General features: G+C 43.3%; 8 protein-coding genes, 4 long non-coding RNA genes and 4 pseudogenes across 67 annotated transcripts, besides 32 other annotated features; 8 read left to right on the top strand and 8 right to left on the bottom strand.

Moving 5' to 3' along the window:
• On the top strand, nt 8,739–10,327 carry UQCRC2P1 (ubiquinol-cytochrome c reductase core protein 2 pseudogene 1; annotated as a pseudogene).
• Nucleotides 54,009–110,019, bottom strand: CCR3 (C-C motif chemokine receptor 3). 6 transcript variants are annotated; one of them, XM_006712960.4, is made up of 3 exons: nt 109,808–110,019; nt 78,258–78,313; nt 54,009–55,567 (listed from the first exon to the last, which is right to left on the bottom strand). In XM_006712960.4, exon 3 carries the CDS (start codon nt 55,554–55,556, stop codon nt 54,489–54,491), a length of 1,068 nt encoding a protein of 355 aa, XP_006713023.1. In that variant the 5' UTR covers nt 55,557–55,567; nt 78,258–78,313; nt 109,808–110,019; the 3' UTR covers nt 54,009–54,488. The 6 variants fall into 6 exon arrangements, with proteins under 6 accessions (XP_006713023.1, NP_847898.1, NP_001828.1 ...); NM_178328.1 differs by lacking the exon at nt 109,808–110,019 and adding an exon at nt 56,260–56,328 and having other exon boundaries at nt 78,177–78,334; NM_001837.4 differs by lacking the exons at nt 78,258–78,313; nt 109,808–110,019 and adding exons at nt 58,372–58,450; nt 78,177–78,255.
• Nucleotides 75,777–76,321: an enhancer, noted in NCBI's record as "NANOG hESC enhancer chr3:46285885-46286429 (GRCh37/hg19 assembly coordinates)". NCBI's record gives its function as "activates a minimal SCP1, AML or CMV promoter by ChIP-STARR-seq in primed H9 embryonic stem cells {active_cell/tissue: H9 hESC(primed)}" and the evidence as "EXISTENCE:reporter gene assay evidence [ECO:0000049][PMID:30033119]".
• Nucleotides 80,718–81,274: an enhancer, noted in NCBI's record as "OCT4-NANOG hESC enhancer chr3:46280932-46281488 (GRCh37/hg19 assembly coordinates)". NCBI's record gives its function as "activates a minimal SCP1, AML or CMV promoter by ChIP-STARR-seq in naive H9 embryonic stem cells {active_cell/tissue: H9 hESC(naive)}" and the evidence as "EXISTENCE:reporter gene assay evidence [ECO:0000049][PMID:30033119]".
• Nucleotides 98,878–99,047: an enhancer, noted in NCBI's record as "experimental_70326 CRE fragment used in MPRA reporter constructs". NCBI's record gives its function as "activates a minimal promoter by MPRAs in K562 erythroleukemia cells, with activity observed for the non-introgressed 3:46263244 variant allele {active_cell/tissue: K562}" and the evidence as "EXISTENCE:reporter gene assay evidence [ECO:0000049][PMID:34662402]".
• A 2,382-nt stretch (nt 110,020–112,401) lies between the features above and the next one.
• On the top strand, nt 112,402–119,004 carry CCR1 (C-C motif chemokine receptor 1). The gene is made up of 2 exons (NM_001295.3): nt 112,402–112,433; nt 116,391–119,004. Exon 2 carries the CDS (start codon nt 116,402–116,404, stop codon nt 117,467–117,469), a length of 1,068 nt encoding a protein of 355 aa, NP_001286.1. The 5' UTR covers nt 112,402–112,433; nt 116,391–116,401; the 3' UTR covers nt 117,470–119,004.
• Nucleotides 128,626–128,845: an enhancer, noted in NCBI's record as "active region_19795". NCBI's record gives its function as "activates an Ori minimal core promoter by ATAC-STARR-seq in GM12878 lymphoblastoid cells {active_cell/tissue: GM12878}" and the evidence as "EXISTENCE:reporter gene assay evidence [ECO:0000049][PMID:35858748]".
• On the bottom strand, nt 130,626–157,241 carry LOC105377067 (uncharacterized). Its single transcript, XR_940805.3, has 2 exons — nt 156,853–157,241; nt 130,626–131,783 (listed from the first exon to the last, which is right to left on the bottom strand). It is a non-coding gene; the product is annotated as an uncharacterized LOC105377067 (long non-coding RNA).
• Nucleotides 133,037–133,176: an enhancer, noted in NCBI's record as "active region_19794". NCBI's record gives its function as "activates an Ori minimal core promoter by ATAC-STARR-seq in GM12878 lymphoblastoid cells {active_cell/tissue: GM12878}" and the evidence as "EXISTENCE:reporter gene assay evidence [ECO:0000049][PMID:35858748]".
• Nucleotides 149,579–150,078: an enhancer, noted in NCBI's record as "H3K4me1 hESC enhancer chr3:46212129-46212628 (GRCh37/hg19 assembly coordinates)". NCBI's record gives its function as "activates a minimal SCP1, AML or CMV promoter by ChIP-STARR-seq in naive H9 embryonic stem cells {active_cell/tissue: H9 hESC(naive)}" and the evidence as "EXISTENCE:reporter gene assay evidence [ECO:0000049][PMID:30033119]".
• Nucleotides 150,079–150,580: an enhancer, noted in NCBI's record as "H3K4me1 hESC enhancer chr3:46211627-46212128 (GRCh37/hg19 assembly coordinates)". NCBI's record gives its function as "activates a minimal SCP1, AML or CMV promoter by ChIP-STARR-seq in naive H9 embryonic stem cells {active_cell/tissue: H9 hESC(naive)}" and the evidence as "EXISTENCE:reporter gene assay evidence [ECO:0000049][PMID:30033119]".
• FLT1P1 (FLT1 pseudogene 1) lies at nt 177,027–178,554 on the top strand (annotated as a pseudogene).
• Nucleotides 209,257–209,566: an enhancer, noted in NCBI's record as "active region_19793". NCBI's record gives its function as "activates an Ori minimal core promoter by ATAC-STARR-seq in GM12878 lymphoblastoid cells {active_cell/tissue: GM12878}" and the evidence as "EXISTENCE:reporter gene assay evidence [ECO:0000049][PMID:35858748]".
• Nucleotides 209,257–209,618: a biological region, named in NCBI's record as "Sharpr-MPRA regulatory region 1914".
• Nucleotides 209,324–209,618: an enhancer, noted in NCBI's record as "tiled region #1914; HepG2 Activating non-DNase unmatched - State 23:Low, and K562 Activating non-DNase unmatched - State 20:ReprD". NCBI's record gives its function as "activates a minimal TATA promoter and a strong SV40 promoter by Sharpr-MPRA in HepG2 and K562 cells {active_cell/tissue: HepG2 | K562}" and the evidence as "EXISTENCE:reporter gene assay evidence [ECO:0000049][PMID:27701403]".
• Nucleotides 210,955–211,264: an enhancer, noted in NCBI's record as "active region_19792". NCBI's record gives its function as "activates an Ori minimal core promoter by ATAC-STARR-seq in GM12878 lymphoblastoid cells {active_cell/tissue: GM12878}" and the evidence as "EXISTENCE:reporter gene assay evidence [ECO:0000049][PMID:35858748]".
• Nucleotides 222,966–223,075: an enhancer, noted in NCBI's record as "active region_19791". NCBI's record gives its function as "activates an Ori minimal core promoter by ATAC-STARR-seq in GM12878 lymphoblastoid cells {active_cell/tissue: GM12878}" and the evidence as "EXISTENCE:reporter gene assay evidence [ECO:0000049][PMID:35858748]".
• Nucleotides 231,167–231,216: an enhancer, noted in NCBI's record as "active region_19790". NCBI's record gives its function as "activates an Ori minimal core promoter by ATAC-STARR-seq in GM12878 lymphoblastoid cells {active_cell/tissue: GM12878}" and the evidence as "EXISTENCE:reporter gene assay evidence [ECO:0000049][PMID:35858748]".
• Nucleotides 234,871–303,708, top strand: XCR1 (X-C motif chemokine receptor 1). 4 transcript variants are annotated; one of them, NR_170111.1, is made up of 4 exons: nt 234,871–234,921; nt 246,000–246,064; nt 253,737–253,816; nt 259,035–259,668. NR_170111.1 is itself a non-coding variant. In NM_001381860.1 (4 exons), the coding sequence occupies exon 4, from the start codon at nt 298,768–298,770 to the stop codon at nt 299,767–299,769; it is 1,002 nt and encodes a 333-aa protein (NP_001368789.1). In that variant the 5' UTR covers nt 234,871–234,921; nt 253,737–253,816; nt 266,645–266,795; nt 298,737–298,767; the 3' UTR covers nt 299,770–303,708. The 4 variants fall into 4 exon arrangements, 3 of the variants coding, with proteins under 3 accessions (NP_001368789.1, NP_005274.1, NP_001019815.1); NM_001381860.1 differs by lacking the exons at nt 246,000–246,064; nt 259,035–259,668 and adding exons at nt 266,645–266,795; nt 298,737–303,708; NM_005283.3 differs by lacking the exons at nt 234,871–234,921; nt 246,000–246,064; nt 253,737–253,816; nt 259,035–259,668 and adding exons at nt 293,232–293,298; nt 298,438–298,559; nt 298,737–303,708.
• Nucleotides 250,910–251,079: an enhancer, noted in NCBI's record as "experimental_70191 CRE fragment used in MPRA reporter constructs". NCBI's record gives its function as "activates a minimal promoter by MPRAs in K562 erythroleukemia cells, with activity observed for both the introgressed and non-introgressed 3:46111213 variant alleles {active_cell/tissue: K562}" and the evidence as "EXISTENCE:reporter gene assay evidence [ECO:0000049][PMID:34662402]".
• Nucleotides 289,394–289,894: an enhancer, noted in NCBI's record as "H3K4me1 hESC enhancer chr3:46072313-46072813 (GRCh37/hg19 assembly coordinates)". NCBI's record gives its function as "activates a minimal SCP1, AML or CMV promoter by ChIP-STARR-seq in primed H9 embryonic stem cells {active_cell/tissue: H9 hESC(primed)}" and the evidence as "EXISTENCE:reporter gene assay evidence [ECO:0000049][PMID:30033119]".
• Nucleotides 290,494–290,663: a silencer, noted in NCBI's record as "silent region_14287". NCBI's record gives its function as "represses an Ori minimal core promoter by ATAC-STARR-seq in GM12878 lymphoblastoid cells {active_cell/tissue: GM12878}" and the evidence as "EXISTENCE:reporter gene assay evidence [ECO:0000049][PMID:35858748]".
• NRBF2P2 (nuclear receptor binding factor 2 pseudogene 2) lies at nt 295,804–297,603 on the bottom strand (annotated as a pseudogene).
• Nucleotides 303,709–319,467: 15,759 nt separating the features above from the next.
• Nucleotides 319,468–324,812, bottom strand: LOC105377063 (uncharacterized). Its single transcript, XR_940799.3, has 3 exons — nt 324,626–324,812; nt 319,760–319,802; nt 319,468–319,631 (listed from the first exon to the last, which is right to left on the bottom strand). It is a non-coding gene; the product is annotated as an uncharacterized LOC105377063 (long non-coding RNA).
• Nucleotides 324,593–325,092: an enhancer, noted in NCBI's record as "H3K27ac hESC enhancer chr3:46037115-46037614 (GRCh37/hg19 assembly coordinates)". NCBI's record gives its function as "activates a minimal SCP1, AML or CMV promoter by ChIP-STARR-seq in naive H9 embryonic stem cells {active_cell/tissue: H9 hESC(naive)}" and the evidence as "EXISTENCE:reporter gene assay evidence [ECO:0000049][PMID:30033119]".
• Nucleotides 324,863–325,022: an enhancer, noted in NCBI's record as "active region_19789". NCBI's record gives its function as "activates an Ori minimal core promoter by ATAC-STARR-seq in GM12878 lymphoblastoid cells {active_cell/tissue: GM12878}" and the evidence as "EXISTENCE:reporter gene assay evidence [ECO:0000049][PMID:35858748]".
• On the top strand, nt 324,891–402,812 carry FYCO1 (FYVE and coiled-coil domain autophagy adaptor 1). Of its 14 annotated transcripts, XM_047448902.1 has the most exons (20): nt 324,891–324,993; nt 335,480–335,563; nt 335,693–335,859; nt 339,039–339,145; nt 340,885–341,010; nt 345,370–345,476; nt 347,484–347,627; nt 350,950–351,040; nt 352,012–354,438; nt 355,590–355,682; nt 356,261–356,379; nt 358,323–358,490; nt 361,173–361,322; nt 362,096–362,307; nt 365,322–365,466; nt 384,172–384,267; nt 389,434–389,644; nt 396,950–397,059; nt 398,875–401,302; nt 401,650–402,812. In XM_047448902.1, the coding sequence occupies exons 3-19, from the start codon at nt 335,805–335,807 to the stop codon at nt 398,948–398,950; spliced, it is 4,437 nt and encodes a 1,478-aa protein (XP_047304858.1). In that variant the 5' UTR covers nt 324,891–324,993; nt 335,480–335,563; nt 335,693–335,804; the 3' UTR covers nt 398,951–401,302; nt 401,650–402,812. The 14 variants fall into 14 exon arrangements, 13 of the variants coding, with proteins under 13 accessions (XP_047304858.1, NP_001373350.1, NP_001373352.1 ...); NR_170107.1 differs by lacking the exon at nt 335,480–335,563; NM_001386421.1 differs by having other exon boundaries at nt 398,875–402,812.
• Nucleotides 325,043–325,092: an enhancer, noted in NCBI's record as "active region_19788". NCBI's record gives its function as "activates an Ori minimal core promoter by ATAC-STARR-seq in GM12878 lymphoblastoid cells {active_cell/tissue: GM12878}" and the evidence as "EXISTENCE:reporter gene assay evidence [ECO:0000049][PMID:35858748]".
• Nucleotides 327,138–327,638: an enhancer, noted in NCBI's record as "H3K4me1 hESC enhancer chr3:46034569-46035069 (GRCh37/hg19 assembly coordinates)". NCBI's record gives its function as "activates a minimal SCP1, AML or CMV promoter by ChIP-STARR-seq in primed H9 embryonic stem cells {active_cell/tissue: H9 hESC(primed)}" and the evidence as "EXISTENCE:reporter gene assay evidence [ECO:0000049][PMID:30033119]".
• Nucleotides 332,166–332,666: an enhancer, noted in NCBI's record as "H3K27ac hESC enhancer chr3:46029541-46030041 (GRCh37/hg19 assembly coordinates)". NCBI's record gives its function as "activates a minimal SCP1, AML or CMV promoter by ChIP-STARR-seq in primed H9 embryonic stem cells {active_cell/tissue: H9 hESC(primed)}" and the evidence as "EXISTENCE:reporter gene assay evidence [ECO:0000049][PMID:30033119]".
• Nucleotides 334,104–334,398: an enhancer, noted in NCBI's record as "tiled region #2695; HepG2 Activating DNase matched - State 5:Enh". NCBI's record gives its function as "activates a minimal TATA promoter and a strong SV40 promoter by Sharpr-MPRA in HepG2 cells {active_cell/tissue: HepG2}" and the evidence as "EXISTENCE:reporter gene assay evidence [ECO:0000049][PMID:27701403]".
• Nucleotides 351,761–352,400: an enhancer, noted in NCBI's record as "H3K27ac-H3K4me1 hESC enhancer chr3:46009807-46010446 (GRCh37/hg19 assembly coordinates)". NCBI's record gives its function as "activates a minimal SCP1, AML or CMV promoter by ChIP-STARR-seq in naive H9 embryonic stem cells {active_cell/tissue: H9 hESC(naive)}" and the evidence as "EXISTENCE:reporter gene assay evidence [ECO:0000049][PMID:30033119]".
• Nucleotides 352,401–353,040: an enhancer, noted in NCBI's record as "H3K27ac-H3K4me1 hESC enhancer chr3:46009167-46009806 (GRCh37/hg19 assembly coordinates)". NCBI's record gives its function as "activates a minimal SCP1, AML or CMV promoter by ChIP-STARR-seq in naive H9 embryonic stem cells {active_cell/tissue: H9 hESC(naive)}" and the evidence as "EXISTENCE:reporter gene assay evidence [ECO:0000049][PMID:30033119]".
• Nucleotides 358,568–358,757: an enhancer, noted in NCBI's record as "active region_19787". NCBI's record gives its function as "activates an Ori minimal core promoter by ATAC-STARR-seq in GM12878 lymphoblastoid cells {active_cell/tissue: GM12878}" and the evidence as "EXISTENCE:reporter gene assay evidence [ECO:0000049][PMID:35858748]".
• CXCR6 (C-X-C motif chemokine receptor 6) lies at nt 372,364–379,800 on the bottom strand. 4 transcript variants are annotated; one of them, NM_001386436.1, is made up of 2 exons: nt 379,369–379,800; nt 372,364–374,254 (listed from the first exon to the last, which is right to left on the bottom strand). In NM_001386436.1, exon 2 carries the CDS (start codon nt 374,231–374,233, stop codon nt 373,205–373,207), a length of 1,029 nt encoding a protein of 342 aa, NP_001373365.1. In that variant the 5' UTR covers nt 374,234–374,254; nt 379,369–379,800; the 3' UTR covers nt 372,364–373,204. The 4 variants fall into 4 exon arrangements, with proteins under 4 accessions (NP_001373365.1, NP_001373366.1, NP_006555.1 ...); NM_001386437.1 differs by having other exon boundaries at nt 379,418–379,800; NM_006564.2 differs by lacking the exon at nt 379,369–379,800 and adding an exon at nt 377,175–377,251.
• Nucleotides 372,999–373,168: a silencer, noted in NCBI's record as "fragment chr3:45989039-45989208 (GRCh37/hg19 assembly coordinates)". NCBI's record gives its function as "represses an EF-1alpha promoter that drives an FKBP-Casp9 reporter gene in an ReSE screen in HepG2 liver carcinoma cells {active_cell/tissue: HepG2}" and the evidence as "EXISTENCE:reporter gene assay evidence [ECO:0000049][PMID:32094911]".
• Nucleotides 381,971–383,170: an enhancer, noted in NCBI's record as "BRD4-independent group 4 enhancer chr3:45979037-45980236 (GRCh37/hg19 assembly coordinates)". NCBI's record gives its function as "activates an origin of replication core promoter dependent on BRD2, P300/CBP, MED14 and CDK7 cofactors, and independent of BRD4, by STARR-seq in HCT116 cells {active_cell/tissue: HCT116}" and the evidence as "EXISTENCE:reporter gene assay evidence [ECO:0000049][PMID:35650434]".
• Nucleotides 404,247–405,446: an enhancer, noted in NCBI's record as "MED14-independent group 3 enhancer chr3:45956761-45957960 (GRCh37/hg19 assembly coordinates)". NCBI's record gives its function as "activates an origin of replication core promoter dependent on BRD2, BRD4, P300/CBP and CDK7 cofactors, and independent of MED14, by STARR-seq in HCT116 cells {active_cell/tissue: HCT116}" and the evidence as "EXISTENCE:reporter gene assay evidence [ECO:0000049][PMID:35650434]".
• Nucleotides 404,538–404,807: an enhancer, noted in NCBI's record as "active region_19786". NCBI's record gives its function as "activates an Ori minimal core promoter by ATAC-STARR-seq in GM12878 lymphoblastoid cells {active_cell/tissue: GM12878}" and the evidence as "EXISTENCE:reporter gene assay evidence [ECO:0000049][PMID:35858748]".
• On the top strand, nt 404,991–497,399 carry LZTFL1 (leucine zipper transcription factor like 1). Of its 20 annotated transcripts, none has more exons than XM_047448365.1 (13): nt 404,991–405,294; nt 407,538–407,595; nt 465,641–465,729; nt 466,178–478,726; nt 482,664–482,788; nt 484,931–485,125; nt 486,417–486,477; nt 487,594–487,665; nt 489,577–489,642; nt 489,725–489,802; nt 492,100–492,276; nt 493,256–493,359; nt 494,383–497,399. In XM_047448365.1, the coding sequence occupies exons 4-13, from the start codon at nt 478,547–478,549 to the stop codon at nt 494,399–494,401; spliced, it is 1,077 nt and encodes a 358-aa protein (XP_047304321.1). In that variant the 5' UTR covers nt 404,991–405,294; nt 407,538–407,595; nt 465,641–465,729; nt 466,178–478,546; the 3' UTR covers nt 494,402–497,399. The 20 variants fall into 20 exon arrangements, 17 of the variants coding, with proteins under 17 accessions (XP_047304321.1, NP_001392852.1, NP_001263307.1 ...); NM_001405923.1 differs by lacking the exon at nt 466,178–478,726 and adding an exon at nt 461,737–461,775; NM_001276378.2 differs by lacking the exon at nt 466,178–478,726.
• On the bottom strand, nt 417,541–434,651 carry CCR9 (C-C motif chemokine receptor 9). 5 transcript variants are annotated; one of them, NM_001256369.2, is made up of 4 exons: nt 434,060–434,172; nt 425,761–425,809; nt 423,069–423,154; nt 417,541–419,905 (listed from the first exon to the last, which is right to left on the bottom strand). In NM_001256369.2, the coding sequence occupies exon 4, from the start codon at nt 419,888–419,890 to the stop codon at nt 418,817–418,819; it is 1,074 nt and encodes a 357-aa protein (NP_001243298.1). In that variant the 5' UTR covers nt 419,891–419,905; nt 423,069–423,154; nt 425,761–425,809; nt 434,060–434,172; the 3' UTR covers nt 417,541–418,816. The 5 variants fall into 5 exon arrangements, with proteins under 5 accessions (NP_001243298.1, NP_001373377.1, NP_112477.1 ...); NM_001386448.1 differs by lacking the exons at nt 423,069–423,154; nt 434,060–434,172 and adding an exon at nt 434,586–434,651; NM_031200.3 differs by lacking the exon at nt 423,069–423,154.
• Nucleotides 434,157–435,156: a promoter, noted in NCBI's record as "1 kb fragment used in the pGL3-CCR9p reporter construct". NCBI's record gives its function as "drives Tax-transactivated expression of CCR9 in transfected Jurkat T cells or cadmium-treated JPX-9 T cells {active_cell/tissue: Jurkat(+Tax) | JPX-9(+Cd2+)}" and the evidence as "EXISTENCE:reporter gene assay evidence [ECO:0000049][PMID:17205512]".
• SDHDP4 (succinate dehydrogenase complex subunit D pseudogene 4) lies at nt 436,590–437,888 on the top strand (annotated as a pseudogene).
• Nucleotides 440,270–440,426: a silencer, noted in NCBI's record as "fragment chr3:45921781-45921937 (GRCh37/hg19 assembly coordinates)". NCBI's record gives its function as "represses an EF-1alpha promoter that drives an FKBP-Casp9 reporter gene in an ReSE screen in HepG2 liver carcinoma cells {active_cell/tissue: HepG2}" and the evidence as "EXISTENCE:reporter gene assay evidence [ECO:0000049][PMID:32094911]".
• Nucleotides 454,144–455,761, bottom strand: LOC124909374 (uncharacterized). Its single transcript, XR_007095900.1, has 2 exons — nt 455,460–455,761; nt 454,144–454,279 (listed from the first exon to the last, which is right to left on the bottom strand). It is a non-coding gene; the product is annotated as an uncharacterized LOC124909374 (long non-coding RNA).
• Nucleotides 501,724–502,923: an enhancer, noted in NCBI's record as "P300/CBP strongly-dependent group 1 enhancer chr3:45859284-45860483 (GRCh37/hg19 assembly coordinates)". NCBI's record gives its function as "activates an origin of replication core promoter dependent on BRD2, BRD4, P300/CBP, MED14 and CDK7 cofactors, with strong dependence on P300/CBP, by STARR-seq in HCT116 cells {active_cell/tissue: HCT116}" and the evidence as "EXISTENCE:reporter gene assay evidence [ECO:0000049][PMID:35650434]".
• Nucleotides 515,703–524,816, bottom strand: LOC107986082 (uncharacterized). Its single transcript, XR_001740680.2, has 3 exons — nt 524,672–524,816; nt 523,701–523,782; nt 515,703–515,941 (listed from the first exon to the last, which is right to left on the bottom strand). It is a non-coding gene; the product is annotated as an uncharacterized LOC107986082 (long non-coding RNA).
• Nucleotides 524,179–565,266, top strand: SLC6A20 (solute carrier family 6 member 20). Of its 9 annotated transcripts, NR_176012.1 has the most exons (12): nt 524,179–524,416; nt 538,492–538,632; nt 540,615–540,706; nt 544,727–544,954; nt 548,100–548,210; nt 549,257–549,498; nt 550,344–550,506; nt 554,974–555,178; nt 557,643–557,802; nt 560,693–560,858; nt 561,588–562,477; nt 563,957–565,266. NR_176012.1 is itself a non-coding variant. In NM_001406066.1 (11 exons), the coding sequence occupies exons 1-11, from the start codon at nt 524,296–524,298 to the stop codon at nt 562,276–562,278; spliced, it is 1,644 nt and encodes a 547-aa protein (NP_001392995.1). In that variant the 5' UTR covers nt 524,179–524,295; the 3' UTR covers nt 562,279–565,266. The 9 variants fall into 9 exon arrangements, 7 of the variants coding, with proteins under 7 accessions (NP_001392995.1, NP_064593.1, NP_001372612.1 ...); NR_176011.1 differs by having other exon boundaries at nt 550,264–550,506; nt 561,588–565,266; NM_001406066.1 differs by having other exon boundaries at nt 562,264–565,266.

Genomic DNA, 574,740 nt, shown 5'->3' with positions numbered 1-574,740 from the left:
ATGTCTACTTTCACCACTTCTATTCAACATGGTAGTGGAAGTCTTAGCCAGAACAATTAGGCAAGAAAAAGACATAAAAGGCATTGCAACGGGAAGGGGTGGAGTAAAATTATCTCTGTTTGTAGGTGACATGATCTTTTATGTAGAAAACCCTAATGATTCATAGAATAAGTCTGTTAGAACTAACATGAATTTGTTAAAGCTGCAGGATACAAAATCAACACACAAAAAATGAGTTGCATTTTTATGTACTAACAATGCACAATCCCCGCTACCACCAAATTAAGAAAACGATTCAATGTGCAATAGCATCAAAAAGTAGAAAATACTTAGAAGTATACCTAACCAGGTAGCAAAAACTTATACACTGAAAACTACAAAAGTAGCTCAAAGAAACAGAAAAAATAAATAAAAATAGCCTAGTTCATTGATTGGAAGATTTAATGTTGTTAAATGTCAATACTACCCAAAACAATCTACAGATTTAATGCAATCTGTTTAAAAATTTCAATGATTTTTTTTTTTTTTTTTTTTTTTTTTGCAGAAATAGAAAAATCCATCCTGAAATTCATATGGACTATCAAGGGACCTTGAATAATCAAAACAACCTTGAAAATGAACAAAGCTGGAGGTCTTACGATTCCTGACTTCAAAACTTACTACAAAGTTATGATGAGCAAAATGGTGGTACTAGAATAAAGAAAGACATAGGGACCAATAGAATAGAATAGAATAGAATAGAATAGAATAGAATAGAATAGAATAGAATAGAATAGAATAGAATAGAATAGAGAGCCCAGAAATAAACCCTCACATATATGGTCAAATTATGTTTTACAAGGGTGCCAAGACCATTCGATAGGAAAAGGACAGTCTTTTCAATGAATGGTGGTGGGGAAATTGGATATCCACATACAAAAAGTAAAATAAAATAAAAATTGGATTCTTATTTTATACGATGTACAAAAATTAACTCAAAATAGTCAAATACCTAAATACAAGAGCTGTAACTACAAAACTCTTAGAAGGAAGCATGGGAAAAAGCTTTATGACATTGGATTTGGCAACAGTTTCTTGGATAGGACACCAAAAGCACAGGCAACAAAAGAAACAAAAATAGATTAATTGGGCTTCATTCAAATTAAAAATTATTTTGTATCAAAGAACACTATCAACAGAGTAAAAAGGGCAATCCATGGAAAAGAAGAAAATATTTATAAATCATATCTGATAAGGGATTAGTATACAAGAGGTATAAAGAACACTTTCAAATCAAAAAGAATAACAAAAAGCAACTGGATTAAAAAATGAGCAAAGGACTTGCATAGACATTTCTCCAAAGAAGAAAATGGCCAATAAGCACTTGAAAGATGCTCAATATCACTGATCATTAGGGAAATATAAATCAAAACCACAATGAAATACCACTTCATACCCACTAGGATGACTATTATCTAAAAAGCAAAAAATGGCCTGGGTGCAGTGGTTCATACCTGTAATCCCAGCACTTTGGGAGGCTGAGGCGGGTGGATCACTTGAGGTCAGGAGTTCAAGACCAGCCTGACCAACATGGTGAAACCTCATCACTACTAAAAAAAATGCAAAAATTACCTGGGCGTGGTGGTGGGCACCTGTAATTCCATTTACTTGGGAGGCTGAGGGAGGAGAATCACTTGAACATGGGAGGCAGAGGTTGCAGTGAGCTGAGATCACCCTGCTGCACTCCAGCCTAGGTGACAGAGTGAGACTCTGTCTCAGAATAAATAAACAAATAAATAAGAAACAGAAAATAAAAAATGTTGGTAAGAATGTGGAGAAATTGGAACCTTTGTGCATTGCTGATGGAAATGTAAAATGATGTACACTGTGGAAAACAATGTAGCAGTTCCAAAAAAATTAAACATAAAATTACCATATGATCCATATAAACAATGAATTGAAAGCAGTACTCAACCAGATGTCTGTACACTCAGGTTCATAGCAGCATTTTTCACAATAGTCAAAAGATGGGAGGAACTCAACAGTCTGTTGATGGACAAATGAATAAAGATGTTATTTACAGATACAACAGAATATTATTCAGCCTTAAAAACAAAGAAAATTCTGACACATGCTAAAATGTGGTTGAGCCTTAGGAGGTTGTGCTAAGTCAACTAAACCAGTCATAATAGGGCAAATGCTGTGATTCCACTTATATAAGTTACCTAGAGTAGTCAAATTCATAGCGACAGAAAGTAGAATGGTGATTGCCAGGGCCTAGAAGGAGGGGGGGAGAGGAATAGTTAGTGACTAATGACAACAGAGGTTCAGTTTTGCAAGATGAAGAGTTCTGGAAGTAGACGGTAGTGATGGTTGCACAACAATGTGAATGTAGTTAATGCTACAGAATTGTACATTTAAAGTGGCTAAAATGGTGAATTTTATGTCATATATATTGTACTACGATTTAAAAAATCAGACCAAATTTGACCATGTTGTAAGTGGGTAGAGCTGGAAGGGATCTTTCTGGTTATGTGGTGCAACCCACCCATATTACAGCTGAAGAGACTGAATGAGGTCCTGAGACTGGCATGACTTGAGCAAGATGATGTAGCCACTAGCGACAGAGCCAAACCAGTCTTCTAATACACTACACTAAACTCTCATGTGGTTTCTTCAACTAGCCTTCTTGCATCTGACTCCATCACACCTCCTTGGTAAAAATACAAATGCCTAGACCCTATCTTATTTCAGAGAACCTGGGCATCCAGATGATTCTGATCAACACCAGCGTTCAAGAACCATTGCACTAATGGGTAACTTCAGATGCTTTAGGGGATGAGCTCTAGGCTGTAGGAACACGGCCAAGCAACTCATCCACTGGTCAGAAGCAAGGAGGTTCATTTTCATCCATTCCTTCAGTCATTCAACAAACATTGAGTGTTTACTATGTGCTAGGTGTGATTTTGAATACTGGTGGCATGAGTTTACAGAGATAAATCAGTCATAGGTTCTTCCCTCAAGAATTTCACAGTTTAATGGTGAAGAAAGATACTAAATTGATAATTGGAATAACGTGATCAGTACCTGAAGCTCACACTTTCAAAGAAATAAGACATCCACATTTATAATCCACCAAATCTTCAGGGAACAGCTATTCTGGGTCAGGTGGTAAGGTTACAGAAATGAATAGGACAGAGTCCCTGTCCCCTGGAAACTTCGAGGCTAGTGAATGAAAAGGAAATGTGAACAGGTTGGCTAATTATGGTTCCTTGGAGTCCTGGATGATAACTAAGAGAAGATAGGACTTTTCTGATTCATGGATGCTTGGAATTGATGCCTGGTGAATCACCATGGAAACAGGATTGATTCTCATTCATGAAGATAGTTCTAACAAATATTTTTAAGCACCTAATTAATATTTTTTCCAGCTCTGTCCCAGTTATGCTCTGTCCATGGTCATAATCCACATCCCACAGAAAATCAGATAGTCTGTTTTCACGTTGCTGATAAAGACATATTTGAGACTGAGCAATTTACAAAAGGAAGAGGTTTAATGAACTTAAAAGTTCCACATGGTTGGGGAGGCCTCACAATCATGGCGGAAGGTGAAAGGCATGTCTCACATGGTGGCAGACAAGAGAAGAGAGCTTGTGCAGGGAAGCTCCCCTTTATAAAACCATCAGATCTTGTGAGACTTATTCAGTATCGTGAAAACAGCATGGGAAAGACCTGCCCCCATGATTCAATTACCTCCCACTGGGTGCCTCCCACAACACATGGGAGTTCAAGATGAGATTTGGATGGGGACACAGCCAAACCATATCACCAGAGGAGGGGAGAGTTTTGATGTTTAATGATTTTAACAGGGTTCCATGTTCTTTTGACATTCCATGGCCTATAACACTACTGGTGTTGTCCCCAACCACTCCAGCTCCAATGTCATAATATTTCAAATCCATATGGGTCCTAAGTCCTGAATTACAAAGGCTTTATGCTCCACAGGAGGGAAATGTGCATCTTGCCTTTCCTAGAAGCCTGCAGCTCACTTCAAGTGGAAAGGAGTCATTCCTCTGACTTCTGTCTGCTTTAATGGTAAGGCCCAGAACTACATGGCCAAAATCTGGGTTGTGACAAAAGTTAGGTAGGACTCTGGGGTCTTCAGCTGTAAGTGCTGTTGTGATGAGCTTAGTAGTAAGGTCATCCACCTGAAGTAGCATGTGTTTCAATCTCAGCCTTTGATTTGTTTCAGCAAACATAACCAAATGAAAAGAGGAAGGTATTATTTCTAACTTCAGGAATGAGGAACCAGTGTATAACACACATTCAATAAAGCATTACCACCAAGCATTAGACATTTGTCATTTTTTATTTTTAAAAACAATGAAATCATTGTATTTGTGAGCACTAAGGATACTATTTCACACACTTTTCTTTTTACATCTGTAATTTTCCCTTGGCCCTATTCTGTACCAAATCCACAAGAATTTCCTCCTTCTTCTCCTATATAAAAATCCATTTTTTCTCTTGCATTTGCTCTAAAGTAATTCATGAAATTATCCAATGTGGTATCGGTTGTGGTGATGAGCTGGTAAGTGCTGAAGACTGAGGGAGGTGCTGTGAGGACTGACATATTGAGGCTCCCTGTCCTTAAGAAGGATGCTCTCTGGGGAAGGAGGTGAATTTAACAGACCTGGAGGGGCAACCAACAATCCTACATTACCTTATCTGTAGAACAATGAAGCTCTGATTTATGCATAAGACTGCATTGTACTTCATTTATGTTCATGAAGGATACTGATCTGTTGTTTTCCTACACTGTCTCTGTATGATTTTGGTATCAGGGTAATGCTAGTTTCATAGAATGAGTTGGAGAGTATCTCCTCCGCATCAATTTTATGAAAGACATTGTGGAGAATTATTACTGTTTCCTGTTTGATTGTCCAGTAGAATTTACCATTGAAGCCATCTGGGTCTAGAGTTTGCTTTGTGGGAAGACTTTTAACTATAATTTCAATTTTTTTTTTTTTTTTTTTTTTTGAGACGGAGTCTTGTTCTGTTGCCCAGGCTGAAGTGCAGTGGCGCGATCTCGGCTCACCACAACTTTGCCTCCCAGGTTCAAGCAATTCTCCTGCCTCAGTCTCCTGAGTAGATGGGATTACAGGCACGCACCACCAAGCCTGGCTAATTTTTGTACTTTTAGTAGAGACAGGGTTTCACCATGTTAGTCAGGCTGGTCTCAAACTCCTGACCTCGTGATCCGCCTTCCTAGCCCTCCCAAAGTGCTGGGATTAAAGGCTTGAGCCACTGCGCCTGGCCTCAATTTTGTAATAGCTATAAGACTATTCAATTTGTGAGTATTTTAGGTGAGCTTTGGTTGTTTGTGTCTTTCAAGAAATTTGTTTTATCTAAGTTGCCTAATTTATAGTCATAAAATTATTCAAAGTATGCCCTTATACTTTTTATATCTGTAGGATCTGTAGTGATATTGCCTCTCTCATTCTTAATACTGGTAATTTGTGTCTTCTCTCTTTTTTACTTGATCAATCTGGCTAGAGTTTTATCAATTTTATAGATCTGCTTAAAGAATCAGCTGTTTGGTTTGATTTTTTTCTTTTGTTTTCTATTCATTGATTTCTGCTCTTATCTTTATAATTTCCTTTCTTCTGTTTACTTTGGCTTTAGCTTATCCTGCTTTTTCTATTTTCTTAAAGTAAAAGCTGAGGTCATTGATTTGAAACCTTTTTCATTTTTTAAGATAGGAATTTGGTGCTATCAATTTTCCTATAAGCATTTCTTTAGTCTTATCCCACAAATAGATTTCAATTTGGAGTGAAGTAAAAGCAAAACAAATGCAGAAATATATTATCTTGGAAAATCCTTAGGACAAAAATGGGAGATAGATCATCTGCCATTAAGTACAACACAGTCATTCAGGACCTTTGAAGTTGGTTATGTGGTTGGGTTGCTAGTAGGGACTAGGGTACAGTCAAACCTCTGGTCACAAAGCTGAATGGTAACTGTGGTTTCTGAGAAAGGGCACCTTTTCATAATTTGCCTGAAAGGATCCTACAGCTGCTCTGTCAATGTTTGTTTTCATTATTGGAAAAGATCACTTCTGTTTTGTTTTTTGTTCAGCTTAAGAAGTGATTGGCTCACTTTGAGGAACCTTATAAGAAAAAAAACAGATATCTTTATGTTGAAGTTTTCTTATCAGATGAGGCTGGATAATAATCTGTGGCCTGTCAAATGTTGTAAATATTTTCTTGTAATCTACCTTGCTTAACAAGTTGCCTATATATTTTTTTCTAGGAAAGGTGAAAAAAAAACAAAGAAAGATTGCTTATATTTTTAACTTATTTTTATCATATTTGTCTTCATTTATTCATTTATTACTTCTGTGTTTTGCTTAGTAAGACCTTTTCTATTTCAAAGGAATAAAAATATTCTTCTTTTTTTTCTAGTAGTTTTAGAATTTTATTTTTTACATTTAAATATTTCATCTGTCTGGAATCTATTTTTTGCATATGATACAAAGTAGGAGTTTCACTTTATTTCTCACCAATGTATAACCAATTTTACCCAACACCATTTATTGAATAACCCATCTTTTCCCAACTGATTTGAAGGACCATCTTCATTATACGCAAAGCACCTATAAATATATGAGTTTCCTGTGACTATCTGTCTTATTTTGTTCACTTGCTTGCTCATTTCTGCCCTCATGTTAATTACTATTGCTTTATAATACATTGTGGTATCTGGAAGGATGAGATTTTATTCTCTTTCTTTTTCAAATATTGTTTGGTCCCTCACATTTTATTTTCCACGTAAACTTGGAATCACTTTGTCTAGTTTTTTAAAATCCTGTTGAATTGCATTGAGTTTATAATTTAACCTGAGGAGAATGAATATCTTTACGATAGCAGTCTTTCTATCCAGGAACATGGTAGGATGCTACATTTATTCAAGTCCTTTTTTATGTGATTCTGTTATTTAACTAATTAGATTTCATTCCCAACTTTGTGCTAATTGCCATTTCAATAAGGCACATCTTTAGCATCCTTATTCAAGTAACTTATAAATCATTGACTGGAAAATAGTTTGATATAATGCATTACAGCTTACTACTAAAGACTGTCTTTGAGAGTAAAATTAACTCATTAGTCAACTATCCTTGGATACTGCTGTTAAACTAGTCTTCATTTCTAATTTAGCCTAGCCATCCCACAGGATTCAATCCAATCCTATCCAGCCCAATTCAATCCAATTAAATGGACCTCTCATTACTTGAGTTCCACATGCTAAGGTATGTATAGGCAGCAGAGAGTCTGCCAAATATCTTGTTGTCAATCAGCTTCATCAGGCATTCCTGGAATTATCTATCAAGTAATTTTGTTGACAAAGGGAAATGTGGTTGGTGTGGCATGAACTGTTTTTAGTGGATATGTGCTGTCCTATAATGTAAGAATTGGTTGCTCTGCTGGAGGAGTATGGTGGCACTAGGCCAAGGGATTAAGCAACAACAAAACTAGGGATGGGCAAGTGTAGTAAAACTGGGAAGTTGTTGCCTAAGCATGCATGAGAAGAAGTTAACCAGAAGCTCATTGGCATTGTAGACAGACAGCAGGGAGATTCAGTCAGTGACTGGGGGTGGAAATGAACAAGCAATATTCAAGAAGTTCACAAACTTTGGACATTGAGTTTAGTAGAATGTGTAAGTGTTTGTTTCGTAAGTCTCTTACGGTCTAGCCAGAGGAAAAGGACATAAAAAATAAACAGGAACTTCCAGGAAGATAGAGTAGAAGTATTTTTCCATATTTCTCCTATTAAATATGACTAAATCCCTGATCTAAAACAAATAAGAAAACTCCAAAAGGTGGAGCAGATTAGCTAGAGACGTTGGGACCCAAGAAACCATACGGTAGTAACATCACTGGATTTTCTCTGTGTCTCACACATCCCAGACTGTGCTGGAGAAGCTAGGAACCTGGAAATACAACAGGTAAACACAAAAAAATACTTCCAACAAAAGTCTGCTCTTTCTAACCAAAGGGCTAGAAAGACAGAAAACTTTTGGACCTCAAATACTCCACTCTAGCCAAGCAGTACAGAGACAGCTATGGCCCCACACCCACCCATGCTGCTAAAGGCCCATTGGGAGCAAGACTTCCACCCTCGACAGGCTATATTGAGGCCTTCAAATCTCTCTTCACTCCTGTAGCAGGCTGGTATCAGCGAAGGCCAGGTAGGGAGCTGGGGCTTTCATCCCTATCAGGCAGTAATGTGGCCCGCTTCCTCCTCCCTGTAGCATCAGTGGGACAATGTGGCAAGTCTGGACTTCAGCTCCCACCTACCAGTAACAAAGCTTCCTTCCCACTCCCTACTCGGGTTGTTTTAGAGCAGGAGGGCTAGTGGAGAGGCAGGACATTTGCCACCACCCAAAAGTAATGTAGTATCAGTGGAGGCTTCATGGGAATAGTAGCAAGCCACCAGGACAGTATTAGCAGAAACTTAGTGGGGGGACTCCCACCCTCACCAGCAGTAACAGGAGCCTCTCCCCACTTTGGGTATCAATGGAGACCAAGTGGATAATGGACTTCTACCCCTACCTGGCAGTAATGAGGCAGTGCCACCCCTTTCCCTGCCAGAGCAGTGTCAAAGGAAACGAGCTAAAATAGAGGTTTTAAATAAGAAATAGAAAATATAAAGAACTACATGGAAATTATAGAAAATACATTTAAAAACTTGCCGAATGGTCCTTTAAGCCAGAAGTTACTATGGGTCACGAACAATCTTGAGACTTTATTCCCTCTTTTTGAGACTTTATTCCCTCAAAGTTGCCCCCAAAGTTAAAGCCACAGCTACCCCCATAGGAGTGGCTCCACATCATCAGGACCTTGAGATCATCAAATTTCCAAATGGTTTTATGATTTCTCCTTTGGAAAACTATGCCCTGCATCAAGAATTGGTTTGTTCATTAAAGCAGGCAGTAGCTATGAGGACTCCAACAATTTAGTAACTTCTCATTTGCTGTGTCTTGCATCCAGTTTGACTACGAAAGGAGCTTCATTTTTCAAGATAGCCCATGACATTGAAGCAGCTGGTGGTAAATTAAGTGTAATTGCAACAAGAGAAAACATAGCTTACATCATGGAATGTCTGCAGAGTGATATTGATATTCTAATGGAGTTCCTGCTCAGTGTCGCCACAGCACCAGGATTTGGTCATTGGGAAGTAGATGCCTTCAGTCTCAGCTAAGGATAGACAGATCTGTGAATTTTCAGAATCCACAGGCACATGTCATTGAAAATTTGCATACTGAAGCTTATTGGGATGCCTTGGCTAATTCCTTGTATTGTCCTGGCTATAGGATTGGAAAAGTGACATGGGAAGAGTTACATTACTATGTTTAGAACCACTTCACAAGTGCAAGAATGGCTTGGTTGGACTTGGTGTGAGTCACCCTGTTCTAAAGCAAGTTGCTGAATAGTTTCTCAACAGGAGGGGTGGGTTTCTTTTGTCTGGTACAAAAGCCAAATACTCTGGAGGTGAAATTCAGGAACAAAATGGAGACAGTCTTGTCCATGCTTGCTCTTGTAGCAGAAAGTGCTGCCACAAGAAGGGCACAGCAAATGCATTTAGTGTTTTTCAGCATATCAAGAGGGACACCATATGTCAAGGGGCACAGTGATGCCACCAGCTATCTATAGCAGGCTATTGCCAAGGCAATTCACCAGCCACTTGCTATTTCTGTTTTTAATGCTAGTTACTCCAATTTTGGACTCTTCAGGATGTACATTGTCTTCCAGGCTGCAGCTGCTGGAGATGTTATCAAGGCTACCTATAACCAAGTGGAAATAATTGCTCAAGAAAAGCTTTTCAATGTCCAGGCTGCCAAGAACAAACTGAAAGCTGGATACCAAATATAAGTGAAGTCTTCCGAGGGTTTCATAGAAGAAGTCAGGCCCCAGGCTGTAGTTACTGGTTCTTACAAGCCAATATCACCAGTCCTTCAGTAGATTAGTTGGTTGGCTAGTGCTGTCATCATCAATTCTGCAAAGAAGTTTGCTTCTGGCTAGAAACAAACTTCTACTTGTTAATGGCAACAATTGGAACATACACCTTTGGTTGATGAGTTGTAATACAGAAGCACATATTATAGGAAAGGGCTGAACATTCTCTCAGCCCAGAGCCTCAAACACATGAAAGCCAGAAGTATCTAACATTTATCTTTGTGTGTTTTGTTTTTTTTTTTTTTTACAATGAGGTAAAATGCCTTAAAGCATAAATGTAGGCAATTATTCCCAGCTTACCTAAAGTCAATAAAACATTTTGCTTAAATGTTAGAAGAAAACTGACTGGATGGGTTCAAGAGCAGAATGGAGGAGACAGAGAAAAGAATCAGTGAACTGGAAGAATGAACAATAGAAATGACCTAATCTGAACAACAGACAGAAAATTTAAAAAAAAAATTATGGCCAGGCGTGGTGGCCCGCGCCTGTAATCCCAGCACTTTGGGAGGCCAAGGCGGGCAGATCACTCAGGGCCAGGAATTTGAGACCAGCCTGACCAACGTGGTGAAACCCATCTCTACTAAAAACACAAAAATTAGCCAGGCATGGTGGTGTGTGCCTGTATTCCCAGCTACTCAGGAGGCTGAAGCAGGAGAATCACTTGAACCCAGGAAGTGGAGGTTGCAGTGAGCCTAGATCGTGCCACTGCATTCCAGCCTGGGCGACAGAACAAGACTCTGTTTCAAAAATAACTAACTAACTAACTAAATAAATAATAAAAAAAATGAACAGAGCCTCAGGAGCCTGTGGAATTACAACAAAAGATCTAAAATTTATGTTATGAGTCCCACAAGGAGAAAAAAAAGAAAATGAGGCTAAAAAGATATTTAGAGTAATAATGGGTAAAAACTTTATAAATTTGGCAAAAGACATAAGCTTACAAATTAAAGAAGCTGAGTGTATCCCAAACAAGATAAACCCAAAGAAATCCACACCAAGACATATTATAATCAAACCTCTGAAAACTAAAGATAGAGAACAAAAAAATATTGAAAGCCAGAGAGAAACACAGTAGAGGACAAGCAGCTTAAATGACAGTGAATTTTTCATTGGAAATCATAAGGCCCAAAGTTAGTGGCACAACATTTTTTAATTGCTGCAAGAAAAGAACCATCAATCTAGAATCCTATATCCAGTGAAAATATCCTTCAAGAATGCAAGGAAAATCAAGACATTATCAGATGAAGAGAAAGAAAGGATTTGTCACTAGCAAATAAGACTATCATAAGAGAATGTCTAAAGGGAGTTCTCTGAACCAAAGGGAAGTGACAAAACATGAAGAAGGAGGCAAGAACAGCAAAAAGACTAAAATTATAGGTAAGTGCAGTACATTTTCTTCCAGCTCATGAGCTTTCTAAATTGTATTTGCTGGTTGAAACAAAAATTGTAACACTGATAGTCTGAAATGTGTGTAGAGGAAATATTGAAGACAGTATATAGGCTAGAAGGATAGGGAGATAAGGCTTCTGTACATCCTTTGAATGGGTGAAAGTTGGTACCAGTAGACTGTGATAATTAATGTATTTGTCACATAATACCCAGAGCAACAACTTAAAAGGTAAAAAAACATGGATAAATCAAAATGGAATTCTAAAAAAATGCTCTAATATCCGACAGAAAGGCAGAAGAAAAACAGAAATGAAAAACAGAGAGAACAAACAGGAATTAAAAATAAATGGCAGACATAAGCCCTAATATGTCAATAATTACTTTAAATGTAAATGATCTAAGTGCACCTATTTAAAAACAAAGATTGGTAGTATGGATTTTAAAATGTGACTCAGCTATATGCTGTCTACAAGAATCTCACTTCAAAATAATGATATATGTAGATCAAAAATAAAAGGATGGAAAAAGATATATCATGCAAATATTACTCAAAAAATAGGTGTGGGGGCATTAAAGAAAAAAAAAACAAAAGAAATAGTGGTGCCTGTCTCAATATCACATAAAGAAGACTTCAGAGCAAAGAAAAATAACAGGGGCAGAGAGGGACATTACAAATGGATAAAAATGTCACTCTCCCAAGAAGACATAGAAATCTTAAATGTGTGTGCACCAAACATTAAAGTTGTGAAATATGTGAAGAAAACATGGAAAAAAAATAAAAGGAGTAAGAGATAAATCAACAACTATAGCTGGAGACTTCAAAATCCTTCTCTCAACTACTGATAAAACAATTAGATAAAAAAATTATAAGATTATAGAACTTAATAACATCATCAACCAACAGGATCTCATTGACGTTTAAAGAACATTTCAGCAAAATGACAGTAGAATACATATTCTTTATAAGCATCCACAGGTTATTTACCCAGGTTGATTATGTTCTAGGCAATAAAACAAGCCTCAACTCTTTGAAAGAGTTAAAATAACACAGGGTGTGTTCTCAGATAACAATGGAATCAAAATAAAAATCAATAATAAAAAGATAACAGTTTGGACACAGTGGCTCACACCTGTAATCCCAGCACTCTGGGAGGCCGAGACAGGTAGATCACTTGAGGTCAGGAGTTCAAGACCAGCCTGACTAACATGGTGAAAACCCCATCTCTGCCAAAACCCACAAAAATCAGCCGGGCATGGTGGTGCGTGCCTGTAGTCCCAGCTACTTAGGAAGCTGAAGCAGGAGAATCACTTGAATCCAGGAGGTGGAGGTTGCAGTAAGCCAAGATTGTGCCACTGCACTCCAGCCTGGGTGACAGAATGAGACTCTGTCCCCCTCCCTCCACCCAAAAAAGAAAACAGAAATATCAACAAACATTTGGAAACTACACGGTACACTTATAAATAATCTATGCACCAAAAAGAAAGTCTTAAGGGAAATTTAAAAATACAATGAACTGAATTAAAAAGAAAATATGGCTGGGTGCAGTGGCTCACGCCTGTAATCCCAGCACTTTGGGAGGCCAAGGAGGGTGGATCACGAGGTCAGGAGATCAAACCATCCTGGCTAACATGGTGAAACCCCATCTCTACTAAAAAATACAAAAAATTAGCCGGGCGTGGTGGCGGGCACCTGTAGTCCCAGCTACTCGGGAGGCTGAGGCAGGAGAATGGCGTGAACCTGGGAGGAGGAGCTTGCAGTGAACTGAGATCATGCCACTGCAGCCTGGGTGACAGAGTGAGATTCCGTCTCAAAAAAAAAAAAAAAAAAAAAAAAAGAAAATACAACATACCCAAATCTGTGAGACACTGCTAAAGCAATGCTGAGAGAGAAATTTATAGCACTAAATGTGTATATTGGGAAAGAGGAAAAAATCTCCTATCAGTTATTTTGCTCCCTCAAGAAGCTGGGAAAAGAAGAGCTAAATAAACTCAAAGCAAGAAAAACAAGAAAATAATAAAAATAAGAGCAGAAATCAATGAAGCTGAAAAGAGAAAAATGACGAAGAAAATCAGGAAAATACGAGCTTGTTCTTCTAAAAGATTACTAACATTGACAGCCTCTAGTAAGACTGACAAAGAGAAAAAGCAAGAAGACACAAATTACCAATATCAGGAATTAAACAAGGGGTATCATTACAGACCCCAAAGAAATCAAAAGGAAAATAAGGGAACACTATGGACAACTCTACACATATAAATTTCACAACTTCAATGAAATGGACCAATTCTTTGAAAAACACAAACTACCTTAACTCACCCCGTGTGACACAGAAAATTTTAATATTCTCTCTAACTATTAAGGAAATGGAATCCATAATTCTTGAAATTCCCAAAAAAGGAATCTCCAGGTCTATATGGTTTCACTGGGGGAAACCAGTGCTATGTAATCTCTCCAAGAAAATAGAAAAGGAAGGAATACTTGTAATTTTTTATATCTAGAATTACCTTGACACCAAAACCAGAGAAAGTCAGTACAATAATAGAGAACTATAGACAAGCAAATAAAGATCAGTTATGGCTGGGCACCATGGCTCATACTTATAAACCCAGGACTTTGGGAGTCTGAGGCAGGTGGATCACTTGAGGCCAGGAGTTCGAGACCAGCCTGGCCAACATGGCAAAACCCCATCTCTACTAAAACTGTAAAAATTAGCTGGGCTTGGTGGCATGTGCCTGTAATCTCAGCTACTGGGGAGGCTGACACACAAGAATCACTTGAACTGGGGAGAGGGAGGCTGCAGTGAGCCAAGATCGTGCCACTGTACTCCAGCTTGGGCGAGACTTTGTCTCAAAAAAATTGTTTTTTAAAAGATCAGGTGTGCTTCTATATACTAGCAGCGAACATATAGACACCCCAATTTAAAATATACCACCTCTCTGCAGCTGTAGAGGGCAGACAAAATTCTAAACCATAAAGGTAATTAAAAAGTCAATTCCAATAATGTATTAAGCAGAGAACATTCACAAGAATATTGGTCCTACATTTTTGTCTGGTAAAGACTGGATGAGAAAATTTTGCTAATTGTGACCACCTTTTTCTTTTATCATAAAAAATCATTCTTGCAGTGTGTTTTTAACAGAGATTTTCAAGATACCTAGACTTTAGATATAACTATAATTACTATGAAATATCACTTTAAGTATCAAAAGTCTGATTTGCTAAATTGGTTCTGTTACTTTATAATTTATTGTACTTGGTACTAAAATTTAAATTTTTTTTTTTATTTCTGAAGGTATAGACACTTGTAATTAAAAGGGCATTATGATTTATTAGCTATAGGATATAAATAAGCAACGCATGTAGATTTCTTATCTTAAAATATTGCTTATGATTGATTATTGTCTTATTATCTTAACTCAGGATGTTTTGTTATGTGAAACAATAACTCCCCTTTTTGTTTAATCTATTAATTTTGGTTAGCTTTTGTGATAGTTGTGTCCAGAATCATCCTGATTCAGATTTACTCCAGATGAAATTAATGATGAATTAATTGAAAAAAGACTTTAAAATTACTGTATTTTGTTATTCTGGAGAAACAAATGAAGGAATTACTTGATACTAAAATAGAGCAATGACTACAAAATAATATGGGAAGAAATGACACAAAAAGAAGGAGTATATGAAAAAGAACAAATCAAAAATAGTAAAATCTTAGAAATTAAGATTATTGTCATCAAAATGGAAAATAATGCTCTCCAAACTACACACAAAGAAAATCCATGAATTGGAAATTAATATGGAGAAACCCACCCAGGACATAGCTCAAAGGAGCAAAGATATTTTATGTGGGAGAACTAATAAGAGACTAGAGAATAGATTGAGAGACTGACATTTGCGTGGTGTTTCAAAAAATAAGAGAGAAGGGGATCAGTGAAAACTAACATCGGAAAAATTAATAACTAATAATTATTCTAGAATTGGAGGACATGAATGTTCTATTCAACATATGCCTAGATATATTATTGTGAAATTGTAGCACATTAATGATGTAGAGAATCCCTTGAAAGACATCATCGAGAAAAGATTGGTTTTATGCCAGATGACAAGGTGTTCAAGGAAAATGACTATCAACATAGAATTTTACACCCTGCTAAATTGTTATTCAAGAGTGAAGACAAATGAAAGACATCTTAAGACATACAAGGATTAAGGGATTTTACTCTTTACAGGCACTCATTAAAAGAACTATTTTTAAAATGTGCTTCCACAAGAAGAAAAGTGAACCTAGAAGAAAATCATGACATACAAGAAATGGCTGTAAGGACAGAAACTGATAAAAATAGATTGGTAAATTTAACTGCTGATGGAAGAAAACTTACGTTGTTTAGAAATGTAAAAGAAAACCACCTAAACAAAATCCCCTAAACCTCAGGGCAGCAATGACTAGATAGTAGGGAGGTAATGCTCATTGAGCAAAGTGTGCAAAAATTTATGTCGCGTTGAGAAGAAAAATAGAAATATTGAAAAACTTTAGAATCTGTTAGAAAAACCTGTAATTCAAGATGGATGTTTTTTAAAACAAAGAAAAATAAGAGTAACTTCAAAGAGAATTGACTACACTGTATAAATTCCAGGGGGAAAAGCAGACTAAAGACAAGGGAAGAGATTTAAGAAAGGAAAAAGTTGGTCAACAGAAAACAAAACAGATTAGCTAAAGCGAGTCTGATTATATCCGTAATCAAAAAAAAGTTAAAAAGTAATGGAATAACATAATTTCTTAAGGATGTAGACTTTCAGACACTGCTTATACAAGAGCTCCTATAACAAAAGCACATAGGAAGACTGAAAATAAAGGGATGGAGAGGTATTCTAGAAAAAAAATTCACCAAAATCATGCTGAAGAGTAACATCAAATAGAATTTAAGGCAAAAGGTTTAATTTGAGAAAGAGAAAAACTACATAACATTAAAGAAACAATCTGCCAAGAAGGTAATTTTCATTTTGTTAATATAACAAGAAGAAATACAAAATTCTCAGCATTATAAAATGTTAAATACTGACTTTTCAAAAATTTTACAAATAAAATATTTTCCAATTTTTACATCAGAAATGAGGTTGCTCCCACAGACATAAGGCTTTATCATATTTTACACTTAAAATTGCTAAGCACATTTCAAATCAAGATTTTTCCTGTTAATAATTTCAAATTCGTGATAATCGTGATCAATGAGAAGCTTTATTCAAATAAGTAAGTGACAAAAATGAAAGCAAAATGTTTAGAATCATTCAAAAGTTTGCAACAGTTGAAATGATATTTGAAGGATCTAATAGTTGTCTTTCATTAGAAAATATAATGTTGAAATATCTTGAAATTTGAAATACAGACAAATATCAAAGGTATCAAATGTTTCACATGTAGGGTTTTTAACATGATGCAGTGCTACTTCACAAATCATGCATATATTGTTAGAATGGTCACCCTGCAAATGGTCGGGATGCCACTAAAAGGGCACAACAGCCACAATGGAGGGAAGTGACCAAAATATGTAAAACAGAGAATGGGTGCTGCCGCCAGGAGCTATATCTTCCAGGAGCCCTGACTGAGCCTCCCTAGCCCCCAACTCTACTGGAGACCTGGGCTGTGCTCCGGGTTCCTGGACACCTGTAACATGGACAAACTCCTCCTGCGATTTGACAGACCCCTTGTTCTGGATTGGCAGTCAAGGGCTCTGTAACTGGCTGGTGATGTGGATGTCATCCCTGGGCTTAGCACATACCATAGAGCAGCAAAGGCTGAATAAGCCTCTTGTGCCTGCCACCCGGGGTGAGCTTCCTGAGCCAGGGCTGCCCTCTGAGGAACCCCAGACTATGGCGCTCATGATAAGGCATTGCCCAGCTGTCCTAGGGCTGAATAAATCAATACGCTACAACATACTCATAGCCCATTCATGGCCTGCCAGCTCAGATGTTATGAAACAGAGAAGACACAGAACTTACAGAAAAGCTGACCATGTGTACATTTATACTAGACTTATTAGCAAGTTTGCAAGTAACTGTATCATACAGACCACACTTTCTGACCAGTTTATTAGATTAAAAATCACCTTCATATAGATTGCAAAAAGCAGAAGAACATGTGTTTGGAAGCTAAAAATAAGTTTCTGGCCAGGTGTGGTGGCTCACACCTGTAATTCCAGCATTTTGGGAGGGCGAGGCAGGTGGATCACTTGAGGTCAGGAGCTGGAGACCAGCCTGGGCAACATGGTGAAACCCTGTCTCTACTAAAAATACAAAAATTAGCTGGGTGTGGTGGTGGGTGCCTGTAATCCCAGCTACTCGGGAGGCTGAGGCAGGAGAATCACTTCAACCTGGGAGGTGCAGGTTGCAGTGAGCCAAGATCACACTACCACACTCCAGCCTGGGCGACAGAGCGAGACTCCATCTCAAAAATAATAATAATAATAAAATAAAATAATAAGTAAATTTCTAAAGGACTTATGAGTTAAAATGAAAGCAGAACAAAAGTTACAAAATATTTAAAACTAAATGAAAATGAAAACATGGATCCATAGTTTGCCATTTACTCTTCTGAAATCTAAGATTCTGAAAACTGCAACTTCTTTTCATAACTCTGTGAGTAGCCTAATCTGAGGCTATTCAGTCTTAATTAACTCACCTTTAACAAGAGTGATGAAAAGAAATGAGAAAAGGTACAAATAAGTAATATTAAAGCAACAACAAAAGATAGCTAAATGGGATAGAGGGTAGGCCTCAGGAGAGAACAGAGGGAGTAACTTTACGCCAATTCATTTGGAAATTTGGATGAAATGAATAACTTTCTAGAAGATTATGCATTTCCAAAATCAACTCATGAGAAATAGAAAAACTGAATAAACTTTTAAAGAAATCGCATTATCTCAGTTTCCTCTCTTTCCCAGCAGATTTCCAGAATAGGAAATATAAATAACCAATAAACATGAAAATAAGCTCAACTTTCATTATAATCAATAAAATGTAGATTGAACCTGTGTTGGGTTCACATTTCCCACACATCTGATTAGTAAAAATTAAAATATGTGATAAAGCCAAGTATTGGAGAGAACGTGACAAAAGCTACCATCTCCCACGATGTGGGTAGAAATTTAAATTACAAACCCATTTGTAAGAAATTTGGCATATCTATAAAATGTAGAGATGCCCTGATCAGCGCTTCTATTTTTAGGTATACATCCGGCCTAGAGAAATTTCTATACATGGGCACAAAGAAACAACAAGGGTGCCGGGCTCGGTGGCTCACGCTTGTAATCCCAGCACTTTGGGAGGCTGAGGTGGGTGGATCACCTGAGGTCAGGAGTTCAAGACCAGCCTGGCCAACATGGTGAAACCTTGTCTCTACTAAAAATACAAAAATTGTCCGGGCGTGGTGGCACACGCCTGTAATTCCAGCTACTTGGGAGGCTGAGGCAGGGAGAATTGCTTGAACCCGGGAGGCAGAGGTTGCAGTGAGCCAAGATCTTGCCATTGCACTCTAGCCTGGGCAACAAGAGTGAAACTCCCTCTAAAAAAAAAAAAAAAAAAAGAAAGAGAGAAAGAAAGAAACAGCAAGAGAGCCAGGGTGTGGCTGGAGCAGAGGAAGTGAGGGGGAGTGTGGTGGTGGGACCCAAGGCAGAGCAGGGGGTTGGGAGCCAGGTCTTGTGGGGCCTAGCAGGCCATGGGAAGGGCTTTTCCCTTTACTGGGAACCAGCTGGGGAGCTAGTAGAGGGCTCTGGGTAGTGGAGGGATGGATGTTTTAACAGGATCTCTGGCTGCTGCACTGAGCATAGCCTATTACAGGAAGGGCAGAGGAGGGAAGCAAGCCCCACCTGTGATGGTGGCTTGGACGAGGACAGTAGCAGTCGCGATGGTGTTAAGTGGTCAGGTCGTAGACGTAGCCCCAGGCCACACTATTGATGCTAAGCACATGGGTGGCACCAGCCTCACTGCCACAAACAGTCTAGTTGCGAAGGTTCCAAATTTCCAAACAGCAAACAAGTCATCTCTTCTAGTTTGTACTTATTGGAAACCAGCTTCTCCTTTTCAGGCAAGTTTCTTTCCTGTTCCTTGTTGGAGAGAGGAGGACACTGCTATTTCTGCTTCTGTAATTTTGAGTGTTTGGGAAGAATTTCTAAAAGTAAAGGGTGCTTGACGGATCCTAGTCACAGCAAGCATGGAGGTATCATGAAAGGCAGTAGGAAAGCAAACCCCGAACCAGAACAGCAAAATCCCTAAGGATCCCCACCCCCACAAAAAAAGCATTTTCAGAAACAAGCAATGAAATTAAACAAAATAATAATAATTTGAGTTTGAATCTGGCTCCAGAAAAAAGGGATTATCCTGTAATTGGTGCTTCTTTGTAAGAGGGAATCTGTTCCTTCGTGTCATTCTGTGAAAGGGAGATTCTCATTTTGCTCTGTCTAGGCACCAAGCCATTGACTCTAAAGGGTTGATTGGATATCCTGAGTTTGGAAGTTTATGAAGAAAATAAGAAAATTAGTTGAAAAGACTCGAAGTCATTCTTTGAAATGTACAGGTTGCCAACAGTTAATTTGAACATACATCTATCAAAGAACAAGTATCAAAAGCAAGCCAGCTAGGTGATTCTGTCACTTATAACCTCAGCCTGTTGCTGGCCTTGGAAGATTAGGAACATTCACCACCCCGTCCCCTCGGGCTGGTCTGAGCATGGATTGATGAGCAGAGCACCAGATGGACTTAGTTCTGCACCTATCCCACTGGCAAGAGTGCCAGTGCAACTGTTTAGGGCAACCTGCACAACCAGCCATACCCACCCCTCCTCATCCACATCTTGGTAAAACCCATAGCTAAGACCAAAGAAAGATCTCTTCGTTTTGGTTCAGTCTGGTTCCTCTTTTTTAATCCTTGTAATATTCATGTTTTTTTTTTTTTTTTTTTTTGTCGTCTGCTGTCCTTTTTGCATCCCACACAGGCCATGCTAATCCACCCTGACACAGGCTAGACTTGCCACTTCCTTTTATTAAGGCTGACACACTAACTGCCAAGAGTATCTCTCTTTTTGCAGTTTTACAAAGCTCAGACTTTAAAGTAGGTGATTTTCACAACTCTGTGCAATGTTCTAGCTGTTTTTCCCTTGTTGGATACTTGGCAGATCTACTTCAATATAAGAACTTATGAGCTGTCTTTTTCTTTTGTTATGTCTCTACAAGATGTCTCCTTCCTCTCCTCTCTTTTCCTTTCTTGTTAAAGCCTTGGATGTTCTAATTTTGAGGTGGCAGTGGTTTAGGTTTACCTGGTTTGTGGTGAGTGAAAAAAGCTCTTAGTCATCATAACGATGGAATTTAAGGCTTGACCATGGATGTCGGGGATTGATAATTCGGTTTGGGATTCCACAAAATGACACTGTAGATGCTAACTCCACTGGCCAGGGCTGCATTGCTTTTAATTTTCTATGCAGGTCTTGTATGACTGCCTTTGAATCTACTTTCTCAGTTACTTTTCTCTTTGACTTAGACAAGTTCCATTTTTAAATCATGACTGCTTGAAGTTAGGGGGCCTGAGATTCAGTCCCTTCTCTGCCAGTAAATGAGACACTGGTTCTGAAATGCTATCCCTCAGGACCTTGGTTTCCCCAAAAGTAAAGAGGGAAGATCAGGCTCTATTCCAGCTCTAACAGCCTGCATAATTTGGGAAGTTGTCTTTTACTATGTGCACTGTGCACTAAGGAAAGAAAAGAAGGGGGAGCCATCACCCTGGATGTGTTTTCCTCTGATGTCTCGTTTGCCTGTTTCATTATGATTCTAAGAAAATGGAGTGAAAGACGGACGAGGCTACAGAAATGATGTGTCTCTCTCATTTAAAAGTTTTTTTTTTTTTTTTACCTCTTTCTGTGCCCTCCCTGACAGTGGTTCTCTAACTTGTCCTTGTTAAAGCAAGGATTGACAAGGCCACCAAGAGAGTTTCTGGTTTAGTAGCTCTGGGGTAGGTTGGGGCCAAGACTGCACTTCTGACATCATGTGGCTGAGACTGCTGGTCTGGGGATCACACTTTGAGAACCACTGTTCTATGGAACTAGTCTCAAAGCCACAGTCTCCTAAATTCCACAGTCTCAACTTGATCTCTTTCTCCAGCACCTGACTGGCTGGTGTTCCTAGCATAGGAGACCCCATTGAATCGGCACCTCACTTTCATCCATTTGGTTTGGGCAAGAGCACCTATACTCAGACTAAGTGTCTCAGCCTCTAAACCACATTAAGCGGCCCAGGTAGAGGCACCGAACTCCATCTGGGCCAATGAGCGGCTTCCAGGGTGACCTGGAGTGGAGACAAACAGATTTCAGCCTCTCAGATTTCACCCTTTACGATAGAAACCCTCAGCTGGTGGAAGTAAGACATAAAGAAAGCTTATTCGCAGCCACAGGAAGAGAGAGGCAGAGGTTAAAAGATAAGTTGAGATGAGAGAAGCAGAAGGAGATCCTTGTTGCCCCAGTCTCCCATCTCTGTCAGCCGCCCTTTTTTGAGGCCCTGCTGCACCTGTCTTTGAATTCCATGAAGAGCTCCTGTACCCTTAAAATAAATTCCTCTGTTGGCTTAACCCAGAGGTTTTCAGGTTTTCATGTGCCTCAGCTCCCTTCATTAATATACACTGCTGGATGCCGCACCCAGAATTTCTGATTCAGCAGGTCTGGGTTGGGGTTGGGGCCTGAGATTCTGCATTCCTAGCAGGCTCGCAGGTAATGGGATGCTGCTGATCAGGGATCTGACTTTGAGAACCAGTGGCTGCAGAAGTAGCCTTAATATTTCTGCTTGTATAATAAAAACTAGGGTGTCAACGGAGCCTCCTGCTCCTCGAAGAGTTCATGTAGTAGTTTAATATTTCCACTATTCAGTCCCCACAATGACCCCTGGGGCAGAGGGGGGTGTTGCAATTCCTGATTTACAGATAAGAAAACCATGGCTGTTGGAGGTTAAGTTACCTGCTGACATCCCTCTCTTAGAGAGGGCAGAGCTGCGAGTTGAGCACAGCACTGTCTGACTTGGAAGCTCATGTTCTTAACTTGTGCTCTGTTTCACTTCCCATTGTGGCCAAACTGGATCTGTGTTGCCATCTGGACATGGCCCATGCTGAGCCCTCTGCGCTTTTGCTTAGGCCGGTCCTGCCTGGAGTGCTGTCTGCCATGGGCTCTACCCAGCCATCCTTCAGAGGCCTGTCAAAGTCTCCCTCCCATGTGCAGCATCTCCAGATTTCCTAATCTCTCTCCACTTCCTATCAAAACATTTATAACGTCTTCCTCCTTTGAGTAGCCATCACACTTTGTATTTATCTTACTATCTGTTGTCTTGTCTCGGAGTCACGTGTTTTCCCAGTTCCATGCACTGGGCTGTGAGATTCTAGAAGGTGGGAACTGATCTTACTCATGTTTGGATCACCCATTCCCTCCACTCCCAGCACCTGGCTCAGTGCCTCAAACACACCCAGCACTCAGCAGATGCCAGTGAGGTTTAACTAGAAAAAAAGAGTGGTTTGTTCTTTGGTGCAGGCTGTGGCTTAGGGAGATCACCCTGCTGGATGCTTATCAGGAGCGCTCTAGGGCCGTGGGAGGAAGGGAAGGGGAGGAGAGGATGTGGGAAAAGAGAGGGGGAGGCCACGCAGTCTCAAAACCTCAGCCTACCCCACATGGCACTCTGGGGCTAGGATGGGCCTGCAAAATTATGCAGGGATGAGGCAATGGATGAGGGCCGCCCTTGCCCCTGGACAGGGGCATGACTTTGGGCAAGGTGACTCTTTTCAGCCAACATGATTCCCAAAGAAGGCTGAGAGCTTGGGGTATGTTAGCAGAACTCCAAGCACTGGGAAGATGAGCCCTTCAGTGCCAGAGGGGAGTCTAGGGATGCCACATAATGACCACTGCATCCCTTTAAATGACCATCTTCATCTATTTGACCCTGGTGCTCCCCTTCTGCTGCCTGTTTTCTGCACCTTATACTCAACCCAGGGATTTAGGGTGGCCTCTCTGGTGTGGCAGATTACCCAAAACCCATCTCTCCTCCTTTCTCTGGCCATGATTGTACTCAAGACAGCCTCCTTTGCAGCTAGGGGTGGCCAGGTGCACAGTCCTGGCCAATGAGACCTAAGTAGAAGTCTGCTGAGGATTCCTGGGAAATTTTCCCTTCCTGATATTGTTGTTGTCCCTTCCTCCTCCTAGTTTTTTTCTTCCTGCTTGGAATGCCATCTGGAGCCCATGTGGCAGCCACAGCATGAAAGCCTCATTTCAAAGAGATGGATGCAGCTGCTGGGGTTTGTGTGTGAGTTAGCAAGGCCATATTCAGTTGAGTTCCTGTGGCTGGGGTTCTACTGTATGTGGGGATGGCGGGTGGAAATGGGGGCTGTGACAGATGCAATATACTGGAATGCCACCCACCCCTGTTGCTATGGCTATTGGGGCATTGTTCCTATATACCTGGTTATTTAGAAGCTGGAGCTGTCAGTCATAGATTATAGGTCTTGGATTTGGGGAGTTGATGAAGAGTTTTGGAGAGTAAGGAAGGGGCACTATAGGGTGGGTGTGGAGAAGGCAAGCCAGCAAGAAACAAGCATAAGAAGAGGAAATGATTAGGTCAAATCACTGCTGTCCAATAATGGTCACTTCCTACCAATTCCCAGTGTTGTGCGCACAGCCAAGTCTTTCATGGGCCTTACTCAAGACTAGGGAGGGGGCATGGGAGAGCTTAGGCTCTGAATCTTGTATTCCTCACTGATAAGCTGTGTGAGCTTGGGCAAGGCAGTTAGCCTCTCAGTTTTCATTTGAAAAAAGATGCAATGTGACATACAAATAAGAGATATGCCATGAAAAACACTGAAAATAAATAGATGAGAAATGGAAGAAAACAAGTGGACACCAGATCCAGGCCACCAGGGGTGTGCTCCAAGGTTCAGAATTGCTGTATGCCCTACAACAACGTGGCTGTCAGCTGTCCAGCAACCAGAGCAAAGAGCAGAACACATCTATGTTCTGATTCTTTTTTATGTTGTTTGTTTGTTTGTTTTGAGGTGGAGTCTCGCTTTGTTACCAGGCTAGAGTGCAGTGGTGTGATCTCAGATCACTGCAACCTTTGCCTGCCAGGTTCAAGTGATTCTCCTGCCTCAGCCTCCCAAGTAGCTGGGACTATAGGCATGCGCCACAACTCCCAGCTAATTTTTGTATTTTTAGTAGAGGCCGGGTTTCCCCATGTTGGCTAGGATGGTCTTCATCTCTTGACCTCGTGATCTGTCTGCCTTGTCCTCCCAAAGTGCAGGCGTGAGCTCCGTGCCCGGCCATATGTTCTGATTTTTTAGACTCAGAAGATCAGGCAAGGTAGTTCCCCAGTAGATTCACAGTCATTCTTGGTACAGGATTCAAGGAGAAAAATGTCTCAGAGAAAATGGGTTTTCTTTGAGAAGACACAGAAGCGATGAAGCCTGTCCTGAAGTCTTTTACATCTTGAAAAAAGTGCTTAAATAAGCTTAGAGTCCCACACTGGTGTATCAAAGGCTCTGCAAGTCTCACATCTTCCAGAGCTTCTGGAGCACAGAAGACCATCTTTGACTTCTTCTTCCTCTTGTCCTGTTTTTCTGTAGCAGTCATTAATTAGTGTGTCCTGGAGAACAGGATGGCAACTACCAGTGCAATGTAATGAACGTCCTTTTGAAGATCCATGGAGTAAAGACAGCTTCGAAGGGCAATTTTATTTTATTTTTTATTTATTTTTTGAGACGGAGTCTCTGTTGCCCAGGCTGGAGTGCAGGGGTGCCATTTTGGCTCACTGCAACCTCCGCCTCCTGGGTTCAAGTGATTCTCCTGCCTCAGCCTCCCGAGTAGCTGGGATTACAGGCACCTGCCACCACACCTGGCTAGTTTTTGTATTTCTAGTGGAGATGGGGTTTCACCATGTTAACCAGGCTGATCTCGAACTCCTGACCTCAGGTGATCCACCCACCTCGGCCTCCCAGAGTGCTGGGATTATAGGAGTGAGCCACTGACCCTGCCTCAAAGGGCAATTTTAAAATAGAGCACTCCTCACTGGGAGTCGGTGGTGACAAGCTGAGGCACAGTCCAGTAAGCAGTGTTTCGAGTGGGGAGAGAAAGCCGGGGAGTGTCTGGCTCGGGTAGGCATTCAATCTCTCTTTCTGCACTCAGAGAGCAGTTCCTTGCTAAGGGACGAAGGCCATTCTTAGCACATGAGCTATTCCTTTCTTTCCTGATTACAGGAGTTGAAATTTCCTTTTCATGGGTTTCCTGAAAGCAAAAGTAACATCCCTGGACACCTTGCTGGAGAGGCAGTGTATTACTTGTAACCAAACACATATTCCCCCAGTAGGAAGGTCACATGAGTAAAGGAAAGAAAGGCCCTGTGTGTTGGCCCAGTCTCCACTTGTCCATGAAGCTTTCTGTAGCAGCCCCAATTTCAGCCCCTTCTCTGTTGTTTGCACATTGCCTCAGCCTCCACTTCAGGCAGTCTCTTCTGTCTGCCTTATTGCCTATATAAGCATTTCTAAAACTTTAACCTGCCTACAAATCATCTGGGAGTCTTGCTAAAAATGCAGATTCTGATCAGTAGCTCTGGGGTGGGGCTTGAGATTCAGCCTTTCTGAAAAGCTCCCAGAGGGTATGGATGCTGTTAGTCCATGAACTTCACTGTGAATAAGGAAGCCCTACATCAAACCATGGCACTGCTGTTCATTGCCTTCCAATTGTTTCACATCCTCTGTGCATGCCATAATGCTTAATTCAATACTGTGTCCATGGACGCTGGTTCTAAGTGTTTGGTGGGCACCATGGAAGCTATCAGAAAATCACAAAAACTAACCTGATTCTTCAGTTTCAGGAATTGGAGCTAGGATCATGGACAATTAAAGAGAAGAAAACCTCTGCCCCTCTCGCAGCCCCAGGATGTCTCAGTTTCAATTCCTGTGTTGAAATCCCCTTCTCCTCACCTGTTCTTTCACCTTTTTGTCTTGGCTTCTGTAGAAGGATTGAAACTAACAACCTTTGAGTTTAAGTACTTAAAGTAATTTCCTTCTTGCAGGTTTTGAGTTATCTACATGATTCATCTCCCCCTCTGCTTTTTGAGAGTCTACAACTCCCTGCCCCAGCAAGCCCCCAAGCCCACTCACTCCTGGGATGTGTCACAGTTGCTTTGCCAGTTCCCTGGGACTCCCCCTTGCTCTGTGATATCAGCCTTCTTTCTGGAATAGAGAAGACGTGGATGCCTGCCCCATCCACATCTCACTAATCCTTTCTCTGTTGTTTGCACACTGCCTCAACTGGGGATCCTGTGTGCCGTGCTTTCTGCAGAAGAGCCACACAGCCTCAAGGTCATGGAGGCTGTGAACATGGGTGGGACCAAGACGCAGCTCAGAAACAGGTGGGTGCTTATTATTCCATTGCTGCTCGCCTCACCCAAGGTCACTGAGCAACGTCTAAGGTGTCATAACTGACACATATGAATCAATAGGTGACCGGAGGAAGTAGGGACTACCCTGGGCCAGGGGCAGGGCAAATGGCTGGATGGCCAAATTGCATCTGAAGGAGTAGCTGTCACATGAAGAATCCTACACAGGGGCCGATGGTGTGTCCTGACCCAGGTTTCTGGTTCCATCTCGTAACAGCTTAATCCACTGGGTGGGGCCTGGCAGAAAAAGTACAGACACCATCTAAATCTGTGTACAAAATCCAGGTGATCTGTCCTTTTGGGCCACAATGCAGAGTGTGAGTCTAAAGAAAGCTGAGGACATCCAAGATGAGGGGAGAGGGCCTTCCACAGCTAGGCAGGATTTCAGGGCCCCCTACTGGGCCAGAGATTTAAGGATGCCAGAGTTTCTTTTCCCTCCACAACAAAGATAGCCTGACAATGTATAAAACTAAAATTTTATGGCATGTTGTTGTAGGGGGTAGAGGGGTTTGAAAGAAAGTGCATATGCTTTCCTCCTTCATATTATTATTTTTTAAAGTGTGCTGAAAGCAGTGTTGCAATCTGATTGTTTAATCTAGCACAATTTGCTTTGCTAGAAGTAACCTTTTTGAGGGAAACCTGCTATCTGTGGTATGAAATCTAGTTCCTGATCTCATCAAGGTGTGACTTTCAACATGTCTCTACTGGGTTATCTGTCTTTTTCTTCCAACTTTGTAAGAACTCTGGATATTGTAGATATCAATACTTTATTCATCATCTTAGTTGCAAATTTTTCTTTTGCAAAAATATTTTTGAACTGGCTTTGCTGTGACCTATTTTGTTCTACAAAAAGTTGAACAATTTATATACTCAAATATGTTTACCTTTTTACACAGCTTCTGGATTTCTGAGTCAATTATTGCTGAAATAGGGAAACACTATTAATTCTCGTATGGTCCAGAAGGTTTTTTTTTTCCAGATAGACTTGGTTTTTCTAGGTATATGGGCATGCAAAGTTTTACCAATATTTTTCCTTCTTGTTCTTATTGCATTTGTTAGACTCTCTAAGACAACATTAAATTTCAATGGTGATAGCAGGAATCTATGTATGATTTCTGAACTTAATTGGCTTAGTTTTAATATTTTACCATTTGGGGTGTTTTTTTGATGATTTTAAATAACAGAATTTATCACAAAAAATTCTATTTAGAATTTTTATTGGGAATAATTGCTGGATTTTATAAAATAATTTTTCAGTATCTATTAATATGATCATTTGGGGTTTTATTCTACAGTTTGTTGATTGAATGCATCGAGAGAGTAGACTTCCTAAGCTGAACCACGTTTCTATATTTGGGTAACATCACTTGACCATAGTATATATATTTTGATATATTGCTGAATTTCATTCACCAATGTTTTGACTATTACTTGTGGACTTACATGAGATTGATAAACAGTTGCCTTTTTTCATTCTATCTTTAAAATAGTCTGGCTTCATAAAGTTGAATGGGAAGTTTTCCATCTTTTTCCGTGAGGTGGAATAATTTAAATATGATAATATTATCTCTTCTTTAAAGGGTAAGTAGAACTTAGCTGTGAAAATATTTGGTTCTGGTACCCTTTTAAAAAGTAGATATTAGTTTACCTTTCTAATTTTTCTGTGTTAATTGGCCTATTTATATATTCTACTTATTTTTGGGTTTTGATAATTTACATTTTTCTGGGAGATCGCTCATTTCCTTGAGGTTCCCAGTGTGTCACCACAGAGTTGTATGTAGAATTCATCTACGCTTTCCTTATCCTTTCCATTTTTCTACGTCTCCTCTCTCATCCTGAATAAATTGACAGTTTGCAGAAAGAAAATGCTAATGGCTAACAAACATACAAACATTCTCAAGCACAGTAATTACATTAAAAATGAAATATCACTTTAGGCCCATCATATTAAATGTATTTGGAAGATGGGAATGTCTGCATAATAAATTGGCCAGTGAAGTAGGGAGAATTGAGAGGTTTTCTTATACAGTGCTTGTGAAAAAGTGAAGTAAATTATCATAATTGTTTCAGAAAATAATCTAGCAGCCTCTCTTTAATTTAAGATACATCCAACCAATCCAACTCCTGGGAATCTATACCATGGAAATAAAAGTAACATGAGTGGTATATGAGAATATTTAAGTGGGGGAAAAAAAAGCCCCAGAAAGTGATTAATTTAAAATACTTGAAGGGGTCAATAAATTTTGGCTCATCCACACCCTGGAATATTATCATGCCACTAAAAGGAAAAAAATTAGAACTACACCACCTGATTTGGAAGAATTTCTGCATGGTCTTATAGGATAAAAAGGTAATATGCAAAGAACTGTGCATTACGTATCATAAACAATGGGCAAAAAAGCTGCATGGGTGTACTAGCTCAGAGAACATGGCCATTGTGAGACTTGGGGGCACTCGAGTTGGGAGGGGGGGTTTGGAGAGGCTGGTAGGGAGAAAAAAAGAGAAACAAAAAACTGTGCTAAAAAGAAAAAGATACTCTCACATATGCAAGCGTAATATGATCCCATAAATGTAAAATTATGCATAAGAATTTGCATTTTTGCATAAAGAAATTGGGGAAAATGGAGAGTTAAGTATTATGTATTGAATAGAGGGATGTCCATGATTTGTAATAAAGTGAAAAATTAGCAAGTTAAAGAGAAATAAATACCATATGACAATATATCAGTGGAAGAAAACAAAAAAAAAAATCTCCATATGTGTGAATATGTTTGTATTTCTTTTTGTTTAAGCCAGGAAAAAGGGGGAAGGGATGCTAATGCTTCTATGCATCTTTACATATTAAGTTAGCCCTTGATACAACATACATATTTTTTTTTCTAATCTGAAAACCATCAAAAAAAGGAACGGGAGTCAGAGGACGAGGAAGCAACACAAAATTAAAAATAAAAGTAGAAGCCGGGTGCAGTGGCTCACACTTGTAATCCCAGCACTATGGGAGGCTGAGGCAGATGAATCATGAGGTCAGGAGTTCAAGAACAGCCTGGCCAACATGGTAAAAGCCCGTCTCTATTAAAAATACAAAAAATTAGCTGGGCGTAGTGGCGGGTGCCTGTAATCTCAGCTACTCGGGAGGCTGAGGCGGAGAATTGCTTGAACCCGGGAGGCGGAGGTTGCAGTGAGCCGGGATCGCGCCACTGCACTCCGACCCTGGGCGACAGAGTGAGACTCCGTCTCAAAATAAATAAATAAATAATAAAATAAAAGTAGAAAGTAAAACTAATCAGAACTTTAAAAAACATTTTTAATAATAAATGCTTCTGGTCTTTTTTTCTGTAAAAGCTTTTCAAGTCAAATTACACAGCATGGGTCAGCCCCATGGCTAGGGAGCAGTGTGGGTGCTAGGCACAAGGTCATCATCAACTGCTGCACCTAGAAATGAGTTACTGAGTCCAAAGTCATGCAAGTCCATGCTCTCCCAGCGACATCAATTTCTATTGGATTTTCATTGCGAGCTGACATTTATAATCTTCAGCCTATGAACCAAATGTCAAATTTAACCATAATCAACACAACTCATACATAATAATTAAAGAAATAAAAAGAAAAGAAGTACAGGGTGAAACAGTAGTGTTTATTTCTGCAACCGATATTTAAGATCCCTCCTCCACTACTCATTTTATGTTCCCCTTTCTTTTGGCCACCACTTCTCTGGGTGGAGTCTGTTGAGATGGCCCAATCCGTCATTTCTTAGCCATCTGAGGCATTTACAGACCTGTCTGTATAGGACTGTGGTAGTTTCTGTTAATTTCTACTTTTGGATATACTTGTACAAGGACACAAATAAAATATTCCCCTAGATTTCACCACCCATATTATATATACTCTTTCAGGATCTCTTTCTCTCTCTCCTTCTGCCTCCCTCCATCTCTGTCTCTCTCTCTTTTTCTGTTTGCAATTTCTTTGGTTGTGTAAGAAAATGATAGCACCAGGTGGCATTCTCAGTTTCCAATTAGGGAGAACTTTTTGGGTCCACTTATAGAAGTATTCTCACTTGGTCACAAAAACTTTGGACCAGCAGAGCCTAGAGATGTGAAGGCAGGGTGGAACATGTGTGGTGGATCAGCAGGTGAAGGCATGGGATGCGCCAGCCCCTCTGCTCTCCACACCCATCTCTGCCTCATGGCTCCCCAACTCATGCACTCTGGCTCTGGTTGAGAGCCTAGGTCAGCTCAACCTTCACCATCTTGTCTCAACTGGTAACTTTGCTAAATGTTTATATAATTTTTTGAAAGTCCATTGACTTTTCAGGCACAGTAAGAAAATTAAAAGCATCTCACCAATGCATCTTTAGTTTTCTTATAAGACTTCCTGTAATACCCATAGTTCTTGAATTAGCCACACAGATGTTGCTCTCTTTTTTTCTGTTTTAACTTCTTATGAGTCACAAGAGGTAAAATAGCATATACATTTTTGAAAAGTACCCAATATGAAAATATATAGGGATTCAGTGCCATTCAAAAATAAGGCTGAGGTAATATGAGGTAGGAAAAATATATAGTTAAAACAATCTAATTTTGGTTTAAGCATTGACCTTAGCCATTGGAAGGCCAAAAAGCCAGATGCCTATATCAATTTCATTTTTTAGATTCTTGAACTTCTATATGATCAATGGGCATGTGATTGTGTAGGACACTATCTTATCAATGTATGTAACACGAGCACAGGTTTTTGTTTGTTTGTTTGTTTATTTGTTTTTGAGACAAGATCTCACTCCTGTTGCCCAGGCTGGAGAGCAGTGGCATGATCATGGCTCACTGCAGCCTCAACTTCCCAGGCTCAGCTGATCCTCTCACCTCAGCCTCCCAAGTAGCTGGGACTACAGGCACATGCTGCCATGCCTGGCTAATTGGTTGTAATTTTAGAAGAGACGGGGTTTGCCATGTTGTCCAGGCTGGTCTCGAACTCCTGGACTCAAGCAATCCCCTGGCCTCGGCCTCCCAAAATGCTGGGATTATAGATGTGAGCCACCATGCCCTGCCTACAAGCACAGTTTTACTGCAAATAACGTAATGGTTAGTTCCAAATACAAGTAAGCATTTAGATGTGACTTACAGTGAAAAGTCTCCTTACATGCTTTATATGTTGATATTCTGTCAACCAATTGAAATGTAAATGTACATTGAAAATTACAAGAGTAAAATGCTGCGAAAACTAATGGCAATATAAGCTGTCAATTTTTGTGTACAAAAAATGAGATTTTCAAGTGATAAAATAAGTAGAAAAATAGATTGGCAGTTAAAACAAATATTAAGAGAAAGTGTGTGTTATTAGGTGCTACAGAGAGCACATTGTGCCAGGCAGGGACCAAGAGATGTTTATAAATATATAAATAACAATAACAAATAGAATAGAGAAAAATAATTGATTATAGAGATTAAATTACACCATAATTTTAATCTTTGTTGTTTGACAGCAATCTCAGCTCACTGCAAGCTCCGCCTCCCGGGTTGACGTCATTCTCCTGCCTCAGCCTCCCAAGTAGCTGGGACTACAGGCACCTGCCACCATGCCCGGCTAGTTGGTTTTTGTTGTTGTTGTTGTTGTTTTGTATTTTTAGTAGAGATGGGGTTTCACCATGTTAGCCAGGATGGTCTTGACCTCCTGACCTCGTAATCTGCCCGCCTCGGCCTCCCAAAGTTCTGGGATTACAGGCGTGGCGTGAGCCACTGTGTCCTGCCAAATTAAAATAACCTTTAACAATTGTGACTAATTTTTAGTTTATTTAATTCAACTTCAGCTAGGAATCTTTTCAGAAAATTTTCTATTTGAGAATTCTTCCTATCATATGCTGATGAGCCAAAAGCAGAATGTCAAGATTTCACCTCAAATTTTTCCAAAAAGACTCCAGAAGAACATATAGAAATATCCACAATAAACAATCTTTGATCCAGACGTGCAAAGAAACATAAGTTATGAAGAAAAAAAGGAAGTGTTCAGAAAAAGGAGAGCTTCAGAACATATTTTATCTCATGAATCAAACTTTGAAACATGCTACTTCATATGAATATTTTACAAAGACATAAGCCTTGCTTTCGAAACTATTGAAAATACAAAGGCTAAAATGTAAACAAAAACCTTGTCACAGTGATTGCTAGAGGTTGCCACCCATCCTCAGAAGTTGAAGGATTTTGTTATCCTAGCACTTTGGGAGGCTGAGGCAGGCCCATCTCTTGAGCCCAGGAGTTTGAGACCAGCCTGGAAAATATGGCAAAACCCCTTCTCTACAAAAAATACAAAGATTAGCTGGGTGTGGTGGCATGCACCTATAGTCCCAGCCAGTTGGGAGGCTGGGGTGGAAGGATCGCTTGAGTCCAGAAGGTCGAGGCTGCAGTGAGACATGATTACAGCACTGCACTCCAGCCTGGGTGACAAAGTGAGAAGACCCTGTCTCAACAAAATAAAAAAAGAAAAGAAGTTGAAGGATTTTGAGATTCATCCAGACTATGATTTCTAGCTAGAGATCCTAGAAAACATTTGCCTGCTGTGCATTCTGCTGTGCACAGAAGGATTACAGACAATAATACTAAGTGTGCTGATATGGTGTCTGATGCCCCTTATATTTAGACGTTCAAAGACAACCAGATAGATATAAAACCAAATGATGCAAGTGCCCTTTTACCTTTTTGCTTACAACCAGCAATTCTGCTGCATTATGCAGTGTTGTAGTTACTTTCTGAAAACACAACTGAAAGGTGTGAACAAAACATTGCACGCTCATGATTCCTAAATCACTCATAGCCTCACCGTGTGCTTCCTGTTGTCTCTGACAACTACAGAATATATATTTTTATATTTTTTAGTATATATATATACACACACATATATATTTTTTCTTGAGACAGAGTCTTGCTTTTTCACCCAGGCTGGAGTGCAGTGGCACAATCTCAGCTCACTGCAACCTCCGCCTCCCGGGTTCAAGCGATTCTCCTGCCTCAGCCTCCCAAGTAGCTGCGACTGCAGGTGCGCACCACCATGCCTGGCTAATTTTTGTATTTTTAGTACAGATGGGGTTTCACCATGTTGGCCAGGCTCATCTCGAACGCCTGACCTCAGATGATCCATCTGCCCCGGCCTCCCAAAGTGCTGGGATTACAGGCGTGAGCCACCACGCCCGACCTATATATATATTTTTTAAGTTCAACAGCATAGTGGAATAACGCTGAATTCTACCATGCTTTGGCTTTACTTGGTTGTGAAGAGGTGTCCGGGTCTTATACAAAAACAACACAGTGAATGAAGGAAGAAATATTTATTGAATGGAAAATCAGCAAAGGAAAAAATTGTATAATTGTCAATGACAATGGGAAGCACATAGTGAAGCTATGAGTGATTTAGAAATCATGAGCATGCAGTGTTTTGTTCACACATTTCAGTTGTGTTTTCAGAAAGTAACTACAACATAGCATCATGTAGCAGAATTGCTGGTTGTAAGCAAAAAGGTAAAAGGGCACTTGCAGCATTTGGTTTTTAGCCAAAGGTAAACTATATGAGATACACAAAATAGTGGACCTGGCTTGATGCACATTCATCCAAAATGTTCCAGTGGCATAGGAAGCATGATGCTTTGGAACAGCCATTTGATCAAAAGAAAGTGTAATCATAAACTTTACAGAAAACAGTACTGGCATCATAGAACTTGCTAACAACCAAGAGTTGCTTGTGGAAAAATAGCTCATTTACGGGAACCAGCTGAAGAAGTCATCTTGAGAGTGCAAATATTTCCGACCCGATACTGCCGTCAAGATCCTCCTCCTCCAGAGGTGTGTGTGCAGTGGAAGCCAAGATGCAGATGGAATCTGAGATTTTTTTTTAAAAAGTATCTAATGCCAATCACATTGCTCCATGGCACATTATTAGATTCAAGGCTTCAGAACAAACTCTTCTCAAGTACTTCTATGGAATCCCATGTGCATGGAAAAATACTAGAAATTTAAAAATAAAAGTCAAGACAATAATCATAAGCCTTTGTCTTAGTTTGGGTTCCCCAGAAGGTGGAGGCTGAGATTGAGACAGTAGAGGTGAGGGACAGGGGAGTAAAGCAGGAAAGGAGAGAGGGCCAGAATGAGGATGCACATGCACCCAACCAGGGGAGCTGCTTGCTAGGCCTCTCAGGACTGCCTGACGAGCTGTGAGATGCTTCTTAGGATTATGAACCTAGGGGAAAAAAGAGATCCCTTTCCCCATCAGATCCGGTCACCCGTTGGTCAAAGCTTTGCCCCACTAGGCATGAGGTCCCCTGCATTTGCAGCTTGCACATGTGTGGGTGCTGAGTGTCAGTGGAGGAGCCCTGAGATAGGGATGAGAGGCATGGCCCAGGCCCAGGCCAGGCACATCCGGCTACAGCTGTGCAAGGCTGGCTGGAGCCCACAGCACAAGAGCCCAAGAGGATTGGAAGTGTTGCCTAAGAGGTGTCCAAATAGAGAGCTTCTGAACATACTCAGAAGACTTCTTTAAGTAGTGCACAAACAATGAAATTGTATTATCATTCATGATGGTATCTTTAATTCCAGGAGTTGAAGAGGAGAGATGCTTTTACCTTAGCTGATTGCCCAGAGAGATAAAGAAAGGAAAGCTGAAAATCTTGGTGACATCATCATGAGCACTCCCTCATACTGGCACAGTAAACACCAAACCCTGCCCTCCTACCGACCTCACTTGGAGGCCTCTGACTTGTATCTTACACTTGCCGCATAGTGACCACAGGAACGTGGAATGCTGACAGTGCTGAGAAGTGGTGGTTTCCTCACCTAGATATCAAACTTTAAAAATCAGAGCAGTCAATTTTAACAATACAGTTGCAATTATAATTACATTTTAAAATACAATTTCAGATTGTTCTTAAATCCCAACAATTTTTTCTATGATGGTGACAGTTTTGGCCTTAGCGTGGCCAGGTACTGATTTTTAGCTAACATTGGACCATTCAACATTTCCCAAAATGTGTAGTTGGTTGGCCTCTAGTTTAGTATTGCTCTAATAATCTGATAATATTCTAGCATCTATAATGGGAAGTGTTTTCTCTGTGTTTGGTTACTAAGGAGTGAATGGCCAAGTTTGTGTTTATGTCTTTCAATTGTCAGTGTCTGGTACACAGTAAGGAATTGTGTTTATAGTTTAATCATACTCTTCTATTCTTATTTTATTATATTTTTGCTCTTACTTCTTCACCTAATAACATCAAGTTTTTAAAAGTTATCAAGTTACAGGCCAGTTGAGGTGGCTCATGCCTTGTAGTCCTGCACTTTGGGAGGCCAAAGCAGGTGGATTACATGAGTCCTAGAGTTTGAGACCAGCCTGGGCAACATGGCAAAACCCTGTCTCTATAAAAAAATACAAAAATTAGCCAGACATGGTGGTGTGCGCCTGTAGTCCCAGCTACTTGGGAGTCTGAAGCAGGAGAATTGCTTGAGCCTGGGAGGTTGAGGCTGCAGTGAGCCATGATCATGACACTGCACTCCAGCCTGAGTGACAGAGCGAGACCCCGTCCAAAAAGAAAAAGTTATCAAGATGTAATAGTGCATAGTTAAGAAATTAGAAATAGCATTTCCTGCCCCATCCCCTCCCCACCCCTGCCCACTCCTATGAGGCAACCACTTTCAACTCTGTTGGCTGTTTCTCTGGTGCTGCCCTAAGTGTTAAGTAACATGCTTATATTGATTGCTACTTCATAATGTATCAATTTTAGACAGAATTTATTGATTTCCTGTTCTTGTAGGTGAGGATTTAGCTTACACTTCCTTCCCCTCCCAACATCCTCTCAATATGGTTTTTTGACAGTTTCTGGTTAAATGACTAGTCAGTGTTCATGTTATTATGACCACATAAGTATTATTCACTGTTGAGCTAATGTTTTATATTCTTGGAGTTAATAGTAGTTTCTTTTGATTTTTTCCATCTGCTTACTTTGTAAAAATACTTATCACCAATTTCCAAAATGCTCAAATTTGATCTGTCATGGGCCCAACAATAATTTTTTAAAATATTCGAAACCTACAAATTTCATGTCCTTTCTCAATACCAGTCTGGACAGGCTTCTGTGGAGGTCCTGGAGATTCCTTTGCCACTGTCCTGTGTTGAACTCATTTCTAAGATCCTAGGATCTCCTCTTTCTTGGTTACCTCTTCATTTTGCTAAAGCATATATTTTGTCTCTTCTTGAGAATGGGTAAATGGAAGGTAAATTGCAAAATCCTTCTGTGTCTAAAAATATCTATATTCAAGCCTCAGTGGATCTCATACGTTGGCTCTGTAGAGATTTCTGGGCTGAACATAATATTTTCTCAAAACTGTGATGCTGTTGCCCCACAGTCTTGTATCAGCCAATGTTGTCATTGAGAATCTGATGTCAAGTCCATTTCTATTCCTTTCTGTTACCTGTTTTTCCCCCTCTTAAAAGCTCTCAATATATTTATCCCTGTTGTTCTGAAAGTTCATAATGATGTGCTCGGAAGAGGGTCTGTGTCCATTTATCCTGGTGGGTACTTGGTACCCCCTTCATCTCACAGACCTGTGTACTTCCATTCTGGGAGTTTTTCCTGAATCACAACAGCAACAACAACAACTACTATTACTGCTACTACTGCTATTACTGCTGCTGCTACTACTACTACTGGGTATTCTACTTTGCGATGACACCCGTTTTTGCTATTCTTGAACTCCTTGAGTCAAATTTTGGATACAAGCCTGGACAGGAGCATGGCAGCAGCCCCTTGGAGGGCGAAGAAATGCTACATCCCTTTCAGCAAAAAAATAAGTCCTGGGTTGTTACTGGACTCCAGGGGACTCTGAGAGTTTGACTATGAGACACCAGCTTACCATGACACTCAGGTTGTTTATTATGAACTGACTGCCACCTGACCTACTTTGCCACAGAGAGACCCAATAACACTGCATCATAAAGGGGAAGTGGGATTATATAGGATGTAATCCACACAGGTTCGAAAGGCAGCATGGGCAGGTTATTCATGCCTATCCCATCCCTAGTCCCAACAACTGCCATCCTCTCCCTTCACCTGGACCTGTGGCCTCCCAGGAAGTTGGCTGCGATGATCTGTCTGAGGATGAAAACACTCATGCCTGTCTTATGGATAGAGGACTCTGCACTTTGCTTGCACCAACCTGAGGTAGATTGTGTTAGATTCAGCCCCTCTCAGGGGTAGCCCTAAAGGACAAGTGGAGAAGACACCTCCCAGGTGGCAGAAATCAAGGTGTTTATCATAGTGTCCTCTTTGCTTCGAAGGAGAGATCACCAAGGGTCAGAATCTACACATATTTCTAGAAAGTGTTTATTATATATGGTTAGATGTAAGGGAAGACAGAAGGAATTAAATGGAAAATTGTTATCAAGATTTGGAGGAGTATGTCAATGGATTTATTTGAATGAGACCCAAACCTAAAAATGTTCATATCTCATGTGAATTCTCACCAAAATGCCCCCCAGGATGGAAGAAACTTGGAAAATAGCACATGCTGGGTCACCCTTCCTATGGCAGCCAGATGATTTCTCAGAGGCTCATGAACAGCGTAAACAGTGGCACAGGGAAGGAGACCAGGCATGGACTCCACACACTGAGGCTATCTGCTTTCACTGGACCTCACCTCTTGCCTGAAGTTGGAGACTCTGATATTTTCTCCGGCTTTATCTTTCACTCTCTGTCAGCCGTGTGTTTTATCAAGACATTGAAGGTTTTTGTTATTCCCGTTTCCCAGGTCCTCTCAGCACAATATTAACCATGTGGACCAAAGTGATGTCCTGTCAGGTGATGCAGTCACAAGGTCCCTGCAGATTACAGTGAGGCAAATCACCTGAAAGTAGCATCACTCCCAGGCAGGATGGCAGCGTGTACTCTGCTCCTGACAGCTGGAGACAAACTGCTTCTTTGGGTGCCTCTCTGTACCAAAAGGGAGAAAACTGTATTTTCCTGATCTGAAGTTAGCAAACTCCAGTGTGTAGGTGCCTGTGTTTGAAAACTAGTTTTACTGGAACACAGCTGTGCCCATGCACTGACATGTTGTCTGTGGCTGCTTTCTTGCTACAACTTCAGAGTTGAGTAGTTGTGACAGAGACCAGCTGGCTTGAAAGCCTAAAATACTTACTATCTGGCCCTTTAGGAAAAAGCTTGCCAGCCCCTACTCTAGACTGGCATCTACATGCCAAATACCATGACTGTAATGATTTGCCTCAGCAAGGGGACCAAACTTAGAAGACAACACACACAGTGAAAGTCACCATCTGATTTAGTCGTAACATTCCATGGCTATTCCCCAAGACCCATCAATTTATTTTATTTTATTATTTTTTAAATTTTTTTACTGGCAAAACTGGAGCATTAAAAGGAGGTATGACAGGAATCAACATATCTGTGTCTTTCTTATCTGTGATGAGACTAATCTGCTATTTTCTTCATAGGATAGAGCGTTGTTTTTGATTTTCTGCTTTGTATGGGCAGGGGGCCTTCAGTGGCTTCCACTTGGGCCTTCCTCTGTTGTAGCCATTATTTACTGTCTGAAAGCCTAATGGGAATCCCATTCTTTTTTTTTTTTTTTTTTTTTTTGAGATGGAGTCTTGCTCTGTTGCCCAGGCTGGAGTGCAGTGGCGCGACCTTGGCTCACTGCAACCTCTGCCTCCCAGGTTCAAGCGATTCTTCTGCCTCAGCCTCCCGGGTAGCTGGGACTACAGGCCGGCACCATCATGCCTGGATAATTTTTGTATTTTTTTTTTTTTTTTAGTAGTTATGGGGTTTCACCATATTGGCCAGGCTGGTCTCGAACTTCTGACCTCATGATCTGCCCGCCTCGGCCTCCCAAAATGCTGAGATTACAGGCGTGAGCCATTGCGCCCGGCCTACTAAGTATGTTCATTCTAACACTGCACTGGAGACTGGTGAAAATCACAAGGTGGGTTCTGGGCCAAATTCTGCCTACGATGATACAAAGTCACATCAAAACTCTATCACCTAGCACTTTGGGAGGCCAAGTGGGTTGTTTGCTTGAGTCCAGGAGTTTGAGACCAGCCTGGACAACATGGCAAAACCCCATCTCTACAAAAAATGCAGAAATTAGCCAGGCATGGTAGCATGTGCCTGTAGTCCCAGCTACGCAAGAAGCTGAGGTGGGAGGATCACCTGAGCCTGGGGAGGTCTAGGCTCAGTGAGCCAAGATCGCACCACCAAACTCACTCTTGGGTGACAAGGTGAGACCCTGTCTCAAAGGGGCGGGGGAAGCACCTCTATCTCCTGGCCCTCATGGGTGCCTACTCTGAGGCTGACTAGAGTGATTTCCTGGGTCTTTTGGAATTACTGTAACTTAAAATTGGCAATCAATAATACCAAAGGCTGTGGGTGCTTCTTTTTCCCAGTGCATATTATTCCAGGAAAATTGGTTACAGGTTCATTTGGGAAAGCCTAGGTGTTAGAGTATCATGTATGACATATTGTAGAGCTCTTTTTTTGAGGTGTGGTTTTCTTCTCACTTAAAAGGCCCTCATTTTATGAAGTGACTCACTTCTGAGAATTTGGCGAGAGGCCACATTTTCTCACTACAACTCAAGACAGATCTGTTTTTTTGCCAGACCTGACATTTTCTTGACTTAATTCTTGGGATCTCCATAATGAATAAACATAGTCAGAGGCTTCCGGATGTCAGATCACTCCCAGAGGTGTTATCACCATCCTTTTCCTGTTGGCTTTTATAATGGCCACATCTATGTTGTTTCTTGCAGGTAAAAAGTCCACACTTAACATACTCCCTATCTGACTGAGGTCAAAGATTGCATTTCAATTACAGCCCCTCCCACTATCATTCCTAATGAGCTTCCCTCTCCGATCTTGTCTTTATGACAAGAAAAAGAGTGTCAGTGGTAGACTGACATTATGCTTGATAGAAGTATAACGTTCCTGTCTTCCTCTAGATGATTCCTAGGGATCTCTGGCCTTTTACACTCATTGAGGATGGACCAGCATTTGGTCCAGGTTTGTATTAGACCAATCAACAACTCTTAGGACCTTAACCATTGAGTGCAATATTTTCAATGAGTGTACATGTCAATTAATTCAGCCCAATCCAAATTTCTATTCTGCAATTTTTTATTAAGCACTCTTAAAAGCCAAACTCAGTTTTTCAATAATGTTCATTGACCACTTTCTATAATTCTTTACGGAATTTTTTCCCATACCTTGATTCTGCATTTTACCCTCTGGGCCAGGTTGAATTCAAATCCTGTTTATTAGGTGAGCAACAATGAAGAGCGAACTGTTACCTTTCTCATGCTAAGGGAAAACAGCTTCCTTAGAAGGAAAAGTAGAAATGACAGTGTGCCAGAGGGGATGGAGGAACAGGGTTTCCCAGGTCCTGTGCATCCTCCCAGATATCCCCATTCCCACTGATCCTCAGTCTATCTTACCAATGCCTTAACATTCATACAGGCTTTTTAGCAAATTTGCAAATACAACTCCTACTATAATTAAGACACTTCATGCTCTGAATTAATTTCCACCAGTCTTAACCTGGCAGCTGCAAGTAATAAGAGACTTTTTTTTTTCAACGTGGTCACAGAAAGGCTTTAAGTTTCACTCTAACTTGAGAATGAAAGTTTCAGCATTTGAATGGTCTTGCTTTAAGTTTCTCAGTGCCTTCAGAAGCAGCCATCCTACCCTCTAGTTCTGGCCTTCTTCATCCTCTTTAGATTGGTGGATAGCAGCACCTTCCTGCCAACCCCCACCCTCATCCCACCAGGCTTCATTCTCAATAGGCACATGGTCTGAGGTGATAACTTGACTAGTTGTTTAGCCATTCTATCACATGGGTGCCATTTTCCCATCTTGGAGTTGGAAGGGAGTCTTACTTCCTGCTAACTAATTCAAACACTCATCATCTCCCTGGAAGGCTGATGTCTGCAACCTGCTTTCTAGCACACATTTCCATATCAGTTAACCTTTTTGATTTATAAACAACCCCAGCTTCAGCCAAGAATGACTGTATGGACAGGGTTTGGATGGCTCACAGAATGGAAGAAAGAAGGACCTTTAGCCCTCAGAGAGGACAAGGGCCACTCAGAGAGGACAGAAGCCTCAGCCCTAAAAGTCCATGTAGCCTTTCCTTTTTTTTTTTTGAGACGGAGACTTGCTCAGTCCCCAGGCTGGAGTGCAATGGCACCATCTTGGCTCACTGCAACCTCCGCCTCCTGGGTTCAAGCAATTTTCCTGCCTCAGCCTTCCGAGTAGCTAGGATTACAGGTACCCACCACCATGCCAGGCTAATTTTTGTATTTTTTAGTACAGACAGAGTTTCACCATGTTGGTCAGGCTGGTCTCAACTGCTGACCTCAGGTGATCCACCCGCCTCAGCCTCCCAAAGTGCTGCAATTACAGATGTGAGCCACCACATCCAGCCCAGGTAGCCTTTCTTTTTTCTTTTTTTTTTGAGACAGAGTTTCGCTCTTGTTGCCCAGGCTGGAGTGCAATGGTGAGATCTTGGCTTACCGCAACCTCCGCCTCCCAGGTTCAAGCGATTCTCCTGCCTCAGCCTCCTGAGTAGCTGTGATTACAGGCATGCACCACCACACCAGTAGTAGAGATGGGGTTTATCCATGTTGGTCAGGCTGGTCTCAAACTCCTGACCTCAGGTGATCTGCCTGCCTTGGCATCCCAAAGTGCTGGGATTACAGTCATGTGCCACTGTGCCCAGCCCCATGTAGCCTTTCTTTAGACATAGAATCAATCAGTCTCAACCATCTCTGTATGTCTTCATTTGAGTTTTCAAATCCAATTGGCCTAGCTTAGGTCAGGCTACCATCAATTCCCCCTTGGATCAAATAAATGAAGAGGCTGTGGGAGGAACCTGGGGGTGGCCACTGTGGGGATCATTGCGAGCCAGGCAAACTCCCCAGCCTGTGTCTATAGCAGCATCACTCCCTGCTGCTGATAGGTTTCAAAGTCTTGGCATTTAAGTTTCTTAGTTCTGGCATCAAAGTGCCCTTGCTTCCAGAACTCTCTCCCACCTGCCCAATTTCTCTCTTCTAAACATTCTTTGTTCGTTCCCAACTCTGCCTTTGCTTATCCCCCTCCCACGACTCTCCTCAGGGGTGTCACTTCCTGTCTTTTAAGACCCAGTCTGGCCTCTCCTCCTATAAGAAGTCTTCCCTGAACACTCACTTGACATTTACCACAAATTTTTTAATGACCAGTTTCTTTTCCTGTGCTGTATGTGGTCACCTTGTGTCACTCAGAGTCCCAGCAGCAAACAACTGACACTCAAACAGGGCAATTTGAGGACACTTTAATAAAGGGGCTATTTACAAAGGGACTAGCAGCATAAAGTGAGAATACCATCCCATGAGATGAGTAACAGCAGGGATTTATTACCAGCCCAAGGTCTGAAGGGGAAAAGGGTGGGAGAAGGTGTGCCATACATGAGATCAATTGGGGTTTGAACAGCATCTGGATTGAACAACATAGGATGAGGAAGATGTCGGCCTCTCCATCCATCCTCACTTGTCCCAGGTCAGAGGAGTTGCTGTTCTGATCGTCAGATTTCAGAACATGGACTGGGCCACATTTACGAGCGGTTGGGGTCTCTGAGTGTTAAAAGGTCCCACACAAGCACTAGCAAGTCTACTGCTTTCCCTTCCAGGCAGTGGTGGGTTGAACCAGGCTGTGGCTCACAGGGGCAGGTGCTGCTCTCTTGCTTTTCTTTGTCCTCTTATATTCACACGTGTTTTTAGCATGCCCATTGCTGTGGGATTGGCCATGGTCTTCTGGAATATAATTTGAATTTTGGTTTAATGGGATGTAGGGGAATATGTAGATCTTGAGCCACACACAGCTTTACCAAAGCCCTCCATCCAAAGGAGCTAGGAATTCGCCCAGATAACAAGGTGTACCCTGTTTCCTATCTTCTGTTGCTTTCTTCCTGCAGTCACGGCCTTGCACAATTCCTGGGGATACAGATGGCATCCCCCACGTTTTGCAACACAGTTGGACAATATCAGATTTAGGCATTCCTGAGTTTCTTGTTGTATTATCAAACCTCACCTCCCTCCTAGCCCTCGGGCACACCCTCTACTGACTGAAGAACTGTGCAGAGCTAGCTCCTCTCTGCCACCGGCCAACACCCCCTGGTGTTCAGGTTCCCCCACTGCAACTGTCTGGGACGCTGATGCCAGCAAGTGAAGGACTCATCTGAGGTGGGGCTCATCTGACCAGGACCTGGAACTGAGCCAGGGAGAAGGTTGTCCTGTCTGAAAAAAATTGAGAGGCCTTCCTCAGTGAAAGAAAGTCTTGACTTCAAGGGGCGGCTCTTCTCGTGGGCATTGGGCAGCGCCCAGTGGACTAGTTCTTGCTTAGCTAGGAGAGGTTAACCTTGAAGTAGGCAAAATTCAAGTATACAGGATTTTAAAGACATCATTAGGTATTTTCTTATTCAAGCCCATATCCATATCCTTATTTATGTCCATATCTAAATCTATATCTATATGTATCTTTTTTTTTTGAGACAGGGTTTTGCTCTATCACCCAGGATGGAGTGCAGTGGTGGGATCTCAGCTCACTGCACTCCTAGTCTCAAGTGATCCCCTTGTCTCAGTCTCCTTAGTAGCTGGGACTACAGCCATGCACCCCCACACCCAGCTAATTTTTGTTTATTTTTCGTAGAGACCTAGGTCTTGCCATGTTGCCCAGGCTGGTCTCAGCCTCCCAAAGTGTTGGGATTACAGGCATGAGCCACCATGCCTGGCCTATGTATCTTTAATATCAAAGCCTTTTTTTAAAATTATACTTTAAGTTCTGCGATACATGTGCAGAACGTGCAGGTTTGTTACATAGGTATACACGTGCCATGGTGGTTTGCTGCACCCATCAACCCGTAATCTACATTAAATATTTCTCCTGACGCTATCCCTCCCCTAGCCCCTCCACCCCGGACAGGCCCCAGTGTGTGATGTTCCCCTCCCTGTGTCCATGTGTTCTCATTGTTCAACTCCCATTTATCAGTGAGAACATGCAGTGTTTGGTTTTCTGTTCTTGTGTTAGTTTGCTGAGAATGATGGTTTCCAGCTTCATCCATGTCCCTGCAAAGGACATGAACTCATCCGTTTTTATGACTGCGTAGCATTCCATGGTGTATATGTGCCACATTTTCTTTATCCAGTCTATCATTGATGGGCATTTGGGTTGATTCCAAGTCTTTGCTATTGTGAACAGTGTTGCAATAAACATACGTGTGCATATATCTTTATAGTAGAATGATTCATAATCTTTTGGGTATATACCCAGTAATGGGATTGCTGGGTTAAATGGTATTTCTGGTTCTAGATCCTTGAGGAATCGCCACACTGTCTTCCACAATGGTTGAACTAATTTACACTCCTACCAACAGCATAAAAGCATTCCTATTTCTCCACATCCTCTCCAGCCTGTGTTGTTTCCTGACTTTTTAATGATCACCATTCTAACTGGCATGAGATGGTGTCTTATTGTGGTTTTGATTTGCATTTCTCTAATGACCAGTGATGATGAGCTTTTCTTCATATGTTTGTTGGCAGCATAAATTTCTTCTTTTGAGAAGTGTCTGTTCATATCCTTCTCCTACTTTTTGATGGGGTTGTTTTTTTCTTGTAAATTATTAAAGTTCCTTGTAGATTCTGGATATTAGCCCTTTCTCAGGTGGATAGATTGTGAAATTTTTCTCCCATTCTGTAGGTTGTCTGTTCACTCTAATGATAGTTTCTTTTGCTGTGCAGAAGCTCTTTAGTTTAATTAGATCCGATTTGTCTATTTTGGCTTTTGTTGCCATTGCTTTTGGTGTTTTAGTCATGAAGTCTTTGCCCATGCCTATGTCCTGAATGGTATTGCCTAGGTTTTCTTCCAGGGATTTTATGGTTTTAGCTCTTATATTTATGTCTTTAATCTATCTTGAGTTAATTTTTGTATAAGGTGTAAGGAAGGGGTCCAGTTTTAGTTTTCTGCATACGGCTAGCCAGTTTTCCCAACACCATTTATTAAATAGGGAATCCTTTCCCCATTGTTTGTTTTTGTCAGGTTTGTCAAAGATCAGATGGTTATAGATGTGTGGCGTTACTTCTGAGGCCTCTATTCTGTTCCATTGGTCTATATATCTGTTTTGGTACCAGTACCATGCTGTTTTGGTTACTGTAGACTTGTAGTGTAGTTTGAATGCAGGTGGCGTGTTGCTTCCAGCTTTGTTCTTTTTGCTTAGGATTGTCTTGGCTTTAGAGGCTCTTTTGTGGTTCCATATGAAATTTAAAGTAGGTTTTTCTAACTCTGTGAAGAAAGTCAGTGGTAGCTTGGTGGAGATAGCATTGAATCTATAAATTACTTTGGGCAATATGGCCGTTTTCACAATATTGATTCTTCCTATCCATGAGCATGGAATGTTTTTCCATTTGTTTTTGTCCTCTCTCATTTCCTTGAACAGTGGTTTGTAGTTCTCTTTGAAGAGATCCTTCACATCCCTTGTAAATTGTATTCCTAGTTATTTTATTCTCTTTGCAGCAATTGTGAATGGGAGTTCACTTATGATTTGGCTCTCTGTTTGTCTATTATTGGTGTATAAGAACGCTTGTGATTTTTGCACATTGATTTTGTATCCTAAGACTTTGCTGAGATTGCTTATCAGCTTAAGGAGATTTTGGGCTGAGATGATGGGGTTTTCTAAATAGACAATTATGTCATCTGCAAACAGAGACAATTTGACTTCCTCATTTCCGAATTGAATACCCTTTATTTCTTTCTCTTGCCTGATTGTCCTGGCCAGAACTTCCAATACTATGTTGAATAGGAGTGGTGAGAGAGGGCATCCTTGTCTTGTGCCAGTTTTCAAAGGGAATGCTTCCAGCTTTTGCCTGTTCAGTATGATATTGGCTGTGGGTTTGCCATAAATAGCTCTTATTATTTTGAGACATTCCATCAATACCCAGTTTATTGAGAGTTTTTAGCATGAAGGGGTGTTGAATTTTATTGAAGGCCTTTTCTGCATCTATTGAGATAATCATGTGATTTTTGTCATTGGTTCTGTTTATGTCATGGATTACGTTTATTGATTTGTGTATGTTGAACCAGCCTTGCATCCCAGGGATGAAGCCGACTTGATCATGATGGATAAGCTTTTTGATGTGCTGCTGGATTTGGTTTGCCAGTATTTTATTGAGGATTTTTGCATTGATATTCGTCGGAGATATTGCCTGAAATTTTCTTTTTTTGTTGTGTCTCTGCCAGGTTTTGGTATCAGAATGATGCGGGCCTCATAAAATGAGTTAGGGAGAATTCCCTCTTTTTCTATTGATGGGAATAGTTCCAGAAGGAATGGTACAAGCTCCTCTTTGTACCTCTGATAGAATTCGACTGTGAATCCGTCTGGTCCTGGGCTTTTTTTGGTTGGTAGGCTATTAATTACTTCCTCAATTTCAGAACTTGTTATTGGTCTATTCAGGGATTCGACTTCTTCCTGGTTCAGTGTTGGGAGGGTGTATGAGCCTAGGAATTTATCAATTTCTTCTAGATTTTCTAGTTTATTTATGTAGAGGTGTTTGTAGTATTCTCTGATGGTAGTTTGTATTTCTGTGGGATCAGTGGTGGTCTCCCCTTTATCATTTTTTATTGTGTCTATTTGATTCTTCTCTCTTTTTTTCTTTATTAGCATGGCTAGCGGTCTATTCTGTTGATCTTTTCAAAAAACCGGCGCCTGGATTCATTGATTTTTTTGAAGGGTTTTTCATGTCTCTTTGTTCATTGAAGACCTACAGTTCAGTCCTGTCAATTCATGTGAGCCTATGTGGATCTCAGAGAGCTGAAACTTGGGGGCCTGGATTTGCCAGCAGTATGCTGAACTGGCAGAATTCATGGGATGTAAACTTTACTTTTGTTCCTCACTATCTCTTTAAACTGAATTAGAGGCTGAAGTTCTTCTATACTTGAATCCCTGAATGAAAATTCCGGCAGTCCCACGGCTTTCGTCATTATGCTTAGGTACAAAAAATCCCAGCATCATTTGAGGTCAAAAAAGGACAATTTCAATTCAAAAATTAAAAAGCTGATCCCCATATAATAATCAAAACTCCATTTGATTTGACACTGAAATCTTCCCCACTTTCCCAGCTCACCCAGCTGGCTGAGGGATAACCACTTGTGGGAGAGAGGAGCGGGGCACAACCCTGTCTATTTTTCTCTCTGTCCTGCATTTTGACACCTCCCCAGTTTGCTAAGCATGGATTCTCACCCTCTCACTGTGTGGGAGCTGGGAAGGGAAAAAGGGTTGGTGTTAGGAAAGTTTTTGTTTGACTGGTCCTGTCATAAGATGGTGTCGTCCTTTCTGGGGCTGGTGGATGTTTACAACTTAATCATTTCTCTCATGGGCTGCTTTGGTAGAGTCATTGGCGTCATTCCTCGAAATATTCAATGTAACTCCTGTTAGTTTTTAAAAAATGCATTTTCCCTGGCTTTCAACCTCCCATCATCCTGTCGTTTTGGCAGGCCACTGCATACACATATGCTGTTGGGGTCCACAGGGCAGGATTGGAAATCCTCCAGTCAGCTCTCTGGGATCTGGCCCATATAAAGAATTCTACATTCTTGGCCAAAATCATCTCTAGAAGTATAGATCCCTCCAAAAGTAATGGCAGTTCTCCTCCACCCTACCCCCAGTGCAGCTGGCTGGCCTGTTCCTTGTCTCCAGATTTCCTGGATGTGAGTCAGATGCTGATGCGTGGTGCTTCTTTAACTCTGGTGACTCCTACTGAGCTCTCAGGTGGTGCCATTGGCATCACTCTCACCAGGCTTAAGGTGAGAAGCAGGCATCCCTGAATACCAGTAGCCCTCTACAAAAAACTTTTCAAATACCTCCTTAATTTCATCAATCAATCCAATCCCTTTGTCCCCCTTATAAGTGAGGGGTCTCAAGAGTTGTGAAATCTGTTTTTACAATTCCTTTGGAAATTATCTTATAGTCTACTTTGGGATACAGTATTTAAAGGACCCTACTGCCTCAATAAAAACTTCCAATATATCTTGGTGCATACTGTTAGTGTTTTGCATTAGTGAGAAACATTTGACTAATATACAATTGAACCCTATTTTGCTTGCTTTGTACTGCATCCAGGCTCAAGGAAAAACTAACCTGGGGACTTAAGTGGCTTGATCACCTCACACTCCAAGTTTTCCCCCCGACAACCCGTTCTCTCTCCTCCTCTCCTCCTCATGGCTGAGGAGAGCCAAGTCCTGTGGATTATCAGGAGTCAGGAAACTTATTCTGTAAAGGATAGAAAAGTAAATATTTTAGGATTTATGGGCTATACAGTCTCTGTTGCAACTATTCAACTCTCATAGTAGTGCAAAAGCAGCCACAGACGATGCATAAAAAAATGAGCCTGGCTGTGTTCCAGTGACACTCTATTTACAAAACAGGCAGTGGGCCAGGTTTGTCCTGCAGGTCCTTGTCCGAGCCCTGGATTAGGTCAGAGACTAGCAAAAGAAGAATGGTGACCCTAACTACACTGGGGATTTACCTGGGAAGAAGTGGATGAAAACCTCAGTGAAGTTTTTTACAGTCCATAGGCTAGAAAGGACCAGAAACTGCTTTGTTCAGGAGATATGAAGCCTTTAGAATTTTAGCTCTAGAATCTGGAGAACATCTCAGGAACTCAAGCTGGAAAGGGACCATCTTCTGAAATAGCAGATTATGATGCTGAACAAAAGGAGGAGGAGTAAAGCAGCCAGGGAAGAAAACAGAGAGGCACATTCAAGGGCATCTGTCATTGCCCAATGTCACACTAGGCATCACCAGAGCAGGCATCTGTGGGTCACTTTTGTGCCACTGTGCCTTCCAACAAACTGACCCACCTGCCTGGATGCTACTCTCACTCCCACCATCTGCTTCATGAAAAACTGTTCTAACACTAGTTCAAATGCGTAGCAAATGCTTTATTTCTCAAGCCTTAACCAAGCATGCCCAACTGTCTTCCAACATCCAGCATCTACATCTTGTTGCCCCAGGAATGTTCTCCAAAGCTGGGAAGGCCTCCTGCCCTAGCAAGGCCAGCAGGAAGTGCTGGGGATTAACATCCCCCAGGAGCAATCCTCGGCCAATGACTGACAGGAGTGGATTATAAATACCCCAACTCCCTCACCCCTCAAATCAGGAGAAGTGTGTTGTACTGTCTCCCAGAGTTCCCTAGTGGCTTTAACTCCAGTCACCCCCTGTGAAAAATGGCTGGATAATGTACCCTTGTTCGCATCTTCTCCTCCCTCCCTATTTTACTTCCTCACTTCCCTACTGGAGTTTCCTGCACTTTGCAAATAAACTTTTTGCTCTCAAATCCTTGCTCAGGGTCTCTGCCTGGAGGAACCCCATCTAAGCAGAAAGACACCTTCTCTGTGCACCTTTCTTCAATGTCTCCATCCTACTCTCTGCAGCAGTGTCCTTCAGGCACCCCTCATGTTTCATTACAGCCACAGGAATCAGGTGGGTCTCTTCCACTGAACGGTGAGTGAGTGTTCTAGAAATGGATCTCGTTCATTTTGCATCACCAGGATTTTCCCTATTGTGCAGTGTTCAGGGCATGTGTTTGAGGGCTACAGGGTGCTGGATGCATAGGTAGAGGAGGGGTCAAGAGGCAGGTTTGAAGGGGCTGCTGCTGCACCACTACCAATGTGGCCATTTAAATTTAAATCCAAAGTAATTTAAATTGAATAAAATTTAAAAATTCAGTGCCTTAGCCACCTAAGCCACATTTCAAGTGCTCAAGTGCTCAATAGCTGCATGTGGCGATCATATTGGACAGTGCAGATATAGAACATTTCTCTCAGTGTATTTCTATAGTTCTTGAACAGAGCTGGGATGGGGAACAAAGCAGCACACACCAATTCATGATTTGGTTATGTGAAGTTTGAGAGAGTCAAAAAGCTCCTAAAAGCTTTCAAGGGTAAGAGGAGTATGGTATGAACAAGCATCTCTATCCTGCACTTGTGGTTACCTAAGGCAGATGCAACTTCATAATGCAAGAGAGAACCAGTGATGTGTAGTTCAGTTTTTAAATGATTGTTTTATTTACATTTTGGCTGAACCACAAAAAAGAGACGTACTTCAAATTGTCCTAGCCAAATTGAGATTCATGTTGCGTGGTTTAGAGTGTTACAGAGTTCACATCCTGTGTTGGCCATGCAGAGCTCTTAGATAGGCAAGACAGTGACAAAAGGCCAGGCCACTCACCAGAGGGTGAGGATGGATGGAATCATGACCAAGAGAATGCACTCCCTTTCTCCAAGCATTGGATTGGGAAATAAAAAATGTCTTCTGGTCTTCACGTGGAACTTTCATCTGGGTTGAATTCAAGCATTGGTAATTCCTTTATAAGGCATGATCATGAACTCTGGCAGTGGAGAACAAGAGCAGTGTCCAATTCAGTCTGATGGTGAGCCCCCTGCAGGCAGCATCCAAGTTGAGATTGAATTGGACATCCCCAAGGAGCTCACTGTCAGACTGAATTGGACACCTGTGGGTGTGCCCTTGTTTGTTTCCTCAGAACTTAGCTAAGAACATGGTGGATGCTCAGCAAATGTTTGCTGAATGGTAAATGACCAAATGAATGAACAAAACCTGAGTACCCCTTAGTGAACAGTGGGAACCATGCCTGGCCTCACGACCAATGGAGGTAATGCTGTGGGCTTGTCCACCACTCTTCTCCTCCTTTTTTTTTTTTATCATATATTTTGTAAACTTAGAGCCTCCAGCTCCTAACATTTTAGCAAGATTAGAGTCTACTTGGGCCACAGAGGGGCCTTAGAGATGATTTAATCCAACTTTTTTATTATATGGATGAGGAAATTGGGGCCAAAAGAGGCCAAATAATTTGTGCCAGGTCACAGGATTAATTCATGGCAGGAGGCTTCTAATCTCCTTATGGCTGGTAGGACGTATGCCTACTTCTGAACATCTACATAGCAGCCTAGCCTTTTATTTTTTATATCATTCTAAGGTTGTATTTATTTTTTGAATGAGAAGTATGTCCCCATGATTGAAAATCCAGAAGGCACAAAAACTCATGCTTCTTTTCCTCTTCTCCAGCCACCCCATATTGGTACTGGTTTCTTTTGTATCCTTAGAGAGATGGTCTATACACCTAAGTACAGAGTAAAACGTGTGTGTGTGTGTGTGTGTGTGTGTGTGTGTGTGTGTGTGTGTCTGTGTTTAAGCATATGATACACTCTGCTTTGCCCTTTGATTTTATATTTTCATTTTTTAAAATTTTTTACAACGTCTTGCTCTTGTCACTCAGGCTGAAGTGCAGTGGCGCCATCTCGGCTCACTGCAAACTTGCCTCCCGGGTTCAAGTGATTCTCCTGCCTCAGCCTCCTGAGTAGCTGGGATTACAGGTACCTGCCACCACACCCAGCTAATTTTTGTACTTTAGTAAAGATAGGGTTTTGCCATGTTGGCCAGCATGGTCTCTATCTCCTGACCTCGTGATCCGCCTGCCTCGGCCTCCCAAAGTGCTGGGATTACAGGCATGAGCCACCATGCCCAGCCTTGCCCTTTGATTTTTGCACTCAGCCATATATCACTCCTAGTGCTTTAATTCATCCTTCATGCTATCTCTTGGTCAAATTCTCCTGAGTGCTCCTGGAACCTCTCTTACCAGCTGCTGATCTTTCCTTGCCTCCAAACTTGCACTCACCTCCTAACTTCCCTCCTGCATGGTTCTGAGGCCTCCCCTCCATGCTCTATGTGTTACCAGATGTATCTTCCTACATTGTTTTTCTCCCCTGCTCTAAACCCTTCCATAGCTCCCCTTGTGTGAAGTTCATGGCCCACCCTACCCTGCCCATGCCACCCTCCTGTCCACAAATATGCATACCCTCCTCTCTCCCCTTGGGATGGGGCATTCCCTTGGGTTAAAGGTGCCTTCTCCCAAATTCTCTCCCTTTCTAAATCCTGCCTTTCTTTCAGAAAACTGCTCAAAAGCTACTTCCTCCATGAAATCTTCCTCCCCTCACGTTCCCACAAGAAGTCGTTTTTCCCTTCCTGGCCCAGGCATAGCATTGAGTGTCTACCCCTTTGCACCAGAGTTGTTTGTTTCCATCTTATACACCTTCTAGACTGAAGGTTTCATAGGGGCAGGGATTGTGCTTGTCTTACACATTTTTGCATCTTTCACTTAACCTGAAGCAGTGTTTGTGCACCCTGTCCGGATCACCTAACAGACAGCTGTTGGATGGAGAGCTGGCAAGGCTCACATTGCACAGTCATATGATCTCTACTGAGAGGCATAAGTTAATCAGAAGCTTAGAACTTACTTCCCCTAGAAGCCATAACTAGGCAGAACCAAAGGGAATGGAGACCTGAGCCATTCCTACTTTTTTGTGGGGGATACTTTTACATCATAAGTTGCATGTTTTCCTCCTTAGGATGTAGCTCACACAAAGTCATACTCATCTTTGTATCTACTATAGCTTCTAGGGCAGGGTATTAAATATAGGCACTCAAGAAAAGCTCAACTAAATAAAAATGATGGAGTAGAAAGACCCACTAAACTGATTGGTTTACGATGAACTGACATACATACGCTGTCCTGGGTGGTGATTGTTTTTGGCAGAGCCTAGATCACAAGGGTATTTTACATTTCCTTCTGACACTAAAATCTGCAATTTCAAGGATGGGTCTGGAATGTCCAGACATTTTAGCTAGGGCAGTTGTTCTAAAAGCGTGGTTCCAGGACCAGCATCATCAGCATCACCAGAAAACTTGCTAGTGATGCTAAGCACATTCTTGTGTCTCATTCTAGATCCGCTGAATCAGGAACTCTTGGGTGGGGTCCAGCCATCCACATTTTCACACAACTTCCAGGTGCTTCTGATGACAAGTTTGAGAGCCACTGAGCTACAGGTGCCGAGAGTCCCTGCAAGCCCAACACCTCCCCGCTCCATACCCGGGCTACTTCATATGTACAGGAGGCCCTGGCCTCCTCTGCAATGTCAGATTGGCATTAAGAGGACAGTGCACACTTCTCAGGGCTCTGTGAGTCACCCATGGGAAATTTTGTCATTCAGTGTGAACAGGAAATCAACAAACTATGAAGAATATTTAGAACAGGAATGGCATGCCATTATGTTGCTTACGATTATTTATTCACACTGAAAAAACAAGCTTTTCATTAAGCAGGGAAAGAACTAGGCACATTAGAAAATAAAATAGTTAACTTATTGTATTGTGTGAAAATGTTTTATTTATATCAATAGCTGGCTGAAGTTAATGTATAAAATATAAAAAGTTTTACCTTTTTGTAGCGGCATATAGTAACTATCTAACATTCAGGTGCATTAAAATGTAGGTAACTCATTTTAGAGAGAGAAGCAAAGCTCTGCTTTTTAGGGTTGATGATGAGTACGCTGCCCAGCCCCTGGCCTGTGGTAATGACCTTAGGGTACATGCATCTACTGCTACTGCTGTGTGTATATTTCAGTGTCTTCAAGAGCTTCAGTGTTGCACTGGAAGTTTGAAGGACTGTTTTAGAGGTGAGTGTGGAAGGCTTAATGTGTTTGCTTCATCTCCTTGGTCCTTCCTCTTTAGGCAATTTTCTGCATCTGACCTAAAACACAATAGAGAGTTCCGGCTCTGCTGTGGATGGAGAGACAGAGCTGGTTCTTTCCAGCTTCTCACTAGGAAGGAATGGGATGTATCTGCCCAGGTGCATGAGCAAGTGCCTGTGGAAGAAGTGGCGCAGGTACTTCCGGAACCTCTCTCCAACAAAGGCGTAGATCACCGGGTTCATGCAGCAGTGGGAGTAGGCGATCACCTCTGTCACCAGCATGACCAGGTCCAGATGCTTGCTCCGCTCACAGTCATTTCCAAATAAGATGGATTGATAGGAAGAGAGAAGGATAGCCACATTGTAGGGTGTCCAGAAAATGAAAAACACCGCCATGATGACAAAAATGAGCCGGATGGCCTTGTACTTTTTTTTACTGGGGCACCTCAGCAGCGTTTTGATGATTCCTGTGTAGCAGATGGCCATAACGAGCAGAGGGAGAACGAGACAGAAGATGGTCATTCTCAGAGTGTGGAAATGCCTCCAGCTATATACTGTATCCTCTGGGTAAAGAGCACTGCAAAGAGTCTCTTCAAACAACTCTTCAGTCTCATAGAAGATAAATTCAGGAAGAGCTGCTAGCACTGCCAGGCCCCAGGTGACGATGCTGGTGATGACACCAAAAGTGACAGTCCGGGCTCGAAGGGCAAACACAGCATGGACAATGGCCAGGTACCTGTCGATTGTCAGCAGGATTATGAAAAAGATCTCGCTGTACAAGCCTGTGTGATAAAACCCTGAGAGGAGCTTACACATGCCATGGCCAAAAACCCAGTTATGCCCCCTGACATAGTGGATCCAGAATGGAAGGGTGACGAGGAAGAGCAGGTCCGAAATGGCCAGGTTGAGCAGGTAGATGTTGGTCATAATTCGGAGCCTCCTGTATTTTATGAGGATCATCACCACCACCACATTGCCCAAGAGGCCCACAGTGAACACCAGGGAGTACAGCGGGGGCACAAACTGGGCCATCAGTGCTCTGGTATCAGCTTTTTCACAGAGCAGGCCCACGTCATCATAGTAGGATGTGGTACCAAAGGTCTCAACTGTATCTAGTGAGGTTGTCATTTCACTTCTCCCTGTGATAGAAGAAGAAAAATACAATCCCACAATGAAGCATAATCATCCTTCGTAAAACACACCAGTTGATTTATTCATGTACTCAACAAAGATGCCACATGTGATAGCAGCCTAGGGATTCTTTAACATGAATTTCAAAAGGCATATCAGAGGTGCCAGGAAAAGGATTGAGGAAGGAAAGAGCTGAAGCTTTCAAAGTTAGCATGACCCGGCATGGGAAAAGAAGCAGAAATGTTGTGGGGTGGTGGTGAAGAATGGGGATACAGATTTCTGAAAGCATTTAAAGGAAGAAATACAAAACAGGAAAAAACAGGCTAGATAATGATAACAATATAATAATCATTATTATTACTACTGTCTCTTACGGCATTTTGCATTTTATGTTTTACAGTTTACATATACCTTAAAAATCCTTATCCATTTAAAAGCAAAATATGTATAATAATAATAACAATGATTATTACAATTACAAGTAATTATGCTTCTCCAGGGCCCCATAATGATGAGCCATTCATTATAGTTAATGGGGAAATTGAACCTTGAAGAAATTTAGTAATTTGTTCAAAATCCTCTAACAAGTAAATATAAAATTTGGGCTAGATCTTTAGTCTCTATCCATGTCCATTTCTCCTGTCACTAGATTCAAATGTAGTGATTTTTAAATTTAACTTTTGAAAAATTTGCTACGGACTTGAGGAACCTGGCTTGTGTGCTCTTAACAGCATTCTTATTCCAAATGGCATAATCCAATCCACAGCAGCTGTGAAAAAAATACACATTTTGTCTGTTACACATGTACAATCACAGTAATTAACTATTACAATAATTACAATTATAAGCAGCATTAGTTTAGGTTACTTTCCTTTTCTTGCCCCTGGTGATGCTGAGTTAGGCCTGGTAACATGCAAAAAGCAAACCCCTGGGAGCTTCTCCATCACAAAGGGGTAAGCAGGAGGGGTCAGTCAATGGGATTTCTCACTGGACTTGATATTTCTTAGGCCAGGAGCCCTAAGGCCAGTGCCTGCTTTTCTTGAGATTATAGACTTCGGTGGAAAAGGAGGAAAATAGAAAACAGATAAGGCAGGAGTCATGGAAGGACAGTTAAGCCATGCACTAGTTCCTCAGAGGGCATCCAACTGACTTTCTCCTTTCTAGGAGGAAGGGACAAGGGTGAAGATGTGAATATACAGGCCGATGGGCATTTCTCAAGGTAAATCTGAGAAATGCTTAATAACTGGGGCCAATGCGGGGAATTGTTTTTGCTTCTTAATAGAATAATTGATCGAATACTGAGGCCCCACATGTTGGGGTTCTGGGTAGTCAAAGTCAGTGAGAATAGAGATGGAAATGGAGCCAGTCCTAGCGCCTCTCAGCTGCGTGCCTTGGACAAGCCCTTAATGCAGAGCCTCCTTTACTTATATCGAAAGTGAGGACCATTGGGTCACTTGGGGTTGTGATGAGGAAAAATGAGAGTGTATGTGAGTTCACATTTGAAACCAGAAAAAGCTGTAAAACTGGTAGGAAGCAGGAATGAAAGAAGGACAATTAGAAGCCATTTCAAATGAAATTAGGAAAAATAGGGTCCCTTGGGTGGAACTTGTTGATCTCTTTTCATGGGTCTGTCCAGGTACATCTCCCACTGATCAATGGCACATTCCAGGCTTTTGAGGAGGAAAATGGACTGAGGAACAAATGGTTTGTGTGTGCTCCCATCAGCATTCTTATTCATAATAGCATAATCCAATCCATAGCAGCTGAGAAAAAAAATACACATTTTGTCAGTTACACACGTACAATCACAGAGTGTCCTTCTGCACTTCAGCATCTAAAGCAAGAAAAGAACAGAACTGCTAATTCTGGAGAACAAAGGTATAGTAGCCTGTATTCACCGTTAATTATTTGTATTTATTTTCCTTTTTCTCCAAGAGTGATTTAAAAACAGGTCAAACTTTAAAAAAATTACTTAAGTTTTGCTCAGTTTGAGGGTAGTGTCTTTAATTCATGTGTTATTTCTATAAAATCAACATGATCGGGATGATAAACCATAGAACCTTTTGGTTTGGGTTTCAGGGCTGCCTATGAGCTTTTAGCACTGAAGTTCACAGCTCAAGAAAGCATGCAGGTCCTCCAGAGTCAGCAGCCAAGTCCTTGATTACTAGCTGCATGGGATCAGAGACAGAAAATCTCATATGGGCAGGGGACCTTGGCTCATGCCTGTAATCCCAGTACTTTGGGAGGCCCAGGTGGGAGGCTCACCTGAGCCCAGGAATTCAAGACCAGCCTGGACAATATAGTGAGATCCTATCTCTACAAAAAAATAAGAAATTAGCCAGGCATGGTGGCGCATACGTGTGGTCCCAACTACTTGGGGGGCTGAGGTGGGAGAATCCCTTGAGCCTAGAAGGTTGAGGCTGCAGTGAACTGTGATCACGCCGCTGCACTCCAGCCTGGGCGACAGCCAGACTCCATCTCAAAAAATAAATAAATAAATAAATAATTAAAAATTAAAAAATTAAAAACCTGATATGGTTTTCACCTGTCTACCCAGTCTCAATCAAGGTGAATACTTAGATACAAAATAGTGAAGAGGTTTGAATTAGGCTTTCAAAATGGCCTTTTACATTTTGGAAAACGATAGGGTAATCGTAAATAAGTAAGAACAATAAGAAAGAAGAGCACAAAAACGAAAGTAAAAATCACCCAATCTCCTCATGCAGCATTTACCACTGTTAACATATCTCTGTGCAGATATGGATGCCCGTGTGCAAGATTTACAAAAGTGAGGTCAACTAAAATTACTCACAATACAACTCAGCAGTGAAATGTGCAATGATTCTTTAGTCTCCAAACTATTTTGGTCTCTGTTACCAGCTTCTCATCTGCTGGATAGCAGGAAAAAGGATTCACACATTTTAGTCCAAAGTGGTTTAAACTTCTCTTGATTCATTCATTTGAACAATGATTTTAGGTTTTACTCATCCTCTTTATGCTGTCAGCTTATAATTTCAGTTTCTTCTTTCAGTGTTCCTTTCTAAGATGGTGGCAGAGATCTGGAGGAAGGGCCACTACAACTTGAGACATGGGGCAGAGTGGGAAGGGGGTGTTCCTGTCTCCTGTTGGTCCTTGATTTATATGACTGGTGTCTGCTGAGTGGGGGTGACCTGGTTCCAACGCTGAGCCTTTTTCTGGAACCTGCTGTGGTGGTTTGTAGCTAATATACTCATGAGGTATTCATTCTTAGTCTTCCTTGGGCTGGAATGGAGAGCCCTCTCTGTTACCACTACGCCTCCACCAGGGCCCTGGCCCTGGCCCAGGCTATGCACCTTTTCCTGCACTGGTAGGCACTGAGGCAAGGCTGCTGCTCCTTGACTCCCTGCCCATGCCATGAACAAACCGAGGAACTCTCAAGAGTACAAACTAGATCTTTTTTTTCTGCCTGACCACCAACTTAACTGCACTGGCCATCCCATCTGGTAAGGAAGTGCCCCACAGGGAGACATTCCTTGGGGGTCCCCATCTTAGCAGAGAGCGCTCCATGCCCCCTAGCTCTGATGGGGAAGGTAGGGATCCACAGGTGTGACTGCTTCCTTTCATAACCACTGTGTCTCTTCTCACATTCCCTGGGGTCAGAGGAGAGGAGCCTCCTCCTCTCCATTCTTATCTGACAAATTTTAAAACACTATGTGTTGAATAACCATCCTCTCCCCTTTGGGCTTGAAATATCACCTTTGTCGTATATTCTTTAATGTTCCTGAATCTGATTTTGTACCTTATATTCTATTGATATCTTATTTCTGTGCTAGAGACACTTTTTATTGTAGATTTATTAGATGATTTATATAGATGATCTTATTATGCAACTCCCTTTCATTATACATTTCCAAATGTCTTACCTATTAGAGCCATTTGTTTTATTAAACTTTAGGATCATCTACTCAATTACTTATAAAAACATAAGTTTGGGTGGAATTGTGTTACATTTGTAAATAAATTTAGGAAGAATTGATAACTTTACAATATCAAGGTTTTATACCTGGGAATGTGATTTTGATCTGTTTTGAAGGTTATTTAAAGGTTATTTCAACATGAAGAAAGAGGATAATAAAGAACAAAAGTTAAATGAACATAGAAAGTAGGAGGGAGAGAAAGAATGAGAGAGAGAATCTTATGTGGTTAAACTGGATAAAATTGAATGAATTTATTACAAGGATTTTAAAATGGGCTTTCAATATCAAAGTACACTGATGCAAAACTAGAATTTGGTCTTCTTTCTGTTAAAAACCACAAAGTTTTCTTGGATTATTAGTCTACTCTTGATAAGAGTAATGAAAGTGTTTTCTCTGCCTTTTAAGTGATCTGCCTAAAAGAGCAGATTTTATTTCTCATCAAAATAATTTCCTCTGCCTCATGTTGTGTTTATCAAGATCTTTGATTACTTAAGAAAATAGAGTTATTTGTGTTACAGGAACTAAGATTTTTCATTTTTGTTTTCTTAACTATTGCCCAAGACCATTGGAACTCACCTCTTACATCTGCATAACCTGGATGCAAGACATGGAGTCAAAGGAGATCATTCTGGAGCTTTAAGGTTTGACTGCCCTGCTGGATTTTGAATTTGCATGGGGCCTGTAGCCCCTTTGTTTTGGCCAATTTCTCCCATTTAGAATGGCTGTATTTACCCAATGCCTGTACCCTCATTGTATCTAGGAAGTAAGTAACTTGCTTTTGATTTTACAAGTTCATAGGCAGAAGGGACTTGCCTTGTCTCAGATGAGATGTTGGACTGTGGACTTTTGAGTTAATGATGAAATGAGTTAAGACTTTGGGTGACTGTTGGGAAGGTATGATTGGTTTTGAAATGTGAGGACATGAGATTTGGGAGGGGCCGGGGTAGAATGACATGGTTTGGCTGTGTCCCCACCCAAATCTCATCTCGAATTGTAACACCCACAATCCCCATGTGTCGTGGGAGACACACGGTGGGAGGTGATTGAATTATGGGGGTGGGTTTTTCCTGCACTGTTCTCCTGATAGTGAATGAGTCTCACGGGATCTGATGGTTTTTAAAAGGGGAGTTTCCCTGCACAAGCTCTTCTTCTCTTGTCTGCCACCATATGAGATGTGCCTTTCACCTTCCCTCATGATTGTGAGGCCTCCCCAGCCATATGAAACTGGAAGTCCAATAAAACTCTTTCTTTTGTAAATTGCCCAGTCACAGGTATGTCTTCATCAGCAGCATGAAAATGGACTAATACAACTATGTAACTTTCTGTATTTGCCTTTGAAATCTTTTACTTGTCACTTTGGCTAAATGGATACCTAAGTATTGTTTCACAGTGAACTATGATCCTATTTAATCAAGTGCTTTAAATCTTTAGACATTTTTGACAACCTTCCTAAATCAATTCTACATACAGTCTTTTTTTACCTTAAGCTAACTTTGGAATTTTGCAGAGAGCCTCTGGAAAAACCTCAAAGGAATTTATTCTCTCCTTATATTATAAAAAGAGAGATGTTAGACTAATTAAGTTTATTTAACATATTACATTGCATGGGAAGAACTGCCAAATAAGAAATAATGTTAAATCTTCTTTATGTTATATTTGTATAGATATATCTTATTAATATGTGTTTCAGAAATTATATGAATTTCCTAAATATCAGATATGTCCTGGTATAATTTTACCAGCCATGTGTTGTATATCAGCCATATGTTGTATATATTTTATCAGCCAAAATGTTGTATATCACAGAAATAACCAAATTTCTTCTTCAACTGCATTATAGTAAATTCTCAGGGGCATTTTAAACCATTGTTCATCCACAGCAGTTATTGTTTTACTCTGGTGCTTTCCTGAAAGCTTTTGCAAATACCTTATGGTACAAAATGACATGAAATTCATAGAAAGACTCTGACACATACAGGTTTCTGACAGTTTTGAACTAGGGTTGTTTCTAGCCTTACAGTCCTGCAAGCTGAAGTTGAATTACCTAAAATAAACTTCAGAGAAATCACCACAACAGCTTGTATATGAACATCTTTTGTGCATGTTGCTGCACAGCCACTCAGAAAGTTCCCTGGACCTCCACTGACATTACCAGAGACATTCAAACTGCAAGCCAAGAAAATCTATTAGAGTGAAACAGCCATATTTTTTAAAATGCTGTTTCTATGTCATTGAATCAGGAATTGTAGCCCTAAATCTTAGAGATCTAAGAGATCAGATCCTACTATTCTACCAGATCAGGGAAGCACAATTGATTGGCTAAATCTTGGCTCTTAAGTAGGTTGGTTTGGTTGGTTTTGGGGTATTTTTCAGACTCTTGGTATTATCCTCCTATTAGTCATATTGATAATATCCCTTATGCAATGTAGTCTCACAAGGATCTTAAATGCTTGTCAGCAGCCACTAACTCAACAGTTGATCTCCGTGAGGATTGAAAACCAAAACTATATGAATAAGAGTCATCAAAATAACTTACTGAGATTCTAGTTTGTGACCTATAAATGTCTACAGAAAGGAAAGCAACATGTAGTAACCAAGGGTAATAGCCAGTCACATTCTCAGTTCAAGCGAGAGGATGACCAAAAGTGGGGAATTGTTAAAGAAAAATAAAAATGAAGGCCACAGTTTAGATATGTCCCAAGGCCCAGTGCTGATCATATTCTTGAAAAACACAATCCCAAATGCTATAATGTTGAAATCCCAAAAGATCAAAATCACAATCCTAAAAGACTAAAATTCCTAATGTTGAAATCCTGAAAGCTGAATTCTGGGGAAGGATTAGTGCATTTCTGGTTGTACACACCGTAGTTGCATAATGTTAGTTGCATCGTGTTAAGAAGAACTATTACTTGCTATTATCTTTATTTGGAAATTAAGTATGGTTTAAGGAGATGTGTATGCATGTCAACTTGACAAAGGGTGGATCTGTGGACTTAATTTTAGATGTCAACATGACTGAGTAAAGGAATAACTAGAAACTTGTTGAAGCATTGTATTGAGTGTGTCTGTGAAAGTGTTTCCAGAGATTACTGTGTGAGTCTGAGTGGATTAGGTGGGAAAGATCTGCTTTCAGGGTTGACAGGCACCATCCAATCAGCTGGGGGCCTGAAGAGAACAATTACAGAACGCAAATTGGTCTGTCTTTGAGAGCTGGAACAGACTTTTCTTCTGTTGCTTTAGACATCAGAAATCCAGGCTCACCAGCCTTTGAACTATACAACTACCCACCTCCCCCAACTCAGTGGCTTTCAGCCTAGGACTGAGAGTTACAACATTGGCTTCTCTGTTTCTGAGGCCTTCAGAGTTACACTGAGCCACACTACCTGTATTCCAGGGTCTCCAGCTTGTAGATGGTCTGTTGTGGGACTTCTTAGCCGCCTTAATTGTGAGCCAATTATCCTAATAAATCCCATCTCATATATCTACATACATATCCTATTGGTTCTGTCTCTGGAGAACCCAGACTAATATAGATTTGGTATTGAGGAAGCTGAGTATCATCCTTCTTACTGGAATGATATGCCATTATGGTTTTAAATACTAATACATGTTAAGGACTCTCAAATTGATGTCTTAAGCCCTGACCCAAATTCCTACTCAAAATTTCATCTTAAGTGTCTAATGAGCATCACAATATTCCATTACTCTTCCTTTACTCTCAATGGAAGAGACTGGTGAACTTTTTTCCCAGAAAAAAAAAAAAAAAAAAAAAGCCTGGGACAAGCTAAGTGTATGAGGTTACTTTAATGGTGAAAGATAACAATGTTAAAGTTGATTATTATTGGTGCTACAAAAGCACCAATCCTTTAATTGCAACAGCCAAGCAATAAACGGACTTTTAAATGGACAGCATATACTTAGGCAATGTGTAGACAACAACGACTCTCCAAATACAAGTGCAGCAAGTGTTTTGAAGAGCTTAGAAGTGAAAACACACGGAAAAAATACAAGAAATTTCCCTTGCCAAGTTACTCAATTGTGTATCACTTCTGTTCCTTCACCCCTAGTGCCAATTCACTATGCTATGTATTTAATCTTTGCATCATTTTCAGTAGTGGAGTTATAAACTGTGTAAAGACATTTAGAGAGTTTTATTATGTTTTATGCAATTTTTTTTTGCAAATTTGACTCCTGAAGGTACATTACTACTACAACTTTGTGTGTAAGCATTGTGTGTGTGTGTGTGTGCACAAATGTGAAGACCTCCTTGATAAATAAACAGATGTCCTTTTTGTGCCTCTGTGTTTGTGAAAGATACAATTTCTCGAGGTCTTGGCTCTTTGGGCAACTGGCAAATATGGTGGTGACCCATCATGATTCTCGATTGATCTCATCCAAAGAATTAGGATGTCCATCACAGTATTTCAGATGACTACAGTTTATAAAGCTGGGTGCACACAATTATTAACTATAGTGATATGCATTTATACATTGTGATTTTTTACGCAATTTATTTATGAATAAAATTTTGACACTATTTATTTATGAATAAAATTCATCTGCTCATAACTGTTATACCCTTGTGACTGTTGTTAGTATACCTGAGTGTTTATGCTTGCAAAAATATATATATTATTCCCTATTGTGAAGTGTTCTGTTGTGTTTTTATAAGTTTTTCAAAATAAATCCACCTATAGGAATATAAATAAATGTCTTTTAAATTATTGTTTTCAGAGTTATATTTTCAGGATTTTAATATTTTGGGATTGTGGTTTTGGATTTAAAATTTTAGTCTTTCTGGATTTCAACATTTGGGATTATGGCATTCAGGATTGTGTTTTTCAGGATTACAGCCCAAACTCCTCAAGGCCAACCACCCATAGCCACATAGCCAAGACTGAAGTCATCCTGATTTCCCTGAAAAGCCAGATGTAATAATAAATGAAACACAAAATATAAAGTTTATGTCATTGTCAGCATGATTCAGTGAAATTAAACCAATCTGCTATAGACAAATCAGCTTTAAATGTTCTTGTTGCAACACCATGTTAATGTATAACAGCAAATCACAAAAAAAGTTCAAAATACTGAAAGATCTCTGCAAGGAAAACTACAAAACACTGCTGAAAGAAATCATAGATGACACAAAAAATGGAAACACATCCCATGCTCATGGATGGGTAGAATCAATATTGTGAAAATGACCATACTGCAAAAAACAACCTACAAATTCATGTAATTTCCATCTCAATACCACCATTATTCTTCACAGAACTTGAAAAAAAATCCCAAAATTCACATGGAACCAAAAAAGAGCCCACATTGCCAAAGCAACACAGCAAAAAGAACAAACCTGGAGGCATCACGTTACCCAGCTTCAAACTACACTATTAATATAAGGCCATAGTCACCCAAACAGAATGGTACTGGAATAAGAACAGGCATATAGACCAATGGAACAGAATAGAGAACCCAGAAATAAACCCAAATACTTAAGGCAAACTGATTTTCAACAAAGCAAACAAAAACATAAAGTGGGGAAAGGACACCCTATTCAACAAATGGTGCTGGGATAATTGGCTAGCCATGTGTAGAAGAATGAAACTGGATCCTCATCTCTCACCATAGACAAAAATCAACCCAAGATGGATCAAAGACTTAAATCTAAGACCCAAAACCATAAAAATTTTAGAAGATAACCTCAAAAGAACTCTTCTAGACATTGGCTTAGGCAAAGAGGTCATGACCAAGAACCCAAAAGCAAATACAACAAAAACAAAGATAAATAGATGGGACTTAATTAAACTAAAAAGCTTCTGCACAGCAAAAGAAATAATCAGCAGAGTAAACAGACCACCAACAGATTGGGAGAAAATCGTTGCAATCTACACATCTGATAAAGGTCTAATATCCAGAATCTACAAGGAACTCAAACAAATCATCAAGAAAAAAACAAATAATCCCATCAAAAAGTAGGCTAAGGACATGAATAGACAATTCTCAAAAGAAGATATACAAATAGCCAACGAACATATGAAAAAATGCTCAACACCACTAATTATCAGGGAAATGCAAATCAAAACCACAATGTGATACTGCCTACTCTTGCAAGAATGGCTATAATAATAAAAAAAAAAATAGATGTTGGCGTGGATGTGGTGAAGAGAACACTTTATGCTGTTGATGGGTATGTAAACTAGTACAACCCCTATGGAAAACAATGTGGTGATTCCTTGAAGAATTAAAAGTCGATCTATCATTTGATCCATCAATCCTACTCCTGGGTATCTACCCAGAGGAAAATAAGTCACTATATGAGAAAGATACTTGCACACACATTTATAGCAACACCATGGTATACTACTCAGCCATGAAAATGAATGAAATAATGGCATTTGCAGCAACCTAGATGGAATTAGAGATCATTATTCTAAGTTAAGTAACTCAGGAATGGAAAACCAAACATTGTACATTGTCACTCATAAGTGAGAGCTAAGATGTGAGGATGCAAAGGCATAAGAAAGATAAAATGGACTTTGGGGACTCAGGGGAAAGGATGGGAGGGGAGTGAGGGATAAAAGACTACACATTGAGTACAGTGTACACACTGCTCAGGTGATGGGTGCACCAAAATCTCAGAAATCACCACTAAAGAAATTATTCATATAACAAACACCACCTGTTCCCCTAAAACCTATTGATTTTTTTTTAAAAAAGAACTTTGAACCCAGGGGGGAAAAATACTTCCCCTTTATGCTTTATAAACTATGCTGTAAGTGCTCTAAGTGGGAATCCCTACACTTTCAGATCTATGTCTCCTCACTCCCAAACTGTTCTTTTGTGTGCACAATAAACTTCTGCAACTTTAAATTTTGATCTGATTTTATTTTTGACAAATGTAAAGTTTCTTTTATTCTCCCCTTTCTCAATTTCCTCTCCTCCTCAGAGGGGAGTTTGTTGTCGAGCCCTCTTGATATTTGTTTATGTACTTATACACATAATTGTAAGTGGCTTTTTGGTACATAAATCAGGACCTCACATGGCACCCATTTCATTGCTGGATAATTCTATTCAGGGTGTTCTTGAGTGGTGGCTGAATTTATATACATAATTATAAGTGGCTTTTTGGTACATAAATCAGAGTAGGAAATATCAAGTTTTCTGTGACTTTTTAAACTTTATGTCTTGGAAATCTTTCTATGTCAATACTTGTAGAACTGTCTCATTCTTTGGTACATAAATCAGAGTAAGAAACATCAAGTTTTCTGAGCCTTTTTAAACCTTACATCTTGGAAATCTTTCTATATCAATACTTGTAGAACGGCCTCATTCTTTCTAATAGCGAGATGGTATTCCACTGTGTGGAATTTAAACAGTTTTCTATTAACAGAATTTAGATTACCCACACTGGGCATCAACACAAAATTTACCAGTATAACAAACCTGCACATTTACCCCTGAACCTAAAATAAAAGTAGAACAAAAATACTCCAAAAGAATCCGGTAATTCTAGTTTCCCTTAAAGGTTAACATGTGATGGGGTTAATAAAGAAACTTCCTGCATGTAAACTTAGTTAAATTTAATCTTAATTTAATCTAAATTAATAAAAGTGTTATATGCAGATAGTGGGAAGGATCATTTCACAGCATCCGAAAGTGGTCCAAATATGTCCAGGGCTCATTTAATGCAAACATTGACCAATTGAAATGCAGTCAAGAGGAAGCTTTACCCAGTAAAGATGAGTTGAAGAAGCCAAGCGTATCCATCCTGGAGAAAATCCACTTTGGGGAGGGGAGAGAGTATGATACTGGCTGGGCAGATGAGAATCAGAATTATGTGTGACTCCCTGCAAAGCCTCCCAGAACCAGCAAGAGGTAGTTCAAAGATGCAAATTCAACCACCACTCAAGAACACCTTGAGTAGAATTATCCAGCAATGAAATGGGTGCCATGTGAGGTCTTGAGTGAGCTGTGACTGGAGGAATTCACTCAGAGGCTGAGTGACTTCCTATCAGGGACGGGGTAGAAGGGATTCCCCCAGAGGGAGGAAGATTGGCTAGAGCAGCATTTCTCAGTCCTGGCTGCATGTGGGAGTCACTGGGGAGCTCTTGAAAATCCCCAGCTTATAACCCTGAACAATTAAATCAGAGTCTCTGGAGATGGGGTCTGGCTCTCAGTGGTTCTTAATGCTCTTCTGGTGATTCCCTTGTGCAGCCAAGGTTGACAACTCCTGGACTATGTGACATGAAGTCCCTCCTAAATTTGAACTTTTTTTTTTTAAATCCCTGAGTCATGTAACCCTCCAACCTATTTTAAATGTAGTGGAAAGAAAAGGGGAAACTTAGGGGTAGAATAAAGAATATCCTTAGTTGCAAGTTCTTTAGAAGCTATCACCATGAATGGCAAACACAAGAGCCAATTTAATGGTAGGCTATATTGCTGTATCATCCAGAACAAATGAAATCTACCACCTGACTCTCCATCCACCTCTCCACCAGCTATCCCTTCTTGTTTCCATCCAATTACCCATCTAGATATTCAACTTGCTTCCCATCTATGCAATTAAGCTGATCCCCTCCCACTTCCTTCCCTTCCTTCATTTCTTTTCTCAAAAAACCTGGAGTATCCAGAAAAGTTAGTTATCTGTGCAGTGGTCCAATAGAATTTTTCTGTATTAGTGGAAATGTTCTGTATCTGTGCTGTCTGATAAGAGAGACACTTGGCTGGGTGCTGTGGCTCATGCCTACAATCCCAGCATCTTGAGAGGCCAAGGTGGGTGGATCATTTGAGGTCAGGAGTTCAAGACCAGCTTGGTCAACATGGTGAAACCTTGTCTCTACTTTAAAAAAAAAAAAATTAGCTGGGCAGTAGTGGTGCACCCCTGTAATTCCAGCTACTCGGGAGGCTGAGGCAGGAGAATCTCTTGAGCCTGGGATGCGGAGTTTGCTGTGAGCTGAGATCGTGCCACTCCACTCCAGTCTGGGAGACAGAGTAAGACCCTGTCTCAAAAAAAAAAAAAAAAAAAAAAAAGACAGAAACTAGCCTCATGGCTATTGAGCACTTGAAATGTGGCTACTGCAATTGAGAAACTGAACTTTTCATTTTATTTAATTTAAATAACCACATGTAGAAAGTGTCAGGCCTCTGAGCCCAAGCCAAGCCATTGCATCCCCTGTGACTTGCACATATATGCCCAGATGTCCTGAAGTAACTGAAGAATCACAAAAGAAGTGAATATGCCCTGCCCCACCTTAACTGATGACACTCCACCACAAAAGAAGTGTAAATGGCTGGTCCTTGCCTTAAGTGATGACATTACCTTGTGAAAGTCCTTTTCCTAGCTCATCCTGGCTAGGTGATTTTAAATCACCCCCACTGAGCACCTTGTGACCCCCACTCCTGCCTGCCAGAGAACAAACCCCCTTTGACTGCAATTTTCCTTTACCTACCCAAATCCTATAAAACAGCCCCACCCTTATCTCCCTTTGCTGACTCTCTTTTCGGACTCAGCCCGCCTGCACTCAGGTGAAATAAACAGCCATGTTGCTCACACAAAGCCTGTTTGGTGGTCTCTTCACAAGGATGCACATGAAATTTGGTGCCGTGACTCGGATTGTGGGACCTCCCTTGGGAGATCAATCCCCTGTCCTCCTGTTCTTTGCTCCGTGAGAAAGATCCACCTACGACCTCAGGTCCTCAGACCGACCAGCCCAAGAAACATCTCACCAACTTCAAATCCAGTAAGCGGCCTCTTTTTACTCTCTTCTCCAACCTCCCTCACTATCCCTCAACCTCTTTCTCCTTTCAATCTTGGCGCCACACTTCAATCTCTCCCTTCTCTTAATTTCAATTCCTTTCATTTTCTGGTAGAGACAAAGGAGACACCTTTTATCCATGGACCCAAAACTCCGGCGCCGGTCACAGACTGGGAAGGCAGCCTTCCCTTGGTGTTTAATCATTGCAGGGACGCCTCTCTGATTATTCACCCACGTTTCAAGGGTGTCAGACCACGCAGGGACGCCTGCCTTGGTCCTTCACCCTTAGCAGCAAGTCCCACTTTTCTGGGAAAGGGGCAAGTACCTCAACCCCTTCTCTCCATGTCTCTACCCCTTCTCTGCTTTTCTGGGGGAGGGGCAAGTACCCCTCAACCCCTTCTCCTTCACTCTTAGTGGCAAGTCCCACTTTTCTAGGGGGCAAGAACCCCCAATCCCTTATTTCTGCACCCCAACCTCTTATCTCTGCACCCCAATCCCTTATTTCCTCACCCTGACCTCTTATCTCTGTGCCCCAATCCCTTATTTCCGCACCCAGACCTCTTATCTCTGTGCCCCAATCCCTTATTTCCATGCCCCAACCCCCCTTCCCGCTTTTCTGGAGGGTAAGAACCCCTGAACCCCTTCCCTCCATGTCTCTACTCTCTCTTTTCTCTGGGTTTGCCTCCTTCACTATAGGCAAAATTCCACCCTCCATTCCTCCTTCTTCTCCTTTAGCCTGTGTCCTCAAGAACTTAAAACCTCAACTTACACCTGTCCTAAAACCTAAACGCCTTATTTTCTTCTGCAACACTGCTTGGCTCCAATACAAACTTGACAATGGCTCTAAATGGCCAGAAAATGGCACTTTCGATTTCTCCATCCTACAAGATCTAAATAATTCTTGTCTTAAAATAGGCAAATGGTCTGAGGTGCCTGATGTCCAGGCATTCTTTTACACATCAGTCCCTTCCTAGTCTCTGTGCCCAGTGCAACTTGTCCCAAATCTTCCTTGTTTCCCTCCCGCCTGTCCCCTCAGTCCCAACCCCAAGCATCGCTGAGTCTTTCTAATCTTCCTTTTCTACAGACCCATCTGACCTCTCCCCTCCTTGCCAGGCCAAGCTAGGTCCCAATTCTTCCTCAGCCTCCACTCCTCCACCCTGTAATCTTTTTATCGCCTCACCTCCTCACACCTGGTCCGGCTTACAGTTTCGTTCCATCACTAGCCCTTCCCCACCTGCCCAGCAATTTACTCTTAAAAAGGTGCCTGGAGCCAAAGGCATAGTCAAGGTTAATGCTCCTTTTTCTTTATCCCAAATCAGAAGCGTTTAGGCTCTTTTTCATCAAATATAAAAACCCAGCCCAGTTCATGGCTCATTCGGCAGCAACCCTGAGACGCTTTACAGCCCTAGACCCTAAAAGGTCAAAAGGCCATCTTATTCTCAATATACATTTTATTACCCAATCTGCTCCCGACATTAAATAAAACTCCAAAAATTAGAATCTGGCCCTCACACCCCACAACAGGACTTAATTAACCTCACCTTCAAGGTGTACAATGATAAAAAAAAAAAGTTGCAATTCCCTGCCTCCACTGTGAGACAAACCCCAGCCACATCCCCAGCACACAAGAACTTCCAAACACCTGAACCGCAGTGGCCAGGCGTTCCTCCAGAACCTCCTCCCCGAGGAGCTTGCTACAAGTGCCAGAAATCTGACCACCAGGCCAAGGAATGCCTGCAGCCCAGGATTCCCCCATCTGTGTGGGACCCCACTGGAAATCAGACTGTTCAACTCACCTGGCAGCCACTCCCAGAGCCCCTGGAACTCTGGCCCAAGGCTCTCTGACTGACTCCTTCTTGGCTTAGCGGCTGAAGACTGACACAGCCTGATCGCCTCGGAAGCCCCATAGACCATCACAGATGCCGAGCTTTAGGTAACTCTCACAGTGGAGGGTAAGTCCATCCCCTTCTTAATCAATACAGAGGCTACCCACTCCACATTACCTTCTTTTCAAGAGCCTGTTTCCCTTGCCTCCATAACTGTTGTGGGTATTGATGCCCAGGCTTCTAAACCTCTTAAAACTCCCCAACTCTGGTGCCAACTTAGACAATACTCTTTTATGCACTCTTTTTTAGTTATCCCCACCTGCCCAGTTCCCTTATTAGGCCGAGATATTTTAACCAAATTATCTGCTTCCCTGACTATTCCTGGACTATAGCCGCATCTCATTGCTGCCCTTCTTCCCAATCCAAAGCCTCCTTTGCGTCCTCTTCTTGTATTCCCCCACCTTAACCCACAAGTATAAGATACCTCTACTCCCTCCTTGGCGACCAATCATGCTCCCCTTACCATCTCGTTAAAACCTAATCACCCTTACCCTGCTCAATGCCAAGATCCCATCCCACAGCACGCTTTAAAAGGATTAAAGCCTGTTATCACTCGCCTGCTAAGGCATGGCCTTTTAAAGCCTATAAACTCTCCTTACCATTCCCCCATTTTACCTGTCCTAAAACCAGACAAGCCTTACAAGTTAGTTCAGAATCTGCACCTTATCAACCAAATTGTTTTGCCTATCCACCCCGTGGGGCCAAACCCATATAACCTCCTATCCTCAATACCTCCCTCTACTACCCATTATTCTGTTCTGGATCTCAAACATGCTTTCTTTACTATTCCTTTGCACCCTTCATCCCAGCCTCTCTTTGCTTTCACTTAGACTGACCCTGACACCCATTAGGCTCAGCAAATTACCTGGGCTGTACTGCCACAAGGTTTCACAGACAGCCCCCATTACTTCAGTCAAGCCCAAATTTCATCGTCATCTGTTACCTATCTCGGCATAATTCTCATAAAAACACACGTGCTCTCCCTGCTGATCCTGTCCGATTAATCTCCCAAACCTCAATCCCTTACAAAACAACAACTCCTTTCCTTCCTAGGCATGGTTAGTGCAGTCAGAATTCTTACACAAGAGCCAGGACTGCACCCTGTAGCCTTTCTGTCCAAACAACTTGATCTTACTGTTTTAGCCTAGCCCTCATGTCTGCATGCAGCAGCTGCCACTGCTTTAATACTTTTAGAGGCCCTAAAAATCACAAACTATGCTCAACTCACTCTCTACATTTCTCATAACTTCCAAAATCTATTTTCTTCCTCATACCTGATGCATATACTTTCTGCTCCTTGGCTCCTTCAGCTGTACTCACTCTTTGTTAAGTCTCCCACAATTACCATCATTCCTGGCCCGGACTTCAGTCCAGCCTCCCACATTATTCCAGAAACCACACCTGACCCTCATGACTGTATCTCTCTGATCCACCTGACATTCACCCCATTTCCCCATATCTCCTTCTTTCCTGTTCCTCACCCTGATCATGCTTGATTTATTGATGGCAGTTCCACCAGGCCTAATCACCACACACCAGCAAAGGCAGGCTATGCTATAGTACAAGCCACTAGCCTGCCTCTTAGAACCTCTCATTTCCTTTCCATTGTAGAAATCTATCCTCAAGGAAATCACTTCTCAGTGTTCCATCTGCTATTCTATGTGCTATTCTACTACTCCTCAAGGATTATTCAGGCCCCCTCCCTTCCCTACACATCAAGCTCGAGGATTTGCCCCTGCCCAGGACTGGCAAATTAGCTTTACTCAACATGCCCTGAGTCACAAAAACTAAAATACCTCTTAGTCTAAGTAGACACTTTCACTAGATAGGTAGAGGCCTTTCCTACAGGGTCTGAGAAGGGCACCGCAGTCATTTCTTCCCTTCTGTCAGACATAATTCCTCAGTTTAGCCTTCCCACCTCTATACAGTCTGATAACAGACCAGCCTTTATTAGTCAAATCAGCCAAGCAGTTTTTCAGGCTCTTAGTATTCAGTGAAACCTTTATATCCCTTATAGTCCTCTGTCTTCAAGAAAAGTAGAACGGACTAAAGGTCTTTTAAAAACACACCTCACCAAGCTCAGCCACCAACTTAAAAAGAACTGGACAATACTTTCACCACTTTCCCTTCTCAGAAGTCAGACCTGTCCTCGGAATGCTATAAGGTACAGCCCATTTAAGTTCCTGTATAGATGCTCCTTTTCATTAGGCCCCCAGTCTCATTCCAGACACCGGACCACCTTAGACTGTGCCCCAAAAAAACTTGTCATCCCTACTATTTTCTATCTAGTCATACTCCTGTTCTCTGTTCTCAACTACTCATACATGCCCTGCTCTTGTTTACACTGCCAGTTTACACTGTTTTTTCAAGCCATCACAGCTGATATCTCCTCGTGCTATCCCCAAACCGCCGCTCTTAACTCTTGAAGTAAATAAATAATCTTTGCTGGCAGGACTATGCTGAATCTCCTTAGGCACTCTCTAATCAGATGTCCTAGGTCCTCCCGATTCTTAGACCTTTTATACCTGTTTTTCTCCTTCTCTTATTCCATTTAGTTTTTCAATTCATACAAAACCATATCCAGGCCATCACCAATCATTCTATACGACAAATGTTTCTTCTAACATCCCCACAATATCACCCCTTACCACAAGACCTCCCTTCAGCTTAATCTCTCCCACTCTAGGTTCCCACGCCGCCCCTAATCCCGCTTGAAGCAGCCCTGGGAAACATCGCCCATTCTCTCTCCATACCACCCTCCAAAAATTTTCGCCACCCCAACACTTCAACACTATTTTGTTTTATTTTTCTTATTAATATAAGAAGGCAGGAATGTCAGGCCTCTGAGCCCAAGCCAAGCTATCCCATCCCCTGTGACTTGCACATATACGCCCAGATGGCCTGAAGTAACTGAAGAATCACAAAAGAAGTGAATATGCCCTGCCCCACCTTAACTGATGACATTCCACCACAAAAGCAGTGAAAATGGCCGGTCCTTGCCTTAAGTGATGACATTACCTTGTGAAAGTCCTTTTCCTAGCTCATCCTGGCTCAAAAATCACCCCCACTGAGCACCTTGCGACCCCCACTCCTGCCCGCCAGAGAACAAACCCCCTTTGACTGTAATTTTCCTCTACCTACCCAAATCCTATAAAACGGCCCCACCCTTATCTCCCTTCGCTGACTCTCTTTTCGGACTCAGCCCGCCTGCACCCAGGTGAAATAAACAGCCATGTTGCTCACACAAAGCCTGTTTGGTGGTCTCTTCACACGGACACGCATAAAAGCAAGTAGCCACCATAGTGGACAGTACAGGCCTAGTGTCCAGCATGATGCCTGACAAATGAAAGATGCTTAATAAACTCTTCTTAAGTGTATGAAAGGATGGAGTAGAATAATTTTTACTCTGCTTTGCACTGTCCAGACTACACATCTGAAATATTATGTTCTGTTCCAGGCACCAAATTTTAAGAGGGTTAGTATCAACCTAGACTATAGAAGGAAGTAGGATGATAACAGTCCCAAAACATCAGCCATAGTTGGCAGAACTTGGAATGTTTTGTATGAAAAATAATAGCCTTTGCATGAAATCAAACTAAATGCCCATCAATGACAGATTGGATAAAGAAAATGTGGTACATATACACATGGAATACTATGCAGCCATAAAAAAACAGATAGTGTCTTTTGCAGGAACATGGATGGAGCTAGAAGCTATTATCCTTAGCAAACTAATGCAGGGAAAAAACCAAATACGACATGTTCTGACTTATAAGTGGGAGCTAAATGATGAGAACTCATGAACACAAAGAAGAGAACAACAGACACAGGGGTCTACTTGAGAGTGGGAGGAGGGAGAGGAGCAGAAAAACAAGTATTGGCTACTAGGCTTAATACCTGGGTGATGAAATAATCTGTACAACAAACCCCCATGGCACGAGTTTACCTACGTAACAAAGCTTCACATGTACCCCCAAACCTAAAATAAAAGTTAAAAAAAAGGAAAATAATCATATTTGGATTCATTTTAGGTTTTGTTTTGTTTTGTTTTGTTTTTGTATGCCTTTGGTCTGGATCAAAGTTTTTTTTTTTAATTAAAGGGTTGGATTAGGCAATGTTTTAGGCCCACGTAAGATAGAAAAGTCTATGATACGATAGTTCTTCCTGTAGAAGAGGAAGTAGACTCTCATAGAGCAGAAATTTGATGACCTTGGAGGATACTAGATACATCCACACATGGGGAAGAACTTTCTGAGAACAGTGCAGGAACGGAATGAGGGAGCCAGTGAGCTTCTTCCCTGGAAATACACAAGAAGAGCCTCTCAAAGTTCAAATCATGAATGAATGCAGTCTTCTTTCCAGCCACAAACATTTCCCAGAATTGGTATTTTAGGGCAGCACATGGATTTCCAGAGCTTCCAATCATTAATAATAGTTACTAATGCAAAAGTTACACCTCATGCTTGTGTCTTTCAGAATTGTGTCTGAGTGCGGTCAGTTCATCTTAAGTGACAGGGTTTCGCCCACCAGCCAAATGATTTTGGATTATTGAAGGAGTTGGTCATGAAGAATATGTTTTCACAAGGAAAGTATGCATATACATTCCAAATAACATGGTTGTGGGATAGTCACCATGACCAGAATTTCAGCTTTCTGGGACCCAGTGCTTCCACCTCCAACTGTGCTATGGAGAGAGAGCCACTGCCTTTCCAGGTACCATGTATGTTATAATTGACAGTGTCAGGCCTCTGAGCCCAAGCCAAGCCATCACATCCCCTGTGACTTGCACATATATGCCCAGATGGCCTGAAGTAACTGAAGAATCACAAAAGAAGTGAAAATGCCCTGCCCCGCCTTAACTGATGACATTCCACCACAAAAGAAGTGAAAATGGCTGGTCCTTGCCTTAAGTGATGACATTACCTTGTGAAAGTCCCTTTTCCTGGCTCATCCTGGCTCAAAAAGCTCCCCCACTGAGCACCTTGTGACCCCCACTCCTGCCCGCCAGAGAACAAGTCCCCTTTGACTGTAATTTTCCTTTATCTACCCAAATCCTATAAAACGGCCCCACCCTTATCTCCCTTCGCTGACTCTTTTCGGACTCAGCCTGCCTGCACCCAGGTGATTAAAAAGCTTTATTGCTCACACAAAGCCTGTTTGGTGGTCTCTTCACACGGACGCGCATGAAAGATAGTACACTTGTATATCATTTTGTATTCTGATACCTTAACTTCTTTACCTTTCACCTAGTTCCTTGTGGCTAAAAATTACTTAAAAATGTAATTTGTAATGACTCCAACATATTGTATAGATAATCATGCTTATTTAACCATTGCCTTTTTGTTGTGTGATTAAGTTATTCACAATTTGCTCTGCTATAAATAATACTGCAATAAACATATTTGTGTGCATTTTAAAATTATTTCCTTAAGGTATATTACACAAATCACAATTTCTACATTGAATTATATTTCGAAGTCTCTTGATGCATTTTGTCAAATTGCTTCCAGAAAGTGTGTAACAATATATATACTCTTGGCACTAGTAGGTGATGGTGCCCATTTCAGCAAGCATCCATCAATATGGAGAAGATCTAAAAGAAAGAAAAAATTACTTGGCCAATTAGATGGGCAAAAGGGTTGCCATTATTGTTGTAATTAACATTTATTTCATTACTGATTTTTTTTAACTACAAGTATTAGTCATTCATATTTCCCTTCCTGTGATTTATCTCTTTGTGCCCTTTACCCAATTTATTCTGCTGTACAGATCTGCTTTTTTCTTATTAAGTCATACAAAGGGCTCATATTTCTTCTCCCAGAAGAGCTAACTCATCCTGCGTGGTTCAGTGTAATCATCACCATTTTCTGGAAAGAGCTGCACTTCAAAAATATACTTCAACTTATACCACATCCATGTGGAAGACCCCTTATTCCCACCACTCTCACTTGAAGTACTTGTCAAAGTTAACACTCATCCTCTGTCAATCCAGGCGTTTCCAGAAGAATCGGTAAGGCTTTCTAGCTCTACCCTCTAACACAGACAATCTCATTCACCCAGAAAAAAAGACACCAAATCAATCAACTGACTCATCTAGTAGCTTGATTTAGTGTGGATTTTCAATGAAAACTTCAAATAAATATATATATTTCCACACATACATACTTAATGCACACACACATATGTATATAATCAGCCCTCTGTATCCATGGGTTCCACATTTGTGTATTCAACCAATCACGGATCAAAAATATCTGGGAAAAAGCTCCACAAAGTTGCAAAAACCAAGCCTTGAATTTGCCACGCAGCAAGTGCTATGTTGACTCCACATGAATGAAGCGCTCTGTATGCGTTGTATTAGGTATTACAAGTAATCTAGGTACTTGTATTTAAAGGGTACTGGAGGATATTTGTAGGTTATCAGCAAATACTACATCATTTTATATAAGGAACTTGAGCATCTATGAATTTTGGTATCTGCAAGGGTCCTGGAACAAATCCCTCACAGATACTGAGGGAGGACTTTGTATATATAAAAATGTATGTGTGTGTGCGTATATATATATATATATATATGTGTATATATATATATATACACATATATATGTAAAATTATATTTTTGCTATTTCTTACAAGTCAATATAAATAAACACAAGCTATTAAGTGTAAGCTCTTTGGAGTAGTCATATGCACATAGTTGAGAATTTGTGAAAGTATAGGAGGGTAACATGGGCACAGATGTTGACTAAAGAGGTATAAAGGGCCAAGTTTGGGTGAGTGCTACACGCAAACTTATCATTGTGTGGATGGGAGACAGAAAGGGAAAATTAGAAAAAGCAAGAAGAAAATGGAGATATGTGGCCATATTTTCTCCCACTCTGGCCCCATACTACCTCTAAATTGCTGTGTACCTTCCTCTCCTCCCTCCTAGATCCAAGAGCACTGCTGGAAGTTACTACTTCCACCTGCCTGGACCCCTCCTTGTTCCACCTCCCTTTTCCTGGAAAAGCGACACCTACCTGAAAATCTCTTCTAAGTAAAAACTTCTATTGTATTTCGATAAGTTCTTGCCCGGATAAGCACAAGAAGACCAGTGGTACCTGCTAATTTAGTGAAGTCCTTGATATGTCCAGTGATAGCTTAGGCGTCACCACTCCTGAAACAGAGATACCATCAGATCACAGACATTAGTAAAGTAGTAAACAATGTAAGTATATAACTTCCTGTTTTAAACAGACTAGCTTCTCAGTTTTGCAAGTTTTCAGAAAGATACTTTCGTGCAGTTCTTCTTTTTCATGATTGACACCACATACTAACCAGTCACCTGAGAAATCCTTGCAATTAGTGCTGCTTTAGGGGCTCTCCACCCATTGGCATTGCTCATTTTTAGTGGTGGGGGGTTGTTATAATTTTTTTTTTTTTTTTAAGACAGGATTTCATTCTGTCACCCAGGCTGGAGTACAGTGGCATGATCTCAGTTCACTGCAACCTCCACCTCCTGGGTTCAAGGGATTTTCCTGCCTCAGCCTCTGGAATAGTTGGTATTAGAGGCACATGCCACCATGCCTGGCTAATTTTTGTATTTTTAGTAGAGACAGGGTTTCACCATGTTGGCCAGGCTGGTCTCAAACTTCTGACCTCAAGTGATCTGCGAGTCTCGGCCTCCTAAAGACCTGGGATTTATAATTCTTGAATAAGCATTGATTTGACTCATCGGGAGACAGGATGAAGAATGAAATAAGAATTTCCCGGCAAAGGAATAAACTAATTATTCTGCAGGGTCCAGTAGACACTTGGATGGGGCAAAATGTGGCTGCAAAGGTTTAGACAAGTCTAAAAGACTTGAGTTTGAGTTTCAGTTGTGGCATACACAGCTACATAAGCTGGGGGTAGTAATTTAAACTTGCTGGACCTCAGCTTTTTCATCTCTAAACTGGAAATAATGATATTTAAGTCATAGCATTGCCGTGGAACCAACTAAGATAAATATGTGAAAAGTCTCTGCAGAATATACAGGGCTAAGGAAATGTAAAGTGTGGGTAGAATGCCACTGTGACATAAGCGTCATAGGGCAGAGCCATGTCTCAGGGCAAAGCGTCACAGGGCAGAGCCATGTGCCTGCTGTATGTGCTGATGTGTCCCTTGGGACCTAGCATGGCACTGGGCACAGAGCAGGTATTCACCCAATATTTGTGGGAAGAACTCTGACTAAGCATGAAGTGATCTTTGATACACTGACTAACTCGACAAATGAGTGTAATGCACCAAAGTGTTTATCAAACGTTTGATATGTGTGTAGGACTGTGCTGTATGCTTCATGATAAAGAAAACATAGGAACAAAAGACAAAGAAAGAGGAAGGAGGATAAGAGAGACAGAGAGAGAGAGAGAGCGCACACACATGTGCATTAGAGAGAGAGAGAAAGAATAGGGAGAGAATTTGAGAGAAAGAGAAGAAAGGGAGGAAGGGGCTCAGTTTCCACCTTAAAGAGTCTATAACCTTGTTGGTGATCAGAGACAACAGAGACCTGATAAAATATCAAGAATGCTCAAATATAGTTAAAGCATAACCAAAGAAACATTTCACTATTTAATCTACAGCATATTCAATATAGCATATTCAAATTGGCTAAAACAAAATTTTCGACTGATAGTAAGATCTCAGACTTTGCTGCTGGACACCTGAATGCAAAACCTACCTTTACCGCTTAATAGGGATATCACCGTGGGCAAGCTACATAACCTCTGTGTGCCTCAGCGTGCTCTACTGCAAAATGATGTAGCAATGCCTAGCTTGTAGGATCTGTGTGAGGAGCAAATAAATTAGGACTACGTGGAGGCCAGTGTGTGGCATGTGGACAGCGTCATGAAAATACTTATCATAGTTGTCATGACAGACCCTCTCAGTGAGAAAGAGGCAGCCACTCAGGGTGGTCTGAAATATAGTATAATATATTGTGCTCTGATTCAGCATGTGGGATGTCAAATGCAAGTTCTACAGGGTTTAGAAAACAGGACCATGTGGGCTGAAGGGACTGGGAACGGCTTCATGGAAGAGAAAGGGCCCGAGGGATGAACAGAATTTGGCCATGTGGAAGGGGTAGGGAGAGTTTCCAGGAAAAAGGAAGTAGAGCTACCAAGACCAAGAGGTGAGGTGAGCTTGGTCCCTGTGCAGGGGTAGGCAGGAATGAAATTAGGGAACAGATATGCTTGCATCCTAATGCCAGGAACCAAGAGCCAGGGAGATTAATATATATACACACATACACATTTTAAAATGTGTAACACATTATATACATCTGTTAGGGTGACACACATTCAGAAGCTCCAGCCCTGCAGAGCATTCAGAGCCACCTGCAGGTCTCTGGCAGAGGGTGGAATTTTGCAGGCCCATTGTGGTGCATCTGGCTTCCACTCCTTTCACTTTATCTGGGGAGTTTTATCCCTAGATCACATGACATGCCAACAGGCGGTCAATGACATCTGAAGACAGGAAAGGCATGGGCCTGGCAGAGGTAGTGGGCATGGAGCAAAGAGTGGAGGGAGATAAGATTGACTGCTGGTTTTGGCTAGATTATAAAGAGTTGACGAGTTCACAGTAGATTCCATGGAAATGTGGGAGCTATTGAAGGATTTTGAGTTATAGTACTGGTACTACCTTATTTGAGATCAGTGTTTGAGGGTTTTCAGAGTATTCCACATAAATTTTCTGGGTGGAAATCCCACAATGACCTTTTAACTTAATAGGGAGATTGTCATCCCAGAGCTGCCTCCATGGGGTGCCATTCACAGGGTAATCAATGCAAACTGCTCCACCTGGGACTACGCAGTAGACCAGAATGAGGAGCAATGCTGGTAATCACCTAACCTGTGGATAAGGGAATTGAGATCAAGTGACCTGTCCAAGCTCACACATGACTAAATGGTGGAGTGGAAATTCCAGCTCCAGTCTCCTTAATTAGCACTCTGTGTTCTCACCAGTGGTGAAATAGAAGGCACCTGGGATTTAGCACCACACAGACCGGGTTCACCTCGCCCATTTATGGCTCATATAGATGAGTCATGTAGCCTTCCTGAGCCCTAATTTCACCATCTACAGTGGAAATTTTGGCTAAGATGAAGCACATGGTAGGAGCTTGATAAATAATCACAATTACCAAATGACATCTCTGCAGAGTTAAAACTATAACAAAGCATTCTTCATCTGAAATCAACAAATTATAGTATTTCCTAGAAGGTTACAAAGATTTAAAAAGCATTTGGAGATTTCTGTAAAGAAGCTACATGCATAAGATTTTTAATAGCTAATTCGCAAGAGATTGTAAAAATTCAGTCACTTCCATTTCTACACCTTGGAGAAAAACAAAGAGGACGGGACAGCATTTTTTTCTGGCATTTTGCAATAAGGCAGATTCTTGTAATAATCTCTACGATTTCCCTCATTAGTTTTTCAGTTAACAACATATTGAAGTGTCATTTGCTTGCACCCATTTTAAGGGTACAGGTCAACAAATTCAACAATTGCATACCTCTCTGAATCACCATCATAATCAAATACAGGACATTTTCACACCTCAAAAAGTACCTTATGCCCCATTTCAATCAATGACTCCCTTATCCCCTGTCCCAGGCAACCGCTGATCTGCGTTATGTTGCTCTAGCTTAGTTTTGCTTGTTCTAGAATATCATATATAAATGGCATCATGCCATATCTACTCCTGTGTCTAGCTTTTTTCTCAGCATAATGAGTTTGAGATTCATTTGTGTTATTCCATGTATCAGTGATTGTAGGGTCCCTCAGGTCCCCCCACTTTTTTCTCTGTCTCACCTGAGAAATAGAGAGTGCCTTGACTACGCTGTGACTTGGCAAGTTTTGTGTTGTCTCCTGTGGCTTGAACTCAAGCTAGGGACTTGAACACTTCCACGCACTAATAAAGGTATTCAGGTTATTGCTAAAGCACTAAGAGAAGTTATCCCCAGCCCTGAGCCAAATTCCGTAAATCCTCATATAAACTCCATACCCTGATCCCCTTGTGGTGGACATACCTAGGTAAAACATCTCTTTTTCTCACTGTCATGAGAACTGCTGCAACACTTTGTTAAGTTTCCCTAGTAAATGCACTGCACTCGACATTGAGAAACCAGCCCAATAAAAAAGATCTGAATAGATATTCCATAAAAAAAAAGTATAGATGGCAAATAAGCACACAAGACTGTCAACATTGTTAGTCATTAGGAAAATGTAAATTAAAATTGCAATGAGATACAACTACATACTTACTAGAATGACTAACTTTTTTTTTTAAATTGACAATATCAAGTGCTGACAAGAATACAGAACACTAAAACTCTCATACAGAGCTAGTGGGAAAGAAAAATTGTATAGCCACTCTGAAAATAAGGCAGTTTATTATACAACGCATTATAATTCAAAGCAGCTCATTATTTGTTTAAAGAACTAAAAGTATCAATCTGTCAGAACATTGGAGCAACTTTCAAGTAAAGCAGTTTGGTTCTCAGGAATATGTAATTGAAATAGAGAAAAGATCTGAAACTATGTGTTTAACCAACTAGGAAATGTAAGCAGATCTTGATTTCTTTCAAATGTGTAGAAATTATTCTCTCAAACTTGAAGGTGGTAAGAAGATCAAAATCAGGCACCTGGATTATGAAAAACAGTGTTCTGGTTACTGTAGCTTCATAACAAATGATCTTAAAATGTAGCAGCTTACATTGTAACCCAAACAGCATGGCGTTGGTATTAAAACAGACACATAAACCAATGGAATGGAATAGAGAGCCCAGAAATAATTCACACAGTTACAGCCAACTTATTTTCAACAAAGGTGCCAAAAACATACATTGAGGAAAGGACACCCTCTTCAATACATGCTGCTGGGAAAACTGAATAGCCACATGCAGAATGAAACTGGACCCCTATCTTTCACAAAAATATACTTATAATGGATTAAAAATGTAAACATAAAACCTAAAACTATAAAACTACTACATGAAAACATAGGGAAAATGCTTCAAGACATTAATCTAGGCAAAGCTCTTGTGGCTAACACTTCAAATGCACAGGCAACAAAAACAAAAATAGACAAATGGGACAGTATTAAACTAAAAAGCTTCTGCACAGCAAAGGAAACAACCAACGGAGTGAAGAGACAATCTGTAGAATGGGAGAAATCTATGCAAACCATTCACCCAAGTACTAATATCCAGAATATGTACAAGGACCTCAAGCAACTCAACAAAAACAACTGGAGATCTATCAAAAAGCTAAAAATGGAACTAAGGTACAATCCAGCAATCCCATTATTGGGTATTTTTACAAAGGAAAGGAAATCAGTATATCAAAGGGATACTGCACCACCGTGTTTACTGCAGCACTATTCAACCTAGTTAAGATATGGAATCAACCTAAGTGTTCATCAATGGATGAATAGATAAAGAAAATGTGGTATATATGCACAATGAAATATTATTCAGCCATAAATGAATGAAATCATGCCATTTGCAGCAAAATGGATGGAACTGGAGGTCATTATGTTAAGTGAAATAAGCCAGGCATAGAAAGACAATTTCACAAGAGGTAATTTGAATTGACTGAGAGGCAGCTGCCTCCTTTCTCTCCTCAGGTCTCCCCTTACAGCTGCCTGCGGGACAACTTTCCAGGATCCCTGGCCTCACACCCACTCCCCTTTCCCTCCTCTGCTGAAGAATCTTCAGCCATGTGCTATTGTGTCTTAGATAAGGTACAGACTCTTGGAACTGAGGTTTTGAACTCTTCTGAGCCTGCTGCCTCTCTTCCCACTAGGGTCCCACTATGTGCTGCCTCTCTCCAATGCTGCTGGGAAACTCTGGACATCCTGGGGACCCCAGTGTGAGGGAGCTTGACAACCAGCAGTCCCAAGAGGGCCAGCAGAACCAGTGGAGAAGAATTAGAGGAACTGGAAGCCTCTGGTCTGCAAAAGAGAAGATAAGAAGTCCTCTAGTTGTTTATTATAGAGGTGACATTTCCTGTGGGCAGTTTGACGCAGCCCAGGGTGGAGAGGTTACATGGAAGCAGACTTCTACCCAATGCAGCAACAACAGTGTCAGCAGGACTTCCTGGAAGGTGAGCCGTCCTGGGAGCCTGTCGATGGGGCTGGTGGAGCAGAGCCCATGTGGCCTTGCACATGCACCACCATGGTGAGGGCAGCTCTCAGCAGCCGGTGTCTTCCCTTTTCTCTTCTCTCTGCTGCTCTGAGTTCAACTATCATGAGGGGCACAAGGTCAGAGATAACCAAGTCCATGTATTTTCATGTCTTTCCACGAGGTCACACTTCTGCTGGTGCTGTTTCAATCATAAAAGCCACGAACTGCATGGAGTTCCCAAGGAGGCAGTTCCCGTTGGTACCACCCATTTACTCTGTAGTCAGAGCCATGGGCACACAGGCTCAAGCCACTCCCCAAGTCAGTCAGTATTGCAAACCATACATCATAGTATACTTAATCAATATATAAATATTATAGATTAAATATTCCACATCAAACAAAGTAACATTTGACATCAAGAGAAAAGGGATAGGAAAAAGAGTTAACAAACCAGTCCAGGGAGAGCAACATGAACAAAAATAATGTCCTGGAATGCCCCAGGTGCCAGTCAGCATCAGCATCTTGCAAGGAAGAGTATTTGATGTGCGTAGAGCCTTCGGCAGCAGATGCCATGTGCTTATCACAAATGACAGCAAGACAGCATCTGTTAAGTCTGCTGTTTTGAGCTGCTGAAGTCCTGCTCTTTTATGGCCAGTCCTCTGGTGAGGGCTCGTAGTGGAAGAGTATGTTTGGTTATGTCCTTATTTGCTTGAATGCAGTGTTTTGTTCAGGCAAAAACATCTGGTCCTCAACGCCTTTTGAAATGTAAGATGAAGTCTTTTTCTAAGATGGAGTTACTTATGTCAAGGGCACTCTATACACTGACCTGCAGTCAAGATTCAGTTTCTCCACAAAGATATCTCTTTCTGCTTAGAAAGAATGGACTCCAATCCCAGTGAGTTATTAGCAATGTGAAAGTTTCAATTTTCTTGTCTATAAATGAAGATCATTATAGTACCTGCAGGGATGTGAGAATTGGGTGAGCTAGCCTATGAGAAGTGCTTGTAGGAAGTGCGCCTCCAATGCTAACCATGATAGCATGTGTTGTTATGTCTTAATGTAGCAGGCCTTGGTACTCACCTCCCTTTCCACACTCCTGTGGCATTTATTGCCTACTTAGTCTTCTGGTGCTCAGTATCCTCTGGAGAGAAAGAAGCCCTTCCCTGTCCCCTGCCCCCTTTATTGTCTGGGATCTGAGCAAGTTAAGATATGGGGGTAGGTGGGGGAGTGAGGGAAAAAAGAAGCCTGTTAATTAAACCACAGAACTGTACAGATGTATCTACTGAGTGACAGGCAGCTCTCTTTCAAGAGGAAGAGGAGCAGAGCTGGGCTAAGGCTTCCCAGCTATTCTTTCCAAATCTGACCAATTTAAAAGCCACTCCACCTCCAGTAGAGGGGTGGAGAGAAGCCAGATGTAGACCCTTTGAGCTCCCTTCAGGAGAAAGGGAGTGGGATGTGGGAATGGGGGCTATGCATGGGCGTGAGCCCTCCACCTGGTGAGTGGACCTGGTCAACTCCATCCTCACCACTCACTGTAGCCTTAGAATTCCCCAGAAGTGATTTAAACAACCAAAGAGCTTCATTTCTTCATAAAACAAGCTAAATGCTGGTGATGGTGGTGGAAGGAAAGCCATAATAAAGAAATCTTAAAAAGCAGTGGTTCTGGGGCAGAAAACATAAATTTGGGATAAATTATCGACAGGAATATGGAATTCAGCAGTGACTCAGATCTTCATGGGAGTGACTCTACTGTGTGTTCCACATAAAAACAAGGGAAATCAGGGGGTATTTTGTGGGGTGCTCCAGTTAGGGCAATGAGTGCTCATCAATTGCAAGACTAAGCTTTATAGAATGTTAAAACGAGGCTTAATTTATGTGAGGATAAGCACAACCACATAAATTCTTGGTAGAAATATGGCTCCAGATAACATCTGGAGCCCAAGTGGACTCTGAAAGGGTATGTGGTCACTCTGGGAGATCTTGGATCTGATGTTTCACAGATGTCAAGGATCTCCCCTGGGCTTTCTTGGGTATCAAGAGCCCTCAGGCCTTTCAGGTTGAAGCTTCTCATGAACTACCCATTGATTAAACCAATGAATCCATCCCAATACATTTAATGTCTCTTAGGATAAAAGCATGCACTGTTAGAAAACACTCCTGGAGATTCACAGTGCATTAAAGGCCCCTGAGAAGTCCTGTAGTGATGAATCTGTTTGAAACCTTCCTAATCCAGCATTTCTCAAACCTATCTTTAACTTAGAAAAAAAATACTTTTCAAATGACAAGTGTTAACATCTCTCAAGGTCAGGATGCCTCAGGAGCACTCTGAGCAGTGCCGGCCTGATGCATGCACAGGCACTACAAGGGCATACTGCCCCCTGTCCATTGTCTTACCTTGACGGGGTATCCATTGCAGCCCAGGAGGTGGCAGGATGCTCTTGCAACCCTGCTACCTTACCCCTGTGTTGCAGATGGGGAAGCTGAGACTCAATGAGGGACTTGGCAAAAGCCACAGAGAGTGAAGGGCAGAGCTGGCTCTACCCCAGAGCTTGGGCTAGCCACATGGTGCTCTGTTTTCCGGCATGGTACTGCCGTCTGAAGAAGAGTTGCCTGTTGCCCTTCAGCCAAAGGTGAGGATGGCATCAAACCTGAAGGAAACCAGAACACAAAGTGGTTTCCCCAAGGTCCAGAATGGCTCGTTCTGTCCTGGCTTTTCCTACCACGGGAAAGAAATTTTTGATGCTTCTTTTGGGGTTCTTAGCTCACAGGAAAAACAGAGGTGTGTGGGAAAACCCAACCAAACACAAATGTCTTCCAATCTCCCAGATTCTCACTGCCACATTACACTGAAGCAGACACATTTCTGGGGGGCGGGAAAAAAGAGCCAAAACAACAACAACACACGCAGAAGATAGCTTAGGAGTATGGGAACATGGGAGGGGAAAAGCAAAGAACCTCAGAAATAGGAAAGGGTCAGCAATATTTTGCAGGAGAGCATAGGTCAAGCCACAACCTTGAGCATGTGAACGGAAACGATTGCCAGAGCAGCAGGGAGAAGTGCAAAGCTTCCTTTAATGCACCCACCTTCCTTCCCGGGCACCAGGGCCAGAAATGTGGGGCTCCAGCCAGACTTGTGTTTACTGTCACTTTTCTAGTGAAGTTAGTGGAAGGACTTTTGTAGCCAGCAGGGCCCCTCTCTAGCACGTTGGCAATCCTGTGTATTTCTGTGTTCCCTCCACTGACAGCACGTCACCCTCCTGTGAAAGCTTTACAAAAAGGACTATGGGCCGGGTGCAGTGGCTCACGCCAGTAATCCCAGCACTTTGGGAGGCTGAGACACGTGGATCACGAGGTCAGGAGTTCGAGACCAGCCTGGCCAACATGGTGAAACCCCGTCTCTACGAAAAATACAAAAATTAGCCAGGCGTGGTGGCGTGTGCCTATAATCCCAGCTACTCGGGAGACTGAGGCAGGAGAATTGCTTGAAATCAGGAAGTAGAGGTTGCAGTGAGCCGAGATTGTGCCACTGCACTCCAGCCTGGGCAACAGAGCAAGACTTCATCTAGAAAAACACAAAAAAGGATTATTCCCCTGATAGATAGCCTATTCTACAAAAGAGACAGGAGTGAGAACGTGGAAGCTGTGCTATTGGGGGAGGTGGTGGGCCACCTGTGATTTCAAGATAACAGGTGAACAAGAGTCTAGCATTGATCTGGGCCTTGATATTTACCATCAGTGCAACATCACATCCAGAATGGCACCAAGGATGGGGCAAACCACCGGTGCAGCCATGAACATGCCCCTCCCACTCCAGAAAGCCTAAGACCCCTCTGCAGGCTCTGAAATCAATGTTGTGCTTCCAATGACTGAGCACACAGGGATACTGAGGCAGGCCCAATCCCTAGAGATGCACTGACATTAGCTTAAGGACCCCCACGTGGCTATGCCAAACCTTCCTCAGGCTGCAGAACAGTCTAGGATGCGTCTACTACCGCTTGGTTCCCCTGCTACCTCACTGGGGTTCTGCCGGCTTTCCCAGCCCTTCCTGCTCCAGCCCACTTTCCCTCCCAGGTGCTTTTCCAACAAAATCTTTCCCTGTGTAAAACCTGCTTGGTGGCTGCTTTTAGAGATCTGGACAGACGTAACCTTCATGTTCAAATTAGCTTCAACATATTCCTTCAGGGCATTCCCGTGAGGGATTGTGTTGTTGCTTGTTCCTCTAACCATTCTGTGTGTTTCATTTTGCTCATTTTCATTTTTTTATAAGAACATCAAAAATCTAGTATCAAACTCAGTAAATAAATATGACGATGAAGAAAAAAATTGAACAATGATTTAGAAATTATGCAGAAAATACATTTTTCTCCCCAGGATATGGAAAATACTTCCTAATTAAATGCAAAAACAATGCACTTCCAATAAACAGGAACAAATTCATATAATGTTACCCAAGTAAAATATGTGAAGTTCTTATTTCCATGGTACCTCACACTGTCACATGGGCCCCTGGAAATGCAAGAGAGACATTGGGGCAGGGAAAGAGATGGGATAGATCAATAGATCTTGTTTCTCCTGAAACAAGATAAGAGGGGTGGATGAATAATGGATCTTTTTTAAAAACCACTTTATTGAAGTATAATATACAAAAAGCTGTGCATATTTAATCTATACAACTTGATGAGTTTGGAGAGAAATATACCCCTGTGAAACCCTCATCATAATCTATACCATAAACACAACTATCACTTCAAAAGTTTCCTCCTGTCCTATTTATCAAGATTATTACTTTAACGTAAGATCTACCCTCTTGGCACATTTTTAAGTATACGATGCAGTGTTGTTAGCTAGAGGCACCATGCTGTTCAGTACATCTCTAGGACTTATTCATCTTCTGTAACTGAAACTTTGTGCTCGTTGACTAATACAGATAGATAGATAATAGATATTGAAGCTAACCGCTCCTTTTCCTACAAGTAACAACCAGAAATATTTCTTATTGTGGGAAGATGTAATCTCTGCTTTGTTCACACCTGAGTAATAAAGTGTTTTGGAGCCTTCTATAAACTGCAGTGGCGATCAGGATTCTCAGAAAGTCATGTAGGGAGGGGTGCACAGCCCATTTCCATATGGAGTGCTGTTTTGCATCTCATCCACAAGATTAATCTGGGCACTTTTAAAACTTGTCAAAATCTGGGCCTGGCACAGTGGCTTATGCCTGTAATCCCAGCACTCTGGGAGGCCAAGGAGGGCAGATCATGAGGTTAAGAGATCGAGACTATCCTGGCCAACATGGTGAAACCCCTTCTCTACTAAAAATACAAAAATTAGCTGGGTGTGATGGTGTGTGCCTGTAATCCCAGCTACTCGGGAGGCTGAGGCAAGAGAATCGTTTGAACCCGGGAGGCAGAGGTTGCAGTGAGCCAAGATCGCGCCACTGCACTCCAGCCTGGACGACAGAGCGAGACACCTTCAAAAACACAAACAAAAAACAAAACAAACAAAAAACGGATCAAAATCTGTTTTGAGCAGCACAAATCCTGAATGAATAAAAACATGTGCCTAGGTCCCTGCCCTGGAAAAGATCAGAGGGCCAGTGTGGAGGGTGGAGGAAAAGTGCCTCGGTCCTTAACACCGATAAAGATGACTTTAATGCACCCAGGCTCATGAACTAGGACAGTGATCCGGAGGACGGGGCGAGGAGGTAGATGGAGGGGCTGCATTTACATCGTCAGAGGGGGCTGGGCCCTCTGCTAAGGGCTTTAGGTACCCTGTCTTGTTCAAACTCTTCAGTGACCCTGGGAGATGAGTGCATTTCTTTTTACCAGTTCACAGAGGAGGCACTGAGGTGAGTTTGTTAAGCAACGGGCCCAAGATCACACAAGCAAAAAATGGTGGGGCTTGTCCTGGAATCCAGCTCTATCAGATTAGTACCCAGCCCTAACCACTCTGCCTGCTGCCTTCCTGGAGGTCCGTTGATGTGGCATGAGGGGTTACATAGGACCAGGTGGCCTGAGGGGTGGGTGGTGGAGTATTTCTGTTCACTCCAGGCTTTCCATTCCACTCCAGAGGCCCATGTCCAAAATTCAGGAGTTGAATTTTATGTCAGGACACCTCTGCTTTAATTCTACACTTCTCTTTAATAAAGAAAATCTGAAGAAAACTTGCATATTGTGACTTCATTACAGAAAAGAATGAGTCCTCCTTATAGAAGGAGAGTGTCATGGATATTGGTGGGGCTCTGCTGGACCCTGTGGAGTCCTTCTTACCTTTCCTATGCACCCCTTTCTGTTTCCATGTTTTTTGCTTCCAGCTGCTTGCACCTATGATTCTATCAAGACCTGCCCTCTGACTACTGGAGTGGTTTTGCCCACAGAGCCAGAAGGAATCTCTCCAACTTCCTTGTCTTGTGTCAGAATAGACTCTGAGGCATAACCTAATGCTCCTGAGTCCAGCGTCCACTCATGGGATAAGGGCTACCCTAAGGGCTCTGCCTGGGACCACGCTCTTACTTGGCCTCCTCCCTCTCTGTCCTGCTTCTCTGACTCCTATGCTGTTTTTTTTTCTCAGCACATTTCCTTAATATATTCCTTGCACACGAATCTTCACCTCAGCATCCAGGATCATGATCTAAGATAAGGAGTTTACCATGTATGGGATCTGTTGTTGTTTTAAACAACTTATTGCAATATAATGTATGTATAATAAACTACATCAATTTAATGTCCGTGATTTGAGGAATCTTGACAGCTGTACACATCTGTTAAATAACTCCCATAATCAAGATTCAAAATATTTCTGTCACCTCCCCCAACCAGAGATTCTTTGTGTCCCTTTGCAGTCCTTCCTGCCCTCCACCCCCAACTCCAGACAACCATGGCTTTCCAGTCCTTAAGTTCAGTTTCTTTGCAACCCACAGCCTGAATATTTAAGGCAATTTATATCATCAATGCTATACATTTTAGGTTTTTGTATGTCAGCATCCCACTTCAAGGTACCAATTTCTATATTTGTTAAGAAAATGATATAAAAAACAAACTCTGAAATGTACAGTGGACTTAAACACTTAGGAGTGTATTCATTGATCATGTAAAGCTAATCAGGATTGATAAACATTAATACAGGCTCCTAGGCACCTTTCATATTGTGATTCTGATATCACAAGAGTTAGCATCTGAGATCACAACATATACAACTGCACCACCCAAAGGAAGGAGACAGTATGAAAGAATGTTCATGAAAGGGCTTTATGGGCTGGCCTGGAAATCGCTCATATCACTTCTATCTATATCCCATTGGCTGCAACTCAGTGATATGACCACACGCACATGCAAGAGAGACTGGAAATACAGTCTACCTATGTGCCCACAAGCTATCAAAGCTCTCACATATGCATATAGCTAGCTGAGCAGGAAAGGAAAAGCTAGAAAGAGGAAGAAGAAAGAGACATTGACACATAACATTATCATTTTTGATAATAGCAAGCACAACAACCAAATGACACACACATGGTAAGAATACACATAGCAGATGTAACATGAGAAAGAACAGATGAAAAGAATAACTATCATCTGATGAGCAGGCACATGCCAAGTGTTTTATCATGCATCATCACATGTATCCTCACAAGTCTGTAGATATCCAGTTTACAGATGAGGATTAAGGCAACGCAAGATTATATGACCCACCATGTTTGTACAGTTATCAAATGGCAGAGAATAGATTTGTACACAGGTATTTTTAATTCCTAAGCCTGTGCTGTTAACATTGGGCAGAACAAACCAATTGTAGTTTGTTTTATTTTTTCCTTCCATGAGAGCCTTGAATATCACCAGCAGATTTCAAAATAAGTCTGGGTACCAAGAACGTGAAGATTATGTCATATCATTAAAAGATCATAGAAGGATTAGAGGAGATGGATTTCACAACTTAGACCTCAGGGCAGATGGCCAGGAAGACATGTGCACCACAGATACAAGGGTGGGGTCAAATTCAGCACTAAGAGATAGGGAAAGTTACTCGCTATTTACTATAGCCTCTGCATTCACAGAAGGGTGACTCAGATAAAATTCTTATAAGATGATGGGTGAAGAGGCAAATTTTAAAATTAGAGAGAAAAAAATTTCTCTTTGTAACAACAGGGATAGAGAGAGTGGGAGGGGGTGTGCGTACAATGTAAGATCTAGGAAGAAAGACCAGGGTGTCCCCAGTGAGATTGGAAAGGCTGTGTGGGACTGTGAGGAAGAAAAAAAAAAAAGACCACAAACTGGGCAGTAGGTGGGAAAGAGTTTGGGAAGGAAAGACAGAAATGTTAAACAGGGATTTTCAGGAAGGCTTGCTGTATAGTGTGGGATGTTATCTTCCTATTGTCAAGGTTTGGTCATACAAATCTTCTCTAGGTATGTTGACTAGGAAGGGGCTTCATATAAAATGTAGATACCTTCACAACGAATACACTTTTTCAAGTACCTATGGAACATTCACCGAGATAAACCATATGCAGGGTTTTAGTTTTTTCATTAAAATTATGCCAAGTATGTTCTCAAGCCAAAGTGGAATCAACTAAAGTTTAATAACAGAAAGATAACAGGAAAATCTCTAAACACTTGAAAATGTAAAAACACTTCTAACTAATTTATGGGTCAAAGAGGAAGTCTCAAAGGAAATTTAAAAATATACAGAACTAAATGAAAACAAAATAATAATATATCAAGGTATGTGGGCTGTAGCTAAAGCAGTTCTGAGAGGAAAATATGCAGCGCTAAATTCTTCCATTAGAAAAGAACAGTCTCGCATCAATAATCCAAGTTCTTTCCTCAAGAAACCAGAAAATGCAGAGCAAAATTAACTCAAAACAAGTAGAAAGGAGACAAAAATAAAGAGAAAATATAAATAAAATTGAAAACAGAAAAACAGTAGATAAAAATCAAAGAAACTTCCATCACAAGGGATGCAAGAGAAAAAAAGGCAAGGAAACAAAAAGCCAGTTTTTCAAAAAAATCAAGAAAAGTGATAAACCTCTAGCAAGACATACAAGAGAAAAAGAGAAGACATAAATCACCAATATCAGAAATAAAACGGGATATTACTACAGCTTCTTCAGCCATTAAAAGGAATAATAATAGAATACTATGAACTACTTTATTATCATAAATTCAACAATTCAGAAAAACTAGTTTGTTGAATATTGACATAGATAAAATATCTATGACAGAGTGATTTAACAAAATGTTTCAGCTGGGCGTGGTGGCTCAGGTCTGTAATCCCAGCACTTTGAGAGGCTGAGGCAGGGGCTGGGATTACCTGAGGTCAGGAGTTTGAGAACAGCCTGGTCAACATGGCAAAACCCTGTCTCTACTAAAAATACGAAAAATAAAAAAATAGCCAGGCATGGTGGCATGCACCCATAGTCCCAGCTACTCAGGAGGCTGAGGCATGAGAATCGCTTGAACCTGGGCAGCAGAGGTTGCAGTGAGCCGAGATCATGCCACTGCACTCCAGCCTGGGCAAAAGAGCAAGACTCCATCTCAATTAAAAAAGAAAATATATATATATATATATTTCACCTATTCATGGTAAACACTCAGCAAACTAAAAATAGAAAGACACTTCCTCAACTTGATAAACAGCATTTACAAAGAGTCTAGAGAAAACATTATACTTGATGGAGAAAGAATGAATGTTTTCCTCTAAGATCAAGAACAAAGCAAGGACGTCTACTCTCACCACTCCTATTCAACTGGAAGTTTAAGCCAGTGCAGTAAGACAAGAAAAATAAATAAAAGGCATACAGATTGGAAAGGAGGAAATAAAACTGTCCCTATTATTTAGGAAAGACATAGCGGTCTACATAGAAAATCCCAAGGTCAGTAAGATTGCAGGAACAAAACCAGGAAACAAAAGTCAATCACATTTATATGTACTAAGGAACATGTGGAAGCCAAAATTAACAATTTTTGTGCCATTTTCAGTTGCTCCAAAAAGCTTTTAGATGATACTTAGGTATAACTCTAGCTAAGTATGTACATGACTTGCATGCTGAAAACTACAAAATGCTGATAAAATAAATCAAAGAAGACCTAAATAAATATAGAGAGATATACCATGTTCATAGATTAGAAGACTCAACAGTAAAGATGTCAATTTTCCCCAAATTAATCCAAGGTTTAGGGAAATTTATATTATAGAAATTCCAGTGAAATTTTTATAGCCATTTGTAAGCTTATTATTCTTAAGTTTATATGGAAAGTCACAGGACCTAGAATAGCTAAAATAATTTTGAAAAACAATAATAAAGTGAGAGGAATCACTTACCTGATTTCATGACGTATTATATAGCTACAGTAATCCAGATAGAGTGATATTGGCAGAGAGATAGACATACTGATCAAAGAACAAATAGAGAACTCAGAACTAGACTCACAAATATGCTTAACTGTTTTTTGACAAAGGTGTAAAGCCATTAAATGGAGGGATAGTCTTTTCAAAAAATGGTGCTTGAGGAATTGTACATTCGTAGATAAACCAAAAAACAAAATGACCCTCAGCCTAAACCTCACACCTTATACAAGAAGTAACTCAAAAATGCAAACAACATATCTAACAAAATATTTGTTTAGAATATAAAGCATTCTCAAAACTCAAAAGCAAAAAAGCAAAAATTCCAATTAGAAAATGGTCAAAGATATGCACAGACATATCACTGAAGAGGATATACAGATAACCACTAAGCACATACAGAGATGTTCAATATCATTAGTCTTTAGGGAAATGCAAATTAAAACTACCATGAGATGTTACTACATACCTATCAGAATGGCTGAAATAAAGAATAGTAAAACAAACACTGGCAAGGATGCAGAGAAAATGAATCACTCATACTTTGCAGCTGGGAACATAAAATAATACAGCCATTATGAAAAAGAGCATGGCACTTTCTTACAAAACTAAATTCGTGCTTACAATACAACCCAGCAATTGTAGCTGGGTAATCCCGAGTAGCTGGGATTACAGGCAGGTGCCACCATGCCATGGACAATTTACCTAAAAAATGTTCAAAGATTTAAAGATTGAGATGGTAAGATGCCTAATGAGTTAATGCCTAAATCTTAAGTTTTTGCATGTGCACATACCCATGTAACCACCAGTCAAGACATTACTAGAACCCCAGAATGTTCCCTAGCACTTCTTCCCAGTCAGTACCCACCTCCATAGAGGTCATGTCTATTTTATTTCTATCACTGCTGATCAGTTTTGACCATTATTGAATTCATTATAAATGAGGTTATGTAGCATGCAGTAGCAATAGTTTGGTCTTTTATATTACTATATATAGTATTCTCTCATATGACTAATTTATCTGTTTTACTACTGATAAGAATTTTGGACTATCAGTTTGAGACTATTATGAATAAAGTTACTAACAACATTCTTGAACACATCTTTTGGGTTTATGTGCACTTCTCTTGGGTATTTACCTGGAAGTAGAATTGCTGGGTCACAGGGAAAGCACATGTTTAGCTTTACATACTGCTAAACAATTTTTCAAGTGGTTGTACCAATTTATACTTGCACCAGCATGGTGTGAGAGTTCTCATTGCCTCATAACCTTTTTAATACTTGGTATTGTCTATTGTCAGGGTTTGTTTTTTGTTGTTGATGGCTTTTTTTTTTTTTTTTTTTTTGACAGAGTCTTGCTCTGTTGCCCAGGCTGGAGTGCAGTGGCATGATCTCGGCTCACTGCAACCTCCGTCTCCCAGGCTCAAGCAATTCTGCTGCCTCAGTCTCCCAAGTAGCTGGGATTACAGGTGTGTGCCACGATGCCTGGCTAATTTTTGTATTTTTAGTAGAGACAGGGTTTCACCATGTTGGCCAGGATATCTCAAACTCCTCACCTCAGGTAATCTGCCCGCCTCAGCCTCCCAAAGTGCTGGGATTACAGGTGTGAGCCACCGTGCCCAGCTAATTTTTGTATTTTTATTAGAGATGGGGTTTCACCATGTTGGTGTTAGCCAGGCTGGTCCTGAACTCCTGGCCTCAGGTAATCTGCCTGCCTCAGCCTCCCAAAGTGCTGGGATTACAGGTGTGAGCCACCGTGCCTGGCCCAGGGTTTGGTTTTTTGTTGATGTTGTTTTGCGTTTTTTTCATTTTAGCCATTCTGGTGGTTATGTGCTGCTGTCTCATTGGTTCGTCTCATTAAAACCAGTGGTTTTAATTTGCATTTCTCAAATGATTAGTGATGCAGAGCACATTTTCACATACATGTTAGTTATTTGGATATCCTCATCTATGAAGTTTCTAATCAAGTCTTTTGCCTATTTAAAAAACAAGAGGCCATTGGTCCTTTTCTTATTAACTGGCAGGAGTATTTAATCGATTTTGTATATGCATCCCTTTATTTGAAAGAGCTCTCCCTGAGCTGTTTCTGGCTGTGGGCACTCATGCTGCTTTCTACCCAGCTCCTGGCACACCCTGATCACACCCGATGGAGACTCTATTTACCGACACCTCTGGGCTTATGTTTCTGAACCTGCTCAAGTCATCCACTGTCCTCTAGTACCTCTATCCATGTCCCATACCTGCACCAGCACCCTGTCCGTGGCCAAGTTTCAGGCAAGCCATGGGATCTAAAATGTCTCTCTCCCTTCTTTGTCAGGAGCCAAAAGAATTCTTGCTTCCTGAAACTGAGGCAGGCTGAAAGGGAAAACAGATTGATACAAGTGACACGTGATAATGTCACTCTGAATAAAAGAGGTCAAACTGTACTTATCAATAGTCACACATACATACATGCACACACACACCTGCATGCATGTACACAACATGCATGCACACACACAAGCATCAACTTTAATCAGCAAGTCCTTACACTGACCACCTCTTATATATATGCATCTCAGTGCTGGGTACTGTGGAAAACATATGAAAAAGGATTGGGCATGGGCCCAGCAGCTGAGAAGCTTACAATTTAGCTGGAGAGAAAAGATGTAATACAGATAACATGATATAAAATGCTGTGTATTAGACTGTATGTAAGCCCAGACTCAAAAGAGATTTTATTTGTTTGTTTGTTTGTTTTCAAGACAGAGTCTTGCTCTGTCACCCAGGCTGGAGTGCAGTGGCACGATCTCGGCTCACTGCAACCTCCACATCCTGGGCTCAAGCAGTTCTCCTCCCTCTGCTGGGATTACAGATGTCCACCACCACACCCAGCTAATTTTTGTATTTTTAGTAGAGACAGGGTTTCACCACATTGGCCAGGCTGGTCTCGAACTCCTGACCTCATGATCCACCCACCTCAGCCTCCCAAAGTGTTAGGATTACAGGCGTGAGCCAACACACCTGGCCTCAAAAGAGTTTTAAAACTTGGCATGCAAGACTGTAAGTGTTAACTTGGGCTGGACCTGGACAGGGAGTTTTTAGAGCACTTCCTTAATATACTTTCTCCTTCCCCTTTTTAGCATGAAGGGTTTCTTGACAATTTTCTTGCACATAGGAGACATTCAACAGATGTTTACCAGTTTGACTGAGGCATAGGATGAGGAAATAAATAGCCACGTAGCTCCCATCGGCTGAACATTTACCAAGTGCCAGACACATATTGAATCATATTTAATTATTGCAACAATCCTGAGAAAGAAATATTACTCTCACTATTTTAAACGTGGGGAAGCTGAGGTTCTGACAAGCGGTAAATAAAAATGCCCAAGGTGGCATGGCTGGCATCTGAGGGCTGTGCCAGGTCTGGTGTGCTGGAGGACTTGCTGCCTGTGGCAAGGTGCTGCCATTGTCTGTTGCTTGAACAAGGTGAGGAGCGCAGCATGCCTGGCCATGCATGATGTCTGAAGTTAGAGCCCAGGACCTAGGGCACTAGATCTGTGGGGTGGGGCCCTGAAAGATTAAGGGACTCTGGAGGTTTTTCTCCTGAGTTCTCTACTAGCCTGGCAGTACCCTTCAAGAAGAATCCTAGGGCTTCCTGATAGGTAGCTTCAGAGGCAAGGCAGCAGCAAGAGGGCGACAAATTAAATAAGAGAAAGTAACGCAACCAGGCTGCCTGTCAGCCCCTGTAACTTCTCCAGATTATCATACTGGACCCATCACTTGCCCAGTCTAGCTAGAAGTTCATCTATCCCCATGAAACCCCCATCTCCCCACCTCCACCATGGCCATCCAGGAATGCCCTAGGTGTGCCATACTCTGTGGCTGCTGTGTTGATATGGATTGGTGGTGTGGCATGATACATGGTCCTGCTTCCTCTGTCTCACTGCTCTGAAACAGGAATTCAGACATGGGTCCTTTGATGTGGAGAGTGTCACGCCTTATTGTCCTAGAGAGTGGGACAGCCTGGGAGGCCTGCCTATCTGACCTTCAGGGCTCCTGCCCAGTCCTCAGGGGGAATCTTCAGTGCCAGTTTGTGTGGAGGAAGCCTGTGGGAAATTGTGTGGACAGCAGTGGCAAGAGAGGGGCTGGGGAGGGACTAGGGGGCACACGGGAAGAGGAAAGGCAGGCAGAGCTAAGTGAGGGGTGGCGGCCAGTCAGGGGCCCAGACACACTCCTTCATGGACCCCCTTCTTTGTCTTCAGTGGTCTTGGGTAGGTCTGCTTTGCAAGGGGCAAAAGAACACAGGATGATCCTTTGGAAGAAGTGAATGTGCATTTCAACAACCGGAAACCTGCCAGGGGTTCTTGGAGGAAAGCAAGCTCAAAAATGAAGGCTTAAGCAAAACAAAATAGCCCACCCCGCAGAATAACCCACAGAGGGAAAAGGAAGACAGGAATAAGACTAAAAGTCTAGAAAAGGGAAGTGCAAATTGGGTTCAAGATGCCTCAACTGCAGGCAGAGCCGTGTGGTTTGAACTGTTTGTGTGACTTGAAACATAGCCCAGCCAAGGTCAGGACCTCTCTTTGTGAAGGATTGGGCTGCGGGGGGCATGTGAGGGGTGCATCTTGCATGTGCAGGAATACCCCTACAACTAGGGAATCAGGCCCCAGCTGCTAGTGGGAAGAGCAGATATTCAAGTAAAAGCTATTTCTGCTGAAACCAAAGATTTATATAAACTCAGATACAGTATTTGTTGCTGTTGTCAGATCCATTTGTCCTTGAAGACTTAAGATGAAAGAAATGCAAACATCTTCCCTGTACATTCATGGCCTATAGGTACTCTGCAATGGTGTGCTGGTAAATGTTAACAACCAGCTTTCTGGAGGAAGAATCAAAACAGGCACAACATGCCTGATATAATAGCATCAATTTCCAGTTTCCTTGGTGTAAATACTCTCCGTGGCCAAGTTCAAGTTGTGAACTTAATATCACTAAGGCGAAGGTGGGTCTAACAGAGTTTAGGTAACCATAATAACAGAGTTTGTTGAGTTTACATTATTTGCTAAATTCTTCATGTGCATCATTTTATTTTATTATTTCAATAGTTTTTGGGGAACACGTGGTGTTTGGTTACATGGATAAGTTCCTTAGGTGTGATTTCTGAGATTTTGGTACCCCCATCACCTAAGCAGTGTACACTGCACCCAGCGTGTAGTCTTTAATCCCTTGTCTCTTTCCCACCCTTCCGTCTAAGTCTCCAGAGTCCATTATGTCATTCTGATGCCTTTATATCCTCACAGCATAGCTTCCACTTATAGGTGAGACCATAGGATGTTTGGTTTTCCACTCCTGAGTTACTTCACTTGGAATAATGGTCTCCAACTCCATCCAGGTTGCTGGGAATGACATTATTTTGTTCCTTTTTGTGGCTGAGTAGAATTCCATGGTATATGTATATCACATTTTCTTTATCCACTCGTTAGTTGACGGACATTTACTTTGGTTCCATATTTTTGCAATTGTGAATTGCGCTGCTGTAAAGATGCATGTGCAGGTGCCTTTTTCATTGTAACGACTTCTTTTCCTCTGGGTAGATACCCAGTAGTGGGATTGCTGAATCAAATGGTAGTTCTACTTTTGGTTCTTTAAGGAATCTCCATACTGTTTTCTATAGTGGTTGTACTAGTTTACATGCCCAGCAGCAGTGTAAAAATATTCTCTTTTCACCACATCCCTGCCAACATCTATTATTATTATCTATTATTTTTTGATTTTTTAATTATGGCCATTCTTGCAGGAGTAAGATGATATTGCATTGTGGTTTTGATTTGCATTTCCCTGATAATTAGTGATGTTGGGCATTTTTTCATATGTTTGTTGTCCACTTGTGTATCTTCTTTTCAGAATTGTCTACTCATGTCCTTAGCCCGCTTTTTGATGGGATTATTTGTTCTTTTCTTGCTGATTTAAGTTCCTTGTAAATTCTGGATATTCACCATTTTGTCAGATGCACAGTTTGCAAAGATTTTCTCCCACTCTGTGGGTTGTCTGTTTACTCTGCTGATTATTACTTTTGCTATGCAGAAGCTTTTTAGTTTAATTCAGTCCCATCTATTTATCTTTGTTTTTGTTGCATTTGCTTTTGGGTTCTTGGACATGAACTCTTTGCTTAGGCCAATGTCTAGGAGAGTTCTTCTGATGTTATCTTCTAGACTTTTCATGGTTTCAGGTCTTAGATTTAAGTCTTTTATCCATCTTGAGATGATTTTTGTCTAAGGTGAGAGATGAGGATTCAGTTTCATTCTTCTACATGTGGTTTGACAATTATCCCAGTACCATTCGTTGGAAAGGGTGTCCTTTCCCCACTTTATGTTTTTGTTTGCTTTGTCAAAGATCAGTTGGTTGTAAGTATTTGGCTTTATTTCTGGGTTCTCTATTCTGTTCCATTGGTCTATCTGCCTGTGCCTATTTTTATACCAGTACCACGCTGTTTTGGTAACTATAGCCTTGTAGTATAGTTTGAAGTTGGGTAATATGAGGCCTCCAGATTTGTTCTTTTTGTTTAGTCTTGCTTTGGCTTTGTGGGCTCTTTTTTGGTTCCATATGAATTATAGGATTTTTTTTCTAGTTCTGTGAAGAATGATGATGACATTTTGATGAGAATTGCATTGAATTTATAGATTGCTTTAGGCAGTATGGTCATTTTCATAACATTGATTCTACCTGTCCGTGAGCATGGGATGTGTTTCTATTTGTTTGTGTCATCTATGATTTCGTTCAGCAGTGTTTGGTAGTTTTCCCTGTAGAGATCTTTCACCTCTTTGATTAGGTATATTCCTAAGTATTTTATAATATTATTTTTTGCAGCTGTTATAAAAGGGGTTGAGGTTTTGATTTGATTCTCAGCTTGGTTGCTGTTGGTGTATAGCAGTGCTACTGATTTTTGTACATTGATTTTGTATCCTGAAACTTTACTGAATTCCTTTATCAGATCTAGGAGCTTTTTGGATGAGTCTTTAGAGTTTTCTAGGTATGTGATCATATCATGGGCAAACAGCGACAGTTTGACTTCTTCATTACTAATTTGGATGGCCTTTGTTTCTTTCTCTTGTCTGACTGCTCTGGCTAGAACTTCCAGTAATATGCTGAATAGAAGTGTGAAAGTGGGCATCCTTGTCTTGTTCCAGTTCTCAGAGAAAATGCTTTCAACTTTCCCCTTTTCAGTATAATGTTAGCTGTGGGGTTGTCATAGACGGCTTTGATTACCTTATGGTATGTCCCTTCTATGCTGATTTTGCTAAGGGTTTTAATCATAAATGGAAACTGGATTTTGTCAAATACTTTTTCTGAATCTATTGAGATGATTATATGATTTTTGTTTTTACTTCTGTTTATGTGGTATATCACATTTATTGACTTACATATGTTAAATCAGCCCTGCCTCCCTGGTATGAAATCCACTTGATTATGGTGCATTACCTTTTTGATATCCTGTTGAATTCGGTTACCTAGTGTTTTGTTGAGGATTTTTGCATCCACATTCATGAGGGATATTGATCAGTAGTTTTCTTTTTTCATTACGTCATTTCCTGGTTTTGGTATGAAGCTAGGGTAATACTAGCTTCATAGAATGATTTAGGGAGGATTCCTTCTTTCTCTATCTTTTGGAATAGTGTCAGTAGGATTGGTGCCAATTCTTCTTTGAATGCCTGATAGAATTCAAGCTGTCAATCCATCTGGTCCTAGACTTTTTTTTTTTGTTGGCAATTTTTAAAATTACCATTTTAATCTTGCTGCTTGTTATTGGTCTGTTCAGAGTTTCTATTTCTTCCTGGTTTAATCTAGGAGGGTGGTACATTTCTAGGAATTTATCCATCTCCTCTAGGTTTTCTAGTTTGTGCACATAAGTTTGCTTATAGTAGCCTTGAATAATCTTTTGCATTTCTGTGGCATCATTTATAGTATCTCCCATTTCATTTCTAATTGAGCTTACTTGGAACTTCTCTCTTCTTTTCTTGGTTAATCTTGCTAATGGTCTATCGATTTTGCTTATCTTTTCAAAGAACCAACTTTTTGTTTCATTTAGCTTTTGTATTTTTTTTTTGTTTGTTTCAGTTTTATTTAGTTCTGCTCTGATCTTTGTATTTCTTTCCTTCTGCTTGGTTCAGGTTTGATTTGTTCTTGTTTCTCTGGTTCCTTGAGGTGTGGCCTTAGGTGTCTATTTGTGCTGTTTCAGACTTTTTGATGTAGGGGTTTAATGCTATGAACTTTCCTCTTAGCACCGCTTTTGCTGTATCCCAGAGGTTTTGATCAGTTGTGTTACTATTGTCATTCAGTTCAAAGAATTGCTAAATTTCCCTCTTGATTTTATAGTTAACCCAAGGATCATTTGGGAGCAGATTATTTAATTTCCATGTATTTGTGTAGTTTTGGCAGTTCCTTTTAACTTTTAATTTCCAATTTTATTCCACTGTGGTCTGACGGAGTACTTGATACAATTTTGATTTTCTTAAATTTATTGAAACTTATTTTGTGGCCTATCATATAGTCTATCTTGGAGAATGTTCCATGAGCTGATGAAAAGAATGTATATTCTGCAGTTTTTGGGTAGAATGTTCTGTAAATATCTGTAAGGTCCATTTGTTCTAGGGTACAGTTTAAGTCTAATGTTTCTTTGTTGACTTTCTATCTTGATGACCTGTTTAGTACTGTCAGAAGAGTACTGACTTCCCCTACGACTATTGTGTTGCCATCAATCTCATTTCTCAGGTCTAGTAGTAATTGTCTTATAAATTTGGGAGCTCCAGTGTTAGGTGCATATATATCTAGGATTGTGATATTTTCCTGTTGGACTAATACTTTTATCATTACATAATGTTTCTCTTTGTCTTTTTTAACTGTTGTTGGTTTTAAGTCTGTTTTGACTGATATAAGAATAGCTACTATTGCTTGCTTTTGGTTTCCATTTGCATGGAATGTCTTCCCTCCCCCTCACTTTACCTTAAGTTTATGTGAGTTTGGTGGATTTTTATCTATCTGTCATTCTATTTCTTTTAAGTGAAGCATTTAGGCCATTTACATTCAATGTTAGTATTGAGATGTGAGGTACTGTTCTATTCATCATGCTAGTTGTTGCCTGAATACCTTTTTTTTCATTGTGTTATTGTTTTATAGGTCCTGTGAGATTTTCACTTTAAGTAGGTTCTATTTTGGTATATTTTGAGGTTTTATTTCACAATTTAGGACTTCTTTTTAGCAGTTCTTGTAGTGCTGGCTTGGTAGTGGTGAATTCTCTCAGCATTTGTTTACCTGAAAAATACTTTATCTTCCTTTATTAATGAAGCTTAGTTGGATTGGATCCAACGCTCTAGGGTGATAATTATTTTAAGGAGGCAAAAGATAGGACCCCAACATCTTCTGACTTGCAGGGTTTCTGCTGAGAATTCTGCTGTTAATCTGATAGGTTTTCATTATAGATTACCTATAAAGGAGAAGCTGAGGTTTTCGCCTCACAGCTCTTAAGAGTCTTTCCTTCATCTTGACTTTAGGTAACTTGATGACTAGGTGCCTAGATGATGATCTTTTTGTGATGAATTTTCCAGGTGTTCTTTGAGCTTCTTGTATTTGGATTTCTAGATCACTAGCAAGACTGGAGAAATTTTCCTCAATTATTCCCTCAGATACGTTTTCAGATAAGTTTTAGATTCCCTTTCTTCCTCAGGCACACCAATTATTCTTCCAGAGACACAGGTGCCTTCAAGCTCACCCAATGTGTGCAGTGTGTACATAGTACAAGGTCCTTGCTCATTCACTTGGCACTCCAACCTGGGGGGCGTTTCGTGTCAACACATAAAGTTGCATAGCATTCCAGCGGGACTTAATCAGTCCCTTACATTGCAGTGAATGTGCCTGTAATCTGTATCTTCTGCCACATGTGTAAATATTTGTAAGATAAATTCATAAAAGTGGAATTGCTGGAATAAAAAATGCATACACTTCAAATTCCGATAGCTATTGCCAAACAGTCCTCCATGGAGTGGGACCCAATTTCCCCTCCCATCAGCAATAGGCAGGCATGACTTTTCCTCCACAGCTTCACCAACTCAGTGCTGGAACCAGATCTGAAGTCAGGTGTCTGACTCCCAGATTCTGGCTATTCCCATGAAGTGAAGCTGCAGGTTGGGTCTCAGAAGTAGCCATCTATAGGGGCAGCCTAGTGAGCCTGCTCCCTACAACCCATGACCAACCAAAAAATGTTTACTGAACATCTACAAGCTGAAATGTGCTGGGGTGTGCTGGGTTGCTCTGTGGCACCATTCATTCATCTCCAGCCCTCTTGGTCCTCTGGCAGACTCCAACTCATTTCTCTAGCCCCAGGGTAAACATCGATGCAAAGTGTTTCTGACTCCAGCTAACTTCCATTGTGTATCTCTTGAACCCTATACAGACTTCTATCCCACTAGAACGTGATCCTCTAGACCAGGGTGTCTCACACTGTCGTGTGCAAACAAATCCCTTGGGGATCTGATAAAAATGCAGACTCCCACCCAGTAAACCTGTGGTGGGGCCTGAGAGTCTGCATTTCTGGTAAGCTCTCAGGTTTTGCCATCACTTTGAACAGCAGGGTCCAGCACTGATTCTCAAACTCTAGCATAAATAAGAAGCACCTGGAGGACTTGTTAAAACACAGATTCCTGGGTCTAACCTTCAATGGGGCCTGAGAACCTTCATTTCCACCAAGCTCCCAGGTGACACAGATGCTGCTGGTTCACATACCTCACCTTGCATAACACTACTTCCAGGCCCTACCTAACTCAACTTTTAGGACTCTTAACTACTCCATGCTTGACAGAGAGAACACATGCTTAATAGCTGTGTGATGGATGAGGTGTAAGGGAACAAATACCAGCATGAGCACTCAGACTGGATGTAATAAGTGACAGGAACACACATGTGACTGTCTGGAGCTTAGGTTTGGAGTACAAGGATCATTATCAGCTCTTCATTCCTGCCTGACCCCCTGCCAGCCTCAAACCACAATGAGCCACTGCCCCATTCTTGCGAGCACTTAGATTACAGACCTACCAGGTTCTAGTTGGCAGCTCTTGGCACCAGCCTCTTCAGGTACAATGGCCATGCTCTCAGGCTCTCTGCCAGCAGGAACCACCCCAGAAACTTGTGTGTTTGGGGACAGGAAGGGACATTGGGAGGGGATAATGTGCTCTTGGTTCATTCACAGGCTCTCAAATCCTGCCCCCCAGTGTCTGCTTTCTGCTAAGCACTTCACTGTGCCAGAAGACCTGAGGGAAGGGGCTTCCCTACATCATCCACACTGCCCTGCAGCATCCATTACCCTCTGCTTGCCCAGGGAGGAAAGGTGGAGGCACTATCTACTGGTCTCCCCAGAGGATCTGGCTCACAAGTGGCTGTTTTATCACAGAACATCAGGGCTCCTTATTTCTATAAATTGGCAAAAAGAAAAGGCAGCCCTTTTCTCTGTTAGATGTCCTCATACCTCAGTGTGACCCCAGCAGCCACATCCCTGAGCAGAGGTGGTCTGAACATGTCAGAGCAGAAAGATGGGAGGAACCTGAGTCCCAGATGAAGCTGCTAAATTAAATAACTCGGATAGGAATAATGCAATAGAGCAGGAAAAACTGACAAGATGAGAGAAAATCAATAGAGCAATGTCCTTGAGTGAGTGAGAGAGGTTGGGATCCTGCACAAGCGGAAGGGATGGGTTTAGACAGGAACATGGAGAATCCAGCCATGTAACAGGTGGGAGGCAGAGAACTGTCCAGGAAAAAAGTGACCGGTAGCAGGGGAGGTGAGAGGTGGGGGCTTGTAGAAAGTTTCTTCTGATGGCTTTCATTTTCTCAGCGAAATAGGAAACAAGATCATCAGCTAAGAATGAGGATAACAGGTGGTGTTGGAGGTTTAAGGAAAAGGCAAAAGGTGTGAAATAATGTCTAAAAGAGGGGAATGCAGTTGATGGGCATTAAGGATGCTTTGGATACAGCTATCATCATTTAGAGCCACCCTAGTCACTGTGGTTGTGTGATTTTCTCTGGCCATATTTAACTTCACAGATGCAAGTGGGGGAGCTGGATCTAACTAGGACCAAAATTTTGCCAAGTGGGCATGACAGGATCAGAAAAGAGCAAAGGAATTGAGGGTGTGTTTAAGGGAGAGACTGTAATGATGGCTCATGGATTTTTAAGATGATGGGAAGTGAGGGCATGAGGAGGCTGAAGGTCAGTGGAAAATTAAAATATCAGTGGACTGGAGGTCCCACTGGGGTTAAAGAACTGTTGGAGTTGAGGTGCTAGAGGCAGTGAGTAGTAAATGTAGGAGGTGGTGGTCAGAGGCTGGATGCTGGCAGCAGGAAGTATGAAGAGCTACAGATATTAGTGATAGTAAGATTCAGGAGCTATGATCATGGGCATATGTGACCAAGGTATGGGGAAGACAAGACCATTAGAGGGATGAAGTTCAAGAAACTACTTGGCTATGGAACTAGAGGAAATTTGTGCATTGTGGTAGAAGATAATTTACGGACTCAAACTCCTCCAAGCCGAGTACACACAGCCTTTTACAATGTGACTTTGTAGCTCTTCCAAAAAAGGTAGTTTCTATTTCCTGACTCCTTGAATGTGGCTTGGCTTTGTGACTTACTTGCAAAAGCAGCATCATGTGACTTCTGAGGTTATGCCTTAAAATGCTTTACAGCTTCTATTTTGTACTCTCGTAACTGGCCTGAGACAGAGATGAGATGTCATGTCTATCTAGCTGATTGGAAGATGAGCAGCCACATAAAGGTGAATTGACAGTTGACAGCTGGCCCCAACCCTAGATGTGGGAGTGAGAGCACCTTGGACGATTCATCTAACTCACAGAATCACGAGAAAAAATGTCACTGTGATTTCAAGCCCCTGAGTTCTGAGGTTGTATTTTAGGCTGTAAAGACGAATAGAAACATGTGAATAGTGAAATCATTAAGAATTATTACAAGAGACTGTTAAAGAGTAATTTCAAACCAGAGCTAATATCTAGATTTGTGAGAAAACAATGATTTCTTTTCTTTTTCTTTTTTGAGCTATTTTGAGTCCATTGCTTTGTTATTTGCTGTCAAAAGTACCCAATGTATACAATGAGGTTTCAACACAGGTCTCCCCCTACCCCCCTAAGAAGTTTAAAAACCTCAGAGGTGCTACGTCAGTCTTTCATTGATGACTTCCTGTCATGGAGGATGGGAAGGCTTCAGGGAGGAGGCAGCCTCTTGGATGATCCATGGTGAGGGATCTCACACTGATGTGCCCAATGCCCTCTTTCACTTTGGGACACGATGAAGCACAGTGGGATAGATGAGCAGGACAGAGAGTAGGGAGAGAGGGGGCAAAGAAGTCTTGGCCCCTTTCTCCTTGGTTTGTCAAGTTGGAGTTTGTAGAATGGGAGGTGAGAGAGCACCTTGGAGAGGCCAGAGGCCAGGCAGGCAAAAAGAGGCAGAGATGCAGGAGGAAAAATGACCACCTGGATAGAAGAAGTATGCAGTGAGGAGGGGAGGTGGAAAGAGAGGCTGGGGAAAGAAATTAGACAAGACAAGAGGAGTGTGGTAGGGGGGCCAAGAGGGGGGAAATGAGGTGATGTCGAGGGACCTGGGGTGCTACTGCCTAAGACCCTCTTACATCTCCCAAAACCACTTTTGCCCATCTGTGAGACAGTAACCAATCTGACTTTGGTGTTCTGGAAATAGCCTGGGATCAGAAGCAACCTCTTTCGTCATGCAGACAGTGTGCCCCAAGATTAGGCAACAGGGACATCTCACATCTCTGTGATCACGGCACCACCAAATTAACCTATTCATGTAGCCACCGAACCTAAAAGGTTTGCATCAGTGACCACCAGGGTCCATGCAGTTGAGGTGCCTGGGCCCTGCCCCGTCTTGGTTAAATCAGAACATAAGGTTTCTGGAATGTTGAGGTTGTATCACGAAAGGAGAACCAGAAACAGGGCCAAGTCAAAATTGGATGCCATGGATGATGTGTGCAGGTCATGAAAGGCAAATAAATAGGTGAGAAGGAAGAGGAGGAACGAGCAGGCCAAGTCATGGGGCTGACACAGGAGGGGGTATCAAATTAAGGAATCAGAGACCTAGACAAACTCAAGGTTAGAATCTTCAGGTGTGCACCTTATTGATATTTCTCTGTTTCCACCACATCGAGAGGCTATAGTCACTGCCTACATGCTTATTCCCAGGTGCTTGCTGGTGGAGAAGAATCTTCTGGGTATGAGGTTCAGTGACAAAAGCAATGGAAGACAACGTGTATTGTATTCACTCACCAGTGTAAAAAAAAGTGTGTGTGTGCGTGTGTTCTATGTTCAAAGTGACATGAGAATCTGATACTGTTGTTCCTTTTGGGAAGAGAAATGGGGAAAATAAGGCGCCAGGGGTAGGCAAACTTAGCTCTTCACCTTATATTTTGTGTACTTACAAATATAAACAAATTACATCTCAGAGAATTCCTGTAGACCAGTGGTTCTCGAAACTTATTAGAAATGCAAATCTAGGTCAGGCATGGTGGGATCACAGGTCACACCTGTAATCCCAGCACTTTGGGAGGCTGGGGCAAGAGGGTCACTAGAGCCCATGAGTTTGAGACCAACCTAGGCAACATGATAACACACCCATTTCTACAAAAAATATATATATATATATATACATATTTTTTCAAATTAGCCAGGTGTGGTGCCATGCACCTGTGGTTCCAGCTACTTAGGAGACTGAAGTGGGAGGATCACTTGAGCCCAGAAGGTTGAGGCTGCAGTGAGCCATGATCATGCTACTGCACCCCAGCCTGGGCGACAGAGCAAGACCTTGTCTAAAAAAAAAAAAAAAAAAAAGTAAATTCTCAGGCCCCATTCCAGACCTACTGAACTTAATCTCTGGAGATAAGTCCAGAAATCTGTTTTAACAAGCCCTCTGTAGATTCTGATGGATATTCAAATTCGAGAACCATTGCTTTAGGCCAGGGATTCTAGTTCTCAGATTTTTTAACATATTAAAATTCCAATGCCCAGGCTGCACCCTAGACCAAGTACATCAGAATATCTGGGGGTGGGCCTAGGAGTCAATTGTCCTTCAAGCTTCCATGTGACTCTAACATAGCGGAGGCAACACTGGTTTCACCTACCTTCTTCCAATTCTGGGATCCACCTCTTCCCAGCCTCAAATCTTGCTCAGGCTTTAGATGTGATAACCTGGAGATTGTTTTCTTGGAGTTCTTCCACAATGGCCTCTGGCTCCTCAGTTCCCCACCATCGCTGATTTGGAGAGAGTGTGTGGCCAGAAGACAAGGCCCAGCAGTTGAATATGAGGTTGAACCTGATGACGGCCAGGGTCCATGAGCTCTGCAGGTGTTAAAGACAGAGTCATCCACATCCACCACTGGCAGGGTCCCCTGCATCTCTTCCCTGAACATTGGTGCCAAGGCTGGGGTGGAAGGCTGTCTCAGGACAGGGTTTGGCTTAGTGCTGGGCTTCCACTGCAACCTCTCTGGGGCAAAGGAAGCTGCCCACATCTCCCCCTTCTCTCCAAGGAAGAGGAACATTGATGTGGATCAAGGACAATACGGCAACCTTGAGAGAACACTACAGCTTTTAAGGAGAGGAGTCAAAGGGCTTTTAAGAGAAATGAATGGAGCAAGGTCATCCCTCTTTGCTGGTTTCTCTCTTGTCTCTCTGTGCTGCCCCCATTGTACACATCTGCTGTGGTGAGAGGGGTGTGTGCACTAAGGGGTTTGCAAGGCCATAGGAGACCTGAGTGTGGGTGTGGGAGGGGAGACAGAGCAGGCAACTGAGCAGCCTCTTGTTTAGGCCTTGAGCTAAAGAGAGAAAGAAGGCTTCCTAGCTCATAGCTGGTCCAGCCTAACTCTTCTGAAGAAAGATCACATGGGACTCTGAGCCAAAAGCATTGAGAAAATCTAGATCCATGCCCCCCAAATTTAAGCATGCATCAGAATCATGCCAGTCTTTGTCAAAACCTGGATTGCTTGGCCGCATCCCCAGGATTTCTGAGTCAGTATATCTGGCATGTAACCCCAGAACTTGCATGGCTAGCAATGTCCCAGGGAATGTGAATGCTGCTGGTCCAGGGACCTCACTTTGAGAACCACTGCTCTAAAGGACTTCCTCACCCCTTCCCACCCTCGATGCACCCTTCCTTAGCCCAGGGTATTTCCCAGGCCACTACAAAAGCTGTTCCTCATTGTGGTAACTTGGTTAATTGTTTGTGATCCTTCCTAAGCTATAAGCTCTCAAAGAATGGATCCAGCCTCTTTCTTCACCACTATATCCCAAGCACCTAACACAATGTCCGGCACATTGTGAGTACTGAATAAATATTTGTTCAATGAACAAGCAGATTTGCCTGGTACATCCCCTCTGTGGAATGAAACCTAGAGCAGAGCTGGAAGCCTGGTCAAGGATGAGGTACTGACCATGTCCCTTACTTTAGACAGGATCAAGGAAAAGGCAGGCCTCACAAGCCTCTGTTCTCTTTGGAAACTGATCCACCAGCAAAGTACTGCAAATAGCCAGGCACATGCAGACCCCCATTTATTTCTTTGGGGTGAAGCTGAGTGATGATCAGATGTCAAGCTTAGGCCATCTTGTCTGAATTCTTCATTTTACAGATAAGAAAACTGAACCATGAAGAGACAAGTGATCTTTTCAAAGCACATTCACACTGATGATTTCTGAAACAGTGCTTTGTAGCAATGCCGTGAGGAAGGTTAGGGGTGTCCCCACTTTATAGAAGACACAAGGGCAGAGGCAGAGTAGGTGTTGGCAGTTGTGAGGAGAGTCACAGTACTCATCATTTGTCAGACATTTTTCACTGTGCCAGGCACTCTGACATTTTTCATGTACAAGTTGACTTCGTGCTTCTCCTCTGAGGTAAGCATTCAATACTCCCATTTAGCAGAGTAGGAACCAAGACTTAGAAAGGTGAGTGATCTGCCCATGTCACAGGTGGAGAGCTGGGATTTGAACTTGGCCCATGTTTGACCATCACGTAAAACAGGAATGGGGCATCAGAAAGGGAAGGTCAAAATGTAACCAACAGACCTATATTCCCTTCATGCTGGAGGTTCCTGGGGCAAAGCCACTCTCTGAGGTTTGGTGGGGAGGGACTTGGGGAGCAGAGAGCAGAGGGACAATGAGCTCCCAGAAGCCGAGGGGCATAGGGTGCCAAAGAGAAGCTGCTGCCTCTGTGAGCACCCATGTCAGTTAGTTTTGAGGAACAGGACTCAGGGTTCCAGTTTAAATCCTTCCATTCACAATCTTTAAGAAGAAGAAAAAAAAGAAGTCTGCCGCTGACCACAAGAGCTCTATGCCCTGCCCCCATCCCACATACACACATCCCACACTTCAATTGCTCCAAACATTCTGGGAACATCTCACTGCCACCCACCTCACCCAACTCAGCTTCACCTGCCCCCAATTCCCTTAAGGCTGAGCTCCCAGGGCCAAGACTCAAGAGGCTCAGAGTGAGCAGAGAAAATCCTCGCAGTTAACTTGGCTTCCAGGAAGTGGCCACTGGTGGGCGTTGTGGCCATTCATGAGCACCAAACCACACAAAAAGAAGAACTTTGTCCCTTTCTTGTCATTTTGAAAGACTGTGAAACTGGAGCCAATTCTCCATCATCACACAGGAAGCTGAGTACTTCCTACTTGGTCAGGATCTTGAAACTTGAATTCATAAAAACCCAGAAAGCCCCAGAAACAAAGACTTCACGGACAAAGTCCCTTGGAACCAGAGTAAGTGTCACTTGTCTTTTCTGTCTTATCTGTTACTGTGGAGGGCAGTGTTGTTCAAAGACATGCATGCAGCTAGGGGCTCCTCAAAGGTAGGGGGAATTCTTTGAGTAGGCTGGGCAAATGTCTAAGTAGCCCATGGATGCATCTCCAAGGCAATTAATACTGTAGCAATACTGAGAATGGTGGATTTATAAAGCTGGGTGCTCAGATGAAATATAGGCTTTTTTGCTAAAAAGGAAGCTTACTTGAAGGATTGGCTTTTGGTTACTGATTAAGAAAGTCAGTCAGTACTAAGGGACAAAAGGTGTTTTCTGTGGAAACCTATTCAATAAGAAATTACTTGGCGGGGCGCAGTGGCTCACGGCTGTAATCCCAGCACTTTGGGAGACCGAGGCAGGTGGATCATGAGGTCAAGAGATGGAGACAATCCTGGCCATATGGTGAAACCCTGTCTCTACTAAAAATAAAAATTAGCCGGGCATGGTGGCGCATGCCTGTAGTCCCAGCTACTCAAGAGGCTGAGGCAGGAGAATCACTCGAATCCGGGAGGTGGAGGTTGCAGTGAGCTGAGATTGCACCACTACACTCCAGCCTGGCGACAGAGCAAGAGTCTGTCTGAAAAAAAAAAAAAAATTGCTTGCCAAATTCCCCCATGTAAAGGAAAACCAAACATGGTGTATGAAGAAATTATAGCAAGAGGGAAATATTAGCTAGAAAAATCTTGGCAGATGCAAGGATGATTTGATACTGAACCTATCTCTTAAGAAGACTAGAACCAAGGATCCTCAAAATTGGCACTGCTATCTTTGGAAGAGGTAGGCTTTCACTCACCCAAAGGCAAGGAGCTGGCCAGGTGATCTTGGGGGGCATCTGTTCTGCTCTACTAACAAAGACACAGGTCAGGATTTTGTTCTGAAGATAGAGGGGCATGGTGGCTCCGTATAGGTATCTACTTCATAGGTGGTCTTGGTGGGTCCCAGATTTCAAAGAAGAGATGGAAACTCCCAAAAGTTTGCACAACCTGGCACCAGGCTATGTGCCACTCACTGATCCTTTAGTTCCCGCACCGAGCAGTGGGACAGTGCTGGACTGTTCAGAATGTGGGGCCTGGGCAGTGATGTGCTGGTAAATGTTCAACAACTGACTCTTCTGAAGAAAAGATCCCTGCTTTATAACATTTGTTGATTTTCATGGTATAAATGCCCCCACTGTGGTCAGTTTCAAGCTACCAACATGCTGAATGTGGAGTGGGGAAGAGATGCACGCAATTGGCATTTATAAACCAGTATAAGCCAGCCAGCGCACCATAGGCCTGGGTGTCTTTCACCATCACAGACTGCTCTATCTCTGCTCAGAGACTTCACCAACTCCCAGGCTGGAGGACACTAGCAGTGGAGGGTCCAGGATCCAGGGCTATAGCTGACCACTGTGCAGTGGCCTTGAGGCAGACTTCTGCAGTAGACTACAGCAGGGCTGGCAGATTAGATGACAACATGGTCCTTTGGTTTCTCTTCTCGGGCCCCACCCCAGATCACCTCCCTTTAGGAACAGCATGCCTTGGAGTGGTTGCCTGGGGCTTAACAAGTTGGGGAAATAACAAATGGGTTGGAGGTAGGGGGTGTATGGAGGTGACTCGGTTTAAAATGCCACCTGACAATGTTGACTCAACTTGCCTTTGCCTTTGCCAAACCTTCCCAGAAACTGGACTCATGGGATCAGGCTTGCACTAGCTGCTCTTTGTGCTTTCCAAGCTATTTGCATACTTCCACTGTTAACCTGCCAGCCCACCGAAAAGTGCTGACTATCAAACCGAACTGTCTGCCCTCATCAGCAATGGCTGTGGCTGCAGAAATTAGAAACTGCCAACACAGCTTTGTTAGTGACCGTTAGCCTGACTCTCTCCAGAAAGAGGGCTGATTGGATCTCTCTGGAGATGGAGGAGTGGGCCAGGGGATGGGTTTGATAAAAAATTAAAGCTCCTCACTTCTCACCCTAATAGAGTATCTCCCTTTCCAGCCAGGGTGCCCTATACCCTCCATGTGCCTTAATTTCCTTTACAATGGCTATTGAAAAAAATGTGAATTGTGTAAGCAGGAAACATTCCTTAAGGAGAGTAGAAGGAAGAACACCAGAGACCCAGGTTTAAGATAGAAATTATAAAGTAGGTGCCACCTACTTTACTGATTGGCATTTGGGTCAAATCAATTTAGATTGGCGGCAATAGATTGACAATTTCAAATGTCATTCACATGGAAGGGACCATCATTGTCCACCGTTATCAAGAAAAATCACTTTCTAGATTAACTACAAAGAAATTTGGCAGGGGGGTGGGAGACAGGGTATACCAGCCAGCCAGGGACATCCTGGACATTGGTGCCTGGGATGTGCTGGTGGTGTCAGGCCTCAGGGAAGGGCTCCTGCAGTGAAGGAGTTCTCTCAGGGAAGGTCCCCAAGAAAAGTGCCCTGGCCTGGCTCTTGCCAGGCCCTCAATAAGGGGCCTGGCTGTTGCCAGGTGGTGGTGGTGGGAGGGTGATGGTAGCACTTTTCTCATACATTACCTCACAGTAGCCTTGCAAGATAAGAGTTGCTTTCCCACATTACAGATGAGGAATGAAGCTCAGAGAGGTAAAATAATTTATCCAAAGTCACAAAGCTCGTAGGTTACACCAAAGCCAATGCTCCATTTGGGGAGGCATCTTTAATAAGCAACTGGAAAGGATTCAAGTGCCAAAAAAGCAGGGACTGGGAGAAGTCCTACAAAGGCAACCTACAGAGTGATTCTTTTTTGTTTCATTTTTGTTTGCTTTAAGGCATCCGTGGGTAAAAATATCTAAGAGCTTATCTCAGCAGAATTCAGCTAGTCACTGTGTAACATCACCTCATAGCTCCAGACCATTCTGAACTCTTCCTCCCCTGATGCCCAGTTTTCTCTTTTTCTGACCAGGTTACCTCCCCCTTCTCTGCCTGCACTTTCCTCTCCTTCAGGAGGTCTGCAAAGTGACCTTAGATCTACCTGTGCCACCTAAGGACTGTGCAATGTGGGTCAGGCTCAGCCCACTCTGGTGCCCTCAGTGTCCTCATCTCCAAAATAATGGGGTTGACCTACTAGGATTTCACTATGGCAACACCACTGGTGTTTGGGGTAGAATGATCTCTGCACTGTAGGACATCCTTGGCCCTGCCTACCAAATGACGGTAGCATCCCCCAGTTTTGGTGACAACAACAACAAATGCCCACACATTTCCAAGTGCCCCAAGGGTACTAGGTCACTCTCGGCTGAGAATCTTCTTAGACCAAAAGCCATGAATATCTGTTTGTATCTTTCTCTGAGCCAGGACCATTTTCCTTCTCAGAGTCCTCCTGTGGGCTCCACAGTGCAAAGCTACTGCTCGGGGACAGCAGCAGGAAAGCGTAGTGGTGTCAGGGCCGGGCATGAGAATGATGCACAGCTGGGTTGGAGCTCCAGGTCTGTTCTCACAAGAGGTGTGTCCTTGAACATGTTTCCTAACCACTCTGAACCTCTGTTTCATCACCTCTTAAATAAGAACAACAATGGGACCCCTCCAGGGCTCTTTAACCCTAAGTCCAGTGCCTAGGCCATGGGGGTGCTTAGGAAGTGTTGGTTATGAATAGTATGGTAAGGTCTCCCTCTGGCTTTCCACCCATTGAACTTATCCCTTACAAAACTCTTTGCTGAAATGATTGAATTAATGATTTGTGCACTCATTTACTTATTGCTTCCACTCCCTGTTAGACTAAGATTCCTAGAAGGCAGAGAGGATCTGGGTCTCTCTAACACTCCATTTTGTCCCCAGGGCATGGTACACAGAAGGCACTCAATAAACATTTATGGAGTGGCTGAAAAAATGTTACCTCTCCCTTGTCTTTACTGTCCAGTGCCCACTGCCTTTAGTAGCAGAGTAAAGACAAATCTTTTTTTTTTTTTTAACCTGTAGGAGAAGCCGGGATGGAAACTCCAAACACCACAGAGGACTATGACACGACCACAGAGTTTGACTATGGGGATGCAACTCCGTGCCAGAAGGTGAACGAGAGGGCCTTTGGGGCCCAACTGCTGCCCCCTCTGTACTCCTTGGTATTTGTCATTGGCCTGGTTGGAAACATCCTGGTGGTCCTGGTCCTTGTGCAATACAAGAGGCTAAAAAACATGACCAGCATCTACCTCCTGAACCTGGCCATTTCTGACCTGCTCTTCCTGTTCACGCTTCCCTTCTGGATCGACTACAAGTTGAAGGATGACTGGGTTTTTGGTGATGCCATGTGTAAGATCCTCTCTGGGTTTTATTACACAGGCTTGTACAGCGAGATCTTTTTCATCATCCTGCTGACGATTGACAGGTACCTGGCCATCGTCCACGCCGTGTTTGCCTTGCGGGCACGGACCGTCACTTTTGGTGTCATCACCAGCATCATCATTTGGGCCCTGGCCATCTTGGCTTCCATGCCAGGCTTATACTTTTCCAAGACCCAATGGGAATTCACTCACCACACCTGCAGCCTTCACTTTCCTCACGAAAGCCTACGAGAGTGGAAGCTGTTTCAGGCTCTGAAACTGAACCTCTTTGGGCTGGTATTGCCTTTGTTGGTCATGATCATCTGCTACACAGGGATTATAAAGATTCTGCTAAGACGACCAAATGAGAAGAAATCCAAAGCTGTCCGTTTGATTTTTGTCATCATGATCATCTTTTTTCTCTTTTGGACCCCCTACAATTTGACTATACTTATTTCTGTTTTCCAAGACTTCCTGTTCACCCATGAGTGTGAGCAGAGCAGACATTTGGACCTGGCTGTGCAAGTGACGGAGGTGATCGCCTACACGCACTGCTGTGTCAACCCAGTGATCTACGCCTTCGTTGGTGAGAGGTTCCGGAAGTACCTGCGGCAGTTGTTCCACAGGCGTGTGGCTGTGCACCTGGTTAAATGGCTCCCCTTCCTCTCCGTGGACAGGCTGGAGAGGGTCAGCTCCACATCTCCCTCCACAGGGGAGCATGAACTCTCTGCTGGGTTCTGACTCAGACCATAGGAGGCCAACCCAAAATAAGCAGGCGTGACCTGCCAGGCACACTGAGCCAGCAGCCTGGCTCTCCCAGCCAGGTTCTGACTCTTGGCACAGCATGGAGTCACAGCCACTTGGGATAGAGAGGGAATGTAATGGTGGCCTGGGGCTTCTGAGGCTTCTGGGGCTTCAGTCTTTTCCATGAACTTCTCCCCTGGTAGAAAGAAGATGAATGAGCAAAACCAAATATTCCAGAGACTGGGACTAAGTGTACCAGAGAAGGGCTTGGACTCAAGCAAGATTTCAGATTTGTGACCATTAGCATTTGTCAACAAAGTCACCCACTTCCCACTATTGCTTGCACAAACCAATTAAACCCAGTAGTGGTGACTGTGGGCTCCATTCAAAGTGAGCTCCTAAGCCATGGGAGACACTGATGTATGAGGAATTTCTGTTCTTCCATCACCTCCCCCCCCCCGCCACCCTCCCACTGCCAAAGAACTTGGAAATAGTGATTTCCACAGTGACTCCACTCTGAGTCCCAGAGCCAATCAGTAGCCAGCATCTGCCTCCCCTTCACTCCCACCGCAGGATTTGGGCTCTTGGAATCCTGGGGAACATAGAACTCATGACGGAAGAGTTGAGACCTAACGAGAAATAGAAATGGGGAACTACTGCTGGCAGTGGAACTAAGAAAGCCCTTAGGAAGAATTTTTATATCCACTAAAATCAAACAATTCAGGGAGTGGGCTAAGCACGGGCCATATGAATAACATGGTGTGCTTCTTAAAATAGCCATAAAGGGGAGGGACTCATCATTTCCATTTACCCTTCTTTTCTGACTATTTTTCAGAATCTCTCTTCTTTTCAAGTTGGGTGATATGTTGGTAGATTCTAATGGCTTTATTGCAGCGATTAATAACAGGCAAAAGGAAGCAGGGTTGGTTTCCCTTCTTTTTGTTCTTCATCTAAGCCTTCTGGTTTTATGGGTCAGAGTTCCGACTGCCATCTTGGACTTGTCAGCAAAAAAAAAAAATAATAATAATAATAAGGCCTGCTGTGTAAGCTGACAGTATTTGTAGCTGATAGGGGGTTGGGAGGAAAGTGTCTACTAGGAGGGTGGGGTGAGATTCTGTGTTGATGTAGGAGGCCGAGAAGGCCCTTAACTCAAAGTAGCTTATTTATCCAAAATGTTCTGGATGCATCATCTCCAACCAAGGACCCCTTATTTATCATGCCTTTGTTCTCTTTTCCCTCAGATGTATATTTCTTTAAAAATAATTTTCCTAATAACAAAACTTATTTCTAAAACAGCTTAAAAATTCAAAGAAAAACCCCAAACACTGACATTACCTACACTTCCACTACCCAAAGACAAAATGTGCCCACTGTGTGCTTTTGAGTGTATTTTCTTTTAGTTTGTTTTTTGTTGGGTGCATATTTATGATAATAACAATGATGGACTTCAATTGTACTCACTGTTCTATTGTTGGTTTTAATTAGCAGCAAGTTGTGATCACTTTCCCAGGTGAATAAATCATTTCAAAGCATTGTTTTTGGTGCCTGCACTGAAGTCGTTGGCAGGGATGCACCCTAATTTACTCCACCTGTTTACCCACTATTGCTTGCACAAATCAGTTCAACCCAGCAGTGATGACTGTGGGCTCCATTCAAAGCAAGCTCTTGAGCCATGAGAGACACTGGTGCATGAGGAATGTCTGTTCTTGCAGGGTGCTCAGCTCAGTGAGCCAGACAGACACAGGGATGCCAACAGGGCCCAGGCAGCATGGCAGGGGGTTGGGGGGACTGCAGAGCTCAGGGTGCCAAGGCAGTAAAAGGGAAGAAGGAATCATCAGTCAGAAGACACCCTAAGCTGACGGGTGTCCCACCTTACAATACAGTGACACCATTGGGCTGACTTTTCTCCTTTTGTGGACACTAGAGCTGCACTCTTACCAAACCACACACCCCCTTCAGTGGGAATTGTGTTCACATGTGGTCTTTGTACAAAGAAGCTGGTGTCATGATGGTCTTGAAAACTTTTGTCTGGGATAGAGGAGGTCATGCCACCTGGGCTTACACCCCCACACAGAAAATATAGACAAATATAGGTCTTAGGAGTCCAAGTGGATGTCAGCTTTCCAGTTGTAAACCCACCAGCTCTCAGTGTGTGGAAAGGAGGCTTAACTGAATTAAGACATATTTGTCTATTGCTTTAGTAAAATAAAACTGCATCAGAAAACAGTATTTGGTCCAACAGTGAAATCATAATGTGAAATATTTCACAAGATCCTCCAATTCCGTTTTGAAGTAATGCTTGTTTTTTCCCTTATTACAAAGGGAATTTCTAGTTGTAGAAAACTAGAAATAGCTAAAAAACACAAAGGAGAAAAATGAAAACATCTGTGCAATTCTGCTCCCCAAATATAGCCTCCCTTATTATACTACTGTTTTAGTACATTTCCTTCTAGTACTGTTTTATAAATGCACACACATACATAGACGATCACACTTAATATTTTCTGTGCGTGTAACCTCGGTAATGTTTGACACATAGTAAACACTAAGTAAATGCTGGCTGAGTGAAGCTCAATTTCTGAGCTCCAATTTCCTAATCTATAAAGTGAAGAGGAGCCTGGTATCTACCTCATGCTGCTGTTCTGAGGATTAAATAACATAAAGTTAGGGAAATCGGGTAGTATTCCTCTAACATTATCCAATAAGATGTCTGCCAGCACCTTTCCTTGGTCACTTAGGAAATTCCAGCTCCTCCTGACTGCCTCCCCTGCCCCTCCCATGCCCTGGTCCTGTGCTAATGGGGTGCAGCCCCAGACTCGTCGCTATTGTTGTCCCTTCGATTTCATCCTTACAGAAAGTCTGCCAGAAGAGCACAAAGAACTCCCTTGTCCCCTATTCAGACTCACCAGTTGTCAGCATTTTACCACGTTTGTGTTAAATTCATCATTCTCTAGATGATATATTAGATACATACATACATACATATCTAGATCTAGATGCTAGATATAGATAGATATACAATGCTATTTTTTCTCCACAATCATTTGAGAGCAAGTTGCAAATACGATGCCTCATTATCATCATTACCCTCAGAATGCTTTTACTAGCAACAAGGATATTCTCCCACGTAACCAAAACAGGAAACTGATATGGACACAATATCATCATATTATCTGTAGCCCTGTTTCCAGTTTTGCCCACTTTGCCAATAATGTCCTCAATAATCCCAGGGTCCAGAAATGCTTGTTTTACTTAGTTGTCTGCTCCTCTAGTCTCCTTTAAGAGCAGTTCCTCAGGCTTTTCTTGTCTTTCATGACTTCAGCATTTGAGAGAACACTACAGTTACCTGATAGACAACAATTCCTCGATTTGGCTGACTGATGTTTCCTTAGATCCAGGTTATGAAACTAGGGCAGGAATCTCACAAAACAGTTGCTGTGTTCTCAGTGCATAATATCAGAACGCACCTAATGCCAATCTTCCCCACGACTGGTGATGTTAAACTTTATCACTTGCTTAAGAAGGTGTCTACCAGTTTTTGCCACTGTAAAGCATTTTGTACTTATTACTTAATAAGTGACAATTATTAGTTCACTTCTTTCTGAAAAGTGAAAGCTTCTCTTCTCCTCATTTATTATTTGTATCAGCAGCGTCTCATGGGGTTAAACTATATTCAGTGGAATATAGTTTAATGTTGTCTTTATTTTGATGCACAGATCACCCCAGATTGATCTAACGGGAGCTGGATCCTATGTCCTTTTGTTCTGTCTCCATTGTACTTTGAGCAATCCCTCCCTCTTTAGCAAAGAGGTTCCAGCTCTGTCTTGTATTTTCCCTGCCCTGGCCACAGAAAGACACATCTCCAAGCAGTCTGGCTTTTTGTAGTGGAAACTAATATTTAGAAACCATGATTGGAGAGCTAGATGTGCTCATTGTTAGTGGAGTACTATTGTTTTTGGGCCTTCTCCATGGACAGAGCTACGAAAAATATCTATGTATGTGTAAATACAGTAACACACACACCACACACACACACACAAGCATATCTATCTAATCTATCACATGTAAAGCCATGCGTTCACACCAATACCTTCAATGACAATCTTACATAGCATTGTTCTTTCTAGTCTACTTTTTTTTTTTTTGAGACAGAGTCTCACTCTGTTGCCAAGGCAGGAGTGCAATGGCACCATCTCAGCTCACTACAACCTCGGCCTCCCAGGTTCAAGCGATTCTCCTGCCTCAGCCTCCCGTGTAGCTGGGATTACAGGTGCCTGCCACCACGCCTGGCTAATTTTTGTAGTTTTAATAGAAACGGGGTTTCAACATCTTGGCCAGGCTGGTTTTGAACTCCTGACTTCATGATCCAACTGCCTCGGCCTCTCAAAGTGCTGGGATTACAGGAGTGAGCCACCACGCCCAGCCTCTTCTACCTTTTCATAGTTGAAACTGGCTTCTCTCACAACAAGAAAGCTGGTTCTCATTGCTGTCAATGTATTCCTTTTTACATAATCCTTTAGTGAGTAATCACAGTTCTTCTGAATAGGCCAGTCTAATGCCTTACTGCTGCCAATGATGAGAGACTCTGTACATCACTTGAGTACCCCTCAGTCTTTTGGCTCAGGCTCCAGCATGTGAACCGCTCTACACAGTCTTGGCACCAGGGCGAGGATGAGACCTTTTACTTTCATAAATTTTTCATCTTTTCCTTTTAAAAAAATCCACATATCCCCGATCTGCTCCCCACCCCAACATCATAGGCACAATTTAAAGATTTTATTGACTTTTTTAAAGAAACAGCTTTTGTTTCATTGATTTCTTTTCTGGTCTTTCTTATCTTTTTTCTTCTGCTTACTTTGGGTTCATTTGATTTTGTTTTATTTTGTTTTTGTCTAGTTTATTAAAATAGAAGCAGCTATGATAATTTATTTAAACCATTCTCCTTCTCCAGTATCAGCATCTAGAGCTATAAATGTACCTCTAAGGACTGCTTTTGCTGCATTCAACAAATTTTCATATGTTATCTTTTTATCTCATTCAGTTCAAAATAATTTTTAATATCCTTTTATATTTATTTGCCTGTAAGTTATTTAAAAGTTTGTCAGCTTCCAAAGATTTGTGGATTTTTCAGATATATTTGCTATTAATTTCTAATGTAATTCTGATGTGACTTACACAATTTGAATAATTCTAAATGTACTGAGGTTCCTTTTATGGCTCAGAGAATGAGCTATATTAGTAAATGTTCTGTGTGTATGTAGCCTAGGTTGGTTAATGTTCCATGAGCACTTGAAAAGACTATGTGTCTTGCATTATAATATTTAATAAATGTCAGTTGGGTCAAGTTGGCCAATAGTGTTGCTCATATCTTCTATTCAATACTAATTTTTTGCCTCATTGTTATATCAGCTAGCTAGATAGAACAATAAGTTGCCTTGTTAAAATATTTAATTATGATTATGGATTTGTCTGCATCTTCCTTTATTTCTGTCAATTTTTGCTTCATATATGTCCGAGCTCTATTATATGAAAGACATATAAGACTATTCTGTCTTCTCATTGACTCCTTTGTCATTAAGAAATATATCCCTTTATCCCTGGTAATAGTTCTTGTCTAGAAGTTTACTTTTTCTGATATTACTGCTATTCTAACTTTTTAATGCTTCTTCTTCACATGGTACAGTCATTCGTCCTTTAATGATGGGGATACATTCTGAGAAATGCACTCTTAGGCTATTTTGTCATTGTGTGAACATTATAGAGTGTACTTACACAAACCTAGATGGTATACCCTACTACACACTTATGCCACATGGCATGTCCTATTGCTCCCAGGCTACAACCTTGTACAGCATGTTACTGTACTGAATACTGTAGCCAATTGTAACACCATGGTAAGTATTTGTATACCTAAGCATAGAAAAGGTACATTAAAAATACAATAAAAAGGATTTTTAAAAGGTACACCTGCATAGGATACTTACCATGAATGGAGGTTGCAGTACTGGAAGCTGCTCTGGGTGAGTTACTGAGTGAGTGGTGAGTGAATGTGAAGGCCTAGGACATTATTGTGTATTACTGTAGACTTTATAAACTGTACACTTAGGCTACACTAAATTTATAAAAAACAATTTCTCCAGTGATAAATTAACCTTAGCTTACTACAACTTTACTTATAAACTTTTTAATTTTAAACTTTTTGACTTTTTTATTATACTTTTTTGTAATAACACTTAGCTTAAAACATGCATTGTACAGCTATACAAAAATGCTTTCTTTCTTTATATCCCTATTCCATAAGATTTTTTCTATTTTAAAAAATTTTTAACATTTTTACTTTTTAAACTTTTTTGCCAAAAATCAAGACACAAACACACACTTTAGTCTAGACCTACACAGGATCAAGATCATCATTATCACTGTCTTCCATCTCTACATCTTTTCCCACTGGAAGGCCTTCAGGGGTAATCACAGGCATGGAGCTGGCGTCTCCTATGATAACAATGTCTTCATCTGGAATTCCTCCCGAAGGACCTGCCTGAGGCTGTTTTACAGTTAATTTTCTTTTTATAAGTAGAAGAAGTGCATCTTAAAATAACAATAAAAAATTCAGTATACTGAATACATAAGCCAGTAACATAGTCATTTATTATCGTGATCAAGTATTATGTACTGTATATAATTGTATGTGCTCTATTTTTATGTGGCTGAAGTGCAGTAAGTTTGTTTACAACAGCATCACCACAAACACGGGAGTAATGAGTTGTGCTACGATGTTACAACAGCTCTGTTGTCACCAGGCAACAGGAATTTTTCAATTCCATTATAATCTCATGGGACAACCTTGGTATAATCAATCCATCATTGACTGAAACATCATTATGTAGAACATGACTGTATATCTTTTTCAGTACTTTTATTTTTAAATATATGTTGTTTTGTTTTTTAATATAAAGGGAATCTCTCGTAGAAAGCATGGCGCTCAATCTTCTTTCTCATCCAGTCTGACAACCCCTTTCACTTGAATTATTTAGTCTATTAACATTTTATGTAATGATTGATATTATCAAGTTTAAGTCTACTACAGTACACTTTGTTTCCTATTTGTATTTTGTTTTCTCTATCTCTTAATTTTTTTTGATTATTTGAAAAATGTTTAGTAGTCTATTTCAGTCCCTCTATTGACTTTTTAAGCTATACCTCTTTATATTATTGTTGTAGTGATTTTCTGTAGGGATTTCAGTATGCATCCTTAATATATCACAGACTATTTAGGATTAATATCGTGCCATTTCATATAAAATGTAAGAACCTCCTCTCATTCTCTGTATTGTTATCATGTATTTTACATTTACATATATAGAAAACCTCATAATACAATGTTATTATTTTTATTTTAAACAAATTCATTTTTAAAAAGACATCAAGACAAAAAATGTAATCTTTTATATTTATCCAAGTTTCTATCTGGTGTCAATTTGCCTTAGCCTGAATAACTTCTCTTACTATATCTTGAGCATGAGTCTGTTGGCAAAGAATCTGGTATTTTTCACTTATTTGAAAATGTCTTTATTTTACCCTCATTTTTGAGAGATATTTTTTCCAGATACAGCATTCTGAATTGGCAATATTTTTTCTCAGTCCTTTAAAGAAATCATTCTACTGTCATCTGTACATCATTGTCTCTGATAAAAAGTTAGCAATTGCTCTTATCATTGTTATCTCCTACGAAATGTGTTTTTTTCCCCCCTCTGGCTGCCTTTAATGTTATTCCTTTCCCTTTTTTTTTTTTTTTTAGCATTTTTTGCTTCATTTGTGTTTATTATTCTTGGTGTTTATGAAACATTGAGTTTTAGGTTGATTTTCCCCCAATTTGAGAAATTTGGGGCCATGATTTCTTCAAATACATTTTTTTCCCTGCTTAATTATCGCTTTCTCTTCACCTTTATATATACCAGTTATACAGTGGGTCCCCCCTTAACTGCAGTTTTGCTTGCTGCAGTTTCAGTTATCCCTGGTCAACCATGGTCTAAAAATATTAAATTGAAAATTCCAGAAATAAGGAATTCATAAGTTTTAAATTATGCGCCATTCTGAGTAGCATGATGAAATCTTACACTGTATTGCTTCATCCTGCCTGCACATGAATCATCCCTTTGTCCCATATACCTACACTTTATTTGCTACCTGCCCCTTAGCCATTTAGCTGTCTCAGTTATCAGGTTGACGCTTGTGATATTGCAGTACTTGTGTTCAAGTGACCCTTTTTTAACTTAGTAATGGCCCTAAGAGTAGTGATGCTGGCAATCTGGATATGTCAAAGAGAAACTTGAAAGTGCTTCCTTAAGTGAAAAGGTGACCTTGATGTTCCTTGGCTGGGATTTGGCACTATCAGCAGTTTCAGGCATCCATTGAGAGTTTTAGAACATATCACCAATGGATAAGGGTACTATACCTTTATTAGACTGCTTAATTTTGTTTCATATCTCCTTTTAAAACTCATTTTTTACAGTAATTTATATTCATTTCTTGACCTTTCTTCTATTGTCTCTACTAGGTTGTTAAGACCCTCCAATTTATTTCAGATACTGTAATTAACAGTTCTAGAATTTCCATTTGGTTCTTTTACATAGTTTCCATTTATCTACTGAAATTCCACATCTGTTCATTCATTATGACAATTTAATTCTTTAAGTCCTTGATTATAATAGTTGATTTAAAGTCCCTAATTGCTAATTACAACTTCCCAGTCATCTTGGGGTCTGTTTCTATGGACTTTTTTTTAGAATTATGGCTATAATTCTTTTTCACATCAATTACTTTTTTATTGCATGTCAAGCATTATAGGTGATATGTTGTACGGAGTCTGGACTATTATCTTCCTTTAAAAAGTGCTGGGTGTCATTTTGTCAGGGTTGTAAAATCATTGGTGCTTCCTTTCAGTCTCATCAGACTCAGTTTTATGTTTTGTTAGGATGTGTCTATTTCAGATTTGGCTTTAGTTTTAGGGCTTGCCTTTACTCTAGGGCTGTGGTCTTCAACAACAACAGCATCACCTGGGAACTTATTAAAAATACAAATTTTCAGGCCCTACTTCAGAGCTACTGAATCAGAAATTCCAGGGGTGAGACCCAGCAATCCGTATTTTAACAAGTGTTTCAGACGACCCTGGTACATGCTGACATTAAAAAACCACTGCTGTAGGGCATAGCCTTTGCTCATAAGAGGTGGCAGAGAAGTCTATCCACCCTGACTGGGAATTTTCTCTCAGCATTGTGCAAACCCCGGTATCCCATTGTTCAGCTCTCAGCTCCTCAGTAGCCACACACTTATACCTCAAGGAGTCTCACTTTCCTCTAGTGCAATCCTTCCTTCAGCCAAGGATCCAACAGAAAATCCCTGTGGAGACTTCTGAGCCTCTTCTCTATGGAGCTGCCTTCTCTCCAGTCCCCTGCCCTGAAAATTGTAGCTGCTTCAGCAACCCAGGTCTAATCTCTGCCTCCTCAGCTCAGTGAACCCTCTGCTCTGCCTGGGCTCCATCTCCCTGTACTACCACAGGAAAATGTTCCTTTTCTCAGGGATACGAGTCCTCTATTTGCTGTTGCCCAATACCTGAAAATAGTTGACTCATACTTTGTCCAGTTTCATAGTTGCTTACAATGGAAAGGCAAATTTGGCACCAGTTACTCCATCATGACCAAAAGCAGAAGTCCTATTCTAAGGTTTTTTAATATGTGTCATTTTCTTTTTAATGTGTCCTAAAATATATGTATTGTTTTGTATGTAGTATTTTTAATTTAGGTAAATGATATATGTTTCTTACTTTTTTTAACATCGTGCCCAGCTTGCCTGATCATCTATGTTGCTATTTAGAATATTCAACCCATTTCTTTCACCTGCTTCACAGTACTCCACAGAGTATATCTTCCACATTCTACTTATTTACTCTCCTAGGCATGGGAACCAAGATTGCCGCCAGCTCTCCACTCTGGCAAATACAATTACAACGTTCTTGTACAGAGTTGGACTGGAAATGCTAGATCACAGGGAGATGTAAATGAGTTCAATCTATGTAGCCACTAACTGTGCAAAAAGGTTCCTCTCCCCACATCTTTACCAACACTTGGCATTATGCTGCTCTCTAATCTTTGCTAGTTGAACAAGTAACGTGACTCTCATAGTTGCTTCATTTTGCTTTTCTCTGATTACTGATGGGTTTGAACATCTTTTTATAAGCTTTTGAGTTTCTCCTATAAATTACCTGTTCGTGTCTTTGACCATTTTTTATTGGGTTTCCCGCTATTTCTTGTTGATTATCAAGAGTTATTTACATACTCTGGATTTTAATTTTTTATTGCTTTAAGATATTGCAAATAACTTTTATCATTGTCTTATATGTATATTACTTTGTTTATGGTATCCTTCATTAAATAGAAATACTTTTGATGTAATAAAATTTAAATTAAAATTCATTAAATGTTGTCTTTTGGCTTATACTAGCTCAATGTAGTTTAAAGGCTCCTTTCTCACCCTTAAGTACAATTGTTTTTCTATTTTGTCCTATATTTTCTTCTATTACCATAATAGTATTTCAATTCTTATTTAGGTCTTTATTCTGGTATGTAACTATGGCAAGTCACTTAACTTCTCAGAGACTCATCGTCTCCATCATTGAATGGAGTAGCATCTCATCTAATGGGGTTGTCATGAGGATGAAATGTCTTAATGCATGTAAAGTGCTTAAAAGAGTGCCTGGCACATAGTACCATGTAAGTGATTGCTATTATAATTAAAATAAATGTATTTAAGTATAATGTTTAAGTAACAATGCAATATGTGAAAATATAGCAAAAATCAAAAAGGTAATTCTAATAATTAAAGCTTGAGAAACATGAACCAGAAGGAATACATTTTGATTTTCCCAGAGTGGAAGGACTCAGCATCAAGTCAATAAGAAATCCTGATGTCGGCTGATTTTACATTTCCTTCCCTTCACACTCATTTCTCCCCTTAATTAGCTACTTAAAATGATACACTAACCCCATTGATAAGTAACATCTTTTATCATGAAATTCTTTGAGAAATTTTTGAAAAAAGAAAACTGATTTTTAAGTCCACAGCTGTTGCTCTGTGCAGACCTAGTTCAGTACAATAAAATCTCAATGTTGTGTAAGAATCTGGGCTTGACAGGGTTATCCAGGTCTGAAGTTGCCCAATATTTATTTCTGGTCCTTTCATTTCCCATTCTCACTTTCTGTGGTAGGAGCTGAGGAAGAGTGAGAAGACTGAAACGTGGGTGGCATGAAAGGAACAAGGGTATTTACTAAGAAGAGCCTCAGGCTCGTGTTCTGACCCCACTCCTGGGTGCTGCAACTCCTGGAAGCAGGCAGGGTGCTATCCAGGATGCTCCTGACCCCCTGCTATGCCTCCATAATTGGAAGCCTTGCCCGTCTGCATTTCCTTACCTAGAGTTTCCATCCAGTTTTAGCCCTGCTCTACCCACCTGGAGCATCTCAGTGCCCCCACTCCCATGAGTGAGTGGGCTTGCTTGCCCTGTGCTAAGGCTTTGAGATGACTTAAGGCACAGGGACCCTGAAGCCAGGAGCTGTGATGTTCTGAAGCTGCCAGCAGACCTTTTGGACACAATTAAATTATAGAAACCTCTAAGTGTGTTCCCCCAAGAGAACAAGAGGAAACAGAGTTCTGGGAGCCAAGTATTGGAAGGAGAAAAGGAGAATTTTCCCGTAAATTTTATTTATCCATTGATTTGTTTATTCATCCATTCAAATGTCACTCATCCACCCACTCATTCACTCATCCCTTCATTTGGTACAAGCCCCTTGAATCAGACATCAGGGGTATGAAGGCCACTTGAAGAAGGACCTGCCACCCCACCATGCACTGAAGCTTCCCCTGTGCCATGGTGGGCAGGAGCCACCAGAGGAGTTGCTGGAATAAGGTCACTGCGTTCTCTAGACTGTCAGGGACTCGCTGTTTGGCCCTGGATACACACCAGTGAATTTCTTTGAGCTTATGCTCTCTCTATTCGAGAATATCTGTGGTGTCTAACTTCATCCAGCTTTCAAGAGTCTCCTCTTGACCAACAAAGGTTGGTTATAGCTTTTGTTTGAAAGCGTTGAACAAAAGCATTGTGTGTTGGCTTTTAATTTAGCAAATCTAAAATTCATTTGTAGAATAATCAGATGAGACAGTCTAAGTAAGTTTCAAAAAAGAACAGTATTGTATTGGGGGAGAATTTGCTTGTATGCTGACATACACTATACAGCCTGAACTATAAAGATCCTGTACCAAAAAATTTTAAAGTGTAATAAACTAAAGATTAAGACAAAGATGCCAAAGTATCAACTCTCCTAACATATAAGGCAATTTTACGAATCAATAAGAAAACTAATAATATATTCCAATTATTTATTTGCTTATTTATTTATTTATTTATTTGAGACAGAGTCTCACTCCGTTGCCCAAGTTGGTGTGCAGTGGTGTGATCTCGGCTCACTGCAGCCTCTGCCTCCCGGGTTCAAGAGATTCGCACATCTCAGCCTCCCGAGTAGCTGAGATTACAGGTGCACGCCACCATACCCGGCTAATTTTTGTACTTTTAGTAGAGATGGCGTTTCACCATGTTGACCAGGCTGGTCTTGAACTCCTAACCTCAGGTAATCCACCCGCTTCAGCCTCCCAACATGCTGGGATTACAGGCCAATAACTTATTTAAATAAACAAAGATACAAACAGTCATGGAATAAATGCAATACCCATTAAAATAAAAATACTAATCATACTAGTAATAAAACAAAATGTCAATTACAATGAAATATTTCTTCTGCCTGTTAAAAATGGTGAGGAGATTTTATTTTATTAATGGAAATACCCAGTGCAGTTAAGAATGTGGCAAAATAGCCACTGCCATGTATTTTTTATTGGAATATAAATTAGTGCATTATTTCTGAAAAGCAATTTAACAATAGTTATCAAGATTGTTTAAGAAGTTCATTTGGTAATACTGCTTCTAGAAATCCATTTTAAGGAATATTGACAGATAATAGCAAAATGAAATACAGCTGGAAAATTCAAGGACTGGAGGAAGATTAAATTCGATATTGGTAAATTTGGTATATGATTCAGATATAAATAATTTTTAAAAGAATTTTTATTGACATGGGAATACACTCATAACATTGTCAAATTAAAAAAAGGGAAATATAGAATTCTTCTGGTCCACATTTTATAATATATGTGGAGAGTACAAAGACAGGAAAAGAATACACCCAAATCAGCATGGCACTCTGTGTATCAGAAGCAATATGAGACAAGGCTATGGTTCTCAAACTGTAGGGGCCACAGTGAGTTCACAGGGGTGCCATGGAATATTTCCAGTTTTCAGAGGATATACATTGATAGCTGACCCTTCTTGGACACCTTGGGAACTACTCGATTGAGGAAGTTCACAGTTCGAACATCAGATTGCAGTATATTCCTTTCACAGTTGTCATATCTTTCCAAAGCTGGGTTTTCAATGATTGCTTTGAGGTAAAATGGTGTGGGACAGAAAATGAGGGCAACAGTGTCCAACTTGATTCCAAGGTTGGAGAAGTTGGGCCTTGTCCAACAGGCACATATCCCATCGGCACTGCTTATTTAAGAGGAAAATCAAATATTATTTTTTCTTTCAATGTATGTATATTTTCTTTTCAAACAGCTATTACAAACATACCTACGTCATTTGGATCTAACCACTTAATTAATGGAACTGTTTGGTATTTCTTTTGGCCCAGGTGCACTAAGAAGAGAGTACTGAGAAATTAAGGGCACCACACGCAGAGAAAGTTTGGGGACCCCTGAGCTGAGGGATTTATTTAGGAGTGAGATTATATGCAAAGTGAGAGCTGGCGGGCAAGTCTCTCCGGGCTGTCCCCTCTGCCTGCAGTGTTGAGTGGGAAGTCTCTTCAGGTCAGCCACTCCAGCAGTCAGGAAGGAACGCCAGCTGAGGATGTGAGCAAGGATCAGATGGCACCTGTAAGGACAAGCGAGATCCTACACGGAAACTACCCGCCTTGAGGACAAACAGGAGGTTCATCTGTCTCTCGCGGCATCCAGCCACTACCTCGCTAGGAATCTGCAGAGGAAGCTGCTGCATTCACCATGGAGGTTCACATGCGCCTGGCCCAGGACTTGTACTTCCAGAGGGGAGCATGGGAGCCGGAATCCAGTGGGTCCAGGTGCCGTCCTACGCCAAAGTGAGCCTGCAGATAGACTGCAGTGTGCACAAGCCACCACAGGGCCCCGGAACCTGCTGGCACATTCACAGCGTTACATTACAGCTGTTGCTCCATTCTCTCGTGAATCTCAAGTTAGTTATATAGATCCCCGGGCCTGTGCTAACCTGGAACCCTACTGACAGTGAGTTCTGGGAAATGTAGTTCCCGTTTAAACTGACATTGTATAAAGTCATCGCAAATGAGTGATGTTAATTTTCTTCTGTATGCTTTCAGTGCTATCTAACTGAAAAAAAAAATACATATATTTTTTTAGAGCAGGATCTCACTCTGTCATCCAGGCTGGAGTGCAGTGGTGACCACAGTTCACTGCGGTCTTGAACTCCTGGACCCAAGAGATCCACCCGCCTCAACCTCCTCAGTAGCTGGGACCACAGACCCATGTCACTACACCCAGCTAATACTTTATTTTTATCCTTTGTAGAGACAGGATCTTGCTTTGTTGCCCAGGCTGGTCTTGAACTCCTGGCCTCAAGGGATACTCCTGCCTTGGCCTCCCAAAGTGCTGGGATTACAGGCATGAGCCACCAGGCTGGCCTATCCAACTTTTAAAATGGCCACATCATAAGAAAAACTATTCTTTGTGAAAAGAAAGAAAGGAAGGAGAAAGGGCAAGAAGGAGAAGAAGTCTAATGGGGGGAAAGTTGGGGAAAGAGAGTGAGAAGGAGACAGAGAAAAGAAAAAGATGAGCAGTTGCTTCTTAGAAGAACACAGTGGGATGAACATTCCGGGGTAAGGGTGTGGAGTGAATGAAGGCCAGAAGCATGACTCTCTCTGGGACCTGCACAAAGGTTAGTATGACTCCCGTCATGTGCAGGGGAGCAGGAGTGAGAGGGGGAGCATGGGGCAGTGAGTGGGCTGACTGGGACATGGGGCCAGAGCAGGAGGCTGTGATGAGTCACTGAGCTTGAGTCTCCACTTCATGAGGTGACTCCCAATGCACACTCTGAGCACAGAGTTTAAAAAGCAGGTATTTGTAAGCCAGAAGTCCCTGTGTAAGCACTTTCACATCTCTCTGAGCCTCACTTTTCATAGTAATAGAAAGGGGTACTTTAAATAATGGTAATTATATTGAATAAAGGTCTTGCCAAATAGTGACAGTTGCTCAAAACCCTCTTATCCCCATACAACTTAGTGCCCTTTCTCCTCCAAATCCCCCATGGCTCACTGCTCTCCCAGATCCCAGGCCTCTGCTGCTTCCCATTTGTAACAATGTGGATAAAGCTATGTGGGCTCCACAGAGCTACAGATAGGCATCTAATAACTACTTATTAAAAATATCTATTGGCCAGGCATGGGGGCTCATGCCTATCATCTCAGCATTTTGAGAGCCCAAGAGTTTGAGACCAACTTGGGCAACATGGCAAAACCCTGTCTCTACAAAAAATACAAAAATGAGTCACTCATGGTGGTGCACACCTGTAGTCCCAGCTATTCAGGAGGCTGAGATGGGAGGATTGTTTGAGCCCTGGAGGTCGAGGCTGCAGTGCGCCATGATCACACCACTGCACTCCAGTGTGGGTGACAGAGTGAGACCCTCCCTCAAAAAAAAAAAAAAAGCATCTGATCCAAAGTGGCCCCCTAGTTTTATTTGCACTTCTTACAAGATTTCCTCGAAAGGAAGATCAGATATATTTATCTGAAACAGTGTCACACTCCAGTGATTTCTTTGCAGTACTCTTATGTACAAGACACTTTCAGGAAGCTGACACATTGTGGCCATTCACACTTGACTTCCACTGCCTGTCAAGACAACTATTTTCCTCCTCAGCATTTGCTTAATTCTATACTTGGTTCTTGAGAGGGAGAAAAAAAAGGGGGGGAAGTCACCTCTATAATTTAAATTTTGTATATGTGTTTTTGCAAAATTGCAGAAGTTCAAGCTGCTTTATACTCTATTTGTCAAAACTTGATTTTCTTTATCATTAAAAGGAAGCAAGGCTGGCGAGGGGGTTGTCTGAAAGTAAATGTGATAGACACTACTAAATGTGACCACAGAAAGGCTTCAAGGATGTTGCCCACAGCTGTGTTCCTAAGGAGAGAGAACTAGAAACTCCCTAGAGATACAGCATTCATTTATAGCGATGAATAAAATAGACTGTTTCTGCTTTTTGTTTCTTTTTTGCATCTTTTGTATATATTGAGGGTAAAAGAGAGAAAAACAAGAAGCAAACAAAAATAAAACAAAAACCCAGGAGATTGGTTAAATTGATTTAGTGATATGCTAGAGCCAGCTTGTAGCAATTCATAAGAATCAATGGTGTGACTTCTTCCCAACTCCATATGTTATGTCATGTAGTAGCTTTAAATTAAACACTGTTGGAATATTTACACAGGGAAATTGGCAAATACTACAAATCAGGGCTTTTTTAAAAGAGATGATTGTCAAATATTTACCAGGACCTCACTGTTTATAGTATGTTCATAAAATAAAATATTAAGCTATTATCATATTAACTTCTAGAAAAACATTTCATAATATAACTATGTGTATGCAAAAAAAATGACCTTGGACCCTCACCTCACACCATGCACAAAAATTAACTGAAAACAAATCATAGACTTAAATGTAAGAGTTGAAACAATTAAACTTTTAGAAGTAAACATAGAAGTAAATCTTTAGGACTTTGGGCCAGACAGATTTCTTTTAAAAATGTGATTTATAAATGAAAAAATTGATAAAATAGACCTCATCAAAATTGAAAACCTTGCACTTCAAAAGATACCATTAAGAAAATGGAAGGACAGGAAAAACACTGGGAGAAATATTTGCAAAACACATTTATGATAAAAAGCTGGTACCAGAATTTAGAGAGTGCTTGTATAACTCAATTGTAAAAAAACAATCAAAGATAGATGCATGCTCTCACTTATAAGTGGAAGCTAAATAATAAAAACACATGGACACAAAGAGGGGAACAACAGACACTGGGGCCTACTTGAAGGTGGAGGGTGGGAGGAGGGAAAAGTTCAGAAAAAAATACTTATCGGGTACTATGCTTAGTACCTGGGTGAGGAAACAATCTGTACACCAAACCCCTGTGATGACACGAGTTTACCTACATAACAAACCTGCACATGAACCCCAGAACCTAAAACAAAAGTTAAAAGAAAAAAAATAGCCATAAAGCCTCAATTACATGGAGGAATAATTTTTGATTTCTTTGAGGTATATTGCATAGCTTGGTGAATATAGTAAATAATAATATGTTGTACATTTCAAAATTGCTAAGAGAGTAAATTTCAAATTTTTTAACACAAAATGTAAGTACTTGAGGTGATGGATATGTTAATTAGCTTGATTTGATTATTCCACATTGTATTTATACATTATAACAAAACTTTGTGTACAACAATAGTTTGTCAATTTACAATTACAAAATAAAAATTAAAAATAATAAGCAAAAAATATTAACAGACATTTCACCAAAGAAGATACATGAAAGGCTAATAAAGTATGAAAAGATGCTCAACATCATTAGTCATTAGGGAAATGCAATTGCAAATTAAAGCCACAATGAGATGCCATTTCACACATACCAAAAGGGCTGTAATAAATGAGACACACAACAGCAAGTGTTAGGAAGGGTGTGGAGAAATTAAACCCTCATGCATTGCTGGTAGGGATAAAAAATGGTATAGCTGCTTTGGAAAACAATTTAGCATTTTCTCAAAATGTTAAATATAGAGGGTTCATCTGACCTAGCAATTCCATTTCTAGGGATATATCCAAGAGAAATGAAAACATATGTCCGTAAAAAAAATTGCACATGCTTACAACAACATTATTCATTGACATGGTTTGGTTCTGTGTCCCCACCCAAATCTCATCGCAAATTGTAATCCTCAAATGTGGGGAGGGAGGGACCTGGTGGGAGGTGATTGGATCATGGGGGTGGTTTCCCCCTGCAGTTCTCATGATAGTGAGTGAGTTCTCACAAGATTTGATGGGTTTAAAAGTGTTTGGCAGTTCCCCCCTTGTACTCTCTCTGCCTGCCACCAGGTAAGACTTGCCTTGGTTCCCCTCTTCCACCAGGATTGCAAGTTTCCTGAGGCCTCCCTAGACATGTGGAACTGTTAGTTAGTTAAATGTCTTCTGTTTATAAATTACCCAGTCTCAGGTAGTATCTTTATAGCAGCATGAGAACCAACTAACACATTCATAAAAGCCAAAAAGCAGAAACATAAATATCTATCAGATGGCAAATAAATAGACAAAATGTATACCCATACAATGGAATGCTATTGGGCAATAAAAAGGAGTGAATCACTAACACATGCTGTGTGATGAGTGAACCTCAAAGCAACTGCTGAGCAAAATAAGTCAGACACAAGAAACCACATGTTGTGTGATTCCATTTACATGAAACATCCAAAAAGAATACATTTATAGAGGCAGAAAGCAGATCAATAGTTGGCTGGAGCTGGGAACAGAGAATAACTGTAAATCGGTATTTATAGGTTTCTCTCTTTTCCTTTCTTTTTTTTTTTTTTTTTTTTTTGACACAGTCTCACTCTGTCTCCTAGGCTGGAGTGCAGTGGCACAATCTCAGCTCACTGCAACCTCTGCCTCCCAGGTTCAAGTGATCCTCCTGCCTCAGTCTCCCAAGTAGCTGGAATTACAGGTGCCTGCCACCATGCTAGATTAATTTTTGTATTTTTAGTAGAGATGGTGTTTCATCATGTTGGCCAGGCTGGTCTCAAACCCCTGACTTCAAATAATCCGCCTACCTTGGCCTCCCAAAGTGCTGGGATTACAGGCGTGAGCCACTGTGCCCAAACTACATGTTTCCTACCTTTAAGACTAAAGAGTTGTACCAAATCACATAAAAGTCCATAAATTCTGTAGATGATCTCCAGTGCTCCTGGAAGTATTCAAATGCTATGAATTATGACTTCTGCTTGTGACCAAGATGGAGCAGCTTTGTTTCCTCCCAGGTCCCTTTTCTTACAACTTTAAAAACCCCTGGACATTACAAAGCATAGGAAGACTGAACAGTGGGGAGAAAGGTGACTTCCAAAGAACTTTGGGACTTGAGAAATGATGTGGCACTGAGTTCTCTGGGTTTGCTTATTGCCTCACATATATTCTGGACATAGATAGGGCTACAGGAGCCTCCAACCTGGAACTGCCAATAGGCACAGATTTTTTAAAAACTACAAGGAAAGCCTCTTCCCCCTAACCAAAAGCCTGGGAAAGGGGTGGCCAAACTAGAGAAAACCTTTGTGGCACTATGTGTGGTACTCCAGCCAAATACCCACAGCAAAATCTCACAACCTTCCCTCCTCCACAGCACGCACACACACGTAATTTCAGCGGGGCCAAGCAGGAAGCTGCTTTCCATCCTGCCCAGCCTGCACATGTGGAAGTGGGCAGCAGTGCTTCTCTGATTACTCTGCTCGATGGTGCCAGTGTCAGCAGGGCCCACAGGGATGCTAACCTTCCATCCCCCATATGGCAGAAGTAGGCTGTGCTCCAATTCTTCCACTGGGTGGTGTTTAGAGGGGCGGAGCAGAGAGCTGATCTACCATATTCTGCTCTGTGAAAGCAGGCAGTACCCAGAGATCCCCTGCCAGGACCAAGGTAGCCATGTTAGCAGGGTTCAGCAGTACCCTGAGCCTCCACCTTCACCCAGCATTAATGAGACTGAACAAAGCAATGCAAATTAGGTCTAGTAAGTGCAAGTGCTCCACTTTCCCCCCATGCCTGGTCTCAGTAGGGCCCAGTGGGGAACTAAACCTCCCCAACTACCCAGCAGCAAAAAGGCTGAACAAGATGGCATGAAGGAGAGCTGGTAGGCTGTCTTGTCTCCCCACCTCTTGGTGTCAGTGGGGACCCAAGGAACTGATCCTCCACCCTGCCCAGCATCAACGAGACTGAATAAAACAGTGTGAGGTAGGGCTAGCCACTTAACTTTTCATCTCCCCTACCAGTGTCAGGGAGTCCCTCCCCTACCCAGCAGGGAGCACAGCTTACACCTCCACTCAAGGGAGGCAGTGTCTGTTGGTGTCCCACTTTCACCCAGAGGTATCGCCAAGACCCAAGGTATCAGGGAGACCCAGTGGGGAGCTGAACTTCCACCACACCCATCTTTAAAAAGGCAATGTGAGTCAATCCTCTATTTTTGCCAGTGATGTTAGTGGGGCCTAGCTGGAAAATAAACATACACACTAATCTGCTCCTCACACTACACTTCAACAGAGGGACTATTCGAAGGAGAAAGGAAGAAGAAGAAGAAGAAGAAGAAGAAGAAGAAGAAGAAGAAGAAGAAGAAGAAGAAGAAGAAGAAGAAGAAGAAGAAGAAGAAGAAGAAGAAGAAGAAGAAGAAGAAGAAGAAGAAGAAGAGGAAGAAGAGGAAGAGGAGGAGGAGGAGGAGGAGGAGGAGGAGGAGGAGGAGGAGGAGGAGGAGGAGGAGAAAAGAAAGAAAGAAAGAAGAAGAAGAAGAGGAGAAGAAGAAGAAAAGAAAGAAAGAAAGAAAGAAAGAAAGAAGAAGAAGAAGAAGAAGAAGAAGAAGAAGAAGAAAAAGATAATTAAATAGGACTTAAAATCTACTAAAATATATTTAAATGTTTAGATACACAGTAAAAATCTCATTTGCCATAGCAAGAACCAGGAAAATCACAGCTTTAAGAAGAAAACACGCACTTTGGGAGGCCGAGGCGGGCGGATCACGAGGTCAGGAGATCGAGACCATCCCGGCTAAAACGGTGAAACCCCGTCTCTACTAAAAATACAAAAAATTAGCCGGGCGTGGTGGCGGGCGCCTGTAGTCCCAGCTACTTGGGAGGCTGAGGCAGGAGAATGGCGTGAACCCGGGAGGCGGAGCTTGCAGTGAGCCGAGATCCCGCCACTGCACTCCAGCCTGGGCGACAGAGCGAGACTCCGTCTCAAAAAAAAAAAAAAAAAAAAAGAAGAAAACACAATCAACATATGCCAACACTGAGATGAATCAGATGTTAGAATTATCTGACAAAGATTTTATAGTAGCCATCATAAAAATGTTTCAACAAGAAATTAATGATCCCTTGACATTTTTTTAAATAAATGATTTCATCAGAGACACAGACCTTATCAAAATAATCAAATGAAAATTATATAACTGAAAACTAAAATAACTGAAATAAAAAATTTGCTGGATGGGCTTAATAGTAGAATGGAGGTGATAGAGGATAAAAATCAGTAAACTTGAGGAGAGATGAAAACACAATCTAAACAGAGAGAAAATAGACTGAAAAAAAATGAACAGTGTCTCAGGAATCTGTAGAATAATAACAAAAGGGATAGCATTCATATCATCAAAGTCCCAAAAGAAGAGGAAAAAAAGAATGGATATGAAAAAAGTGTTCAAAGAAATAATGGCTGAAAACTTCTCAAATCTGACATAGGATAAACCTAAAGAAATCCATGCAAAGACACATAATACTTACATTCCTGAAAACTAAAAACAAACAAACAAATCTTGAATGCTTCCAGAGAGAAATGACACATTACTTATAGATAGATGAATATCAACATGAATGACTGCATATTTGACATACGAATCCATGGAGACCAGAAGGAAATGGCACAATATTTTTCAAGGGCTGAAAGAAAATAAATGTTAACTGTGAATTCTAAATCTTATGAAAATATCCTTTATGAATAAAGAGAAAATAAAGACGTTCCTCAACAAAGGAAAGTTAAAAGAATTTATTGCAAGCAAGCCTACCTGTAAAAATAGCTAAAGAAGTTATCTGAACAGAAAGGAAATTATAATAGAAGACTTGGAACTTCAGAAAAAAAAATAAGAATGGAATTACTAAAAATAAGGGTAGGCCGGGTGCAGTGGCTCATGCCTGTAATCCCAGCACTTTGGGAGGCGGAGGCGGGCTGATCACTTGAGGTCAGGAGTTTGAGACGTGCCTGGCCAACATGGTGAAACCCTATCTCTACTAAAAGCACAAAAATGAGTTGGGTGTGGTGGCGGGTGCCTATAATCCCAGATACTTGGGAGGCTGAGGCAGGAGAATGGCTTGAACCCAGGAGGTGGAGGTTTCAGTGAGCTGAGATCACCTCACTGCATTCCAGCCTGGGTGACAGAGCGAGACTTTGTCGCAAAAAAAAAAAAAATATATATATATATATGTGTGTGTGTGTGTGTATATATATATGTGTATATATATATGTGTATATATATGTGTATATATATATACACATATATGTGTGTGTGTATATATACATATATGTGTGTATATATACACATACATATACATATATATGTGTGTGTATATATATACACACATATATATATACACACACACATGGGTAAATATTGTAGACCATTCTTCTTTTCATGAGCTTCTAAAATTACACTTAACACTTGAAGCAAAAAGTTTAGCACCATCTGATGTGGTATTTAATGTACAAAGAGAAAATACTTAGGACTATTATTATTGAAAAGTGAGGAGGGGCTGAGTGCGGTGGCTCACGCCTGTAATCCCAGCACTTTGGGAGGCCGAGGAGGGCGGATCACGAGGTCAGGAGATCGAGACTATCCTGGCTAACACGGTGAAACCCTGTCTCTACTAAAATTTTAAAAAAATACAAAAAATTAGCTGGATGTGGTGGCAGGCGCCTGTAGTCCCAGCTACTCGGGAGGCTGAGGCAGGAGAATGGCGTGAACCCAGGAGGCAGAGCTTGCAGTGAGCCGAGCTCGTGCCACTGCACTCCAGCTTGGGCGACAGAGCGCGACTCCGTCTCAAAAAAAAAAAAAAAAAAAAAGAAAAAGAAAAAGAGAAAGAAAAGTGAGGAGGATAAAAGGACCTAAATGGAAATAAAATTTCTACACTTCATTTGGACTGGTAAAATATCAATACCAGTAGACTGTGATAAGTTATATGTATCCATGCTAAGAACATACTTATACATAGAACGATGACTAAGATAAACATACCAAGCGACATACTAAAAACACTATAAATAAATCAAGATGAAATTATTAAAAATGTCCAAGTAACCCACAGGAAGACAAGAAAAGAGAAACCAGGGTACAAGAAATGGAGGGAACAAACAGAAAATAGGTAATAAAATGGCAGACTTAGAATGCCCTAACATATCAATAATTACCTTAAATGTAAATTGTTGAAATATTCCAATTAAAAAGCAAAAATTGGCAAAGTGAATAAAATAACCATTATTTAAGAACATGCTGCTACAAGAAACTCACTTTAGATATAGCAGCATAGGTAAGTTAAAAGTAAAAGGCTGGGACACGATATACTATGCAAGCCTTAATAATAATTGAAAAAAAGGAGGAGTGACTATGTGAATATAATATAAAGCAGGCTTTGGAGCAAAGAAAATTACTAGAGACAAAGAGAGACATGACATAATAATAAAAGAATTAATCCATGAGGAATACATATGATCCTAAAGGTGTATGCACCAAACAATAGAGCATAAAAATACATGATGCAAAAAGTGATAAACATGAAAGGAAAAATAGACAAATTCACAAGTGTATACGGAACTTCCACACCCTACTCTCGGTAACTTATAGAACTATTAGACAGAGAAACAGCAAGGATATAGAAGAACTGAACAGCACAATCAATCATCAGGAGCAATTGACATTTATAGAACATTCCACCTGACAACAGCAGAATTCACATTTTTTAAGTGCCCATGGAATATTTACCAAAATTGACAATATCCTGGGCCAAAAATAACACCCCAACATATTTTTAAAAATTGAAATTATATAAGATTACGAGATCTGTTCTTTGACCACGACAACAGGAAAACACTTGGAAATTAAACAGCACACTTCTAGAGACAAAGAGGGACATGACATAATAATAAAAGAATCAATCCGTGATTGATCAAAACAATGCATGGATCAAAGATGAAGTTTTGGAAGAAATAAAGCAAAATATACAAGTGAATGAAAACAAAAATGTAGTAGTCTATCAAGATATGAGTGAGGCCGCTAAAATAGTGCTGACAGGAAAATTTACAGCACTAAACACGTTAAAAAATTTAAAAGGTCTCAAATAAATAGTCTAAATTTCTACTTCAAGAAACTAAAAAAGAAGAGCTAAATAAACCCAAAGCATGCACAAAGAAGGAAATAATAAGATACTTGGTGTTAGCAACTATCTTTTCTGTCCACAATGGTATAAGACTAGAAAACAATAATAGGAAGAATTTTGGAAAACTCACAAATACATGAAAATGAACCAACACACTCTGGAACAACCCATAGATCAAAGAAAAAAAATCAAAAAGAAAATCAAAAAGTTTCTTGAGACAAATTAAAATGGAAACACCACATACCAAAACTTAAGGGATGCAGCAAAAACAGTGCTAAGAGGGGAGTTTATTGCAATGTATGCCTACATTAAGAAAAAAGAAAGATCTCAAATAAAAAACTTAACTTCACACCTCAAAGGACTAGAAAAAGAAAAACAAACTGTCTGCGCATGGTGGCTCACACCTGTAGTCCCAGCCACTCAGGAGGCTGAGGTGGGAGGATTACTTGAGGCCAGGAATTCAAGACTAACCTGGGCAACATAGTAAGACCCCATCTCTACAAAAAGTAATTTAAAAATTATTCAGGCACAGTGACTCACACCTGTAGTCCCAGTTACTTGGGAGGCTGAGGTGGGAGGAATGCTTGAGCCCAAGAGTTCGAGACTGCAGTGAGATATGATTGGGTCACTGCACTCCAGCCTGAGTGACAGGACAAGACCTATCTCTATAAATAATAAAAATTTAAAAAAGAAGAAACTAAGCCCAAAATCAGAAAAAGGAGGGAAATAATAAAGATTGAGCAGAAATAAATGACATAGAGACTAGAAAGATAATAGAAAAAGATCAGTGAAACTGAGTTTCATTGACAAAATTGACAATGAGCTAGACAAACTAAGAATGAAAGGACTAAACAAACAGGGTCTGGAGTGCACCTCTAGCAAACTCCAACAGACCTGCAGCTGAGGGTCCTGTCTGTTAGAAGGAAAGCTAACAAACAGAAAGGACATCCACACCAAAAACCCATCAGTACTTCACCATCATCAAAGACCAAAGGTAGATAAAACCACAAAGATGGGAAAAAAACAGAGCAGAAAAACTGGAAACTCTAAAAATCAGAGCGCCTCTCCTCCTCCAAAGGAACGCAGCTCCTCACCAGCAACGGAACAAAGCTGGATGGAGAATGACTTTGACAAGTTGAGAGAAGAAGGCTTCAGACGATCAAACTACTCCAAGCTACAGGAGGAAATTCGAAACAATGGCAAAGAAGTTAAAACATTTGAAAAAAAATTAGACGAATGGATAACTAGAATAAACAATGCAGAGAAGTCCTTAAAGGACCTGATGGAGCTGAAAACCAAGGCACGAGAGCTACGTGATGAATGCAGAAGCCTCAGTAGCCAATGCGATCAACTGGAAGAAAGGGTATCAGCGATGGAAGACAAAATGAATGAAATGAAGCGTGAAGAGAAGTTTAGAGAAAAAAGAATAAAAAGAAACGAACAAAACCTCCAAGAAATATGGGATTATGTGAAAAGACCAAATCTACATCTGATTGGTGTACCTGAAAGTGACAGGGAGAATGGAACCAAGTTGGAAAACACTCTGCAGGATATTATCCAGGAGACCTTCCCCCATCTAGCAAGGCAGGCCAACATTCAAATTCAGGAAATACAGAGAACACCACAAAGATACTCCTCGAGAGGAGCAACTCCAAGACACATAATTGTCAGATTCACCAAAGTTGAAATGAAGGAAAAAATGTTAAGGGCAGCCAGAGAGAAAGGTCTGGTTACCCACAAGGGGAAGCCCATCAGACTAACAGAGGATCTCTTGGCAGAAACTCTACAAGCCAGAAGAGAGTGGGGACCAATAATCAACATTCTTAAAGGAAAGAATTTTCAACCCAGAATCTCATATCCAGCCAAACTAAGCTTCATAAGTGAAGGAGAAATAAAATACTTTACAGACAAGCAAATGCTGAGAGATTTTGTCACCACCAGGCCTGCCCTAAAAGAGCTCCTGAAGGAAGCACTAAACATGGAAAGGAACAACCAGTACCAGCCACTGCAAACACATGCCAAATTCTAACGACCATCAATGCTAGAAAGAAACTGCATCAACTAATGAGCAAAATAACCAGCTAACATCATAATGACAGGATCAAATTCACACATAACAATATTAACTTTAAATGTAAATTGGCTAAATGCTCCAATTAAAAGACACAGACTGGCAAATTGGATAAAGAGTCAAGACCCATCAGTGTGCTGTATTCAGGAAACCCATCTCACGTGCAGAGACACACATAGGCTCAAAATAAAGGGATGGAGGAAGATCTACCAAGCAAATGGAAAACAAAAAAAGGCAGGGGTTGCAATCCTAGTCTCTGATAAAACAGACTTTAAACCAACAAAGATCAAAAGAGACAAAGAAGGCCATTACATAATGGTAAAGGGATCCATTCAACAAGAAGAGCTAACTATCCTAAATATATTTCACCCAATACAGGAGCACCCAGATTCATAAAACAAGTTCTTAGTGACCTAAAAAGAGACTTAGACTCCCACACAATAATAATGGGAGACTTTAACACCCCACTGCAACATTAGACAGATCAACGAGACAGAAAGTTAACAAGGATACCCAGGAATTGAACTCAGCTCTGCACCAAGCGGACCTAATAGACATCTACAGAACTCTCCACCCCAAATCAACAGAATATACATTCTTTACAGCCATACACCACACCTACTCCAAAATTGACCACATAGTTGTAAGTAAAGCACTCCTCAGCAAATGTAAAAGAATAGAAATTATAACAAACTGTCTCTCAGACCACAGTGCAATCAAACTAGAACTCGGGATTAAGAAACTCACTCAAAACCGCTCAACTACATGGAAACTGAACAACCTGCTCCTGAATGACTACTGGGTAAATAATGAAATGAAGGCAGAAATAAAGATGTTCTTTGAAACCAACGAGAACAAAGACACATCATACCAGAATCTCTGGGACACATTCAAAGGAGTGTGTAGAGGGAAATTTATAGCACTAAATGCCCACAAGAGAAAGTAGGAAAGATCTAAAATTGACACCCTAACATCACAATTAAAAGAACTAGAAAAGCAAGAGCAAACACATTCAAAAGCTAGCAGAAGGCAAGAAATAACTAAAATCAGAGCAGACCTGAAGGAAATAGAGACACAAAAAACCCTTCAAAAAGTTAATGAATCCAGGAGCTGGTTTTTTGAAAAGATCAACAAAATTGATAGACCACTAGCAAGACTCATAAAGAAGAAAAGAGAGAAGAATCAAATAGATGCTACCTGACTTCAAACTATACTACAAGGCTACAGTAACCAAAACAGCATGGTACTGGTACCAAAACAGAGATATAGACCAATGGAACAGAACAGAGCCCTCAGAAATAATGCCACATATCTACAACTATCTGATCTTTGACAAACCTGAGAAAAACAAGCAATGGGGAAAGGATTCCCTATTTAATAAATGGTGCTGGGAAAACTCGCTAGCCATATGTAGAAAGCTGAAACTGGATCCCTTCCTTACACCTTATACAAAAATTAATTCAAGATGGATTAAAGACTTAAACATTAGACCTAAAACCATAAAAACCCTAGAAGAAAACCTAGGCAATACCATTCAGGACATAGGCATGGGCAAGGACTTCATGACTAAAACACAAAAGCAATGGCCACAAAAGCCAAAATTGACAAATGGGATCTAGTTAAACTAATGAGCTTCTGCACAGCAAAAGAAACTACCATCAGAGTGAACAGGCAACCTACAAAATGGGAGAAAATTTTTGCAACCTAGTCATCTGACAAAGGGCTAATATCCAGAATCTACAATGAACTCAAACAAATTTACAAGAAAAAAACAAACAACCCCATCAAAAAGTGGGCAAAGGACATGAACAGACACTTCTCAAAAGAAGACATTTATGCAGCCAAAAAACACATGAAAAAATGCTCATCATCACTGGCCATCAGAGAAATGCAAATCAAAACCACAATGAGATACCATCTCACACCAGTTAGAATGGCAATCATTAAAAAGTCAGGAAAGAACAGGTGCTGGAGAGGATGTGGAGAAATAGGAACACTTTTACACTGTTGGTGGGACTGTAAACTAGTTCAACCATTGTGGAAGTCAGTATGGCGATTCCTCAGGGATCTAGAACTAGAAATACCATTTGACCCAGCCATCCCATTACTGGGTACATACCCAAAGGATTATAAATCATGCTGCTATAAAGACACGTGCACACGTATGTTTATAGTGGCACTATTCACAATAGCAAAGACTTGGAACCAACCCAAATGTCCAACAATGATAGACTGGATTAAGGAACTGTGGCATATATACACCATGGAATACTATGCAGCCATAAAAATGATGAGTTCATGTCCTTTGTAGGGACATGGATGAAACTGGAAACCATCATTCTCAGCAAATTATCACAAGGACATAAAACCAAACACCGCATGTTCTCACTCATAGGTGGGAATTGAACAATGAGAACACATGGACACAGGAAGGGGAACATCACACTCTGGGGACTGTTGTGGGGTGGGGGGAGAGGGGAGGGATAGCATTAGGAGATATACCTAATGCTAAATGGCAAGTTAATGGGTGCAGCACACCAACACGGCACATGTATACATATGTAACAAACCTGCACGTTGTGCACGTGTACCCTAAAACTTAAAGTATAATAATAATAAAATTTTTAAAAAAAAGAAATTTCAAAACCTAAAAAAAAAAGGACTAAAATAAGTGAAAGTGTAAGTGAAAGGGGAGACATTACAACTGATACCACAGAAATACAAATAACTATAATAGACTACTATAAACAACTATGCCTCAAACTGTGTAACTCAGAAAAGATGAATAAATTCCTAGAAATACAACCTACAAAGCATGAATTATGAAGAAATAGACAATCTGAACAAACCAATAACAAATAAGAAGATTGGATCAGTATTCACAAACCTCCTAACCTCCCAACCTCAAAAAGCCCAAGACTAGATGTCTTCACAGGTTAATTCTACCAAACAGTTAAATAAGAATTAATACCAGTCCTTCTCAAACTTGTCCAAAAAAATTGAAGAGATGGGAATATTTTCAAACTCATTTCATTACAGCATTACCCTGATACCAAAGCCAGATAAGTACACTATAAGAAAAGAAAATCACAGGCCAGTATCCCTGAACATAGATGCAATAATCTTCAACAAAATGCGAGCAAACCAAATTCAACAGCACACTGAGTGGATCATATACCATGACCAAACTGGATTTATCCCTGGGATGTAAGGATGTTACAACATATACAAATCAATAAATATGATACACCACATTGACAGAATGAAATTGAATCCTTGACTTACACCATATACAAAAATTAACTTGAAATGAATTAAAGACTTAAATGTAAGATCTGAAACCATAAAACTCCTAGAAGAAAACATAGGGAAGATTCCTTGAAATTGATCTTGGCAATGATTTTTTTGTATATGACACAAAAAGCACAGGCAACAAAAGCAAAAAGAAACACTGCAGCCTGGGCAACAGAGTAAATGAGACTCTATCTCAAAAATACATAAACAAGGGGGACTACATCAAATGAAAAATCTTCTGCAGAGCAAAGAGCACAATCAACACAAATGAAAAGACAACCCATGGAATGGGAAGAAAATGTGCAAACCATATACCGGATAAGAAATTGATATCCAAAATGTATGAAGAACTCACACAACTCAATAGCAAAACACATATAACCTGATTGAAAAATGGGCAAAGGACAAGAATAGACATTTTTTATTGCAAATGGTCAATGAGTATATAAAGTCACTCAATATTACCAGTCCTCAGAGAAATGCAAATTAAAACCACAATGAGATATCACCTCACACTTGTTAGGATGGCTATTCTCAAAAAGACATGAGATTATAAGTGTTGGTGAGGGTATGTAGAAAAGGGAACCTTTGTACACTGTTTGTGGGAATGTAAATTGGTATAGCCATTATGGAAAACAGTACAGAGGATCCTCAAAAAAATAAAATAGAACTACTACATGATCCAGCAATTTCACTTCTGGGTATATATCCAAAGGAAAAGAAATCAGTATCTTAAAGAGGTATTGGCATCCCCATTTCATTGCAGGATTATTCATGATAGCCAAGACACAGAAACAAACTAATTGTCCATCAATAGATGAATGAATAAAGACAATGTGGTATATAAACACAATGGAACATTATTCAGTCTTAAAAAATAAGGAAATTCTGCCATTTATAGCAACATGAGTGAACTGGAAGACATTAGGATTAGTGAAATAAGCCAGACACAGAAAGACAAATACTGTATGATCTCACTTATATGTGGAATTTTAAAAAGTTGAACTCATAGAAGCAGAGAGTAGAACAATGATTACGAAGGGCTAAGGGAGTGGAGATAAAGGAAATATTGGCCAAAAGGTACAAACTTTCAGTTACGAAATGAACAAGTTCCAGCTATCTGAGGTATAGCATGGGTGATGATGAATGTGTAATTTATGTAATTGTGGTAATCATTACAAGATGCATATGTATATCAAATTATCACATTGTACACCTTGAATATATACAATCTTTAATTATCACATTGTACACCTTGAATATATACAATCTTTATTTGTCAATTAAATATTTTAAAATAAGGAAATATAAAGATAAGAACAGAATCAATGAAATTGAAAATTAAAACAATAGAAAAAAATCAATGAGAAAAATAAGCTACTTCTTCAAAAAAATCAGTAAAAGTGATAAATCTCTAGTGCTGTAATCCCAGCACTTTGAGAGGCCGAGGCAGGAGGATTGTGTGAACTCAGGAATTTGGGACCAGCCTGGGCAACATAGTGAGATCTCTTCTCTACTAAAATTCAAAAAAATTTAGCCAGGTGTGGTGGTGCACACCTATAGTCTCAGCTACTCAGGGGGCTAAGGCAGGAGGATCATTTGAGTCCTGATTGTGCCACTTCATTCTATCTAGCCTGGGCACTAGAGCAGGAACCTTTCTCAAAAAAGAGAAAAAGACATAAATAACCAGTATCAGAAATGAAACAGGAATACTAAAAGGATACTACATATAACTCTAGTGTCATAAATTCAATGACATATAAAAAATGGACTGAATACTTAAAAACCACAAACTGCCAAAACTCAACCAATATGAGATAGATAATGTGACTAGTATAATAACCATTAAAGATATTAAATTTGTAAATAAAAAGCTCCTCATAAAGAAATCAAGGACCAGAAGGCTTCATTGGAGAATTCTACCAAATATTTAAAAAAGAATTAGTACCAATTTTGCTTAATATCTTCCTGAAGGTAAAAGAGGGAACACTTCCTAACTCACTTTTTGAGGCAGGTATTATCCTGTTATCAAACTCAAAGAGGCAGACAGTATAAACAAATAACACAAAAGGCCATGAACTTAGACACAAAAATCCTCAACAAAACATTAGTAATAAAACAGTGTATAAAATAATTGTACACCATGAAAAAACGGGATTTATTCCAAGTACAAAAGGTTGTTTCAACATTTAACAATCAACCAATGTAACTCACCATATCAACAGGCTAAAGAAGAAAACAGTATATTCATACCATTAGGTACAGAAAAATCATTTGACAAAATCCAACATCTGTTAATGATGAAAAACTCTCAGCAAGGTAGGAACAGACAGGTGCTTCCTCAACGTGATAAAAAGCGTCCTCAAAGCCTAGAGATAACATACCTGATGGTGAAAGAATGAATACTTTCCCCCTAAAACAAGTAACATGGGAAGGATGTACATTCTCACCATTCTTATTCAACATACAACTGAGATAAAGGCATATAGATTGGAAAGGAAGAAGTAAAACTGTCTCTATTTGCAGATGATATCATTGTCTACATAGAACATCCCAAGGGAATCTAACAAAAAAATCTTCTAGTACTAATAAATGAGTTCACCAAGTTTGCAGGAACAAGATCAATGCACAAAAATCAATTGTGGTTTATTTCATCTCTGTGCTTACTACAAACATTCTTAGCATCACTCGCACCACACGGCCTGAGCCAAGCTGAGCCTCTGCTGCAGCTACTGTGGCCCTGCTGCTTGATGCAGACACCCACCAAGCACTTTGCAGACTCATATCCACCCTGCAGGCCATTCCACATGGCAGGGCCAGGCCTGGGGAGACTGTGTCCAGGGACAGGCCATGCAATGACATCCCCCACCCCTTCCACCTTTACCCAGAGGGCAGGCAGTAGCCCAGCATGCCCAGCTGGTGCCAGGGCAGGCACAATGCTAAGTAGGGGTGGGGTGGCCTAACCCAGGGACTAGGGCCAGGGAGAGAGCTGGGCACCAAGAAGAGGGTGGGGCAAGTAGTGCCAAAGACTTGCTGGGCACTGTGGTGCATCTCCGGGCCAAGGACTGTTGCTGCTGCTGCCCCTTCATTACACATTCAAGTGAAAATTTTTCAGAAGTCAGCAGAAATATTGTGTTAAGAAAAAAAAAAAGACTGAGTTGCAGTTATCACCAAACCCAGGAGAATACACTCCCTGGAAAACTTCCCTTCAAAATAAAAAAGTAGAGCCCAAGACTCTAGCTTGACTGCTTCCAGCTCAGTGGTCCTACATCTGCCTGAATTTACCAAGGTGTGCAGCCTCCTGTTGTTCTGAAAACATCTGGATAGCAGGACTGGCAACTCCCCCACCTGCATAGCCAGATAGGCCACACCTGCTAGAGTTTCCAACCTAGCAGTCCTACTTCCACCTGAACTCTCCAGGAAGATTCAAACTTGTGTTTCCCCAAGAAGCACATGACAGCCGATTAGGGCCAACAATGTCTTGTTGGTCAACTTCATCCTCAACCTGAGGAAACCCTGTGGACCAGAATACCCAACAAAGAAATGCAGACACAGAGGTAGGAATTGGAGGGGACTCCTCCAAGACCCAGAAGCAGACTAGAATTGAAGCCAGTCAACAAAACACACTTTATACCATAATCAAACCCCCCAGGGCATCAAAGAAGAAAAAAGCAAACCAGTTCATCCAAAGTACAGCAATTTCAAAGACTGAAGGAACATCAGCCCACATAAATTAGAAAGAACCAGTGCAACAACTCTGGCAACTCAAAAAGCCAGAGTGCCTTCTTTCTTCCAAACGACTGCAATAGTTCTCTGGAAAGGGTTCTTAAGCAGGCTGAGATGGCAGAAATGACAGAAATCAAATTCAGAATATGGGTAGGAACCAAGATCATCGAGATTCAGGAGAATATTGAAACCCAATCCAAGGAAATGAAGAGTCACGATAAAATGATACAAAAGCTGACAGACAAAATAGCCAGTATAGAAAAGAATACAGTCAACTTGATAGAGACGAAAAACACACTACAAGAATTTCATAATGCAATCACTAGTATTAAAAGCAGAATAGACCAAGCTAAGGAAAGAATCTCAAAGTTTAAAGACTGGCTTTCTGAAATGTGACAGTCAGACAAGAATAAAGAAAAAAGAATGAAAAGGAATAAAGAAAACCTTCAAGAAATACGGAATTACATAGAGACTAAATCTATGCTTCACTGGCATTCCTGAAAGAAATGGGGAGAAAGGAAGCAACTTAGAAAACATTTCAGAATATCATCCATGAAGATTTCCCCAACCTAGCTGGTAAGGCCAACATTCAAATTCAGGAAATGCAGAGAATCCCTGCAAGTTACTTCACAATTGGATCATCCCCAAGACACATAATCATCAGATTCTCCAAGATTGAAATGAAAGAAAAAATGTTAAAGGCAGCTAAAGAAAAAGGACAGGCCACCTACAAATAGAAGCCCATCAGACTAACAGCAGAACTCTCAGCAGGAACCCTATAAGCCAGAAAAGATTGGGTGCCTATATTCAACATTCTTAAAGCAAAGAAATTATAACCAAGATTTTTTCACATCTGGCCAAAATAGTTTCATAAGCAAAGAAGAAATAAGACTCCTTTCACACAAACAAATGCTAAAGGAATTTGTTACCAGCATACCAGCCTTACCAGAGATCCTGAAAGAAGCACTAAATATGGAAAGAAAAGACCATTACCAGCCACTGCAAAAATACTTAAGTACATGGACCAGTGACTGTAAAGCAACCACACAAAGAAGTCTGCATAGTAACCAGCTAACAACATGATAACAGGATCAAACCACACGTATCAATGATTTACCTTGAATGTTAATGGGCTAAATGCCCCAGTTAAAAGGCACAGAGTGGCAACCTGGATAAGAAGCTAGACCCAATAGTATGCTGTCTTCAAGAGACCCAACTCTTGTGCAATGACACCCATAGTCTCAAAATAAAAGGATGGAGAAAAACCTACCAAGCAAATGGAAAACACAAAAAAGCAGGGGTTGCAATTCTAATTTCAGACAAAGCAGACTTTAAACCAACAAAGAACAAAAAAGACAAAGAAGGGGCCTGGCGCGGTGGCTCACACCTGTAATCCCAGCACTTTGGGAGGCCAAGGTGGGCAGATCACAAGGTCAGGAGCTCGAGACCACCCTGGCTAACACAGTGAAACCCTGTCTCTACTAAAAATACAGAAAAATTAGCTGAGTGTGGTGGCGGGCCCCTGTAGTCCCAGATACTCAGGAGGCTGAGGAAGGAGAATGGCAGGAACCTGGGAGGCAGAGCTTGCAGTGAGCCGAGATCACGCCACCGCACTCCAGCCTGGGTGACAGAGTGAGATCCATCTCAAAACAAAACAAAGACAAAGAAGGGCATTACATAATGGTAAAGGGTTCAATTAAACAAGAAGATCTAACTATCCTAACTCTGTAAGCACCCAACACAGGTGTGCCCAGATTCATAAAGCAATTTCTTAGAGACTTACAAAGAGACTGAGATTTATACACAATAAAATGGGACACTTCAAACCCCACTGACAGTATTAGACAGATTATCAAACCAAAAAATTCACAAAGAGATTCCAGACCTGAACTTAATGCTTGAACAAATGGACCTAATAGACATATACAAAACTCTCCACCAAAGGCAATAGAGTATGCATTCTTTTCATTGCCACATGGTACGTACTCTAAAATTGACCATTCAGTTGGACATAAAACAATCCTCAGCAAACTCAAAAAAAATTTAAATCATACTAACTATACTCTCGAACCACAGCACAATAAAAGTAGAAATTGAGGCCAAGAAAATTGCTCAAAACCATACAATTACATGGAAACTGAACAACTTGCTCCTGAATGACTCTTGGGTAAGTAATAAAATTCAGGCAGAAATCAAGAGGTTATTTTAAACTAATGAAAACAAAGACACAACACACGAGAATCTCTGGGACACAGCTAAGGCATTGTTAAGAGGGAATTTTGTAGCACTAAATGCCCACATCAAAAATCTAGAAAGATCTCAAATAACAACCTAACATCACAACTAGAAGAACTAGAGAACCAAGAGCAAACAAACCCCAAACTAGCAGAAGACAAGAAATAACCAAAATCAGAGGCAAACTGAAAGAGATAGAGACATGAAAAAGCATACAAAAGATTAACAAATCCAGGAATTTGTTCTTGAAAAAATTAATAAGATAGACCACTAGCTAGATTAATAAAGAAGAAAAGAGAGAAGATTCAAATAAACACAATCAGAAATGACAAAGAGGATGTTATCACTGACCTTGCAGAAATACAAATAACCGTAAGAGACTACTATGAACACCTTTATGTACACAAACTAGAAAATCTAAAATAAATAGATAAATTCCTGGACACATGCATCCTCCCAACAGTGAGTCAAGAATAAGTCCCTGAACAGACAAATAACGAGCTTGGAAATTATCAGTAATAAATAGCCTACCAACAAAAAAAGCCAAGGACCAGAAGGATTCACAGCTGAATTCTACCAGATGCACAAAGAAGAGCTGGTACTATTTCTACTGAAATTATTCCAAAAATTTGAAAAGGAGGGATTCCTCCCTAACTCATTCTATGAGGCCAGCATCATCCTGATACCAAAACCTGACATAGACACACATACACAAAAGGAAACTTTAGGCCAATATCCTTGATGACCCATAGATTCAAAAATCCTCAACAAAATACTAGCAAACAGAATCCAGCAGCACATCAAAAACCTAATCCACAATGATCAAAGTAGGCTTTATCCCTGGGATTCATGGTTGGTTCAACATGTACACATCAATAAATGTGATTCATCACATAACCAAACCAAAGACCAAAACACATGATTATCGCAATCGATGCAGAAAAGGCTTTCAATAAAATTCAACATTGCTTCATGTTAAAAACCCTCAATAAACTAAGCCTTAAAGGAACATACCTCAAAATAATAAGAGCTATCTATGACAAACCCGTAGCCAACATTATACTAAATGGGCAAAAGCTGAAGGCATTCCCCTTGAAAACCAGCAGAAGAAAATGATGCCCACTCTTACCACTCCTATTGAACATAGAATTGGAAGTTCTGGCCAAAGCAATCAGGCAAGAGAAACAAAAGGCATCCAAATAGGAAGAGAGGAAGTCAAACCATCCCTGTTTGCAGATGACATGATTCTATATCTACAAAACCCCAGAATCTCCACCCAAAAGCTCCTTGAGCTGATAAGCAACTTTAGCAAAGTTTGGGGATACAAATCAATGTACAAAAATCAGTAGCATTCCTATACTCTAAGAGCACCCAAACCAAGAGCCAAATCAGGAACATGATCCCATTCACGACTGCCACAAAAAGAATAAAATACTTAGGAATACAGCTAACCAAGAAGGTGAAAGATCTCTACAATGAGAATTACAAAACACGTTCAAAGAAGTCAAAGATGACACAAACAAATGGAAGAACATTCCATGCTCATGGGTAGGAAGAATCAATATTGTTAAAATGGCCATGCTGCCCAAAGCAATTTATAGATTCAATGCCATTCCTATCAAACTACCAATGACATTCCTCACAGAACAGAAAAAACTATTCTAAAATTTATATAAAACCTGAAAAAGAGCCCAAATAACCAAAGCAATCCTAAGCAAAAAGAACAAAGCTGGAGGAATCACATTACCCAACTTCAAACCATACTACAAGGCTACAGTAACCAAAACAGTATGGTACTGGTACAAAAACAGACACATAGACCAATGGAACAGAATAGGCAGCCCAGAAATAGAGCCATACACCTACAACTATCTGATCTTTGACAAAGCTGACAAAAATAAGCGATGGGGAAAAGACTCCCTATTCAATAAATGGGGCAGGGATAACTGGCTAGCAATATACAAAAGATTGGAACTGGTCCCCTTCCTTATACCATATACAAAAATCAACTCAAGATGGATTAAAGACCTAAATGTAAAACCTAAAACTATAAAAACCCTGGAATAAACCAAGAATATATCATTTTGGATACAGAATCTGGCAAAGATTTCATAATGAAAATGCCAAAAGCAATTGCAACAAAAGCAAAAATTTACAAATGGGACCTCATTAAACTAAAGAGTTTCTGCACAGCAAAAGAAACTATCAATAGAGTAAATAGGAAACCTACAGAATGAGAGAAAATATTTGCAAATTATACATCTGACAAAGGTCTAATATCCAGAATCTACAAGGAACTTAAACAAATGTACAAGCAAAAAACAACCCGATTAAGAAGTGGGCAAAGGATATGAACAGATACTTTTCAAAAGAAGACATATATGTGGCCAAAAAGCATGTGAAAAGATGCTCAATATCACTGATAATTAGAGAAATGCAAATCAAATCCACAATGAGATACCATCTCACACCAGTCAGAATGGCTATTTTAAAAGGTCAAATAATAACAGATGCCGGAGAGGTTGTGGAGAAAAAGGAACCTTTATACACTGCTGTGGGAGTGTAAATTAGTTCAACCATTGTGGAAGACAGTGTGGCAATTCCTCAAAGAACTGAAGACAGAACTACCATTCAACCTAGCACTTCCACTACTGGGTACTGCTAGGGTTGTTTATATACCCAAAGGAATATAAAGAGTTCTACCAGAAAGACACATGCATTTGTATGTTCATTGCAGCACTGTTCACAATAGCAAAGACATGGAATAAACCTAAATGCCAATCAATGGTAAACTGGATAAAGAAAATGTGGTACATATACACCATGGAATATTACACAGCTATAAAAAAGAACAAGATTATGTCCTTTGTAGGAACATGGATGGAACTGGAGGCCCTTATCCTCAGCAAACTAATGCAGGCGCAGAAAACCAAATACCACATGTTCTCACTTAGAAGCGGGAGCTAAATAATGAGAACACATGGACAGAAAGAGAGGAACAACAGACACTGGAGCCTATTCATGGGAGGAAGGTGGGAGAAGGGAGAGGTTCAGAAAAAAAATCAAACTATCAGGTACTATCCTTAGTACCCGGGTGACAAAATAATCTGTACACCAAACCCCCAAGTCACAAGTTTACCTATATAACAAACCTACACATGTATCCCTGCACCTAAAATAAAAGTTAAAATATTTATTTTAAAATTGGAAGTTGGGGCCACGATGGCCGATTAGAAGCAGCTACAGGGTGTGGCACTCACGGAGATGGACAAAAGGGGTGAGTAAATTCAGCACCTTCAACTAAAACATCCAGGTGCTCACATTAGGACTGATCAGAGAAACTGTTCAACCCACGGAGAATGTAGAAAAGCAGGGCAGGATGTCAGCCCACCCAGGAGCAACACAGACCCAAGGGAACCCCCACTCCCAGCCAAGAGAAGCCGTGAGTGAATGTGTGACCCAGGGAAACCATGCTTCTCCCACAGATTTTTGCAACCCTCAGATCAGGAGATCCCCCTCATGAACCCACTCCACCAGGGCCTTGGGTCTGACACACAGAGCTGTGTGGAGTCACAGCAGAGCAGCTGCTTAGGCATGCACAGAGGCCCAGGAGCTTTACATAATCTACTCTGGGATCTTTGGCAAACATGACTACAACTTAAGCAAGACAAGAGGTCCATACATACCCTTAGGAAGAGGGCTGAATCCAGGAAGCAGAGCAGCGTCAGTCTGTGGGCCCCACTTCCAAGGGACCTCACAGGATAAGATCAACTGGCTTGGAATTCCAGCCAGCCACCAGCAACAGGGTAGCACCTACTTGAGACAGGGTAGAGCTCCTGGGGGAGGGATGGGCTGCCACCTTTTTTGTTTGGATGACTCAGCCGTTCCAGCCTGTGGGCTTTGGAGGGTCCAAATGAACCAGACAAGAAAGGGATTCGCCCAGCACAACACAGCTGCTTTACCAAAATGTGGGCAGACTCCTTCTTTAAGTGGGACCCTGATCCACTCCTGCTCACTGGGCTGGACTTCCCATCCGGGGCCTCCAGCCACCCTCACCCATATTCTAAAGAGTTCTGATTTCTCCCTGGGACAGAGTGCCTGCGGGGAGGGGCAGGCCACCACCTGTGTTGTTTGGATGACTCAGCCATTCCAACCTGTGGGCTTTGGAGAGTACAAACTGACCAGACAAGAAAGGGATCTCCCAGCATACCACAGCTGGTTTACCAAATTGTGGCCAGACTGCTTCTTTAAGCGGGACCCTGATCCATTCCTCCTCACTGGGCAGGACCTCCCATCCAGGACCTTCAGCCACCCCAACTCATATCCTATGGCTGACAGAGTTCAAATTTCTCCCTAGGACAGAGTGACCACTAGGAGGGGCAGGCTGCCACCTTTGCTGTTTGGGTCACTCGGGTATTCCAGCCTGTGAGCTTTGGAGAGTCCAAACAGACTGGGGAGGAGGCAACACCCCAGCACAGTATGGCTGCTTTGCCAAGGCATGACCAGACTGCTTCTTTAAATGGAACCCTGACCCATTCCTCCTTGCTGGGCAGGACCTCCCAGCCAGGGTCTCTGGTCACCCCTACCAGTGTTCTATGGCTGACAATTTTCTGTTGTCTTCCTGGGACAGAGAGCTCAGCAGCAGGGGCTGGGGGTAGGGGGTTGAGGGCTACCACCTTTCCTGTTTGGGCATCTCAGCCTTGGAGAGCCCAAACTGATTGCACACTGAAGGGATTCCCCCAACAAAGTATAGCTGCTCTACCAAAACACAGCCAGACTACTTCTTTAAGCAGTTCCCTGATCCTGTTCCTCCTGACTGGGTAAGGCCTCCCAACTGGGGTCTGCAGCCACCTCCTACAGATCCATACCCCCCTGGGATGTAGCTCCCAGAGAAAGGGGCAGGCTGCCATTTTTGCTGTTTTGCAGCCTTCACTGGTGATACCTCTAGGTGCTGGAAAATCCAGAGTGACTAGGGTCCGGAGCAGATTCAGAACAAATTACAGCTGCCCTATGGAAAAGTGGCCAGACTGTTAAAAGAAAAATGAACAAACAAACAGAAACAAAAAACCCCACAGAAACTCTATCCAAAGGTCAGCAACTTCAAAGATCCAAGGTAGATAAGCCCACAAAGATGAGAAAGAATCAGGACAAAAACACTGAAAACTAAAAAAGCCAGAGGACCCTCTTTCCTCCAAATGACCACAGTACTTCTCCAACAAGGATTTGGAACTGGGCTGAGGACGACATTGCTGAAATGACAGAAGTAGGCTTCAGAATGTGGATAAAAACAAACTTCACTGAGCTAAAGAAGCACGTTGTAACCCCATGTAAGGAAGCTAAAAATCATGGTAAAACAATACAGGAGCTGACAGCCAAGATAACCAGTATAGAGAGGAACATAACAAACCTGGTAGAGCTGAAAAACATACTACAAGAACTTCACAATGCAATCACAAGTATTAAAAGCAGATTAGGCCAAGCAGAGGAAAGAATCTCAGAGCCTGAAGACTGACTTTCTGAAATAAGACAGCCAGGCAAGAATAGAGAAAAAAAGAGTGAAAAGGAATGAACAAAATCTCCAATAAATATGGGATTATGTAAAAAGAGACCGAATCTATGGTTGATTGAGATACCTGAAAGAGACAGAGAGAATGAAACTAATTTGGGAAACATATTTCAGGATATCATCCAGGGGAATTTCCCCAACCTAGATAGACAGGCCAACATTCAAATTCAGGAAACGCAGAGAACTCCATCTCCACAAGAAGATTATCCCCAAGACACAATCATAAAATTCTCCAAGGTCAAAATGAAAAAAAAAAAAAAAAAAAAAAAAAATGTTAAGGGCAGCCAGAGAGAAATGCCAGATCACCTACAAAGGGAAGCCCATCAGACTAACAGCAAACCTCTCAGTGGAAACCCTGTAAGCCAGAAGAGATTGGAGGCCAATATTCAACATTCTTAAAGAAAAGAAATTCCAACCCAGAATTTCATATGTGGCCAAACTAAGCTTCATAAGCAAAAGAGAAATAAGATTCTTTTCAGACAAGCAAATGCTGAGAGAATTCATTACCACCAGACCTGCCTTAAAAGAGCTCCTGAAGGAAGCACTAAACATGGAAAGGAAAAATTGTTACCAGCCACTGCAAAAACACACTGAAATACACAGACAGGTGACACTAGGAAGCAACCACATAAACCAGTCTGCAAAATAACCAGCTAGCATTATGATGACAGGATCAAATTCACATTTAACAATATTATCTTTAACCTTAAATGTAAATGGGCTAAATGCCCCAATTAAAAGACACAGAGTGGCGAACTGGATAAGGAATTGGTATGCTGTCTTTAAGAGACCCATCTCACATGCAAAGACATACATAGGCTCAGAATAAAGGGATGGAGAAAAATTTACCAAGCAAATGGAAAACACAAAAAGCCAGGGCTGAAGTCTAGTTTTTGACAAATTGACTTTAAACTAACAAAGATTTAAAAAGACAAAGAAGGGTATTACATAATGGTAAAGGGTTCAATTCAACAAAAACAGCTAACTGTCCTAAATAGATATGTACCCAACACAGGAGCACTCAGATTCATAAAGCAAGTTCTTAGAGACCTTGAAAGAGACTTAGATTCCCACACAATAACTGTGGGACACTTTAACACCCCACTGACAATATTAGACAGATCATTGAGACAGAAAATTAACAAAAGATATTCAGTACCTGAACTCAGCTATGGATCAAATGGACGTGATAAATATCTACAGAACCCTCCACCAAAAAACAACAGAATATATTATTGTCTCATCTCCACATGGCACTTACTCTAAAATTGATCAAATAATCAGGAAGTAAAACACTCCTCAGCAAATGCAAAAGAACTGAAATAATAACAAATGAATCTCCTGTACCACAGTGCAATCAAATTAGAACTCAAGACTAAGAAATCTACTCAAAACCATGCAAGTACATGGAAATTGAACAACCTGCTCCTGAATGACTCTTGGGTAAAAAGTAAAATTAAAGCAGAAATCAAGAAGTTATTTGAAACTAATGAGAACAAAGATACAATATACTAGAATCTCTGGGACACAGCTAAGGCACTGTTAAGAGGGAAATTTATAACACTAAATACCCACATCAAAAATCTAGAAAGATCTCAAGTTAATAACCTAACATCACAACTAAAGGAACTAGAGAACCAAGAGAAAACAAACCCCAAATGTAGCAGAAGACAAGAAATAACCAAGATCAGAGCTGAACTGAAGGAGATAGAGACACAAAAAAACCTTCAAAAGATCAACAAATAAAGTAGCTGGCTTTTTGAAAAAATTAATAAAATAGACCACTACCTAGGCTAATAAAGAAGATAAAAGATTCAAATAAGCACAATCAGAAATGATAAAGGAGATATTACAACTGACCCCACAGAAATACAAATAACCATAAGAGACTACTAAGAACACCTATATGCCCACAAACTACAAAACTTAGAATAAATGAATAAATTCCTGAACACGTACACCCTCCCAAGACCAAACCAGGAAGAAATTGAATCCCTGAACAGACCAATAACGAGTTCTGAAATTGAAGCAGTAATAGTCTACCAACCAAAAAAGGCCCAGGACCAGAAGTATTCACAGCTGAATTATACCAGATGTAGAAAGAAGAGCTGGTACCATTCCTACTGAAATTATTCCAAAAAATCGAAAAGGAAGGACTCCTCCTTAACTTATTCTATAAGGCCAGCATCGTCCTGACACCAAAACCTAGCAGAGATACAACAAAAAAAGAAAACTTCAGGCCAATACACTTGACAATACCTCAACAAAACACTGGCAAGCCAAATCTAGCAGTACATCAAAAAACTTAACCACCATGATCAAGTAGGCTCCGTCCCTGAGATGCAAGGTTGGTTCAACATACACAAATCAATAAATGTGATTCATCACATAAACAGAACTAAAGACGGCCAGGCACAGTAGCTCATGCTTGTAATCCTAGCACTTTGGGAGGCCAAGGCAGGCAGATTGCCTGAGCTCAGGAGTTTAAGACCAGCCTGGGCAACATGGTGAAACCCCATCTCTACTAAAAATACAAAAAATTAGCCAGCAGTTGTGGCATATGCCTGTAGTCCCAGCTACTCAGGAGGCTGAGGCAGGAGAATTGCTTGAACCCAGGAGATGAAGGTTGCAGTGAGCGGAGATTGTGCCACTGCACTCCAGCGTGGGTGACAGAGCGAGACTCCATCTCCAAAAAAAAGAATATACCTCAAAATGATAAGAACATACCATATATGACAGACCTACAGCCAATATCATACCAAATGGGCAAAAGCTAGAAGCATTCCTCTTGAAAAGCAGCACAAGAAAAAGATGCCCCCTCTCATCACTCCTATTGAATATAGTATGAGAAGTTCTGGCCAGAGCAATCAGGCAACAGAAGGAAATAAAGAGTATTCAGATAGGAAGAAAGGAAGTCAAATTATCTTTGTTTGCAGATGACATGATCCTGTAGCTAAGAAACCCCATTGTCTCATCCCAAAACCTCCTTAAGCCGATAAGCAACTTCAGCAATGTCTCAGGATATAAAAATCAATGTGCAAAAATTGCTAGCATCCCTATACATCAACAACAGGCAAAACACAGAGCCAAATCATGAATGAACTTCCATTCACAATTGCCACAAAAAGAATAAAATACCTAAGAATATAGCTAACAGGGGAAGTGAAGGATCTCTGCAAGGAAAACTACAAACCACTGCTCAAAGCAATCAGGGATGACACAAATGGAAAAACATTTCATGCTCATAGATAGGAAGAATCAATATTATAAAAATGGCCATACTGCCCAAAGCAATTTATAGATTCAATGCTATTCCCATTAAACTACCATTGACTTTCTTCACAGAATTCGAAAAAACTATCTTAAAATTCACATGGAACCCAAAAAGAGCCCAAATAGGCAAGGCAATCCTAAGCAAAAGGAACAAAGCTGGAGACACCATGCTACCCAGCTTCAAACTATACTAAAGGGCTACAGTAACCAAAACAGCATAGTACTGGTACAAGAACAGATACATAGATCAATGGAACAGAATAGAGAGCCCAGAAATAATACCACACACCTACAACCATCCGATCTTTGACAAACCTAACAAAAACAAGCAATGGGGAAAGGATTCCTTATTTAATAAATGGTGGGAGAACTGGCTAGCCATATACAGAAAATTGAGGCTGGACCCTTCTTTACACCATATACAAAAATCAACTCAAGATAGATTAAAGACCTAAATGCTTTTAAACTTAAATGTCTTTGACATAAAACCCAAAACTATAAAAGCCCTAGAAGAAAACCTACGCAATACCATTCAGGATATAGGCACAGGGAAGGATTTCATGACAAAAATGCCAAAAGCAATTACAGCAAAAGCAAAAATTTACAAATGGGATCTAATTAAACTAAAGAGCTTCTGCATAGCAAAAGAAACTATCAATAGAGTAAACAGACAATCTACAGAATGGGAGAAAACTTTTGCCATCTATGCATCTGACAAAGGTCCAATATACAGCATCTATAAGGAACTTAAACAAATTTACAAGAAAAGAACGAACAACCCCATTAAAAATGGGCAAAGGACATGAACAGACACTTCTCAAAAGAAGACATACATGCAGCCAACAAACATATGAAAAAAAGTTCAACATCACTGATTATTAGAGAAATGCAAATCAAAACCATAATGAGATACCATCTCATACCAGTCAGAATGGCTATTATTAAAAAGTCAAAAAACAACAGATGCTGCTGAGCCTGTGGAGAAAAAGGAATGCTTTTATACTGTTGGTGGGAGTGTAAATTAGCTCAGCCATTGTGGAAGACAGTGTGGTGATTTCTCAAAGACCTAGAGGCAGAAATACCATTCAACCCAGCAATCCCATTAGTGGGTATATACCCAGAGGAATATAAATCTTTCCCTATTATAAAGACACATGCATGCATATGTTCATTGTAGCACTAGTCACACTAGCAAAGACATGAAATCAACCTAAATGCCCATTAATGATAGACTGGATAAAGAAAATCTAGTACATGTATACCATGGAATACTATGCAGTTATAAAAGGGAATGAGATCATGTCCTTTGCAAGGAATGGATGGAGCTAGAGGCCCTTATCCTTAGCAAACTAATTCAGGAAGAGAAAACCAAATACCACACATTCTAACTTACAAGTGGGAGCCAAATGATGAGAACACATGAATACATAGAGGTGAACAACACACACGGGAGCCTACCAGATGGCAGAGGGTAGGAAGGATGGAGGAAGGAGGGAGAGGATCAGGAAAAATAACGAATGAATATTATTAGGCTTCATATCTTGGTGATGAAATAATCTGTACAACAAACCCCCATGACACATCCTTACCTGTGTAACAAACCTGCATATCCTGCACATGTACCCCTAAACTTAAAACAGAAGTTTAAAAAAATCAATTGCATTTTAATATACTAACAAATATACAAAAAGAAAAAATTAAAACACAATATGTTGGCAGGGAACAAAAGAATGAATACATAGAGCAAAGAGAAATTTAGAACATTGAAAATACTCTGAATGATATTATAAGAGCAAATACTTGGGAAGCCCATCAGACTAACAACTGATCTCTCAGCAGAAACTCTACAAGCCAGAAGAGAGTACATGTCATTATACATTTGTTCAAACCCAAAAAATGTTCAATACCAAGAGTGAACACCAATGTAAACTGTGGACTTTGGGTGATTATGATGTGTCAGTGTAGATTCATCAATTGTCAAAAATGTACTACTCTGGTGGAGGATGTTGATAATAGGAGCCGTTATGCATGTGTCAGGGCAGGGGTAGTATGGTGAATCTCTGTACCTTCCTTTCAATTTTGCTGTGAATTTAAAACTGTTTATAACAAATTAAGTCTCTAAAAAACACACGCATACACACAATGCAATTTTCAATTGCTCCGAAGAAAATGAAGTACTCAAAATCTAACAAAATATGTAAGGATCTATATCCTGAAAATTACAAAATGCTGATTAAAGAAATCAAAGAAGACCTAAAGAAATGTAGAGACGTGCCATATTCATGAGTCAGAAGACTCAACAACAGACTCAACATTATAAAGATGTCAAATGCCTCATTTTACTGCAATTTATACCAAAATCCTAGAAAAGTTTTTTTTTTTTGTAGACATTGACAAGCTTAATGTTAACAATCACTTTACAACAATTGCAAACAACAATTGTAGAGAAGCTTATTGTTAAATTTACATAGGAAGATACAGGACCTAGAGTAGCTAAAACAATTTTGAAAAAGAGAAATAAAGTGTGAGGAATCACTCTGCCCAGTGTTCAGTTTCACTATATAGCTATAATAACCAAGACAGTGCAATACTGGCAGAGGGATAGACACCTGGACCAATGGAACAGAACAGAAAACCCAGGAATAGACCTATACACATATGGCCAATTGATTTTTAGCAGTTTTATTTATAACAGCCCAAAACTAGCCAGAACCTAAATATTCTTCAAGAGGTGGATGGTTAAACAAACCGTGGCACATCTATACCATGGAATACTTCTAAGCAATAAAAAGGAGCAAAGCATTAGTACCTGCAACAACTTGGGCAAATCTCAGGGGAATTACATGGAGTGAAAAAGCTGATCTCAAATGTTTATATACTGTTTGATTCCATGTATATGAAATTCTTGAACTTAGGCATACGGACAACAAGGAAATTAGGAAGGGAGCCAGGAGTTCTGAACAAGGTTGGTCATGGGACTTGTCTCCCTTCCAGTTCAAGAAAAATGACCTCCCATTTCAGGACCCTGGAGGGTTTCAAATGACCCCAGAACTCTGTGAATGGTTTTCTTTGGGATGATTTTAAAATGTCCCCATAGATGAGGGTGCAGAGAGCTGCTATACCTTCTGATTTCCACCTATCCACCTCCGAGCAGGCAAAATAGACTTCCATCAGCCTTCAGAGTGTGACAGCATTGTCCAGGGGACCAGACCAGCTGTGCCATACACATTGGTGACCTAGTTTAGGCAGGAAATGTACTTTTAAAGTCCTGCTGTCCTTTCTCTACTGTGGTTCCACAAGCAGCCTGCCTTCTGGTTTCCCCATGGACTCTAGGCCTCTGGACTCTGTGTTCAAGGTTGCAGCCTTTGCATGATTTCAGGCCTTCAAGTGGAAGTTGAATCATTACAGCATAACCAAGAGGTCTTAGTGTGGGACCCTGAGTGTCTCACTGGGTGAATATTTATGAAGGACCTACTGTGTGCCAAGCACTAATGCTGGAGGACACCACAGGGAACAAGGCATGGTCTTCTGCCATCCGGTAGCTGGTGGGACATGAACAGCCCATTACAGCACAAGGAGATTAAATGCTCTGATGGGTGGGGTTGGAGAGACTTCCTGTAGGAAGTGTCATCTAAGCTAAGCTAAGAGCTGAAGGGTAATGGGAGTAGAAGTAGTTAGTATTCCAGGAGAGAGACCAAGCAGGAGAATCCAAGGGATCAAGCCACAGACTCCTAGTCTTCCTCCAAGAGGGCATGCAGATGTTGCTGTCTGTGGACCCTCAGGTCTGGGTTTTCTCTCTTCCTAAATCTGCTGCCCTGGGATCTCTGAAAAATCCAGCTTATAGCCAGACACCCACTCCAGCTTATAGCCAGACAAAGCAGCCATCAGGACAGCAGCTACCCAAATGACTGCCCTCAGGAGCTGCAGTGACCTGTGGACTCTTTGGCCATTCCCAACCATTGATTTTCCTGCTCTCAATTCCAGGAGATTCTCTTTTACTCCTGAAGTGGTCCAATTGACCTCTTCCATGGTTTCCAGAAGGGCCTAGCCAGGTCCTGCAGAATGCATCCCTTTGTGGTGGCCATCTGTCATGCCACTATCGGGCAGCAAAACATAAAATAAAGCTTGCAGAGTCACATGCAAGGGTTAAGGAATAGGCTTTATTGGGAAATGAGGAAATGTTCAAGCCAGTGTCAGCAAGAGAGAGCAGGTGGCTCCTCTGGACCTCTCTCATACCACAGAGAGTTGTGTAGAGGGCCTGGCCAAGCCACTGGCTGGGCAGCATGAGTGAGAATTCCACAGAAAGACCATGCTGCCCATTGCTTTCACTTCCTGTGGGGCAGGTAGGAGAGCAAGTTGGTCAGACTGCATGGGGGTCTGGCAGCCTGGACATGGATGCCAGCTATTTATGAAAGTGTCCAGAAGGCTGGGTGCAGTGGCTCGTGCCTGTATTCCTAGCACTTTGGGAGGCCAAAGCGGGTGGAATGTCTGAGCTCAGCAGTTCAAGACCAGCCTGGGCAACATGGCAAAACCCCACCTCTACTAAAAATTAAAAAAAATAATAATAAAAAAAATTAGCCGAGTGTGGTGGCGGGCGCCTTTAATCCCAGGTATTCAGGAGCCTGAGAATTGCTTGAACCCAGGAGGCGGAGGTTGCAGTGAGCAGAGATCGTGCCACTGCACTCCAGCCTGGATGACAGAGCGAGACTCTGTCTAAAAAAACAAAACAAAGAAAAGAAAAGAAAGTGCCCAGAAATGCCCACTGCTGGGCACTTGGAGGCCTCAGGGACCATAGAAACGTGCTACTTCTCTAATGTAGGAGACTCCTAGGGCAGCCCCTCCTCTGGGAAGAAGGAGTGTCCCTAATTCCAAGATGCTCATTGTCCAGGTAACCCAGAATGAGCATTATTGTATTATTTGGGAGTAGATTTAATTTGCTTGCTATTGTATTTATAGCATCCAGCCAGGCTTGGCACATAGTAGACACCTACAAATATTTCTTAAGTGATTGAATAAACAACTCACAAGCTCTGATGTGTCCATCCTTATTGAAGGACCTTGGTTCTGCCACCCTGTGCTTCTGTCTTTGATTCCTTTTCCTGCCCCAACATTGCCCCAGATCCAGCCTCTGCCTTGTTTATCCCCTGTTCCTCATGACCCACAGAATTCCAGCAGGAAGGACCAGACCCTGTCAGGAGGGAGGGGAGAGGTGGGAGGAGACAGGCCAACCTGGAGGGAGGGGCAGAGAGGGAGGAGGTGTGCAGAATAGAAGCCTGCTCCACGAGGCAGCCACAGAGGGGTGCTGGGGTCAGGGTTACCAATTACAAAATGAATCACTCAGCTAGTCTTCGATCTGGAAAATAGTCCAGAAACAGGCAAACACACAGCCTGCATGTTGGGGATTAATTAGAAAAAAAAAATACGGTGGTTCACGCCTGTAATCCCAGCACTTAGGGAGGCCAAGGTGGGCGGATCACGAGGTCAGGTGATTGAGACCATCCTGGCTAACGCGGTGAAACCTCGTCTCTACTAAAAATACAAAATATTAGCCGGGCGTGGTGGCGGGCGCCTGTAGTCCCAGCTACTCAGGAGGCTGAGGCAGGAGAATGGCAGGAACCCAGGAGGCGGAGCTTGCAGTGAGCTGAGATCGTGTCACTGCACTCCAGCCTGGGCAACAGAGCGAGAGGCCGTCTCAAAAAATAAAAATAAATAAATAAATAAATAAATAATTTTTAGAACAGTTTTAGAGTCACAGAAAAGGTGTAAAGATAGTATTGAGAGTTCCCATAAGACCACACCCAGTTTCCCCTATTATTAACCCCTCACATTGGTGATACATTTGTTACAATTAATAAACCAGCATTGATCATATTATTATTAATTAAAGCCATACTTTATTGAGATTTCTTTAGTTTTTTTTGTTTTTTTTTAATTATACTTTCAGTTTTAGGGTATATGTGCACAATGTGCAGGTTAGTTACATATGTACACATGTGCCATGCTGGTGTGCTGCACCCATTAACTCGTCATTTAGCATTAGGTATATCTCCTAATGCTATCCCTCCCCCCTCCCCCCACCCCCGCAACGGTCCCCGGAGTGTGATGTTCCCCTTCCTGTGTCCATGTGTTCTCATTGTTCAATTCCCACCTATGAGTAAGAACATGCAGTGTTTGTTTTTTTTTTCCTTGTGATAGTTTACTGAGAATGATGATTTCCAATTTCATCCATGTCCCTACAAAGGACATGAACTCATCATTTTTTATGGCTGCATAGTATTCCATGGTGTATATGTGCCACATTTTCTTAATCCAGTCTATCACTGCTGGACATTTGGGTTGGTTCCAAGTCTTTGCTATTGTGAATAGTGCTGCAATAAACATACGTGTGCATGTGTCTTTATAGCAGCATGATTTATAGTCCTTTGGGTATATACCCAGTAATGGGATGGCTGGGTCAAATGGTATTTCTAGTTCTAGATCCCTGAGGAATCGCCACACTGACTTCCACAATGGTTGAATTAGTTTACAGTCCCACCAACAGTGTAAAAGTGTTCCTATTCCTCCACATCCTCTCCAGCACCTGTTGTTTCCTGACTTTTTAATGATTGCCATTCTAACTGGTGTGAGATGGTATCTCATTGTGGTTTTGATTTGCATTTCTCTGATGGCCAGTGATGGTGAGCATTTTTTCATGTGTTTTTTGGCTGCATAAATGTCTTCTTTTGAGAAGTGTCTGTTCATGTCCTTTGCCCACTTTTTGATGGGGTTGTTTGTTTTTTTCTTGTAAATTTGTTTGAGTTCATTGTAGATTCTGGATATTAGCCCTTTGTCAGATGAGTAGGTTGCGAAAATTTTCTCCCATTTTGTAGGTTGCCTGTTCACTCTGATGGTAGTTTCTTTTGCTGTGCAGAAGCTCTTTAGTTTAATTCGATCCCATTTGTCAATTTTGGCTTTTGTTGCCATTGCTTTTGGTGTTTTAGACATGAAGTCCTTGCCCATGCCTATGTCCTGAATGGTAATGCCTAGGTTTTCTTCTAGGGTTTTTATGGTTTTAGGTCTAATGTTTAAGTCTTTAATCCATCTTGAATTAATTTTTGTATAAGGTGTAAGGAAGGGATCCAGTTTCAGCTTTCTACATATGGCTAGCCAGTTTTCCCAGCACCATTTATTAAATAGGGAATCCTTTCCCCATTGCTTGTTTTTCTCAGGTTTGTCAAAGATCAGATGGTTGTAGATATGCGGCGTTATTTCTGAGGGCTCTGTTCTGTTCCATTGATCTATATCTCTGTTTTGGTACCAGTACCATGCTGTTTTGGTTACTGCAGCCTTGTAGTATAGTTTGAAGTCAGGTAGCGTGATGCCTCCAGCTTTGTTCTTTTGGCTTAGGATTGACTTGGCGATGCGGGCTCTTTTTTGGTTCCATATGAACTTTAAAGTAGTTTTTTCCAATTCTGTGAAGAAAAGCATTGGTAGCTTGACGGGGAAGGCATTGAATCTATAAATTACCTTGGGCAGTATGGCCATTTTCACGATATTGATTCTTCCTACCCATGAGCATGGAATGTTCTTCCATTTGTTTGTATCCTCTCTTATTTCATTGAGCAGTGGTTTGTAGTTCTCCTTGAAGAGGTCCTTCATGTCCCTTGTAAGTTGGATTCCTAGGTATTTTATTCTCTTTGAAGCAATTGTGAATGGGAGTTCACTCATGATTTGGCTCTCTGTTTGTCTGTTATTGGTGTATAAGAATGCTTGTGATTTTTGTACATTGATTTTGTATCCTGAGACTGCTGAAGTTGCTTATCAGCTTAAGGAGATTTTGGGCTGAGACAATGGGGTTTTCTAGATATACAATCATGTCATCTGCAAACAGGGACAATTTGACTTCCTCTTTTCCTAATTGAATACCGTTTATTTCCTTCTCCTGCCTAATTACCCTGGCCAGAACTTCCAACACTATGTTGAATAGGAGTGGTGAGAGAGGGCATCCCTGTCTTGTGCCAGTTTTCAAAGGGAATGCTTCCAGTTTTTGCCCATTCAGTATGATATTGGCTGTGGGTTTGTCATAGATAGCTCTTATTATTTTGAGATATGTCCCATCAATACCTAATTTATTGAGAGTTTTTAGCATGAAGCGTTGTTGAATTTTGTCAAAGGCCTTTTCTGCATCTATTGAGATAATCATGTGGTTTTTGTCTTTGGTTCTGTTTATATGCTGGATTACATTTATTGAGTTGTGTATATCGAACCAGCCTTGCATCCCAAGGATGAAGCCCACTTGATCATGGTAGATAAGCTTTTTGATGTGCTGCTGGATTCGGTTTGCCAGTATTTTATTGAGGATTTTTGCATCAATGTTCATCAAGGATATTGGTCTAAAATTCTCTTTTTGGGTTGTGTCTCTGCCCAGCTTTGGTATCAGGATGATGCTGGCCTCATAAAATGAGTTAGGGAGGATTCCCTCTTTTTCTATTGATTGGAATAGTTTCAGAAGGAATGGTACCAGTTCCTCCTTGTACCTCTGGTAGAATTCGGCTGTGAATCCATCTGGTCCTGGACTCTTTTTGGTTGGTAAGATATTGATTATTGCCACAATTTCAGAGCCTGTTATTGGTCTATTCAGAGATTCAACTTCTTCCTGGTTTAGTCTTGGGAGGGTGTATGTGTCCAGGAATTTATCCATTTCTTCTAGATTTTCTAGTTTATTTGCGTAGAGGTGTTTGTAGTATTCTCTGATGGTAGTTTGTATTTCTGTGGGATCGGTGGTGATATCCCCTTTATCATTTTTTATGGCGTCTATTTGATTCTTCTCTCTTTTCTTCTGTATTAGTCTTGCTAGCGGTCTATCAATTTTGTTGATCCTTTCAAAAAACTAGCTCCTGGATTCATTAATTTTTTGAAGGGTTTTTGTGTCTCTATTTCCTTCAGTTCTGCTCTGATTTTAGTTATTTCTTGCCTTCTGCTAGCTTTTGAATGTGTTTGCTCTTGCTTTTCTAGTTCTTTTAATTGTGATGTTAGGGTGTCAATTTTGGATCTTTCCTGCTTTCTCTTGTGGGCATTTAGTGCCATAAATTTCCCTCTACACACTCCTTTGAATGTGTCCCAGAGATTCTGGTATGTTGTGTCTTTGTTCTCATTGGTTTCAAAGAACATCTTTATTTCTGCCTTCATTTCGTTATGTACCCAGTAGTCATTCAGGAGCAGGTTGTTCAGTTTCCATGTAGTTGAGTGGTTTTGAGTGAGTTTCTTAATCCTGAGTTCTAGTTTGATTGCACTGTGGTCTGAGAGACAGTTTGTTATAATTTCTGTTCTTTTACATTTGCTGAGGAGAGCTTTACTTCCAACTATGTGGTCAATTTTGGAATAGGTGTGGTGTGGTGCTGAAAAAAATGTATATTCTGTTGATTTGGAGTGGAGAGTTCTGTAGATGTCTATTAGGGCCACTTGGTGCAGAGCTGAGTTCAATTCCTGGGTATCCTTGTTGACTTTCTGTCTCGTTGATCTGTCTAATGTTGACAGTGGGGTGTTAAAGTCTCCCATTATTATTGTGTGGGAGTCTAAGTCTCTTTGTAGGTCACTCAGGACTTGCTTTATGAATCTGGGTGCTCCTGTATTGGGTGCATATATATTTAGGATAGTTAGCTCTTCTTGTTGAATTGATCCCTTTACCATTATGTAATGGCCTTCTTTGTCTCCTTTGATCTTTGTTGGTTTAAAGTCTGTTTTATCAGAGACTAGGATTGCAACCCCTTCCATTTGCTTGGTAGATCTTCCTCCATCCTTTTATTTTGAGCCTATGTGTGTCTCTGCACGTGAGATGGGTTTCCTGAATACAGCACACTGATGGGTCTTGACTCTTTATCCAATTTGCCAGTCTCTGTCTTTTAATTGGAGCATTTAGCCAATTTACATTTAAAGTTAATATTGTTATGTGTGAATTTTATCCTGTCATTATGATATTAGTTGGTTATTTTGCTCGTTAGTTGATGCAGTTTCTTCCTAGCCTCGATGGTCTTTACAATTTGGCATGATTTTGCAGTGGCTGGTACCGGTTGTTCCTTTCCATGTTTAGTGCTTCTTTTAGGAGCTCTTTTAGGGCAGGCCTGGTGGTGACAAAATCTCTCAGCATTTGCTTGTCTGTAAAGTATTTTATTTCTCCTTCACTTATGAAGCTTAGTTTGGCTGGATATGAAATTCTGGGTTGAAAATTCTTTTTTTTAAGAATGTTGAATATTGGCCCCCACTCTCTTCTGGCTTGTAGAGTTTCTGCTGAGAGATCCGCTGCTAGTCTGATGGGCTTCCCTTTGTGGGTAACCCGACCTTTCTCTCTGGCTGCCCTTAACATTTTTTACTTCATTTCAACTTACCTAGCACTCCTTTCTCTATGTCCAGGATGCCACATTACATTTAGTAGTTGTGTCTCCTTCAGCTCTTCTTGGCTGTGACAGTTTCTCAGACTTTCCTTCTATTGGTGAACTTGACAGTTTTGGTAGTGCTGGTCAGGTATTTTGTAGCATGTCCTTCAAGTGGGATTTGTCTAATGTTTTTCTCATAATTAGACTGGAGGCATGGGTTTTGGGGACGAAGACCACAAAGCAGAGTCCCTATCTCATCACATGATATCAAGGGCACAGACAATCAACATCCCTCATGCCTGTTCATGTTAACTGGTCATCTGGCTGAGGTAGTATTTTTCAAGATTCTTCACCGTAAAATACTCTGTTTTTCCTGAAGCAGATTTTTGAAGGACGATTGATAAAAAAAAATTGTTTATATTTAAGGCATACAACATGATGTTTTGATACACATAAGCATTGTGAATGATTACCACAATCAAGCTAATCAACATATGCATCATCTCACATACTTATCACTGTGGTGGGAACACTTAAGATCGACACTGTTAGTGAATTTCAAGTATACAATACAGCAAGGGTCCCCAGCCCCTGGACCATGGACCAGTACTTGTCCATGCCCTGTTAGGAACTGGGCCGCACAGCAAGAGGTGAGCAGCAGGGAAAGCCAGCATTACCACCTGAACTCTGCCTCCTGTCAGATCAGCGGCAGCATTAGATTCTCATAGGAGCTTTAACCCTATCGTGAACTGTGCATATGAGGGATCTAGGTTGCACACTCCTTATGAGAATCTAATGCCTGATATCTGAGGTGAAACAGTTTCATCCCAAAACCGTTCCCGCCACACTGGGTCTGTGGAAAACTTGTCTTCCATGAAACTGGTCCCTGGTGCCAGAAAGGTTGGGAACTGCTACAATACAGTATTACTAATGATCATCACCATACTGTATGTTAGGTCCCCAGAACTTACTCTTAACTGAAAGTTTGTACCATTTGGCCAACATGTCCTCAAGGGGGTTGATTTTCATTGGTTTTGTTGTTACACCATGATCCAGGAAGGTGTCAAGGACGCCAGCAGGCAGCTGTCCCCGTCACCGCAGACATTGCTGAATGACTAAACCGACACGCATGCATATCCAACCCTCCTTCCCTCACTCATGCCAGTGGACAAATCAGGGCTTTTCGTACCCTCACTGGGCCCTGCAAATTTCTACCCCCAGGAGTGGAGGTTTGGCTTGGAGTGGCAGCTCTGAGAGCTGTTGTGTCTGGGGACTACTGCTCTGCTGGTTGTGTCGGGGAACAAAGCCCAGGCCTGATGAATGGACACCTGCAACCTCCCTGGAAGTGCCAGAAATCTTGTGAAATAAGACTTGGTAGAAGATTTAGTAGCTTTTTGACAAGTAGGCAGGAGCTCAAAGTCATCAAATTATGGACATGAATGTCAACAGGAGCACACTTGTTCATGCCCATTGGTAAAGCCCAAAATGCTAAGGGTACATGCGTATGATTTTTAAAAACTGCATCCTCTTGTCATATTATGGCTTTTGCAGAGGGCAACAACTCTCTCTTACTTCCTCCGGAACTCCCCAATACAGAACTCACTCTGCAAAAGGTGAACACCTTCTAGATGGTCTGATATGTGCTTGGTCAAATATGACTAAAGTTATTTTGCGGCTGATTAATAAGGAACTCGTGGGGTTTTTTAAACATGTAAATGACTGAATGATGGAAGAATTACTGAAGATCTTTTAGTGGAAAACCTCATTTCCTGTATTTGGAATTTGATTTTTGTTTCCATCTGAGCTTATGAGTATGTAGATTTTAGAGGCCAGCCCTGGCTTCTCTCAATTGAAAGAAATGTAGGTTAATATTCTTTAAGGAATTTCTTTTCTGGACTTTTTGAGGAGTTTCAGTACAATAAAAAACACAAAGTGAATGTGTACAAAATAAGAAACTATTAAACTCTAGTCCACTGATGGTATCTGACTAGCAGCAGTGATGTGAGTTGTTTTAATGTTAATACCATCATATTTGGATGCCCTGTACTCCTTATATAGCCGTAGGCACCACTTCTTTTTGTTGTCTGTAACTACACATGTACCCCTGCTGGCCCCCAAAGATACTGTAGTGTACAACTGTGGCGCTAGAGACTCCTGCCACCCTCAAGATGAAAGGCAACCACAAGTGCTTCCAAGAATGAGCACCTTCTGCTTAAAGGAAAGAGGCCTCTTATAAAGATACCATGGGAGGCTGAATACTTGCCCCCAAGGATACCCAGGCTCTAATCCTGGAACCTGTGAACTTATATAGCAAAAAAGGCCTTGCATGTGTGATTAAGTCAAGGATCTTGAGATGGGGAGATTATCCTGCTAAGCCTTAAACATAATCACAAGAATATAAGAAGAAGGTAGAGAGAGATCTGAATACTAACGAAGAAAAGGCAGTGTGACAACAAAAGTAGAGATGGGAGTGATGCAGCCACAAGCAAAGGAATGCCATTAGCCAAGAAAAGTTGAAAGAGACAAAGAATAGATTTTCCTCTGGAGTATCCAGAAGGAGCCAGCCCTCCCAACACCTTGATTTTAGTCCCATAAGGTTCATTTCAAACTTCTGGCCTCCACAACTGTAAGAGAATACATTTGCACTAATTTAAGCCACTAAATTTTTGTTAATTTGTTACAGCAGCAATGGGAAAATAATACAGACACCATGGTCACAATTTCCATCCTTCCTAGAGCTAGCCATCCAATCTATTAGGAGTCAGTACTTTACTCCTCTTTTTCCATCCAGATGCTTGATACCATGATGTCCTCACAGCATCTGATTTTTTTAACATTTAAAATTTTATTTCAGAATTGTTTGGCAACTGTTGAGCGAGATGTTACAAGACTAGAGTCAAAATGCTCTCAATTTTTTGGTTCCACATTTGACCCCTTTGGAGACTAAAAGACTCTGCAGAATGTCAATTCCAGTGCAGGAATACCCTCTGCAATAGGTCAACAGAAGGTCATCCAGCTCCTTTCACATTCCCCTTCAGTAACTAGGACCTCACTTTCTTCCATTTGTTCACAAGGACAGGGTGTCCTTATTCTGAGTCAGCCAACTTCTGAGTAGCCCAAGACCTAAGAACTGAACAGCAGATACTGAAGACAGAAAAGCATCTGGAAAAAGACCAGAATCAGAATTGAGACCTTATTGCTAACCCTCCACATCTAAAAGAGTTGACCGTTACTTAGTGTAATGGGGCTGCTGAATTATATGTGTGGTGATCATTGTATATATTCCAAAACCAGTTGTTCATTCAACCCGAAGATAAACTATCCATAGTGAGTCTTTGATTCTTCCCAAGTGCTGGGTAGATGGTAGGAGAGTAGACTACATTTGTTTTCTAAGCCTGGTAATAATCAGCTCTTCACAATCATTTTTCTAGCAAGTGTCTCAAGATGGGCTCTTATTAGCCTAGTTGTAAGTAGGCCTTTTTTACTTATGACCTAGTCACAAAATAGTTGTTTCCCCTGAACTGATATCCATCAACAGCGCTTACCATCTCATTTTTGTATTTGGCTATTTTTTAAAGTATCAGAGCATTCCCAGATTTACTTTCTTTCTCCTTAAATTTCATCTTGTTATTTTCAGTTCAGTGACCCAGTCTGTCAAGATCCATTTGAACCTTCACCATTGCCATTCACCTTCGCATTAGCAATCCTAACCAGTGTTTTCTTCCTTAAAATTGACTAAGCAGTAAATGCTACATAGAACATTGTTCTGTAATCAATTATAAAATAATCTCTGTAAGAGAACTAAAAATTTAATTGGCATTGTTGAGCTGTGCCCGCTTCCCTTCTTTTGTGGAAGCCAAAGATCAATACCATAGAGATCAAAGTAGTGCAACGTTCCCTGGCCTGGGCAGCACTGCAGGCAGTAGTGGGCACAGAGGTGGGTCATGGGTCATGGAGCCTGGGGTGTGATCATGGATGTGTACATGGGTGTGCAAAAGGGAAAAAGGAAGAGGACTTCTGTGGGGCTCATTGAGAAAGAACAAAAGGAGACCTAGGAGGGCAGAACTGAGTGGAGACCAGGGACAGCTGATGCCAAGACCTTTTGAGATGTCCTGTAACCACTTCCACAGAGTTAATTTTGTGATCTACTTTCTGTTTCTCTGCATTTCAATACACAGCATTCTTTGGAAAGGAGTCTGTGTCCTTTCAGATCCTGCAGAGTGAAGGAAAAGAGGAAGAATCTCTGCCAAGAGGAAGCAGGGACAGTGAAAGCTCAATGTGGACCAAATCCAAAGCAGTGGAGGGAGGTAGGGCTGCCCGGAGCCCCCTTTGGCACAGCGCCCCTGCCCCACAGGGAAGGCTGCAGGATGGAGTAGGAAGCAAAGGCCTCTGCGCTTTTGATTGCATGCTGCCATCAACAACAGTTCTGGACATGTGCCTCTGACATATGAATATGCATTTGTTTATTTTTACAGATGTGTTCTACTGTAGTAGTGTCTTATGTGTAGAATAAAACACAAAAAAGAAGATAAGGGGTTGTGTGCCCAGCCCGGGCATGCAGTGGAAATGCAGGGCAGGGGAGAGGAGGCCTTCAGGGCACCACATGGGCCCCACGGTGCAGCTGGACTTCCTTCTCAACCCTCTTGCTTCCTTCAGACTGGGGTCAGATCAGCAAACAAAGGGCCTCTGATGGTGATTGTTGAATATTGCAAATATGGAAATCTATCCAACTACCTCAAGAGCAAATATGACTTATTTTTTCTCGACAAGGATGTGGCATCACACATGGAGCGTAAGAAAGAAAAAATGGAGCCAGGCCTGGAACAAGGCAAGAAACCAAAACTAGATAGCATCACCAGCAGCGAGAGCTTTGGGAGCTCCAAGTTTCAGGAAGATAAAAATCTGAGTGATGTTGAGGAAGAGGAGGATTCTGATGGTTTCTACCAGGAGCCCATCACTATGGAAGATCTGATTTCTTACAGTTTTCAAGTGGCCAGAGGCATGAAGTTTCTGTCTTCCAGAAAGTGCATTCATTGGGACCTGGCAGCAAGAAACATTCTTTTATCTGAGAACAATGTGGTGAAGATTTGTGATTTTGGCCTTGCCCAGGATATTTACAAGAACGCCGATTATGTGAGAAAAGGAGGTACTTGACTTCCTCTGAAATGGGTGGCTCTTGAATCTATCTTTGACAAAATCTACAGCACCAACAGCGATGTGCGGTCTTAGGGAGTATTGCTGTGGGAAATCTTCTCCTTAGGTGGGTCTCCATACCCAGGAGTGCAAATGGATGAGCACTTCTGCAGTTGCCTGAGGGAAGGCATGAGGATGAGAGCTGCTGAGTACTCCACTCCTGAAATCTATCAGATCATGCTGGACTGCAGGCACAAAGACCCAAAAGAAAGGCCAAGATTTGCAGAACTTGTGGAAAAACTAGGTGATTTGCTTCAAGCAAATGTATAACAGGATGGTAAAGACTACATCCCACTCAGTGCCATACTGACAGAAAATAGTGGGTTTACATACTCAACTCCTGCCTTCTCTGAGGACTTCTTCAAGGAAGGTATTTCAGCTCCCAAGTTTAGTTCAGGAAGCTCTGATGATGTCAGATACGTAAATGCTTTCAAGTTCATGAGCCTGGAAAGAATCAAAACCTTTGAAGAACTTTTGCCAAATGCCACCTCCATGTTTGATGACTACCAGGGGGACAGCAGCGCTCTGCTGGCCTCTCCCATGCTGAAGCGCTTCACCAGGACTGACAGCAAACCCAAGGCCTCGCTCAAGATTGACTTGAGACTAACTAGCAAAAGTAAGAAGTCGGGGCTTTCTGATGTCAGCAGGCCCAGTTTCTGCCATTCCAACAGTGGGCACATCAGCAAAGGCAAGGGCAGGTTCACCTACGACAACGCCGAGCTGGAAAGGAAGACGGCGTGCTGCTCCCCGCCCCTCTGGGAGTTGTAGTCGGCTAAAATTCTGTGGTCTTGTACTCCACCCGTCTAGAGTTTGACACGAAGCCTTATTTCTAGAAGCACATGTGTATTTATACCCCCAGAAAACTAGCTTTTGCCAGTATTATGCATATATAAGTTTACACTTTTACCTTTCCAGGGGAGCCGGCTGCTTTTTGTGAGTTTTTAATAGTGCTTTTTTTTTTTTTTTTTTTTTTTTTTTTGACTAACAGGAATGTTAACTCCAGACAGAGAAATGGTGACAAGTGAAGAACACTACTGCTAAATCCTCATGTTACTCAGAGTTAGAGAAATCCTTTCTAAGCCCAATGACTTCCCTAATCCAACCCCCGAGACCTCAGGGCACGCAAGACCAGTTTGATTCAGGAACTGCACTGATCACGCAATGCATCATGGACTCCACTGGGCCAGTCCCGCAGCCCAAAACCCAGGGCAATGAGCCCTGGTTTTATCTGAGCATTGTTCTCAGATAAAAGCCAGCCCCGGGGATCGCTGGCTGGCCTGAGCAACGTTTCGGGAGTCCTCTAACAGGCCTAAGACACGTGAGGAGGAAAAGGAAAAAAGCAGAAAACAAGGGAGAAAAGAGACACCGGGAGAAGGCATGAGAAAGAATTTGAGACGCACCATGTGGGCGAGGTGGGGGACAGGGCTCAGCAATGCCATTTCAGAGGCTTCCCAGCTCTGACCCTTCTACATTTGAGGGCCCAGCTGGGAGCAGACAAGACAGAGAACAGGGGACATTTTCTGGATTCTGGGAGGCAAGAAAAGGATAAACATCTCTTTTGGAGTTAAAGCACATTTTAAAACTATACCTATGGAACTGGTTCTATGTCCATTCCCATACATGGCATGTTTTGATTTATAGCACTGAGGGTGGTGCTCAACTCTGAGCCCATATTTTTGGCTCCTTTAGTAAGATGCACTGAAAACTTACCCAGAGCTAGGTTGTCTTCATGGCATGATGGTCTTACACTTAAAATGTCACATTCTATTTCGAGTATTAATATATAGTCCAGACACTTAACTCAATTTCTTGGTATTATCCTGTTTTGCACAGTTAGTTGTGAAAGAAAGCTGAGAAGAATGAAAATGCAGTCCTAAGGAGGGTTTTCTCCATACCAAAACTAGGACTGATGGAAGAAAAAGGTCAATAAGGTCGAGGGAAAACCCTGTCTCTATACCAACCAAACCAATTCACCAACACAGTTGGGACCCCAAACACAGGAAGTCAGACATGTTTCTTTTTCATTTTATGGGGATTCCACTGTCTCATACTAATCTGGAAAGGTGTGGAAGAGCATTAGCTGGTGCATATTAAGCACTTTAAGCTCCTTGAGAAAAAAGGTGGTGTGTAATTTATGCAAGATATTTCTACAGTTGGGACACAGGATATTAGTTAATGAGCCGTCACTAGAAGAAAAGCCCATTTTCCAAGGACTTCATGTCCAAAACACCAAAAGCAATGGCAACAAAAGACAAAATTGACAAATGCGATCTAATTAAACTAAAGAGCTTCTGCACAGCAAAAGAAACTACGATCAGAGTGAACAGGCAACCTACAAAATGGGAGAAAATTTTCGCAACCTACTCATCTGACAAAGGGCTAATATCCAGAATCTACAATGAACTCAAACAAATTTACAAGAAAAAAACAAACAACCCCATCAAAAAGTGGGCAAAGGACATGAACAGACACTTCTCAAAAGAAGACATTTATGCAGCCAAAAAACACATGAAAAAATGCTCATCATCACTGGCCATCAGAGAAATGCAAATCAATACCACAATGAGATACCATCTCACACCAGTTAGAATGGCGATCATTAAAAAGTCAGGAAACAACAGGTGCTGGAGAGGATGTGGAGAAATAGGAACACTTTTACACTGTTGGTGGGACTGTAAACTAGTTCAACCGTTGTGGAAGTCAGTGTGGCGATTCCTCAGGGATCTAGAACTAGAAATACCATTTGACCCAGCCATCCCATTACTGGGTATATACCCAAAGGACTATAAATCATGCTGCTATAAAGACACATGCACACGTATGTTTATTGCGGCATTATTCACAATAGCAAAGACTTGGAACCAACCCAAATGTCCAACAATGATAGACTGGATTAAGGAACTGTGGCACATATACACCATGGAATACTATGCAGCCATAAAAAATGATGAGTTCATGTCCTTTGTAGGGACATGGATGAAATTGGAAATCATCATTCTCAGTAAACTATCGCAAGGACAAAAAACCAAACACTGCATGTTCTTACTCATAGGTGGGAATTGAACAATGAGAACACATGGACACAGGAAGGGGAACATCACACTCTGGGGACCGTTGCGGGGTGGGGGGAGGGGGGAAGGATAGCATTGGGAGATATACCTAATGCTAGATGATGAGTTAATGGGTGCAGCGCACCAGCATGGCACATGTATACATATGTAACTAACCTGCACAATGTGCACATGTACCCTAAAACTTAAAGTATAATAAAAAAAAAAAGAGAAAAGCCCATTTTCAACTGCTTTGAACCTTGCCTGGGGTCTGAGCATGATGGGAATAAGGAGACTGGGTAGGAAAGAACGCCTACTCTTCAGGGTCTAAAGATCAAGTGGGCCTTGGATCGCTAAGCTGGCTGTGATGCTATTTATGCAAGTTAGGGTCTATGTATTTAGAATGTCTGCACCTTCTGCAGCCAATCAGAGGCTGGATGAGCAACAGTGGATTGCTGCTTCTGGGGGAGAAGAGTATGCTTCCTTTTATCCACGTAACTTAACTCTAAAACCTGAACTCTAAGTAACAGAAGAATGTATGTTTCCGTTCTTATGTGTCACATTCTTGTTTAAAGGCTCTCTGTATGTAGAGATGGGACTGTCATCAGCACATTCCTAAGCAGGCTCCACAAGAGCCCTGTGGTGGCTCTTGTGGAGGACTCACTAGACAGAAGAGAAGAGTGGGACAGACCTCGCCACCAAGATCTAAATCCAAACAAAACAAAGCTAGAGCCAGAAGAGGGGACAAATCTTTGTTCTTCCTCATCTTTACGTATGCGAAAGCACCTGAGACAGCTGGCAATATTATAAATCAGGTAACTGGAAGGAGGTTAAACACAGAAAAAAGAAGGCCTCAATCAATTCTCTACTTATTTTTCCAAATCAGATAATAACCCAGCAAATAGTGATAACAAAGAAAACCTTAGCTATTCACATAATGTCTTGATTTCAATAATCTAATTCTTAATCATTAAGAGACCAATACCCCTTTCCAAGAGAAAAGAAAAACCATTGGAATTATATTACTTCGCTTCTTCAAACTCAGGTTTGTAGCATGCATGAGTCCATCAGTCAAATGGTTCCATTTGGAGTCTTCATGTAGAAAGAAAAATGGAGGTTTATAATAATGACCTATCTAGTTACAAAGTGCTTGTTCATTAAAATAGCACTGAAAATTGAAACATGAATTAGCTGATGATAATATTGCAATCATTTGCCATTTATGACAAAAATGGTTGGCACTAACAAAGAACAAGCACTTCCTTTTTGGGTTTCTGAGATAATGTACGTGGAACAGTGTGGGTGGAATGGGACTGAAACCATATGCAAGTCTGTTTCTTATCAGTCCAAGAAGTGGCATCTAGATGTTAGTTTTAGGGATGTGTGCCTTGTTTCCTAGCCCATAAGAATGCAAACATCAAACAGATACTCGCTAGCCTCATTTAAATTGATTAAAGGAGGAGTGCATCTTTGACCAACAGTGATGTAATGGTGTGTGTGCGTGTGTGTGTGTGTGTGTGTGTTTTGTGCATAACTAAGGAAACTGGAATTTTAAAGTTATTTTTATACAAACCAAGAATATATGCTACAGAGATAAGACAGACATGGTTTGGTACTATATTTTGCATACCATCTTCATATAATAACATTAACTTCCAAAAACGTAAAAAAAAAGAGATAAAAGTATTCTATCCAAATAAATATAAATAGGAGTCCTATTTTCTTCCCTCACCCCCATAGAATATCTTCTATACCACCACCCTCAGCAGCCCCTACAGGTGCTCACCCCAGACTCAGCTGGAATAAAGGGCATAGCCTTGGACATCAAGCAGACTGGCCTCAAATCCTCACTCTGCAGAGGCAGTCTCTCTGAGTCTCAGTTTCCCCTCTGTAAATGTCCTTTCCCTGTGACAGTATATCTTAGGGCAATTTTAAGAATTAAAACAGATAATTAATGTAAATTTCCTGGAATACAAGAGATGATCAATAAATATTAGTTTCTATTAATCTAAAACCTCCCTCGGATTCCTTTGACTTTATTTTGCCACTTAATACATACCACTGTGTGCATGTATATGTGAGTGTATGGATGTGTGTGTATGTGTGTGTTTTGTATGAGTAGGTGTATAATTGTGTGCATGAGTGTGTGTTATGTGTATGGTTGTACCTTTGTGTGACTGTGTGCGTGTGAATGTCTTAGTGTACATGTACCAGTATGAGTGTACAGGTAAGTGTGTATTTGTGACTATATGTATGGGTGTGAGCATGTATATGTGGATACTTGTGTGAACTCATATGAATCTGTGAGTGTATGTATGTGTAAGTGTGTGCCGTGTGAATGAGTAAAAGTGCATTTGTGTATGAGTGTGCATGCATGAAAGTTTGTGAATATACATATGTGTGTTTGTGAGTGTGTATATAAGCATGTATTTTTATTTTATGGTGTGTATGAATGTGTATATGTCTGTGTATATGTCAGTGTATGTGAATCCATAAGTATATATGCATATAAGTGTATATGAGTGTGTATGAGTGTGCATGTGAGCAGCTTGTCTTTTCCACTAAGCTCTGTGCTCTCAAGGACCACATTTTATTCCTATCTGTATCCATCAAGGTGTCTGGCAAAGTGCTTGGTACTGGATATGTGCTAAATCCATGCTTCATGGCAAGACGCAGACTTAGCACCACCCCAGGAGGCCCTAGTGCCCCCTCCATCATCATGCAGAGAAATGGCCTAGGAGGCAGAAGTGCCGGGGCCAGCCCCTGGGGAAAGGCTCTTCAGAGGCAGTCTCCATGGAAGCAAGGGAGGGAGGCAGCCCTAGGGAAATGCAGATGATCATGTCCAAAGGGCAGGTACAGTGGTCCAAGAGTTTTCCTTCCTTCCCACAGATCCATCATGATTGATACTCACCTTGCAAAGTGCTTAATTAATGGGAGAGGTCCCTAAAAGCCATAATCCCATTTGACCTTCACAGTAACCTATATCCACAGACCAGATATTCTTGCTATCTTTGTTTTTAAGGAAAGGAAATTACAACCCACAAAGGCTATGACTTAATTAAGATCATTGTTGAGTATATCTAGCTTGTCACAACCTTGGGGTAAACAAGACCTTCTAAGTAAGACACCAAAAGTACAAGCCACAGAAGAAAAAATAGATAAATTGGACTACATCAAATTAAAAAGTTTTGTGCTTCAAAGAATACCATTATGAAAGTAAGAAGAAAACCCAAAGAGAGAAAATATTTGCAAATAACACATCTGATAAGAGACTTGTATCTAGAACACATACAATCATACAAATGGCAAACAACCCAATTTAAAGATGAACAAAGGGTCTGAATACATATTTTCTCAAAAAAGATATATAAGTGAAAAGATGCTTAACATCTGCCAGCAGGACAACGCAGATCAAAACCACAATGAGATATGACTTCACACCCCCCAGGACGGCTATAATCAAAAAGACAGACAATAACAAGTGTTGAAAAGGATGTGGAGGAACTGGAACACTCAGGTGCTGCTGTTGGTAATGTAAAATGGTGCAGCAACTTTGGAAAACAGTCTGGCAGTTCCTCAAAAGGCTAAACATAGAGTTAACATATGATCTAGCAATTCTACTCCTGGATACATACCCAAAAGAAATAAAAATCTGTCCACAAAAAAAAGTGCACTAATGATTACAATAGACTTATTCATAATAGACAAAAAGGAGAAGCAACCTAAATATCCATCAATTGATATATGGATACATAAAATGCAATATAGTGATACAAGGGAATATTATTTGGCAATTAAAAAATGAAAGAAGTAATGATGCATGCTGTAACATGCAGAACCTGAAAATAGTATGCTAAGTGAAAGAAGCCAGTCACAAAGGACCACAGGTTATTTAATTCCACTTATGCTAAATGTCCAGAGTAGGCCAATTTCTGGGGACAAAAAGTAGATTAGTGATTGCCTAGGGCTTGGGTGGCAGTGGAGGGTGATTGCTGGGAAAGGGGGCTGACTGTTAATATGTACAGGACTTCTCTTTGGGGAGATAAGAATGTTCTAAAATTGATTGGAGTGATGGTCACATAACTCTGTAAATACGCTAAAAACCATTGAATTTTACTCTTTAAGTGGGTGAATTATGTGGTATGTGAATTATATATCAATAAAGATGTTATTTTAAAGAAAAGATGGGGCACTAACTGGTACATGCTGAGGACATCTGGAGGGCTTCCTAGAAGGGCAACCTCTAAAATGAGTTGTGAGAATAAAGAAGAACGTGGCAGTAAATGGGGTGGAATGAAGGACATGCTAGGCAGAGGGATCGACAGATAAAAAGACTTGGAAGTGAGAGAGAGTTTGACTCATTTAAGGAACTAAAAGTAGACGAGAAAGGCAGGAGCATAGAGCAGGGTGGGGTGAGCAGAGAGAGGGAGGAGACCAGGAGTGTTCAGCAGGGCCCAGACCACAAGAAGCCTTGCAAGCCACACTGAAGGTTTGGGCCCAACTCAATCAGCAAATGAGTCAAACTTGGGGAAAGACATGATCATATTTGAATTTTAGAAGAATCATTCTGGCTGCAGAAAGGACTAAGGGAGGCTAAGACAGGAGATGGGGACTCTTTTTACCAGAAGGAGGGTGAGTTCCTGAAGGGATGAAGTGGTTGTGGCCCAACATAGAGAAGTGGCAGTAAGGACAGAGCCATGTGGACAGTATTCAGGAGGAGGAATCTGCAGGACTATGAAGTGCTGGGTGTGGCAGGGAGTCCCAGGTGTCTGTTTCTGGCCATTTCATTGGGGGCACCACCATCTACTGAGATTGCAGAGCCAGCTCAGGGGTAGGAGTGTGATGACGGATTGGGTTCTGGATGTACCAGTTTCAGGTGCATATGAGATGCTCAGGGGCACCTAGAGATGTGTGCTCCCAGAAGATCTTCTAAATGCCAGCATTTAATAACCAAAAGATTTCAAATAAGATCCAGATTTCTGGCTTTTCTGGAGAATGAGACTATCTGGCCACTCTGGGTTTGCATTACCTTCAGTCCCTGGCCAGACCTCTGGTCCAGGGAAAATGTGATGAGCTGGAAGAGAAAGGGCCAGAAGTCAAGGCAGAAGCAAACTTTTAGAGACAGAAAAAGACAAGACAGTAAAGGAACAGTCAGAGAAATGGGAGGAAAACTAAGAGAGGGATGTTTTCTAGGAGATAAAAACAAAAACAATAGAGCATTTCAGGACACTAGTGGTAGTCGTAGTGTCTGGTGCAGCTGAGCAGTTGAGCAGCTACAATGAGGCCTCTGGACCTCCCAGAGGGTTTAACGAGTGACTGTGGAGTGATGAGCTTCAGTGGAATGGGGATGGCAGACATCACATTTGAGTACTTTGAGGAGCAAATAGGAGTTGAGAACGTGCATTTGGCTTCACAAAGTTTAGCTGTGAAGAGAGGTGAGCGACAGGGCAGCAGCTGGAGGGATCAAGGGAAGGATTGTGTCAATGGGAAAGATGTGGGCTATGGAGAGAGAGAGAGAGAAGATAGGCACAGCTGATGGAGCAAAGTCATTGCAGAGGGGAGCCAGGGTGGGTGGGATTCGCCTTTACCATGTGTCAGTGAGAACAAGCCCAGGAGGGCTGAAAGCACGGGTGAAGTGGGAGGATTTCTGGCAAGAAGCTAAGAGTGTTTTATCCTGACACCTTCTATTTTCTTGGTAAAATAGGTGACAGGGTCATTTGCTGATGGCGGGGGCAGGAAGAGGGTCAGAGAATTTTAGTGAGTGAAGGAGTCTGAAATACATGTAGCACAGAAAGGGGAAACTCAAAAGTGTTGCTGGGTAGGGCTGAGAACCCCCCCAAGCCTGGAGGGGGTGCTCTTTGGCGACCTCCATTCTCCTAGGCTGCACGAGGCAGCCCCAGCAGCCCAAGGAGTCACCTGAAACAGGTGAATCACAGACTTCAGTGCTCCAGGTCCCTCCTCTGCAGAAAAAAACACCAGGACAATCTTCCTCCTTTCTACCCTGGGGACATCTTAAGCGTGAGCTGTGGCCAGAAGTCAGAGAGCATTTGAATCCACACACTCCAATGAGGGGCTTCAGCAGAGCTGGAGAGAAAACTCCTCTCTTTAAATTGTGCTATGTTTACATTTAAAAAGGAGAAAAGGCAGAAGGAGATCTTTCCTTAAATCTCACTATAAAACAATGCAATTAAACATGAGTTATGAGTGAGCATCTACACAGCACCTCATATTATAAGAGTGTTCATATTGACTGGCAATCATAGGTTATGGAGCAGTCTTTCCCATTTCACCTCACAGCAGCAAACTAATGTATCCAAAGGTACACCAGAAAGGTAAAACTAAATCTGGAATTCTGAGCCCACCTTGTGATGAAAGAAAGGGCAGTGGAGGGTGTTTGCCAACAATGGGGCCCCTTTCCTTAACCTTGAATTCAAAGTCCAGCTCCACTTTTCCCAGTTCATGACTTTGGGCAACCACTTCACCTCCTCTCAGCCCTGGTTTCCTCTTTGGAAAGTGGGTGTGGGCCACAGTATTGACCATTGAGGATGGAGAGCTGAAGGGAGGGTTCACAGGGAGAATGCACAGGGTGCATGGCACACAGAAAGCAGCCAACACAGGCGAACCTAATTATGACAGTGGAAAAAGGAACGGGGTGGTTTCAGAAGACCTACTCTCGATCCAGCTTCACTTCCAGCTCTGTGACCTGAGCAGGTCATCTTCCCTCTCTGGGCTCAGTTTATCCATTGACAACATGAAGTCACTGGACTAAGTGGCCCCTATGGCTCTTTCCAGCACTGACATCTCTGAGTCCCTGGGCCAAGGTCTAGGAAGCTATAGATGCAGGGACAGCCATCAGAGGTGTCCTGAGTCTTTGTGGGCTGAATAAAGAGGTTCAGGCTCTGTCAGCCAAGCCTGAAGTAGCCACTCCCTGACCTGGTCAATTAGGAGACAGATATATATATAATCTCTGCTTCATTCACTTGACTAATTTAGGGTATATTTTGATGCTCAATCAATACTTTTTTTTAAACCACCCTAAAACTTAGTGGTTTAAAATAACAAAGCCATTCATTATGATTCTGTGGATTGACCGAGTGGTTCTTTGTATGGTCTTGGCTGGTGCTGCAGGGCTGGCAGGTGCAGATTGGCCCCCCTCACAGAGCTGGCCAGGTGGTTCTGTGTCTACCAGGAGCTCTGCTGAGGCTGTTGGTCAGGACCTCAGCCCTCCACCACCTGGCCTCTCTAAACTGGGCTTCTTATAGTAGGGGCACTGGGATCCAGAGGGAGGAACCAAGAGTGAATGTCCCTGGAGGAAGAAAACAGAAGCTGCCAGGCCGTAAGACCTGGGCTCGGAAGTCCGAGCATATCACTTCCACATTTGGTCAAAGCAGGCACAGGGCAAATCCAGACATGAGGGGAGGGGACATACATTCCCCCCCTTGACACATACAGGAAAGGACATCGGACCTGATGGTGACCACATTTGGAGATTATCTACCACTGGGTACAAACACATCTTTTTTAAAATTTCATCAGTTAATAGTTCCAGAAAAATGGTGCCCAGTGCCTCCCTCCTGAAGCCTCCTTTTCAAATAACAGAAGAACACTGAGGGCTTGAAAAGCTTTTGTCCTTCTTCCAAACATAAGCTAGGAGAGAATGGAAGGGGCTATTCTGGTCACCACTACTCTGTTCTAGAGACATCACATTGTCAGTGTTGAAGCCTTGACTGGTGCAGCCCCAGGGACAATTGCTTGCTGATGAGGCAAGGCCCTCGCTGCTCTGGCTCGCTTCAGACTACTGTCGAGGTGCCACCCACCAGCCTCCACCTGGAGGTCCTTCAGCTCACACATGCTCCAAGCCTGGAGCTCCATCGTTCCCAGGGCGTGGCCCCATGCCATAGTCGCTGGGCCAGGAGGCTGCTGGTCTTGGCTGTGCTATTCCATAATCTCCCTGCATACACACAGCAAAGCCCAGGCTCTTGCATTTAGCTCAGACTGCCTTTGCCCTGGTGAATTTACCTTTGCCCTTGGCCTACTAGTCCTTTCCTCTCACCGTAAGCCACCCTGCCAGATTTGCTCGACTCAATATCTGCAGTCCCTCCCCTAACAAGGCTTCTGGCTCCTGATGTGAAAGGGTTTCCCTTCTACTAAAGTTCTGTGTGCTGAGGGCTCCCAGGACAAGCAGCTTTCATCAGGCCACACACTGCCCTTGTGTCCTGCACCCTCCCTGAGAGCAATGAGATCCTCCTTGCTGCCATACGCTATACGCTTGCAGAACAAAAAGGGGGAAACACAAGGAAAATTGTTCCAGGGGATCGTCCTTCTGGAAGCCTCCAATTAATTAGGCCAAAAATTAATATATAAAGTAAACACCATTAAAATGATAGTGCAAATAAAACCACATGCTAGTCAGTAATTATCAATATTGGCAGAATAGATTTAAGTTGATCTTCCACAGAGAATGATTTTTAAAGAAAACAAAAAACCCAGTATTGGTTCAGTTGCTCTATTCACAAAGTTGGCTATATTCTCACCTTGAGTTTATGTTCCAGCCCAAGCAGAATCCAACCCTAAGCCTTTTCTTTGTAAGTTTCAAATTTGATATAACTTCAAATTTTATGCAGATGTTTCAAGAATAGTTCAAAGAACTCTGTCCAAAGATCATCTTATCCAGATGCACCAATGTTAATATTTTGCCCCCATTTGTGTTATTCTCCTCCCCTCACTTCTCTTCATATCTAATTTATATATTATTTTCCTGAACTGCTTGAGAGTAAGTTACAGACACCATGCCCTTAAAAACTTCCCAAAAATGCCCCATGTGTATTTTCTAAAAGTAAGGACATTCTCTTACATAGCCACAGAACAAGGATCAAAATCAGGAAATTTAACATTCATCTCATGCTGTTGTCTGGTCCATCTTCCATGTCTACATTTCGCCAATTGCCCTTAAATAGTCCCTGGTGAGCTGTCTTCCCATAACCCAGATCCAATCTGGGATCAAGCTTTGCATCAGTCACCTTTCATCTAGAAGGGCCTCAGGCTTTCTGAGTTTGGCTCACTCTTAGGCAGGCACCACGGGGCTCGGAGTCCTTCGCTTTTCTGCAGCCGCACCTGCTGCCTGCCCCAGTTAGAGCCTATCCACCTTCTTGGTCCCCTAAACCTCCCTGGATCATGCAGTTCTCCTTCATGCTGAACATGGAGTGAGTGTTCTCTGTTGTTTTCTTGTGACTTCTTTCCAGTCAGGAAAATGTGATTCTGGTAACTCCATGCTTGTTCCCTTTTCACACTAACCACAGTTCCCTTTTTACAGTAATCACATTTTGGTGTAAAAACAATGTCATGATAAAGGAAACTTCCTGAAAAGGAATGAGAACATAATCCTCCTCTAAGAACCTGTTCATTTTTACTTGTGCCGGCCTAGTAATACATTTTATACTGCAGTCATTGTGCTCATTTTTTTCATCTGCCCTTTCACGTTTTCTAAAATGCAAATTGTTCCCTGTCACTCCCCTCCTATGACACTCAGGCCAAACTGCAGACACGACCTAGTGAGGGCCCTGCCTACCCTCATCCCCTGACATATGGTCCTGGTGCTCCCCACGCCAAGCCACGCAGAGGCTCCTGAATACACCAGACTCTTTCTCAGTTGTATCCTTCCACCCCACTCTTGCGTCTGCTCCATCAGGCCCAACTAGTGAAGTTCGCACAAAGTGCCTAAGCATCACCTCCCTCCTGTGCCTGACCTCACCACTCCAGCCAGGGCCACTCCCTCACTGCTTGGTCCAACAGCGGTTATCAGAGTATCATTCTGTTTTGCAGATGGGCTTATGTGCCCGCCTCTCCCAGTGACTGTGTGTTTCCTGTGGGCAGCACCTATATCTTTTATTTCAATGTCCCTAGCACCAGGCACAGTGCACAGAGGTACCAAAAAACTCTGCAAGTGAACATTGTTGCTGTAAGGCCAGCATCCTTCTTTCACCCTGTGTTCCCTTCTAAGCTGTGCATGCAAACACCCATCTCTTTTGAGCATCATGAGAGCTGCCTGGGCCAGCCTTCTCACTCATCATCCCCACCACTCCTCACCCCCTTGGTCATGCCCCGTGTTCTCCAGCTCCTCTCTGGATTCTGAGTCTGGTTTGAGTCCCACCTCTCCCATGGACTACTGGTGTAATCTTGGGAAAGATTTTACCTTTATGCCCTTGCATTTCTTGACCTCAAATCCTTTGCCTCCCCCACCTTTCAGCTACCCACACCACAAATCTTGTCACTTCCAGGATCTGCCCTATCAAGAAATCTTTAGCATCTCCTTCTCTAACCACAACTGCCTATAGTGCCTATTCTTGCACATCCTCCTTACCATCACCCCCACCTGTGTTTCCACCCCATCAAGCACTCCCTAGAAACTTCGACCCACCATTTCCCCTGGATATTATCATCCCCTTGCTGTCTTCACTTAATTCTTGATTAAGTCACATAGTCCTTACCAGTACACTCCATTGACCACACGTGAGGTGGGTATGGCCTCATTACCCCTGGACACTCCCTGAACATACTCCAGGTATGCTCTTCTGAGATGCCTGCCTGGAAGAACCCAACCTTGACCCTGTCTCGCAATCCCATTTCTCTAGTTTTGTGCCCAACCTGCTAGAGAAATTCATCCAGGTGTAGGGAAAACACAAATCCATGATGTCTAACGTCAGCTGGCCCTCGGTATCCGAGAGAGCTAGATCTATCATTAGAAGCCATGGTGTCAAGTACTGGCTCTGCCATTTTGGGCCATGAACAGAACTTCTACCTTGTACAAACCCGGCAGCACCCTCCCTTCCCCTCCAAAGCCAGCTCCCTTCCCCTCCAAAGCCAGCAGGTTTAAAAAAGTTCCAAAGTCTCATAATATATAATGCCCCAAATTTCCAGGTTTTTTAATGTGGTAATATATATATATATATATATATATATAATCAAATGTACCATTTTAAACCATTTTAAGGGTACAGTTCAGAGGCACTAAGTACTCTCATATCACACAACCATCACTACCTTCCATCTCCAGAACTTTTTCATCTTCCCAAACTGAAACTCTGTACCCATTAAGCACTAACTCCTCCCTCCCTCCAGCCCCTGGCAACCCCTATTCTGCTTTCTGCTTCTGTAAATTTGACTATTCTTGTTATCTTATGTAAGTGAAAACATACAGTATTTCTCTTTTTGTGACTGGCTTATTTCACTTAGTGTAATGTCTTCAAGGTTCATCCATGTTGAAGTAAGTGTCAGAATTTCCTTAAGGCTGAATAATATTCCATTGTACCTATATACCACATTTCGTTTATCCATTCAGCTGTCTATAGATATTTGGGTTGTTTTCACCTTTTGGCTATTGCAAATAATGCACTATAAACTTGGGAGTACAAATATCTGTTTGAGTCCTTCCTTTCAAATCTTTTGGGTGTATATCCGGAATTGGAATTGCTGGATCACATGAAAATTCTATTTTTAATTTTTCGAGGAACTGTCATACTGCTTTCCATAGCCTCTGCACCATTTTACAATCCCACCAACAGTGCGCAAGGGTTCCAGATTCTTCACATACTCTCTAACACTTATTTTCTGGTGTGTGTATGTGCGTGTGTGTGTGTGTGTGTGTGTGTGTATTTCTTTTTTGCTAAAAGCCATACTATTGGGTGTGAAGTGGTATTTTCTTGTGGTTTTGATTTTCATTTCCCTAATGATTAGGAATGTTGAACATCTCTTCATGGGCTTACTGGTCATTTGTATCTCTTCTTTGGAGAAATATCGATTTAAGTCCTTTGCCCAATTTTGAATCAGGTTATTTGGTTGTTTTTTGTTTGTTTGTTTTTGTTTTTGTTTTTGAGATGGAGTCTCACTCTGTTGTCTAGGCTGGAGTGCAGTGGTGTGATCTCCCCTCACTGCAAGCTCTGCCTCCTAGGTTCATGCCATTCTCTTGCCACAGCGTCCCAAGTAGCTGGGACTACAGGCACACGCCACCACCCCCAGCTAACTTTTTGTATTTTTTTTAGTAGAGACGGGGTTTCACCGTGTTATCCAGGATGGTCTCAATCTCCTGACCTCATGATCCTCCCGCCTCTGCCTCCCAAAGTGCTGGGATTACAGGTGTGAGCCACCGTGCCCGGCTGGTTGTTTTCTTCAAATAGTTTTATAGATCAGCTCTTACATTTAGGTTTTTGATCCACTGCGAGTTAATTTTTGTATATGGTGTAACACAGGGGCCCCACTTCATTATTCCTCTGCATGTGGATAATATCTAGTTTTCCCAAGACCATTTGTTGAAAAGACTATTCTTTCCCCCCACTGAACAGTATACTAGTTGCCTAGAGCTGTTCTAACAAAATACCACAGGCTGGTGACTCAAACAACAGAAATGTATTTCCTCACAGTTCTGCAGGCTGAAAATCAAGGATCAAGGTCCTGGTTTCCTCTGAGGCCTCTCTCCTTGGCTTGCAGATGGCTGATGTCTTGTTTCCTTTCCCCCTGGTCATTCCTCTGTACACACATGCTCCAGGTGTCTGTTCCTCTCTTTTATAAGGGCACCAGTCACATTAGATTAACACTCAGTCCTAACAGCCTCATTTTAACCTAACCAACTCTTAGACTTTCTCTCCAAATATAGTTACATTCTAAGATAACAGGGGTTGGAATTTCAACATATGAATTTTGAGGGAATATAATTTAGTCTATAACAAATGGCCTTGGCACTCTTGTCAAAAATTATGAGAGTTTAATCGTGGGCCCTCTATTCTATTGCATTTGTCCACATGTCTGTGTTTATGCTATTACCATTCTGTTTTGATTACTATATCTTTGTAGTAAGTTTTGCAATTAGGAAGCGTGAGACTTCCAACCTTGTTTTTATTTCTATTTGGGCTATTTGGGTTTCCTTGAGAGTCCATATGAATTTTAGGATGAACTTTTCTATTTCCACAAAATAGTCATTGGGATTTTGATAGAAATTGCATTGACTCTGTAGATTGTTTTGTAATACTAATAGTTAACAATATTAAGTCTTCCAATCTGTAAACACAGGATGTCTTTCAATTTATTTGTGACTTCTTTAATTTCTTTCAGCAATATTTGTGATCTGCAATATACAAGTCTTTTACCTCCTTGGTTAAGTTTATTTCTAAGTATTTCAGCCTTTTTGATGCTATTGTAGATGGAACTGTGTTCTTAATTTCCTTCTCAGGTTGTTCATTGTTAGTGCATAGAAATTCAACGAATTCTGGGGTATTGGTTTTGTATCCTGCAACTTTGCTGAATTTATGTATTAGTTCTAACAGGTGCTTTTGGTGGAATCTTTAGGATTTTCTGCATATATGATCATGTCATCTGTGAACAGAGATAATTTTACATCTTCCTTTCTGATTTGGTTGCCTTTTATTTCTTTTTCATTCCAGTTGCTCTGGCTAAGACTTCCAATGTTATATTGAATAGAAGTGGTGAGAGCAGGCACCCCTGTCTCATTCCTGATCTTAGAGAAAAAGATTTCATTCTTTCACCATTGAGTATTATATAAGCTGTGGGTTTTCTTTCACATATGACCTTTATTATACTAAGGTATTTTCCTTCTATTCCTATTTTGTTGAGTGTCTTTTATTATGAAAGGGTGTTGAATTTTGTCAGATGTTGAATAATTGAGAGGATCATTCATTTTTTTTTCCTCATTCTATTAATGTCATGTATTACCTTGATTTATTTTTGTGTGTTGAGCCACCCTTACATTCAAGGATAAATCCTTCTTGGTCATGGTGTATAACCCTTTTAATTTGCTGCTGAATTTTGTTGTGTTTTGTTGAGTTTTGCATCAATAGTCATAAAGGATATCAGTCTGTAGTTTTCTTTTCATATGTTTATCTGGCTTCACAAATATGAGTTAAGAACTGTTCCTTCCTCTTCAACTTTTTGGAAGAGTTTGAGAAGGATGGCTATTAATTCTTTAAATGTCATTAGAACTCACCAGTTAAGCCAACTGTCTGGGGCTTGTCTTCGTTAGGAGGTTTTCGATTATTGAATTAATCTCCTTACTCATTATAGGTTTATTCAGATCTTCTATTTCTCCACAATTCAGTTTGATGGAAACTGTTCCTAGGAATTTGTCCATGTCATCTAGGTTATACAATTTGTTGGCATATAATTGTTCATAGTACTTTCTTATGATCTCTTTTATTTCTGTTAAAATCAGTAGTAATGTCTCCATTTTCATTTCTGATATTAGTTATTTGAGAGTCTTCTTTCTTTTTTATCTTTGCCAATCTAGCAAAGATTGTCGTTGATCTTTCTGAAAAACCAAATCTTGGTTTTATTAATTTTCTCTATTTTTTTCCATTCTCTTTTTTATTTATCTCTGCTCTAACATTTATGATTTCCTCCTTTCTTCTAGCTTTGTGCTTAGTTTGATCTTCTTTATCTAGTTCTTTAAGGTATAAAGTTAGGTTATTAATTTGAGATCTCTCATTTCTTCCAATGCAAGCATTTATAGCTATCAAAATTTCTAAGATTTAATTGAAAATCATTCGTCTTACTAAGGACCAGGAAGATCTCAAACTAAATGAAAAAAGGGGGAATGGAAATCAATAGATGCCACACCAAGAGATATTAGAATTATCTGACAATGATTTTAAGCAATTATCATAAAAATGCTTCAATGAGCAATTACAAGCACCCTGGAAAAGAAGAAAAAAATGGAAAGCTGCAGCAAAGAAACAAAAGGCTCAGGAAAAGCTGGGTGCAGGGGCTCACGCCTATAATCCCAGCACTTTGGGAGGCTGAGGAAGCACTTTCTCAAGGCTAGGAAGCCAAGCCAAGAACTGTCCACCTACAGTTCCTAGAGATTTGGATGAATTCCTCTCTTCTAGAGGTTCCCAAAATTTCCTGGGCCAGGAAGTGACCTTTGTTTCTCATCTGTGAGACTGGAAACCTATAAATCAGGTACCAGACCAGTTTGCCCAATAGGACTTTGTAAACATTGGCTCCATAAAAATCAGTCTTAGTTCTTAAAACTGTCTGATCATTTCTAATTCTGTGACGCATTCCCAAATATGACAATTGTTGCAGCTCAGGAAACAATTCCCCAAAGTATGACACTTTGGTATGCTGATTGATAAACAGCAGGAAACAGTGGATGCAAGCAGAGGTTCTCTGAGGTCCCCATATTTGCCTAAAAACAGATCTAGGAAAGATTTTCTCTCTGGAAAAGAAATCAAAGGTCAACACATCACCTAGAGAGGTTTTGCCTCAGGCTACCCGAGAGCTGCTACCTGAGAGGTTATATCTGCACAACAAGACAACTTTTGTTCACCATGGATTTTATCCCCAAACCAACCCCACTCACTGCCCCCCGCCACCTTCCTGTAATCTGTCACCATCTCCTCCTAGAAGCTTGCACAATTCTGACTGAAAAATTAAAGTTGAGCAAATTTTCCGCTCAATGGGTGCCAAAACCATTGCAGCCAGATTAGCTGCAGACAAGAGCAAAGCTTTAAACAAGGGGGATCAAGATCCTGAAGCATTTCTTTGAAGAACTGTGTAAGAGGAGATGGAACATGGCTTTACCACTACATTACTGAAGACAAAGTACAGTCAAAGCAATGGCTACCAAGAGATGGAAGTGGTCCAGTCACAGCAAAAGTGGAGAGCAAAGGTCATGGCAACAGCTTTTTGGGATGCTCAAGGCATTTTTCTTGCTGACGTTCTAGAGGGCCAAAGAGTGATAACATCTGCTTATTATGAAAGTGTTTTTGAGAAAGTCAGCCAAAGTATTAGCAGTTGAAGTTATCCAAGTCACTTGTGGCGAATTCATAGGGGTTTGCAGCAACCTCAGTTCTTGCCTTCTCAAAAGAAAGAATTTGACTAAGGGGCATAAGGCAGAAAAAAGAGACTGCGGCAAGTTTTAGAGCAGGAGTGAACGTTTATTAAAAAGCTGTAGAGCAGAAATGAAAGGAAAGTAAAGTACACTTGGAAGAGGGCCAAGTGGCCATTTTGGAGGTTAAATGTGGGCTTTGATCTTTTGACTTGGGATTTTATATGCTGGCATACCTCTGGGGTCTTGCATCCCTTTTCCCATGATTCTTCCCTGAGGGTGGCCCGCTGGCATGCAAGGTGGCCTAACACCCTGGAGGCGAGCATATGCAGTGTGTTTACTAGAATTGTATGCATGCTTACCTGAGGCATTCTTCCCTTTTCCAGTGGAATACCTACCAAAGGTCATACTCCACAATTATGCCTCTTAATGCTTGCCCAATTTTTGAGATGTTAATGGGAAGCGGCTGATCACCAGTTCCAGGTGTTTTAGCTATTGGGAAACTGCTTTTCCCTGGCAATTATGGTCACCTGACATTCCTGGTGTGGGGGAGCCTTCCCCTGCTCTGCTCATGCCTGGGTAGCTACCTACTCTAACAAAAGCTTTAGCAGAAAAATACTCAGAAAAGCTTCACCAGAGAGGCCTTCACCACAAGATTGCTCCTGCACATTCCCCCCATCAAATGTGGGCAATTTTGCAAGAGTTTCGATGGGAAATCACTGGGCATCCACCTTACGGTCCTGATTTGACTCCTTCTGACTTCTTTTTGTTTTTTAGTCTTAAGAAATCTTTAAAGGGCACCCATTTTTCTTTAGTTAGTAAATTTCTTATCTTTTAATTTCATTTTTCTATGAATTTTTTGAAGCCCCCTCATATAGCCAACTTATCTTTTACAGGTGCGTAAAAGCAATTCAATGGAGGAAGAATTGTCTTTTCAACATGGTACTGGAGGAACCCATAGGGAAAAAATTAACCTTAACCCAAGATCAAGCTACATACAGATCTAGAGAAAATTTGCAAACAATATGTATTAGTCAGGGTTCTCTAGAGGGACAGAACTAATAGGTTATATATATTATATATATATTTATATATATAATATTAGTTTATTAAGTAGTATTTACTCACGCAATCACAAGGTACCACAATAGGCCATCTGCAAGCTGAGGAGCAAGGAAGCCAGTCTGAGTCCCAAAGGTGAAGAACCTGGAGTCTGATGTTCAAGGGCAGGAAGCATCCAGCACGGGAAAAAATGTAGGCTGGAAGACTAGGCCAGTCTAGCCTTTTCACATTTTTCTGCCTGCTTTATATTTTCTGGCAGCTAATTAGATGGTGCCCACTCAGATTAAGGGTGGGTCTGCCTTCCCCAGTGCACTGACTCAAATGTTAAGCCCCTTGGCAACACCCTCACAGACACACCCAGGATGAATATTTTGCATCCTTCAATCCAATTAAGTTGACATTCAGTATTAACCATCACACCACATATCTGAAACACTTCTATTTTCAATATGCAAACACCTCTCAAAATTTAACATTTTTAAAAAACCCAAACAATCCAATTAGAAAATGGACAAAAGCGTAAAGAGATATTTCACTGAAGAGGTTATAAAGATAGCAAATAAGCACATTAAAAGATGTGCAACATCACTTGCCATTAGCAAAATGCAAATTAAGAGCTTAATGAAATATCACTACATATCTGCTGGCCAGGATGCAGAGAAACTGGATCACACATACATTGCTGGTGGAACTATAAAATGGTGTGCAACAAGTCTGGAAAACAGTTTAGCAGTTTCTTAGAAAACTAAACATGCAAATGCTTTATAATATAGCAATTGAAACACTGGGCATTTATCCCAGAAAAATAAAAAGTTCTGTCCACACAAAAAGCTGTATGCCATTGTTAATAGTTTATTTGTAATAACCCCAAACTAGAAAATGGCACAAATGTTCCTCAACTATAGATTGGAGAAAGAATTGTAGTACATCTATATCAAACACTACTACTCAGCAATTCAAAGGAATGAGCTACTGATAAACACAACTTGAATGCGCCTCGAGGGCATTATGCCAATCTCAAAATAGTATATGATTTATCATTCCATTTGTGTAACATTCTCAGTGACAAAATTATAGAAATAGAAAACAGAATAGTGGTTTTCAGGGGTTAGAGATGATGGGAGGGAGGAGGTGCTGGTGTGATTATCAATGGGTAGCACAAAGAGCTGTTTGTGATAATGGAATAATTTTGTATTTGAGGTGGGAAGATCGTTGCTTAAGCCCAGGAGTTCAAGACCATCCTGGGCAATATATCGAGACCCTATCTCTACAAAAAAATTAAAATTAGCTGAGCATGGTGGCACACACCTATAGTCCCAGCTACTTAGGAGGCTGAGGCAAGAGGATAGCTCAAACCCAGGAGTTCGAGGCTGCAATGGACTCTGATCATGCCACTGTAGTCCAACCTGGGTGACAGAGTGAGGCTCTGTCTCTAAAAAAAATTGTATTTGAATACAATGATGATCATATTAAATATGAACCTACACATGTGATAAAAATGACTTAGAACTACACACACACATTGTGCCAAAGTCAAATCCCTGTTACTGATATTGTACTATAATTGTGTACAGTTGTAACCACTAGGGACACTGGGTGAGGGGTTTGTGGGACTTCTCTGCACTTACTATTCACTACTTATGAATCTTTATCTCAACATTAAAAGCGTGAAGAATTTCCAGACCTAATTTTGTTAAAATCACCTTCCTTTCCCTTTCAGTTGCTGCCCAACTTTTGTCTTGCTCATTCTCTTCACATTTAGTTGCTCTACTCTTCCCAGAGTGTTCCTACTCTTTCAAGTAGTCCATATTCTGCCTCGATTTTTCTTTTCCATTCCCTGTACTGAGCACTCCACTGGCAACTTCCCAGCTGCAAAATGCAATTTAACCTGTTCAGTCCTTATTTCATCTACTTGTATTGTTATTGGATGTTACTGACCACTCCCACCTTCTAGACACTCTTTCCTCCTGTTTCACACATCCTCCATTCCCTCTGGGGTGATATGCCCTGGGGTTCCATTCTTAATACTCCTCTATCTCGTGGTACACACCCTCCCTTAGTGATCTCACCACAAATGGCTCCAGTAACTGCAATATCCAAATTGCCTGCTAAACATCTCCCTTGGGACATGCCAAAGAACTTCAAACCCAGCATGTTCTACATGAACCTGAATTCATTGTCATTCCTCCTGAACTGAATCTTTGCCAGCATCCTCTGATCTAAGTTAGGGCAGCACCCACCCAGATTCCCAAATCAATAACCTGGAATATCATTTGCCTGCTCTCTCAGCTCCCACATTCAAACAGGCACTGAGGCCAGGCAAATATGCTTCCTACTTAATTCCTTTGGAAGACATCCCTCTTCTCCACCCCAACCTTTCTACCTTAACCCAGACACATGACTTTGGGAACCTCCTGGTCAGGTTGACTGGCCTCATCCTCCACCCTACAGGCACAGAGAGCTGACTAAAATACACATCTGAGGATCCTTCTCCAACATAAAATACCTTCAATGGCTCCTCATTCTCTTTATAACAAAATTCACTCGCATATTTAACAAATTTTTATTAAGCATCTGCTATGCATCAGATACTATTCTAGGCATAAGGAATAGACTATTCAATAGATCCTATTTGGTAAAGCAATAAAAAAGCAAAGTCCCCACCTCCATGGAGCTTTCATTCTAGTAGACGTTAGGGTCAAAGATAGAAAATAAATACTAGAAGAAAAATACAGCAGAGTTAGAAGACAGAGAACAGCAGAGTAGGTGGCAAGAGCAGCATGCTATATTGTCCAAGTTTATCAGACGTAATCTCTCTGCTTAGGTAATACTATCAGGCAGACATTTGAGGGAAGAGAGGAAGAAAGCCAAACATACACCTGGGGGATAGCATTCTGGGCAGAGAGAAGAGCATGTGCAAAGGTCCTGAGGTGGAAGCATGATTGGGGAATGGCAAGGAGACCAATGTGGTTGGAGCAGAGTGGTTGGGATGGGGGAGGGATAGGACATATGATCAGAAAGGTGATGGGATCAGAACACATACGGTGTTGTAAAGAATATAAACTCCATAGAAAGCCACGTGAAGCTTTTCATAACCCAGTCCCTTCCTCCTTCAGCCTTCTCTCATACAGTTCCTCCTCCAGTCCCTTCCATCACACTCCTCACCTTTTACTCCACAGTCTGTCTGCCCTATAGCTAGTTAGGTAGGATGCCTGTTTTTCTCTCTGCCTGGCCAAGCCCTCTTCCTCTTCAAAGATCAGCCTAGACATACCTTGTCTGGGAAACTATATCCCTGACATCCTCAGGTTACATGGAGCACTCCTACCTGTGATTTCATAGTGCCCTGAAGCTAGATCCTGTAAGAGCCCTTAGTGTTCCAAATTGTAATTTTCTGTCAAGGTTGGTCATTTTTGTGTTCCCACCTCCAATGCAATGAGTGGCTCATAACAGACACTGAAATGTTTTAACGAGTGATCTGGCCCCCTCTGACCTCTCCTAACCAGAGGGGCAGATGTCCTGGTGTGTTCTTCTTTTGCCCTGAGCACCAGTTAAGTTGGAGTCCTTCTTATGTCTTAAACATCTATGCCTGGCTCTTGGTTTGAGCTGAGTGTATCAGGGTATCACCCAGGGCAGAATGGCAAATTTTTGCCAAATAAATTTAATAAGGAGGACCGAGGCTACTATATTAATAAATCATTACAGACTTCTCTTCTTGCTATGTGCTTTTTCCAGATTTTGTATTCTCATCAGCATGTGATCTTGTTATGACTACATGAATCAGCTAAGGTTGGAGTCTTCATGTATTTCAGCAAAAGTGCCAGGAGGGTGCCTATGGGAGGATGGAACAGCTCATTCGTCGCTGGAGAAGGTGGGATTAAAATTGGCACACACTTTCCAGAGGGTATCTTTCTCTAACTGTATTCTTAGATCTTAAAATTTTTCATACCTTTTGACCCAAGAACTTCATTTCTAGAAATTATCCTCAAAAACAAATCAGAAATATTTGTACAAGAATATTCAATGCTCAACTAACATTTACATTGAAAACTTGGAGGAAGCCTAAGTGTCTAACAGTAAGTTCCTGGTTAAATAAAATATGATGCACCTATATGATAAACTACATATATCATTAAAAATAATTTTGTAGAACTCAAATGATACAAGGAAATACACACAAGACAATGCTAAGTGATAAAAATGGAAAACAGTTTGATCTCAGTTTTACCAAAAAATAAAAAAAGACCAGAAGGAAACACCTCACAACATTAAAAGTGTTGCTGAGTTATGTTATTACAGGGGAAGTTTTGTTTTTATTTTTATTGTATTTTTCTAACTTTTCTATAATAAACAAGTATTACTTTTATTAGAGTGATTTTAATATTAATTATGAAATATTTCAAATATTCAAATATGCAGAAAAAAATTAACACATGCATTAGTTTTCTACTCACACACACACAAAAATTAATCCCAGATTGATTATGGTACATAAATATGAAAAACAAAATGGAGAAACTTTGATAACAAAATATAAAAGACCCTGTATGTGAAAAATCATTTTAAATGGTCCATTTTCAAGGCATGATAATTCTAAGTACTGGCAACCAGCCTGCAAATGTAATAAACCACATGGCTCATGCACCTAGAAAGTCACAATAAATGAACAGAATGTAGAGGAGGGGTCAGCCCATAAAAGGGAAGAAAGTTTCATTATTGGGAAATGGAAACTTAATCAGGGAAGGGGACCAGAGTATAACCTTATAAAGGGGATAATGAAACTTAGGCAATATCTGGAAAGATTGTAACCCCATAGTACTCAACCAATGAGGAACTGGGGGAGGGACTTGCATGCTAGGAGATAAATTACCTGCTGTAACTGCCCCGGGTATGCCTGCCTACCAGACACCTGATCTTGCAAGACTGCCATTAAAAGTCTCGCTTCTGCTGTTCTTCCTATCTCCAAGTATCTTCCTTGAGTTTGGATGGGAGAATATGTTTCTTACAAACTTGGGAATCCATCCGGGATCTCTGTGTTTGCATGGAGTGGGACTCTGGCCAAGAGGGGAGATGCAGCCCACTCAATTTAGGAGGCCCACTCTGTCCGGGTGTCCCAGCTCCCCATAGAGGCCTTAGACAAATCTGAGACTGTTATTCAGGAGGCAACAGAGGCAACACAGGGAAAAAAGCAGGCACCACAACAACCAGGTAACCTGGTGCACAAGCCAAGGTAGGAGAATTGGACTATAAGTACTGCCTTGGTGGTTGGACATTTTCGGAGGTTGAGCATGTGTGACTGAGATGTATCCTAGATACAAAGCGAGTGCAGAGTCCCAATCCGCAGTTCCGTTCTCCTGCAAGTAATTCTCAGGGTGTGCAAGAAACCTCCAGGAGGGAGTGTTGAGTACACAGGGAAACGCTCAGACACAGAGACTGACTGAAAATGGGAAACAGAAATTCTAGGCCTAGGGGACAAAGGAAAGAGGGAGCTAAAGACTCCCTCTGACATTCCCATGGATAGTCCTTTGGGGAGAATGCTACAGGTTTTGAGGGACAACCCTTGAACCAGGGACAAGGAAAAGCAAAAGATAATAAAGCTTTGCTGTTTTATCTGGCCCAAAGACTCCATTCATAATCCTTCAGTCTTTTGGCCTAAGTTTGGTTCAGACAAGTGTTGGGTGTGCTGAGCTTTAATTCTCTATGTAAATAATAAAACCCCATCCTCACAAGAAGAGATAGGTTATGCTGTCTGCCAGATCAAGGAATTAGTTCCCATGTTCCCCCTCAAGAAAGGAGAAAAAGAGCCTAGTAAAAGCTCTGGGACCCCCCTATCATGCTTGCCTCCTCCATACGTCTCACAAAATAGGGGACAGGAAGATCAAGGGGCAACAAAGGGATTAGGGGAAGATTAGAAACCATGGGGGAGCCAAACCATCTACTTCTTTAAATCCTTATCCAAATCTAAGAAAACAATTACAACAGTGTAAGAGGACTACTGAGAACTTCCCTATCCCTTCCGCACAGCAAGCATCTAGCATGTTCCCTCTTAGGGAAGTTTCCATGGGACTGGGAGAGCTTGGCTTTGTAAATCCTCCTCTTATAAGTACTGATGTTAGGAATTTCAAGAAGGAAATGAAACCACTCCTAGAAGATCCCCTCGGTTTAGCAGACCAGCTGGACCAATTCCTAGACCCAGCTTTTACACCTGGGCCGAAATGATGTCTATTATGAATATCCTGTTCACAGGAGAAGAAAGGGGAATAATTAGGAGAGTGACCATAACCAACTGGGAGAGGCAACACCCTCCCAGGCAAGAAGTCTTGCCAGCCAAACAAAAATTTCCAAATGTCAATCCCGAATGGGATAATAATGATCCCAGGCACCAGGCCTGAATGCAAGACTTCAGGGAACTAATAATTAAAGGGATCAAAGAGTCCACTCCTAGGACACAAAATGTTTCAAAGGCATTCAAGATTCAACAAGAAAAAGGAAGAAACTCCCTCTGCATTCCTACAGAGGCTCAAAGATCAGATGAGAAAACACTCTGGATTCTATCCAGAGGACCCATTAGGGCAAGGCCTTTTGAAGGTCTTTGTAACTAAGAGCTGGCCTAACATTATAAAACAATTACAAAAGATCGATGGATGGAATGAGAAACAACCAGGAAAAGTAGTTTGCAGAAAACAATATCCCATTTCTATTGAAGGGAGAAAAGGTCTCCAAGCAGTAATAAAATGATAAAAGATGGACTATTAGAACCCTGCAGGTCACCATACAATATTCCAATTCTCCCAGTCAAAATATCTGGTGGGTCATATAAATTGTTGCAAAATCTAAGGGCTGTAAATCAAATTGTCCAGACCCACCACCCTAGGGTGCCTAAACCCTACACCCTCCTTAGTAAGATACCCTATAAACATAAGTGGTTCAGTGTGGTGGATCCAAAAGACACATTCTGGGCATTTCCCCTAGACTTTAGGAGTAGGGACCTCTTTGCCTTTGAATGGGAAATTCCTATAACTGGGAGAAAACAACAGTACCACCAAACTGTGCTGCCACAAGTTTTCACAGAAGCCTCAAACTTAATTGAAAAAGTCTTAGAAAAAGTCCTGAAGGAATTCCAACCTTCCGAGGGAACCCAGATGTTACAACATGTAAATAATCTTTTAATTTCTGGGGAGAGGAGGCCCGAGGAATCAAAAACCACCCTAAACTTGCTTAATTTCCTAGGAAAAAGGGGATTACGAGTCTCTAAGAACAAATTGCCATTTGTAAAAAAAAGAAGTTAAATATTTAGGAGACCTGATTAGTGAAGGGAAGTAGAAAATAAACCCAAAGAAAATATCGAGGATAGTGGCTCTGCCTTTGCCTTAGACAAAGAGAAACCTCCAAAAATTTTTAGGTTTAACTGGCTATTGTAGGTTATGGATGAACTCATATGCTCAAAAGACAGAGATTCTGTATCTCAAGTTACTAAAGAGGAACCCAATCCCTTGCAATGGTCCCCAAAGGAAATTCAGGCAGTAAAAGAGCTAAAGCAGGCCCTCATCACAGCCCCGGCCCTGGCCCTTCTGTCTTTAAAGAAACTATTCCATCTGTTCGTCACAGTAGATCAGGGCATGGCCCTTGGAGTGCTCACTCAAATCTGGGGAGGGAAGAGGCAACCTGTTGCTTTTGTCTCCAAGCTTCTCAATCCTGTCTCTCAGGGGTGGCCTGAATGTGTGCAAGCAGTAGCTGCCACAGCCCTGCTGGTAGAAAAGAGTTGAAAACTAACCTTTGGTGGGGCCCTAATAGTAAGCATTCCATACCAGGTCAGGAATGTATCAAATTGAAAAGCCGGGAGATAGTTAACGGATTCTCAGTTTCTAAAATATGACGCCATATTACTAGAAAAAGATGATTTGGTTGTAACCACAAATGCTTGCCTGAATCCAGCCAGTTTCCTATGGAAAGGAGAGGAGAACAAAGAGATATCAGACTGTAACTGTTAGATATCATAGAATACCAAACCAAAGTTAAATCAGACCTCAGGGAAGCTCCACTACATGATGGGACAAGGCTGTTTGTGGATGGGTCATCCCAATGATAGATGGCAAGAAAAATAATGGTTATGCTGTCCTTAATGAAAATAAACACTCCTTATGTGAGAAGGGTAGATTACCTAATGGCTGGTGGGCCCAAACTTGTGAATTATATGCTCTTAACCAGGCCCTAAAACTCAAAGGCCAAAAAGGCACCATACATACTGATTCTAAATATGCTTATGGGGTGGTACACATTTTTAGAAAAATCTGAACAAAGCAGGCCCTAATAAATAGCAGGGGAAAATAATTGGTGCATGGGGAACTGGCCAAACAGGTTGTAAAAAGCCTCCTGCTTCCAGCAAAGTAGCCATAGTTTATGTAAATGGTCATCAGAAAGGGAACACTATAGAAGCTGCAGGAAACAGGCTTGCAGATAAAGCTGCTAAGCAAGCCTCCCTGGAGGAAGATATTATACTATTTAGCTGGATCCCAGACATTCCTAAGGTAGTATTAAGGCCCCAGTTTACCAGAGAGGAGAAGGAAGAATTAGACAGACTAGGGGTCACTTAAACTAAAAATAAGAAATGAGTACTTCCTGATGGGAGAGAAACAATCAGTAAACCCTGATGAGAGAACTAATGTCTATATTACACAAAGGGAGTCACTGGGGACCTCAGGCTCTCCGTGATGCAATACTACAGGAATTTTACCCTCACTAAACAAGTATGTGGAAGTTGTGTAATTTGTCAAAGGATAAACAAAAAGGTAATTAGAAAACAGCCCATGGGAGGAAAACCTCCCAGACTAAGACCATTTCAAAGCATTCAAGTAGATTTCACAGAAATGCCCAAAGTAGGAAAACTAAAGTATTTACTGGTGATCACAGATTACCTTTCTGGCTGGGTGGAAGCCTTCCCCCTTCCCACAGCCACCACCAAGAATGTGGTCAAAATAATATTAAAACAGATTGTGCGTAGATTTGGCCTGGTGGAAAATACTGATTCAAACAATGGGAGCCACTTTACCTCAAGGATGTTAAGGGGAATTATGTAAGGTTTACAAATTAGATGGGATTATCACACCTCGTAATGTCCCCCTTCCTCTGGAAAGGTAGAAAGAATGAATCAAACTCTCAAAAAGCATATCACCAAACTAATCTTAGAAACAAAAATGTCTTGGACTAAATGTCTCCCAATACACTGCTTAGGATTACAACAGCCCCAAGAAAAGACTTAGGATTGTTCCCCTATGAGTTATTACATGGGGTCCCATATTTAGGCAGAGCTACAAATCTCCCTACTATGGAAACCAAGGATCAATTCTTAAGAAATTACATACTGGCCACATCCTCCACCCTGTCATCCCTCAGGTTAAAAGGACTTCTGACTCAAACTCTACCTCTTAAATTCGCAGTTCACCACTTCCAGCCTGGCGACTTGGTGCTGATCAAGACTTGAAAAGAAGACAAGCTCCACCCAAGCTGGGAAGGTCCCTATCAAGTGCTCCTGACCACTGAGATGGCCGCGCAAACAGCTGAACAGGGGTGGACTCACTATACTCAAGTCAAGGGACTGGTAACAGAGACCCCAGAAGAGAGAGGAAAAAGACCAGTGGAAAGTGCACGGGTCAGCTGAGGAACCCTTAAAGTAAACTTTGAGAAAAATCTAAAAAGAAAAAATGGGCTGGCCCCATTTCTGAAAGTTAATATGGCTGGGATAGGCTACTATACAAAGAGCAGAAGCTCAAAATGTAAAATGGCAGGGGACTTCTCCCTACCCAATAAATGTAACCAAGATGGTAGCACCCCAGACTGTAAGATTTGATGCCTGCCAGGTCTTACTCTGTGGTAATTTAGAAAATCAGAGACTGCTCTTGCAGGCGAATAAATATATTTGCCCTAAACCAGATACAGGTTACAGTAGGGCATCATCCTGCCCCAGCTGGGATGATGTATGGTAAACTGATCAATTTCAGGGTTGAAGAGTAAACATGAGATGAGTAACTCTGAGCTGGAAACCCTTAAAGAATAAACTACAGCTGTCCAAGGGAAGGGCTCCTTGCCAAATAACTGTCAGAATTTAGAATGCAATCCTATACTCATCACCATTGACAATCCAGATGTTCTAAACCAAGAACCAAAAGTAGCATCTCGGGTATATGGGTTAGGGGCAGACATCACAAGGAAAGACCCCCCTACGGCAATTTGTTCTCAAACCAATCAAGAACTCAACCTCCCATTTGCCTGGGACTACTCCAACCCCAAACCCTAATAAACACTTTAGTCCACCAAATAATAACCCTAAAAGAGTAAAAATAATTGAGGTAAAGGATTTAAGGCAAACCTTAAAAATTAAAACAGGGTACAGGGATGTGAATGCCTGGGTGGAATGGGTCAAATTTTGTGTACAAGCCCTCAACAAGAGTAACTGCTACACGTGTGCTGTAGGACAACCTCAGGCACAGGTGGTTCCATTTCCCCCAGGATGGGATACCGATCTTGAAGGAATGCATTGCATGTTGGCTCTATACCAAAACGAAGATGCATGAAGAAATGAGACTTGTAAGAGTCTCTCATTGCTCTTTCCCACATTGCAGAGGTCAGATCCAAGAGCAATCCCCTTGTTCTCTGTAGGAAATATGAACCACTCCTCTTGCCTCTCTAGGCACGTGGCAGAGTTCAATAAGCCTGTGGTAGAATTCTCGACTTGTACCCACATCCTAAACATCACTGGTGAGTCAGGCAATGGCAATTACTCAGCCCTCACATACCCTGGGCTAATGTCTGGTGGTATTGTGGGAAAAGGAACCTCCATAACCTGTTACCCTCCAATTGGACTGGGACTTGTGCTATAGTCCAATTGGCCATTCCCTTCACCTTGGCATTCCATAAGATACCACAAAATACACATGGCCACCAAAACCAGAGAGATTTGACAAATTCTTTTAATCTCAATATATGTGTTGACTCAATAGGAGTCCGTAGTGCGGTGCCTAGTGAATTTAAGGCCCAAAACCAAATAGTGGCTGAGTTTAAGTGAACACTCTTCTGGTGGTCAACTATTAATAAGAATGTGAATTGGATTAACTACATCTATTATAATCAACAGAGATTCATCAGTTATACTCGGGACACCCTCAAAGGGGTGGTTAGCCTATTAAATGCCACCAGCCAAATGGCCTGGGAAAACAGGCTTTCACTAGACATAATCCCAGCAGAAAAAGGGGGTATATGTGTTATGCTGGGTAGGAAATGTACTTTCATTCCCAGCAATACTGCCCCAGATGGGACCATCACAAAAACTTTACGAGGACTGACAACTCTAGCCAACAAACTGGCACAAAATGCTTGCATTAATAACACATTTATGGGTTGGCTAAAAGGTTGGTTTGAAAAATAAAAAGGCTTCAATTTTTACATCTCTCATAATTGTAGCAGGAGTCTTAACAGCTGTGGGATGTTGTATTATCCCCTGTGTGAGGGGACTAGCACAGAGATTAATTTAAGCAGCTATTAGTAAATAAATGTCCATGCTTTACCAGCAAAATAACCTGCTACTAGTAGAATCCAAATTAAACTCACTCTTCCATAAGGAAGAAAGTGACTTCTAAAGTGATTCAAGGACCAAAAGAGTTTAAATGAAATTGAGACCAAAGGAAGTAAATAGAAAAGAGGAGGGAATTTGTAAGAAAATATTTTAAATGGTCCATTTTCAAGGCATGATAATTCTAAGTACTGGCAGCCAGCCTGCGAATGTGACAAATTGCATGGCTCATGCACCTAGAAAGTCACAATAAGTGGACAGAATGTAGAGGAGGAGTCAGCCCATAAAAGGGAAGAAAGTTTCATTGTTGAGAAATGGAAACTTAAGTGGGGAAGAGGACAGGGCATAACCTTATAAGGGGGATAGTGAAACTTAGGCAACGTCCGGGAAGACTGTAACCCCATATACTCAACCAATGAGGAACAGGGGGAGGGACTTGCGTGCTAGGAGACAAATTACTTGCTGTAACTGCCCTAGGTGTGTCTGCCTGCCAGACACCCAATCTTGCAAGACCGCCTTTGAAAGTCTCGCATCTGCTGTTTTTCAGGTCTCCAAGTCCATTCTTTGTGTTTGGACTGGTGAGTGTTTCTCACACTCTATAATCGCAAAGTAGGGAGGTATCTCTTCAAGAAGACAAGTGTCATTCAAATATTTCTGCATAACAAACCAGTACAAAACTTAGTGGCTTAATGTAATAAACGTTTGTCATTGCTGATGATTCTGCAAGTCAGCAATTTAGGCTGAGCTCTGCAGGGCAATTATGGTTACACTCACGCAACTATGGCCAGCTTCCAGTTTAGCTTGGGACTGGCTATTAGCTGGGGCAACAGGGGAGTCTGAGTCATACATCTCACCATCCAGTAGGCTACCTTAAGGTCATTTACATGGTGGCTGGCAGAGTTCCAAAAGAGAGCAAAATCTGGAAGGCTTCTGTGCTTAGAACTGGCACAGCATCACTTCCACATTCATTTAGCCAAAGCAGGAGTAGAAATTCAAAAGAGTGGAAATAGATTCCACATCTAGACAAGAGGAGCTACCAAGGCACGATGTACAGTCATGAATACCTAGAAAGAGAATATTGCATCCATTTGTGCAATCTACCAGGAGAGATAAAATATATAAACCATAAAGGAAAAGATTAATACATTTGAATACAGTAAAATTAAAACTTATATATGAAAAAAGATACCTTGAATATGTATTACTTTTATAATCATAAGGCAAAGTTAAAAATTAAGGATTTAGGATGCTGTACCCGACCACATTATTATTGTTTTTAAAGCACTAAAATATAATATCTATGCAAAAATCTGAACTTCCAAAATGAAGAAGTTATTAAATCAATAATTTTATTATGCTTGAAAGTGTTCTCCTCAAACAGATGCATTACAAACTTTAGTTAAATATTAAAGCCCTCCTACTGCATTTGAAAAATAATTCCTTCCCCAGAAACTGTTATTCCGGGAGATATCTATTATACGAAATAAGGTGTGTGCCTATGTAAAATTTTAAGTGTTTCACCATCTTAATTTCTTTCATTCCAGAAAAATTAGCAAACCAATCACCAGAATCTTGGAGGGAAGTTCTCTTTTTAAAGAAGCAATAAACCAGGGGAGCTGATGTCTTTTCTGTCTTCAGGAAAGAGTAAATAAAAGAAGGAGTGTGTCCAGAGAGTGAAAATGTTTTTTCTCGATCAATACTCAAGAGTTTGACCTCTTCCTTTTTCATGACTTTGGATGTGCCCCAAACACCAGACACCGCTATGGTCCTATCTCTGTGGCCCACTTCAAAGCCAAATATGAAAAATTTGGAGTCAGGCCATGTCATGAGTTATCCTAGTAACTTATGCCCCTTGACAGTGTGAAGAGAGGGGGTTGAGGTTTCTCAAGAACATTAACACAAATGCACCTCTGTGGGCAGCAAGAAGCCTGCTGGGTGTGTCAAAATCAGAAGAAAAACTTTCAGCTGAGAAAAGCAGTCCTGGTTCCTCTCTGGGTATCCAGATAGGATTGGTAACAAATAAAGGAGAGAGAGGGGTGAGGGGACCACAGGATCCTCCAGATGCTTCTGTTTCACCTTCCCCCCATCTTGTTTAGCCACCACACCAGCCAGCACCCTGGAAAGAGCCAGGGCTGGCTTAGAAACCTTACGTAGAGAACACTGGGGTAGTGAGTCACCACTGACTTTGAAGGGCCATCAAAGGTGACAGCTGGGAGGTGATGTGGTCTTTCTACACAGCCATGCACAGCAGCTTCCTGCCAAAGGAGGGAGAGACACGAATCACACCCGCAGGGCTTGCTGGCCCAGGGAGGGGGATGGCCAGGATGATGCCACATTTATATATGACCAGGGCCCTGTGAGAAGGGGTTCTTCAATTCAATAAAATGGCAGCATCATGGCCCTGGGCCAGCTGGCTCAGGCCTGGGAGGCCTTGAAGCACTGTGTGGATGGCCCAGGAAAAAAAGAGAGAGGGAGAGAGCCTTGGTTACACAGAGAGCTGCTCCCAGCCTGGGAAGAGACTGCTAGGGTAAGGACCACACAGTCCTACTCACAGAGGACCAGGAAGTTGGGACCTATGGTTGGTCCAGGAAGATGCACAGAGAAAGGGAACTGTAGGGAGAGGAAGTGATGTGTTTAAAAGCATGAAGCATGGTGTGTTGGAGAACTTCCCACAAGTTGGCATTACTAGTGTAAGACCATGGGCACTTGCTGGTGCTTGGAGGTATTGGGAAAAATTAAAAATCCTACCAACCTAGAGAATCCTCTCCACAATAGGTAGAAAAGAAAGACAACAGCTTTATTATTGAGTAAGCGTTAAACCAGATTACAAAGTGTATGGCAGGTAGCTGAGATGACAAAACCAAAAGAAATTTTTATACCGCCAAACAGTTACCATCCATTACATATCTGTGCTCAAGATTAACAGCAACTTGTCTTCCTGTAGGATTTGGCAGCACCATTTTCTGTGCATTCTTTTATTATTCATCCATGTTCACCTACTAATTAGCCTACTAATTGCCTATATCCGAATTGCCTTTGCCTCCATGACGGGCAGTAGTTACAGCTTGAAGCAGAGTGCCAAGGCCAAACTCTCATGATGACCAGGAAGTAGGGACGCTGTCTTCCTTGATGTTTTTATATCAAAGAGACGGCTCCCAGACCCGTAAAGCATTCCCATGTTGTAAAGCTGACAAGAGTCTTTCTTAGACTTTACAAATATTTGCAAACATATCAAAGGGACAGAAGAAGGATTCATAAACACTAGATTTCCCACAGGAATGTTCTAAGAAAGGGGAGGGGTTCTTTCCATTTAACCACCGGGAAAGTTCAATTTTTATATTTACCCTTGCATGGGTGATGATGAGGCACTGAGACATGGGTGTGGCATGGGCCTCCTTCCCCAAATTCTGTGGGAAATTCCACAGTCAGCTACCTTTCAAATTTCTAGAGGGAAACAATTAGAAAGCTGGCCAGGACCAAAGACCAACACAAAGTAAATTTCTTCAAGACTGGGAGGTGGGGACTGCTTTCCTGGGGGAATCAGACGGAAGGTTCTTTCAAGAAGCTTGCCCTATTTAGTTTGGTGTTATCTCTGCTCTTGTGAGAACTCCATGCACAGGAAGTGCCTGGCCAGGTGTGAAACCGACCGTCCTCACAGGTTCAGCCTTGGAGGGGCTTCTTTTTGTGGGGCACAGCATCTCTTTGGTGGGGCCCCTTCTTGACATCTAAACTACCCCATTTCTGCATGGCATGCAGTCATTTCCAGTACTAGAAACTTGCAAACGTTTCCAAAGTTGCTTCCGCAACCCACAGAAATTGCCCACAGCATCCCATCCTCCACCTCAAGTCACAGGTGTCCTGGAGCCTGCAGCAACCTCAGCAGGAGGGAACTTGCTCTCACAAAGACCAAAGGAGCCCTCAGTCTATTGTGAAGATCACTCCATTGCATCCCCAATCCACCTGCCAAGAGAAGTGGCCCCACTCAGCAGCACAGAGGCTCAAAAACAGACACAGAGGGGAGAGTATGACTCTAGGAAAAGTGGATGCTTTTAGAAGCAGCTCAAACCCATCATTAAGTCCTCAGGGTCTTCTCTTGTTAATTTTGTACCATTTCAAGGCCCAATGCAAATGTCCTCTCTTTCTTTCATGGAGTTTTCCTGCTTTCCTGCCATCCCCAATTGCCTCTGATCCTGCCCACCTCCCACCCTCCCCAGCCCAGAGCCTGTGTTTGCCTTGCTTCCATGACATCCTCATGTCAACTGGACAACTAAATAACTGCAATACTTTTTTTTTTTTTTTGAGACAGGGTCTCACTCTGTCACCCAAGCTGGAGTGCAGTGGCATGATCTGGGCTCACTGTAGCCTTGACCACCTGGGCTCAAGCGATCCTCCCACCTCAGCCTCCTGAGTAGCTGGGACTACAGGCATGTTACAATGCTGGCTAATTTTTGTATTTTTTGTAGAGATGGGGTTTCACCATGTTGCCCAGGCTGAATGCAATAGTTTTTTTTAAAAATTTTCAGAAGAATGAGGTAGCTGTGGAAATGTCTTAAAGTTAGATAACAGGGAAGTTTGCCAGATTCATCAACTCTTTCTTTCATACCATTTCACTCTACAGCATGTGATTCTGGTTGGTAACAGTTTACCCACAGCAGCAGTGCTTTTAAAATTAAAGTCTATCCTCTCAAACTTTGCCTCTGACTTATCAACTAAGTTTATGTAATATTCTCATTCTTCAGGAGCCACCACCCTGATCATTCAGCAGCCATAAACATCAAGACAAGACCCTCCATCAGTAAAAAGATTACAACTCACTGAAGGTTCAGATGATTGTTAGCATTTCCAGGCAATAAAATATTTTTAATGAAAAAAATGTGCATTTTTAGAGATAATGCTCTTGCATACTTAATAGACTACAGTATAGTGTAAACATAACTTTTATATGAAATGGGAAACTAAAAAATTCTTATGAATCACTTTATTGTGATATTTACTTTGCTATAATATTTGTTTTCTTGTAGTGGTCTGCAACTGAACCTGCAGTATCTCCAAGGTATTCCTGTACTTTAACTGGATGAATTGTATGTGATGTGAATTAACACTCAATAAAGCTGTTTTGAATTAAAATCACAAATATTCTCATTTTGGTAGACATCCTTCCATTCTCTGTCTTGTGCATTTTTATATACTTTAAAAAAAAAGTAATGGTCAGACTGAATGCATTGCTTTGTAACCTGCTTTGCCCCCTTAAGTCAGATGATGTATATTTTTCCCACATTCTTCTGGAACATGATGTTAGTGTTCAAAGACCAGTCTATTTGAGGCAGTAGAGCATGATGATTAAAAGTGTGCACTCGGGTTGGATCACCTGAGTTGAAATCTTGGCTTGATGAACTTGGGCAAATCACTCAACTTCTCTGAGCTCAGTTTTCTTATCTGTAAAATGGAGGAGATATCAATAGTACCTCTCTCACTAGGTTGTTGTGGAATATCAAATATATGGAAAGCACTTAAAACAGTGTCTAGCACATATAAGCACTACGCAAACTGCTGTTCTTGATTTGTTTATAGTCCCCTAGAGTTGAGCATTTAAGGGTCAAGTTTGCTATTCTAAGCATCACTGCAGTGACTGTCCATGACTTTTCCTTAAGATAAATGGAATTTCTGGGTTATAGTGTTTGCACATTTTAAGGTTCTTATATGTATTGACAAATGGCTTTCCATTGATAGGGTACTGTTTCAACTCTCAGCAGTGGTGTGTGGCAATGCCTGTTCTCCCATCAGCATCACCAGCAGCCCCTACTGACCAGCACTGGCTTGTTCCCTCACACACTCACATGCCTCATTATACATGCTTACACCCAAACGCACACACACACTCCACACACACTTACACACATAAGCTCAAATGCTCATACACACACCTACACACTTACACACACACCCAACATTTACACACCTACACAATTACACACACACCCAAACACTTATATACACACCTATGCACTTATACACACACAAACACACAGATTTATTAAGCTCGGATATAATCACGTAATGCATTTATTTTAAACCAATTTGATAGGCTGAAAAACATCCTCTTCCTCTCTTAATTTGCATAGCCCTGATTGTTAGCAAGGCTCATCGCTTATTGCAATGTTCACTGACCATGTGTCTGTAGCAGGATGTTGACAGCCACTTCTCTTGCTGCCTGAGAAATGGCTACTGTGAACCAAAGGGCATCAAGAAACAAACAACTAGGGGGTCAATCACTGCTTCCTTGGCTAATTCAGAGGAAGCTGAACTTTTCTGATACTTAGAAAGAAAAGAGAATATTAAGAATAGAAAGTCATAGGGGAGAGTGCTGTGGCTTTTCCTCTCTGGTAGAAGAGGTAGCTTTCCTGATCACCTCCATCCCTTCACTCCCCTAGGCCATGTGAGTAGGGGCTTCAAGAGAATCTCTTGTGCGTTTAGGAGGTGGCTTTGAGAACGGAGATTGACATCTTGCTCCCTAGCTGGAGTCTGTTTAAGCACGGCTATTTAAGCAGGGGAGGAGGGAAGACTCTGAGAAAGAGAGGATGAATTGGAGAAGGAGCAGGAATAACTTGCAAGGGGGTGGCCCTGCAGCAGCCTGCTTTTGCAGCATTAGGAGATAAGAATGCAAGAGTCTCCTACAGACCAGTTGGACAATCACAGAAAGCAGCTGCACTTGCACCATCTTGCCAGGACCTCACCCAGAAAGTCTGGCCACCTAGAAAGGAGAAACCTGCAGAACAAGAAGCAGTGGGTTGGGAGCTGAGTGAGGTCTGGCCAGGGTCAGACCTGAGTAGAACCACATCAGGGAGTGTACAGAGACGGGCTTTGAGAGCTCCTCCATGCAGCCCCCCATCTCTGGGTGGGAACAGGAGACAGTCACAAAGAGAAGGCTGCAGCCCCACCAGGAAGTTAGAGATTGTATCTCTCTCCTCCTCTTTCTCCCCACTGCCCAACCCTAAGGAATCAAGCTGGGGCGGGGGGGCAGGCAGTAAAGACAATGTTCCCTTCAAGGGAAAAATCTGGCAGGTGCTTAAGGCAGAGGATGAAACAAGGGCTAAATTGTGTAGGAGACTGGAGCTTTAACCTGCGCTGCTCTGGACTGGACCTGTCCCTTCTATATTGGGAAGTGACTGGAAGGCCACAGGAGCTGACCAAATATCATCAAAGAATGGGAAAGAAAAGCTCAACACAGGACAATGGACAGCAATGATTAGAGAAACAAAAACATTTATGGCCATGCCCCTCCACTGTCAGATAATTTAATCAATCTGCTACATATTTTTCTTCCTTTATAAATCCATAGGTTGGCAGTGCGTGGTAGCTCACATCTGTAATCCCAGCACTTTGGGAGGCCGAAGTGGACAGATCACGAGGTCAGGAGATTGAGACCATCCTGGCTAACACGGTGAAACCCCACCTCTACTAAAAATACAAAAAAATGAGCCAGGCGTGGTGGCGGGCGCCTGTAGTCCCAGCTACTTGGGAGGCTGAGGCAGGAGAATGGTATGAACCCAGGAGGCGGAGCTTGCAGTGAGCCGAGATCGTGCCACTGCACTCCAGCCTGGGCAACAGTGCAAGACTCTGTCTCAAATAAATAAATAAATAAATAAATAAATAAATAAATAAATAAATAAATAAATCCATAGGTTGTGCCTGTGACAGGTGTTTCTGGATCTTCTCTGCTAAAGAGGAAGCACTGAGAGGCTGAACTGTCTCTGACTAAATATTTTTAATGTTTTGAAAAGAAGCAAACTTGGGTCCTTTAAAAGAAAAGCAAGTCTGTGTTGGAGGTGTAGATTGGAGAGTTGGTAAATAAATTTCTCTTCTGTCAGTTTCACATTAGCTTTTCTGCCACCAGGTCCCAAAGCACTGTCCATTTCACCCCTTGAACCCAGCCTTATGCTGTCAGTTGTAGGGAAGATCCTCCCTGTGGACTGGAAAAGCCATCCCATAATAAAGAGCACACAGGGCCAGGCGCGGTGGCTCATGCCTATAATCGCAGCACTTTGGCAGCTGAGGCAAGCAGATCACGAGATCAAGAGTTCAAGACCAGCCTGGCCAACATGGTGAAACCCTGTCTCTATTAAAAATACAAAAATTAGCTGGGCATGGTGGCACGTGCCTGTAATCCCAGCTACTCAGGAGGCTGAGGCAGAATTGCTTGAACCGGGACCCAGGCGGCAGAGGTTGCAGTGAGCTGAGATCATGCCACTGCACTCCAGCCTGGACTACAGAGCAAGACTCCATAAAAAAAAAAAAAAAAAAAAAAAAAAAAAAGCACACAGAGGTGATTGCCAGCAGTCAAGCCACGTGGGGAAAAGCCAAACACTCCATCCCTCCCAGAAGAACCCAGTAAATAGGCGCCAGTGGACACCATGAGAACCCAGGGCTATTGGGAAGAAATGTGTAACAGAAGATTCCTGGAGGGTTAACCTTTAATGTGACAAGGTTCTTAAGGCCTCATGGCTTCACCAGTGTTCAGAAGAGGCAAGAAACAGGAGGGAGCATTCTCTTCCTTTGTAGAACACTTTGCAGTTATAAAGTACATTCTTATTTGAGTCTCATCACAATTCTTCAACATAGGTAAGGCAAGGCTAGTATCTCCACTATGCAGGAGAAACATGAGGCCCAGTAAGTTAAAGTGATATATCAAAGGTCATATGACTCAGCATGACAGAATCAGGTCATCTTGACTCTCCATTGCCTACTCCAATGTATAACTGGGGTCTCTGCTTAGGCCAGGGCAGCACCTAGGCTGGAAATCAAGTGGTGGGCACCTCTAGAAATGCTTGGTGAGATGGTCACTAGGTGACTATCAGAGTTTGCAAATTTTAAATCTTGCAATAATTCATTTTGTAACTATATTATATTGATATTCATCAACACTAACTGATTCATTCTTGCAACTTCTGGTGGTTTTTGAAACGTGCTTGTAAATTATTTGACACTCTGCACATTAAGAGACAGAGTCAGTATCCTCACCTCTTGAACTTGGGCGGGCCCTTGTGGCTGCATTAATGAACAGAATGTAGTAGAAGTGTGACTTCTGAAGTCAGATTAGAAAAGATCATGCAGCTTCTACCAGTGTCTCTTTAGGAAACTTACTCCAAGGCTCCAGCTGTCATGTAAGAAGTCTGGTTACCCTGGAGCCACTTTGGGGAGAGATCATATGGAGGAGATTGAAAGATAATGATAGATAGATAGATAGAAGATGATAGATAGATAGATAGATAGATAGATAGATAGATAGATAGATAGATCCTCCAGCTGTTTGAGTCCTTCAGCCCAGGTTCTAGACCTGTGAGTGAATAACTCTTCAGAATGGCCCTAACCCAGCCACTATCTTTTTGCACCTTAATGATAGACCACATAAGAACCACCTGGCTGAGCCCAGCCAACCCTAGAATGTCATTGCTTTAAACCACTGTTTGGGGTGGTTTGTTACACAGCAATAGCTAACCAGAGCACATCTTATCAATTTATCTAATAGGAGTTTATATTTATGCAAAAGTCATAATAGTATCCTGTAATCTGGGACTCCCTTGTCCATGCTTTTGGCTTGAGCTCCCAGTCCATATTCCAGGTAAAGTTATTCCCTTGGTGGCAGTGACTCCAAGAGCAGATATTGTTTCTGAAACAGAAACATAAATAGTCTTCATCAATGGCAATTGTTGTTATTTCCATTATTAATGAAACCATACTAACCAAATTAGGGCTGAATGTGGATATTAATTATTCTTCCCCTTCACATCCTCTCCTGCCCTTACTTGCTCTTTAGAAGCCTACTTTATAAGGAATCATGGAGTTTTAGAAAGTAAAAGCGATCTGGGAGACATCAGGACCCACCCAACTATTTTACAGAGGAGGAAAATGAAGCTGGGGAGAGGCTACCACTTGCCCCAGCCTGCACAGTTGATAAGAAGGCCAGGTGGGACTAGAACACAGGTCTCCAGGCAATCAGGTCCACATCCTTGATTCTCTCTTTCATCTCATTCTGTCTTGGACTGAAAATGGACTCTGCCACTTTTAGCAAGGACCCTCCTGAGGAAAATCCAGACCCTGAAGGCTGACCACTAGGTCATCTCATAGTTGAGAGGAAGCTGACTAGTGTCCTCTCAGCCACCTAGTATGACTCTAGGTCAAATCAAGATCCCATCCAGGTTAATACATTCATGTGAACAGCTATTAAAAACAAACAGAACAAACCAAAATGGAACCAAAACAAGCAAGGTTGGTGCTTTTTCTTTTTCACTGAAAGTGGGAAATAAATGAGAGTTGTCTGTGCTTCTTGATATTAATCGTGTGAGGTGGCAGAGAAAGATGTGGGACTTGAAGCAGATTCAAAATTCTCCCTCCCACCAAATCCAAAAAACACCAGAGATTTTTGTTCATTTGTTTTTGAGAAAACAGGCAAAAGTCTTCCAAACCAAGGAAGGAACAAGCATCATACCATACACTACTTTGCAAAGTGCGGTCAAAAGCAGAACTGGAAAATACTTGGCATCATCAAGTGGCTTCCCCCAGAAACAATAAGGATGGAAATGGGGTGGAGCTGGGTCAGAGGGATGTGGCCTGGAAGCTGAGTGGACAGATTCTAAAAAGTATTACTTAAATCCCCAATTTTAAGGAAGTTGATGAGGAAGGCTGATTTCTAGCTTCCTAGATGCTCAGAACACATTTTGGGGTTGCAATAAAAGTGGAAGTTATTGGTGAGGGCAGTGGCAGGGGGTGATGTCCTTCACGTTAGAGCCTCTGGAGGTTGGAAAGTACAAAGACCAGGGTGAGCATAAAAGGAAGTGATTGATGGAATGACTGGACCTAAACTGCTGTGGAAACTGGCCTTCACCATCCCACCTCTCCCTAATCCCATGGGCAGAAAATGGCAGCTTTTACCTTAAAAGCTGGAAAAATAATCCTTTTTTATTTTTATTTTATTTCAATAGTTTTCGGGGAACAGGTGGTTACAGGGATAGATTCTTTAGTAGTAATTTCTGAGATTTTGCTGCACCTGTCACCCAAGCAGTACACTGTGCCCAGTGTTTAGTCTTTTATCCCTTACCACCCTTGCACCCTTGAGAAATAATCTTTTTAAAAAGCAAATAAAAGCTGACTGGAAGGGGCTGAGGCTTCCAACATGGGAGTAACATCTTAGAGCAGGGGTCTCCTTGAATTGGTTTGACTTCTCCCACTCTCACAGAAGAAAGCAAGATTTACCCATCAGCACCCCCTTCCACAGCCAGAGAGCTCACAGTCACACCTTCTCATTCGCAGAAGGACCCCAGTCCCCCATTTACTTCAACTTAACAACCCAACCTAGAATGCATAAATAGAAATGAGCTGCCACAAACACCATTCACTCAGGAAAAGAAAAGGACCAAGATAAGTCAACAGAACAAATGAACTTGGAGGAGGTAGAACAAGGAAAGGAAAAAGAACTAAGTAAAAACCTTAAACTCTAATTATCCTCTTGGAGAACCAAGATGATACGTCCGTAAAACAAAACCCACACTTTGGGAGGCCAAGGCAGGTGGATCACGAGGTCAAGAGATTGAGACCATTCTGGCCAACATGGTGAAACCTCGTCTCTACTAAAAATACAAAAATTATCTGGGCATGGTGGTGGGCACCTGTAATCCCAGCTACTCAGGAGGCTGAGGCAGGAGAATTGCTTGAACCCGGGAGGCAAAAGTTGCAGTGAGCCCAGGTCACGCCACTGCACTCCAGCCTGGTGACAGACCGAGACTCTGTCAAAAAAAAAAAAAAAAAAAAAAATCTTCTATTAAAAAGGAGCAGTTGAAAACCAAGAGTTTGTTCTAAATCCCTTTTAAAATATATTTACTTTTTATTATCACAAATATAATACATTCAATTTTTTTGAAACCAAAAGTCAAAGACAGAAAAAATACATTAAAAATTCAAGAAGAACTTGCAGAATACAGAGTAAAATGACCAAAATAAAATGGGTAATTGGAGAAAAAAAATACATAGGGTCAATTTAGGTGGCTCAACATTTACATTGCAGGAATTTCAGAAAAGGAGAAGAAGGAAAACAGAAAGCAGAAAATTATCAAAGAAACAATTGAAAAAAATCTCCCGGAGTTGAAGAAAGATATAAGCTTTGGATTGAAAGACCCCAAGCACTGAGCACAATGAACAAAGAGTGATCCATAGAAATAACCTCTTGGAATTTCAGAGCACCAACAATCTAAGGAGATCCTAAACACTCTCAGAGAGAAACAAGAAACAAATAAACAACAAAAGAATAAGAACCAACTTTGGGAGGCCAAGGCAGGTAGATGACTTGAAGTCAGGAGTTTGAGACCAGCTTGGCCAACATGACAAAACCCCGTCCTATTAAAAATACAAAAGTTAGCTGGGTGTGGAGGCAGGCACCTGTAATCCCAACTACTCCAGAGGCTGAGGCAGGAGAATCACTTGAACCCAGGAGGTGGAGGTTGCAGTGAGATGAGATCACACCACTGCATTCCAGCCTGGACAACAAAGACTCCATCTCAAAAAAAAAAAAAAAAAAGAATAAGAACCAGATTGGCATCTTTCTCATTAGCAGTTTGCACCTCTGAAACAGAGAGGAGTTAGCTTTAAGGATTCTCAGACCCTGTTTAACTCAAAAGCTTATGAATCCAAATTTCTAGCAAGTGTGAGCATTGCCATTGAGATCATGCGACCCTGGCAATCTTGATGACAAAAATGGCTGGGCTCTATTTTCTGTTGTTGTTGGACAAGAATCTCCCTTGATATCTGAAGCTAAGAAGTGCTAAGAACCTCATGCTCCTCCAACAGCATTGCAATAACTTGCTCCAACAGAAGGCCAAGTCCACATAGATTAACCTTGATGTTCACGTAGAAAAAGGCCAAAGACCTCACACACTGAAGGCCAGCAATCCCCTGCAAGCCCTGCTCCAGCCCTTGAAGAAGCCAGCAATCATTTGGGCTGTGGCCTCCCACAGAGGAGTGAGTCTTCTCTGTTTTGCAAGAAAAGCAGGAAGTATGTTGAAAGTCATAACCACAGCAAAAAACTGCCACATCAAACTGAGAGGTGCTCTCTAAACATGGAGATATCATTCACCACCAGGAACCCAGATGAAAGTAAATCCCACTGTCCACAGAGTTACTTACACACCTGTTCATGTCTTGGCCAGGATTTTATCTAAAATGAAGTTCTGTGTGTAGTAGGTTATTAATAAAAGCAAAACAAAGAGAAACAGAAACTTCTACCCTCACCTGTCCAAGAGAAGCCACACTCGTGGTGAGATCCTGTAACAAATGACAATTAATTTGACCTTTCTAACTGGAGTGTCTGGAATTGTGGGGTCAGGTTTTGAAGATGAGAGGCTGTAACTAAGAAATATCCACTAGCTGTTAGTAGAGAGTCTACAACCTTGCCTTTTAAAGTGTAGTTCTCAGAGCAGCAGCAGCAGCTGCTGCAGCACCAGGAGGCTTTATGAGACACAGAGTCTTAGGCCACAAGCCAGACTGCCTTTCACCAAAATCTCCAGAGGATACATTTGGGCATTAAAGTTTGAGAGGTGCTGGTGTACAAGACCTGGGTGGATGTGGATGTGCATGTGCTGGGAGGGACCCTTCTTGGAATTTTGTACCAAAGATTGTGACCCTCTTAGGCAATCAAGTCTGAGTCATAGAGGAGGCCCCAGAAATTCAGCCTAGAAACGCCTGTGTTTAAAAACAGAAGGCCATGGCTTCCAGGAAGGATGATCTATTTTATAATACCGTAAGGTTTCAAAATGACTACAGCCCCCTTATCCGCCTCCACTGAGCTCCACACCGTCGTCTACCCTGACACTCTTGGTGCTGGAGACATAGGGGTCCGGAGCAAGGCAATCACAGGGGACAGGAACCTTGCTTTTTGAGACCCTGGGCCCCAGAACAGCTCTAGCCAAGGCTCCCACACCCCTCATTCTAGAAATGAGGGTTTTCTAGAAAGTCAGGCCTGCATGCAGGGAAGGGAGGTGAGGGTGCCCATGAGTGAGCCGCTCAGAAATCCCTTCTCCAGCCCCACTCTCTCAGTGACCCCACCTGGACATCATCTACTCTATCCACAAGAAGCGGGTTCAGCCGAGGGGATTGACCAGAAGCTCAGGTGTGAGCCTGAGGGCTGACTGCTGGTTATTTTTCTGTCCTGGAACACCTGACCCACCTGCCTGTCTTCATGTCGCCAGTGTGGGGAGGGAGAGAGACAACTAACTATAACCAGGAGGGTCCCCGCAGTGGCTCCGGCCTCGCCTCCCCTTTCTTGCCTGAGACACTAACTTAGTTCCTGGTTTGGTGCCTGTCGGCGCCTCCATTACCAGTAGCTTAGCTCCCACCGTGGGGAGGGAATCAAAGAGGTTGTGCCGCCCTTGCCATGTAGCTGCCCCTGAATCTCATCCAGGTCAGTTCCAGATTCTAAACTGAATTTTTTTCATGATATTGTCAAAACAGTGAGGAAACATTTTTTAAAAGCCCTATAGAAAAAAAGAAGAAGAAAGAAAGAAAGAATTGGGTTCAGCTGCAAATAACAGGAAAAAAAAATAGTGGCTTAAACCAGTGCCTCTCAAACCATCCTGTACACAGAAATCACCCGGGGATCTTGTTAAAATGCAGACCGTGATTCAGAAGCCCTGGGGCTGGCCCTGACGTTCAGCATGTCTAATGGGCTCCTGTGCGATGCCCAAGCTGCTGGTCCACAGAGCTCACTCCATAGGGAGGGCTTCAGCAAGACAGGAGTGTATTCCTCAGCCACAAGAAACCTGGAGTCTGGCCCTCCAGACTATATCCATCGCTGGTGATGGGACCATTGGTACACCAAACCTCAGCAACATTCAATTTACCCATCTAACAAATCTGCATGTGTACCCTCAGAACCTAAAATAAAAGTTGAGATAGAGGAAAAAAAAGAGTTTGTTGCTTTCAGCCTCTTGATTAGTGAGATGGAAACAAACCATCAATACACAATGCTGTCTGGCTTCCTCTGTGTGGAAAGTGCGGATAGGGATTGAGAGGGTCCTACTTGCCAAGGCCACAAGTTTGGGATGAGTCAGCTGCATCATACATCAGCAGATGAGCTGTGAGGCAGGGATGCTCCAATGGGCACAGAGCAGCCAGACCCACAACCTGCCCTGAAGCCACTCAGAGATCACAGTTCAGTTACAGGGTACATGGTGGGCGGCCTAAGAATGGGGAGAAACTGGGGACCTAGGACCCAGGACCTGGCCACACTGAGTGGACGAGATCAGCTTCAGGTCCCGGGAAAGTTCTTCCCAGAAGGCAAAAATGATTCCTGAAGCATATGGTCATTGTGATACCTTGGCTGGCAATATAATCTGTAGTCCAAACCAGGGACAGTGTTGAGAATAGAAAGCCAAAATCACTTAATAGGCCTTAACTGATCTGTGGTATGCATTAACCAGTTGTCGGCAAGTCCAGAACTGTGGACCTTCTCCTAACCCTGTGAGTGGACATCTGCCAGGTAAGCTGGCCACAAGCAGACTGCACTGGAACACTTAGGGTCTCCATTTTGGCCTAGATGATCCTCAGGTCAGGATTCAGACATGTTGGGCAGCATCAGAAGGACAGGGTGGGTGATTGTGGTCCTTGATAGCAGGCATAGGGCTTCAATAAGGAGTGAAAGCTCCTGTAAAGCAACTACTGACTGTTGACAGTGAACGGATTCATCAGAAACTCAACTCAGGCTGGGCGCGGTGGCTCAAGCCTGTAATCCCAGCACTTCGGGAGGCTGAGGTGGTTGGATCACGAGGTCAGGAGATGGAGACCATCCCGGCTAACACGGTGAAACCCTGTCTCTACTAAAAATACAAAAAATTAGCCAGGCGTGGTGGCAGGAGCCTGTAGTCCCAGCTACTCCAGAGGCTGAGGCAGGAGAATAGTGTGAACCAGGGAGGCAGGGCTTGCAGTGAGCCCCACTGCACTCCAGCCTGGGCATCAGAGCGAGACTCCGTCTCAGAAAAAAAAAAAGAAAGAAAGAAAGAAACTCAACTCAAACCAGCTTTAGCAAAAAAGGGAATCTGTGGGCTGTGTAACCAAATCACACAGAGTACAGAGGTGCAGCTAAACCCAAGGACAACTGGATTCGAAGATTTGAATATTGCCAGGACTTCCTCTTTCTTCACCTACATCTTCGTCAGCTTGGGTTGCTATGACAAGTTACTATAGACAGGGTGGCTTAAACAATAGGCATCTATTTCACAGCTCTGGAGGCTGGGAAGTCCAAGATCAAGGTGGAGACGGATTTGGTTCTAGTGATGTCCCCCTTCCTGGCTTGCAGATGGCCAGCATCTCAGTATGTGTTCCTATGACAATTCTTTGTGTGTGCACACTTGAAGAGAGAGTTTCAGTGTGTCCTCTTCCTCTTCTTTTAAGGGCACTAATCCCATCATGACTTCATCTAAACCCAATTACCTCCCAAAGTCCCCACCTTCCAAATACTATCACATAGGAGGTTAGGACTTGAACATATGAATTTGGGGTGAGGGACACAAACATTCAGTCCATAACAACCTATGTCTCTGATTCTCTCTGCATATTGGACTCATTCTCTCAGTCCAGCTGTCCCCACAAAGTCAAAGCCATGCCTGCAGGCAGCTCTGAACCAACAATGGCAGGGAGGAGAATCAGCATCCTCACCAGCTCCAGGTGGAAAAAAATCCCAGAGAAGGCTCGTGATTGGCTTTGTGGGCCCACTTGCCCATTCCTGGCCAATTGCTTTGGCCAAAGGGATGAGGCCACTGTGATTGGCCCAGGCAGATCGTGTGTTCATCCTCACACCACAGGGATGGTTGGATTGGTGAAAAAGCAGCTTTCCCCCAGAATGGGAAGGCTGTTGTAGGCAAGCCAAGCAATGAATGCCCATTGCAAAGGGAGCTGGAAGTGGTTAAGGGATGAAGCAAGGGCTGTGCTAAATGGAACTATTGGCCAGTCTCTGTAAGATGCCTGGGGCTGCTTAGAAATACTTTAGGGGACTTACTTTGCAAGGAGCTGAAATCATGAAATAACATGTTGTAAACCAAAGAAATGTGTTCATTACTGTTAATATAGGGGCTGAAGTACCCTGGTACTATGATATCTGCAATTTACTTAAAAATATATTGGCACTGAAAATGTAATCTAAGTGTGGGTGTAGCCTTTTAAATCTTCACTCCAGAGGAAGCCAGTTGCCCTAATCAAGACAACTCCAGGGTGGTAATTAGAGTGTAATCGGAAGGCCATACCCCAGACGGACACCCACAAGTGCTTCAGCTGTCTTCTTCTCTGATTAGTGCCAGCAGTTTTGTTCATTAATATAATGAACATGGACATGAGTTTTCATCAGTGAAGCATGAAACTCCACAGCAAGAAACTCCACAAACTTACATGAACAGGCCATTCGAATCTAATGGGCCTTTCTTCCTCCCTACTTAGGAATGTCACCCACGACATTTGTGTCAGCTTCTGGTTCAGGAGAATGCGGGCCAACCTCAGTCTGACTAGATGGTTCACCAATCCTACTACTAGACTGTTGTGATATTTGCCTTAACTGAACCTCTCTTTCATGCAAGATCTCGTTGGAACCTCCTAAAGAACAGAGATGCTGGACTTTATCACACTCAGGAGGTGACTGATGTGAGCCTGCTTGCTAATAAATGTCTGTTTTGGGGGGAAGAATTCAGTCTGAGACTTGCTTTTATGGTAACCTGCAGTGAGGCTGTGAGGAGGAGCTGGCCCTAAACACCTACTACAATGGTGGCTGCTTTTATTAACCAAAAAGAACCTCCCAATTGTACAAGATCAAATTGGGAAGTAGAAGGTGCCCTTGTAAGCTCAGTGTGTGTGTGGGTTGGGGAAGACAGTTTTCATCAGAAAGATCTATCATCCGTCATGTCTCAGGGTCACAACCACTAAGTCAGGAAGCCAGCCCCCAAATAGGTGGGGAAAGGGTTTTGGGTCTAAGGCAGGGCCCATTCTAGAGAGACTAGGGAATGAGCAGATTTCCATGAGGAAGAGAGAGAAGACCCAGGAAGTGAGGCAAAGGCCTAGCAGCCAGAACTGGAGCACAAGATTGGAACCAGAGCAATGAGAGGACCTCCATGGAGGTGAGCCATCCAGAATCCAGCAGGAAGGACCATGAGTATGGTTTTGGCTGTCACAATAAGAAGGCTAGAGAGACCCGGAAGCAAACCAAGCCTGACAGCCCTCCATCCATCTGAACAACACCCCAAAACTACCATGAGGAAATGCAAGGAGGTCAGAATTTACAATGCCTAACTCTTTATCAAGAACCTTGAACCATCATGTTTCCCTTCCAATGATCAGTATTTTCATGGTCATTGCAAAGACTATCAAGGAAATACCTTTGTAGCTGCTGGCATGAGGATTTCTTTGAGGAAAAAGGGCCTTTGAGAAGCCCACTTCTCAAAGAGTCAAAGGGAGCTTCCAGCCTGGACTTTGGGCTGTTCCCATATTTTCTGTGGAAGGAAAGAGATTTTCCATAGCATGAAGTAGAAACAAGGATCAGAGCTGGGTGCTGTGGGAAAGGCCAGGGAAGAAGAGGGGAGGCACTGCCATAGCCCAGGGAAGGTTTCAAGGGGTTTGCGAGACACATTATGTGTGAGGTTAGCTTTCCCTGGGTCCCTCTATTAAAATATGTAGCAAATTCTCACTGCTTATTTATGCATGTGCGCTTCCTACTGCCCAGGTGTTGAAACTGACCTAAGACAATTTGGTCATGCACAACCACAAAGTTCCTTTTGGTTACTATCAGCTGCCACCATCAGATAAGAGTGGAAACTCACCCACTCCCCTGCTATCTCAATCCAAGTTACCCCAGGAGCAAGGCTCAGAATGAATTCTGTCCTAAATAAAAACATTTATTAGCAAGCAGGTAATGTTTTCAAATGCAAGAGAATTGTTTAGAGCCACAAAGAGATGATGAGGATGAAAACAGAGACCTTAACCAAACATAAGCACATGTCTCAGTGAGAAGATATTAACTTTTTCTAACTATATTTATTTATGCACACCTGTTACTTCATTCAAACACTTATTGGAGACAGGAACAACTTGTGTTGCTTTCAAAATCCCCATGGGACCTCACTCTCCAAACAGCAGGGGTAAAATAAGATAAAACATGAACCTTGAGTGCATACAAAGGAGCCTTGTGCATTGTGAAACATTAGTGATGATTCTTTGTTCTGTGAAGGTTTAGACATTGCAGGGGTAATTATGGGATGTTGCACCTCCCAAACCAAGCACTTTCCCCCAAGGTCTACCAGGATGATCTGCAAGAAGACTCCCTCACAAAGACACAAAGGGAACCGTGGGAGTGGCAGGCTTCATCTGTCTAGCTGCAGGTGCAAGGAGGAAGTCTACTCCAGCAGGAAAGTTTAGGTGTCTGGAATCTGCATAGTTCAATAACTGCTGTGGTTTGAATGTTTGTCTCTTCCAAAAGTCATGTTAAAATTTAACCCCCAGTGCAACACTGTAGGGAGGTAGGGCCTGAAGTAACGTCTTTAATCATGGGGGCTCGGCTCACATGAATTGATTAATGCCTCTGAAAAACAGGCTCAAGGGAATGGGTTCATTCTCTTTTTTCCCTTCCACCATATGATGCCTTCTGCCACGTGATACCTTCTACTTTGCAATGACACAGCAAGAAGACACTCACCAGATGACTTGATTTGGACTTCCCAGGCTCTGGAATTATGAGCCAATAAATTTCTGTTCATTATAAGTTACCCAGTCTGTGGTATTCTGTTATAAAAGCACAAAACAGATTAAGACAGTAATAGACAAAAAAACAGATGAGCATATAGCACTTGGGCCCAACCAGACATATGCTAAGAGGGGCAGAATTCAGCACTCAACAAAGAAGACTCCAGGAGTAGTGATTCTCTGAAATCCAGGAGGATAAGCAGCAGGTGAGAAGGCACCTGGGACAACAGTGGGTTACAAGGCTATAGCCATCAGCGTGAAATTTTGGAAGCAGAGAGGACTCCAGCCCTGAGCAGCAACTGAGAGTGACAAGAGTACCAAGAATGGGTTCTGGAGGGACGGAGCTGCTCTCAGGTAGAGATTTGAATCAAGAGAATGAGAGAAAATCCAAGTTCTCAGAAACCAGGCTAAGGTCAGGGGCACACTGTCAATGCCTGATGCATAGACCTATAGTATTGAGCTAAATCTCCTTAAATTCCCCTTCCCAAAGTCAGGATTAATCCCAGAAATAGGAATACTTTCTTGAGGGTTCTTTCAGCTGCAAGTAACAGAAAACTGAACTTAAAGTGGCTTGAATACTAAGGAGACAGTTAATTCACAAAATGGGAAGTTCAGCAGAGCAGGCCTGTGCCAACCTAATCCAGTGGCCCCAGCTCTGTTTTCCACTGACAGTATTGACTTTGTGGCTCTCGGGGTGGAGGTTTCCACTGCTGCAGACTGGCGGCAAGCTGCTCCTGCCATGCTGGCCTTGGCTATAGGTAGAGCAACATGGCACGGTCAGCTTCCCTTGGAGCACATAAGCCATTTGGGCAGGGTGAATACCTGAACAAAATCAGCCTGTTGGAAGAAAGAAGGGGGGTGATTCCAGTGAGGCGACCATCAGAGTTCCCCAAGGGTGGGCTGGAGCAAGGGGGAGCAGGAGCCTGGGATTCTCCATGAGGCTGTGCCTCTGGCCAGCTAGGTAAACTGGGCAAGCCATTTCAACTCTTGAGAGCTCAGGGTTTTTCATCTTACAATCCAATGACTAAACCAGAGCATCTTCAAGGTTCTATCAAACTCTAAATTGTCTTTGACCCTTTGGAATTAGATTATTTAACTTAGATAGTAAAATATTCAATCATGACTCAATACAGGCCTTCAAATATGGGAGATTACTCTGGTCCTTTATGAGAGACTGTATTTTCCAAAAATGACCACAGCGACTTCTCCCATCCCACATGCCCATCTTCAATGGAACCTTGCCACTCTCCCATTAGGAAGGCTTCTGAGCTGCCAAACTTCACAGCTGACTCTCCCCGTGTTCCTCACGGAGCTTCTTCTGATGTCTCCAGGCTCCAGCCCCAGAAGCCCCTTCACCAGCTGTTTTTAGCAGATGCTGCCTTGACTCTTCACAGATGCATCCTCTGGGTGCTGATTTTCCTTGCTGTGGGTGTGCAAACCAAACCTCTCAATGGTTCTGTAAGATGGGCAGGGCAGATATTAATAACTCCATTGTGCTAGCCAGCCTCAGACGGCCCACAGTCGTTTGCACCATCCTTGAATAGCATTGACTTTTGTGACTAATAGGGTAGTGTAGAAATGACAGAACTTGACTTCAAAGGTTAGTCATAAAAGACAGTGTGAATTCTGTCTTGCTGTCTTAGATCGCTCACTCTGGAGGAAGCCAGGTACCTTGTCAAAGGAACTCCATACCTGAAAGACCCTAAGCTGAAACCACCCTGTGTAGTCACTCCCAAATTCCTGACCCACAGAAACTGTATAAGAAATGTTTATTGTTTAAGCCACGAAGTCTTGATTTGTTTATATAGCAAAGTATAACTAACATTAATATACCTATTACATAAATTAGAAATGAAGTCTCAGAGACATATAGCAACTAGCTCAAAGCCACACAGCTAGAGCTGCGGAAGAAGTGGGAAGAGAGCCTTCACCTTGTGACTGCTGATCCACACAACATGGGTTTCCTCATAGCCCCATGAGTCTGCACTTCTCTGATTTGGCTTCAGAAGGAGAGATGAGACTGCAGGCATGGGGCAGTGGTTGCCCAAGCAACCCTGGCACACTCAGGCCTGGGCCAACACAGCCCCTCTCACAGGAAACAGAGTCAGGGACGGGGGTAGATACTCTTGGCTCCCACTTGCTTGGGTTCTCTACCACCCAGAGAAACAATTCATGGAGACCTCTTAGGCCCATACATGCACATGCATCTTGGGCCTCCACTCGTGCTATACATGGAACTACCACTGGCCCACAGTGCTGCAACTCTTCCGGGCTGTGGTGGAAGCCTGTGATGCAGGGGCTTCTGCTCAGGGTCCCTGACTGACTGCAAGTCAGGGTCAGCCCTTGCTTTCCAGCACCCCACACTGCTGATTCATGGGGCTACTTTAGAGAAGTTGCCCCACCAAAGGGAGCTTTCAGTTCCCATGTGAGTCACTGGCCATGTGGATACCAGTCACCCATGCACAAGAGAGGCCTGGGCTATGTGAGTGCTCAGCAGTGAGCTGAGTGTTGTGGTCATGGGGTCAGCGAGTGACAAAGCCAAGCTGTCTCTGTTTTCTCATCCTTCCAACTAGATTGGACTTATTCCAGCAAGAGTTACTATGGTCCTGGGAGCAGGACTGGGATTGGGCAAGTCAAAAGGGTAGTTTAAGACAAGAGGGCAAGAAGGGCGGAGCAGTCACTGCTTGTCTCCAGGGTCTCCAGCCAAGACAGACTTGAGATGGTGAAGCTTTCTGATGAAGGACCTCAAAGGCCCAGCAGAGTGGCTTGTGCCTACATCCTCACATGGTATCCAAGCACCTCCAGGATAGGAGAGAAAAAAACAAACAGGGCATAGAACATCTGGGTTTTCATGTAAATTCAACATTCTACCACTTCGATAGCCATGAACAAGTTGTTGGCCAATTCCAGCCTCAGTTTCCTCATGAGTCAAATCAACCTAATGGTTTTCAGCCTGGGTTCCTTGGAGCCTTAGGGTTCTTCAGAGTTACCTTGGAGTTTGCCATGAGGAGGCATCCCCTACACCAGTGCTGTCCAATAGAAATATAAAGTGAGTCACATATGCAATTTTCAATTTCTGTTAGGCCTGGCGCGGTGGCTCACGCCTGTAATCCCAACACTTTGGGAGGCCGAGGGGGAGCGGATCACGAGGTCAGGAGTTCAAGACCAGCCTGACCAATATGGTAAAACCCCGTCTCTACTAAAGATACAAAAATTAGTTGGGCGTGGTGGCACACACCTGTAATCCCAGCCACTCAGGAGGCTGAAGCAGGAGAATCACTTGAACCCGGGAGACGGAGGCAGAGGTTGCAGTGAACCAAGATCGTGCCATTGCACTCCAGCCTGGGTGACAGAGTGAGCCTCCATCTCAAAAAAAAAAAATTGGTAGCTACATTTTTTTAAATCTAAAAATAAATAGGTAATTAGCCAGGTGTGATGGTGGGCATCTGGAGTCCAAGCTACTCAGGAGGCTGAGGTGGGAGGATTGCTAAAGCTCATGAGTTTGAGGCTGCAGTGAGCCAGATCATGCCACTGCACTCTAGCCTGGGTGACAGAGTAAGACCGAGTTGGTAATAAGTAAATAAATAAATGTGAAATTAATTTTAATATTATCTTTTATTTATTGAATAGATCTAAAATATCATTTCAACATGTAATCAACTGATTGCATGTATTAATAAGATGTTTTACATTCTCTTTATTGTACTAAGTCTTCAATATCTGGCGTATGGTTTGTATGTAAGCACACCTCAATTCAGACCAACCACATTTCCACAGCGCAGTGGCTGCTAGGCTGTGAAGCAGGAGGAGGAATTGTCTTTAAGAAGAGAAGACCTCTCTCTAGTGGACAAAACAGAAAAATACGAGAGACCAATGTATTAAATGAGCAGAACACTGGAAAGCACAGGCATATTTGGGGGAGCAAAGGGGTCAGTTCAGCTAGAGTGTGATTGGGAGAGTGATGGAGAAAGGAGGGAGTGTGAGAGAAAAAACCATGAGACCACTGGGCCTCTCCTGAACCCTGTGTTTTTCATGACATCGGTTTCTCTGAAAAGTGCCTTTGGATTGTGAACTATCACACAAAAGAGTTCTGTCTTTATAGCTGAGACTTAGTGAGGCATAGGGGATACAATGAAAGTAGAACATGACGTAATAGCTTAAAGCATAGACCATAGAACCCAACAGCCTGGGTTCTAGTCCTCACTCTGCCTCTTGTTGGCTGGGATAAATAGACACAGTTTCCGCATCTATTAAATGGGCATATGGCCATCAATAGTTCTTCCCATCCCTCTACATGCATGCCTGCTGTCTTCCCATCAAGATCTGGAGTTTACTTCCCTTCCTTTGAATCTAGGGTTACCTTGTGATTAACTTGGACAAATACAATGTGGCAGAAGTGATGCTGGTGGTCTCTAGGAAGCCAGCTGCTGACTGTAAAGCTTGGGCTAGACAAGCAAATGATGAGAAACCACATGAAGAAAAAAAGTCCACATGGAGGAACCTGAAGCACTAGACATGACTGAATTCTTCCTGAACCTTCAAGCTGAGCCACGGAAGAAACGAACAGAAGAACTACCTAGCTGAACCTCACCTGAAATTCCAGACCAAAGAATCATGAGAAATCATACATTGTTATTGTTTTAATCCACTAAGTTTTGAGTGGTTCTTTAGATACTAATAGATAACTGAAACAAATACGATATTTGCAATACTTATCTCATAGAGCTGTGTCAAGATCAAGTGAGATAAGGCATGTACCATGCAGTGCCTACGATAAACACTCAAAAATTGTAAATATTATTGTAATAGTAGTCATATGAGTACGGTCCATGATAACTATTGTCATTTTGATATTAGGACATGCCTAAGTAACATAAGCCAGACTCACCTACCAGTACTTTTGAAAATGAAAAGCTATTTCTTTGAGTGATCATTTGGTTCCAAAAATATCTTAAGCTGAAGTGTGGGCACTGGAAGTAGGAGGCAGATGTGGCCGTCCAGACATCAAGAATGTGCTCATAAAATAACGTATTTTTTAAGTTATCAAATGACAACAGATAATTAAAAATTCTCCCAGATGACTTGAGGACTACACAGAATACAATCCCATTTTAGGAAACACTGCTGCGCATGCCAGGGAGACACTGGGGACTTCAGGCAGGAGCAACATGACAAGACATTGCATGCTCCAGGCCAGCATGTGCAGAATGGGCGGGTGTGGGAGGATGGTGGAGGATCAGAGGATGAGAAGGGGAGTGGCACAGGAGGAGAAGAAGGCACAGGGGAAGATTTGAGTTCAGTTTGGTGTTAGTTGAGTCTGGGGTGGTGCTATCCTTGTGTCTTGGGTTGGATTTCTGAAATCAGAGCCTAAGAAAGAGATTCTTGTGCAAAGTAAGGCATGGAGAAGGGCTCTCAGGAGAAATGTGTAGGAGCGAGGGAAGCAGGATAAAGCAGAGGACAGGGTGGGCAGAAGTCTGGCCTCAGCCTGGCCACGCCCAGGGCTGGAGTAAGGTGAGGCACTGCAGAGGTGTCCCTCGCTACGACAGGTGGCTGAGCTTCTGTGGCCCAGCATCAGTCAGCCGCTAGTCATGGGCAGCTGGGAGGAGTATGAGAAAGCTCCAGAACCTCTAAGCAAGGCAGCACCCATCAGCTATGGTAGTGAGTCCCAAACATGTCTGTCTAAGGGCAACTCTTGGGCTTCAGAAATGCTGATGTCAGATCCCAACCTCAGAGATTGTGATTTCCTTGGCCTGTGGTGGGGCCTGGCTTTGGACATTTTAATATATCCCCAGGTGACTGGAATGTGCAGACGGGCTTGAGCCATCCTCCAGAGAAGAGTGCAGGTATGAGAAGTTAGCAGCCAGGACTCTTAGCACCTAAGGCATGGGTGCACCAGCAGGTAGAGGCATGGGAGAGCATTACAGTAACTGCTATGTCACAAGACATCACACTGCTCAGACTCTGTTGTGCCCAAGAATCTGCTGGGTCAGGGGAGTGTCCTACTAAAATGCAGAGTCTGATTCAGCATGTCTGGGTTGGGCCCAGAACTGCATTTCTAACAAGCTCCCAGATGCTGCTGTCACACCAAGGACTACACCAAGTAAGGAGGCCCTACACCAAGGTTGACCACTGTAGATCTGTAGCTCAAGAGGGAGGTTTGGACTGAATGTATGGGGTTGGGGGTGCCGGCATTATGCATGATTGTTGAGACATGGAAGTGAGTGGGAGTATTGGGGAACAGTGCACAGGCAGATCAGTGAGCCAGGCCAAGGCCAGACTCCTGACCTTGGGAGTGAAAACTGATGGCAGGCTTGCTGCTGGAAGGAGAGTGAACGTGGCCTATTCTTTCAAGAAATTTGCTGTGAAGGGGAGGGGCAGACAGGATGGAGTGCAAACTCAAAGTGTTTAAAATGGAGAAAAAAATACTTGGACCACAATACAGGCTGCAGAACAATTGTCATGATAAGATCGAAAGCATCAGAGGAATTCAAGAGGCTGGTTAGGAATAAAGACTGAAGCCAGCTTTGATGCTCCCTGGCTGCATGACTTTGGCCAAGTTACTTGCCTCCTTGTGCCTCAGTTCCCTAATCTGTATAGATGTAGATCACATTAGTACCTGCCTCTTGTGTTCGCGGTGTGATGAGTTGTGTTTGCGGTGATGGAACCTTTTTTTTTTTTTTTTAATAATATATGTCAAATGCTTAGAGCAGACATAGGCTGCTCCATGTATTAGCTATCATGATTACAGGAACTCCTTAAGAGGGGCAAGGTTTTCTGCAAGTGCTGTCCACCTAAAATGAAGAAGCTGAGCACAAAATGTAATTTTAAAGACTTTACTTGAGCCAATGTGAGGCCAGCTGCCCAGGACACCCTTCCAAGTTGCCTTGGGGAGTACTCCATCCAGCTTTTGTTGCATTCAGGCTTTAAAAAAAAAATCCAACTTTTATTTTAGATTCGGGAGGTACCATATGCACATTTGTTACATGGGTATATTGCAAGATGCTGAGGTTTGGGGTATGACTGATGCCATCGCCCAGGTAGTGAGCATAGTACCCAATAAGATAGTTGTTCAATTCTTACCCCACTCCTTTCTTCCACCCTCTAGTAGCCCCCAGTGTCTACGGTTTCCGTCTTTATGTCTTTGTGTGCCCAGTGTTTAGCTCTTGCTTATAAGCGTGTACATTCAGTATTTGGTTTTCTTTTCCTGCATTAATTCGCCTAGGATAATGGCCTCCAGCTACATCTGTACAAGTGGATTTTTAAAGACAAAAAGAAAGCAAGGAGTGAGCTGATAAAAAGTTGGCAGGAATTCTCATTGGTTTATAGAAATTACATTGATTAGGGATTGGCTTTACATTGTTGAGCTGGAGGATATGAGTTATGGCGTCCAGTGCATGGCATTTTATAGCTACTTGGCATCAGTTAGTCTAGAGTCCACATAGCAAGTGGCTTCAAGAGGTAATTACTTAGCTCAAGGGAGGCATGAGATGTGATAGCTTTTCATTCCAATGCTTTTCTGGGACTGATAATTTAAAAGGGCTCACATTCCTATGATTAAAAGTTTCCTTTTGCTCTCATTTCCTTCCTTTTGATCACAAATTTTTCTCCTCAAAAGCACTGATGATACAAATCTGAGTGCCAGCTTGTCCCTTGTCACCAGGAAGGCTCATTCCTGGGTAGCCCTGTCCCACATGGGGGAGTGGAGACATCTCAGTGAGGAATTTTAAGAGCACCAAAAAGCTGAATCAGGATGACAATACAGAATGGCAAAAGTGAGTCCACAAAGTATTGACTTACATAGCTGCTGTTGTTTGCTCCATCATCGCCAGTCTCTGGAATACCATGATTTTCATTTTCTCAGAAGAAATAAAACAATGAAAGATATCTAGCATTAATTGGAATAATAGAAATATATAATGCACATAGGATTAGAACCAAAAAGAGAATTTTTATGCCAGAATGAAAAAGGAATCTAGTCTGTTAAGAGTCAACTAAAAACCTCCTGAAGAAAATTAAATCTCAGTTTTTCTTTAGAGACCTGTAGTCAAGCAGCTTCTTCCCTGATTTTTCCTAGGTGAGTTTCTACTTCATGGGAAATACTTATGTATATACAACAAGAGGTATTTGCCACCACATATCCACCTCCTTGCTCAGCTAATATAGAATCTAAAGCAATGTGATTGTCTAGCACAACCTTAGTCAGTAAATCTGTAGCTTTTTGTTGAGCTGTGATGGAGACAGCAGTTTCATCAGCAATGTTTCCTAGGGTTTTAGAAGGATTTTAGATCATGTGTTCATGGGAAGTTACATCCAACAAAGGCAAAAGTATTCTCAAAGAAAAAAAAATGCATGGAGCTATCTTCTTGATGGCCAGCCAGATAATTAGCACATTTTCTCTAAATAGAATCTCCATCTAAGGTAGATCTGCAGTCATGCCTAGAGAAAAGTTTGAGGGAACTAGTCCAGTGCTGAGTTTCTTCAGAGCTGTATATAGAGAGAAGGGTAACGAAATATCCTAAGACATATTGCCCTTCAACATTCCATGCTCTTAGACACTTACAGGACCATGGCTGGTGATTTTCTCCACAGACTATAATAAATCCTGGTGGAGCACAGATAAGTACACTATAATTTAAGAACATCAGTTTTGAGGCATTACTGGATCAATGGGTCAGAAATGTTAAAGCAAGAAGACAGGATCCTGATAGCTGGAGGGGCTGTTTTCTTTGGATTTTCTAACAACATCATGGATTTTAGTACTGTCATTAGTGAGTAACGCAGCAGTGATTTTTGACAAAAGAATTCTGATGAGTTACATTGAAACATAGGACAAACAGGTTAGGATGAGTCAGGCAGACCTGATTAACAGGTTTGCTTTTATGTGGCCCTGAGTTGTGTTACAAGTGCTATCATGAACACTGGTGAAATTTAGGGCAGAATGTACCAGTGGGTCATTGTGGTCAAAAGTAGTTTTTGGTTTAGGGTAGCAAACCCAGCATCTCTTCAGATTTCCAGCAGTGGCAATGGTGTGTGGGATTCTGATCAGAGAATTATCCCTCCATGCTACAGTCAAATTTATCAGGGACGGCAAAAACAGAAACCTAGGCCAGGTGCAGTGGCTAATGCCTGTAATCCCAGCACTTTGAGAGGCCGAGGTGGGAGAATTACTTAAGGCCAGGAGTTTGAGACCAGTGTGGTCAACATAGCAAGACCCTTCTCTACAATTTTTTTTTTAATTAGCTGGGTGTGGTGGTGCACTTCTGTTGCCCCAGCTACTCGGGAAGCTGAGTCGGGAGGATTGCTTGAGCCCAGGAGTTGGAGGCCGCAGTGAGTTATGATCATGTTACTACATTCCAGCATGGGCAACAGAGCAAAACCCCATCTCTAAAAAAAGGAAAAAAAAAAAAAAAAAAAAAAGGAGCCTGATTATAGGCATTTGTTTACATATATCCTAAGAGAATATATGTGTGTGTGTGTGTGTGTGTATGCATGTATATATGCACATATAAATATATATATGATGATTTTACCAAAACAATTTTATCCAAGAGAGGATACTCACAGTATGGAGGCCTAACGCCATAAGTATTCCAGTCAATAGAAAAAGGAGAGCAAATATTTCAGGTGTGGTAGGCATTAGAATCATGAAGAACAAGTTATACAGGCTTGGTCTGGTATCTTGGGTGAAAACAGGTGACCACAAATGTCAGCTACTTTCCATTCTGGTCAGGAAGACTGCAAGTCAATTCCACTAAGATCTCCCATGATGAAAGACGTCCCCTCAGGTAGGGTTGTCTTTTTAAAATGAGAAATATGAATCTATGCATCAATGCCTTTAAGTTTAGTGGCACAGGGATTGGCCAATAGTACCTGATATGGTCCCTTCCCACTGGGTGAGAAGGAATCTTTTATTCGACATCCTTTCCAGTAATCAAAATCTCCACATATTCTCACTTGTAAGTGGGAGCTAAACATTGGGTACACACGAACATAAAGACGGAAACAAGAGACACAGGGAACTATGAGAAGGGAAAGGAAGGCAGGGAGGCAAGTGCTGAAAAACTAACTATTGGGTACTATGCTCACTACCTGAATGACGGGTTCAACCACACCCCAACCTCGGCATCACACAATATGCCCTTATAACAAAGCTGCATGTGTATCCCCAAATCTAGAATAAGATTTTTAAAAAAAAAAAAGAAAAAAAGAAAAGGAATAGTTGCAAATCACTCTAGTGGGAAATTCACAAAGGGCAAAAATGCTTGCAATGCCAAAACTACTTCACTGGTCTGTCAAATATTAGACATCAGAGACCTTTAAAAAGAAAAAAGAAATCTCCAGTTACAGGCCATGATTTTTGATGATTTCATCTCCCCAGAGCTCTCTGCAGAAGGAACTCTTGATTAATTTTGAGTTCTTAATAAGAAGTATTCTGAGACTGTGGCAGTAATGGAGGATATCACCTTTAAGAAATGCAAGTTCATAAGTTCCTTCATCTAGTCACGTGGGCCTTCCTGTTATTATTTTGAAGAGAGAGAGCTGGTGTTTTCCAAATGGTGTGGATCACAGGCTGAGCAGAACTAATGAGACAGCCTTTGGCCAGGAGAGGTTAAAAACTTCAATTAGTTTGGCCATTGAGTTTTTATTATACCATTGGTGTGTTTCACCAGTCCAGAGGATTGGGGGTTAAAAGCACAATTGGAATATAGGCCAAATGTTGCAAATGGATTGAATTACTTGACCAGTAAAATGTGTTTCTTGGCCGTTCTGGAGCTCAGATGAAACTCCCCATGAAGGAATTATCTTTTCTAATAACAATTTTCTTACTACTTGGACCATGGCTCATTGGCACGGGCAGGTTTCATCCCAATGAGAAAACACATAAATTAGCACCAGAACATATCTATAACCCTGAGACAGGGGCAGCTGGATAAAGTCCAATTGCCATATATCAAAGGGTCCTAAAGGTAAAGGAAAATGTCCCTGTAACCTATGAAGGAGTTTTCCAGGATTATGTTTGGGACAAACCATCAGCAAGAATAAACAAGAGGGGATGGTTTCCAATAATATTGCTTTCCCCAAGCTGTCGTTTCATCTGGATTCCAATGAGTCAGCTCATAAACACATCATTTAAAGGGTAATTGAAGCCCTAAGGGAAAGATTGGTCTATCATTAAGTCCACATCATAAGCCTGTTTCTGGGGAAAACTTGGTTCCTTTATCTTTCCTGAGGTCGATTTCCTTCTTGAGAGCTCCTGTTTGTGCTGCTTCTAATAAAGTTCTTGTTTGTTTGTTTGGCAGGGGGGCTGGGGTTTTTTGTTGTTTTTGTTTTTGAGACAGGGTCTCGCTTTGTCACTCAGGCTGGAGTGCAGTGGCACAATCTCAGCTCACTGCAACCTCCGCCTCCCTAGTTCAAAAGATTCTCATGCCTCAGCCTCCCAAGTAGCTGGGATTACAGATGTGAGCCACCATGCTTGGCCAAAGTTTTAAATGGGTAATAAGTCTGTAAGGACATTTCAAGGTATCTATTGTCTGATGTAACCTTCAGGACTGCATTCTTAGCGGCATTGTCAGTGAAATGATTGCCTTTGCTCTCTGGAGTATCTAATTTGGCATGACCAGGAATTTTTATATTTTTATGAGATTTCAGTTGGGGACTGCTTCCAAGAGGTTGGAGACTTGTTGGCTTTTTTTTTCTTTTTTTTTTTTTGAGACAAGGACTTGTTCTGTTGCCCAGGCCAGAGTACAGTGGCACGATTATAGGTGATCTTGGAGGCTAGCATCAGGCATTCCATTCCAGAATATTGTTAAAAGGTTTTTTTTTTAACTGTTCAAAATAATTAAGCACAAATTCATCTGGCCTTTGAGTATATTGTTGAATTATCTTCCACTCTACATTTGAGGAAAGACCCAGGAAATGGCATCACAGAGAGACTTGGCTAAAGTGTGGATCTTCTCATGGTCAGCTTCTGTTTGTTTTTCCAAATCCTCTGAGGGATTTTTCCAGATTGCCTTTTTTGCCATTCAGTGGCCCTGCCTTCTCATACCAGCATGTGAACTAATTGATAAAGGTCAGAATATCTGGGCTTATAAGTCTGGACAATTAAAGCAGATTGTTCTGCAAACCCTATGGGATCTTGGAGCAGGTCAGGGAAGTCTTTTATAATATTCTTCAGTTCAGTTTTTGTCCAAGGGGTATACATAATAGTGGTCTCACCTCTTGCTGTGGTTTTACCTGAAAAGGGGCTGCCAAAATGGGGTTTCAGGGAGGGGGTTCAAGTTCTAGGGAATTTCCTAAGGTGGTAGTGGGAGGGAAGGAAGGGCAGGACAGGGGACTTGAGATAAGAGAGGATATAAAGGTGCAGGGGTAGGATGAGGAGAAACAGCTGGAAGTGGAAGGGAGGAGGGCTTCAAAGTCTTTTTAAATTCAGAAATAGATTTAGGATCTTTTTGTTTACCTCTTGGATTGAGGCAATTTTCTCAGAATTTATCTTAAAAAAACTCTAGGTGCCATTGGAAGTAATTATCCTATTTCATGTTCTAAAACCAGCTTTTTTCTCTATTGTGCACACAAATGAATCATTTTGGGCATTTCAAAAGACCCACATTTTGGCCATTGTTGATGATCATCCTGGGCTATATGGGTCCGTTTTCCTAGATATTTACAAGAGGATGTCTCATAAGTGTTGTACATAAAACCAGATGGTGTTTCTAACAATGGTTGTCCCTTAAAAGAGCGCTCAGATTTTCAAGCTTGATTTCCCGTAACTTAGGAACTTCTTAAAAATGACCAAGGCCCAGGATGTGTTTGGGTGGAAGTGTGGTGCTTACGAGCACTGCTCCTCTAGGTGTCACCCAAAAGTCATGAGTTGCTCTCTTACGTTGTCTCAGAATGCCTCTAACCACCAGGTGGCACCAGAGTGCTAAAGGTATGAGCGATCAGTCCCGTATTTTATGCCCATGCAGATGATCGAGTCCCTAAAAAACGTTCTTGTGGTGAGGAATACCCTACGAGCGTCCTTTATATCCTAGACAACAGCCTTGACACCTCTGCAAAGTCTGCAGAGACTCTGCAAACTCTGCAAAGTCTCCAGTCACCTAGAGCACTCCAATTGGTCAAAGTGAGCAACTGCCCTTTCTCCATAGCAAGAGAACTCACTCTCATGCACTTTTCAGTTTAGAACTAATAGGAATTGGTCACAGATGAAACATCCAAGTCTGAATTTCAAACAATAGGAAGCAGCTGCAATTTTAAAAGCGTGCTATGTAAAGCAAAACCACCAATGTCAAATTGCCAATGCCTGGACCCAGACCTCCCTTCCCCAAGGCAGAGGTGAAAAAACGCTGTTCCCCCTACCCTTTTTCTTTTCTGGAACCCAAATCTCCTGCCCATTAGGCACAGATGGAAAACTCCCATTCTAGTAAGGGAGGATCGGAAAACATAGCTCAGGCAAAATCTAGACCTTCAACCAAAAAATGGGAAAGGCCCAGATCTCAGCAGGACTCATACCTTACATTCAACAATTTCTCTCAAAGTCAGAATACAAGAGGTTCCCAGAGCTGGCCAGGCGCTGAGTCTGGGAGGTAAGTCAGATAGTAGAGCCAAGGGGGTTATTCTGAATCCTTCTCATGGCACCAAAAATGCTGACCCCAAAGGAAGAAGATGAGGCACAAAATATATTCATAATTTTGAAGACTTTACTTGAGCCAACATGAGGCCAGCTGCTCAGGACACACTTCCAAGTTGCTTTGGGGAGTGCCGCATCCAGCCTTTGTTGCGAGCAGGCTTTTTAAAAAATAATTTCAACTTTTATTTTAGATTCAGGGGGTTACATGTGCATGTTTGTTACATGGCTATATTGCATGATGCTGAAGTTTGGGGTACAAATGATGCCATCAGCCAGGTAGCGACCATGGTACCCAATAGGTGGTTTTTCAGTCTTTGCCCCTTTCCTTCTCTCCCCACTCTAATAGTCCCCAATGTGTGTTGTTCCCAGCTTTATGTCCCTGTGTGCCTAATGTTTAGCTCTCACTTATAAGTGAGAACGTGCGGTATTTGGTATTCTGTTCCTGTGTTAATTCACTTAGAATAATTGTCTCCAGCTGCATCCATTCAGGCAGGTTTTTAAAGACAAAAAGTGAGCAAGGAGTGGACTGATACAAAGCTATTTGACAGGAATTCTCATTGGTTTGCAGAAATAACATTGATTAGTGATTGGCTTTATGTTGTTGAGCTACAGCAGTGGTCCCCAAAATTTTGGCACCAGGGACGAGTTTCATGGAAGACAATTTTTCCACAGACCTAGGAGGAGTAGGGGAGATGGTTTGGGGATGAAGCAAGTGCATTACATTTATTGTGCACTTTATTTCTATTATTGTTACATTGTAATATATAATGAAATACATGACTCACCATAATGTAGAATCAGTAAGAGCCCTGAGCTTGTTTTCCTGCAACTAGATGGTCCCATCTGGAGGTGATGGGAGACAGTGGCAGATCATTAGGAATTAGATTTTCGTAAGGAGCATGCAACCTAGGTCCCTCGCATGCACAGTTCACAATAGGGTTTGCACTTCTATGAGAATCTAATACTGCTGCTGATCTGACAGGAGGAGGACCTCCGGTGGTAATACTAGAAATGGGTAGCAGCAGATAAAGTTTTGCTCACTTGCCTGCCCACTGCTTACCTCCTGCTGTGCAGCCTAGTTCCTAACTGGTCTGCGTCCCAGAGGTTGAGGACCCCTGAGCTAGAGGATATGAGTTGTGGCATCCATGATTATGGTATATGGCATTTTATAGCTACGTGGCATCAGTTAGTCCAGAGCCCACAGCAAGTGGCTTCAAGAGGTAACTACTTAGCTCAAGCAGGGACTGAGATGTGACAGCTTTTTACTCCAAAGCCTTTCTGGGCTGGATATATTAAAGGGGTTTGTATTCCTCACATAAAAAGTTTCTTTTCTCTCTCAGTGCTCACACAGGGGTCAGCTTTACCCCAGTGAGATGAAATTCAAGTGCAATCCTTGACTTCTCCTATGGCAAGTCCAAGTATTCTTTCCTCAGAAGTGACAATATTACTTCAATAGAGGGCAGTGGCCCACAGCAAATTTCTCTAGCATCTGGAAAGTGAAACTATCAAGAAGGCCAACCTGATAAGGTCAGTTTGGGACCATTGAGGTATAGCCCCTTGTTTTCTATGCCCCAGCATAGAAACTTTCCTCCTTCCCAGGGAAATATGTGAACTAAACAGGAGCCACAATTCTGTCTTTTAACTTTGCTGCTGCTGATTTCAATGATATCCTATTTTTTTTTTTTTTTTCAAAATAATGGCTACCATTTGTTAAGCTTCTACAAAATGGCAATCATTGACCAACATCACATCTAAAGCACTCAACTCTGCAAGATGAGTGTCTTTCTCATTTTACAGCTGAGGAAGCTGAGGCACAAAATATATTAATAATTTTGAAGACTTTACTTGAGCCAATGTGGGGCCAGCTCAGACAAAATATTCAGCCAAGAAGTAGGAACGGCCCAGATTTCAGCAGGACTCATACCTTACATTCAACAATTTCTCTCAAAGCCAGAAGAATACAAGGGGTTCCCAGAGCTGGCCAAGTGCTGAGTGTGGGTGGTATGTCAGATGGTAGAGACAAGGGTATCTTTCAAATTTGCCTAAATTGTAGGACCACATGGAGTAATTGTTTTGCATACAAAATCCAAGTCTCCCCTGGGCAGTGGTTCTTAATCTTAGCTGCTCATGGAATCACTTGGGGCAGGGTTGGAAGGTGACTGTTAAAAAATCTTGGTGGCCCAGGCCAGCACTATCTATCCTGTTGGCTCTTTTTCCTGGAGAACCCTGACTAACACATATGGTGCGTGCTTGGTTTTTAAGAGGCTGCTATACTCTTTTCAGAGTGGCTATGCCATGTTACATTCCCCAAACTAGATAGCAAAGTATGAGATATCTAGATTTTTCCACATCCTTGTCAGAATTTGGTATTGCCACTATTTTTACTGTTTTAACTATTATGATACATATGTGATAATATCTTATCATGGTCTTAATTTGCCTTTCCCTTGTAGCTAGTGACATTGAATATATTTTCATGTGCTCATTTGCCATTTGAAAAATCCTCTTCCATGAAATGTCTCTTCAAGTCATTTCCTATTTTTTAACTGAATTGGTTGTTTTTTGTTTGTTTGTTTTGTTTTCTTTTTAAATGTTGAATTTTGAGGATTCTATATATATTTTAGACATGAGCTATTTGTCTGATATGTGGTTGGAAAATATTTTCTCCCATTCTGGAGATGGTCTTAACAGGGCCTTTTGCAGGGCAAATGTTTTTCATTTTAATAGTTTATCTATTCTTTCTTTTATGTATTATATTTTTGGTGTTATGTCCAAGAACTCTTCACCAAGATTTAGGTCTCAAAGATTTTCTCTTATGTTTTCTTCTTAAAGTTTTATAGTTTATCCATTACATTTATATCAATGATCCAATTTGAGTTAATTTGTGTATAAGGTCAAAGGTTTAGATTGAGGTTTCTTGGTTTTGATTTTTGTTGTTTTTTTTTTTTTTTTTTTTTTGGTCTATGAGCATCTAGTTGCTCTAGCACTATTTGTTGAAAAGACTATCCTTCCCTCATTGACTTGCTTTGGCACCACTGTCAAAAACCAGTGGGCCATACTTGTGTGGGGCTACTTCTGGGTTTTTTTAACTCTCTTCCATTAATCTTTGTGTCTGTCCCTCTGCCAATATCACATATTACTATAGCTATGAAATAAGTCTTAAAATTGGGTAGAGTGATTCTTCCCATTTCATTCCTTTTCAAAGTGCTAATTATTCTTTAAATATTTGAAATAGTTTCCAGTTAAACTCTCTGGGCCTGGAAATTTTTTTCTTGGGAGATTTTAATTATGAATTCAATGTCCTTAGTAGTTACAGGGCTATTCAAATTATCTGTTTCATAGATGAGTTATAGTAGTCTGTGCTTTTTGAAGAGTGGGTTTATCTCATCTAAGTTGACAAGTTTTATGTGTGTAGAGTTGTTCACAGTACAGTTGATTCTTGAACAACATGGGTTTAAACTGGGAAGGTCCACTTAAATCCAAAATTTCGTCTACCTTTGCCACCCCTGAAACAGTAAGACCAACCCCTCCTCTTCCTCTTCCTCCTTTAGCCTACTCAGTGTGAAGACAATGAGGATGAAAGCCTTTATGATGACCTACTTCCACATAATGAATAGTAAATATATTTTTCTTCCTTATGATTTTTTTTAAAATATAAATTTAAGTGGTACAATTGCATTGTTACATGGATATATTACATAATGATGACGTCTTGGCTTCTAGTGTATCTATCACCCAAATAATGTACATTGTACCCATTAAATAATTTCTCATCCTTCACCCCCCACCACTACCTCCCGTTCTTCTGAGTCTCCAGTGTGTATTACTCCACATTCTATGTCCATGTGTATACATTATTTAGCTCCCACTTATGAAGGAGAACGTGCAGTATTTGACTTTCTGTTTCTGAGTTGTTTTACTTAAGATAATGACCTCTATCACTTGAGCCTTGGGGGTTGAGGCTGCAATGAGTCATGATTGTGCCATTGCACTCTAGCCTGGGCAACAGAAAAGAGACCCTGTCTCAAAAAAAAAAAAAAAAAAAAAAAAAAGATGGCCTTCAGTTCCATTCGTGTTGCTGCTTTATGGCTGAATAATAATTCCATTGCATATATATTGTAAATTGTGCTGTGATAAACATGCATGTGCAAGTTATCTCTGATATAACTATTTTCTTTTCCTTTGGGTAGATACCCAGTAGTGGGGTTGCTGGATTCAATGGTAGTTCTACTTTTAGTTCTTTGAGAAATCTCCATATTATTTTCCAAAGAGGTTGTACTAATTTACATTCCCACCAACAATGTATAAGAGTTCCCTTTTCTTCACATCTTCACCAGTATCTGTTGGGTTTTTTTTTTTTAATTGCCATTCTGATTGGTGTAAGATGGTATCATGTTCTGGTTTTCATCTGCATTTCTCTGATGATTTGTAATAATGAGCATTTTTTCATATGCTTTTTGGTCATTTGTATATCTTCTTTTAAAATGTCTATTCATGTCCTTTGCCCACTTTTTAATGGGGTTATTTGTATTTTGTTGTTGTTGAGTTGTTTGAATTCCTTGTAAATTCTGGATATTAGTCCCCTGTCAGATGCATAAGTCGCAAATATTTTCTCCCATTCTGCAGGCTCTCTGTCCACTCTGTTGTTTATTTCTGTTGTTTTTGTTTTTTGTTTTTTGTTTAAGAATCTCACTCTGTCTCTCAGGATGAAGTACAGTGGCATGATCTCAGCTCACTGCAACCTCCGGCTCTCAGGCTTCAAGCAATTCTCATGCCTCAGCCTCCCAAGTAGCTGGGATTACAGGTGTGTGCCACCATGCCCAGCTAATATTTTAGTAGAGATGGGATTTTGCCATGTTGGCCAAGCTGGTCTGGAACTCCAGGCCTCAAGTGATCTGCCCGCCTCAGCCTCCCAAAGTGTTGGGATTATAGATGTGAACCACTGCACCCAGCATCTGTTATTTATTTCTTTTGGTGTGCAGAAGAGTTTAACTAAGTCCCACTTGTCTATTTTTGTCTTTGTCATATGTACTTTTGAGATATTAGTCATTAATTCTTTGCCTATACCAATGTCTCGTTTTTCCTAGGTTTTCTTCTAGTATTTTTATAGTTTTGAGTCTTATATTTAAGTCTTGAATCTATCTTGAGTTGATTTTTTTATGTGGTGAGAGATATGGTTCCAATTTCATTCTTCTGCATATCGCAATTCAATTTTTCCAGCACCATTTATTGAACAGGGTATCTTTTCCCCAGTGTGTGTTTTTGTCAGCTCTGTCAAAGATCAATTGTCTCTAAATATGTGGTTTTATTTCTGGGTTCTCTATTCTGTCATACTGATCTATATGTCTACCTTTATACTAGTACCATGCTGTTTTGGTTACTATAGCCTTGTAGTATAATTTGAACTCAGATAATGTGATGCCTCCAGCTTTGTTCATTTTGCTTAGGAATACTTTAGCTATTCAGGCTCTTTTTTGGTTGCATACAAATTTTAGAATTTGTTTCTAATTCCAATAAATTATCAACATCATTTTTCTAATGATAGGAATTGCATTGAATCTGTAGATTTCTGTGGGCAGTATGGTCATTTTGACAATATTAATTCTTCTGATCCATGAACATGAGATATTTGTCCTTTTATTTGGGTCATCTATAATTTCTTTCATCAGTGTTTTGCTGCTTTTCTTGTAGAGCTCTTTCACCTCCTTGGTTAAATTTATTTCCAGGATTTTTTGTTTTGTTTTTATTTGTTTTATTTTCACTGAGACAAGGTCCCTCTCAGCCACCCAAGCTGGAGTACATTGGTACGATGTCTGCCTCCCAGACTCAAGCAATCTTCCCACCTCAGCCTCCCAAGTAACTGGGACTCTAGGTGTGCACCACCATGCCCAGCTAATTTTTTGTATTTTTTGTAGAAACAGGATTTCACCATGTTGCCCAGGCTGGTCTCGAACTGCTGGGCTCAAGCGATCTGCCCACCTCAGCCTCCCAAGATGCTGGGATTACAGGCATGAGCCACCATACCCAGCCTAAGGTGGTTTGTTGTTGTTGTTGTTTTAATTTTAGTTATTGTAAATGGGATTGCTGTCTTGATTTGGTTCTCAGCTTGATCATTATTGGTTTATAGAAATGCTACTGATTTTTGTCTGTTGATTTTGTATCCTGAAACTTTACTGAATTCATTTATTAAATCTAAAGGATTTAGTATTTTCTAGATATAAGATCATAACCTCAGCAAGCAGAAATAATTTTACTACCTCTTTTCCAATGTGGATTTTTAAAATTTGTTTCTCTTGCCTCATTCCTCTGGCTAGGACTTCCAGTATTATGTTAAATAGGAGTGGTAAATGTGGACATTCTTGACTTGTTCCAGTTCTTGGAGGGAATGCTTTCAACTTTCCACCGTTCAGTATGAGGTTGGCTATGGGTTTGTCATATATGGGGCTTTATTATTTTATGGTATGTTCCTTCTGTGCCTAGTTTGTTGAGTGTTTTTATCATGAGGTGATGCTGAATTTTATCAGATGGTTTTTCTATATCTATTGAGATGATCATATGGCTTATGTCCTTAGTTCTGTTTATGTGGTGAATCACATGTATTGATTTGCATATGTTGAATCATCCTTGTATCCTTGGAATAAAACCCAGTTGATCATCCTGTATTATCTTTTGGATATGCTCTTGGATTCTATTTGCTAGTATTTTGTTGAGGATTTTTGTATCTATGTTCACGGGGAATGTTGCTCTGTAGTTTTCTTTTCTTCTTGTATCCTTGTCTTTAGTATCAGGGTGATACTGGCTTTGTGGAATGAGTCAGGGTGAATTCCCTCCTCAATTTTTTAGAACAGTATCAGGAAGATTGGTACAGTTCTTCTCTTTACATTTGGCAGACTTCATCTGTGAATCCATCTGGTGCTGGCCTTTTTTTGAAACTTAAAAAAAAGCCACCTGGGCCTGGGATTTTTTGGAATAAAAAATCTGGCAATTTTTTTTATTATCGATGCATTCTCATTACTTGTTATTTGTATGTTCAGAATTTCTATTTCTTCCTTGTTTAATATCAGTAGGCTGTATATTTCCAGGAATTTATCCATTTCCTCTAGGTTTCTAGTTTATGACTATATAGTTGTTCATAATAGTCTCTAATGATCTTTTGTATTTCTGTGGTATCAGTTGCAATGTCTCATTTTCATTTCTGAGTATGTTTATTTGGATCTCCTCTCTTCTTTTGTACAAGAAATGCTCAAAGGAGTACTAAAGATGGAAACAAAAGGTTGGTATTCACCATCATAAAACCACATGAGAATATAAAAACTCACAGGTTTCATAAAACAATTACACAAAGGAGGAAGAGGAAGGAATCAAATGGCAACATGACAGAATACCACCAAACCACAAAGACAACAGACAAAGGAAGAAAAAGCCAAGAATTGATAAAACAACTAGATAACAATTAACAATATGACAGGAACAAAATGTCACATATCAATATTAACCTTGAATGTAAGTGGATTAAATGTTCCACTTACAAGATAAAGACTGACATAATGGATTAAAAAAACAAGATCAAACTGCATGCTGCTTACGAGGAACTCAACTTTTTGGTAGACACATATATACTGAAAGTAAAGGGGTGGAAAAAGATATTCCACACAAACAGAAACCAAAAGGAAGCAGGAGTAGCTATAGTTGTATCAGATAAAACACACCTTAAAAAAACCCAAGGGTCATTATATATAATGATAAAGGGATCAATTCAACAAAAGAATATAACAATCCTAAATATATATGCAGCCAACACCACAGCACTCAGATTAATAAAACAAATATTACTAGATCTAAAGAAAGAGATGGACAATAACACAATAATAGTGAGGGACTTCAGCATCCCACCTACAGCATTAGATAGATCATTGAGACAGAAAATTAACAAAGAAACATTGGACTTAAATTGGACTTTAGACCAAATGGACCTAATAGACATTTACAGAACATTCCACTCAAAACTATAGAATATACCTTCTTCTCATCAGCATATGGAACATTCTCCAAGATAGATCATCTGTGAGGCTGCAAACCAAGTCTCAATGCATTTTTAAAGATCAAAATCATATCAAGTATATTCTCAGATCATAGTGGAATAAAACTAGAAATCAATAACAAGAACTCTGGAAACTATAAAAATACATGAAATTAAGTAACATGCTCCTGAATAATCTTGGGTCAATGATGAAAATTTAAAAATTTTTTGAGATGAATGAAAATGGAAACACAACATACCAAAACCTCTGGGATACAACAAAAGCAGTGCTAAGAGAGAAGTTTATAGCATTAAACTTCTACATCCAAAAAAAAAAATAGATCGCAAATTAACAACCTAACATCACACCTCAAGGAACTAGAAAAAGAAGAAAAAAACAAACCCAAAACTAGCAGAAGAAAAGAAATAAAGATGAGAGCAGAACTAAATGAAATTAAAACAAAAGAAAACAATACAAATTATCAATAGCACAGAAAGTTGGTTATTTGAAAAAATAAAATTAATAAATTGCTAGCTAGACTTACCAAGAGAGGTTATTTTCTTAATATTTTCTTTTCTCTAGCTTACTTTATTGTAAGAATACAGCATGTAATACATATAACATACAAAATATGTATTAATCCACTATTTATGTTATGGTAAAGCTTTGGTCAATAGTAGGCTATTAATAGTTAAGTTTTGGGAGAGTCAAATGTTATATGCAGATTTTCAACTGCATGGAGATAGAGGAGGTTACCATGTCTAACCCCCCCGTACAAGGGTTAGCTGTCAACTGTATTTGATTATTATCCTTTGATGTCTGCAGGGTCTGTAGTGATACTCCCTGTTTCATTCCTGATATTGCTAATTTGTGTCTTTCTTTTTTTATTTGGTGGGTCTTTCTAAAGGTTTATCACTTTTATTGATCTTTTCAAAGAACAATCTTTTTGTGTCATTTCTTTTTTATGTTTTCAGTTTTATTAATTTTGCTCCTTATTTTTTTCCTTTTTTTCTACTTACTTTGGGTTTATTTTGCTCTTCTTTTTGTAGATTCTTGAGATAAGAGCTTAGATTATTTATGTGAGACATTTTCTCTTTTTTAATGTAAGCATTTAGTGATATAAATTGTTTTCTCAGCAATACTTTAGCTGTGTCTCACAAAGTTTGATATTTTGTATTTTCATTTTTATTTCATTCCATGTATATTTTTATTGCCCTTGAGACTTCTTTGACCTTTGGATTATTTAAACATATGATATTCATTTTTCAATAACTCACTTGGTACAGATTTTCAGCATGGTACATTGGTTTAGTATTTTTACTATACTGTTCTTTTCAGCTGTTGATTTCATGCTGGAAGGAAAACCACAACTTTGTTATTGAAAGAGGCTAGAATTTTGTCAGCTAAATTGTGTTGACATGAAAATATATAAGAAACCATACACACACACACACACACACACACGTCCATGATGTTGACACCCGCAGCTAACAGCAGAGAACAAATTCTGATTTTGGAAAAAAACAAGGCTGATGGCAGATAGCATGGTAAACAAGAAACAGGAAAAGGAAGCTGTTTAGGAAGAAAAAATATCAGGTTGGCTCGGCATCTTTAAAAGAATCAGGCCAAACCAGAAACCTCCAGCGGAAATATCAGAGACAATATTTCAATGTCTGGGTTGACTATAGACAAACTGCATTTATTGTAAGTTGACAACACTTCCCCAACTTCCCACCATCACTGCTCTATCATAATAACAAGATCAATCAAAGTAATTCTCCTTTGAAAAACTGAAAGGGAAAAAAGACACTGCATTTAACATAACAATGGAAAGGAAAATTCCAGGAACTAAAGATATATCAAGAAGAAAGCAAGCAAGCCTGTACTTACTAGATGCCAGCAGCTGCTCCCAAGTTGTGATAACCAAAAATGCTTTCAGACGTGGCAAAATTGCACCCAATGAGAGCCACCGGTATAGATATGTGTATCCTTGTTTCCTGTTTTGCATGCTGTAATAAAGCCATGATGCTTGGAGCCATAGCAGCTACCTTGTAATTATGAGGAATGATGCCACAGAGGTGCTGAGGCTGGTAGAATTTGCTGCATCAGCCCTAGAACTACCTTCCTAACAGAAATTATCAGCCTCCCTCTATGTAAGCCACTTTAGTCATGTGCTCTGTTACTGGCAGCCAAGAGCATCCTAGTGAATCCACCAATGACCTTATTCCCCTGCTTAAAATCTTTCATTATTTCTGCATTCAACACTAATTTCAAATTCTATAGCTTAACACACAAAGACCTTTGCCTCCCTCCTCTGCCTTTCCCACCACCCATCTTAGCACACACTTTCCCCTCTTGAGCCAGAGTCCTTTGAATCAGACCTGAGATTTTCTGCCTCCTGAGTTTCTCGTTTGCTGGCCCCTCCACAGCATGTCCTCTTTCCTCTTCTCTCCCTGTTCTCACCCCTATGCACTTTTCAAAACTTAGCCAAGCCACTTCTTCCAGGAGGTTTTCCCTAAATCTCCATGTGACAGTTTTGAAATATGGTCCCCAAGTTAGTTAACAGTCCTCTAATAGAAAGTGATCATGTGTTCCCTGGGGCAGGAATTTGGGCCTCTGTGACCTTTCATAGCTCTGGGCACCAAAGCAGTGTATAATTGACTAATCCAGGGAGGAGTGTTATTCAAGGACACACAGGTGACCTTTGTGGTAAGAATGTGCTATGGGTGACATGAGCTGGCCAGAACTGAAGGCATGGAACCCAATTTAGCCCAACTCATCTCAATCCAACCAGCTAATGCTGCTTATCTTTCCAGTCTCAAACCTTGATGTTCCTGCCTCTTACACCATGCACCTCACCCACACTGAACCCCCTGATGGCCCAGAATATCCACTAGTGCATGAATATTCCCCTAGATCTGGCATTCAGCCCCCTCTCCCTGGATAACTCCTACTTGTCCTTCTGATCCCCCTTTGACATCACCTCCTCCAGGAAGCCTAACCTGCCTCTTCAAAGCTGCTATGCTCAGAGCCTGCCCCTCACATAGAACTTACCACACTGCCTCCTAATCATCCATTTCCATATCTGTGACCTCACAAGTATCTTCACAGGTATTCCTTTTTGAACCCCCAGCACCTAGAGGTATGCTATGCCCAGCTGTGAAAACAAATGTTCACAGCCTGATTGTGCCAATGGCCTGGCTGAATATGCTATGCTCCTGTCCTCCCTTCAGCAAGCATGTATTGAGGTCTGACTCTGTACTGCAGGTATATGGCTTCCTCATTGCACTACTGTCATCATTCAGGTTGCTGGAAAAATCAGCTATTGAGGACCCACCATCTATGTAGTAAGTATCTAACTCATATTAATTTATTTAATCCTCACACCAACTCAGTAAAGTCGGTGTTATAATTATCTGCAATTCAGATAATAAAACTGAGGTGCCAAAATTGCATAGGCACTGAATGCTAGAACCTGGGTTTAAACCCCCGTGGTCTAACTCCAGACCCATGGAATTAACCTCTACTCTGCCTGGCTTCCTTCTTCATGACTGCTTAGACACTTGTTACAAATGCAGAGGCCTGGGCCCCATCCAAAGAGCTTCTGTTTCTACAGGTCTGGGTGGAGCCTGGGAACCTATATATGCCAGGAGCCTCACCTAGTGTAGTCCACACCAACTTCCCACTAAGAAATGATGGCTGTGGCTGGGCGGGATGGCCGACGCCTATAATTGCAGCACTTTGGGAGGCCCAAGTGGGTGGATCAAGAGGTCAAGAGATTGAGACCATCCTGGCCAACATGGTGAAACCCCGTCTCTACTAAAAATATAAAAATTAGCCGGGCGTGGTGGTGCGTGCCTGTAGTCTCAGCTACTCAGAAGGCTGAAGCAGGAGAATCGCTTGAACCCGGGAGGTGGAGGTTGCAGTGAGCTGAGATTGCACTGCTGCACTCCAGCCTGGTGACAGAGTGAGACTCCGAAGAAAAGAAAGAAAAAGAAAGAAAAGAAAAGAAGCAGAGAGAGAGCGAGGGAGGGAGGGAGGGAGGAAGGAAGGAAGGAAGGCAGGCTGTGCCCAAGAGCACCAAGGAGTATGTCTGAGACTACATGGTCTGGTCCTAGTGAGCCTGTCTTGCTGCATCACAACACACTCTGTGCTTACTACCCTCGCTCCCTCCACCAGGAATGCTGTCGCTAGCCTCCCTCCTTCCACCCACCCTTATGTGCTTGAGCAGCAAAGGAGTGAGACAAGGGAGTGAATATATTTTCCTCGGATCTTCCTCTGAGAATGAGTTAGCAAATGCCCCAGGGACATCCCTACGTGGCCTCTTCCGGAGGCCCTGGAGCAGGCAAAGACGCCTCAAGCTTCTCAAATGCCTGTTTAGTCTTTGGTGCTACCAGAAATATCCAAAAGCCTTCATCTAGGACCCTACACACATTTAGAGCACACCGCCCAGGGCTCAGTCCTCTAAGTGCTAACCTTGGTCATTCTCTGAAGCTCCTCACAGCCCTGGTGATTCCAGCAGTAATTTGCTCTGCTTGAGACAGATCTGACCCAGAGAGCAAGGCAGCAGTGGAGCTTGGTGTAGCCCGGGGCCACCACCTGCATTTCCCCAACTCTAATTGGTGATGCCGTGTAAGTGGGCTGTGTGTGGTTGGGTGAGCAGAGCAGGCTTCAAAGAAAAGGGCCTCCACCCAGGAGTCGGTGAATTTTACTGTCACCCGACATCAAGGGAGTATCATATGATATTTGGCAGGTGGCCCAGAACAGCTCAGCTGCCGGAGCTTGTTGTAGAGTGGACAGGTTAGCATTTGGGGGATTCCCCAGAGTGTGGCAAATGGAAGCTCAGGCACCTCTCTTAAAGCCACATCAAAGTTAAGTTGCTAGAAAGCTAGCAAGACTCCTGCAGGTAACAGTCCCTAAGGGGAGCCTGAAAGTGCGGGATGGGTGAAGGTGGGAAGGAAAAGCAGGTTGGGGATTTTCCCCTAACCAATATTACTTGTTTTGACTATTGCTACATAACAAAGTGCCCCAAAATGTAGAGGCTTAAAAGAACCATTTTATTAGATCTTATAATTTTGTGACCCAGAAAGTTGAGTAGAGCTTGGCTGGGTAACTCTATTTTTTTTTCCTTTTTTTTTATTTCTTTATTTTTTTGAGACAGGGTTTTTCTCTTGTTGCCCAGGCTGGAGTGCAATGGCGGGATCTTGGCTCACCACAACCTGCACCTTGCTGGTTCAAGCAATTCTCCTGCCTCAGCCTCCCGAGTAGCTGGGATTACAGGCATGCGCCACCACACCCGGCTAATCTTGTATTTTTAGTAGAGACGGGGTTTCTCCATGTTGGTCAGGCTGTTCTTGAACTCCCAACCTCAGGTGATCCACCCACCTCAGCCTCCCACAGTGCTGGGATTACAGGCGTGAGCCACTGCACCCGCCCTGGGTAACTCTTCCAAGTGGCATCAGTGGGGGTCCCTTGGTGCTGTTGAGCTGGTGGATACCTGGGGCTGAGCAGAGAAGGCTGGAGAGCTAGGCGCAGCTGGAACCATCTACCATTCCTGCATGTGGCCTCACCAGCATGGTGGCTTCATGTGTCGCACTTCGAAAGTGGTGGTCAGAGCACCAAGTGAGAATGTTCCAAGAGACCCAGGTGGAAGCTGCAAGGCTTCTTATGAGCTACAAGTCCAAGAATGTCACTCCAGCCACATTCTATCAGTCAAGCAAGTCAATGAGGGATTTCAAGGGAGTGGAATTGGACTTCATCTCTCAGTGGGAGGAGCAGTAAAGAATTTGCAGCCATATTTAACCTCCCATGATACAAGAGAGCTAGGAAAAACTTGCAAGGCTCATTGTGGGATTTTTTTACTCCATACATGTTTGTTGAGTTCCTGGTATGTGCCAGCTACTGCCCTAGGCACTGGAGAGACAGACCAATGAACAATACAGAGACATGATCCCTGCCCTTATGGAGACTGTAGTCTAAAAGAGTCTAACAAATAATTACGCAGTGCCTGGCACATGATATGTGTTCAGTCAATGTTGAATACTGGTATTATTATTGTTAAATAATCATTAGGGGCCAGACACATTGGCTTACACATGTAATCCCAGCACTTTGGGAGGCCAAGGTGGGAGGATCACTTGAGGCCAGGAGTTTGAGACCAGGATGGGCAACACAGCAAGACTTTGTCTCTACTAAAAATAAAAAAATTATCCTGGCATGGTAACATCCACCTTTAGTCCCAGCTACTAGGGAGGTTGAGGTGGGAGGATTGCTCAAGCCTGGGAGGAGGTCAAGGCTGTAGTGAGCCATAATTGCACCTCTGCACTCCAGCCTGGGTGGCAGAGCGAGGCCCTGTCTCAAAAAATATTAGTAATAACCATTGGGAAAAAAGATTTGCCATAAGCAGATAAACAACAGTGTGCCAAAGGGTACAATCAACAAAGAGGATTACATGTTTAGGAGGTTAACATTTAAGCCAAAGATGAGAAGTAATGAACTAGGGGAAGGGGGACGTGAGAGAGTTTTCAGGCAGAGGAAACAGTGTGTGCCCCACAGTGCAGTGGGCAAGGGCAGTGGGCATCGAGTTAGGCTGGGCAGGTGGCATAAGGACAGATCACCCGAGGCTCTGCCCTTGGGTGTTCATGTAGATCCACCTTCCACCTTTTCCACCTGCCTTGTGCTTCTGAGGACTGATGTGTATGAGCTGCACCCACAGTTCCCTTTTCTCCTGGTTGGCGACAGTGGAGGCACCAGCAGGAGTTTAGACAGGGGAACTCAGGGGTCGGGGGAAAAAGAAAGTGGAGTATGTATTTTTCTGGTTTCGTCTCTGCTGGACTGGGGTGAAAGTAACCATGTTCCTCTGCCCACGGCTGTGTGCCCTGCCAAGCAGCCCTCTCCTAAGGCTTTAGGTCTTACTAGGTTCTCCAATGGCTCTTTCTCCTATGTGCTCAGGCCTAGGATTAGTAGCAGCTTCCCACTATTGTTAGATCAGGGATACTTTACCATCCCTTCTTGCATTCCCTATATCCTGCCACACCTTTGTAAATGGTCTCTTCCTTGAATTGTCATCAATTACCTTTTTGAGAGAGCCACTTGATTCCTACTGGGACCCTGAATGATAGAGCTATAGCAGCTAGGATAATAATTCGGAACTTTATCCCAATAGCAATTCTAAGAAAATGATAACCTTCCATTCAGTGGTGTGCTAGTAAATTTTAACAACCAGGTCTCTAAAGGAAAAAGCTCTGATTTGCAGTGTTTGTCTTGAGGTCCAAATACTTCCACTTTGGCTGATTTCAAGCTTGCAACTTTCCTAAAAATAGAACACAAACTGGTATGAGCCAGCTCCTGCATACTTCTGCCCAGATCCAAAACCAACTCTCCTATCTTCCACCACTAGAGCCACCCCAGCCCAGAGATAGGCTAGGAGTTCCATCGGAGACGACAGGCCCTCTGGATGCTGCCAACCTCCTTTCTGCTCCTTTCCACAAGGCCCTGTTGCCTCCTGGGGAAAGGATGGCCCATGTTAGGCTTGAGAAGCCAGAATGGCCCTGAGCTCCTGTTCTGTTGGAATTTCAAAAGTGAACCCCAAGAGGGAATTAGAGATACAAGAGAACTATTGGGGAAAATTCCCAAAAGAGTAACGGGAGAAGGAGCAAAAGTAGGCAGGGAGAGCCTTTAGACAGAGATGCAGATCCAGCACCTATAAAAGGAAGGGGGAAGGAAAAAGGATCCAGGAGGTTGAACCTTAGACCGTAACATAGAAAGTTCTGAGGAAGTCTTGGCAAGGCCAATGGGGAGACCCAGGGCAAAAGTTGCCCTTAGAGGAGTTCTGCTCCAGGCAAGAATGGGAGGGCTCCAAGTTCAGTCATTAGCCAGAAGTAGTGGGGGGTGTGGGGAGACTGGCATGTGGCCTCAGTGTTCATGGTGGAAGTAGCTGAGGCCATCATTCCACCATGCATCCTGCAGCAGGGTCTCCTGAAGGACAGCTGAGCGGGCATGTCCATGGCTGCTGCAGGGACTCACATCCACTGGTCCTGCTTCCAGGAGGCCTGCATCTCCCCAAGGAGTTCAGAAACCATCTATTTTCTCCTGAACCCTAACCACTCACTGAAAAAGCCCCAAAGTCCCAGAGGTGCCCTGGGCCCAATTCTGCTGACTCAACGTCTTCTGTATGTAATGGGCACTGTCCAAATTGGAGTCTGGCTGACACCTCCAAAAGCTTATGGCACTCCCTTCATGATCCTTTGCCACACAAAACCCTTCCCTTAGGGGTTCCGGGGATGGAATCCATCCCAGAGAAGATACCTTCTATGCCAGACTCTTCAAATCCAGCTTTGCCCACAGTGCTGGACCTAGCTGGGCCTCTGAATTCAAGCCCCCATTCCAATGCTTTACACTCACCTGGGGCTTTCTCAGTCACCATGCCCAGATGCCCAGGAGACCAGGGAAAGAAGCCCAGGCCTGGCACCCCCATGACTCCTTCTGGCATCAGCCGCCTAACCCCCATCCTCTGTACCTCTAACTCCCCATATTCCTTTCCCCTCGCAGGACCCCAGGCTCCAGCTTCACTGAGATATGGCTGTATCTTCTGATTTTAAAAGGACTGTCCTAAGGAGTCCTTGGAAGCCATGCTTCAGCCCAAAGGTTCTCAGCAAGGAAGTTGAGCAACATCCCATAAGAGAGAAGGGAATGCAGGGGAATGTCCCACGTGAATGTTCACCAAAGGGTGAACTCAGTAGAGGAAATTTTTAATAATCAAGTGGTTTGGATGATCCACTCTGTGAGTCAGTTAGCTTCTTTCTCCAGACACTCCTGTCATCTCCCAACAGATTCATGGACAAAGTGGCCATGGTGGCAGGAATTGAAGTTATGCATGGGCTCAGCAACATGGACTTACACTCACCAAGGCTGACCTGGCTGCAGCCTCTGCTGAGCATTCAGTTGGCCAGAAGCAAAGATCAACACTGAGTCTCTGATAGGGACAATTCCCCAGAGTGATCAGCCAGCTTATTTAGTGGTAAGCTGACTACACGGGACTGTTTCCATCATGGAAGAGGCAGTGTTTTGTTCTTACTGGAATAGACACTTACTCTGGACACAGATTTGCTTTCCTCCCATTCCCCCCACCAAAAAGGATTTGCTTTTTCTGAATGCAATGCTTCTGCAAAAAATAAAAAATAAAATAGTAATAATACCATCTGTGGACTTGAAGAATACTTTTTCCACCATCATGGTATTCCCACATAACATTACTTCTGAGTAAGGAACTCACTTCACACCAAATGAAGTGTGGCAGTGGGCTTATGCCTATTCAATTTACTGGACTAACCATATTCCCCATCATCCTGAAGCAGCAGGCTTGATAGAATAGTGGAATGGCCTGTGAAGACTCAATTATGGTGGCAGCCAGATGGCAATATCTTGTAGTACTGGGGAAGCGTCCTCCAGGAGGATGTGTGTGCTGTAAATCAGCATCCAATATACATACTGTTTCTCCATAGCCAGGAGTCACCGGTCCAGGAATCAGGAGATAGAAATGGGAGTGGCACCACTCACTATTACCATAGGTAATCCCCTAGCAAAATGTTTGCTTCTGTTCCTGTGACCTTATGCTCAGCTGGTCTACAGGTCTTAGTTACAAAGGGAGGAATGCTTCCACCAGGAGATTCAACAATGATTCCATTGAATTACAAGTTAAAACTGCCACCCTGCCACTTTGGGCTCCTCTTACCTATGAATTAACAGGCAAATAAGGGAGTGCTGTGTTGGTTGGGATGATTGATCCTGATTACCAAAGGGAAATTGGGCTGCTACTACACAATAGAAGAAGACAAAGTATATTTGTAATACAAGAGATTCCTTAGGGCACCTATTAGTACTACCATGTCCTGTGATTAAAGTCAATGGAGAACTACAACCGAGTTCAGGAAGAACTGCTAATGGCCCAGGTTTCAGAAATGAAGATTGGGGTCACCCACCAAGCAAAGAACCATGGCAAGCTTAGGTGCTTACTGAGGGCAAAAGGAATAAGTCATGGGTAGTGGAAGAAGGTATCTATAAATAGATACAGCTATGTTATATAAACAGCTATGACCATATGACCAGATGCAGAAATGAGGACTATATATGAGTATTTCTTTCTATTTTGTTATATGTTTGTACGGATAGATATGCATTAAGCAAATATTTTTGAGTTTTTCCCTCTTTATACTCTTATCATCTAACATAAGATGTATTAACAGTGATTGACTTTACGTCCTAGTATTTAAGTTACAAGGTATCTAGGGAAAGAACTACTATCACTCAAGGACACTGCAACCTGTTCCAGGGAAAAGGTTAGCACAATTTCAGTTGTATCATGTTAATAGAAAGTATGACTTTCTTATTGTAAAGATAGATATAGATATAAATATAGACGATAGCTGTAGATATCCATTCTTCTGGTTTTGTTTCTTTGGTGGAACGTTTATTTACACACACCTCAATAAAGGTGTATACACAAACACAAAAACTTTGTCAGGGACATTGGTCATGAGTATTCAGTCCTCAGCCAAGTGGAAGTGAAAAGTAGCCAGGCACCATTTCCTCTTTTTTGCTAAAAGTGGGAAATGGAATACGTATACTGCATGTTATATAGAAGTAAGAGTGAAAGTTTTTTTTTTAACATCATTGTCACTGAAATTAGAAATTGGGAACTAAGATTTTCTTTCTGAAATCAACTAGCAAATTCAAATGTTCACAGGCTGCAATTTGTGGGACTGAACCCTGAGACTGTCTATAAATAATGTGATTGAGAGTTTAAGTACCTATTTTTCCTTCCAAGCAAAATGAACAACCAAGTGCAATGCTCCAAGTTCTGCCTACTGGGAGTATTTCTTCTCATCACTGTGGTTTAGGAATGACCCAGAGAGAAGATGTATTGCTACACCTGAACATCTTGGGTGATGCCTGCATATTGTGCACAACCAACTATAAGCAAACTTGAGTTTTTCTCTTCCTCATTCAGCTAATCACAGGGAATTCTTCATGAGGCCATAGGTACAGGCTGAGACAGAGAAGGCAGTGTAGGAAGAATCAGCTCTATAGGTATATGGGCCACTTCCTCAGCTAACTTTCTTGTGCCTTCAAGGCTGGCTCGGGCCTGTCTCATATTTACCATTTCCATTTGATGATGGAGTGCTATTGTGCACACCCCACCTTAGGATTTAGTGGGTCAGACAGCAGTAAAAGGGCTGCTTCTGCTGGCAAAGAAGACTCAACAATATTTAGGGATGTAATGACCCCACCTTCCTTAGGATCTTTTCATATGTCCCCACTCTGATTTTGAAGAGCCCATTACTTCCCAATCAATGCCTTCACTCTAACAGAAGACACCCTATGGCCGGTCATCATGGCTCACACTTGTAATCCCAGCACTTTGGGAGGCCAAGGTGGGTGGATCCCTTGACCTCAGGAGTTCAAGACCAGCCTAGGCAACATGGTAAAACCCTGTTTCTACAAAAATACAGGAAAACTAGCTGGGCATGGTGGCACCCGTCTATAGTCCCAGCTATTCAGGACTACAACTACTCAGGAGGCTGAGGTGGGAGGATCGCTTGAGCCCAGGAGGTAGAAGCTGCACTAAGCCATGATCTCACCACTGCACTCCAGCCCTGGTGACAGAGTAAGACCTTGTCTAAAATAAAATAAAATCAGAAGATGCCCTGCAACGTTGTGAATTCAATTTGCATTGTAATACAGCCACTTGCAGGATAAGACTCAGGATTTGGTTTTCAGAAATTCCAGTCCTGCATCTACAGAGACAGGGTTTCTTTAAGGACAGACATAGAAGCTTTTGGATCATATATGTGGAGCTCAGCTGGCAATTTGAAGCCCTGAGTTCATCCTTTTCCTTCTCCACTTTCTCTAACATAGTCAGGAGCAACCAGCCAATCTCACTATACACCTTATTTTGACTAAATGCCCCAAAGGTATCAAATACATGATCACCAGAACCTTACCTTTAATAAGCATTTGATCAGGAATATCCAGGAATATTTTGCCACCTCATTCCATGCCCTCTTTACCAATGGAAATAGAGTCATTACTGGCCTTAAATTGAATCATACGAGAGAGGCAATTCAGAAAATTCATCCTTAAGATTTTGTTCTTTTAGAACCACTTCCATTACCTAAATCCATATGAGTCAGGCTTTCACTAGAGAAACAGAACCAGTAGGATATCCAGTAGGATGTAGGAGATAGGTAGCAAGATAGATGATCGATAGATGATAGATACATAGATGGCAGATAGATAGATAGATGGATGCGTAGATAGATAGATAGATAGATAGATAGATAGATAGATAGATAGATAGATAGACAGACAGATAAGATGATAATAGGTACTAGATAGAGATTTATTGCAAGAAATTGTCTTACACAATTGTAGGGACTGATTAGGGAAATCCAAACTCTGCAGGGCAGCCATCGGGAAGAGCAGGCTGGAACTCTCAGGTAAAGGCTAACTGCAATCCACAGGCAGAATTTCTTCTTCAGGGAAACCAGTTCTGCATTCACGCCTTTCAACTCTAGGAGGAATCGGGCCTCCTAGAGTATTAGGAATAATTTCCTTTCCATAAAGTAAACCGATTGTAGATGTTAATCACATCTACAACACCTAGAATCATGTCTGATTGAATAGCTGTGGAATACAGCCTAGCCTAGATGGCACATAAAACTGGCTATCACAAGGTATAATTAAAGTACAATAAACTGCACCTATTTAAAGTGTGTCTTCTGATTTATTTTAACATATGTGGAAACCCATGAAATTATCACCAAAATCAAGACGCCAATTTTTTCATCATCCCCAACAGTTGCTTTGCGCCCCTTTATAATCCATCTTTCCCTCATCCCAAACCCCAGGCAACCACTGATCTGATCTGTTTCAGTCACTATAAATTAGTTGGCATTTTCTAGAACTTTACATAAATGGAATCAAGCCAGGTGCAGTAGCATATGCCTATGGTCCCAGCTACTTGGCTAGCTGAGGCAGTTGACTCTCTTGAGCTCAAGAATTTAAGTCCAGCCTAGAAAACATAGCAGGACTCACCTCTAAAAACTAAAAACGGAAAACAATGGAATCATACATTATGTACTCTTTCTTGCTTCTTGCATTTAGCATCATTATTTTGAGGTTCACTCACATTGTAGGGTGATGATGAATCTGTTTCTTTTTAATGCTGAGAGTATTTCACTGTGTGGATATTCCACAGTTGATTTATCCTTTCACCCACTGATGGACACTAGGGCTGCTTTAAGTTTTGCTTTATTACAAGTAAAGCTGCTACGGTCTTTTGTGAGCAAATGTTTGCACGGAAATTGTTTTTGGCTTTCTCTAGTAAATACCTAGGAGCCAGATGACTCCTAGGTAAACAAACACATGGGTGTTTGTTTAACTTTCAAAGAAGCTGCCAGCCAGGTACAGGGGCTCCAAGCCTGTAATCCCACCACTTTGGGAAGCCAAGGTGGGCAGATCACTTGAGTTCAGGAGTTGGAGACCAGCCTGAGCAAGATGGCGAAACCCCATCTCTACAAAAAAAAAAATAAATAAATACAAAAATTAGCCAGGTGTGGTGGCATGCGCCTGTAGTCCCAGTTATTTGAGGGGCTGAGGCAGGAGAATTGCTTGAGTCCAGGAGGTTGAGGCTGCAGCGAGCTGTGATTGCACCACTGCACTCTAGCCTGGGCAACAGTGTGAGACCCTGTCTCAAAAAAAATAAAAGAAAGAAAAACTGCCAAACTGCTTTCTAGAATAATTGTACCATCCCCCCAAGTTTTAAATTTGTCACCCAAAAGTCCTTGATTGGTATGTGGGTCATAAATTTTGTGTTAAAAGAAGTATTGAAATGAAAACTTGAGGCTGGTTGCAGTGGCTCACGCCTGTAATCCCAACACTTAGGGAGGCTGAGGCAGGTGGATCACCTGAGGTCAGGAATTTGAGGCCAGCCTGGCCAACATGGTGAAACCCCATCTCTACTAAAAATAAAAAGAAAAAAAACGAACTCTTGAAATGCTAGTCTGACCCCTATATAACAAGCACTGCACCTACACCACACATTTCTGAGAGCAGTAGGAAGAAGAGTGGAGGAAGACAGTCCCAGCCAGCCTAAGGAGTCAAGAGACTGCTTAACAACCAATCCCAACCCCAAGCCCAATCTTGGAAACAAGTGTGGCTCCCCTTAAACCAAGCCCTAGAAACCTGAGACTTTGGAGCCAGACAAGTTGGACTGAATCCCACTCAACCACCATTTTCTTGCTGATTAACTGTGAGTGACTTTAACCTCTGAGCACCTCTGCTGGCTTATCTGCAAATTTCAAATATTGATTGTCTCTTCTTCATAGTGTTGTTAAGAGATCTGATTAAGTTGATGCTTGGCAGAGTGGTGGTGGCTCCCTTAACTCCATGTTTCCACATGGGCCCTACTGCTGGACAAGCAGGGATCCTTCAAGGTACCTTGAAATTACGGAATCCAGGTCTCCAGAGGACCCTCTGAGGTACTGTAACTGTAATAGGTTCATTGCCTGATGCACAGAGCAAGTCAGTACACCAAGACACCGGGTTGCAGCAGAGAAAGAGGTTTAATCATAGGGCCACTGAATGAGGAGATGGGAAGAAACTTCAAATCTGTCTCACTGAGGAGTTTGTGGCTAGGGTTTTTAAGGGTTTTGGAGTGAGCCAAAGTGTGGAGACTGTTGACTGGTCAAAGAGTGCAGGGTGAAGTCATGGGACAAGAGGATGAAGAAACTGTATTTTCATTATGATCCATTCGTCTGGAGGGGTCTTCAAACTAGTTGGCAACAGCTGTTTGGCTGGAATTTGGGATCTGGAAAACATCTTAGAAATTCTTAAACAAAAACCTTCTGATTTTGTTTATGATTGTTTTGTTCATGTACATGACTCAGATCTTATCTATCTTAAATAAAAGCCTTATGATTCTAACATCAGAAATCCTATCTATAGGAACAACAGGGATGCCAATGGTCAGTATCAAGTGCTACGTGACTTTTGGTTACAAAGAAGTGAGTGGAAGTGTACCCTGATTAATGCTTCATTATATGTATTTCTGTCCAAAATTCTTGTTAACTCTGCAAGGATGGCTTCAGCACTCTGTCTACTTCTTCCTGGCCTGAACTCAATACACTGCAGAGGGCAACAAGGGATATAACTTAAGAGAGACCTTCTTCCTCCCACCCTGAGTTACATATGCCTTTTCTGCTAAGGATTCCACCAGTGATCGATTTCCTTAGGTCAGTTTTTCCTGATCTTGGCTGACCATTGGCTCCTAGGTGCATTTGACTGATCATCCGTGTCTGTGGACCACTTCTTATTCAGGTGGCAATGCTTCCCAGCACAAACCAATGAGATGCCTGACCCCCTCATTCATCATGATTGCTTCCTTGCCCCTCCCTAGTTCCTGTTTTTTTACACATTGTTACATTTCTTTCCTGCTATATAAACCTCTAGTTTTAGTTGGTCAGGGAGATGGATTTGAGACTGAGCTCCCATCTCCTCAGCTGCAGCACCTGATTAAAGCTTTCTTCCTTGGTAATACTCGTCATCTCAGTCACTGATTTTCTGTGCAGCCAGCAGCAGTACCTACACCAAACCCCTGGTGTTTCGGTAACAGTAATCCATCACACTCGCCCCCCCCTCGTCCTTTTGAGTGTCCATTGTCTACCATTCCACACTCTACACTCTTGTGTACACATTATTTAGTTCCCACTTTGCAGGGAGCCGAACGCCCGTGGGACTGACCAACTCAGCATTCCACTGGATGCTATATGATCAAACAACAAACTGTTTATCATGAACGCAGGATCTGGGCAAACTCACGACTGCTCCCACTGCCAGAAGGTTTGCTGAGGGCAATCGCTTCCTGGCCTCAAGCTCCTTGAGGTTATCTACTGGGACATCTAGAGAATGCAGTCTTGCAAGCCTACTCTGGACCAAGCAGCTGACCCCTTCTTCCACACCCACCTTCTCGCTATCTCTTTTGCCTAATAAATATGGAGGGCTGTGTAAAGCTCAGGGCCCTTGTCCACTAGAGGCAAGGTGCTCCCTGACCCCTTCTTCCAAATATGCTCTTTTGTCTTTGTCTTTTATTCCCGCGTTTGCCCCCCTTTGTTCAGTCCCCCTAGGTCCATGTGGGTTACATAGTGGCACCCCAGAAAAGGGACTTTGAGGACGTGAATGAAGAAGATCTGCTGGAGCAGAGGAACTGAAACTGACAAGGCGAACAGGGAGCCCGGGATGAGTCTGCCAGCAGCGGATATAATTATGGTCAGTGCCCTAAAGAGCTACTGGGAGCAGTGCCTTAAAGTAGTACTGGGAATGGGAAGTTTTCTGAATCAGGGTAACATGGGGCAGAATTGGTCTGTTGAAGAAAAACATTATGTGCAGTTGCTTAAAGTTTTGTTGAAACAAACTGGTGCTCAGGTTAGTTCTCACATTAACTAAGATGCTATGGGAGGTTATTATGCATAACCCATGGTTTCCACAGGCAGGCACTCTTGATGTGGAAAATTGGGACAGAGCAGGAGAAGGATTAAAACAGGTTCATCAAAAAGGTTTTAAAGTTATTCTTCAGTTTTCTCCTCTTGGAGTTTAGTTCGTACTGTACTTCTGCCATTATCTCCTTATTATTCTGCGGGACAGCAGGCTGAATCTAAAAATCTGAAAGAATCTGTTGTCCCACCCACAGCTCCAATTGAAAATAAAAAACAGGAGAGGGAGGATAAAAATTGGCCTATACCGCCCCCTCCAGTTGCAGAAACATCTGTACCGCCTCCTTCGGTGGCAGAAACAGAGACCCCAATACAAAGAATTTTACGTTCTGCTGCCATGGCTGGAGAGCCCTTAGGACCTCGTGCTTTTCCTATTTCCGTAAGTCCTGATCCAAATAATCCACAGCAGCTTAATCATGAACACACTCCACTAGAGTTTAAGTTGTTAAAGGAATTAAAAGCGAGTGTGGTAAATAATGGCGTACAGAGCCCATTCACTTTAGGATTGCTAGAATCTGTGTTTGGTGCTATGTGTCTTCTACCCTTTGATGTGAAACACTTGGCGCAAACTTGCTTGTCTGCTAGCGCATATCTGACATGGAATTTAAACTGGCAAGAACTGGGTGCAGACCAGGCTGGATAGAACCATGCTGCTGGAAACGGAGACATTATAAAGGATATGCTATTGGGTAATGGCCCTTATTCAGACCTGGAACATGAAATGATACTCACAAATGCTGCTTATCAGCAGTGCACACAGGCCACTAAATGCGCCTGGGCCACAATTCCTTAAGAGGGAGTCCCAGTATAATCCTTTTTACATATCACGCAAGGGTCGCAAGAAACCTAGGCACAATTTCTTGCAAGATTACAAGATGCAGTGAAGCGTCAGATTCCTCATACCTTGGCTGCAGAAATGCTAACCTTTACTCTAGCTTTTGAGAATGCAAACGCAGATTATGAACGCGCACTGGCACCGGTGAGGTGTACAAAGAACTTGGGAAATTTTCTCAGAGCTTGTCAGGATGTAAGAACTGAACTTCATTGCTCTTCAATGCTAGCTGAAGTAATAGCTAATTTAGTAGTTGACAAATCTAAAAGGAGCCAAGGGTCAGGCTCTAAAATGGGAAAGTGTTATAATTGTGGAAAAACTGGATATTGTAAAAAGGAATGCCACCAGATCTCAGGACAGAAAGGATCTTACAATGCAGTGCCCCACCCAGGGGAAAAAATACCAGGACTGTCCTCCCTATAACAAAGGAAATCACTGGGCTAATCAGTGCCACTCAAAATTTCATCAGAATGGCACCCCCCTGTTGGGAAATGAGACGGGGGCCTGGACCCGGGCCCCACAAACAATCAGGGCATCCCCAGCCCAGACCTCAACCCCGTTTCAGGCATGGGTTCCCAGAGGCATATTGATTCCCTCACCCCAGGAACACCAGGAAGTGCAGGATTAGATCTCCCAGCCAGACAAAGGGTTACATTAGTTGGGGGAGACAAACCCATCAAAGTTCCCACCGGTATTTGGGGACATTTACCAGCAGGATATATGGGACTAATTTTAGGCAAAAGCCGCCTTAACTTGCAAGGCATTACTGTAGTCCCAGGAGTTGTTGACTCTGGTTATGAAGGAGAAATTCAAGTTTTTTTTTTGTTTTTGTTTTTTTGAGATGGAGTCTCACTTTGTTGCCCAGACTGAAGTGCAGTGGCGCAATCTTGTCTCACTGCAAGCTCCGCCTCCCGGGTCCATGCCATTCTCCTGCCTCAGCCTCCCAAGTAGCTGGGACTACAGGCGCCCGCCACCACACCTGGCTAATTTTTTGTATTTTTAGTAGAGACACAGTTTCACCGTATTAGCCAGGATGGTCTCAATCTCCTGACCTCGTGATCCGCCTGCCTCAGCCTCACAAAGTGCTGGGATTACAGGCGTGAGCCACCGCTCCCAGCCAATTCAAGTAGTTTTAATGTCACAAGATCTTTGGGTTTTTGAACTGAGAGAATACATAGTGCAATTATTACTTATTCCCTGCAAATTACACCCTTCTCCACAAAAGGAGAAACAAGGAAATAAAGGGTTTGGGAGCACAACTACGCGGGAAATCTATCTACCCCAACCCATAGCCTCTAATAGACCCACCTGTGTAGTACAAATTAAAGGAAAGAAATTTTATGGGCTTATGGATATGGGAGCTGATGTGTCAGTAATATCTAAAGACAATTGGCCCCCATCCTGGCCCTTGCAATTAACTTCTACGTCCTTAGTGGGAGCAAGAACAGCTCAAAGTGTTCAACAGAGTGCTGAGATTTTACCTTGTCTTGGTCTGGATGGACAGTCATGTACTTTTCAGCCTTATGTCACAAATATAGCTATCAATTTATGGGGTCAAGACTGACTTACAGCATGGGATATGAGACTTACAAATAAAAACTTTGATAACCCAGGATTTAAAATGTTGAAGAACATGAGATATCAGAGTGGAAAAGGTTTGGGGAGGTTTCTACAAGAAAACCCTAATCTGTTATCAGTAACTGGAAAAACAGATAGAAAAGCAGCTAGAGCGTCAGAATTTCTGACGGGGGTCATTGATATTTCTCCTCCGCCTAAGCCCTTACCATTAGAATGGCTTAGTGACAAACCTGTGTGGGTGGATCAATGACCCCTAACACAGGAGAAGCTAGATCAACTTCATCTGTTGGTAAAAGAGCAATTGAATGCAGGACATACAGAAAAGTCAGCCCCTGGAATTCACCGGTATTTGTTATTCCAAAAAAAGTCCAGAAGATGGTGATTGCTGCATAATTTGAGAGCTATTAATGCACAAATTAAACCGATGGGCGCATTACAGCAAGGTTTACCTTCCCCAGTGGCCATTTCAAGAGACTGGCCTCTTGTAATTATAGATCTTAAGGATAGTTTCTTTACTATACCCTCCTTACACGAGAAGGATGAGCCTCTATTTGCCTTCTCTGTGCCTTCTGTTAATCAAAGAGAACGTGTCTCACTATCAATGGGAAGTTTTACCTCAAGGCATGCTTAACAGTCCCACATTACCTCAGCATTTTGTGGGAGGAGCATTAAAGGAGCCTCAAAATATGTTTCCCACTGCGTATATCATTCATTTTATGGATGATATTCTTTTGGCCCCTCCTACAGATCAAATTTTACATAAATTATTCAGAGAAGTAAAGCGAGCTCTTGTCAAATGGAATCTCAAAATTGCTCCAGAGAAAGTGCAAACAACTTCCCCATACCAATACTTAGGAAGTATTGTTAATGGAGAGGAGTGTACGGCTTCAGAAAGTAGTTCTCTGTAAAGACAGGTTACAGACTTTAAATGATTTTCAACAATTAGGAGATATTAACTGGCTACGACCGATGTTAAGTATTGCTGCTACCTATCAACTTACACATCTTTACCAAACCCTGCAAGGAGACTGTTCTTTAAATTCGCTGCAGCAATTAACTAAAGAGGCAGAAGCCGAATTACGGCTTGTAGAGCAAATGTCACAGCAGAGACATGCCTCACCGCTACAACTGCAAAAACCTTTGCTTTTGTTTATTCTTCCTACCCCCAACTCTCCAAGAGGACTTTTGGGCCAGTTCATAGACAAGTCTGTAACAGTAATAGAATGGCTCTTTCTACCTAATCAAACAGTCAAAACCTTGCAAGTTTATCTTTCTTTAATTACACAAATTGTGACTATGGGCAGGCATAGGTCAAGAATGCTTATGGGATATGATCCTGACAAAATTATTGTTCCTGTAGACTCCCAGCAACAAGCCACAGCTTGGGAAATGTCAACTGCCTGGCAGACTACTTTTGCAGACTTCGTGGGTGCTATAGATAACCACTACCCTTCAGACAAAATTTTACAATTTTATAAAATCCATTCTTTCATTCTTCCTGTGATTATTCATTATTCATCACAAGCCTACTCCAGGTGGACAGACTTATTTTACTGATGGTTCTTCCAAAGGTCATGCAGCTATCTATGGACCAAAACATACTCAAACAATAATGACCTCTGGGGTTTCAGCTCAATCCTCAGAGCTAATTGCAGTCATTCAGGTGTTAGAGCTCACAGCTTCAGATCCTATCAAAATTGTCTGTGATTCAGCTTACGTTGTAAATGTAGCCAGTCACATAGAAACTGCTACAATTAAAAATACACTAGACCCAGAACTGCTTATTTTTAAGACTTCAACAAGTTATTCGCTCTCATGCAGCTTCTTTTCATATTTCTCATATTTATTCTCACACACAACTTCCTGGGCCACTATCTCTAGGTAATGAGAAAGCAGACAAACTGATTGGTTCTGTGTTTCAGCAAGCTCAAGCATCTCATGCGCTTCTGCACCAAAATACTTCCGCCCTTACTCACATGTTCCATTTATCTCACAGGCATATTAGGGCTATAACACAAACCTGTCCTACTTGCCAGCATGCCCCTGGAGCCACACCTGTAGAAGGATGTAATCCACGAGGTTTGGCTCCAAATGAAATTTGGCAAATGGATGTTACACACACAGCAACCTTTGGTAAGCTATGTTCATGTGACTATAGACACTTATTTTCATACGCTGCATGTTATGTGCCAAACAGGTGAGACAGCTGGTCATGTACAGTGACATTGCCTATCACCATTTGCTCATATGGGGATACCTAAACAATTAAAAACTGGCAATGGACCCGCTTATACTAGTCACGCTTTTAAAAATTTCTTGCAGCTTTGGGCTATAACCCATAAAACAGGAATTCCTTATAATCCTAGAGGACAAGGCATTATAGAGCAGGCACATCAAACATTACAATGCATGTTGAAAAGACAAAAAGTGGGTATAGGAGGCCAACTACCACCTCAATCAAAACTATATTTAGCCTTATTTACTTTAAATTTTTTGACTCCTGGTATGGATGGTAAGACTCCGGCAAAAAGACATTGGCAAGTGTTAGAGGAAAAGAGGAAAGTTTATCCAAAAATGTTACGGAAATCCCTGGAAGAAGGACAATGAAAAGGTCTGGTGGGTTTACTGAAGTGGGGAAGAGGATATGCTTGTGTTTTCACAGGAGATGGACAAGCCGTGTGGGTGCCCTCAAGGTGCATGCGACCACATAATGGGAGACTAGAGGAACCCAGGGTGGCCAACCATGGGCCCAGTCCCTCCGGTACGAGCCATGAGCCAGCTGAGCCTGAGTGCAAAGAGGGAGAGAAGGCCGACCAGAATCACAATGACATCAACCCCCGTAACCTGGGGACAACTCAAGAAAGCCACACAGGAAACTGAGAAACTACTGGAGTGTCAGGGACAGGCAAAAACCCCTGATTCCATGTTCTTGGCCATGTTAGCCATAATGTCCTGTGCGGTATGTTTTCCTGTGCAGAAGCAAAAACATATTAGGCATATGTTCCCAATCCCCCAGCAGTACGACCTGTACTTTGGAGTGACACTCCTCCTGAGATTTATCACAATCAGGGAGAGTGGGCTCCAGGATCCCAAACTCCCCCTGACATAGAACAGTTAGACTCTCAGAATAATGTCATTAATTATACCGCTCCACTGGAAGGGCTCCCTTTGTGTATCACCACAAAAACGTCACTCAGCCATAGCTGTCTTACAATTCAAGCTCAAACATGGTTGAGTCACTATGGTAAAATCATGTACTTATTAAGTCTTGGTTCTATTAACGTAACTGGTGTGCTAATCAACCATTCCCGGCCCAGTCGCCCTAATTGTGCTGACTATACAGAATGGATTCCCTTCAATAGTTCCTACCCCCGTCCATGGACCCCCTGTCCTGGCCCACTGGCTAGAAAACAATCTATGTTAACTGGAGACATTGCGGACCTAAAGGTCAATTAGATGGAAAAGACAAAAATCAGAAATCATGGCACAAACTGTGCTGGCATTGGTGGCAAGCTTTTAATTCTTCTTCTTTATACAACACTGGCATCCAATCCCAGTCTGCCACCCAGATTGCTTGGCATGGAGCAGGCTTTAGCCCACCTCTTCCTCAGTGGCATTATCTAGGAAGGAAAGGACCAATTCAAGAGACAATATGGAATGCAGCACTCCCATTTATGAATAGCAACATCTGGGTTGGAATACTATCCAATAATAGCAATAGTAAGCCACACAGTCTTAATGTTACATTTGTAAAGAATATCACCACTCAATTTACAGTTTGTGTTTTTAATCCTTATGTCTTTTTGGCAGCTAAGAAGGACCAGCTCCAGGTAAACAATACCAAATTGACCTGTAAATCTTGCCAGTTATATCACTGCATTAATCATAGCACATTGCAAACACGTAGTATCTCTACTTTGATGATTTTAGGTTGCATCCCTTGGCTATGGATTCCTGTTAATCTGTCCGAGCCTTGGGCTGCCACACCTGCTTTGCATTTTGTGAAACTTCTTCTAACTTAGCTTACTCATCGTGTCTGTAGAGCCTTGGGCCTGATAATTTTTGCTATTGTTTCCTTGGTCACACTAATAACTTCTGTTGTGATGTCTTCTGTAGCTTTGCATAATTCTATTCAAACAGCTCAGTATGTGGAGAAATGGATGCACACAGCCTACCAAGTGTGGCTACTTCAGAATAAAATTAACACTGAGTTACAAACTGAAGTGGCAATGTTGAAATCCACGGTTCTATGGTTAGGGGAAAAGCACAAAGCTTGCAATTGCAGCAGCAATTGCGTTGTCATTTTAATCACACTCATATTTGTGTAACCAACTTAAAATATAACCAAAGTGAGTATCCATGGGACCTTGTGAAAGCCCATTTGCAGGGAGCTTTCACATCCAACATCACCTTTGATATTGGTGAATTATAAAACAAAATTCTTGATTTAAATAGGCAAACTCAAGAGTTTCAGCCTTCTTTAGAAGACTGGACCAAATTCCAGGAAGGCCTGGAGAGCCTCAACCCTTGGACCTATCTAAAGCACCACATTAACATCTTATATGTAGTTCTTGGAATAATGTTTTTTTGTCTCTGTCTTCTGTTTATAGTCTGTAAACTCAGATGGACTGCCAATCAAAAAATGAGAGCTGCTCAGCCTGGCCTTACATTCTTTCAATTAATACATAAACAGAAAGGGGGATATGCAGGGAGCCAAAGGCCCATGGGACATGACCAACTCAGCATTCCACTGGAGGCTATATGATCAAACAGCAAACTGTTTATCATGAATGCAGGATGTGGGCAAACTCACGACTGCTCTCACTGCCAGATGGTTTGCTGAAGGCAGTCACTTCCTGGCACTGAGTTCCTTAAGGTTATCTACTGGGACATCTAGAGAATGCAGTCTTGCAAGCCTACTCTGGACCGAGCAGCCGACCCCTTTTCCACGCCACCCTTCTCGCTATCTCTTTTGCCTAATAAATATGGAGGGCTGTGTAAAGCTCAGGGCCCTTGTCCACTAGAGGCAAGGTGCCCCCTGACCCCTTCTTCCAAATATACTCTTTCATCTTTGTCTTTTATTCCTGCGTTCGCCCCCTTTGTTCAGTCCCCCTAGGTCCATGCAGGTTATACCACTTGTAAGTGAGAACGTGCAATATTTATCTTTCTGTGTCTCACTTGTTTCACTTAAGATAATGGCCTCCAGTTCTCTCCATGTTGCTGCAAAAGACATGATTTTATTCTTTTTAACAGCTGAATGGTATTCCATTGTGCTTATATACTACATTTTCTTTATCCAATCACCTGTTGATGGACACTTAGATTGATTCCATATCTTTGCCTTTGTGAATAGTACTTCAATAAACATATGAGTTTAGGTGCTTTTTGATATAATAATTTCTTTCCTTTTGGGTACATACCTAGGAGTGGGATTGCAGGATCCAACGGTAGCTTTATGTTTGGTTCTTTAAGAAATCTCCATACTATTTTCTATAGAGGTTGTACTAATTTACATTCCCATCAACAGTGTTTAGGAGTTCCCTTTTCTCCACATCCTCACCAACATCTGCTATTTTTAACCTTTTAACTAATAGCCATTCTGACTGGTGTAAGATGATATTTTATTGTGGCTTTAGGTTTTTAAAAAAAGTTTTTTTTATCATGTTGAGGAAGTTCTCATATATTTCTAGTTTGCTGAGAGTGTTTATCATGAATGAGTGTTGAATTATGTTGAATGCTTTTTTCTGTATCTATATTGATATGATCATATGATTTCTCTCCTTTACTCTGCTGATGTGATGGATTACATTAATTGATTTTCAAATTTTCAACCAGACTTGTATATCTGGAATGTATCCCAGTTGGTGGTGGTATTTAATTCTTTCTTTTTTTTTTTCCCAAGATGGAGTCTCACTCTGGCGCGATCTCGGCTCACTGCAACCTCTGCCTCCTGAGTTCAAGCAATTCTCTGCCTCAGCCTCCCGAGTAGTTGGGATTACAGGCACCCACCAATTTTTTTTTGTATTTTTGGTAGAGACGAGGTTTCACCATCTGGGCCAGGCTGGTATTGAACTCCTGACCTCATGATCCACCCAATTCAGCCTCCCAAAGTGCTGGGATTACAGGTGTGGGCCACCCCACCCAGCCTAATTCTTTTAATACATTTAGGGGTTTTTTTTGACAATATTTTTGAGGCTTTTTGCGTCTATGTTTATGAGAGATACTGGTTTGTATTTTTCCTTTCTTGTAATGTGTTTATCTGGTTTGGTATTAGGGTAATGCTGGCCTCATAGAATGAGTTCATAAATGTTCCTTCTGCTTTTATTTTCTAGGAGAAAGTGTAGAAAATTAAGAAAGCTTAATAACTTCACTGATTAAGTAGTGTCTCCCTCTGTCACCCAGGCTGGATACCTTTTGGACAGGTTATTAATTATTGATTTAATTTGTTTAATAGCTATAGGCCTACCCATATTCTGTATTTCTCCTTGTGTGAGTTTTGGTAGTTTGTATTTTTCAAGGAATTGGTCTATTTCATCTAAGTTATCGGATTTGCAGGCATAGAGTTGTTCATTATTTCTTTATCATATTTCTAATATCCATGGGATTAGTAGTAATGACTCCTCTTTTCATTTCTGCTATAAGTAATCTGTGTCTTTTTTTCTGTGTAAGCTGGTCTAGAGATTAATCAATTTTATTGATTTGTTTCAAAGAACTAGATTTTAGTTTCATTTATTTTCTCTATTGATTTCTTGTTTTCAATTTTATTGACAATGTACAGAATGGGAGAAAATATTTGCAAATTATACACATAATACCAGAGTATATTAAAAAAACTGCTACAACTCAACAATAATAAAACTGACAACCTAATTAAAAGTGGGCAAAGGACTTGTATAGACTTTTCTCCAAATATATATTATACAAATAGCTAACAAGCACATAAAAAGGTACTCAATATAATAAGTCACCAGAGAAACACAAAATCAAAACCACAATGAGGGCCAGGCATGGTGGCTCATCCCTGTAATCCCAGCACTTTGGGAGGCCAAAGAGAGCAGATCACCTGAGGTCAGGTGTTTGAGACCAACATGGTGAAACCCCATCTCTACTAAAAATACAAAAATTAGCTGGGTGTGGTGGCTCACACCTATAATCCCAGCTACCTGGGAGGCTGAGGCAGGGGAATTGCTTGAACATGGGAGGTGGAGTTTGCAGTGAGCTGAGATTGCACCACTGCACTCTAGCCTGGGTGACAGAGCAAGACTCTGTCTCAAAAAACAAAAACAAAACAAACAAAAAAAACCACAATGGGGTACCACTTCATACCCACTAGGATGGCTACTATAAAAAAGTGGAAAACAACAAGTGTTGGCAAGAATGTGTAGAAATTGGAACCATCATGTTAACACACATAATTTTACTTCTTTGTTTTCAATTTGTATGCTTTAAAAAAACATTCTCTAATTTTTCTGGCTAGACCTTTTAGTATTATGTTGAATAGAAGTAGTGTAAGTAGGCATTCTTGTGTGTGTGTGTGTGTGTGTGTGTGTGTGTGTGTGTGTGTGTGTAGAGATGAGGTCTCACTATGTTGCCCAGGCTGGTCTCAAACTCCTGAGCTCAAGCAATCCTCCTGCCTTGGCCTCCAAAAGTGCTGAGATCACAGGAGTAAGCCATCACACCTGGCCTGTAAGTAGGCATTCTTATTTTATTCCTGATCTTAGGGCAAACGTTTTCAATCTTTTACCAGTGAGTATAAGATCAGCTGTTGGTTTTTCATATATGGACTTTATCATGTTGAAGTATTTCTTAGTCATACTTTTTTGTTTTGGTTTGGTTTGGTTTTTTGAGATGGGGTCTCGCTCTGTTGCCCAGGCTGGAATGCAGTGGTGTGATCTCGGCTCACTGCAACCTCTGCCTCCTGGGTTCAAGCAATTCTCCTACCTCAGCCTGCCGAGTAGCTGGGATTATAGGATATAGACCACCGTGTTGGCTAATTTTTGTATTTTTAGTAGAGACGGGGTTTCTCCATGTTGGCCAGGCTGGTCTTAAACTCCTGACCTCAGGTGATCTGCCTGCCTCAGCCTCCCAAAGTGCTGGGGTTACAGGCATAAGCCACCACACCTGGCCCTGGTGATAATTTACTGAGTGTTTTTATCATGAAAGGGTATTTAATTTTGTCAAGTGCTTTCTGTGCATCAATTGAGATGATCACATGATTTTATCCTTATATTCTATTAAAGTGATGCATTACATTATTGATTTTTTTATATTGAACCACCACTCTTGCATTCAGGGATAAATCTCTCTTAATCCAAGTATATAGCTCTTTTAATATGTTGTTGAATTCAGCTTGCTAGTATTTTGTTGAGGATTTTTGCATCTATATTCATGAAGGATATTGGACTTCAGTTTTCTTTTCTTGTAGTGTCTTTGGCTTTGGTATCACAGTAATGCTGGCCTCACAGATATAGATTAAGAACTGTTCCCTTCTCTTCAATTTTTTGGAAGGGCTTGAGAAGGACTGGAGTTAATTCTTCTTTAAATGTTTGGTAGAATTCACCAACAAAGCCAACTAGTCTTGGACTTTTCTTTATTGGGAAGTTTTTGATTACTGATTCAATATCTTTTCTTGTTATAGGTCCATTCAGGTTTTCTATTTCTTCTTCAGTCAGTTTTGGTAGATTGCATCTTCTTAAGAATCGGTCCATTTTATCAGTTACCCAATTTGTTGGCCTTCAATTGTTCATCATATTCTCTCATAATCTTTTCTATTTCTATAAAATCAGTAGTAATGTCCCCACTTTCCTTTCTGATATTAGTAATTGGAGTTCTCTCTCTATATATCTCTAACTGTCTCTTTACTCAATATAGCTAAATATTTGTCAATTTTTTTTAAAGAGCAAACTTTGATTCTGTTTATTTTCTCTATTGTTTTCTATTCTCTCATTTGATTATTTCTACTCTACTCTTTTTTGTTCCTTCCTTCTGCTAGCATTGGGTTAGTTTGCTCTTCTTTTTCTAGTTCCTTAGAGTATAAAGTTAGGTTGTTGATTTGAGATATTTCTTCTTTATAAAGTATAGGCATTTACAGTATAAATTTCCCTCTGAGCACTGCTTTAAAAGCAGCATCACATAAGTTTTGACATGCGTTTTTCTTTTCACTCACCTAAAGATATCTCCTATTTTCCCTTATGATTTCTTATCTGCCATAATAGTTGTGTTACTGAAACACCAGTGGTTCACTCTGGGTTCCACTGCTTACCTCACAGAAAGCCAGTCACGGAGACAATGAATATTGCCAAGGAAGAAGGTGTTAATTGGGTGCTGAAGCTGAGGAAATGGGAGCTCAGTCTCAAATCCATCTCCCTGACCAACTAAAACTAGGGGGTTTATATAGCAGGGAAGACATATAACAATGTACAAGAAAACAGGAACTAGGGAGTAGCAAGGAAGCAAGTATGATAAATGAGAAGGCTGGTGTTTCATTGTCTGAATACTATGATCTGGTGAGCTTCAGTTATTTGATACTTTTTGGGAGACCAGGGGATCCTTTCCTGGGGAAGGAACTCAGCTAAAACAAATGTAAGTTTCAAGCTTTAAGACCAGAAGGATCAATTTCTATGTTTATCCAAAAACAACTGTCTATGCGATCACTGGGTCGGCTTCAGTCCCCCCTTTCTATTTATAAATTCCTCAATCATGGGGAATCTGGTCATTGATCTTTCTGGCTGCTTCATGCTAAGGAGGGGCTTCGTGGGAAGGTCTATACCATGGGTGGCCTTGCAGCCACCCAGAAATCAAAGATTAATCTACTATAGAGTTTTCATCTGAAACACAATCTTTCTCTCTCCAGGCCCTCAGTTCCACCAAAGACAAATCATAGCAGGACCAATTTACCAGCAAAATAAGCTCCAGACCCTTCTACTTGGCCTGATTACTCACACAAAGTGCAACAAGAATCATTGTCCACATAGGCTCTCCTAAATTGGCTTTGCTGGAACCTCTCGCAAGGCCATTTCAGTCAAAGCCCTTAGAAAATAACCAATTCCTCCAACTGTGTCCCATTATAAGAGAAAACAGCTTCTTATTGAACTTATGCAAATAAACACATTGCCATGAATCAGGAATATTCACAAATAGTTTACAAATTCTGGAGAAATTAGGCAGAGAGAGAAATATGCCTCAAATTCTGTTTATAAAACTATACGCTGCTCAATATACAAAGCATATTTAAAGGCTATAAATGGCTCAAAAGAAAAAAATTCTGCAGACTCTGAAAAACAAACAAAAAAGAATCGGCAATATTTCAAACAAAAAAAGCCATAAAAAATATTTTAGTCCTCCATTAGTTTGATCCATGCAATCAACTCCTGCTCTGCTTCACACTGGGCTAGCAATCTTTATGAACACATCAGCCTTTCAATTAGTGTCCTACAAATTTTCTCTCTAATCTAATTCTTCAGAGTTATCAGACACATGCATTCAAGAGTCCTTTTCATGAACTCTTCCAAAGAATCAAGCCCTAGACTGAAGCTGATTATAAGTCACTTTTTGAGGAGCATCAAGGCAAAATAACAATTACAGATGACAAAAGTCTTAGGAGCCATAGCCAAAGACACAGTTGACAAGGAAATTTGGTTATTTCTGTGGCATACAACAATTTAACATAATAATCGTAATTATTACTGACAACATATATTAAGACATATCAGAATTTCAGGAATATCATATAATCCTGGAACACACATTAGCAACATATCTATATAACTATAACCCAAAGAAAGTTAAATACCACTTCACATTTGACAATGCTTGCTGTATAATTCTAACTTATAAAATAAGCCTAATAAGCCTAATAGATCTCTCTTGGACTTCAGGGAATTTAACATCCAAAAAAGTTAGTTTGAGGTCAAAAAGACTGAATTTGGAACTTGAAATTTTGCTATTGTAAAGTCTGTCAAATATCAAAGGCTTACAACACTTAATATAACAAAATAGGATCACAAATTACTATAAAATAATCATTTATTTAGCCAAAATTATAATATAAAATGTTTACTCTTTGATAAAGAGGAGTCCGTTTCCTATACAGTAAGACCTAATAAAAAAGGCATGAGGTCAATAAACCTGTCTCCCTTCCTTTATTTTGTTCTTCTGTGGTTTTACTCAAAAGGTAAACAAAAGTCTCTTATTATCTCTTGCATGAAAATTGTGTTCAAAAGAGAAAACCATATTTTACCTTTGTATGGGGTATTATTAACGTTAAAGCTAACTTTAATAAAACCTTATAAACAAATCTAATTTTAATCAGTTTTACCATAAGGTAAGATTTCCATAAACCTTTTGTAACCTTTTATAATTTTCTATTGAAAAACAGATCAATGCTCCTAGAAAACCCTGTTATTCTGACACACTGGCCCAGACACTGGCCTTGCGTAAGTGTGATTTTGATATTGTTTAATTTATAGAAAAACTCTATACTAATCTTATCCCTCAAAATTGATCCTTGCAATATCATGGACCTACCTCTTCTACAATAGTCCCTGGGCCTAGAGGGATGGAATAGTTTTAATTTCTGAACCTGCGTCTTAGGAAAACCGTTCATTTTGATTGTCACCTTCTCTTGGGTCTGAAAATAAGGCTTCAAATGGTGTTAATGCTCAAGATTTTGCAGGGGTCAGTGCCTTTTTCAGACTCAGGAGTCAAAGGCCTGTAACTTAACAGCACAAGGATTACTTAATAGATTATTTATACTACAGAAAGTCCTATCATTCTAACATGTCACAAATTAAAACATTGTGATTTGGTGTCTAGGAGTGACTGCCTGCAGTACTTCAAACCACCGGATTAAAGTAGTTAGGTTACGCATTGCACATGTCTAATTGCTAGCATTCTAGTGACAGAACTATGGCTAAAAGCATTAAAAAATGTGATAGGTCCTATGCCAAACTTATCAAAGTAAGACAATTAACTTTCCATCATTAAAGAAATGGTAAATGCAAGTATCAGTTTTGCAAATTCAGTATGAGAATATCTCCTTTCACTTAAATACCGTACAACAAAACAAGAACAAAGTAAAGCACACAATAATTTCTTTTCAGCTATTTAAAAGAGCATCATCACACATTTCCAAGATTGGTTTCTAGATACAGTACTGACAGCTGATTAGGTAACTTTCACCACAAAAATCTTCAAACCAGTGAAACACTTGCACATATGTTGTTTTCAAGTACACACATGAGGACCCATCAGTGATAAATGGCTTTGGGTCAAAGATAACTGGAAAGTCTCACTTTTTTTTTTTTAACCACTTAATCAAAGTGAATATCACTTAATTGTAATTAATTTGAAAAAAATTCCAATCAATATAATTTACTTAAGGATAAGGCCAATCTTTCCTTAGCATTAAGTTTATAGCCGTATCACAGTTTTCCCTCATTACAGGAAAAGATGTAAAACCAACTCAAATTGTTGATTGAATTGAATTACCTTGGAAATTATTCTCACCTACTTTTTCCAGTAAAATAAATAGTATACTATTTCTGCTTAGAACTTGTAAAAATAAGTCTTGTATTTTTTGGCCAGGATCTTTAAATCTCTCATAGTTCTCAAGATCATCAGGGGTAAGCAAAACCAATCAAATGTTAAATGGCTGGTGTTTATTAATTTTTGGAGGCTTGACAAAGGTAGCCTAGGAATTCTGGATAAACAGAACAAATGATGACTCGTTAGAAATGCATAGGAAACAAAATGTCTATTCAAAGAACCAAATAAAAGCCTTCAATTGCAAACTAAAAACATCAATAGTTTTATAGAGATGTATACATAAGTAAAACCCAAAAGAGAATAAACAACAATAATTGAAAATTAGAAGCAAAAATAAACAGGAAACCAACCCCAAATTTTTATCCTACTCAGTTTACCTTGGAGGCTAAAGTGTTACCTAGAGGTTAAAAAAACACACACACGGCCAGGCACGGTGGTTCATGCCTGTAATCCCAGCACTTTGGGAGACCAAGCCTGGCAGATCACCTGAGGTCAGGAATTCCAGACAAGCCTGGCCAACATAGTGAAACCCCACCTCTCAGAAAAATACAAGGCATGGTGGCACGTGCCTGTAATCTCAGCTACTTGGGAGGCTGAGGCAGAAAAATTGCTTGAACCTGGGAGGCAGAGTTTGCAGTGAGCCAAGATTGCACCATTGCACTCCAGCCTGGGTGACAGAGCAAGACTCCCTCTCAAAAAAAAAAAAAAACAAAAAACAAACCCGTGCACACAACATATATTTTATTCCTGGTGCACAGATTAACGTCTTCAAGTCAACTGATAGCACTATACATTTTTTGAAATTAAGAAATTCATCTAGGTACATGACCCGTACAAGTACCTTAGTACCAGTACTATCTATGCAAAATAGCAAATATACTGTGAAGCAATGCAAGCATGTATGTGAAATTTGGCTCCATGCTAAATCTGGCTTCACAGTTAATTGTATTAAAAAAGAATTGCCAAACTGACAGTATATTTCTTTATAATATTTATTTTATCTTCATCAAAACTAAGAGCTTTAACTATGAGCAATGTTAATCAGTCAAATTTTTCCAATTTTCTATCAGGTTTTAAGGGATATTTTACTATCTAAACTTTTTCAACTTTCTATTTTCTCTGTGTGTGCATAAAGATAGAAACACAGAGAACCAGGAAAAAGCAACATATGACTTACATAGACCATCTATGATACTTTTGGACTTCTTATTTTGTCCTAAATTTTATTTTCTTTTTTAAATAACTAGTCATTTTATTTTAGGACAAAAATTCACCATACAAGATCTTTCTCATACAATATTTTTCTCTTTTCTTTATAACCTTTCTCACACAATATTTTTCTCTTTTCTTTATAACCTTTCTCACCAAAAATACGTTGTCACATTCATAACTTTCTTCATATCTCTCTCCCCTATTTACTGGTTCCTTTCTACCTTGTTTCATAAATAACATTTTCAAGTCCATAGTTTGAATTAACATTCAGATAACTCCTGAATTAGACAAAATTATTCTTTTTCTCACTAAGAACACACATTTTTGGGTAGCTTTTATATACAGAATTAATATAATTCTTATACTTAGTAACCCTAAATTTTAGTGAAATACTATGAGGCAAGAAACCCTCAACTGCCTACCAGATATTAGCATTTTATAAATGAGAACAATTCTATAATTTTTAGAAATATATTTCCCGATATCATAACCCTTCCTTAATTGGAAATGACTCAGGCATCCAATAAGCATTGAAAATAACTTTTAAGATTATAAGTTACACAAAAACTTCACCTATAGCACTTACTCACATTTTTTATTTATTTTTGGCAGTTTATCTCGATTACTTATGCATTATTTATTTCCTTGTTAACCATTTTATAACCTGTGAATATCAGGTGTTTACCTAAATAAGAACTTTAAGTTAACTACAAGGGCATTTTCACCAGTAACTCAGAAGATTCAGCTGTTTTCATTAAACCAATAACATTAAATTAGTCTTACTTATTAAAAAATTCCTACAAAGATCATTTTGTTCTGGCTAGGTTTATCATTTTATAACCTGTGCCAAACCCTGATACCTCAAAATATCTAGCAGAGACAAATATAAAGCCCAAACAAAAATATATGTTAACAATTCTTAAGACATTCCTATTTTTATTTTATTAATATTTTTAAAGCCAGTTCATTTATTAAAGATTTACTTAAGTCATGTGAACTTGAAAAATACTTTGGGCTTACTTAATTTATGAGTTCTGTTTTGTTTACAAGCCAATTTGTTAGACAAAAAGACATAGCATAATAAATGTACATACATAAACACATCTAGACATGCATATGCACACATACAAAGTCATTGGTTTACGTGGTTACACTTTATTTGCCCCATATGTAATCCAACATAGGGTGTGAACCAAAATTTTGGGTAAAGCAGTTTCCATAGCAGTTTGATTTTTAAAGGCCAAACCTCCTCAGACTCCAAGGAACACTGGGGCCAAACAGCACCACAGAAAACCACCTGGAACCTATTAACCAGGCCCAACCTGCTCAGAACAGCAACATAAAAGCCTGGATACAGGAAACTCCATCCCACTTTCTCATTCAACAGCAAACTCCGATTCCAAACAATATTGGGGACAAGCATTATTACAAAAGAATATCAGTTTATGTAATTCTAATTTCCCATGATACACACACAATCACCAAAACACAGTCTGACCACTGCAGCAATAAACAAGCCCCAAGAGTGTCCAAATTGAAACAGCCGGGGTCCTTCCTCTCTCCACTGGTTGGGCTTAATCAACCTGCAAACAAAAATTCCTTAGGAATTTCCCAAATTGAGAGGAGCACATCCTGCTATCTGGTACCCACAAAAGACACTCACTTGCCTGGACACACACACAAACAATTACAAACAAGCCCCCAAGAGTGTCCGTAGTGAAACAGGGTGCTTCCCTCACTGTCAGTTGGGCTTGTTCAACCTGCAAATGGAAATTCTTTCAAAAATTTCCCAAATTGAGAGGAGCATCTCCTGCTGTCTGGGCCCACAAAGGACACTCACCTATCGGGATGCAGATGTCAAATTTCAAAGACAGTTCTTCATAGGCAATCAGGAACACAGTTGAGACCAGCTGTAGTGGGGCCAGAGACAGACTGAAACTTATCTCCAACCAAAACTGAGTGGGCAGCTGCTTAGGAGGGCTTTTGAGACTCCTGGCCCATGGCAGCTGAGCAATGAGCAACTGTGGCAACACGTTGCTGGTTAGGGAACCAAAATCTGTTACTGAAATACCAGGAGTTTCGTCTAGGTCCCGTTGCTCATGGCACAGAAAACCAATGACTGAGACAATTATTGCCAATGAAGAAGGCTTTAATCAGGTGCTGCAACTGAGGAGATAGGAGCTTAGTCTCAAATCCATCTCCCTGACTGACTAAAAGGAGATGTTTACATAGCAGAGAAGAAATGTAACAATGTGTAAGAAAACAGGAACTATGGGGCCAGGCATGGTGGCTCACGCCTGTAATCCCGACACTTTGGGAGGCCTAGGTGGGCAGATCAGGAGGTCAGGAGTTTGAGACCAGCCTGACCAACATGGTGAAACCCCATCTCTACCAAAAACACAAAAATTAGCGGGCTGTGGTGGTGAGCACCTGTAATCCCAGCTACTCAGGAGGCTGAGGCGGGAGAATCACTTGAACCTGGGAGGAAGAGGTTGCAGTGAGCCGAGATCACACCACTGCACTCCAGCCTGTCGACAGAGTGAGACTCCGTCTCAAAAGAAAAAGAAAACAGGAACTATGGAGGGGCAAGGAGGCAATCATGATGAATGAAGGGTCTGGCATCTCATTATCTGGATGCGGTGATATGGTGAGTTTCTGGTGGTTGATAATTTTTTTGAGAGGCCTGAAGGTCTTTCCTGAGGAAGAAACTCAGGTAAAACAAATACAAGTTTTAAGCTTTAAAACCAGAAGCTTTTTTCATCAAAAAAGCTCTCTATGGGACTATTGGGTCAGTTTCATTATGAGAAATTAGTTAGTGGGTACCATGTATATTATTCAGGTGGTATATATCATAAAAACCCTGACTTCACCATTATGCAATATATGCACGTAACAAAACTATACTTGTACACATACATTTATATAATTTTTTAAAGAAAACCTAAACCTAACATTCTTAAGGGTAAGAAACTGGATGTGTTTCCCCTAAGAATAGGAGCACGTCAAGGATGTCCTCTGTCACCATTCCTATTCAACATTGTACTGAACATCCAGCTGTTGCAATAAAACAAAAAAAAAAGGAAATAAAAGGTATAAAGATTGGGAAAGAAGAGATAAAAATATCTTTGCAGATGACATGGTTCTCACAGTATAAAATCTCAAAGAATGCACAAAAAAACTCCTATAATTTATATAGCAAGCCTGCAGAAGGCAAGGCTAATATACAAAAGACTTGGCTCTTCTAAATACCAGCAATGGCCAGGTGCAGTGGCTCACACCTGTAATCCCAGCACTTTGGGAGGCCAAGTAGGGTGGATCACCTGATGTCAGGAGTTCGAGACCATCCTGACCAACGTGGTGAAACCCCGTCTACTAAAAATACAAAAAATTAGCTGGGCATGAGGGCAGGCACCTGTAATCCCAGCTACTCCAGAGGCTGATACAGGAGAATCACTTGAACCCAGGAGGCAGAGGTTGCAGTGAGCCAGGATCACGCCACTGCACTCCAGCCTGGCAACAGAGTGAGACTCTGTCTAAAAGAAAAAGAAAAAAAAAACAGCAATGAACACTTGAAATTTGAAATTGAAAACAAGACCATTTACATTAGCACCAAAAAATTTTAAATGCCTGAGCATCAATTTCATAAAATATATACAGAATTTATCTAAGGAAAACTATAAAACTCTATAAAAGAAATCAACGAAGACCTAAATGAATGGAGCAATATTCCATGTTTAAGGATAAGAAGACTCAATATTGTCAAGATGGCAATTCTTAACTTGATCTATAGCTATAATGCAATCCCAATCAAAACCCAGCAATTTATTTTGTGAATATCAACAAACTGATTCTAAAGCTTATTTGGAAAGACAAAAGACCTAGAATAACCAACAAAAAACTGAAGAAGAACAAAGTCAGGGGCCTAGCATTACCAAACTTTAAGACTTTATATAAAGTTACAGTAATCAAGATAGTGTGACACTGGTGAAAGTATACTAGCAGAACATAACAGAGAGCCCAGAAATAGACTTGCACTAATATAGTCAACTGATTTTTGTCAAAGACGTATAGGTAATTAAATGGATAAAGGATATTTTCAACAAGTGGTGCTAGAACAATTGTACATCTACATGCAAAAGAGGAATCTATACACAGATCTTACACCTTTCACAAAAAACTCAAAATGCATCTTAAATCTAAATGCAAAATGCAAATGTACAAAACTTCTAGCAAGTAACACCGGAGAAAATCTAGATGGCCTTGGATTTTTTATGAGTTTTTATTATTTTTGTTTTTCTTTAATTTTTGCCTTCTTTTTCTGATACCTAGGTAGGACCCCAAACTGAGGAGTTTTTGATACAATACTGTGAAAGAAAAAAGTAATAAATTAGACTTTATTACAATTTAAAACTTTTGCGCTACAAAAAAAAACCTTGTTAAAAGAATGAATAGACAAGCCAGATACAGGGAGAAAATATTTGAAAAAAATTTTGGATATAGGACTTATATCCAAAATATACAAAGAACTCTTAGAACTCAATGATAAGAAAACAATCCAATTTAGAAAATGGACAAAATATCTAAACAGACACTTCACCACAGATGATAGACAGATTCGAAATTGCATATGAAAAGATGCTCAACATCATATGTCATTATAGAATTACAAATTAAAATGTCAATGAGGTACCCCATGCACGTATTAGAATGGATACATTTTTTAGAACCTGACATCAAATGCTAACGTGAATGTGGATGTCTAGCAATGAGAATGCTCATTCATTGATGATGGAAGTGCAAAATGATCCAGCCACTTTGGAAGACAGTTTTACAGTTTATTACAAAGCTAAACATAGTCTTATTGTTACAAGATCTTTGGGGGGTCTCTTTTCTGGCTGGAAACCTGTGGCCAGTGGTGCCTTTGCCCAAGTTTTCCTCAGGCCCACTGGGCTTATCCTGCTCACTCAGCCTGGTAGGCTGCACTAGGCTCACACTACCAGCCTGTATCCCATGCCTCCAAGGGAGACTGTGAGTCAGGCATGAAGTGGCAAGGGCTGTGTGAGCAAGTGTGGGGTCCAGCATTGCATAGTGAGACATGCCAGCTATGCTGTGGGGTGGGCAGCTCCAGGTGCCAGCCTGGATGCTGGCTCTCTGTGAAGCTATGGCTGGACCAGATGCACCACAAGCAGCTTCCCCTGCTAGCGTAAGGGAATGCAGTGGTACACGGAGACTTAGAGATGCTAGGAACCACAAGGCCCCAAAGAGGAAGTCACGGTCCTAGCTTGGGGAGCACCCCAGGTCTGGGATCCCCAAAGGACCACAGCTTTTCTCTCCTCTTCGCCCATATGGCAAGCAGGGGGCATGTTTCAGCACTGTTTGTGTTACAGTTCTTTTAGCGTCACCATTTGGTGGGTCCAAAGTTCTTGTCCTGCAAACCAGAAGAATGAAGTATGCAGAGAAGTGCAGCATGAACAAGATGAAGAGCTTTATCAAGCAATAGAACAGCTCAGAGAAGACTCACAGTGCATAGCTCCTTTCTGCAGCCAGGGTGTCCCAATGAGTGTTCAGCTCCTACCAGAGAGGAGATGCTGGAGTGGGAAGCTCCTCTCTGCAGGCAGGTTATCCCATTGTCTCTGCGGCTCTCAGCAGAGAGGAGGCCCTAGAGTGGGTAGCCTCTCTTAGACAGGTCATCCCATTGTCTCTTCATCATCTCTCCATCCTCTTCCCAAATCTGGCTGAGTCCAGGGTTTTTATGGGCAGCAGAGGGGAGAAAGTCCATGGGTGGCCATGGGCCAGAACAAGGAAAGGCACCAAAAGGTCCCCCTGTGGTTCGTGGGACTGTCAGCCCAGCCACCTGGCTTCAGGCCTTCCCCAGCTTGAAGGTGGGGCTTCACCAGGGACCTGGCCCTTTCTGCCCAGGAGCTTGTTCACCACCCACCACTGTTTATGGGACTCAGGCTGTTCATGCCAAGGGTTGCCTGCAGGCCAGGAATGAGCTGCCCTCAGCGCCCCCCTCCTCAGCCTTCCTCCTGTGCTCATCGGTGCACAAAGTCCAGAGGGGGCCAAGGTGACAGGGCCTAGCATGTCAGCACTGCCCCAAGCATGCACACATCTGGCCAGGTTGCAACAGCACCCAAGCTTGGCCCCAACCTTACTCCAAGATCAGAGCAGGCAGTGACAGTGGGGAGAAGCCAAACAGCAGGAGCAGGTACTTCCAAGCCTGTGGGCAGCGGGGGACCTTCCCAGGCCCCCGACAGTGCAGAGATGCCTGGATCCATAGCTACAGCAGGGTGGCTGTAGCAGTGCCTTGGAGGGCGGGGCTCCTGCCTGTTCCTAGCTCCCAAGAGCACAGGGGTGCCCAAGTCACAGCCATGGCTTCAGCAGCTGCAGTTGTGCCTGGGGAGTTCCGTGTCCCACCAACTTCTAAGGGGCAGGGCTCCCATTTGTCCCCAGCTCCTGCCGGCTGTGTGGAGCATGCAGCCCCAGCCACACCTCCTCTCCGCATTTTCCCCACAGTGGTTCTGGGCAAGGTGCAGGTGGCGTGGTGGCCCTGGCCAACCCCGCACAAATGAACCTGACACTCCCAGGGCTAGCCCTGAAAGTCCCAGCTACACCTTTGGCCAGATACTCACAGGCTCCCAGAACACGGCAGGGAATGAGTTGAGGCTGCGGCAGAGGCTCCAGGCCTGAGAGTAGGTCCTGCCCGGCCATGCAAGGGTAGGGGTGGTGTGCAGTAAGCTGCCTCAGGGATGCAGGGCATGGGGATGCAGGGCACAGAGGTCCCACCACCCCCACTGCTGCTCCTGCAGCTGCTCCTGCCACCACCGCTCATGCCTCCCTGCTGCAGCTGGCATGATGGTAGCAGCTGCTCTGGATGGCCCACCACTGCCATTATTATCATATAATCCAATCACACTCCTAGTTATAATCGAGCTCAAAACTATGTGTAAACAAAAACCTGCATTCAAATACATATCGTGTATAAAATACTTTTTTATACATAGTGTATAGTGCATAAAGTATTTTTCATAATTTCAAAGAAATAGGATTAACCAAGATGTCCTTCAATAGGTGAAGGAATAAAAAAATCTGTGGTATTTCCATACAATAAACTCAAGAGATGCAGAATAAGCATTTAACAAAACCCAACATCATTTCATGATAAAAACACTCAACAAATTAGAAATAGAGGGGAATTTCCTAATCTGATAAAAGGCATGTATTAAAAACCCACAATTAACATCATACTTGTAGTGAAAGACTAGAAGCTTTTCTCCTAAGATCAGAAACAAGACAATGATGTCCATTGTCCTCTCCTATTTGACATTGCATTGGTGGTTCCAGCCAGGACAACTAAACACGGTGGGGGGAAAAGTACCCAGATTGGAAAGGAAGAAGTGAAACTATTTCTATATGCAGATGTCATGACTTTATAGTACATAGAGAACTGAAAGAATCCACCAAAAAAACAAAAACAAAAACAAAAAACTATTAAAGCTAATAAATAAGCTCAAGGTACAAGATCAATATATAAAAATCAGTTGTATTTTTATACAGTAGCAATGAACAATCTGAAAATGAAATTAACAAAACAATTCCATTTACAATAGCATAAAAATACTTAGGAATAAATTTAACCAAGAATGCACAAAATCTACTCACTGAAAACCACAAAACAATGTGGAAAAAAAACTAAAGAAGACATATGTAAATAGAAGGACTTTCAGTGTTCCCGGATTGGAAGACCCAATATTGTTAAAACGGCAATACTCCCCAAACTGATCTACAAATTCGATGCAATTTCCATCAAAATTCTTTTAAAATTTCTTGATAGTGTCCTTTGACACACAAAAGTGTTGTAGGTTTTTTAGCCCTTGCATCTGGCTCTTTAATCCATTTTGAGTTAATTTTTGTATATGATGTGAGGTAAGAGTACAACTTTGTCTTGTATATGACTATCTAGTTTTCCTGGCACCATTTGTTAAGAAGAATATTCTTTTAACACTGAATGGCCTTGTAAATGGTCTTGATTTTTGACCCTTGTCAAAAATCAGTTGACAATCCCAGCACTTTGGGAGGCTGAGGCAAGCAGATCACTTGAGCCCAGGAGTTGAAGACCAGCCTGGGAAACATGGTAAAACCCTGTCTCTATAAAAATTAGCCAGGCATGTTGGTGTGCACCTGTAGTCCCAGCTACTCAGGAGGCTGAAGTAGGAGGATCACTTAGGCCTGGGAGATTGAAGCTGCAGTGAGCCATGATCGCACCACTACACTCCAGACGGGGCAACAGAGTGAGAACCTGTCTCAAAACAAACAAACAAAAAATCAATTGACCATAGATGTATGGCTTTCCCCATTGTATTTCATTGATCTATATGTCTCCAATCTTGAATAGAAGAAAGAACAAAGTTGGAGGATTTGTGATTTCAAGACTTACTACAAAGGTAATCAAAACTCTATGGTACTGACATAAGGATAGATGCAAAGACCAATGGAATATAACTGAAAGTTCAGAGCTAAGCCATAGCTATAAATCCCTATAACCTGACTAGGCAAGGATTTCTTAACTACAACAGCAAAATCACAAGCAACAAAAGAAATAATTTATAAATTAGATTTCGTGAAAGTTAAAAACAGGTCAGGCATGGTGGCTCAGGTCTATAATCTCAGAGCTTTGGGAGGGCAAGGCAGGAGGATCACTTGAGGCCAAGAGTCCAAGATTAGTCTGGGCAATATAGTGAGACCCTGTCTCTACAAAAAAATTAAAATAATTAGCTGGATGTGGTGCTGTGTACCTATAGTCTTAGCTACTTAGGAGGCTGAGGCGAGAGTATCTCTTGAGCTCCAGAGTTCAAGGCAATAGTGAGCTGATCATGCCACTGAATTCAGGCCTGGGTGACAGAGTGAGGGCCTGCCTCAAAAAAAAAAAGGAAAGAAAAGAAAAAGAAGATGTAAAGCATTTGTGTGTCGAAGGGTATTATGAAGAATTAAAAAGAAACCCAAGGAATGAGATAAATTATTTTTAAATCATATCTCTGATAAGGATCTAGTATCCAGAATGTAGAAATAACTCTTACAATTTAATAATAAAAAGACTAATAACTCAAATTTTTAAAAGGCAAAGGTTCTGAATAGACACTTCTACAAAGAGATACACAAATGACCAATACACATATAAAAAGATGCTCAACATCTTTATTCATTAAGGATGTGGAAAAACTGTCTCCTACTGTTGCAGCTGTTTCACTCCTGTTGTTTGGTGAGTGGGAGGGAGTGTTACAGCTCTTTTACTCCCCCCACTGGTGAGCTCCAAGTTCTTGTCCCACGACCAAGAAAAATAAGGCACACAGACACTGGAGAGTGAAGAAGGCAGAGTTGGATTTATTAAGCCACAGAAAAGCTCTCAGCAAAGAGAGGGGACCCAAAAGAGGGTTGCTAGCTAAAAGTCTGAGTCACAGGTTTTTACAGGCTTAGAATGAGGAAATACGTGCTGATTGGTTTATGGGTAGGCTTGGAAAAAGCACTACTCAGGAAGAGGTACAATAGTGTAAAGAACCAATTGGGGGCTGAAGTGAAAGCTTGGACTGAGACCTTGGCCCAGGACCAATCAGGGGCTGAAGTGACGTTACACTTTATGCAAATGAAAATTTGGCGAGCAGCTAATCACAGAAAGATAGGTATATGTTAAACAGGTAAAAGGTAAGGACCAATCGGGAGGAAGCATGTGAAATGAGACAAAGGCGTGCCAAGGAGAGGGATATATGTTCAAAAAAGGAGTGGAATTTGTTCATCTGGATTCATGGAGTAGGCGTTTCTATTCAAACATGCAGGCTCTTTTCTTTATCCAGGGCTTGCAGCTTGATTTTCAGGCTGTTCTTGGTTTGAAGGAGTTCCACCAAGGATCCACCCTAACTGCCTGCCTGACTGGCTTCTTCCTTCCTCCTCTCTCACTAGCTGTCCCCCTCTGGCCCCCTGGCTCTCTCTGAGACTCCTCCCATCCTCCTCCTCCAGCCTTCTGGGCAGGACAGGTGTTTCAGTTTCTTTAAGTGAAATATGAAACAGAGAAGCACCATTTCTGCCTCAAGACGCATGTAAAGAGGTGTAGATTCAGGTGAGTTCCTTTACAAACATTTTAAACTTATGTTTTCCTCTAATTGTAACAGCCTATATCAGGAGTTCTTAAGCTTTGCTGCACATCAGAACCACCTGGAGGGCTAGTAAATATGCTGATTCCTGAGCTACCTCTGAAGGCTCTTATTCCTTTGGTATAGGGATTTCCCAAGAATCTGCATTCTTTTCAGAAAAGCTGATCTGGGCTGGGCGCAGTGGCTCATGCCTGTAATTCCAGCACTTTGGGAGGCCAAGGCTGGCAGATTGCTTAAGTCCAGGAGTTCCGGATTGGCCTGGCAGATTTCTTGAGTCCAGGAGTTCCTTACCTAACATGATGAGACCCTATCTCTGCAAAAAATACCCCAAAAAATTAGCTAGGTGTGGTAGCACACATCTGTACTACCAGCTACTCAGGAGGCTAAGGTGAGGGGATCACTTGAGCTCAGGAGGTTGAGATGTGATCACACCACTGCATTCCAGCATGGGTGATAGGGCGAGACCCTGTCAAAAAAAAAAAAAATCAAAGAAGAAAAATTGGCTGGGCGTGGTGGCTCCCACCTGTAATCCCAGCACTTTGGGAGGCCAAGGCAGGTGGATCATGAGGTCAGGAGATTGAGACCATCCTGGCTAACATGGTGAAACCCCGTCTCTACTAAAAATACAAAAAAATAGCCAGGTGTGGTGACGGGCACCTGTAGTCCTAGCTACTTGGGAGGCTGATTCAGGAGAATGGCATGAATCTGGGAGACGGAGCTTGCAGTGAGCCAAGATCACACCACTGCACTCCAGACTAGGGGACAGAACGAGACTCCATCTCAAAAAAAAAAAAAAGAAGAAGAAGAAAAATGGATCTGGGAACCATACTTTGAGTAGACCTAACATATAAATAATATTTTTCTTATGCTGAAAGAAGTAGAGAGGTTTATTTGGCTACATATCTTTATGTAAGGCCTTGTTATTACTGGTGGTTGTATAATTTAGAGCTGTCTTTCTCAATCTAAATTATATTACAGTCCAGAAAGCTAAATTCACTCCCTTAGAGTTGAGGTGGGCCACAGAGATGGGGAGGGAGAGAGACAACCAGCAAAAGGGAGCCAGTTCACTGAATGTAACTTGGAGGGGTTTGAGATTTGACATCATTTTCCTTTTTATCTCCAAAGGCTTCCAGGCCCAGAACATGACTGCCTCTGAAATTTTTGAGTAAATGAATTAATAACCAGCAAAAAAAATGAATGATTTTTATAGATGTCCAATATCCCTTTTATTTCTAATTTGCTGAGAGTTTATATCATCAAAGGGTGTTGAGCTTTGTCAAATGCTTTTCTACATTTATCAGAAAAGATCATATAGTTTTTTTCTTTATTCTATTGATATGGTGACTTAAATTGATTTTCATGTATTAAAACAATCTCATATTTCTGGGATAAACTCAACTTGGTCATGTTATATTATTCTTTTAAAATGTATTGCTGGATTTGATCTGCCAATATTTCGTTAAGAATTTTTCTGTCTATGTTCACGAGGAATATTGTTCTGTAGTTTTCTCTTATTGTAATTTGTTGGTCTAATTTTGGTATCAGGGTTATTCTGGCCTCATAAAAGGAGTTAGAAAATATTCCATCCTTTATTTCTATTTCTTATAGTTTGTGTAAAACTGGTGTTATTTCTTCCCCAAATGTTTAAAAAAATCACTAGAAAAATCCTCTAGTTCTAAAGTTTTCTTTGTGGTAAGGATTTATATAGTTAATTATATTTCTATAACAAATGTAGGGCTATTCACATTTGCCATATCATCCCATGTCAGTTTTGATATGCTGCATGTTAAAAGAAATTCATCCATTTCATTTAAGTTGTTGGATTTTTTAACATAAAATTGATCATAATATTTATTTGTTATTCTTGTAAAGTCTATAAGATCTGTAACATATTTCTCTTTGTTCTCAATCAATCTAGATAAGGCTTCATCAATTTTTTGGTCTTTCTCTCTCTCTCTCTCTCTTTCTTTATTTCTTTTGAGACAGGGTCTTGCTCTGACACCCAGACTGGAATGCAGTGGCGCCATTATAGCTCACTGCAGCCTGAAACTCCTGGCCTCAAGGGATTCTCCTGCCTCAGCCTTTCAAAGCATTGGAATTATAGGCATGAGCCACTGCTCCTTGCTGATTTTATCAATGTATTAAAATGTTGTCAAACAACCAATTTTGATCTTGTTCATTTTATTTTCTATTTTATTTTTTCTGCTTTTATTTTTATTAATGCCTTCCTTCTACTTTAATTAGCTCTTCTATTTCTAGCTTATGTCACTGATTTAAGTCTTAGATTTTAGACGTTTATTCTTTCTAATACACGCATTTAAAGCTATAAATTTCTCTCCAAGTACTGCTTTAGTTGCATTTCATGAATTCTGATATGTGGTATTTTCATTATTATCAATGCAAAATATTTTATACTTTGCCTTTTGATTTCTTCTTTGACTCAGAGTCTAGAAGTCAGTTGGGTTTTTTTAATAAAACACAATTACTTTATTGATTTCTTACAATCAAATACTGCCAACTAGCATTACTTCCACTCATGCATCATTAAAAACAAAGGATATTTCCTCCTTGGTATTTTCAAATGATGCATTATACAATAAACAAAATTAGAACTTAAAATGCACCCTGATTAATCATGTAAACTGGTAATTTGTTTAAAAAAGCATAACTAACAATTAAGGTGTATATCTTACAACTAACAAATAAGGTGTGTATCTTACACACCTTATTTAAACAAAATGGGCATTAACAAAATGCATACAGTCAATACATGATAGAAAGCATGTTTCAAATACAAGGCAGCCCCTCGGGCCACCATATTATTTAGGTTTTGCATTATCATTTATGGCATTATAGATTAATTACACATAACATATTTTATACATTTTAACCCTGAAGATAAGAAAAATAACTGTTGCTTGAAAAAAATTATTCCAAGTAGCCATTTGGTTTGTATCAGCAGAAACTGAACCTCCATGAGTTTAGTGTTTATCAAGTTGGAATCATTAGCTCAAGTCAGTGAATGAGATATGCAACGCATTTCACAGTGACTGTTTCCCAAGTCCTGGCAATGCCTATTCTCCCACAGTCCACCAGATGATGAAACATTTCCGGGACCAGGATGCCCCTTCTACGTGGTTTTCCCTTTTCATTTTTTTTTTTTTTTTTGCTGGATTAACTATTACTGTATTATTTCCTCTTCTCCCCTCTTCTGTGGCCTTCCATTTTAATTATTCATAAATCCTTTCAGAATATTCTCAGGGAGATCCATAAGGGGAAGTTCTGGAGATGTAAAATCCAAGGGAGGAAGACTGGGGATTGGAATGTCCTTGGCTTTCCCGGCATTTGCTGCAAACTTCTGCCAGGTTGAGGAGGCTGTAGCAGTTTCTGAATGTGGCGGCAAGCTCCGTAATTCTGACGTTTCTACAAAATCAGCATCTACATCCAGCTCCTTTTCTACTGGACCTTTTTAGAAGTCTGGCCTTTTCAGCCTTTAGTTATTTTCTTTCCTTAATCTTTCATTCTCAGCCACAAGGAATTCCACACGTCTCTTCAAATCTGCAATTTTGGTTGCCTATTCCTCTATAATTGTTTTATCATCTTCTGGGGCTTTGCTTCCAATACATGGCTCTGCTGTCTCACTCTTTTGCTGAAGTAAATATAGTAGTGTGTCTGGATCCCTGTCAAAGATCCCCTGAATCTCAAGCAGGCGTTTCTCTGAAGAAGGGCTGTACTTCTGAGAAAGGGGGCTCTGGCCCTCCGCATCCTCGGCAGAGAGTTTGTGAGATGCCTGAAGATGGGCAGCTACATCCTTGTCTGTGTTCTGCTAGGCTTTCAATCTTTCCTCACGCTGGGCCCTTTTCCATCTCTCTTGGATGAGGAGGAGCTGTTTCATGTGGCTATCCCTTTGCAATTCCAGTGAAAGACGAGCCTGCTCAGATTGTGTCAGCTTCATGGCTTCAGAAAGATATGCCGCAGCCTTTTTGTGACAAGAAATCGCCTCTTCGTATTTGCCTGCAGCTAATAAACGGTCGGCTCGTCTGCTCTGCTGATGAGCCAGGTTGAGGGGTCCTTCCATTACTTCCATAGACAGCAGCAGCCTTAGGAAGGGGAGCGGTGGGGCCAGGGAACATGGAGGGGATCGCAGGGGAGCGCGACGCAGCCGCGTCCTCTCTGGGCGCAGAGGGAGCAACAATCTCTCCACTTCCTCCTCAGGCCCCGCGCCACGGGCCCGCCCCCTGCGCCGCCGCCGCGACCCCGCACGGCGCCATGACGTCACACGCGCTGGTGTTTTTAAAATTATTTCCAAATTATTGAAGCTTTTCTTGATATCTTGTTATTGATTTGTAATTCCTTTTGGGTCTTTTATATAACTTTTCTTTCTCTGCTGAGACTTTCTATCTCTCCATTCATTATGAATATAGTTTCCTTTATTTCCTTGGGAACAGGTATAATAGTTAGTTACATTTTGATACATATTTACAAATTCCAACATGTGGCCCCTCTCACAGGCAGCTGCTTGATTGTCTTTTCTTTTGAGTATGGGTCATGTTTTCCTATTTCTTTATATGCTGAGTAATTTTGGATTGTGTCCTAAACATTGTTATGTTGTGTAGACTCTGGATTTTGTTTCATTTTTCTGAAAAGTGTTGATTGGTTATTTGGTGTTTGTCTTAACAAGCATTTAAGTTTTATAAATAAAAAATATAATTCTAAGCCTCACAACTAACTGAACGGACTCCTCAGCCAAGGAAGGGCATTCTAAAGAAATATTAGTTCAGGCCATGATGGGAATAGGTAGTCAGACATGCCTCATTATACTCTCCTCCTTTTGTAATTCAGCACAGCTGACCAGTATTAACATTAAAGCAGCCCTTAAGCCTGATAGAATAGACTCTTTGTAGCAATAAGATACCAACATGACAGATAGGAATATTTTGAAATGGTCTTGGAAAGCTATCTCTTGTGGGGAAAATACACTCTGTAGAGAATCCCCTTCCCATTCCAGGTCTTTTCTCTGATCCAGGAGAGAATTAACTAAGAGTCTGGCATCTTTTTTGGGTTTTTTGTTTGTTTTTGAAACATGGTTTTTCTCTGTCACCTAGGTTGGAGTGCAGTGGCATGATCACAGCTCTCTGCAGTCTCGCCCTCCTGGGCTCAAGCAATCTTTCCCCACCCCCCGGTTTCCTGAGTAGCTGGGACTATAGGCATGCGCCACCACACCCGGGTAATTTTTAAATTTTTTGTAGAGACAGGGGTGTCACTATATTGCCTGGGATGGTCTCAAACTCCTGGGGTCAAGCAATCCTCTCCCTTTGGCCTTTCCAAAGTGCTAGGATTACAGGTGTTAGCCACTGTACCCAGCCACCACATGGCTTTAAACTCCATGTCTCTATCATTTCAGATGCTCTAAACGTCCCTGCCATCTGGTCCAGATGGAGTCCTCAGGCAACCCAGAGAGCACCACCTTTTTTTACTATGACCTTCAGAGCCAGCCGTGTGAGAACCAGGCCTGGGTCTTTGCTACCCTCGCCACCACTGTCCTATACTGCCTGGTGTTTCTCCTCAGCCTAGTGGGCAACAGCCTGGTCCTGTGGGTCCTGGTGAAGTATGAGAGCCTGGAGTCCCTCACCAACATCTTCATCCTCAACCTGTGCCTCTCAGACCTGGTGTTCGCCTGCTTGTTGCCTGTGTGGATCTCCCCATACCACTGGGGCTGGGTGCTGGGAGACTTCCTCTGCAAACTCCTCAATATGATCTTCTCCATCAGCCTCTACAGCAGCATCTTCTTCCTGACCATCATGACCATCCACCGCTACCTGTCGGTAGTGAGCCCCCTCTCCACCCTGCGCGTCCCCACCCTCCGCTGCCGGGTGCTGGTGACCATGGCTGTGTGGGTAGCCAGCATCCTGTCCTCCATCCTCGACACCATCTTCCACAAGGTGCTTTCTTCGGGCTGTGATTATTCCGAACTCACGTGGTACCTCACCTCCGTCTACCAGCACAACCTCTTCTTCCTGCTGTCCCTGGGGATTATCCTGTTCTGCTACGTGGAGATCCTCAGGACCCTGTTCCGCTCACGCTCCAAGCGGCGCCACCGCACGGTCAAGCTCATCTTCGCCATCGTGGTGGCCTACTTCCTCAGCTGGGGTCCCTACAACTTCACCCTGTTTCTGCAGACGCTGTTTCGGACCCAGATCATCCGGAGCTGCGAGGCCAAACAGCAGCTAGAATACGCCCTGCTCATCTGCCGCAACCTCGCCTTCTCCCACTGCTGCTTTAACCCGGTGCTCTATGTCTTCGTGGGGGTCAAGTTCCGCACACACCTGAAACATGTTCTCCGGCAGTTCTGGTTCTGCCGGCTGCAGGCACCCAGCCCAGCCTCGATCCCCCACTCCCCTGGTGCCTTCGCCTATGAGGGCGCCTCCTTCTACTGAGGGGCCTGTGGCGGTGCAGGCGCAGGTGCAGGTGGACAGGGACTGGAATGGGGGTCATGGAGAAGCGGGCCTGGAAGGAGCATTGCAGAACACAGCAGGGTGGAGACGTCTCCTCCGCTGCAGGCGTGCAGTGAAGGTCATTCATTACACCAGTGGGTCCCGCCAGCCTCTCATCTGCGGGAAAGTGGCTTCCTACCTGGGAATTTTATACTGCCATCCAAAAAAACATTTCTTGAACTCTGAGTTCATCTTGCACGCTCCTTCATTTAGACATGTGTTTCTAATCACTGTTTAGTTCAGAAGGTTCTAAGACATGAAAGGATTCTGGGAAAGGTGCTTCCTTGGAGACTTTACAGGGCCTAAAGCTCATTGTGATAACTGCACGATGCTGACAAGACAATGCCTCCCTTCCCTGACTGTAAGGTTGTCCCTACTGGTTTATTCACTTTGGAGGCGCCTGGCTCCGTATTCCTCAGGTACTGCTGGATGAGGCTGTCTGGAAGACAAAAGTCGCCATACCCTGAGATAAGCAGTCATGTTGATATCTGGATTCTAAAAATCCACAACTAGACTGGAGAAATGTTCTGTATCCTGGATTCAAGTCCTAGCCCACGAACTGGCCCTTAAAAATTTAGCTCATAAATATTTGATTGAAGGAATGAATTTAATAAGTGCTACCTTCTGCACTAAGTATTTATTCAGAGAATACAAAGATGAATGAGATACAGTTGCTACCCTCCAGGGGCCAACAGCCCAGCTCCAAAGGCTCACCTACCTTGGTGAACACCCACCTTGGTGAAGGCATCTAGGGTGGACTCCTCCGACATCTCATCCTTCCCAGGTGGATAGTGAGCTGACTTCACATTTATCACTTTGTACCTAAAGTGTCCTCCTCCTATTTGGTTGATGGTGGTAGCTCCCCCCACCCACCCACACTCCAAACCTCAAGTCCTCTTGGAGGCCTGTGTTTTCTTTTCCTCAACTCCCACAGCCAGGTCCAAATGACTATGCCTGTCTAGTGGCTTTCAGAGTTGACTCATTCTTGCCATTGCATGCCCATGGTTTCATCCCTGAAACAGGGCCTCACTTCCTTGGCATCTCCCCACTGCTCCTCTCTTTCCCCACCAGGCTGTTCTCTGCCCTTACACCAGGTGCTTCAAAACCCTTAGTGGCTCCTCATTACTTACAAATGAAGTCCATACACTTTAGCAAGGCTTTCAAGGCCTCCACAATCCGATGCCAGCCAACTTTTCCATTCTTATTCCACTCTAAGCCTCCTCCCCACAGCAGCTTGGGATCCAACCCCAAAACACCACTGGCCTTCTTTCAGACACATATCTCCCCAGTACCCTACCTCTAGGCATTTGTCATGCTGTCACCTGGGCCTGGAACATGTTCTAGCTGACAGGCCAGCTTCTCCAGGAAGCCCTCCCTAATCTGCAAATTAGAACATTCTCTGGGTTGTCGTGGGATTCTGCTTGTCCCCTCTAAAATAAAACAACCTTGTGTTGTAGTTACACACATGCAATGTCTTATCTCCCTGCCCCATCAGGCTGCAAGCTTCTTGAGGGCAGGAACCTGGTCTTGAACCCCAGTGTTCTATCACTGTGTGCTCAGTGGGAGCAAAGAATCAACAGCTGTTATTATCCTTCAGATTTATGCTTCTTGGGGAGCCATGCCCTGGGGCACACTTTACCTTCTTTGTCCCAGGCTGCTTCTCTATAAATATTAACCTTTCTTTCCTAGTCTACACTCTCAGAGAGTAGTAGAAAGAGAGTAGGGTGTAGTAGTAGAGAGATTGCTTATCTCTCTCTGTGGCGATGGCTATGCTTCACCTTGCCTTCTAGTTCATGGTACGCATCCCTGCCTCTCACACTGGCCCATTGCTTCACACCCAAGGGCATAAATAAAAGCCACTCTCTAAACTTTGCCATGCCACAAAGACCTGGGCCCAATCTGTGAACCTGATTTGGCTCTGGCGTGGGGATTTGGAAAAGCTTCCCATGCGATTCTGACATGCACCTTCATTAGGTACATTTGGCTGCAACTTTTTTAAAAAATGAGGAGTCCAGAGTCTTCTACAGTCCCTTGAGCAGGGATTTGCACACAGAAGACACTCAATATCTTGTTATTGAATAAAGTAGATACCAATGTAGCCCTCTGGCCAACCTAGAGAGAGCTTGTAAGGCATTTCCCCTTCAGTTCCAGATGCAACTTCAATGATCTATTTGCCAATGGGGCAGTAGATCTGGAGGAGTTTATCGGTCTAGGGAAGAGCCAGGGCCTAGTTTTAATAATGAGGCCAGTAGCACCTGCTGGACAGGGCTGGGCGGCATACCAGTGAAGGGAAGGGGCTCCCATGGACCTACCTGCCAGCCTACAGGTGGGGCCACTACTCACCACCGATGGGAGAAACAGCATAAGGAAGAGATAATGAGGTAGTTTGTGGTATCAGAGCTAAGCCTATGGGCTTCTAGTTGGCCTAATCTTTCAAACACAGTTTCACACTGATTCTTAACATTTTGTTCAACTTTTACTCAGAGGGCAGGCTGAGCCAGGGAGCAAAAAGGCAAAGGACTCCTACTCACATACCCACTTAGCAAAACCAAAGCACCTTGGGCTTTGAACCCACCCTTCTTAGAAGGCAGGTTTGGGGGTTGAGGCCCCTTGAGAAGCTCACTTCACCCTCTCCCCATGCCATCCCATTCCTACCCATCCCAAGATGCTTCTCTTGTATTTCTTTCAGCACATCCAGCCATCTCCCTGGGAGCGTTTCATATCTGACTCTTTATACTTCCAGTGATGTTTTGGCATCCCTAATAGACTGGCTCCCAAGGCAGTCTTTAATCAGGAGTCTTCCCCTAATCTAGCTCCTCAAGAACCCAAGGGAAGAGGCACAAAGAGAAGTATGAATAGGAAGATAGAAGGGTAACCCAGTCAGAGAGGGAGTGGCAGATGACACTGCTGAAAAGGAGTTTCCAGAGAGTTGCACACCATGAGCCACGCTGTCTGTCCCTGACCACAACCTCCACTGGCCACCACCTCCTGGGCTTCCCCTCCCTCCACCCACAGAAACCATTGCTCAATCTCAACTGGACTCTTGCAGGCCTATCTCTCCCTCCAAACAGAGATGTCCTGGACACAGAGCTGCAGACCTCTAACCACTCCTGGAACATAAAAAAACCCACGGTGGTTCTACAGCATTTACACCTCCAGTTTCCCTCAGACAGAATCCAGAAGAGAAGAACCTCGCTGATCTCTGAGCGGAGCATGTCTCCAAGCTCAGGCCAGCCCCAGAACTCCAATGGCCTCAACTGGAGTGGAAATCCCTCAAAGGCACAAACCCAGTTCCTACCATCTCCCTCAGTGCCTGGCAATGTTTGTGGTTGGTTGAGTGAGTTAACAGGAGACCATCTTTTGGCCTTTTTTCTACCTCTGTTTTCTCTTACTATACTTGCCTACATCTCATCTTCTGGTCAACACCAGGTACTCACCCCATGAGCTTCTTGTGAACTTGTCTGGGGCCCACCGGCCTAAACATCATCTTTTTTGTTTGGAATTAAGCTTTGTTGAACTTTTCACAGGTTTCATTTATGCAAATGCCTGTGATGGGACAAAAAGGTCTGCAAACATGGAAACCTGGTCTAAAGATGTCCAAAGTAAACTGTCTGTGGAGTCGAATGACATTTGAGCCCTGGACCTAAACTCCAAATCCAAGCTCTTTCCCACTGTGACCTTGGGCCTCTCAAGGCTCAGTTTCCTCACCTATAAACTGTAGAGAAGCCAATAACAGACTCATCCACACTATGAGGCTGTGCATAAGGTCATGTATGTAAAACTACTTGCTTTGTTGATCATTCTGTCCCAGATAAGTATGAATTATTATGCATCATTTCATTAAACAAGAAAGCTTCACTGTGTTAATATGCACAAGTAAAAGATTAGCATGTATTGTCTTACCTTTGGCTGGCTGTCTTAGTCAGTTCGGGCTGCTATGACAAATACCATAAACTGAGTGGCAAACACTCAGCCCATAGCATTGATTATGTCCCCTCATTTCTACCAAGAGCATATAGGTTCTTAAAAGTCTTCTACTTATGGAAGATCTGGGTTAGGGATTCAGGATTGGAGAACAAAGTGTGGAAAAAGGCCTGTGTGAGTCAGGGTGGTGGGAAACTGGCTCAATTTAGACCTTAGGTGAAATTGTCCAGGAGACCAAGTCTATCTTGAATGCTCTGTGACTCAATTTCCTATCCCCATTTCTCCCCTGGCTTGACACCCAAGTCTTCTGTCTCCAAGTCCAAGGCTTTTATTTTCTGTATTATAAAATATTTGGGTCTGAACAGGGACCGTTCAGAAATACAGTCCTACAATCAGAAGGTATGATACTATTATTGGCTGGAAATTTCAGGCATGCTGAAAACTTGGTGGGAGATACTTGGGGGTTTCAGGGAAGATTGGGAAGGGTAAGAGGGATTATCCTAACTCTTCACCAACTTATTCTGAGCACAGAGCTTTGCTCTCTACCTTAAGGCCAGCCCAGATCATAGATGTGGGGTTGCTGCAACCGTCCCCCGACATGTCCACTGGCCCCTCCACAAAAGGAAGTGAGACCAGAGGGACCAAAGAAAAACAAAGGAAGCCTGGTTCCTTGACTTTGACCATGTCAGAAAATCAGCGTTGAGCATCATTCATGGTTAGAAAGAAGAACTGGACAGTTGGATGGTTGCAGGAGTGAGAAGGGAGAGAAGGGTGTGAGACAATGGCATGCAAACCTCCAGGCAACCCCTGGCTACTTTTTTGGAGTATTTTCCCAATGCAAGAGCAGAGCAAAGCCCATGTTGTGGAGAGTGAGACCACAAAGATGAATTGGCCCCACTCTCAAGTTGGCCACCCTCTAGTCATACCCATTTGAAGAAAAGTTCCCATAGGATTACTCCAGGCCCAAGAAATTCCTGTTCCTTTTCCCAGACCACCTTGCTGACCTCTCTTGACTGAAAGAAAATGACCTGGCTTATTGTCCACACAACTGGGGATGCTCACTTTAAATGTATTATTAAAGCTCTTCCAAGGCACTTTGCAATGAACTGTGGGAATGTGGGGTAGGAGGTACCCACCTTTACCTGCTCCCACCCTCAACTTTGGTTGCAATTGGTTCAACGATATGCCAATATACAGTTTCCCAATAGTAAGGTTAAATTGGGGGGCGGGGGTGGGGGAGGAAGAACCACTGGGCCCTGCTAATTTATCAAAGAATCTTCTGTTTACTTCAAAATTAGAGAAAAAAATACAAATCAGGCCCACTTTTCTGGCTGGGTCTTTAGCAAGTCACTTCCCCTCCTTTGAAGCTTATTTCTTCATCTTAACTAGAGAGGTTTGCACTCAGATCTATTCTTATGCTTAAAAACAAAGTCTATAGGTCTAAAATTTCATGGCTTACATTTTGATGAAGTTCTTCAGGGGATACAAATCTGTAGCTTAGGGCAGGTTACAGGTTGAATTGTGTCATCCTCTGCCCCCAGATTCATATGTTCAACTCCTAACCCACAGTCTCCCTGAATAACCCACAGTCTCCCTGAATATGACCTTATTTGGAAATAGGATTATTGCAGATCATATAAAATGAGATTATGCTGAGGTAAGGTGAGTTTATAATTCAATATGGCTGGTGTCCTTGCAAAAAGGGTAAATTTGGGCACAGACACAGGAGAATGTCATGTGAAGACTAGAGTTATGCTGCCACAAGCCAAAAAACACCAAAGACTGCCAGCAAGCGACCAGAAGCAAGGAGAAAGGCATGGAGCAGATTCTCCCTTACAGCCCCAGAAGGAATGAACCTGACACCTAGATCTCAGACTTCCAGTCTCCAGAACTGTGAGACAGTATATTTCTCTCGTTCGAGCCACCCAGTCATGGAACTTGGTTAATGGCAGCCGGAGCAAATTAATACAGGACACAAATTTCAGTGTGTGGGAGCGGAATCCCAGTGCACCTCCAAACCTTCCATGATGTTCCAGTGTCTCCTGCACCTACACAGAAGGCTACACCTAACTGAAGACATGCAGAGGAGATTGGAAGCTAGTGTTTACTGAGACCTACTATGTATTAGGTCCATACATTTTCACGTCTCACAGCTACCTTACGAGGTTTCTGTTTTCTCCAGTTTGACTAAGGAGGATACAAGGGACCAGAATAGGTCACACTCCAACATCCAAGGCTACATGTCAGATCACACGCGGAGCTTAAAAAATACTAATGTTGGCCGGGCGCAGTGGCTCATGCCTGTAATCCCAGCACTTTGGGAGGCCGAGGCAGGTAGATCATGAAGTCAAGAGATCGAGACCATCCTGGTCAACATGGTGAAACCCCGTCTCTACTAAAAATACAAAAATTAATTGGGCGTGGTGGTGCACGCCTGTAGTCCCAGCTACTCGGGAGGCTGAGGCGGAGGTTGCAATGAGCTGAGATTGCGCCACTGCACTACAGCCTGGCAACAGAGCAAGACTCTGTCTCAAAAAACAAAAACAAGCAAACAAAAAAAACACTAATGTCTGAGTTTCTACCCCAAAGGTTCTGATGCAATTGTTCTAGGGTGCAACCTGGCCTCAGGATGTTTTTAAAGTCTCCTGGTGGTTCTAATGTACAGCCATGTTTGACAATCACTGATCTAGTGTCTTTATTTATTCAATCATTCACTCAATGAATATTTATTGAGCAACTACTGGGTGCTAGAAACTGTGCTATATCCCTTGCACACATTATGCCACATTCTCACAATTTTACAAGGTAGGCATTGTCACTACCCAGATGAGAAAAGGGGGGCTTGGAGAGATAAATGACTTTCTTAAGTTAAAGCCAAACTCAGGTCTGTATTGTACCCAAACACCTACTCTTTCCATCACATCTTGCCAATTTCCCAAATGATATGCCCATCAGGACTCTTAACCATAAGCAACAGAAATTGCCTCTAGTTGCCACGGCAGAAGAAAATGTGTGGAAAAGATACTGCATGTGATTTCATTGTAATTGCATCAGAGATGCGGCAGGGTACAGTGTCATGATGTCTGCAACTACATCACAAATGATTCGGCAAAAAATTAAAAAAAGAAAAATGTGTGTAATTATACATTAAAATTGGAGAGAAATGACATATAGAAGAGGTTATACTCAAAGAAAGAGAAAAGCTGCTGGGTAGCTCACAAAACTGGTGGGAAGGCAGGAGAAACAGCTAGAACAAAGGGAGGTGGTCTCTGGCACAACAACCGCAGGAGCCAGAGGTTACAGTGACTCTAGAAAGACTTCTCCCACCTGCATTACAAAAAACAGGTACACGAGGCTCACAGAGTGAGCCAAGGCCACACACCCACACTCTGGCCTCAAGGGAGCTGGGAAAGAGCGCCCAGGCTTCCTTATCTCCTACAGAAGTGGGCTCTGCCTCCCACCAAGACTCGTGGTGAGGAATCCCCCCAAGCAGGGAGAGTTCAGCCACAGGATCAGCTAATGGCCACCACAAGTGTGAAAAAGGTTACTGAGGTTTTCTACTGCTCTGCCAGTAGAGAAAGCCAGTGGCTTACAGTCTAAGCCACTAAGATAGGAGGTCAGAGGTGTGACACCACTGGGCACACCAAAAACATTTTAGGATAAGCCTTTGACAAGTGATACGATCAAACCCCACCCCAAATTGCTCCCATCAGCAGTACTGCTCCCTGCCCACATCAACAGAACTACTCAAGAGACAGTGAAGCACTTGGAAAATGGCGGGCTCAATTTTCTACAATAGTACTATTGAGAATTTCCTTCCTACCAGCCATTTACTTAAAGGTTATTTCTTGGTAGCAAAGCTGAGTTTTTCCAAAGAGGTTTTTCAATTTCTTCTCATGTCTTAGATGGAGTTGATTTCCTTTATTCTGAGTGTCAAGAGCCAGTTTGAAAATAAAAGAACTTGGGCCGGGTGCGGTGGCTCACACCTGTAATCCCAGCACTTTGGGAAGCTGAGGCAGGTGGATCACGGGTCAAGAGTTCAAGACCAGCCAGGCCAACATGGTGAAACCCCATCTCTACTAAAAATACAAAAATGAGCTGGGCGTGGTGGCGGGCACCTGTAATCCCAGTTACTCGGGAGGCTGAGGCAGGAGAATCACTTGAACCTGGGAAGCAGAGGTTGCAGTGAACTAAGTCACACCACTGCACTCCAGCCCGGGTGACAGAGCAAGACTCCATCCCCCTCCCCCCACCAAAAAAAAGGAAAGAAAAAAGAAATTAAGAGCAATTTATTTTTCCACTCAGAAAAAAAAAGACTTTGTTACACTGTCTTGGCCAAGGAAATACTTAAGTTTGTGTTGAGAATTTGGAGGCTTCAGTAGTGGAAAGGTCACTGAATTTGGAGTCTGAAAACCAAAATCGTCCCAGCTCTGCCACTAGCTGGCTGGGGGGCACTTTCTGAAATAGCGATGATGAAAATGATGATGATAGTGGTGGTGGTGGGGGTGGTGGTGATAGTGACAATAATGATGACAGTGGTGGTGATGGCGATAATGATGACGGTGCTGCTGCTGATGATGATATGACAATGTAGCCAGCAATTATTCAGCAGAAACTTTATATCAGGCACCATGGTAGAGGGCTTGGATTGCCTTAGCTCATTTAATGCTCCCAAAACTATTTGGAATTGCTGTTACTGCCCCTTCTTCTAGATGAGGATGGTAAAGCATGGAGGGATTAAACAAATTATCCAAAGTCACATAGTCAGGACTCAAACCTAAGCTTTCAACTAGCACTGTGCCTCCTTTCATAACCCTATTGACATTTCTAGACCTTAGTTTGTTCATCTGCAATACAAGGAATTAGATCAGAGGGTTTTTACCAGGAGTACATGACAGTATCACCTGGAAAGGTACTTAAAACTACAGATGCCCTGACCCTGTCTAGACCTACTAAATCAGAATGCTGCAGAGGGTAAGGCTCCAGGACATGTATTTTTTGTTAAGCCTGGATGGGCCCAGGCAACTATATATTTAAGTACCTTCATCAGAAGTGATTCTGATGACCCCAATGAGAGCCAGTGAACCAACATACTGACACTGGTCCCTTCTGTCTCCTCTGGTTTTCATCTGCATGTGCCAGCGTGTTTCCTGGAACACTAATCCTTAACATGGTTCATGACCAGGGGTTCCTGGGGTGATTCAGTTGTAGAAATACCATCATCTCCCTTTTCTCCATTGTGGAGACTCCCAGCGCTGCCTGAGGCTACTTCATGAGGAGGGGTGACCAGAGAGTGGTGATGCCAAGCCCCACCTGCTACTCCGCTTGACTCAGCCTCTCACAGAGATGCTGTCAATGTGAGCTGAGGACCATGGCTGCTGAGCTTTTCCACCCAGTCTTCTCAGGAAGTCACCTCTCCACTGTCCCTCTGCCAGGACACTGCAATGAGTTTTCTCCAGTTTCCTCCTGCAACTCCAGCTTATGCTGTCTCCCTCAGGCCATTGCCTCCTTCCATCAGTGTGGCTTGGAGGGACTGGGACAAGGATGAAGGAAGAGGGACTCATCCTTCTCGTTGCCACTCTATCCCAAGCCCGACCTCTTTTTTTGAGAGAAAATCTCACTCTGTCACCCAGGCTGAAGTGCAGTGGTGCAATCTCAGCTCACTGCAACCTCCGCCTCCCAGGTTCAAGTGATTCTCGTGACTCAGCCTCCCAAGTAGCTAGGATTACAGGCGCCCGCCACCACATCCAGCTAATTTTTGTATTTTTAATAGAGATGGGGTTTCACCATGTTGGCCAGGCTGATCTCAAACTCCTGACCTCAAGTGATCCACCCACCTTGGCCTCCCAAAGTGAGTTATAATTTCTAATCTTGTGGCTAATTTGTGAGTTTTACAAAGGCAGTCTGATCCCCAGGCAAGGAGGGGGTTTGTTCTGGGGAGGAGCTCTTAATATCTTTGTTTCAAAGTTAAACTGTAAACTAAATTCTTTCCAAAGTTAGCTTGACCCATGCCCAGGAATGAACAAGGGCAGCTTGAAGATTAGAAGCAAGATGGAGTCAGTTAGGTTAGATCTCTTTCACTGTCTAATTTTCTCACTGTAATAATTTTTGCAAAGATGATTTCAAATTATTTTCATTTCCTTCATGATAAAGTAGTCAAAAGCATAGAAACAGAAAGTAGTAAGGTGGTTACCAAGGACTTGGGGGTGGAGGAGCTAGTGTCTAATGAGTATTGAGTTTCAGTGTTGTGAGATGAAAAAGTTCTAGAGATCTGTTGCACAATAATGTGAATATACTCAACATTACTGAACTGTACACTTAAAATGATTACGATAATAAATTTATTTTGTTAGATAATAAATTCAATGTTACATGTTTTTACTATAATAAAAACAATTTTTTTTTTTTTTTGAGACGGAATCTCACTCTGTCACCCAGGCTGGAGTGCAGTGGTGCGATCTCGGCTCACTGCAAGTCCGCCTCCCGGGTTCACGCCATTCTCCTGCCTCAGCCTCCCGAGTAGCTGGGACTACAGGCGCCCGCCACCATTCCCAGCTAATTTGTTTTGCATTTTTAGTATAGACGGGGTTTCACCATGTTAGCCAGGATGGTCTCAATCTCCTGACCTCATGATCTGCCCGCCTTGGCCTCCCAAAGTGCTGGGATTATAGGTGTGAGCCACCGCACCCAGCCAATAAAAACAATTTTTTAAAGGGATCTGAGATCAAACTGAAAGTCATTGCTTTAAACCAATCGTATGTTGATGACACCCACATTTATATCTGCCACAGCTCAAACCTCTCCCCTGCATGTGGGCTCATGCATCTTGGTCAGAGGTGTCCTAACCAGAGTGATTCCATCTTTAATAAAGCTGGGATAAAGCCAAACCTGCTGAGTTACATTCCCAGGGAGCTGGGCACTCTTGGTCACAAGATGTTTATGGTTGAGGGAATGAGTTAATAGTGTTAACTAACTAAATAAAGACCCAGAACTTATGGAAACGTCCCAGTACTTTAAGAAGAAAAAGGATTTTTAGTTTAAGAACAGGTTTTGCTTTAAAGATAATAGTAACAGGAAAGTAACAATACTAATAGACTGTTACAAGCTGATCACAGGCCTTTGTGATAGAGTACACTATTCTTAATAACTTAGATAAGCCAGCACTACGTTTAAGGTAGTGCATTCCTCCTCTTGCTTTCTGAGGACGCCCTACTTTGTAATTGAGTAGCCTCTAATAAACTTAACTTCAATATATTCTGTGACTCGCCCTGAATTCTTTCCTGTGCAAGATCCAAGAGCCCACTCTTGGGGTCTGGGACAAGACCCCTTTTCTGGTGATAGCTTCTGCCTGCCGGACACCTCCACTTGGATGTCTAATCAGCATCTGAAATCTATGTCTAAAACCCAGCTCTTGACCTGCCCCCTACATACAACCCTACATCTGCTTCTACAGTCTTCACCATTTCTGCTTTTGCTAATTCAATTCTTCCATTGGCCAAAAAGCTAGGAATCATCTTTGGTTCCTTTCTTTCTCTCAGTGTTTATGACCAGTTCATGACTGAATCTTCTCAGCTCTACCTTTTAATCCAACCACTTCTCACCCCTATCTCTTCTGTGACCAACCGCACTGACTCACCTGCACTCTCATAAGTGGCTCCCTGCTTCTTCCCTTGCCCCTACAGTCTATTCTCCTCCGGCCACACTGGCCTCCTTGTGGCTCCTCAAACACACGAGGCCCAGGTCTTGACTCAGAGCCTTTGTGCTGGTTGTTCTTTTTGCCTAAAATTATTTCTCCAGTTATCCCCAAGGCTCACTCCATATCCATCTCACCATGTGGCCTTCCTCATGGCATGACTGTCTCAGGGTAGTCAGATTTCTTTTTTTTTTTAGACGGAGTCTCACTCTGTCACCCAGGCTGGAGTGCAGTGGCATGATCTCAGCTCACTGCAAGCTCCGCCTCCCGGGTTCACGCCATTCGCCATTCTCCTCCCTCAGACTCCTGCGTAGCTGGGACTACAGGCGCTTGCCATCACACCCGGCTAATTTTTTTTTTTTTTTTGTATTTTTAGTAGAGACAGGGTTTCACCGTGTTAGCCAGGATGGTCTCGATCTCTTGACCTTGTGATCCGCCCCCCTCAGCCTCCCAAAGTGCCGGGATTACATGTGTGAGCCACCACGCCCGGCGGGTAGTCAGACTTCTTACGTGAAAGTTCAAAACTCCAACTACATCATTTTTCGTGACTCAGCCTTGGAAAACACAGTGTTGCTTCTGCATTCTGTATTGGTGGAAGCAGTCGCCAGCGACTCAGGATCAAGTTGAGGGGAATTAGACTCCGCCTCTTGATGGGAGAGTGGCAAGGTCACATTGTGGAAAAACACAAGGGATGGGAAATCGTGTTGTGACCGTCTTTGGAAAATACAATCTGACACAGTTCACTTTTCCCAGTCCACTTTTAGCAGATTTCTATTTCAGATACCATTTCTGCCTAACAAATTATCCTGAAACTTAGCAGCTTAAAGCTATCATTTTATTTGTTTATTGCTCACGGATTTTGTGGGTCAGGAATACAGGAAGGGCTCAGCAGGGCAGTTCCCACCTAGGATCACTTACACGGTTGCAGTCAGATGTCGGCTGAAGCTGCCATCATTTCATGGCTTGACTGGGTAGGACGTCCAAGATGGTGCAATCACACGGCTGGCAGGTGACACTGGTGTCAGCTAGAAGCTCCACTGGGCTATAGATGTGGACTCTCCAGCAGGGAGTTCTCAGTGAATCAGATTTCTTACATAGCATCTGGCTCCCACAGAGAACAATCCCAAGGCAACCAGATGGAGACTGCACTGTCTATTCCCACCTAGCCTCAGAAGTTCCATAGCATCACTTGCTGCGTTCTTTAGGTTACAAGCAATTCACAAAGGTCAGCCAAGATTCAAGGGGAGAAGACATAGAATCCTCCCACCCACCACCACTACCTCTGGGTGAGAGTAATGTCAAAGACATGCTTATGAACATGTTTTAAAATTGCCATACTCATCTCCTTCAAGTTTGCTAAAATGTCACCTTCTCTTTTTTGTTTTTTTAGTTTTTGAACATTAAAAAAAAATAGAGACAGGGTCTTGCTATGTTTCCTAGGCTGGTCTTGAACTCCTGAACTCAAATGATCCTCCCACCTAGGCCTACCAAAGTGCTAGGATTACAGGTGTGAGCCACCATGCCCAGCCAAAATGTCACATTCTAAGAGAGACTTTTTCTTCCCACCCAACCCCCGATCCCAGCCTTGCAATTCCTTTTCCATGGTTTCTTTTTCCCCCATAGTATCTGTCACCTTCTAACTTAACATTTAAATTCTCTTTATCATGCTTATTGTCTCCCTCCTCTAGAATATAAGTTCCATGAGAACAGAGATTTTTGTCCATTCAGTCCACTGCTGAAGCCCAGGCATCTAAGCCAGGAGTCAGCAAATGGCCATATCTGACCTGCTGCTGTTTTTTTTAAATAAAGTTATGTTGAAACACAGCCATGTCCATTCACCTATGTATTGTCTATGGCTGCTTTTGCACCATAATGACAGACTTAAGCAGTTGCAACTGAGACCATATGAGCCACAAAGTTTAAAATATTTACTTCTGGCTCTTTACATATAAATTTTGTCAACCCCTGATCCAGAATAATACCTGGAGTGCTCCATAAATATTTATTGATGAATAAATAGCTGTGATTTAACCAAATACAACTTTTCTATTACCAAACAGTTTCTATTACCAAACTCTGTTTTTGTTTTTAAGTATAAAACAGAGAATGGGCACAAAGAGGCCCATTTCAGTGTTTTTTCCCAAAATAAAGAAACATTTTGCCCAAAGGTGAATTGAAGTCCCCATCCCTTACAAGATAAACTGCTCACAAGTATGAAATGGCAAATCTCCAGCTGCAATTGCTTCCTGGACTCCTGGAAGCAACTGCAACCAGGGGCTCATTTTTAAACATTTGGAGGTTCCCCAGAGTCCTGTGGTATGGACTTTGTTTTTTGTCTTCATCCAATCCTGTTTTCAAAACTTATTTGACCACAGGGTCTAATATTGTTGATGAAACACTCTTTACTATCTCAGGGAACTACTTGACTCATGGAGAGAGTGACTGTGATATTATGCAATAGATATTTGGTCTTCATCCCCATTTCCTGGCATACAACTCCTAAAATTCTTGGAATCTTCCAAGTGCTATGTTTTTTGTATGCTAATGTTGACTTGTTAGTAATGCCGAATCTGCATGGGTCTGCAGCAACTCGATTCTGACCTCCTCAAAGGAAAGAATTCAACTGAGGGGCATAAGGCAGAGGGAGAAACAGAGGCAAGTTTTAGAGCAGGAGTGAAAGGAAGTAAAATACACTTGGAAGAGGGCCAAGTGGGTGACCTGAGAGATCCAAGTGCCCCATCTGGCCCTTGACTTGGGGTTTTATACGTTGGCATGCTTCTGGGGTTTTGCATCTCTCTTCTTTGATTTTTTCCTTCAGGACAGCTTGTCCTCAGTACACTGGCCTGCCAGCACTTGGGAGGGGCTGCATGCGCAGTGTGTTTAGGAAGTTGTACATATGCTCACTTGAGGCGTTTTTCCCTTACCAACTGAGTGTTCTTAGGTGAAGGTCATCTACCAGTTAAACTCCACCATTTTGCTGCTTAGTGTGCATGCTTCAGCCCATTTTCCCCAATTCCTGAGATCTTACTGGGAAGCCACTGATCACCAGCTTCAAGTGTTTTCTGTCTATTGGGAGACTGTCTAGTTGCCAGCTGCAACTAATTACTATTTTAGAGAGACAGTTTGACAACTGCCTGACCATCATCGGAGAGTTGCCTGACCATCATCGGAGAGTTGCCTGACATTCCTGGTGGGGAGGAGGGCCCCCTTGTGCCCTGCTCATGTCTGCCTAACTACCTACTCTAACATTTCCCCCCTAAAGAGTCCAAGACCCAATTCTTTGGGAAAATGGACGAAGAACAGTCTTCTGTAACTGCTTCCTGCTGACAGAGGGGCAGTGGTGGTTGTTCTGTGGTTCTTGGCCTCTTGTTAGCTGTCAGGGCAGGTGGCTCCATGGGTTGGAGTTGAGTTTCACTCAGCTCCTGTAGCATTTGGGAAGCTGAGTGAAGTCCATCTGCCAGTCCTCCCCAGGGTATGTGCCTCTCCTTTGGATTGCACTTATTAATGGAGGGGGCTTCTCTCTCAGAGGATTATTTATGGTGCACAAGGTGCAGGCTTGACAAATCTGTTGAATAGTTTTATTTAGTGCCTTCCTGCTAAACGCCCATTTACAAATTTGCCCTAGTCTGTCCTTTCCAAGGCGGCAGGAGTTGTGGAAACTCTTGATGACTTTCTTTGGGAGGCTTTAGGTAGATAGAGAAGCCCTCCCAACCTGTACCAACCACTGATTTCTTCCTTATACCCACGTTGGGTGGCCCAATCTATTTCTTCCTTAGTGTACTGGAAAGGGGGCAGTTCACTGGTGGGAGAGGGGAGCGAGGCCTCCATGAAGGTATTTTTTGAGACGGCTGCCTCTTTAGCTTTTTGGTCAGCTAACCGTTTTCCTCATGCAGTTTCATCAGAACCCTTCTGGTGTCCTCTACAGTGCACTACTGCCACTTCCCAGGGCAAATGAACAGCCTCTAGGAGCTCTAAGATTTGAGGCCCATACTTAATAGGAGTATCCCAAGCTGTTAGGTACCCCCCTTTCCTTTCAGATAGCCACATGGACATGAGACACCAGAAAGGCGTATTTAAAATCTGTATACATGGTTATTCTTTTTCTTTCCCTAGTTTTAGGGCTCTGGTTAGTGCAATGAGTTTGGCTACTTGCACTGAGGTCCCCGGGGACAGAGCTTTAGCCTCCAGAACTAGATGAAGGGACACTATAGTGTACCCTGCATATCTAGTTCCATTCCAGACAAAACTACTTTAATCTGAAAACCATATTTCGTCCGGATTATCTAGGGGCTGATTCTTTGAGTCTTCCCAGCTGGCATAAATTTGGTTAAGTATCTCACAACATGAATGTGTTGAGTTATAGTCTCCTCGTAGTGGCAGTAAGGAGGCTGGGTGAAGGGTGGAATACCACTCAACTGTTACCTGTTGGTTTTCTAACAACAAGACTTGGTACTTTAGCAGTCTGTTATCAGTGTGCCATTATGGCACTTTTATGTTCAATAAGGGGCCTACTTGCTGGAATGTCAGGAGTCGGACTGACAGTCCCATGGTGATTTTAAGGGCCTCCTCAAGTAGGATGGCCACTGCAACAAGTGTGACCACACTTGCACTACTGGGTCTAGGTTCTTTAAAAATAATTCTAGGAGAAGTACCTCCAGATACTCAGTTGTTTTCAGTCTTAGACCTCAAAGACACTTTCTTTCGTATCTCCCTAGACTCATCCTCCCAATTTTATTTGCATTTGAGTAGGAGAATAAGAAAGCAAGGCATCAACAGCTCACCTGGACAGTGCTTCCACAAGGTTTCACAGATAGTTCCCATTTGTTTGGGCAAGCCTTGGCTAGAGATTTGCAGGACCTGACTCTTGAGGTGGGGCAGATGGCTCCTACAGCCTACCGGATGTTTGATTGGCTCGATGGTTTGACTTAGAACTCCTAGGGCTACACCTTGCCTTTCAGTGACAAAAAGCTGAAATGGATTGGTTAGTGTGAGTAGCCCAAGGTCTGGGGCTTGTAAGAGGGCAGTTTTTAGCTGTATAAAGTCTTGCTCCTGATCATTTACCCAAAGAAGTGGGTGCCTATCAGTCCTTTCTTTTAGAGCCTGATATAAGTACTGAACAATCCCACCATGTCCCAGTATCCAAACTCTGCAATATCCTGTGATCCCTAGAAAGGCCTGATGCTGCTTTTGGGTGGCTGGGAGAAGTATTTTAAAGATGGCCTGTATCCATTCTGGGGAGAACTTATGTTCTCCAGGGGTCATGATTATCTCCAAGTATTGGACCTCTTGTCTTAGTAGCTGTGTCTTGGCCTTGGACACCTTGTGCCCTCTGTCTGCCAGTAAATTTAGTGTCTGGACTAGATGTTGGATTCCCAGCTGTCTTGTGGGGGAGCAGATTAACAGGTCATCCATATGCTGTAGGAGCCATCTGCCCCACCTCAAGAGTCAGGTCCTGCAAATCTCTAGCCAAGGCTTGCCCAAACAAATGGGAACTATCTGTGAAACCTTGTGGAAGCACTGTCCAGGTGAGCTGTTGATGCCTTGCTTTCTTATTCTCCTACTCAAATGCAAATAAAATTGGGAGGATGAGTCTAGGGAGATACGAAAGAAAGTGTCTTTGAGGTCTAAGACTGAAAACAACTGAGTATCTGGAGGTACTTCTCCTAGAATTATTAATATATATGGGTTGGGGACCACTGGGACTACTGCCTCATTTATGATTCGCAGGTCCTGGACTAGCCTGTATTTGTCATTGCTCTTTTTTTTATTTTTTGAGACGGAGTTTTGCTCTTATTCCCCAGGCTGGAGTGCAATGGCGCAATCTTGGCTCACTGCAACCTCTGCCTCCCAGGTTCAAGCGATTCTCCTGCCTCAGCCTCCCGAGTAGCTGGGATTATAGGCATGTGCCACCATGCCTGGCAATTTTTTTTTTTTTTTTTTGTATTTTTAGTAGAGAGGGGGTTTCTCCATGTTGGCCAGGCTGGTCTCAAACTCCTGACCTCAAGTGATCCACCCGGCTCAGCCTCCCAAAGTGCTGGGATATAGGTGTGAGCCACTGCGCCTGGCCTCATTGCTCTTCTTAACAGGTAGGATGCAGGTGTTACAGGGCAAGTTATCGAGTATTAATAATTCACGTTACAGAAAATTTTCAATCAGGAGCCAAAGTCCCTCTTTGGCCAGCTGCCTTCTACAAGGATAGCAAGAAGGATCCTTGAGATGAATTACTACAGGCATTGCCATTATGGCCTTTCCATGTATTCCTGTGGCCCAGACCTCTGGATTAATGGAAAGGTCTGTTAGCAGTTCATCCTGTGTGTGGTTTCCTTGAGGCATAAGATTGCATTTGGAAAAGGAGGTGTTGCCTTAGAGGAAAGGTTAACTAAGCCTCTAGTCTAAATAAACTATCTCTACCCAAAAGGGGCATAGGACATTCTGGCATCATTAAAAATGAATGAGAAAAGACAGTTTCCCCCTACAGGCACCAGAGAGGAGGAGTAAATCTTCAGCTTATAGGCACCTCATTTAGCCCCAGCACCAGCGAGGATTTGGAGGATAATTGCTCAGGAAAAGAGGTAAGCACTGAGTAGTCCACTCCCATATCCAAAAGAAAACTTATAGTCCTACCTGCCATGTCCAAAGCAGCCCTTGGGTCTGTCCCTTCAACAGTGATGTTCAATCTGGGAGCTGGCTGATGTGTAGGGCTCCTTCAGCTCAAGGCCATCAGGGGTTGGGATTCTGTCCCAGAGTCCCTTCGATCCTCAGGGCAGTCCCATTTTCAGTGGCCAAGCTTGTGGCAGTGGGGGCAAGCCATGCGGGGCTTTTTTCCATCAGTCCTATTGGGGCAGTTTGCCTTCCAGTGGCCTGCCCTCCTGTGCTGATGGCAGTTACCTGCGAGGGTAATCTGAGGGCAACCTGGAGGGGGCTGGCAGACTTGTAGTGCAGCCAAGAGTTGGAGCTGCTACTTTTCCTTTTGCCTCCCTTTTCCTGAGCTCTTTCCTCCTTCTCCTGGTTTTGGTTGTAGAAGATTGAGGAAGCTATTTTGAAGATATCAGGCCCGGGGCGTTGGGGCCCAGTGCTAGCTTTTGGAGTTTCCTCTGAATATCTGGGGCTGCCGGAGTTAGGAAATGGTCCTTTAGGGTCAGTTGTCTTTCTGGTGTGTCTGGGTCTAGGTTAGTATGTTTCATTAGTGCCTCTTGTAGCCTCTCTAGGGGTTTTCAAGAGGGCCTTGATCTATTAAGGCCGATTTATTATAGTTCATAGGCTCTGTTTTGCTAGCTTTCATTCCTTCTACCAGACAGAGAAACATGTGGTTCCTTGCCCATATACCGCCCCCAGGTATGGTAACCCGAATTAGGGTCAACCTAGGGAACTGCGGTGGCCCCCACAGTGTTGCCACCAGAGTCAGTCATGTGCATTGTAGTTATAAATTGCTGGGTCACCTCTGTAATGGAGTCACATTCTCCCTTAAACAGAGTTTGCCATAGTATGACTGAGAGGGCCCTCCAGGTGAGTTCAAATGTTTAGCCCAGTTTACGGAACGCTTTGATGTATTTTTCAGGGTCTTCCATAAACTTCCTACTTCCATCTTAATCTGGCTCAGGTCTTACATAGTGAACGGAGTCTGGACTCTAGTGGGTCCACTGGGGCTGCTAACCTCTTGAAAGGGGCATAACTTAAGGGGGTGGTGTCCAGAGGGTGGCCCTGGCTAGAAAGAGCAAGGATCCAAGGCTGGAAGACTTGGATATTAAGGGGTAGAAGGGGCAGTGGGGTTTGACCCAAGCTCTGCCCTTGGTTCCTCTGGGGCTTGAGCCCTGGGTAAACCCAATAAGAGGCCTCCCAAACCAACTGGTGGCAGCTGCCTGACAATGGCCGCTATCATCACTGGATCCATTTTACAAGCCTGACAAAGGCCATGGTTGTTTCTTAGGGCCACGAAGGCCTGTACATAAAGGATTTCTGTTCATTTTCCCTGTTGACAGCAAAACAAATCTAGTTGATGGATTGTATTAAAATTTATGCTTCTGTTTTCTGGCCAACATTACTGGTCCTGGAGATTTTATTCAACCCAAGCTGTGTTACAGAAAAATATTAGCCTTTTCCTTTTTAGGGTTTGGGGTTCAAACTTTTCTCCCTTCTTGAGGATGCATCCGAGGGGCATGTCCCATGGTATGAATATGTGATTATCCATCTGTGAAGAGAGAATAGAGGATTAAAAAAAAGGGAAAAAGAAGGTATCCTCTCTTATTTCCCTATTATCCCTTCCTGAACAGGGTATGCCCCATTCATCCTTGGGGCTCCAGAGTGAACCGGTCTTACCTGGTACCCTTAAGCTTGCTCCCATCTCATCATGTTTATCCACCTGAGAAGACAGGAGATACCAGAGTGAATAGGGGTCCCCTTATTCATCCTTGGAGTTTCAGAATGAACTGGTCTTACGGATACCCCTAACCTTGCCTTCATCTCTGTTCTAGGGTAATCTATTCTGTGCCTGTAGCCTGGGACCAGCCTTCATCTCTGTCCGGTGGGTACTTTTGTCTCTTGAGCCTGTGGCCTTGGGCCAGCCTATATCCTTGTATCCATGAACTTACAGTGACTCTCTCAGAGCATTCTAGCAACAAAGTGAGTATCTCTTTTCTTATCATCTCATTTCACATTTTTCTTAAAGTAGATGAGAAGCCTGTGTCTGTACCAGTTCAGCCAACTGCCAGAATGGAATGGACTTCTTTCCCTTCAAATATGACCTTGAAGGTCTGGATGCATATTGGCAAGGGCATGGAAGTGATTCAAGAAATGGAGGAAAACGTGTATGTGAGATTCCTCGTCCTCCTCCCTAACCATCACCTGATGGTTGCCTGACATTCCTTGGCAGGGGTGAGGGGGTCTCCTGCCCTGCTCATGTCTGCCTAGCTACCTGCAATAAGAGACTGACAGCTTCAGGGTGGGGCTGGTCACCATAGACAGAGGCATGATTAGAGGGTTGGGACTTAGCTCCACCACCAACCTACCAAGAGGGGAGAGAAGCTGAAGGTTAAGTTGATCACCAATGGCCAATGACTTAATCAATCATGCTTATATAATGAAGCCTCCATAAAAACCCAAGTGGCCTGGGTTCACAGAGTTTCCATACCACGTGGAGGTTCCTGGGGGGTGGTATGCCCAGGGAGAGCATGGAAGCTCTGGCGCCCCTTCCCCCATACCTTGCCCTGTGTATCGTCTCTTTATCTGTATCCTTTGTAATATCCTTTTAATAAACTGGTAAATGTGTTTCCCTGAGTTCTGTGAGGTGCTTCAGTAAACCAATCAAACCCAAAGAGGAGGTCTTGGGAACCCCAACTCAAAGCTGGTCAGTCAAAAGTTCTGGAGGGCCGGACTTGTGACTGGTATCTAAGGAGGGAAGCATGATTCTTGGGTTGTGGGCCCCAAAGTGGCAGGCTCTGACACCATCTTCAGGTAGACAGTGTCAGAATTCAATTGGAGGACACCCAGTTGGTATCTGCTGCAGAAGTGATTGCTTGCTTTGTGGTGGAAAGGAATCCTCAGGAAATGCAGAAGTCTTCTGTGTTGATTGTTGTGGTGTGAGAACAGAGGAAAACCGGTTTGAGAGTTTTTCCCGAACAGTAACTATAATGTATTGAGAAAATGGGACACCACTGGGAGTGAACAGAGGTGCTGTGAATATTCATGCTGGGATAACAGGGCTCTCTTGGCTGAACCAGGAAGTATAGTCCCCTTATTCTGTGGGAAATGCTATTTTCTATTATTATCACTTAAAATGGAAAAAGTCTAAATCTGTATTATCAAGAGCTTATTTTAAAATTTCAAAAGTTTTCAGTTGATGAAGGGTTGAGGAGAAAAGTCAATAGTAGAGTTATGGAGAAAAAATTCTGGAAAATATACATGTCAGAATTCAAACCAAATTCCGGAGCCCTGAGGTCCACATCCTTCTGCATTGTCTATGAATCATTACTGAAAAGCTGTGTTCTGTAGGGGAAGATAGCTCAACCAGCTTAGAGCTGTTGATTCTGCAGTCAACTTCTGATTCCTTCCGTGGGTCTTACACTCGAATTTTCCAGCAGAGAGATTAATTGACCAGTGACTATCAAGAGGAGGCTGACTCTTTTGAGCTGCCACCCCATGCCATTGGCATGGCTGGCATCCACTTCTGGCCTGACCAGCAGGGGCCACAATGGTAGGGTCCTTGGCAGAGCACATGGCTGCCCCATGGAAGGAGCTGCCATCACAGTGGTTAAAGGCTTAAACTCTAATTGGACAGACCTGAGCTCAAAATTTGTCTCTGCCACTATAAGGTTTGGGCTTTAGGCAAATTAGCTAACTTCTCTAAGGCTGTTTGCTTATCTGCTTAATGTGGATAATTATGTATCATGAGACTGATATAAGGATAAAACTAAACCAGGTGTGGAATACACATAACATGGCACCTGGCACATAAAAAGCCCTTAACAATCATTCCAAGAGCCTCATCCCTCCTCAGGGCCGTGGGCACGGTCAGCTTCCCGTGAGGAATAGTCTCCTCTTCTGCCACTTGTTAAGGCTGTAAGGAGAGGGTGTGGGGATTTGGTGATTTTGAATCTGATCTCTTAATGTGTATTCACATCAGAACACAAGAATATGCTGCGTTTGTTTGTATGTTTGTTTGAAAGATTATAGTTTGAAATACTCTGCTGTATCTATAAAGGAAATCCAAGTTAAACTACCTGAACAGTAGTGATTTTGTTAACCTTCCCTGTATCTGACAGTGTGCTGGGTGACAGAAGACCCCTCAGGAGCCCCCAGCTCTACCCCAGCCTCCACCACTCTCCACCACTTATTAGGTGGGTGGACCAGGACAGTCATTTAACCTCTCTGAGCTTCATCTCCTCATCTTCAAAGTATGATAATGAATACTAATTATGTCACCAAGTGGCTGCAAGTTTTAAATATAATGCTGAATGGGTTTTTGTTGTTGTTTTTTGTTTTTTTGCTGGGGGGCTAGGGACTGGCATATAGGTCCTCAATAAATATTAGGTTTGTTTTCCTTTTCTTTTCAAACTCCTTTTGGGTTTAAGTTTCTGTGGTATTATGATGTCTGTCTATCTGTCTGTCTATCTATCTATCTATCTATCTATCTATCTATCTATCTATCTATCTATCTTGGTTTTCTTCCATGGTTCCTGGCTCATAACTCCCATAGCCCTTGTTACAGTCTTTTGTTATGTTAGGTATGTTAGGCTTCAGGAAACCGAATCTCTCTGGCCTTCTGCCCTCCTTTCACCTGCTTTAAGGCAGGACTCTAATCTTCCCCCGCCTTTCTTTCTTTTTTTTTTTCTTTAAGATGGAGTTTTGCTCTTGTTGCCCAGGCTGGAGTGCAATGGCTCGATCTTGGCTCACCGCAACCTCCGCCTCCCGGGTTCAAGCGATTCTCCTGCCTCAGCCTCCCTAGAAGCTGGGATTATAGGCATGTGCCACCACGCCCGGCTAATTTTGTATTTTTAATAGAGATGGGGTTTCTCCATGTTGGTCAGGCTGGTCTCAAACTCCCGACCTCAGGTGATCCGCCCACCTCGGCCTCCCAAGGCGTGAGCTGGGATTACAGGCGTGAGCCACCGTGCCCAGCCGCTTCCCCCGCCTTTCTGATTATAGGTCTTAAGACCCTCCCAAGAGAGGGTCCTCCCCTATACCCTGGGGGAAGCAATGCTGACATCACGAAGCTTCCATAAAAGCCCAAGAGGACTGGATTCGGGGAGCTTCGGGATAGCTGAACACGTGGAGGTTACTGAAGAGTGGTGCATCCAGGGAAGGCATGGAAGCCCCACGCCCCTTCCTCCACACCTCATCCTACGTGTCTCTTTATCTGCATCCATTGCAGTATCCTTTATAATAGACCAGTAAATGTGTTTCTCTGAGTTCTATGAACCACTTTAGCAAATTAGCTGAACCCAAAGAGGGTGTCGTGGGAACTCAACTTGAAGCCAGTCATTCCAAAATTCTGGAGGCCTAGACTTACAACTGGTGTTTAAAGGTGAGGAGGCAGTCTTGGGGACTGAGCCCTCCACTTGTGGGATCTGATACTCCAGGTAGATAGTGTCGGAATTGAATTGGAGGACACCCAGGTGCGGTCCACTGCTCAGTGTGTGGGGAAAACCCCACACACATCTGGTCACCAAATTATTCTCCTGTGTTGATGATTGCTGTTGTGTAAGAGTAGAGGAAAAATACGGTTTGAGGGAGGTTTTTTTTTCCCCACACAGTTTCAAACAAGGATATTGGACCAGATGACCAACATTAAAATCTCTCTCATCCTTAATATTGCATGAAGCTGTTCAGACAGTGGTTGGAGCAATGATTTCTCTTAGACCACTACATTGATTACTTTTCTCTTTGTCATCTTCTCACTCCCCCCGTTTTCTTTCTGTTCTCCTTTCTGTTAACAAGAGTGGAAATCACTTCTATTCATGTACCTCCTCCCAACCCCACCCCCAAACTGACTACTCCATCCATCCAACTCACTGTTTTAGCTACATCTAATTTATAAAATTAGATGGCTAATGAGATGTCATAGCCTAAAATCGACTAAGAAATTGATTTTCTTTCTGTATTATTGTACCCAGACAACACCCTGCTTCCTCAGTTTAGAATGTTGGGCCACCACGGTTCCTGACTGGATACCACGAGCTAGGTCCTACAAGGGAGAGAGCTGTTTCTGGCTTAAATGATGAGAACTAGGGCAGAGAGTAAAGGATAGCCAGCCACAGCTAAGGAATGCAGTCAGTTAGAAGCCAAAGTCCCCGTGTAGTGTTCCTCTTTTCTACTGTGCCCATAGCGGACACTGATTGAATGCATTTTGTTCTATCGTATTCAGTTCCACAGTGCTTTGCAACACCCATCTTATAAATAGAAGTTGGGCTGAGGATGGGGCCAAAGTTAGGGGTGGTAGTTCATAAACACGTAGTTTTTGAGCACTAATTTTAAGTAAGACCCTGATATTAAGAAATAAGGGGGATTAAAAGATGGGAAATTAGGCCCACCAATACATGTTTTTCTATTTCCCAATATATCAAAATATTATCATTTTAACATGCAATCACTAAAAATTAATGAGCTAGTTAACATTCTTCGGACTCTTTGGTACCTAGGTGTATTTCACACTTACAGCACGTGCACGATTCAACTCGAACTAGCTACCTTTGGAGTGCTCCTTAGCCACACAAGAACAGCGTTGTTGTCAAGATGCCAGACCTTTGATTTGTGGCCCTCCGGGGTTGCAGGCGTTAACCTGGGGCCAGCATGGGTCGCGGGTGGGACAGTCGGTCCGGGGACTGGGCGGTGGGAGCACTTAAACCCCGCCCTGCGGAGTCGCCGGGAGTTGTAGTCGGAGCCCCGGGAGTCCGATGGGAGTTGCAGGCCTCAGCCCCGGGGAGCACGCCGGGAGTTGTAGTCCGCCCCCGCCACCCTCTTGGTGTGCGCGTCATGGCCGTCAGCACCGCGTTCCCGTCCTCTTCCGCTTGGCCCCAGAAAGTTTCGGTTCTGCCCGGCGGTGGACCCACGAGCGCGTAAGTGCCGCGGAAGACCGGCTGGACTCTGGGGGCACCTGGGTCGCTCACGATCCCTGAGGCGAGAGCTTCGCTCGGGGCGCGGCTTGTCACCTGTTGCCCTTACAGTCCCCGCCCATCCCAGGTCTCCCTCAGACCCTGCCCGAGCGCCCCCGTCCTTGCCCAGCGGGCCGGGAAGCACCTCGGGCAGGTGGAAGCCGGCCCAGGCACCCAGCCTGCCTCTGTTGGTCGGTTAGAAAGACAGACCCCAAACACCAGTTCCAAGACCCCGGAGGGCGGAGGGCCCGCAAAGGAAAGGAGCCCACCATGCGGCGTCTCAGAACAAGCCTGAATGTCTTAGCGCAGGATGGGGCAGGCCCCGGAGTTCCTGCCTGCGTGGTCTTTAGGAAGTTTAGTCTCTGGCCCAGTTGGGCCGGGACAGCCCAGACCTTCACTTTGCAAGACTCCGCTGGTGCTCGGATCTCTGCCCTCTTCCCAGGAGGGGAAGAAGCTTCTTTCTTCCTGGCCCATCCTTTGGCCAAGACCTATTCACTATCCACTGCCCCTTGTGCCCATGCGCAGGGTCTCGAGCTAGCCCCCAGGGGTCTTTTCCCGAAACACCTGTTGTCTCTGGTGTGGCGGCACTGCACTGGACTGGAGTCCGTGCTGTTGAAACCTGGCGGGGGTGGGGCGGGGAGGGGGGAGGATGGCGGGATTTTATTTTTTGTAAGAAAAGCACATGTGGTTGACACGTTAACCGCGTGGCCCCCTGTTAAAGCACATGTATTCTCTGATGTCCCTGTCACTCTTCACTGTTCCCATTGGGTGTCCTCTCCAGAAAAAAAAATAGAACACTTGTTGAAACTGCCTGTGTTGGCCAGAGCCTCTCAGCCCCTCTGCTTGTCTTACCACAGCAGTTTCCTTTCCCGACAGAGAAATGGGTCAGGGGCTTTTGCGGGGCAGAGGATCCAGGGCTTAATCTGCTCACTGGTTCTCCTGCCCGTGCAGGCCTTGTGGTCTCAGGCTGCAAGCTTAATTCCCCTGCCATCTGCCTAATGCGGCTGGAGGGTGTTGGGGGCTGGTGTGGGGGAGGGGTGGGGAGCTGGAGCTATCATGCCAAGGTTTTCTGCTTTCAGTAGTTCCCACCTTCTGAAGTGGACCCCTGTTGAGTGAGCTCCACTTGACCCTCCCTTCTGTGACAACCACTGTTCTGAAAGCATTGAATGCCCCATACTAGTTGTGCACCGTGGTTATTATCACCCTGAAAATAAGAGCTAATTGTCACAGTGATGGATCTCAGCCTCCTTTGATTAATAGGATCTCTCCTAAAGGCTCTTGCTTTAGGAAATAGAGTTTATCTGTTTATGTTCAAAGTGACTATCTTTGTGTAGCACTTCATTTACTTTTTAAATTGTTTTTAATATTTTATTAGAAAAATAAACATACAGAATCACTGAAAGGATTGTATGGTGAATATCCGTATACTCAATTCTTAATATTTTACTTTGATTTTTTTTTTTTTTTGCAGTTACTTTAGAGATTGGTAACAGTCTCAGGCAGTGATCCTTTAGCTGTTGTTCCGATGACCTTTGCCCCTTGGGGCTGGGTTTGGAGCACCAGTATAATTTCAGGAGCCAAGTTTTTAACCTGGTCCTTTTTGAGGGGGATGGCCCCCATAGATGTTTGTGATGAGAGGAATCACCCATAACAGAGCAAGATCAGAGCAGCTGGTAGCTTTGACCCATATTGGTCACCAAGGCTATGGACTGCTGACTCAAGAATACAAAGTAGGTACGCAAGAAATGGCAGCCCCCTCACCCCCACCCACCCTGCTTCCCTTTAGGGGAGATGTTTAGCTGATAGGTAACTTTTGTTTACTGAAGATTCCAAAGACACAGCTTTGGTGACTCAAGACTAGAATGTCTTTAAACATGAGGCAGAGGAAGTGTGTTGTCTAGCTGTGGTCTTATGGTGGAAATCACTGGTAGGCACCTAGATTTAGGAACCACGTTCACTGCAAGCAGCCCTAGGCAGCAGGTAAGGGTCATTAACTGGTGCCTGTGATTACAGAGGCAACTTGTGAGCACAGATGAGTCCATTATGGTCAGGGCAACATCTGCTCACGTCATGACTGCTATGTTCTTGTCTTAGTCAAAAGATAAACAGTATTTTGTTTGTGAGCTCAATGCCAGTTTCAAGAAAATAAGAAGTCTTTATTGGTATAAGAGCCTCTATCTGAGCAATTAAATAAATCAATAGGGTGGGAATTGGAATGTTTCTGTGGTTCTACCTATGGAAATGCTGTTTACCTTCTTGCTGTTCGTTGATACATCACAAAAATGGCTGAAATGTCTGTACTACCCCCATAATAAGAGCCATTGCCTTGGAGCAAATGGGCCCCATGGCTTTGAGAAGAGGATGATGGCAGAAGCTGTGCTCAGTTAGGCAAGAGCAGTTTTATCCCTTTTCTCACATGGGAGCCAGTCAACCTGTTGATTTTAGTAACTTCCAGTGGTCCTTCCTGTTCACTTGGATCTCTGTGGCATTTGAAAGGCACCAAGGGCCTGTTTCTCATTAGGCCGGATGCCATTTGGAGGATGTGTACATCAGTGTGGTTCTGATGAAAGACTTAAGGAGAATCTGTGGTTTGGGTATAGTATTGTGGCCCTGTGGCTGGGACCCAAGGGCTGATCTGGCCAACTACCTCAGGAATCTAGAGTACTATACCCTAGGCCAGTCCCAGGAACCCGAGTTAGGGGAAGTCCTTAGCATACAAAAGAAAAGCTTGGACCAAAAAAAGCATTCCAAGAAAACCATTAGCATGCAGGGGGCAAGGCCAAGAGAAGAATCCCTATGTGAAGTCCAGGATAGGGCTGGATAGCTGAATCAGAAACAGTGGTTTAAAATGGAGCTGGAAGGAATTTCCTGAAGTTGACTCTGCAGCCCCAGATGCTTTTTCCAGGGTATCTGTAGACTTGGTCAGGAGCAGGGAGGGGACACTTAGAAGCCTCAGCCACTGAGAATGTCTGTTACCCCCCCTTTCCCACCTCCTTCAAGGGTTGCAATTCTTAATTAATTCACATGAAGGAAGTTTACCTCTCAACATTGCATCTGAAAAAAGAAAGGTAGGAAGAGGTCAAATGACTTCCCCAGGACAGATAGAGTGCCTAAAAATAGTTGAGTAAGCTAAATATACCTTGGGTCTCACCCAACCATGGCATGATCTTTGTTGCATAATACATAATGGAAAGTTCACGTAACTAGTCTGATTCCAAAATCTAAATAGGGTCCCATTTGACAAAACTTGGCTACCACTGGTAAGAGAGAAGAAAATATCTTGCTCATTGCTCCAACTCCAGCTTCAGAGCCATCCTGGGTCCTGCTTGCCCCTCCCATCTGCAGCATGGCCCCACCTTCTGCCTCTCTGCACCTACGCTGGCACTGCTGTTGTCATGCTCCTCCCCAAGAAGTGCAACAGAACCCAGGCCCACCAGCACCTCCCCTCCCCAGGTTGCCTTGTTGATGGTGTCACATGCACACTTTCAGGAATGGAGAGACAAGGGCCTTGGGAGGTGTATTTGTGCTAGGGCTGCCATAACAAAATACCACAAACTGAGTGGCTTAAGCAGCAGAAATGTACTTTCTTACAGTTCTGGAGGCTGTAAGTCCCAGATCAAGCCATTGGCAGGTTTGGCTTCTCCTGAGGCCTCTCTCCTTGGCTCTCAGACAGCCGCCTTCTTGCTGTGGCCTCACACGGCTTTTCCTCTGTGCTCCGCATCCCTGGTATCTCTTGTGTGTGTCCAGAATTCCCCTTATAAACTCACCAGTTCCAATTGGATTTGGGCCCACTCTCATGGCCTCATTTAATCTTCATTACCTCTTTAAAGGCCCTGTCTTCAAATGCAGTCACATTCTGAGGTATGAGGGTTAGGGCTTCAACATCGAAATGCGGTGGGGTGGTGTGCACAATTCACCCCCTGACAGGAGGTTTGGGTTAGCAGGGTTGTTTGTGAGGGTGGCGGTGCTTTTCATTTTCCAGGATGGGGTGAAGGAGGCTGTGGGTAAGGCTTCCTCGGGAACCGAACTGTGGTTCACACTTCCTCCTGTCCACACCAAACCCAGCGAGACTGGAGCAGCTGGCCAAAGGAAGGTGTAGGGAGCATGAGCTGGGCAGGGCATGGCCTTGGCAGAGGGAGCAGAGCATTCAAACCCTGGAGGCAGGGCCCAGCCACAGAAGGGCATCGCAGGGATGCCTGAACATAGGCAGAGGGGAAGAAGGGAAGGAGGAGGGACAAGAAGATGGGCCTATCCCTATCGAGGTCAGGCAGCCCATCTGTAAAGGGCCTCACAAGCTGGGTTAAGAGATTTGTACCCATGTCTGACAGCAGTCACCTGAGCTCTCAGGACACCAGAGGTCTGTTTATAAAGAGAGGCTAGGTAGGCAGTGTGGAGTAGACACACTTCATCCATCCCTGAATTATATTATTCTATTCACTCTGGGAATAATAGCTCACAATATTTTTACAATAATTACAACATAATGTTCACAATTTCTACATGGTGTTTTAAGTGCATTATTTTATTCAACATACAAATAATTTATGCTCAATAAAGGAAAATTGAAAAATCAGAGAAATAGAATTTTTTTAAAAATGTGCTCATGATGGCCGGGCGCAGTGGCTCATGCCTGTAATCCCAGCACTTTGGGAGGCCAAGGCGGGTGGATCACGAGGTCAGGAGATCAAGACCATCCTGGCCAACATGGTGAAACCCCGTCTCTACTAAAATACATTTAAAAAAAAAATTGCCAGTCGTGGTGGCGTGCGCCTGTAGCCCCAGCTACTCACGAGGCTGAGGCAGGGGAAATCACTTGAACCTGGGAGGGGGAGGTTGCAGTGAGCTGAGATCGCGCCACTGCACTCCAGCCTGGCGACAGAGCGAGACTCCATTTCAAAAAAAAAGTGCTCTTGTTGCCACCATTGAAAGATTAGTAGTATTTACATCTTTGTACATTTCTATGCCTCAAAGTTTAGTTTGTATGGTGGGGCAAGGATCTATGTGTTTTGTTTTGTCTAATTCATTCATTCATTCAGCAGTAATTTATTGAGGGCTCTCCATGTGCCAGAACTGTGCTAGGGGAAATCATGAACAGCAACGAAGTTTACAGTCAAGTGGAAAGAATAGAGATTCAACAAAAAATTACCATTGTGACAAATGGCCCCAGAAGCCACAGAAGCATAATGTGAGACTCTGCAGTGAGGGCTGAGAATCATGAGCGGAGTACAGTGTGGTACCTTGTATGTTCACTTGTTCTTATCAAAGCACTTACCAGGCCTCAAGTGCTCCTTCTTACTAGTTTTTATTGGGGTATATGTTATCTATTTCTCCTGCTGAGCCTGAGTTCCTTAAAGGTCAGAGCTCCACCCACTGCCCCTTTTCACAGCTATAGCCCCGGCTCCTGGTTCAGGCTTGCCTCTTAATCGTGCTGCCAAAAAATACCTTTTACCTGGCTGGCAGTTTGTTAGCACACAGAAGTTGCCTGCTGCTTCCTCAAGGCCATGTTTTGTGGCTATGTCATATTCTATCAGAGATTCAGTTCTTAGTTCATAACTAGCTGGATTGACCCCCTGACACTTCGGTCAGGAGAGGTCCCAGAGCATATAATTTTGGAGATCTGTAGTTTTTCCCCATCTAGGTTGGGCCTGTATTCTTTGGAGCAGGAGTAGATGCACCAGTTGAGTTCTTAATTATTGATGCAGTTGTTCCAGAGATTGTCCAGATTCTCATGCCTGTCATTGTCACCTCTTGGATATTTTCTCAGCCCCACAGCGTCAAGTACAGAGGTGTGGCTCCTCCCTTGAGCAACTGCCCACCTCACTAAAAAAAGACTTGGCTTCCCCAGATCCAAAAGCAACACCTCAGAGCCCTCTAAGTCCTGCTCTCTGGGGTCCATGGACTCGAATAGTGGCTGTTTTGTATGTGTTCTGGGAGAGCAACCAAGGAAACTGCTATTGTTGGTGGGGGGAAGGGGACCAAGAGAAGGTTGAAGAAGCCATGGCAAAGCCTCAAGTTCTCATTCCCTTTATGAAAGAGAGAAGATGACAAGCAAAAAGGAGTGTTTGGGAAAGATGACCCAGGCATGCAGTGGGTTAACACTTTAATCATAGGTCCAAGGGGTTGGGTCACCTAATGAGTCTTTGTTCACGTGTGCTGAAATGCCTGCCTCTGAGCTGGCCTCTGGCAAACTCCGGAGCACTCTCCTAGCCACCCTCTTGAAGCTCTGGGAAGGGCAGTCTGCCTGCCCACTGATTGTTCCAGCCCCTGGGCCAGCAGGACCTCCAGGCCTTCGAAGCTGCAGGTACCAGCCAAGTGCCTCCCTTTCTGTAGGTGGTAACTAGATAGTTGCCGTTGGGTGTGCTGAACCAGGCCTAGGCAATGGACTCTTCCAGAAAGGCTTTTCTGCCTTTTTAACCATCCTTGTCCTTAACATTCTTTCTTGGTCAGGGGAGACTTTACAACTGGTAGGCTCCTCCTTATTTGGGACTGGGGGAGGAATCCAACTGTAAGGTGTCCTCTCTGGGTCAGCCCTTAGCTATTGTGTTGGGAGCAAAATTTTGAAGGTGGAGAAAGGTTGACTTCCACGCCTCCAACCTCCTCCTCCCCTGATGATTCTTCTTTCCTTGTGTGACTACTCAGATGCTGTCTGAGCCAGTTTCTGGGCAATATTATGAGTATTAGTCACTTGGACCATAGCATAAATAGGTTTGCATGAGTCAGTCAGCATCTTTGTATCTTAATTTGACTAAATTGCCGTTGCTATTGTTTAAGGCATTTAGGGCATCTGGGCAGGTATAGAAAAAACTTGGAGGTCAGAGAAGGTCCTTTACTTCTAAAATGATATCTAGGTCATGACTAGGAACTCATACAGTAGTACCAAGTGAAAAATAAGAATTTTAAAAAATGCATTGAGTCCCTTTTCCTCTTTGTCAGAAAACTGGATGTTTTCAGACATTTTGGATAGGCTTAAACATAATTTTGAGTTGTTGGCAAGGAAATTCAATGCTTCCAAAGATTTTATAAAACGCATTTCTCTGATATTTGAAAGAGCCTGTCAGAGACAGCAACGAAGGTTTTTACATGTTGTGCAACAAGGACTGTGGGTTTATGAGGTGATTGGCACACTGGGGGCCCTGTGAGGTGTGTGAGTCCTGGAGTCCTTACGCTGGTGCTGGGGCAGCCGTGGTAGTATGTACAGAGCTTTGAGTGTCTCCTGAGTTAGGAGAGCCATTTGCTAATGGGTTGTAGATGTCAGGATCAGGCTGGTTCATGCCAGGAGTCTGTGATTCCCTCAATGAAAGGGCAAGCTTATCTAGAGACACAAGGAAGTTGGCCATGTTTGGAGAGTGATCTTGCCCATTCTGTGCCTTTTGTTGGTTAGTAATGACCTCAGACCGAGACGGAGGAGCAAGGAGGGCAAGATGCTGAGTTCCTGAAAATAGCATCCCCATGGTGACCATGTTCTCTATGGAAGCTCTGATTTACTTCCTGAATCCCTGTGAGGTGATGACCCAGAGCCAGAGTGGGGAAGCCCACCACACCCCACAGGCCTGGCAGGCAGTTTCTTAGGGCTCATTATGCTGGTGGCGACACAGGCTCTTTGAAAAATCAGCTTGTGTAATGAGTGGCTGGGAACAGCTCACCCCACGACCTGGGAACTTGACACCAGCCAAGAGCACACTCCCAAGGTCAGACAGAGAAGGTCTCCTGCCTTGGGCTCACACAAGGGCAGTGTCACCAAAGCACCAAGAAGTCTTAAAGGAGTGTGTTGCCATCTGTGTTCAGGCTTATGATGCTGTTTGGGTTTGCAGACATTGTTTCCCTTGTGCCAGACTCCAGTTAGGGCTGGTTTCCAGAAAATCCAGCTGGTTGGTTCCTTCATTGTCCTGGCCGCAGCCCGGATGAGTTACTCAGGATCTGTTGTTGCTATCACCTCCTTCCCAAGCTCCACCCTCTCCACAGACATGGTCAGAAGTGTACACACAGACCCAGTGGGCTGCATTTAAAGATCACAGGGTATCACTCCAGTCGTCTTTCTCCAGGATTATTTCTCTCAGAGACTGCAAACTCCTCTGTGTTGGCAGCAGCCAAATAAGAGGAATGCAGTTAGAGAAACAGCCTTTACTCTTGTGTGCCTCCGTCCCAGCATCCTTTTCTTTTTGGCTCTCTCCAGTGACTGCCTGTTCACTTTTTAGGCCTGGCCATCACAGAGTGTCTACCACTTCTCCCTTCCCCAAGCTGAATTAGATTTTCCCTTCCTCAGATCCCACTGCATTTTTTTTTATAAATTCATCCCAATGCTCCTTTTTTGTGAGATATAACTTATAGTTATATGAGTTGTGACAAGTGTATGTTTGTCAAATACATATAGTCATGTAACCATCACCGTAATCAAGGCAGTAAACAGAATTGCCCCCCATATTTTCCTGTGCTCCTTTGTAGTCAGACTCTCCCTTCTCCCCTAGACCCTGGCAGCTACTGATGTGATTTCTCTCCTAATGATTTGCCTTTGCCAGAATAGCATATAAATGGGATTGCACAGTTGTGGTGGTTTGAGAGGCTTCTTTGACTCAGCACAGGGCATTTCAGATTCCTCCATGTTGTTTTGTATGCCCATAGTTCATATCTTCTCAGTACTGAGTGCCCATGACTTTTTATCCATATCTCTACGTGAGCCTCTTCCATTGTATCTGGATATGTGATATTTTTCCATCTGTCTCCTTGATGGGTAGCCAGGCTCTTCCAGGGCTGGACTGTGTCTTGTGTGCCTCTGTATCCCCAGCCTGCATGTAGCAGACACTTGACGGAATGTGCTGGGGCAGCTGTGTGTTGATAGTGGAGGTTCTTATCCTCTCTGGCTCTCTCTAGGGCCCCGGCTGGTCCCTGCTCAGGCCTGTGTTCAGCTGGTGACCTGGAGAGACACCCAGGGATGGGCAGGCAGGCTTCTCATAAAGCACTCCCATCCTCAGTTTGGTGTCCCTGATGGATGGGTGCCAACACTTGTTGGGAGGTTTGGGGGGTTCTCTGTGGCTCCCCTGAAGCTCTTCTCTCTGGGACTCATGAATTCCTGGGACTGTGGTACGGGCATGTGTCTGTTTCCTTCCTAAGCCAGAGAAGCCCTCTTTGGGCCTTGTTTGCACTGAGTCACAGCTACATTGGCTAGTTAGTTAAAAATAGGCTCTAGTTATCTCTGCCCTGTGATAGGCCCTCTCCTCGGGCAGAGGCAGGAATCCTTATGTAAATATTTGGAGGAGCTTGTGGCTGGGGTGGTTTCCATGCCAGGATCTGCTTGCCTGGACTCCTGGAGCCACGAGGGCAAGGTGGCAGTGGGAGAGTGAGAGGTGGCATGTGTTAGAACACTCAGGGTGTTCACATTACTTGGGAGATGCTGGAGTTCATGGTAGTACCTCGAGCCGGTGGAAGTGGTTGGTCATTTGCTGTAGTGACAATGGCTGAGTCTTAAAAAGTCAGTAGGACTTATTGGAAAACCACCAGGTTTGAAATCAGACTGACCAGAGTTCAGTCTCTGTGATTCCTCGCCTTACTGGCCCGTGGCCTAAAACAAGTTACATGACTCCTCTGAGCATCATTTTCTCCTTTGTAAACAGGGACGATGTTATCTGCTCCACCAGGGTGATTGTGAGAATTAAAAGTGATCATGTGTGTAAAGCACGTAACAGAGCCCTGCACGCAATAGACCCTCATTTAGTGCCGGCTGCCACCACAGCCAACTCTAGTCTTGCTATCTACTTTGCCAGCAAACATTACAACCTTGCACTGGATATCTAAGGGAAGAATGAGAGGTTCTGAAAGGACGTAGGATCTCCAGATGCATGTCCAGACCTCTTTCCAATGTGCTCACATCTCTTTAACTTCTGTTGGCCTTCAGCCCTACGGGTAAATCACTTCAACAGCTGCCCATGTAGGGCTGATAACTCAGGACTCACCAGCTGGGAGAGGACTGTAACCAAACTTAAAAATAGAGACACATCCATTGCCTGGTGCAGGGGCTGTGCAGGCCTCTGGAGAGAAGGCCAGGCAGCATCTGCACACCCAGGCTGAGTTGGACTCTGGGCAGCTGGAGGCTTCAAGCCTCACGACGAAGGGGACCCTGCCAGGCAAGCCCGGCTTTCCTTGGTCCAGAAGTTCTGAGGGTATGTGTCCTCATCCTCTCCCCCAACTAGCACTGCCTGGCTAGAGACTGACCATTCTTCAGAGAAAGAAAGGTGGAGAGGGTGTGGGGCCAGGTGTGGGGGAGATGGGGATCCTTAGGCTTAGCAGAGCTGTCTGAAGCTGGGCTGCACTGATTCCGTGTAGCCTTTGGTATAAGGGGATGGAGAGAGCCACTAGGTGGCTTTTTAAAGGAAAGTAAGGCAGTCCTATCTAAGGTGAATGGAAAGTGAGCTCAAAAAGATAGGCTGCAATATGATTGATCTAATTTCTTGTTTAGCCCCAAACCAGGTCACTGTGTCTGAATAGAAGTGTGTCAGAAACAAACCAGAGAGTGCCCACAGAACAAGGCCCACACAGAAAGGTCAAGCCCTCCTGTTGAGGGAATACACCCAGATAGGGTGACCTTTGTGCCCAGAGCAGAGTTCTCTAATATTGTCGTTAAATTGTGTCTGTATCTGCTTCCTCCATGGCCTCCCCTTCCTCTGTGCAGGTGCCACCATGGAGTCTGACCACTGCTGAGCAGACAGCCACCGAGGGCCGAAATTCTGAGCCTTCCTCTGGACCCAGGCAGGAGACATACAGACAAGAAAGGCAAACTCACCATGGCCTCCACCAATGCAGAGAGCCAGCTCCAGAGAATCATCCGAGACTTGCAAGGTATGGTAGGTTGCTGGGCAGGCTGAGTTTGGTTTTGAGGGACTTGTGGCAGGGCTTTTTGCTGTTGCCAGTTGAAATTCAACCCTTTCATTTTTGTTCACACAACGAGTAATTGGAGTCCTCAGGTCACATCATATTGAAATATTTGGGTCTCAAATATCCACCTTGTGTAAGGCTTGGAAAGCTTGCCTGGTTTCCTTTCAGAGAACTGTAAAGCCAGTTTGTAAACAAAATCATACACCCGGCTCCAGGACTGGGTCTGATTTCCATTAGTGCACACATGTGTGTTTTGAAGCTGCCTGTTAAGTCTTTGGCTAAATCCCAAACTTCTGGGCTCTGATGAAGTTGGCTTCTTTGGAAAAGAATGTTCTTTCTCCCACTGAGCAGGAAGGACAGAGACCCACCTATCTTGTTTTGCTGCCCAACTGGGTCCTGGCTGGCGGATGGCCCATTGCCTGGGATGCACTGTAGGTCCAGTCCTGCTGCCTCCCAGACTTCCCTGAGCTCAGCGTTGTCCACTGAGAGAGGCTATGACTTGTATCCCTTATCTCACTGGAGAAAAGCAAGGCAGAGGAAGGTGCAGATAAAGTTTCATAGACTCAGGAGAAACGGACTATTTTCTTTTTGGCTGCAAATTCCAAGTTTCACTCTTTCAGATGCTGTCCCAGGGGTCAGAGTTTTTATAAGTTTTCCATCCCCACTCATCACCAGTGCTGACCTTTAAGCTCTTCGGAGCTCTAGGACACTTGATACTACACAGTCTGAAGCTGACCACTTCCTCCATGCCTGCAGAGTCCGCTGTGACACTTTTCTGACAGACTAAAGGCCCAGGCTTCTAACTGCTTGGGCACCACAAGCAGTTATCTCCCATACCAGGAGCCATTGGCCTAGCATGGCCACAGTGCAGTTCTCATTCTGAAGTTCCAAAGTCAACAAGATAAAAAACATTTTCTCAGGCTTTTAATCTTGTGTCTACCATGCCTTGGGCCTCTGATAGCTAACAATTTCATGGCATTTCATGTGCACCGGGCACTTTCTATACCAACAGCCTGGCACCAGTCTATGCTCCTAACCACTCTAGTCTACTTTCAGCTAAGACATTAGATGCTTTTTTAAATCTACACAGAGAGGCAGAGAAAGTGAAATGCCAGTCTCTGCAAATCTGAGTTTGCCACTGGCTTTAAGAGGTCTCTCCATAAAGTAGATAGTCTTTTCTGTGTTTCAATATCTGGTTCTTGAGGATAACTTTGAGACCTGGAGGTCCTTATTGGGAGGGAAGAGGGTGAAATAGGGGACCCTCAGGTAGAGCTTCTGATCTAGACCATTGTCTATCCTATGTACCAGCTGAGTCTGGCCACCCCCAACATCCTGGGCTGATTTCAATGTCCTTTACATAGGCCACAGAGCACTTTGGTGGGAATTCTTGAAAGGTGCCACTTTCTCAGTACCCTCCACTTTCATCTGTTGGTAAACGTCTTAATAAGCATACAAATCTACAGCATCTACCATGAGAGTGGAGTGTCCTTAACTGAGGCATCTTTGTGTGGTACACAGCCTTCACTCCTCTGCAGGGCAGCCCACTTATCCTCTTGGTGACAGCAGTTTCAAAGACTTTGGAGTCAGGCAGGGGTGTGCTCAGCTTCTGGCTTCTCTTTTAACCCTCGAAAATGTTGGACAAGTCCCTTCACCTTTCCAACGCACAGTTGCTTCCTTCATGTGCCAGGTGGGTTTGATGATAACACCCACTTCTCAAGATTATTGAAAGAATCAAATAGTAATTCCTGCAAAGCTAATATTACTTAGAATATCAGAGATTAGAGCTGAAAATTTCATATTTCATATCCAGAGTCTACTCCTTCAAAGTTTCAGGAGTTCCCAGATCAGGTTGCGAGTGTTTACCTGGCCTGAGGAGGCAGGAGGGTGGAGGAGGAAGGCTCTTTGTCTCTCCCAGGCCCCTGGCTCACTGGCTGTCAGTGCCAGCCATTGCAGACACTTCTAGCAAGGTACAGTGGACAACAGTCACTTGTAAGAATCAGTCCCAAGAACCTGTCTCCACCATTTGCTAATCTTTGCCTGAGGGGTCGTGTTGATTACATTTTCAGCCATCTTAGGCTTGGCTTCAGTCCTGGACAGGTCTGCTTCAAACCATGGTTCTTGGGAGCAGGGTTTAGGAATTTAAGAATTGCCAGAGAAGCAGATAGTTTTGTGAAGCACATCCCACCATCTCTGCTGGGAAAAGGTTTTCCAGGATCTAAACCAAATCCAGTGTCTCGATAGTCCCTCTGTCCCACAGCAGAGGCAGTGAGTGAGAGTCAAAGGTGGGTTTTCCTCTTTTCTACACAGGGAGGTGAATTATCTTAGAAGTTAAGAGGTGAGCTCTGGAGTTAGACAGCTCTTGAGAAAACCAGGGTTCTTATTCCAGCTCTGCTGTTTGCCACCCATGATCTTTGGCCAAGTGCTCTGATTTCTCTGTACACTCCTCATCTGCAAAATGGGGATAATCATAGCAGACTTCATAGATTCTAAATTGTACTTTTTTTTTTGACATTTTAACAGCTCTGAAACTGTAATGTATATTATAATTAATTGTATCTTAGATTCATCGAAATAAGGCAATCCCTGCCTCTCAATGCCATATTAAATGAGAAAAATACATGTAAAGGCCCAGCCCCTCAAGGACACTCAGTTAACAGAAGCAGGTGCGGTTGTCATTGTTGGAATTGTGATTGTCACTACTATTATTTGCACATACTGGGTATTCTGATCCTGCGCTTACCTATAATGAGCAGTAGGATTATAGTGAAGAACCTGAAATGTGGCTAGAATAAAGGTAAAGCTTTCTGGAAGTCAGTATTCAGGGACTGAATTGATTCATCCACACAGCAAACATTTGTTGTCCAGCTACTATATGCAAATTACTAGCCCTGGGTGGTGGACAGACAAGGGTGAACAAGAAATGTGCCCAGTCAACAAGCATTGTAAAGTATCTGTGAGCTCTCAGGACATTTCAACACTCCCTGACTTGGAGTTATATCTCATGGATACTTACATACCCTTTTATGTTTCAGAGGTGCTTTGTATCACTGACCACTTGCTCCTCATGCTTCCTGGATTATTTCTGCTTCTCTGTCTGAGTTTAGTCACTATCTGGTTACATGTTCCTATTTGTTGTCTTAAAGATGCTGTGACAGAACTAAGCAAAGAATTTCAGGAAGCAGGGGAACCCATCACGGATGACAGCACCAGCTTGCATAAATTTTCTTATAAACTTGAGTATCTCCTGCAAGTAAGTGATGCCTGTAATGTGTTGATTTTTGCACTGGTATCTCTTTTCTCCCTCTTGGGTGACTCATCAGCATTCAAGATATGGTTCAGAAAGCCCAAGGAGCCAGTAAGCCCTCGTGGTTAGATTGAAGGTCAGAGCAGTCCCCAGTGCCAGCTCAATCCTCCAAGTGTGATCCTTTGGGGAATTGCAATGTTGCCCCTTAGGATGGCTTTGAGAATCAAGAACATCCTTTAGAGATTTAGGTCATTGTAAGGTAGGTCAGAAGGTTACTGTATGGCAAAGATCTTAACTTTGGGACAGTTACATACCCCTTTGGGAGTTTAGTGAAAGCTATAGAGTCTTCCCAAAAAGACATTCGTGTATGTATACACACAATCACGCATTTTTGCAGGCAGATTCTAAGAGTGTGTGGACCCTCTAAAGATTATCCATGGGCTTCTGTTTTAGAGCTTTGCTACTCAATGTGCAGTCCATAGACCAGCAGCATCAGCATCCTCTGGGAGCTTATTTGTAGTATATTCTTGGCTCCCACCCCAACCTACTGAATCAGAATCTCTGGGGTCAGCCCAGGATATTTTCTTTTAACATATTGATGGTATAACTCTTATCCCTGCTTAGCCCAAAAAGTGCTGATGTAAAAAACACTGCAGATGTGGAAAAATGCATGCAACTAAAATAGGCAGGAAAGAAATGCTGTAGAAGTTATTTTAGGGTAGTGGTATTAGGTGTTAAATTTTTTTCTATTTTTGTGTTTTGTTTTATCTAGATATCCTAATAACATACGCATATCTTGCTTCTGTAATCAGAAAAAAAATGCTATAAAATGTTATAGAAAGATATACCTGTGTCATTGTGAACACCATTATTTTGCAACGTCACATCCCACCAAAGCACGTAGTATGCGGGCCCACTAGAGGAAAGGCCCCTAACGTGCTGAAGGGCTTGCCTCTCTCATGACATTTCAGCTGGTTCTTTAACATTGTAAAAATGTTTTTGAGCCTTTCTTTTTTTCAATTAAGCCCATTTTGGTTTTGGGTTTGAAATGACTCAGAGCTGACATTTATTTAAATTTATTGTAGGTGTATTAAAACGATATTGAAACTGAAGTGTTGAGTAACTGGGATAAAAGGTCATTATCTTATTTCCCTAAGTCGAAGCATAGTTAACACTCTTCATATTGCCCTTAAGACTCTTTTCTTTTTCTTTTTTTTTTTTTCTTTGAGACAGAGTTTCACTCTTGTTGCCCAGGCTGGAGTGCAGTGGTGCAACCTTGGCTCACTGCTACCTCTGCCTCCTGGGTTCAAGTGATTCTCCTGCCTCAGCCTCTTGAGTAGCTGGGATCACAGGCGCCCGCCACCACACCCAGCTAATTTTTGTATTTTTAGTAGAGATGGGGTTTCACCATGTTGGCCAGGCTGGTCTTGGACCCCTGACCTCAGGTGATCCACCCACCTCAGCCTCCCAAAGTGCTGGATTACCAGCGTGAGCCACCGCACATGGCCAAGACTCTTTTCTTGTATTTCTTTCTCATCCGTTAATAACACCTTCGGTGGTTTTCCACCCAGCTGTATGAACAGGGTATTAACACACCTTGATTTGCCAATAAATAAAAATAATGCCAATAAAGGGCCTCACCCAGTGCTGGCACCTAAGAAGCTATTGTTATTATTTATCATTTAAATGCCGGAATGAAGAGCAGTGGGTTTGGACCTCCTCTCCCTTTCCCTTTCCCTACCCAGTTTGATCAGAAAGAGAAGGCCACCCTCCTGGGCAACAAGAAGGACTACTGGGATTACTTCTGTGCCTGCCTGGCCAAGGTGAAAGGAGCCAATGATGGGATCCGCTTTGTCAAGTCTATCTCAGAGGTAAGCTGAGCAAGCAGCCAACAACTTCATGTCGTCCTTTTGCCTGCTTAAAGCAGCTCTTGCAGAGACCTTTGCTGCAGACAGCTAAATAAGGAAGTGGGAGTTTATGGGTGGTAAAGAAATCTAGTCCAGGTATACGCAATGCCCATTGTTGCAGTGGCTCAAGGTTGGGGAAACCACTTCAGTGAGTGTTTATCAAGGGGAAGAATGCTGAGTCCTGAATGTACCTTAGGCCACAACCCGCATGTTACTTAACAGGGTGGCCTATTCACATACATTGTAGTCTGCTAATGGCAGCCCTTGAGATGTAAAGCATAGGATGACTCCATCTTTTTAAAAAACTCATTTTCTGAGATAAAATTCTTTAGAGTTTGCTATGCTGCTTTCCCTACACTTTGCCCAGGAAACTTAGATTTGAAATAAGAATGATGTGGGATCTCAAGAGACATTTCTTAAAACAGTGATGTGCCAACTTTCTACTTTAAATTCTGCGCCCCTCAAGAGCAAAATGCCATGGCTTTGCTGTTTTACAAAACTCCAGAACAGGCCGGGCGCGGTGGCTCACGCCTGTAATCCCAGCACTTTGGGAGGCCGAGGCGGGCAGATCACGAGGTCAGGAGATCGAGACCATCCTGGCTAACACAGTGAAACCCCGTCTCTACTAAAAAACACACAAAAAAATTAGCCAGGCGTGGTGGCGGGCGCCTGTAGTCCCAGCTACGCGGGAGGCTGAGGCAGGAGAATGGCGTGAACCCGGGAGGCGGAGCTTGCAGTGAGCCGAGATCGCGCCACTGCACTCCAGCCTGGGCGACAGAGCGAGACTCCGTCTCAAAAAAAAAAAAAAAACTCCAGAACAACAAACACACACACATACTTCACATACACACTCACACTCTCCTTTCTGTTTATTTTCCACCCTCAACCCCCAGAGAATCTTTCTTCTCTCTCCTCAGCCTATTCCATCCAGGAGTGCAGAACTTTGCATATCAGGGAGCAGGTAAACCCCTTGATTTGAGACAGGAGGTTTGTACATTTCTTCTTTCTTTTCAGTAAGTGTGAAGTCAGTTTAAAGTCAACACACCTGCTGCTTGGCTGGCTGCCCACAAATACCACAGCCTAAGGTATTCTGGGAAGGGCTCCTCACCAAACACGCCAGCTGGAGCTAAATGACTTTCTTCTTATAGAGAATGATGGTGTTAGATATGCTGACATCAATGGCTGGACATTTCCCACCATTTGCACTCTCTGACATCTGAGACGATGAGGAAGGATCCTGGCTCTAAAGGGCTGGTTCTGCGAGTTTCTTTAATGTCCATGTTAGTGTGGATGAGTCTTGTGAGGTCTGGTGGGATACTTGGGTCCATGAAGTAGAGCAGTATTTTAATTTTAGTGCATCATAAATGTGGAAGAGGTTCTCTTTGTCACTCTCCTCTCTTCATTCCTCAGCCGCTGCATCAGAGCAACTAAAGCCTTTAACTTTATGACTTTGGACAGTTGAAGTCTGGAAATAAATTTAGTTTTAGTCCGCATTCCCCAGGATTATGAAATGCTTGCTAAAACACATCTACTTTTTGGCTAGTTTCTTCTTCTTTTCTCATAATGCAAACAGATCTTTAGACAGTCTGAAGCCATGAAAATTGACTTTCTAGAAGCAAAAAACATTCCTTGCTTGCATGAATGTTGGTGTTTTAGTGGCTGGCATAGGCTCTGCTTCCCATAGGGTCCAGTTTCATCTCTGTTGAAGACTGCTCTCTGGGGCATCATTGGTTGGAATGGCTTGGAACATCCCTAGGCTAAGTGAGTTGCTGGTTACTTGGTTAATTTTAATAATCAAGTAGCCATCTGGGTCTTTAACTGAGAGGGCAAGAGTTAATGGATAAGAAGCATTTGTAGGTTCCCTCAGACCCCTTTGAGGTAGGCGGTAGCTATTTAGGCTAAAATAGGTGAAGGTTCTAAGAAACCATTTCTGGAGATTCAGTATGGGCTCAGCTTGGACTGTGTTTCACTGTGATGAGGGTGTAGCTCGGCATCGGGCTCTTGGCACAATGACCTGGTTTAAAGCAGAATCAGCTCTCCTGTACCCTGCAGATTTCCTGTCCTTTGCTGCCATTGTATTGCTTCTCTGGATAGTGTATGTGGGTTCTGATTAGAAGCTAAAAAAAATTAAGGAATTAGTTAATGAAAGTGGATCCATAATCTCAAAACATAAAAAGGCCATGCAGCATTTTGATTTGCAGTACAAAGGAACTATTGTTCCCTTCCCCCTAAAAATACCTTTTAAAATAAATAGTTCCCTTTATATATATATATATATATATATATATATATATATATATATATATATATATATATATTTAATTCAGTTAATGGGCCTGATTAAAAGTATAGCCTCAAATGTTTGCCATTAAAAAAGTTTTGATGTTCTAAAGGCTGGTATAATGGTAAGTTTGCCAAAAATAAGGACAAGTTCCTGTCTTTGGGAGCTTACAGACCTGGGCTGTGATGTGAGGGTCTTAATGAAATTCTGCAGGGTGTGTGTTTGTATAATTGACATGCTTCACTTTACAATGCCTTGCTCACCTCTTTCCAACGGCCTGAATTTCCTGGTTATCACCACTAAACACTTTGTTCTCACCTCAATCGTCAGTGGAAAACTGATTTAGACAGGATATACCATCAAGATTCTCCCCCGCGCATCTGCTGAGATCGTCTATCTGCAGACATGTCATGGTGGTTTTTATAAAGCCAATAAACCAGGCTGCTGCCTGCCTTCACTTCCAGGTGTCCTGGCTGTACCCAAAACATACATGGGGAAATGTCTTACAGCTTCTGTAGTTAAAGAGAGTTAACACCTTTTTGTTTTTTAAAACTACTTCATATGGTATCATTTCCTTGAGTCAGCAGTAAGAAGAAATATAGTTCTGAGCTAAAAGGTGCTATACACCAGGATGTTTACCCCATTGAATCAGGAAATATGTGGTACAGCCTCAATCACTGGCATTTAATGCCAATATTTCCTGACTCAATATAGTGTTGGAATTAAAATTTGAATAGTATGAGGTATAGGAACCCTCTGGCAAACCACTGCTCCCCCTTCCCCCATCACATATACACACTGTAAATATTTCTGACCTTTGAAGGGGTGGGGAGGGTATTGGTTCCAGCTTACCCTACCCAGAGCCAGAGCCTGAGAGAGCAGGTGCTTGTGGTAGGTCAGGAGGTTTTGAATTCCTGCCTACTTTCTTGAGTTTCTGGGCTGACCTATCAGGAATATGAATCCTAATTTGCAAACTTGCCCAAGTGTCTTCTGTGGCTGTCCCTTTTATTCCATCCGCCTTGGCCATTATATGCTCCCAGCTGACAGAGCCCTGCTTTGCAGCCTCATGGCAGAGTCTCTGACCAACATATCCCATTTCCATCACAACAAGCTTTTGAGTGGTGAATTTAAGCCTCAAACAGTTACGGTCACATCTCCTTCCTCTGAATTGGATTTTAGGTATAAGCTCTGTGGGGAGAGGTTTTGAAGACAGGCCTGCACCTGGGCCTTCCTATGCCATCCATGCCAAACTTGTGAGACAGACCCATATCCATTTTATCCTTAGCCCAGTGTGACTGGGCTGCCTAGAGACACCCCTGGTCTCACCCCTGGGCTCCTTCTGATTCAATGTAGTGATTTGGCATATCTGATAAAGAACAGGAAATCCAACCAGGAAAGCGTTGGCAGACTTGTAGATTTTACTGATGGTTTCATGGAACACAGATGAGGCAGTTACACGGCCGCACTCACGCACCTCTGCCCTTGTCCCTCCCTTCCTCCTTCTGCACATGTTTCTGCCAAGCCCTTTAGGCCCTTCCCCTGCACCTGTTCCCCACGCACCTTAAAAACAAACCATCATTAGCTGAGCTGAGCCCATCTCTTCCTCCTCAAGCTGACTTCTGGTGTGAGAAGTGCTTCACTTACCTACCTCCAGGTTTTACTCTAATATAAAACTGAGTTTTATTTGGTTCCTATCTGACTCCAAACCCAGAGATTCTGATAGAGCAGAGGAGGGAAAGTGACATTCCAATAGAATCCACAGATGTTTGGAAGCCTCTTGTTAATATGTTTTCCATGATATGTTTGCTGGAGTCTGCAGATTATTCTCAGATGAAGGCCTGCAAGTAGTTCACCCACTTCAAGCCTTACTCTCTGCGGTAAGAGTATCAAATGTGTTGTGTCCTTTGAAGGACAACGTATAGGGTAAAATTGGGTGACATTTTTTGCCCTGTATCTGTGTTTCACAAGCCATCTATGAGACCAGGTCTGTATTTGGAGTTAGGCTGACAGCTCTTTGGCTCTATGTAATCTGCTTTTTCCAGCTCCGAACATCCTTGGGGAAAGGAAGAGCATTTATTCGCTACTCCTTGGTGCACCAGAGGTTGGCAGACACCTTACAGCAGTGCTTCATGAACACCAAAGTGACCAGGTAAATACAGGACAGGGCTGGGGTTTGGGATCATCCCGTGCAGAAATGAACTAAAGTTCATTAATAATAATGACAGCTGCAACAGTAGTGCTCATTTGTGTCCCCCGTGACACTGCAGACTCCTTCCACATATATCATTGTCTTCCACCCCTCCTCCCAAAGTCCTTGACACATGTGGGCAAGTAGCACTGTGTTTTTATAGGTAAGTGAGGCTCAGAGGGGCTTAATGCTTTTCTCTAGGCCTCACCCGTTACTCTCTTAACTCCCGATACCAGGCATTTTCCCTGGTGGATGGCATGTCCTTGGTGCCAGCACTACTGGACAGACAGGTTACAGCCTTGGCCTCTCAGCAGAATCACCTGTGGGGCTTTTAATACTACTGAGCCTGCGTCCTCACCTGGCATACTGAGTGAACACACTGGAGACTGGTGGGTAGCCAGGACTGGGAGCCACTGCAGAGCTCAGGTCAGGTGTGCAGTCAGCCTTTGTGCGGGTAGTGCTGAAGCCTCAAAAGGGAAGAGAGAAGGGAGGAGAGAGGCAGGGATTGAGTCTATAAAGGGGAGAATGGGTGTCAGCTTAGAAGCTGCAAATCAGGTACCAGTCAACTAAACCTCTTTGGGTTTTCCAGCATCTCTTGGCCCCTTTCCTTTTGGAGTATTCCAAATTTTTTTGAATCTAAAAAAAACTACAAAGGGAAAACCTTTTGTTTCATTATGTCACCTTAAAGATTGATTTGCATAGAGATGTACTCATATTTCTCATGCATGTGACAGGCCTTGTGAATTGATGTGAGCTGAAAAAGTTTGCATATTTGATTTGAAGGTTATTTTGTTTTAGATGTTTGGTGAAGATCGCACAGTTCACAGACAATAATGTCCCACTTTTTTGCCCACGCGGGAGTGCAGTGGCACGATCATAGCACACTGTAACCTCAAGCTGCTGGGCTCAAGTGATCTTCTTACCTCAGCCTTCGAGTAGCTGGATAGGCATTTACCACTGTGTCTGGCTAATTTTTTACTTTTTATATAGACAGGGTCTCACTATGTTGCCCAGCTTGGCCTCAAATTCCTGGGCTCAAGTGAACCCCCTGCCTAGGCCTCCCAAAGTGCTAGGATTACAGGTGTGAGCCACTATGCCCAGGCATCTTTTTCATTTTGGGCAAGGGTTGGGGTAGGGGGTTGGGGTAGTCTTAACCTGTCACACAGGCTGGAGTGCAGTGGCATGATCATGGCTTACTGTGGCCTCTACCTCCTGGGTTCAAGCAATCCTCCTGCCTCAGCCTCTTGAGAAGCTGGGACTACAGGTACATGCCACCATGCTCAGCTAATTTTTTGTGTTTTTTTGGTAGAGATGGGATATTGCCATGTTGCCCACCCTGGCCTCAAACTCCTGGGTTCAAGCTATCCTCCTGCCTCAGCTTCCCAAAGTGTTGGGATTACAGGCATGAGCGACTGTGTTCTGATGCATCTTTTTAAAATTCTTGTTACTTTGCCTGAAATGAAACAACCACTACCTCAAAATGCAGATAACATTTATTTTATTTTTTCTCACCCTGTCTTACGGTGCTGAACCATTTCTGAATAGTTTGTTCCTTGGCTTTTAAATTGGTATCTGGACAGAAATTAGCAGTGAGTTTAGTGTCCCATATTGAGTTCTGAAAATGGAATAGGTAGTAATCTTTCAAAAAAGAAGTTTTCTTTCTCCTACAATTCCCCTTTCTTGGCAAATAATTGATGTTTAAGGTTTCCCATATCCTTTTTGAGAAGTAGATATGATATATATAATAAATGAATAAGCATCCAGATCATTGCAGTAATTTCTTTGAAGAAGAGCAAGCTTATTTGAGAGTTATGTTCTTCTACCATGAAAATGAAATTGGTTTGTGTGCCTGTGTCTTTTAATTTAGTAACCTGAGTTGGAATTCGATGAGGCAGAGCCACAGTGGGAGGACTGAGTAAATTCATACTTTATCTTTATTACTCTTATAATTGACATGTTTTTCTGCAGTGACTGGTACTATGCAAGAAGCCCCTTTCTGCAGCCAAAGCTGAGCTCGGACATTGTGGGCCAACTCTATGAGCTGACTGAGGTTCAGTTTGACCTGGCGTCGAGGGGCTTTGACTTGGATGCTGCCTGGCCAACATTTGCCAGGTACTTTGAAGGATTGCTTGGTTTAAAAGACAGGAAAAGAGACATTTGAAGTTTTGAAGATTGCCACCAGTCTACTCAAAACAATTTTGCTTGCTCAGTAAATTACACAAACCTGTTCAACTCTTATTCCAGCTCCTTTTACAGACTTTGTTGAATCATGACTAACAATAACATCTGAAGGCTCCAACCTTAAACCAACTTAACTGGCCAGGGCATGAGTCAGTGGAGATGTGTATTGCAAAAGCCAAGGCTTTAAAATTTTTTTAAGGCACTTGTTGTTACGGGCATTGGGGGAGGAGTGGGCTTTTTCCCGTGCCTGTTCTTATGGAGTTATTACAGAAGGCTCCTAAGCAGTAGGAGAGGAAGTGAAAGCCACAGCTTGTCCACATAAGGGTTGCAGGAAAGGTTGCTGCATTTTTGTTTCTTCTTTTTTTCTTTTCTGAGGCCATCAAGCCAGCCATATCTTACACCAGTGTGGCACTCACATACCACCAGAGTCCTTACATGAGCTCCAAGAAGGAGGTGTGAGGAACAGGCTCAGAGGATCAGGGGACTTGACAAAGTCACCTAGCTGGTGGGCAGCAGGCCTGGGACACCTGACTTGGGTTAAAATCAAGTCCAGTGTTCTTTGTTTTGTTTTGCTTTCTGTTTATAAGGCTTTTAAAATTTAACATTCATATTTTTTATTAGGAAATACTTCATGTATAGAGAAAAGTGGTGACTATGATAGTCACATGCAAACCACTAGGATTTAATTTTGCCATATTCAGATGTCCTTTTTTTATTTTTATTTTTTGTAGGGACGGAGTCTTGCCATCTCTCCCAAGCTGGTTTGAACTCCTGGGCTCAAGCTATCCTCCTATCTTGGCCTTCCAAACTGCTGGGATTACAGGTGTGAGCCACCACGCCTGGCCCAGATACTCTTTTTAAAACTTTTACATTTTGAAATAATTTCAGAATTACAGAAAAGTTGCAAAAATAGTACAAAGTACTCATCTATCCTTCACCCTGATTCCCTAGTTATCGATATTTTACTATAATTGTTCATCATTTTTTCTATTTACATGTTGATTTATTTCCTAAGCCTTTTGAGAGTAAATTACAGACTTGATCCTCTTTTCTCTTAAGTACTTAATTGTGTATTTTCTAAAATCAAGGACATCCTGTTATATAACTCAGTACAGTTATTAAAATCAGAAAATTAGCATTGATACAATACTGCTATCTAATTTACAGATCTCATTTAAATTTTACAAATTATCTCAGTAATGTCTCTCATAATCTAAGGTCCAATCCCAGATCACATATTAATTGTTAATTCATTAATTGCTATGCCTCTCTAGTCCCCTTTAATTTTGAACAGTTTTTCAGTCTTTGTCTTTCATAACATTGACATTTTTGAAAAATACAGGCCAGTTATTTTGTAAAATGTTCCTTAATTTGAGTTTGTCTGATGTTTCCTCATTATTGGATTTAGGTTAAGTGTTTTTGGCAGGAATACCTTACCTGTTGTGTCCTTGTCAGCACACTGTATCTGGAGGCACACAGTGTTGATTTGTTTCATTACTAATGAGGTTAACCCTGGTCATTTGGGTAAGGCGGTGCTTGCCAAGTTTCTCCAAAAGTTACTATTTCTTCCTTTGTAATGAGTATATATCTTATGGGAAGACATGCTGAAATTACATTATTATCCTTTTTTCTCTTAAATCTGTCCTGTATTAGTTTTAATACCATTTGATCATTCTTGCCTGAAGCAGTTATTACCATAATAATTACCAGAGTGATTTTCTAACTCCATTATTTCTTTTACATTATTAGTTGGCATTCTACTGTAAGGAAGATCTTTTTCTTTTTCCCCATTTATTCATTCATAGCAGTATTGACTCATGGATTCTTATTTTATTCAATAGGTTGCATTCTGTCACTGTCATTATTTATTTTGAAGCTTACATTATCCCATTTATCCAATTACCCCAGTGGGGAGCCCCCTTCAAGCTGGCTCTTGTGGGGAGGTTTGGTTACATCTGATACTTTTTTAAGAAATAAAATATTATAGATCAGCTAAAGCCCCACCCCAATGCCATCCTTTCTCCTTTGTTCCCCTTTCAGAAGTAATCATGTAATCAATGCATTTCATTCTCAGATCTTATGCTTTCATTATTAATTGTGTATTTGTAAATATTTTATATATGTATATATATATAGTTTTATTTTGTAAATGTTTTAAAATTTTACACATGTTGAATCATGTAATAGCTATCCTTTGCAACCTGCTTTTTTCATTTTGCCTTGTTTTTGAGATTTTGTATCTGTTTATACATGGAGTTCTGTAAGTGTAGAGTTGGGTTGGCAAAGCACAGCCCAGAGGGCTGTGTGGAACACAGCTTTGCCCATTTACTCACCTGTTGTCCATGGCTGCTTTTATGCTAACAGTGCCAGTTGAGTGACAGAGACCATATAGCCCACAAGACCAAAATATTTACTATCTGGCCCTTTTCAAAAAAAAAGAATGCCAACCCATGGTGTAGAGAATTCTGTTGGGTGAATAAGCCACAGTGTATCTCTTTCCATAGCAGTGTAGAGTTTGTTTGGTTTCCCTTTTTCCAGTTACAGTGCTGCCAAGAGCATCCCCACTGTCTCCTTATGTACATATGTGACTGTCTTCAGGGAAGATACTGTGAAGGGCAGTTGCTGGGTTTTGGAGACTAGGTTTGAACACACAATAATTTTAGATTTAGGAGATGATTCTGATGAAGTAAAAATGTGTTTCGTTTCCAGTGTTCCTGCTAAACGAGAGTTATCACACAAGCCTTTGTATTTCTAAAGCAGTGCCATCCAATGGAACTTTCTGCATGAGGGAAATGTTCTGTATCTGCACTGACTGGCCTGGTTATGTGACCTAGAAGCAGGCCTCCCAGCCACACTGTTGCTGTGTCATACAGAGCGGGCAGCTGAGCCCCCAAGCACAGTGTGACTCTTATTTACCAAACTGACTGCTGCTTGTTCCTCACTGGCAGACAAACTGAGGCAGGCACCAAAAGCTCAAGGAAAATTTAAACCAAATAGTGGGAAATACATGTTCACTTAATTCTTTTTTGGCAGTGGGAGGAAAGCCATGATGGTAAAACTCTAGCCATGGAATTTATCTGTTACAGACCAGTGTAGCTGTGCTCTTTGGTGGAATCTGTTGGCTTTGACTTTCTTACATTCTACCTGGGAAGGCAGCCCCCTACCACCACCTGGTTGCCTAGTGACCAGCAAGGCCTCCATGTGTTAGGTTTCCTGCTCTGAATACAGGTATGTCTGTTTTGTGGCCCCACAGGAGGACGCTGACCACTGGCTCTTCTGCTTACCTGTGGAAACCCCCTAGCCGCAGCTCCAGCATGAGCAGCTTGGTGAGCAGCTACCTGCAGGTAAGGCCAGGAAGGCTGGGAATTATCTTCCTATAGCTTCTACCAGGGTATGTCCTTGCCCCTAGCAACTCAAGGGTGATGTTCTCAGATGCCCGTTGTTCCAGCCAGAGCAATAGAACCACTCAGTTATGGCTGCTGTTCCCGGGAGTCTGGGTTTTTCAACCAAATAGAATCTAGGCTCTCTTAAAATTACATTCTTCTAAATGATTTTAAAGTATTTTAAAAGAAGCAGTTTAGCACCGTGGTTAAAAGTGACAAGAGTCAAATCCTGATTCTCACCTACCAGCTGTGACCAAGGGGAAATTACTTAACCTTCAGCTCTCTCATCCACAGGATGGGGATAATAAAACTCATTCTAGCTCATAAATGAGGAGTGCGCATGCACTTCTTAAGCATATGTTAAGTACTTACGGGCTTGACATATGCAAGGGCTCAGTCAATGTTAGTAGGTAGTGGCAGTTTGTTAATTTTTTTTAGAAATGTGAATTTATCACAGCTGTATATAGTTCTGTGGAAACTGAATAGCAATTAAAAAAATTAAAATGATCAATATAAGGAGCATTAAGAGTAGAAAATAGATGAATCTTTTACCTTATTTTGTGGCTTAATCATGCCAGGAGTTGCAGTTACGGGTATGGCACAATGAATGAACAACAGCTTAGATATAACTGAATTTATCTCAGAGACAACGTCCATTAAGTTAATAAGGCTGAAGAAGGCTGGATGGGAAATGCAAGTCTGTATCTCAGTGGAGCTCACATGGGTGGCCTCATAGCTTTGGAATGTGCTGCTGAATCTGTGGCAGATGCTTTGAGCAAAGGGATTCTAGTCTTTTGAATAGTTCTTTAGACTAACCTTAGGGCAGGTAATGCCTGTATTTTTACCTCTGCTCTCATTAAACTCTAAAGCTTTTCTAAATAGCCCTGTAGCTTCATCCTAAAGCCACTTGTCTTTTGTGTTTTCCCTCCCAGACTCAAGAGATGGTGTCCAACTTTGACCTGAACAGCCCCCTAAACAACGAGGCATTGGAGGGCTTTGATGAGATGCGACTAGAGCTGGACCAGTTGGAGGTGCGGGAGAAGCAGCTACGGGAGCGCATGCAGCAGCTGGACAGAGAGAACCAGGAGCTGAGGGCAGCTGTCAGCCAGCAAGGGGAGCAACTGCAGACAGAGAGGGAGAGGGGGCGCACTGCAGCGGAGGACAACGTTCGCCTCACTTGCTTGGTAGCTGAGCTCCAGAAGCAGTGGGAGGTCACCCAGGCCACCCAGAACACTGTGAAGGAGCTGCAGACATGCCTGCAGGGCCTGGAGCTAGGAGCAGCAGAGAAGGAGGAGGACTACCACACAGCCCTGCGGCGGCTGGAGTCCATGCTGCAGCCCTTGGCACAGGAGCTTGAGGCCACACGGGACTCACTGGACAAGAAAAACCAGCATTTAGCCAGCTTCCCAGGCTGGCTAGCCATGGCTCAGCAGAAGGCAGATACGGCATCAGACACAAAGGGCCGGCAAGAACCTATTCCCAGTGATGCGGCCCAGGAGATGCAGGAGCTAGGGGAGAAGCTTCAAGCCCTAGAAAGGGAGAGAACCAAGGTCGAGGAGGTCAACAGACAGCAGAGTGCCCAACTGGAACAGCTGGTCAAGGAGCTTCAGCTGAAAGAGGATGCCCGGGCCAGCCTGGAGCGCCTGGTGAAGGAGATGGCCCCACTCCAGGAGGAGTTGTCTGGGAAGGGACAGGAGGCAGACCAGCTCTGGCGACGGCTGCAGGAGTTGCTGGCCCACACGAGCTCCTGGGAGGAGGAGCTAGCAGAGTTGAGGCGGGAGAAAAAACAGCAACAGGAGGAGAAGGAGCTGCTGGAGCAGGAGGTCAGGTCTCTGACCCGGCAGCTGCAGTTCCTGGAGACCCAGCTGGCACAGGTGAGCCAACATGTGAGTGACCTGGAGGAGCAGAAGAAGCAGCTCATTCAGGACAAAGACCACCTCAGCCAGCAGGTGGGTATGCTCGAGCGGCTTGCTGGGCCGCCTGGCCCAGAACTGCCAGTGGCAGGTGAGAAGAATGAGGCCCTGGTCCCTGTGAACTCCAGTCTGCAAGAGGCCTGGGGGAAGCCAGAGGAGGAGCAGAGGGGCCTGCAGGAGGCACAGTTAGACGATACCAAGGTGCAAGAGGGCAGCCAGGAGGAAGAGCTCCGGCAGGCCAACAGGGAGCTGGAGAAGGAGCTACAGAATGTGGTCGGGCGTAACCAGCTCCTGGAGGGCAAGCTGCAAGCCCTGCAGGCCGATTACCAGGCTTTGCAGCAGCGGGAATCAGCCATCCAGGGCTCCTTGGCCTCCCTGGAGGCCGAGCAGGCCAGCATCCGGCACTTGGGTGACCAGATGGAGGCGAGCTTGCTGGCTGTAAGGAAGGCCAAGGAGGCCATGAAAGCCCAGATGGCAGAGAAGGAGGCCATTCTACAGAGCAAGGAGGGCGAGTGTCAGCAGCTGCGGGAGGAGGTGGAGCAGTGCCAGCAACTGGCAGAAGCCCGGCACAGAGAGCTTAGGGCTCTCGAGAGCCAGTGCCAGCAGCAGACCCAGCTGATTGAGGTCCTCACAGCAGAGAAAGGCCAACAGGGAGTTGGCCCACCCACTGACAATGAAGCCCGTGAGCTGGCTGCCCAGCTAGCCCTGTCTCAGGCGCAGCTGGAAGTCCATCAGGGGGAGGTCCAACGGCTGCAGGCTCAGGTGGTGGACCTCCAGGCCAAGATGCGGGCAGCCCTGGATGACCAGGACAAGGTGCAGAGCCAGCTAAGCATGGCTGAGGCCGTCCTGAGGGAGCACAAAACCCTTGTGCAGCAGCTGAAGGAGCAGAATGAAGCCCTTAACAGAGCCCATGTCCAGGAGCTGCTGCAATGCTCGGAGCGTGAAGGGGCACTGCAGGAGGAGAGGGCCGATGAGGCCCAGCAGAGGGAGGAGGAGCTGCGGGCCCTGCAGGAGGAGCTGTCCCAGGCCAAATGCAGCTCCGAGGAAGCACAGCTGGAGCACGCTGAGCTGCAAGAGCAGCTGCACCGGGCCAACACAGACACAGCTGAGCTGGGCATCCAGGTTTGCGCACTGACCGTGGAAAAGGAGCGAGTGGAGGAGGCACTGGCCTGTGCTGTCCAGGAGCTCCAGGACGCCAAAGAGGCAGCCTCAAGGGAGCGAGAGGGCCTGGAGCGCCAAGTAGCTGGGCTGCAGCAAGAGAAGGAGAGCTTGCAGGAGAAGCTGAAGGCGGCCAAGGCAGCAGCCGGCTCACTGCCTGGCCTGCAGGCCCAGCTCGCCCAGGCAGAGCAGCGGGCCCAGAGCCTCCAAGAGGCTGCACACCAGGAGCTCAACACCCTCAAGTTCCAGCTGAGTGCTGAAATCATGGACTACCAGAGCAGACTTAAGGTAATCCTAGCTTCAACCACTTGGGCTCTACCCCTCTCCCTGGGCAGGCCTGGTGGGTCCATGGGAAGATGCACCTTTAGCCATGAGGCAGGTGAGGGCTGGAGAATGTACTGTGGGTGCAGGCAAACACCTTGTGGCCCTTTCCTATCACAGCTCCCAGTAGCATCTTTCTCTCTGCAGGAATATGTTAGGCGCAGAACATTGGGAGTGATGCCTTAGCCCAGAAGTTTAAACTCAAGACCATTGCAAACAAGATTAGCCCACACAGAAGTTTGTAAAACTAGTAGCCAACATTGAAAGAGCAGGGTGTTTACAAATATAGTTTGAGGGCTTTTGAAAGCCTGCGTCCTCACCTTGCCCCCGCCCTGTGGCAGCAGTCAGCAGGAACCTGAGGGTGTCTGCCCACTTTAAAGGAGGCACACATCCTCTGCACTTTTCCTTACACTGGTTTCTGTACTTGCCCAGCCCCGCCGGGCATGTGAGTGTGAGAGCCCTGACTTGGCCTCTAAAACCCCTGCAGAGGGCCAGCAGTTCACAGCTGCCTCATGTCCTATCTCTGAGTTCTTAATGAATAACCAACCCCATCAGGTGCTCTCCTGACAGCAGATACAGGGAAGGGAACAAGCTCACTTCATTTTTACAAGGCCCTTGGGACAGACAAGTTAATGAGATGAGCAGTTACTATGTGCCTTTGATAGTACACAAAGATGAGGGGTTAAGGACTGTCTAGAGTGAAGACAGCGCAGAATGGCCTGGGGCTTTGGTTTCCAGGGCTTGCCACTAGTCTGTCTGCATCAAGGTCTGTGCACTCTCAGGCTACTCCTAACCCTCCTCTCTGAGGCAGCTCCACCGCAGTGCCACAGATGTGCCTCCCCACCCAGTGCCACCCCACTCCGTGAAACTCCATGTGGCTTATAGCCAACTTTTTCCCTTGCGGAAATTAAGTTCTAAGTTTGGGGACCAGGCTAAGTCTCTTTTCTTAGTAAGCTTGAAAGTGTTTCACTATTAATAAACCCAAAGCTCATTGAGGAGCCAGTTTGCAGGGAAAAAGAGAAAGTTAGCTTGGTTTTATCTGTTTGGGTGAGGGGGCTGAGGGATCCTCAGAGCAAGGACCCTACTTTTATGTCCTCTTTCTTTCTTGTCCTCTCTAGAATGCTGGTGAAGAGTGCAAGAGCCTCAGGGGCCAGCTTGAGGAGCAAGGCCGGCAGCTGCAGGCTGCTGAGGAAGCTGTGGAGAAGCTGAAGGTAGGCCCTGGTAGTGTAGACCTGTCAGGGAGAGGGCATCTGGTGTGGTTTTGACTGGACCATTTAAGAGGGCTCCCTGCATGCCTCCAGATTCCCAAGCTGAAGCCGTCCTCAGTTCACCTTTGTAGACACCCTAGTTTGTACCCTGACCCCCTCCATCCATTCCCTGGACACCTGGCCGGAGCTGCCAAATGCAGAAAGGAAATAAGTGTCCTCTTTGGCCATCTCTATGGGTGATCGCCAGCCAGTGATTCTGAAATGGGTGGGAGCAGGGGTGGCACTGGATCCACAGTCTTCAGAGCAGTGACTTGTTCAGGTGAATCCTGCTCCCTGCCACCCCTACCTTCAGTGTTACCCTGGGAATTCTGGTACCTGCCACTTGCCAACCACCACAACTAGTTGCAGTTGAGGCCCCACAAATATAGAGCAGAGGTTCATGGCCTCTTGAACTTAATAGGAAACAACCCTCCATTTAGAAGTGACCCAGCCAGATGGGGTGGATGGCACACCAGCCACTTTATGGTACGTTGCATGGCCTTCTGCAAGCTGAGTGTCTTCTCCCTGACGTCCTGTGCCAGGCCACCCAAGCAGACATGGGAGAGAAGCTGAGCTGCACTAGCAACCATCTTGCAGAGTGCCAGGCGGCCATGCTGAGGAAGGACAAGGAGGGGGCTGCCCTGCGTGAAGACCTAGAAAGGTTAGTCACAGTCCACCTACGTAGCTGTCGGTAGTCTTCAGGGAAGGAGTGTTTGGTCTCGTCATTTAGAAAGTCAGTCACTCATATTAGGTTTAGGAAGTCCTTTTGCAAGAAAAGCCACAAACTCAGAAAGTGCTTCTGCTGGAAGCATGCCACAGAGAACCTGGTTGCCTGCCCATCACAACCTATACACGGCTAAAGCACCTTTCTCCTAACTCAATTTTCTTCTCTCTGGCAGTGCATATCATACTTCAGTAACTGCAAGCTTTGGAAAAACTAAAATGAAATAAAAGTTAGATCATAATAATAATGGTAATAGTAGCAGCATGTATTTAAATAATGCTGAAAACGTGGCCGACTCTGTTTTGAATACTTTGCATACATTTACCCATTTAATCCTCCTAACAGTCCTATGAGGAAGGTGTTATCATCTATCCCCATTTTATGGATGAGGAAGATGAGTGTGCCAAGGACCAGGATCAGCCTGTCTTTGTGCAGACTCTGATGCCATATCTGTGGATAGCAGATCACGCTGCCACCCAAGGCCTCCTTGACCCCCTCATTTTCAGGCTTGGGGCCATGTGGAGTTGTGAGCCTAAGTCCACCATGTGGTCATGGGACACAGCTAGTTGAGCCAGGACCTGATTAAGAAAAGATGTAACAGGGAGGAAGACCTGATTTTAAAAAGGTGTAGCAGGGAGGAGGAGTTGCTGGAATCGAATTGCATGTGTGCCACCAGCAAAGATAAGCACACCAAATTGTCCCAAGTCTCTAACTTTTCTATTTATCTATTACCTCTTCCCAACACCTGCCTTCTAGGCCTGGGCTCTGGCTCAGTAGGAGATCCAGGATATCTTTGACATTTGGTAACCTGGACATACATTTTTCATCTTACCCTTCTAGTGTTCAGATCCTACAGGGCACTGGCTGCCCTTAGTTAAGTCATGTTCATATGACAATTTAAACAGAGTCTGAGTTGGTGGCATGAAAACATGATAAACAGTGGTTTTTTGTAAGATCTCAGAGCATTTGTTTCAGTTGCTCAAAGCTGTACAGTCTATTTGCCAACTTATTTTATTCAGTGTGTGTGTGTGGTGTGTGTGTGTGCAAGCACACACATATGCTGCCTGTGTGTGTGGGTGCACCTATAAGGCCATTTTGGTGGACAGGGTCTACTAAACAACTTCCTGGCAACTTTATACTAGATGTGGAAGGTGTAAAGTAATCAGTCTCTCTGCAGAACCCTTTGTTTAATGGAGCTTTTATTATGTCCCACTGGACCATCCTTGGAAAACCACTGCCTTAGGAAATAGCTGCATTAAAAATGGAGTGGGTGGGGTGAGGAAGACAGCGAGATTCAGCCAGCTCCCTCTGCTATAGACTGAGACACCCTGCAGCACCCAAAACGGAATTCCCTGGGCCTCAGGGGGGCTATCAGGTAGAACAGCTGGCAGTGCAGATTAAGACTGAGTGCCTGCTGTGGGCCCAGGGCCATGCCCCATGTGTAGAGTCCCAAGGACGTGTGGAAGACAGGCCCTCCTCTGTGTGGCCACCTCCAGGAAGCTACACCTCTGTCCTGCCTGTCCTGACTCCTTTCTCCTCCTGCCCATCCTCCCCATCACCAGCCCATGAGCCTTGCCTATCAGGCTTCTCTTGCAAGCCCAGCCCCTGTCCAGGAGCCAAGGGGTGCAGAGTTCTATTCACTTAGGGTGCTTCTGGCAACCTGGGGTCAGCCTGCTTTCCCTCCCAGAATGCCCCTTTGTATGTGGGGGTGAGAGGAGAGTCTCAAAAGCTAGGGGACTGCATAAGCTGTGAGCAGATACCAAGGGGCTCCCCCATGGCGGAGGGCAGTAGCACCCCTCATTAGAGTCCTGGGTGAGCTTAGAGCCCTGGGAAAGCTGGAAGTCCTGGCTAATCAAGAAAACTTACCACTCCTCCCCCAGGACCCAGAAGGAACTCGAAAAAGCCACAACAAAAATCCAAGAGTATTACAACAAACTCTGCCAGGAGGTGACAAATCGTGAGAGGAATGACCAGAAGATGCTTGCTGACCTGGATGACCTCAACAGAACCAAGAAGTATCTCGAGGAGCGGCTGATAGAGCTGCTCAGGTGAGTGCTGTGTCAAACCAGCAGCTGGGGTTTTCCCCACACTGGGGTTTTTCTCTAAAGAAATGCAGCTGTTCTTGAAAGCATACTTCAGAAATTTCCCCACTTTCTTGCTGCTGTCTCAGGAGCCCCTCTCTCCTTCTCCATCTCACTTTCCCCAGTACTAGAGTCCCAAACTCCAGCGCCTGCAGGTACCAGGCAGCTGATACAAGTGGAAGCTTGTATCAGGAGGGGACTGTGAGAAACTGAGGACACAGCTGGGCTCTGCTTCTGCCATATGTCTTGGCCTAGAACTGCCAGACCACCTTACTTCTTGAGAGAAGGTGGAAACCTGGATCTTAATGTGAAGTGTCCTGATTTTTTAATGCTGACAAGTCATTCAAAACTTATTTTAACTTTTCCTTATGGAAATTTTCAAATATACAAAAATGGAATCATGTAATACACCTCCAGGTACCTGTCACCCAGCTTCAACAGTGTTCAGCTCAGGGCCAGTCTTGATTCATCTGTAGACCCACCTGCTTACCCACCTTCCCAGATTATTTTGAAGCAAATCCCAGACATATCATTTCATCCATAAATATTTCAATATGTACCTCTCCAAGGTAAGGACTCTTTTATTTTCTATTTTTTGAATTTTTTTTTTTTTTGAGACAGAGTCTCACTCTGTTGCCCAGGCTTGAGTACAGTGGCGTGATCTTGGCTCACTGCAACCTCTTCCTCCTGCATTCAAGCGATTCTTGTGCCTCAGCCACCCAAGTAGCTGGGATTACAGGCACACACCACCACTCCCAGCTAATTTTTATATTTTTAGTAGAAATAGGCTTCACCATGTTGGCCAGGCTGGTTCTGAATTCCTGGCCCCAAATGATTTGCCTGCCTCAGCCTCCCAAGTCCTGGGAGTACAGGCATGAGCCACCATGCCTGGTGCCAGAACCCTCCATTTTAAACAACCACAGTGTCCTTATTACACCTTAAAAAATGAAGTATAATTTCTTAATATCATCAAGTGTCTAGTCAGTTTCAAATTTTTCCGATTGCCTTAGAATATTTTCAGGTCGTTCTAATCAGGATCTAAATTAGATTCATCTATTGCAATTGCTGTGTCTCTTACATCCCTTTTAGTCAATGGGTTTCCCTATCATCTCTCTACTTTTGCCGATTGCATCCCCATGGTGTCATTTAACATGATCATCCATCCCTTGCATTTCCTGTGAGTCCATAGTTAGAACTATTGCAGTGGTTCTCAATCCTGGCTACATATTAGAATCACTAGGAAAGTAATTTAAAAATGCCCATGTCCAGGCCCCACCAAGACTAACCGAATTGGAATTTCTGGGAGTGAGACTCAGACACCAGTGAGCCAGAGCTGAGAACCATCATTCTACTGGCAGCTTGCTTAGACTCAGGTTCAAAATTTTGGTAAGAAGCCTTCATAGAATTGGTTTGTAGTTTGGGGTCTTTCCTTCAAGAGGCACATACAATCTGATTAGCCCTGTTTTTGTGATGTTAGCAGCACCATGGATCAGCAAAGCCTAGATATGCTAATTCATTAAGTGTTAGAAAACAGTGATATTAAAATTATAACCAATTTGAAAGTTTAAAAACTCTGCCTTCTTATCATCAATATACAGAGTTAGAACTCAGGGTATTTGTGACCTGAGGGGTGTGATGGAAAACACCAGCTCCTGGCAGCATTCCACATTCCCAAAGTTTGGGTGGACCAGCCTAGAGAATGAGGCTGCTTCAGAGAATGAGTCTTCCTGCTTCCTGACAATTTCAAGTGTCCTTGAAAAAGCCAGCCAAGCCCATGTTCAAGCTTTTTTATTTAAGGCAAAAGATCTGGGGTTGATTGGGAGTTCCTGGTCAGTGATGGAGCCTGTCTCTCTCAGGACCTGAGTGGCTCGGGTGTCACATTACCGGTGGCTGAGGTGCTGCTAGAGCCACGTTAGCCCTGAGGATGCTAGCTGGGGCTCCATACGAGAAAGAACTAAACTTCACATGTCAGAAACCATCAAGCCTGAACATGCTCATTAGTATCCCTGAGGAAGCCTCTGTTCACATCCTCCCCCTCCAGTGCATCAGGCACATTCTGACACTGCCAGACCTTTCTGGAAAGCCTCACACTTCTTTGAGTCTGGCTTCTTGGAGTGACCTTACCATCTCTCTGAGGGGCAGAGGAGGCTAACATCTGATCAGATTTTCACACTAGGAAATCTTTGATCTTCTCCACTGATTAATTGTTACTTGGATCAACCATAGAAACATAAAGGGCCCCAAGCACATTAAGATTCAGGTGGGAAGTACATTCATGGTCCTTGGGCTTACTGCACGCCGTCGGCATGGCAGCACGTTTTAGCTTAAACTCCCAGTGGTCCCCCAGCACTGTTGTTTAGGTGCCTGAGTGGTGGCTCTCTTTGGTGCTGGCAGCTCTTTGCATTTAACAGTGCCTTCTGTGTACATCTTTTGCCTCCCGCATGTTCTCACACATGCGGTGTCAGTTAAGTCTGCATGTCGGGGGAGATGGAGGAGACTTAGCATGGGCTGGGGCATATTTCCAAGGTGAAAGTGAATTTTCTTTCTATGACTTAGGAAATTTGATACCAGTCTTTTGAAATGAAGAAGGATCATCCTATTGTTTTCATGGATTCTCTCTCCTTTTCTTCCAATGTGGTTTTGTCCCAGGGACAAGGATGCTCTCTGGCAGAAGTCAGATGCCCTGGAATTCCAGCAGAAGCTCAGTGCTGAGGAGAGATGGCTCGGAGACACAGAGGCAAACCACTGCCTCGACTGTAAGCGGGAGTTCAGCTGGATGGTGCGGCGGCACCACTGCAGGTCAGCAGGGAGCTCGTGGGTTGGCACCAACACCCTGGTGGGGCCCAGGACCAGAGCAGACAGCTCCAAAAGAGGACTCTGTGATAGGTGTTGGCACCATGGCTGACTATTTAGGAAGAGCACATTGCGTTTTGGCTTTAAGGGAACCAGGTAAGGAAGGTGTATTAGTTGGGATCCTAACAAGACACTCAGGGCTCCCTGAAAGGAAAAAATACAGAGATGTGGATGGAGTTAGGGGGCCCCGCAGGGATGGGGCATACCCAGAGACTAGCAGTTCTTCTACCATTCCTATAGGGACCAGAGGGGAGCAGCATTACTGGAAGCCAGCAAGAGCTGGCCTGAAACCTCACTAGAGGAACACAGGCAGTGCCAGGGGCATGAAGGCCAGAGAAGGATGGATAAAGATGAATCTCGGGCTGGGCTGGGGGCAGGTGCAGAATAATCAGCAGAGCTGTGAAGGTCTGTGGTCTCTTAGAGCCTTAGCTTCTGAGATATGGGAGGCATACCTACAACTTGGTGCCAGGGAAGGTGGGCTCAGCCACACTTTGTCTCCCTGCCTCCCAGGACCTTAGGAAGTAAACCATGCTTTCACCAAGCTGACAAGAAGGCTTTGTTGGAATCTTATGAAATGAGCTCATGGCCACATCCTAACTTGGGGGCAGAGCCAGGTCTGATGAGAGTCACATGGCATCCAGAGCCCAGTTTGGGTGCTGAGCAGATCACACAAGATCATAGTGTGTCATCCTCACAGCCTGGGCTTGTTTTGTTCCCAGGATATGTGGCCGCATCTTCTGTTACTACTGCTGCAACAACTACGTCCTGAGCAAGCACGGTGGCAAAAAGGAGCGCTGCTGCCGAGCCTGTTTCCAGAAGCTCAGTGAAGGCCCTGGCTCCCCTGATAGCAGTGGCTCAGGCACTAGCCAGGGAGAGCCCAGCCCTGCACTGTCACCAGCCTCACCTGGGCCCCAGGCCACAGGAGGCCAAGGTCAGTCTCCTGCTACTACTGCCTACTATGTTCTCTAGGTGCCACTTCCTCCCCTACCGATGTTGTGGCTAGTTAGTGCTAATAAGCTGAATTCAGTGTTTTCTAAACTTAGGTATTAAAGAGGTGCTAAAATATATTACCACCAACTTGAGACTTTCATTTTGATATATTAGGATTGAAAGAGAATTGAAAAAGGAATAACTTTGCCCTGATAAGATTCAGTGTGATTTAACCTGAAGTCTATGTACCTGTTAATGCACATTCATGAAATACACCCCATGCTTTGGAGAATGCCGTCTACCAGAGCTGCAGCCTTGGCATCCAGAGTAACTCAAGGCTAGGAGTTGTGTCTGGAACCATCCATATCCTTCAGTCTCTTCCTGAAGCTCGCTCTTCCTTCATGTCCAAGGAGGATGTAATCTCCTTTGTGTCCTCCCACTCAGCCCAGTGAAGGAAGTAGAGTTTGGGTTCTGCTGCTTCGGTTTTGAGCACACCCTAGCAGACAGGCCTGGGCTGCCCTTCCGGGCACTGGACTTTGAATGTGGAACACAGGGAGGCAGAGCTGAGACGGCACAGGCAGAAGTGGTCTCAGCTCGTCTCTGCTCGAGCATCATTGCCATCTGCAGCTGGTCCCTGTGAACTCCTCCTTGGCCTCTGCCTGGATGCAGGCCAGCCAGCCTTTAGAAATACTGTCCATTCCTCTTTTGTTTGAGTGGATTACCAAGTGGTTGGCAGGCCCCATTATGTTGTTGGGTACAAAGAACTGACAAGGATGGGGAGTGTACTTTGCACAGCTTTAGTTTATCTTCTTCAAATCTTTTGCCCATTTTAAAATGTTTTTTAAGTATTGAATGTTGAGAGTCCTCTGTATATTCTCTATGCAAGTTCTTTGTCACATATGTATTTTACAAGTATTTTTTCCCAATCTATAGCTTATCTTTATATTTTCTTTCAAAGAGCAAAAAAGTCTTCAAAGAGCAGAAGTTTATCATTTTAATGAGGTCCAATGTATCAGGTTTTTTCTGTTATGCATAAATGTTTTTCTTTTTGTTGTCATGTCTGGCTTTACTTAGCCCAAGGACTCACAGACCTTCTTCTGTTGTCGCTTAGAAGTTTTACAGCTTTAGCTTATACATTTAGGCCTATGATGCATTTTCAGTTATCTTTGTGTATGGTGCAAGGTATGAATAGAGATTCATCTTTTTGTATGGCTGTCCAGTTATTTCAACACCATTGATTGAAAGACTGTTCCTTGCACCTTTGTCAAAAACCGACCTTATTTTTTTTTATGCTGCCATGAGAAAGTAGGCAATTGACCTTATATGTGTGGATTTATATCTGGACTTTTATTCTATTCCATTTATCTATGTGCCTATTCTTTCACTAATACCAAACTGTTATGATGACCATAGTTTTATAAAGCATCTTAACATCACGTAGAGTGACTCCAGTTTTGTTCTTTATCAAAGTATTGGCTATTCTAGGTTTTTTGTTTTTCTATATAAGTTTTAGAATCAGTTTGTCAATTTCTACAAAAAATCCTGGTGATATTTAAATTGAGATTGCATTGAATCTCTAGTTCAGTTTGGGGAGAATTGACATCTTAATAAAATTGACTCAGTCCATGAACATGATACAACTTTCTATTTATTTAAGTCTTTGGTTTCTCTCAGTGGACATCATTTTAGATCCCTGCTGTCTGCTTTCCCTTCCCTCTGCCAGCCTTACAAGGCAGGTTCAGGAGTGTGGCTGAATTGATGGAAAAAAAAACAATCCCTGGCCCCTTTTTTCAGCCTATGCCTCAAGCTCTCTATTACACAGACTTGAAACAAGAAGAAGAACTTCACTTCTAAAGCAGGGCCTGCCTTAGTGGTCATGTGGCAGGTCCAGGTGGGAACTTTAAGCTCACCTGAACCATTTTTCTTGCTAAACACCCCAGGAACTTTGCATGGGCTTGCCCTGACTCATTAGTGACCACAGAGTGCTGCGGTCACTTGTTTTGATTTTTGACATTTCCTGTCTACTCATTTATTTATTTATTTATTTATTTATTTATTTATTTATTTATTTTTGAGACTAAGTCTTGCTCTGTTTCTCAGGCTGGAGTGCAGTGGTACGATCTCGGCTCACTGCAACCTCTGCCTCCTGGGTTCATGTGATTCTCGTGCCTCAGCTTCCTGAGTAGCTGGGATTACAGGTGCCCGCCACCACACCTGGCTAATTTTTATATTTTTATTAGACACAGGGTTTCATCAAGTTGGCCAGGCTGGTACTGAACTCCTGGCCTCAAGTGATCCACCCACCCCGGCTTCCCAAAGTGCTGGGATTATAGGCATGAGCCACAGCACCCAGTGTTTTTTTCATTTTTGCCTCAAACCTGCTCTCACATTTTTCCGTGACATATGCTGGAGAGTGTTTGTGGGCAGATGACTGGTACAGGAACATTTCTACAGTGGCCTTCCTACTAAGTGGTTTGCACAGTCGGACACAAGGCCCCTGGTTGGAAACCCAGTGCCTGCTGCAAGCCCTTGAGCACTGGGAGGTTCTTTCCCACGCATCAGTGGATTAAGGGAAAATGCAGGTCAGACAGACTCCTGCTTTCAAAAATACATGAATAAGTACTGCCTGTGTCTTACAGAGCAAGGATTTAGTGGCATAGAAGTGTGTTTTCTGTTATTAGGTTCTTTCTTAATAAGATTTTTCCTTCTAAATAAGGGACCTCAGAGAATATGCAAGAGGTTGAAACCTCTCTAAGCCCCTGACTTTGAGAAGTCTCTTAGGTTGTACATTCCATTTCGTCTGTAAGCCTTCCTCTACTTTTTTGGAATGTTCCAGCAACCAACCATTTCTCTCAACTCTGGACAGAATAGCTGTCAGTTGAGTGACCACTTAAATTGTGCCTCAGCAGCTTGTTCTGCATAGCTGCACTCTCTCACTTTCCCAAGGGCCCTTACCCAGCCTATGCATAACAGTGTGTTGTGTCTCTTCTCTCCTGATCTGCCTCTGCTGCCCAGGAGCAAATACAGACTACAGGCCACCGGACGACGCTGTGTTTGATATCATCACAGATGAGGAATTGTGCCAGATACAGGAGTCCGGCTCCTCTTTGCCTGAAACACCCACTGAAACTGATTCTCTCGACCCAAATGCGGCTGAACAGTGAGTAGAGGTCACCCCCATTTCCTGAGTGCTCATTACAGGCCTGGCCCCTGTGCTTTCTTATCAAAGGATGAGGAAAGTGAGACACTGGAAGCAGGATTGACTGTCCTTGCCTAAGGGAACAGTGCTTGCGATGGCCTTGAAGAGCATCGGCGCTCGGGAAGTTGTCAGTGTTGAGCCTTGCAGAGAGTTCCTGAGAGATGTCAGTGGCCCCAGGTTTCAGCATCACTATTAAGGCCTGTCTTTCTTGGCTTGAGCGACTATATTAGTTTGCTTGGGTGCTATATAAAATACCGCAGACCGGGTGGCTTAAATAACAGAAATTTACCTTCTCACAGCTCTGGAGGCTGGAAGTGCAAGGTCAGGTGCTGGCAGGGCTGGTTTCCTGCAAGATGCTTCTCCTTGGCTTGCAGATATCTGCCCCCTTGCTGCCTCTTCATGTGGCTGTCCCCTGTTGCATGCCCCTGGTGTGTCTCCATGTCTCTCAGTCTCCTCTTCTTACAGACACTGGTCGATTGGATTAGGGCCCACCCTAGCGGCATCATCTTAACTTAATCATTCCTCTACAGGCCTCATCTCCAAATGCAGTCACAGTCTGAGGTACTGGTGCTTAGGGCTTCAGCATGTGAATAATTGGGGCATGGGGAGACGATTCAGCCTATAACAGCAACCCTTGCTGGGCCGCCCTTGGCAATTGCTCAGAGCAACATGCTGCTCTTTAAAAGCCTTGCTCCCAGGCCCCTGTGCTCCTGGTCTTACTCACCTTACCACCTACCCACCTGGCTTGCTGAGTGATGAAGGCAGAGTATGGCTTAGTGCTAATGGAATGAAGCATGCCCTAGGGACCACTGGACTATAGGGGTTGGGAGAACACTGCAGGCTAATACTGTCAGGGAACGCATCAGAGCAGGGGTGTCCAGTCTTTTGGCTTCCCTGGACCACACTGGAAGAAGAATTGTTTTGGGCCACACATAAAATAAACTAACACTAACAATAGCTAATGAGCTTTAAAAAAATCGCCTTACCCCCCCCAAAAAATGTCATAACGTTTCAAGAAAGTTTATGAATTTGTGTTGGGCTGCATTCAAAGTCATGGGCTGCATGCGGCCTATGGGCCACAGGTTGGATAAGCTTGCTTCAGAGGAAGGTGTTCCAGGAAGGGAAGGCAAGGCCCAAAGTCACAGAGGCAACAGTGAGTAGGGGCTGTCTTGGGTCTCCAGTTTGGTGATTGGATTGGCTTTGTCCATGAGGCTCCAGCACGGTGAGTTTAGTTCATCTTTTGGAAACACTAATCAGGCTTGGCGAGGATGCCATGAGAAAGGAAGCTCGGATTTAGTTGCAATTGTCTCTGATAGATGCGCCCTCTCAGAGGTTCCTTTAGCTGCAGATAAACCCACTCAAAGCCTCAAAGTTTTAGCAGTAAGAAAAATATGGACAGGCCTATTACTCTGTACCCTGTGGAACCCAAGGGACTTTCCACTCACCTAGCCTGCACTTTGCCCTAGCACTGGTATTTTATGCTGCTTTTAATCAGTGACCTGGATCCACTGAACCTTCCTGACTGCCGCAAGAATGCTATAGCTTACACAGGCAGAGCAGGCTTCAGAGGGACAAAGCAGCCACGGCAAGGATATCCTTAAGTACTTATTCTCCCTTGGCCTTCTCATTTTTCTAGTGTAGCTATTTGCCAACAAGGTTTTCAAGGAGAGTTTCACAAGGTCAGTTTTTAAAAATATGAGTTGTATAAAGTGCCACCATGTTAAAATGTCAAGAGTTTATGACATGGGACCCATAAGAAAAGGAGGTCCTTGCTTGATGTTTCTCAGTCTGTGTTGTCTGGCTTTAGAGCAGTTTACAAAAAAGCACTGGCTGTTCAGAACCTCAAGAAAGAATTTATGTGGGTCCCAGGTCCCAGACGTTTCTTGACCCATTTTCCCTCTGGTTAAGGACATTTTTTATGATGCTCCTGCCTCAACATTGAGATCTGTCCCTCTTTTCCTGCCCAGAATTCAGAGGAGAGCTAGGACTGCTCTGTCAGATTGATCATTCAGGATTTCTGCTGCATGTCTTTAATCTTCATGACGCTGCCATTGTAAGGGACTTCGGGCTTACATGTATCTCCACAACCCTCTGTTCCCTGACTAGAGAATAACTGAACTTATCATGTTATAGCTTCATGGATAAAGCCAGCCTGATCACCAAACTCACCAGACCCAAGATCATGTCTACTTCTGTCACTTCTGTGACTTTAGGCTTTTCCTTTCCTTCCTGGGACACCCCTCCAACCCCTGACCATGTAAGCCTGCAGTGTTCTCCCAACCCCCATGGCTCAATGGTCCCTGGGGCATGTTCCATTCCACTAGCACTAAGCCACACTCTGCCTCCATCACCTGGAAAGCCAGGTGGGTAGATGATAGGTGGTAAAGTGAGCAGGACCAGAAACCTGGGGGCCTGGGAGGACATTCCGGCTTGAAATTCTCTTCTTGCTTCCTCTAGCCTGAGTGAGAAAGTGACTATCCTACAGCTCTCTCTCTCCTTACCCCTCACCTTCCCCTGCCCAGTAGGAACAAAAACAGAAGGCATTCTGACTGCTGACAAATATGTGTGGTTTGGTCTTGGGAAATCAGGAACTGTTCCAGGGAAAGGAAACTGCCAGTGTGCTGGTCTTCGGCCACCAAGGCGGATCTGGGACTAACTGATAGGAACCTGTAATCCCTGCACTTCTGTTAGGGTGAAGAGCCACCCTTCCAAGTCAGTTAAAGGCTGCGTTGTCAGACACTTTTTTTGTGCATTAGCTAGAGATAAACCCAAGCATTTCTGGTAGCTTTTTCCTACATACTTTTTCTTCCTAAGTTTTAAGACCTAAACCAAAAACACCGAGAGTCTGAGAAAGTGTGGGAGATCTAGAGCCCTAGATTTGTGTAAGCATCCCTGGCAAGAAACTTCGGGAAAAAATAAGCAAATCCAAGGTAAGAAGGGATCCGGGAGAGATTAAACACTAAGTCCAAATTCATGAGGAATATTAGGCCACTTGGAAGTAGTGTTGTTGAAAGTGATGCTGTTGAGCGCCTCCCTTGCACCAGCTGCTCTTACACGTGACCTCACTAGTCCCTGTGCAGCCCATCAGGGAGTGGAAATTATCTCATTTTATAGGCAAAGAAGCTGAAGCCTCAGGAGGCTGGATAACTTCTGTTGTTGGAGGTGCCAGAACTAGGCTTTAGACTCCAGTCCACTGGCTTAAGATTCATTTGGAAGAGTTCAGCTCTCTTCTCTCCGTCCCATGTCCGCATTTTGCCCATCTCCCCTGCCTTCATGTTCTCTCTTTCGCACATGTACACAGTTTTGGGGCTAAGGAAGTTGTTTGCCTTGCCCCTCCTCCTGGCAGAGATGGGTCAGGAAGGGGTCCCAAAGTCCAGCCTGCCAGGGAGATGTGGCCTGATGCTGGGACTCCCTAAGCAACCTCCTAGTGGTCCCTGTGCATGGCTCAGACCTAGAATGGTGGTGCAGAGCAGGACCACAGCCCCTGACTTCTGGAGAAAAGATGGTATTCGTCATAGCCCTCCAGACACACCCATGCACAACCCCTTTTCAGTCATTCAGGCCCACCCTCCACCATCTACACTGACCAGGTGTCCAGCTGTTCTCTGGACTGAGGCAGAGAAGGAAATCAAGCTCTTGGCAGCTGGTGAACCAGGCCTGTGGAGTAAGGGCTGGCAGGGGCACTGGGCTGTGGCTCCCTCAGCCTTTGCTCAGCCTCTACCCAGTCATGGCCTCCTTGAGGCCCGGCCTCCCCCTCTAGCTACCAGATGAGCAGACAGTATGGTGGTGAAGAGCTTGAGCTCCAGAACCAAACATACCTGGTCTGCCACCTCCAGGCTCCATGGCTCTAGGTAGTGCAGCCCACAAACTCAGTTTCCTCCTCTATACCGAAGAGACTGGAACAGCACTCACCCCTAGGGGTGTTAGGAAGATTGCATGAGAACTGTGTGTGTGGAGCACTGAGCCCAGCCCAGTGTCTAATGCCTGGGAAGACTTTCATGGAGTTATGTTGCTTTCCTGATGTGTCATCAGGGGCTGAGCTGTGTGTGCTACTGCTACCACCTCAGTACCTTGCACTGCGCAGCCCAGTCGTCTCCTGCAAAGAAGATCCTTCAGATACCCAGATGACCCTAAGTGAGCTTAAACTCTCCCACAGAAACATTCCCTGAACCCTCAGAGCATCTTTACCAGTAATTGCTTCAGAACTGGTGCTTCATGGTCAGAGTGTTTAGGGGAGCTGTGGTAGATTTGTCACCCACCAGGAGATTTGATGTTTGGTATCTCAGAAACAAAATGAGAACAGGATATGGTGAATGGTTAAGGTTACAAAGCCACCTTGCGCGTGGGTTGACCCAAGATCTCTGCCTTCAGCTGAATACAGAGGTGACAGGTACCCTGTGGCTTGTCAGTGGCAGGAAACCTTCTTGGAGCCAACATTTCTGGGCAAAGAAAGGCTGTTTACTGAGATTGTAGTCCTAGCTCTGTTGTGTGAGCTTTGGCAGGCATTAATCTCTCTGAACTAGTTTTCTCATCTGAAAATGGGGATGATAGTGCCAGGCCTTCTACAAAATGGCATTAGTTACCAGGGACCAACAAGGACTAGGCAGCTGGAAGGGGGTGCTGCTTTGAGAGCCCCTTGGAGGAGGAGGCCAGAGTGACTGCCCTGACCACTTCTGGGCCCCATCCTCTTCGCTTTGCCTCCACCCCTCCAGTAGGGGTAGCTCCAGGCTTTTCCCTTCTATGGCACCATCTCCTCAGTCCAGAACACCTACGGAGGACACCTGGGCCCCTAGCACCCAGGTAGCCCCTAGAGTCAGTGTCATCTTGTGTTCCCCACATCTCAGATGATGTGGCCATTAGTGGCCTCTGCCATATCTCTGAAGGGATTGGAGCCCATAAGTACTGCAGCCACCCCCAGGTGTTGGGAACTTGGTAGGGAAAGAGCACATCCTTTACCCTCCAACCCTGAGGCCACACCAAGGCAGTATGGACTCAAGCAGAGCCCACACCCAGCCTCATCCCCTCCCCCAAGGCCTCTGATGCCATGTGCTGGTGTGGACAAGCAGAAGGGAGAGCCAAATGGAAGGGAGAAGGGTGGGCTGAGATTGGGAACTGGCTCTGCCCCACACATGACCTCAGTCTCCTCTGTGGAATGGAGCCTGTACCAACAGCATCTTCTGCTTCCTGGGCTGTGATGTGGATGGAGTGAGATCAAGACGTGAAGGCCCTTTGTAATCTGCATGTGCTGTGCCCGCGTTTATTCCCCTATCCAGGGGAAGGGGTTGGTAAACTGACATCTACTCCAAAGAGTGGCAGGTAAGGGCCCAGACGCATAGGATCAATTAGTGGCTGAGGAGGCAGGGAAGGCAAAGAAAGATTTTGCTGCTGTGCTGTTCCTGGGGCCAGGCAGGCAGGGCTTTCCTAAGCTACAAAAGGCCAGTGCAGGGACCCTGGGAGGGGGCGGGCACCTGGTCAGGGAAAGCCCCATGGTCCCAGCGCTGCTTTTCTGTTGCTGTGGCCAGGCAGGCCCAAGCATGGTGCTTGCAGTGTGCTGGCCGTGCTCATGAGCACCCCAGGAGGGAAGGCCTTCATGAGCCAGTGGTGTAGGTGGTGAACCAGGGCTTGGGTCAGGGGTACTGCATCCCCTGCACAGGGGTACATGGTGGTGGAGCTGTCACTGAACACTGTCAGAGTGAGCCCAGAGCCTGCATTCTCATCACACCTTTCTGCATCTCTCCATGGGGACTCGTGGAAATGCTGCAGGGCCCTGTCTCCTGACTCTACTTCTGCCTCTGTCCCTTGGGCCGGGACACTGTCAGGGATACCAGGGACTGGTGGCCCCTCTGTCAGAAGTGTTCCAGGTTAACATGAATGCACAAAGGGGGAATGACAGAAACTCTCTTTGAAAGCCACTTAAAAGATAAATGTCAGCCTTGTCACCCTAAAAGGGCAGATTTTGTAGTTGGAGGAAGCACTCGGAGGTCCATGTGGCCTGAGTACAGTAAAACTCTGCTTGTAGACGCATTTAGGCATGTTTATGAAACAGTAGGTAGGATCATGTGGGCTCTGAAAGGCCCAGCCTGTGCTCAGCTGCACCAGGTGCACATGGTATGCCACACACCTGGAAGGCACGATACAAACCCTCCCTCGCCTCGCTAACCCACGGAGCTGACATGGAGGGCTTCCATTTTGTGTCACCAGTTCTTGTAAGAAATAATAACTAGTGCTATTTTTTGGACCTTTTCTCCCCAAATGCAAACTGTGCCAAGTGTTTTACATGCAGTGTCTCAGGTATTCACACCAACCCATAGAGGTGGTGCTGTTATGATCCATGTTTCACCAAAAAGAAAGGAAACAGGTGCTCAGAGGCTAAGAGATTCGCCCAAGGTCTTACAAACTGGTGAGTGGCAGGGATTCAGCTCTCGTCTATTCAGCCCCAAAACCACACTGTTAAGTCAGTTCTGGCCTACTTCTCTGCGCATTCTACTTAGCTGTTGTCAGTTGGTTCTCCGTATTTTGGTGAGTGATTTTGGGATACATAAGCCCAAAAAACATCTTTAAGCCTATTGAACAGACTGCCAGGATTTAATAAACATGCATAAAATCTGACATTTAAAACTATGCCTCATCCTGTGACCACATTCTGGAAGTTAAACAAATGTGCCCCACACTTTGGACAGGAGGTTAGAAACCACAGTGAAAGAGCAGGGTCATTATCACTGGTGTATTCCATTTCCGTGATAGAGCAATGCCATGAAAGTTTACGACTTATTTCCCGGGCTCTGAGCCCAAAAGTAACTTTTTTGTATATTCCAGGCATACCACATTGAAATAGAATGTGCCGAAGTGTAAAAGTAGTTTGGAGACTTTAACAGTTTTATTTCTTAGCTATGAAACTCATATGCTAGTAATATATGACATATGTGTGTATGTGTGTGGGTATATACATTTACATACGTTTGTGTGGCAGACATTGGAAAATTTCATTTTTAAAATGCAAAGCCACCAAAGAGTCCACTTCAGAAATGCTGCTTAGATTCATTACAGTCTTAAACGCTGTTTTGCACATTTTTCAAGCATTCCATGGACCACTGGAATTATCAGCCTCTTATAATTCAGTTTTGCCCATTCATAGTCCCTGGTGCTAGTTATTCTGGATTAATCAAAGCAATCTGAACATCTACCTATACAAAAGTCAAGCCCCAAGGTGAGGCAGAGCCTGATCTCATTTCTGTGAGGTGCCTGGTGGTGCCAGCACTTGTTTTCACTGCTGCTCTGATCTACACTCTTTGCCCAGTAGTCAGAAGAGCCTTCTGAGCTTGGGCACCCAGTGTGCCACCTACCATCAACAGCTTTGTTGGCCGTGCTCACCTCTTCAACCTTCAGCCCCAGTCCCAATCAAGGAGAACCTGAGATCATAGGAGTCACATGTCATCCCCCTTGGTTTCAGCATTCTTGGAGATGGAGGAAGGAAAGTCCTTAAAAATTTTAGACCCCCTACTTGGGCTTTCAGCATGAGTGTTCAAGAAGAGAACAGTACATGTTCATGCCTGAGAAGAAGCATTCCAAACCAGCCAGAGTGTCTGATAACTTCTCCATGAGAATGCGCAAGCTATAAACAAAGCCTGCCTCACCACATCAAGAGGGCACAGCCATGACTTGCAAATTCCAGAGCAGCTTCTCGAAACCCTGGCAAGGCCTATAACTGGAACATGCTGGTGGCCTCCACATTGTGGGAGGCAGAAAAAGTCTTGGAATTGTCCTCAGAAGATTTCCATTGATGTGAGACCCCAAGGTAAGGGAGGCAACCAATGTCCTTCACAAGTTTCCAGAAGTTCTTTCGAAACTTCAGGCTGACAAAGGCATAGAGCACAGGGTTAAGGCAGGCCCTCAGGTATGCGATGGCCTCTGTCACCATGATGGTGTAGTGAAAGCTGGTCATGGCATAGTATTCCCAGTGTGTGCTGCGGATGAACTTCATGAGGTTGAAGGGCATCTGGGTCAGCAGGAACACAGCCATCACCAGGAAGATGATCTTTAGAGATCTGTGCTTCTGGAAGCCTCCAGCATGAAGCAGTGTTTTGATTATGACTGAATAGCAGACAATCATGGTGAGCAGTGGCAAGAAGAACCCCAGTGTCATCTGGGTGGCAAGAACCACAGTGGAAATTGCCTCGTCATGGTAACCACATATGAGCTTGTCGAGATTAAAGACATTGCCATAGATAATTTGGGGCAAGGAAACCAGCAGGGATATCACCCAGATGAGCAAGCTGGTGACCTTGCCCCAGGTCATCCTCTTGGCTTGCTGGTTGTAGGCCTTGGTGGCCTTAACCACTACAATGAAACGATCCACAGTGATGCAGGTGAGGATGAGCATGGACGTGTAGAAGTTAATAGTGTAGATGCCCAGTAGGCTCTTGCACATGACCTGGCCAAACACCCATTCATGGATGCCTGCATAGGCCCAGAAGGGCAGAGTGCAGACAAACACCAGGTCAGCCAGGGGTAGGTTCACCAGGAACACATCCGTCAGGCTCTGCAACTTATGGTAGAAGATGGATATGACCAGCACCAGAGAGTTCCCCACCAGACCACAGACAAACACCACCAGGTACATGCAGGGCAGAAAGACCTTGCTGAACTGCAGGAAGTCTTGATGCTCCTCCTGGCTGCTGTCATTGAAACTGCTGAACCCATAGTCTTCATGGTAATCATGCTCTGCCATGGTGTCTGTTCTGATGAACACCTGTGAGTCAGAACCCAGGAATTATATTTGGGGCTGAGGATGGCATTCTTTGTCTTCCTGCTATCCCATTGACCACATTTAGGGGGCAAATAGTCATCTTCTAAACCCACCCACTGGGATGTGTAGAAACAGCACAGTCCAGTATATTGAAGATAACCAATTCTGAGGGGAAATTGCTCAGACAGGATGAGGACTCTCCATTAGCCTGAAAATTCTCAGGATCTCACCCATCTGGGAGACAACTCATAACTGACCCCTAAGCACATTCCATAAAATCCTGTGCTCAATTATTTTGAAACCAAAAGTCGCTTTGCTGCCAGGTGGGCACAGTGCTGTTTGGAAGAGCAACACTGATGATGGATGGTTGAGCCCACTGATAATATGAGCTCATCAATGGAACATGCCTGTTTTCATCTCCCCCTGCCTCACCACAGTTGCCCACCCATCCTGAGCCCCATTTCCTAATAAATTGTGAAAGCTAAAGCAAGTGCCCCTACCAGGGGGCTCTCCTATCAAGGAGACTCCTGGAGACCACAGGTGTTTGGGGATGGCAAGACTGCTCTGCCTGGGTAGGTAGTCCTTCCTGCCTTTACTTCCCCTCAATTGCATAGATTTTCAAAGGCTACTAATGGGGAAACAAAGCATAGAAAAGCCCACGACTGCCCAGCACTTTGGCTGAGCTGGCTTCATGGTTAAAGCATTGGGTGGTTCTCCTCACTTCCCAACTAAACTTTCCCCTTCATCAGTTAACACAGTTTATGGCATTCTACCATCAGAGCCTCATTTCCTGAAGACTTCTGAACAAGAAGTCTCTTAAAAGGTAGATTTCCCCAAAGCGGAACCTTGCCTTAGCTCCTGTGATTGGCAGGTTAGGACTTAGGGGCCTCATTTAACAAGCAGAAAACCCAATTGAAATGGGATGCCAGATGGGCAACCTTTCTTACCCAGGGCACCAGCCCTTCAAGATGTCACTTCTCTCTGACCCTTCCCTCTGCCCTGTGACCCTGCCAAAGACCATGGACAGGACAAGGGATCATGTAACCTGTGGTGTGGGAGCAGGGGCAGCTGCGGCAACATCAGCCCATGAGTGCCAAGTCTGCCCTTGCTACAGGACTGCAGATACTCAACATGCAGCAGCTCATTTCCAGTGACCTGGAGCCATGTCTGGCCAGCACCTCTAGAAGATGTATGAAGAAGAGCAGGTGTTTGGACAGAATCTCTGCCAGCAAAGTCAAAATATTGCCTGACCAGACAAGTGCATATAAACGATGAGGTTACCTTTCCTAATCCACTCAGAAACACTTCTGTCGCTGACTTTGAGTCCTGACTGGGAGCAGTGTCTCCGATGCTGCTGCTTGCCTCTGTCTTTCCAGGGACCAAAGTGCCCTTTCTCTCTAGCAAGGAAGGATGCTGCCTTTGGGCTAAGACTGCTTAATAAAAATCCTTGCCCTTACGTCACAATTGTTAGATCTCTAAGGGTGATAGGTCAGCCAGTAGACATCCTGCCCCCCACAAGCTCTCTGGGGCACTGTATTAAGTAGGTCAGATGATGTGTATGTGTTATTGATTCACATGGGCAAAAACATATTTTTTCATCATTTAAAATATGAAACAGGTGGCTTTGCTCTTAAGAATAATGTTCAGCTCCCCATTATTGCTTGACTCGCTCTCGCCTTTTTTTGGTATCTTCCTGTTCCAGCTTTTGCTGGTCCCTTATGCTGCCATTACACATTTCCTCAAAGGACCTGTGCAAATTCATGTGTAATAATTGGTAAACTTTGATGTATAATAATTGGTAAACAGATTGGGCCTGGACAGTGCTGTGCAAATAGAGTATGAAAAATTACTTTCCCTTCTAGGCGAACTAAAAACATTCATTTCTTTATCCTCTATAATTAAAATCCTATTTTGTTTTCTGAAAATTAAAAAAAAAATCTACAACTTTGGAAGTAGTGTAAAAGTCTGATAATGATGAAGCAAATTACAATTCATACATAAAATAGAATATACTTAAATGTTTAGGAAGTATTTTTACTGATTTTGGAAAATGCAATACAGTTAAATTGCTAAGAACAGTGTAAACACAAAGTAAATATGCAAAATAAGTATTAACTATTACTATTACAACAAATAGATGTCAAAAGGATATAAAATTGTGATTCTTAACCTTTTTTGACCATAAACTCCTTTGAGAATCTCCTAAAAACTGCAGACCTTTTCTCAGAAATAATGTATATATATATACACACACACACACACACACAGACACACACGCACACACACAAACACCCCTACAATTCTGGGAGTCCATGAACCCCTTGAATCCTTCTGCCATGTATTCTGTGGGCCCTCACATAAGAGTTCATGATAAACTATGTGATTTTAACTGACCGTACTTTTAGAAACCTGGAAAAAATGATCACATTTTATTAACAGTTGGCCTCCAGCTGGTGGAATTATGGGTGACTTATTTCTTCCTTTTTTTAAAATAGTTTTCAAAGTTTCTACAGTAGTATGTTGATTTATATTGAAAAAAGAACATAAATGATAATCTGATAAAACAGCCTGTCTTATGCAAAAGAAATGAAAACAGAGATTATTCATTGAGCAAATATAGACAATAACTAGATTCTCCTTATCTCCCTGGGTGGGTCTGACTATGCCATTACTAGCAGTACCATCAGCCTGCAAGCACTAACTGTGTGCCTGGAAACATGTTCAGTAGTTTTCATGTTTCTCCAGTTTAACCCACACAGCAGCAAATGGCAGTGATGGAATTTGAACGAAGAGCAGCTGAGCTCCATAGCCTGGCATTTTGCACTGTACCCTACTACAGACAGGAATCTGAGAATACCAACAATACCTGGGGTTAGTCCTCCCTGTCTTCTTTTCAATATAAAGAGTAAAACAAATGACTCACCAGCAGAGATGCTTTGCCAGTTTGTTCCAGAGATGAGCTTGCTCATGAAGCAAGGTCTGCCTCTACTTCTGTGATGTGGTTCATGTTTCCGCTGAACATTTTTTAAGAGCCCTCAGCTGGTTACTATAAGAGACCCACCCCCTACTCCCGTCCTTCAGATCAGAATCCATATGACCAACCCGCCCCTGTGTAACGCGTGGGTCAGAGATGGATGGGTGACTGATACCCCACACTCCCTTCATTCTGCTTTGGGGCTGATTCTTCTGTCAGGGCCTGACGAGCTTTATTCGTAAACTAAAGGGGAACAATAAGGAGGTTTGGCTCTGGCCATCCACCGAAGATGGTGGCATTTGTACCTTAAAATTACTTAATTCACTAGTCAGACATCTTTTTGGAACAGTTAGGGTCTGGGCCAATGCTGAGTCCATGGTATGGGCTGGGTTCTGCGTGCATATGCAGCTCCAGCATATGTGATAGCTGTTAAGCCCCATAGCAGCCCTGCAGTGGATATTATCCTGCCTTTATAGATGAGAACACTGAGGACCATAGCCAAAATAACAAGCCCTGGTGCACACAGCTAGAAACTGGAAAATCGAAGATACACACTCAGGTATCTGTCATTACCAGACCAATCAACAGCATGATGATGGGTCTGCCAGAGGGCCTGGTGCAGCCCCACCTCCTAAGCCCACACCACTCAGGCACTCAGCAGGCAGTGCCCACCCACCCTGCGTAGGCTGGCTGGAATCATCTGGTTTCCTTGGGCTGCCCTCTGTACTCCTGGAATTCCCCAGATGTTGACTACTTTGATCTCAGTACAGTTCTAGTTGTCAGTCTCCATGATCTAACATTACTGACCCTTCTGGGAAATAACGCTGGAAGGCAGGAATTGGAGGCATGTCAGCCTGGGTCACATGCCCCAGTGCCTTGTAGTGGAGAGGGTACTAGGGAGAGGCATGGACTCGATGTCTGCTTTCCCAGAAGCAGCTGCCTTCTTGTGGAGGTGCCTGGCCTGCCTTCTCTGGCTCTGCACTCCCATTCAGGCTGCTTCTCTCCAATGCTGTTGCTCTCTCCCACCTGCTAGGCAAACCTTCTCATGTGGCTCTTCCTAAGGGCAAATGTCAAGCATTGGGAGCAGGGACCAGGAGCAGCCTCAGGATCCAGAGACTAACACTCATTTCTACCGCAAGCCTGGCCCTATGCTGGATGCTTCTATGTACAGCCATCTAATCCTAGTCACGTACAGATAGGCAAACAGAAGATTAGAGAGATTAGCCCACTTGCCCAAGAACACACATCCCTGGCAGTCACCCAGGACTGTCAGGCTGCAAAGCCAGTGCTTCCTGCCCTGCTCTGAGTATGGAGCTGTGCCAGGGGGCCCTGATAAAAGATCTGAAGACCTCTAGTAGGTTTGCAGGCCTTTTTGAATGAATTCGTTCAGACTGTCCTTTCTACCAAACTGGTACAAATGAGTGAGGTGTTCCTTATGGGCATGAACCATGAGGCCGCATAGACTACATACCGATGGACAGATGGATGTAGGGAATGGTGGACAAATGAATAAAGGAACAGACTGAGCCAAATATGCACCTGTCTTCCTGAAAGAGAACTTTCAAGGCAGGGTGGCAATTTAATGTAACCCTGCCTGACATTTAGGAATCTTTAAGCTTTGAGAGCTGAGTTTTACCCAGGGACAACCAACCATGCCATTCAAGACAGGTCCATAGGGCAGTGTTAGAATGGCCTGAGCCTTGTCAAGCACCCTTGGCCATGCTTTTCTCAGCAAGCCTTTCTACTCCATGGGGAAAAACAAGCCAGCACCTGGGGCCCTCCATGACTGTGTGTACATGTCAATATGGGGATATGTGTATTTGAGAAAGCATGGCTTGTTTATCGTGGCCATTCTTTAATAGAAACTTCTCTATAGTACAAAAGACTTTCACCTAAATTTGAGGAGCTGAGCCACTTGCAGGTTTGGGGCTAAAATTTTATTTTAATCACTTTACAAAATGCCGTTTACTATCTGCCAATTTATAGTGTTAATTGTTTTAAGGGCATTACTTTTATTTGAAACAAAACTTTGAACTTCCTAAGGGTGGGAACCCAATCATATATGTCTTAGATTTCCCCAGAAATACCTAAACATTTTCTAAATAAAATTGAGGGAAGAGTAAAAAGGAAGTGGCAGACATACCTGCTGCAGATTTATCTTGGAAGTCAGACTGTTGGCCTGCTCTCCTTACCTGAAGACCTGGCAGAGCTGTTATCAGTTCCAGGATTCAGGGATGAGACATTTACAGTTGTTGGCAAGGCATTGGTGGATGATGGGCTGTGATCCACAGAAAAGTAGCCTAACCAGCCAGGCGTGGCAGTGGGCACTTATAGTCCCAGTACTCAAGAGGCTAAGATGAGAGGATCATTGAAGCCAGGAGTTTGAGGCCAGCCTGGGCAACATAGCCGGCAGACCTGTACCCCTGCAAGTCACCAGGATGAGCTGAGAGATCATCTGGTGGGAGCAGAGCCACTATGGCTGAGAGGAATTGTTCTGGAGGAACAATTGTTCTATAAGCAGGAGAGCAGGAGAAGGAAACCGCGTACAGGGGTTGACTACCTCCAGCGGAAGAAGGTGAGTTGTAGGAGTGTCTTACCACTAGGGAATGTGTCTGAGTCATGTGGCACCAAAGTATGTTAGCAGCAGCAAATCCATATGGGTCTGCAGCAACTCAAGTCTTGCCTCCTTGGAGGAAAGAATTTGGCCGAGGGGCAGAAGTAGGCTTAAGGCAGAGGGAGAGACTGAGGCAAGTTTTAGAGCAGGAGTGAAGGTTTATTAAAAAGTTTTAGAGCAGGAACAAATGGAAGTAAAGTATACTTGGAAGAGAGCCAAGCAGGTGACCTGAGAGATCCAAGTGCCCCATCCGGCCCTTGACTTGAGGTTTTATACATTGGCATGGTTCCAGGGTTTATGTTTCTTCTCCCCCGACTCTTCCCTTGGAGCAGGCTGTCCGCAGGCATGGTGGCTTGCCAGCACTTGGGAGGAGCTGCATGCTCAGACTGTTTACTGGAGGTGTATGCATGCTCATTTGAGGTGTTTTTCCCTTATCAGTCGTTTCTAGAGGAAGGTCACATACCGGTTAAACTGCCATTTTGCCTCTTAGTGTGCGTGCTTGAGCCCACTCGCCCAACTCCTGAGATCTTGTCAGGAAGCTGCTGATTACCAGCTTCAGATGTTTTCTATCTATTGGGAGACTCTTTCTCTGGCTCTGGCTGCAACCAGTTATTTTAGAGAGACAGCTTAACAATTGCCTGACCATTACTTGATGGTCACCTGACATTCCTGGGGGAGGGGGGCCCTCTCCTGCCCTGCTCATGTCTGCCTAGCTACCTACTCTAACACTAGGAATTTATAAGCAATGGATTAGCAAAGTAAAATCAAGTTAATACAATAATAATAATTTGATAGCAAAATTTAAAGATGCCCCCAGATCACAGAGTGAATATGATGTGTGTGGTGTGGTTCAGCCCAACCTTCCAAACCTGCACTGGTCAGTGGAGCCTTCTGCTGTGAGAGACCTGTGCTGTACCTGCACTGCCCAACACAGTGGCCACCAGTCCAGGTGGCTAGTGCCACTTGAATTGAGCACTTGAAATGTGGCTAATGCCACCAGGCAGCCACATTTTTAGTTAAATTTATCTGATGAATTTAAGTTTATATAGCCACATATGGCTAGTGGCTACTGTATTGAAGAGTGCAGTTCTAAACTGAAGACATCTCCATTTCACAGGAGACTGTTCACAAATGGAGGCTGACCAGAGGGACGATGGGAGCCTGTGTAATCAGGAAAACAACACTTCTCACTCTGCGGGGCTTAGCGAGGCTGAGGGGAGATGGCACCCTCTGGGGAAGATTGGCAGCAAGGCACCTTGGGCCATAGGGATTTTCCAGGCATCTGTTCCTCCCTCAGCTAGTTTCTAAACAAGCAGATCTGTACTGCAGGCAGTCTGCAGGATTAAAGTTGTGCAGTAATTACATAACAAACAGGCTGAGGCCATTTGAGTCGTGACAGGGAAGGACTATAGACTCCCATTTGTAGACACCAAGCTGAAGGGGCTCCACCATGACTCAGAGAGGTGTGGACTCCAGGACTACAGTGCCAGGGGCTGCCTGATTTGTGCTCACCACTTTATTCTGACTCGCTTCTAATGTGGAGCCTTGGGTATGTCCTCCTTTGGGAGCATTTGGGACAGAAGAAAACCTTACCCTGAGACAAATAATGTAGATATTCACTGGGCATGGGCTGTGTGCACAGCAGGCTGCCCAGGAATGCCAGGATGGCACCCACAAAGGGACAGACAAGTTGACGGACTAGAACATGTGCTCAAGAGATATTCACTCAACTGACCACAGGCTGCAGACAGAAACTCGGAAGGAAAGGGTGGCATGCCATCAGCCAAGCTAGCAGTAGGCTGCCATGACCAGAGCAAGGGGAGGAGGAAAGCCGCGTGGGCAGTGAGTATCTGGTATCTTTGCTGAGGCTGCCTCAATAGCAAGGAAAGGAAGCAGCTGTAGTAGGAGGTGGGGTGCCCTCTAGTGGTCATGCTTTGGTTGCTGTCCTTTCTCAAGCTCTTACATCCCTTGACATCCTCTGAGTTGCTTGAACATTTCCTACAACATCTCATGGTAAGAAATACATTTTGCACGGCTACCTAGTTTGCATGTGTGTATACATATGGTCAAAACAAGAGCCTCGAGGCTGGCCTCAGTGGCTCACGCCTGTAATCCCAGCACTTTGGGAGGCCGAGGTGGGCCAATCATGTGGTCAGGAGTTTGAGACCATCCTGGCCAACATGGTGAAACCCCGTATCTACTAAAAATACAAAAATTAGCTGGGTGTGGTGGTATGTGCCTGTAATCCCAGCTATTCGGGAGGCTGAGGCAGGAAAATCGCTTGAACCAGGGAGTCGGATGTTGCAGTAAGCCAAGATCGTGCCATGGCACTCCAGCCTGGCAACAGAGCAAAACTCCATCTCAAAAACAAACAACAACAACAAAAAACCCCAAGAGCCTCATAAATACTTATCCTCACAACATGCAATATACTATTGTATTTTCTGTTTTATTCTATTTCTCTTTTAATGTTGGTCATAACCTCCTAAACTGATTCACAGCCCACTAAATGGGTCATGACCTACAGTTTGAAAACCTATTGAAAAGAAAGCCCTCTGCCCTAATTGTCACCTTTGAGACTGCATCACCCACCTATCCCATTCCTACCTCACTCATGCAGGGCGTCTGTCGGGGCCAGCAAGGGTCTGGGAAACCTGCTCTGTGAATCATCTGCTTGCAGGTAATCAGGCGTTGTCTGTCATCACTGTGGTCAGGGAGGAGGGTGATGGAGGAAGAGAGGAAATTATAGATTAGGACATCTTTTATCCTGAATGCGGGAAAATTGGGAGAACCAAGTACAGCTTTCAGTGTCTCTCTCATTCTGTGTTATTTCTTTATCTCATTTATGGTATTTACGCCTTGGACAAGGATGAAAGCAAACAAAAGCAGGCCTGAGTGACCCTGGCCTGTCTCCTCTGGACTTGTGCTTCCCTGCTGTCAAGTGGGTGGCCGCACAAGCTGGCTCCTTGAGCAGCTTCTTGCACTGATGTTCCCTGTTTCTGTTTGTCCCGAGGTGAGGGTGCGGGCCTGGAAACCAGCGGCTGGAAAGCAAAAAGAAGGAGGTGTTAGGCAAGGAGGAAGACAGAGAGGGGGTTGGGGCCAGGAAGAAAAAGAAATGCCAGAGTGACAAGACATGCCCCTGGTGGCAGCAGGTGCTGCAGCCTGCGTTCTTCCTGCACCTTCCCTGAGAAGAGCAGCGGAGGCTGTGGGCAGGAAGCTGCTGACCAGAGCAAGCCCACTTCTTTCTGAGCCAGTGGGCTCACACAATGCTATCTCTGAGTCCTTTAAAACTTACAGCCTTTTCAAGCCATCAGAACCCAGAGTCCATCTGGTTACATTTGCTTCCATTTAGAGAAGGAAAACTGGGGTCTCAGGAGGAAAGAGCTCACCGTGAGTCACACAGTCACAGTGCTGAAGCTGGAACCACAATGGACCCCACTACAGTCATACCATGTCCCCTGCCCTTGGGGGCCACAGAGACCTCCAGCTAGAGGGAGCCCCACTTGCTCAGGGCTGGTGGCATTCAGCTCCTGGAAGAGCACAGATTGTTTCAGCAATTTAGAAAGAAGCCACACTGCATGGGAGATCTTCCTCATTGATGCCTTCACATGAGGGCAAAGCCATTTTTTCTTTTCTGGACCTAGGTTTCCTCTTTGGCAGAACTGGGGAGTGGAGCTGGTTGGGCTCTGAGGCACCTGAGATTGTATAAGTCCCTGGCTGAGCTGGACCTGGAACCCCACAGGGAAAACACTAAGTTGCAGTCAGGGTATCTAGTTCTGGCTCCAGTTCTGCCTCTGAGGAACTGCCTGGGCCTCTGTGTCCCCATCAGTGAAGTGCAGGGACTTCAATTTGCCAAAATGTTCTAAGGATCCGTAATTCAGAAGGTGTTAAAAATCTCCCCTGGGTGCCTGTTCTTGTGCCCCAGGGATAGGCCAGAGGCTTCTCTAGTTGTGCACTGGCACTGAGAAGGCAGGACCCAGTGGTGCTGGTACCTTGGTCCTGTGGCAACAGCTCTGCTGGCGTGGGCTAGGAGAGTGGTTGATTTGTGTTTCTGCTCACCCTTCCTATAGCAGGAGGTATCTTCCCTACAGCTGCTCCAGGGAAACTGCTGTAGCCCTATTGTCTTCTCCTTGTCCACCTGCTTGGCCCTGGCCCCTGCAGCCCTCCCTCTACCCACAAAATCTGCCAGGGTCTCTGTCATGGCCTCTATGATTAAAGGATCCCCCATGCATCTGGATTTGGCTGCCTGTGACTCCAAGACTGCGGACCCCAGGATGTGAGACCCTGTGTGTTGATAGCTAAATGACTGTGTTCTCATTTGTGACATTTCAGGGATACTACATCAACCTCGCTAACGCCTGAGGACACTGAAGACATGCCCGTGGGGCAGGATTCGGAAATCTGCCTGCTGAAGTCTGGAGAACTGATGTAAGTGGCAACTGCTGCCTGGGCCCTCCCCAGGTGTGGCATTGGGAGGAGCACTGGCCTCTCCAGTGCCGGCGCTGGGGACCACCTCGGGGGCTCTAACTTAATACCAGTGGGGCTTCGTTTATTCTTTTTTTTCAGGCATAGCTTATATACATTAAGATTCAAGCAAGTATACAGTGCTTGAATTTTCATTAATTATACAGTGTGATCACTACCGCAATTAAGATATAGAACAGTTCCCTCACCCTAGGAAGTTGCCCCTTTATAATATTCCTCCCACACCTCATGTTCTTTTTTCAAAATAACTTTGTTAATTTTTTTATTGTATGAGCAGTACACTTTCATTGTAAAAAATTAGGAAAATAGAGATAAGCAAAACATTTTGGCATATAGCCTTCCAGTCTTTTTTATACACATATATGCATATAATTTTTGACACAAACAAATATTCTAAATCTTATTTTGCAGTCTTTTAAAACTTCCTATAGCATGAGTATTTTCCCATATCATCGAGTTCTCCAGTGTTGTGTCCAGTGGCTGCATAATTGTCATTAAATAGATTCAGTCACTCATTCACAGATATTTATTAATTATCACAATGTGCCAGGTACTATTTTAGGTGCTTAGAGCATGTCAGTAAACAAAACCAAGAAAGGCTGACCCCTCGCCCTCATCAAGCTTATATTCCAGCAGGGGTTGACAGATGATACGCTATAAACATAATTAAATAAGTCAATATTGTATAAATGTTACAAGGTAGTGCTTGCTATGGAAAAAGATAAAGTAGGATAACAGGGAAGGGGAATTTGCCATTTTAAATAAAGTGACAGTAAGAAGATAAGACTTGAAGGAGGTGAAGGAGTTGCCAGGCATCTATCTGCGGGTATAGCATTTCAGGCAGAGGGAACAGGCAGCACAAAGGCCCTGAGACAGGACAATGCCTGACATGTTCAGGGGCTGAGAAAAGGGCCAGCGTGCCTGCAGCAGAGAGAACCAGGAGGTGGAGTCAGAGTGGAAATGAGGGTCCCAGCACATAGGGCCTTGTTGGCCATTGTAAGGACTTTGACTTTGAATCTGAGGGAAATGGGACCCCCAAAATGAGGTGTGTAGCATTAAGAGTGACTTAATCTAATTTACAGTTGAAAAAGGATTGTTCTGATTGCCATGTAGAGAATAGATGATGGAGGATGAGAGCCAAAGTGGGGAGACCAGTTGGGAGGGTATTAGAGGAATCCTTGTTCCTTGGACCAAGTGTTGGCAGAGAGGGCAGAGACCAGGGCAAATTCTGGACCTATTTTGAAGGTGGTGCAGACAGAATTTCCTGAAGGTTTAGATGTGGTCGTGAGAGAATAATCTATTCCACCAGTCCTCAGGTGACCTTGGACCACACTTGGACAAACACTATATTGAATTATGGGGCAGACCAAGCAGGAAGAATTAAATAGCTAGCCCACTCACAAGCTGTTGATGCTGGGGGAGTATGAAGTGTCAGGGCCACCCTTTCTGGAGAGCAACTTGGCTGCAGAATGTACCAAAAGTTCAAGAATTGCATTTTCTCTTTGATGCAATGGGCCTGTGTCTGGGAATTTATCCTGAGGAAATAATGACTGGAGGTGCAAAGATAAAGCTACCAAAATGTCCCTTGCATGCTACTCACAGCAGTGACAATTAGAAATAGTAACAGAGAACTTGGGTGGTCGTGAATGGCTGTTGAATTTTGCCAGATCTTTTTTCTACATCAATTGATAAGATCATAGGCTTTTTCTTCCTTAGCCTGTTGATATGATGGATTGCATTGATTGACTTTCATATATCAAACCAGCCTTGCATACCTGGGATAAATCCCACTGGCTGTGGTATATAATTCTTTTCACACACTGCTGGATTTGACAGAATATCTAAAGGATGTTTGCCAGATATAGAATTGAAAGTTCTTTTCTTTCAGCATTTGAAATATGTGTGCTGCTACTTCCCTCTGGCCTCCATGGTTTTAGATGAGAAATCCCCTGGCATTCAAATTGGTATTCCCCCATAGATAATAAGTTATTCCTCTCTGCCTGCTTTCAAGTTTTTTCTTTGTCTTTTGTTCTTAGACGTTTAATTATGATGGGTCTTGGCATGAATTTCTTTGGGTTTTTCCTATTTGGGGTACACTCAGCTCTTAAATCTCTAGGCTTATCTGTCATCATATTTGGGAAGTTTATAACCATCATTTCTTTGAACATTTTTTCAGATGCACTCTATTTTCCCTCTCCATTTGGGACTCCAGTGATACAAATGTGAGATCTTTTGTCCTTGCCTTGTAGATTCCTCAGGCTCTGTTCTTTTTCCTTGCACCCTGTCCCCCAATTCTCTTTTCCCTGTGTTGTTCAGATTGAGGAATTTCTGTTTTTCTCTCTTCAAGTATAACTGTCATCTTTATTCAGCTATTGAGTGTCCAGTGATTTTTTTTTTATTTTGGTTATTGTAATTATTTAGTTCTAAAATTTCCATTTGGTACTTTTTTATATCTTCTGTTTCTTTGGTATGAGTTTTCCACTGTTTTATTGTTTCAAGAACATTTAAAATTGTTACTGAAGCATTTTTTTTGATGGCTGCTTTAAAAGCCTTGACAGATAACTCCAGCATCTGGTTGATGTCAGTGTCGGCTTCTGTTGATTGTCTTTCCTCATGCACACTGTGATTTTCCTGGCTCTTAGGATAACGAGTGGTTTTTTATTATGTGTAGGTGGGGGGCTCAGAGACGCTAAGCTGTTGTGATTTTCCTCATATTCTGGGGGTCCTTAATCAGTCCGCCTTCCTTCTCCTGCCCTTCACTTTTACTACAACTGCTGAATCATTTTCAGTTTTTTTAGTGGCATTTAATGGGAAAGAACAGGGAAATGTTTGAAATCATTTATAATAAAACTGGTAAAAAACCTACCCTCAAGTAAAGGAATGAGGAAAGTTATGAGATTTAGAAATAACTAGACCACACAGATCCAAGGCAGGTCTTTGAGGAGAATAAGACAGTATGGAGAATAGGTCGGCTGGACATGGGAATAAAATGCAAGGAGAATGACAACACCTTGAAAGTTATTTTTTTCTGCCTCTTTCAAAGAGAGTGACAGCAAGCTAAGGATTAGCAACAACATCATGAGAGCATCTGAAAACATGTTAAAGGTTGGGATTATCTCAGAACACTGCAAATGTGTTGGTACCCCTTGACTCATGTAAACTGAAATTTCTTAGGTCACTCAGTGGAATTCACATCTGTGACATGAGCCTTATAGACAATAGGCATCTTAAGATTATATTATATTTGAGCAAACCTTTGATTTGTTTTTGTTAAGATCTGCTTTGGAGAGGCTGAGTATTGTCCTTGTCACTGAATAGATGATGTCTAGATGATGTCTAGACTAGATGATTGAGGCACAATCCAAATACCTGGGTGCCAGGGGAGAATTCTGGAGCATAAAATTATAAAATGCTCCAGCATTAATGTATTAATGGGGCATTATGTCAGGGTAAGTGACTTTTTACATGGTAATATGGTAAGATTTCCACATTACAAGAAAGATGTCTGTTCCAGAATGGACCCCCCAAACCTGCCCTCAGATTCTTGAAAATTGTAAATGTTGGTCGAGGGTTCTTAATTAGAAATAAAATTTAACACATGGAGAAGTATCGCATTGAATTGAATTCTCACAAAGGTGAGTATTGGAGCTGTTCTTTAAAGCATCCTGGTTTTTTAATCATTTCTTACCGTTCTCATTAGCTTTGGGGAGTCTGTCCATTCATCTCCACAGCTTTGGAGGCAGATGAACGCTCAGCACCACCACTTGCTGCGCAGTGTTGGGCAAGTTACCTAACCTCTTTGAAGTTAATTCCCTCCCCTGTGTTAAAGGGGATAGTAATACATTTTCTCCACAAAAGGCAGTTTGGTATGGTAGGAAGATGATGGCTTTGCCTCAGACCTGTGTGAGCCTGGATTGAATTTCTCAATCTTTTAGAATCTTAGTTTCCTCTTTTGTAGAATGGCAACAGTCATGCCTTCCTCAAGGAGCCATTGCAGTAACATGCAAAATTGTTGAGCACAGGGCGTGGCCTATGATGGCCGCCACCTTCCCATTTCACAGTTGAGAAACCGAGGTTCAAAGTGAGTGAGTGACTCACCCAAGGCCACACTGCTCCTAAGTTGCAGCTCTGCACTGGAGGCTCTGTCTCCATGATCATGAGCTAACCTAGCTGCCTCCAGAGTTGCACAGTGTAGGAGTGGTGCCACTCGGCCTGGAAGGGGCCCTGAGGAGCAAGCTCCCTGGGTTCATCTTGTAATCTAGTCCTTGCAGCAGTCCTGAGGCAGGTGTGGTTGTCCTTGTTTGGCAGATGAAGAAACTGAGGCTTATGCAGCAGGGATGCAGTGAGGCAGGTCCCTTGGCCCCTAACCTCACATTCTTCACGTCACACTCTGGGTCCAGCACAGAACCCCAAAAACAGAGGAACTCACTGTCAATGAACCTTATAAACTTCTTGAAGAAGCTTTTATCTACCCAGGGAGAGTAAGAACAAGCTTTTCTCCCCAAAACCGTTGTATTACTTGCACCACCCTTGCATTATAAAGAGTATGGGATGTTGGCATTTGAGGAAAGGTCAGGGTGTCCATGTGGAATCTTACAATGGACGCCAGATGCAGCTGAGAAGATGGACTATATCAGAAGGCTGGGAGGCTTGTACTAATTAGGTGAAAGGGCGAGGCAGGGAACTGGAAGGAGAAATGGCAGAGAAAAAACAGATGGCTGAGCAGCAGGGCATCTTCAGGAGAGCAGCAAAAAGCTGTGCCTCGGCACTTGCTTCCTGTCCATGAGGGCCGTGGAGCAGGTCAGGCCATCCTCAGTTCCTTAGTTCCCATGGGCTTTAACCTCCACACAGGCAAAGGTGTCATCTGTATTTTTTACTGCTGTCTCCTCCGTGCCTAGACCTATGCCAGGCATGTAGTTAGCGCTCAGGAAGCATTTGTTGGAGTGAGCTGCCCATCCCATAATTAAGCATGTTGGCCAAGGTTACCCAGGGCTTGTCCTCTCAAGAGTCTCCGAAGTCTCCAGCCACCTCTGAGCCACAGATGACCTGGCCAGTGGACACAAACACTTTGCCCAGTCAATCAGGTCCCTCTCTGTATTTTTATTTTAGGATCAAAGTACCCCTCACAGTGGATGAGATCGCCAGCTTCGGGGAGGGTAGCAGGGAGCTGTTTGTGAGGTCCAGCACCTACAGCCTGATCCCCATCACTGTGGCCGAGGCAGGCCTCACCATCAGCTGGGTCTTCTCCTCTGACCCCAAGAGCATCTCCTTCAGTGTGGTCTTCCAGGAGGCCGAGGACACACCGCTGGATCAGTGTAAGGTAAGGCTGGGCTCCCTGCCTGTGGGCTCCTTACACACACATCTGGGTACTTGGGCAGGCCTTTCTCAAAGCAGGGCAGTGGCCATCCTATCCTCTGCTGGGCAGGCCTCACTTGGAATGTTCTGGGCAGTATCATGCAGAGAAGGCAGAGCACCTGGGCCTTGTCCAGTTTGGGGAGAGAAAGACCCAGAAGTTCTGGAAAGCTGTTCTCAAATGTCTGAAGGTCACACCTGTGTGAAACAGGTACAGTCTGCCCTTGGGATAGATGGGTAGGTGAAAGAGGAATACAGACGTATGACTCAATTTAAGGATCATTTTCTAATAGAGCTGTGCAAAGCAGGAATGGATCACCTTGGGAGGTGGTGACCTCTCTTCCTCTAGTTTTTAGCTTAGGGTGCATCTCAACCCGGAAAGGTGTCAGTAGAGACAACCCCAATGTCACTTGGGTGGTCGAGCTTGAAATCTTGGTGGCAGGTACCAGTTTATAAATTCCTAAGACATTCTAGGCATGGAATGTTGACAGTGCCCGGACTGTTGTTCTCAACCTTGGCTGCAAATTAGAGTCTCTAGGGGTGGGATCCAGACATCTCCAAGTGATTCCAATGAGCAGCCAAGGTTGAGAACCACTGGTGTAGATCAGGGGGTTGAAGCCAAAGTGGAAAGGATGAGGTGGAATCCAGACCACAGGGACAGAGGTTGGGCAGGGCTCCATGGGTGGCTGATTCAGTATGGGGCAAGGAGAAGGGAGACCCATGCCTGAGGTCTGAATTTGATGCCTGCATCTCTGCAGAGAAAGGGTGTAGAGGGATATGGGAGGGAGAGATGGTTTGCATGGAAACACAAGTTCCATTTGAATCATTCTGAGTGAAAGAAATGGTAAAAGCCGTTGGGCCTGCTGGACTGGAGCTGAAAATGGATCCTAGTCTGGGAATATGACTGCAGAAATCTCCATTTTGCAAGAATTGCAAGGATCAAGATAGGGAAAAGCTAGCTGAAGTCATGTGAAACAAGAGTTCTGTGAAGTCTTTGCAGAAACATCTAATAGTCCCTTGTGTGTTTGGTCCACTGGGTGCCCTCGAGGGGCTTGAGGCTGAGGGATGAGGAGGGCCCAGAGCAGGAGAGCCCAGCTAGGAGACACATTGGGCCACACAGCAGTTCCTGCTGTGGCGCTGGCATCCCATAGAGGAACACGTACCCGTTTGGGTTTGCTCTCCTGCCATCCTGCCCTGTTGGAATCTGCTCAATGCAGGGATCGCTTTTGTCATTTCTCTGCTTTTCAAACTCACTCTCAAAATGTAACTCTACTCCCTTGGGTTGGCCTTGTTTATTGGAATCTCATATTCTGTCTTATTTAAAACCGCTCTGCCCATCTTATTCTTTTGGGGCTTGTAGCCAGCTCCTCCTACCTACCTCTGGAGCCCTTCCTTCTTGAGCAGTTCTGAGCCCCCACCCAGGAGGTCCTGGTGCGGCCAACATGCCTGTCAGCTCCACACTAACAAACGGCAGCACTGCCAAGAGCTGCCCTTGCCACTCACCATCACGTTCCCCAGACCCACCAGGCCCCCAGCCCTGAATCCACCCAGATCAGACACCGTGAGTGTTTGTGGCAGGGAGGGAAGGGACGAAATCAGGGATCCAGGCCTTTGCTGTTTTGCCTGCCCATATGTGGCTGGGCTGTGGGCCTCTCCCCTTGCTCAGTCCCTACCCACCGAGTCCTCAGCAGCCTGGGGTTCCTGTGTGGCTCTACCAGGAATCAGGAACTTGGGGACCTACTGAGCCTTCCTCCTCTAGCTTCCAGGGGGCCCCACTGCCTTTCCCCACAGTGACACCAGGGGGCAGAAGGGGCCCGTGTACAGGATGCTTAGGTGCTCCTCTGCCTTCACAGGCCACTGTCACCAACCACAGATGGGGGTGGCTGTTATCTCTGCCTGAGGTCCCCCAAAGAGACCATGGCCAGGGTAGCCTGTTTCCAGACATGTGCCCTCAATATCTATCCCGGGGACTCCCCGAGTGCACTCCTGACCAGCCTGGGCCTTAGAGGAAATGACAGATGCAGTGCAAATTGCAGCACTCAGACTTCATGATTACGGAGGTATAGACACAAGGAATTATGCTGTGTATTTGCAACCATTTATTGAGTGTGTCCTGTATACTGGACTCTGTAGGGCCCACGGGGGATAGAAAGATGAAGGGATAACATGGGATCTCCCGTTGAGGAGCTCACTGTGTAATCAGAGAGAGACTCTAATAAATAGACATTTGTGATTCCAGGTGGTTTCATGACAGGGGTGGGTGGGCACTGTGGGTACCCCTGGGAAGGATGCCTAGCCCAGCCTGGGGAACAGAGATGAGGAAAGGAGACCCCTGGGCGATGATGAAGACCACAGTGGAGGAAACCAGAAGCAGCATTGTGAGGTGAGGCGAGGGACCTGTGGGCTTGAGGAGAAGCATCCAGGTGGATGGAATAGCACAGCAGAAGGCCAGCCCCGTTTCTAGGGGCACCTGTCAGACACTCTCCACCCTGTGCCACCCTCTCTCCAGACCCACTTCCTCCATTATAGTCATAGACTCGACACTGAGATTGGAGAGTGTGAATCTAGGGGAGGCACTTGATGAAAGAAATTATGAACCAGGTTACCAGTGTACACACCGCTGGCCTGAGGCCCAGGGACAAAGTGGAGAATTGGATCCAGACTCTGTCCTCTCTCTGGGCAGAGGATCCGTCTTTGGCCAGAGGTCGATGGCCTGTTGGGGTGGGCTTCAGAGGGAGTCAGAGGAGGAATCAGCTGACAGCAAGGACCCTTGACTTTGTTTTTTAAAACAGCTTTATTGAGATATAACTCACGCACTTGGAATGTACAGTTTAATGGTTTTTAGTATATTCACAGAGTTGTACCACCATTACCACTGTCTAATTTTAGATTCTTTCCATCACTCCAAAAAAGAAATTCTGTGCCCATTAGCAGTCACTCCCCAACCTCTGCCCCCAGTGACCACTAATCTATTTTGTGGATATGCTGATTCTAGATGTTTCATGTGAATGGAATGAATGAAAAACAGCTGGAATGAATGAAAAGGCTACAGAGTAAGATGTTTTAAAGAAATGAAGAGTATCATTTTCAAGAACGCACATTAATCTATGTTAAACATGCCCTCTTCAGGGGACCTGCCTTAAGGAGCTCTTGATGTTGCTTGTAATCAAGGTAGTGAGTGCGAGGGTGTGCAGGGTGGGCACACCAAGGTCCCCATGCAAACAGCAAGCCTTCCCCTCCAGCAGCTCCTTCCCATACACCCCTGCTGCAGTGTCTGAGACCAGGCCAGAGTTGTTAGGTTGTGGATCACAGAAACAGAACCAACCCCTCACTCTCCCGGGATCCTTAGTCCCTGGTGGAACTAGAATGTGATAGAATATTAATGGAAGTAAATGAGACGCCGTGTGCAGAAGAGGCAGCACAGAGCCTACGTGTAGCAGGCCCTCAGTGTACACTCTTTGTACACCTTTGTCCCCTCCAGCCTTGTCAGGGGCCCGTCCTACTCCCTCACCACTACCAGCTGCCAGCCTGAGCAAGCACACTGTTGTGTTAGGAACACAATGCTCGCTCTCCCTCCCATGCCTTTTTGATTCCCCTTTTGATTTCCCTTCGATCCACACGTTTGAATTTGTTATTTAGTTTTCAAATATTTTGAGATTTTCCAGAGATCTGCTCTTGATTTCTAATTTAATTCCATTGTAGACCTAGAACATACTTTGTATAACTTGAATCCTTTGAAGTTTGAGAGGTGTTTTCTTAATGGCCTAGAACAAGGGTGTCCAATCGTTTGGCTTCCCTGGGCCTCGTTGGAAGAATTGTCTTGGGCCACACATAAGATACACTAACACTAACGATAGCTGATGAGCTAAAAACAAAGACAAAAACAAATAAAAAAACTCATAATGTTTTAAGAAAGTTTACGAATTTGTGTTGGGCTGCATTCAAAGCCTTCCTGGGCCGCGGGTTGGACAAGCTTGGCCTAGAATGTGACCTACCTGGGTGAATGTGCCGAGTGCACTTGAAAAGGATGTACCTTCTGCTGTTGTTGGGTGGAGCGTTCTTTTTTTTTTTTTTTTGAGACAGTTTCACTCTTGTTGCCCAGGCTGGAGTGCAATGGCGCGATCTCAGCTCACTGCAACTTCTGCCTCCCAGGTTCAAGCGATTCTCCTGCCTCAGCCTCCCAAGTAGCTGGGATTACAGGCATGCGCCACCATGCCCAGATAATTTTGTATTTTTATTAGAGATGGGGTTTTGCTATGTTGGCCAGGTTGGTTTTGAACTCCTGACCTCAGGTGATCCACCCACCTCGGCCTCCCGAAGTGTTGAGATTACGGGCGTGAGCCACCGTGCCTGGCCGGAATATTCTATTATAGATGCCAATTAGGTCAAGTTAGTTGATGGTGGTGTTCGTCTTCTGTTTCTTCATTGAGTTCCTGTCTACTTATTCTATCAATTATTAAGAAAGAGGTATTGAAATCTCCAACTATAATTGTGAATTTGTCCATCTCTCCTTGCAATTCTACCACTTTTTGTATCATGTATTTTGAAGCTCTGTCATTAGGGGCATAAACGTTTAGGATTATTGTCCTTTTAATGAACTGACATATTTATCATTATGAAATTATCCCTGGTAATATTCTTTGATATAAAAGCTGTGTTATGTAATATTAATACAGTCAAACCAGCATTCTTTTGGTTAGCATGCTAGCCTGGTAATCTTGTTTACATCTGTTTACTTTTAACCTATTTGTGTCTTTATATTTAAATTGCATTTCTTGTAGGCATGATAGGGTTGGGTGTTGCTTTTATCCAGTCTGGTAATCTCTGCCTTTTCATTGGAATGTTTAGGCTATTTTCACTTACTGTGATTGCTGTTAAGGTTAGGTTTGAGTCTGCCATCTTGGTATTCATTTTCTCTTATCCCATCTGTTTTTTGTCTCTCTTCCTCACTAAGTGAGGGCAGTTGTTGGGCTCACCCTATTCCTGTCTCTCAGGGATCACTATCCTGCATTGCCTGATAACCAGTGTCTTGAAAACTGTCCTTTCATATGTTTTCTATTTTTTGTTTTGTTGTTTTTGTTGTTGTTATTGTTGTGTTGTTGTGTCCTGGGAGGGTAAATCTTAGATATTCTCCCATGCCTTTAAATATGTTGTCTCCACTGCCAGGAACAGCCAGATCCCTTCTCATTGGCTAAATTGTCCTAACTCAGCATCACTTTTTCCAAGAAGTTTCCCCTGGCATTCAGCCTCCTCTCTCCCACCCAGATGCTAGAATGGCACCCCTTGCCGGTTCTCCCCTCATGGTACTCTCACCCCAGTGTAACTGAATGTTTTCTTCTCTGTGATCACCATTAAACCACAAGAGTCCTGAGGGCAGAGTCCTTTGTGGGAATTCACTTCACTTTGGGAACTGTGTACCCAACATGTAGAGTTTAGAGAAAGATGCAGCTGTGTTCAAGATTAAGTTGAGAAAGTAATCGCATCCTTATATTAACAACTATTTTGGATTCAGTCATTTTGTACAAGTTAAAAATGTTTAATGGGAAAAAATTAAAACTGAATTTAATAAAAATTGTATTTCTGAAAAAGAAGCTACATTTTATTTTGTAAAGAATAAAAATGGTCACTTCTGGGGAAGTTTACCTCATTAGGAACTCAAAGTTGCTAAGATGCTGCTTCCGTTGTCTGTAGACCTTCTGGTCCATATAACCATTTATGTGTAGTCAGTCTTAAATGGAAGGCTTAGGGACACTTTATAAGACAAGATCCTCTAGGTGCTAGTCACTTCTTAAAAAAAAAAAAAAATGTAAGGGCTGGGCGCCGTGGCTCACGCCTGTAATCCCAGCACTTTGGGAGGCCGAGGCGGGTGAATCACTAGGTCAGGAGTTTGAGACCAGCCTGGCCAACATGATGAAACTCTGTCTCTATTAAAAATACAAAAATTAGCTGGGTGTGTTGGTGTACACCTGTAATCCTAGCTACTCAGGAGGCTGAGGCAGGAGAATTGCTTGAATCCAGGAGGCACAGGTTGCAGTGAGCCAAGATCACGACACTGCACTCTAGCCTGGGCAACAGAGTGAGACTCCATCTTAAAAAAAAAATTTTTTTTAAATGTTGGTTGGCTCTAGCCTAGCATGGTGGCTCACACCTGTAATCCCAGCACTTTGGGAGGCTGAGGCGGGCAGATCACCTGAGGTCAGGAGTTCGATACCAACCTGGCCAACATGGTGAAACTCCGTCTCTGCTAAAAATACAAAAATTAGCTGGGCATGGTGGTGGGTGCCTGTAATCCCTACTACTCGGGACACTGAGAAAGGAGAACTGCTTGAACCTGGGAGGTGGAGATTGCAGTGAGCCAAGATCATGCCACTGCACTCCAGCCTGGGCAACAGAGTAAGACTCCATCTCAGAAAAAAAAAGGAAAAAAAAATGTTGACTGGCTCTGCCTTATCTCCTAGAATATTTTCAGTTTTAAAATGAGGCCTGTGTCTTAGCTGGTAAGTAGGTTGAAGAGCCTGCCCTGGTGGGGAAGAAGTGAGCCATTCAAAGACCTCCCTCTGAGCCCTGGCCCTGTCTAGCACACACCCTTTGCACAGATTTTGTCTCTGACAGTGAGGCCCTTCAAAAATCGTCTGAAAAAAAAATCAATATCAGTGTCTCCTGGGACTAATTTCTCATTCTCAGGGAAGGCAGAGAGTGAATAGGAGGCTGAGGCCCAGGCACGGGAAGATGAAAGGGTCCTGGGGCACATGGACCAGCCAAAGCACAGCCAGGAGACAGGCCTAGGTGGAGCCAGAGATGTCGAGCCTGGAGGAGAGTGGGCCCAGCAGCTTTGTGCCTGGAAGATTGTTATCTGGAAGGAGGTCTCAGCCTGTCCTGCGAGACCCAAGGGCAGCACCAGGACCAACAGGAGACAGCTGGACAGATGGATCCCACCTAGACTAAGCTTCATATCCTGAAGGCAGAAAAGGGCTTCTCCTTTAGCCCATGGAGTGTTCTAGCATCTTCTATGTTCAAGGCTAGGGGATCACTCCTTAAGGGTGCTGACCAAGTCATGATTCTGGAAGAAACTCATAGCCACGAGTCATCAACAGCCTCAGGTTGTGGGATGGCACTGTGCCACTACTGGGGCTGGTCACAGCTCCGGCTCTGCTCATCTGTGACCTCAGGCAACACACTCAGCCTCCTACCCCAAAATAAAGGGTCTTCCCTGAGGATGCCGAGGGCCCTCTCAGCCTCTGTGATGTTTTTGCCTACCTGCTTTCCCTCCCAGGTCCTCATTCCCACGACCCGATGCAACTCCCACAAGGAGAACATCCAGGGCCAGCTCAAGGTTCGCACACCCGGCATCTACATGCTCATCTTCGACAATACCTTCTCAAGGTAGGGCCACCTCAGGCACCAGCTCCACGTCTCCAGGCCTCTCTTTCACCTCTTCTAAAGAGCAGAGGTGGACACTCAAAACCAATTATTTGTCAGTAACTTATTATTAATTGTTCTTTGATTGTTGACCCCTCTCCTGTGGTGTTCCAGTGTTCTTTAGAGATTTTGTGACACACAGGCTCATGCTTGCAGAGTCTTACCATGTCACTGCTGAGGGGTAGAGGAGTGACACTCCTAAGTCACAGAGCCAGTGGTGGAGCTGGATCTGAACCAGGCGGTCTGGCCAGTCTGAACTCTTCATAACCAAGGTGCCCTTTCCCTCTCTCTGATATTGATTCCCACTGCTCTGCCACTGCCCTGCCCAAAGAAGGGGCTTAGGAAATACAATGGAAAGACTGAATGAATGAATGAACGAGAAAGGGAGAAATAAAAGAAGGAAGGGCAGAGCTTGAGATAAGCAAGCCCAAAACTGCACCACAAAGCCCCTGGCCATGTGGCGGGAGCGACAGGTGCCATCTCTGGGAAGCACTCTGAGAACCAGCTAAGGTTCAGGAGTGTATAGGTTGGGAGATGGGGGAGAAGCTGGACAAGAGAATGAGAATGGAGGGAGATGAGGCCAGAGGGATAGCAGGAGGGGAGTGGAGACAGGACCAGCATTGACTGAGTATCTGCCAATCATTTGGAGAGGGGCTGGGCACCTGCCCCTGTTTATGTCTTCTGCTTCAGCACAGACCCCTTAACTGGAACCAGCTCTTTAGAGAGAACTGCCTGATCTGTTTCTGGCCACATCCTCTCTGAGCAAGGTCCTGGGCTACCGGTCACATCCCCAGCATGGGTACTTGGCTCTTAGCAGAATAACTAGACAGGACACTAGGGAAAACCTGAGTCATCCCCTCACCACCTCCAGGCCTTGAACTGCCAGGGCTTGTGGCCAAGAGTGCCCACCAGAGGAGGGGTTGGAAGATGAACTTCCCACCTCACCCCCTCCTGCCCCTCCGTACACTCCCAAGTGGAAATGAAAGCACCCCTGGAGTTAGCAGGACCTCATGGCATAGACCTATCATGGCCAGAGAGCTCTCTTTGGAGCCACCCTCTACCCCAAGAGTGGACATGAGCCCCAGCCCCTCTTGAACAGGATAGGGCAGTGGTTAGGAGAATGGGTTGGGGACCACCAGGCCCAAGCTCTGCTCTTCCCCCAGCGGCCCTTAGTTGAGTCTCCATTTCCTACTCTGCAGTGGCAACCACACTGTGGATTGATGGAGAGACCAAGGAGAGATGTGATGAGGGCAGAGCACCGTCCCAAGCCCGAGCAGGCTCCCAGTTATCCCTAGAGGTGGCCATGGTGCTGTGACAAACTCTGGCCTTGGCCCATCGAGGTCATCTCAGGGGCCTACTTGAGATTTCCAAACTATGGATATCAGAACTGAGTTAGCTGCCGAGTAGGAAAAAATCCGTGCTGGCCTCCACCATATGCCTCCTCCCATTGCCTGCTCCTCACACCACCATACACACACTGTGCAGTCCCCACCACCAGCTGCTTCAGAGCAGCCAGGTGAGGGAGGTGATATTCACAGCCTGTGATCAAAAGGGCATTTCTGCACCCAAGCCTCAGGAGAGTCCACAGTGATGTCCCGAAACCCTCTGACCCTCCCAGGGAGAGAACTCCACTAGACAGACAGGAAATGGGGCATGGGGCTCCAGCACCCACACCCAGCCAGGTCACTGCAGTGACCACAGAGGCCTCAGCAGCAGCTGCCACCCCTCGGACTTTCAGCTCTCAGGTAACACCCTCCCTTTCCATTTCTGTTTCCTCAGGTTTGTCTCTAAAAAGGTATTTTATCACTTGACGGTTGATCGGCCTGTGATCTACGATGGAAGTGATTTCCTGTAGCTTCAGCACCTCAGTAACTTCACTTCATCCACAGGAAACACTGCTCTTCCTCACCTGTCACATAAAGCATTTTTTTAAAAAGTCAGCTGCTCCAAAATCATCAACTCAGCCCCTGGGCTGCCCCTCAGAGGCGGTGTCTGGGGAGGACTTTGTGCTCAGCACTCTGCACCGGCCACTCTTAGCCCCCGAGGCGTTGAAGGGCTCAGGCAATGTTTCCATTAAGTAGAGACTCAGCTGTTGTCACACCCAAAGGGATGCTCTGCCAAAGGTTTAAACACCCAGGAGACCATCAGCCTCTCCTGGGAGCACAGTTGGCTACAGGCCTCTTGTGGAGAGTTTCACGGGCAGGGGTGATTCCAACTTCTGCCTGTGGAGAGATTTTCTGCCCTGCCCCACCAGGGCCCTGCATGTTGGAGACTGAGCTGGGTGCACTGGCCATGCCCTGTGAATCCTCAGGCTGTGACGCCCTCAGGTACTCCTGGGAAAAGGAGGTACACAGCCATCATGCGAGTCGGTGCCAGGGGACCCCCCGGAGATCCTGACCAGCTCCTCCAGTCATGCTCTTGTCCCTCACTGCCCCAGTAAGCTGGAGGCTGCTCCAGAACTCAGCAGTGTTGGAGGGGCCTCTAAGCTGCACTCTCTTTCTGGCCCTTTTGTCTGGGTGATTCTGTCCTCAAATAAAGCCCTTCACTCAGCCAGACCTCTCCACAGCTCAAAGCATTGCCCTAAGAATCAGAAGTAAAGATAATCCAAGAGCAAAACCCACTGTACTTGGGGCCTGCAATGGCTGTGTGTACACTACATCTAATGCCCAAATGCCAGCCAGTGTGGATGTTGTGACCACAGAGCAGGATTGTGCATTGGCTTTAGAGCTACTCCTCAGCTGATGGCCCACTTTTGTTTATATAAATAAGAGCTTCTGCCCCACCTGCAGACATGTTTACTAATGATCATAGCCAGGATTAGAACCACTTTCAAACATTGGGGCCTTCTTAACAAAAGTCTTTGATAACTTAAGAACCAAAGTAACAGAGTAAACAGAGGCATGATGGATCCCTGGGCCCCACTCCCCTCCTGACAGGTTCCCCAACAGCCCATTTGCCCACTTCCCACTGCTCAGCCCACACCAGACCTCCAGGAGACATCCCCCCTTGAGGCAGAGAGATCCTGTTCCCTATTCCCAGACAAGAATTATTTAATCTTCCCTGTTCTCTGTGGTCCTTTTCTTCCCCAACAACAGATAGCTCACCTTGGACAGCTCTTCGTCCCTTGTTCATGGAACCAGCTGCCTGCAGTCAGGCCCCAGGTTCTTCCATGGGTGAACAGAGCATCTGACAAAAGGTCCCAGTTTGGCCAGGGGTGAGGGAGAGAGCACCAGACAGGCTATCCGAGAATCTGAGAGCTGGGCCCGGCAGTTCCTCCAGCTACCCTTGTGACCTAAGTCCAGTCACACATTTCCCAAAGTTTCTCTTTGTCATAACCCTGGTCTGGCTGGTTTTGAGGGCTTGAGAATGGGTCAGGGACTCCAGGCCAAGTCCAACAGAGACCCCAAACCCACCACACACCAGCAGCCACAACCTCACCACCAACAAAGAGGACTTTTGTGGGGCCACAAGTAAGAGGTCATTTCTGGAATGGACTCAGACCTTTAAACAGGAGAGTTGAGCACTTCCAGTCAGTTTTTAAGCAAGGCATGGGGAACAGGGAATAGAACCTTTCAAAGAGGTTGCCCAGAGAAAAGCTGGGCCTCTTGCATTCGGCTTCCTTGGAGCAGCCTCTTCTGGCAGAAAGCCATCAGGTGCTCAATCATCTTCTCCTGGCCAAGGCTCTGACCATGCTTAGTACTGGAATAGAGGTGGCCAGGCCCCCAGCGACTCTTCTTGGCCTGATGTTTGTCCTCACAGGCATGCCACGTGGCCTGAGATGATTCAGAACAAATCATGCTAACTTTGAATCCATCCAGCCACTTGCAAATGATAATCAGAAGTCAGCTTGTTCACTGTTAGAAAGAAACTAACAAAAGAGAACCCAGAGCAATCTAGAATCTTTGAGTGCTTGGCTTTCCAAGGATACTGCGGAGACTCTGGCCAAGCTGATGACCTTCTGAAGTGTCACTGGCACCATATGCAACAAGAACCACCATTCACTGAGTAGCTAATGGGTTTGGGGCCTGGGACATTCCATCTGAGGTCCTTCCTGAACATGTCACTCCACAGCAGAGGACCGGTTGCAGCTTACCCAGAACCACTCCTCCAGGAGAGCTGGATGTTTTGCGTGCAACACCTTGAGCACTGACTGCTATTGTTCAAAAAAAGCCTTTGCTGCATTCGGAGGACTGCCCCGTGCCCTGAGGTGACTTCCTAACTATGTGGTTTCATTAGCGAATTTATTTTTTGTGCTGGGTGGACATTTGTATTTTGTTAGGTTGCTGTTTAAGCTCAAGTTTGCTGTGCTCTCTGCAGCTACAAAACATCTTGGCATATTTAAGAGTGGCTTTTATAAATAGCTTTATTCTGATATTAATCAGATTCCCAACTTTACTGAGAATTAAGGACTGGGGTACTTTAAAGAAATGCAAATAGCAATTGAAGAACCACTGCTGCAGGTGGTAGCCCTGGCTAGACTGAATTACACTAGAAATCAGCCAGAAGGAAGCGTCCTTGGGATCCCAGATCACTCTTTTTTTTTTTTTTTAAAAGGGGCAGCCCCTTGATGGCTCATCTCTCTGAATAACAGTTACGTCTTCATATCGATACCAGATGCCTTCTTCATCATGCCACTGAAGCCACTCACCACCTTCAAGAACATGCCAACCTCTGTCAGATTCACTTACCCACAAACAAGGAGGCACGTTTGGCACAAAGTGTTGTCCTCCAGGTCCAAGTGGACTCTACAGAGTGCTTGACCTCAACACACTGGATTCCAGGTGGACTGGACCAAGAGCAGGCAAAGACACGGGAACTGAAAAACTCCACAGGGTTTGGAGAATAGAAATGAAAAGCCACGTCATATAACTCAAGAATAAATGGTGTTTTGGAAATTTTAAAATTATCATCGAAGGTGGTGAAACTATTTCAGGCCCAAATGAAAGGAAATCGCCAGTTGGGGATGAAATCACAGAGCCTGTGTTTTATGATATGGTTGGATGTCCACTGATGAAATTTTAAAGGAGTTTCAGTTTTAAAAGTGCGCATGATTCTACATATGAGAATTCTTTAGGCCAAGAAACTGTCCTTGGCTCAGAGGTGTTGGGAATTAAAGCAGAGAGAAGCCATTCGTGATGCTTAGAACCAAGGATGGTCATGTACACAAAGACCATCGAGACGGCCATTCTTGTTTACAAAACACTTACCAAGAAAGCACTTTGTAGGGGAACTTTAGTAAGTTCTTCTCATTTCATTATGTTTCTTCCAAGGAAACAGGAGAGACTGAATTAATAATTCTCTCTTTCCTCTTAAGCACTTTTAAAATAATAAAGTACATCTTGAAATTTGGGGAGGCATCTCTGATTTAAAAAAAGAAAAAGGCTGCTTGATGTATGTTATGCAGAGACACTCTGCCTCTGGTGGCTGCAGAGCAATACCCAAGCCTCATTTGGAAGGCTCAACATTTGGAATTGCACTTTAATTGATTAATCCTCAATTCATGTGGCCTTACGGGATGGTGGGTCTGGGACCCCAATTCATTCTTATCTGCCAAAGAATTATCTAGAAGCACATCAAATACCAGCACCCCACCTGCTCAATGGGGGTGGAAAACTTTTGTATCCCTAAGCATATTATTTTATAGTGTCTGCCATGCCATGTGGAAATACTTTATTTTTAACCTCAGGATTTAAATAAAGTAAACACTATGACATTTAGACATTTGTCTCTCATTTTTTTGGGACATAAAGTGCACCACGAAGTTATACAGAGCTGAGTTGGGGTTGAGCTGTGCTGCTGGGAAATAGAGCATCTTTTATGGTGGCTTTTCAGGAGGACTTGAGCCAGCAGATGTTCTGGGAAGTTTCCAGGTGGCCTGGCACCTGGCTGCTTCCTGGCCTGCTGTGAGGGTGGTGTTTAGACCTGCCTGAGACAGCCTGTCTTTCAATCCATGCTGTTGTGCCCTATGGGCTTCTAGCCTCAGCTCAAATGTCCAGATCTCCCAGGGCACCCACAGAGCATGTTGAGCAAAGAGCAGACTTCTGAGTTTACCGGAACAATGGGGCTGGGGAGAAGCATCATGGATGGCCTAAAACCATGATTGGTCAATATGAGGTACAAAGCTGGGCAAGACTGCCAGGCTGAGATGGCTGGCAGAGGAAGAAGTCAGCCCTCCCATTCCCGCATACCTTTCTCTGGCTGGGTCAGCAAAGAGCCTGGACAGAGGCCCAGAGGGGCATGCCCTGGTCACTGCTGGATGTTGGACTGAGCTCAGGCTGGGCAGCCCACCCACACTCACCTCACACCCCCACTCCAGGGATGACCAGGGCTCTGTCCCTGCAGTGCTCTGCACCTCAAAAGAACACCTCCCCACACCACCCCTTCACCGCCCTTCCTCCGCCAGCCCTCTCCTGCTGCCAGACTTTCGTTTGGCCTCTTCTTTAATCTGTTACTCCATGGAAGAAGTCACATTTTCTGTAACTCTGGTTCTCTCCCAAGGATAAAAGACAGTGAATCCTTCATCTTTATCTTCATCTCCCTCCTCCCTTCTCTCCCCACCGCAGCATCGAGCAACATGCCAGGCAGGAAGGGACTCAAAAAATACTGAATTGACCTCTCGGGTCAGTCCCAGTGCCCTGGGTCGCCAAAAAGTCATCAGCATTCCCACTGGCGACTAACTCTGCCAGGAATAGAGGCTCCTGAAACACTCCGGTGGCAGAGGAGGGAAAGGGTGGGCCTGCAGGAGGAGATACAGGCAATGATAGCTGGTCACTCAGTCCCACCCCCTGCACCCCCTCTTATGTCAAAGATGCCCTTGGGCTGGGCGCAGTGGCTCACGCCTGTAATCCCAACACTTTGGGAGTCCAAGGCAGGAGGATTGCTTGAGCCCAGGGGTTCAAGACCACCTGGGCAACACAGTGAGACCCCGTCTCTACATTTTTTTTTCTTTAATTAGCCAGGTGTGGTAGTGCATGTCTATAGTCCCAACTCAGTAGAGGCTGCAGTGAGCCAAGATCATGCCACTCCACGAGTGACAGAGTGAGGCCCTGTCTCAAAAAAATAAAAAGGTACCCTCAGATCAAGTATCTATCTAGTAACCAGATTGCAGTAATGGCAGATAGTTACTCCACCTGCCCCAAATGACAGAGCCAGAGAGTTTCTTTGTTAATACAACAGTCCTTCCTGAGGCTTGGGGGCCTCATGGGCTGGGGGCTAGAACAAGAAACAGTTGAGACATACATATATGTGTGTGCTGTGCATCTGGGGCTGGGATCTGGGGACCTCCAGGTCAAAATCCTCCATTCCACCTCACCCCACCCTGCTAAACTGCAGAATAACTCAAGATGACCCAAGTCTTTGCTGGAGGGTTTCCAAGCCCCACGCTTGATTCCAGGTAATCCGGGCCCAGTTCAGTGTTCACAGGCTCTGTGGCACAAAGAGGTGCCCCGCCCCTCCCTGCCACTCTGCCGGGTGAGGGCTGAGGATGCAGAGACTCCTGGGTGACTCAGAAGGCTCCTCACAGCAAGGTCAGCCCTTTCAGTTTGAAGACGCGTGGGAAAAATCTCCTCTTGCCACCCACACACATCTGAAGAGCAAACAGATGGTGAAACCAGTAGCCCAAGATGAGAAAACGGACTTTTTTTGAGACAGCAGTTGAAGCTGAAGCCTCAAAAGCCGGGCGGGGGGAAAGCATAGCAATTATGAAAGACATTCAAAGTGGGTTAGGGGTGAGGGAAAGGTCAGCCTTTTACTTTTCCCACACCCGCTGTTTTCTGAAGAAGGATGGTAATGCGAGCAGAAGGGTGATGGCCAACCTCTGGGCTTTGATGTGTGTCCCCTCCTCCCGCCCCCATCCTGCAAGCTCTGGGGAGGTCGGAGACTAGTGTGGTTTCCTCACACCTCCCACCATGCTGGCACTGAGGTTATCTAAGAGTTGACAGCCCCATCTAAAGCCTTGAATGAATTAAGTCTTTTTTAGCTAAAAAATGAACAAAACCTGAGATGCATGAGTGTCCTTACCAAAAGGAAGTCCTTGTTTCTAGGACAGGTCTGTCTTCGGGCCTGTGGGTCCATAGAATCATCACAGAAAAAATGATTTCAGGAGGTCTCCCCCGCTTTCTGCTCCCAAGGCCGACTCTGACTGAGCCTCGGAGGAGAGAAGGAAGCCATTTCTGGGAGGCCAAAACGTCCGTCTTCCAGGTCAGTGGGGCAGGTGCTGTCTTCTCCCTGGCTTGAGAGAGGAAAGCTGGTGAGGGAGAAGGGTGGGGCGGAGGTGGGCGGTGCGGGGATAAAAGATCGGAGAGCAAAGCAGTGATGAGAAAAGAGGGGTAACAGAAAGGGCCTCCCTAAAGGCTGCAAGGAGGGCTGGACCCAGGGCTGCTTAGCAGAAGCCATCTTTCTCATTGGAAGAAAGGGGCAGTGAGAAATGACGGTGTCGGTGTGGCTGAAGCTGCCCCATGCATCTGGTGGAGGCAGCACTTTAATGTAAGGAAGCCTGGACCATTGAGGGAACAGACACCAAAGGCAGTGACTGCTGATGTGGAAAGACAAGCCGGTTTGTTCCTCTGCCTCAGAGGTGGCTTCAGGGCCCTGCAAGCTTTCACAAACAGGGCCCTGCATGCTTTCACAAGCAGCAGGGGCAGCAGCCTCAGTCCAGTCCTCCCACGACGCTTGTGAATGAGCGACAGGGTTCCTATGTGGAACCCAAGGTCTTGGAAGAGGCAGCTCCTCTGCACCAGCAGGGACGCCACCCAGCTGTTGGGTGGTCTCAGAAAGAGGACCACACATTCATGCCCTGAAGGTGACCAGTGGAAGAAGGACAAGGAGACCAGAACTGGTCCTGGATCAGGCCCCCATCTTCTTTGGTTATGAAAGTTTCAGGTATTGAGCCATCAGGAAAAGCCCAAGACTCACCCAGGGCTCAGTTTTGCTCCAGAGTCAACTGTTCATTTATTAGGTGTCAGTAAATAAAAGGAAGTTGCAGAGAGATTCTTAGGAGAAGGTTCTCTTGCTTTAGTTACCTGAAGGCATATTAAAATGCAGATCCAGCCAGGTGTGGTGGCTCATGCCTATAATCCCAGCATTTTGGGTGGCCGAGGCAGGAGGATCACTTGAGGCCAGGAGTTCAAGGCCAACCTGCATAACATAGGGAGACCCCGTCTCTACCAAAAAAAATTCAAATATTAGCCAGGCGCCTCTAGTCCCAGCCACTGGGGAGGCTGAGGTGGCAGAATCCCTTAAGCCTGGGAGTTTGAGGCTGCAACTGTGATTGCCCCACTGCACTCCAGCCTGGGGGACAGAGTGAGACCCTGTCTCAAAAAAAAAAAAAAAAATGCAGATCCATGGGCACCACCCATTCCAATTCTGGTTCATCAGGTCTGGTCCATTCACAGGTCCTCCAGGTGATGCTGGAGCAGGTGGTCCTGGTGAACGTTGCTGTGTCACCACTGTTTTGATTAGAATTTGAGGAAAGGAGGAAATGAACTAATTGATCTGTCTCCTAATTTAACTCTACCTGTGATCCTTGAATCTTGGAACCAGGCCGTCTTCCTCAAATCCATTAGCCCAAGCACTAGGGCGCAATGATGGAAATTTCAGTCTTGGAGAGGAGGATGTTTCTAAATGAATCCCCTGGTATAAAACTATTCTAAGGGTAAAATAGTTTACAACCATAACTTTTTTATGGCTTATATTTTTATTCAAGGGTTCTGGTGCCAACTGGCAGATCATTTCTGAGTGGAAAAACATCCCCTTCCCCAAATCCAGAAGAGTTCCATACATGTCCAAATTTTAAGAAATGGAGAAAGTATCCAGGGGGTATGCGTTGGGGAGGTCAGTTTAGGAGGGAGTTCCTAAGCTGGTCGGTACACAGAATCAAAGGTCTTTGAAAATGGGTGGGGGAAAAAATGGCATCTTTACCCTAACTACTAATTAAAATTTAAGTCTTCCTTCAATTATGACTAGAGACAACATGCCACACTAGTACTAGCTAGACCTGTCACTTTGTCACCAGTAGAAATGGCAGATATTTTTGTATTACATGACAATTTCTGCAGACTCTCAAAGTATCATTTATGTTTATCTCCACTCGGAAATGAAGGTTGTCATTAGATCTGATAGATTTTATGTAATGCATTAGTAAAAAGACACATATATTACTAGTTCATATATCTGCTTTAATATTTGGAGAATTGTGTTTCAATTTAATTGGTTTGTAATTCTATTTTATTGTTTGCATTTTAAAGCATTCTGAGAAAGGGGCTATAGGCTTTGTCAGATTGTCAAAGGTGTGGATGAGGCCAAAAAAAAAAAAAAGTTAAGGATCTTTAGGTTGTGGCAGGTCCTCATGAAAAACAAGAGAAAGATCAGCTCATTGCAGCACTGGTTTGTTAATAGTAACAATAGTAGCATTGTTTAATTTGTGTAATTGTATAATTTTCTAGGCTCTTGCTGTAAGTCAGCCCACTTTTACAGATGAGGAACCAAGACCCAGGGAAGATGGTAAGTCTGAACCATTTACAGAACATATTACTGCTACTGCGTTATGCTGAGACAGCTGTAGGAGTGGTTTTCTCTAAACCATTCTCATTTTACTTGAATTTAGATTATCTGATGACTTATAAAAAGCTTTTCCATAAACCAGGATTTGCTATGGCAGCCCTTGACCTTCAGACCTTTATTATGATTGTTAATACAAAAGGCTGTATCAGTTACCTGTTGTCAGACCAAGCTGCATTATTCTGCGTTATTTGAAGTTGGATAACCTCAAAACCGTGGCTTAAATCACTGAAGATTTATTTTGCTCACGAATATGCAGGTTGACTGGGGGCTCTGGACTCTTGGTGGGCTCACTCCCTTGTCTGCCCGTGGTCAGCTACGCATTGAGGCTGTGCTCCCACATGTCTGAGGGTTGGCTGCTCATTGGCTAATCGTGGCTGGGGTTGACTCCTACATCTGTGGTCAGTTGGTCAAAGAAAGGCTGGCTAGGCTAGGATGGTCTTGGCCAGACAACTTGGCTGTACTCCATGTGGTCTCCCTGACCCCAACAGGATAGCCTGGGCTTATTCAGATGGCCACTGAGCAGGTTTCCAAGAGAGTGAGTAAAAGTGCCCGAGCTTCGCAAAGCCCAGTCTCAGACCTGGCACATCATTTCAACAGTGTTCTGTTGGTCAGAGCAAGTCACAGGCCAGCCCAGATTCCAGGTGTGGGAAAAGGGACTCCTCTGGATGGGAGGAACTGCAAAGTCACTTTATAAAGGGCACAGGGACAGTGAGGGGTAGAGAATTGGGACCATTTTTGTAATATTTCTACCAAAGAGTCTATAATCTTCCCTTCTTGCACATATTTCCACCTCAATTTTCATCTTCAGTAAAACACCCACCTTCTCCTCCAGATACACTCATACAAGTACGCAAAAACACACGCAACAATCTTCATGGCCACAATGTCTGTGATAGCAAAAAACAGGAAAGGATTTGTTCAAAGTGGGTTGGATTGAAGCAGTATATGACGGCACCCTGGGAGACTATGTGACGAACACTATTCACACCCATGCGACATTTCCTGACAAAGACGCTGGACACAGCAGTGGCTGCCTTGGCAGATGGAGCTGGTGGGGCTTTGGAGTTGGTGGCAGGAATAAGATGCTTTTACTTTTCTCTTTATACTTTTCTATGTCGTTTGAAGTATTTTTAGTAGGTGCCAGTTTAACTTTTAAAATGCGAAAACTAATTTCTAAAAAGACATTCACATCATCTTACGGCCATCTCAAATTCCCAGTAAAAAACCAAATGCCCAATTCCTATATGCTGGAGTCATTACACAGTTGTTGATGTCTTTCTGCATTCACCAAAGGGGTGACCTACTTACCAGCAAAGCTGAACGGCATAAAGCCATGAGCGGGGAGGGCCTGGGAGGAAGCCACAATATGGCCAGAGTTCCTCTTCCCCTGCCTAGGGGCTGGCCCAGCTAGGGCCCCCTGTCCTCCTGACTCAGGGCCTTTGTGAGAAGAGCTATATCCAGATCATATGGTGCAAACTGACCACTGGAACATCAGTGCTTGAACTTCAACTGGGGAGAAAGTACAACAGCCTCTAAGAGATTGGGTTCTAGAATCAGAAAGACGTGGATCCAACTCCTAGTGCCACTACCTACTTCCTCTGGCTTGGGACAAGTCACTTAGCTACTCTGTGCCTCAAAATGTGATAGCTGTTATCATTGAGAAAGACATCCACACCTTGTCCAATCCCTTTTACTCTCTTGGCTCTTTTGATTACTTCTGGGCATTAGTCAGCTAGTCAAGTTGGGGGACCGAGTGATTGGGATCATTGAAAGATGAGTTAATTTACAGAGTAGCCACCTTTGGTGATTTTAAAATATGGCCCTAGAGTTATTTGACACCCTTCCAATAAGAGGTGGAGTCTCGAGTCCCTTGACTCCGGGCTGGCCTCTGGCTGCTCTGACCAGTGGAAGAGCAGAGGGACACTGTGTGGCTTCCGGTGCCATGTCAGAAAAGGACCTGCAACTTCCCCTTGGTTCTCTTGCACAGGGGAAGCCAGCTGCCATGTAAAAGGTCTGAGTACCTTGAGCCCTCCCTGCTGAAGCTGCCGTGTGCTGGGGCCCTGCATGGCAGCCAGCATCAACTACTGGCCCTAAGCCAGTAGTTAAGCTTTCCAGTTAAGCTTTCCAGTGGCCACAGCCCCAGCCAATATCTAACTGCAGCCACATGAGAGACCCCAAGCTAAATATGCCCTGCTGAGCCCCTTCCAAATTCCCGGCTCACAAAATGGCGAATAAAATAAAATGGTTATTGTTTTTATACCACTAAATTTTGTGGCAACAGTTACCAGGACACAGCTGAATTGAATACAAGCAAGGTTCTTAGAATCACTTCTTTCATTTAATTGCAAATGAACCCAAAAGAGATCCATTTACATTTTTTTGTTGTTTTATTGGATTACTCCTGATACTTTATCATAGCAAACCTGACACAAGTTTCACCTACACATCCTCTTTCCACATCCTCACTTCCCATTGATTTGCTCCTCAGCCAATCACAGTCTGCCTTGTTGATGCCTGGGAAGCTGCTCCTAGCCAGGTCGCTGCCAGCCTCCACTCTCTCTTGACCTCAGCTCTTCCCATGCTCATGGCTACCATCTTCCGGGTAGCATCCCCAGACTTGCTCTCTGCTGATCCTCCCCTCCCAGGGGCAGCACCACCAACCACCCAAACGTGCAGATTCAAAACCCAAGTCATCCTTGATGCCTTCCTTTCTTTCAATTCTAATCTTCACCATTGTGTCTACCCCCAGAGTAAGTCAAAAGCCATCCATCTCTCTACACCACAACCACCACCGTCACTCCAACTCCGCCACCACCATCTTTTTCCTGAACAACTGCAACAGCTCCTGACTGGCATCCCTGCTTCCTTGCACCACCCCTAACCCCCAGCCACCACCCTTCTTCTCCTGGGGGCTTTAGAGATCTTTAAAACATGAATTGGATCATGCCACACCCCACTTAAAAATCTTCCTGAAGTGGAATAAATCAAAATTCATCATCTGCGCCTGAACAGTGCCCCTACCTTCCTCTCCTCTCTGACTTCCCTCTCACTCATAACCCTCCAATCACCAATGGCTCTTCTTTTAGCCACTTAACTCTGCTGATCACTTTCCTGTCTCAGAGCCACCTGTGAGAATTAGGGGTGATGGTCCCACCTTGTCTCAGGCAACATCAGTTTTCCTGTGGTCCTTAGAAACTTCCTGGTTTCCAAAAGTTGAACAAGAGAAACCCTGGAGCTCACTGCGGCCTTTATCAGCCTCTGTAGAGCATTCTGAGCCACCTGGAGATTACCCCCCTGAGAAAGTGCCACCCACGGCGTGAGGCCTTTCCGAGCTTGCTGCTCTATCCCCAGGGGACTCCGTCCCTCCTTCGGTTCCTTTGTTGAGTGGTGGCCTAACCACACAGAGGAAGAGTCCATCCAGTCTCCATTTCTTATTTTAATGTTTTAAAATTGTGATTTGGGGCTTTATAAGGATAAGAGCATGAGTTTTTAAGGGAATTGCATGATGTCTTGGATTTTCTTTAAAATACTACAGCAAACTTGTTTTTAAAAGGAAGAAGGTAAGGAAGGAAAAAGAAGGAAGGGAGCAGATGAAACAAAGAAGAGGAAAGGAAAGAAAAGTGGGAAGTGTAGCTGAAACCAAAAATGGACAGAATGTTAATCATTATTGAAGTTGGGTGAGGGGTATGTGCATCTTCATTATACCAGCGGTCCCCAACCTTTTTGACACCAGGGACCAGTTTTGTGGAAGACAGTTTTTCCATGGACCTGCAGCATTGGTGGAGAGGTGATTTTGGGATGATTCAAGCATGTTACATCTATTGTGCACTTTATTTAATTATTATTACATTGTAATGTATAATGAGATAATTATACAACTCGCCATAATGTAGAATCAGTGGGAAGCCTGAGCTTGTTTTCCTGCAACTAGACGATCTCATCGGGGTAATGGGAGACAGTGACAGATCACCAGGCATTAGATTCTCATAGGGAGTGCACAGTCTAGATCCTTTGCATGTTCACAATAGGTTTGTGCTCCTGTAAGAATCTAATGCCGCCACTGATATGACAGTTGGCGAAGCTCAGGCGGTGATGCAGGCGATGGGGAGCAGCTATAAATACAGACGAAGCTTCACTCACTTGCCTGCCACTCACCTCCTCCTGTGCAGCCTGGTTCCTAACAGGCCACAGAGCAGTAGTGGTCTGTGGCCCAGGGGTTGGGGACCCCTGCATTAATACTATTCCCTCTGCTTTTGTGTATGTTTTTAAATTTCTGTAATTAAAAAGTTTAAAAAGAAAAGAACATGAGTGGAGAAGTCCTAAACCAATTGCATGCATGGACACTTCACCAGAGAGTTGACAGTGATGTCCCACAGGCATGAGTGGTGCGGGGCCTTGGCACACACCGCCCTCCTCCCCTTTCTCCCCTGCTTCCTGTAGGTCATTCCTGTCCATTCTTCAGCTCTCAGCTCAAACGCTACCTCCTCAGGGACGCCTTCCCTGGCTCCCCTTTCCAGAGCAGATCAGAGTCCCCTGTCACACTCTCTAGCTTCCTGTACTGATAACCATCAGCTTGTTCCTGTGATGGTGTGACTTGGGTCTGTGATTGTGAGTTTCATGAGCACCACGCCTGTGTCTGCCGTTGCTCACCACCTTGCCCAGTGCTTAGCATGTACTAAATGCTCAATAAATGTTGAATGAGGCTAATTACAGCAACAGTTGAAATGCTGGGCCTACTTGTGGCCTCTCCAGCACGGTGGTCTCAGGGTGGGCAGCCTTCTGACACGGCAGCTTAGGGTTTCCAGAGCAAGCCTCCCACGGCACAGGATGTGGAAGCTGCCAGCCTCTTCTTCTGAGTCTGCACCCAGAAACTGGCACAGCATCCCTTGCACCAAATTCCACTGTTCAAGCAAACCCAGAGCCCACCCAGATTCAAGGAGAGGGGACATCAACCCCATGTTTTGATGGGAGGAGCATCAAAGAAACTGTTGCTCCTTTCTCCCCTGCTTCCTATAGGTCATCCTTAATCCACCCAGCTGACTCACTGTCTGCAGCTGTTCAGAGTTCAGTCCCTGTCTTTCTTGCCTAACTCTCCAAGTCTCCAAACATTTTCCATTGCTGTAGCTCTTTCTGGCCTCAAAGACTGTCATAACATCATGCAAATGCTAGAGACGCAGCTCTCATTCTGGGCACTGTACCTGTTGCTGGGCAGACACACGTGAGCAAGAACACGCACAGTCCGTGGCTGCTTGTTGCTGAGGGTCCAAACATAGGAGTCAGAGGATCAATCAGTAGGAAGAAGAATACTAGCGAATTACAAATGAGAGGAGTGCTGTGAAGGAAAGGGACAAGCAGTGTGCCACACAGGAGGATAACCGGGCTCTAACTGTCACTCTGGGACTTTGCCACGTCATCTTGCCATGCCCACGCAGCGAGCCACATCAGCAATTGCCATAGTACCTTTTAATACGAGAAGGGACGCTTCGGCCAGCTCTTGACTGAGGGTTGTTTACACTGTTTAGAAATTTCCAGATGACACAATTCAGATGTGCTTGAAATGTGTATTTGAGGTCTAGAAAGTGGAGAGTCTGCAGAAGGATGCTGCAGCAGATGCAGGAAGAGACAGGTTCCTTGAAGCACCTACCTGGCCACAGAGCCTGGCCTGAGCGAGGGCCGCTGGTGGAGCAGGCACAGTGTTCGTCCAGGTGGTGAGGGGCAGGGCCATCATCAGGCCAGGGAATCCAGGCAGCAGCCACAGCTTTTCAGGAAAGCCTGGAGGGTGACTCCCAGAAGGAGATGCCAGTCCCTGGGCAGGGGAGGAGGCTTAGGGAAGCTCCTCAGATCTGAGCCTGGGGTCTGGTGAAAGCCCCAGCCCAGGGAGACCAGGGACTGGGGCCTAAGCCTGGCCACCTAGACCCAGAGAGGAAGAGCCAGGGCGGAAGCCAGCCCTGCAGACCACCGGCCATGGGCAGGATGGACAGAGCCAACCTGAGAGGTCTGCATGCCCCTTGAGATCATCTGACTGGCTGCAGAGGAGATCTGGGGCCACGTGGGGACAGCAGTGAGTAATGCCTGGATCCCGCACAGGGAATCTGACCTAAAGCCACATCTTGTACCAGGCCCAGGAAATTTATTCATCGGTCTTGCATCTGAGAGAGAGGAGCCAGGGATGGGAGAGGCAGGGGAATGGGGCAGGGAGAAGAGGAAAGCCAACAGCAGGAATTCTAAGGTTCAGACACATGCCTAGGCCCAGGTGTTTGGTCCTTGGACCTGCACACACACACCTCCGGTGAAATCTGTGGCTTCTTCATGAAGGAATTAAGGCTCCACAGCCATATGTGTGTGGGGAAGAGCCTGGGAGAGGTAGCAGCTAGGAACCTTCTCGATTCTGTGAAGATGACACCATTGTCCTTTGCCAGCACACCTTCATGGTGCACTTTTGAAGAAGGGAGTCAGCAGGGCCTTGGCTGTGGCATGTTACCATTTAGCATTTGCATGACATGGTCAGTGAGAGGAGTGCTGGCCAAACTCGTGCCTGTCCATCTTTTCAGTCCCTGGTCCTCAGCACAAAGTCTGGCTTGGCAAATGCTGGTCAACCCTCCAAAGCAAGGGCTGGTTTGTCTGACCATGTCAGACAAAGCCAATTACTAACTGCATGGGCTCAGATGAGTTACTTGGTATCTCTGAGGCTCAGCTCCTTCCTCTGTAAATCAGGGTTAGCAATGGTGCTCAAAATTCTGGGAGGTATCGTGGCTGTCTTATACACCATGGGGCCCCTGGCATGCAGCTGGTGCCCAAGCATATCTGCTGAATGCTTAGGTTATAATGAGACAGGACCCATGCTCTCAGCCTTCTCAGAGGAGTTCTGTGACTGGCGCCCAACCACACTATGGATCTCCTGCATACCCAGTGTTCTTACCCATCCAGCCTTAGGTGGGCTCTTGGAATTGGCAGCCCCTGGTGAGAAAATTGTTGCAGGACGACTTCTCTAGGAGGTACTGAGCTGGAGTTTGGGGTGCAAGGTGTTTATTAGGAATCAATGCCTTTGGAGGGATGTGAGAGGAAGCATGATTGGGCAGAGAGAGAACTCAAACTGCCATGAAGGCTTCACAAAGCCCTGGCTTTGGAGAGTCGACCAGCATTTGCCAAGCCAGATTTTGTTCTGAGGACCAGGGGCTAAAAAGACTGACAGGCACAAGGTTGGCCAGCACCCCTCTCACTGACCATGTCATGCAAATGCTAAATGGTGACGTGTGACAGCCAAGGCCCTGCTGATTCCCTTCTTCAAAAGTGCACCATGAGGGTGTGCTGGCAGAGTGCCCTGGAGTGGATTCTGCCCATCAGAGTGCCACCATCGGGCTGAGATGACGCTATTCTCTGTCTCACAGGCACCAGAGACAGGTGACCCTGGGAAGGCCTGGCTTGGGCAGGGCGGCTCTGCAGTGGAGGCGGGCCCTGAAGAACTGGCAACCAGAGGGCCTGTGCCGACCATACTCCCTACAAGTTCTTTCTTGAGGCATCTCCATATGACCATAGAGGTTTTTTGCTTAGCTTGTGGTGCCACAATTGAGCGTATACAAGTAAATATGTGGAGAGGACCTCATAAGGAATCACCTGTTGGAAAGACACATATTTGCATGTCATTTTTAGGCTTTGATAATATAAAAGTCAAAGAAAGACATTAAATGGGTCATTAGCTGTCTGGGTTGTCTGTTCTAATAATGTAGGAATGATTAGAGAACTAGCTCATTGTCCCAGGAGCATGTTGGATAGGGACCTCAACTGGAAGGGAGGAGCACATGAGATGGGGAGAGAGAGAGACTTTATTGCAGAAGCACTATGGTGTGTCTTGGCTGGGAGGGGAATTCTAAGGCTGTGGTACTTACTAACCACACACAGTGACTAAACAATCAGTGACTACTCGTTGAATGGAGAGAAAGATTTTTTTTGAGTATCTAAAACATGTCAGGTGCAGGTGCTGGAGCCCATGATTACTTCTCTTTTTTCAAAGTCACGGGGAGCCCCTGAACAGACCTCACATTGAGACAAGCTGTCCAATGTATAGGAGAAGAACCCTCCGGTGAAGCTGGAGTGGCCAACTTCAGTGAGGGACAGAGATCTGTGGGCACTGGAGCCAGGCTGGTGCTGGGGGATGATTTCGGCTGTGCTTTGTTCTGGACCCCACAAGAAGCTCCAGTTCTTGTGAGGCCAACTTAGAACTGGAAAGCCAAGCAAACCCACTCAAAGATGGCAAGCACAAAAGAACCATCTGGAAGTGTGAGACAGCTTTGCATTGATGAAGCAGAAAGACTGTGGTGGTCTCCAAAGGTGTCAACTCATGAATGCTTCACGAAAGCCTTGGCTTTGTATTCAAGTCAACACCATCACAGAAACCAAGATACCACCCATAATGGCCATACTGCAATGGCGATGGCCTGGGGGAAGGTCCACAAGACCAAAATGGAAGGAGCTCACTGTGGACTGCTTCCTTCCTTGCTCAGGACTCTCTGTAACAACTACAATGGGCAAAGAAGAAGTTATAGCCACTCAGCTCTCTCAGGAGCTGTGTCAGCTCTCTCAGGATGCAATCAGGGCAACTCACAAGGCCAAAGCCTTGGACACCAAAGCTGGGAAAAGCATTGGCGTCCAGTCCTGGTCTAGTCAGTTCCTTCCTTGACCACCAGTCCCCCAGGCTGCCTGTAGATAGCAGGACAGCATCACTGCCCAAAGGATGTAATGTCCCAATGGTCAAGGTTGGCAATCTTTATTTTCTAGAAGTTTCCTAGCTGCTGAACTCTGACACATGAAGTACATATTTGAGAAATGATTAATTTTAAATGTTTATAAAGATATTAATTCATTATATTGTTCCTACCCCACACAAGAAATTTGTGTGTGATGAGGAGTCTGGGCATTTAAAACATGTACCAGAACAGGTCCACACAAAGCTACTTGCCCAGGCTCCCACCTGGGAAGGCTCCATAATTGTCCTGGTGAGGCTGCCCTGTGTGAGGCTCAGCACCACTGGGACTCCCATGACAGAGCATCAGAACCGCAGTATCTAAAAATAAAAGCCAAACTCAGCTGTGTTCTTTGCACCTAACTGCACAATGTTATTTAGAAGTGGCTCATGCATCTTTTTTATTCTCTCAAGTTCCTATAAGGGTAAATATCTGGGTCTCCTCTTGGAAATGGTCAATGGATGGCTGTGTTCATAAGTGACCTTGGAGAAGTTATCCTCCCTTTAACTACGGATGCAGTGCCAGTGCTGGGCCCACGTTGATCTGCTGGTCCCAGGCCGATGTTTTCTTCCCACCCACTGCCCCCTCACGGGCAGCATGTTGATGGGGTAGCAAGGCCTGCGCTTCACCCCTTCGCCCTCCCTGGCTGCTGCCCATGTCTGCTCACTTTATTCCTCATTCTCATGTGCTTTAGAAGTGGGCAGGGAGAAAAAGGGTGAAATGGCAGGGTCCAGTGCTTTTGTCTCCCCTTTGGAAAGGGATGGCGTTGGAATGGAAACCACAGCGATCCACAAGGCACTGGGGAAATTAGATGCTTCCTCTAAAGCAAGTGGCAAAGCCAGGGGTGGTTTACTGTGCTGTTCCAATAGTCCTCCTTGGAAATTCCATTTGACTAACACGGAAAAGCCTGAGGAGTAAGTTTGGACAGAGGAGAAATAAAAAGTTGTCAGCCATGATGGTTTTAAGGTATTTGGAGATCTTATTTCCTTATCCCTATTGCTTACTCTTCACACTTTTTTTTAAAGACTAGTCAATTGCAGTAGAGAGAAGCAGGGAAAGTAGAACAAGGAGTTCAATCTGTAACTGAGTGTGAACAATCCGATTGAGATAGCTCACTACCTTCAGACCAGCCTTCACACTCTTAATGTATCTATTTGATCTTTAATTGCACACACTTAAAATATTGAGACAGGGTAAAGAAAGTGACAAGTAATTAATGCTTCATATACACATTAAAAAGCACTTTTCCAATATGTGAAATATTTTCAAAGGTGATGCATTTTGCCAAATCATGATAAGAAAGACACAAAAGATGCAAAGGTGAATTCCATTACTTATTTTTTTCAGCCTAATCTCTAAGTTAAAAGCTTTTAAAATGTTGCCACTATAGAGTAAGAAAAGGAGAAGCATGGAAGTAAATAGCCTTCCAGCAAGGCCTGCGCTTCACCCCTTTGCCCTACCTGGCTGCTGCCCATATCTGCTCACTGTATTCCTCAGAATAAAGTGGGCCTCAGAAAGAAGAGGGCCAAAAGAACCAGCCCATTTTCTAGGGAGCAGACAGACGGTGGACCCAAAGCAAGTGCCACTCAACAGAACAAGCCTACAACAGGGCCAAGGCTGGCTCCTGCGAACCCAGCTGTTATAATCTCCCTGCTCAGGCCATGGAGAGACACTGTCACCATACCAAGGAATAAGCGGAATCCTTGTCTAGGTTAAAACCTCCAGCAGGACACAGAAATGGATTGGAAGCCAACAGACTTTGGATGCCTTGTGGGTGTGGTCAGTTGTCCAGGGGTTCACTGGCAAGACCTGCAGATCGTTTCAAAATCAGAACAAGGACCTTCACTGGCCCAGAACAGAACAAGGAGAACAGAAGGAAATTAGGTCTGAGATTGCCTGGAAAGGTTCTAGATCAGGAATCTATAAGACCTGGCATGGGTTATCAGGCTCAAGAGCAGGGTAGAAAATTTCCCAAAGATGGACATTTTCACGAAACTTTCTGCTTTTGCGGTCTGTAGCAGCAGCCAGTGCTTCTGTGTCCCCTTTTGGAAGAGGCAGCATGAGAACTGAAGCCACAGAAGTTCACAGTGCATGGAGAAAATCCAAGGGCTCCTCCAGAGGCAGCGGCATTGATGCTCCGGCGAGTGGCAAAGCCAGGGTGCTCCACAGTGCCGGTCCTTAGTCCTCCTTTGAGAATTGCGGGCATCACAGTCAAGAGCCAATCAACAGCCTCCTGCACTAGTCAGTTGATTTTGAAATATTTGCTTTGGCAAATTCTGACTACAAGTAATCATATAGTTCAGATTCATCCCTTTCTGAGTTTTCTTTTCTCTTTCACTCTCTCTGGTCCCATCAGTGGGGAAACTGTTTCTGTATTTCTCATTTCTTCCAAAAGAACCATGCACCTCAGAGAAGACCCCTCAGAGGGAGAGTGCTCCTGAGGTTGTCTCCAGCAACATAGACGACAGCTTCAAGCTTCCCTCTCTCCTTGTAAATGAAACCCACTGGGCCTGGCTGATGCAACCCAAGTTCTTCAGGGTTTTCACGAGATCCCGGCGGAATCTCTCACCCACAAAAACATAGAGAACAGGGTTCAGGCAACTGTGGAAGAAGGCGATGGTCTGGGTGACCTGGAAGCAGATGTCAATGTTGGTGGAAACGGCACAGTTGGAGATGAACATGGCATAGGCGTCAATGGTCTGCACCAACAAAATGCAGTTGTAGGGAAACTGAGACAAGACAAAGACGGTCAGGACAGTGATGGTCACTTTTAGGGCTTTGTGCTTGGAAGACTTCTTGGCTTGTATCAGGGTGTGAATGATGATGGTATAGCAGCAAGCCATGACCACGAAGGGAAGGAAGAACCCCAGAATGACCTTCAGGGTCAAGACAGCTGACTTCAGTTTGGTGCTCTCATCGCTAGGGTAAACCATGGTGCAGATAGCAATGCCGGATTCCTCCTTGATTTGGCTGTATAAGATTTCTGGGATGCAGAGAGCAGCTGCCAATACCCAGATGGTAAAGCAAACCATTTTGCTGTACAAAAGCCTTTTCTCCCTCCAAGTATGTGCTCTCATGGCCTGGGCAATGGCAATGTACCTGTCCACGCTGATGCACATGATCAGCAACACACAGCTGTAGAAGTTCATCTTGTACATGCTGTTGACCACCTTGCACATGAAGGTCTGGAACTTCCACTGGTCAGCAGCAGCAATGGCCCAGAAGGGAAGAGTGACAAGAAAGAGGAGGTCAGCAATTGCCAAATTCAAAAGGAACATGTCGGTCATGGTCTTCACTCTTGTGCAGTACCAGTAGACAAGGATAACAAGACTGTTGCCCAAGGCACCCACGATGAACACGAGCCAGTACAAGGGTGGGAGGAAATGGCTCGCAAACTGCCTGACATTGTTTTTCTCACAGTAGAAGTCAGTGAAGTTGAAGTTAACGTAGTCTTCCATGGAAGATGTGGATTCAGAGCCATAGTCATCAGCCATGTTAGGAATAGGGCTCTGCAAGGGGACACAAGATGGCATTAGGTCAAGGAAAATATTTTGAAGGTCCTGTCTGATGGCAGAGGCATGGACCTCTTGACCCTTCCAACCCCAAACACCTATGATAAGGCCAAAGACACATAGGCATTCTGAGGACATCTGCTTGGGTTGTGACATATTTATTTATTCAACAGATGTTTATTAAGCACATACTGTATGTTGGCTACTGTGCTATGTGCCAAAGAAACCATAATAAATAAGTCAGATGTGTGGCTTCACTCTCAGGAAACTTACCTACCCATAGAGCAACCAGACACGCAAATGAACATTTATAGTGTGCATGCCAAGTGCTCTGATGGGGTAAGAGTGCCTCCACACTACTGATGGGCAGTTTTATCAAACTGTGATATGACTGTGATCGTACTTCTCCTATCTATTCAGTTTTTCACTGACCCTAAAAAGGTTAGCAAGGGCTCTTAAACTCATCTGGATCCCAGTCCCCTGAGTTTCCTGAAAGCTCCGGGAGCACCAGCATACACCCACATACACATGCACATACACATACACACACAGACACTCTCAACCCTACATACACACACAAGCACCATGACCTGCTCTATAGTTAGCAGGACCCGTGGTCCAAAAATTATTAGGAATTTCAACACATCCAGCATTCAATCAAACAAGCAGCACTTCTAAGCACAGGGCCCCTATGTGACTGTGTGGGTTGCACAGCCATGAAGCTGGCCCCAACAAGCACACACACTCATATGTACATGCATACACATAATACATGCACTTGCACATGCTCTCGTACACAAACATGCCAACACTCATGCTCACATACACATAGGTACACACTCATGCATGCACACATATATACACACATATATGCGCATACACACACACACTTCTTACACTTTTTCTGGGTTCCTGAAGCAGAAGCCATCCTAAAACCCCTGCTACGGAAACAGGAAATGAGGTCTGGAAATGAGACCCTGAGATGTAAGCCCTTGAGTCAAACCTGGGGTGGGAGGTAATGAAGGATGTGGACTGCTGATGGAGGAGGAGGGGAGAGTCCGTGCCATGCCTGCTACATTCCTTCCAAAACCTCTGCCCACAGATCTTCAAGCGCTCTCACTTCCCACCAGTTTCCTTCTGAGGGCTCCCATTAGGACTCCCAAATTCCACCAGGGACTACCAGCTCTCACTCCCTTTCCTTGAGGGACATTCCTTGCCAAATCTCATCTCTACTTTTATTTATCCTGAGGCAAATGCAATAGTTCAATTCATCTGGATACATTTGGACTAGAAGTCACCCCAAATCCACAATAAGTTTTTATTTTGTTTTGAACAGTTAATATTAACAAATATATAAGTACAAAGATGATTTTGTGTACTTGAATGTTTATATTTAAATAGCAAAATATTCTCTACCTCCTGTTAGCTGGGCTCTCCCTATCTGTATACATTGTAATATCCATCTATTTCTAGTAGATCTGTCTAGCATTTCCCAAACCATGTTTTAGGTGGAACACTAATGGTTAAAATAGTTGAGAATCTTTGCATATTCCTTCTTTGAAATTCACAATACTCCTGAGCACATTGAAGGATCTGAAAAGTCCTACAAAACTTGTTTTATTTATTTGTTTGTTTGTTTTGAGACGGAGTTTTGCTCTTGCTTCCCAGGCTGGAGTGCAATGGCGCCATCTCGGCTCACTGCAACCTCCGCCTCCCAGGTTCAAGCGATTCTCCTGCCTCAGCCTCCTGAGTAGCTGGGATTACAGGCGTGTGCCACCATGCCTGGCTAATTTTTGTATTTTTAGTAGAGACGGGATTTCACCATGTTGGTCAGGCTGGTCTCGAACTTCTGACCTCGTAATCCACCCACTTTGGCCTCCGAAAGTGCTGGCATTACAGGCGTGAGCCACCATGCCCGGCCCAGAACTTGTTTTATTTTAATTGCACATTAGCACAGTAAAGACTCTGAGAAATCCTTCAGAATCTGTTGAATTTTGTTTAACAATGTTTTCTAAATTTATTGGAACATAGAACCTGTTGTGTGTGTGTTTGTGGAGGGCTTCTTAGATATCAGGGCTCACTGAATTGATTGATAAAGGACAGTAGATGTTAGTCCTATTTGGGCCCTGGCTGGCAGGAAGTAGCAGGAGGACCCAAGGTAACTTGGATGACAACTGGGAAAATCTGACATCTAGTCCTGACTCCATCTCCAATATGTGAGCAAGAGAAAATCCTATTGCAAAGAGAGGGACCCAGGAGCAGGATCCTGGAGGCGGCTCTTCAGGCCAGGGCAGCTGGAAATGGCCCACAAACGCAAAGAACTAAAGAAAACTCGTCTCCCTATTTTATATGTGATTAGTCCCTTGGCTTGATTAATCCATTTCAGTTTACACTTAGAGATGTTTCTTCTAGCATTGGCCCTTGTCTGGAAACCCAGTCTCTCGAGAGGACAGACCTCCTAGGTGACACACATTTTAGAAACATGCCAGGAGAATCCTCCCAACGCTGGACACGGGAACCAGCTGCAATCATGGCCCCACTAAGACAGTCGTCCTGTAGGAGGTGAGGTTTGAGTGGACTTTGAGTGAAAGAAGAACTTGAGAATAGAAGGAAGACTGTGAAGAGCATGGAGACCCCACAGTGGACATCACAGCAGGTTTAAGAGGTTGGGAGGATGACCTTTTGGAGGAATCTCAGTAAAACAATGCAGATGAGCAAGTACCGACTGTGAATCCACACAATGAATAAGTGCTAAACTTGCTTTTGAAGTTTTTTTTTTGTTATTTGTGGGTTGGTGTTTTGTGTTTTGTGTGTTTTTTTTTTTTTTTTTTGGTCAAATAGCTTTAATAGACTCTCACATGAGCCTGAGCCCACGGCTGTGAAGCAAATCGCAAGCAGCCTCACAGATGAGGGCCCAGGGGTCTTGCTGCCTGGAGTTGCTTCTCCGGTCCAGCAAGCCTGCTCTCCTCCTGCTGCAGCTCCAGGTAGCGAGGAGCAGCATGGATTTTAAAGACATGTTAAGAGGAAGACAGACAAGGAAGAAAGAAGAAGGCAAGGGAGGAAAGAGGGCATGCTTGGCAGAAGGACAAGCACAAGGGACGACTTTGGTTCCTGGGGAACAAATGAGAGGGGGCAGGTGGGAAGGCCAGCATCACTTAGCTGTGTTAGTCCTGGGCTAAGGTCCTGGAAGGAGATGGATTCCTGGGCCAGCGAGGGAAGGTGATCTGGAGCGGGGCCTGGAGGAGACTGCAGGAGCAGAATGGGAGAAATTGTGCAGAAATCCCAGGACCTGGGTGACCCAGCTTTCTCCACTGCCCGGTGAGCAGGCACAGCTAACACTCCCAAGACTGAATCCCAGACAAGGACATTGTGTCCTGCTGGAAGCCCAGGGGGCATAGTTTTTCTGCTGGGTGAGAATTAAGGACCTCGTGCTTTTGCATGAAGTTACTTAGTTAGTTAGGTTAGGGACTCCCCAGGCATATTTTTTAAGTGATTGAATTTTACACCCCAAATCTAGATTTATATAAAATTTGTCAGGACCACGAGAGGAATCCTGGAACAACACCCCCTGTGTCATGACTCACACTCATAGTTTTGCACATGCCTGATGGATCTTAGACATCAAATCCTCTGGAAATCCCTCAGTAAATGTAAACAAACCTCAGTGCACAGCCAGGGCAAGGGGCCCATCCTGCCTGTCTGTGTCCTGGCAAGCCTCTGAGCCCACAGGCTGTTGCTCCCACACAGGCACGTCCTCTTCCCTCAGGAGTCCTGGGCTCAGAAGCAGCAGCCCAGGCGTCCCAGTTGTGAACACCCAGAGCAGGAAGAAGGTCCCAGAGCTTTCCAGGGCCTCCTTCTCTGGCTCATGTGTTCTCTGGAAATCCTCAGCCAAACCCAGGCTCAAGATGCCCCTCTCTGGGGAATGGACAGAGAAAGGGCAGGGACTGTGCTTGCCAAGGCTTCCATTGTGCCTTAGCACCAAGAATGGGCACAAGGCAATGGGGGAGATGGAATAAGAGAGGGCACAAGAAGGAGGGAGGTGGGGAAAAAATGAATTTGTTATCAGCAGGGACTCTGGCAGACACCTTGGCCCCACACTTGAGAAAGTATTAAATCCCAACATTGAGACCTGGATTTCAGTGCTTTGACATTCACCCTGAGGGAGGAACCCAGCAAAGCTATGATTGCCAACAGCACCCCTCAAGGGCTATTCCTCCAAATTTCTATGAGACCTTGAACCCTCAAACCACCTTCCCCAGTCTCGGTCTCCTCATCTGTAAAAAGGACTCTGCCTTTACTGTGACGCTGAGGGAATGTGGGGCACCTGCATGGGTGACTGGCCCAGCACATCCTCAGAAAGGTGGCCACAGGGTGCCACGGCTACTTTCCATGGAATATGGGAGTCAGGGCCACAGGGGTCCCATCTTCTTCCCATTTAGATGGCGCCAGACTCCTCTGACAAGAGCAGGTCATTACTGAGGTGCAGTTTCCTTCTTATCTGGGGCTGCTTTGCAGAGTTGGCTATTATCCAAGATCCCAAATGATAAAAGCAAATGACTGGCAAGCTCAGAAGCAGCCCTGGCTCTGCTGCCTTCATCTACTTCTGTTTCCACAGCCTCAGGGATTGAAAGGTGAATTTAATGCAGGAGAAACTGAAGAGTCTACTTTTTGTCAGAATAATAGTTACTTCACCAGGACCAAATTAATTACTTTTTTGTTGTTATGGATATAGGTGCAATTAGGTAACTATACATATGTAATACTAATGAATCATTAGCATATCATAAATAATTTAGTTGATAAACTGTTTCAACCACCACTCTCCATAGATCATGGAAACCCACAATGTACTGTGAGGCAGTTTGTTAGCCCGCCTGCTAGGAAGTCTGGATTTCAATTATCTACATGTAAAACCCAGGCTTTCCCTTGGAGAAGAGCAAAATCAAAGCCCTTAGGTAATTTTATAAGGCATTTATGAATGTTACAAAAGCATGGGAAATTAATTTGATTCTACACTTAATTACATTCGGCTGTAAAAGAAAAAAAGATTCTCTGGATTATGATTTGACTCACTGATTTTTTTTTTTTTTTTTAAGACAGAGTCTCGCTCTGTTGCCCAGGCTGGAGTGCAATGGCGTGATCTTGGCTCACTGCAACCTCCACCTCCCAGGCTCAAGCGACTCTCGTGCCTCAGCCTCCCACGTAGCTGGGATTACATGCGCATGCCACCACACCTAGCTATTTTTGTATTTTTAGTAGAGATGGGGTTTTGCCATGTTGGGCAGGCTGGTCTTGAAATCCTGGCCTTGGCCAGGTGATCCGCCCGCCTCTGCCTCCCAAAGTGCTGGGATTACAGGCGTGAGCTACCACGCCCAGACTGACTCACTAATTTTTGCTCAGCTCTTGGTCTCTTTCAGGGGAATGTATACTGTTACGTGTTTTCATAAGGTCTACATAATGTTATGCAAGAAATACAACTAATGTGCCCACCATGGGTTTTTTAAAAGCAAATTACATGAATTCTCCCTTTGCCTCATTTGTCTGAGTTTTAGAACAGGCATATGGAACTAAGCACACCCTAGTTAAAGATGGTTAAAAATCCTTAGCTGTTTATAACACCACATTTTCCTCTGTCTCCACAACATACCCCAAAGCATAGCTGCCTCTTTGCATTTGCAAAACCCTCTGTGCTGGACAACAACCTACCCAGCAATGCGCATTGCCAGGCAGAGATCTTACCCTGGGAAACCACACAGATAAATCCTTCCCCCACAGTGGATCCTTCCCACACCCCCTAAAAAGGGAAGATGAGTGTGTGTTTTGAGGAGCCAGAGGAGCACGGCTGTACTCACTGTGAAGTCTGTGGGTGTCATGGTGGGTCAGTCAGATGCAAGCCTGCTCCTGGAAAAGGGACAAAAATCAAAAAGTGGACTGGCTTGTAAACGAATAGTAACAACCAAATGCCAAAAAGATGGAGATTAAATTTTAAATCTGCTTATTCTTCTGAAAAAAATATTCCAAGCAGGAGTTAGAGTCTATATAGTATTCTAGATTTCAGAATCATCTGAGTAGTCCACACAGAAATGAATGAACCTCTCCTTTGAAGTTATCATTCACTTCTTTGACTCTGAGGGTCACCTGATTCTAGCATTTGTTTTCTTTCTACTTAGACAATAATTAGTACATCTCCCATCCACAAATGAGGAATGGCAGGTGGGCTGTTACATTTTTCCCAGCTCATCCTTTCTACATTAGCTCCCTTTCCCTTGATTCAGCTTGTCTGTCAAGTCCTGTTTTGCTGACTGGTTCCCCTTCCCCCTGCTCTATCAGCTAAGGGACTCACCGAAGCTAACAGGACAGTGGTCGCTTTGAGAATGCCCTGGGCTCTGGACTCCCCAGGAAAAGGGCCTTTGAGTAACCAGGTGGCAAGAAGAACATGAGGGCTGGGTGGTGCCCACTGGGGTTGGGGCCCCTCCCTAAAAGACCCGGTGCCCCCAGAACCCACCTTTCTCCTCTTTACCCTGACTTCAGCAGGAAAAGGAAGTCCTAGGTTTGTGTACTGAAGAAAATGAGTTCTAGTTCCCTAATGCACAGGGCCTCGGAACTGACTGAAATAAATCTCGAGTTGTCATTTTCATGTGTTTTGAATTTCTTTAAAGCCCACCCCTACATAACCAAAGAAACAACAGCTTGACTGCCTTCGAGGACGAAGTCTGTGCCTGAGCTGGGGCATTTCCTTTTATACCCTTAGCGAGTACATTTCAAGGAAACCTGTCCAGCATCACACCCCAAGGTTCTCGAAAAAAATAGCCTCTTTCATAAATCCTATAAAGCCAACCTGTTGGCTTCCTTTCCATAACAACATCATGACCCCACCCTGCTTTTCTGAAAGTACAGTGGTTTCCAATGCATAATGTGTGGTAAAACCACTTTGGAAAACTGGCAGTTTCTTAAGACGTTATACATGCACTCACCATGTGATCCAGTCATCCCACTCCTAAGTATTCACCCAAGAAAATTGTAAGTATATGTCCCCATAAAGACTAGTATGTGAGTGTTTATTACAGCTTTACTCTGTGGTAGGCAAAAACTGCTAACAGCCTAAATGTCCATCAAGTAGTAAATGGATAAGTTAACTGTGAAATATCCGTCCAATGGAATAGGGAATGAATGACCGATTCACACAGCAACATGGACAAGTCTCCAAACAATTATGCCAAGTAGCCAGACCAAAGGGAGTTCATACTGTATGATTTCACTTGTATAAAACTCTAAATAATGCAAACTAATCTATACTGACGGAAAGCAGAATCACTGATGTCCTGGCAATAGAGAGAGAGAGAAGGGGAGGTGGCTGGGCATGGTGGCTTACGCCTATAATCCCAGCACTTTGGGAGGCCAAGGTGGGTAGATCACCTGAGGTTGGGAGTTCGAGACCAGTCTGGCCAACATGGTGAAACCCCATTTCTATAAAAATACAAAAAATTAGCCAGGTGTGGTGGTGTGCGCCTGTAGTCTCAGCTACTCAGGAGGCTGAGGCAGGAGGATCACTTGAACCTGGGAGGCAGAGGTTGCAGTGAGCCAAGATTGCACCACTGCACTCCAGCCTGGGTGACAGAGCAAGACTCCATCTCAAACAAAAAAAAAAAGAGAGAGAGAGAGAGGGAAGGGGAGTGTGGGAGGGCAGGAGGGCAGGTGGGTACAAAGGAAACCTCAGTGGGGGATAAATATGTTCACTGTCTGGGTTGTGTGAGAGCTTCGCAAGGGTGTATGTACGTCAGAACTTACATTCTGCATTTTAATATTTGCAGTTTATTATAATTGGACCTCAATAAAGCTGTTCAAGTAAGGCAGGAAAAAGCAAAGTACGATGAAAACCTTCTGGCACTTCACTTCTCAGTGTCATCTCCGGCTGTCAGCAGGCCCTGAGGAGGAAAGCAACCAGAACTTCCTCCTGGTAACCTCTCTGCTGGTAGCTTTTCAAAAGTGCACTGGAGTGCCTTGTGCTGTTGTAGCCAACTTGAGAGATCACTACGGACCCACGTGGGTTTTTTTTGTTTTGGTTTGTTTTTGTGGGTTTTTTCCTTTTATTTTAGCTTCAGGGGTATATGTGCAGGTTTGTCATATAGGTAAATTGCGCGTCATGGGGGCTTGGTGTATAGATTATTTCGCCACCCAGGTTAATAAGCATAGTACCTGACTGGTAGATAGTTTTTTTATCCTCACCCTCCTACCTCCCTCCATCCTCAAGGGGGTCCCAGTGTCTGTTATTCCCTTTTTTGTGTCCATATGTACTCAACATTTAGCTCCCATTTATAAATGAGAACATGTGACATTTGTTTTTCTGTTCTGTGTTAATTCACTTAGGATAATGGCCTCCAGTTCCATCCATGTTGCTTCAAAGGACAGGATCTTGTTCTTTTTTATGGCTGTGTAGTATTCCATGATGTATATGTACCACATTTTCCTTATCCAGTCTATCGTTGATGAACATTTAGGTTGATTCCATGTTTTTGCTATTGTGAATAGTGTTGGAATGAACATACATGTTCACATGTCTTTATACCCATATGTTTTTAAGATTAAATTAGATAGATAGATAGACAATTTGTATATGTATATGTATGTGTGTTTCACATACATATTTCCTGTCTCTGTCTGCTGAGAGGACCTAAAAGCAATGATACACAGCATAATTAGCACCTAGTGCCCTGATCTTGGAATCTAAATATCTTTCTCCACTAAACAGCCAGGGCTCCTTGGAGACATGTAACTACATGTTGATGGTGTTGGATTTGAAGACCAGCTAAGTTGGTCTTCAAACCCCATACCACCAACATGGAAGCAAACCAGTGTCACATTTGTCCTAAAGAGTTGAGGAGGGAAGACACATCATCTTTATTCCTGGAAAAAAGGTCAACCTAAATCAAAGAATGAGGAAGCATCAGAAAAACGCAAAATGAAGGACTTTCTGCAAAGTAATTGGCCAAATATCAAGGTCAAGTGAGACAAAGAAAAACTGAGAAACCATCTCAGGTTGAAGGAGACTAAAGAGACAGGACAAGTAGATGCAAGGCAAGAACCTGGATTTGGTCCTGGAGTGGGGAAAAAAAATAATTGTGAAGGACATTACTGGGAAATTAAGGGCATTACAATAGGTGCTGTGAATTCGATGATAGTGCTGCATCCGGATTAAATTTCCTGATTTTGCTGACTGCATTGTGGTTTTACAGGAGAATGCCCCTGTTCTTAGGAATTATCCCCTGAAGTATTTAGGGGCAAAAGAGAACAGTGTCTTTGGCATATTCTCAAAGGATTCAAAAAATAAGCAAAAAATGCAAAAAATTAATGAAAACATATGTATATAGAGAGAAGGAGAATAATAAAGCCAGTAGGACAAAATGAAAACAATGGTTTGGGTGAAGGGTTTATAAGCATTCTTTACACAATTTTTCACTTTTCAGTGAGCTTGAAATTAGATACAAGTAAGACTCACAATAAATTTTTAGAAGAGAAAAAAATATTTTGGCAATTGACCCTAAGACACAAGAAAGCCTGGAACAGGACTGTGTCTGAAATAAAAATGAGTAGCCCCAGCCTCCGGCCGTGACCTTACCCAGCCACCTGGGCATTCACCGAATTTCACTGCAGCCCTCTGGGGGCCAGGAAAACACTGACATTTATCTGAAAAATGACTTTTTTTGTTACAAAAGTAACACACGTGTTTGCAGGAAATTTGACAAATACAGAAAAGCCGAGAGGAGAAAATCAAAATCACCCGTAATCTTCCTACCCTAAAATAACCACTTTTAACTTTCTGTTGTTTTCCCTCCCAGCCGTGTTTCTATGCATTCGTACACTTTGAACTTTTATTTTCTTTTTCCCACCTAACGGATTATGAACATTTCTTTCATCATTAAACATTCTTCAGACAGGTGAAGGCATCAGCTACCTGGCATTCCGACAGGGGCTGTGCCCCAATTCATTTAAACATTCCCCTCTGTGGGGCAATTCACCTGCTTCTAACTTCTTTTTATAGTTATTTTGAAATATTTCTCAGGTGAATGAAAGATGCATTTTCTTCAGAAAGGTTGTATTCTGCCCCTTTCCTCCTAAGCCGAAGAACCAAGAACTTTCCCCAGGCAGTATTTCTGAACGGTTCTGACATCTTCAGCTCTGTGGAGTGATTGCTTCCTGCTTGGCATGACTCCAGGTGCCATCAAGAAGCCCAGTGAGCCTCTGTTTTGAAATAAGAAACTCACCCAGCAAGCAGAAAAGCAGCCACTTTGGAGCTGAGCATTACTCTTCTTTTTTTTGCCCCAGATGAAAAATGCCCAGTTGAGTTTGGAAGACCTCAACTCAGCAAATTTTATTTTATTACAGCTTGGGGAATACGGAGGTTGATTTTTGAGATATCAATTAGAAAACACTTTATATATGTTATATATATATATATGTTATATATATATGTTATATATATATTTATATAAATATATATATATGTTATATATATATTTATATAAATATATATATATGTTATATATATATTTCTAATACCCAGGGCTTATGTCACCTCCTTTTTGCTTGCATGAAAGGACTGAATATTAATCATGTAATACCTGAGAAAAATTCCCAAAGAAAGAAACCACAAAAAGAAGAAAGAATGGCTTTGTTATAGTGAGTGACAGCAAGTTTCAGATTGGAAATAGCAATAGATGGTAACGACATTGGTAAGAGTTTGGAAAAAAGGCCTCCACACTGCTGTGAGGAGTATAAATTTATGTGATCTTTTTGGAGGGTTAAGCCATATCTGTCAAAATTTACAAAGCACAACATCTCTGACTCTGCAGCGCATCTGCTTGGAATTTGCCCTACTGGTATTCTCACAAAAGAACACAAGGGTCCAGGTATAGGGATATATGTTGGAGCAGAACAAAAATTGGAAAACAACTTAAATATTCAGCAATTGGTAATATTATGACACATCAATCCAATAAACCATGTGTAGCCAATAAACAAGGATGGTCCTCATGCTGATAGAAAAGAGGTCCTCAAGACTATAAGATTAAAATGCAACATGTAGGAAGACTTATGTTGTGTGATCTTTAAAAAAAAAAAAATAGAAAAAGACATACACTGCACTGCTCACCAGCACCGAAACATTTTCTGGAAGGAGACTGAACCACTGTGACCAGTGGAAAATGAACTTTCATGTTTTCATTTAGATTTTGCAAACTATTTAAATATCTTACCAAGTGTGTAAAATTTTATTTTAAGAGCTGTCATAAAAATAACTTGTCAGATTTAAAAAAAAAAGAAGAAGAAGCCCAATGCTCTAACGTTCAGCACACCTGTTTACAAAACTCATCTAGAGGAGGAACTTGTAGCCTGCTCCAGCTACCGCAGAAAGAGCAAGTCTAGTAATTACATTCACCGAGGCTACTTTATGCAACTAAGTTGTACACTAGCTTTCTATAAAGGTTTCTCTTTATTTTTTTTTTTAAAGGTAATATATAAACACAAGCCAGGCAAGATGGCTCATGCCTGTAATTCCAACACTTTGGGAGGCTGAGGTGGGAGCATCACTTGAGGCCAGGAATTTGAGATCAGCCTGGGCAACAGAGCAAGACCCCATCTCTACAAAAAATTTAAAAATATGCCAGGCATGGTTGCCTACCCTGTAGTCCCAGCTACTCAGCTGGCTGACGCAGGACAATCGCTTGAACCCAGGAGTTCAAGGCTGAAGTGAGCTAACATTGCACTGCTGCACTGCAGCCTGAGTGACAGAGCAAGACCCTGTCTCTAAAATAAATAAACAAATAGTATATATCATGTAATATATTATGGTGTATAATAGAATGTAATATATTACAGTTTATAAAATATGCATCTGCTTCTGGCTCATAGAAAATTTGGAGAGAGCCAAAGAGTAAAAACAGGACATACCCCTCCCTAGAGCCCACATCTAGAACCTCCACAGACAGCCTTGCCATCTATTTCTCTTTCATTTTTGTCAGAATACTTCTCAAATATTTTATTCTCCCAGCTACTAAGTCTCAGTGCTTGCTTTCATTTTTGTCTTGCCAGTGAGAAAGCGGGAAAAATATAGGGGGGAAAATCCCACATATGACCAAACATACTGAGAGTGAGGACCATCTCAGCGGTCTGTCGGGAGTGGATGGGCAGTTGACTCAGCACTGTGGCAAATCTCTCCCTTGCTGCTCAGTGAGGCCTTGTTGCAGGTGCCATGGGCCATCCATCGAACCCACTTATTCAATGTGCCTTGAGTACCTGATACATTTATTTGGCTTAAACAATGTGTAAGACATGATCCATGTCCTCAAGAAGCTTGCATTCAAATACACTGAGTAAGTCATGGCTGCAAATAACAACAAAGGGAAAGTGCTATGAGTTGTGGTAGGAATTGGAAGAAGGAGGTCATGTCTTTAGCTCTGGGGAGAATCCAGGAGGGCTTCATTGAAGAGGTGACATTTTTGCGGGTCCTTGAAGGCCGAAGAGCATGGAGACATGCAACGAGGGGAGGGAACATTGCTCCAGGGTGGGAAAACATATGCACTAAGGCATGAAAGTCAGAAAGCATGGGGTATGTGCAGGGACCTGGGAGATAAAGGAAGGGAGAGAGCTGCTAATTCTCCAAAAGAGAAAAGTGCCTATTAGAAAAGTTAGCTTGGAACCTATTATTATCCAATCACTATTTTTGTATTCTCTAACATTCTTACGTAGCCAACATGAAAATCAGCATGGGGTTATTGTGCACACAGCATCTCCCCACACTTATAGCCTCTGATGCTTACAGCACTAACATCAAATCAGATACTAACATGAGTCAGGAATGCAGGTCCTTACTTTGAACTTTGTACAATTTGCTACACGGAGCTTGAATCATCTCTTACATTTTTTCATAGCTCTGCTTTTTGTTCCCTACACGAGGCAGGGTCTCTGAGCCATCTATCAGATCCATCCACTCACCATGCCTGGATCAGATGCCTGCCAACCGCCCAGCAGGGGCTGCACAGGGCCCAGGGGCTCCCAACACAAGCCTGTGAGTGAGGCCTACACAAAGAGGCTTCAGAACAGATAAGCAGATATTGGAAGAAAAGGACTCCGAAATTCCAGATGCTGAAATAGTAAATTAGCTTTTGCTCGTTCAGGAAAGGGAGTAAGGAGATGGGATCCCACAGACTGGCTGCTGCACAGCCCTTCCGGTTCAGCACACAGTGACCACTCTCTGGATGGACTTGCCAGCCGTCTATGGAGTAACAGCTAATTCAGAACTAAAGAGGGTAGGTGTGTTTGAAAAGGCAAACCAGCATCCACTGATGAGTCATTTAAAATAACTTTTTGCTTTACTCTGATCATAAAGGAGTATTTTTACAATGCACAAAAAATCCCCAAAATGCCAACATACATAATATAGAAAATAAAAACTCCTGAAGCACCCTTTCCTAGTTTAGCCATTGTTAAGTTTCTGAGATACTTCCTTTCTGACTTTTTCTCTGTAACACAACCTCACACACACACACACACACACACAGACACACACGCACTTAATAGAAAGGAAATCAGACTACACATATAATCTTCTATCTTGCTTTCTAATTGCCCATCTTTCATGGATCACCTTCCATGCCAATTCAACATAGAACCGTATCATAGAATTGGATGGCTGCTGTGTATTCCATTGTCTAGATACATCACAATTCATTTAACCATTCGCCTCCTGATGCATAGTTTCCTTGTTTCCAGTTTTTCACTGCTACAAAGAATCCTTTCCATGGGGCAGTGTCTCAGACTCAAGGACCTCATGGGTGTGTCCTTTACCCCTGGCCACCATCTTGTCCCCCAGCACCTGCTTCTCCTTCCTTTAAGGTATAAATCACAGACTGCCTTAAGCCTAAGCTTCATGTATGTGAAGGGGGAGGGAGTTTTATTACTCGCCCTACAAGAAACCTGGGTTGGGCATCACCAATTCCCATTTACCTTCCTGGAAGTTTCTAGAAAAGTGCCTGGTGCCCATGACCTCTGAACAAATGAGTGCAAGCCCAGGTTTTAGAAGCCATCATAGCAGCACACAACTGAGGGCCAAGATGACACTGGGTTGGGGGCAACAAGAAGAAGAGCAATACTCACTGTGGAGGGCGATGCAACTCTCCCTGGGACAGCAGGCACCACCAGCTCTCAGTGTCTGGGGAAAGAGCTGGGTTGCTCTCTGCCTGGGATGAGGGGCAGGCTTTGTGGGTTCTGAGCAGGCAGCTACCCGATAACAACACGAGAAAGGAAGCCAGGCCACCCCTGCCTGTGTTGTCACTGGTGGGGTAGCCCAAGAGGGTGGGGAGTCACCTGTGTAGCTTCCAGCAATCAGCGGAGTCAATCATTTGCAACCAGAAACAAAAAGCTGAAAACTGCTGGGATAAGGGGAAACTGTCTCATCTGAAGACGCACATACAGACTGATGATCTAAGAGCAAATTCTCTTCCTAGACAGCACAGCTGCTTACAGGGAATGGGGAAATTGGAGGATCCCATCGAGAGAAGTCAGCCTTGTCAGGCTTGCCAGAGGTGCACACTGATGAGATTTCTTTAGGTGGTGTCACCTGAGCAGGCCTGTATCAGATTACCACCCAGTGGCAGATGTAGCACTATCCATCGCAACATACCTTTTCTGGCCTTGACAGACGTACCAGAACCCGGAGGGCTGTGCTATCCAACACAGTAGCTACTAGGCAGATGTGCCTATTTAAATTCAAATTAATTAAAATGCTAACTAGGGCCAGTGCAGTGGCTCACCTCTGTAGTCCCAGCACTCTGAGAGACTGAGGCGGGCAGATCACTAGGCAGAGCCTAGGAGTTCAAGAACAGCCTGGACAACATGGTGAAACCTCATCTCTACAAAACACACAAAAACAATTAGGCAGGCATGGTGGCCCATGCCTGTAGTCCCAGATACTCAGGGAAGCTGAGGTGGAAGGATCAGGAGGCAGAGGTTGTAGTGAGCCAAGATTGCACCACTGCACTCCACCCTGGGCAACAGACTGAGACCCTGTATCAAAAAAGAAAAATGTTTTAAGTGTTAACTAGTTTCTCAGTCATGCCAGGTACATTTCAAGTGCTCAATAGCCACATGCAGCTAGTGGCTATCCCAATGGACAATGCAGATACAGAACCTGTCCATCGTCGCCAACAGTGCTATTGAAAGGCACTGCTTTAGAAAGTCTGCCTGTGAGATGTAGCTAGGAACACATGGAGTGCTGGAAAGCCACAGACACCTTCAAATTGGGGCAAATCTAGTAAGGTTTTGCACATCAGATACATTAACAAAGATAATACAATAAATTGTATTAATTACAGGTGTTTTGGTAAAACTTTGAAAAAAGCTAAATATACAAAATATTGCATTTTTAATGAAGATCACAGACGAAGTCTTCCCATCCACTGCTACAGTGGGGACTTCAATCCTGATGTGATTAATGATTTCCTGTCATTGTTATGACAAAGATCCCTTTTATATATTTGTTCTGGGGGAAAATCATGACTACACTCTTGTGGATGTTAATTTCCACCTCTTGGTGTATTGATTGTCCCGAGGACTCAATGCCGCTCTGTCATGGCGTGGTACTCCCAGGCGCATGTCCCCTTCATCACCCTCAGTTCCCGTAGAGCAAAGGGATGCAGAAGGTGCACTTGGGTTTATTGTCTAAATGGAAAAAGGCCAACAAATAGGTCATCTGAAAGGTAGAGGGCATGCACAGTAAGAACGAAAGAGGTGTCTGATTCATCAGCCTTAAGGAACGGCGGTGCGAGGGAGCCGTGAAATTCCCTTCCCTCGGCGGGCGCTCATTGCAAATAAATGGTGTCTGAAACTATACATAGCTGAGAACCAGCCAGATGCTCTGGCATCTCACTCCTCCCTCTCACTTGGCAAATAAAGACACAAAAGGAACTGGTGCTAGAGGGAAGAAGATGTTCCCTTACTTGACTTTCTTGGCTGAATTTGTTTCTCCCCCGTGTTTGATTGCGTCCTTGGAAAGCTTGCAGCGAGGTGAGACACGCACTATTGCAATTGCCATGGGTGAGGAAAAGCCTGTGCTTCTCCCTTCTCTTGACTCAGGCTGTTTCCTCATCAGGTAAGAGCATACAAGGTAGACACTGCTTGCCCCTAGACGTTGGAGTGAGTCTCGGGGGAGGAAGGAAGGTGAGGCTGGCCGTCAGGGAAGAGGAGAAGGGGTAAATGCACCGGTGTGGGAAGATTCCCTCCTCTGCACGGGTCCCCGTGGTCCAGGTGAGGTGGGGAAGCTTAGGTAGGTTCTTCCATCCAGGTCTGGAAGAGCTGCTCTAGAGCACTCACATGCCCTCTCCTGGGATGCAGAGAGGATCATGAGGCTGGGGAGAAGGGAAGACGCAAGGAAGTCATAGAGAGAACTTCCGCTTTCTCAAAGGAGCTTGTGCAAATGTGACTCCCTTTGCTGCAATCTAGTTTAGGTCCATTCCTGAAAAAAGCCCTATCCTCTTGTTTTCTTTGCTGTGTTTCTTTCTTTGCAACTAGAATTCAGAGCTGGGTGACTATAAAAGGTTGCTGGTCCCCTTTTCTAAGGGCTATTTCTCTCTTGCATTCTCACCCTGCCAAAGGTGAGTTCTGGAGGACAGGGCACTATAAGCATACTCTGAGGGAAGAGATGGAGGTTCTCTAGAGGCTGAGTGCCCTCTGTGGTGCCCAAGGAGGCTGAGCTCTGTTCCTGCGAGCCCCAGTTGTCAGACCTGCTCAGATCTCAGGATTTCTTCAGGACCCAACCTACCCCAGAATGGCGTGGAGTGCAGCACATTCATTTGTCACTGAGCCACCTTTCTGGTTCCAAGGCTGCATCTGTCCACTGGACTAGTGAGAGGATTGTCAGTGTTTTGCTCCTGGGCCTGCTTCTAGCTGCTTAACTGAATCCTTGCTCTGTGATGGCCTACTCCGTGGCTGCAACTCTCACTCTTCATGGTCTTGGGGCCTTGGACAAGTTGTTCCTGACTGTGTTCATGGGGATGCATTGCAGAAAGCTGCCAAGGCAGGCCTTTTGGCACTTTCAGCTTTAGCCTTTTCTGGGCTTTGCTCTTTCAACTATCATGATGTGGGCATCTGCAAAGATACTGCCACATTGTAGAAGCGCTGACCTTTTTGACTTATACTTTGAAGAATTAATGCATGCCTCTTTGCCTTCACTTTGTCACGCCATTCAACTCACAATAAGGAAGAAATAACAGATAAATCCATTGGTGGACAGCCATCTTCTCTTAATCACCAGACTATTTTCAGAATTTAAGCTTTGAGGAAAAGGTTTGAGAAGAATTATGTCCAAGAAATTGTGAGACTGAGGTCTGTATTCTGGTGAGTTAACGGGGTTGCCTCCCAGCTTCTTATAAGACTCACATATAACTCAACATGATATATGAGCTTTTGCCTTTGAATTTATCAATCTCTTAAAGAGAATCCAGCTTTATTACTATTACTACATGATCAAATTTCTTCTGTACTTGCCTTGGGAATAATGGGCAAAGAGAAATACTGTTAATTCATGAATAAAAACTTTGCAGAAAATGAGACCGTGTTTAATTTTCAAAAACTTCCCTCTCTATTCAGTAGACACCAGCTACTGATGGTTACATATTCTAGGGGAAGTTGAAAATTAGGAAATGCTGATATCTCACATTATGAATTTCTAAATCCTAGGAAGAAAAGCTTGGAATGCTTCTGAGTATAGCAAAGTTCTGTTTAAGGGCAAGGTCCCCCTTGTAGAAGTATCAAAATATTACAAATTCTAAACTGAGACTTCATTCTCAAATGTGTTTTACTTGTTCTAAAACGATCTGTCCACAAATATAGAACTATAAGTAATAAACTGTTATTTTCCCACTAGAGGAATCTCTAATACAAAAATGCATTCTATGAAAAGAAATTTTTAAAAAAATGTTAATAATAATAATAATAATAATAATAATAATAATAATAGTATCCCCTTTGGGTTATGGACCAAGTGCTGTACCTGGCAACTGAAGAGCATTTCAGGAATAACTGTGGACTAGAAACAGCAATCCACAACGCTGATACCTGTAACAGAGAAAAGACCCAAGCTGACTTTGTTGCAGGGGCCAACAGGAGTGCTGAGTCTGTTCATTACAATATATGATCAAGTCGGTTACCTCTTGTTCATTCCAATATACCAAGTATCTAGCACAGTCTCTGGCACAGAAAAAATTAATTTTACTTCAGTCCTCTACTTTTTAGGTTCCCCAAATTGAAAACTACTATAGATTTGTAATCTTGTTCTCCTCCTTCCTTAGCCTCCTGTACATACTGGGAAAGTCATATTTCAAAAGCATATTGGGGTCTTTGGAAGAGGACAATGCTGTCTTTCTACTTTTCATTGATTAACGCCTTATCTTGACTTGGAAAGCCAAAGTGTCTGGAGGCAGTTAGTAGTTGGTGGTGACATTATGATCAGTGCAGGTAAAAAGAGTCCTAGGTCCAAATTTCCAAGGAATAAAGTCTGCAAGGACCCTTTTTTCCCCACTAATCCATGAGGAAAGGGACTATGTGGATACTGGCCATGGTTGAAGCCCAGCAGCACATTCTAGGAGAATATTAAACATCTTCTGACTAAATTAATGCAAAAAATTCACCTGATATAAGTCTTGAGGATCTAGAATAGAGCCATCTAATAGCACTTTCTGCAATGTGGAAATATTCTATAGCTATCTGTCCAGTGTGTGGCCACATATAGCTAGTGAACATGACACTGTGGTTAGTGTGATCTTTTTAAAATCGTTATTTAATTGGAATTAGCTTAAATGGAAATGTAAACAGCCAACATGGCCAGTGGCCACCCTAGTGGATTGTACAGGTCCAGACCAACCTGCTATTCAGCAGCTAATATTTCTACCTCGGCTCTAGCCTTAGATAGCTCACATTATGATGCAAGCCAGGGCAGCTGGCCTGTGGCAGACTCACTCCCTTCTGCAAGGGGGTGAAGGGTGTGAGGCTGAGCTCTTCCTTCCCCAGTAGCACTCAAGCCAGGGCAGGCTTTAGCTATACTGGTTTTCTAGAATACCTGTAGATACTTTTAAGGGCAAGGTCCCTTAAAAGTATTTTTACACATTCTTCGTGTGTCGCAGTTAGTAATCAAAACCCTTAAAGGACAGGAATGAGGAGAAAGTAGTCATTTTTGCTAAATTCAGTTACCATGAATAGCCCTTGAAGGTCGCGGTGTCAGCTAGGAGGCAATTCTCAGAGAGTGAGAGAGAGAGAGGAGGAGGGGGCCCGCACCCTGCAGCAGCAGCAGGAATGGGAGGGACAGGACAGACATGGCCAAGTGCCCCTCAGGAGCTGCCAAATGATGAGATGTTGCAGGAGGAAGAGAACAAAACCAGTTGGAGGCTGTGGGAAGACTTGGGTATCTTTAACTGAGCAAGTGTGTGGGAGGAAATGTTGGTTTTGGCAGATAGTGATGCATGTAGCACTGGATGTGATATGGCTGAGGTGTTGAAGTGAAGGTGTCTAGCAGGTCGTTAGATATTCCCCACTGCAGCTCAGAGGGGAGGTCAAGAGTTCAGTGGTGTGGCTGCCAAGCTGCTGCAGAATACAAGCTGTTTATAAGGGAAATATGTGTCATCCTCAACTCCTGAGGTTTTGTGCTTGCAGCACCTGAGTCATGAGACCAGTCAGAGGATTTTTTATTTTTATTTGTCTCATCTATTAATGATAAAAATCATCCCTTCTGCCCTCACACGCATTATCTCATTGGAAGATCTCATTGGAATCCTTCATTCAACATGTACTTGTCAAGCTCCTACTATTTGCTGTCACTGTTCTAAGAGGTTGGATGTAGCAGTCAGCAAGACAGAGCACATTAAATAGCGACAAATGCCATGCAGAGAATCAGTACAGACAGAGGTGATGGAGGGAGTGGCGTGGGAAGGGGGCCCTCACACTGGATGGTCTGGGAAAGGCCCACTACAGTAGTGACACTTAAGGCCTGAGTGACAAGAAGTTCCCATCAATGTGAAGATTGGAGCAGCCATTATCAGCAGAGGGAACAGTTGGCAGGAAGAATTTGACGTGTCCAAGGATGAGAAAGACCAACAGGCAGGAGGACAGCTTGCAGTGAGGGGCGGCCAGATAATTTGGAGGGGCACGAGCATGTTGGGCTTTGAGGCTGGGCCAGTAGTTTTCACCTGATGCCAGGTGTACAGAAAGCTACCCAAAGGACTTATATAGGTGATAACACGATCCGATTTCCTTTTTTTTTGAGATGGAGTCTTGCTCTGTCGCCCAGGCTGGAGTGCAGTGGCGTGATCTCGGCTCACTGCAACCTCCACCTCCTGGGTTCAAGTGATTCTCCTGTCTCAGCTTCCTGAGTAGCTGGGATTACAGGTGCCCATCACCACGCCCAGCTAATTTTTGTATTTTTAGTAGAGATGGGGTTTTAGCATGTGGGCCAGGCTGGTTTCAAACTCCTGACCTCGTGATCCGCCTACCTCGGCCTCCCAAAGTGCTGGGATTGCAGGCCTGAGCTACCTCGCCTAGCCTGATTTCCATTTTTAACAGATCACTGATTGCTGCATGGGAAACAACAAAAAAACAGCAAAACCTTTGGTTCTGCAGGCACCAGAACCAAACGTCTAAATGAGAGCCTTGCCTTGGCTGGGCTGGCCTAGGCCACCGCAGGATCCACCCTCAGCTCTGCCTGTCACTGTCCCTTCTCTGGACCTCTGCCTGTACGGAGGCATCATGGTAGATTCAGGGTGCTTACATCCCTCCCTCCTGCCACCCCTGATGGAAGGAGGACACACACACTAAACGTCACCCAGGGAACATTTCTAGTGATGACCATCATTATTCACTGAGAAGTGCTTATGGGTTTTTTTAAATACATATTTTTATCATTAATTCCAGTTAATAATGTTGGGTTTTTTAAATAGGCTTTGTTTTTTAGAGCAGTTTTAGGTTCACAGCAAAATTGTGCAGAAGGTACAGAGAGTTCCTATATACCCGCTCCCGCAGCACATGTGCCACCTTCCCACTATCAACATCCTGCATCAGAGTGGCACATTTGTTATAATCAGTTCATCTACACTCATACATCACTATCACCCAAAGTAGTTTACTTTAGGTTTCACTCTTTGTATTGAACACTCTGTGGGTTTGGACAAATGTATGACATGTATCCACCATTAAAATAACATACAGAATAGTTTCATTGCCCTAAGGATCCTCTGTACTCCACCTATTCGTCCCTCTCTTCCACCTTACTCCTGGCAACCACTGACCTTTTTACTGTCTCCAGTTTTTCTTTTCCGGAATGCCGTATTTGTTGGAATCATACAGTATATAGCCTTTTCAGATGGGCTTCTCTCACTTACTGATATGGATTTAAGGCTCCTCCATGTCTTTTCATGGCTTGCTAGCTCATTTCTTTTTAGTGTTGAATAACATAAACTATTGTCTGGATGTGTCACAGTTTATTTATCCATTCACCTGCTGAAGGACATCTTGGTTCCTTCCAGGTTTGGGCAATTATGAATAAAGTTGCCGTGAACATCTGTGTGCAGATCTTTGTGTGGCCATAAGTTTCAGCTCATTTGGGTACATACTGAGAAGCACGATTGCTAGATCATACGGTGAGAGTATGTTTAGTTTTGTAAGAAGCTGCCAAACTGTCTTCCAAAGTGGCTGTACCTTTTTGCATTCCCACCAGCAATAAGAGTTCCTGATGCTCCATATCATTACCAGCATTTGGTGCTATGTGTTTAGGGCCTGGGCTATTCTAATAGGTGTGTGGCTTTAATCTGAAGTTCCCTAATGACCTATGATGTCGAATGTATTTTCATACGCTTATTTCCCATCTGCATATCTTCTTCAGTGAAGTATCTCGAACTCCTGACCTCGTGATCTGCCCGCCTCAGCCTCCCAAAGTGCTGGGATTACAGGCGTGAGCCACTGCACCTGGCCCAGTGAAGTATCTCTTTAGGTCTTTTGCCTGTTTTTTAATTGGGTTGCTTATTTTCTTATTGTTGAGTTTTAAGAGTTCTTTGTATATTATGGATAACATTCCTTTATCAGATGTGTCTTTTGCAAATACTTTCTCCCAGTCTGGGGCTTGTCTTCTCCTTCTCTTAACAGTGTCTTTCATAGAGGGGCTTTTTTTTTTTTTTACTTGAGGGCCTTTGTGACCCTAAAAATCAGAACTTTACATGTTTAGTTTTTTAAATAAGAAATTACATTAGAAATGGGCCCCATCCCCCAGCCTCACCCTGCCCCACTTTGTCCATAGCGCCAACCCCTGCCCTGTCCCTGGCCCTATAGTATATTAACACTTGATCATTTTTTCAAAAGCTGAAAGTTCAGTGGCTAGTTTTTGAAAAGTCAGAAAATTTCCACAGCATCAAAATAGCTACATGAAAATAGCCTCAGTTTCTAAATGGCCACATCAAAACAATCACATCAAAAGGTCAGGCCCCTGCAAGGGAGACCCAGAGGAAAGCTTCAGGCCTCGGGCTGGTGCTGGCCATAGTTAATAATAATGTTTTGCATATTCCAAAATTGCTGAAAGAATAGATTTTTAAACATTCTCACCACAAGAAAAATGAGTAGGTGAGGTGAGGAAAATACTAATTAGCTTAATTTAATCTTTCCACCATGTAGATACATCACATTGTACCCCATAAATAAAATTATTATTTGTCAGTTAAAAACTAGTAAATGGGCTGGGCGCGGTGGCTCATGCCTGTAATCCCAACACTTTGGGAGGCTGAGGCGGGTGGATCATTTGAGGCCAAGAGTTTGAGACCAGCCTGGTCAACATGGTGAAACACTGTCTCTACTAAAAATACAAAAATTAGCCAGGCATAGTGGCAGGCGCCTGTAATTCCAGCTACTCAGGAGGCTGAGGTGAGAGAATTGCTTGAACCTGGGAGGCAGAGGTTGCAGTGCGCCAAGATCAAGCCACTGCACTCCAGCCTGGGCAACAAAGAGCTAGACTCTGTCTCAGGAAAAAAAAAAAAAAAAACTAATAAATGAAATAAATTATGCTTTAAAACAAAGACCCCATCACAGGACTCAGATTACTCATGGAGTTTCACCTTAGAAATAACAGCCCAATTTTCAGTATTAACCATATTTGGAAAAAATTTACCAAAGAAAAACCAAAACAATATCTAGCAGCCTTCCCAAACAGAGTTCTGTGGGCAGGTGTCCAGCAAAAGGAGGTGCTTTGTGGCCAGGCGCAGTGGTTTACGCCTGTAAACCCAACACTTTGGGGGGCCGAGGCAGGCGGATCACCTGAGGTCAGGAGTTCGAGACCAGCCCGACCAACATGGTGAAATCCCATCTCTACTAAAAATGCAAAAATTAGCCAGGCGTGGTGGCGTGTGCCTGTAGTCCCAGCTACTTGGGAGGCTGAGGCAGGAGAATTGCTTGAACCTGGGAGGCGGAGGTTGTGGTGAGCCAAGCTGGCACCATTGCACTCCAGCCTGGGCAACAAGAGCAAAACTCTGTCTCCAAAAAAAAAAAAAAAAAGAGATGCTTGTGAAAAAGGTGAAGCAGCACTCACAGGTTCTGAGAAGCCCTACTGGAAAGAGGTCTGTTTAGTATCTTTTAAACTTGGAGTTTATTTTTCAATAGTTTCACGATTTTATTCGCTATATCTTGGGCTGCAGGAGTTGGGATCCCTTCCTACTTTTCTCTTCCTCTGATATGCATTGAGGAAGCCTTCCCTTGCCCTATGTTTGAGATGACCTAAGATAGAGACAGCTGTTGTCTCGGCTTCCATCCCTGCTGTCTTGTGTCCAGGAGGCTTTGAAGAGAGCCCGGAGGAAGGCTGGGGGAATAGTTACCCTTCCACTCCCCAGTCCTGTGACTAACCCAGCCAGGTCCAGCCTTCCTTTCCATCTCAAAGATTTAGCTCATTTCTCTTTTCATTTTAAGGTTTCTACCATCTACCAAATTTCTTGAACTTTTCACCACCCTGCACCTCCAGGAATGGACACAGGTGAACTAAGCCAGGATCACAGGCTTTGGTGTCAAGACGGTGCTTTACTAGGTGACGCTGGGCAAAACATTTTCCTTATCTATAAAATAGGATGATACTACCCCCTTCAAGGGATTGCTGTGAGAGGAAAAAGAACTAATACAGGAAAGAGTCGAGCCAGCGCCTGGCACATGGCAATGCTCAGTAGAGGTACTTTCTACTGAAGTGTGTCAGGGTATCATGATTACCTCTGGGGTCTATCCAGCTCTACACTTGCTTGCAGGGTGGTCTGTGTCTCAGAGCCTCAGATTTCTCTTTTGTAAAACAGGGACACTAATAGCTATTCCCTAGGATTGCTGTAATCTGTGAGTTTGGCACCCACACGGTGCCAAAGCAACAATGCTTGCCCTTTTGTTATTAAAATATTTCATTTCTAAACACTACAGAGAAATCCAATAAATGACCAATGCAGGAACATCATTCAAATCCAACCAAATGAAAGGTGTGTCTCACTAAATTACCCTGGGTTCCTCCTTCAAACAACCCTCCTTCTTAAACATCCCAAAGCCTTTGAGCTGTCCTATGTCCCTGAGCGTCAAGAGCCTCAGGCTTCACTTGACTGTGATTCCCACCCTGGTCCAGGAAAGAGAAAGCAAATGAATGGTCTGAGCACTGAGTTTGTGCCAAGAGCTTTACGAACTTTATCTTATTCAAATCCCGTAATAAGTTGATAAGAGAGTTTGCATCCTTCTTAGAAAAGAAAGTTGAGTCTTTGAGCAGCTAACCGAATGTCCTAAGATCACACAGTAGTGGTAGCTGGGATTCAACTAATTTCAAAGGCCATAATTTTTTCCTCCCCTTCCTTTCTATAAGTCACATCCTCTAAAGAGACACTTGGTTCCACAAATTTAAAAATTTACATTAGGGCATTTCTTCACCCAGAGAACCAAAAAGTAAGAGAATAAAAAAACCTTCTACTCTGGGTCAAACTTAACAAATAAAATTGGTCCAATATTTCACAATTTGCAAAATAATTTTCACGTTTGATCTTCACAACCACTATGTAGATGAATATTGTTTTTGCTTTTGTTTCTTTCTTTCTTTCTTTCTTTTTGTATGTTTCATAGAGACAGAGTCTCACTATGTTGCCTAGGATGGTCTTGAATGGCTGGGCTTAAGCAATCCACCTGTCTTGGCCTCCTAAAGTGCTAGGATTACAGGCGTGTGCCACTGCACCTGGCCAGATATTATTTTTGTATTCATGCTTTGCAGACAATGAAATTGAAACTCAGAGAGATCAAGGGATTTGTCCAAGGTCATATAGCTAGTAAGTGCTAGAGCCAGGATTTGAATCCAGAACTAATTCAAAATTCTGCTTTTCTTCCATTACCTGAGTTATTAGATACTCCTCCTGATATATAGCAACACACTAGGCATTTGCAAATGGTATGTTAATTCATTTATTCATTTACTCAAAACTGATTTTGCACTTACTATAGTCAGACACTATTCTAAATACTAAGAATACGGTAATGAACCAAACAGACAAGGGGCATACCCTCATAGAGCTCACATTCAAAGGGAGCAGGAGAGAAAAAGTAAACAAAGAAGTTAATGTTAGACAGTGATAAGGGCTCTAAAGGAAATAAACAGGATGTATCAGTAAGCTATTGCTGCAGAATAAACTGCTCCAAAATGTAGTGGCTTAAACAACAATTATTTATTTAGCTCATGATTCTACAAGTTGTATTTTAAGCTGGGCTCAATTGAGAAGTTCTTCAACTAACCTTAGCTGACCTCAGTTGGGCCTGCTAGCCCAGGTGTTTGTAGCCAGCTAGAAAGTTAACTAGGGGTTAGCTGTACGGGATGATGTTACCACTGGTCCACGTGCCTCCCATCCACCAGCTGGCTAGTCTGGGTTTGGACAGATGGTGATGATGATAAGGTTATAGAGAGAGAAGTACACAGTGACTCTGAAGGTCTGGGCTTAGAACTGCCACACCATCACTTTGTTGCATACTATTGGTCAAAGCAAGTCACAAAGTCCGCCCGGATTCAAGGTGTGGGGAGACAGACACTACCTCTCAATGGGAAGAACTACAAAGTCCATTTCAAAGGGTATGGATACAGGGAGACTATTAATTGGAGACATCAATGAAATTAATGTACCTACAGGGTAATGTGATAGAGAATGGCTGAGTGGTGGGAAGGGAAGGGAATAGAGCTACTTCAGATGGGAGAAGGCCTCTCTGAGGAGGTGACATTTATTCTCAGAGCTGAAGTATGAGAAGGAAGAGCCATTCAAAGCCATAGGAAAGAGCATCCCCTAAGAAGAAGTTATTCTAAAAGATACACTCCCCATAGCAAAATGTCCACATCCTGCACACAGACCTGTTGCATGGTCATATATTAAATAAAGGACTTAGCAGCAAGTACACGGGAGAGCAACATAGTATAACATCAAAATGCTTATCCCTTCACCTCCCCACAACCCCAAATGGCCACTGGAAGCACGCAGATTTTTTCAGTGGCTATCATTTTCATGAAATAGTTGTGGACCCTTAGAGAAATATGTCTCCCAAAATAGAGATGTAGGAAAGAGGAGGATGCAAAGGAAGCAAAGCAAAGGGAATATTAATGAAGAATGAAGATGGGAGAGATTAACAGCAAGAAAGGAAGTGGAGATGGTGAAACAGGCAGAAACATCTTTGACATGTAGTAAACTCTTAATAAGTACTTGTAGAATTAGTGAGTGGATGAGGCCCCCATATGTATATATATGCATGTGTGCATGCATGTGCACATGTGATGGAGGAATAAACGAGGTAAAGGGAAGCAGAGGGAGCCATCACTACTGATGGTGATAGGGAAGCAAACTGACTACAAAGGTTATATTAGATTAGAGCAATGAGTAACACTTCAACAGGTGGCACGTAAGCCTGTTGGGGAAGATTATAGGAGGGAGGAGACGGTATCCTAGAAGGAGTGAACAGCTTGTGGAATGCTCAGAGGCAGGAAGAGGTTTTGTTTTGGTTTGGTTTGGTTTAGTTTGGTTTGAATTTGTGGAAAGATGGAGGTCTTCCAGAGAAAAGAGGACTTTATAGATGAGCTGTTATGGTGAGCTTTATCGAGGGGAGAGGGGAAACAGAATTATTATGAGCAAGACATTGTAAGAAGAAAATAAATACAATTAGAAACTCCAGGAAAAACAAAAGGCTGTATGAGAAATGAATTATAATAGTTCACTGCTTTACTATGCAGTAAACAATTTTACAGTCACTGTACTATAGCAGTGTTTATTAATATTAATAAAAATACTAAATATAACTGTAATGTAAAGATGGGAAGGCAAGTAAGGCAAGTAAGGCTGATGGAGAAATGAAATGTTCATAAATTATTGCAGGAAATAAATGAAGAATGTCTAACATTGATTAGCAAAACACACAGCTAAAAGAATTATTTAAAACCTCCCAGTACAATGCATGGCCCATAGAGCAACACTAGCATCACCTAGGAGCTTGTTGGAAATGCAGAATTTCAGGCCCTGCCCTAGGCCCACTGAATCAACTCTGCCATTAACAAATCCCCAGGGTTTGTGTACTCAGTAAAGTTTGAGAAGCTTGAAAAATTGGTTTGGGGAATAGGACTAGCAGTGGGGAAATTAGAACAAGGAACAGGTTTGTCTTAAGTCTTATTTTATCTTTGTTTAGCCATGGTCATGGTATTTGTTAGTTTGATTTTACAAGTTCCTTAATAATTTAAAAAATAAGTACCTGGGTAGAATATGCTCTTTTTCTCACTAATACTTAATCTTATCTTGGCCCTGGCCCTCAGTTTAGATTAGAATACTCTTTCTAAGACATCACAGCCCTACTTCAGCCTCACTTGCCTTTAGAAGCACCTCAGGCAAACATTGTTCCTCATCTGCCATCTGCAAACTTTGTCATAAAAGCATTTCTCAATTCCTCTGATTATCTGGAATCCCCTCCCCCATCAGCCTGAGAGGAGACCACAGCCACCAACTATCTACAAAAGGTCACAGCATCTGTTGTCTCCCCAGTTAAAAGTTTCTTTAGCCAGTCATCGCTAGCCTGATGGTTCTCAAATTGTGTGCCCCAGACCAGCAGCATCAGTATTACCTGGAAATTTGTTAGAGCTGTGAGGTGCCTCAGACCTAGGAAGGAGAAACCCTACGGATGGGGCCCAGTAATCTGCACTTCAACAAGCCCCCCAGGAAGTCCTCATGCTCACCAACCCATCCCCTGTTCTATTCCTGGGCTGGTTTGTTGCAAATCTCACTACGCTCATAAATTAGCATCTCCTCAGTGAGAGTTTCAGCTTACTAGCCACATTCACAAAGAGTGGAAACACAACCTACCCCACAGATGTTTTCTAAAATGTCCGGACCTCTCCCTTGCCAATCTTTTAAAACACTATTTAAACAAAAGCTTAAATGGGTGTGCCACACACCCCAAGTACTCGATCGACACCACAGCCCCGCTTTGGGGTTTATACTTGTATTTGCTCCATAGCCTCCTCCACATGCATCAGAACACACTCCAGAGAGGATGGAGCTCCTTCCCCTTCCTTTCTGGCCCCTCTGCACCCCTCATTCTTACACCTAATTTTCTCAAGCCCCCAGACTTCAGCTTTCCCCCAAGAGATGCACTGTGGCGATAAATTCTGCTGTGGTTGAGGGTGATTTGATGAGCCTAGGCCTGCCATTCCTTGCTGCCACCTGGCTGCTTCTCCGTCTCAGTCAGTACCAGTAAGCGATGAGCCCCTCAGATAACCCCAGGTGGGGGCCACAGGCTGACATCACTTCCTTACGTGGGCAACTGATAAACACCAGCCAAATCCCAAGCTCCCACTATAGAAAGGATTTCTACAGGAAATAGTTGGCCCTGGGAAGCAAACAAAGCCCTCTGCAGAACATGGAAGCCAGATTTCAGATGCTGGTTGCAAGTCGCTTTTCTTGTTATAAAGCGCCTGGTAGAACTGCCTTTCTTTTCTTTGTCTTTCATCTTTGCCTTTGCAATCTTTGGGGGCTTCACTCCATTTGCTAAAGGTGTGTGGGTGTTAGCGTCACTCTATGGAAAAAAAAAAATGCACATACACATACCACAGACTTTTTTCTCTATTTCTATGCAAGCCATTGCTTTTATGACTTTCTGAAATAAAGAAAAATGTCTAGTATGTTGCCACTTGCTTTTTGCAATTTCTCTTAGAAAAGAACTTCTGCTCCTGCAAAACAAAAATAAAAAGATAACACATATTTTTCAAATGTACAAAAGTTTTCTTCCCAGATGAGCGGAAAAACATATGAAAAGGTGCTCTATCTAGCTAGTAGTAGGAAAATGCATATTAAATAAAAACAATGTTTTCACCCTTCAAATAGGCAAATGATTATGAGTTTAATATCAAGCACTGTGATTGGGAATCATGGCCTCTCACCCATTCCTGAGGGTGCAAAAATGGGTTCAGCCACACTGGAAAGAGATGACAGCAATATCTGCTAAGATACAAAGTTTGCATTCCTTGTATCAAAGCAACTCCATTCTGGCATCCCCTCTGGAGAAATTCAATGCATTTCTTTAAGGAGGCATTGTAACAAAGATCATGGCTGCCTTGCTTATGTGGGTGAAGATGAAATACCACCTACATGTTCATCAAGGAGATGGTGATTACATAAAGGATGGTACTTTCATTCTATGGAATACTATGTAGCCATTTAAAAGATTTAATGTGGATCTACATGTACTAACATGAAAAGATTCCCAGGGCATGTTTCTGAACAAATAAAGCAACTTGTATAATAGATGGTATGTTCAATATGATGGTATTTCTGATAAAAACAAAACACTCAAGTATTATCCATTTGTCTGGGAACATATACATGTTTTTAAGTGCAGAGAAAGCCTTTAGAAGGATTAATATCAAATAGCCACAGTGCTTAGCTCCTGGAAGAAGTCAGGGGGTGGTGGAAGGTGGTGAAGGAGACGTTTCGTTTGTCTGTAATCAACGAGTGCTTTACTATGAGAGTGTTTTCAAGAATAAATTGCTTAATTGTGTAATTAACATTAAATATTTTAGGATTCCTATAAGTATTTCTATCTGTTGAATAACATTGGAAAATCTGTTGCTTGTCTTAAATGTTAAGTAGGCTTTGTATTTGTACAAATATACAATTACTTCTCTTTAGACGTTATTATAAAATCATCCCATTTGTCAAAAGCACTCATTGTTCATCTGATCATCAAGAAGAAAGATAGTTTCTCTGTGTTCAACCACAAACACACACGCACACATGTGCACACACACAGAGACACCATAACTCACCCTGAGGATAGCAATTTCCACCCTATGCCACACTGTGCTACCACCTCAGGATGTCTGAACCACATGCAAGCAGGCCTTTCTGATTAACTGATAACTTAGTTTCCAGGCTTCTGTGCCATCTGATTGTCAACTCATAATTCTAGAGCAGCGAAAACCAAGAGACACCTGACTTGGTGGTGATGCCTGGGTCTGTGGGTGTAGCCTGACAGCCAGGCACCTGGTTTCCTGACCCCAAACCACATAGCTTTCTGCATGCCCTCGTGAGCACCCTTGTAACATGCTACCCTGCCCCTCCTGCCAGGCTGAGCTTGAGAGCGGGCACTGGAGAGAAAGTGGGTTGCCTGGAAGGTTGCTGCTCTGCAGAAATCATTTCAAGAAACATCTTCATTACAACTTTCTAGTTTATACCCCTCGTTTAATGAGGCAGTGTTGTATGACAAAATGACATGGAGAGTTGGAGGAAAATGCAAAAGCAGATGTCATGGGAACTCGAGTACTTTTGTTGACATAACTGGTCTCTCTCCCTCCATGGGCAGACCCACTGGAGGAGCCAAATTGCAATCCTGAGGGAAATAGTTTTAAACCAGAGGATTGATGATGACATCATCTTTCATCTTGGGTGTCATCTTGGATGTCCCAGATTTGGGGGTGACCTCTTCTGTCTGGACCAGACATACCTGAATTTCTTTTTATTTCAATAAGATGGGGATTTTATGGCTCAAAAAAGACACAGACGAATCATTCCCTACCAAGGCCATGCCCAGCCATCTCCAGGCATTACCCACACTGCTTCCAGGCACCTTCCACAAAGGAGGGGTACATCAATGACACAAGGGGGTGTAGGCTCAGAGTTGGCTGCGTTGTCTTAAAAGTTAGAGATGGACCAGAGGAAGTATGCTCCTTCTTATAGCTGTGTCCCATCCCAGGCTAGGGAGGGCAGAACTTGGGGGCCCAGGGTAATATCCAACCACTACTTCATTGAAACGTTAACCGTGTTTTCTAAATGAAATATAGAAGAGCAAGCAAGCATGGCTTTAAGCAAGCATGACTGGAAGGCATGGCGTCTTCTTTTTCCTGCTTCTAGGAAAGTCTTCATGAAATGAAAAATAAAAATTGATTACATTCTGCCTAGTCTAGCATCCCAAGGGTTTCCCATAACAAACATACAGCATCAGTAGACTTGGTTGCCCATGCACTCCTTGCACAGCAGGACTGACCTTGCCAATGGCCTTTATCCATGGTCCTCCATCCCTGAGCAATGCCAGTGGTGATCTTTGTGATCTCGTGCTCTGCCCATCCCTTCCTGCCCATGCACATGCACTGTCTTTAGCTCTTCAGTCAGTGTCACACAAGACCTGCTAGCCTGAGGGACACTCTGCCTTCTCTCTGCTGTGGTCATCATGTGTGCATTTCTTGTCTGACTTTGTGGGAATGCTCTTCAAAGTGGGGATCTTATTAAAATACAGATTCTGAGTCAGTAGGTCTGGGGTGGGGCCTGAGAGTCTGCATTTCTAACAAGCTCTCAGGCAATGCCCATGATGCTGGGCCAGGACCACATTTGGATGTCAAGGGAGAGTCTTATATCCACGTTTGGGAGGTGTGGGGAGAAGGCCTGCCCCATGGTAGCCTTCTAAACAGAGAAGGACCATAAGGGCTTGATGAGACAATGTATCAGAGAGGCTTGGAAACTGTAATATGTTGGGAAAATATCGGCTGTTATTATGATTTTCTATCATGTAGATGATATACTTGCTTTGGAATCAGAGAGAGTTGGGTTTACCCCCCCTACCACTGACTGAGAATTTGAGCAAGTCACTCAATCTTGTTAAGCCTCACTTTTCTTAACTATAAAATGAGAGGCTATTATTTAAACAAAGCTATATTTGCAAATATTGACTCAATACATATTTACATATTCATTTCTCTCTCTGTTGACCTAAGTGAACAAAAGCTTTACATGTGTGTATGTGAGTAACTCACTAAACATTTCTGCTAAATGCTGAGAATCTAGAACCAGAACTTGGCTAAAAATCCACTCTAAAACTGTTTAATGAAACAGCTTTGTTAAGAGTCATCTGGCTCTCTAAGGTTTGAAAAACTTCTCAGGGAAGCCAGAATGATTTATGGTTTGCTACCACAACTCTACGAAGCGAGTGGTTTCAATCAAGTTTCACTTGCACAGGTTCAGTAGAAAGCTGGGGAAAATCCTCTTTTTTTTTTTGCAAAAAAATTAAAATACTTTTTAAAAATTTATATATATATATATTTTTATTATACTTTAAGTTCTAGGGTACATGTGCACAACGTGCAGGTTTGTTACATATGTATACATGTGCCATGCTGGTGTGCTGCACTCTGGATAGCTCTGGTGATGAGAAGGATTCAAGGGCAGCAATTTTCTTTCAAGAGGATTTTCCATTATATATATATAGCATTAAGAGATATACCTAATGGAAAATCTTCTTGAAAGAAAATTGCTGCCCTTGAATCCTTCTCATCACCAGAGCTATCCAGAGACAGAACATGGAACCCATTCCAATGGGGCTGACATTTATCTTTGGCTAATATAGGTTTTCTTGTTCGTTGTCGTTGTTGTTTTGAGACAGGGTCTTGCTCTGTCACCCAGGCTAGAGTGCAGTGGTGCGATCACAGCTCACTGCAGCCTTGACCTCCCAGGCTCAAGTGATCCTCCCACATCAGCCTCCCAAGTAGCTGGGACTACAGGCATGCACCACTGTGCCCAGCTAATTTTTTGATATTTTGTAGAGATGAGGTCTCACTATGTTGCCCAGGCTGGTCTTGAATTCCTGGGCTCAAGGAATCCTCTCACTTCCTCCTCCCAAAGTGCTGGGATTACAGGCATGAGCCACGGTGCCCAGCCTAAGATGAGTTTTCTAAAGAAGTGCTAAATAGTAACAATATAAACTTCCAGCCTTGCCTTTTAATTCCAATTCACCCCAAAGATTCTTTAAGCAAGGTTGATGGATGTGTTCAGACTAGCAGGTGCAAGAAAAAAAAAACTTGAATTGCGGGAATTTGGCAGGAGCCAAGGACAGTTCTGGCACAAGAATGGCCCGGAAGTGCCCATCATTACAAGTTTACTCTCTGCCAGCATTGTCATAAGCAGTTTTTACACCATATTTTAAAATTTTAACAACACCTTGAGAGGAAGATATTATTATTACTCCCATTTACCAAAGGGGAAACTGAGTGAAAGAGAAGGCAATTAACAAATTAATTTAAAAGATGAAAAATGTAACTATCTTTTGGGTTTTTTTTTTTTTTTTTTTTTTTTGAGATTGAGTCTTGCTCTGTCACCCAGGCTGGAGTGTAGTGGCATGATCTCGGCTCACTGCAACCTCAGCCTCCTGGGTTCAAGCGATTCTCCTGCCTCAGCCGCCTAAGTAGCTGGGATTACAGGCATGCGCCACCATGCCCAGCTAATTTTTGTATTTTTAGTAAAGATGGGGTTTCACTATGTTGCCCAGGCTGGTCTCGAACTCCTGACCTCAAGTGATCCGCCTGCCTCAGCCTCCCAAAGTGCTGGGATTACAGGCGTGAGCCACTTCACCTGGCCGCAACTATCTTATTTTTAGCTACACAATGTAAAACCAAATTGTTAACCTACTTAATTGGATCCATTAATTGTTGTGGGATAGCCTCTATGGTGAATACAAGTCTTCTGTGGTATACACAAAGCTGAATATTACAGCACTATTGGTTATATTGAAAGACTCTAAACAACCCAAGTCTAAAATCAATTACTGTAGATCCAGGCAGTGGAAGGGTGTGAAGCCATGGTATGTTTTCAAAGAACTTTTAGTGACATGAAAAAGCCCTCATTATATACTATGAAATGAAGAGGGTAGGCTCTTTTACACATTCATTTATTGATCCAAACTTAGTTATCCCACAATTGCTTTTCCAGCATAGTTCTGTGAATACGGCTGGTGAATCAGGCAGGCTTGCCCTTGTAGAGCTGACTGTATGGTGGACGTGAAACTTTCCTGGAAGAAAAAGCCCCAAAATGTTAACGGTTTTCTTTTTGAAAGTGTAGGGGCTTTTAAATTTTTCGTCTTCATTTTTACATTATTTCAAAATGTTCTATATTAAGCATGTATTACTTTTTTGTAGATTCATTGAGTTATGATTAGCGCACTATAAACTACATGTTTAAAGTATGCAATTGGATAAATCTTGCTGTAGTACACACCGGATCAATCATTAGCACAATGAAGGTGGTGAACATATCCATCACCCCAAAAGTGTCCTTGGACCCATTTGTTCTTCCTTCCTCCCACCACGCCACCACCCCTCGCCACATTCAACCACCGATCTGCTTTCTGTCACTATAGTTTGGTTTGCATTTCTAGAATTTTATATAAATTGTAATACATAGCAAATACTCTTTTGTCTGGCTTCTTTCACTCAGCATCATTTTGAGATGCATTCACGTTGTCATGTGTACCAATAGTTGTTTCCTATTATTGTGGAATAGTATTCGATTACATGGCCTATACCAGTTTGTTATCCATTCATTGGTTTGTAGACATTTGGTTGCCTCTGATTTTCGGTTATTACAGACAACGCTGTTATAAACGCTCAAGTATTTGCAGGAACATATATTTCTTTCTCTCTTGGGTAAACACTCAGGAGTGAAATGGCTGGGTCATATGATAACTCTATGTTTAACTTTTTGAGGAACTGCCAAACTGTTTTCAAATGACTGTATCATTTTTACATTTCTACCAGAAGTGTATGAATTCATCGTTCCCTCTCTTAAAATTACATAAGAACTAAATGTTTACCTCCTGTTATAAAAAGAAAATCCAAAAACTTCAGAAATATAGAGTAAGAAAAGTGAACGTTCCCTTTTATTCCATCCCTTTCCTAGTTCGTCATACATATTTATCATTAAAAGTTTGGTGTGTGTTCATCTTTTCTTTGCAAGAGTCTGTGCATGTGTGTGCATGTGCACGTGTTTGCATGTGGAAGCATGTAGTGCGTGTAAGTGAGATTTTGTGAGCTCTGTTGCTCTAACTCTGGTTTCACTCACTGAACAATGAAGCTTGGAGGTCGTTCCTCATCAGTGCATGTAAACCTCAATCTTTTGAATTGTTGCTGAGTATCCTACTTCAATAAGCAGAGGGAAGAGGTGTTTTAAAATGTGGTTAGAATTCTGTTTACCCTTCCTCTGAAAGAGGCAGGTCTCTTCAACATTTTCTACTCATGTGACAATTAGAGAAGCTCCTTCTTCTCCTCAGGAAAGGCTGCCTGTGGGGAAGGATTGCATTTCTTTCGGTGGATCTGGGTCTTCTGGGAGCAGCACAGGCATGATCACCCTTCTGGAGAGTGATAGAACGGTCAGTGGAAATGTAATCGATGGCCACAAGGTGTGACAGCTCTGCCATCACATTCGGTTTATGCTTGTTTCACGTTCCTCAGAGCAGAATTGCCTTTCCAGGCCCACCATTTGTTCTGGTACTTGGTGGTGAGGAAGCTCACTTTAAGTGTAGTCATTCTGAGAAGGGCAAAAGGGCTTCAACTCTTCAACTTTCAGCTCTGGAAATGAGTAAAACTGGGAGTTTCTTTTTATCATGTTAGAAAATTTACCACATTGGCTGAATGTGGTGAGAAAACCTACTCCCTTGTTAAAACAGACAATAATGCAGCACTCACTTGGTCAGCTAAACAGTTTTTTACTGTCTCCTCATGTGTGTTTTTTTCTCTCTTATATTCTTTTAATAATTAATGATACTAGGACTACATTAAATGGTACTTATTTATCCCTCTCTCAGCAATAACCTGGGGGCTAAATCTTTTACACTTATTAATACATAAAATTAGGACTATATTGTAATAAAGTTGCATATTCTGCACTGAACATTGGCATAAATGTTTTCATGTCATTAAATATTAACCAAATATTAAATCCACATCTTAATTGTTAATGACTTCATAATATTTCAGATATGGACATACCATAATTTATAACAGTTGCCCTGTGGTTGATTTTTACTAGTCGATGAAGATTTTGAGTAGCAATAAGTGAAGAAAAGTTATAAAAATTCTTCATTATGACAAGTGGAAATTAGGTTCTAGTAGCAATATTAAAATTAAATCAGGTATCACGTATTAAAATTTTGTTATCTTCCTATGATAATGCCTTCCTCATTATTTTGAACTAATATGCTACTCTTTTTTACTCTTTACTCTCAAACTTTAGAAAATGTTTCACAAAACTTTTACTCAGTAATTTGATAGCAATTTATAATTACACATTACCTGCTAGTCTCTGACAAGTATGTTGGTTAAATGTCTACTTTTGTTCAACCTTTCCACAGGGGACTTGAACATCACAGTCAGTCTCCCACATAGTGTCCAGCTGTGTGTTATGTTAGAGATATCATGCATGACATTGCCCCCAAAATACATTTCTTAAAAAAAGAACACTTTCCTGCTTGACAAACAACAACATTATCACACCTAAAATTAATAATCATTCTTTAATATCATCTAATAGCCATTATATTATTCAAATTCACCAAATGTTTCCCTGAATGTCCTTCCCAGCTTCTTTGTCCAAACGAGGAACCAATCCTGGACCACACATTGCACCTGGCTTTTATGTCCTCTCTCTATCTTTTAATCCAGCCTCCAGTCTCTTCATGGGTAGCTTCTTATTGCAGCTGCTTGGCCAGTGGCCGATAGAGGCCCCCTACATTGCTTGCCAGTGGTGTCATTTAGCTTGTTCCTCTCTCCCTTGTATTTCCTGGAAGTTACATCTACATATTGATTAGACCCAAGTTAAACATCTTTGGCTAGACTGCGTCACAGGGGATGCTGTGACATCGGAATTCATGACCCCAGGAGACATGGAATAACTGGTTGTCCCACTATTCCTGATGCTAGGATCAACCTTTAGGTGAGGGTGATGGTGGTCTGATCCATCCATTGTACAATTCTGTTTTTCTCCTGAAGACCAGAACCACATCATCATACTGTTATTTTGGCACCATACAGATGTCCAAGTCCCATCAACCACTCCCCTGAGGTCCTCAAGCACAGGTTGATAGTCCTTGCCTGGATCTACATTCTCATTAGGAATTGCAAGATTATGACTTTCATCCCTCTCATTAGGAATTGCAAGATTATGACTTTCATCCCTCTACATTTAGCTGGCATTCTTCAAGCTTTATGTTGTCAACTGGAGCTATTTGTTTACCTTGAAATATAGTTCCTACCTGAAGGACATTAGACGCACTTTTCTTTCAGTTACACAATGTCAAAATAAGACATTGGTATTAGCTGCCTCGAATGAGTTTCTTCTGGCAGTATTCTTTTTGAGTATCATTATGGACTCATGAATATACATTCAATGCATGTGTTTTTATTGAATTATTCTTGGGTCTCATAATACTATTCTCACCAGAAGCCGAAGCAGTCAGAACTGAGTTTGATTTAAAACAAAGTTTCAAAACAAGAGTAGCTCCAAAGATAACATTCTGGAAAGAACTACTTTCCTAGAGAACAAAGGCGAGATCATCTAATAAATTACTGTCATTATTACTTATATCTGTGCTCCCTCCACATCTTCAAGATATGGGAGAATTCCAGAAGAGTGCCTGAGGGAAGGCTGCAAGCCATGAGAGTTCTCAGTACTGGTTGTCAGCAATGTTTCAACTGCGGCTGGCATAAACTCAGATCCAATGTCAAAAGCTAGTAGATCGGCCCATACTTTAAGATGCTTCTAAGCCTCCAAAGCCATTACTTTCTTTTTTCTTACTTACAGCAAGTAAGATTTCTTTCCCACAAAACAGATTGTAGAACCAGGAGGGTCAGAGCCCATGTCAGACGGTCCCTCAGTAAGTCACTGTTTCCCCGCGAGGGTTGGTGGAAGAAGTGCTGAAGAGAACAGTGTTGTTGTTGTTGTGAAAATCACTCCTGAGGAGGATAATGTGGGGAATCCCATCTCCTCCATGCCCTGCATGGTCCTGCAGGTTGCACTTTGATTTTGTCCTGTGTCATTATTGGTCACTTCCCTGGGAAGCAGATCTGTTTGAAGGGAAGCCACCACATCCCAGATCCTCACCTCGTGCATGGCCAAGGTTTGTTCCCCTCCAGTGGAGGCTGAAGGGTTTTTCCAGCCTGGTCCGCCTGTTCCTGGCTGGTACAGATGGAGGATCCAGAGGCTACAATTAATTTGTAAGTTTCTTCAAAGGAAGAGCAAAATACATAAAACCAGTTCACACAGCTTTAAGACTCACTTTACCTCCCAAGAACAGAGACCATGTCTGTTTTCATCATTGTGACACCAGAGTCTAAGATGGTGCCTCACATATATATCAGGTGCTCAATACACATTTGATAAACGAGCTTGATTACCAAAAGTCCATAGCTGGTCGTATATGATTTTTATTTTCTCAGGAAAAATGAGCTCCATAAGAATGACAAAGATAATGACCACCAGGTGGGGAATAAAATACTTTGACAAAAACTCGGTACCTTAGGCAAGCCACATGGCTTTTTTGGATCTTGGTTTTCCAAGGGACAGGTTTGTAATAAATGATATAAACGGCCCTCACAGCTTTTGGCTTCCATAAATAGATTTCATTTTTAGGCAAGGGGTAAGTAAATTCTTCTACTTAGTTACACTAAGAGACGTAAGTTATGAAGCCTAAGAAAGTGGTAGAATTCATATCAGTTATGTGCTTTACTGCTAGTTTATGGTCTCAGCTATGCTCCTACTTATCTGTGACTTTGTCCCTTGTATCTGCAAATAAGCAGGCACAAGAATGCAAACACACACACACATGCACAGAGAGGCACAAACACACATACACACATGCACACATATCTTTGCAAATATAATGCTATAATGCATCATCGCAAGGTCTACTTACTCATAGGACTTCTTTTAAACATTCCCCCACCCCTCCTCAGCACACATTAAAGCTGTAGAAAATGGTTTTTATTGTAGGCTAGCAGCCAGTTAGAAAAACCTTTCAGGAATAAGGCAGGTATATTTGGCTGGCTTCTGACTGAGAAAATACAAACATTCAGCAAACCAAACAGCACTTCTGAGCTTCCCGGGCTTTTGCATTTTAATCACTGTTCTCGATTTTACTCACAATCTCTTCTCTTTCAACATTAAAAATAAATCCTTTCTTGAACTTTTGCCCTCTGAAGTTTTGATCTGGAAGGGAGTTTTTGGGGTTTTTTTTTTTTTTTCGTTTTGCTTCTTCACAGTCTTTCAAAATAATTATAATACGCACAGGCAGTCTCTGTACTGATACTAGGCAGGCTTGGAATAAATGCCACTCCTGGGCCCTCTCTAGTGTCCATCGCCTCTCCTAAGCACATCTGCACAAGGCCAGTGTACTTCGACCCTGTGCTGAATAGAGGTATTTCATTTTCCCTTATCTTCTCTCTAAAAATAATCCTAACTAAAAGACCCAGAAGAAATATGCCCAAATGAGGGTCAAGCACAAACATGTTGGCAATGGACTAGATCAGAAGTCAGTGGGAAGATTTCAGCAGAAAATCTCTCCTAGCAGCAGGAAAAATATGTGATTTTTAAAATTAAGATGGGAAAAGATGAAAATGGTCAACGATTTCGTACTTATTAAACTCCTTGGGTTGGGTTTCCTTGCTGAGGCAACCCTTTAAGAGACTAGGTGAGAATGCAACCTCTTCCTACACTCCAAAGCTCCACCCGGAGCCTGTCCTGTCTTCATCATTCGTTTTTCAAGATGACACTGCATGTTCCATGTGCTCTGTCACATGGTGGCCTCATACTGAAGCATATGAGCCTGGCCTAATTATTTTGACAAAATCTAAATTAATGAGATTAATTTCAGGCAAAGAAAAAGTTTGCCTTCCAAAGGGAACCTCACAATCTTATTAAGAGAAAAGCAGATTTTCCACATTTGCTGGTGTTACTACTTTCACCACCTACCAAAAAACAAAAAAAAAAAAGCATTTATAAGATAAATGTCCATCCACCATCTGAATTACCTTAGGATTCCAAAGTCCTTTCCTTTTCACTGCTGTTCTTCCCAACTAACACACACACATATACACACACACATTCTTGCACATGCCTATATGCATATACATCCCTATATAGACTCATGGGCACACACTCTTCTCATGGCATAATTTCTCGAAAAAAAAAATTCTTGCAAGTATACATTTTATTTATTTTACTTACTTATTTATTTATTTATTTGAGACAGTGTCTGGCTCTGTCGCCCAGGATGGAGTGCAGTGGCGCAATCTCGGCTCACTGCAACCTCCACCTTCTGGGCTCAAACCATCCTCCCACCTCAGCCTCCCAAGAAGTATACATTTTAAAATCTACATTAAATTTTTCTTTTTCTCTCCCTTAAAGTTACAGTGGCTGGTCATCATACTGTGATCATTAGACACTATTAGAGTTGCATTCTATGATTAGTATATACTTAATGCCATTCTATTTCAAATTTCCCAAATTCTTATTTTTCAAAAATGAAGTGAATTTTATTTCAGTTCTGTACATTATTAAGAATGCTATATACGGGCAGATCACTTGAGGTCAGTAGTTCAGGACCAGCCTGGCCAACATGGTGAAACCCTGTCTCTACTAAAAATATAAAAATTAGCCGGGTGTGGTGGTGGGAGCCTGTAATCCCAGCTACTTGGGAGGCTGAGGCATGAGAATCGCTTTAACCTGGGAGGCAGAGGTTGCAGTGAGCCAAGATCATGCCACTGCATGCCAGCCTGGGCAACAGAGTGAGACTCTGCCAAAAAAAAAAAAAAAAAGCCATGTAATGTTCTCTGTGAAAGATCCACTTTCATTCATTCGTTAATTTTTGTCATTTAAAAATGAGAAAACTACTTCATTGGTGTTTTTTGTTGGTGAAAATACCAGCATAGGCCACATTCAGTGGCTCACATCTGTAATCACAGCACTTTGGGAGGCCAAGGTGGGAGGATCAATTGAGCCCAGAAGTTTGAAACCACCGTGGGCAAAAAAGCGAGACGCTGTCTCTACAACAACAACAACAAAATAGTCAGGCACCATGGCTAGTGCCTATAGTCCCAGCTACTTGGGAGGGTGCGGCAGGAGGATCACTTGAGGCCAGGAGTTAGAGGCTGCAGGGAGCTATTATCTCACCACTGCACTCAAGCCTGGGAGAGTCAGATGTCCTTCTGGTAGATATGAATGGAGTAGAATATTTAGACCAGACTTTTAAGTTCATTATTACATGAAAATTATCTCTGCATAGCAAATTTTTAAAAACAGGAAGAGATTAGTTCCCATTTCTGCCTTACATGTTGTGTATCATCAACGAGCACCATCCAGGAGAATAGAAATCCTGCCTTTTGTTTTAGATTCTACTGTCAGTCATTTTTACTTTTACCTGTGAAATAATTTTTACAAGGAGCAACACCTCCAACTATGTCCCTATTTCTTGGACAGCTTCCTAGAGGCCAGAGTTCACAGTGGATTAATCGCAAGGTGAGTAAATAAAATCAACTTCCTCTGAAAACCATAATTTACAACTTTAAGTGAACAAACACCGATTTCTGTGGCAAACATCTCATAACAAATATTTGTATCCTCAAGGTTCAAGTCAACAATTCTTAGAATTATATTTTTAATATGACATTATAGGAAAACTCTTTGCTCTTTTTAATAAAGACAGACTCAACTTTTTGGCAATGAGATACAAGTTCAGATTTAACAAAATTCTCTATCTTTCTCTTTTGGATCTAAACAAAGGCACTTTCAAAACAGTTGTGTCTATAGCTTCTTATTTTCTCAAGATTTCCATTTTTAAAGCATTGAGGTTGCTCATTTTTCATTCTGTAGTTTATAGAGCATATGAGTACAGTTTACAAAATACAGCATGTGATTTTAACTTTAACAAATGATAAAAAATATATTAGGGATATAATAAATTATTTCCATGACACTAGGTAAAAACGTAAATATGTATTATTCAGCTCAGTACCTGTCACTTTGACTGTTTCTGTGTCACCATACTTACCCCAGCATTCCTGTACACTAGTCCTCCAGATCTTCCCTTGACCTTGGAGGTCATATTGAAGGGTTAATTCCCATTCTGGCTACAGTATTTACAAGTATAAGCCTTGTGGAATTTTTCAGAGTAAGGAAGAGCAACACAAAATAACCTTGTGAAGCATGAGATGCTTTTTCTTGATAATACACCCTGACAGCTGTTAAAAAGAACCAAGTATGGTAACATTTATTTTTAATCTACTATTCATATACTTATTTATTCTTCTTGGAAATGGATATAGACAGGATTTTCCTTCTTGAAAATTGAATGTGTAAAGGAGTGAGATCCTGGAAATACTTTTTAAAAATTATGGTAAATTGATTTAATACATTTCTTAAGAAAAGCACAAAATTAGCAGACATTAAAACCAGCATTTCCTTTATAAAATTATCATTATGATTAACCAATTTGAAAAATCACAAAACCCTTTTTTTCCTTACATAGCAGAAATGAAAACCAAAAACAAATAAACTATGGACTTGGGGTGATAATGACTTGTCAATATAGTTCATCAATTGTAACACATGTACCATTCTGGTGGGGGATGCTGATAATAAGGAGTGGGAGGCATATGTGGAGACAGAAGGTTTATGAGAAATCTCTGTACCTTCCTCTCAATTTTGTTTTGGACCCAAAACTTCTCCAAAGGATAAGATCTACTTTTAAAAATTGTCTTTTGGCCTATTTGTCCAACCACATCTCTAGCGGGTTTTAAAAAATGTTTACTTTAAATATTTAAAATTGAGTTTTAGTCTATTAGGCAATTTTGTCAATGTAATTAACTCCTAGGTTGGTATAACAGTCCGAAAAGTCAGGTGTGAGGAAAACATCCCTTTTGTTTTTATTTTTAAATTTAATTTAATTCAAAGTCCTGGGACGTGCAGGTTTTTTACACAAGTAAACGTGTGCCATGGTGGTTTGCTGCACTTATCAACCCATCACCTAGATATTACACCTCACATGAATTAGCTATTTATCCTGATGCTCTCCCTGCCCCCAATCACCACCGACAGGCCCCAGTGTGTGTTGTTCCCCTCTGTGTCCACATGTTCTCATTGTTCAGTTCCCACTTATAAGTGAGAACATGCAATGTTTGGTTTTCTGTTTCTGTGTTAGTTTCCTGAGGATAACAGCTTCCAGCTCCATCCATATCCCTGCAAAGGACATTAACTTGTTCCTTTTTATGGCTGCGTAGTATTCCATGGTGTATATGTGCCATACTTTCTTTATCCAGTCTATCATTGATGAGCATTTAGGTTGAGTCTGTGTCTTTGCTATTGTGAATAGTGCTACAATGAATACACACATGCATGTATCTTTATCATAGAATGATTTCTATTCCATTGGGTATATACCCAGTAGTGGGATTGCTGGGTCAAATGGTATTTCTCATTCTACATCTTTGACGAATTGCCACACTGTCTTCCACAATGATTGAACTAATTTCCACTCCAACCAAAGTGTAAAAGTGTTCCTATTTCTCCACAGCCTTGCCAGCATCTGTTGTTTCTTCACTTTTTAATAATCACCATTCTGACTGGCATGAGATGGTATCTCATTGTGGTTTTGATTTGCATTTCTCTACCAATCAGTGATGTTGAGTTTTTTTCATGTTTGTTGGCTGCATAAATGTCTTCTTTTGAGACGTGTCTGTTCATGTCTTTTGCCCACTTTTTAAGGTTTTTTTTCTTGTAAATGTATTTAAGTTCCTTGTAGATTTTGGATATTAGACCTTTGTTAGATGGATCGATTGAAAACATTTTCTCCCATCTTGTAGGTTGTCTGTTCACTCTGATGATAGTTTCTTTTCTTTTGTGCAGAAGCTCTTTAATTATGTCCCATTTGTCAATTTTTGCTTTTGTTGTGGTTGCTTTTGATGTTTTTGTCATGAAATCTTTGCCTGTGCTTAGGTCCTGAATGGTATTGCCTAGATTTTCTGCTAGAGTTTTTATAGTTTTGGGTTTTACATTTAAGTCTTTAATCCATCTTGAGTTAATTTTTGTATAAGGTGTAAGGAAGGGATTCAGTTTCAATTTTCTGCATATGGCTAGCCAGTTTTCTCAGCACATTTATTAAATAGGGAATCCTTTCTCCATTGCTTGTTTTTATCAGGTTTGTTAAAGATCAGATGGTTGTATATGTGCAGTCTTATTTCTGAGATCTCTGTTCTGTTCCATTGGTTGATGTGTCTGGTTTTGTACCAGTACCATGCTGTTTTGGTTACTGTAGCCTTGTAGTATAGTTTGAAAGCCTCCAGCTTTGTTCTTTTTGCCTAGGATTGTCTTGGCTATATGGGCTCTTTTTTGGTTCTATATGAATTAAAAAATTTTTTTTCTAATTCTGTGAAGCATGTCAATTGTAGTTTAATGGGAATAGCATTGAATCTATAAATTACTTTGGACAGTATGGCCATTTTCAGAGTATTGATTCTTCCTATCCATAAGCATGGAATATTTTTTCATTTGTTTGTGTCCTCTCTGATTTCCTTGAGCAGTGGTTTGTAGCTCTCCTTGAAAAGGTCCTTCACTTCCCTTGTTTTCTGTATTCCTAGGTATTTTATTTTCTTTGTAGCAATTGCGAATGGGAATTCATTCATGATTTGGCTGTCTGTCTATTTGTGGTGTATAGGAATGTTTGTGATTTTTGCACATTGATTTTGTATCCTGAGACTTTGCTGAAGTTGCTTATCAGCTTAAGAAGCCTTTGGGATGAGACTGTGGGGTTTTCTAGATATAGGATCATGTCATGTGCAAACAGAGACAGTTTGACTTCCTCTGTTCCTATTTGAATACCCTTCTCTTGCCTGATTGTCCTGTCCAGGACTTCCAATACTATGTTGAATAAGGGTGGTGAGAGAGGGCATCCTTGTTTTGTGCCAGTTTTCAAGGGGAACAGTTTCAGCTTTTGCCCATTCAGTATGATACTGGCTGTGGATTTGTCATAAATGGCTGTTATTATTTTGAGGTACATTCCATCAATACCTAGTTTATTGAGAGTTTTTAACATGAAGAGATGTTGAATTTTATTGAAGGCCTTTTCCGCCTCTATTGAGATAATCATGTGGGTTTTGTCTTTAGTTCTGTTTATGTGATGGATTACACTTATTGATTTGCATATGTTGAACCAGCCTTGCATCATGGGGATGAAGCCGACTTGATTGTGGTGGATAAGCTTTTTGATGTGCTGCTGGATTCGGTTTGCCAGTATTTTATTGAGGATTTTTGCATTGATGTTCATCATATCCCTTTGATGTTTTTAAGATACAACTTATAATTTTTAACTCGAACTCTCATTTTCTAGGGAAGGCAGAGAAAATCCATCAAGTTGTACCCTACCCACCCTTTGGTGACTTTTCCAAGAAGCTGGGCTAAGTTCCAGGAGAAAGCTCTGTAAGTTGACAAGCGCATCTGACATATTATAATTATGTTTTGGTGGTGGTTGTTCCTGTTTTTTTATTGTTATTCCAGATTAGATGAATGGGACAAGGAGAGTAGCTCTTAGCATAAAGAAGGGAATGGTGATGATTTTGAGTTATTTCAGATGTAATCCTAGGATGTGCTGGAAGCAGCAGGAGAGAGAGGAGAACTCATAAGCAACTCTGAATCATCTCATTGGCAGATAGTGATAAAATGGTTGGTGGTAGAATGAGACCAAGACACACTGATGGATTATGAGTTCTCTTTAGATGTGTTGAATGTAAATAGTTTTTGAGAATCCCACTTGGAGAATACCTGTAAGCGCCTGCAAATATAAATTGGGAATGCAAATGAGAAGTGTGGTTGGGGATGCAGATTTTTTTTTTTTTTTTTGAGACAGAGTTTCGCTCTTGTTGCCCAGGCTAGAGTGCAATGGCACCATCTCGGCTCATCGCAACCTCCGCCTTCCAGGTTCAAGCGATTCTCCTGCCTCAGCCTCCTGAATAGCTGTGATTACAGGCATGCACCACTACACCTGGCTAATTTTGTATTTTTAGTAGAGACGGGATTCCTCCTTGTTGGTCAGGCTGGTCTCGAACTCCTGACCTCAGGTGATCTGCCTGCCTCGGCCTCCCAATGTGCTGGGATCACAGGTGTGAACCACCGCACCTGGCCAGAGATGCAGATTTGATGGTCATCCTCAGATGCAACAGATGAAACCCTGGGAATGAATGGAATTACACAGCCAAGGTTGATACATGGTAAAACAAAGCAGCTGAGGAGAATTTTCAAGGGATACCAATGTTCAGGGGTGTGTAGCAGAGGAGCCAAACATGGACAGCAAGAAACCACAGAAAGGAGAGGGCAGAGTAGCAAAAGCCCAGGAAACTGTAAAGGAGGAGGTGTCCATAGTGTAAAATGGTGCAGACCTGAGACAAGGCATTCAATCTGGCAGCCATCAGCTCATTTGATGGCTTTTGAGAAGTCTGTTTCAGTAGGGAGGAGGAGAAGAAAGCCAAAATGCAGAGCGAATGACAGGTGAAGTGCAAGAAGTCAATAGAGGCCACTCTCTGGAGAAGTTTAGCAATAAAGAGGAGAAGTTAGGGCAGCTGACTATAGAAAAGGTGTGGACAAAGAAAGGGTTGGTTTAGCATTGTTTATGGATTATCATTGTTTATGGTTTGTCATTGTTTTCTTTTTTAATGTGGAGGAGACTTGAGAATGACTTTAAACTGAGGAAGGATCAAAGAAAAGGGAAGAAAATGAAGATATAGAGCCAAAAAGAAAAATCTTAAGGGATAATTGATGGAGCTTGGTCCTAGCAGAGGTAGAAGGGCTTAGATGAGAATGGGATCTAGTTAACCCTGGACAAGAGTTCTTGCGAATCAGTAGAGCAAGAAGAGAAGAAAATACATGGGTGTCCTAGAGGAAAAGATGAGAGCTTAGAATCTTTTTGTAGCCCCATGACACTTATTACACATTTAATAATTTTGCTCTCTATATCTGTGAAAAGAGTAAATAGTAAACCACGAATGATAATCATTGCTCTCAAAGTAAGTCACACCAAAATTTCTATGCACCTTGCCCCAAAAAAAGATGTTTCCCCTAGTGTAGCAAGAAAGTGAACCTAATGTTCATAATATTCCTACATGATATAACTTTGTGTCCCTCAAAAAATATATGGTGACTTTCTGTTTAATTTTGCTATTAAATATCTGAATGGGACCTGCCCAGTACATCTAATTCAAATCAAAGAAATTTTGACAGGACTTTACCAAAACCAAGCATGCCTGCTCAAAGAAAGCTCATGAAAAGGGTTATGAAACAATTAATCGACCACAGGTAAAGCCCTTCCATCTGTTCCACCTACCCCACCTTCAGTGTGAAAGGCCTCGGTCTCTTCAGCCATCTGGAGAAAAAAAGAAGAAAAAGCTAAAAATAGTGGGCTGCAACCAAAATGAAAGTATCTAAATGTTGGTAACAGTGTTTGAAGAGGAAAGGGCATGTTCCTTTGAGTGGTTTCCAATCTAGGTCTCATGGCCTGAAATGTCTGCCTAACTTCTGATTTAAAGAGAACAGAAATAAATACTGGCTCTTAGAAAGAAGGTGCCTTGATTGGGGTGAGCACATAAAACAATGGAAAAAGTGACAAAAGCTGCTTTTGTCTTACCTTTTGTTTTCTCTTTTCATTATTAAACTGTAAAAGTAATGCCTGTCTGCTTAAGAAATAAATTCAAGTTACAGACATATATAAAGTAGGGATCAACCACCTCCCATCCCTACTGCCACTCTAGCACCTCTTCCCACATTTTGATGTGAGGAATTTATTGCTTTACCTTTCCAAATTTGCATGTATGTGTGTTTATAAAAATGGGATCTTACTATTCTCCAACTTGACTTTTTTTCTTTTCACTATATACTATGGAAATTTTTCCATGTCCGTGCACATGGATTCTTCCTTGTTCTTTTGACGGCTACAGAAAACTACTCTTTTATTGCTCCATAATTCATTTAGTCAGTCCCCCATAAGAGGATCATTTAAACTATCTCAAGACTTTTTACCACAGAAAAAGCTGCTGTAAACATCTCTGTACATACATCTTTGTGGTCTTGTTGTTTCTTAAATAAATTCTTAGAAGTGAAGGCAAATTGCTGGCTTAAAGGGTGTGTACCTTTTCAGTTTTGATGACAATTTCCAGACTGTCCTCCAAAAAATGTCATACTAGCTTATCCTCCTATCAACAGTTTTTAAGAGTGCCTTTTTCCTCATGCCCCAGACACTACTGAGTGTTAATACTCTTTAAATATTTCCTTGCTTATAGATAAAGGTACTTTCTTTGAGCAGAAGGTTAGGGATATTAAGGGAACTTCCCTTCTAGAAAAGTAGCAGGAGGATCATATGTTAAGATTTAAGAGAAGGGAGGGAGATGAACGTGTCAGGACTAGGAATGCTTTAGGAGATAGCCACTTGGGTGGAGTGGAGCAGGAGCTGACCCACAATGTCCAGGCATCTAAAAAGCCCAGAGAAAATTGGGGAAAAAATGTCAAAAAGTTTTTATGAAGTCAATATAGTTAGTTATGTGACTTCTCTAGTTTGGGAACAAGAACAAAAAAAAAATGAGAGACAGGGTCACCCAGGCTGGAGTGCAGTGGTGTGATCATGGCTCACTTCAGCCTTCACTTCCTAGGCTCAAGCCATCCTCCCGCGTCAGCCTCCCAAAGTGTTGGGATTACAAGTGTGAGCCACCGCACCTGGCTGGGAAAAATTTAAGGTTGGAATCCATCAGTATATTAAAATTGAGTGGTCTGGTGAGAAATAGAAACTTCTCATAGTTAAATGATTGCACAAAGGTTTGACTTGAGACCAAAGAGAAATGAGTCAAAGAGAAGGACTGATGGGCTAGAAGAAAATAGAAGTTTCGAAGATCACAGCTGGCCAGGCACGGTGGCTCACTCTTCTAATCCCAGCACTTTGGGAGGCCGAGGCGGGCGGATCATGAGGTCAGGAGTTTGAGACCAGCCTGGCCAACACAGTGAAACCCTGTCTCTACTAAAAGTACAAAACTGAGCTGGGCGTGGTGGCAGGTGCCTGTAATCCCAGCTACTCAGGAGGCTGATGCAGGAGAATCGCTTGAACCCAGGAGGCGGAGGTTGCAGTGAGCCGAGATCATGCCACTGCACTCCAGCCTGGGTGACAAAACTAGACTCCATCTCAAAAAAAAAAAAAAAAAAATCACAGCTAAATCACAATCAAGTTAGAGGCAAGGTTTAAGGGGAGTGAGAGAGTTAGAGCAGTGGTCAGAGAGTTGGTGATGATTAGCGAGAAGCATTTCCGAGTTCAAAATTTCAACAAGGCGTGGAACAGCTGCTGGCTATGATGGGGTGTGGGGAGCAGACAGGTCCTGAAGTGAATTGGAGCTGAAGGTTTCTGAAGAACAGCAGGTAAAGCCATGACAAAGGGGTGCTATGTGGGTCATGTATCAGGGATGGCAAGATAGGGTGGAGCCATTCTGCAGGTCACCTGCAGAAATCCCAAGGCCTGATTGAGTATGCTTGAATGAGTGAATGTTCTGGATGCTGAAGGGTTGATGGAGAAGAGGGAGCAGCAGAGCAAGAAACAAGAGCTTCATTGAGGGAGGGCTGGTTGAGCGGCTGGCTTCACTCAAGGGTCAGGAGGTGACTGTGAAGGACGCACAGACTACCAGCCACCCATAGGTACAGGTGTTGGGAGGGAGAGGGTGGAGAGAAGGAAGCTTCCTCTTTGGTAAGGAGTGTTTGAGGAAAAAGCTGATGATCTCAGGACATCAAGAAATATATTGTGAATCCCACAAGGCAGTCACTGGAAGCTGGAGAGGAAAAGTGTTGATTAGGATTTCTATCAGGCAATTTGGGGACACTGAAATGATTGAATGTGAATCAAGGGAATTAGGAATCAGGGCATCCGAGAATGGATAAAAGGAAGGAATGGTCCACATGGAGCTTCCCAGTGAAGGTGTACTGGTGCCTCTCCATGGTGGTGCTGCGGGGAGGAGGTGTGAGAGTGAGACCATCAAGTCCCTCCATTCTGCAGGGAGTGGGGAGACTGTGTATCTGGCTGGTAGCCTCTGCATACTCATGCATGTCCTTCCATCGACTCACTACATGACCTTGTAAAAGTTACCTACATTCACTTAGCCTCCATTCTCTCTTCACAAATAAGAGTAATCATAGTATGCATCTCATGAGGCTGTTTGAGGATTAAACATAGCATGTTAGACATGAAACATGTATTACTGGAACACAGTAAATATGCAATCAATTAAACTATAATTACTCACATTGTAGAAGGTTTTAAAATATATATCCATTTTGAAGGGGAAAGTTTTCAAAATATTGTAAATTCTAAGTAACAAATACAATGGGCACATGGAAAAATCTCTCAACACACAAATAGAACCTTCTTATGTGGACACGACAGCGATCCTAGTAAAAACAACTATCTCCATGGTTTTCACGGCTTCTCTTACACAAAATCAAGTATAGAAATTCATACATTAAATCTCTTAAAATGCAAATTTTTTCTGCCTTATATATGCAGATATTTAAGTTCATGTTGTCTTCTGGTTTATATTCAGTCTCACTATTTTAAAATAAAACCAAATTATATCACATAAGAACAACTGGGAACCATTTATCTTCAATTCTATACACGAAAAGTATCAGTTCTGTGTATGTTAGCTGTTCAAAGTTATTCTCCACAGTCTTTTTTGTGGATGATTTAATGAAGACATTCTTACCACGTTTCTGCTATCCCTGTACTTGGGTTAGTTTTGCAGGCTGACCGGGTGGAAGTCAGATAAATTCCCTCCATTCCTAGAAAGACATTCTCCAATTAGCTTAACACTAGTCCCTTAGATTGGTGTCTTAGCTTCAATGGTAGCACTAGACCAGATATGTAACTTTTCTTTATATCACCCTGGGTTTTAGTGTGTTCAGTTATTTTTTTCCCTGCCCAGGTCATTCATTTCCTGCTTAATATTTTTAGCAAAGCAGTGACATTTTGGCAATATTGACTTCTAAAAGTAAAAGCTCATCTAACATTTAATCTCTTAGCGTTTGTAAGGAGTCCACATGCTGGGCTGTTTCAGGTATTGGTGCCCGTGTTTGCTATGTTCCCTCTGTCCTTTCTGCCTTGCTTCTCCCAGGCTAACATTTGCTAATCCCTGAAGGTTCAATTCAGGGATTTTCCTCAAAGCTTTCCCTGAAACCCTAAATTGAGCTAAGTGCCCCTTGCCTGGTTTCCTAAAAGGTGATCACATTATGTTGACATGACATGATCCTCTAATGGGTCCGTCTGTCCTGCTGGATGGTTAGCATCCTTGAGAGCAGGGACCTTACTTCATCTTTGTTCTCCCAACAACCGATAGACACTTTAGACACAGGGCCGATGGCCTATAAAAATGTTTGAAATCAGAAATACACAGTTGCACCTGAACAACATTGGTTTGAACTGTGTAGGTCTACTTATACATGGATATTTTTCAATTAATATATTGGAAAAATTTTTGGAGATTTTTGACTATTTGAAAAAACTCACGGAAATATCAAAAAATTCGGATTTTAATTAATGCATAAAATATATGTAAAGGTTGGTCTATTTTATAATTCACTACCCTAAAATATACACAAATCTATTACAAAAATATAAAATTTATCAAAACTTATGAACAGAAACACTTAGAGACCACATGGCACCATTCACAGCAGAGAGAAATGTAAACAAACATAAAGATGCAGTATTAAATCATAACTGCATACAATTAACTGTAGTACACTTTGTACTAATGTAATAATTTTGTAGCCACCTCTTGTTGCTAGTGCAATGAGCTCAAGTGTTTCAAGTATCAGCTTAAAATAGCTATGAGGCTAATTATCTCCACCTGAGCAGTTCATCTCTCCAGTAAATTATGTGTCATAGTAAAAAAGTGATTTCCAGCAGTTCTTGCATATTTTGTGTGTAGCGCAATACTGTAAGCCTTAAATAACATCATGGGATCCATACAAAGTGTCACTAATGATGCTGGAAGTACTCCCAGTAAGCAAAGTCATGATATTACAAGAAAAAGTTGAATTACTTGATATGTACCATAGATTTAGGTCTGCAGCTGCAGCTGCCCTCCAGCATAAGGACCATTGTAAAAAAGAAGAAAAGGAAATTCATGAAGGCGTCACTGCATCTACTCAAGCTGCTGCAAAAACCTTGTACTTTTGGTGAACTACCTTTTTATCTTGTATTAAAAATGCAGCTTTTATGTGGGTATAGGATTGCTCTAAGAAAGGCATCTCTAATATAGTTTGAGAAAAAGTGAAGTCATATATGAAAACTTAAAGAAAAAGGAAGATGAAGGATCTAAAGCCAGAGAATTTAGTGCCAGCAAAGGATGGGTCGATAATTTTAGAAAGAGGTTTGGCTTTAAAAATATCTTAGTTGGCAGCTTCTGCCAACTAAGAGGCAGTAGGTGAGTTTCAAGACACCACTAAGAAAAGTATTGAAGAGAAAGGATAGCTGCCTAAACAGGTTTTTAATGCAGATGAAAATGCCCCATTCTGGGAAAAAAGATACCACAAAGGACATTTATTCATAAAGAAGAGAAATGAGCACCAAAATGTAATAGGAAAGGATTATCTAACTCCAATGTTTTGTGCAAATGCAGTGAGGTTTATGATCAGGTCTGCTCTTGTCTATAAAGCTGCAATCTCTGAGCCTTGAAGGAAAAAGGTGAACACCAGCTGCCAATCTTTTGGTTGTACAAGAAGACCTGGACAACAAGCACCCTTATTCTGGATTAGTTCCATCAATGCTTTTGTCCATGAAGTCAGGAGGTACTTTTCCAGTAAGGGACTGACTTTTAAAGTTTTCTTTTTATATTGGACAATGCCCCTGGCTACCCAAAACCCCATGAGTTCCATGTCAAAGGTGTTGAAGTGGTCTACTTGCCCCCAAACACAATGTCTATAATTCAGCCTCTAGATCGGGGGTCATAAGGACCTTTAAGGCTCATTGCACATGGTTCTTTATGGAAAGGATTGTCAATGCTGTGGAGGAGAACCCCAGCGGAGACAACATCATGGAGGTCTGGAAAGATTACACACCACTGCAGATGTCATCTTTGCTACAGGAAAAGCCATGAAAGCCATCAACCCTGAAACAATAGCTGGAGAAAACTGTGTCTGGATGTTGTGCATCAGCCAAACAAGGAAACCATGAAAGAGATTGTAGATATGCAAAATAAGAACAGGGGCAAAGGGTTTCAAGGTGTGAATCTTGGAGAAAGATTCAAGAGCTAATAGACACCACACCAGAGGAATTAGCTGAACACAAGTTGATGGAGATAAGTGCTTCCGAACCAGTGCCAAATAATGAGAAAGATGTAGAAGTAGTGCCAGAAAACACATTGACATTAGACAATCTGGAAGAATGGTTTCAATTATTCAAGACTGATTTTGACTTCTTTTATGACATGGACCCTTCTATTATGCAGGCACTGAAACATGCAAATGGCGGAAGAAGGACTGGTACCACGTAGAAACATTTTTAGATAAACAAAAAAGAAAAAGTCAGACAGAAATTATGCATTTCCATAAAGTTACACCGAGTGTGCCTTTCTCTCCTGACTCCCCTTCCACCTCCTCCAACTCTTTCTCCTCTGCCACCCGAGACAGCAAGACCAACCTCTCCTCTTCCTCCTCCTCCTCAACCTATTCAAAATGAAGACTTTTATATTATCCACTTCCACTTAATGAATAGTAAATATATTTTCTCTTCCTTATGATTTTCTAGTATTTTCTTTTCTCTAGCTTACTTTATGGAAATAATATAGTATATAATACATATAATGCATAATGTATGCTCATGAACTATTTATGTTATTGGTAAGGCTTCCAGTCAACAGCAGTCTATTAGTAGTTCAGTTTTGGGGGAGTCAAAAGTTATATGTGGATTTTTGACTGTGCATGGGGTCAGCACCATTATCCCTTGTGTTGTTCAAGGAGCAACTGTAAATGCTTGGGCTCAAAATATTAAAAGAAACCACAAAATATAAATTAGTAATTGTTTTATGGAATGTCTTCAAAGTGTAGCATTAAGTCAAAGTAGAACTCAAACAGTAGTTATATAAAAACATAAGGGTTAAGTCATGAGAACTAAATAATTCATTCTCAAAAACTCCTAAAAGTTATATAAATCACCTCAAAGTTACATTTAACATGGGAAACAGGGATAGCTGAATATGTCTGCTGCCTTATGATATGCTTTCCAAGAGAGGGCATGTCCAGGGCCAAAAGCAACCCACAAACACAGTATCTGGAACCCAGTAGGAACTCACAAATGTTTGTTGAGATGTTCCTGTTTATCTCCAATTTAATTCTGCAAGCATAGCTCAGAGCTTCTTATAGCCCAGCCATACTATGTTATTATATAATAAATATTTCTTCCTTCAAGGAGCTTGCAACATAGTAGTTGGGAAGACAAACTCATATAAGCTGGCTAAAAATGACATTTCCGTTTGAGTTCACTTTATTTTTCATATTTTATTTATCCATCCCATTGAGAAAACTTCCAGTCATGAACACAGCTATTCATGACACAGCTATTCAGCTCTTCCAATAGGACTACACAGCCCCAGCTTTGTAGGCAAAACTTTCTGAGCAAATTTAATTTTTTGTTTACATTTTCTATGATGAAATGCAATTGGTGAACACCCTTACATTGCCAGAAGTCCATGGAAACATTTAGTGAAGACCACAGATCTAGGAAGACCCACATTTCTGAATAAGACACTCTTAAAGGTGCTCCATCCTTGTATAAGCTGTCAGTATATCTCTTTTTGTAGTTTGCCACTTGTAATAATAATAAATGTACATCTCTGGACACTTCTACTGCAGCACCTGATGAAAATTCTGGTTCCCTGTCCAAGACAACTCTCAATTTCACAATCATCACACTCATCCCCAACTTTTCCACACTCCTGTTAAAACCTAGCCCAAATTCCACTGCCTTCTGGAAGACTTTTCTGAATCTCTCCTCTCCAGCCTCAACAGAAGTGAACTATCTCGCACCCTCTCTGAACTACCCTACTACTTACTGTCTACTTTGAAATTATTCTGCAAGCTTGAATTCTCCCTTCACTTGATTATAAGGCCATTTTTGAAAGAGACCAATCCCATCTTGTTCATTATTCCCTTCCCCATTGTGTCTTGCGAGTATCCAGATTTCCATTAACAGCTGCTGAATATACAGACTGAGCTTGTGGGTTTAACTGAAATGTATATGCATAAGGGAGTATGGAAAGAGGAGCTGGTGCGTATCATCATCTTTACAATCAATTTTTCTTGTACTTTACAAGAAGGTATTCCCCACAACCAATTCTTAAAATTTTTTGAGGTAGACTTCTCATTTTGATGGTTTCGGTGTTTGTTCCCTTTGGGGTGTTGTTAATGCATTGAGATTATCAGTGAAACTAATCTATCATTTGGGCTAAGTAATTGCCAACATCCACACATTCTTAGAGGGAGTTGTATTTTATGGTGAACCACTTCCTTGCTTGACCTGCTTTAATGCATGTGATAGTGATTTCACTAATCTAGTTTGTCAGCACTCTCCAATACCCTGCTGGTCACTAGGGTGTTTTGAAAGCAACTGAAAATAGCCTCTTGCCTACTTCAGGCCTACTCAAATGCATATCTCCTGTAAAGAGCCCTGTAATCTGGGCCCTTCTCTTCTATAAGGTCTTGGCTACTTTCTCAGCAGCCAAGGTGGGGCAAGATGGGGAAGTTGAAGAGAACTTGTATGGTAGAACTTCATGCAAGAAGCCATGCTGCAAAGATCCTGTCTTCTTAAGAATAATGTCCTAAAATAATTTCCCCTATTTTCCACCTACTACCAGTTCAATATTTATCAAACTTTTCTCTTTCCCATATAACCTTTCAGATTTTTACATTTTCTGTGTATCACCTATTTTTTTTTTACTTAATCATTTTCTTCATTTCCTCTTTCTACTTAAGTAAAGCCTCACCTTAGTCCCCCTGCATCCCCCCAAAATTTATAGTGCAGGGGCAGCTGGGGCTTTCTGAGTCCCTCCACTTCTTCCCTCAGATTTTCCCCTCAGATTTTTTCCTCAGACTCACTATCATGGCCACAGAACCTTGCACACAACAGGGGTTCTGTAAATAGTGGCAGAATGAGTGAATCTGTTGGCATCCCTGAGGAGGCCATGATCAGCTTTCCATTCCTCCTTTTGCCAAGTCTAGGTTGCAAACACCCTGAAACTGGTGGTCTTAGTATGATGACTGGGAACTTATAAAGTCATAAGTCTCATTTCATAATAATATAAAAAGAATTTATCTTCATTTTATTTATGTTGAACTCTGCTAAAAGGTAAAAAATGGACTTGTGTGCCTCCCTCCAAATTTACACACACACATACACTCACACATACACACATTTTAAAAAACTGTCACAGCAATTAAAATAAATAAAAACAGAGCCTAAGAAGATCACTAGTAAAGTAGGATGGAGCTGTTCTCCCTCACGGCTCGAATTGTTTGCTTTGGTGACCAACCCGCACTAGTAAACAACCTGAAGTACAAGTTCAGCCTTTTCATGAGCCAAATTCATCACTTTTGAGACTAAAATTCATGTTCAGATTTGCTGACACTATTTAGACAGCTTATGTAACAACACTCAACTCTGTTGGGTAGATTGGCTAATGGTGATTAACCTCCTTGGTATAGAAGATTTTAGATTAAAGCAGAATTTTAAATTACAATAACTAGCTGATGGAGTTTTGCAGAACAAATTTTAAAATCCCCAAGCCACAAATGTAATATTTGCATTATACACACGCTCCTTTCATTCCCTTGAATTGATAACACTTCGCAATCACAAGATTTGGCCTGGGAGAAAATAAACGAGCTTTTCAGCAGTGCAAGCTGATGACCAACTTTGTTTACTGATCAGTCATAAAAGTTTTTATGAACTTCATCTCGCACCCACAACACCTTGTAAAGTGACCCTCTCACTATGTGAACACAACGAATGTCTACAGAGGAAAGAACCACGTATTATGAGGATTAACTACTGGAATGGAATGTGTCTATTAATAGCTCATAGTAGGCACTAAATAATGGCAACCAAATTCAACAACACTCACTAAACAGAAATGGGGAGGTGGGATGGTAAAGGGGAAGTTTAACTGAGCTTGGAAGGGGTTAATATTCAGGGTTGAGAGAATCTGCCCTTAGGAATCTTTCAAGAAGACAGGGATCCTGCCCAAATGCCATTGCAGTGCCAAGGGTAGGGAGCCTAGCCAAAGCTGAAGTTGGGCATACCCACGCCACTGCCTTCAGGCCATCATTCCGTGCATTGGAATGCTCCAGGTGACACACAGGAGAACCTTGTTTACTGTTCTTGACCCAAGGCTTGAGATCCTTCTGTGGGCAAATGCCTGCACATCACCTCTGTATCATGTGAGTGAAGGACTCTGAGTCCCTGGTATTTGCAATAATCGATCTCATCCTACACTTGTCCTTCCAAGCCAGTGTTTCTAAGAGTGGTCCTGATCTGTGATCACTCCTGGAACATCGGTTAAAAAGTGCAGATCCCAAGGACCCAAGCTAGACTTGTGAATCAGAATTTCTGGAGATAAGGCCCAGGAATTTGTTCAACAAGCTTCCATAGTAGTTCCAGGCATATGGAACCTTTTGAAATTCACTGCTCTCGGAGAAAACCCATGCTTTTTGCATTTTTTTTAAATGGAAAAATGTTGCTAGAGACTTTTAGCTGGAAATATAAGAGAAGATAATAACAACACAGTAATAATAATGGGCGGAGTCATGGGGAGGGGTCGTTTGAAGCTCTATTTGAGAACCTGCTGGCATTGGTGTTGTTGGCCTGTCTCAGCCACCCTGATGCTCAGGTAGGAACTCCTGAAAAAAAAAAATGTCTGGGCCGCGCCCTATGAGACCATTGAAAGGTCTGGGATGTCCATTCATCCTTGGGGTCACCTATGCCACAGGAAGTTCTGGACAAGAACTTCCCAACAATCCATAAGCGGACGCCACGAGGCGCGAAGCGCGTTGGTGGCCACACGCAACTCCAGGCAGCCCAACCCTCCCGCTACCTTCTGCAACTGCAGTCAGCTCCCAAAAGTGAACTGGCACAAAAAGGTGGGACTTCCGGCCCTGGAAGCCAATGCGCATGTGGCAGTCAACCGGTTACGCAATACTTCCTGTCGCGTGATCCTGAGGACCAATGAAAATGCATAATTGCAGTCCACGTGCCTCGGTTTCCGTTAGCAACCAGAGGCTTCTAAACAACCTACCCTCCTTCCCCATTTTCTGTGGTCCAACTACCCTCGGCGATCCCAGGCTTGGCGGGGCACCGCCTGGCCTCTCCCGTTCCTTTAGGCTGCCGCCGCTGCCTGCCGCCATGGTGAGTAACCGACCCTCAGGCGCCGCACCGCGCACAGGAGAGAGCGCGGCCGGGGCTGGAGACACTGAGCGGGTGGGCCCGGAATGATTACGTGGCCTCGTTGGGTCTGGCCGCACCTCAGCCTCCCTGAGAAGGGGAGCTGCGCCGGGCGCGAGAGATTCGGTTAACCGCAGCCCAAGCCCTTCTGGGGTAATCCTGGGTGAAGCCTTTTCCCAGCAGCCCAGCTCCGCCGCATCGCTTCGTTTCTCTCCTGCCTGCGGGGGCTGGAGCCAAGGCACAACTCTTAGGTGGCAGGTGAGGAGAGATAGAGGAAACTGCTGCCGGCCTAAGGTGCACGGCAGGGTTCTTAACTCTATTTCAAGAAGCTCCAAGTTTACGCACACACACACATTAACACATACGCAGGGTTCTCACTCAGTTTCAGGAAGCTCTAAGGTTTACACAGACACACGCGCGCGCGCGGTAACCAGAGGAGCAGGGAGAACGAATCCAGCTTTCTGTGTGATTGAAATCCAACTTTCTGATGTGGAGGTGACTTTAAGAATCCCAGCACCCCGTATTACAGCTGAGGAATTTGGGTGACATTTCCTTTGTTTTGGCTTGCTCAAAAAATATCATTAATCCCTCCAGCGAATATAGCATGCCATCTTAAATACCAGTCATACTTAGAACAGTGCACAGCACTGAAATGTTCAGGAAAACGGATGAAACCAGGGTTGAGAGCACCACCTGAAATAGCTACTGAAATACTTCAGCAACCAGAATTTCTATTTAGTCCACACTGTGTTCCAAGCGCTGTCTGGGAGCTGAGAAGACACCTGTGAGCTAAACAGATTGCTCCCTCCCCTTCTTGAGTTTAGAGCCTCTCCACTCATTCTCTTGATTTCCCTAAAATATCAGGAGAACACGTTGAAAACAAATCACAAAAAAATTGGTATCTCTTCCTGTTCTATCTTCTGTCATTCCTTTCCATCAGTTAACAACTGAGGCTTTGGAATCAGGCTCAGGTTCTTCATTAGTAAATTGCAGATAATAACTACACAAGACTGTTAATATGATAAGTAAGATAATGCGTGTAAACAGTGCAGTACCTGTGAAAATATTAAGCATTCAGTATCTGATAGGTATTATTAAACTGTGCTCATTTTTATCATTACAGTTTCCTCCTTGTACTTATCTTAAATTGTATATGGATTTGTGGGCATGGTTAAGAACAGGGAACCCTTTCTGGTACCTTACCCATTTCTCTTCTATCCCCTTCCCCCTAAACACACATACACAATTTGTGGTACAATTTCAAGACACTAGCTTGGCAATGCTCTGGCAGGATTTCTTGCTGTATGTTTTCAGCTCTTTTTATTATTATTTTAACGGAATATTTCTACAATAAAATTCAAACAAATTCTGACTTCCCCACTTGGATACCTCCCATTGTTTCTAACCATTTTAGGACTGATCATCATATCTACCTCTCATTTAGCAGATAGTAAAACTAATGTCATTGGGGTTAAGTGACTTGGTAACAGACTGTTACCAAGGTAGATAGTTGCATAGCTAGACCTAAACCTGGTTTCTAATCCAGTGCTTTGTCTATTATACCACATATCTACCTATTCCATTTCCTCTCTAATGATTTGACATAGATACATATAGTATATGTGTGGAAGTAAAGGTTTGTGAATAGCCGTTTCCTAGGCTGATGCTATTTTTCCTTTTGAACTCAGCTGTCCACTTTTACCCCCTTTCTTCATTCCAATCCATTTTAAAGGAACTTTTCTGTCATTTACCCTTCTCAGTTTGAGTAATTTTTCCTTCTTGGTCCTGGGACAGTCTTAACTTTCCTTGAAAGGAGGGAAAGGAATGAACAGATAGGAATTGGCCACCTGCTGGCACAAGGCACTATGCTAGGTGTTGTGCATTATAAGAAATGGTTCATGCCCTCATAGAGTTTACAATCTACTTGGAAGAGCAAGACCTGAAAAAAAAGATAATCAATAATACGAGGTAGTAATCAGCCTGTGACGGTACCAAAGAAGTAGCAGAGATTATATATGCTAGGTTTTGGAGGAAGGCATACCTATAGAGTTACTGAGGGCATATTGGGAGATGGCACAGAGTAGGTGAAACAGGTTAGGCCATGAAGGGTGGGTAGGAATTCAGTGATGTGGTGGAGCATGTGTGTACTGGCTGGTGAGATCCAATTGTATGCATTTCTTCTTACCTCTTCATTCAGTGACATTATATTGGTGGCTTGAAATCAGCCATGATGGAAGTATTTATGCCATGGAAATCAGCAGTGCTACAAATCAGGCCCCCCTACCTAGAAAACCTGCTGTTAAATATTTACCATCATACCACTGGGTAGGATTCAGATTCTCAAATAGGAATGGAGAGATACTTTAGGATCAGAGTAACATGAGTGAAAGTCAAGGCAGGAAATTTTAAGTCATGTTTCAGGACTGATGAGCAGACTAGTGTGGCTAAAGTAGAGTGTTCATTTAGTAGAATCCTGGGAAACAGGGTAAGAGAGTTTGGGAGGTTTTGGGAGAGCAAAGAGTGTAAATGTAATACTATAGACAGTGAATAATTATTAAGAATCTGGGCCGGGCGTGGTGGCTCACCTCTGTAATCCCAGCACTTTGGGAGGCCGAGGCAGGTGGATCACGAGGTCAGGAGATCGAGACCATCCTGGCTGACACGGTGAAACCCCGTCTCTACTAAAAATACAAGTAATGAGTCAGGCGTGGTGGTGGGCGCCTGTGGTCCCAGCTACTCGGGAGCCTGAGGCAGGAGAATGGCATGAACCCAGGAGGCGGAACTTGCAGTGAGCCGAGATTGCGCCACTGCACTCCAGCCTGGGTGAAAGAGCGAGACTCCGTCTCTAAAAAAAAAGAATCTGTATTTATGCTTTGTTTTTAGCAAATTGTGACATTGTTTTGTGATATTTCTAAATTGTGGGATATTCTTGCCCATACTAATGTGTGACTATCAGAGATAATATTGTCTCTAATGTAGGTAGTCAATTATTTTTAGTGTGTAATAGAAATCTGTCTTGTTATTCACAACTCAAGTGCATATATGACTGTAACCTGTTGTACTTGAGTACCTTAGAGATTTCCCTTTTGCTTCCCTTCAACTCTTGCTATCTCCATTCTATCCTCCAGACCTTAAAGACTTATGCCACCTAAACTGCTTTGTAAATCTCATCAGCAGCTTAATTACAAATCCAACTAACATGGCTGATGCCTTGCTCTTAGCTGACTGCTGACCTGCTCTGTTATTTGGGTGCTAGCCCTACCTCCATGGGCTTGCCTCTTAAATATTTGTCAAGCTGTCATCTGGTTTAAAGTACAGACCAGTTAGTGGTTCTTTCCAAATCAAATATACTTGTTAAAGCTGTATTTAATGGGGTAAGGGTTAAGCTGCTATAACAGAGTTGCTGTTTTTTGCTGTAAGGTTAAGTGGCTTGAAGAATACAGAAGTTTATTTCGCTCTCACTTAACAGCCATCTCACTGCTCATCTCAGTTCAGTGAGAGGGTCAGTGCCTCTCCATGAGGTAGAGACGTGGGGCCCTTTCATCTTGCGGCTCCCCCAGCCTCTAGGGCATTGATGTTGTCTGCATGATTCAGTCAAGTCGCCACCTCTTCCAGGTTTCAGAGAAACAGGGAGGGGCAGAGGTACACCCCATATCTTAAGACCAGGTCTTTGGAAGTAGACCACAACATTCATTGCTGAGAAGTAGTCAGCAGTGACTTGATTGCAAGGAGGGCAAGGAAGTGTCATCTAGGTGGGCAGCCATGCAGCCAGGAAGAAGGGAAGAATAGAATTTGATGGAGATCTAGCAGTCTCGACCACAGGATATCTTATGCATTTTCATTGTTGGCTCTTTGATCAGATCTTCAAAACTAACAATTAAATTACCTCTTTCTTTTTCAGGCAGAGTTGGGCCTAAATGAGCACCATCAAAATGAAGTTATTAATTATATGCGTTTTGCTCGTTCAAAGAGAGGCTTGAGACTCAAAACTGTAGATTCCTGCTTCCAAGACCTCAAGGAGAGCAGGTATCAGAGGAGGACTCTAAGCAAACCAAATAGGAACATGGATTCTTTCTGGTAGCCAGTATGGGGGTGCCATAGCAGAGGCCAGACAATTTCTGGGATTCATCATGATCAATTATTTGCTAAGAGCAGCTACACTAAGCCTCATGGATACAGGAAACAAAAGAAGTTGTATTGTGGTGAAAGCAATGAATCTATTGTCAGAAATGCATGTGATAATTGTAGGATAATTGTAGGATGGCAGAGTTTGAGAAGGAAGTTGCCAAGGGTTTGTGGATTAATGATTGGCTTGTTGTATTGAAGATTCCAGAACTTTAATTACTTGAGTTATTAATTAAATGGTTAGAGCTATAAGACATGGCAATTAGTGAGAAAACACTTCTGTGTTTCATACTGAATAATTAGTAGAGAGGAAAACAGCAGGAAATCATAATGCTGACTAGTACCAAAATTGTTAGTTGATTTCTAGCATGAGATGATAATGGTTGGACCGTAGCTGATTTGTAGCAAGAGATGAATGTCAAGTCAGATATAAGTGAAAAAGACCTCCAAGTGAGCTCCAGCTGCCATAAACTCATGAATGTCTCAGTATTAGAGGCCATCAGCCTTAGACCATTCAGTCCATTAAACTCATCTGGTAATCTGGTTTCCTATCCCCCAGCAGATGAAAGCAACAATTTAATTGGCGAGAACATATGTTCTATTGAAGAATATAGAAAGATTATTAATATTTTAATAAGGATTTATATTTAAAAAGTTGTGGTTTTTTGAGAATGACTAAATTCTGCTGGCTAGATGAAACATTAAAGAATTATAAAACAAATACTATTAACTTGAGTTTAACTATGATAATGCTTTAGTGTAACTGGGTCTTGCTTGATGATGTCTTTTTGGAAGTAGGGAAGAAAATAAAGCTGAGGTTGCGGTAGCTGCTCTTCATCTGCTGAGAATCTGAGGGAGAAGGGACTTTGGAGGGTAGAGGTAGGGAGAGGAGAGGACTGTGTTACTGTGATACTGTCATTGAAACTGGAAGGCACACACAGAAGCTTTTTCAAGGATTTAGCTGTTGGGCATGAATCCTTTGCCCAGAATCATTGCTGAAGATGATTGTGGGGTTTAGTCACCACCAATGTAACCATAGGCAAGTCATCTCCACTCTTCAAACCTGTGTTCCTATCTGTAAAGTTAGGGGATTGTAGAAGATGGCACCAAAGTTCTCTTCCAACCCAAGCATTCTCTATGTAAGAGTAGTTTTGTTTTTTTGTTTGTTTTTTTGAGACGGAGTCTCACTTTGTCGCCCAGGCTGGAGTGCGGTGGCATGATGTCGGCTCACTGCAACCTCCACCTTCTGGTTACAAGCGATTCTCCTGCCTCAGCCTCCTAAGTAGCTAAGATTAAGGCACGTGCCACCACACCCAGGTAATTTTTTGTATTTTTAATAGAGAAGAGTTTTTGCTGTGTTGGCCAGATTGGTCTCGAACTCCTGACCTCAAGTGATCCACCTGCCTCTGCCTCCCAAAGTGCTGGGATTACAGGCATGAGCTACCATGCCTGGCCCTGAGAGTAGATTTCTAATGCTATTGTTGATGATGATATTCATTTTTGTGGAGTGTTCAGTAGAACTTTAAGATAAGCTAGTTTTTATTATTATTATTATTTTGGGTCTCAAGAATGCAAAGAGAAGCAATATATATAATTACCATTTATTTCCCATAGACGTTTACTAACCTGTGAATAGTTCATACAGTTATTAAAATGTTAGAGAAATATTAGAAAGAAATGAGACTATGCCTTCCGGGTGACTTTTGAAATTATTAAATGTAATAAGACTGATTTCAGTGGAGTTTGAAATAAGACATTTAATACTAAAAAGTTAAAAAAGTAGATGATGGTTTTGGGAATGTGTTTGAGCATTTACTTGTATTAAAGGATGTGCACAATTTAATCATTTGAATAGATGTCAAAAATTAATTGAGTTTAAATTATTTTCAATGTTTATTAATAAAGAAGATAGTTCCCAGAGAGATTTTCACTGTAATCTTTGAATTTCTTAGATTACATGAATGTGGGTTTCTTAATTTTGCTGTATTTTGTAGATTTTTCTTGTTGTTTTTCTATAAGTTTTGGATCATGGTTGTTTTTCAGGCTGGTGGAGGACACCTTCACCATAGATGAAGTCTCTGAAGTCCTCAATGGATTACAAGCTGTGGTTCATAGTGAGGTGGAATCTGAGCTCATCAACACTGCCTATACCAATGTGTTACTTCTGCGACAGCTGTTTGCACAAGCTGAGAAGTGGTATCTTAAGCTACAGACAGACATCTCTGAACTTGAAAACCGGTAATAAAATTTGAACTTGCAACTGTGACAATAATGGCCCAAGCATAATCTTAAAAGTTAGTGAACATCTTTGGCTGCATATTTTCTTGGGGCTAGTGTGTGAGGAAATTTGGGTAGGGTAACAGCAAAGCATTGAGTCACTGAGTGATCTCTTGGGTACCACTAAGCACCCTTTTAAAAGTTCTCTGTTTCTACTGTTCCTAGGTATTACAAAGGCCATCGAGATTTATGAAATTGCTTTTCAGGCTATCATTAATTATTTCTTACAGCATTTTTGTTAGCTTGGTCAGTATTACCATCAGTCTTTATAGATTGGTCAACTAAGAAATAGAGATTATGAGACAGTTGAAAAGTCAATTCAAATATAATAAATACCATCAATTCAATCCAGTAGCATTGGAAGTTTTCTAAATAATGGAATTTAAAAGTATACATTTATTAACTTTGAAATAGGAAATATACAAAAAAGCTTATAATATGGACATCTAAGAGCTCAAATTCAAAAAATATGGTAAAATTGGTGAAGTTGAAACTCATTTTAAGAAAAAGCATGCCAGAAATCAGGAAGGACTGACCGCCAAGCCCCGTGAACTACTCTAAGCACAGTCACAGCACATCAGTTCACATGCAGAGTGTTGAACAACGCTGAGGACAACCTATGAGCTGGGGAGGAAAATCATTGAACTTCTGCCACTGTCAGTAGATGACTGGTGAGAAAACTCTGAGAAGGTGGTGCTTTAAGAAGCTTAGAAGCTGACTGCTGTTAACACTCTAAGCTTGTGTGTAGTCACTTCTCATTGGCCTTTGCAAATCTTCAGATGGCACACCCCCACTATCTGTCTTTCCTAGGAATTTGTGGTACTCTTTTTCAGTAGATACTATGGACTATTTTCATTTTTCTGAGACTACTTTATTAAGAATCTTTTTTGAACACCTACTAGCTAACAATACACATTATGTAATAAAACAGTCTCCTCATAGCACCTCAAGAATACAAAGTTGACTATAAATTTTCCTCATATTTGTATTAACATTATGGTTTATTTCTAGCAGTAGATATTGCATACCTAGTAGATACAAAATGCCAGGTACTGTGGATGATTACATTTGAGTCCATGTGGTTTAGGTTCTCAACCATTTGCAACTAACATTTTTGATATGGTGAAGTTTGGTCCATCTTGCTCTGTTCTCTCTGGCATGTAATGGGTTGGTACCAGTGATTTTACTCTTCTTGCGTGTGATATAAATCTATTTTAAATGAATAATTTTTATCTTTGCTTTCTTCTTCAAGAGAATTATTAGAACAAGTTGCAGAATTTGAAAAAGCAGAGATTACATCTTCAAACAAAAAGGTAACTTTTTGGTCATTCTAAATCCATATCTTAATAGCCAGTATTTAAAATCCTCAAGTTGCTCAAAGAATTCAGAGATCAAAACTGAGAACTCTTAAGGAAAAGCATTCAATTCAAGAGTAAAATTCAGAAATTGTCTATCATATTTTCAGGCAAAAGAAAAAATGTTTTGGAAGTAACTGTGAAAAACTGCTTTTGTCTGTGATGGCTTACACATACACATGATCCCTAAGTTCAGTCTCAATCCCACTCATAAATACTCTACTCAGAAGATTCAGAGCGCAGGCTGTAGGGTCAGCCACACCTGGGTATACATCCTGGCTCTGTCACTTCCTGGCTGTGTTACCTTGAGCAGGTTATCTGAGGTAGCTGAGCTTCATTTTACTCATCTGACAAATGGAGACAATACTAGTAGTTATCTACCTCTCTTTCTAATCATTCTCATTAATTGGAGTGGCCACTTACCATTCCACTTCACGGGCACACCGTAAATACTCCATTGTTGGATAAATACTGCTGAGATGAATCTATGTACATACACATGCAAAATACTTTCCAGTTATTCCTTTGGGTCATATTTATGGCTAAGAAATTTCTGGATCAGAGGGCATGAATTATTTTATTTTTAATATATATTACTAAACTACTATATTATTTGTGCCAAGTTATTGTTTATCTGTATTATACTTGCCTAGATCTTCATCAATATTATTGTTTTTCACAGAGTCTAAGGTTCATGTAGAAATCACTGTTTCAGCTCCCACAGGCTAAAATTCTAGTTGCTAGATGCTAGGCTCTATATCAGATCTGGCTTTGAGCTCCTTCCGTCCCTCCTTTCTTCCCTCATTTTCCTTCTATCTATATATTTTTAAAAGATACAGGGAAGATAGGTTTTATTTTTGTCTCTAACATGTATGGGGCACTGTAGGACAGGCATATCCTAGGCACTGGGAGTAACAAAGGATGAAACCAACAGAAATCTCCACACCTGTGGAACTGACATCGCAGTGAATATGTTTATATATAGTATCTTCCACTTGCAAAGTGCAAGTGTTCAATGATTATACATGCTTTATTCTGTGGTGATTTCAGTTTGGTTTCTTTATTTTGTTTCAGCCCATCTTAGATGTCACAAAGCCAAAACTTGCTCCACTTAATGAAGGTGGAACAGCAGAACTCCTAAACAAGGTAATATTATTATTTTGAGAAACGGAAAGTCTCTCATTCTGTCCTGTCATTGCCTAGGGTGGAGAAACAGAAGTGGAAGGTTTGTTTCAGGTCCTCTGAGGATAATTAGTCCATTGCAGTAGTTTTACTTGATGGTACCCCATGGGCCAGAAGAGGGCATACTTAACCTTCTAGAGAGCCTGAAGTAGCTCCTGATCACACCTTTTCAAGGTAAAGTGAAGAGCATGAAATTTTGGACAGCGTTTATTGATGGACATTTAAAGTTTGTGATCTGCGGTAACAAGGAGAAGGGTTTTTAAGTTTATAAAAATTATTTATCAATTAGCCGGGTGTGGTGGTACGTGCCTATAGTCAGAGCTACTCGGGAGGCTGAGGCAGGAGAATTGCTTGAACCCGGGAGGTAGAGGTTGCAGTGAGCTGAGATCACGCCACTGCACTCTAGCCTGGGCGACAGAGCGAGACTCCATCTCAAAAAAAAAAAAAAATTATTTATCAGCACAGGTTGAGTATCCCTTATCCTTGGGACTAGAAGTGTTTTGGATTTCAGATTTTTGAATATTTGCATTATACAGACCCCAGTTGAGCATCCCAAATCCAAAAATCTGAAATCTGAAATGCTCCAATGAGCAGTTTCTTTGAGCATCATGTCAGCACTCAGAAAGTTTCTGATGTTGAAGCATTTCAGATTTCAGCTATTTTTCATGACCCTTGTATTCTCAACATTATGCTAGATGTTGTTAGAAATAAAAAGCAGTGTAATACCTGCTCCCTTGCCCTCAAAAATGTAATAGTTTGGGTTTTTTATTGTTGTTTGTTGGTTTGTTTTTTTGAGACAGAGTCTTGCTCTGTCGCCCAGGCTGGAGTGCGGTGGCGTGATCTAGGCTCACTCCAAGCTCCACCTCCCGGGTTCACGCCATTCTCCTGCCTCAGCCTCCGAGTAGCGCCTGCCACCACGCCCGGCTAATTTTTTGTATTTTTAGTAGAGATGGGGTTTCACCATGTTAGCCAGGTTGGTCTTGATCTCCTGATCTTGTGATACGCCCGCCTCGGCCTTCCAAAGTGCTGGGATTACAGGTGTGAGCCACCGTGCCCGGCCAAAAATGTAATAGTTTTATTGGGAAAGTAGAACTGATGTTCTAGAAATAGAGACCAGAGAATATTCTCCTGTGTGCTACAGGTGTCATACTGGGTAGCAGAGAAGACTCAGTTGTGTGTGGATAACAGTAGGTGAGAACAGGCTCTTGGGTAAAGGGGTACCTAAGCTGGGCCTTGAAGGATGAAGACCAGTTAAATTGTAGAGGAAAGAGAAGTGAGTGTGTTGGGCAGGAGAACAGAACAGGCAGTGGTCAGACAGGAGGCGGCATGACTTGAAACAGAGTGCAGTGCCCTCTGACTGGGCTGATGTGTTTATTTGAGTCTACTGAAAAATAACACAGATGATTCAAATGTTTGAGCTGTATAAGAACAAAAGTGTTTGGCCTCACCTCAGTCAGAAGCATCTGTGGGCTTGAGCATGGTACTGAAGTGAAGGAGTTCTCAGGATAAGGGGCAACAGTGTGCAGTGTAGGCTGAGAATAGACCCAGGATTTGCAGGACCAGCTAGGAGAAAGTTGGCAGGGAAGCGGGTCTTTGGAAAAAAATTTGAAAACAGAAAACAGAGGACTGAAAGAGGGAAGATGTGTCTGAGAAACTGAAAGAAAAGAAACTAGATGTCTTAGATCCAAAGCTGACTCACAGATACTGAGGCTGATAGGCTGGATGAAATTGGGATATTACCAAAATATCAGTAGTACATTTTTGAGCTATTATGTAATTTAAATTTAAAAATTAGATTTTTAAGTGAAACAAGTAATAATTTCAAATATTAAAATATTTTGGTTAATATAATAAAATTTGAATTTACTCACAAAGGAAATTTTAAGACTTCAAGAAGAGAATGAGAAATTGAAGTCAAGGTTGAAGACCATTGAAATACAGGTAACTGAGAAATGTTTTGACACAATTATTGAACTGCCTACAGATTAAATACTGAAAGTGTTTTGTTTAAACTTCACTATAGGCTACAAATGCACTGGATGAAAAGTCAAAACTAGAAAAAGCACTGCAAGATTTACAGCTTGATCAAGGAAATCAAAAGGTGAAACAAGTTTTAGCTACCTTTCTCACATTTTCTAAGTAGAATGAAGTTATAAACTTAAAATTAAGTCTTAGTTACTGCTCACTGTACCCCACCCCTGCTACTCCCTGAGACAAATGCCTCTATTGTCATGTGTTGGGACATTCTTGCCCCCAAAAGGCCTGGTGAGAACCAGTGACCTTCCCTCTGTCCATCCTCTAGGGCAGAGGGGACAGTACATAGCTCACACACCTGCAGTTTCCCTGGCATGCAAGATATTCTCACATTTATTTTTTAAGTTTTTCTACAATCTTCCTGGTATGCAAGATATTCTCACTTTTTTTTTTTAAGTTTCCCCTCTCACTTTGACATCCAATTACAGTGGAGGGGAAAGAAAATGAAAAGAAAAGTTTTTAATTGGTTTATATTTGGGTTTTATTATACTGAACATTACTTAAGTTTGCCTTTGATGAGTGTGACAAAATGATTATGAATCTGCAGATGCGTCTGTACCCGCCGGCACCATAGAGTACAATGAAATCCAGTGTTGTAGTTCTTCATGCTTGTCTGAATGTAATGACTGAATGTCACTCCGCCTGCGGGAAGTCATTGTATGTACAGTCTGTCTCCTGTGGACTTTCTGTTGAGTGTGCATGCTGCAGTATGATTTCCTGTGAGCAGGACCATTTGGGTAGATATTCAGTACAGCATTGGCTTTTCTAGTGGTCATACTCTCATTGCAAATGTCTGGTAAACAAACCCAAAATCTGCTTCACTGGGCTTTTGCTAATCTTTTCTCTATGAAAAATTTCAAACATACACAAAAGTAGAGAGAATAGTATAATGAACCCCCATGCACTCTTCACTCTATTTAGCAGTTACCAATGCATGGCCAGTCTGGTTTCATTTGTACCTCTACTTTCTTCTTCCCACCAGCCATGTTTTTTTGAAGCAAATCTCAGACGTTGAACCATTTTATCTGTAGATATTTTTAAAATAGGAGGATACTTCTTATATAGCTAATGATTTTCAACCATTATATGCCAATGACAATAGATTTATAAAAACACGAATGTTCCAGAACCGCTTTATAATTTCTCCTAAGTCAAACAATTGCAAACACATGTGGCTGATGAATTTGTTTAAAAGCTTTTTGGGGCTTTGCTCCAATTTTACTTTAAGATTTTGGACACAAGAACAACCAGTGAATACGTGCTTTTATTAGTTGCAATGAAAATCTTTTTTTCAAAGACCAGATTTCAAAAATGAGGAAAGATTTTTTTTTTCTTCTGTTGAAAGTACTTTTTTTTTTTTTTTTTTTTTTTCTTTTGAGACAGGGCCTTATTCTGTTTCCCATGCTGGAGTGCGGTGGTGCAACCATGGCTCACTACAACCTTGACCTCACCGGCTCAAGCGATCCTCCCACCTCAGCCTCCCAAGTGGTTGGGACCACAGGCATGTGCCACCATGCCTGGCTAATTTTTTATATTTTTTGTAGAGACGGGGTCTTGCTCTGTTGCCCAGGCTGGTCTCAATTTCCTGGGCTCAAGTAGTCCTCCTCCCTTGGCCTCCTAAAGTATTGGAATTACAGGCGTGAGAGCCACTTGAAAGTACTAAGTATTTCTTCATCTACATATTAACCAATTGTAGACCATTTTACTGTCTTATCAGTACAAATGTTTTTTCTGTCATGAATCTTATCCAGTCAAAAACAAGATCCAGGAAGAGAGAAGATCCAGTGCCTGTCTTATGCTATAGTTGTCAAAGTATGCAAAAATTACACATATCTCATGAATATAAAAAACTTAAAATCTTAAAAATTTAGAAAACCATGTAATCAGTAATTGTGCTCTCATATTATTTCCTTGTAAATAATGACTAAAACATATGTCTATTAAGTTTTTGGTATAAATTATATTACTTTTATCATTTTTTCTATCATTTTGAAGAATTCAAACTTCTTTGAGGATTTTTTTAAATTTGGCTTTTCAAAATGAAACCTGTTTGCCATCTCAACCCTGGTACACACATCTTGGATGGAAATACCAGCAGTTCACAAATCATATTTTATGTATTTGGAATTCAGTGGCTACTGAGTGTCGGCTGTGTGCAAGACACCACGTACCCAGGGCTGACAATGGACTGGCCTGCTGGTGACTCTGAAGGGGCTGGCACTTACCTAGGCTGGCAAGGGAGGCTGGCATGCACACAAAACATACATCATTTTTTTCATCTCCTATGATGTTGAATCACCATTCTAAAACAGTTATTTTTAGAATATCAACATGAAATTACATGCATGCATTTATTTTTCATAGGATTTTATAAAGGCCCAAGACTTAAGTAACTTAGAAAACACTGTCGCTGCCTTAAAGAGTGAGTTTCAGAAGACACTTAATGACAAGACAGAAAACCAGAAGTCACTGGAGGAGAATCTGGCGACAGCCAAGCACGATCTACTCAGGGTTCAGGAGCAGCTGCACATGGCTGAAAAGGTCAGAAGACCATGTTTAAGGGATTTGTCTGTTAATGCATGATTAATGCACACAGTATAGAGGAATACATGTGGCTAAGATAAACGTTGGACAACTGCAAATTCAGATTATTTTTTCTCAAGGTATTAGCCAATATGTTCTAAAGATTAATCATTTCCGGGCACTGATATTCTTCCATCTTTGGTACTAAAATATCTGTGATAATAAGACATCTCCTCTCCCTCTATGGTGTAGTGAAATGCTCCTCTGTAGGTGGCTTGAATCCTGCCCTACATCCCACCATGTTGCTCTTCTGCTCCTTCTTCCCACAGCCTGCAGAGGGATGAGGGACTGTTTTTTTTAAGGACTTCTATACTTTTGTCATAATTTATATAAAATATGTAGAGAGCTAGATTCTTCACTTTGGGGATTAGACTCTTAAGAATATGGGAGTTGAGGCCGGGTGCAGTGGCTTGTGCCTGTAATCCCAGCACTTTGGGAGGCCAAGATGGCAGGATTGCTTGAGCCCAGGAGTTCAAGACCAGCCTGGCCAACATAGCAAGACCCCCATCTCTATAAAAAAATTAAAAATTTTTTCATATAAAAAATGGGAAAAAAGAATATGGGAGCTAAAATTTAACTAAATTAAAAATCATTTTGCTAAAATACACTACTATGGGACTTGGGAAAAAAGTGTGCTTATTTTACAGGAAAATTAGTTTAATATTTCAAATAGATTTATCATATCCAGGGCTTGAGTTATTTACCAACACTGTACTTGGGAAAATGTTACTATTTTATGGCTTCTCATTTGAAAGAATATATTTTTAAAGTTTGGATAGTCTTAGTTTTATATAAATGTGTCCTTTAAGGAAATTAGAAAATCATTAGCAAAATACTAGTAAAATTCAAGCAAAAAAAACTACATATTTTTATCGCATTTGTTATCTCTTTCCTTAACTATTTTTTTAGTAATGGGCTGACATTTTTTACTAAGCAGGAATTAGAAAAGAAATTTCAGCAAACAGCAGCTTATCGAAACATGAAAGAGATTCTTACCAAGAAGAATGACCAAATCAAAGATCTGAGGAAAAGACTGGCACAGTAAGCCACACTGATCCCGCCTTTGGATTTCTCTCTCTGGATTGATGTTTGTTCTCTGTTAAATCTAAGCTTGTTCCAGAGAGGTCAAGCCGGTGGTAGTTGCTGGATCATTTAGTCCAGAAGCCTTCATTTGAGGAAAGTGGAGGAGCTCTGGCCTGACCTTATCTATAATGCCCACCAGGGCTTCTTTTTAGGTTCATCTAGGCCTTTAGACTCACACAGGCCTACAGTAAGCTGCTCTTGGCAATGGATTCACTTAGCAGGATGTCAGACAGGAAACACAGCAAGCTCGCAGGGCAGCATTAGGTAGTTCTCTTCTCCTTGGTGGTATACTCTAAGCAGTCCAAGAACTGGTCTTACTGTTCCCCTAAATGACAGTTTAAGTTGGAGAGAATGAGATTCATGCAGATGGGTGTCATAGCCAGCTTGGCTTAGAAGTCCGTGTTCTACATAGGATTAGTATCTCTCTTAGCAGTCACATGATACCCAGTTAAGGGTATGTCCAGTTAAAAGAACTCATCGCACAGGGGGAAACCTAAAGTGGTGGCTCCCACCATGTATTTATAGTTCATTCATAGTCCTCCAGGTCCAGATGTGGTCATCAGATGTTTTGCCTGGAAACTGAGTTGACATTTTACCTTTATCAGAGTTCCAGGGGAGCAGAGCTAGAAAGGGAATTCAAGGTGAGATTTGTCCTTAGAGAAGTAGATTTGCTAGCCCTTTACTCATATAGTCGTATCAACTGTTCTTGTCAACATGATGATTGAGGTAATTATATGAAGTTATCACAGGTCTAAATGCCAAATATACAGACTTGGAGCCTTAGCAGTGATCTGGCCTATCCTCCTACCTGATGTAAAAATCCCCTCTGAGTCACCATCAAAACAAAGTTGAATGTGTCCAACTTCTACCGTAACAGTAATTTGAAGTGAGAAATATAGTGCCACTGCTTCAAGTAAACTTATTTGGTAATAACAACAACAAAAGGTATCCTGACATTGTGTTCTTAATTTATATCTCCAGATATGAACCTGAAGATTAAAACTGAAGATTTCCTCTGGAAGCTACCACATGCAAACATACAAGCAGTCTCACCTCAGGCATGTATTTTGAAAAGCATTTTGTCATATCCCCTCTCCTTATTTTTCTAATATTTAGACTTTGAATATTTAGAACTAGAGTTCCTATTTTCAGCTAGTTGAAAACAGAGAAAACCTAGTGATTCTGTCTGGTCATCCCACACACCTCTCTACTGAGTGCTCCAGAGTCTTAGCTCACATGCACTGAGAATTCTTTACAGCAAAGAAGAGATTTTTAGAGTGGGAAGAAGAGGCTTATCCTTCTGCATTAGTATAAAGAGTCTGTATTTTTAATAAATGTTAAATAAGCTAACAATGTTTGTACTTATGCATTCCCCATGGGTAAAAATAAATAATAGCATTGTTAAAGATAGTTATTACCAAAAAAAGAGAGTTATTACAAATAAATATGTCTCTTTATTTTTAAAAATGAAATCTTAATTCATTTACTCTATTTGATGATAAACTATAAATTCATTGAAAATGTGAATTCTATTATGGGTAGCCTTTTTACCAATTATAAGGAAAATTTACAGCAGTGAACATGAACATTCACTTAGCTTCCTCAGTCTCTCCATCTTAAAGATCATTTATCAGAGGAGGTTCAGCATTTTTTGCAGCATAACTTTTCATGAGTCTGTATTACTAATGGATAAGTCAAATCCATCCTGCACTTCTACAGTTTAGAAAGTATCTGGACTCAGAATAAATGTAATATTTATACTTGTTTCCAGAATGTTATTTTACATTTTATGTTCAATAAGAACACTTTTTAAAAGACGTATATTCAACATAAAATCAGCTATCAGACTTCAGATTAGACTTTATTTATGTGGGTCTATAATAATTGTATTTTCAAGAGGTTTTCACTATATTTGTATTGGCCTGGTTTTCTCAGACGATTTTGGACAAATCATTAGAAACTGGGCATCATATCCACAGTTATGTAAGGCAGTGATATACTATAAGGATAAACAAAGTCAAGTCCATAAAGCAATAATCCCTCAGAAGGAAAGTCCTTACTTTTCACATATTAATATTTAGTAATTTTTCCTGCTTCTAAAAGTGAGAGTATCACACCCTAAATGAACACTGTCTACTAAGAGACATCATTCCATTTCCACAAATGAAGATTTTATTCCAAGAAACGAGTTTACTGATTGGAGCATAGGGCTTGTTGTTATTTTTATTCAAGCTTTTAGTAATAGCCTTGAATTTATTATTTTTCTTATAGGCTTTTTGTTAAAATAGTGAAGGAACAAATGTTAAAGGGTAAGATAATTTCCCTGCAAAAGGACACAGAAGGCAGTCTTAAGAAGATGAATGGATGAGAGAAGGGAGAGAATAAAATGCAATAACGAGCCAGCATTTACTATGTATTTTCTCCTCACCTGTCTCTCCATATTTAGGTCACTTACCAGTTTCTGTGCCCTTTTGGAGCTTTTGTTGAGGGCTTCATTCTCACCCTGTATTTCTTTAGCCCTAAATTGACACTCTCTCCAAAAATCCATTCCATTGTCTGTGGACCAAGATGTTCTATGTAATTCAGAAGCAGAACTCTTGGCTAAAGGGCTAGTGTGGCCTTCAGAAACCATTCAATTATTTTCTCCCTACACCTTTGTCAGTTTGAAACCAGTGAGGAAAAAAGGTATGTTGATAAGAAACCTATATTGCTAGGTAGAATTTGTACTTGTTTTCTTGGTAGCAGTTTTGAAATATTCTGTACAGTACGTTCCTATTGTTTAATAATAAATTCAAAAATATTTCTAAAACCTTAAAACCAACTATGCCAAGCATTAAGATAAACAAATATGATGTTCTTTGACGTAAATCAACGTGATGATTCTTTCACATGTAAACACATTTTAGTGTTTCTGGTTTGTCATTTTTGTTGTTGTTGTTGTTGTTGTTATTTACTCTATACCCTTTAGCAAAATACAGTTTTAAATTTTTATTGTTTTTAGTAGTTTCCCAACTTTAAGACTTATCTAATTTAACTGAGAAAGAAAGCCTTTTTCATATATATATATATTGGATTTCTAAGGATGGTGGTTTGAGCCTTGATTAGACTTTTGATGTGCTAAGCCAGACAGGCAGTCTGTACATTGATGGCCATCACAATGCAGCTTTGGTTTAATTTAATTCAGGCCTGCTGCTGAGTTATGCACAGACTTTTTGTTGACCAAAATAAAATATAAAGGGTTTTCTTCTGTTTGACATTTGTGTTCATTTTTTCTCTTTATGTATTACATTTTAACCTATATTAAATAAATGTTTAAATGATAATTTGCTTATGTCTTATAAAACTCAGCATAAGAAAAATACTGCCCTACCTTGACTGTGTAATCTTATTTGATAAAGCCTTTGCTATTCATTATTTCCATTCTGATTAACTGAAAGAGATTTATAGAGATGCTCAAATTTTAAGCCCTTGGTGCTTTTAGATATATATTGGTTGCAAAAGTTTGGCATTAATGATTTCCCTCTGCTTATGTGTAAATGCCTATGTTCCAAAGCTTTGCCACTAGATATTCAAATCATAAATTGTCATGTAAGCCAGTCTTCCAGAAAGAAAAGCTATTTCAGCAAAATGATATTTCACATTTAGACAAAACAGTAGTATTTAGACAATAATATTTTGACAAAACCATTTTCAAAACTGCTTAGGAAAAAGGGGAAATATTATACTTAAAGGTAATGACCTCTGTCTTGAATAGAGGTGAGTGGGTTGGTGACAACTGGTTTGGAGGCTTTTGTGGGGGACTGTGGTGTCTTTTGGATTGTGTCATCAGCTCCTTCATCAAGTAAGCGTGTAGCTGTTATTGCCTATTGTAAAACATGAATTGATGTGAACAGTACTCAATCTCTTACATTATATGAAGTATAACTTCCTCTCTTTTTTGCCTATAATACATCCTTTAACTTTTACAGATTAAAAAACCACTGTTAGACAAAGCAAAATGGAACTTGGAAAATCCTTTATAGTTTTGTAAAATAACAATGGGCTTACTGTCAAATTAACTAACAGCTTATTAAATGGATTTTCATGAGCACTTGGAAAAGAAACATAACCACCAGGAGCCAGCATGGATCTCCCTAGTAAGAAATCAGGTATGGCAGGGCCAGTCGCGGTGTCTCATGACTGTAATTACAACGCTTTGGGAGTTCCAGGCAGGGGGATCGCTTGAGGCCAGTAAGTCAAAACGAGCCTGGCCAATATCGCAAGACCCCATCTCTACAAAAAATTTAAAAATTAGCTGCACATAGTGGCATGTGATCACATGATACGGCAGACTAAACTCGTTTGTCTTTTTTTTTTTTTTTTGAGACAAGAGTCTCACTCTGTTGCTCAGGCTTGAGTGCAGTGGCGTGATCTCAGCTCACTGCAAGCTTCACCTCCCAGGTTCAAGCCATTCTCCTGCCTCAGCTTCCCGAGTAGCTGGGACTACAGGCACCTGCCACCATGCCTGGCTAATTTTTTTGTATTTTTAGTAGAGACGGGGTTTCACCATATTAGCCAGGATGGTCTCGATCTCCTGACCTCATGATCCGCCCACCTTGGCCTCCCAAAGTGCTGGGATGACAGGCGTGAGCCACTGCGCCCGGCCTCATTTGTCTTTTTAAAAGCATGAGAGGTATAGTATGTCAGAATTTCAGCAAGGTGCTTGACAAAGACCTCATGATAGTCTTGTTGAAAAGAATCGTAGGTGGGTTTTCCCAAATGTAGACTATAGGATAAGGATTTGGGTGCAGGTAGTTTATTTGGGAAGTGATTTCAGGAAATCCCGCGGAAGACTGAGGAACTGAGACAGATCGAAAGAGTCACCACTATGGGCAACTGGGACCCAATCCTGCTGGGGACCCTCTGAGACATGGTACAGAAAACATCTCTGAATTATTACACTGAAGGACAAGGTAGCTGGGAATATTATCCACCACTTTCCATCCCTCACTGGTTGAGGTTAGAAATCTGAGGTATTAATTCCTTGCCATGTCCAGCCTGCCTGGATGTAGACCAAATTCCAGAGAATGCTCTCAGGCAAAGAGACTCCTCCAGAAGCCAAGCATGGGAACTGTCTGCTTGCAAACTCAGGAGTAGATGGGGAGTGACTGTTAATGGGTCCTGCATTTCATTTTGAGGGTATGAAATGTTCTGGAATTAGATAGTTGTAATAGTTGTACAACTTTGTGACTATACTAAAAATCACTGAATTGTATACTTTAAAATGATAAATTTTATACGTAAGTTATATCTCAATTAAAAGAAAAGAAAACCTCTGGGAATAGATGAAGGGGATATGTTGAAGTAATCACCAGCATCTCCAGCCATCCACTCCGCTCTACTGTACCACCTGGTGTCCCATGTTAAGTTCACTTTCTCTCGAGGATAATGGTTGGTCACAATATTTTTAAAACAATGAATACAAAAAGGAAAACATCAACGAAAAGCTTAGTGGGACAGGCTGTAGTCCTCTCTGTTGCATATTGGTCCTGAAGCCATAATTAACATTTATCATCTCCCTCTTCTACTTATTCTAGATTCCCCTCACCCTCAACCAGCACTTTTGCTGGTCAGCATGGCTGGCCTCATGAGATGACCTAGACTTTCCTTTCTTAGATGTCTGAGCCCCTGATCATTTTGCCCCTGTCCTGCTGTATTTGTGAAATTTCCCATTTATTGTTACCCCCACATATCACCAAGAGGTACCCCTACACTACAGCCTGAACCATAGAGAGGTACAAAGCCCTCCTAACTGTGTACTCAAAACTTGCAGCCTTCTGAGTGACCCAAGAAATGGTCAGAGCAATATTCCTAAGTGTTGTACATGCTGACTTCAGAATCCAGATAATACTACCTAGTGCTTACCTCTCTTAGTAGTAGAAGGTACAAAATGCAATAACTGGCTCTTGACTTGGCAGGATGTCCCAGTATTCCCTAGATTGTTGGACCTCTGACCTCTGAATCTTTGTAGGAATTACCTCCTTCTCTCTGGTGCATGTGTCATAAGGAACACTCAGATTATTTGCCAGTTCATTCCTGTTCACTAGGTCCAGTTAACATTTTGTCATCAAAGTATTGGACCAGGATGATGTTCTACAGAATGTCACGATGATCAAGGACTTCTTTGGACAGTTTTGTAACAGAGCAGGAGGGTTTATATGCTCCTGGAGCAAAACTTTGAGTGTACACTGTGTTATCTGACCCAGGTGAATTCAACCTGTTCTTGATTCTCTTTTCTGAAGGGGATTTAAAAGAATTCATTAACCAAATCTCCAGCCTCATATCAAGTGCTGACTCGAAGGGATGCTACATCCAGCACAGCAGCTGCTATTGGAGCTACTTCTTGGTTTATGTTAGTCCACTGTCATCTTCCACTTTTGCTCTGTTTTGCTTTGCAGGAACCATTCAATGGGATATTGTGGGGATCACTGTCAATACTCCTGGGATGTTGCCCCTGATTTTGACCAGGAGTGGGGAGGGGGTGGGATGGAGAGAGCATTTTGGAGCATTAAATAAGCCTTTTCTACCATTATGGCTCTTATCCCTCAGGTCAAGAAACCAATTTTGGGGTCTCTCAGTTAAGTGCACTCATCCCATTTATCCTCTCAGAAACAAGGGAGATCAGGGGATTGACCCACAGGCCTACTGGATCTGCCCTGAGATAGCCTTGGGTCAGAACTTTATAGATTGCCTATCTTATATGTCCCACTCTAACAAGAGGGCTGTGGTGGTGCTTTAGATCCCCTGGGTATGTCACTCAGGCCCTATGTTGAGTAGCTCTTGAAAGATGTGTATATTCTGCTTTCTCAGCATACAGTTACTCTGAAAAATGGCCATGGGGCTCTTTGGGAAAGATTTGAGACAGTGTGTATTATTTAAGATTGCTATAGTGCTGCAGGGCTCCTCCTCAGGAGACCCAGACTCTCCTTCAATCCATGGGCTCTGGAACTGAGAACTGACTAGGTCTGGTAACTATGAGAGATCAGGATTTTCCACTGTGGTGGCTGACATCAGTCTTTTACTCATCAGCTGTTTGGTTGGTTGGCTTGGTTTTATAACAGTAACTTCATTGACTGCCCATTCACCTCACCTCTAGGAGCGCCGTAATCTATTAGCCACTGGTCCTTGGCTCCCTGGTTGTTCTTCTGGCCTTACGGCCCATTAGGTTACTGTATTCATTTTATTCCTCTAATGTCTGAGTGCAGCCATTAGTTTTTTGTTCTGGAATCCTTCCTATCATAGGAGGCCCAGTTATGTGCCAGCATCTTCTGTTGTCAGTTCTAGCCAACAGAAGACAGCCACCACTGAGCTTCTCAACAATGTTAATGTCCCCTTACCAATGCAGTCTTTATTGTTTCAGTGAAGGAAATACCCCTGCCCATGGGTGGGCTCTCTCGCCTTATATCCATTCTAGCATGTCATCCCTCTGAGCCTTCTGAACCCTCCTCAGCACTCTTGTTAAGCAGTTGTGGAATCTCCACCTCGTTTTTGGCATACCATCATCCTCAAGCACCAAGGCCCATTGCAGCAGTGTATTAGGACTGGCTCCATGTGTTCTTACAAACATGCCAAATCCTGAGTCACAGAAGACAGTCTATGTCAATAAACTCTTCCTTATCCAACTTCTTTTCTACTTCCCACTAGGCCAGCATCCTCAAGATCCATAACCATACATGTTCTTCCAGTTTCTGCCAGTCCAGGTTCTGTTCTTTTGGGGGACTAATCCATTTCTTCTCAAAGCAGGATAATATTTCTCTGCATAGGGCATGCTGATATTCAGCCCTATTTATTGGTTTAGAAGTAATGAGTGGAAGTAGGGACCGATCCTGAGGAAGACCAAGGTTATCTTGCCAGTCTCCTTTCAAGAGAGGCCTTGGAATGGCTTCCAGGTGATAGGAGGCTACCCTCCTCTAGCAAGGGGGAGTGAGCCACTTCTTCTAGACCCAAGGGTTCAGAAGAATCTGGGATATCAAGGTCGTTGAGGGCATTTGCCCAAATGGGCCCCTCATATCTCAGAGTCACATTCCTTCCCAATCAGGGCCCTGACTTAAGCAAAGGAGACTTTCCGGGCATGTGAATTTGGTCTCCTTTGAATCTGCATCACTGCTGTAATCCAATCATGGGCCGGATTCTCAGTACATTCTGGCTTCTGCACATAGGAGATGTGGGTTCTTTTAAATAGAGACCTGGGGGCTTTCTAGTTGTCAGGGCATCTCTTCAGGTAATAGTTGGCTAATCAGAGACTGTCTTCTCTTCTTTCATTCCAATCCATACCCAGGTGAGAGTGTTGGTAACTAACCCAGTAGTGTGACAGGGTTTATCACCACTACACTTACTACTAGCAGTGGGATCCTGTTGTCATCTGGCTGGCATCAAGTCCAGTGTCTCATCCTGAGGCCACTTTCTAGGGCCATTTCTGGCACCAGATGTTTTATTTCAGCTCCCCCAAAAGCAAAACCCTGAGGCAGGGATCTTGGTTGAAGTGGGGAGGGGATCCCAGAAAGTGGGGTGAGGGTACGGAGGCATGAGGTAGGAAAGGGAAGAAAGGAGATAAAATGTGTGTTAATGAGCAGGTTAGCACTGTGGACCACCACGCTCAATCCCACTGAGACGTGAGGAAGCTGGGAATGTATCCACCAGGCCTTAATTTATCAAGATGAGGATTACTCCTGAGATGTTAACTCCTTGTTGTTGGACCTAGGCTGAACATGCTTCCGTAGCCAAGAAAGGGCTTCAGGTGAAGAGACACAGAGAACCTTCTGCAGGCCACATTCCAGGCTGGGATAAGGGGAATTGGGTGTGACATCAATAGCATCTCATCCCACAGTGAACTAAGAAGATAGAAGAGCAAATGCAAGGAATATTTGCATGCTTTCAATACTTACTCATCAAAGGGTCGACTCGACTTAGAAGAAATTACAAATCCTGCTTACCATTTTCAGCCCAGTATGCTCACGTGGCCAAGCCACAGCTGCCTTTAAATAGTAACAACTCTGAAAAAAAAAAGAACATCCCTGGACTGAGTGCCTGGAGCAGAGCCCGTCATTATGACTCAAGTATCACAGGTGCTCAATCCAAACACTTGTGAAATTGACTTCTGTTTCCTGGCCAAGTACTGCTTAAGCCATGAAAAACCTTAGTGGTTAGGTTGTAAAAGAAATCAGATATTACCTATAAAGTAATTTCCTAACACTAAAATTTCTCCATATAAATAACCCAAACTTCTTTAAAATCAGACATTAAAAACCTTTAATACAAAATATAATTTCCTGCCTTCTTAAGCAGTGAGTCATAAGCATAATCTTATCTTTTCCTGATGACTCAAAGTCATTATTACAAGTGTCAATTATTGTCCTGCACTGCAGTGCCCTCAGGGCTGCTGAGGTGTGGAGCTGTTTGCCCTTTTAATAAGTGATTTATAAGCACTGTTTTTTTAAACTGCTGCATCTACGTTTTATGGTTTATGCGTGTTCTTTCCTTTTAGGCTGGTAGCTAACATTGGTTTTGTTTGGTTTGCCAATCTCTTGCCATTTTCCAAGGTGGGCTTGGAAAATAAATGGAGCCATTTATTAGGATTGTACGTAGCTTCAGGATGAGGGCTTAAGGGACTCTGTGTGTGAAGAGCATAGGCTTTGTGGCATCTTTGCTGCTCCAAGACCTTTTTAGATTGCTTTATAAGAGAATGTTAGTCTTCCAGATTACCAGCTTTGTTTCAAATAGTTGGGGTTTCCAGGTAAATAATTTTGAATAAATGAGATTGTGAGCCTTTTATTTATTTCTCTTGCCTTATTGCACTGGCTAGGACCTCTAGTACAATGTTGAATAGAAAAGATAGCATCTTTGCTTCATGCCCAGTCTCAGGGAGAACACTTTAAATATTTCACCAATAAGAATAATGCTTGCAGGCTGGGCACAGTAGCTCACGCCTGTAATCCCAGCACTTTGGGAGGCCAAGATGGGCAAATTACCTGAAGTCAGGAGTTCAAGACCAGCCTGGTCAACATGGTAAAACTCCATCTCTACTAAAAATACAAAAAATTAGCCAGGCGTGGTGGTGCACGCCTGTAGTCCCAGCTACTCAGGACGCTGAGCAGGAGAATAGCTTGAACCTGGGAGGCAGACGTTGCAGTGAGCCGAGATCGCACCACTGCACTCCAGCCTGGGCAACAGAGCAAGACTGTTCTCAGAAAAAAAAAAAAAAAAAAAAAAGAATAATGCTTGCTATATTCGGTGTCAAATTAAGGAAGTTCTTTTTTATTCCTAGTTTGCTAGAAAAGCTTAAACTATAAATGGGTGTTGAATTTTGCCAAATGCCTTTTCTGCATCTGTTGAGATGATATAATTTTTCTCTTTTTTCTGTTAATGTTGTGAATGATATTTAATTTCTTACTGTTAAACTATCCTTAGAGGCCTGAAACATACTCCACTTGGTTGTTGCATCAGGTGCTGTAGAGAACGGTTCCATCCTGGCCCAGATGCTGTACAGGCAAGGGTTGAGCCACAGTTATTAATAGTCTAGGTCTTGGCAAAATGCCTCATGATTCTCCCAGAACAGGGAGGATGGGAAGCTTGTGAGGAGTTGCCCCGAGGCCAGCTCCTCTTGCCTCCCTGTCTTTCCTGCGAGGGTTTTGATGAGATTCTGAAGAGCTCAGAATAGACCTGCAGAATGCAAAACCACTTAGCTGCAGTCTAGGCTTGGCTCCCCAGCAACAAAGTATCCCACAACTCCTGTTGCAGTCATCCTGCCCCTTTTGAGTAGGTGTTGTCCTTTTTGGAGTGTGAGAGAAGGACCGAGGAACCTAGCACCTTTGGCTGACCCACTTCCTTTCCCTGTCTATGTAAGTAATCAACTGCCTGAAATTAAAAGCAGCTCATATCATTACCATCTGACTTGGCCTTGCCTTTGCTGCCACTGTGTGCAGATTATTCCTAATCTCCATTCAGGAATAAAGGGACTATGGCCCCAGCCACTGGAAGACCTGCTAGCAGCTGGCCCTTCATTGTCTGCCATTTGAGCACTGCCCAGCTGAAGAGAACCACCTTGCCCAAGTTTATGCTCCCTTTCAAGGTGGCTGCCTCCAGTAACAATCAATGGAGACATAACTCTCTCGCCTCAGTGTGGGACAGTGTCAAAGTGTGTCTCATCCTCAGAGCTCCCCACAGGGCTGACAGCCATGCCACTGGGCCTGCCCAGTCCTGCTGCCTTGACTTCCTTTACACCTGTTGGCCCCAAGGCTCCCTCCTGATCGACATCCTGCACACAATCTTGGCCTCAGAGTCTACTCCCCCTTATTTTGAGGTATAATTTACAAGGGTCCTGTTCTAAGACAGTGATGATATACTATCCTTTTCATATCTTGCTAGTTCCAGTTAGCCGATAAATTATTGAAGGTTTTTCCTGACTTTTTAATGATCGCCATTCTAACTGGTGTGAGATGGTATCTCATTGTGGTTTCGATTTGCATTTCTCTGATGGCCAGTGATGATGAGCATTTTTTTCATGTGTCTGTTGGCTGCATGAATGTCTTCTTTTGAAAAGTGTCTGTTCATATCCTTCACCCACTTTTTGATGGGGTTGTTTGTTTTTTCTTGCAAATTTGTTTGAGTTCTTTGTAGATTCTGGATATTAGCCCTTTGTCAGATGAGTAGATTACAAAAATTTTCTCCCATTTTGTAGGTTGCCAGTTCACTCTGATGGTAGTTTCTTTTGCTGTGCAGAAGCTCTTTAGTTTAATTAGATCCCATTTGTCAATTTTGGCTTTTGTTGCCATTGCTTTTGGTGTTTTAGTCATGAAGTCCTTGCCCATGCCTATGTCCTGAATGGTATTGCCTAGGTTTTCTTCTAGAGTTTTTATGGTTTTAGGTCTAACATTTAAGTCTTTAATCCATCTTGAATTAATTTTTGTATAAGGTGTAAGGAAGGGATCCAGTTTCAGTTTTCTACATATGGCTAGCCAGTTTTCCCAGCACCATTTATTAAATAGGGACTCCTTTCCCCATTTCTTGTTTTTGTCAGGTTTGTCAAAGATCAGATGGATGTAGATGTGTGGTATTATTTCTGAGGGCTCTGTTCTGTTCCATTGGTCTATATCTCTGTTTTGGTACCAGTACCATGCTGTTCTGGTTACTATAGCCTTGTAGTGTAGTTTGAAGTCAGGTAGTGTGATGCGCTCAGCTTTGTTCTTTTGGCTTAGGATTGTCTTGGCAATGCAGGCCCTTTTCCATCAATCTTCACAAGAGAGACTAGTCTGGAATTTCTCTTTCTTATAAAACATGTTATTTGAAAGCCACCAGCAGTGTTTCTGAACCAATAACTGATTAACTTTTTTAAAGAGCTTGATCCTGATCATATTCAGTGAAACCTTTGAATACTTTAAGCAGTGTTTACTCCACTTCATAAATGAAATCAGTGATCTGTCGTCAGAATTAAGGCCATCTTGAAGGAAAGAACAGGGAGATAGTGAGGTGGGTGGGGATAACAAACAACTACCAGCATCCCCCAGAACAGCTGCTCTATTTACCCCACAGAGATTTTCTTTCTTTCCTTCTTTTTCCTTTTTGTGGAGAATGGGATCTCACTGTATTGCCCAGGCAGGTATCAAAGTCCTGGGCTCAAGCTATCCTCCTGCCTCTCCAGCAGCGGTTTTCTTTCATGACAGAGGCTGCTGGTTTGTGTTCCAGGGGCTTGATGCAGCAAGGGAGATGTCACTGCACGGTCCGCAGTGTGGGCTCTGCTAATGGTGTCTTCTCATGCGTACATCCTTGGGAGAGCTCTCAATAATCAGCAGCTGTCTCTTTTCTGTTGTTGGGGTTTTATATCTTTTGCTTCCTTCTACTGTACCTTCTTGCCATATATTTTTTGACTCTGACACCTTTAGGCCTGCTCCAGAGTCTATACTTGGTATTTGCTTTAGACAATTATTACATTATTCTAAATAAATGAACCACCTTATTTTATCACCTTTTTGAGGTATAATTTACAATAACATGTACCCCTTTTAAAGGTACAGTTTGAAGAGTTTTGGCAAATATAGATAGCCCTGGAACCACCACCACAATCAGAATAGAGGACACTTTCATCACTTCACCAAGTCCCTTCATGTCCCTTTGCAGCCAGGCTCCCTGAGCCTGGTTGGTCCCTGAGCAAGCACCGAACTGCTTTTTCTCTTGACAGCTTTGATTTGCCTTTTCTAGAATTCACATAATGAAATCATATAGTATATTCTCTTTAATATCTGGCTTCCTTCACTTAGCAAAATGTATTTAAGATTCATCTATATTGGTGTGTATATAATAATTCATTCCTTTTATTGTTGAGTAGTACCTTCTAGTGTATAGATATGTCACAATTCATTTATCCAACGAAATCTTAGATTACTTTAATCAATATTTATTAACTTTATCAATAGAATCAATTATTTTTAAGTTTGAGTGCCTACTGTGTGTCAAGCACTGGTATTTGAAATAGATTGTGAACAGAATCATAATTTGTACCCTCAAGGAGCTTACAGTGACAGCATACGGAAAATAATAAATAGTAAATAAATTATGCAGTATGTGTATTAGTTTCCTAGGACTACTGTAACAAATTACCATAAACTGCATAGCTTAAAACAACAGAAATTTACTCTCTCGCAGGACTTCTGGAGGCCAGAAGTCCTAAATGCAGGTGCTGGTGGAGCTGGTTCCTTCTGGAGGCTCTGAGGGAGATGCAGTGCATGCCTCTCGTATCTTCTGGTGGCTGCTGGCCGTTCTCGCCATTCCTTGGCTTATAGACACATCACTTCAGTCTCTGCCTCTGTCGTCAGATCACCTTCCCTTTTATCTTCTCCTCTTCTCTTCAAGACACTTGTCATTGGATTTAGTGCCCATCCTAATCCAGGATAATCTCATCTCAAGGCCCCAACTTAATGACATCTGCAAAGACCCTTTTTCCAAATGAAGTCACGCTCATAGGTTCTGGGTAGATGTATCTTTTGGGGGGCTACCTTTCAAACCCCTATAATATGTTACAAGAAGAAAGTGCTATGGTAATAATAATAATAGAGTAGAACAAGGAGGATCAAGAGTGCTGGAGGGATGCTGGATGCAGCTTCAGCAGGGTGGTCAGGATAGACCTCATTGAGGAGACACTGAGCAAAGGATATGAGGAGCCATTGCAGGGTTATAAGCCTTGGAATGATAAAACCTGATGCTATTTAAAAAGGACGACTCTGTGGTTGCATTAAGAATAGACTGTTGGCCGGGTACAGTGGTGCATGCCTGTAATCTTAGCACTTTGGGAGGCCCAGGTGAGCAGATCACTTGAGTCCAGTTTGAGACCAGCCTAGGCAACATGGCAAAACCTCATCTCTACAAAAAATTTAAAAATTAGGTAGGTGGTACATGCTTGTAGTCCCAGCTACTCAGGAGGCTGAGGTGGGAGGATCTCGCTTGAGCCAGGGAGGTGGGAGGCTGCAGTGAGCCATGATCATGCCACTGCACTCCAGCCTGCGTGACAAATTGAGACCTTGTCAAAAAAAAAAAAAAAGAATAGACTGTCCTTGGGCTAGATTGTGAGCAGGGGTGAAGAGGTGACTGAATATTAGTAGTCAGCTGGGTGTGGTGGCTCACACCTGTAATCCCAGCACTTTGGGAGGCCCAGGCAGGCGAATCACAAGGTCAAGAGATTGAGACCATCCTGGCCAACATGGTGAAACCCCGTCTCTACTAAAGATACAAAAATTAGCTGGATGTGGTGGCGCACACCTGTAGTCCCAGCTACTCAGGAGGCTGAGGCAGGAGAATTGCTGGAACCTGGGAGGCAGAGGTTGCAGTGAGCTGAGATCGTGCCACTGCACTCCAGCCTGGCAACAGAGTGAGACTCCGTCTCAAAAAAAAAAAAAAAAAATTAGTAGTCATCCAGGTGAAAGATGGTAGTGGCCTAGACTGAGGTAGGAATATAGAAGTAATAAGGGTAAGCCAGGCATGGTGGCTCATGCCTGTAATCCCAGCACTTTGGGAGGCCAAGGGGGGAGCGGATCACCTGAGATCGGGAGTTCAGGACCAGCCTGACCAACATGGTGAAACCCTGTCTCTACTAAAAATACAAAATTAGCCAGGCATGGTGGCGCATACCTGTAATCCCAGCTACTCGGGAGGCTGAGGCAGGAGAATCGCTTGAACCCGGGAAGCGGAGGTTGCAGTGAGCCAAGAGGGTGCCATTGCACTCCAGCCTGGGCAACAAGAGCAAAGCTCTGTCAAAAAAAAAAAAAAGAAGTGATAAGGGTGGTTGAAGCTGGATTTCTTTTTCAATTTAAGTAAAACTTATGTACGCAAAGTGCACACATCATAAGCATACAGCTCAAAGAATTTGCACAAAGCACTAAGGTACCCAGATGAAGAATCACTCATTATCTGCACCCCTAGAGGCCTCCTGTGCTGGCCCCCAGGCACCATCTCCTTCCAAAGGTAACCACTCTCCTGACTTCCTTTTTGAACTTTATGTACGTGAAATCATACAGCATAGACTCTGTTGTGTCCAGCTTCTTTCAACACTGTGCTTGTGAGTGTCATCCCTATTGTTGCATGTAGCAATTTTTTTTTGTTCTCATTGCTGTATAGTGGCAATATTCCATAATTTATCCATCATACTGTTGCTGGACATTTGGAGTTTTGCTAGTCTGTGGCTAATACAGAGAATGCTAATATAAACGTCTAGTGTGGATCTTTTGGTGTAGGTATGTACATCTAGGAGTGTCATTGCTGGATCACAGCATATATGAATGTTCAATATTAGTAGACACTGCCCCCCAAATTTTCCAGGTGTCCAATTTACACTCCCATCAGCAGTGTCAGAGAGTTAGGTTCTGGATATATTTTGAAGGGAAAACTAATAGACTATCAGCACAGATTGAAAGGAGATGAGAGATAGGACTCAGGATGACTTCAAGGGTTTGGGGCTGAGCAACTGCTAGGCTAGGCTTGGTGTCAACAGAGATAGGGAGCTGGCTTTAGGAAGGGAAGTGGGCAAAGATAAGAAATTCTCTTTCTTTTTTTTTTTTTTTTTTTTTTTTGAGACAGAGTCTTGCTCTGTCGCCCAGGCTGGAGCGCAGTGGCACGATTTTGGCTCACTGCAACCTTCTTCTCCTGGGTTCAAGTGATTATCCTGCCTCAACCTCCCTAGTAGCTGGGATTACAGGTGCCTTCCACCATGCCCAGCTAATTTTTACAGGTGCCCGCCACCATGCCCAGCTAATTTTTGTATTTTTAGTAGCGACGGGGTTTTGCCATGTTGGCCAGGCTGGTCTCAAACTCCTGACCTCAGGTGATCCACCTGCCTCGGCCTCCCAAAGTGCTGGGATTACAGGCATGAGCCACTACGTCTGGCCAGAAATCCTCTTTTAGACAACCATGAAATGCCTCTCAGACACCCAAATGGGGATGTTGGGAGGCACCAGACATACAAGTCTAGACCTCTGAAGTGTGGTCTGGACTAGAGATACAACATTGGGAGTTATCGGTGGAGAGGGCTTTTAAACCATTAAAGAGGTAGGCACACCAAGGAGGTGAGTGTCAGTGAGAAGCCCTAGGTGCTCCAACCCCAAGGAATCAGGGAAGAGGAGACATCAGCAAAAGAGATGGAACAGCAGGGGCCAGTGAGAGGAAGACCAAGAGAGCGTCTCCCTGGATGCTGGCTGGGCAAATCACATCAGCAGGAAAGAATCATTACCTGGGTGGCATGCAGCTGGCAGGTCCAGGAAAGGGACAGCTGACTGTTGGATTTAGCTATGTGGGGGGTCACTGGTGTCCTTGACAAGATAGTTTTGTTGGACTGCTGAGGGGCCTAGCTGAGGTGACTGTGAGAAGTAACAAGAGAAACTTGGAGACAAAGTAAGCATCGACATCTCTTGATTGGCTGGGCTATAAAACAGTAAAGCGAAAAAAAAAAGGGGGGGCATAAGGTAGGTAGAAAGGAAAGTAGAATCAAGAGAAGGGATGTTTTTCTTAAAATATGGTGGTCAAGACAGGCCTTACTGAAGTAGAAGCATGGTGTTTGTCTATTTTCTGCCTCGCCACCAGAATGTATCCTCCGAGGGGGCTGAGATCTGTGGTTGTCTTGTTTATTGCTGCATCCCCCATATCCAGAACAGGGTCTGGCACATAGACTCGATACCTCTCTTAAATAAATGAGCAAATCGGGCTTGATAAACAAGAAACACATATAACATGCCAAATAGTGCCCAAGGGATACAATGAAGAAGGAAAGAGAGAAACAATGTTGGGGTGGTAGTTGACATTTTACATAGGGCTGTCACTAAGGCTTCAATGACAGGGAGACTTTGGAGCAATGACAGATACATATAGTGGTGGAGGCCTAAACCAAAGCATGAGGCCAGAAAAAAAACTCATTCACAGATGATATAATTGTGTATGCAGAAAACACACAACAATCTGAATTATCCAAATAGAGAATTTAACACTGCTAGAGATAGAGTCATTCCATATGATTAAAATTTTAACCCTCCAAGAAGATATAACAATTTAAAGTTTGTCCTTAATGGCTTCAGATTCTATAAAGTAAAAATTGACACAATTAAAAGAAAATAGAAAAATTCACAATCATAATGGAAGATTTTAACACTTCTCTCAGTGATTGATGGAATGCACAGACACAAAATCATCATAAGGATATAGAAGATAGGAACAATACAATAGCAGATTTGGCCTAATAAATAAAACAAACTGCAGCATCCAATTTTTTTTCTCTTTGTGCAAATACAGAATATTTATGAAAACTGGCCACACACTATACCAAGTCTCAACCACCTGGGTGATGGCTACAAGAGCACTTGTCTTATAATTATTATTTATACATGTATTTATTTTCCATAGTATGCTGTATGCCATATATGCTGTATTATAACACAAAAAGTACGGCATAGGCCAGGCGCGGTGGCTCACACCTGTAATCCAAGCACTTTGGGAGACTGAGGCAGATGGAACACCTGGGGTCAGGAGTTCGAGACCAGCCTTGCCAACATGGTGAAGCCCTGTCTCTACTAAAAAATACAAAAAATTAGCCAGTCGTGGTGGCATGTGCTTGTAATCCCAGCTCCTCAGGAGACTGAGGCAGGAAAATTGCTTGAACCCAGGAGGTGGAGGTTGCAGTGAGCTGAGATCACACCAGTGCACTCCAGCCTGGGTGACAGAGTGAGACTCCATCTGCCCCGTCCCCACCCCCCAAAAAAAAAGTACAGCATAAATGAAACAAAACATGGCAGACAATGATAACACGTCATTCTGGGTAGGCTGTATATTGGGAAATGGAAACAAAGTCAGAAGGGAAGTTTTGGGAGCACTTAATTCCCTATAATACAGTAGGGAATCGATTTCACAAAACCATTCCCAGGCAGTTGAGCTATTTTCAGACAATATAGCACCTTGGCAAGCAGGGAAAAGATTTTGGGCTCCTCAAGTTCATGAGAAGAAATTGTTGTTGCATCTGTGATAAATTATCTTTAAGACCTTTTCCTGTTGACTCTGAATGTATTTTAGAAGAGAAATTTTAACAGTGGGAAAGAGCAGGCAGAGGTGGACCTTAAACAAGGGACATTGGGGATATGGAAACTGGAGGGGAGCCAGTGGGGAGAAGATCTAGAAATGTTAATAATGAGTGGCACGGCAGTGTTGGTAGGGATCTTCCTCTTCTGGAGAAGGGTATCCCACATCAGCCACCATGGAAGCTTCTAGAAGCCAAACATTCAAGAGACTCCTCTGCCAAGCTCAGTTTTTCAGGGAGTCTCGTGCATCTGTATTTTAAAGCTCCATAGATAGGATCCTGATGTGCAGCCAGGGTTAAAAACCCTGTGTGCTCCTGAGACATTAACCTGCCTGCAAATCCCTTGGGGGGGTCTTTTTAAAAATAGGTTCTGATTCTAGAGGTCTGGGAGGGGCCTGAGAGTCTGCATTTCCCACAGGCGCCCTGGCGATGCCGACGCTGCCCATCGCTAGGCCACATTTGGAGTATGGAGCAGGGAAAGAAATCAAATATAATTTGAACCACCGAGCTTGTGAAATAAAGCATGTGTGTTTTCTGGCAGAGTAAGATTCACAGGGCTTCTCCTGTTATGAAATGAAAAGAGCAAGTACAAAACAGTACAGCAGGACACAGTGAAATTCCTTAGGGGGTCACTAATTGAGACAGCATGGCCCCAGGTGTACCCTGACCCTTGAAAATATTTTCACAGTGCTCCATCTGTTTTTCTCCACCAGATTATGCCTTCTAGTTGGTATTGATTGCTTGTTCCCAGCAAAAATATTTGAGGTGAAGGAATAAATTCAGCCAAGACCAACAAAAAGGAAGGAAGGATTCCACACTGCTCTCTGAGTCCCTTGTTTTCACAGCACGTGGCTGAATCTTCCTTAATGCAAGGGATCAGCTGAGTGATCGTGGTGAGAAGCCACAATGTTTTCTAAACAAGCTCATTTCTGCATCTGTTCTCTCTGACCTGAAAAATGCCTCTTTGTTCCATTCCTCTTGTTCCTTTAGAAAGGACGCCCACTTTGTGTTGTTTACTCAAATTAGTTACTTCAGACAACAATAGGCATCAATTCACAGAAAATCCACTCAGGTTACTCAGTTGACACAGTTGTCCTTTGGATGTAGGCATACAGGCAAAAGGATATAGAATATTAAAATCATTGTGTAACCTTACTCAGAGGCTCAGGAAGCCCTGAGTTTTTACCAGTATATACTGGTGAAGTACAAGTTCAAACATTTATTTTAGTATTTCCCTATATTATTTTAAGTTAGGCTTTCTTTGCTTTCAAGTCTTAGATGTCTTTTCATTTTCCTTTATTTTTAAGGCTGCCATTCAAGTCATCTGTGTCCCATTAGTTGTTATCATATCTCACAGAAGTGTAGCCAGAAACAGAGCCACAGCAACACAGAGCTGTAGCCTGCAGCTGCCAACCCAGTGCCAGTTCTGTGCAGCCATGTTGCCTTCAGCTCTGGCCAGCAGTTCCTCCGATCCTGGAGGCTCTCTGCGTCTTGTTATATTTGCCAAATATTCTAAATTGCTTGGAATAGCTCAGTGAAGAAGGTCAGCACTACGCCCCATTTGGTGAATGTAAACTCAGGAAGGTTGTACACTTTTTATTTTATTATTTATTTGTTTGTTTATTTGATGGGGTCTTACTGTGTCACCCAGGCTGGAGTGCAGTGGCGCATTCATAGCTCATTACAGCCTCCAACTCCTGGGCTCAAGTGATCCTCCCACCTCAACCTCCCAAGTAGCTAGGACTACAGGTGTGTACCACCACGCCTAGCTAATTTTTTAAAAATTAATTTTCTGCAAAGACAGGGTCTCACTGTGTTGCCCAGGCTGGTCTCAAATTCCTGGCCTCAAGCGATCTTCCCACCTCGGCCTCCCAAAGTGCTGGATTATAGGCGTGAGTCACTGCACCTAGCCTATACACTTTTTAAATTCAAAATTCCATCAATAATAAATACAGTTAATTGCCTAAGTGCCTATATGATGTTATAATGTGTGTGTGTGTGTGTGTATGTGCGTGCATGCATGTGCCATATAAAGACTAAATTAACACATTCTCTGCAAGTTACAGGGGGAAAAGGCCATATTAAATGACCCCACAATGAAATAATCAGTCAAATCCTGAATGTAAGACATTATACAATTCAAACAGTTAGCCTGGTCTCTTTAGAAAGTCAATGTCATGAAAATAAAAAGGTGGGAAAACTGTCCTAAAAGCAACTGTATTCATAACAACCAAATGCAGTGTATGAATTCTTTCTATCCTGGAAAGCTATAAAAGAAATCTGGGGACAACTTGAAATGTTTGCTTTGCATACTTTCACAAAGTCTAAAGTTGTTCACCTCCTTAGAACATTTCCGCTCTTACCACTCATCTGTCATATGCTATTTTACCTGTCCAAGATTTAAGTTCTACCTTTTAATTTTTTTCAAAATGCCACAAATTAAACACTCCTCTGCGGTGAGACCTTTGATGTGGGTTAAGGGCCTCACCCTGATGTTCTGGAGCATGATCATGAGGCATCTTGATGGGCATTACATTTTTTTATCCTACGTAGGATTCACTGGGCTTCATGAATCTGTGGTGGGAAATGTTGAGCTGTTGTACTTTAAGTGTTTCTCTGTTCCAGTCTCTCTTCTCCTTCCAGAATTCTAGGTAAGCATATATTAGACTTCATTGTCCTACATAGCTTATTTATATATCTTAAATTTTTTCTTGGTTTTTGTTTCTTATCTCTCTGTGCAATGTGCCACATAATTTTTTCTGACATATCTTTGCGTTCATCAAATCTCTCCTTAGCTGTGTCTCATCCACTTTTAAATCCATCCACTTAATTTTTAATTTCTATTATTGCTATTTGTAGAAGTTCCATTTTAGATTATTCTAATAATCTGTATTAATCAATTTTCACTCCCTGTTCTTTTTATTTTCTGCTTTATCTATCAAAAATGGAGAAATGAGTACAGATATCTCCATCATGATGGTAGATATGTCAATTTATCCATGTAATCCATGAAGAAATCAATTTGTTGTTTTTTGAAGCTATTTTATGAACTGTAATTTTTTTAAATGTTATAGCTTTCTAGTGATAGATGTCCTTTCTATCACTAATGATATTTTTTTGGCTTTCTTTTGGATAGCATTTTCCTAATATATTCTTTTCATCCTAATGTATTCTTTTCCTAATATATTCATGTAAATGTTGCTGTGAGCTTATGTTTGGTATATCTCTTGTCAATAGCATGTAACTGTATGTGTGAATTTTTTATTCCAGTCATTACAGTCTCTGTCTTTCATATGGCCCATTGAATCCATTTACATTTATTGTAATTACTGATACATTTGAACTGATATTGCTCCTGTCTTACTTTGTGCTTTATATTTGTCCTGAATTTTTAATAACTCATTTCTCCTTTTTTTTGCTTTCATCAAACTATGCAGGAATATATTGCAGTTAGAATTCTCTGACCGTATTGTATGAATACATACATATAAATGAATTGAAACACTTTTGGAATTATCTATCAAAGCTTAAAATACATACACACTATGTTTCAGCCTTTCTACACATAGACATGCTTGCTCATGTGTACCAGAACACATGTACCAGAATGTTCCAAGCAGCATTTTTCATAATATCCAAAAGCTAAATAATCCAAATATCTATCAATAGTAAAGTGGTTAAATAATTTGTAGTTACATAAGAAATACAATAGACTGGCCAAGTAAAAACTATAGCTGCAATATCAACTTAGATGAAACAACAACAAAGAAAACATAATGTAAGGCAAAAGAAGTCAGACATCAAAGAATAGCCACTCTATTTTTTCACAATATGAAGTTCAAACACAGACAAAAGTAAGTATAGCGTTTAGGGATTCATGCTTAAGTGGTAAGACCACACAAAAAAGCCAAGAAAGGACTGTCGGCATAGTGGATACTTTTTCAGGGAGAAAGCTGGCATCTGAAAGACACAAGGAGATGATAATTTGTTGAGGTATAGTTTTTTTATGTGTAATTTTCTCTATGTGTATTTCATTATGAAAAGTAAAAAAGAAAAAAATTGAATATAGTTAATATCTTTTTGAGTACTCATTAACTTCATTTTCCAAATTTCTCTATTCTCTAACAATATTAATATCCTTAAGTCATCTAGTCTTTATTTAGAAATTACTGTATACCTATTATCAGCCTGGGTGTGTGAAGACACAGAGGAAGTTGAAGGCACACATAGTCCTGGCATGGGAAGGGGCTTAGCCAGGAAGAAGGGTCCTCCCTTAACCCCTCCATTATAACAGAAGGAAAAAAGGATGGGTCATGTTTCTGGGTATATTTGACAGAATGGATTTGTTATAACTTAGGTCTGAGTGCCACACTACTACCTTGTAAGAGGTAAAGGAATGAATGGTGTGATGAGGAACCAAGGTAAGGAATGTGGACCACACAGTTGTCTAAAGATTGATGGTAAGCAGATCTAGAAGTTTTTAAAGATGCTTCTAGTGGAACCTGAGAATGTCTTTATGCGAACAGCAAGAGAGAGAGAGGAAGAAGGGAAGGGAAAGGAAAGGAAAAGAAAAGCCATCAGCAATGCTAGGGAGAGAGGAATGACTGACGGGAGGGATGCTGAAGGCCCAGGAGGGAGTGGGAGCCCACACTCAAGGTGACTGGACAGCAGGGAGAATCTCAGGTAGAGGCCCAGCCTAGGGGTAGTTCCCTTAGCCATCTGGGGGATTCCCAAGACCTTTATTATGTCATCAGCGGGATGAGGAGTATGGAAAGAAAAGTTTGAGGCATATGGAGAAGATCGGGAACCCTGCCCCAGGGCCACAAGAACGAACCACAGCCAGACGTGGATCACAAAGAAGTGAGCAACAGCAAGGCCCTGCCGAGGCCTCACAATCTATGCTTGCGGAAGATACAGTCATAGCTTTGTGAGACTTTCCAGAAGTCCCTAGCAGCAGTCTGGGGAGCCCAGAAATCCTCAAGTTTGGGTGGCACAGGGCTGAGAAACAGCAAAAGGAAGAGAGGGCAAAGATGAGTGAGAGGGAGATATGTGGACTTGACCAACCATGAAGGCCAGGCCAGAGAGGGAGGCACTGGGAAAACAGGGAGGGCCAGAGACAGGGGACCAGTGGGGCAAAGAGCACATTCTGGGGCCCAGGAGACTGAAAGGCAGCAGGAGAGGTAGGGACTGGGGTCCAAAAGATGGTATTAGAGTTTCCCATCTTGCAGCTGAAGTAGCTTGTAGGGATGGAGCCACTTTCAGCACAGCTGGCCTCCTGCCAGGAGATGATGCCCTGGTCAGCATCTTGAGAGGCAGAGGAGAGGAGAGAAGGAAGGTCCCATCTTTCCTTCTCTGAGAACAAAGGGACAGTGTGAGGGACATTACTTTATCCCAAGCAGCTGCCCACAGTCCAGGCCCAGAATGCAAGAGACTGTGGCAAGCATTATCACCAAATTCTTCTCCCAGCTTCCACAAGTCAGGACTGTCCAATGGAACTTTCTGCAGTGATGGAAATGTTCTATGTAAGTGCTGTCCCGACAGTAGCCACTAACCACATGTGGCTATTGTGCTCTTGAAATGTGACTGAGGAACTGAATTTTTAATTGTACTTCATTTTAATTGAAGTTAAGTAAAGATATGTGGCTAGTGGCTACCATATCGGACAGCAAACTCCAGGGCTTCTCTAAAACAAATGTATGGGCTCAGCAGTGGGTTTCTGATAGTTTTGGACCTTAACTTTTTGTCAAATAAAATTCCACACAGAAACACAATACAGGATATCAAGATATGGTGGTGGGGCTACTCTGGTTGGATTCCCACCAACCTGTCCAAGCCCTGGGCACAGTCCTACAGGCACATTCATGAAATTCTAGGGCTCTGTGGCACAGTTCGTGGGCAAGGTCTGTGGTGCCCAATATGGGACATCTGCCGCTGGGAGTACGTAAGGTGTTTTGAGGCAGCACCAGACATAGACATTTAAACTTTTTAAATTTTCTTCAATTTATCTTAAATGAATTTTAAAAACACTAGCTTTACGTGTATGGTAGTGATGTAAAATTTTGTTTTTAAATGTATTGAAGTGAAAAGTGAATTAATTTAAAGAAAAATGATAAATAAATAACAGTCCACATGGTTCACAAACATGATAAATATGGCTATTGGCAAAAATGGCAAACATGGTTGGAGAACGGGAGTATCGATGGGTCTGATTTGGAATGAGGGCCTTGGACCAACAGCACCACCATTCCTTGGGGGCTTGTGGGAAATGCAGAATCGCAGGTGCCGTCCCGGACCTACTGAGCCAGCATCTGCATTGGACCAAGACCCCCAGGGGATTCGCTGATGTTTGAGGAGCATTGCTCCAAGGAGCTTGGCAGCTCTGAGACACCGGGGCTCTGAGGTCAGAAGCTCCACTTGCAGCCAAGAGAGTCCCAGGGTTCAGGGAAAAGTTGGGGCATTCCCACCTCCTTGGCACCACATACACATACATACACGCACACATGTGTGCACGTGCACACACAGGTTCTCCTTCACCACCTGAGCTAGGCAAGTCCCCACAGCAGCCCCAGCATTTCCTTTGCAGAATCTCCTCCTGCTGGCTTCTACACTCCTATTTGTACTGTGTGAGTCTTTGTGCTCCCTGAGGGATAGCGAGCAAGTGCTTTGGGCAGCAGGGAGAACAGTCATGTCAAGAACTTGAATGTGCTGAAGAAATGTTCTAAAATGCAGACATCTGACTGTTGCCGAAGCTGTGAACAACAGAAATGAACTTGTACTTAAATGCTTCGAATCTGCAGCAGGTTTTTCCTTTACCAGCTGACTTTTATTGAGATTCAACCATGTACCTGGCACTAGGGAGAAAAGGATGAGTAAGGCATGATGCGAGCCATAGTCCAGAGGGGACACATACGATGCACTCTTCATGACAGCACAGCACTGGCAGGCATTACAAGTCAGCTATGGGCCAGGCGTGGTGGCTCGCACCTGTAATCCCAGCACTTTGGGAGGCCAAGGCGGGTGGATCACGAGGTCAGGAGTTTGAGACCAGCCTGGCCAACACAATGAAACCCTGTGTTTACTAAAAATACAAAAATTAGCCAGGTGTGGTGGCACGCACCTGTAATCCCAGCTACTCAGGAGGCTGAGGCAGGAGAATTGCTTGAAACCAGAAGGCAGAGGTTGCAGTGAGCCATTGCACTCCAGGTTGGGCAACAAGAGCAAAACTCCGTCTCAAAAAGAAAAGTCAGGTATGTACCCAGGGCCCGGGGGCAGGGAAGAGCAAGCAATATATTCCAGCTGCAGATGGGGTTCTGGGGCTTCTTAAAAAGGGTAAAAGGCCAAGCATAGTGGCTCATGCCTGTAATCCCAGCACTTTAAGAGGCTGAGGCTGGAGCATTGCTTGAGCCCAGGAGTTCAAGACCAGCATGGACAACATAGTGAGACCTCATCTCTAAAAAAATTAATGTGTTAAAATTTAAATTTTAAAAAGAGGTAATAAATCATCTGGGTCAAGAGAAAGGACAGGATTTTTCTGGGTTGAGAAAGCAGAGGTGCTCTTGGCTGAGAGACATCCCAGAAGTATAAAAATGCACATTCCGGAAAGTGAAAAGTTTAGCTTCTCCTGGAGCCTAGGTGTGCAAGAGTTAAATTCCTCAGGGCCCAATTTTAAAAATCCTCAAAACTTTACAGACCAGGCTAAGGAGTTTGGACTTTATCTTGTGGTGACTGGGAGCCACTGAGGGTGGTTAAGTAACAATGGCATCACTAGGATGAGCAAATTATTGAAAGTGGCATGAACTTCATGGTCGGCAGGGTAATCAGGAACCCTGGCACGGGCCCAGGAGCCCACACCCATACAACTGAGTCAGGGCCCTCCCCAGTGTCTCCACCCCTTCCGGAAATCAGATAACTAAGGCATGCTAGCCTTCTATCCTGCAGGTAAGTCTGTCCTGAGTGACATGGGGCACAGTGAGACCGGTCCACAGGCAGTGTCTTGCATACTAGCAGTGGAGGCCCCAAGGAGCACTCAGAGTGGGGCTCAGCTAAGCTGAAAACCCCATTGCCATGGGGCACCAGACACCACTGAGCTGAACTCACTCCCCTTGTCCCTGCCATGCAGAAGTGATTTCCCTAGCCCCAATCCCCCTGCTGAATGCCAAAGCCAGCTGCCACACACTCTTGAGAGCCAACTGGTAAATTTTCTAGAATTCTGTGGGCTGGTTGTTAAACATGGCCACTAAGAATTAAACTACATAAGCTAGCAATTGAATAAGTTATTTAAAACAGAGGTAATAAATACACAAAACTTGGCACTTCCTAATTATTGACTGTACTATTATCTATGCCTGTTGGATCTGGATAGTGGAGACTCAGTACAATGGTGTGCTACTGCATGTCTCCACGTTTAGTGACATCACTTTGGTAGCTTAGAATCAGTCATAGTAAGGCCAGGTGAGGTGGCTCATGCCTGTAATCCCAGCACTTTGGGAGGCCAAGGCGGGTGGATCACGTGAGGTCAGGAGTTCAAGACCAGGCTGGCCAACATGGTGAAACCCCATCTCTACCAAAAATACAAAAATTAGCCGGGCGTGGTGGTGGGCACCTGTAATCTCAGCTACTCAGGAGGCCGAGGCAGGAGAATTGCTTGAACACGGGAGGCGGAGGTTGCAGTGAGCCAAGATTGTGACACTGCACTCCAGCCTGGGCATTGCAGCAAAACACTGTCAAAAAAAAAAAAAAAAAAAAAAAAAGTCATAGTAAAAGTGTTTACACCACAGAAATTGGCAAATGTGACAAATCAGAGCTTTTTCTGCAGAGAGCCAGTGGTTACATACCTGCCAGCCTACCACTCCTCTCCACCCTCTGTCTTGCTGGCTCTCTGCGGAAGCCCCCCAACCCTTCCAGGCCTGTCCTCTCCACTCTATGAGTCCCAGCAGCACAACTGGCCTTGTCAGATGAGAGCTGTCACATAGGCTTCAGAAAGTCATGGGGACCCTACCAGGAGCCCTGATTATCTGCCCCATTGCATTTACTTACTGCTCTTTGGGGTTATCTGGGTGATTCTTCGTGCTGCCCAAAGCTACCACACAGGGTCTCACATACTGGATGGGCTCCCAGGGAGTATAGCAGTATGAATGGAAGGAGGTGCTGGCCTGATCTCAGAGGTAGGGAATTAAAGAGAGGCCTTGCCTCCATCAAACCAACAAGGTCCCAGCAGCCTCATGGTCCAGGTGAGGCATCTCTCCAAAGTGCCCAGTTCCTGAAGGTCACTGCATAGCCAGGTACCCTCTAGGAATAACTCATATATGAGAACAAGAACATGCAAGCAGATAGCTGGAGGCAGCAACAAGCCTTCTGCCTAAACAATGCAAAACCACTTTAAAAAGGCAGCCCCGTCGAATTGGAGCCCAGGGAACCAGCACAAGAAAATGCTGGCACTCCGTCTGCTGCCATTGCTGTGAGGAGTCCTTTGTAGGGGGAGGGCGGGTAGCCCTATCTATGGATGGCTGAGACTCATTTTGCCTGAGTCTTATATATTCTCAGGAATATCTTCACAGCCTTGGAGTTGATAAAGGAGTGCTTTCTTAAACAGGACATAAGAAAAACCACCAAAGGAGGACACTAAAGGAAAAGATTGGGAAATTGGACTTTGTTAAAGTTAAAAATATCTCTTCATTAGAAGACACCACTGACAGAATAAAAGGCAACACAGACTGAGAAAAGCAATTTGTAATACACTAAACTGGCATAGGACCCAAATCCAGAATACATAAAGAACTACAAATCGGTAGGAAAAAATCAGACAACCCAATTAAAAACTGACAAAAAATTTGAACAGGCACTTCATGAAAAAAGATACCTAGATGGCCCAATTAGCCTATGGAATGGTATGCAGCCTTACTGGTCATGAGGGAAGTTAAAATAAGGCACAATGGGCCAGGCGTGGTGGCTCACGCCTGTAATCCCAGTACTTTGGGAGGCTGAGGCGGGCAGATCACAAGGTCAGGAGATTGAGACCATCCTGGCTAACACGGTGAAACCCCGTCTCTAATAAAAATACAAAAACAAAATTAGCTGGGCATAGTGATGGGTGCCTGTAGTCCCAGCTACTCGGGAGGCTGAGGCAGGAGAATGGCGCGAACCCCAGAGGTGGCACTTGCAGTGAGCCGAGATCGCGCCACTGTGCTCCAGCCTGGGCGACACAGTGAGACGCCGTCTCAAAAAAAAAAAAAAAGGCACAATGAACTATCACTATACACCTACAAGACTGGGCAGACCTTTAGAAATAGAATGACAAGTGTTAGGATGCAAAGCAAAAGCAACTGAAACCCAAAGGGAGTGTCAGCTTGTACTACCACACTCTGGAAAACAGTCTGACAATATCTGCTAAAGCCAAACACACCTATCCTAAGGCCAAGAAGTTCCCAGCAGTGAGTGCATTCATCTACGGAAGAACGTGCACTAGAATGTGCATTGCAGCCCTATTCATGACAGCCCCAAACTGGAGACAACACAGACATCTGTCAGTAGTAGACTGGAGCATACTCACACCACCGACAAGTATACTGCAGTGAGAGAGAATGACCCACAGCTACACAACACACTAGAACATGAATGAACCCCACAAACAACGGAAAGCAAATGAAGCCAGGCACAGAAAAAGTACATCCCATTTAATTCCATTTTCATCAAGGTCAAAACTAACCCATGGGGTTAGACACCAGGATGGTAGGTTCCTTTGGGGAGGAGGCAATGGGTAGGAAAAAACATTTATCTAGAATCTGAAGTTTAAAAAAATTAAAGTAGTTTCTCCTGCTGTGCTGCCTTTTTTTTCTGCTTTGCTTTTTCGAGGTAGGAAGTTCCAGGACAGGTAATATGTCTGAGGAAGCCTCCACCTCCCTCACCCTACTCACCCTTCTCCTCTGGGACCAGACAGGCAGGAACTCCAGGGAAAGCCCAACAAGGAGCTGTCCTAGAGCACTGATTTCATTTTGGCTTCAAGTAAGATTTTCACTAGCAACTCTGCTTTTCATCTCTTTTAAATTTTATTATTATTATTTAGCATTTTCTTATCTGTTACAATGTATTAGGCACTGTTCAAAGCGTGGCATTAGTATTAATATGTTACCCATTCATTCATTCAGCCTGCTGGAGACTTGGTAATGGCCTCTTTATTGAGAACTTACTCTGTGCCAGGTAGTAAGCTAAGTTCCCAATTAATCCTCACATGAGCTCTTCCTTGCCAGGCAGGAGAGAGGGGAAGATATCTGTTAGCATTACAGAGGAGTACACAGAGACTCAGAGAAGTCAAGTGCCTTGTCCAAGGTCACACAGCTAAGTCAGTAGCAGAGTTGGTATACAAACCCAGATTCCACATTACTGCAAAGCACCAAGCTCTGTCTTATCTAGTGACCACCCTCAAGCAAATCACGTTGTAAGACTGGCAGAAATACGAGGTTTCTTAGTTCCCTACCCTGGCCTAATGAATCAAAATTTCTGGCCCCTAGGCTGGCCTGAGCAGTAGAGTCCCCCACAGCAGTTCAAAACCTGATTCCGTCCCCGGACCCAGTAGGCACGCAGGGCCAAGCTGTTGGGTGGACGGAGGGGACGGGACTGCCGGGAAGGTCCCTCACTTCTTTCTGGCCCCTGGCAAATGTTATGTTCTCTCCTCTGAGAAGCCCTCCCTAACCATCCCTGGCCACCCCCCGCAACTGCTTACCCCTTTACTTTGCCTTAGGTGTCTTCCTCGCGTCTCTCAGTCTTATACGTGGGCTAGGTTGAACCATATGACATTGTCCTTTCTATAAATTAAAAAATGGTTGAAAATGGGGCATTTCATGCAGTCCAATTCAAGTGTTTCCCTCTACCAGAATGTCAGCTCCAAGACGGAGCTGGGAAGTGGTTCACAGCCGTGTCCCCAGACAACGCCTGGCACACAGTAGGCGCTCGATAAATGACAGGTGAGTGGCCGAGGGAAGGCGCCCACTTCGAGGAGTTCCGCAGCCTGAAGAAAGGCCCCGCCGAGCCGGAGGACCCCAGGGGACTCCGCCCTGTCCTCTGCAATCTCGGGTGCCTTCCCGGCCGCGACGATCGGGCGGGGTGGGGCTCGCCGTCATCCATTTACCAGCCTCGCCTCTCGGACGGGCGCGCCGTTAATGAGATTAGCAATTTAAAAACCAGCTAGCTGCGTCGGCGGCGGAGGCGCGGGGCCACCCCCAAGCCGAGCCGGGGTGGGACGGCGCGCCTGGCGACCGCGCACTGAGACTGCCGTGCCGGACCCCCGAGCCGGAGCCGAGCGCGCCGAGGCCGGGGCCATGGAGAAAGCGCGGCCGCTGTGGGCCAACTCGCTACAGTTCGTGTTCGCCTGCATCTCGTACGCCGTGGGCCTGGGCAACGTGTGGCGATTCCCGTACCTGTGCCAGATGTACGGCGGAGGTGAGTGCCCACCGCGCCCCGGCCCCAGCCCAACTCTGTGCGCGTCCCCGCCGTGTGTGCGAGCCGGGGTTAGACCCAAGTTACAGAACGGCACACTGAGGCCGGGAAAGCGAGCGTGATTTGTCCGAAGTTACAGACCCGGGAGTGTTCCCAGGACACCTCGTTCCGGAGCCGGAGCTCTCTCCCAAGCCGCCCTCCCAAGCCCTCGGGAACCCCTCGCCCCATCCCGGGGGCGGCCAAGCCCCCAACCCTCACCCTTGTTGGCCAGGCTGCGGCTCTGAGAGCGCAGGGGACGCGGTCTCCTTCTTCGAGAGAAGTGTCAATGGTCTGACGTCTTAGTGAGTAAACCTTACGTTTAGGTGTAAAAAGTGAGTAGGAAATTGTCTTATTCAACAGAAACTCGTTATACAACTTTCAGATCCGAAACTTAAATCAACGGTTTGAAACTCAGGTTAAGAGAATCTTGAGCCATTTCTTTAAATTTTTTATAAGGAGATTGGTTTGAGTTTGGAACGACAGAAAGCAGGAAATGCAAATCATTCTGTTTTGTTTTGTTTTTCTTAAATAAATGTTTCCTCCGAAGCATCATGCACGCTCCGGGGACAGCCAGCCAGCCACGCGCTCTTACCGCACTCCCCTAGCGTTGCGGAAAGCTGGGAACACCTTCTACACATGTCTATAACCTCGTGAAGCCCAAGTACCTTTTTGGAAGGCAATGTGGCAAGAGGGATTTAAGTCTCAGCATCTAAAACACTTTTTTTCTCGGTTGTCTCGTTTCTAGAATTGTATCTAAAGGAAATTGTCAGAGTTCTGACAGAGGTAGAAGGATGGTCACCATCATTTAATAAGAGCAAAACATTGGCAACTTCCTAAGCCCTCAAATAAAGGGGATTGGTTCAGTAAATTATAGAGCATCCATTCAAGGTTGCTCTTCGCAGCCTTTAAGGCGGCATTTTCAAAAAAAAAATTGTATTTTCTCGTATCCTGTATTAAGTGGAGGGAGGAGAAATCAGATTCAAAGCTATATAAAATGGATTTGACATTTTAAAACAATTACTTAAAAATATGCAGAGAAAAGAATGGGGAAAAGACATCAAATTGTTAACAAAATTTCTGGGTGATTTTTGTTTACCTTGTCGTGTGTGTGTGTTTTTGTGTGTGTATGTGTGTGTTTGTGTATTAGGACTTCTATAATTAGCATGTTTTTTTCACCATAAAAGATCATGGAAGATGTTAGACCAAAGTATTTACGAAAATGAACCCATTTGAGAAGACCAAGAGCTAAACACTGCTCCCTCCTCCCCTTACCCCAAATCAACAAAAGGTTAATTCATAGAGTTTTTAAAACAGTGCATTCTTAATTTCCTGATTCCTTTTTAAAATTTGAAGTGCATAAATACACCATAATGATGTGAAGGGCATATGTTGCCATATGCTCTAACAGCATTACCATGTGCTCTAACAGCTCTATAACTGACTCTTAAAAAGAATTATTTGTCAGAATGAGATTTCCACATCATTCTGTGCTCAGTAGACCTACCCATGATACCTTTATCCTGGGTACATGTTTCCCAGTCATCAGTCCAGGTGAGCCTCACTGTCACATGACTACTTAATTCCTTGTTTATAATACCACCATCACCTGAATAGTCTGCAGAGGGATGCATGTGGGGCTGATAGTTCTGGAGTTGAATATGTATCAAGGGGTTGCTAGGGAAACCTCAAGACCCTCAGGTTCCAAGAAAAAGAAACAAGAAGTAATCCTGTGCCTGGTGCAGAGGATGCTTCGGCTGGATGGGTGGATAGATAGATGAGTGGAAGCCGGACGGAGCATGGATTGGTGGCTGGGTGTATGCATGGATTAGTGGGTGCACAGACAAAAGGAGGGTGTGGGTCTGGTGGATGGCACCCTGTCAGCCACATGTCTACAGAATAAAGACCGAACAGTCCACTTGGCACCGTAGGCACTTGACCACCTAACTTGACCACTTGTCCAATATTTCCACCTCATTTCCTGCCACACAGCTTCAAACCTCCTCCTGCCTTCCAAACACTTCCATGAGCACCTCCTTCTGTGCCTCAACCCTTCACACAAGATATTTCCTCCACCTGAGAGGCTGTTGTTGCTGGGAGAACTCCCACCATTCCCTCCAGGTGGGACCAAATATTGCTTTCTCTCCGTTGTGCTCTCTGACTCTCCTCACTACTTCACAGGCCACATAAGCACTTGGTCAGAAGAACTGCACATTGTTCTTCAGTTTCTCTGTCTCCGCCCGGCCCAACCTCTGTGATGTGATGGAGTCACAGGAGCCATCCAATAAATATTTGTTGAGTGAATGAGCAAGGTATTAGGAAAAGCCACAGAATAAATGACGCTAGAGGATGCTAGAGGCTTTCCCAAGCCTTTCACTGCACAGTAAAGTCACCTTTAAGAAGTGATTTGTGTTGCCCCAAACCCAGGCAGTTTACAACCCATCCCTTACCGGAAGGTAAAAATCAGCCACATTATGAAAGGCTGCAGAGGGGTGTATAACTTCCTTGTAAGCAGAGCTGCAAATACCCCCAGCAAACAAAGAATTTGTTTATAAACCACAGAGCCAGGCTGTGCCAAAATACTTCCCAGAATAAGACGGATTAGGGATCTGTGCCCCTCTCCATGGGACTCTGCCCGTGACTGGAGAGGCTTGTTTCCTTCCTGCTCCCCAGGCCAGGCCCGGCCCGGCATGAGGAATGTTAATTCTGAAGATTACATTCCAGGTACCAATCATCTCTGTACAGCCCTGGCTGCCTGCTCTAGAAAAATAAAAAATAAAAGGCAGCTCAAAGAACTTCACAAAATCTCTTTTTGAAAAAGTCAGCAGGTCTTGGGCAACCATGTCAAAATCTAAGGCAGTAGTTGTTCAGGAAGAAATCGGGGATGCAAGTGTGTGTGCACTAAGGTGTAAAAAGCAAATACTGCACTAACTATTTTACATAAACCTGTGCACGGAAGAAACATGGAGAGATGAGAACAGTTGTGTGACTGGTGGAAATATGGATTTTTTTCTCTTAAATTTTCTCTCTGCAATATTGAGGGGGAAATCAGAGGACACCTGACTATGCAGTGGGACAGTATCACTCTCAGACTGGAATGCTCCACATCCCTGCAAAGCCCTTGCTGTCTGGGACAGGAAGCCAGCTCTTTCAGCTGCCTGTACTGCTTACCCCAAATTGCTTAGAGAATTGCATGTCAAACTGTAGCCTACCTGAGCATCTTCATAAACTGCAGGTTGCTAGACCCCACTTCCAGGGATTCTGATCCAGACGCCTGTGGGGGAGGACAGGATTCTTCATTTCTAGAAAGCTCCCTAGCAAGGCTAAGGCTTGGTCCATGGACCACACTTCAGGGAAGGGTCAGGGTTGCTTCTGTGGCCCCAGGCCCGGCAGTAGGGTCCCAGTAAATGTTTAACAACTGGCTCTTGGTGGAACAGCAAGACCCAATTCCAAGAATTTGCAGATTACCTTGATGTAAATCCTCCCACCATGGCCAGTTTCAGACTGCCAACGTATTGTGCCGGAGTGTGGGGTTGGGGAGAGGTGGGGCCGGTTGGCTCTTGTGAGCCGGCCTGGAGCTGCGGTGGCCACAGCTCTTCAGGCCAGCACCCAGCCTGGGACTGATTCACAGCAGGTCAGTCCATGGATGGATCAGGGAACAGTGCTGCAGCTGTTTACCTGTAAAGTGGGTGAGGGCCCCCAGTAGTTGGGAAATACCATGATCAGGGGCCCCTGCTGCTCACCCAAGTTTTCCAGACTCAATCCTGGTAACATCTGCCCTGTTGGGCTCCTAGCATGTGCCAGGCATCATGTGAGGCATTTTCTGAAGGAATTCAATTTGGTCTTCACAACATGCCCACAGTTGGTCCTGTCACCCCCATTTACAGATAGGAAACAAGTCAGAGAGAACAAGACTTCTGGAGAAATAGCTGGGGCTCAAGTCACTTCTGTGACAAGCCAGGGCTCTCTCCCCAGCACCCTGCACTCATCTGCTACAGGCAGGACAGGACTCCTCAGGTGTCCAGGCCTTTCTAGGACCCCCAAATAAGAATTGCCGTGGCTCAGGGTACTTCTTCCTGTGGTTCTCCTGTGACACTCACCCATGGCTCACCTTGACATTGGAGGAGGGCCTGGCCAGGAGCCTGTGCGATGTCCACCTGCAAGGATCCCTTGTCCCTTCTGTTCTAACCTCCTCTCCACCTCTGCCCTTCCCTGAATATACCTCAAAATGTTTGGCATCTTCCCAGTGTGCTCTTCATCCTCTCCAGGAAACCTCCTCCCTAAATTAAAGGTGACTTCTTCCACAAAGCCCTCCTTTGATCCCCGGGCTAAATCCATCTGATATGAGTTTGGTCCCCACCCAAATCTCATGTCAAATTGTAATCCCAATGTTGGAGGTGGGGTCTGGTGGGAGGTGATTGGATCATGAGGTAAATTTCCCCTTTGGTGCTGTTCTCGTGATAGTGAGTTATCAGTGAGATCTGGTTATTTAAAAGTATGTAGCAGCTTCCTACTCTCTCTCTTCCTCCTGCTCCAGTCATGTAAGACGTGCCTACTTCCCCTTCACCTTCTTCCAAAATTGCAAGTTTCCTGAGGCCTCCCCAGCCATGCTTCCTGTACAGCCTGTGGAACTGTGAGCCAATTAAACTTCTTTCCTTTATAAATTACCCAGTTTGAGGTATTTCTTTACAGCAGTGTGAGAACAGACTGATACACCATCCCTCCTGTGCCTGTTGCATTGTGGGGTCTGACATGTCTCACTCCCACTTGGTAGGGAGGAAAAGTGACCAGTCAGGAACATAGAGTCTGCCTACTGGTGGAGAAGCCTCTATTTGTCTGTGTGTTGGAATCAGCCCATAGCTTTAAAAAATACTGATGCTTCTGTCCTATCCCCAGAAATCCTGATTGGATTGGTCTCAGATGTGGCCTAAACAGGAGTTTTACACTCCCCAGAGGGCTCTACTGTGCAACCCAGGTTGAGAATCACTACCTTACAAACAATATATAATATAAACCTTCTAGGCAATTTAAGTCATTCAGTAAATATTCACTGAGTATCTTCTGCAAGCCAGGGACTACGCTGACGGAAGTTTACAAATATGGTGATTATAGGGTACAGGGGTTGGGGGTGGACCAAGCAGGAAAAGCTTTAACAAAGCACTGTTCAGAGGCTTCGCTGAAATAACTCAAGAAGGACTAACTGCTCAAGAGGATCTAGAAAGCCTTCCAGCAATGGCAACATTTAATAGCAGCTGTGAAAGAGAAGTCAAAGCTCATCATGTAGAATTAGGGGTGAAAATATTCCAGGCAGAAGAAACTGTATGCAAAAGGCACAGAAAAGCACACATTTGAGGGAAATGGCCAGAAACCCCAGGTGGCTGTGAGAAGTGAGGCGGGGACTAGGGCAATGGCAGGAGAGGAAACTGGAGATGAAAAAGGAGTCAGCATGTCCCTAAGGGCCCCAAATAACAGGCTAAGAAGGTGGAGCTTAGCTCTGACAGCAAAGCCAGATTTTAAGCAGGGAAGTGGCACAGTCAGAGCTGTGGTTTACAGAGATTGCCAGCATGGAGGCCAAGGATGCACTGGGTAGCTGGAGAAGGGGTGATGCTGCCCGAGGGGATGAGCAAGGAGAGCAGAGAACAGATGGGAGGGAATTCTAGGAGGTTTAAACCAGTGACAGTCAGGAAGAGTAAAGACGGCTTTAATTTTTCTCACCTGTGCCCTTGTTCTTGGTTTTCAAAAGGTTGACTGGGTTTGACTCCAAATGGGAAACTTTTGGGGGAAGACCAAGATGGAGGCGAGTGAATGAAGAGAAGGAAGGCGCTGGGGTGGAGAGTCTCACAGAATAGAGCAGTGGTTCCCAAAGTGGAACCCCCAGGCCAGCAGCTTCAGCATCCCCTGGTGTGCTCGGTGTTCCTTACATTAAACATTACATTAAACATTGTGTATATGCACACACATACACAAGCACACACATGCCCCAGAAAGAAAAAAAAAAGGTTTACAAAAAATCCCTGCTGTGTTTTTTGTTTGTTTGTTTGTTTTTGTTGTTGTTGTTTTTGGAAAAAAAGATATGTAAGTGGAGGGAGAGAAAGAGTTTGGACACCTGAGTAAGCTTTCCCATGAAAGGCACTGACTCGGGCGGGCATCTCTGTGGCCCTCAAAGGAGACAGATTATGATGTGAGGGCTTGCAGTGATACATTTCATACAGAAAGGAATGTCTCTTCTAGTGAGATTCTTAGGTTTAGCAAATAGACAACGTACTGGCTATGATAATTAGAAAAATAAGCAACAACATGCTCTAGAATAACATATGGTGTGAGTTTGGGGGTTATAAATGTAATGAGTGTTCATCGTAGAAATTGTGTAAAAGGGCCGGGTGTGGAGGCTCATGCCTGTAATCCCAGCACTTTGGGAGGCCGAGGCAGGAGGATCACTTGAGCTCAGGAGTTCAAGATCAGCCTGAGCAATATAGTGAGACCTCATCTCTACTAAAAATATAAAAGTTAGGAAAAAATTCTGTAAAATGCAGAAATATACAAATAATAAAATACGAAATCACCAGAAATTCCACCACCCAGAGGTAATGACTGTTAACATTTTTGCTGTAAAAAATTAGAACCATATTTTTATATGTGACTTGGTATTTTGCTTTTTCAAAATTAACTTATTTTAATCCTTTCCAAAATCATGTAATATTTTTTGAAAATATAAGCTTAAATAGCTCCATAATATTCCATTTACAGAGGTAACATAACTTACTTAACCATTCTCCAGTTGTGGAAGTTTAAGTCACGTAAAGTTTTATGCTGTTATAATCCAGTGGTCCTCATGTTTTAGTGGAGGAATTTGATCCGTTTATATTTATTATCAGGTTATGTTTGCTGTTATTTTTCATCACATTTCGTACTGCCTTACTTTTCCTTTTTGTTAGTTATTATTGTTGGATTTTGTTTTGATCTTTTACATTATGAAGTATATATTCTTCACTTTTTTTCTCAAGTGATTTAGAAGGTATAATTCCTATTTTTTCTATTAGCAGTTAATTTAAATTTGAGGGGAAAGTATACTTATTTTCTCTAGTTATCACTGTCAAGAATGAAATGTCATCTGTTGATATCACCCTATGAAAGAAAAAAATTTTAGCACACTTGTACTTCTTGCTTCTTTCCTCACCCCCATTCCAGTTAACAACTTTTGTTGATATAATCTAGGATTTCAGACACATTATGATGATTATTTTACTCTTTATATTTTGTTTCTTCTCATTCAGAAATTACATTTTCCATTTGTATAACTTTACAATGATATTAACAGTATGATTTTCAGACTTGATTCTGTTTTGTTGGTTTATTTACCACTAGTTAGTTCTACTATAACACAACCCCATATCTGAGTTCCTTATTTTGATCCAACACTGGTTGGATGCAGTTCATGAGCACTTAAGTTTTTCAGGAATAGTAAATAGGTGGTTCGCTTTCTCAGCATGTCTGAGAACATCTGTCCTTTGTAGCCACATGAGTTAGCTACAATGTTTTTTACTCAAAAATCTATAGATGCTTTTCTGTTGTTTTCAGATTTTCATTTCTGCAAAGGAGAACTCTGCAGCCAATTTTATTTTTTATTAGTTATTAGGTATCATGGACCTAGAATATTACATAAATTTATATGGTATTATGTGAATCTTATAATTTCTGAAAGATCACAGGCTATATGTCTAAGTATTAAATGTTTTCATCAAGTTAACCTAGGACTAGTGAGTGCTTTCAATGTACACAACTGGGAAAATGACTTGTAGAATTTGTGATTGTACTTTTCTACCAGTTGTGTCTGCAGTGTTCTTTCTGCAGGCACAACTGCTGAAACTGAGTAACGCTTATTAGACATAGAGTAGCGCTTGGGTTTGCTGTCCATGTCTCTTCTCTTCTTGTAATCTCCATCTCTTTATCCTTTTCTTCTGAGCTGTGGGATAGCTTTCTTTTTCTTTTTTATCATTTTTTTTTTTTTTTGGAAACAGGGTATCACCAAGAGCCAGTATGGATCTCCCCTAGCAAAAAATATGGCAGGACCAGGTGCAGTGGTTCACTGGTTCACCCTGTAATGTCAGCTTAGGCAACATAGTGAGACCCCATCTCTACAAAAAATTGAAAATTAGTCAGGCACAGTGATGCATGCCTTTGGGCCCAGCCACTCACGGGGGCTGAGGCAGCAGGATTGCTTGAGCCTGGGAGGTCGAGGCTGCAGTGAGCCGTGATCGCACCACTGCACTCCAGCCTGGGCAACAGAGCGAGACCCTATCCAAAGTTATTCCACAGTTCAGAAGAACAGGATAAAGAGATGGAGATTACAAGAAGAGAAAACACATGGACAGCAAGCCCAAGCATTACGCTATACACCACAGTAGAGCCAGTTACTCAACAAACATTTACTGAGCACCTACTCTGTGCCAGGTCCTTCCTTAGGAGCTAGAGATCAACTATGAGCCATGCAGATCCCATCTCTACCCTCAAGGAGCTGACTGTTTAGGAGTTGGAGGTGTGGACAGAGCAGTAGACATTCAGTGTAGCGGCAGGTGCCTCAACAACAGGGGCTTGCAAGACAAGAGGGTGGGTCTTAGTTTTGAGTGATCTGGTGACACTTGGAGGAAGTGATGCATCTGGAAGATCCAGTGAGACCCTAAGGATTCTTTCCTGCATTCAACAAATATTCAATGGACTCTGGCTCTCTGCCCAGTGCTGTTCTAAGCAGAGCAGAGAACAAGAGGAGAGCTTCCTTGCTAGTAGAGAGGCAGACACCAAGTAAACAAAGAAAATTATAGCATTATTCACATAGGGAAATGTTCAGAAGGTAAATCAAGCAGGGTAAGGAGTCCAAGATGGCAAGAAGGCTGTTCTAGTGAGGGTGGACAGAGAAGGCGGCTCTGGGGAAGCCAAGTCTGGGCAGAGCACTGAAAGAAGAGAGAAAGCATCCTGGGCAGGAGGAACAGCAAGAACCAAGGTGCTGAGGCCAGACCAGCAGGAAGGCCAGTGTGACTGCAGTGGATGGAGAGAGGCCAGCGGCAGGGAAGGGAAGGTGGGAGCCCTGTTCCCCAAGCCTCAGAGGTCAAGGGAGGGAGTATGGGTTTGATTCCAGGTGGAAGGAGGAGCCAAGGAAGATTTGACCAGGTGAGAAGCTAGGGATGGAAAAGGCAGGTGTGTCACAATCTGAGAACAAACTGCAGGGAGGGGACTGGAGGGTGGAATCACAAAGACCTGCCTGGAGGGCGGTGCAGTGGAGATGTGACAGTGGGTGCCAGGGAGGTGGTGATGAGTAAGGATTCACCAGGCTGAGCTGAGTCTACATCTTCCAATAATTCTGTGACTGTAAGCGTCCCACTCATCTGGGGTAATATGGACTCACAGTGGCAGAGACATTACCACAGGGCTCAATGTGTGCCTCAGTTACCTATTTATTCATAACAAACCACTTGAAAACTCCAGGACTTAGAAGGAATGATGGAATTAGGAAATCGCCATCTGGCAACCAGTGTGGCAATAATCGTTTTGGGCAAAAATCTTCACTGGATGCCAAAACTACTGGGCAAAAGTATGAGAAATAGGATAGTTACTGAGGCTCAGAATATCTCCAAGAAGATAATTATTTCTAAGGGGAGAATAGTAACTCTCAGCAGAGAAATCCAGCAGACACCACCTCAACCAAGTGAGCAAAATCTACATCACCGTGAATGGAACACATTGACATCTTGTGCCTCTGGACAAGGACACAGGATAACTTTAGTGTTTCTGCCAAAACTCCAAATGAGGGACATTCCACAAAGTAACTGGCCAGTGCTCCTCTAAAGCACTGTGAAAGGTCATGAAAGACAAAGAAAGGCAAAAATGTCTAAGGAGGTGTCCCAGATTAAAGGAGACTAAAGAAACCTGACAGCTAGAGGCCTTGTGGGCTTGTGAGCTAGAGTCTGGATGCCTAGAGGACATCAGTGGGACAGTCAAGAAAATTGCAAAAGGGCTGCAGATAAAATAATAGTTTGATGTTGGTGTTAATTCCCTGATTTTACTCATTGCACTGGGATTATATAAGATAATGTTCTTGTTTTTGGAAATACACACTGAAAATATTGAGAGGTAAAAAGAAAAAAAATTAGTGACTTAAAGCAACAATAATTAATCATTTCTCACAGTTCTGTGGGTGCCTGAGCTGTTCCTTTACTGTTTGTGTCTGGCCTTGCTCATGCAGCCAGAAGGTCCCTCACACACCTGGTAGTGGGTGCTGAGCTGGCTGGTCTCCCTCGGTTCTCCTCCTCGTGGCCTCTCATCCTCTGGAGCCTGGTCTGGTATCTGTACATGGCTGTCTCAGGCACACTCCAAGAGAAGGAAGGTGAAGCTGCAAGGCATCCTGAGGCCTGGGCTCTGGTACCAACATGGACACCACATTCTACTGGACAAAGCCAGCCCCAAGGCCAGCCCAGCCTCACAGTGTGGGGAATAGACTCCACCTCTTCAGGGGAGGAGCGCTGAAGAATGTGTGGCTGTATTTAATCTCCACACATGCCTTTAAGGCATGTAGTTGTATTACTACTGTATTAGGGTTCCCTAGAGGGACAGAACTAATAGGGGGAAGAGAGAGAGAGAGAGAGAGAGAGAGAGAGAGAAAGGGGAGTTTATTAAGTATTAACTCACATGATTACAAGGTCCCACAATAGGCTGTCTGCAAGCTGAGGATCAAGGAAAGCCAGTCTGAGTCCCAAAACTGAAGAACTTGCAGTCCGATGTTCAACGGCAGGAAGCATCCAGCACGGGAGAAAGATGTAGGCTGAGAGGCTAAGCCAGGCTCACCTTTTCACTTTTTTCTGCCTGCTTTATATTCACTGTCAGCTGATCAGATTGGGTCCACCAGATTAAGGGTGGGTCTGCCTTTCCCAGCCCACTAACTCAAATGTTAATCTCCTTTGGCAACACCCTCACAGACACACCCAGGATCAATACTTTGCATCCCTTTATCCAATCAATTTGACACTCAGTATTAGCCATCACAACTACCACCAAAATCATGCCCCTTGTAGTCAACCCCTTCCTACTCCCCTACTCCTGGCCACCACCAACCTGTTTTCTGTCCCTATAGTTTTGCCTTTTCCAGAATGTCATATAAATGGAATCATCCTACTATGGTTTGAATATGTCCTCCAAAGCTCATGTGTTGAAAACTTAGTTTCCAATGCAATAGGGTTGAGAAGTGGGACCATTAAGAGGTGATTAGGTCATGAGGACTCTGGCCTTGTCAATGGATTGGTATCATTATCCCAGGAGTGTTTTTGTTATTGAGAGAGTGGGTTTGTTATAAAAGAGAGTTCAGCCCCCTCTTGCTCCCTCTTGCTCCCTTTGCTCCCTCTTGCCCTCCCACCTCCTGCCATGGGATGATGCAGTAAGAAGGCCCTCTCCAGATACTAGCACCATGCTCTTGGACTTCCCAGCCTCCAGAACCATGAGCCAATAAATTTCTGTTCTTTGTAAATTATCCAGTCTCTGGTATTCTGTTATAGCAGCACAGACTAAGACAGGCATTCTTTGGTGAAATGCCTGTTCACATTTTTTTTTTACATTTTTTGAAAGGGTTATTTTTCTTATTGAGTTTTGAGAATCCTTTATATATTCTTGGCACAAAGTTTTTCTCAAGATGCGTGTTTTGCAAGTATTTTCTCCCAGTCTATAGTTTTTGTTTTTATTCTCTTAACAGTGTCTTTCACAAAGAAGTAACGAAATCCAATTTCTCAATCTTTTCTTCCATAGATAGTGCTTTTAACATTGTATTTAAGAAATCTTTGCCTCAAACTCAAGTTCATAAAGGTTTTCTCCTGTATTCTTATATAAGTTTTATAGCTTTTAGTTGTTCATATAGGCCTGTAATCCATTCTGAGATTTGTTTGTTATAAAATTTGAGATATGGGTTGAGTTTCATTTTTCTGCATATGAATGTTCAATTGTTCTAGCATCATTTCTTGAAAAATTTATTGCAGAGCAAATTCACCCAGATTATGTGTTTATTTGATAGGTTGGGTCAGGAGTGACAGAAATGATTAATGCCTAGGGCCAAACAGCCCCCATGTTCCCACTTGGCATCAGGTTTTAGATTTCCACCCTACCCATGGGCACTGGGCAGTCAGACCCTGTCAGAGAGACAGTCGTCCCTGGACCTTGCCAGGCCTTACATAGTTACTGTTTAACACCCCGCGTAAAAACAGGATTATCTTATAACCACTGAGGGTTTGAATGTGGCTTCAAAGTCTCAGTGTGTGAACCCAATCTTTATTGTCAGATATTTCATGATTGAGAGCCACCAATGACCTCTTGGACTCCTTTGATATTGAGAGAAAACTCACAAGGTGCTGAAACAAGGTTCTGAAGGAAAGGAAGGGAGCCTGGCCTAGAGGAGTTATAGCAGTGTCTGGACATGAGAGGGCAGGATTTGTTCTAGGCCCCCACATGAGCAGGATGAAGCTAGGAACTCCAAGCCTGGTGGTGTGGGCACTCATCCACCCATGCAAGCGGCTCATGCCTTTCTTTCTGTGGTGTGGCCATGGGGGCTCTGCCTGGTCTTTGCCCCAGCCATTCCACTTCTGGGATTTGTATCCCAAGGAAATACACAAACAAGTGGACCAGGCTTCATTTCACAGCTTTGTTTAGGATGGCAGAAAGCTGGAAACAGCCTGAGTGTCTAACAATTGATTAAATGCATTCTGGGCTCATTTTCAGAGCAGAACATCATGCAGCTCTTTAAGGGGTGATGCAAAGGTCTGTGATTGGGAGAGTGCCTGGGGAATGCCATAGGGTGAGAAGAGTGGGTTACAGCACAGCACGTGTGTACAATGGAGACATTTTTGGTAAATATTAGATGTTCATGTAAGCATAGTTATTTTGTTGTTTACCTTAACAACTGAGGATCCAGTTTGCTCTGTAATCAGCCCTTAATCTTTGCAGTTGTAGTGTCTGGGTTTTATTTGATCAGAAGTCCTGCCCTCTTTTCCCACTGGACATTTTGTTAGGCTCACCCTGACAAAATTCACACTCCCTGGCTCCCCACCATCACCAACAGCAGGGAACCTCAAGGGCAGGGAGCAGAGTTGCTACTCTCCCATTCCACACCAGCCAGGGGCTGGCCCAGAGTAAGTGCTTAGTAAGTGTCTGTTTCATACACTACCTCATGTGGAGCACCATCAGGGCTGTGCACAAAGCCCAAAGGAAGTGCATAGAGGTGGACAGCTGAATGCATGGATCCAGGCATGATGTCTGACATATTTAACAACACAATTGTCTTGGCCCTGATCAACTATTAGTTGCTGAAATAGAAGATGGAATGTGGGGTTTGGCAGAAGGGCTGGGACAGTGGAGGCATTGAGAAAGGCATTCAAGCAGCTTGGGACAGTGGCAGTTTGCCTCCCAGCGAGGATGAATTTAAAGAGTTCAACAACTGACATGGCTGCATGTCATCCACAGATGGATGGACGAACAGACAGGTGGCTGAGTAGGAAGATAAAAAGATGAAAGGATGGATGTAAGGATGCATGGAAGGATGGACAGATGAATGGATGGAAGGATGGATGGATGGTTGGATGGATGGATGGATGGATGGATGGATGGATGGATGGAAATATGGAAATACGGATGGATGAATGGAAGGTTGGAAATATAGATGGATGGAAGGAAGGAAGGATGGATGGATGTAGGGTGGATAGATGGAAGGATGGAAAGATAGACAGAAGAACGGATGGATGAATGGATGGTTGGATGGAAGGATGGATAGAAAGTGGGTGAATGAATAGTAGATAGATAGATGAGAGGAATGGCAGCAAGAGGGATGGATGAAAATGTGGAATGAAAGAAGGATGAAGGATGAGTAGAAAGAGGAGGATGGATGATGGAAAGGTAGGAGAATGCATGGACAAGTAGAAAGACAGGAGGATGGAAGGATGTTTGCACAGAGGTTGAGTGGTCGTGGAGAAAAGCCTTTTGGTGGTGGCCTGGCTCTCAGCTCTGGACATCCACAGGTAGTTTCCTGGTCCCCTACATCATCATGCTTATCGTGGAGGGAATGCCGCTCTTGTACCTGGAACTGGCTGTGGGGCAGCGCATGCGGCAGGGCAGCATCGGCGCCTGGAGGACCATCAGCCCGTACCTCAGTGGTGTCGGTACGTGGGGCCCCTCCAGTCCTCTCCCACCCAGAGACCCGGGCAGCATGGGGGTGTGGGTGGGATCCCATCAGCAAAGCTGCTGGATCAAGGGGCGAGCACAAGGCCCAAGAGAGAGCTCTTGCCTGGGGTGAACAAATGGCCTGGTGGGGATGACATAGAATGTGGGCTGAGAGGAGCTGGGTTTCCTACCCACAGGGCGGTAAGACAGGGAGGATGCATGCCCCTTGGGGAACAGATGCCACCCTCCTTCTCTTCTCTGGACCTCAGCTTGGTCACCTGTAAAAGGGAAACAGCTGTAACTCCAAGTCCTAGCTAACAACCATTCTGGAAACTCACCAACTTCTCCCTGCTAAATAACAGCTCTCTTTTAGCAAGCACCTACTACATGCTGGGAGCCAGCCTATAGGATATATGTGCATGAGCTCATTTAATCTTCTTTACACCGCTGAGGTGTTGTGGAGTGCCATTAATGTCTCTGGGGTGCGGAAGCTGAGGCCCGCACGGACAGCAGGAGAGGACTGTTTCATCTCATGCTTCTCCTGAGTGACCTTGAGCCAGAGCCCCAGGCACTTCCAGGACAACCTCCACCTGCCCTGCACATTGCTTATGACCCAGGGCTGCCTCTGCATGCAGAAGGAACCCTGACCAGAAGTAGCCATAGCCTGTGATGCTCACCCCTCCCACCCCAGAAAGGAAGGCAGGCAGGAAAGCAGAGTGACGTTTCAGGAGCAAAGAGGGTGGAAGCTTATATGTGACCTGGTTGCAGATGCAGAAGAAATGTGTCCAGTGTTCTCACAAATCATCTCCAAACCCAGACTGCCTCCTTGTCTTGAATGGCTATTAATTTTTTTTTTTTTTTGAGGCGGAGTTTCGCTCTTATTGCCCAGGCTGGAGTGCAATGGCACAATCTCGGCTCACTGCAACCTCCACTCCCGGATTCAACCGTTTCTCCTGCCTCAGCCTCCTGATGAGCTGGAATTACAGGCACCCGCCACCACACCTGGCTAATTTTTTGTATTTTTAGTAGAGATGGGGTTTCGCTAGGCTATTAATTTTTAACACAGAAGTGTGTAGTTTTACAATCTGCCTGAATAAGCAATCACAGAGGACTTCTCAGAGGCATCTTCTGCATCATAGGAAAGATACCAGATATTTGTGCCAACCAGGGGATGCTGGTGAATATTTAACAACCAGTGCTCAGAGTGGAGTGGGGGTGGGGAGGGGAAGCCCTGGTTTATAGCATTTGCGGATGCCTATGGGGTAAATACAGGCACCATGGCCGGTTTCTACTACCGAGTGTCCCAGCACTTGCGGCTGGGGAGAGGAGGGGACGCTGGTTCTCAAGGGCTGGTGTGGGCCAGCCCCAGAGCCCTGCTGCCTCCCACCCCTCTCTGTGCTCTCAGGCCGCACCCTGGGTTTTGTGCAGGCCTGACCGAATTACGGGCAGCCCCCTCCCCACCGCCTCCTCACACCCCCTCTCCTGGCTACCAGGTGACTCAACCGCTGGTGAGCCAAGGAGGGAGCATAACTGTACATCTGGACAAGGTAGCACTTCACAGCAACAGTGCTTCTCACAGCATGAGGTTGTGAACCCAGTTCTGCCACTTAACAGCCGGGTAGTCTTGGGCAGGCTCCAGGCCTCAGTTTTCTCTTCTGCGATATGAAGATAATACTGTTGTAAGGACCAAAGGTAAATAAAGTACTTATTTAGCACAGTGCCTGGCAGTTAGATCTCAAAAACATGTCATCAGCCTCCTGTCCCAGAAGGTGAGGAGGGAGGTTGGAGAAAAAGAAATCACCCTTCCCAAGTGTTCACAGGTGCCTGGTCTCGCTTAATACTCACCACACAAACCTGGTGGAGGGAGGCCTCGCCCACCCCGGGGCGGTCGCCACAGGTGTGTCCTGGGAGCACACGCTGGGCCTGGCGGAGGGGGAAGGGCCATCCTCAGTCCTCAGCGCGGCCCTCTGCTTCCTCGCAGGGGTCGCCAGCGTGGTGGTCTCTTTCTTCCTCTCCATGTACTACAACGTCATCAACGCCTGGGCCTTCTGGTACCTCTTCCACTCCTTCCAGGTGAGCCGGGGGGCCCGTGCCAGAACAGGAGTAGGAGCGAGAAAGGGAGAGAAAAACAGGGCCACCCGCTCGGGGAAGGGGGTGTGGGGCAAGGTGAGCAGCCTCGGGGCGGGGAGCCGGTGGGTGGTGTGAGGTGGAGGGGAAGCCATGCACCCCAAACCACGTGAAGGGCTTCTGAACCCGGGCTCCACGGGCCCCTTACGCTGTAAGCAAGAGTCCACCGGTGAGAGTGTGCGTGTTCTTGGAGAGAAGGTCCATGGCTTTCAGTGGATTCTCTCTGATGGATGTGACCCCACACACACACTATTAAGAACTACTGCACAGTGTGCCTAGGAGGAAATCTGTGGAGAGGACTGGTGGGGAGGGATTCCCTCAATCCAGCAAGACAGCAACGGCCTGTCCTCTTCCTCCCCGTCCCCTTCTCCCGCTTTCCTCAGGGCCACTCGTGCTTCCAGGTTTCTGACTCCAGCCTGAGCCTCTTCTTTTCCCTGCAGACCCCTAAGTTCTCCTAGAAGGACCATTGTCACCCTGTAACACAATAGGGCCATTCCTAAACATTTTAAACCACACATTTCTGATGATAACTACAGCTGACACTCTGTAGAAAAGTGGAAGGGGCTAGAATTGTAGAGAAGCAAGAACTCCAATTCCACACAGAGAGCTGGTGTACATTCAGGACAAGAGGAATTTTCCTTTCCACTGCTCATGCTCATTTCTGTTACCTGGCTCCTACCGTTTCACTCTCAGGAACCCCATCCTCCACTGCCCCCACCTGCTTCCAGGAACCACCTTCACCTTGGCTTCTTCCCAGTTGGGAACAGTGGAGGAGGCAGGAGCTAACCAGGCCAATGCCTTACCCTTTGCCCCTGAGCCAGGCCTTCATGGGACATGCCTGTCCCCAAGGTCCGCAAGCAAGATAGGGCTGGCATGGACTATGGACTGAACTGGGTTTGCCTCTGGGGTGCTTGGGCATAGCCTTGACTCTGTGGGGGCGTGAGGAATGCTTGGGTGAATGACTTTAATAATCCTGATTTGGCATACCCCACTCTGGCTTCCCAATGAGCTCCACCAAGCTTGCCCCATTGCACGTATCTCTGGCAAGAAAGCTGTAACCTGAGCTTAGTTGCAGTCCCTCCTTCTTTCCCTGGTTCAACCTAGAGTTTCATGAACACTGGCCACAACTCTGCCTCTCCCCAGCCTTCTCAGTGGAAACAGGGCAACTCTTCTTACTCTATAGCCTGGTGACTGTTTCCTGTCCTCTGTGCAGGGCTCATGTATGGTTGGGCAGCTTGTGCACTGCACAACAGTACTGCCAACTAAGGGCTTGCCATACACATTGTAAGCATTATAGATTTGTATACTTATTAAGACAAGTTTCCAAAAGTGGAAGTAATGTGTCTTGTCCTAACAAAATCAGAATAATTTGCTCATCCCCCAAAAGCAAAAATAAAGTGCCTCAAGAAAGGGGCATCTTTTTCTAATAGTCAGAAGTATGGGGGCCAGCGATTCATGAAAATCACTTAAATATTCATTCATTCCATCCTTCATAGGTCTGTGGACTTATCCCTTAGTCCCTCTACTTTGAAGCCCTCCTCCATGGTCCCATAATAATGAGAGGAATAGTAGCTGCAGACATTCACTTACATGTGCTTTGGGCCAGACATAGGTCCCAGCACTTTAGAAGTGTTCACTCATGTAATCAAAACAGCCACCCCACGAGGCTGAGCACACTGAGCACCCGAGCAGAGGGGAGCCGAGTAGCTCATAGCTGGTGGGGTTGGACTCAGGGACCTGGCCCCGGAGTCTGTGCTCCTGTCTACTCACTCCCTGGCCAGGCTTTCCAGCCTTGTGTCCAGCCCTTCTCAGCAGGAGCACCTGGGCTGTTATGCACACAAATGCGGGGATCCTTGTCCTCACCTGCTGGTTCAGAGGTGAGTGAGGGAGGTCAGACTGGGAACTGGCCCATTTAACAAGTTCTCCTATACGCTAAACCTTCTTCAACCTGGCTGCACACTGGGGAGATGAAGTTGCGGGGTGCGGGGTGCAGGGTGGGGAGGTGTGAAAAATCCAATGACCAGGCCCTATCCCAAACAGATGAAATCAGAGTCACTGGGGGTGCAGCCTGGGCATCACCCCCGGGTGCCTTAGTCGTGTAGCCAAGCCTGGGAAGCAGGCCCGGTCTGGCATCAGCAGGTAGTCCAGGGAACAGACTCAGGTCAGTCCCACACAGGCTGTAAATGGCCCAAGGGGATGTCAGCCTAGGCAGCTCAACTGGGCTTCAGGTCTACCAGGACCCCTGTCACCTGCCTGGGACTTGGTGCTGGCTGCCACTGGGCACCTCAGTTCCCTCCACGTGCCTCCCTCTCCCTGCACCCGCATCATTCAGGAAGCTAGCCTGGATGTCCCACAGCTGGTCTCCAAGAGGGTGAGAGGCTAGCTACAGGGTTCTGAAGTCCTGGGCCGGGAAGTCACTCACACAGCATCTCTTCACCATATTCAGTTGGTCAGCTTGCATCGGAGGACAGCCCAGACTCACAGGCTGAGGCAAGAGACACCACTTCTGGATGGGAGAAATGTGCACATGGGAAGGGGAAGGACTGTTGGTGGCCAGCTTTGAACACGATATGGGTCAAAGCAAGAAACCAGCTCACACATTCCAATAGGCTAGGGTGGCCTGGGGAGGTATTGCAGGGGTGGGCGTGGAGGTCCTCACCAGGACAGTCCTGAGCACTGTCTGGGTGTGCAGACCTGGGCTCCAGCTGCCTACTGGCACAGTAGCCATGACCCATTAGGTGATACCCCGGGCCTTGGTTCTGTCTCCTGTGAAATATGGGATTGAGCCCAGTGGGGTGGTCAGACTTGCTTCCATTAATGATGCGTTTTTGTCTAATTAAATCTGGGCTTGTAGAACCCAGATATGTGCAAAACTGATCAATGTGGGGCTGGTCCTCAAAGAGCAGGGTTGGGGTCTCCTACCCCACAGTCAGAAGTAACTTTTCCTCCCCTCCCTCCCATCTCAGCACCACTGTTTACCACTTGGCCTCGGGTCATGGTCATGATGCATGCACCATTGAGGCTCCTTTGTTCATAAGTGACACGCCAGCAGCCTCCTATGGGGGCACACCTGGAGCCTTCTCTTTTCTCACTAACAAGCTTTCCCAATCCCCGCCTGCCTTGGAGCCCCGCCAAATGCAAGCGATGCTGCTATCGCCCTTGCTGTAGCAAGTCCTAAGTAAACAGCCTCTGCTTGTTCTCACTTGGGTGGTCTTTGCTGATTTCCTCAAGTCCTGAGATGCGTAAGTCTCAGGTTCTGTGCTCACTAAGTGCTGGTGGCGAATGGCATTTCCTGCAATGTACATTGGGTTTGGAAGCTAGCAGGAGATGAGGTTCAGGCCCCACAGCTGTCCTGCATGTCTGAGCCCGAGAGAACCTGGTGCTGGTGACTTCTTTGAGCTAGAGTCAAGCTATACCTGAAGCAGTTAGACTCCTGGACTTTGCAGGGTGGAGCCAGTAAGACTCTCATCTGCTTAAGCTACTCTGAACTGGGCTCTCTGTCACTTTCTCTGGTTGGTTCTGAGTTGGCCAAAAAATAGGGACTCTCTCAATCATTGACCAAGTCCTAAGCAATCTGGGCCAGTGCTGCAGAGGGTGTGGTTTAAGTGCCTGAGCTGATTGTGCACAGGCCGTGGGTCGGAGTTCCATCATCAGGGCTGGCCTGGCTGTGGTCCATTTGCTATTCAGTCTCTGGGACCCACCACAGAGTTCAGTAGTCCTCAAGGAACACCCGTAGAATTGCAACGAGAGTAGAGCCCCCTCCTCCAACCCCTTCCTGCCTCACCCGTGCCCCCTGACAAACTCTCCAACTCCCAGTCTGCCTTCAGGGGCTCCAGCCACCTGCCCTTCGGGGACCAGCACCCTTCTCTTCCAAGAGTCTCCGCTCAGGGCCACCTCCCTCACCCCTGCCACAGCCTTTGTCCTCAGCCTTCACCTCCCTGGATAACACTTGCTTTGGTCCCACAGGATCCCCTGCCGTGGTCTGTCTGCCCACTGAATGGTAACCACACGGGCTACGATGAGGAGTGTGAGAAGGCGTCCTCCACACAGTACTTCTGGTACAGGAAAACCCTCAATATCTCGCCGTCCCTCCAGGAGAACGGGGGTGTGCAGTGGGAGCCGGCGCTGTGCCTCCTCCTGGCCTGGCTGGTGGTGTACCTGTGCATCCTGCGTGGCACCGAGTCCACTGGCAAGGTGGGACAGTGAGGCACAGAAGCCCGGTGCTCCTGGTGGGTGGGAGGGTGCACCAAGGGGCAGCTGCCTCTGTCTCCAACCCTAGGCAATGCCAAGGGAGTGCCCTCTGCAGTGGAAAGGCAGCAGCTATGTTAGGGCAGAGGGCACAGATGGTGTTGCTGGGACAAGTCACCTACTAGATGACTATAGAGAGGGCCAGAGATGGTTAAAGTTGCAACCCTAAATCTCAAAACAAGGACTTTCTTAGAAAAAAAAAGTTTTTCTGTAGCAGTCAGCCCCAAATCCATACCACCCAGACAACCAGACAGTGAGTTTGCTTTTCTTTAAGATTGTATGTATCCTCGAGACACCCTAGCCACTGGCTCTCCAACTCAGCTGCACATTGGTATTTTCTGGAGAGTTTTCAAAAATCTCATGCCTTAGCCCCGCCCCCCAAAATTCTGCAGTAACCAGTCTGGGGTGTGTCCTGAGCACTGGGTGGGGAGGCAGGGGAGGTTTAAAAGCTCGCCAGGTGATTCTAATTTGCAGCTGAGTTTGAGACCCTTTGTTCTAAGCTGCTTCCAATCACCCTCCAGAGCTGTCGGGCTTGATCTCCATAATCCTTTCTTGGTGCATCCCAAGGCTCACACTTTCACTGGGGCTGACATGTTCCTTCATCTCTAGTCTGCTCCACGTAGAAGGTTTGCTTTCAGTGTTCCCATCACCCGCCACCTGCCTGAAGCTTCAGCAGATGTCTCGGAGCCTAGCACACCCTGTCTCATTCACTGTCACTTCTCACAGTAGACCCACCACGGCTTGAGCACCCACATTGTGTCATTCTGGCAACAGCCTTTCATGGTAGATTTCATGATCCCAGTTACCTGAAGCTTAGAGAGGTAAATTGACCTGCCCAAGGGCACAGCTAGTGAGGGCAAAGCCCAGCCTCACCCCAAGACTTCCCATTGTCTTGGTTTGGTAGCCACATAGCTCTCTCTATGCCTTAATGATGTCATCAATTCCAACTGTCACCTGCTGAGAGTCCTAGGAGCCCACCTGTCCTCACCCTCTGACTACCTGAGTTGTCTCCTCCAGCCACACCCCACCCCCCATGTATTTCTTGAGGCATTAGACCAGAGCTACCCATGGTATTCCAGGGCCCATGGGACAACTCCAGTATCATGCCTGGTAGGGCATTTTATTTTGGTTTCTAAGAGCCCCTGATGACCAGCCTCTTAGCCCCCAAAGTCCCCTGTGCCATGGCTGAGGAAAGGGACGAGTGAGCACAGGTGCTCTTTCCCCGAGAGAGCTTAGAACCTGCAGCAGCCCACTCAGTCCCATCGTAGAGCCTGGCCATACTGTCATGCTCATAAAAAATGTTTTTGTAATTTATGTTTGCCAGATTATTATGATCATGATCCAAGAGATCAGAGGGCAACATCTGCAGAGGTAGAGATTAGAGACCATTCCTTTTCCCAATCACTTTGAAATGTGTTGCATAAGACCATGTCATGCCATAAAAACTTATTTATTCTTATCATCTATTTCCTCTGCTTCAGCTACACCCTTCTCCCTGGGAAAAGTACCCCAACAGCTCTATGTAAATAGAGCTAATCTTGTCACAGACCATGTGCCATTTCCTGGCATCCTCTGTTGGAATCGACTTTGTTTCCTGCCAGAATCTCTGCAGAGTGGTCAGAATTGGTTTCTTCCAATAGATTAGGCTGGATCACGTGTCCAGCAATTCTGCCCACTTAGGGACTCCATGAGCCTCCAGGAAACTTGCTCACCTTGGGGGAAGGAGGGAAATTCTCGGGGCTGGCCCTAAGGGCCTGCTTAGTGCCCATTGTGATGGATGTTGGTCACGAGTGAGTGCTCTGTCTTTTCATCTCTCTTACCTGGTTTCTTATAATCTTGGGTGGATTTATTACTCTTCTCAAGTTACAACAACCTCAGCTAAGAAGCAGTGATAAAAGACACACCCCACATTCCACCTGCCGTCCCCTGGGTGACAGCGTACAGAGTGCCATTCTGGTGGCCTTGGAAATGGATGAGAAGATGATGCCACACCTCAATAGGAAGGGAGGGCCAAGTGTAATTCAAGCCCACCTGAACATAGGCCACCAGCCATATTTCTCACAGAGAGACTCAAACTTTAAGGGAACTCTTACACAAAAGACAATCTTGCAAAATATTTATTTCCTTTACAAATGAGGCTCTGGTACACATATGAGTTGATTTACAGAAAAAAATCCATTCCTGGATAGGCACACGTGCACTTGAAGGTCTGTATTCTATGGCTTTGTAACAGTTAGAATCACCCAGAGCATGACAGGTGACTACTAAAGCTACCATGAACACCAAAGATATTAACAAAACATCATTGAACTTACGATGCATGTCGGTGGAGAAAGAAGATCTGGTTGACAAAAATGTCCATTCAGGTGTAATGTTAAAGCCTAAGGAAGTAAACCCTTTCTGGAGGGTTGCCATAAAAATCAGATCTGAATTTCCTATTGTGTTTATTATGGGGACATTGTCCTCTACGCTACACCTCGCTGCTTTCCTGTATGAGCACTCGTGACCAATCTGCTCTCAGGCCCCAGTCCTGGGGAAATCTGTCCTCCTCCAAGCTGCAGATTTTTTTTTCCTTTTAATTGTGTTCCTGCTTTGTGTGTAGGCCACCAGGAAGCTCAGAGCTGAATCTGGCTCAGAAACTGGGTAGAGACTTATGCACAGATTCTATGGGCTGCTTTTTCCTGTGGGCTCATTACTGGATTGCCCATATATTTTTTTCATGCTGATTTCTTTAGCAATTTTGAAATGTTAACGTGACTGATGTGTTTTTGTGGGTAACCTCAAATCCTTTCCAGAATAAGGTCAGGTTGAAGGGAGGGTGGAAGGCAGAGGCTCGGTACCTGTTTGCCTCTTCTCTACTGAATAAGAAATGTCGTGCTGGTCACAGCTGTGAGCAACCACATCCCACCAGCCCACTTCCCCAGCCCTAACCCAGAGCCTGTGTGTGACCAAGAATCTCCATGCCTTTTCCAGCTGTCAGCAGCTGGGCGGTGCAGCCTGAATACCCCAGATGTGGTGTTCCATGGGGCATGGGTCTGTCCTGTGGACCCCACTGCTCCGGGAGGCCAACTCTGCCCTCTGATGCCCGCAGGTGGTGTATTTCACGGCGTCACTGCCCTATTGCGTGCTCATCATCTACCTCATCAGGGGCCTCACGCTCCACGGAGCCACCAATGGCCTCATGTACATGTTCACTCCCAAGGTACGGGCTGAAGCGGAAGGGCCCTACGGGCACCCCTCACTTATCCTGCCACCTTCCAGGATGGGTGGGAAGAGGGAAAGGTGGAGAGTGGGCCAACGCTGTACCTACGGAAGCTGATGTGAGCCCACCAGGGTGTGGCAGGAGTGTGGAGTACCTGCAGTCACTGGATCACCTCCTCAGCCAGGTCATCCCCACTCCCTGTTAATTCTGGAGCATTAAGTCTTTCTTTCAGCTTCTCCTCTTCATCCTCACTGTCCCCCAACTGCTGCACCCCTGCCACTGCCTCACCTCAAGCCCCTTTCAGACTGTGGACCAAGCTTTTTGCCATGAGCACCACTCTGGTCATCTTGCTTGCCTGCTTACATGGTTCCACGCACCCGTTTCCCTACAGAGTTTCCCAACCCACCCATTCTCCATGCACCCCACACCCAGGGTTCATCCATGGAGGGTGCACTCTTGCCTTTGGGATGGGGCAAGTTCTTCATTTGGCAAATGCAGTCCCTAGAAATAAAATGACTGTGTCATCCTTCCCCTTCCCCATTCCAGACGCCACCGATGTCAGTGCCGAGAGTCAACCCACACCTAGACCTCCCCTGCCAGGCCACACCCCCTCCATCTCTGAATGCCCAGACCTGTGCAGTAACTGCCTATGAATCAGGGCCCCATTTGTGTTTTAATTATTTTACCCTGCAGTATTCCATTGCACACCTCCGCACTGGCGTATAGTGGTGAGCATAGCTGCTTCTGGTTACACACCTCCTATGGCTGAGGTGCTATGGAGGATACGTAGCACCTTATGTCCTCCACATAGCACCTGTATTCTCCACAGCACCTTAGCCCTGGGAGGTGTGCAGCTTGAGGTGTGTGTTTCATCTGCCAGGGAGTGGATGGGGCCAGGAGAGCTGGTCTCCAGCCCTAGGGGTGCCCCTGATGGCTGCGTGCTGTAGGTGAGCTCCTTCCCCTCTCTGGGCTACTCTCCTGTTGCGGGTCTGAGCATTTGGGATTCCACCCAGGGATCATCAGCCCTGTCCCTGCTGGCCTTCCAGATAGAGCAGCTGGCCAACCCCAAGGCCTGGATCAATGCAGCCACCCAGATCTTCTTCTCACTTGGCCTGGGCTTCGGCAGCCTGATCGCCTTCGCCAGCTACAATGAGCCATCCAACAACTGCCAGAAGCACGCCATCATCGTGTCCCTCATCAACAGCTTCACCTCCATATTTGCCAGCATTGTCACCTTCTCCATCTATGGCTTCAAGGCCACCTTCAATTATGAAAACTGCTTGAAGAAGTAAGCCTGGGCTGTCCCACCGAGTCCCAGGCCTCCCTGAGCTCTGAGCTGAAGGGTCGCCTGGGCAAGGGCTGGGGCAAAGTGCACCAGTTTTGGAGTCCTCAATCCAGGGCTCACATTTGGACTCCCTACACCACCACCAGTTGCTGGAGGGCCTGGGGCATGTCAACATCTGCCTGGCAGGGATGAGGGCACGTTAGCGTGTTGTGAGCACTTAGCATAATAGGACATACAATGATCAAATTTTGTTTCTTCTACCCCATCTCCCCCACCTCAGAAGTAACCAAGAAGCCTCTAGCTGAGCCACAGAGATTGCAGGATTCACTTTCTGTGGCCCCTTGCCCAAAATACAAAGACATCATCCAGGAGGTATGCTGTCCAGTTGGGTAGTCACTAGCCACAAGTGGCTATTTACAAATTTACATTTAAATCAATGCAACTTAATTCACATTTAAATAACTTAATTCATATTTCAGTACATTCCCTTGTTACTTTCAATCAGTTGCTCAGTGTCCACCATTAAGTGCTCAGTTGCCATATGTGGCCAGTGAGTACCAAATTGGACAGCCCAGATAGAGAGCATTTTCATCAGCACAGAAACTTCTGCTGGACTATGTTGGTCCAGAGGTTAAAATAGCCTAGCTGTGTGAGTTTGGTGCCTGTTGTCATCACTGTTCATATCTGAGGCTTCTTCAGTGCCATTCAAAATTACCCTGCCCTTTAAAAGATCACCAAGCAACAGACTCCCTTTCCTCACCTAATCAGAAAAGAAGAGGCTGACGGGAGGCTTTGGTGACAGCTGCCTTTCTGATCAGTGAAGGTCGATCCGATGGTCTGCTCTGCAGGGTGAGTCTGCTGCTGACCAACACTTTTGACCTTGAAGATGGCTTTTTGACAGCCAGCAACCTGGAGCAGGTGAAGGGCTACCTCGCATCTGCCTACCCAAGCAAATACAGCGAGATGTTCCCGCAAATCAAAAACTGCAGCTTGGAATCGGAGCTAGACACGGTAAGATGCCCAGGCAAGGTCAAGGACTGGCTTCTCTCCACACACTCATGGGAACCTTGGTGAGCTGCTGACTTGGGAGATAGGCGAGGTCTGTAAAAATAAAGAAGGATCCTGAATTACTTTTCCTGCAACTCCAAGGGGAAGAGAGGCTTTAACACCACTCTCTTGAGGGCTGTTCGAGAATGCTAGTTATAATAAACTTCCTGGCGGACCTCTCTGTCCTTTCTCTCTTTTTCTTTTGTCTTTCTAAGCTTTTAAAATACAGAAAAGTAGAGAGAATAACAAACACCCATATATACCACTCAGAAAGATCAATTGTAAACATTTTGTCATTTTGGGCTCAGATTTTTTTATATAAAAGAACATTTCAGAGATGAAGTTAAAAAGTCCCCCTTTTTTTCCCTACTCACCAAAGGCAAGAACCTTCATTTTTATATTTCTATTACCCATCTATGTATTCTTAAATAATATCATTGTTTTGTTGGCAGTTTTTGTTTTATTTTTTCTTTTTTCAACAAGCCTTTTGCACTCCTATGTCAGCAGTTTTTAAATGGGCATAAATGGTCTGGAAAGATACTTCTCTCATTCAGCATTTTAATTTTGAGATCTGTCCATAATAATACATGTGGAACCTCATTTGTTCATTTAAATGCTGCATTTTATTCCATCACACAACAATACTGCAATTTATTTATCCATTCCCTTACTAATAGACATTTGGAGGGTTTTTTTTTTAATTTTTGCTACTGAAAGTCACCTTTATTTATATTTTACAGAATTATCTCTGCTGTGCTGGGACCTTTATTTTTTCACATTGTTTTGAGGATCAGTTTGATAAGTTTCATTGGAAAAAAAAAATCTAGGGAATTTTTACTAGACTTGCATTGATTTTATAGTGTAATTTGGGGAGAATTAATATCTTTTGAATTGTGATATTTGACTCAGGAACATACTTTCTCTTGTTCAGTCAAGTCTTTTAAAACATTCTTCAGCTAACTTTCTCTATGAATGTCTTGGCACATCTTTCATTAGATTTCTATTACCTTACTGTTTTATTGTATTGTGAATGGTGTTTTTTCCCCTCATTTCTATCATTTGTTTTTGTTGCAAAAGAAAGCTAAATATTTTATATGTTGACCTTGTATCTAGCAATCTTGATGAATTCTCTTATTAATTCTCATATTTATGTATAGATTTGCTTCAGTTTTCTATGTAAACTATCATATCTCCTGCAGATCAAATTTTGCATTTTTCTTTTCAATGCTTATATCTCATTCCCTTTTTCTTATTGTATTCACTAGGACTTCTAGCACATGGGAGTAGAAGTGATAGTGGGCATATTTGCCTAATTCTTATATTTAATGCAAATACTTCTAGAGATTATTCCTAGAGAGTGTTCCTAGGTAATGTTTTTCAAGGATAGGGAGTAGGGAGGGCCTGTGGCTCTGGTTGCTAGTAAGCTACTTTGGAGGTTGATATTTTTGGGGTGGTTGGTTGGTTGGGTTTGGTTTGTTTGGCACTTTGTTTCATGGGTACAACCACTGTAGGTCATTTCATGGGTGGGACAATGCTTTTTTCTCCTGGTTGTTCAGCCCTAGCTCCATGCCTGTTATTGGCCTGTGGCATGAGCCTGCTTCCCCAGGCAGGCATCAGACCCCAGCCCACAAACCCCAGCCCTCAAGGCCTAGGTCCTGTTCAGGTGACCCATGAGGTCCTTTGGCTTCAGCACTTGTTCAGTGCTCTCACTTCAACTTTCCTTTATGGATGGCACCTGGGAGTTTTCCTCACTTACTTTTGAGCTTGGCTCTACAGCCAAGAATTACATGGTTGGTTATTGATTTATCTAGACTTCATTTTTCCTGTTGCTTTGTTCTTTTTTTTTTCTTTCTTTTCTTTCCCCATTCCACTTTATTCCCTGCTGTTTGGAATTTGGTTGCTTGATTTCTCTTCTTGAAATTTTCCTTTCATATTTAACTTAATAAAGTCTAAAGTTAAACAGTATCTTGACCTCCTTCCCAAAATTCAAAAGGACTTTAGAGTACTTTCATTTTATCTCCCATTTTAAATGATTGTTTTCTAGTTCTGTCTCCTTAACCCCATACATTGGACATGACATTATGGTTATTTTATACAGCTCTTGTATTTACCTACATGTTTGCCATTTTATTTGTTCACCATTCTTTCTTGCATCCCAGCATCTCCAAAGGTTTTTCCTTAAAATACTTTCATTTAGAACAGTTTTCTTAAATTTTGTTCTATAATTGGCATCTATCTTTTAAAGACATTGTTCCTCGGAGTAGAAAATTCCAGGTTAACAATTATTTTCTCTCAACACTTTGAAGATGTTTGCCATGTGATTCAGGCTTCCATTGTTGCTCTTGATATTTTCTTTTATTCTTTGTAAGCAAGCAGCTTTTTCTCTTTCTCATGATCTTCTCTTCGTCTTTGGCCTCTGCAATCTAGACATGGCATGAATATATTTTTATTTATCCACTCTAGGCCTGGGTGAGGTTGGGCTTCCTGGATCTAAGGGTCCAATGTTTCTTATCAGTTTTGGAAAATTCATACCTATTATCTCATAATCGTTGTCTCTGATTCTCTCATTTTTCTCCTTTTGGAACTTCATTAGATGTGACTTTTTCATCCTGTCCTACAGGTCTCTTAACCTCTCTTTTATTTTTCCCATCTTTTTATCCTTTTTTATTTTATTGATTCATTTCTGGATATATCTTTCAGTTCACTAACTCTCTTTTCAGCTGCATCTAATCTGGTATTTAACTGTCAATTGAGCCTTTTAATTCAATAACTATATTTTTTATATAGATGCTATTTTTTTCAGATTTACTTGTCCATCCCAATAGTTTATTGATACATGTTTATTTTTGTAATGTTATCCTTTGTTTCTTTAAACATTTCATACGTAACTGTTTCAGTGGTGGCCATAGGCAAGAGAAGGAGAGCAGTATTTTAACACTATTTAGAATTGCTGGCTCATGATAATCATAAAAAGTATATCAACTTTTTGTAGATTTTTACTATTGTTTTTAAGTTCTCTACAAGTGATCACTCCCTTGTTGTCAGCACATAAAGCCAACTATTTTCAGTATGCCCCTGAGCAACTGGTATACTATAGAATTGACCTGTGTTCTTATATTAGTCAGTGCAGCCTGCCATAACAAAATATAGGCTGGGTGGCTTAAACAACGTAAATTTATTTTCTTTTATTTACTTTTAGTAGAGACAAGGTCTTGCTATGTTGCGCAGGCTGATCTCAAACTCCTGAGCTCAAGTGATCCTCCCACCTAAGCCTCCCAAAGTGCTGGGATTACAGGCATGAGCCGCTGTGCCCAGCAAAAAACAGGAATTTGTCTCTCAATCCTAGAGGCTGAGAAGTCCAAGATCAAGGGCCAGCAGGGTTTGGTTTCTGATGAAGACCTATTTCCTGGTTCGTGAACACCTATCTTCTCACTGTGTCCTCACATAATAGAGAGTTCTCTCTCTCTCTCTTCCTCTTGTTATAAGGCTACAGTCTGGTCAGATTAGGGCTCCAATATTATAACTCAATTTAACCTTAATTACCCCCTAAAGACCCTATCTCCAGATACAGTCACATTGGGAGCTAGGGTTTCAACATACAAATTTCAGGTGGACATGGTTCAGTCCATAGCAATTCTGAATCTGACAGTCCAACATCTGCCACCTCGGGGAGGGATGTTCTAAATCTGATTTCTTATCTTGCTAGTTCTTCACTCATAGTGACTTCTCTCCTTGTGGGTTTGTAAATCCCTGTTTATGAGCACTTTGCTCAATCTCTGGGAATCCTGTGCATCTAAACCGGGTGGGGGGGCTTCTACCCAGGGAGGGCTTGTTTTTGCTTCTTCTGTGGGTAGCCAGAGAGTACGCACAACCTATTATCCCTTTTGAGCCCCTTAGGGGATTTGTCTTTAAGCAGGAGTTCCAGCCTCAATTTCCATAGTTTAACATTTCCGCAACAGAGTTACCAGCACAGGGACGTGACCGCTGAGCACCTGCCCCTCCTGGTTGCCTGCTGACCAAGCTGTCTCCCTACAATTCTGCTTCCTGCTGCCCTGGCCCCGCCCTCCCTCCTCAGGTCCCAGCCACGGAGGTTTCAGGACACCTAGTCGGTCATCACATTAGAAGCAGAAATTATCCATTGTTTTATTATCTTTCATCCAGAATGTACGTAAGTTGGGGCAGGAGAGGGGAACTCAGTGTTGCAGGCTGGCTACAAGTTCTCACGTGCTTTGCATATATGAGCTCCTGGCAGCTCCCATTTCGTTTCAGCCCAGCTGAGTGTAAGGGGTTGATCTGCAGATGGAAGCTCCAACCTCACAATGTGGCTTCTCATGGCCACTTCCAAGGTCCCCCATGTTGCTTAGTACTGAGTGCGTGAATAAGACTATAAGTCCCTCTTGCATGTAACTGGTGTCTTCTCACCCTGGGCAGGCCGTCCAGGGCACTGGCCTGGCATTCATCGTCTACACAGAGGCCATTAAAAACATGGAGGTGTCCCAGCTGTGGTCGGTGCTCTACTTCTTCATGCTGCTGATGCTGGGCATTGGGAGCATGCTGGGGAACACAGCGGCCATCCTCACCCCTCTGACAGACAGCAAGATCATCTCCAGCCACCTGCCCAAGGAGGCCATCTCAGGTCAGCGGGGCCAGCCAGTGGAGGAGGCAGGGGTCAGGAGGGCCAAGGCGTGGGGGTGAACAGGGGAGAGCTCCCTCAGGGGTCATGGGCTGGTTCAGGTGGCTACAGGGGGTTGCAGCCACCTCACCACGGTCCTGCCATGTCTTCTCACAACCTGGGACCTGGGCCATGTGATTCACCCTGTGCGTTCCATTCTCCACATCACAGGGAAGTGAAGTGGCCACCCCAACCCAACTCCCCAACCTGACATTCAAAGTTCTCCAGGCTAGGAGAGAACTCGATTTTGTTTCTGTTCATTTTCATTGAAGTATATTATATATATTTCAGACGGAGTCTCGCTCTGTTGCCCAGGCTGGAGTTCAGTGGCGTGATCTTGGCTCACTGCAACCTCCATCTCCCAGGTTCAAGTGATTCTCCTGCCTCACCCTCCCGAGTAGCTGGGATTACAGGTGCACGCCATGACACCTGGCTAATTTTTGTATTTTTAGTAGAGAAGGGGTTTCACCATGTTGGCCAGGCTGGTCTCGAACTCCTGACCCCAGGTGATTCGCCCATCTCAGCCTCCGAAAGTGCTGGGATTACAGGTGTGAGCCACCACACCTGGCCTGAAGTATGACCATTATAAAGTGTACATTTCTTAAGTACAAACTCAGTGGATTTTACATATGTATCCACCCAAGGAACCACCACCTAGGTCAAGATACAGAACATTTTCCACACCCTAGACAGTTCCTTCACACCCCTTCCCAGGCAGTATGCACCCCTGGAGTTCACCTCTATTTCTGACTTCTACATTTTAGGGGTTTTTTTCCTTTTTTTTTTTTTTTTGTTTTTAAAGAAACAGTCTCACTCTGTCACCCAGGCTGGAGTGCAATGGTGCGATCTTGGCTCACTGCAACCTCCACCTCCCAGGCTCAAGCTATTCTCGTGCCTCATCCTCCTGAGTAGCTGGGATTATAGGTGCACACCATGATGCCTGGCTAATTTTTGTATTTTAGTAAAGATGGGGTTTCCCCGTGTTGGCCAGGCTGGTCTCAAACTCCTGACCTCAAGTGATCTGCCTGCCTTGGCCTCCCAAAATACTGGGATTACAGGCATGAGTCATTGCGCCTGGCCTTCCTGTTCCTGAATTTCATATGAACGAAGTCCTATTGTACACACTCTACGTCTATTGTCTTCACTCAGAATCTACCTGTGAGATCCACTCATGTTGTTTCGAGCAGCGATCGTCTGCCCCTTTTTGTGCCTATACAATAATCCATTGTAAGGTGACATACCACAGTTTCTTTATCCATTCTGCTGTTGATGGACATTTCAGATCTTAGGAAATGAGCTGGCTTTTCCAATTACATCTCTCATGGTTTCACTCCCTGGCCCATCTGCTCCACTCCAATCAGGCAGTGCCTCAAGGACCCTGTGGCCTACACTACTCCGTCTCTGAAAACACCATTCCTTGACATGCAGGATGAATCAAACCCAGCTCCCAGGCCATCTCCTTCAAGCCCCGACCACTCCAGTTGGAGTTGCCCCCACCTCTTCAGAGTGCTGCAGCACTTAGACCCCCTCCTCAGGCCTGGTCTTTGTAGCCAACACTAGGTGTGCCCATAGCCTTCAGCCAGCGCATGGCCCCTTTCTCCTTGTGTGTCCCCGTCGGGATAGCAGGAGGGCTCGGTAGCTGGCAGTGTACGGTGTGCTAGTGGAAAGGGCAGGTGTGGGCTCTAGACTCAGACATGCATGGGGTCCCCAGGGAAGGCAGCTGGAGGGGCCTGGGATGAAGGCCCAGGTTCTGGAGGCTAAAGGGCCTGGGTCTGAATCCTCACTCTGCCATGGATGTGCTATGGGATGTCGGGGGAGCCTTAGACATCTCTGAGCCTTGCCTTCCCATCTGTGAAAGGGGGCTCCGGACACCTGCCTCAGAGGCCTAAGGGTCCAACGCATTGCAAGTGCCTGGCACAAGGGAGGATCTGGGTGGACATTTGTCTCTTCCCTGCCCCACCCTCTTCTGGGTGGAGGCAAGTCCTCTCTAGGAAGTCCTGATGGGGCCACTCCATATTCAAGCCTCCTCCCCTGATTCATTTCTCATGAGCTCCAGGGCTGAGTTGTTGGGATAAACAGCGGGGGTTATAATTGTAGACCCACAGCCTGGGCGGGATCCTGGAATGACAGTGCCCACTACGTCTGCTTGTTCATTGAGCTTTAAGCTCTGCCACCCCTGCAGGGCAGCTCAGTGAGTCAACATCAGTGACCCCTGCCAACACGCTTCGGGACACCATTGTGCCCCCTGCCCCACACACGTGGCACACACCTTCAGAGAGTCCAAACCATGACAGCTCTTTCAACCCATGTGGATGAAGCAATCAGCCAAAATTCCCTGAGGGCCGACGACCCCACTGTCCTGTAGAGAACTGGTAAGCAGTAGTGGGGGGGTCTCGGGCAGGTGAGCAGCTGGTCTTGTGGCCCCCAGGTCTGGTGTGCCTTGTCAACTGTGCCATTGGCATGGTGTTCACGATGGAGGCTGGGAACTACTGGTTTGACATATTCAACGACTACGCGGCCACACTGTCCCTGCTGCTCATCGTGCTGGTGGAGACGATTGCCGTGTGCTACGTGTACGGGCTGAGGAGGTGAGGAGGCCCAGGACCCTCATTTGCATAGGGAAAACACAGCCACAGAGGCCACGCCCCTCAAGGAAAACAGCTGTTTCTTGATGCACATCTTCACCTCTTCTTTAAGCTTCGCATCATGACTCAACGTTTGTTCTTTGCCCGCAGATCTCAGCTTATGCTCTGCCTCTATTCCATGCTCAGTTTGCTTCAGTGAATATCTTTTTCTCTATTCCCTGTACTTTTGCTTTGTATCATAGGCTGTTTTAGGGTTGACCCTGCTGGACCCCCACAGCTTACTGGGGCAGGGAATTGTGCCTCCAGGCACTGGATGCTCTGATCATCGGCCAACATCAGTATTTTCCAAGAACCCTGACCAAAGTCCAGTTGATAACTTAGACCTTAGAAAATTTGGCAGATTCAAAATTTAGTCAGTGAGGTTCTCAATCCCAGTGCACAGCACGGGACTGGAATGTTTTAGTTCTCCCCAGGTGATGGAATGTGCAGCTGGGGCAAGAGCCACTGGTCTAGAGCAACCTTCAAACTCGAGTGTGCCTCAGAGTCCCTTGGGCTGGTCAAACACAGCTGTGAGACTCACCCCCAGGGTTCTGATCAGGCAGGCCAGGGGAGGGCCAAGAATTCACATTTCTAGCAGGTTCCCAGATGAGTCTGGCACCCACACTTTGAGAACCACTGGCCTAGAGAGCTTTGCTACCTCAAGTGTGGTCCCTAGAGCGGGAGCAGCAGCAACAAGGCGCTCGTTGGGACTGCAGAAGCTCGGGCCCACCCCATCCTGCTGAATCAGATCCTGTATCTTCACACTATGTCCAGGGGGCCTGAGGCACATCACAGTTTGGGCAGCGCTGCTCTAGTGGGTGCGGTTTGGGCGAGGAGGCTGTGCCACGTTGTTTTCTGCCCTCTTCCCCAGTCTTTTTGATCCTCTGTGCTGGTTCAGGGTGGGGAGGGAGACATTGACAACACTCTGGGAGGCAGGCATCCCTGAAGCAGCAATCCCTGCTGTGTCCCCGGAAAGGCCAGGGTCCCGTGCCATGCTGAGGGATCTCCCATGATCCATCAGGACATAAGTTAAACAAAGCCAAATTGATGTCTTTCCCGTAGGACTTCTCAGAATCTTAAAGACAGTTGTGGATCCCAAAGAGAGGGTTAGAATTGCAGCATTTCCAGACTTACTTGGTCAAGGAATGCCTTTTCACCCTCCTCTCACCCGACTCCCACCCTTAGCTACTAACATTTTGAGGACACTAGTGTTAAGGGGACCAACTCTCCCTGTTTCCCCAGGATTGAGGGGTTTTCTGGGACGTGGAACTTTCAGTACTAAAATTGGGAAAATCCCTGGTCACCTAGGAAATGCCAGTCTAGAGGGAGAAAGAGATTGGTCACTGAGAGGGTGAGTGTTTCAGGATAAAAAGAGAAGGTTGGGAGAGAGGAACAGAACCTAGGGCCCGCTGGAGGTCACTAGATGGGTGAGGGGCACAAGTCCATCAAAAAGGGGCTGGTGAAGGGAGACAGAGGCAGAAACAAACGTGCCTTGGAGATGTCGTAGGTGGACTGACCATGTAAGTGGCAGGAGGGGAGTGCTTCGGCTTGCTCAGGTGACACCGCCATCTAGTGACCACCCAGCAACAGTGTCCTGGGGCTTTTCTGCAGCCAGCTCTTCCCAACTTTCTCCATCCAGGAAAGGGGGGGGGGTTATGGGGGTGTGAAGGGACAAGAGGACCCCCAACACTTTTTCACCTGTCTGATTTTGAAAGCCCCAGGTTTTCGTGTCACATACATGAGCCTTCATGGCCTGCAGCCTAGAGTCCAACTACGTCAGCAGCAGCAAAGGGCAGGTGGTGGTCGCCACACAGCCTCGCATGGACACCCAGGACATGCAGCAGGTCCCAGGGAGGGAGGGGCTGTGGCTGCAGCTGGTGACGTCACACCCACACCACCCCAGCCCCTCCCGCCAAGGCTGCCTCTTCCGCTGTAGGGAGCAGGTTTAAAGGCTCTGGGCTGGAGGCAGGAGGCCAACCCAGGTTCTGGGCCTGGTCTTTACCAAGCCCTAAGGAAGAAGGCATCGCAGCCCTGGGCCTTGGTTCCTCCTGTGTGAAATGGGGAGTTTCGTTGGGCCAACATCTCCCAAAATGCCAAAGATACTTTTTATACTGTGTACGTGTATTCAAAAACACACGTACTTAGTTTGTCAAGTCGATGAGAAACTGGCTGCTGTTGTGCTGCTGCTAACCGTAGGTTTAAAAGTAAAGAAGAGGGAAAAGAGAGCTACAGGCATGATGGAGGTGGTGATGGTGGCTGTGGGCAACGCCTTTGGGACTCACTGCCCTGGCCACTCTAGACCAGCTCCAGCAGGCCAGGGCTACGGTCCTTCAGTCCGAGGTTGGCTCTTCCTCTGTCCCAGAAAACCTGCTCTGGTTTCAATGGACCAAGTGATTCTGCTCCGTGGTGTTTCTACTGGGAAAGGGAGTCACTGATTGACAGGGGCGGGCTGGGTAGGGGGGTGGGCAAAGCCGCCCAAGAAGTCCCTGTCATTGATGACCAGCCTGACAAATGTCCATCCCCTGCTGCCTGTGCCCACCATTCCTGGAGGCTGCCCTCTGGGCTATGCCAGCAGCCTTCATCTGAAGGCTGGCATTAGGAAGGCGTCTTCTGATGTCCACTCTCTGCGGGTTGCTTGCTCCGTCATCCCTTCTGGGCAGCCTCAGCCCTTCTCCCCTCCCCACCGCAGCACTCGTCTCTCAAGAAGGTGTCACAGAGGAGCCCAGTGGCCAAGCTCAGACATCCTTTACCACCTAGAACAGAATGTTCCTTTGTGAATAGGGACAGGCAAGCTGGACGCCCTGACCTCCGCAGCCTGGTTAATCCAGACTTTCTCTCCCTGTTTTCCAAATAGATTTGAAAGTGACCTTAAGGCCATGACCGGCCGAGCTGTGAGCTGGTACTGGAAGGTGATGTGGGCTGGCGTAAGCCCACTGCTGATTGTCAGCCTCTTTGTCTTCTACCTGAGCGACTACATCCTCACGGGGACCCTGAAGTATCAAGCCTGGGACGCCTCCCAGGTATCTACTGTCTCCGTAGGGCTGGCGCTGGGCCCCCATGGCCACTGAAAAGCATGGGCCATTCATTTTCCGAAACCAGGGGACTATTTCCATGGTGTGGGTAGGTTATTTGTCACGACATGGAAATATCACTGAGGTATTTTAGAAATAGTCCAGCACGGAGGAGCTGGGCTTTGAGCTTTTAGGTATGTGCTTCAGTGGGGCGAGAGGAAGGCACTCCTCCAGAGCTTCCCCATCCACCTGTCCCCCGGAAGCTGAGAAAAACTCCCGCTGCAAAGGCGCCAGCTCCTGCCTCCTGAGCAGCGCTCTCCTCCGCGCCTACCGCAGCAGACAGCACTGACAGAGAACGTTGCTACCTTCACGGGAAAGTCCCATTCCAGGCTAAGAGTAGTCGCCTACAGTTTAGGTTCCCTGAAAGTTGCCTTAGACATAAGGTGCTTGATTATTACCATGGTTATTCATTATGGGTAGCTCCAAACAATAGCTCTACACCCACTGGTTCAAGTAGTTACTATTATTCCTAGTTTATGGAAGAAAAAGAAGGTGAGGGCAGTTAGGCTCCTGGCACATTTGCTAGTGAATTGCAGAGCCCGTGGCCCCAGGAGTGAGGACACCGGCCCCACATGCTCTCTGCCCACGTCACATCACCTCCCCATCACGGATGGGCCCTGAGGCCCAGGGGCAGTGCTCAGCAGGTGCTCTCTGCTGACACTCAGTCTCTCCTTTCAGGGCCAGCTCGTGACCAAAGATTACCCGGCCTATGCACTGGCTGTCATCGGGCTGCTTGTGGCCTCCTCCACCATGTGCATCCCCCTGGCGGCCCTGGGGACTTTTGTTCAGCGTCGCCTCAAGAGGGGAGACGCAGACCCCGTGGCCTGAGATGTGGGCTTCCCAGCCGCTCACGGTTTTACAGATACTATTTACAGGCGGAAACTCCTCGGCTGCTTTTTCAAATGCTTAAGCCAGGAGTGCTCAGCCCATCAACTTCCTGAGTGTCTAAAGAAGATGAGGAAGGTGTGCAGGAAGAAAACTCCCTTGGGAGAACGCACACCCTCCCGTGGTGGCTGTTCCTCCCTGTCACCTGCCTCCTCATCATGGAAGGGGGTGGGCTATGAAAGCCGGTCTCAAAGATAACTGCATCCTTCATTCCAGGAAAGCCCTAGAATTAGGGCACATTGCAAACTGAAATATGACTATAATTCTTATGGGACCAAATTTAAGCAATTTTTGTTTTTGGCTGAAGAGACACCAAAATATTAGAGGACAAATATTTTTAGATCCATTTAAGGAGTTTTGAAGTGCCTAAGATGACCTATTTGTCAGTGGTGCAAAATTAATTCTCTTCTTTTTTGAGTTGTAGTGAATATGCAATTTCTGTGTTCCCCTTCCACCCTTTAAATCTTAGGATGACAAGTTATAAAGAAAGAAGATCTTTGTCTGGGACCCCCAAAGGGATCCTTTCTCTAAGGTCTCTGACGGTGGGTCCAGGACCAGACCTCTCTACAAAAAATTGCCCCAACTACAGTTTGCAACCCCAAACCACATTAGAAGTCTGTGCAGACATCCCTCCGTGGTGTGTGTCTTGGTGCATTGGAAAAGGAGTCAGGAGCCACTGTGAGGTGAGAATGAAAGTGGATCTCAGCTGGGCACGGTGGCTCACGCCTGTAATCCTAGCACCTTGGGGGTCAAGGTGGGTGGATCACTTGAGGTCAGGAGTTTGAGGCCAGCCTGGCCAACATGGCGAAACCCCATTTCTACTAAAAATACAAAAAAATTAGCTGGGAGTGGTGGCATAGGCCTGTAATTCCAGCTACTCTGGCTGCTGAGGCACAAGAATCATTTGAACCTAGGAGGTGGCGGTTGCTGTGAGCCAAGATCATGCCACTCCACTCCAGTCTGGGCGACAGAGCAAGACTCTGACTCAAAAAAAAAAAAAAAAAAAAGTGGCTCTGACTTTCCCATAGGCTTAATATTACATTTGGACATCGTGGCCAACTCTATCAAGACCACAAATACCACTTACAATTAATTTTAAATTATTCATCTGTACATAGTTTTCTAAAATGTATATAATTCAAACAGAGCATCTTGTAACTGAAGACACACCATATCTATGATATCGCATTAGTCCATGTGGGGAAAAGAAAGATCAGATTGTTACTGTGTCTGTGTAGAAAAGGAAGACATAAGAAACTCCATTTTGATCTGTACTAAGAAAAATTGTTTCTGCTTTGAGATGTTGTTAGCCTATAACTTTAGCCCCAACTCTGTGCTCACAGAAACATGCGCTGTAATGAATCAAAGTTTAATGGATTTAGGGCTGTGCAGGATGTGCCTTGTTAACAATATGTTTGCAGGCTGTATGCTTGGTAGAAGTCATCGCCATTCTCCATTCTCGATTAACCAGGGACACAATGCACAGCAGAAAGCTGCAGGGACCTCTGCCCAAGAAAGCCTGGGTATTGTCCAAGGTTTCCCCCCCACTGAGACAGCCTGAGATATGGCCTCATGGGAAGGGAAAGACCTGACTGTCCCCCAGCCCGACACCTGTAAAGGGTCGGTGCTGAGGAGGAATAGTGAAGGAGGGAGGCCTCTTTGCAGTTGAGATAAGAGGAAGGCTTCTGTCTCCTGCTTGTCCCTGGTAATGGAATGTCTCGGTGTAAAAAGCTGACCATTCCCATTCGTTCTATTCTGAGATAGGAGAAAACCGCCCTGTGGCTGGAGGTGAGATATGCTGGCAGCAATACTGCTCTGTTACTCCTTGCTACACTGAGATGTTTGGGTAAAGAGAAACATAAATCTAGCCTACGTGCACATCTGGGCACAGTACCTTTCCTTGAACTTATTCGTGATACAGATTCCTTTGCTCACATGTTTCCCTGCTGACCTTCTTCCCACCTGTTGCCCTGCTACACTCCCCTCGCTAAGACAGTAAAAATAATGATCAATAAATACTGAGGGAACTCAGAGGCCAGCGCCGGTGCGGGTCCTCCACATGCTGAGCGCCGGTCCTGGGCCCACTGTTCTTTCTCTATACTTTGTCTCTGTGTCTTATTTCTTTTCTCAAAAAAATTTTTCTTTTTTTAACTGCAATAAAGTAGGTCGTTACCCCTAAAGTGAGCGAGTCCCTTCCTGCTCTAACGTCCAGTGCTTCCTTGAGATCATGGAATTCTGGAGAGTTTCTGTGGATATATTTGCACAGATATCTTTGAAGACACAAACACTCACCTGGGACGTTGGCCGGAGATGTCTTTTTATTTTTGTGCTGTAAAATTCTCTTACAGCAAAAATAGGCTTTAGAAAGGTCTTCTACTGTCTTCAGCAACCATCTCATCTTCCAGCTTCACCTGATTGTCCAGTTATCATACATTTGACTTTCAAATGTATGAACCAGCATGTACCCCATGGATTTAATCTTATCTACCCCGTGGATTCAATCTTCTTATCAGAAGGTTCTTTTATGTCAAAAAACCTGCTGTCAAGGCTTGAAGAGCCGGCACACTCAATGGCAAACACAGCACCGAGTCTGCTCTGAATCCTGGAGGATCTGGCCCTCCTCTCAATCCCCACTCACAGTCACCGTCTTACAACTCAGGGCCACCTGGGATCAGTCATCAGTCAGGGTGCGTAAGCCTTGAATACCAGGTAGCCTCAGGAGTGAAAAGATAAATGTCCTAGATCATTACCTTATTCAGTGTCCCCACCTTGCAGCGCATTCCAACCACCTGGGAGCATTTAAAACTCCAGATGCCCACACCACACCCTGGGGCCACCCATCAGACCTTCTGGAAGCAAGACCTGGGCCTCCATGGCCCCAAAAACTCCCTAGGTGATCCGATGTGCAGCCAAATCTGAGAGGCCCCATTTAAAAAAGAAAGAACATGGGTGGTACATTGAGGAGTATTTACATTTTATAAAATGACTTAAAAATTTGAAGGCATTTTTGAGCATTTCCAATTATATGGAAGAGTTACTTCTACGGAATAGTTTTTGCTCATGGAACTCAAACAGATGAAGCACCACTGTTACAGAATAATGTGCTCCAGATGAAAATGTCTCGTTTCTGTGAATTTCATGAAGAGCAGAACATTTCTCAAGAATCCTCTTGAGCCAGTAATCAATCCTGTCTCAAAAAATGTTCTTTGCCATTTCCTAGATACTGCACAAAAGTGGCCATGTCGACATTTGTCCACCCACCCTCCAATAAGCTGGAGCGACAAAGGGACATTCCATCCCTGTACCCTTAGTGGTAGCCATGACACGATGGCCAGATCATGGACTCCGGAAAGCTTTCTGTTTTTACTGGAAACATAGCAAACCTTGATTTAGCTCCAAGAAATTGAGTAGGGAAATATTTGTTTTTTAGCAATTGTCATAGTAAATAAAACTCTAAGCAAGTGTATCTACAGTTTTTGGTTTTGGGTTTTGCTTTTGTCACTTACTGGATACAGTTTAAGACTTCTCTCAACACAAGATTTTCTCTCATGTAGAAACACAAGCTAATTTTGAAAAAATGGAAAATAAGTGGGGGGGACAAATCCATCCAACCTTTTTTTCTGTCACCCTTTTCTGCGTTTACCTCTTCATATAACCCGTGAGACCGCACCAATGCAGTGGATGAAGTCTATCATGGGAAGATGAGAGATAGATAGAGTCCACAAGAAAAGTTAGAAAAAAAATTTCTAATTGGCCGGATTTAAAACAGAATGTGAGCCCCTTGGAATTGCTGCAGAATCTTGCCACTCCTTTTGAGAGTGTCCCGGGCAGTCTTGCCCATCTCAGCGTCTCTTTTTGGCCAGGGCCATGCAGAACCACATTAGGTTTGAATGTGACCTCAGAGCCTCACCTCAGAGGGGGGAGTGTGTAAACTATTGTATTTGATTTTTGTATGAGTTACTTTACATGGAAAAATTAACTTATGCCACCTTATAGGTAGAAAAGCTGGGGTAGAGAATTAACTAAGCCGATTTTCTGCCCTACATCAGTCAGGGGAAGAAAAAAATAACAGATTTACACATCCCTTTGCAAGGCAAAAATTGCATCTACAAATAGCAAATTCTTAACCTGAATTTCCTGACCAGTCTCTTACATGTGGATCACTTTTCTATTATTCACCCTCCTGTAGGGTGGGTGGATCAGCCTTTTTTGAGATTACCCAACTAGTATATTACAAACCAGTCCCTTGGTATGCGCCGGGGGCAATGGTGAACAGGATAGACACAGTCGCTGGCCTTTATGGCACTTACATTCTGGAAAAGGAGACAGACAATGATGCATAACAAATAAATCATATGATTACAGACTGTGATCATGTCTAAGAAGGAAATAAATGGCCCGATGTGGTGGCGTTAACAGGACAGTACTTTAAGCGGTTGAGGAACTTCGTGAACTGAAATTTGAAGAAGAAGGAACGAGTCATTAAAATTCCTAGAAGGCCTGTCCAGGAGAGGTGACAGCAACTGCAAAGGCCCTGAGGAGGGAAAGAGCAGAGAGGAGGCCTGTGGTTGGAATGGGAAAGTGAGCGATGGGAAGTGAGCTTGGAGGAGGGAGCAGGGGCCAGATCACATAAGGCCTCACAGGCCACAGCAAGGAGCTTCATTTTCGTTGAAGAGAAAGAGAGTGCCACTGAGGGTTCACTGTGGGGTCTGGCAAGATCTGATTTATGTTTGAAAGATCACTGTTGCCATAGAGGATGGATGGGAGCGGGGCATAAAGGGAGGCTGGAAAATCACTCCAGAATCTACTGTAGTAAAGCCATGGAAGATGATGGCAGCATGGACGTGGGAATGGATATGGAGAAAAATAGGCAAGCTTGAGTTATACTTTGGAGGGAAAGTTGCCAAGTCTTGCTGATGGGTTGGATTCCCAGCTGAGGGAAAGGGGGATAAAGAGCTTTACCTGCTGGGGGGATGCTGGTGCCATTTCCGGAGATGAGGAAAGTGGGGAACAGAGCTGGCCTGCAGAGTAAAAATCAAGAGTGGTTTGACCATGTGAAGTTTGAGATGTCTGTGAATTAGGTGGAAATATCCAGTAACCTGTTGAACACAAGAATCTGGAGGTTGGGTTACGTCTGGGCTAGAGATATACATTTGGGAGTTACAGTGGAGAGATGCTATTTAAAGCCACAGGTCTAAATGAGGTCATCCAGGGTGAGTATACACAAAGAAGAGGGCCTGCGACCAAGGCCTACAGGAACTCCAATGTGTTTTCGGACATGGCCACATGTGATTTTCCACCTCTCCCACGGAGGGATAGGGTCTGTGTATTTAGGTGGGCTTGTGATTGCTTCAACCAAAAGAATATGATGGAAGGGACACCATTTGACATTCAAGGCTAGATCATGTGGCCATGCAGCTTCAACCTGGTTTGTTGGAACATTCACCTGGGGAGCCCTAAGTTGCCATGAATGAAGCCCCACCACCCTGAGGCTGCTGTACTCCAGCTCACAGGACCAGCTGAGTCCACCTTCCAGCCATGCCTGGGCACCAGACAAGCTTGGGCCAGACAGACCAGCCCATCTGTCAAATGAATGCCACTGAGTCACCTCCATCAGTGCCATCTGGAACAGAAGAATCACCCAGGCAAACTCTGCCTGAATTCCTGACTCACAGCATTGTGAAGTAGAGAGGAGAGATTAACAAGGAATGGAGCAGCCAGGTGTGGTGGCTCACACCTGTCATCCCAACACTGGGGGGCCCAAGCCAGCGGATCGCTTGAGGCCAGGAACTGGGGACCAGCCTGGGCAACATGGCAAAACCTCGTCTCTACAACAAATACAAAAATTAGCCAAGCCTGGTGATGCATGCCTGGAGTCCCAGCTATTCGGGAGGCTGAGGTGAGAGGATCACTTGAGCCTGGGAAGCAGAGGTTGCACCACTGCGCTCCAGCCTGGGTGACAGAGCAAGAACCTGTCTCAAAACAAAAAACAAAAACAAAAAACAAAAACAAAACCCAGGAGAATGTGTGGTCCCAGAAGCTCAGAGAGAACATCATAAATTCTGCTAAACATGACTTACCACTTAACACTTTCTACTTTTCCTAATGTTAGTCTATATTTGAACCCAACTATAATAGGAGCTTGATTTGGGACATAAAATGTTAACACAGTATTTTAGTGGATGGTACTTTAGGTTTGTACAACTAGAATAAAGGGCAATAGGCATGCATCACTGAAAATGGTGAATGGAGAAAGATGAACACCTGAACCTTTGACTAAACAAAAACAAAAAGCAAATTCATGCTCAGAATAATCTACCAAGGCAAGTGTTAGGAACAAACAGATCATCTAACTCCTTCACCTGGGACCAGGGAATTCACTTAAACGTGTCACAGCCCCTTACTAATTGGTCCCCCAGTGAGAGCACATCATGGAGCCTCTGCATGGATGTCCAGCCCAGAGGAACGAGGCCAGAGGCAGGAAAGGATGAGCGCTGGACACCAGGGAAGACTCCCCACTCGTAGACTTACCCGGATCTCTCAGCAGGTGTGTGCAGATGTGCATGTGTGTGTGCATGGCTCTTAAGGAATTACCACCTGGATGAGATTTTTAAAATTTATAATTGAGGGGCCATCAGATTCAACACTCAGGTGAGGTACAAATAGATTATAGCCCATGTTTCTCAGCTTCAAGGCCAGAGTAGTCACGTCCATGCTGGCCTTTCACAAAATGAATCCCATGGAAGGCTGGTCCTATGAGATGCTCTAGGAACAAAAGATTCTACAGGCTACAAAGTTTGGGTGCTGCTGCACAGCCGATACCTCCTCTAGGAGAGTCACTTTTCAAACCTCTGAGCAAAGTCCTGCAGGTTAGATAACTCTGTGTAATTCAGTGTTTGCATACAGTTCTCACTAGAGATCCACCGTCAGAAAACAAGTGTTAACACAGAGAACCCACATTACTCCAAAACTGCACTGCAGGTCAGGAAAATGCATGGCATCAAAGCTGTCTGCCTAACAGATGGAGGAGCCCAGGGCTCATGGCAGGGACAGAACCATCCAACAAGATGCGTTCTCAGCAGTGAAAACATACCGGCAAATAGATGAGAATAGAAAGCCCCAACACCCACAAGTAGAGCGGACCTGAGAGACGATAGGGGTGGCACTGCAGGCCAGGAGGGACAAGATTCAACAACATTCTCAGCAACTGGCTAACTCTACAGGAAAAAGAACACTGGACTCTGTCAGATGACATCATATGGTCTTACATAAGCACAAAATGTGCTAGGAAAATACTGGTCAATTCAGCACCATTTATACACTTCTTTCATCAAAAGTCATCATAAGAAAATGAAAAGACAAGCTAAAAACAGAGAGAAGATATTTGTAGTATATTAACTAACAGATAATTATTCTCTAAAATATAAAGAATGTCAAAACTATGAAAAGATGCTCAATCTCATTAGTGATCTGAGAAATGCCAAAATGAGATACGATTTTTATACCTACTGGATTAAAAGTTAGGAAGTCTGACAGTGCCAAGCATTGGTGATAATGTGGAACTGGGAGCAATATAAATGGCACAAGCAATTTAGAAAAGAATTTCATGTTACCTTATATATTTCAGGCTTATAATTCTACCACTGAGCATGGAGCATAGAGAAATAATTTCCTGTGTGAGCTGGAGACATATACAATACTCACAGCAGTACTTAGTGCAAAAACAAACAACCAAAAACAACCAGAATATCCATCAATATTAGACTAGACAAAAAATGATTTGTGACCGTCATAAATAGATCCAAATGAATACATATGTTGTAATACATTCATTCAAAGTAAACAACAGTTGGCCAGGCGCAGTGGCTCACGCCTGTAATGCCAGCACTTTGGGAGGCCAAGGCGGGTGGACCACTTGAGGCCAGAAGTTTGAGACCAGCCTGGCCAATATGGTGAAACCCTGTCTCTACTAAAAATACAAAAATTAGCTGGGCGTGGTGTCGCATGCCTGTAATCCCAGCTACTCGGGAGGCTGAGGCAGCACAATTGCTTGAATCCGGGAGGCGGAGGTTGCAGTGAGCTATTGCACCACTGCACTCCAGCCTGGGTGACAGAGAGAAACCCTGTCTCAAACAAACAAACAAACAAACAAACAAGGCAGACAACAACAGGGTGGACTCCAGCTATAACCGTCAGTGTAGATGAATCTTAGAGCAATGCTGAATTCAAAGGCCAGCTGTATCATGCATATGGAATGATGCCATTTCTAGACACTTCAAAAACAAGCAAAACGAAACAATACAGATATTACATATACATTATATAGATATTATGTATCTAGGGATACATACTATGTACTAAACTAGGAAGAAATGCAAGGCTAGTGGTCATCTGTGGGAAGAGGTAGGGATGGCAGTGGGAAGGAGACCATGGGCTTCCAAGGTGCAAGTTCTGTTCTCCCCAGTCATGATCCAGATGCCCAAAAGCATACAGAGGGAAACAGTAAAGCTTTAGATTGAGGTGGAATATTGAATTCTTACAAGCTAGGTGCCTTTCCCAACACTCCTTCCAAAGAAGGAAACATAGCCAGGAGTTAAGGATAATAGCAGAGTTGTGCCCTGGCTCTGGGGAGCTCAACTAGCTGCCTTGGATAGGGTGTTCATGGTACACCTGCTGTGTCTATGTCCCTCCTCTCCCTCCTTCATCCTTCCGTCCCCCTCTTTCTTTCTCGGGCTAATTTGCTACACAGCATTAGATAACCAGAACACCTAGGTCCTAGCATAAGCCCCACCTCCTCCAGGAAGCCACCTGACTCCCTCCAGCAACAGCTCTGCACTTTACCTTTGTATTCTCTCCTTTCTGACTATGGTCAGCAGACTTCTAAGACGGCCCCCAAAGATTGCCACCTGGTATTCATGTGCTCGTGTTATCTCCTCCTCTTGAATAAGCTGGACCTAGTGACTTCTAGTGCACAGAAATGTGGTGAAAGTGATGGGATAACAATTTCCAGATTAAGTTATAAAAGACACTGTGGGCTGGGTGCGGTGGCTCACGCCTGTAATCCCAGCACTTTGGGAGGCTGAGGCGGGTAGATCACCTGACGTCAGGAGTTCAAGACCAGCCTGGCCAAGATGGTGAAACCCCGTCTCTACTAAAAATAGAAAAATTATCTGGGCATGGTGGCAGGAGCCTGTAATCCCAGCTACTTGGGAGGCTGAGGCAGGAGAATCGCTTGAACCTGGGAGGCGGAGGTTGCAGCGAGCAGAGATCACGCCATCGCACTCCAGCCTGGGGGACAAGAGCGAGACTTTGTCTCAAAAAAAAAAAAAAAAAAAGACAAGACACTGTGACTTCCTCCTTGTTAGCAGACTCTCTCTTGCTGACTTGATGAAACAAGTTGCCATGTTGAACAGGCCCATGTGGCAAGGAATTGAGGGAGAGTTTCAGCTAACAGCCAGCAAGCGGACCAGTCCAACAGCCCACAAGGAACTGAATCCTGCTGATATGATTTGGCTGTGTCCCCACCCAAATCTCATCTTGAATTCCCATGTGCTGTGGGTGGGACCCAGTGGGAGATAATTGAATCATGGGAGTGGTTTTAGTGGTAGTGAATAAGTCTCATGAGATCTGATGGTTTTATCAGAGGTTTCCACTTTTGAGTCTTCCTCATTCTCTCACTTTTTGCCTGCCACCATCCACGTAAGACGTGACTTGCTCTTCCTTGCCTTCCACCATGATTGTGAGGCTTCCCCAGCCACTTGGAACTGTAAGTCCAGTTAAACCTCTTTCTTTTGTAAATTGCTCAGTCTCATGTATGTCTTTATCAGCAGTGTGAAAACAAACTAATACACCTGCCAACAACGAGAGTGATCTTTAAAGTGGATCCTGCTCCAGCTGAACCTTGACTGGCGCCTGTGGGAGACCCTGAAATGGGGGACAGAGCTAAATTGTGCCCAAATTCCTGACCTACAGGAACTGTGAGATGATAAATACGAATAAATAGGGGTTGCTTTAAGCCAGTAAGTTTTGGAGTAATTTGTTATGCAGTGATAGATGCACTGAGGTCATTCAGAGCTGGAAGGTATCATACATCCCCTGCAGTCCCTGGTTGGGAGCACAAGGACACCTCATTAATTCTCAAATTAATGACCAAATTTTGAAATTATTTCACTAAGAAACTGGAAAAATGAATTATGGGAAGACAATATTTTAAATATTTACCCTAATTTATCCTGAGATTATATATATATATAAAAATATAATTATTATATAATTTATCCTCAAGAGAGATATATGTTTTTATATATATATATATATATATATATATATTTATATGTTTTCTGATCCACTGTCAGAAAACAACTGTTAATACAGAGAACCCACATTACTCCAAAAGTGCTCCAAAGTTCAGCTGGTGAGAGAGAGAGAACGAGATCGAGCACATGGGATTAAGAGCGAGCCATTTCCAAGGAATTTCATCTCACTTCCCACATGAGTGAGAGTCCTCCTAATGTTACAGGATCTTTGGGGTGTTGGTTTTCTGGCTGGAAACCTCTGTGGCCAGTGGTGCCTTTGCCCGTGTTTTGTTCAGGCCTGCTGGGCTTGTTCCGCCCACTCAGCCTGGCAGGCTGAGCTCGGCTTACATTACGGGCCTGGATCCCATGCCTGCCAAGGCCAAGTCAGGTATGGAGCAGCAAGGGGTATGTAAGCATGGGGCCCAACCACTGCAGTTACACACACCAGCTGCTGCAGTGGGGTAGGCAGCTCCAAGTGCTGGCATGGGTGCGGGCTCTCTGCAAGGCTGCAGCTGGACCAGGCATGCATGCAAGCAGCTTCCACGGCTGCCAGTGCGGAAGACGGTAGTGCCCAGAAGCTTAGAGATGCTAGGAACTGCAGGACCCCAAAGAGGGAGTCACAGCCCTGACTCAGGGAACTCCCAGGTCTGGGTTCCCTGAAGGGCTGCAGGTCTTCTCTCCTTCGCGCACAATGTGGTGAGCAAGGGGCATTTCAGCCCTGTTTGTTATAGCTCTTTTAGCCTCACCATTTGGCGGGTCCTGAGTTCTTGTCCTGTGGCCAGGAAGAATGAAGTATGTGGACAAGTGGAGGATGAGCAAGATGAAGAGGAGCTTTATCGAGTGATAGAACAGCTCAGAGGAGACCTGCAGGGAGTACCTCCTTTCCGCAGCCAGGGTGTTCCGATAAGTGTTCAGCTCCTAGCAGAGAGGGTAGCTGCTCTCTCCAGGCAGGTCATCCCAAGTGTTCAGCTATCAGCAGAGAGGGTAGCTCTTCTCTGCAGCTGGTTGTCCCATTGTCTCTGCTCTGCTTTGGCTGAGCCCAGGGCCTTTCTGGGCCTCAGGAGGGAGAAACTGAATATGCCAATTGGTCCGTGGGCAGCCATAGGTGGGACCAGAAAAGGCACAAGTTCCCATTCCAGTCAGGTCCACAGAACTGGCAGCCCAGCCCCCAGCTTCCAGGCCGTCCGTGGCCTGAAGGTGGGGCCTCACCAGGGACCCGCCCCTTTCTGCCCAGGAGCCTGTCTGCCTCCTGCAGCCATCCATGGTGCCCAGACTGCTTGACCAAGGGGCACCTGCAGGTCAGCACCGAGACACCCTTAGCCTCCCCCTCAGTTTCCCCTCCCCTCCACCAGTGCTTGTTGGTGCCCAAAGTCCAGAGGGGGCCGACGTGGCAGGAGGCTGGCTTTTCAGTGCTGCCCCAAGTGTGCACACACCCTGCTGAGCTGTGACAATGCCCAGCTTCGGCTCCAACCCCACTCTGAGATCTGGCTCCCGAGGGTGCACAGTGCGGATACCCAGGTCCTGTGCCTGGGAAGGCGAGTCTCCCACCTGCTCCATGGACGTGCAGGCGGCTCTGGCCATGCCTCCTCGCAGTCTGGGGTAGGGGTTCAGGTTCCTTGCTGGGCCCATGCTGGCATCTGAGGCAAGAGTGACGTCACCACAAGTTCTTCCTGTGGTCCCAGTGCTCAGGGGTGGCCTAGGGCTCTCCCTTGCCTGGCTCACAGCCCTGCCCAGCAGGAGTGCCTCCAGGAGCGGATTGCAGGCCCTGGGCCTGGTCCTAGGGAGCATCAGGCTCAGAGGTCACCCCGCTATGAGGCAGACCCTGGGGATCCGGCCCTGGGAAATCCTGCGCAGAGCCTCCTCCCAAGGCGCAGGAATCCGGCGCCAGTCAGCAGGAAGGGTGCGGTGGCCGTGCCACTGGCTGTGTCCCCAAAGTGAGCACCGCTCCCACTTCCCACTCCAGGCCCCCAAAGGACAGCCCCAGCTCCGCACCCCAGGCGCGGCCCCCGTGCTCCATGTGCAAGCATGGCACCACCCCGGGCCCAGCTCCGCCTGTGGCCCTTCTCTGCCTGGTCCTCCATGCACAATCACGCTGCTCCCCCGCCGGCAGGCAACTCAACCTGGCCACATTGCGGCGGCCCCCCGGGAGACAGGCTCCAGGGGTATCCCTGCAGCAGGCTCCAGGGACTCTCCGCCCTCCTGGCAACAGCAAGCAACAGTGGTGGTAACGCGGACCAGGGTCCAGAGCAGTGGTGGCTCCAGGCCTGGAGGCAGGCCCCACTCGGCCACACAGGGGTGGGGGCGGCGCAGTCGGCTGCCACAGGGACACGGGGCACAGGGAACGTGGGGCACAGGGGTCTCACCATCACCACGGCTGCTCCTGCAGCCACCACTCACACCTCCCTGCTACGGCCGGCACAATGGCAGCAGCCACTCCAGACGGCCCACTGCTGCCATCACTAGGTACCAATGTGTTTCCATCACTATTTCCCTCATGCTGACACCTTCCTGTGGAGGTGTCATTTTCTAATAAGCAATATTTTCCCACATCAGCTGGGATTCATAACATTTTGAAAAACAAATTACAATTTGAAGGTGGGGGACACCTTTTTATGGACATTACACTTTACTAAATATTTCCCTGGGTTTCT

This window comes from Homo sapiens, chromosome 3 (genome assembly GCF_000001405.40).
Source record: "Homo sapiens chromosome 3, GRCh38.p14 Primary Assembly".
Taxonomy (NCBI): domain Eukaryota; kingdom Metazoa; phylum Chordata; class Mammalia; order Primates; family Hominidae; genus Homo; species Homo sapiens.
The sequence above is the reverse complement of the archived record's forward strand: the minus strand, read 5'-3'. Positions and strand labels throughout refer to the sequence as shown.

What these genes read in the sequence shown, in the direction of transcription:
- CCR3 (XM_017005685.2), bottom strand. Translation starts at nt 56,413, where the DNA reads ATGCTGCTTATAATTGTAATTATTGTAATAGTTAATTACTGTGATTGT. An exon ending in ACACAAGCCAGGTTCCTCAA is followed by an intron (nt 55,568 to 56,259) that starts GTCCGTAGCAAA and finishes CTTCTATCACAG; the next exon opens with GGAGAAGTGAAATGACAACC.
- CCR1 (NM_001295.3), top strand. Translation starts at nt 116,402, where the DNA reads ATGGAAACTCCAAACACCACAGAGGACTATGACACGACCACAGAGTTT.
- XCR1 (NM_001381860.1), top strand. Translation starts at nt 298,768, where the DNA reads ATGGAGTCCTCAGGCAACCCAGAGAGCACCACCTTTTTTTACTATGAC.
- FYCO1 (NM_024513.4), top strand. Translation starts at nt 335,805, where the DNA reads ATGGCCTCCACCAATGCAGAGAGCCAGCTCCAGAGAATCATCCGAGAC. An exon ending in GCCTGGCCAACATTTGCCAG is followed by an intron (nt 347,628 to 350,949) that starts GTACTTTGAAGG and finishes GTGGCCCCACAG; the next exon opens with GAGGACGCTGACCACTGGCT. An exon ending in CGGCTGATAGAGCTGCTCAG is followed by an intron (nt 358,491 to 361,172) that starts GTGAGTGCTGTG and finishes GTTTTGTCCCAG; the next exon opens with GGACAAGGATGCTCTCTGGC.
- CXCR6 (NM_001386436.1), bottom strand. Translation starts at nt 374,233, where the DNA reads ATGGCAGAGCATGATTACCATGAAGACTATGGGTTCAGCAGTTTCAAT.
- CCR9 (NM_001386448.1), bottom strand. Translation starts at nt 425,781, where the DNA reads ATGACACCCACAGACTTCACA. An exon ending in TGACACCCACAGACTTCACA is followed by an intron (nt 419,906 to 425,760) that starts GTGAGTACAGCC and finishes GTCCCCTTGCAG; the next exon opens with AGCCCTATTCCTAACATGGC.
- LZTFL1 (XM_047448365.1), top strand. Translation starts at nt 478,547, where the DNA reads ATGAAAATGCATAATTGCAGTCCACGTGCCTCGGTTTCCGTTAGCAAC. An exon ending in CAAGACCTCAAGGAGAGCAG is followed by an intron (nt 482,789 to 484,930) that starts GTATCAGAGGAG and finishes GTTGTTTTTCAG; the next exon opens with GCTGGTGGAGGACACCTTCA. An exon ending in CAGCAGAACTCCTAAACAAG is followed by an intron (nt 487,666 to 489,576) that starts GTAATATTATTA and finishes TTACTCACAAAG; the next exon opens with GAAATTTTAAGACTTCAAGA.
- SLC6A20 (NM_001385683.1), top strand. Translation starts at nt 524,296, where the DNA reads ATGGAGAAAGCGCGGCCGCTGTGGGCCAACTCGCTACAGTTCGTGTTC. An exon ending in GCACCGAGTCCACTGGCAAG is followed by an intron (nt 544,955 to 548,099) that starts GTGGGACAGTGA and finishes TGATGCCCGCAG; the next exon opens with GTGGTGTATTTCACGGCGTC. An exon ending in TGTACATGTTCACTCCCAAG is followed by an intron (nt 548,211 to 549,223) that starts GTACGGGCTGAA and finishes GATTCCACCCAG; the next exon opens with GGATCATCAGCCCTGTCCCT.